The 576716-nt window shown below is 40.5% G+C and overlaps 3 protein-coding genes across 8 annotated transcripts; 1 reads left to right on the forward strand and 2 right to left on the reverse strand.

The window, feature by feature from the left end:
• The first annotated feature begins 199280 nt into the window (after window positions 1-199280).
• Window positions 199281-420530, forward strand: ATXN1 (ataxin 1). Of its 6 annotated transcripts, XM_032222726.1 has the most exons (9): window positions 201242-201447; window positions 202748-202795; window positions 208273-208401; window positions 231631-231708; window positions 274643-274767; window positions 324989-325066; window positions 344727-344823; window positions 405770-407804; window positions 417368-420530. In XM_032222726.1, the coding sequence occupies exons 8-9, from the start codon at window positions 405927-405929 to the stop codon at window positions 417896-417898; spliced, it is 2409 nt and encodes an 802-aa protein (XP_032078617.1). In that variant the 5' UTR covers window positions 201242-201447; window positions 202748-202795; window positions 208273-208401; window positions 231631-231708; window positions 274643-274767; window positions 324989-325066; window positions 344727-344823; window positions 405770-405926; the 3' UTR covers window positions 417899-420530. The 6 variants fall into 6 exon arrangements, with proteins under 6 accessions (XP_032078618.1, XP_032078617.1, XP_032078619.1 ...); XM_032222727.1 differs by lacking the exons at window positions 201242-201447; window positions 202748-202795 and adding an exon at window positions 199281-200105; XM_032222728.1 differs by lacking the exon at window positions 202748-202795 and having other exon boundaries at window positions 201242-201495.
• Window positions 420531-436553: 16023 nt separating this feature from the next.
• GMPR (guanosine monophosphate reductase) lies at window positions 436554-459815 on the reverse strand. Its single transcript, XM_032222386.1, has 9 exons — window positions 459382-459815; window positions 454992-455111; window positions 452344-452427; window positions 447974-448147; window positions 445481-445562; window positions 442959-443065; window positions 441542-441584; window positions 440262-440421; window positions 436554-436968 (listed from the first exon to the last, which is right to left on the reverse strand). Exons 1-9 carry the CDS (start codon window positions 459466-459468, stop codon window positions 436788-436790), a joined length of 1038 nt encoding a protein of 345 aa, XP_032078277.1. The 5' UTR covers window positions 459469-459815; the 3' UTR covers window positions 436554-436787.
• A 34548-nt stretch (window positions 459816-494363) lies between these two features.
• MYLIP (myosin regulatory light chain interacting protein) lies at window positions 494364-505348 on the reverse strand. The gene is made up of 7 exons (XM_032223255.1): window positions 505132-505348; window positions 503563-503753; window positions 499295-499480; window positions 498522-498719; window positions 497880-498044; window positions 497143-497566; window positions 494364-495585 (listed from the first exon to the last, which is right to left on the reverse strand). The coding sequence occupies exons 1-7, from the start codon at window positions 505216-505218 to the stop codon at window positions 495496-495498; spliced, it is 1341 nt and encodes a 446-aa protein (XP_032079146.1). The 5' UTR covers window positions 505219-505348; the 3' UTR covers window positions 494364-495495.
• Between the last annotated feature and the right edge of the window lie 71368 nt (window positions 505349-576716).

Consider the following 576716-nt stretch of genomic DNA (forward strand, 5'->3'; position numbering starts at 1 on the left):
GATGTACAGATGCAGAACTCCAAGCAATATTAACCAAATAATAAAACTTGAAAATTATTGACAATTCTCTTTCAGTTATGTTTATAACATTCGATAAAACAAGCGTCTTGTTTTATTTTTCTTGCCCACATTCGATGGAATTGGTTTTTTTTTTTTATAATTGTGATATTGTTTCTATTTTACAATACAGTATAAAATGATCCTTCGGGATTCATCAGTCTACCGAATCTTGCAGATTCATGTTCAAGTGTAATCTAGTTTCTGTTGGAATGTACAGGCAGTCCTTGACTTATAACCATTTGTTTAATAACTCTTCAAAGTTACGGCGGCACTGGAAAAAAAAAAAAGACACAACTGCTTTTCACAGTGATGATCTTTGCAGCATCCCCAGGGTCAGGTGATCAAAATGTTAATGCCTGGCAACAGGTTTAGGTTTGTGATGGTTGCAATGTGATCACCTTTGGTGACCTTCCGACATGCGAAGTCAATGGGAAAAGCCAAATTCACTTAACATCCATGTTACTAACTTAGCAATTGCACTGATTCACTTAACATCTCTGAGAAAAAAGTTCGTAAAAAGGAGCAAAATTCACTTAACAATCGTCTTGCTTAGCAACATAAATTTGGGCCTCAACTGCAGTTGTAAGTCATGAAGTACCTGCATTTAATTGTGTTCCGTTCCAGTGCTCAGAACAGGGACATTTCCTCTACCCTGCTTGCAACATCTTATTTCTAAACTTGGAGATATATCTTGCAAATATGTTACAAGATTTTTCTTTTTTCTTAGGACTTCTGTGTTTCTCGGAATGAGAAACCAAATGCCAGCTAAAGCCTTTCTTCTATACTGCATCTCTTTATGCTAAGGATAGCAGATATACCAAAATATTTCTTACGGGTCCCAAATAAGGATGCTATTATTTTGATTGTGAAAAGATTGTGAATGTTTAACTCGGGGATTCTCTGGAAGTGTCCAGACTATAAAAGGTAGCTTTGTTTACTTGTAGTGGAAAATGAAATTACATAGATTGGATAGGGCAGGGCAGGACAAAACAGAGCAGAACAACAGAACAGAACAGTTAACTACCAGTGTGCTCACCTGCATAATTCTTCTATGTTTACATCAGTGGTGGGATTCAAATAATTTACCAACCAGTTCTCTGCCCTAATGACCATCTGGGTAGGCGGGGCTCAGTAGTCATGTGATCATGTGGGCATGGCCAAGTCAATGTCACTCAGGTCGATGGGCACTTCGCCTTAGTTGTTACAATGGTAATAAGCAGGGCTGGGTTTCGACCGGTTCGCACCGGTCCCTGCGATCCGGTTGGTCGCCGAACCCGGAAGTAAGTAACTTCCGGGAACGGCGAAGCCCCCCCCCCCCCCGCGCCCGCGCGCGCCCGCACACCCACGCCCGCTCCTTACCCGGTTTTTTCGAATTTTGCGCTTTCCACGCATGCGCAGAACGCCTGCGCGATCCTCCAGGAGCAGCTGGAGCATCGCGCAGACGCTAGTACGCATGCATGCGCTGCGCATGTGCACGCGCGTGCCGCGTGCGTGCGCGAGGACGCCGCGTATGTGCGCGAGGACGCCGCGTGCGTGCGCGAGGACGCCGCCGGCCTCGTTCCAACCGATCCGGTTGGAACGGGGCGAGAAACCCACCCCTGGTAATAAGGGTTAATTGGTGAGGCAGTTTCTGTAAGCAGGGCAAAAAATATTAGGCTAGAAACAACACCAGAATGTTTCCTTCCTGCCTTCCTTACAGGATTAGCCCTGTAAAGTGGAGAAAAACAAAAGGAGATTTCTTCCAACAACTGGTTCTCCGAACTGCTTAGAAAGTTACCAACCAGTTCTCCCGAATAGGTGCGAACTGGCTGAATCCCACCACTGGTTTACATGATATATAATAATAATTTATTAAACTTGTATGCCACCTGACTGACTCTGTGAGTGACTCTGGGGGGATTTACAACAATCAAAGAAATTACAAAAAAAAACAATAAACGCCATAAAAAACAAAGATAAAAGATGGCACGTACACTAAAGATTTCACACACAAACACAACACAACACACACACACACACACCATTTACATATTTAAAATAAATATATAAGACAAATAGCTCTCTCTTTACTTTACTCTAGTAACCCAAATTGATTTAATATTAAAAATTAGAAGTTTCAATGTCAAAAAAGCTAGTTTTAATAAACATTAAATTTATAGTGCAGGAGTCCCAGTGCCCAGTCAGCAGACTGGTACTAATCCACAGCCTGTTGGGAACTGGTTTGCACAAGCAGTGGGTTAGCACATGAAACTCCATTTGCACAAGCGGCAGGCACACACACACAAAACCATATCTCCACCCCTCCCGCCACTGGTCCGTGGAGCCAGAAAGGTTAGTGATCGCTGCTATAGCATATGTGTTATTTATATGTTGCCAAATAATATTGCCAAGTTATATTATATATAGATATATTATAGATAATATATCTCGTGACCTGTCAAAACCGCGCTCGACTAAGCTGCGCCCGATTAAACCGCGTCGCTGACGTCATCAACAAGGCGACAACAGCCAGCGCGGAGAAAGAAGGGCGCTTTAAATAGCGCTTTGAAAGCAAGCCGATTCAATTTAAGATAAGGGTTAGGTTTAGGATTAGCTTTAGGGTTAGGTTTAGGGTTAGGTTAAGGGTTAGGGTTAGGTTTAGGGTTAGGTTAAGGGTTAGGGTTAGGTTTAGAGTTAGGGTTAGGTTTAGGGTTAGATTAAGGGTTAGGTTTAGGGTTAGGTTTAGGGTTAGGTTAAGGGTTAGGGTTAGGTTTAGGGTTAGGTTAAGGGTTAGGGTTAGGTTTAGAGTTAGGGTTAGGTTTAGGGTTAGATTAAGGGTTAGGTTTAGGGTTAGGTTTAGGGTTAGGTTAAGGGTTAGGTTTAGGGTTAGGTTTCGGATTAGGGTTAGGGGGGTTAGGTTTAGGTTTAGGGGTTAATTTTAGGTTTAGGGTTTACAGCGTGCTTCTATCTCTGCGCTGTTGTCGCCCTGTTGATGACGTCAGCTACGCGGTTTAGTCGGACGCGGTTTAGTCGAGCGCGGTTTTGTGGTGGAACCAATATATCTATGTATTTATTATACTGTTTAACCACTGCAATCTTACAACTGTGGGTGGTGTACAACAAAGAAACAAAAAATAAATCACTTATTAGAAATGTAACAGTATTATATATCTAGAGCAGAGGTGTCAAACACAAGGCCAGTGGGTTGGATCCGACCTGCGATATGGTTGGATCCAAGCCAAGGGGCCATCCTGGAAAATGTAAGGGGCGGGCTAACATTGCTTCGGCTTAATCTACCCAGTGTGGCTTCGGCCCGGTCTACCCAGTGCAAAGAGTAAACATCAGGCCAGCCTGGCTTCAGCCCGGTCTACTCAATGTAAGAAGGAAACAGTGGGCCAGAAGTTTGGGGAACGGCGTCAAGCTGGCCACTCCCACCTCCTTCCCCCCGAGGTTAACCACAACCCTGATGCAGCCCTCAATGAAATTGAGTTTGACACCCGTGATCTAGAGGAATGCACCAATCAGTTGAAACCCAAATATTGCTCAAAAAAAAAGAACCTTTCCACTCTCTTATTGAATACAGTAAGGGAGAGCGATTTCTGAACTTCCTAGTCAAGATAATACATTCCTTAATATGGGGGCCACCTCCCGGCTTCTCCATGTCTGATGAATCTTGTATGAAGAAAGGACTCTTAGGAGTCCTTCCTAAGAGTTTAAAGTTAACCAGATGGTTAAAAATTATATACGACAAGGCAAGCAACTTCTCTGGTGACCGAAAAAGTGCCCTTTTTTCACGGCAACTGTAAGTTGAAAGATATACAAAAGCTACTTCTATGCAAAGTGTCTGACTTGAATTCGTTTCACAAAAGCTGCTATCTATAGTGAAAATGAAATAGGTAAATTACTTTTATTATCGACATCTTTTCAGATAAGATCAGAGGCTCAATTGCGCATTTGTGGCCACTTTTTTTTTGGTTCCCTCTGCAAATGTCCCTATGAACAGGCACACATAAACCCATTTATCTGAATTATGTTTAAAATAATCCCATTCTAAATATATCTAGGTGATGGTATTTCTCATGTCTCTCATTAGAATGTTTCCATAGCAGAGTTTCCATAGGACTAATATGGTTTTTCTAGATTATGTTTCTATGTGATGTGTTGGCCAATCGTGGGACGACAAAACCGCGCTGGTCAAAATCGCGGCGATAAAATCGCGGCGCTAAAGCCGCGATGTCATCACCGCCGCGACAACAGTGCAGCAACAGAAGGGCGCTTTAAAACGACGCCACGGCAGAAAGCCGACTTCATTTAAGGTAAGCGTTAGGATTAGGTTTAGGGGTTTGTTTTAGGGTTAGGTTTAGGGTTAGGGTTAGGTTTAGGTTTAGGGTTAGGGTTATGGTTAGGGTTAGGTTTAGCGTTAGGTTTAGCGTTAGGGTTAGGGTTAGGTTTAGGGTTAGGTTTAGGGTTAGGTTTAGGGTACTAAGTGCTTGAGAATGCGCGATTTTGCCCTCCGCGATTATGTCATCGCGGTAGGGTCGCGTTTTTCCTTAGCGCTTAGAACGGCGCGAATTAGTCTTCGCGCTTATGTCTCCGCGCAGAAGTGCTTCGCGGATTTGTGGTGGAACCTTGGCCAATAGTCCAATAGAAAGAAGACAGAATGTCATATGTTTCAAAATGTCACATGTTTCAAAAGAAAGGTTTTAGAAATGGTACTATTTTTATATTTTGCAGAAACTTAAAAAAAAATATTTATTAATGCTCAGCCTCACAATTTTGAAACCATCACAAATATTGCTATAAGGCCAGGCCATATTTAAATTTTTTTATTAAGCAGAAATGTTTCTATCTGCAACTCTTTTTATTATTACACTATTACCATTTGCAAGATGACATACGTATAAAATGCCATACTTAGATATAATAAACTTTTATATCTCAAGAAATGAATTGGAAGGTGGAGACCCTTTGAGAGCTGTATGCAACAACATTTCATTTTAATGAATGGCGATTAGTGTATAGAATGAGAATGTATGTTTAAAAATACAGCATGAAGCAATGCCTATATTTGTTATCTGACAGATGTTGTGTAGATTTAGACAATTTAGATCTGAAACTGAGGACCTTTGGATGTAACTTCTCTCAGTTTTAGCCAGCATTACTACCTAAAGTCAAACACAACTGGAGGCAGATGGTGTGTGTGTGTGTGTAAATCTCAGGCTACATGGTTTTTGATCATGACCTCATCCTCTCCACCTTGCAGATGTTGGTCAATGGACATCCCTGACTGTGTAGGGTGCAGATTGAGTAAATATTTGGGGTTGGGTGGAGGGAAGGGGGTACATGCGTGTTCCTTTGAGTAAGTCTTGACTCTTGGTAACTACATAGACTAGCGCCTGTAGTTTTCTTAACAAGATTTTCAGAAATGGTTTCCCATTACCTTCCTCATAGAGATGAGAAAGCCAGATGGCTTTCTACCTAAGGCAGGACTAGGATTCATTGTCTCTTGGTTTCTATCCAGTGTCTTTAACCACCACACATCAATGGGTCACACGGGGAAGTTAGAATAGGCTTGTTAAAAAAGAAACATTAGTTACTCATAGTCAGAATTAAAATAAAAAAAATCAATTCTGCAGAGGGAAATGTTAACCCCAAAGTATGCTCTGTTGGAGTGCCATGCACATATAACACCGTAGATCACCTGAATAATTTAATCCATTGTCATTATGATATCAGCCTTTGCTCCAAATACTCACATGAATGGTTTATCTCATGCAGAATTAAACTATCTAATGTGTCTTTGGAGGATATGTTAAGATGGCCTTACCCAGAAGCTATCACTTACAATGAATGGTTTTAACTGATATACTTCTATATAACCTTCTATCAGAGCAGCTATGAACAGACAGTTTACAGGTTTACCAATTGCTTCTAATTCAAAGGTATTAACATTAAGTCTATTGTCAAGCTTTTTATTTATTTATACACACCAGATGCCTGTCATAGCAAAGAGAAAACAATGCTATGTAATCATTCAGGAGGCTGGTGAAGACGACAAAGAGCCTCTGATTATATTGCACTCTATTTATTCCTACCAATGGTCTGCTGTAGCATATAATAACACAAGACATTTGGAATAGGGCATTGTGACCTAATCATGAAATATAATACTGTACATATCTACTCAGAAATAAAACTCAACTGAGTTCCAGTGGGCTTTTATACATGTGTATAACATTGCAGCCTAAATTGAGGTTTCATGTGATATTTGAAACAGAAATCATACACCCTTTTAGATGTGGTTATAAAAAACAAATCCATTAAATAGGTTGTAGACACATTTGGTTTGTAGATACATTTTTAACTAATGAATATTAAATTTCATATAGTTCCACGAAGGCTTTGAACTTATAATTTAAAACAAACCTTCACCAATAAAACACATATATCTAAGTAAGTTCTCAGTAAATAGTTACATGCAAGGATAAACACTTGTGTCAAATTCTATGTCTCAATGAATTTCTATGTAAAAAAAAAGCTCACACAACCTCTACATGGTAAACTTACACACCACATCTTTCTGCAAATTTGATGCCAGTTTACGATTTGTGTGAAAGTGTTTATAGATTCAAAATAAGAAAACAATGCATATGGCAGGTACAGAAATTTGTATGGACAGCCTAGCAATAATTTTACAGTTAAGTACAAGCATGAAATATCCCCCTTACCTTTAAGCATTACATTTTAATCAGGCCCAAAGTGGGTTTTGACGATGTTTCTGTTTTGCTTATGGAAGCCTGATCAATACCACCCAAAAGTTGGATTATAACCAGAGGTGGGTTCCTACCAGTTCGCACCTATTCAGTAGAACCGGTTCGTCAAATCTACCGAACCAGTTAGAAGAGGTTCCACCAGTGGACCTGGAAAGCAGGCCAAACCTACAGAAGAGGTTCCAAAAATTTTTGAAACCCACCACTGGTGGGTGTGTAATGTCCCGCAGTTACCTATGCATTAATAATGATCTAGTAATATTTCCTTATACATTTTAGGGAGCTTTCCTTACATAATACTTTTGGATTTCTAATTTCTGTTTCTGCTAGTTGGCAATTGCTAAAACCAATCCCACGTGAAAAAGTATTCAAAGCCTTCTTGATTTTAATTGTCAATTTATTTATTCCTGCACATTGTAATATTTATTCATTTACATATCTCTGTTTTTCCACTGTTGTGCAAACACAATTCCAGCAGCTGCTAACATGTGTAAAATTAAATATATATTATACTCCCTTTCAAATAGCCAACAAAATATTTCTGGTTTTAATTCCATATTTTGCTTTATGATTGCTTCTAACCACTAACTTCTGAATAGCTACGTGGACCGACCTAAGTACTAATTCATAATTTCATATCCGGTCACATGGGCGACAAGCCACTCCCATCCAGTCACATGGGCAGCAAGCCACTCCCATCCAGTCACATGGGTGGCAAGCCATTCCCACAAAGGAGGCCACACCCACAGAGTAGGTTCCAACAATTTTGAAACCCACCACTGATTATAACCCAATCCCCTAAATTGCTGGCTCTCCTGGTGTGCATACCAACACAAACCTCTTCTCTCAGTCATAACGTGGTTGGTTTTTGTTTTTGTTTATTGTTAGACTCTACCCCCCCATGTCATATCAACAAACAAGAGATAAAAAGAAACAATATTTGGAGCAACCATATTTAATGAGACTTTTTCTTGAATGGAGGGACATGCAAAAAGATGTCACTTGATATCTTTAGCATACAGATAGAGAGGAAAAAATTGTCTTGAAATAATAGAAAATACTTGTAGTTCTGGTTTTAGATTTTGGCAGTGGTTTGCTCTCCAAGCTTGTTTTAATTTAGTTTCTGAACGTTTTGTTACCAGACTAGGTAACAAATCATCAGTTTAAAAAAATTGTCTGCCTATATTATTACATTTGCAGGAAATCTATAACAATGACCAATTTTAAGGTGATGTATTTGTGAAAAAGCTCTGTTTTTCTTGTGGATGATTGCCATTAACATTATACTTATTTGCCCCAAGGAAATGGCAGGATCAATAAATAAAATCAAAGAACAGCTTTTATTTATACTAAAAATAATTTATTTGGTGAGAAATAATTTAAATTGGGTTGTTTAATTTTTAAATTCATTACTTAGCCTTTTCTTTAAAATAAACTCTGATCAACTGACCAGAGTTTATTTTAAGAATAAAATAATACCAGAATATCATGTGCAGGTATTTAGTAAAAGCTATGATGATCCCCTTATATAGGATGCAAAATTGCATAATATTGTGGGCTATATTTTGAGTTATATACAATATAGATTTCCATTCATTTCACTGCTTTCTCCTTACATTTTACCACTTACTTCTCAGCTCTTCCATAAATTTCAATAATAAAATATTTCATTAGTGTGAATGCTGTTAATGCATATAAATAATCATAGGTTTTGCTGTTTGTAGAAAGTACTGCCTCTTAGAATTTGTTATCCCTGAGAAATCGGCAAGTCCTTGGGAGTTCTACTGGTTGTAATGAACCGTCTGCTCCATGTCACAACATTTTCAAGAAGCGGGTAACTGTAGTGGTTTAGACACACCCCTTATCACGTTGCTTATCATACTTTACTGATTGTGGAATGCGCTTGTCTCCCTTTTTTGGTGAGATTTCTTAGTCTTGGGTATGCTAGGAGTGAAGTGCTTCAGAAAATACACGGGGCGCTTTACAAGGAGACTCGAATATCACCCAAGACTCTGGTTTTATTCTAAGAAAGGTCCCGTTAGGCCTCAGGAAAACAGATCCTCTCTATCTGGCACAGCCACAATTGAGATAGTAAGCGTAACATGATAATGCACAAATGTTCTGCTTGGCATTTTACATGACAAAAATAAAGACAGTGCCCGGCTTGAAAGTCACCCCAGAAGATATGTTATCAAGGCAGCAAATGGAAGGGGTGTCGCTCACAGGCACCTGTTAATAAGCGAGCAGTTTTAAAATTGATGATCTATGTAAAGGCAAATTCTTTTGGGAGGTTATCTCAGACACATATATGGCATGTAACATTCCTCTCACTCGCTGTTCTCTTGTGGTATGGAGGAAGTTGACAATATCACACATGTGCTGCTTCCCTGAAATTTGTATTTGGATTTCGTCAAAATTTTATTGTTATTTTTCTATCAACAATCTTAGATAATGCAGTAGAGCATTATCACCCAGTTTTTCTATTAATCAACAAAAACTTCCAGGACAGCTGCAATGCCACCAGATTTTGCTACTTTGTTTCAATCTCTCATTGTTGTGACTTTTTAACTGGGTAACACAGTGCAACACGAGGCAACATTTTTTTGAACCAAGGGAGCTCAAATGGGCTAACTTAGTACATAATGTCTCCAAAATCTAGGACCAGGAAATAAATTTGGAGAAGATATGGCTGTTTCATTGTTGCTGCTGCCTGTTCTACTGATTTAGTCACATGATCCTCATTTGTCCCCATTTTGACAATTTCCCGGCCAATCTCACAATCACTCACTCACTCCCCACACAGCAGCAGCCACTTATCTTCCTGCGGGGAAGGGGAAGGAAGAAGGAAGGGAAGGAAGGAAGGAAAGACGGAGGGAGGGAGGGAAGGAAGGAAGGAAGGAAGGAAGGAAGATGTTCCTTGCCAGATTTCCACAAAGAAACTCAATGAGGAAGCCAGCAGGAAATGGAAAGTCATTTCTACTCCCACAGCTTTTCCCCCACCTTTGCTCATTCTGTTTTTCTATTTAGGTAAGGAAATATCTCTGAAACAATGACCCAATGGGGCACGGGTTGTCTAGTCCTTCTTAAAGTTCAAATTCCAACTATATAAACATTGGTAGGGGGGTTGTAAATGTTTTTTTGTTGGTTGAGACTGTAATAAAGTTTTTATTACTGGACTACTGCAACGTGCTCTACATGGGGCAGCCCTTGAAGAGTATTCGGCAACTTCAGCTTGTCCAGAATGCAGCTGCGCGAGCGATTGTGGGTGCACCTCGGTTCACCCACGTAACACCTATCCTCCGCGAGCTGCACTGGCTGCCTATTGGTCTCCAGATACGCTTCAAGGCGCTAGTCGTCACTTATAAAGCCCTTCATGGTATTGGACCTGGGTACTTGAGAGACCGCCTACTGCCAATTACCTCCACTAGACCAATTAGATCCCACAGACTAGGCCTCCTCTGAATTCCATCCGCCGGCCAATGCCGACTGACGACTACTCAGAGGAGAGCCTTCTCTGTGGCTGCTCTGACCCTCTGGAACGAACTCCCCGTGGAGATTCGTACCCTCACCACCCTCCAGGCCTTCCGCATAGCCCTTAAAACCTGGCTGTTCCGATAGGCCTGGGGCTAAAGATTCGCTGCCCCTATCTCGAATGGTATGATTGTTGTGCTTTTTAACTATGTATAGTTTTGTGTTCTTGTTAAACTGTTTGTATCCCCCCCTTCCCTTTTTGAGTTGTGAGCCGCCCTGAGTCCCCTTAGGGAAAAGGGCGGCATACAAATGAAATAAAACTCTAAACTCTAAACTCTCTTTATATAGCATCCCTAATGAGTAGCCTAGGTATGGATTTTCCCTGAATTTTGGTTTTCAGACACACAGCCCTATCTTATCTATGAAAGTTAATCAGAATTATTTCCAGATAAGAAAAGGATTGTTTGGCTACCATTCTGTGCACTTGTCTGGGAGTGCAAGACACACCTCTTGTCCTGTTGCCTTGCATTCTTTTATTCTACAGTTTCATTTGTGAAACCGAGTATTGAAATCAGATAACACCCCCTGAATAAATGAACAGGAATACGCTTAACAGGGGTAACTTTATACAAGATGGGTTTACTAATGGATGAGTTCTTTGTGAATGCAAAAATGGGAGGGAGGGGGAAGAACTGGATTCTCTTTGGCCCTCAAGTGTACAACTTGTATTTTCCTGATAATTGAAGTTATGATTTACTACTCTGCCTGCAGCAATTTCCAATCTATTGAAAGACAAATCTGAAATAAGAAAGCAATGGGGGAATTTAACTTTTTATATTAGGAAAAAATTAATCGGAATTCTAATTCAAATAGAATGCTAGAATGATGGGCAATGGGAATAACAGAACAGAATAAGAGATTTGGAAGGGACCTTGGAGGTCTTCTAGCCCAACCCCTTACTCGGGCAGGAAACCCTATACCAGTGGTTCTCAACCTTCCCAATGCCACGACCCTTTAATACAGTTCCTCATATTGTGGTGACCCCAACCATAATATTGGTGTCTCGGTTCCTAAGACCATGAAAAATACATGTTTTCCGATGGACTTAGGCGACCCCTGTGAAAGGGTCATTCGATCCCCAATGGGGTCCCGACCCACAGGTTGAGAACCACTGCCCTATACCATTTCAGACAAGTGGCTGTCCAATCTCTTCTTAAAAACTTCCAGTGATGGAGCACCAACAACCTTTAGAGGCAAGTCGTTCCACTGATTAATTGTTCTAGACTAGAGCACTATCGTAGAAGACAAGGGCAATGGCAGTGCTGCTGTTTTACACACCAGACTTCAAACCTCAGTGCCAGCTGTAAACTGAACAGAAGACTCATTAAATTAGTCAGAGATCCCACCAGCAGACTCAATAAGTAAGATCTGCATGGGGAGTGGGATGCAGTCTCCTTCCACCAGGATGTATATTCAGAATATTTTGTTACCAAGATTGTTGTTGAGTATGATAGGGCACGTAATGTACTCTGAGCACTCGAAAATATCATCAATGCCAAGTTAGTAGCAGGACTGAATCCAGAGATCTCATAAACAGCCTCTGCTCCTGAGACACTCTGCTTGGGGGTGGGGCTATGTTTGTATATGACCCTTGTGGTCTCATAACCTCTTTCCCGACAGTTGGAAAGTCTTCTAAAATAGCATATGAAGCAGTGGTGGAACTCTAATGACTTCATCATAAGTTCACCAGCCATTTTGTTAGTAGTACATATACTTTAGATCCATGCAATTATGACAGAAGCTAGACTAGATTTATGATATTAACATATTGGAGGCATTAAAATTTGAATGTTCTCAAATTCAAAGAGTTCTTAAGAGCAGCAATAGCAATAGCAGTTAGACGTATATACCGCTTCATAGGGCTTTCAGCCCTCTCTAAGCGGTTTACAGAGTCAGCATATCGCCCGCCAAAGTCTGGGTCCTCATTTCACCCACCTCGGAAGGATGGAAGGCTGAGTCAACCTTGAGCCGGTGAGATTTGAACCGCCGAACTGCAGATAGCAGTCAGCTTGAAGTGACCTGCAGTACTGCACTCTAACCACTGCGCCACCTCGGCTCAATTGAGAATCAATTGAAAATCATCTGAAGACGATAAAATCATATGCAGTACAATGAAAATAGCACAGGAGCTAAATACGTCACAATATTTTAAGAGGTTGGGTTAAAATAGAATTGTCTTTGCTTAATGAAAAACCTTCTATAGCAGGGTTGTCAAACTCCCAGCCCATGGGCCAGATGTGTCACACACTGGCCACCCCCACCCCCAGTTTAGAAAAGGAGAAACAAGTCCCGATAAGTCACGTGACGCTGGCTTGATGGCGTGAGTTTGACACCCCTGTTCTATACGAATAAGAATCCTCTGAGGAGCCATGTGAAAAAATTTCCCAAAAAAATTGCAAGTTATAATTAAATTATCTTTGGTTGCTGTGCAGCCTTTGCTCATGTCAGAATATGGAGGCATTACCAGACCAATTTCTGGGGGTGACCTCTTGGCTCCTGGCAGATTTATAGCTTTTCATATACAAGGGTCAAAAGTATTGTAAAAGTTAGTCTCAACTCTTTGGAAAATATTTAGAAATGAACTGAGAAACATTGTTGAAGAACATTGGCCAATCTCTAAGAATTTTTCAAAGGAAGTTAACATAGGGCAAACAAGGTTGCCAGTCAGAGATAATGATGTTTGTCCAGGGGAATTCACACAACAGACCTCTCTCTAGTTACCGAAGGGAACTTTGGCTATAGATACCACTTAGAACTCTGGTAACCAATTTGTATTTATCAACACTCCTGGACTGGAAACTTGATTCTTCTTGGAGGAATGGAATACTGCCAGGACATGTTGGGCAAAACTTCTCTGGATCAGAAAGGTGATTACATAAATTCAAACTGATGATATATATAAAAAAGAGGAAACATGATAATTTATGACAGTGGTGGGTTTCAAATTTTTTAAGAACCTCTTCTGTAGGTGTGGCCTGCTTTGTGAGAGTGGCTTGCTGGCCATGTGACCAGGTGGGAGTGGCTTGGCAGTCATGTGACTGGGTGGGCATGGCCAACTTGTAAAATGTGTTGAAACTCACTTAACAATGCTCTTGCTTAGCGACCAAAATGTTGGCTCAGAAACTCTGGCCGTTGAAGCATGCAAGTCTTAAAGCTGTCAAGTTACAAGACCCTTGCACCCCTAACCCTTTAGAAAAAAAAACCCAGGGGTGTTCAAACTTGACAGCTTTAAGACTTGTGTGCTTCAACAGCCAGAATTCCTCCTCCAGTCATGTTGGCTCAGGAACTCTGGCCGTTGAATCACACAAGTCTTAAAGCTGTCAAGTTACAAGACCCTTGCACCCCTAACCCATTAGAAAAAAAACCCCAGGGGTGTTCAAACTTGACAGCTTTAAGACTTGTGGACTTCAACTCCCAGAATTCCTCCTCCAGTCATGTTGGCTCAGGAACTCTGGCCGTTGAATCACACAAGTCTTAAAGCTGTCAAGTTACAAGACCCTTGCACCCCTAACCCATTAGGAAAAAAAAACCTAGGGGTGTTCAAACTTGACAGCTTTAAGACTTGTGGACTTCAACTCCCAGAATTCCTCCTCTCACTCTTCATCTTGATGATGTGAGGACAGGCAGGGGGAGGGAGCTGGAACCAGTTCTAAACGGCACTGTAGATTTGTGGAACCTCTTCTATAGGTTAGAACTGGCAGGAGCCCACCCCTGATTTATGATGCCATAATGCCAATCTGCTCTTTTGCCCAACTGTTTGATGCAAGTATGCAAACTTACATTGCAGCATTGTGACGCAGAGTCTCATTTGCTTTTTTTGGCCTATTGGAGCATTCGGCAAGCATAATATGGCAAGAAATGGACGATGCTATGCTTCTTCTAGCGAAGGAAAAGTCCATCTCTTGCCCCTTTTCCTATCAGAAGTATTGTACAATTCGGTTCCACCACAAATCCGTGAAGCCCTTATCCGCGGAGACATAAGCGCGAAGACTAATTCGCGCCGTTCAAAGCGCTAAGGAAAAACGCGACCCTACCGCGATGACATAATCGCGGAGGGCAAATCTGCGCATTCCCAAGCACTCAGTACCCTAACCCTAACCCTAACCCTAACCTAACCCTAACCCTAACCCTAAACCTAACCCTAAACCTAACCCTAAAACAAACCCCTAAACCTAATCCTAACCCTTACCTTAATTGAAATTGGCTTTCTGCCGTGGCGCCGTTTTAAAGCGCCCTTCTGTTGCCGCGCTGTTGTCGTGGCGGTGATGACGTCACGGCTTTAGCGACGCGATTTTATCACCGCTATTTTGACGAGCGCGGTTTTGTCGTGCCACGCTACAATTCTGCTGTGTTCTGGGGGAGGGTAGATTGTTATGGCAGATGGAAAATGCTGTAACAAGTTTCTCCTTTCCTTTTTTCAGGGTTAGATGCTGGTGTTCAAGGATATGTGTTTCAACCTACTTTGTACAACCTGATCCTCATTACAAGTAGTTTTAAAGTAACAACGTGGTTCGATACAATAAAGAGTCAAATTGCACTTTCTTCAACGACTTTCATAATTGCAAAACTTTCCCACTATGTCCTTTCTGAAGAAAAGAATTTCTAGCTAAGTACATAAGTGACTTTTTTTTGTCCCAGACGTTCTTTAGTAAATTGCATTTTTTCATTCCATGAGACTAAACAGCTCTTTTACAGGGGAAATTCAGAGAATGTTCTGAATTTTTAAAAAAACTTTAGTAGCAAGGTTTATATTCTACCCCTGATTAAACATTCTCTGGAAAATTGGAATAACCTTTAGGCTAGAGGTTTTAAACAATGCAGAACCATAATCTCCTTAAAATGATAAACAAATGTGCCTTACCATACAGAAAACTAATGCTTTCATTGAGAAAGCAAGAAAAAGGATATGTATATGTAATTATAGATATTGAATCAATACAAATATCATAATTGCCAATGGACTTGTAGAAGCAAAGCAGGGAACAAGGCCCAGAACAATTCTGTCAGTCTGTCTGTACAAGTTGGATCAATTAAAATAAATTTTATTTCTGATTATTTTATTCATGAATATAGCATAGGCGAAACTTTTGCTTATCACTGATTGGATGCAGATTGCGAGATGTAACAATATCTATTTCTCTTTCCTTAACTCAAACTGCCCAACTTAAAATTTTGCAAGTTACAGGATGTTGGAATATCCAGGCCAGCTGGAAATTTTAAAGACAGATCCTAATACATCTAGATGGAAAAGACTGGCAGCAAGATATGTCAATGTACTGTACTGTATTTTTCCCCCATCTGTTTAATCCTGTCTGATTATTGGAGACTGCCTGGACAATCCCTTGCAGTTTTATTGACAAGATTTTTCAGAAAAGCTTTCTTAGGGCTGAGACAAAGAGAATGGCCCAGAGTCACCCAGATGGCTTTGTAGTGAAGTCAAGAGTAGAACTTAAGATCTACAGCTTTCTACTTGATGCCTGAACTACTATATGAAACTGGGCCTTATGGAATGTAATACATTTTATTTATTATAACTATAATAAATCTATTATTAACTATAATAAATCTATTATTAAATATAATAAATCTATTATTAAATATAACAAATCTATTATTAAATATAATAAATCTATTATTAAATATAGTAAATGAAATTTTAATAAATATTATTTATTATATTTCATTCATTCATTCATTTATTAAATTTATAGGCCGCCCAATCCCGGAATCTCTAATTTCTCCCCCCCTCCCCATAATTCTGGAATTTGCAAAATACTTTAGATAAAATTCTCACCTAAAATAAAAATAATTGCTGGGATTTTTTGTTGTCCTTTAAGTAATTATGTGCCATATAATGCTTGAGGTTTACAGGTACCAGTTCAATAATATGCATGTAGTTCCATTGATAATGAATATCATACCAGTAAATATATAAAAAAAATATGTAGGGTGAAACTCTTTTTCAGAAAGTTGTGAATGCTCTCTAAATTGCTGACCAAATGGTAACCTGATGTGTTTCTTCTAGGCCAGTATTCTGGGCGAGCTTTAACACCCACAATGTTATTTATCACTTGTTGACAGATGCAAGCCATTTCAAGCATTCTTGTAAGGTCTATTTTAAGGCAAGCTAGGAGCTCACATTTTGGAATTAACACAGAATAGATATGTATGGATTGTGGGAGCTGTATCTTGTCTGCCAAATAAAACACTTCGCATGTAAGATATGCCTGCTTCTTTCAGGTACAAAACCGTAGTTGGTTAATGGTCTAAAAACACTGCCAAAAGCATTCAAGCAGGGCCCTGCTGTCATAATTACACCAGAGATGTGGTAATCGCTTGAAGCAAGGGAAAATTCACCTCTGGAAGCTATTTCCTAATGTAGTGCAATGATCAAACGTTTACTTCCATTAGTTCCAATGGTTTCTGTCCAGAAAGGTTATAATTTAGCTGTTCTGTGAAAAATGCCACATGAATCTAAAAAGGTTGCATTAGTGTAATGTAAGTGTATGCGCCACCCCCCCATCCCCCTTGAAAGATGTTGGAGGCTTCAACGACTGCAGAATTTTGGTTAGACTTGTTTTCTATGGAGCCATAACTCCAAAGGCTCAACTTACATTGAACTTGACTTTAAACTACATTAAACTCCCAAACCAATTTTAAGATCTGGAGAGTTCTCTTGAAATCTCTAAACCCAGACATACCATATATATCCCAGGACTAGAACGGTCCTAATTTTGCATTCTAGTCCTGGTGTCTTGGCCAATTCAGGAAAAAAAGTCCCAGAAAGTATGGCTCTTCAGACTACAAAGTGGGAGTAAAGATTTAGCTATGTGTTAAATTGTCTCTCTTGGCCTAGTCAAAAAAACTGGGGCAGGTAATAGAGGAGTGAGCTTCTAAAGTGGCTAAACCTATGCTCTCCCTTTGTCTAGAGGCACATGGGTTTAATCATCCGTCACCGCAAACCAGGGACGTGCAGTCACTAGAGGCAAGGGAGGCGGAGCCTCACCAGTCTCCTCAGGAAAAAGAAAGAAATTTAAATATATTTTTTTAAATAATTAAAGCCAAGATAGTTGCTACCAGATTCCAGCTCACAGTGGCTTGGTGTCTGTTTAGTGTTAACCAAAGCAGGAGGCGAGAGAACTCAGGGCTGGTGGGGTGGTGGCGGCGGCAGCAGCAGCGGCTACTTTAAGCGCTCCCTTGTCTCACAGCCGGGGCCGCTCCGGGCCACCGGCCGCTGACACGTGCTCCTGCAAGAGCCTCTGCGTAGTGCCGGGAGGCCGCGGAGAAGTTTCGTTCCGTTTCTCACTCAGCCTTCCCCCAGAGGCGATCCAGGACTTCCAGCGGCGGAGCTTGGAGAAGCAGCGGGTGCAGGCTGGGACAGCGGGGGGGACAGCGGGGCACTTTGCATCGCGGGAGCCACCAAGCGCCTTTGCTGCAGACCCGGGCGCTTGGTTGCTCCCGCGATGCAAAGCCCCCCCCCCGCCGAGGCCGACCGCTGCCCTGCTGAGCTGTTTCGCAAAAGGATGCCCAGCTGAGCCTCACCAGGTATAAACCTCACCGCACGTCACTGCCGCAAACACACATTTCATGTCCAAATTAGCGTCATCTTACACTACCATCCTACCTATGCATTCAGGAAGATCTTCTCCAGGATTCAACAGAAGTATGTTGTGTTTTTACAAAATACAGGGCCTCTTTTGTCGGTGGTCTCCCAGTTTGAGGGAGTGCTACAACTAAAGTATTTTGGATTTTTAATCTGCCTGGGTATTTTTAAAACCATTGTTTTTATTTGGTTTTCCTGGTTAGCACTTTTGGGTGCCTCTGAATTTAATATACAGTACTTAAATAAATGATTCATATTACTGAAATTTATTTTAAATCCATACATGCCATCCTGAGATACTTTTGCTTTTGTGGATAAAAATGCAATTTAAAATAATTATAGTGCATACATAACACCTGAATGCAGGGATGGCTGCTGGGGGTTCGCAGGGGTTCGGGAGAACCTTTAGCTAAGATTCCATTCAGTTTGGAGAACCTCCAAATCCCACTCCTGGCTGGCCCCACCCACCACACCCCTCCCCTCCCGGAAGTCCCCAAGTGGTCCGTTTTTGATGCAGGAAATAGCAATAGCAATAGCAGTTAGACTTATATACTGCTTCATAGGGCTTTCAGCCTTCTCTAAGCGGTTTACAGAGTCAGCATATTGCTCCCAACAACAATCTGGGTCCTCATTTTACCCACCTCGGAAGGATGGAAGGCTGAGTCAACCCTGAGCCGGTGAGATTCGAACAGCCAAACTGCAGAACTGCAGTCAGCTGAAGTAGCCTGCAGTGCTGCATTTAACCACTGCGCCACCTCGGCTCTTAGGAAAATGCAGGGTGCATGCGGAGGCTCAAGGAGGGCGAAAAAAGGATCCTATTGGAAGTTAGGGAAGGCCAGAAACGGGCCTGTTTTCAGCCTCCAGAGGGCCTCCCGAGCCTGGGGAGGGCAAAAACTCCCCCGGCCGTGGTGCAGAAGGCTGACTAGGCCACGCCCATCATGGCCACGCCCACCCAGCAACTGGGCAGAGAGCCCCTTGCTAAAAATTTTGAAGCCCACCCCTGCCTGGATGTATGCATATTGTTTTCTTTATAACAGTGTTTCCCAAACTTGGCCACTTGAAGATGTCCGGACTTCAACTCCCAGAATTCCCCAGCCAGCATTCGCTGGCTGGGGAATTCTGGGAGTTGAAGTCCGGACATCTTCAAGTGGCCAAGTTTGGGAAACACTGCTTTATAAGAATGAAGTTCCATCTAAAACCTTGTGAGGCTGTTTATTCTTTATACTTAGTGGTAAAGAACAGAAAACATACTGTAAATGATATAAAATGTTTTTTCTATTCCAGTTTAAAAAATTTTAAAAAATCACCACAACTTTTCACAGTAGGAAATATTGCTTTTCTAACAACCAGGATTAATCTTTGTGTCAGGAAAAATACCTCATGTGAAGATTCACTCTGCAGCCAATGCTTTCCTGGGAAATATTTAGGCAGCTAAAACGGGCAGCGCAACACTAAGCAGAAATGCTTCTGTTCCGCTTCCAACCATCAGGCTAAGGAAGACTTTTACGCTGCCTTCACTTATCAAGCTGTAAACTGTTTTACAGGGATGCTAGTTATCTTCCTTTGGTTTCCCTTGTCAGAAGCGCACTGGAGTTTGTATAGAGTTTTGTGATGCTCAGATGTTGAGCAGAAATGCACCGTTTGACCTCTTTGCCAGCCAGCCAATTCGCTCTCTACAGAGAGCTCCATAAAACAAAACATATGTCTCTTTTCCTGTTATTTTAGAGCCCATCCTCAAATCCACTCGGCATTGACTGTATCTGTCTCAGATTCAGTCCCTGATATAAAAATTGCAATTTTTACTGTTCTTCCCACAACGGGAACTATGTAACTTGCATCATCTTAACAGAGAGAGAGAGACAGAGACAGAGACAGACAGAGAGAGACAGACAGACACAGACAGACAGACAGAGAGACAGAGAGACAGAGACAGAGACAGAGAGAGAGAGAGAGAGAGAGACAGAGAGAGAGAGAGACAGAGACAGAGAGAGTGAGAGACAGAGAGAGACAGAGAGACAGACAGAGAGACAGAGAGAGACAGAGAGACAGACAGAGAGAGACAGACAGAGAGACAGACAGAGGGAGAGAGACAGGGAGAGGGAGAGAGACAGAGAGAGAGAGGGAGAGGGAGAGAGACAGAGGGAGAGAGACAGAGAGAGAGACAGAGAGAGAGACAGAGAGAGAGAGAGAGACAGAGAGACACAGAGAGAGACACACAGAGAGAGAGAGACAGAGAGAGAGACAGAGAGAGACAGAGACAGAGAGAGAGACAGAGACAGAGAGAGACAGAGAGAGACAAAGAGAGAGACACAGAGAGAGTGAGAGACAGAGAGAGAGACAGACAGAGAGAGACAGAGACAGAGACAGAGACAGAGAGAGAGAGAGAGAGAGAGAAAGAAAGAAAGACAGAGACACAGAGAGACAGAGAGAAAGATTTGATCAATTTTGCTTAATCCTGGAAGACCAGATTAAAAACATGGATTGAAAATAAATGAATTGCTAAGGAAACACACACAAAACCCACACTCACATACACAGAGCATATTGTGGGCTGCAAATGGTTTTGCAATAAGGTGATCTGGTATGGAAAGTCCCCGTTTAAAATGCCAGCCAGCCAGACATATTTCTTTGTAAGGTTCTGTTCGTTGGCTTATCCAGTTTTATCTTTCCCTCTCCAAGTTAGTCGCTTTCCCCTTAAATCTTCCCCACTTTTCAATACTACTTCTGCGTAGATGAAATCTTCCACTTAGGGTTGAAGTTCAACCAGTCCCAACGTTGGGTCAATTTGGGAAGAGAGTATAAATTGAGGCAAAAACATTTATCACTGTTGTACACAAGTAATTTTATTTTACAGATTTGTCATCTTAGGAAGGCAAAATTTGCTTTTGCGATTCCTCCCACCCCCCCCCTCCATAATTTTCACAAGAGTCGTAATGAGGCCTTCCTGCAGTTTCAACTTGATCCTACTTGACTTCAGTCTTCCCAGCATGCTGCCCTCTTGAAGTAGCTCTTAAAGGAAACAAATGGAATGGCCAACAGCGTTACAAGATGCTTAAAAGAAGTGATGGTGTTCTGACATTCAAAGAATAAATCAGACCTTCTTTTAGAGTACAAAATGGGGAGTGGGTGGACCTCAAACAAAACAACCCTCAGGCATTTTCCCATTTGTCATTTCAATGAAACTTTTAGAATTATATGGTTTCAAGAGACCTTGGAGCATTTGCAACAGCCACTGGGCTGTTTCATTTATGTTTCTATCCAAATACTTCATCATAGTTTCTCCCCCTTTATATTTCAATTACTGTATATAAGTGTATAATATGCTACTGTGGTTTTTTTTCCTGCGCTATATACTGCTCAAAGAGACGCTGAATGGATGAATATTGTTTCTTTATGCATGGACCTATTTCAATTCAAATATGTAACATCCCGTTCTCGAAATAAGTGTAGGGATATATGGATTGTATATGAATGATACTTTGGGAAGACCATAATTTAATTTGATTTTGCTCTTTGATTAATAATATTTATTTCTAAAATATTTACTCAACATTACGTTAATAGGATTAATAGAGTTCCAAACAGCTGAACTGATTTAGTACAGATGTTCTATGCCAACAGCTGCTAAATCGAAATTTTGGAATGTGTGACACCCCAAAATATAGGTGACTATTATTGTATCATAAACAGTGAGTTATTTATTGGTTACATTTGCATCCTGTAATAAGCAAGGCAACATTTATTTATTTATGTGTCTTACCCACATTTTGTCATTTTAATAAACTTTATTTTACCTTTGCCACAATCCAACAAGGTTATTAGGCTGACAGATAAATACTGTCTTGCAGCCAATTTCAGAGTGATGTGGGATTTGTTTTTCCCATTCTTAACTGAATATGCTAATCCTCACTTTTAGAAATGAACTTCATCATAATGTCATCCAACTCATTCTTTCTCTGAATTTTGCTTCACTTAATGCAGTTCTAGGAAGGAAAAAAAAAGCATATGCAAATCCTCCATCCAGCAATTTGTTCTGCCAGCACAATGAACTCAAGACTGTGAATGTGGCATTTTGTGCAGGATAATTTGGGCTGAGACAACCATGGTGCCTGAGGTGGTGTATAATACGGTTGCTATATTTGCACTGTCTAAAAAAGAGCATACCCCGTAGGGGTGACTGCTGCATGTCATGTGACAGGCATAATATAACTGCTTTATTTATTTATTTACTTAAATAAATAAATTTACCACGAGCTGCACTGGCTTCCCATTGGTCTCCGAGCACGATTCAAGGTGCTGGTTATCACCTTTAAAGCCCTTCATGGCCTAGGACCCGGATACCTACGAGACCGTCTCCTGCCGCATACCTCCCTAAGACCAATAAGATCGCACAGGATGGGCCTTCTCCGGGTGCCTTCGGATGGACAATGCCGGCTGGCGACGCCTCGGAGTAGGGCCTTCTCTGTTGCCGCTCCGGCCCTATGGAATGAGCTACCCCCAGAGATCCAGACCCTACCCACTCTCATGGCCTTCCGTAAAGCTATTAAAACCTGTCTTTTCCGGCAGGCTTAGGGCTGTTGACCTCTTGATTGAGGTCCAGCCCCCCTTTGATTGGGTGCATGTTGTGTTTTCTTCTTAATCTTGTTGTATCTTACTGTTTTAATCCTTTTTTAAAAAATATTTTTCATTTCTGTAAGCCGCCCGGAGTCCTCCGGGATTGGGCAGCCTATAAATTCAATAAATGAAATGAAATGAAATTACTTGCATTTATATCCTGCTTTTTCCTAAGACTTTAAAGTGACTTAGATTCTCCCTTTGTTTTATTCCCCGCAACCAACCTTATATGCTAGGTTGGAGTAGCTCAAAGTCATTTGGAGAGTTATATACAAGTAGTTGTTGTGGCCCAACAGCAGCTGGCTTAGCTGTTGGTGGAATCTGACAGCGATGAACACTGCTCCAGCCATTGCTGACACCGAAGAGACCCCGGGGGGCCATTTCTATGGACTTCCTGACGGACTTGCCTCCATCTTCTGGATTTACCATGGTGTTCGTAGTGGTAGACATGCTGACGAAGATGGTGCATTTTATCCCGTGTCGGGGATTACCGAGAGCTCGCGCCACCGCCCGCATGTTTATCCAACATGTTTTCAGGCTGTACAGCCTACCTGACAGGGTCGTGTCAGACAGGGGAACGCCATTTACAGCCCAGCTTTGGAAAGGGCTGATGAAGGCCTTGGATGTAAAAAATTGCTTGTCCTCGGTGCACCATCCAGAAACCGATGGAGGGATGGAGAAAGTGATCGGGATCTTGGAGCAGTGCCTGCACTGTTTTGTGAACCAGCAGCAAAATGATTGGGTGGACTACCTGGCAGTGGCGGAGTTTGCATCCAATAACTCACAGCACACATCCATGCAAACAATGCCCTTCTTGGCCAATGTAGGGTATCATCCTTGGTTCTTTCCGCTCACACCAATCAACTCACCGGTCCCCGCAGCTAAGGACTTTCTCATCAAGTGGATGCGACGATATCTGGGTAAAGCCAAGGAGGACTATAAGAGAGTCACGGACAGGTCTCGGCACGCGATGCTGGCGTTGACTGTGGGGGATCGAGTTTGGCTGTCCACTAGACACCTTCCGTCAGACTGGCTGGTCAAGAAGTTAGACCGCCATTACCTTGGCCCATTTCCTGTTGAAGCAGTCATCAATCCGGTCACCTATTGCCTGACATTGCCACGTTCGATATGAGTCCATCTGGTCTTTCATCGATCTCTCCTTGTTCCTGAATGGCCAGCTTGTCCTCTTTGCCAACCAGATCATCCCCAGCCAGAACCTCGTGACGATGAGGAACCGCCCGAGTACGAAGTTGACAGTATCAAGGATTCCCGATGGCTGAAAGGACGGTTCCAATAGCTGATTGAATGGAAGGGTTATAGGCCGGAGGATTTTACCTGGGAGGATGCGACCTCCATGCATGAACCTGCTTTGGTGCAGGCCTTCCATGATCAATTCCCATCTAGGCAACACCCTGGAGCATCAGACCCGGGGGAAGGACCCTGCGGTAAGGGATAGTGTTGTGGCCCAACAGCGGCCGGCTGAGCTGTTGGTGGAATCTGACAGCAATGAACACTATGGGACTGCCCTGGAGGCTGAAGAAGACTCTGGGGAGTGTTCAGAGTCAGAGCAGGGATTAGAGAGGCCTGTTGGCCACCAGATGGTGTCTGAGTCAGGGAGCAGTGAGGAAGAACAGAGGGAGGCTGTCCCTGACATATGTATGCATAGGGCTGCGAGGAGGAGGGAGCAGCTTTGGAAAAAGGGTCACAGAAAGAAATAGGAACAGGTGGCTACTGATTGGCCCCACCTGGAGAGCTTATAGGTGGGGCGACGGGAGGGGAATTTTGCAGGAAACAACAATTTACTGATCCAGCCGTAGAGAAAGATTGGGAGAATTTCGTGAGTTCAAGCCTTGTTTCATAGAGATAGCTTTCTGGGCTCCCAGCCAAGGGGTTGCTTATCTCCCTCCTTAGTTGTGGCAGACAGCCAAGTCTGCGTCCGTATATATTGTAGAGGCTTTGGACAGAACAGTAGTCCTCTACTTACAGCATTTTAGTGACTGTTTTAAGTTACAATGGAACTGAAAAAAGTAACTTATGATGTTTTTCACAGTTATGGCCTTTGCAGCATCCCCATGGTCACGTGATCAAAATTCAGACACTTGGCAACTGTTTCATACTTATGACGGTTGCAGTGCCCCAGGGTCATGGGATCAGCTCTTGTGACCTTCTGACGAGCAAAGTCAATGGGGAAGCCAGATTCCCTTTATAACCACGTTGACTAACTTAACAACTGCAGTGATTCACTTAACAATTGTGGGAAGAACGGTTGCAAAATGGGACAAAACACACTTAACAACTTTGCTTAGCAGTGGAAATTTTGGATTCAATTGTGGTCATAAATCAAGGACTACCGGTAGTTTGGCAGGAACTTTGACCTGGGTCAAAGTTCAAGGCTTTCATACTCCCCCATGCCTATACCAGAAATGCCCAAATGCCTTTTTACGTACATACATATTGATTCTTATGCTTTCAAACACAAATTCATCTAAACACTCATATTCTGGTAGTTAGAGACTTTACTCTTCCCGCCTATCTTAATTTACGTGACCTTTGTAATATGGGATTCCCTGAAGTCCTTTCTTTGGGGTGCCTAATTGGATGTCATTATTTTAACGCCCCAAACATCACTTTAAGGGAGCAAGCAACAACCTTGAAACGTAACCCAATGAGACTATTGGATACTTTGTTGGATCCATCAATCCATCTACTTTCTACATGACCCTGTAAAATTTCTGAATGTGGCTCAACTCACTTAAACAGTATTTGAATGAAACTTCTGGCTTGTCTCCTGGAGGCTAAGTGCAGCTCTTGAGAAGAGAACAGTTAAATTAATAGCTTTTGTCTCCATATTATTGAGGGGGAGGGGCAGATAGAACAATGTCAAATAAGAAAGAGCTTTAACTTTGCAACTTTGCAACTTTAATAAGATTTGTATGCCGCCCACTCCCTAGGGACTCTGGGCGGCTCACAACAAAAGTAAAAACATAAAATATTAAAAAACAATTATTTAAAATAAGATATCATCCATTCAATCAAGTGGGGCTGGATTTTAATCAACAGCCCCAGGCCTGCCGGAACAGCCAGGTCTTGGTTGCTTTACGGAAGGCCGGGAGAGTGGTGAGCGTCCGGATCTCAGCCGGTAGCTCGTTCCATAAGGCCGGTGCAGCAACAGAGAAGGCCCTCCCTTGAGGAGCCGCCAGCCGGCATTGTCCGGTCGCCGGCACCCGGAGGAGGCCCAACCTGTGTGATCTTATTGGTCGTTGGGAGGTGAATGGCAGGAGGCGGTCTCTCAGGTAGCCAGGTCCAATACCATGTAGGGCTTTAAAAGTAACGACTAGCACCTTGAAGCGGGTCCGGAGACCAATGGGGAGCCAGTGCAGCTCGCGGAGGATAGGTGTATCCTAGGATAAAGCTAAGATAGCTTTAAGTGAGCCTACTAATTCATAGAGTGACTGGATTTTAATTGGGTTTCCTGATCTGCAGCCCAAGACAGTAACAGATATGTTCTCTAACTTTTTGGTTCTTACAGCTTGAATAAATGCCTCTATTTGCCTCCCGCCACACTTTGCTTTCCCCCTGTTCTGATAACCAGAAAGAAGAAATAGAGTGCTAAGCAATCTGGATTTTAGTTTGCTGGGTGTACATAGAAACATGCATGTACCTACTGTACTTATTTGGGCAGGATCCAAGGGAAGTGTGCAAGGGGATAAAAGAAAAGTCGTGATGGCAGCCACGACTAACTGATCAAAAGGAGAACTATATCTCCTTTCTATATGTATTGATTATATGATTGTGACAATCATCTTGATTCTGTTGGCGTCCCTGGCAGAATCAACTAGCAATAGCAATAGCAGTTAGACTTATATACCGCTTCATAGGGCTTTTAGCCCTCTCTAAGCAGTTTACAGAGTCAGCATATCGCCCCCACAGTCTGGGTCCTCATTTCACCCACCTCGGAAGGATGGAAGGCTGAGTCAACCTTGAGCCGGTGAGATTTGAACCGCTGAACTGCAGATAGCAGTCAGCTGAAGTGGCCTGCAGTACTGCACCCTAACCACTGAGCCACCTCGGCTCATATAGGTACAGACAAGGCATTCGAGCAATTGTCAGCAACTGCTGGTCGCTATGATCAATTTTATTGTTATTCTTTTGGAAAGGAGCTGGTACCCAAGAATGTGGTTACAGGGATCAAGGACTCATAATTAAATATTGTTGGACACTATTTATTGTGCTTCAGTCTTGCAATCATCAAGTCTGGGCTGGTAAAAATGTTAGGCGGTGAAATATGAGAATGGGAATTGAACAGAGGAATCCTTACTTAGTGGAACCCGGCATGGATGAAACTCCAAAGAGAGCTACAATTTCTGCCTGTCATTGTCCCCGAGGGCAGGAATGGATGCCATTGTTTTCTTCTCACTCCCAGCCCATCGCAACTGCTCTGCATATCTGTGTTTCCCAGCTCCAGTTTAAAACTTCTATTTTCTGACTGGAGCCATCTTAAGCCCTTAAGAGTTCTTGACCACGATTTGTTCCAATTAGGCAGCGGGTCATTGCCCTTGGCAGCCATTTTGTCCTGGTCTATCGTATCTTCTACGTACTTCATAATCTTGCTTGCTTATAAAATGGCTGCCCAAGGAGCAGCCAAAATGAAAAATCCTCACCCCCAGAAACTCAAATTTTACACTTTTCACTTGTAATCTACCCCAGTTCCCCTTGCTTGCTTTTAAATTAGCGGATTAGTACTGCTAATCCTTCCTTCCCTTTTTAAAAAAACCGGTAGAAGGAAAGGACTGGTAATTTTGTATTCTCTGAAAGAAAACCACCAGTTCTTTTTTTCTTTATACATATTTTTCTTGGACCTTCAGAGGAAAGTAGGAATGAAAGAACAACCTGGTCCTCTGTTGCTCTGATTATTATACCATGATTCGAGCAACTATGCTACTATAAAATAGGAAAAAGATGAGGGAGAGATCTGCAATAGTTTCGAAGGAGATAGTATCAGAAAGGGGTGTGAAAGCTTCCATATTTGCAAGCAGCAAAGGAAAATCACAGGAACTGGTGAGGAAGGAAGAACTCCTAAAAGAAAAGGCACACATTGATGGCTTGGTCAACAGAGAACCCAGCCAGGGAGATTTACATTCCCTATCTGGAATGCAGGTTGTGTGGTGGACAACAGTGTCAACTGAATACCAGCCAGTCCCATTGATAGAAGATATTCACATGTTTGCTATTTGTATATATTTGTGATACTGGTTATATTAGAGGAATGCAAATATTAGCTTAGTCCAAAGATCACACATACACAGATGAAGCACAATATACATAATGTTAAAGCAATGAGCACTTATCATCATATAGCAAAGGTTTATATATAAATTTATCTGATTTTATTTTTCAGCTTTTCCAATTTAAACATCTCTGATAGCAGGACTAGGAAGAAAAAGATTTTCTTGTCCCCCTCAGATCGGCCATAAAGAAAGCAATCGTAAAATCTGGGGGAATGGCATCATTTCTTTTAATAAGATGTCACAAGAGCATTTATTTATTTATTTATTTATTTATTCATTCATTCATTCATTCATTCATTCATTCATTCATTCATTCATTCATTCATTCATGCTAAGCCAGAGTTCCATGAGCAAGGATGAATTTTCATGGCATTTTGGGGGCTTTCGGTTGAGATTTGAGAAAACCCTTAGGCTACATCAGAAAGCAGAAGAATCCACATATTTCAGAGTCCAGCATCCAGAGTCCATTCATTCATTCATTCATTCATTCATTCATTCATTCATTCATTCATTCATTCATTCATGCTAAGCCAGAGTTCCATGAGCAAGGATGAATTTTCATGGCATTTTGGGGGCTTTCGGTTGAGATTTGAGAAAACCCTTAGGCTACATCAGAAAGCAGAAGAATCCACATATTTCAGAGTCCAGCATCCAGAGTCCATTCATTCATTCATTCATTCATTCATTCATTCATTCATTCATTCATTCATGCTAAGCCAGATTTCCGTGGGCAAGGATGAATTTTCATGGCATTTTGGGGGCTTTCGGTTGAGATTTGAGAAAACCCTTAGGCTACATCAGAAAGCAGAAGAATCCACATATTTCAGAGTCCAGCAGCCTTTATTGGTAGCAGTACTATTAAATTAAATTTGTTAGAGATTAAAACGTTTGATACAAATGTTGGTGATTAGAATACTCCATCAATTGTATTGTAAGTTATGTCTGACTCCATGATTGTAAAATCCTCAAAACCATTGTTTATATTGTCAGCCAGTTCTTCCTTCTCTGACCAAGTTTCTGTCCCCACACTTAAAGGCGGCAATTGAAAACTATTGGGAGTTGTCGTAATTATAGAACTTCCTATCTGTACTCCCCTTTCAGGAGGAATTATTGGTGATGATCTATCAGTCAGCGATTCTTTTTTCAGTTGCTCTTCTCTTGTCTAAAAAGAGACAAGTCTTTAGACAGACTAGACATAACACTTTTTGAACGCTAAACACACACCTGTGCATATGCATACACACACACCCCAAAAAACTATTCCTAATTAAGAAATTACTAATATGGATGGAACCAACCTTTGAGAATACGTAGTGGAATTACATAGAAAGAGCCTAACCTGATCTCCATCTATCAATTTATTTTAATCTAATTAAATTATTTCTACATAGCTTTCTTTTCTGAAGATTTATAGCCAAATCAACAGTAAAATACACAACCAATAACATTTTAAAACAATACGAAGTAATCTTAGATTAAAAACTAAAGCATAATGAAAATGCAGAGAAAGTTTTCTTCCAAAATTGATACCAGGACAGCATGGCTGAATGTTTTAAATAGGAGCCTTAAAATTGTAATAGGAAACACCTCCGGAATTTCAGAGACAAGAGCATTCTGAATCATGAAGCATCTTCTAGGCGGCATTCAGGACTTCTGATCTTAGTGATTTGTCTGGGTATGCCAGTCCCAAGTTATTTAGGGTCTTGTATGTTAAAATCAAAACGTTGAGCTAGACTTGGTAAGCGACACTCTATGCAGTTGTTTGACTTGCAAAGAGCATCCTCAAGCCCCAGTTGGCAACCTGGCTGTCACATCCTGCACTGGCTATGGGTCAGAGGTGGCGAACCGGTAGTGGGAGTGGCAGGAGGAGCCACCCACCCAGGGGTGGGTTTCTCACCCCGTTCCAACCGGTTCGGTTGGAACGGGGCCGGCGGCGTCCTCGTGCACGCGCGCAGTGCACGCATGCATACTAGTGCCTGTGCAATGCTCCAGCTGCTCCTGGAGGATCGCGCAGGCGCTGTATGCGTTCTGCGCATGCGTGGAAGTGCAGAACTCGTCAAAACTGGGTAAGAAACGCGGGCGGGCGGGTGGATCCTTCGGCGTTCCCGGAAGTTACTTACTTCCGGGTTCGCTGACCAACCGGTTTGTGGGGACCGCCGCGAACCTCCTGAAACCCATCCCTGCACCCACCCACCCAGACATCATCATGGGCGCTCTGCACATTCCGAACCGGTAGTGAAGATAAGAGCATTTCATGCCTGCTATGGGTGCAGTCTCATCGGAGTAGAGGTGGGTTCCTACCAGTTCGCACCTATTCGGTAGAACCGGTTCGTCAATTCTACCGCACCGGTTAGAAGAGGTTCCACCAGTGGACCCGGAAAGCAGGCCACACCTACAGAAGAGGTTCCAAAAAATTTTGAACCCCCCCCCCACACAGAGAGAGACAGAGACAGAGACAGAGACAGAGAGACAGACTCACACAGAGAGAGAAAGAGAAAGAGAAAGAAAGGAAGAAAGGAAGAAAGGAAGAAAGGAAGAAAGAAAAAAAGAAAAAAGAAAAAAAGAAAAAAGAAAAAAGAAAGAAAAAGTGAGAGAGAGATGAAAGAAAAAAAAGGAAAAAGGTACAGAGAGACAAAAGGAAGGGAGAGAGAGAGAGAGAGAGAGAGAAAGAAAGAAAGAAAGAAAGAAAGAAAGAAAGAAAGAAAACACATGGCTGGCAAGCCACTCCCACCAGGTCACATGCTGGCAAGCCACTCCCACAAAGGAGGCCACACCCACAGAGTAGGTACGAAATTTTTTTGAAACCCACCACTGCACCGGAGCAAGTCAACTCCCCCTTCCTGAAACTGGGGCCTACCCAGTCCAAAAACATCTGACTTATTGAAAATTATTCCCAGTTTATTGCCCTCCTCTACTGATCACTGCACCCAGGCACTGGTTCAGAATATGCACATATTCTTCTGATTCGGATGTTATGCAGAAGTTGAGTTGAGTCACCTTTCTACTGGGAAAACTCAGTTCTACGATATTTGGTAAACAAAACTGGGGATGTATTTCACAGCATTCTATAATATACCGTATTTATCGGCGTATAACACGCACCGGCGTATAACACGCATCCCCCATTTTAACACAAAAATTTGAGTAAAAATTTTTTTCATTAAAAATAAATGACTTGGAAGCTCGGAACTTAATGTTGGATTAAAATTTATAACATTAGAACATGAATTATAACATTAACTCCTCAACATAAAGTGCCTTCCTTCCTTCCCTCCCTCGCATCCCTTTCTTTATGTTTTCTTCATGCTTTCTTTTCTTTTTCCTCTGCTCTTTTTAAATCCCCCCCCCCTTCTTCTCCTCCTCTACATTTAGGTTGGATTAGTTTGTACAACGGTCATCAAACTTCTGAAGTAAAAATAAATAAATAAATCATATTTAAGAAGAAGAAGAAAAAGGAAGACGTTTTTAGTTAAGTCAAACGTTTTAATAAAAGTTTCATCTTTTAAGATTTGTCCAACACATCCAATTGTAACCTTAACAGTAAAGAATATCACCCCAGCTGCTAAAGGTTCAACCAGTCTGAGAACCATTGAAAAGACAACAGTGCAAAATCCAAAAGACACAACTTCCTCACCGCCATTGCTTTGGTACCAAATCTTTGAGGAAGGGGCTCCAGAAAGAAGGAGGAGGAGGAGGAGGAGGAGGAGGGGGAGGAGGAGGGAACCAAAGAGAGGCTTTTACCGAGTCTGCGCCCCACAGCCAGGACCGTCCTTGCGCCTCAAGCCGCGTTTCTTCCCCGCAAAGCCCTTCGGGCAACCCGAGAGTTCCTTTTGGCGCCAGAAGGGCTTTGCAGGAAGAAACGCCGCGTTTCTTCCTGCAAAGCCCTTCTGGCGTCAAGCGGAACTCTCGGGTTGCCCGAAGGGCTTTGCAGGAAGAAACGCGGCTGGAGGCGCCAGGACGGTCCTGGCTGTGGGGCGCAGACTCGGTAAAAGCTCTCTTTGGTTCCCTCCTCCTCCCCCTCCTTCCACAGTCTGTGTGACGCTGCCGCCAGGCTGAGAGCTGCCGCTGAAACAAGTTTGGGGAGGTCCTTTGCAGGCAGCCAGTTCTAGCTGCCTGCAAAGGACTTCCCCACGTTTGCTTTGAAAGAAACCTCTGCGCGGGAGTTAGAAACCTCTGCGCGGGGGTTTCTTGCCATGTGCGCGGCCGCGCGGCCGCGCACCTTAGAGGGAACAGTGGACCCGGCGTATAACACGCAGTATCGGCGTATAACACGCAGGCAGGGTTTAAGCTTGCAATTTTAGTTTTAAAACTGCGTGTTATACGCCGATAAATACGGTATTTGCTGAGGTTTAGGACAGTCTAGGGCCTTCTCTATTTAATGCATCCTTGATTACCAGTTAGGCAAATGTGAATATAAAGTGGGGTAGGTTAACATGTGGGTTGTTTTTTTTTACCTTATTTTCAGAGTCTTCTGTTGATAAAGCATGCAATTTCCTCTGTTTAAATTCAAGCTTTTCCAATTTGGTGGGTGGTTTTTGTAGTGTCCCTTCTGCAGGTACCAGCTGTGGAAATACAAGATAATTTATGAAAGGGATGTTGTATTTTTGAAAGAAAACAAGAAGTTCTATCTATATATTTACATGAAAATACAAATTATGAAAATATAAATTTTAGACACTGGGAAATAAAACATAGGATATAGAAACTACTCAGTGATATTTATGAAGGTTGAATGAAAAGTAATACCATTATTTACACAACTTTAATTTAAATAGGGATATTTTTCAATACATGAACCAGGAAAATAATTCCTGAGATGACCTTGTTTGTTACCTCTATTTATTTCTCCACATAATCATCATTATTTGCTACTTTGTTCTTTAGCCAAGCTCTGAAAGTCCTTTCCACCTCTTCATGTTAATCAAATAGAGGCTTTACTTCAGTTTTGGGAAAAGGTGGAAGTTGCATGACATTAAACTGGATGGAGGATTAGGTAGTGTAAGAAAATAGGATTCAGCTTTGCAATGGCCTCTTGGGTAGCTCAAGAGGTGTGAGGTCTTTCACTATCCTTCAAAGCTCTGCTTAATCGTTTTAAAATAGCAACAGCAATAGCACTTAGACTTATATACCACTTCACAGTGCTTTACAGCCCTCTCTAAGCGGTTTACAGAGTCAGCATATTGCCCCCCACAATCTTGGGCCTCATTTTAGCCTCCTCAGAAGGATGGAAGGCTGAGTCAACTTTTGAGTCAACTCCCATCAGATTTTTGTGATGATGTTGCATAGGCTGATGCTTCATTTTGGGGATCATAATGATGATGTTTCATAGGCTGGCACAATGCTATGAAGAAATTCCTCACTTTCCTTCTGATAGCATGACAGTCGCTGGTGAATTCCAGTTCTTGAATGTTCCCTTTCAGCTGTCGGCATGCAAGAAACCTATTTAGCACAATCCTTTTCCATTCAATTCAATCTTTATTACCAACATTGTCCTTTGGATATTGAGGAACATCAGTCATGCAATCTGCACATTCCTGTAAAATGCCAAGCTTGACAGCAGTTAGCAATAGCAATAGCAATAGCAGTTAGACTTATATACCGCTTCATAGGGCTTTCAGCCCTCTCTAAGCGGTTTACAGAGTCAGCATATTGCCCCCCACAATCTTGGGCCTCATTTTAGCCTCCTCAGAAGGATGGAAGGCTGAGTCAACTTTTGAGTCAACTCCCATCAGATTTTTGTGATGATGTTGCATAGGCTGATGCTTCATTTTGGGGATCATAATGATGATGTTTCATAGGCTGGCACAATGCTATGAAGAAATTCCTCACTTTCCTTCTGATAGCATGACAGTCGCTGGTGAATTCCAGTTCTTGAATGTTCCCTTTCAGCTGTCGGCATGCAAGAAACCTATTTAGCACAATCCTTTTCCATTCAATTCAATCTTTATTACCAACATTGTCCTTTGGATATTGAGGAACATCAGTCATGCAATCTGCACATTCCTGTAAAATGCCAAGCTTGACAGCAGTTAGCAATAGCAATAGCAATAGCAGTTAGACTTATATACCGCTTCATAGGGCTTTCAGCCCTCTCTAAGCGGTTTACAGAGTCAGCATATTGCCCCCAACAACAATCCGGGTCCTCATTTTACCCACCTCGGAAGGATGGAAGGCTGAGTCAACCTTGAGCCGGTGAGATTTGAACAGCCGAACTGCAGAACTGCAGTCAGCTGAAGTAGCCTGCAGTGCTGCACTCTAACCACTGCGCCACCTCGGCTCTTTTTCCCTTTCCATAACCTGCCTATTGTCCTTAATTAGTTTATCAAACTTTTTTTAATGAATTCTGTTAAGTTGCAATCATATGTCATCCACTTATCCTTAATCATACAAATCAGCTCTTCTCTGTTCACTATCTCTATATTGGTTTTGGTTCAATGACACCAGGGTATTCACATCAACACAGTCATCCCTACAAACAATCTGCATTAATGGTGAATTTCAATTGGAGAGACTCTTCAGCAGTAAACATTGAATCATGGCATGTTGCTTAAAGCACAGTGACTAATATTCACTGCAGATTTCCATTTTGTGAGCAAAAGCATCATGACATTTTTCTCATAGCAACTTCCTGACAACTGAAATGAAAGAACAGATGCTGAACAACACCTCGGAGCACATCGTACTGCCATCTGTTGGTGACTTTACAACATTAGAGGCATTACTTTTCATTCACATCATAATTTGTAGTTTTACAACTCTGGGATTAAAATTGATTATACTCTAAAAAGTGATTATGGCTAACATTTGAGATTCTGATACAGCTCAACAGTGTCATTTTGAATGACTAGTGAATTAATGTCATGACAGAAAAAAATCTGTATTCTCACCTTTAATTTCCAGATACATATTCTAAACGAGCCCGTTTGTGCAATATTTTACATTTGGATTTAGACATTTTATATTTCAAGCATGGATCATTGAAAAGTTGAGGATAAAACTAAATAATTTTCTGATTTTCTGAACCAGCCCACAAAAGTCATGGTGAACATCAAGTTATTGGAAAAAACTACTGTATGCTTTTTTCTAAGTTGTTATTTTTATTGTTTAAGCATTTTGTTAACAAAATCTAATCAGAATATAAGATAGTTTGCAGAACAATAAACTACATCAAAGTCTAACTTCTTATAACAAGGTTCTAGCTAAGTCAGACTTGCATTATTACATAGGCATGTGAAAGCTTGTTTTTTCTTCCCATTTCATATTTGCATAAATAAACCTTTGTTTATACCTCAGTATTTGTATTTGTTTTAAGAAGTTTTTTTCCCCACTAACATCTTCCTCATAACTGCATACTTCTCTCAGGATTTTGCAAGGATTGTTTCTATTCTAGTTCAATCCTCTGCGTCATAATTTGGGGAGAGGAGTTAAGGATGTCTAAACAATAACATTTAGAGATAAAATGGAAAACATATACAGAATACTGCTTTAATAGAGACACAAACCTATTGGTCTTATTGACTCAATATGATGCTTGTTGATTGCACTGTGATAATTGATAGCTCTGTTTTCTTTCACAGCATTGTAAACCCTGATACAATCATGAGGAAATTTTATTTCATTTGTGGTATAGCAAAAGACTCAGGAATATTGTTATGGTATGGATGCTTGCGTTTGTTATATCAATTAAAATTCATTGCAAATTGGTTTACATATATGTTTATTGCAGCCCTAGTTCCATGTACCGAGCATCTAAAAGTTTTATATAGTAGCTGGTTAAATAATGATGGAGTGTGATGTTACTATTTTAGTTCTACCCTTTGATATTTATGTTGGGACATTGCCTTCAAGCATGAAATTATGTACCTCAAGAGGATTGCAACACACATTTGATCTTTTTGCAGCCTTTCACAAATACCTATGATTTGAAATGCAATTTTAGCAGTGGTGGGATTCAATTTTTTTACTACTGGTTCTGTGGGCATGGCTTGGTGGCTGTGGATTCGTAACTGGCTGACCAACTGCACTCAACGTGTAGTCCTCAATGGAACTGCATCTACATGGAGGGAAGTATGCAGTGGAGTACCTCAAGGCTGTTTTAGGCCCAGTATTCTTCAACATCTTCATCAATGATTTGGATGAGGGAATAAATGGAGAACTCATCAAATTTGCAGATACACCAAGCTGGCAGGAATAGCCAACACTCCAGAATATAGGCTTAAGATACAGAAGGATCTTGACAAACGAACATTGGGCACTATCTAATAGAATGAAATTCAATGGTGAAAAGAGTAAGGTTCTACAGTTAGACAAGAAAAACAAAATGCACAGGTACAGTATAGGTGGTACCTTCCTCAATAGTAGTGACTGTGAGAGGGATCTTGGAGTCCTAGTGGACAACCATTTAAATATGAGCCAGCAGTGTGCAGCAGCTGCCAAAAAAGCCAACACAGTTCTAGGCTACATAAACAGAGGGATAGAATCAAGATCACGTGAAGGGTTTATACCACTTTATAATGCCTTGGTAAGGCTACACTTGGAATACTGCATTCAGTTTTGGTCACCATGATGTAGAAAACATGTGGAGACTCTAGAAAGAGTGCAGAGAAGAGCAACAAAGAAGATTGGTGGACTGGAGACTAAAACATATGAAGAATGGTTGCAGGAACTGGGTATGTCTAGTTTAATGAAAAGAAGACTAGGAAAGACATGATAGCAGTGTTCCAATATCTAAGGGATTGCCACAAAGAAGAGGGAGTCAAACTATTCTCCAAGGCACCTGAGTGTAGAACAAGAAGCAATGGGTGGAAACTAATCAAGGAGAGAAGCAACTTAGAACTGAGGAGAAATTTCCTGACAGTTCAAACAGTTAATCAGTGGAACAGCTTGCCTCCAGAAGTTGTGAATGCCCCAACACAGGAAGTTTTTAAGAAGATGTTGGATAACCATTTGTCTGAAATGGTATAGGGTTTCCTGCCTAGGCAGTGGGTTGGACTAGAAGACCTCCAAGGTCCCTTCCAACTATGCTATTGTATTGCATTGCATGGCTTGATGGGCATGGCAGGTGAAGAATACCATAAAATCCCCATTTCCTCCCGATCAGCTGGGACTCAGGAGGCAGAGAATAGATGGGGGGTGGGGTCAGTCAAAGGTGGTATTTACTGGTTCTCCAAACTACTCAAAATGTCTGCTACTGGTTTTCCAGAACTGGTCAGAACCAGCTGAATACCACCTCTGAATTTTAGACTTTGCTCACAAGGTGTTTTTTAAAAAAATTTGTAATGAACCAAACCAGCATTTTTATCATGGCTTTGTATTTTTGTTGTTGTTGTTGTTGTTGTTGTCATTTGACCTTTTTGAAAGTTGAAGCATATTTTAAAAATAGATATATCAGAATTTGATTCAGAATAAACATCTGTAAGATCGGCCATTAGTATAGCAAGTTTGAGTACATTCGTGTAAGCAATTACCAGAAGCTAATCATGCTTTTTGTAAGTATCAATTTCATTAAAAAGCCACTGAACGAGATTTCCTCTGGTACCATGCTCTCTCTTCTTTTAATTCTTCAGCATGTTTGCAAGAAGAAGTTTACTTTCTATTTAGAATGTTTAGTTTTTATTTTTCTCTTTGTGTGCAGTTTAATTCCAGCACACACAGTCAATCTTGCCTATGTATGCTTATTTGAAATAAATCAACTTCAGACTAGGGTTTATGAAGTTAGTTTGTTTCAACAAATTGTAATTAAAATCAACGTGATTTTAGTGATTTGTGTTCAAGTAGTATACTATTTTACATATTAGTCAGCTAATCCCCGGTCTCAGGAAATGAATTTATAGGAGATTTATGGTTAGTACCAGCATGAAGTAGGCTGGAGTAACTTCGTAAAAATAAACATAAAGGTTTGTCCTGTCCAGTTGTGTCTGACTCTAGGGGTGGTGCTCGTCTCTGTTTCTTGGCCAAGGGAGCCAGTGTTGTCCAAAGATTCATGGTCATGTGGGCAGCATGTCTATACACTGTGCCACACAGAACAGTGTTTTGTTGCCATCAAAGTGGTACCTACTTATCTACTTGCATTTGCGTGCTTTTGAACTGCTAGGTGGGCAGGAGTTGGGGTAAGAATGGGCGCTCACCCCATCATACATACTTGGGTCTTGAACTGCCAACCTCCTGGTTGACAAGCCCAGCATCTTAACCACTACACCACCATGCCCCCAGCATGCTAGTAATTCAGGCCTACTTCTTCTGTTTGCTTATATGTACTTTTGCCTATTTTTGGCATGGAATTGAAAGTCTGTAAACTTCCAAGGAAGTGTATTTTTAAGAGGGGGAAAAACATTTGATCACAAAACTGTTTTGGGAAGAGTTTCAAATGAAAGGAGCAACTGGGAAGAAGTGAAACCTTCAAAAAACATAAATTCTCGCACCTAGAAGGAAGATTAATTTCTGAATTAATTCATAGGTTACATGCAAAACATCATCTCAAACCTAAAATATGCCAGTTTTGAAGAACCTACTTACCATGGTGTCATCTGTAGTTCTGTTTTTAGTGGTTGGACATGAAGTCTTGATTATTCCTTGCATCCGAAGTTCTTCCAAAATGTCTGATGATGTCTGTCTTTCTGTTTCTAGCTTGCTAAGTGATTTAATGGCACCTAAATATTTTGAATTATTTTTAAGTGGAGGGAGAGAATGATTAATCAGCTTGTTTTTTGTTTTTTGTTTGCATTTTCAATCACTCAAATTAATGAAAAGAATATTAATTAATTCATATTTTCACTTAGAGTGTTTGACTGCATGGGGGAATGAGTTAGAAAAAGAAAGAAAAAAGTATAAATTACAATACTCTTGGGAATAAACTATTTTTCTTCACTTCAATCTCAAAATAGCCTTAAAATATATTTTGAGTTCATTTTAAAAAAAATGTTTCATCATAACCTTTCCCCCCATTAATTCAGATAATTTGGATTTTTAATCGCTACAGTTTTATTGCCCTTTCATCCCACTCCCACTAAAGATATATGTAAATTAAGCATGGTGCTTAATTTTATTTATTCTTTCTATTACTAAAACTAACTAGCAAATGAAACTTCCAAGCCAACCCAAACACTCTTGTCTACATGTATGTAATTAAACAGTGTCATTCACATTGCCCAGTTGTAGTTTTTCCGCATTTGTTTTTGCTTAATCTTCTTATACATTCCTAATGCTCAGTGGTTAGAATGCAGTATTGCAGGCTAATTCTGCCAACTGCCAACAGTTCGATCCTCATCAGTTCAAGATTGACTCAGCCTTCCATCCTTCTGAGGTTGGTAAAATGAGAAGCCAGATTGTTGTGGTCCAATATACTGATTCTGTAAGCCACTTAGAGGGGGCTGTAAAGCATGGCGATGTGATATATATATCAGTTTAAGTTCTATTGCTATTCTATGTGTTCGCCATTTGTGCACCTATAGCTCACCAGCAATACTGATAGCTTGGTAATCTAACAATTTCAAATGGTCAGCTGGTATAACCTACCAGTCACTCTACCCAAGAGCAAACCTTTCCATGCCCTTCTCAAGAATTATGCTGGAATGCCTGCCAATGTGTATCTATGGAACAGATTTTAATATGCAAAGACATTGAAGGACAAAGATAGGACAGAAGCCCAGGTGTAGATCTATGACAGCTGGGCATGCATTTTACTTCCTACAGTATGTCACAAGGCCTCATCTATAAATTATGCAAATCATGCAAGAAACACTCAATACAGCTATACATCAGAATGATGGTTCTTGAATAAGTAATTCTTCTTCCTATGAAACACCCCTCTTTTATCATTTATAACACCCACCCATATGTTGACTTTCGCTTTGTTCTTTAATGGACTGGGATCCCTTCTCTCCATCTTCTGGCGAGCCTCTTCCACAGGAATCATCTGCAGCTGCTGACCCACCTTGGGAGATGAGGCTATCTGTGCCAAGAAATATTTTCTCTCTTCCAGCCTAAAAAAATAAATTACAGCATTCTTTATGCATATACAATACTTGATGTGTTTGTGTGTGCCTGCCTGCTTGCTTGTGGGAGTGTTGGCTAAGAGATTGGGCGAGATGATTGACTGCTGACTTCCCTAACTTGATTTTTTTCCATATCTGTTGGGACACAATTTGCTTCCGTGAACAGATGATGATGCCTGTCCTTTAAGCTCTGTGCTGGCTTCCAATCATCTGTTGCCCAGAAAGCCCCTAATGGTTTGGCTCCAAAGAATAGATAGCAACTCCCTCTTCCAGACAGAATTGGCTCAGGCAATTTGATTCTTCTGGATATGTTCAGAGATATATCTACTTTGGAAGTAGCCCATGTTGAAATTGATTGATTGATTGATTGATTGATTGATTGATTACATTTATATGCCGCCCTTTTCCCCGAAGGGGACTCAGGGCGGCTCACAATTCAATCAGGGAAGGGGGTACAGACAGGGGGATAAAAAAGACGAGACATAACAATACAAAATTTAAAAACACACAACAGTCATACCATTTGAGGAGGGGGGCAAAAACTCTTTAGCCCCAGGCCTGTCGGAACAGCCAGGTTTTAAGGGCTTTGCGGAAGGCCTGGAGGGTGGTGAGGGTTCGAATCTCCACAGGGAGCTCGTTCCAGAGGGTCGGAGCAGCCACAGAGAAGGCTCTCCTCCGGGTAGTCGCCAGTCGGCATTGGCCGGCGGATGGAATTCGGAGGAGGCCTAATCGGTGGGATCTAATCGGTCTAGTGGAGGTGATTGGCAGCAGGCGGTCTCTCAAGTACCCAGGTCCAATACCTGGGTAAATGTATATAGCACAGTCACACAAGAGAACAGGAAAAGTTTTATTACATTTTGTGTGATGTCATAAACTGTTTTATGATAACTTTTATGTCATAAAATGTTTTATAAAGTCTGCCAAATTTAATTCCTTGAGAGTCCTGTGTCCTAGACCTTGGACACTTTCTGGAAGTCAGTTCATATGAGGTACTTCGGTTCAAATATTGTTGCCCTATGATGAATTTTAATGATGCACTTTTTCTGCCAGTTTAAGGGTATGGGAAAGAGACTTTTAGTAGTCTATAGATTACCTTGCCCCATTCAGTGTTTTATGGTAGTAGAGGATTAAGTCAGATCCACTACAATTTTCATTTTTTTTCCCCATTCAAAAAAATCTATTAAGGAGAAAAAGGTGCAATATTGATATTTTGGGGATATCGGTAACAAGAGTTTTTTCAGAAGAAACAAGAAGACTGAATTCAGAATTAATTAGGCAAGACTGAACAAGAATTACTACTTTATTCCCGTGACCCGACAAAAGCGCGAACGTCATAAGCACGCCGACAAAACCACGGCGCTAAAACCGCGATGTCAAAAGCGCGCTGACAACAGCGCGCCGACAACAGCGCGCCAACAGAAGCACGATTTAAGTTAAGGTAAGGTTTAGGATTAGGTTTAGGGTTAGGGTTAGGGTTAGGTTTAGGTTTAGGGTTAGGGTTAGGGTTAGGGTTAGGGTTAGGGTTAGGGTTAGGGTTAGGGTTAGGTTTAGGGTTAGGTTACAGCGCGCTTCTGTCGGCGCGCTGTTGTCGGCGCGCTTCAGGGCTCATTCGTCGCTCATTCGTTGCACGGTTTTGTCGGCGCGGTTTTGTCACCGCAGTTTAGTCAGGCGCGCTTTTGTTGTTCGCGCATTTGTGGTGGAACCCTTTATTCCAGTGTTCATTTTCATAAACACAATTTTCATATGCCATTTCCTACAGTACTGTATAAGAATATAGTGTCTAGAATCTAGATTGTAGTGGTGCTTAATGGCCTAGAATATCCTTTAGTTATAGGAATAGGATAACCACTAGATAGAGAAAGGAGATAATAAAACAATTCCTAAGGAATAATAATATGGGTAGGACTCAATAGGTGAATAAAAGTGCCAACTCCATTCTAAATATGTGGCTGACTTTGCAATCAACAACAACAACAACAGTAGTAGTAGTAATAGTAGCAGTAGTAATAATAGAGTTTGAAGAAGCAGGATAGAAAGTGTATATTGGTGCTTTTGAAATTTGGTGTTGGAGAAAACTCCTGAGAATACCATGAATAGCCAAGAAAACAAACAAATGGGTCACCCCAGAATTCTCACTCAAGACACAAATTACCAGGACTCAAATGATCCTCTTTTAGACACATTATGCAAATACCTAGCTCTCTGGAGAAACCTCTGCTGGTAAAGATGGAAGGAAAGAGGAGAGGATTTCCAACAGCAAGGTGGATGGACTCAGTTACAGTGATGATGAGTGTGGAATACTGTAAAACCTTTTGATGGAATTCATTGGTTTGGAAGTTATCTGGGAGACTGATAGATAGATAGATAGATAGATAGATAGATAGATAGATAGATAGATAGATAGATAGATAGATAGATAGATAGATAGATAGATATAGAGTGATATCTATATCTATATAGATATATGCGCTCTACATGGGGCTGCCCCTGAAAAGCGTTCGGAGACTACAACTGGTCCAGAATGCAGCCGTGCGAGCGATATCGGGTGTACCGAGATACACCCATGTTACACCCATCCTCCGCGAGCTGCACTGGCTCCTGATCGGTCTCCGAACGCGCTTCAAGGTGCTGGTTATCCCCTTTAAAGCCCTACATGGCTTAGGACCTGGATATCTACGGGATCGTCTTCTGCAACATACCTCCCAGCGTCCGATAAGATCTCACAGGATGGGCCTTCTCCGGGTGCTCTAAACTAGACAATGTCGTTTGGCGGCTCCTCGGGAGAGGGCCTGCCCCGGCCCTATGGAACGATCTACCCCCAGAGATCCGGACCCTCCCCACTCTTGCAGCCTTCCGAAAGTCTATTAAGACCTGGCTTTTCCGGCAGGCCTGGGGCTGTTGACCTCTTGAATGAGGTCCAGCCCCACTAAGGTTGAGTGCATGTTGTGTCTTTTTAACTGCTTTGTCTCTTTATTTTTTAAATCTTTTAGTATTCTTTTAAATTGCTTTTTATGTAAGCTGCCCGGAGTCCTTCGGGATTGGGCGGCATATAAATTTATTAAACATTAACATTATCTATCTATCTATCTATCTATCTATCTATCTATCTATCTATCTATCTATCTATCTATCATCTATCTATCATCTATCTATCTATCTATCTATCTATCTATCTATCTATCTATCTATCTATCTATCTATCTATCATCTATCTATCTATCTATCTATCTATCTATCTATCTATCTATCTATCTATCTATCTATCTAATTTAGATACTGCCCATCTCACTCTCAGAGTAACTCTGGGCCCTTTAAAACTAAAAGCATTTAAAAAAAACATATAAAGATACAGCAAAAGGTAAATGTAAAGGAGACCTTACATATTTTACTTCACTGGTCGCTGCTGACTATACGGAGCAGTGCCCATCTCCATTTCAAGGTCATTGAGCCAGCACTGTCTGAAGACATTTCCGTGGTCATGGCACCAGCATGACATCACGGAGCATTGTTACCTTCCCGCTGACATGGTGCCCATTTATCTACTCACATTTGTATGCTTTCAAACTGCTAGGTTGGCTCCTAGGAGCTGGGGCAAGGATGGGAGCTCACCCCACAGTGTGCAGCTCGGGTCTTGAACCTGGACTGCCGGTTTTCCAGCCGACAAGCCCAGCCTCTTAACCTCTGAGCCACTGCCCTGTACACATACAGTACATCAGTAAAATGGGAGCCAACTAAAAGCAAAGATGGCATAAATTAAAAAGCTAAAAGGCAGTGGGAGTGCATTCAGAGGGCTAAACGTCTCCCAGGTTGCAGGCTACACTGTGAGCTCCACACAAATTGGCTTAGCCAGGGCTTCACACCCTTCTGAAAAATGAGGAGAGTGGGGCCTGACTTATTTCTGGAGAGAGAATATTCCAAAGAAGGCAATGACAGAGAAGGCTCTCTTACTGGACTCCACCAATCAATTTTTTAACCAATAGCATTTGTAACATACTTTTCCTGTCTGATGAGTGGGACAGGTGAAGGGGATACAATTGGTTGTCCTGATTAGAAATCAGGTGTAAGAAGGACGCAGTTTTGCAGCGTGCTATTTGTCTTCACTGCGCCCCGTAAGTATATAAACAAACAAAATGGACATTGCAATCTTGTCTCACATCCCCCAGTTATCTCCAATGTAAAGGAAAGTAAACATCAGCCTTAGAACAAATTCATGAATAGTGGAAGCAGAGAGAAGATTTCAGAGTGCATTACCTGGGTTGGCGTTTCTCTGCCCTGATGCTGATTTGGGGATTCTGGTTTCTTGATAATTGCTTGGCTGGAAGTGCAGCCCATGGCTAAAACAAGATTTAAAAGTAGACCAAGTAGTTCTGCCCTCTGGTTTTCAGGAAAATGGTGTTAGCACTTCAACATTGCTATGAACCCAAGCTGTTGCTATGGTCTGTTGCTACAATAAATCAGACTCAGAAAGTCTTTTGTCTATGGCCTAATCCTGCAAGTGCTCAGCATCTACCTACAATACATGACCTTGCTTAAACATGCAGAGTTTGGTCTTATGTGGCCAGTAGAATAAAGTTGTCAGATCTTGGTGGATTATGCAAGAGTGCTCCCAAACACCGTTAAGGAGTGAAAAACGCACGTGTATGTAGTCTTTTCTCTAGTATCAGTCAGAATCCAGATATTTCCCTTAAAAGATAAATAAATAAAAGATAAATAAATAAAAGAAAAGAAAAACAAAAACATAGGGAAAACACTCAAATTTATTGGGGGAAATGTTGCAGTCCAGTTCGGTTGCTCTTTCTTTTTTACATTTATACTACATTCAAAGTCAGACACACGGATTAATTAGTGTACTAGAGAATCTTATTGAATAAATTGTTACAAGTTTAAGATAACATATGTTTTGCCTGCTAATTGCTCTCCACAAAACAGGAAGCTTAAGCAGTGCTTGTAAGTGGTCATTTGAAACAAGTTAAGTATAGGAAATAAACTACACAATGGTCAGGGAAATTATTGTTCTTGAACTCAGTGCTTCGCTAAGGTTTATAGTTTACCCTTAATAATTATAACAACGCCTAACAAGTGAGTTGAAATATGATCCATTAGTTTCTTTTGAGGTATGGGCCATCCTCTTTCTGTTTTTTCAAAGCACCTAAAAGAATATTAGGCTTTTGCTGTACATTCAGTTGTACAAAATAACTGGGAGAAAAGTCTGGCCCAGTTTTCCCTATACAAAATATTCTATGTCAACCATCATTAACCAGGTATCCTCTAGATCAGGGGTGTCAAAGTTGCATTGTCACCTTGTCATCACGTAATGTATCGCAACTTTTTCCCCTCCGCTAAACTGGGGGTGGGCGTGACCAGTGTGTGATGTATCCGGCCCGCGGGCTGTGAGTTTGACACCCCTGCTCTAGATATGTTGGTGGGTTTTTAAAAAGTTTTTTAGTCTCAGTACATTTAGAAACCTTTGGGTTAAACATTATTACAATGTAATACATGAATTCCTCTGAAAGGAAAGTATGTCCAGTAGGCAAATAACAAATAGGTTTTTGTTGAAATATTTGCATTACCAGTATATTTGCATTGATTTTTAAAGAAAGGTTTGACTGCCAATTGTCTATTTTGTGTGTGTGTGTAGATGCTGGTGATTTATTGTTGTTAGCTGCTTAGAGTCATTTGAGATGATTGGGCATATAAAATAAATGAATAGATAGATAGAAGGATGGACGGATGGATGAATGGATGGAGAGAGACAGAGAATAAGAGATAGAGATAGAGATAGATAGATAGATAGATAGATAGATAGATAGATAGATAGATAGATAGATAGATAGATAGATACAGAGGTGGGTTCCTATCAGTTCGCACCTATTCGGTGGAACCGGTTCGTCAAATCTACCGAACCGGTTAGAAGAGGTTCCACCAGTGGACCCGGAAAGCAGGCCACACCTACAGAAGAGGTTCCAAAAATTTTTGAAACCCACCACTGGTCCTTGGATATGATTATTCTACACTATCATGCTCCTATTTATAAAACTCAGTGCCTCTGTGAAAGGTAAGGATGACTACTGCGTTTGTGGTGCAATCAGAACATTGCGTGTGTTGAAGTTGTTTTAACGCAAACCAAAGATGCCTTTTAAAAAACAAGTTTACATCATATTCTTATGCATGCCAGTGCTGTGTGTGAGGTAATTTAAGGTGGTTCTGACAAGTGTCGTCGGCATCTTCATATCCGGTCACATGGGCGGCAAGCCACTCCCATCCAGTCACATGGGTGGCAAGCCACTCCCACAAAGGAGGCCACACCCACAGAGTAGGTTCGAACAATTTTTGAAACCCACCACTGGATAGATAGATAGATAGATAGATAGATAGATAAGATAAGATAAGATAAGATAAGATAGATGGATGGATGGACAGATAGACAGATAGGTAGATAGGTGAGAGACAGACAGACAGACAGATGATAGATAGATAAATAGAAAAAGAAAAAAAAGAAAGCAAAGAAAAAAGAAAGAAAGAAAATAGTAAAATAACCCTTTTCTGACAATGGATAAATTATATTACCAACAATGTATCAAAAGCTCCCACTGACAGCCAACTCATAATCCCAATAAGAGAACCATTGAATATCTCTTCAGTGCACAAAATTCTTGCCATGACAATCACCATTCATACATATATATTTCTGGCAGTGTAAAATAGCAGCTAATAGATTTAGAGCTGAGGTTTCCCTGGGTCCTGCCTGCAAAAATGAAGTGGGCAGCCTTTCCCCAGCCAATGCAGGGCCATTGCCATTGGAGATAGCTACTCCAATACAAAGGCCAGCTATATACAGTATTGAAAGGACACAAGGGGCAATAGCAATAGCAAAAGCAGTTAGACTTATATACCGCTTCATAGGGCTTTCAGCCCTCTCTAAGCGGTTTACAGAGTCAGCATATTGCCCCCAACAACAATCCGGGTCCTCATTTTACCCACCTCAGAAGGATGGAAGGCTGAGTCAACCCTGAGCCGGTGAGATTTGAACAGCCGAACTGCAGAACTGCAGTCAGCTGAAGTAGCCTGCAGTGCTGCATTTAACCACTGCGCCACCTCGGCTTCTTAATCTTTGGGCGAACTGAACTTGCTCATAATTGGGCTGACCCACCCTATCAAGGACTGTACCCATTGCATACAGGATGAGGAAAAAGGATTGACATTGACGCCATAATTCTACATCCAGAAGAGATGGTTGTAACCCACAATGCTTAATAAATGACAAGTTGGTTGGCTTGTGAAAAGTTAGTTGTAGCACACACTTTCTGAGTTTCATAGACAATATCAGCAGGGAAATAGTTTCAACTAATGCAACGGCTCTAAGCTGCTTGTTCCCATGGTGGATAGCAACACCTGCTGGCCAAGCATGATCGGTGGCATTCATTCAGAAGAACCCTCACTGCTTGCCAGCTCCCAAATTCCATCATCGAGAGACATCAGCTGCCTCTTCGCTTTGAATGGAAGGTCATTTGGAGGCTCCTGGCAGATGGTGCCAAATGGTGCGAAATGTAATCGTGGCACTTTTTATCCAATCCTTTGACTTCCAAGGGCACTACTCTTCTCTTCTTTAGCTGCCTTCAGCCATTGTGGTTTGTTCTGCTGTGTGTAAATGAAGCTGTTTTTGCTGTTGCTGTTGCTGTTGCTGTTGTTGTTGTTGCTATTATTATTATTATACAATTGTATCACAGCGGCCAGTTGTTTCGCCGGATTTGGCATTGGTTGCTAGTCGGGCCCCACCCAGGGGCCTAGGACGTCGTAACGTATTTTCATAATATGCGTGCAGATCCAAGCAGTGCGGCTTTTTGCATTTGACTGATGGTGATTTTGTCAATTTTTAACTGTTTTAAATGTAATTCCAGTGCTTTTGGAATAGCACCCAGTGTGCCAATTACCACTGGAATTACCAGTAATAATTAATTATTATTATTATTATTATTATTATTATTATTATTATTATTATTTAATCTTTAGTGAGATTCATAGCCTTTGGGGCTGGTTAGTAGCTCAACAGCTTGAGTCCTAACCAAGGACCTAGGAACTGTTAAGGTGACGTCGGAGGATATAAGCTGTTCCAAGTAGGGAAGTTTTTTGTAGAATCAGAATGTTCAAGTCTGATATATTTAAAATTTCTAAATAGTGAGGTAGCCCTTTGGGTATTGCTCCAAGGGCTCCAATTACAATCGGGACAACAGACAATTTCTTTTTCCACAGTCGCTCAACTTCAATTTGCAAGTCCCGGTACTTTGTGATTTTTTTTCTTCCTGTTATTATTATTGTTATTATTATTATTGCGTGGTTAATCTTTGGTGAGATTCACAGGTTTTGGGGCTGGTTGGTAGCTCAACAGCTCGAGTCCTAACCAAGGACCTCGGAACTGTTAAGGTAACGTCGGAGGATATAAGCTGTTCCAAGTAGGGCGGTTTTTTGTAGAATCAGAATGTTCAAGTCTGATATATTTAAAATTTCCAAATAGTGAGGTAGCCCTTTAGGTATTGCCCCAAGGGCTCCAATTACAATCGGGACAACAACAACAATAGCTGATAATTCAATAATAAATATTTATAGCAGGAACAATATAATGTTCCAAGCACTACATATACATTTTAAATTCATTTTCGATATCATACACGTGTCTACAACTGTTATGATCTTGATTAACAACAAATAAATAACATATAGTATATGAATAAAACTTAAAAAGAAGGGAGAGGGTAGAGAAGGTTGGGAAATGTTTATCCCACAGAGAAATTCTTTAAGTACATTTGGGGTGATTGCTTGTCTTCCTTGTTCCTTTGTTGAAAACAACTGGAGATTTATGTGAATAATATGTTTCTATGTTTCTATGCTTTGCATTTATGCCTGGTTTTGCAAAGCATTTGTATTTCGTGGAATGATCTTTTAAATTGGTCAAAAATTATTTGGGTAATCGTTGCAATTAGCTAAAAAATTCTAATCCCCTCAGCTAGCCAGAGCAGTTAAAAAAAACCCCACCAATTTAAGAATGTATATATTCCTTATATTAATACAGTAAGGCCACCAACCTCTATAAGAGAAATAGAGTAGATAATTCAATATAGATAGGCTTTCAAGTTGTTGCATCAATCAATCAAGCTTCATTAGAATAATATGGCATTTACATATGCAATAAAAAGATAACAATATTTGGAATTGAATTGAGTTCATTTACAAGAATATTTACCTCACTACACTCTTGGCCACTTACCTCATATTTTGCAAAGGGCAAATGCGACTTGAGGCCTTTTCAGCCCCTTATAGGAACAAAATGCTGCAATTTATGTATGCAGTTATATGTATATGTATATACAACCAGATAGATGTTCACAGCATGAAGGGAGAGGTTCAAGCAATTTATTTTACTTCACTTTTTTCTACTGCATGGTTTTGGAGAGTTTTTTTTTTGTTTTGTTACTGCAGTGATTGTGAGAGCTTTGGAGCCTGTTTGTGATGTTTGAATCTGTTCTCAGAGATTTGACGTCATCAGGCTTGAAGATATTAATGAATTAACTTCAAATATTTTTTTGAGGGGAAATGAAAGCTGTGGTAGGGTGAAACTGTCCTTAGATAACTCCATTGAGCCCAATGTCTAAGTATTTTATGACGGGTGAAAACAAATCTTTCTGAAAGTCTCCTATGGTTGTGTTGTGGCCCAGCAGGTGCCGTTGGAGCTGCCACCAGACTCCGACAGCGAGGGGCCCTCTGAGTCGGCTCTGGAGGATGTGGAGGACCCTGGACAGGGTTCCGACTCCGAGCAGGGCGCAGAGAGACTGGTTGGCCACCAGGTGGTGCCTGAGCCTTGGACCAGTGGGGAGGAGACAAGGGAGAGTGATCCAGAAGCCAGCAGTGAGTTGTTCCTGGATGCATGCCATCGAAGAGCTACTAGGCATCAGGAACAATTACGCAATTACAGGAGGTGATTGTACTCAGCTGGTGGTCATTAGGCTCCTCTCCAGACTATAAAAGCTACTTGTGCACACGGCCCTCTTTGTAGAAGTCAATGCAGGATTGAATGTCGGAGGACAGTTCTGTGAGCTTGGCAGGCTGGATTGCTGCCAAGCCTTATCTGTGTTTATTTCTGCCTGAGTTTGTCTGAGTTGCTGCCAAGGTCCTTATCTGTTTGTTTGCTTGGCTTTCAGCCACCAAGGTTTTGGTGTTTTGCTAATTAAAGTACATTCCAGTTAAGCTTGTCTCGGCATTCGTTATTGGACGGAGGAGGGGGTCAGAACAGGTTGGGAGTAATAAAAATAAGTTATGGTCATTATAAAGACACTTTCAGGCTATCACATTAGCAAAGAAGATACAACTTAGAAGCACAAACTACAATCACTTGTTGTTTGTGGGTACAAAGCAATGAATCTTGGCAGACTCAGGTGCGGTCCCAGGCTAATCCTATGCCAAAAATCCTGGCCAGCCTTTTGTGCCCCATCCAGAGTATTTTAGCTGAGTGATGATGGACAAAAGGAAATCTGTAGATTGGTTGCTTTCTGTAGGAGTTTGGTCTCATCCAATATCTAAAAATTATCAGGGCTATATCTGGGTTTATGTACAGCTCTGTACATTCTGATGAAAGAAATGTCCTTCTGGGTTCAGCTCCAAGTGGGGAAAAAGACACTGGAGACATGGAGGCTGCTTGGAAAGATGGTTATTGTTGGACAGGGCCACATGGCTTGAGCCCTGAACAGAAAAGGTGATCACATGCTTCAATGTTGGTGGAGAAGAAGAGAAGGGCTGAGGGAGGGGCTTGCTAGGCTTTTTATAACCTGTTTAGTCCCACCTCTCTGTTTCCTGTTCCCATGTAAGAAATGTATTCTGATTGGTTGTCAGACTCCCATGGGGCCATGCAGGGGCAACTCTCTAGGCTGCGTTTTGAATCCAGATTTGGTTGAGTTCTCAGATGCCATGTGGTCAGTTGAGTAAAGGGCTAATATTATCATGCCTTTACTCCCATCCCCCCTGGGGCTGCAGTGGAGAAGTCTTTATTATGTAAAATGGATTAGCTTGGCCTTCTTAATGGCCCATTAACAGTGGGGATGGGTAGGAAGCTACAGGCAACTATTCTGTCTTTTAAAACATGTTTCTTTCTTTTCACAGCCAGAGAAATATTCTGCCTTTTCAATATTTCCTAGGATATTTCATTTTTCTGGGAGAAGGCTGGATGATAACTTCCCACAATTCCTTACAGAAAATAAAATACCAGCACTTGTCTTTGTAGCTCTTTCTCTTGTTTCACTATTCTGATCAACAAAAGTGAACATTATCTTAGTTGGATTCTTGATCCAATCTCTGAGAAGATAAGAGACAACTGAAGGCTAAATTCATAGCTGTGAAACATTAGCTGTATTATCATCACAAATACAATCATTTTTAGGCTGAAGCTGCACTGGGATTTACTGACAGATCCCTGAATGATTTGTAACAGAATAGCAAGCATTTTTAAATGCCCCATTAGAAGAAATGTGCTACATTCATGCAGCTGTATGTAATGCTTTTCTGCAACTCCTCTATTTTTACCAAAAACATCAATTAAGGAGAAAAAAAAGTAAAAGACCTGCACAATAAATTTTGATTGGCACTGCTTGAAACTACCTATGAAGAAATACCAGATGTTTATGCATCGTATAGTAGTTGGAATGTATTTACCATGTTTCCTCAAAAATACAGCATGTCCTCATAATAAGGCCATGCCACATTATTCTGGTAGGCAAAAATATAAGCCCTCCCCCTGGATAACTCCCCACCTCCAGCCAGGCAGAGTGCCACTCACCAACCTAGCGGTATCCCGAAGGTGCCAAGCTGTGGGAACCGGTGGGGGGGGGAGGTGGAGGCAAAGGTGATCACGTTGCTTGGTGCTTTCAGGATACCGCTAGGTTGGTGAGCAGCGCTGTGCCCAGCTGAAGAGGGCGGTTGCCGGGCGGCTGCTCACTTGCAAGCGGGCTCCCAAAGAGCCGGGCACACCCTCAGGGGTGAACAGTTGTGTTGCGCTGTTGCAGCAGCACAACACAACAGCCACAAAGTGACCACACTCACGAGCAGCCACCTGGCAAACCCCCTTTCTAGCCAGGCACAGCGCCATTCATTGACCTAGGGGTATCGCCAAGCTGCATGAATGCCTCTTCGCCGTCACCTAGCTCCCGCGGCTTGGGGCCTTCAAAATGCCAGTGAATGGCGCTCTGCATGGCTGGAGAGGGGGGTGCATGAGTGGATATTCCACTAAAGCACCTCCAAGCCTCACGATGGCCTGGCCCAGCTCTCCCTGCAAAGCCAGGGCACCTCCGCTGCCACCACTGCCACTACCGTCATCTCAAGATGGCTTTTTCGGCAGCTTCCAAACTGAGTCTTCCGGCGGCTAGCAGAGCGTACAACCATAGAGCGTATGCCCAGAGCGGCCACTGCTGGAAGGCTCGGTTTGGAAGCCTCTGAAAAAGCCATGCTGGGAAGCCAGTGGCGGCGGTGGCGGCAGCGGAGGTGCCCTGGCTCTGCAGGGAGGGCTGGGCTAGGGCATCGTGAGGCTGGGAGGCGTGAGATTGTACAGCCCCCCTCTCCAGCCATGCAGAGCGCCATTCACTGGCATTTTGAAGGCGCCAAGCTGCGAGAGCCGGGTGGCGGTTATTAGGCGCTCACGCGGCTTGGCGATACCTCTAGGTCAGTGAATGGCGTTGTGCCCAGCTGGAAAGGGGGTTTGCCGGGTGGCTGCTCGTGAGCGTGGTCGCTTCATGGCTGTTGTGTTGCGCTGCTGCAACAGCGCAACACAGCCATTCGCCCATGAGGCTGTGCCCGGCTCTTTGGGAGCCTGTTCGCAAGAGAACAGCCGCCTGGCAACCCCAAAACAATGAACCCTCCCCTCATAATAAGGTCCAAGCCATATTTAGTGAGTAAAAAGAAAATAAGACTCTGTCTTATTTTCGGGGAAACACGGTAGTAAAAATCAATCAATCTGCTTGATGGCTAATTAGTAGCTATGTTTCTTTTCCTATCTCTGCCATACTAAATCATAAACCAAGGTTTACAAACCACAATAGCTTTATGCAATGCAACAAAGTATTCTCAGCACCTAAATCACACAATGGCTTAATGTAACTGGACGACCCAGCCAAACCGTGAGCTCAAACAATGAGATCATACAAGCTCACTTAATTTTTATGTATATTTATGTAACTGAGTGCATACAAATGAATACTTCTCAAAACCAGCAGAGGGCAACAGAGCAACAAAAATTACATTAACATTATGCTAGCATTAAGTACAATTGTATTTATTGCATTGTTTACACATCATGTATTTTTAACCAGAATAGTAGCAGAAATATAATTTTAAAAAGAATGTCGCTGCTTTGGCCTCAACTACTATATTGGACTTTTGAATATTAATAATATATCCAGTTAAAGGCATTAAAAGTACATTTGACTACATTCCTATTGTGTATGGAATGCACATCTATCTTCTGAAATCTGAGGAGAGATATTTGCCAATATTTCAAGAGTAGATTCCTCGTTCCTAGTGCCCATTTCATTGCAATCAAATAAAGACAAGCGTTATGCTGACATGCTTCTAAATTAATTGATTTCTTTCAGTTTATAGTCTAATTCCTCAAAATTATAGCCCCAGCGTAGCTCTCTTATTTGAAGCTTTAGTCTTGGTAGGCTGCAAATGAAGATTTAGCACACACTGAAATTCAGAGATAGGATTCTAAATCAAAAGATCATTCTTTTCATCCGATCCTCATTTTATTGCATTTGGAACTTATCGTGCAACTTTAAAGCAATATTGACGTGGATGAGTTATCACTGACATATAATAAATATGCACTGTACATATTTAAAAGCTCAACAGATATAACTACAGTAATAACATTAAAAAAAAGATATTTCTCCTATTATCGTAGGATAAAGTATGTGATGTAAATTGTGTAATGTGGTACAATGGCAGTCATTCTAGGCCTGTCCAAAACTTGTCCTTGCCTGTATTTCATCACCCGCTGTGGGTTATACACAGTGGTGGGATTCAAATAATTTAACAACCGGTTCTCTGCCCTAATGACCATCTGGGTGGGTGGGGCTCGGTGGTCATGTGACTGGGTGGGCATGGCCAACTCAATGTCACTCAGGTCGATGGGCGCTTCGCCTTAGCTGTTACAATATAATAAGGGTTAACCGGAGAGGCAGTTTTTGTAAGCAGATCAATAAAGATGAGGGTAGAAACAACACCAGAATGTTTCCTTCCTGCCTTCCTTACAGGAGTAGCCCTGTAAAGTGGAAAAAAACAAAAGGAGATTTCTTCCAACAACCGGTTCTCTGAACTACTTAGAAAGTTACCAACCGGTTCTCCCGAATAGGCGCGAACTGGCTGAATCCCACCACTGGTTATACCGTATATATCATTGACCTTGGCTTTATCATATGTTAATTACCTGTACCTGTTATTGCTTAATTCTTTCCTTATAGCTCATCATTTTCCTTTACACCACCTAGAAAACTAGGAATTACAGATAGAGAATTTGAAAGAATCAGAGATGTATTCATTGTGCATATTAATTAAAAATATTCTTTTCATTCTACAAACTTTTAAAAATGTGAAGACCCTGAATTTTGCACCAGTATAAATATCAATTTAATGAGTATGAACGGTTTGAATATCTAAGGAGAATATCTCGTTCATCCAGGCCATGGGCGTCCCAAAGGTGCTTTTTCAAGAGGCAACTGGATTTTCTGGTTTTTCTCTGAAGACGTTTCGCTTTTCATCAGAGCTGAAGAAGCTTCTTGGATGAGAAGTGAAACACCTTCCAAGAAAAAACAGAAAGTCCAATTACCTTTTGCAAAAGCACCTTTGAGACAAAGTGTTTGAGTCAGTGGTGAAATTCAATTTTTTTTTACTAGCGGTTCTGTGGGTGTGATGGGCGTGGTGTGGCATGGTGGGCGTGGCTTGGTGGGCGTGGTAGGGGAAGGATACTGCAAAATCTCCATTCCCTCCCCACTCTGGGGCCAGCCAGAGGTGGCATTTCTGGTTCTCTGAACTACTCAAGAATTCTGCTACTGGTTCTCTGAAATACTCAAAAATTCTGCTACCGGTTCTCTGAACTACTCAAAAATTCTGCTACCGGTTCTCTGAACTACTCAAAATTTCCGTTACCAGTTCTCCAGAACCTGTCAGAACCTGCTGGATTTCACCCCTGATTTGAATGATTTATTTTTGCTGTTGAAGACTAATTGGCTCAATAAGGTGACATAAGGCAAATCAGACTCTACTTTCCCTCTCTGCCCCCCACAAGCCAAAACATCTCAAGCTGTTACCTGTTGAAGAGGTATAGTTATAGGGGCTACTGCAAGTCGTGGCACTGCCTGAAGTGAGTTGCAGAGAAGTGGACCTGCTTCAGTTTCCATTCCCAGTCCTATTTTCATTTGATTCACGCTGTTAATGATAAACCACATATTCCTGAGCTTTATGAGACATCTCGCCCTGAATGCCATGTTCTGAGGTATGTCAGCTCTCTCTTGAGCTACCTTGAGATTCCTATTTCTGGGGCAGACTCGAGGAGGTAGAGCAAAGTAAGAAGATCAGGAGAAGGAGGCATTGCCTTTCTCCAGAATAGAGTTGTTACCAACATGTCTGTCTGGAACTAGCTCCTCCTTCTTGATAAAGTTGACCAAAGCAAGAGTTTCTTCCTATAGAAAACTGTTGTGACCCGGCAGGTGCTGTTGGAGCTGTGGCCAGACTCTGACAGCGAGGGGTCTTATGAGTCGGCTCTGGAGGAGGTGGAGGACCCTGGACAGGGTGCCGACTCTGAGCAGGGCGAGAAGAGACTGGTTGCTACTAGGTGTCACTGGAGCCTTGGATCAGAGGGAATGATCAGGAAAACACTTGTGAGTTGTTTCGGGATGCACACCGTAGAAGGGCTACCCGGCGGCAAGAACAACTGCGTAATCATAGGAGATGATTACGCTCAGTTGATGCTTATTAAGATCCTCTCATGATTATAAAAGAGACTGCTTGTGCCACGCCCTTTTGCCGAAGTCAACGTTCACGTTAAGGACTAACCAGAAACAAACTTAGCAGGCTGGATTGCTGCCAGAGTTTGTGTGCATTGCTGCCAAGCTTTGTAGGACTTGCTGCCAGATGCTTATCTCTTTGTTTATGTGGCTTGCAGTCAACGAGAATCTTGACTGATTAAAGGAAACCTTTTTAGTTACGTGGGTTTTGGCTGTTGTTCCTGGACGGAGAAGGGGGGGTCAGAACAGAAAACCAACTTGGAAGAAGTGGCCATAGGAAAATCCCTTGAATCTTATTGCTTTGTCACTTCAGTAGTAAAATGCATCTAAAAATAATTTCCAAGTAGCTGTGTTTCAATTCAGTTGGAACTCTGAAATAACTTCAATGGAAAGATGTGAGATATCTTTAAATAGTGCTTGCCACAACAGCACTGTTCTTGCGAGACCAGCTTACTCACAACGGCCTTATTCTTAAATTACAAGGCAAAAAAAAAAAAACACACAAGTCCAAGCAATGAAGTAAGAAGTAAGTTTCATGGAGAATGACTCAGAGAAATACGGACGTGGATGCAGCAACAATGGATGGCCACAAAAGCCTGTGGCAATGTGGAAGATGGCATAAATTGTGCATAGATTCATCCAGTGGTCAGGTTGAGAAGTGCTGCAGGACAGTAAATTGAAATCACATGTTTGAAGTCAAGATGCCATATTCAGTAATCAGCAAAGGGAGGGGAGTTTCCCGCCAAGGCCAACTGTCCGGCATACCAACCTGATGATGATTTTTGAAGATGTCTCCCACCTGACAGCTGTGGAGATATATATTGGACTATGGACTGGGGTACCAAGGGGAGGGGAATGAATCATGTAGTGATATCTAGTGCTTTTGCGCGCTTTTGCTCAGATCCAGCTTTGCTTAGCTTCTATTTACTTATAAAATCAGTAAAAGTACTCTTAAATTCTGCAAAATGGAGTTGAGTGGTTTCTTTCTTGGTTATTAAGTGAAGCGCCTTGACAATCTTGGTGGTACAGCGAAAGAAAGAAGGAAGGAAGGAAGAAAGGAAGGAAAGAAGAGAGAAAGAGAGAGAGAGAGTTCTGATTCAAGAATCCTTGGATGCTTGGTACTCTACTACAGTCATACTGGAGTACCAAAGCGCTTTCACATTGAAAGAATTAGATAATGACATCACCATTCCATGAGGGATGCCCAGTTGTGGACTCCTTTCACATCCCTATTAAGGTACCCACTGAAGTGGCACCTATTTATAACTGCTTGGTTGGTAGAAGCTGGAGCATGTGATGGGTGCTCACCCCGCCCTGCAGCAGCAACTGGATCTCGAACACAAGCCTGCCAATTATCAGCTCAGTGTCCTAACCTCATGAGCCATGCGCTTCTCTGAATGCTTGGTTAGAGGAATAATAATGGCTATATTGCTTTAATTATGTCTCATTGAATCAAGCCCAGACTGAAATATTCTAGAGAAGTCACATTTAAACCTCGGTTTAAAATTTGATCTCTTCCAATGAAAATGAAGGTGCACAAAGAATGAGCAAACATTTCTCCTTGGTGTTCATTAAAACGGGGAGATGTTGGGAACTCGAGTTCCTCGGAGCAAAAATGTGCGGAATGTCAACAAATATTGCCTCTTACTATGAGCTGCAGAAAGGTCAGTCAGAAGAACGGTGGGAGGAAAAGTCACCACAATTAAACAGTTATTAGATGAGGCAACATTCTTAACTGTCACAGGCCATCACCTCTTTGGAAATCGCTTGAACGGGTGTTACCATAAAATTCATTTCTCGCTATGCTGCACCGATTTTCTGGGAAGCTAATTTGGGCTGCCAAAGAAAGCAAGATATGAACATCTTGTAGTAAAATGGCAGGTGAAAGAAGAGACTTGGCCACACAGCAAAGGATGCCCTTGTACAGCTTTGTTGTGATCCACCCACTTCTGCATTCTGTGATATTCACATGATTCACTGTGGCTGCTCCAGCCCTCTGAACGATCTCCCCGTTGAGATCCGGACCCTTACTACCCTTCCGGCCTTCCACAAAGCAACTAAGACCTGGCTGTTCCGGCAGGCCTGGGGCTGTTGAACTATCCAGCCCCATTCGAGGTTACGACTGTTGTTGAATTTTTAAATTGCTGTTTTTATTTTATTTTTTGTATCCCCCCCCTTTTATTGTGAACCGCCTTGAGTCTCTCGGAATAGGGTGGCATACAAACTAAATAAAATCTAATCTAAATTCACAAGGGATGAAATGCCTTTAAAAAACCAAGCCATTTGTCACACTTCCAAAATGCCCGAATGGCTTCTGCTTCCTTGTGGACTAATCCTTTCTTATGATGGAAATGTTGTTGGCATGGCTTAAACTGAGATCTGCCCTGAAACATCGCCTTGGCAGAAGGCTTTGAAAAATCCTTTGCTTAGTTGAAATCCCTGAAAAGTGTAATGAGGAAAATTAAAGGAATTATCACCTATGCTTTATGGCATTTAATTAAACAGACAGACAGGTCCTTAGCAGCAAACCGGCACAGACAAGCTGGGGCAGCAATAAACACAGATAAGGCTTGGCAGCAATCCAGCCTTCCAAGCTTCTAACAATGTTCTCCGACATTCGATCCTGTGTTGACTTCTGCAAAGAGGGGCGTGTGCACAAGTAGTCTTTTTATAGTCTGGAGAGGAGCCTAATGACCACCAGCTGAGTGCAATTACCTCCTGTAACTGCGCGACTGTTCCTGATGCCTATTAGCTCTATGGTGCCGTGCATCCATGAACAACTCACTGCTGGGGTCCGGCTCACTCTCCCTTGTCTCCTCTCCTCCCCAAGGCTCAGGTGCCTCCTTGTGGCCAACCAGCCTCTCTGAGCCCTGCTCAGAGTTGGAACCCTGTCCAGGGTCCTCCACATCCTCCAGAGCCGACTCATAGGGCCCCTCGCTGTCAGAGTCTGCTGGTAGCTCCAACAGCTCCTGCTGGGCCACAACACTGGGGATGGTGGTGGAGTCTGGGGGTGGAGTCAAGAGAGGAATCGTCCTGGAATCCTTATGTTGCCAGCCCTCTTGAATTCCATTAACTTTTATCTAGTGCCTATTTAGTGCTCTTAGTTGACTAGATTCTTATGTATCTTGTGTGTTCAATTGCTAATTGTATCTGACACTTTGCAACCCCATGAAATCACCTCTTTGAAGTCATACTTTCTCCTGGAGTTTGCCCAAATTTTTGTTCATTGTGTCAATGACACTATCTAGCCATCTCATCCTTGCTGTCCCTTTCTCCTTTTGACCAGTGGTATATTAACCATTAAGCAGACCAAGCATGTGCTTAGGGCACCAGGCCCAAAGGAGGAACCACAAAGTTGAAAAAGGACCCCCCCCCCCCAGATTTGTACAGTATGTACAAAGGAGGGAGGCACCAAGATTTGTCAGTGCTTAGGGCACCAGTGAGCCTTAATCCGCCACTGCTTTTGACTCTGGTGTATAGGCATGAGCAAGAAATCTTTTTATTTGGAACTTAACATGTGGTCCTGATTCTTCACATGAGAGAGAGGAGAGCGCGAGAGAGAGAGAAGTAGAGAGAGAGAGAGAGAGAGAGAGAGAGAGAGAGACAGAGACAGAGAGAGAGGGAGAGGAGAGAGAGAGAGACATAATGGAAACACCAAAAACAACAAGGAATGAAACCAGAAAAAAATATTGAAATGTGAGATTGCCCTTGTGCATAATAGGCATTTCAATCAGGATGAGTAAGCAGGTATGATTAGACCAGGCTGTTCTATACATAGTGGGAAGTGAGATCAGTAGCTTGTCCTCGGTTCAACATCCCTTTAGGAAGGTGGCAGCTAGTTTTAAATTCCTATCCCTTCCCCACAACATTTTCCAGCAACGACATCTGAAACACTTGTAGTTTTTAAATGACTGGTCAGAACAGTTAGAGATCAAAGGGAAAACTCTCACATGGGGTTTCTGAATCATCATGAAATACTAAATAGGTTTGCTGAGTAACGAATCAACAAAACCTGATGAAACACAACAGAAAGCACCACAAGGACATTCGTAACAGGGACTTCCAGAAGGCGACATCCAGAAGACCAAATGTGCAATTTGAACACTTGATTTTTAAAACTTTGCACGTATCATTTCAACCAACTGATTAGACCATGTCAGCAAGTAGTTAATATAGTGTTTTCACATGCAAATTAAGCACTACGGGCAGCCTAGGCAGGCTATGAATTCTGAAAATTGGTAGTCCAGTCAAGCTGGAGGAATTTAGTTTAGTTTAGTTTACTTTATTGTCATTGCACCTCATACAATGAAATTAAATGCCATCTTCAGTGTACTTATATTTAAAAAAATTTAAACAAAAACACACATCCTTCACATTCTAAACGAACTGAAAACCTGATATTGCATTAATATTGCATTATACAGTAGAATTCAGGTTACTGCCCTGGGGTAGAAGCTGTTTTTCAGCCTATTTGTCCTTTTTAAAAACATATCCTGTACTGTCTGTCAGATGGTAAAAATCCCCCCCCCAAAAAGGGTGCCTCAAAATGTCACTGGGGAACATTATAAAACTGTTGAAAGAAATGTCCTTCTGGGTTCAGCTCCAAGTGGGGAAGAAGATACTGGAGACATGGAGGCTGCTTGGAAAGATGGTTTATTGGTGGACAGGACCACAAGGGGGATCACATGCTTCAATGTGGTGGAGAAGAAGAGAAGGGCTGAGGGAGGGGCTTGCTAGGCTTGCTGTGCTGTAGGCGCCACCATCTTGTTTTTTTGCTTCTGCACATGCGCAGAGCAATTTTTATTGCTCTGTGCATGCGCGCACATGGTGCACCCATGAATTAACTAGCAGTAGTGACTGCCGGAATCGACCCCTGCACAAAATGTATCAGCAAAGTTTGCAACCATCTTTCTGTGTGCTAGGGTGTGCTAGGCCTGGGACAGACAGTGGGGGGACTAACCCAGCTTTTGGGGGGGAAAGATCATCTTCAGAGACGGAAAGCAGTTGGGCCTGCTGGTTACCGAACAGCCCCACTTCCTCTGCCTGCAGCTCCTCAGGCAAGGCTTCCTCTGGCAACTCTGGATCTGGCTGCTCATTGTCGATCTCCTGATCTGAATCTGAGCTCACTTTGGCATAGTGGTCCAAACGCTCCTCCTCTTCCTGTTGTCTGTGGGACAGGAACTTCAAGGACTCCTGCATTCCTCTTTCTCACCAGTGCTTGAAATACGTCAACAATATAAAGAATGATATGTGTACAACACGGCAAGGAAAAAGTTCTCAGTATTCCCAAATGTGAGTCCATTTATGCCTAAAGAAAGATTCTGTGTCTATCTGGCCACGCCCACACCTGTGCCCACACAAATGCATGCACACAATGTTAGGAAAGCCCTTCCTTCCTTCCTTTCCTTCCTTCCTTCCTTCCTTTCCTTCCTTTCTTCCATTACATGCATGAATACATGTTATGGAGAAAGAGGCAGGGAGGCAGCAGACTTGATGTGCTTGCTTTGATATTCTGTGCATTTTCTGTGTCCTGCAGATTGGTAACTGAGATTACATTATCGTTGCTTTACTGATTTTCTTAGTAAGCCAGCCCAGACCCCCATAAAGGTAAAAGTTCCCCTCGCACATATGTGCCAGTTATCCCAAGCTCTAGGGGGCGAGGCTCATCTCCGTTTCAAAGCTGAAGAGCCAGCACTGTCTGAAGACGTCTCCATGGTCATGGGGGTGGCATGACTAAACGCCAAAGGAGCATGGAACTCTGTTACCTTCCCACCAAAGGTGGTTCCTATTTTTCTACTTGCATTTTTACATGCTTTCAAACGGCTAGGTTGGCAGGAGTGGTACAAGTGACAGGAGCTTACTCTGTTATGCGGCACTAGGGATTCGAACTGCCAAACTACTGACCTTCTGATCGACAAGCTCAGCGGCTTAGCCGCTGAGCCACGGCATCCCTTCCCAGGCCCCCAAGTCAGGTAAATAGGAGTATGATGCTCAAGAATATCATGCCAGAGCCCATTGCTTGTTAATGTGTGGCAAGGTTGTTAAGGTCTTATATACTGCTTCCTCTTTACATATTAATAAGTAAGTCACCTAAATTACCCAAATCATTTGCGTGGAAAAGAAAAAAATGGTATGCATATGGTATGGGTTAAATTTATTCATCAGCTCATGCTATTATATCTAAAATTTGTCATAGGCAGAATATTCAGGTGCAAATTTAGAAAAGGCTTCTGACAGTGCTGCTTGAAGAGCAGAAAGTCAAACAGCTTCTTTGAAAGATGTGATTTCTAATAGTGGATCTGAATACAAGATATAATAGCACTCGAGTGAATTGCGGAATGTGTTTTACTTTGGGGGTGGGAGAGTCTCACACAAGTGAATAGGAAGAAAATGTGTGCGTACTGCATGGTATTAAACTGGATGCGGTTTATATTAGACATGTGCATAAATATTCATAACTGGCTCCTATAAATATGAATAACAAGCTTATGTGACACCAGGACAGTTTTTATGTGCAAGTCTGGTACATGTATTCCTGTGTCCCACTTGTTTGTCTTAGAAATTTTGTTTGTAACTTCAGAAATCAATATTACTCTCCTGAAGGCCTGTTTAGGTGCTGTTCTTTAGGGAAAAAAACAACAGTATAATGCTGTTATTTTGGAAAGATGGAATAAGCACCAAAATGCTTACAAATTCATACCTTAACTAAAAAGTACATAAATTGTACCCTGCAACTGCAACTGTAAATTAATTGTAATTCCCACGGCATGTAAGAAGCAGTAAATATATTAAACAGTCTTGGGTGTTTTCTGCCTACAACTTTTGTTACCTGCTAGATTTTGTCAGAAGGGACGTCAGTGGCTAAGACACTGAGCTTGTCGATCAGAAAGGTCGGCAGTTCAGTGGTTCAAATCCCTAGCGCCGCATAACGAAGTGAGCTCCCATTACAGCTTCTGCCAACCTAGCAGTGTGTAAGTACAGTTCGAAAGCATGTAGAAATAGGGACCACTTTGGTGGGAAGGTAACAGATTCTGTGCACTTTTGGCATTTAGTCATGCCAGCCACATGACCATGGAGACATCTTCGGACAGCGCTGGCTCTTCAGCTTTGAAATGGAGATGAGCACCGCCCCTAGAGTCGGGAGCGATTAGCACATATGTGCGAAGGGAACCTTTACCTTTATACTTTGTTTATTCAACCTCTTCTTTCAACCTCTTCCTCTAAGACAGGGGTGTCAAACTCACGTTGTCATGGCAGTGTCACATGACATATCACAACTTCCCCCCCTTTGCTAAACGGGCATGGGCGTGGCCAGAACATGATGTATCCGGGCTGCAGCCGTGAGTTTGACAGCTCTGCTCTAAGAGAATGTTTTTTTGATGTCAACAATTTTAAGGTACTTGGATTTCAACTCTCAGAATTCCTGTATAAGTAGTCCTCAACTTACAACAGTTTGCTTAGTGATGTTTCAAAGTTACAACGGCACGGAAAAAAGTGACTTATGACCATTTTTCACACTTGCGATCATTGCAGTATCCCCATGGTCATGTGATTTACATTCAGATGCTTTTACAACTGGTTCATATTTATGATGGTTGCAATGTCCTGGAGCCACGTGAATCACCTTTTGAGACCTTCTGACGAGCGAGGTCAATGGGGAAGCCAGATTCACTTAACAACCATGGATTTAACAACTGAACTGATTCCCTTAACAAATGTGGCATAAAAGGGGGCAAACTCACTTAACACGTTTCTCACTTAACAACATCAATTTTAGGCTCAATTGTGATCATAAGTTGAGGATTACCTGTACCTCTTAAAATTTGAGAATCAGTGCTCTAAGACAGAGACAGCAATGTTCCCTTCTTGTAGTGGCTGCCACGCATTGCGGATAAGTGGCCAGTGGCTGCCTAACATTGCTCAGCAGAGCTAAAGCCAAATGTGAGGGAAGGGCTGAATTGGATCTAGTTCAGAGGTGGGTTCCTACCAGTTCGTATCTGTTCGGTAGAACCGGTTTGTCAAATCTACCGAACCGGTTAGAAGAGGTTCCACCAGTGGACCCGGAAAGCAGGCACACCTACAGAAGAAGTTCCAAAAGTTTTTGAAACCCACCACTGGTCCTTGGATAGGAGTGGCACGACATAACCGTGGTAGACTAAAGCGCGCCGACAACACCGCGGCGCTAAAACCGCGATGTCAAAAGCGTGCCCACAACAGCGCGCCGACAACAGCATGCTGGCAGAAGCGCGATTTAACTTAAGGTAAGGTTTAGGGTTAGGTTTAGGGTTAGGTTTAGGGTAGGTTAGGGTAGGTTTAGGTTAGGTTTAGGTTAGGTTTAGGGTTATTTTTAGGGTTATGTTACAGCGCGCTTCTGTCAGCGCGCTGTTGTCGGCGTGCTGTTGTCGTGCGGTTTTGACGGTGCGGTTTTGTCACCGCGCTTTAGTCACACGCGCTTTAGTCTACCGCGGTTTTGTGGTGGAACCAGATAGGATTATTCTACACTATCATGCTCATATTTATAAAACTCAGTGCCTCTGTGAAAGGTAAGGTGACTACTGCGTTTGTGGTGCAATCAGAACATGGCGTGTGTTGAAGTTGTTTTGACGCAAATCAAAGGTGCCTTTTAAAAAACAAGTTTCCATCATATTCTTATGCATGCCAGTGCTGTGTGTGAGGTAATTTAAGGTGGTTCTGACAAGTGTCGTCAGCACCTTCATATCCGGTCACATGGGCGGCAAGCCACTCCCATCCGGTCACATGGGCGGCAAGCCACTCCCACAAAGGAGGCCACACCCACAGAGTAGGTTCGAACAATTTTTGAAACCCACCACTGATCTGGTTGCTGAAGTATTAGGGCTTTAATCTCATCTCTCCCCCATTAATCCTGACTGAATGTGGAGGGGAGCCCAAGTTCATCTTTATGAATAACCCCCTAAATATATTTATATGTATTTGTCCCTGACATTTCTGTTCTCATTCTACTCTGGTACTATGGTACTGTACTCACCACCAGCATCCACTCCCTTGTATGACTGCCAGTCTATCAAAATGGTCTATTCAGTCCCTTAGGTTCTCAGAATAGAGAAAGGTGGCTCGGAGGGCGTGAGGGAGGGGTGTAATAAAGATGACAAATAAAGATGGATTAATAGCTTTATTTATTCCAAAAAGCATGACACTGGTCACATATTGCCTCCTGGTGGCCAGTATAGCTGAAAATATTGCAAGATATATATATATTTTACTTACTCGACTTAACCATTCATTGGAGATTGTTCAAAGTTATTTACGATACTGAAAAAACTGACTTACAATGGATCCAAGATCATAAAGTTTATCTTGATTTCTTGTCGGTTAAGCAACAGAAAGGCTGGATTTTGTTTAGGACATTAGTTGGCGTTAATATCATCCTTATATGAACTCTAAAGAAAATATATGACTATGTATATCTGGTAACTCCTAACACTCAAGTAAACGACATATACTGTCTCCCAGCTGTCCATAAAACAAATGACCTGGCTACTGTATTGCCATATTATGTGATCAATTGAGGCCTGAAACACAGATTTGAAAATATTATATGGAATATATTTTATTAAGGATAGCCAATAACAATCCCAAAACCAACTAACCATATCACCACAACTGCAATCTGTATTACAAATGCAATTCTCCATAGTGAGAGACACAGACACAAACATATATTACCATGATTTCTAGAATATATTCTATTTTTAAGTAAGATTTACCTTGCTTAGTTTTTTTTCAAGATCAGCAATGGTCAATAGGTGTTATGACTTCTAAAATATAACTTTTTGTTAACGTGAAGTACAACATGAAATTAAAGTGACATTAATAGTGCTGATTTTCCAAATGGGAGAAAAACAAGATGATTTTTTTTAAAAAAAAGGATATTTGGAATAAAAGTAGATTTTTTAAAGTAATCATTTTTCTTCTGACTTGGTTTTAGCAACATGATATGCCACAAGTACGCTAACCTCATTTAGTTCAAATATTAATTTGGTTTAATTTGATACTGGACCTAATCTGGAGAATTCAAGCTACCTCACTTCAAAGTAGTGAGGGAATGAATGAATGAAGAATGAATGAATGAATTTAATGCAAATAGTGGCTAATAGCAAACATTAATATGTAGCTTCATTTTGAGAATCCCATTGGAAATAATTAAATGAATGTTACAGAAGTAGAATTGTAAGTCAATAAAGTTGTCTGCTAATGGATAACTGAAGAGCAAAAATGAAAAATACATTTTAAAAACATATCCTCTTCTCTCCCCTGAGCGAAAACCATCCAGAAAAATACATCCTCATTGTGCTTGATAGTAAGAAGAAAAAAATAGCAGTTGATTATTTCCAGGGTATATTCTGAAAAAGTTATTGATTGATTAAATTATAGGCAGATGTCATAACTTAATTAAATTAACTGGGATTGATTAATCACTTGTGTGATTAATAAGGGCCCAAGATATATGATTAAAAATACTAAAATATCTCATTCTTGACTCTTAGCCATTTTTTCTTCAACAAGGGACAATGTTTACTTAATATAAGAATGACTTCCATCATTCTGCATTCTATGCTAGACACATCCAGAGCATGGCTGATTCAGTGGTGGGTTTCAAAAGTTTTTAGAACCTCTTCTGTAGGTGTGGCCTGCTTGTGGGAGCGGCTTGCCAGCCATGTGACTGGAGTGGCCGTGGCTTGCCAGCCATGTGACTGAGTGGGAGTGGCTTGGCAGTCATGTGACTGGGTGGGAGTGGCCAACTTGTAAAATGTGATGAAACTCACTTAACAACCCTGTTGCTTAGCAACCAAAATGTTGGCTCAGAAACTCTGGCATTGAAGTGTGCAAGTCTTAAAGCTGTCAAGTTACAAGATCCTTGCACCCCTAAGCCTTTAGAAAAAACCCCCAGAGGTGTTCAAACTTGACAGCTTTAAGACTTGTGGACTTCAACTCCCAGAATTCTCCTCTCGCTTTTCATCTTGATGATATGCGGATGGGCGGGGGAGAGGGAGCTGGAACCGGTTCTAAACGGCACTGTAGATTTGTGGAACCTCTTCTATAGAAGAGGTTAGAACTGGCAGGAACCCACCCCTGGGCTGATTGATTTAGATGGTTGTATAAATACCATGTCCATGTTTTAGCCCTAGCTGCAAAAGCCTGATAAACAAGTTATAATGTAATTGATTGAACAATGTGGCTCAGCTTGTTTGGAGACCAGGATATCTTGTGAAAGGTAAAGAACGATCACCAGTGTGACTGTGTTACTTGAAGCTGCATGTGGACATAGGACAAAAGGGATGGAAAGTGGTTTACGCTTTGAGTCCATTATTGTGGAAGAAGGTTCAGGAGAAAGAAGGAGGCAAGAAAGACAACAAAGACTATGAGAACCATCTCCTAGATGGACCTTCCCTTTCTCTATACAAAAGCCTGGCCTAAGACATTCTGCCCCCTGAAGCTAAGAGAAAGATGGCACCTTCCGCCATCATATAGATCAACTGGAATAATAATTGAATTGTACTTCAATTTTATTTCAATTCTAATTCAAGGGTAAGCGTGTCCTCCACCAAACTAGAAGGTAACAGGCTTTCTTAGGGGTTACAAGGCAAGCCTCAGGGCCCATTAATTCTGCCTTCCAGTCTCTGGACATCTGTAGCTTCAAGCACCTCCATTGCTTGTCAGATGATAAACCTGTCCTATACTCCAAGACCTACTGTATATTTGTTCTGGGCTTCCCCAAAAAGCATGAGCCTGAATCCTAGTCCCAACAAAACCCCTTTTATTAAATGAATGTGAATTCCTCTCATTCACATTCAGCAAGGCCTGGCAAACAGTCTTTCAAAGGAATATTTATGACTACAGACCTTATCTATCTTGGAAAGCTGCCATGTAAATACTTTCCAATTGAGGTGCTGTGCAAGGAAAGACTGGGCACAGAGTCTCTGAGAGTCACGGACAGATCTTCACACTCCTGAAACGAATCTAATGACTGAACAAATAAATTGTTTCCTGCAAAAGCCCCCTCCCCTTTCGCTCCTCTTTTAATTTCCTATAGGAAAATGAATCACCCTCCACCTGGGACTTTACTCCCAAATCTATCCTGATTTCTGAGTTGCTCTTTTCTTCTGGCAGCTCTGCGCATGTGCACACAGGGAACAGGCTCTAGCCTCACTGCTGTTTAGCTCCATAGGCACCTGATCACTGCTGGATGGCCTCGGCCCCATCTCTGCCTCCAACGCAGCCTTCCACAGCCTCCAGGACTGGCCCATGCTCCTCTCCAACCTCCTCACTGTCCGACTCTGCTGCCAGCTCTGCTGGCTACTGTAGGCCACAACAATAGTAATACTACGCCACACAAGATTCTTTGTGTCTTTCTATTGGCTTTCTCCGTCAAATAATCTGATTTTTGTAAAGCTGTGATCTAGGCATCATTTACGATATGAGCAAGATCTGTTGGTGGTCTAGCAGTTCATACTGTTTCTTTCAGCAGCTGCCAGTACATGTGGTTTATGATATCTGTGTTAGCACTTTGGATTTCATGGGTTTCTGCCAATAATAATTTTAAAACATACTGTTTGGACACAGCTACGCCTGCTGGGATTTTATAAGCTGTTGTATGAGAAGTAAATATTCACTGGAGCAGATGTAGATATTTTTTTGTAAATGCCAAATAACACTTAGGGTTGTTGTTCTTTAAAAAAAAATATTCCAATGAATTGTTCAAAATGCTTTACTTAGAAGGTTCACCTATGCAGTCCTGTCTAGAAACATACCACCGCAGGGCAGGGGTGGGTTTCAACCAGTTCGCGGCGGTCCTGCGAACCGGTTGGTCGCCGAACCAGGAAGTAAGTAACTTCCGGGAACGGCGAAGGGCGCGCCGCCCGCCCGCGGTCCTTACCGGTTTTGACGAGTTCTGCGCTTCCACGCATGCGCAGGACGCATACAGCGCCTGCGCAATCGTCCAGGAGCAGCTGGAGCGTCGCACAGACGCTAGTACGCATGCGTGCACACGCGCGTGCACGAGGACGCCGCCGGCCCCGTTCCAACCGAACCGGTTGGAACGGGGCGAGAAACCCACCCCTGCCGCAGGGGTTTAATATGACAAAAATGAATTATACGTTATCTGTGTAGGTAAAAGAATGTGGCTGTTGTTGGAAGCTGATCAGGGTTGGTCTTGCTTAATTGTTGGATGGGAGATTATCGGAGTAAGCCAAGGTGATAGAATAAACTAAGGCAGCAGCAAACCATTTCTGTTGCCAAGAAAACAATGTGGATGTGTCCACACTGTCTCCAGGAGTCAAGCTAAATGTGAAGATTTTATTTTTTCCCCAGTTTGTTTGCATGCTTGTCCTTCTGACCTTCACACTGGGACTCAGAGGCACAATCAGACTAATGGCTTTAACCTGACGTGGAATTTTACCTCTCAAATGAAACTTGCCTGCTGTTCTGATGGCTGTCAAGTTTTCACTTTATTTCTCGCCAGATAACTTTGACACATTTAAGTCAAAGTTCAGAGCTAAGACAGAGTTCAATTCCTTGTCTCCTAAACTCAAATATGTAGAAGCAGGGCAGTAACCTCCACCATGCTTTAATTGCATTCAGTCTGAAGAGCGGTGACTGGTTCAATAGGTTAATGATTAAAAGCTTGGCATATTAGCTTTGAGCATGATCCCAAGTGTTACTGTACAGATGATTTGGTAGCCAATGCAATATATAAATAGAATAGCAAATGTCCAAAGTTTGCAAGTTGATAATTGTTGCAAATCTGGTGAAGGCTTTAGGCTTTGGGGCGGGGTAGCTCATAGTGCTGTAGGAGATTTTAGATCCTTCAGAAGACAAAGATTAATTGTAAGAGAGACAATGGAAGATGGGGCATTGTCTCACTCAGTTGAGATTTCTTATTTTTTTTAAAAAACACAAACATTCTAGCCCATTCTCCCCAGTCGACTGCTCTCTAAATGACTTATTCTGTAGCTCTCTAGGCAGCATATTATTTCATGTTCATTCTGGGTTTTGCTCCAACATATCTGGATTCCACCAGGCTGAAGAATATAAAGCACTATGTATCAGCAGCTCTCTGGCGCCTGACTGCTTTTGTGCAAAAATAAACTTGCTTAAGCCGTTCTGTGTATTTGGCGAAAATGAATGAACAGACAACAATCATATCTATATCTATCTATCTCTATCTATCTCTATCTCTATCTCTATCTCTATCTCATCTCTATCTCTATCTCTACTATCTCTATCTCTAGCTCTATCTATCTCTATCTCTTCTCTCTATCTCTATCTCTATCCCTCTCCCTCCCTCTCCCTCTCCCTCTCCCTCTCCCTCTACCTCTACCTCTACCTCTACCTCTACCTCTACCTCTACCATATCTATATCTACCTCTACCTCTACCTCTACCTCTACCTCTACCTCTACCTCTACCTCTACCTCTACCTCTACCTCTACCTCCATCTCCATCTACCTCTACCTCTACCTCTACCTCTACCATATCTCTATCTCTATCTCTATCTCTATCTCTATCTCTATCTCTATCTCTATCTCTATCTCTATCTCTATCTCTATCTATATCTATATCTATATCTATATCTATATCATCTATATCTATATCTATATCTATATCTACCTCTACCTCTAACTCTACCTCTACCTCTACCTCCATCTCCATCTCCATCTCCATCTCCCTCTACCTCTACCTCTACCATATCTATATCTATATCTATATCTACCTCTACCTCTACCTCCACCTCCCTCTACCTCTACCTCTACATCTACCTCTACCTCTACCTCCACTCCCTCACATCTACCTCTACCTCTACCTCTACCTCTACCTCTACCATATCTATATCTATATCTACCTCTACCTCTAACTCTACCTCTACCTCTACCTCTACCTCTACCTCCACCTCCACCTCCCTCTCCCTCTCCCTCTACCTCTACCTCTACCTCTACCTCTACCATATCTATATCTATCTCTATCTCTCTCTCTATCTCTATCTCTATCTCTATCTCTATCTCTATCTCTATCTCTATCTCTATCTCTATCTCTATCTCTATCTCTATCTCTATCTCTATCTCTATCTCTATCTCTATCTCTATCTCTATCTCTATCTCTATCTCTATCTATATCTATATCTATATCTCCCTCTCCCTCTCCCTCTCCCTCTACCTCTACCTCTACCTCTACCTCTACCTCTACCATATCTATATCTACCTCTACCTCTACCTCTACCTCTACCTCTACCTCTACCTCTACCTCTACCTCTATCTCCATCTCCCTCTACCTCTACCTCTACCTCTACCATATCTATATCTATATCTATGTCTATGTCTATGTCTATGTCTATGTCTATGTCTATATCTATATCTATATCTATATCTATATCTATATCTATATCTATATCTATATCTATATCTATATCTATCTATAGACTATATCTATAATCTATATCTATATCTATATCTATATCTATATCTATATCTATATCTATATCTATATCTATATCTATATATCTATATCTATATCTATCTATATCTATACATCTACATCTCTCTATCTCTATCTCTACCATCCATCCATCCATCCATCCATCCATCCATCCATCCATCCATCCATCCATCCATCCATCCATCCATCCATCTATCTATCTATCTATCTATCTATCTATCTATCTATCTATCTATCGTGATGGCTGTTCTGGAGAAAGAACGTCCTGATCGACTTTTAATGTAACTTATAGAGAGGAAGGGCAGGTCTTCCTCTGATGGAGAAAAGACCACTATGTGATGGGAAAAAAATTGAGAAATTCAGGAACTCATTGCTGTGACTACATGGCACATGTGCAGTATAACCTACTATTGTTATCCAACCATGTAGTGTTTTACAGTAGAGATTTTGTTTTTGAGGAGGGGCAAATGATGGTGTTAAGATAAGGTGGAAGCAGTTACAATAAGTAGAAACTGGAGGGTGTGGTAAATGGCACCTGTCATCCTGTCATCCATTCACCTACTTATGGGAAATTGGCTCCAAAACAAAGCACCAGGAGACTTGGTATGGATATATTTTTTTTTACAGGCAAGATCCATCAGGTTCAGTAGATCCAATGCTTTAATGGAGTCATTGCAGTTTAGTAATCAGATTGTCAACCTCTACAGATAATGATAGACCTTTTTATCTGAAATGAGATGTTAGGGCTAATCTGAAAGTTTCATGAACGCAAGGGGGGAAATTATGTAGGATTGGATGAAGATATTTTTTAGCTAGTACAATCTGTGGATGCCTGCTATGGTTGCGTGATCTTTGAGAATCCGATCATCTGGATCATGCAGCTGCTGGTTTCAAACATTTTTTGCAAGCATGCTGTATATTTCAAAACAGAAGGCAAAAACATGACCTCTCTGCCCTCTGCCAGCAGAGGGAAGTATTTTCTTTTACTACAATGACCCAAGTGGCGAAGAAAAGCTAAGATTTCAGCTATTTTGGAGGCTTAATTTTCCTAATCCAGTTTCTTTTATGGATTGGGTTCAGGGGTGGTTTCAGGCGGTTCGCGGCGGTCCCCGCGAACCGGTTGGTCAGCGAACCCGGAAGTAAGTAACTTCTGGGAATGCCGAAGGATCCACCCCGCCTCGCCCGCGTTTCTTACCCGGTTTGACGAGTTCTGCGCTTCCACACATGCGCAGAACACATATAGCGCCTGCGCGATCCTCCAGGAGCAGCTGGAGCATCGCACAAGTGCTAGTACGCATGCGTGCACAGCGCGCGTCCACGAGGATGCCGCTGGCCCTGTTCCAACCGAACCGGCGAGAAACCCACCCCTGGATTGGGTTATCATTTTTTTAAAAAAAATTCTATCAACAACTCTTTTTATTCCGGTATTTAACTAAGGCCATTGGAGACCTGAGAGAGCATTTGTGTTTGGGTGCTTCATGACCAGAAATAGAAGGTTGCACTAGAAGACCTTCCAAGTTCCATTCCAGCCCTATGATTCTTTGATTTTTGAGAAAAGGAGTGAGATGGAGAAAGTGGTCTCCACTTTAAGTTCTTTCCTAAATGCAAAGAATATTGACTTAAACAGACGACTGGTGCATACTATAAAGGCTGCTATGGGATTTTAAATATGCATAACATTCAGAAAGGCACCTAACTCTTATTAACCTTCTGGCTTATTAGAAATGAGTTAGAGAGCAACAATATGGCAATGGATTTTTTTTAAGAAAACAATTATATTAATAAAAACAGGAAAAGTATTTTCCAAAACCATTTTCTGTATGTGCTAGTGTCAGGCATGGGAAGATCTAATCCACACATGAAGATCAGTTTAACTGATTTATTGCTAAAAGCCTATGCACAAGAATCTTTTCAACTAAGGTCGGCACCTGTTTATAGTTAGATAAGGTAATAGCAGTTAAAGGGGGTTGTACTCTCTTTGTGACTACGTAACAATTCTAGGCTGACCCCTCTTTTACTTCTCCCCAGCTCTGCCAATCCTTCTTGCACATCTAATGAATAATATTTCTGGGCTCTGCCGCTTGGCATTTCCCTATGGACACTCGATTTACTCTCTGTAAATAGTAGTATATAGTAAACATAATGTAACCATTTTGTCCACGACACACTAATCTACAAAATCATATGCATCTACTTGTATATTTTCATTAATTTTTCGTGTGAACTAATTATTACCTAGAAATAAGCCCAAGTTAGCTCATCAGGAAAAACCACCAGTATTTTTTTCTCTTAGTGTTGTGGCCCAGCAGGAGCCATTGGAGCTGCCACCAGACTCCGACAGCGAGGGGCCCTATGAGTCGGCTCTGGAGTAGTGGAGGACCCTGGACAGGATTCCGACTCCGAGCAGGGCGCAGAGAGGCTGGTTGGCCACCAGGAGGCACCTGAGCCTTGGACCAGTGGGAAGGAAACAAGGGAGAGTGATCCAGACACCAGCAGTGAGTTGTTCCTGGATGCACGGCACCAAGAGCTAATAGGCATCAGGAACAGTTGCACAGTTACAGGAGGTAATTGCACTCAGCTGGTGGTCATTAAGCTCCTCTCCAGACTATAAAAATACTGCTTGTGCACACGGCCCTCTTGCAGAAGTCAATGCAGGAATTAATGTCAGAGAACATTATTGTGAGCTAGGTAGGCTGGATTGCTGCCAAGCCTTATATGTGCTGGATTGCTGCCCAAGCTTGTCTGTGCCGGTTTGCTGCTAAGGACCTGTCTGTCTGTTAATTAAATGCCGTAACTTATCTTTGGCTTAGATTGTGTGTTGGTGTGGGACGAGGGGCATCAGAACATTTAGTGTACTGTAGCTTGAGTGGGAAATTGTGAGTGCCTGGAATAGAACTTAAGCAGCTTTTCAAAGGCTCCACACCACTTCCTTGACACTCCAGCTATTTATGAGCAGCAGTCTAGAGATTTTCTGGAGAAGTGCCAACATAGGTTGGTGGCATGGTGGGGAAATATTAGGTGATCATGCTAAGCTTCACATCCATCTGTCAGTTGACTGTTTTTTGAATATGGGTTTAGCATTCTCCAAAGACCATGTTCTGTAGCAGCCCCCACGACCCAGCATGATATGTTAATTGTGAGGGTCATTTCTCTTTCTTCATATCATACCTTTTGATGCATATTTGACAGATGAGCCAGGCAAAATTCTAAAAATCAAAGGGCAGGAAGGGACTTTTATTTCAACCCTAAGCCCAAGGCAGGAGTCCTTATACCATCCTGGATAAAGGGTTGTCTAATCTTTTCTTGAAAAACTCCAGTGATAGAGGATGTAAAACTTTCCATTAATTACCATCATTCTCGCTGTCTGGAAATTCCTCCTTTATTTCCAAGTTGGTTCTCTTTCTCTGTTTCCACCTGTTCTGACCTAGGCTTCCCAAGAGTATGAAGCAAACTCCTGGTCTCAACAAAAAACCCTTTTATTAATTTACTGTGAATACTGGTCATAGTAGGAGAGCCTTTTCAGTAGTAGCTCCGACCCTTTGGAACGATCTCCCCGTGGAGATTCGTACCCTCACCACCGTCCAGACCTTCCGCACAGCCCTTAAGACCTGGCTAGCCCGTCAGGCCTGGGGATAAAGCTAATTTGTCCCCACCCGAATGATGAATGAATGTTGCTTACTATTTTACTTCTATGTATTGTTTGTGTCTATTGTCTGTACCCTCCCTTCCTTATTTTATGTAAGCCGCCCTGAGTCCCCTCAGGGAAAAGGGCGGCCAATAAATACTAATAAAACAAACAAACAAACAAACAAACAAACATCCACCAAAGTCTTTCACGGTAGGATTTACAGTCACAAACTTTATCTGGCTTGGAGAGCTGACAGGCCAATATCTGCAAAACTTGGCAAGAAGTCTTGGAGTCACAAACCAATTAAGCGAACTAATTGTCTCCTGCAAATTCCACTCCCCTTTTGCTCCTCTTTTTATTTCCTCTGGGAGGGGCCATTCATTGTCCTCCTGTGGCCTTACTCCCAATCAACCCCTATTCTTTAGCTGTTCCCTTCGTCTGGCAACTCTGCGCATGCGTACACTGGGAACAAGCTCCAGCTGTTCATCTGCCTCACTGATGTCTGACTCTGAAGGCAGCTGATAACTGGCATACAGCTCTGTCCCCCTCTCTGATGCTGACATTGAGCCCTCATTAGAGCTTTCCCCAGACTCCAGGACTGGCCCATGTTCCTCCCCAATCTCCTCACTGTCCGAACCTGTTGCCAGCTCTGCTGGCAGGCCACAACACCACCCATTGATTCTTGCCCTGCCCTCAGATACAATGGAGAATAAATCAACTCCCTATTCCCTCTGACAGCCCTGTATTGAAAGATAGCTATCGTGTCACCACTAAGTCCTCTCTTTATTAGGTTAAAAAAATGCTGCAATAATCATAAATGGGCCTGGTTGCCAAACACTCAAATTCTGATCACTACAGTGATGTTGTAAGTCCCTTTTTCAGTACTATTGTACCGATCATTCTATGAATGGGTGTAACTCAAGGACTATCTCTATATATACATTATATTAACATAATTATTTTTTTACCAGGGGCACTGAATAAGTCAATGAAGTTTTAAATGTTTTGTGGAAATGAATCATCATTTGCTGCCAAATTCAGACTGCAACTGTCTCCACACACTCATACGGAAGTAAATTACATTGAATATAATCCGAGTTCTTGTACTAGACACCAGGGTAGCTGACTTAATTTTAATTAGCATGTGATACAAATCCAAACACTATTTTTAAAAATACCACAGGTTCAGGGCAAGCACATTGTGTGAACCTAACCAATTGTAATGTAATTAATAAATTTCAGTGACTAAATAAGCCATTGGTTAACAGACTATCTGTGAAGTTCCCAAGAGATGACCTAGTTAATTTACGAGCCTCGAGACAGAGTTCAAACAAAACCCCTTCATTTATTAGGACCAACATCTTAGCATTACTTCTGTGGAGCCTAAACTGACTTTCGCTTAATTGGGTTTGAACTTTACGCTGCTAACTCCCCCCTTCTGTCCTGCGTCATAAATCATATTCTCCAACTAGATTGTAAAAATATGAGACTGAAGGTATGCATGGAATTCTCCTCCCTTCTAAAGTTGATAGTAGTCATGGAAACGCTTTAGACGTTGACACTATCTAAATGTATACATTTATCGTAAATTTCACAAATTCCTATATAAATATCAAATAAGTGTCGTGGATTAAAGTGTGTCATGAGAAACAGTGGAGGAAGGGTTCTGAACAGCAGTCAAGAATGAACAGACCAGGGCAAGGAATGTATTAAGCAATAAAATTTCAGTAGAACCTATTGACAATGTAATCACTGTTAACATTTTGCCTCAATCTATCTACAGTTAAATAAACTGTAACTAAAACAGCCATACATAGATGACAGTACTGTTATGTCCTCGACTTGCAATCGGTCCTAAGTCCTCAACTTATGACCAGCCACAAGTCCTCGACATACGAATGACAGCCGGCAACTGCTGAGGCGCTCCTATTGGCTAAGGCGCGTCTGGCTGAGCGTGGGAGGTTTCTGTTGTTCCTATTGGCTGCCCTGCTTGACAGCTCCGGTATAAATAGCTGTCAAGCAGGGCGAGGTGCTGAATCTGTATATAGTTGCCTTTTTACCTTGTTGCTGTCAGTAAATCGTTGTGCCTGTTACCTCAGCTGTCCGAGTCTCTTCCTGCCATCTCACATTTCAATAAGTACTTGGTTGACCTGGCTGGGTCAGACTTCAAAAATCTTGGATGCAACGCCACCAGTAAATCACAACATGGGCTAGATTGCAACACTGGGGTGGGGGTGGGGGGAAGCAAAATACATGTTGTTGCCAGGAAAACAGCTTGGTGCCAAGAAAACTACGTATCTGTCTAGTTGAGCTTGACTTATTTATTTTGTCTGTGTGTCATTTGATTACAAACACTTGTACATCTTGCGATTCCCCCAACTTGAGAAAGCCTTCACACAGTTTTCCTACATCCCCAATAGATAAAGTCTGCAGGAGAATGACAGCAAGTGACTGTACCCCACAGCACCCAGGAATAACACTGAGCATGGTGTCAGAGTAGGCAAAATGGCAGCCCCCTTTTAAAGAAATGGAAATAATAAAGTGTAAGGCTGTGTGAAATTCCTTGACAGAAAGAAGCAACAGAAAATCTGTAAAGTGCTCATTGGTGTCAAAACCAGCAACAAATTACAGGCAGAATCTAGCACTCTTTTTTTTTTAAGGGTCTAGCACTTTTTCAAAAGGTCACTAAATGTGTTTAAAAACAGGCTGTGTGCTCCTCTATACAAGTGCTACTCCTAAGTCTATAAAGATTCTCAACTATGGTAACCATGTTTTTGATTTTGAGTGGGCCACCAAGTGAGATTGTCTTTCCATCATTTTATTTTCTTTTCTTTCTATTTTATTTTCTTTATAGTGTATTTGTGGAAGGAAAGAAGGAAAGAAGGAAAGAAGGAAAGAAGGAAAGAAGGAAAGAAGGAAAGAAGGAAAGAAGGAAAGAAGGAAAGAAGAAAGGAACAACAAAAAGAAGGAAGGAAGGAAGGAAGGAAGGAAGGAAGGAAGGAAGGAAGGCAGGCAGGCAGGCTGTATTTTAAAATACCAGTAAGTATTTCTGGATAAGTGTACCTGAAGCAACTGTCTTCCAAGTCTGTGTTTAAGTTCCTCCTTTATTATAAATAATAATTATAAATAATAAATAAGTGACGTGGTGGCTCAGTGGCTAAGACGTTGAGCTTCTCGATCAGAAAGGTTGGCAGTTCGGTGGTTCGAATCCCTCACGCCATGTAACAGAGTGAGCTCCCATTACTTGTCCCAGCTTGTGCCAACCTAGCAGTTCGAAAGCACATAAAAATGTAAGTAGAAAAATAGAAACCATTTTTAGTGGGAAGGTAGCAGTGTTTTGTACGTCTTCGACGCTGAGTCATGCCAGCCACATGACCACGGAGACGTCTTCGGACAGCGCTGGCTCTTTGGCTTTGAAACGGAGATGAGCACTGCCCCCTAGAGTCGGGAATGACTAGCACATAAATGCGAGGGGAACCTTTATCTTTACCTTTACCTTATTATACATACTAACAGGGTCCCAAAAGGAAAAGCTCATTTTGAATCAATACTTATTTTATGTATTGTATTCCTTTTTATGAGGATATGAAGGAACAGTAGAAAATTGTGTAAAATTACAGGAGAAGAAGGACAGTATATGAGTCTATAAGAAACAATTTGGTGTTGCAGTGGCTACAGAAGTAAGCCATTTCTATAGTTTTTCAACCTGATGCATTTCCTTTCATGTTTGAGTGACCTTTTTTTTTGAGTTTTGCATCTGTTCCAGGAGCTCACTGACAAGCAGAAAACAAATCTGTTTATCAGTAGAATTCACAGCTGTTGGTGGTGAGATCTAGCCAGAAATGACTGTTTACTTGGTAAGCTCATCTCATTGAATGAAGAGGATTTCTTGAGAATTTGCTTCACCTGGAGCAGTATCAAAAATTCTACATCTTTTTCAAATTTCAGACATATGCTTGGTTTTCCAGAGCTTTAGCAAATTTTAGATGCCTCTCTGCGCCAGTAACATTTCAAGAATCTTTCTTTTGTTTCAGCAAACATCTGGTGGTTATGATGAAATTCGGGGGAAGGAATGATAGCATTCATACTTCCCAAACTTTCTTTTCATTCCTTTTTAACATCCAATTCTTCATGGAAAGCATTGTTTTACTTTGGGGACATTCTATCACTATTAAAATCACAGTTGTAGACTTGGTATTATATGTTCACTAATAGGGCTGACACAAATTCCACCCCCACCCCCCGAAAATTCTGTTTTTAAAAGAATCCAGAAATAGTAAATGCGCTACCCTTTTTTGGGAAAACATGTTGAAAAATATTTGACTTGCTTTTTAGAATGGTAAGCATTTTTTTGTAAGAAGGGAAGTATTTCATAACTTCTCTGATTGCTGTTGTCTTATTGAGCAATCAAAAGGTTTCACGCTAAAAATGGCACAATTGTATCTGCTAATGCCTAATATAATTAAGTCTCAGTGGTGGGTTCCGGATCCGTTGCAACCTGTATGCATGTAGCGCGCACATGCGTACTTATTGCCTGCGATGCTCCGTGATGCCTCCACAATGCTCCAGCTGCTTGGTGGAGTGTTGCGCGGGCGCTGTACGCTCCATGCATGTGTGCGGAAGCCCCCAAAACTTCAAATACCGGTAAGGAGCATGAGCGGGTGAGTGGGCCCTCTGGAGCACCATACCGGAATGGTACCTGGTGCTCCCAACAGACACCGGTATGCCCGTACTGGGGCGTACTGGTCATAACCTACCACTGTTAAGTCGTCAATGCATAGAGGTCACACCACAGTTTTATTGTAGAACACATAGCCTTCGTGTTGTGATCATGGATATTGTTATTTTCAAGATAAAAATGTTCAGTAAGAATTATTTCTACTTCATTGATCTCGTAAGAACCAGCATTGTTCTTCCCAACTCAAGAAGTCTTCCAGCCTCAAACTGAGCCTGAGTGTAGGCCTTGCATTTACCTTGATTGATGAATTTACCGCGTGGAGACTCCTGGGAGGGGAGGGGCAGGGTGGGAGGGGTGGAGCCAGCCAGGGGTGGCATTTGCGGGCTTGCCAAACCGGGCAGAATCTTAGCTAGAGGATTGCCCAAACCTGTGTGAACCCCCAGCAGCCCATTGAAAAGATCCATTGAAAAGCTTTTCCTTCGAGGTATCTGATACTGTACTCCTTTTTCCTTACCACGGTTCAAGTGCAGTGATGTGCGGTGAGCTTTATGGCTGGTGAGGCAGCTTTTTAGACTTGTGGACTTCAACTCCCAGAATTCCACAGCCAGGCTAGCTCAGTTCCGATTTAAAGCGACAGCATTTCCCCCCCTTGCAAAATAAGTTTTCCCATTCTTTTTCTTTTCCCTCCCCCTCCTTCCTCCCTCTCTCCCTCCCTCCCCCCTCTCTCAAACAGACACACGCACACAGAGAAGTTGGATCCCTCTCACTCACTCACTCTCAAACAAACAGAAACACAGAAGTTGGATTGGATATATTTTCCAAAGGCTTGAAAGCAGCTCCTCTGCCATACCCCTCCTTCCCCTACTGCCTTCCGATCGGAGCCTTTGATTGCAGGTGAATCACGTTGCCTTTTCAAACTTGTAATCAGTGAAGCTGGGCTTATATACTTTTATCCAGCTGTGTGTGTGTGTGTGTGTGTGTGTTTGAAAAGGCAACGTGGTTCTGCATGCAATCAAACTTTTTGAATTCCTCCCCCCTCCCCACACATGCACCTTTTCCAGCTGTTTCAGAGAGGATTTCAACTCTCCTTTTGCCTGCCCTCATGAAAGGCCAGAGCTCAGAGTCAGACTGAGTTAGTTGCTCCCAGCGAACTCTAAAAAGCCTCTAAAAATGCCCTCTACAGGAGGCGAGAGAACACGTGCCTCCTTTGCATACGAAATTTTTCGCTTTTTAACCCTTGCTTAACTCTTAAAAGGCGAAAAATTGCTTATGCACAGGAGGCCCCTAGTTCTCTCACCTCCTCCTGTAGTTAACACTAAGCACTGTTCCAAGTCACTGTGACTTGGAATCTGGCAGCAACTACCTTGGCTTTAATTATTTTTAAAAAATTCTTTAAAATTCTTTCCTTTTCCTCATGACTGGTGAGGCCACGCCTCCCCTGCCTCTAGTGACTGCACGTCCCTGTTCAAGTGTTAATCAGGTCTATAATTCCTATGAAAAACCAAGATCTGCTTCTTATTGGTGTTTGAAGAGATGACACACCACTTCTTCCTTTGTCTAAGATCCTTTTCCCCCACACACCCTTTATTTATTTTGAAAAGGGGAAATGACAGCATTTTTGTTGTCAAACTGACTACGAAGCCTTTTAAAATAACAAGGTCAGCAAGTATCAAATGTGTCACAGATATGAACAGTTTTCTTCACACAACTGCTAGTACAGGATCTGAGCATGAATTACAAGCACGATTTTTCAAAGGTCTTTAAAAAATAATAATAACCTCTGTTCAATTGATGAACATCAGAAATAAAAACCTTCAGTGTATCCAATTCCTTCAACTATTCCTTACTGGAATTTTCTGTACCATCACACAGCAAGCAAAGAGGTAAAGTAATAAATGCATTCATCAGAGCAATCATAGGTAGAGTCAAATTGCTATAAAAGAGGCAAAGAATCTATATTGCAAAGAGCAAAGCCTAAATCAATCAGATTGTAAGGGAAAAGGAGACACTAAGATAAGTTTTAAATTATTCCTTATCTTCTTGGGTAATGTGGTACCTAAACAGATGCTAACATTTTCTTGGCCACTGATATCAAAATAAAAGAGCTCTTGTTGTAAACAAAATGATAGTAGCTACAGATTAACTCATGTGAAGATAACTTCAGAGGAACCCGACATTTAAAATATCTGATTAGACAACTCCAAGTACTTTCGCAACCACCTACACAAAATTGCTAAGCTAGCTTCAAATAGTGTAGCAATTAGAAGAAGCTAGCATGGATTTCTCAAGAACAAATTCTGTCATGACGATTTTATCTACTTTTTTTTTTAAAAAAAGGGTTACTACTTAAATAAATTTGGGAAGCGTTGTGGATGCAATTTAGTTGGTATCAGCAAAGCAAATGAGAATGTACTATATATACTACTAAAACTCTCATCAGGACCTTTAACTAGATGACATAGTGGTGCATCATAGGGCAACAATTTTTGAAGCAAGCTATCTCAAATGAGGTAGCTTATATATGCCCAAAATCAGGGACCCCATGACTCCTGAGGGAATGACATGTGAGGAAGTTATGGCTGCTTTGTTGTTAATGGCCACTGCTGGGCTGCTGTACTCACATGAGTTTCATTTTCAATGTTCCATAGCAGTTTCCTAGCCTTCCATACAATACCCACCATTTCAATGGTGGGATTCACTTACCTTCCCTACCAGTTCGCAAATGTGAGCGCATGTGTCACATCTGTGCATGCACACCACCTTCTGCGCATGAAGGTTGCGCATTATGTTGGGGTGGGTGGGCAGAGCCTCCCACAGCTTCTGCTACTGGTTCGCCCAAACCAGAGAGAACCAACTGAATTCCACCTCTGCCTCACTTCTTCCCACCTCTAGCAACAACCTGCCTGCTGGGAAGGGAGCAGTGGTGGGTTTCAAAAATTGTTCGAACCTACTCTGTGGGTGTGGCCTCCTTTGTGGGAGTGGCTTGCCGCCCATGTGACTGGATGGGAGTGGCTTGCCACCCATGTGACTGGATATGAAGATGCCGACGACACTTGTCAGAACCACCTTAAATTACCTCACCCACAGCACTGCCATGCATAAGACTATGATGTAAACTTGTTTTTTAAAAGGCATCTTTGGTTTGCGTTAAAACAACTTCAACACACGCAATGTTCTGATTGCACCACAAACGCAGTAGTCATCCTTACCTTTCACAGAGGCACCGAGTTTTATAAATATGAGCATGATAGTGTAGAATAATCATATCCGAGGACCAGTGGTGGGTCTCAAAAATTTTTGGAACCTCTCCTGTAGGTGTGGCCTGCTTTCCGGGTCCACTGGTGGAACCTCTTCTAACCGGTTCGGTAGATTTGACAAACTGGTCAAACACTTAAGGCTATAGAAAAAGAAGTTCTATGTGGGAGAAAATTGAAGAAAAAATCAGTATCTTTAGTCAAGGGGAAAATACAGAAAACGTGATGAGTTACATTTTGGACAAAAAAATTAGCAGAAATTTCTTCATGGCAAGAAGAGCTTGATTGTGGAATCTTTTACAAGAAGATGAGTAGAAGAAGTTCCCTTTTTCTAGAATACTAGAAGATCTCAGAAGATTTCACAGGAATACAAGTTGGGAATTCACAGCTATGCAAGGCTGATATTTTGGCTTTAGATTAACCACATTGATTAGATGATTAGTTTGCATGGACTACAGGGACTTCCCAGGTCTATTGTTAATATCAAAGAATATAAGTTAGCATTCGACAATGCATAGGTTTAGAACAAGCATGTGTCTGTTAGAAAACATAAATGGCAAGGCCCTGTACACTAGCATTGTTCAAATGGCTAAAGATATTACACTAGCATGTTTTATTGCCTATGTTAGTAGAGCAGTATTCCAGTTCGATGTTTTGGTACTGATTAAAAACATTGCTGAAAATTTCATATTCATTCATGTTTGCAATGTCTGAGAACATATGGAGGCTTTCAACATATCTTCAGATAATTAACATAATTGTTAATGTCAATTGCTCAAGAACTCTTGTTCAATGAAAAACCATTTTGCTTTCATTCTATGATATGCAATTTCTCTGCCACAGTTTTAAAAAATGCAATGTAAGTTCTCTTCCCCCCCCCCCCCATGTGAAGACTGGTGTTTGCACACCGTTTTCAGCAACCCATTCTTTTTCTAAACCAACTAATTAATTAATGGTTTGGGAGGAAGGACACTATTTACTGGATAATAGCATTTTGCATGAAAGGTGGTGAGAATAAGAATCCCAAATCTGTTTCCAGGGCAGTTTTTGGTAGAAATTGTTTTACATCCCAACTGGCATACATCTGGTAGATTTAAGGGTAAAGGTTCTCCTCGCCAATGTTCCCTCTAAGTTGCGCGGCTGCGCGACCACATATGTGGCAAGAAAACACTGCGCAGCAGTTTCCAACTCAGATTTTCTGTCCTGGTTAGGGTTAGCATGGGCGCTGGGGCGGCGGCGGCAGGAGCTTACATGGCACGGTCGATATCCTAGGACCTCCTAGGCACCAGCTGCGCTGTTCAAACTACCGTCAGTCACCCTGTGTTCAGCAAAGCAAGTGCGGGGAAGTCCTTTGCAGGCCACCCGCAAAGGCCCTCTCTGGACTTGTTTTGATGAGCACGAGGCGACTGACAGTAGTTTGTGCCGGCCACTGTGGCTAAAGTGAAGCCCCAAAGCCTTCACCACCACCGGAATAACTGCTGCCACCTCCTCCTCCTCCAACAGCACTGCCGGTTTTGCTGTCCGGTGCTGCGGCTGAGGTGAAGCAGCCAAAGCTCCTGCCAGCACCCCTGCCTCCTTCTCTGCTCGGAGCACCTGAGCTGGGCCCCGCATTACCCCTGCCCCCTCCTCCTCTGCCGTGCTTTTGAGAATCCATGAGGCCTTTTTTTCCTGTGGGGCGGGAGCTGGACAGCAGGTGCGGACTGACTACGGGAGGGGAAAAGGGCACTGGAGCGCTGTCAAAGGTGAGGTGGCGAGGAGGAACCCAACGGCGGCGCCATTGTGGGAGCCAGTAGGAAGGCAGGGGAGGGGGTGGGAGCAGGAAAAAAGGCCTCATGGCTTCTCAAAAGCACGGTGGAGGAGGAGGGGGCAGGGGTAACGCGGTGCCCAGCTCAGGTGCTCTGAGCGGAGGGAGAGGCACCTCAGCCACAACACCGGTTGACAAATGTGGTGGTGCTGTTGGAGGAGGAGGAGGAGGCAGCAGCAGTTATTCTGATGGCGGTGCGGGCTTGTCAACATCTTCAGCGGTGGCCCTGCCCCCGGTGAAAAAAATCAAAGATGGAGTAGATTCAGGCTGATGATTTCGCCGCAGCTGCCTGGTCCAGATGGAGGTAGCCAGAGCGGCACCAAGGCAAAAAAGCAACATGACTGGAGGAGGAATTCTGGGAGTTGAAGTCCACAAGTCTTAAAGCTGTCAGGTTTGAACACCCCTGGGGTTTTTTTCTAAAGGGTTAGGGGTGCAAGGGTCTTGTAACTTGACAGCTTTAAGACTTACATGCTTCAAATGCCAGAGTTTCTGAGCCAACATTTTGGTTGCTAAGCAGGAGCGTTGTTAAGTGATACTGATATTATATAACACTTTTAATTAAGTGGGTACCTTGAATAAACATAACTTTGAGTTTCAAATAATACTGATTTCGTTGTTGTCTTAGGTGACATCTGAAAAAAATTCAGGTGCTCAGGCATATAAAATATGCCGCTCAAACATTATACTTTTCTGCTCACACTGAAAAATAATTAGAGGGTACATTGCTCCTCGCACATATGTTCTAGTCGTTCCCTACAGGGTGGTGCTCATCTCCATTTCAAAGCTGAAGAGCCAGTGCTGTCCGAAAATGTCTCTGGGGTCATGTGGGCAGCATGACTAAATGCCGAAGGTGCATGGAACGCTGTTACCTTCCCACCAAAGGTGGTTCCTATTTTTCTAATTGCATTTTTATGTGCTTTCGAACTGCTAGATTGTCAGAAATCTGGTAGCCTTAGAGGCTTGTAATTGTAGAGTCAGAGTTCCTGAAAATGAGGTTGTTAATTATTAGTTGAAGGATAACTATCAGAGTTTGGCTGCTGCTGGTTTGGACCAGTTCAGATGAAGCGGTAGTTCCCCCCGCTGTCTGGGCCCCGCCCACCTTCCCCGGCACTATCCCATCCTATATATCTCACTCTCTAGCTCACTTGCCCCACCCACACAGCCCAGCTGATTTCTGTGCCTTGCATGCTCTACTCACTGCAACTGCCCAAGACAGTGTGCTGGAAGCCACATGCGGGAAATTGCCATGTGTTTGAAGCCTGCACGATTGTTAAATTATGTGAAGCTCACCTCTGATAACGAGGGCTCAGTGATGTTAGGCTGGGGGTTGCATATTTACTCCTACATTGACCTTACTTGATACACATTCAACCAAATGAGCCGAGGTGGTGCAGTGGTTAGGGTGCAGTACTGCAGGCCACTTTAACTGACTGTGATCTGCAGTCCAGCAGTTCAAATCTCACCGGCTCAAGGTCGACTCAGCCTTCCTTCCTTCCGAGGTGGGTGAAATGAGGACCTGGACTGTGGGGGCAAGTTGCTGACTCAATTTGCTAAAAAAATTGTAAACCGCTTAGAGAGGGCAGAAAGCCCTATGAAGTGGTATATAAGTCTAATAAATAAATAAATAAATAAATAAATAAAGCATATATTTTGATTGACATTGAGATAGAATAGGAATGAAAGAAAAGTATGGCTTCCTAATTCTCTCTCATACAGAATACTCACTCCGAGGTTAATTGATTTTTGATTGACTCACATGGTTCTCAGAAGACCACGAGAAAACAGACAGTTCATGATCTGATTCAGAGTTGAGCAATGCTTCTTGGGATTTGTAGGAAGTGAGATTATTTGTTTATGAGATTGGAACTCAAATATCATACATAGAATATTAAAAGGTCAGCTGGAACAATTCAGTGACATGTGTATTGAGTTTCAAGGACAGAAAGACTTTTCTTAAAATGCAACAGTTCTCCAAATATTACATGTTGAAAAACATATACTGCAAATCATCAGATGTGAAGTGTTTATTCAAAAGGAATTAATTTATCTGAAAGCTTAAAGGCTTAAAAAGGCACACTGTGTATTGCAGAATGTTTCCAAATATTAAAATCGACATGTGAGTTTTGTGTACTTTAGATAGCCACTGATATTCTGCTTGACTAATATTAAATAATCGCAAGGATTAAAATATGGTTGTATTTCTTTGTTTGTTATCTTATGTGACAGCCACAGAGCCTAGTCAGTAGAGGAAAGTACTTTTTTCCTCCATAGTCATAAAGCTTTAGAACTATCAGTTAAAACAAATGCTATTAAAAGAGTACAAAAAGCTTGTATTTCGAATTATTCATGCAGATAACATTTGAAAGTTACATGCTGTCTTTTTGAAAACTGTCAAGTAGGCAGGCAATAAAAGACCCGCGGTGTTTTGGGTCTGTCAGCTTCATCTTCCAAAGATATATCGAATGTTAGAGCATTTACAAGTCTCCCGTGTACATAATGGGGAAAAAAGTGTAATGGAGAAAATACAAATCAAAGCACATACAAGGGTTATTATAATACTGGCTGGATTTTAATCCACACTTTGATTCATATCATAAATATAAAGGGAGGGAAGAGGTTTAATAACACCATCTTGTGGCTTTGGGGCTGTTGGCTTTTATAGCAAAATAAATAGTCCAGCTTCTTATTTTTTCATTAGAAGACAAGAATGTCCAGGGGTGTCAAGATGATGGTCACAGCAGTGGTGGGTTCCTACTGGTTTGGATCGGTTCAGCCGAACCCGTAGTGGTTTGGTGGCCTGGGTCACTGGAACCAGCAGAGACCCAAGCCCGCCACACCCCCAAACCTCAAGACTGGACTATTGCAATGCGCTCTACATGGGGCAGCCCTTGAAGAGTATTCGGAGACTTCAACTCGTCCAGAATGCAGCCGCGCGAGCGATTGTGGGTGCACCTCGGTACACCCACGTTAAAACCTTTCCTCCGCGAGCTGCACTGGTTACCGATCGGTCTCCGGATACGCTTCAAAGTGCTAGTCGTAACTTATAAAGCCCTTCATGATATTGGACCTGGGTACTTGAGAGACCGCCTGCTGCCAATTACCTCCCAAAGACCCGTTAGATCACACAGGGTCGGCCTCCTCCGGGTTCCATCCACCAGCCAATGCCATCTAGCTACCACCCGGGGGAGGGCCTTCTCTGTGGCAGCTCCGGCCCTTTGGAACGAACTCCCCACGGAGATTCGGACCCTCACCTCTCTCCAGGCCTTCCAGAAAGCCGTTAAAACCTGGCTGTGCCGGCAGGCCTGGGGTTGATGAGTTCCCCTCCCCTCTCGACCTGTGTGGCTGTGTGATTCTTGGTTATTTTAATTACTTGTATTGTGTTCTATGTTCCCTTTCCCCCTTTTGAGTTGTTCGCCGCCCTGAGTCCCTCCCGGAAAAGGGCGGCATACAAATAAAATAAATCTAAATCTAAATCTAAACCATTTCTCTGGGCTTTTTGCTTCTGCACATGCACGTAGCAATTTTTATTGCACTGTGCATGTGCGTGCAGCACATATCAAGCAAGTATGCACAGCCACGAGAGAACCAGAAGTACCAACTGCTGGAATCCACCCCTTGGACACAGCCATGTAACTGAAGCCCACTTTTTTTTAATGCACCATGGGAAGGGGCAGGATTTCAAATGCAGAGTTGCAGCTACCATCTTCAGTTAGGCTGTTAGAACATGATTCTTCCAAGTACCCGTATCAATTATGGGAAGAAACATTGTAATGAAGATTATATGAAGAGTAGGAAACAATGCTCTGTCAATCATTGGCAAATACCCCAAGAACAGGCATGTTTTGGGGTGCATGTTTTAACCCAATTTTAGCCTTATTTCTAGAACAATAATGATTTTGATTTCTAATACTTTTGGTTCCCTTGTCCAGTTGTGAACAAATGTTATTAAATCAACTAGTACATAAGTTCAGCCTGAAATCAGACAATTTCAGGATGCCAAGGAACCTTTTTGGATAGGGTCAGGTGTCTTCATGTTGGCATGTGTCCACTAATGATGACAAAGAGAGTGAGAGGATCCTCCAGTTGAGTAGCAGAGAATTAGTCACATCTTCCCAAATGCAATTCAGAAGTGAAAGAGAATGTTTGTAAAGTTACTAGGCAACTATTCATGTTGTTTCCTCTCCCTGAATAAGCTTCTTGTTGCATAAAGGGTATGATAATGTTATTGTACTGATAATGATAGCTTGTATGATTATCAGTAGACCACTTCCTTTGTGGTGGATGGAGTTGTGTGTTGCCTTAATAATTTGTTGTAAGAGACAAGATATGGCTTTGCAAACACACAAGGGGGCTCTACCAGTCAGCTTTTAATATTGGAACACCAGGGAAAAAAACATCTGTATGTACATAGCTTCAAATACATGTTTGGCACTCTTGTCATACCAAGATAAGAAGAAAAAACATATTTAAATAGTTATCAAACTTCAACTCATTGGCGAGATAGTTTGATACACCAAGGCTGACATCTACATATGGCAGTAGAACAGAGAAAGGGAATGCAGTGTTTATATTATACATGAATGACCATAATATCTGTAGATAATATCACAAGCTTTTTGCCCAGTTAAATGTATATCCAATACCAGACTTCAGGGGAAGAATAGTGGACTGAAGATGGATCTGTGAAAAGTGGAGCCAATGACCAAAGTGAAACGAACAGCTGACAAGTCAACTGGCTCTTTGATAACTCCTCTCTGGACAAGGGCAGAACTTGAGATTGCCAACAGATACTTCAGACAATTGTTCGTCATAAGGAGACCACACGATAGTGATCTCAGGTGGGTTTAGAGCTCTGGGAGACAAGAGAATAACCATCTTGTTCAACCCATCATTGGCACCTTTGAAGAGACACCAAATTCACAAACTTCATTTTCTAATCACTTTCAGAAATTGTTAACTGCTTTGCAACTAATAGGAACCTTTGGATCAACAAGTCTGAAAACACCTGGCGAATTTCCTTCAATCCTTAGTGAAATAACTTTTAAATACAAGTTTGGACTTTACTAAAAATATTTTTTGGAATGAACACAAAAGGGTAATTAGAATTTTGATTCTGAAAAATTACAAATGGACACCAAGAATCCAAATAATTTTGAAACAAGATTTTAGAATTAACTATACAGAAACCTGATAGGAAAGTGCTTTTGTTTTGAATTGTTTAAAAAATAATAATCTATGACTTTAAAAATGGGACAGTACCAGGAACTAGAAGGAACCCAAAACTACAATTAAAGAAAAAGACATTTTAAATTTGACTTACAGATACAGAATGAAGCAAATATTTTAACATATTTCAATATTAGACATGTTGAAGGATATTTTTGAACAATGGATCCAGAAGTTAATTCTAAGATGTCTGCCTCTATAAATATACAGTGTTTAAAAGATGTTATGGAACAAATTTTACTGGAAAACATTGAGACTCATCTGAAAATAGATTTAAAAATGACAGGGCACAAGAATGACAGGGAAAGAGATGTTACACTGGACATACAAAAGAACACAGGTGATATTTTAATAATTATAAGGGGTATACAAATAACAGCATAAGAAACTGACCTGTGTAATTTTCCTATAGTAGATTTACAAAGCAGTCTTGTCAATGTTTTGAAGAATTTTCTGAGAAGAGATTAATAAAAAATGAAAAGAAATCAAGTCTGAGGATATTATCTGAAGGCCCTACAGGTTAAGATCGCTAAAAGAAAAGAATATAAAGTTGGCTTATTTGATCAAAGTTTAAATAGATATGTTATTATTTCTGGCAACCCTTAATGGATGTCTGCTGATATCAGAACTAAAATGATGGGGTTTTAAATATTTGTTTATAGATAAGAGATGGGCTATGGGAGGAAGAGATCAATTGTTGTATTTTAAAAGAAGGTGATAAGTTACTAAAATTGTTCTTGTAATGAAGGGGAAATTGATTTATTTATATATGTCTTTTCCTTTACTATATTCTTGTTTTTTCAACTTTTTTTCTATTTCTATTTGTATTCTTGTATTAGTGTTTATTGACATAATTGTAATTTTTAATAAAATTACTACTAGAGAAGCATATATCCAATACCTATTCATTCTTCATCATTACATATGATGAATAGTCATTAAATGGATTTGATGGTTGTCACATCCAGAGTAAGAAATGACTGAATAACATATGAAAATAATGTAAGGCACAAAAGATTGTAGAATTGTAGATTGTAGAAGTTTATTTATATGCCGCCCTTTTCCCTTCTTTTCACAAAAGAAGCGACATATATTATAAATCTTTAAAAAACAGTCATCAAGAACTTAAAGATGAGCTTCCTTTTCTCTTTCCTTTCCTCTTCCTTTCAGAAGACTGAAACATGTTTTTTGAAGGGTCGCTTCAATTTCTAAAAGTGCTTAGTTTACAGCTTTAAAAGAGGTGACGAAACATATTAAAAATACTCATCTGAACATTTTCATAGCAACTTGGAAATGATTACAACCAGAGGTGGGTTCCTACCAGTTCGCACCTATTCGGTAGAACCGGTTCATCAAATCTACCGAACCGGTTAGAAGAGGTTCCACCAGTGGACCCGGAAAGCAGGCCACACCTACAGAAGAGGTTCCAAATTTTTTAAAAACCCACCACTGGTCCTTGGATATGATTATTCTACACTATCATGCTCATATTTATAGAACTCAGGGCCTCTGTGAAAGGTAAGGATGACTACTGCGTTTGTGGTGCAATCAGAACATTGCGTGTGTTGAAGTTGTTTTAACGCAAACCAAAGATGCCTTTTAAAAAACAAGTTTACATCATATTCTTATGCATGCCAGTGCTGTGTGTGAAGTAATTTAAGGTGGTTCTGACAAGTGTTGTCGGCATCTTCATATCTGGTCACATGGGCAGCAAGCCACTCCCATCTGGTCACATGGGTGGCAAGCCACTCCCACAAAGGAGGCCACACCCACAGAGTAGGTTCGAACAATTTTTGAAACCCACCACTGAGGGGCGGGAAACTATGGCCCCTTTACGACCTGTGGACTTCCACTCCCAGAATGTTATGCTGGCTCAGGGATTCTGGGAGTGGAAGTCCACAGGTCATAAAGGGGCCATAGTTGTCCATTCCTGCCCCAAATGGAAGGGAGAATCGTCCTTAATCCATCTTCCTTAATCCAACAGTAAAGGTGAGGTTGTGGTCAAGTAATAGCGTGATAAACCAAATCAGCTGTATCACTGATCGGGATCCGTTTGCCTGGTTTGAGCCTAGAGTTGCTGTCACGAGGTTTCTAGCTATATCAAATTATTTTGATTGCCATGTGTCATTTTTGCCAATGCCTAATCTTTTGTAAAACCCTCTAATCCGTACAAAATGCAGCTCTACCACACTGACCCAGTTTCCATCTGGCGCTAGAGTTGTAAAGGGTGAATGCAGTCACTGCCACCCCACACAGATGGCATTCTATTAATACGCCGAAAAAAAATATCCCCCAAAGACATCCTATTTTAAAACTAAAATGTTGCAACTTGCTACTAGATCAGAAGGTTATTGCCATCTGACCTTTAGGAGAATAGAAGCTGTTAATTAGGAGTTCCAGATGCCAGTTATATTTCAAGGCACATATTGGTCCATTCGTGGTTTCTAGATTCTTTTGGTTACATGTATTGGCCAGGGAAATTTAGAATAGTCTTAATATTAGAATTGAAGCTTTGCTTTTTGACGTATGTCTCAATTTAGCAAAGGACATAATAATAGTTTGGGTTTTGGCTGCGATTTGTTCTCTGGGTTGTGACATGCCTCAATGGGGGGAAGGAAATGTGTGACATGAAAGGCATGCCACATGTCTCAAAATACTGTAGCTTAATCTCACATTTTTATAAATGCCATTTCCATTCTGTTGTATGTGTGGTTCACACATTGTGTTCAGATTTAGTTAACAAGAAAGTATGTTCTATCTTCATCTTGCATGCCTCTCTTTGCTGATTTCCTCTGTCATTTCGCATGAAATTAATCTGTTGCAGATAGTAATTTTTGCGAATTCTGAAAATCAGTATGACATTTGGGCTTTCACTCATGGTCAAGTTACTGTGCTATTTACCAGTTCTTTAAATTGGCAGAAATCTATGCCACTACATCACTGGAAATTTAACAGCAAAACCACAATCAGCTTTAAGAGTCAAACTAGTGACTTAGACTATACTTATTGTTTTAATGTAGGTTCAAGAGACAACGGAATTTACTTTGTTTTTCTTGAAGATGTTTCTCTTGTCATCCAAGAAGCTTCAGAGGCCACTCTTTTGAAAACAGTGCTGGTTTGAAAGAGGTATCAAAGATACCATCTACATTTAAATTGAACAGCCTCTCTCTCAACAGAGGGGGAAGGATATGATACCATCTATCCAGTGGTCAGATCAGTGGTGGGTTTCAAAATTTTTTCAAACCTACTCTGTGGGTGTGGCCTCCTTTGTGGGAGTGGCTTGCCGACCATGTGATCTGGTGGGAGTGGCTTGCTGGCCATGTGTCCCCCCCCTCTCTCTTTCCTTCCTTTTGTCTCTCTGTCCCTTTTTCCTTTTTTTCTTTCATCTCTCTCTCACTTTTTATTTCTTTATTTCTTTTTTATTTCTTCCTTTCTCTTTCTTTATGAGTGAGTCTGTCTGTGTGTGTGTGGGTGTGTGTGTGTGTCAGTGGTGTGTTTCAAAAATTTTTGGAACCTCTTCTGTAGGTGTGGCCTGCTTTCCGGGTCCACTGGTGGAACCTCTTCTAACCAGTTCGGTAGATTTGATGAACCGGTTCTACTGAACTGGTGTGAACTGGTAGGAACCCACCTCTGGGTCGGATTCAATCACTGTAACAACCAGTTTGCTATGTAATCTGCACATCATAGTATTAGTGTTTCATACATGTGCATGCAACACAGTGTTCTCTGCCAAGTTATAATGAGCATAGAAAAGGAATAATAAACGATAAGCCAAAGAAAATGCTTGTTTCAACCATTTCGTTATTTCTTGTTTGTGATAAATGTCCCTCAGTTGTCCAACAGCGCATTAGAGATAATACTTTTTTGTGGCTTTGGTCTGACTGCATCTTCACTTCCAAATCTATTTATAAAAGTTCAATGTTCTTTCCCAGTAACGAGAAAAATATCTTCTCATCATTTAGCACCCAAATTTGTCTCTTTTCTTGCTAATAATACAAAAGAATGGCATGTGGTTTTTTTAAAAAAGCCCCTTTTCAATTTTATAGTTACTTCCTCTGGCGGGGTTGGCTTCCATCAATGTTTCTGGGCTTCACCTGGCCTCATTCTCTTTGTGGATACGTCTAGTTGCTTCACAAGTAGTCTTTGAGTTACAACCACAATTGAACCCAACATTTCTTTGCTAAGCATTTACTAAGTGAATTTTGCCCCATTTTTCAACCTTACTTGCCACAGTTGTTAAGTGAATCACTGCAGATGTTAAGTTGGTAACAAGGTTGTTAAGTGAAGCTGGCTTCCCCATTGACTTTGCTTGTCAGAAGGTTGCAAAATGGTTAGGAGAGAGAGCTGACGTCACGACGATACGATGTACGATCTTGGAGCTCCAAGATCACAGTCGATATTTCTGCCACTGGGCAGTCCTTTTGGACCTAAACCATCCTGAAGAGATGGTGATAGAGAAGAGTACGTCCTGCTGATCTCAGGGACACCGCAAAGTCTCTGATTAATCCAGGAGAGGCTCTTTTTCTTGATGACAAAAACCCAGCCCTGAAGCTGCTAAAGTTGGGACAGCTCCGGAACGGAAAGAAAATGGAAGAGAATAGTGTGTTGGATTGGTGAGGAAATGTTATTATTAGAAAAGAGATTACCCAAAGAAAATTAAAACTAAATTAAAATTGAAGACACACACACACAAAAAAACAAGCGGTGAAATTAAGCTACATTAAACTTAGTGTGATATCCTTTTTTTAAAAATGCCATTGTAACTACTTCTGTTATCTGTGTGTTTTTGTTCATAAGGGCTTCAGGTGTGGGTGTGTCAAGTGAGGGCTTTGCGATGGGTCAGCTGTGAGTCATCACTGAATCTTGAGCTGGATCTTGTGATAAGGAGATTACATCAGGTCAGGGTCATTGGGATGTGAACTGCTGGTGGTGAGGGGAATTGCATGGGTGGCTTGAGGGTCGGTGCTGTCTCTGATTGGCTGTGCATTTGATTTGGAGTCTGAAGGGTTCATAGGCAAGTTGTAGGTCAATGTGTCTGCTGATGGAATTGCTTGTGGAGTGCCAGACTTCAGTGAAATCACGAGCATGGCAGGTGGTAGCATGGCCAATGATTTTTGTCTTGGTCCAATCAAACTTGTGCTGTTTGGTGTCGGTGTGGGTAGAGATTAAGGATTTATGATCGTGGCTTTTGTACATTAACAGCTTTTATACATGATTATCTCTTCTGAAACATATTGTAGATAGCAGCCATAAATCAACTCATGACTAAATAAAACCTAGTAGTTTATTTGCTTTCATCCATCCATCCATCATTGGCAATGACTGTATTATTGGTGAAGTTTATGTGGTTGACAGAGTGTGAGATAGAAGGATTTTTCTCTACAGCTGCATCAAAGCTGTAGTGACATAATGCATAGCTATTCTTCAACTTGAATAGGAATAAATATTCATAGAGGCCATTAATTGTATTAATGAACAGCCAGTCATTTAAATTGGCATGAAGATTACCTACAATACATTCCATAAAATGTACAAATATACTTCTGGTAAAACAGCCTCTTCTAGCACAAGCTGCCCAAACATCTGCGGCATTATTAAAGAAAATATGGGAATAAAGGGTGGGGAAACCTGGAAATGAATATTTCAGCAAATTGTGGGAAGAAATGGGATGCAAATCACTCTCAGCCTTCTGTACTGTGTTTCATAAATTAACACAACATAAATCTCTATAAGCTTACATCAAGTAGCTTTAAATTAAATACATCTTCAAGACTCAGTCTTTTTGGAGTAAATGCAAACAAATGGAACTTATGTTTCCCATAATTTGAACTATTGGAAAACAAAAACATATTTTTGTGAGGTAATAAATGCATCCAGTAGCCTTTAAGAAATTAGATTATTGCGAGATAGAAAAGGATGTGCTGGGTCTTTAGAACAGAGTAGGCAACCTGTGGCCCCTGGGTCTCATTTGACCCCCAGACTCCTTCCTTATAGCCCCCAGTATCACTACAATTACCAGCATTAAAAATGACAGCTTGTTTTCTAAGTTGAGGTTAGAAACAAACACACATAATTGTATGTGGTAGACCTCTGCTTCTATAAATCTAATGCTGCTATGATCAGTACTCCTGTGTGCTTTGGATTTCCTCCAGGGCCGTGGCTTCAACACTCATCAGACCACCACCATCCTGTCTTCTTTCTGGCTGATGTACAGCTCTGGCTGGAGGTCTTGGGGTGGAAACTTAGGCATATGGTGAAGGGCTTCTGGGTATCCACATTGGCAGCTCTTTGTCCTCCTTTGGCCAGGGTATCCAATGGCTTGCAGGACATACGTGTTGATGGCATGTTCTTATCTCGTCCTCAGGACCTATCTTATCCTTTGAGGCTGTTCCCTTGTGTGTGTGGGGGGGGGGGGTCTTTCATGATCAATAGCAGTAATAGCAGTTAGACTTATATACCGCTTCATAGGGCTTTCAGCCCTCTCTAAGCGGTTTACAGAGTCAGCATATTGCCCCCAACAACAATCTGGGTCCTCATTTTACCCACCTCGGAAGGATGGAAGGCTGAGTCAACCTTGAGCCTGGTGAGATTTGAACCGCCGAACTGCAGATAACAGTCAGCTGAAGTAGCCTGCAGTACTGCACTCTACCCACTGCGCCACCTCGGAACATCAGCAATGTTCTTCCAAGCTAGTATGGGTGGGAGCCCGCTCCTAACAGCTGGTTCATTTGTGCTGCTAGGTATTCATGTATTTTGTTAGTTTCTTTAGCCAGAAATTGTGAGTCATGTCTGGGCCAGGTATTGTCTAGCTCTTCATGCGCTTGACACAATGTTGGATGTCTACAACTGTGACTGATTCCTGTTCTGAAAGATAGCTATGTTCTGCTCTCAAGACCTGCAGCCCTTTGTTTCCTATTTATTTCATTCATTTATTCATTCAATCAATCAATTAATCAATCTTTATTACGATCATAGACCAGCAAATATTTACTTACCCATTTATAAACGATGTAGTGATACTGCTTTCTCTTCTCATTTTTAAAGTATAAAAACTTTTCAAAATAGATAACAAGACTCGTATACTGAATCTATTTCTTACTATCTGGGGGATATTAAGAGTCAAAGCTCTCCACAAAACAACCAATTCCATATTTCAGGAATTTAATTTATTACTTCTTTATTTTCCCCCCAAATCATATTAATATCTGCTGCAATTTGAAACCAAGACAAAACTATGATTGGATAGGGCCTGTGCAAAAAAAGCTGATGTCCAATCTTTTTTAAACAGGAGCTCAACAGACACAACATAATATCTCTGATTAATTGACTTCAATCTTAAGCCATAAGACTTATGTTATACATTTCTTAACACCTGGGTCCAATGATTTGTTTTAAGTCTGAATAATCCAATTCTTTGTTCCATAGTTCAGGTATGCAAATGATGCCAGACTTCATTTGATATTTTAATTCCATACCAAATTGAATTGTTCATTGAATATAAAGTGCTGCATCTCTAAAAGATCTTAAGGTGCCATAGATCAATCAGTTGCTCAAATCTTTATTATAGTCAAAGCCCAGCATAACGAGGGAGGAATACAGTCAATTAAAGAGCTTAAAAATACATCAAAGTTTAAAAGTAATAAAAAGATAAAAGGTAAACAAAGGTATATATACAAAAGACATCTAAAAGTGATCTAAAAGGAGGGGTATGAGCATCAGATGGGTGAAGGAAAAAATGAAGGTTAATATAGTATGCAGACCAGGGGTGGGTTTCTCGCCCCGTTCCAACCAGTTCGGTTGGAACGGGGCCGGCGTCGTCCTCGTGCACGCGCGCGGTGTACGCATGCGTACTAGCGTCTGTGCGATGCTCCAGCTGCTCCTGGAGGATCGCGCAGACGCTGTATGCGTCCTGCGCATGCGTGGAAGCGCAGAACTCATCAAAACCGGGTAAGGACCGCGGGCGGGCGGGTGGGCCCTTTGCCGTTCCCGGAAGTTACTTACTTCCGGGTTCGCCGACCAACCGGTTCGCAGGGACCGCCGCGAACCGGTTGAAACCTACCCCTGCTGCAGACAAAATCTATCACAACACAACACAAAACAAGAGACTCTAAAATGACAAAGCTAGTTGCACATTAAGACGATAGTTTATGGCACAGGTTGTCACCTGATAAATTTTAAGACTTGCTGTGCAGATCCTGGCAACATTTTACATTGTAACAGGGTTAGTATTTGAGAGCACCTAGGAGGTATAAAATTGTCCCGTTCACTTTGGATATCTATGCAATAACTGTAAGATGAAGCTACCAGTAGTATGAATGTCTATATAATACAGGCATTGGAGAAGAAGTACATATTCTATTGTTTCTGTGTCTTCAGGTAAGGAATTTTTCTACATCGACCTTCAAGGACACCAAGTTACTACAGAGCCTGTTAAAGTATATGGGCATTACTGTTTTATTAGCACGTTTTAAATATATATTCTATCTTTTAGAAGCGTCAACCCTGCTTATTGGTTAGCCTAGTGTGGATCTTGGCCATGAGCTTGTTATTGGGCAAAGGCTAAAGTTGCCCCTTTGGGGTTTGTGACATTGCCTAATTGTGGCTTTGTGATGTCATTCAGTGGCAATGCTTTGTTTCCTGGGAGACTCAGTGCAACAGATGCACCTGCCCTGGGACAGATGGTGGTGTGGTGCATTGCTTTTCATGGGCTTTGTGGTTTGAGACGCTGCCCGGGACTCTGAAAAGACTCAGAAGACTGCTTGAAGGTTTTGATGGGCTGAATTGGGAGGGTCAATGATAGTTTAGGGCAGATTCCTTGGAGATGTCATGGTTCCTTTCCAAACACATTTTGTTTCTGGGTTCCAAGCTGGTGGGAGTGTCCCATTATTTGGAATCTGTTGCCCTCCCTTGGATGACAGCCAGGAAGGGGATTGGGGTTGAATAGAATAGGGAAACTCCTGGCCACCTTACAAAGAGTATTTGATGGAGGAGGCCATTGTAGGTAAGTCAAGTGAGGAGGAGGGTTGTTGAGTTTAGTTTAGTTTAGTTTATTTGTCTTGTATGCCGCCCACTCCCAAAGGACTCCGGGCGGCTCACAATAAACAAGGGAAGGGGGATAAATAGACAAAACAACACTTTAAAAATACGCAACATTCACAGTTTCCGTGGGGCTGGATATTTCAGAAGCCCCCCGGCCTGCTGGAGCAGCCAGGACTTGGTGGCTTTGCGGAAGGCCGGGAGGGTAGTGAGGGTCCGGATCTCCACGGGGAGGTTGTTCCAGAGGGCTGGAGCTGCAACAGAGAAGGCTCTCCCCCGGGGAGTCGCCAGCCGACATTGGCTGGCAGATGGAATCCGGAGGAGACCTAACCTGTGAGATCTAATCGGTCTATGGGAGGTAATCGCCAGGAGGCTGTCTCTCAGGTACTTGAGTTCCTGGTGGCATGGAGACGTTGAGCTAAAGTTCCTGGAGGGCTCAGCTTTTTCTTCTTTTAGGATGACTGAATAGAAAGGAGTGATACGGAATCATAATTATAATTGATTATAATTTTTCCACCTTGTTACAAATTTATACTTTAAAAAATATTTCTTCAAATTTTATTAATTACTTTAAGTGCTTCCATGTAGACAAAATACTTCTCAAAATAGTTTTAAAATGTTATAGCCATCTTGTACTCCAAGAAGCCAAATAAACAGCAAATACCTAGAGCAGGGGTGTCAAACTCAAGGCCCAGAGGCCAGATCTGCCCCACGAAGTACTTAGATCTAGCCCCCAAGGCCAGCCTAGAAACAGCAAAAGACTGACCCGCAGTGCCTCGGTCAGCAAAAACAGAACTTGGTAGTGCCGCGTGCGGCTTTCCCAAGCTCCATTTTCAGCTGTGATGGCCTCCTGCAACCTCTGCCAGTGAAAACGAAGCTTGGGGGCATCGGTTCACCGACAAATGTGCGCACGACAAAAGCGCGCCGACATAACCGCGACATCGAAATCACGCCCACAACAGTGCGCCGACAACAGTGCGCCAACAAAAGCGTGCCATCAACAAACAACGCAAAAACAAGGTAATAACCCTAACCCTAACCCTAACCCTAACCCTAACCCTAACCCTAACCCTAACCCTAACCCTAACCCTAACCCTAACCCTAACCCTAACCCTAACCCTAACCCTAACCCTAACCCTAACCCTAACCCTAACCCTTACCTTAACCCTAATCGCGCTTTTGTGGGCACGGTTTTGTCGGCGTGCTGTTGTGGGTGCAATTTTGACATTGCGGTTTTCTCGCCGCGGTTTTGTCAGCGCGGTTTTGTCGTGCGCGCATTTGTTGGGTCACGGGGGGCATCGAGGGTGGTCGGCAGCCAGTGCAGCTGAAAATAGATCTTTGCAGCCCGTTTTCACTGACAGAGCACTCAGGCCACCACAGATGTCCCCAACACAAGTGACGTCAAGCTGGCCACCCCCACCCTGGCCACCCGCACCCCACCCTTGAGGTCAAACACAATCCTGATGTGGCCCTCAGTGAAATCGAGTTTGACACCCCTGGCCTATTCATTTAAGTAATGAATATGAATCAAAGTAAACATAATGCAATAATGTGATAAAAAGGAAAATATTTCCTTTTATCATATTTCCTTAAGTTTAATTATTTTAAACTTCCGTTTTAACCTAGGTTACTGTCCTCCCATTGCTTCCCCTCCAGTCCTGGGAATAACTTCTAGAGGACGTAATGTAGTAGCAGCAACTGTTCAAGAAGGAAAGTGAAAAAGGAAGAAAGTATGTTACTCATTAGATTAGCAAAAAGCCTCTAAAAATTCCATGGCAGCAGATGGACTTGCAAATCTTTTGAACTCTTCTCCAAGGGAAAGACAGAACATTAGTGGATACAGAAAAGTATTTAACATTCTTGTTGCTTGCTGTTGTGCAGGCAAAATCCAAAGCCTTTTCTAAGATTTAAAAGCTGTGAAGAAAATTCTGGATTAATTTTACTTTCAAGTTTGTCTTAAAAGTTATGGAAATGTGCTAGACACCAGAAATGTGACAATTATAGGGCAGATTTTAGTGAAGGACTGTATCTTACTCTTAATTTATAAGCCACTTGTAATGAGATATTTTTAAAATACATCCTTCCATTTAATTAATAAATGTTTCTGCTACTCCACATCCAAAGGTTGAATCAACCTTATTTTTTAAGTTGCTTTTTGTGAACTGCTCTTGAACTTTTAGTACTTCAGGTTGCAGATTTATAATATGTTTGTCATGAGATTGTTCCTTTTCCTCAAAAGACTTCATTCTGATTTCGTGAGAAAGAATACTTCTCTTTAATGCTTCCAAATCTTCACCAAATTTAATAGCTGGGCCTTTCATAATTTAGGTTTTCCATGGTTCCTAGTTTCCTAACCTGTAAATCTGATTCCATTTATTTAGGGATTGCCTGACGTTTTACCATGAATTCAACCCTTGTAATTTTCTTCTTCTCGTTGAGATAACAAGACAATTGGGGTTAATTTTGCTCTATCTATGTCCGCAGAATCCTGGAGAGGCAGGGATTGTTCCTCTTTTTTGGGATATCAATTTTTTGGGGTATGTAAGCTTAACTAGTTTTTCTTCCTTTTCATTATTTGGAGTTCCTTACTAATGATAGCAATAGCACTTAGACTTATATACCGCTTTACAGCCCTCTCTAAGCAGTTTACAGAGCCAGCATATTGCCCTCAATAATTTGAGTCCTCATTTTACCCACCTTGGGAGGATTGAAGACTGAATCAACCATGAGCCTGATGAGATTTTGAACTGCAGCCAGCAGTCGGCAGAAGTAGCCTGCACAACTGCACTCTAACCACTGTGCCACGGTGGCTCATGATGACTGAAAGGGAGCTGCCTCCTTTTTCATTTTATGGGTCACTTCACTGAAATAATGTCACGTTTAAGTTGTTAAAGCAAACCAGGAGAGTTTGGGTATAAACCACTCACTTTAGACTATAGGCAATTTTATCCGTGGCACGACAAAACCGCACTCGACTAAGCCGCGCCCGATTAAATCGCATCGCTGACGTCATCAACAGGGCGACAACAGCGAGCGTGGAGAAAGCAAGGCGCTTTAAATAGCGCTTTGAAAGCAAGCCGATTCAACTTAAGGTAAGGGTTAGGTTTAGGGTTAGCTTTAGGGTTAGCTTTAGGGTTAGGTTAAGGGTTAGAGTTAGGTTTAGGGTTAGGTTAAGGGTTAGGGTTAGGTTTAGGGTTAGGTTAAGGGTTAGGATTAGGTTTAGGGTTAGGTTAAGGGTTAGGTTTAGGGTTAGGTTTAGGGTTAGGTTTAGGGTTAGGTTTAGGGTTAGGTTTAGGATTAGGTTTAGGATTAGGTTTAGGGGGGGTTAGGTTTAGGTTTAGGGGTTAATTTTAGGTTTAGCGTTTACAGCGTGCTTCTGTCTCCGTGCTGTTGTCGCACTGTTGATGACGTCAGCTACGCAGTTTCGTCAAGCGCGGTTTAGTCGAACGCGGTTTTGTGGTGGAACCAATTTTATCTACATGGTTGGAACAAGGTAAAGGAAGGGAACTGGAACTTGTGTGAACTTGTTATCTGAGAGATTGATTGCCTCTTTGCTTCCAGGTATCTCTATAACATCAGTCACTGACTTCAACATGACAGATATAACAGGATGATTGAAGCCCTGCTCATTTTAACATATATGAGATCTGAACAACGTATGTTAAAAAGCAACAAGGCTTCAGATCATGCCTCCAATTTTGAAGTCATCTTCTCCATTGTTGAATACAAGGAAACAATTTGTTTTTACTGCCCTTTAAGAGAAAACTCTATCAGATTCCTTCTCAGAGGTGGTATTCAGCTGATCGGGAGGGAATGGGGATTTTGCAGTATCCTTCCCCTGCCATACCCACAATGCCATGCCCACCAAGCCATGTCACACCCACCAAGCCACGCCCACAGAACCAGTAGTAAAAAATGTTGAATCCCACCCACTATTCCTTCTGTAACAGTATACTTCTATTTCATCAATGTTTTGTGTTTTTAAAAATACATTTAAAAATATGGACCACATATTCAGCTTTTTGTTTTGTTTTAAGGTTGTAAACCCCCCCCCACCCATTCATGACCGTGACCCGTCAAAACCGTGGTCCACTAAAGCGCGCCCGATCAAAGCGCGTACGTGACGTCATCAGCAGCGTGACAAATAAAATTAAAAATAAATTAAATTAAAATTAAAATTAAATTAAAGCAAGCCGATTCACATAAAGGTAAGGGTTAGGGTTAGGGTTAGGGTTAGGGTTAGGGTTAGGTTAAGGGTTAGGGTTAGGTTTAGGGTTACGTTAAACGTTAGGGTTAGGTTTAGGGTTAGGTTAAGGGTTAGCGTTAGGTTTAGCGTTAGGTTAAGGGTTAGGTTTAGGGTTGGTTTAGGGTTAGGTTAAGGGTTAGGCTTAGGGTTAGGTTTAGGGTTAGGTTTGGGGGGGTTAGGGTAAGGTTTTCGCGTTAATTTTAAATTTACCGCTCACAGCGTGCCGTTTTCATCGCGCTGTGATGACGTCACGTACGCGCTTTCGTCGAGTGCACTTTAGTCTACCGCGGATTTGTGGTGGAACCTTCATGACAGTCAAGATTTTTCATCATTAAAACTGAAAATAATTTATGTTCTCTTTTAAACAATAAGTAGCAACAATGTATTATCAACCTAGTACATATACCAATCTGAACTACATATGTTTCTTTAAAATCTGTCTCTCCAGTGGATGCCAATTTCCCATCCCCTGGGATTCTTGGAAGCTGTGTTTGTACATTTAAATTTTAGGCTTAAAAAGAAAACACCTTACATGACATAATTACAGTGATTGAGAACACTTTCTTTAAAAAGAGACATTATTTTTTTCCCCTGAGACTCTATTCTCAGTGGGTTTTGTTATATTTATGAAGCTTTAAAAAGAAACAGATTTTCCTGCTGATTCAGTCAAAAGCAAAAGTACAACTTTTGCACGTATTCCAAAACTGCTTTTTCTCCCCCATAAAAAATATTATAAATACGTTTAAAGAGGAAATGTAGACTTTGAGGAAAGAAGTTTGTTTAGAGTAAGAATGTTTTTAGGTTCTTTAGATCAGTGGTCCCCAACCTTTTTATCACCGCGGACCAGTCAGCCTTTGATAATTTTACCGTGGCCCGCTGAGCGCACGCAGGGGTGGGGGGCGAAAATGGGGGAATACAAACATACTTTTTAAATCCACCTTCCCAATTCAACACCTGAATCATATCCCACCTTCCATTTTGTATGTAGATTTTAAGGAATAAACAGCTGAATTAATCAAGGTCAAAGATAAAAAGAGCAAGGGCAAAATTAAATAAGCCAGAGGACAGCAATGTAAAAAGAATACAGTATTAAGCCCATTCACTCTATCTAAGCCCCCCCACCTCACAAGGTTGTCGTGGGGGAAATAGGGGGTGGGAGTATTAGGTATCTTCACTACCATATATAAAAGGAGATACTATCTTAAATAACAAAGTGGGCCCCCACCTCCAAAATATACTAAAAGAAAAAAGATTCCATGTGCTCAACTAATTTTTTTTAAAATCATCACTGTATTATGGACTACAGACATATATATATATATATATATATATATATATATATATATATATATATATATATATATATATATATATATATATATGCATGCATATATACATACCGTACGTATGTACGTATGTACGTATGTATATATATAATGTCCAAATAACAGGAAAAGCGCTTCAAGGACCTAAGTATATTCCTTTTTTGCAGCCTTAAGAGAACTCTCGTTTTTTGAGGCTCAGAACCAGGCATTCTCGTGGGCTGCAAAAAGGAAACGCGACCCGGGAGCGCAGCCTCCAAGAGTCCATATCGCCAATAACTACGTGTGGGGGGAAAGGAAATGTGTTTTGTGAGGAAGAGAAAGAGCGCGCTTCACCGATGCCCATTGGCGAAATTTTGGAAGAGAGGCAAGAGACTTCAGGCACCGAGCCCCCACCCCTGGCTGCGGCAACTGGAGCGGGCGGGAGGCAGGGAAGGGGTGGGCAAGACCGCCGCTTTTCCACCGTGCGCTGCAATAGCGGCAGCGGCGGCCTGAATCTGGCGCCAAAATTGCGCACCCCCCATCTCCCCTCAAAAGACACCCCCCCCCGCCCTCGGCTGCCCGACGTTCTCTCTCTCTCTCTCTCTCTACCTCTCCCGCCGTTCCTTCTCACAAGCCAAGGCCGGGTGGGAAAAAGAAAAGAGCGGCCTCCAAGGGCTCCGCTTCCAGCACATGGTCCGCCCCCTCCTCGCCTCGCTTCCAGGCGAGCCGACTGAGGCGAGAAAGGAGAAAGAGGCGGAGGCGTTCACTGAGGGGACGGCTGACTCGGGGAGGGGGCGGAGGTGGTGTAGTAGCGGGGGATTCTTCTTCCTCGCCTCACTTGCTCCTGTGCTTCCGTGCAGCTCCCCCCCTCCGGTGACGGCGCTGCATGAGTGAAGAGTCGGCCGTTGCATGGCCCCCGGCCGCTGCGCGGCCCGGTGCCAGGTACTCCACGGCCCGGCACCGGTCCGCGGACCGGGGGTTGGGGACCACTGCTTTAGATAACAAGGACATCATGGTTTAACAGCAATGGTACCTAAACTTATATAACTGCTTCACAGTGCTTTACAGCTCTCTCTAACCGGTTTTACAGAGTCAGCATATTGCCCCCCACAATCTGGATCCTCATTATTTACTGACCTCAGAAGGATGGAAGGCTGACACCATAGCTCTTTAAAGTACCTCCTCCTCCTCTTCCTCCTCCTCCTCCTCCTCCTCCTCCTCCTCCTTCTTCTTTAAAGTACTCTTTAAAGTACTTTCTTCTTCTTCTTCTTCTTCTTCTTCTTCTTATTATTCTTCTTCTTCTTCTTCTTCTTCTTCTTCTTCTTCTTCTTCTTCTTTTTCTCCTCCTCCTCCTCCTCCTCCTCCTCCTCCTCCTCCTCCTTCTCCTCCTCCTCCTAGCGTATGCTATGATGGGCTCTACAAATCAACCACAGAAGCAAAATAGCTATAAAGAACAAGGTTTGCCTTGGACACCGAGCAGAGTACAAACATGCCCCAAAGCATTGCCTTAAGTTGTTGTCTTGATGTGGTTCTCAGGTTTAGTAAGATAGTCTTAGGTCATCCTTTATTTGTTGCAATGATAATGTTGTGTTTTTACTCTTTGGTAACAGCCTTCTTGTCAACCACATGAGATACATTATGCTTCACCACTTATTATATTGAAAATGAAGTCAGGTCACCGGTAGTGAGTAGGATTGTAAATTCGATTTCTGCCTGTTTCAAGGCACCGCTGCATGCCCCCTTCCTGTCCCCATTCTGCTTCGCCTCCCAACATTACGATGTTATCTTCCTAAAGGGAGTTGGAACTGGAAGTGTGCAATGTCATCAAGCCCCCTACTTTCTGAATAAAGCTATTCTGGTGTTATTTCGCCTAGATGCACTTGATGAGACCAAAGGTCTATCTCATTTACTCGCATCCATTCTCAGCCTGCAATTCTTATCCACAGAACTGTCTCAAAGATGTATCTGATTCTCTTTAGTTGCCTCTCTTGCTGTCTGGTGGATGCATATATTGCTGGGTTAGCAATAGCAATAGCAATAGCAGTTAGACTTATATACCGCTTCATAGGGCTTTCAGCCCTCTCTAAGCGGTTTACAGAGTCAGCATATTGCCCCCAACAACAATCCGAGTCCTCATTTTACCCACCTCGGAAGGATGGAAGGCTGAGTCAATCCTGAGCCGGTGAGATTTGAACAGCCGAATTGCCGAACTGCAGTCAGCTGAAGTAGCCTGCAGTGCTGCATTTAACCACTGCGCCACCTCGGCTCTTTTTAAGAGTTCTTCTGACTGTAGAGAGGAAATGCTTGTATGTAGGACTACAGGCCCAATAAGTAGATTTACATCCAGGGGTAGGATCCTACCGGTTTAATAACTGGTTCTCTGAGCGCGTGGGCACAGTTTAAAGAAAATTTACCTTCCAGATTAATGGCTTGGGAAGGAAAACGGCTGAGGTACGGTAATCCACTCTGTTGCGCGACTCAGGTAAGGAGATAAAGGTCAGTAAAGCCCAGGAGTGGGTGGGCGGGCTCACTTGCTTGTGGGAGTGAAGCGGTGCTCTCCCAGCTAATCTTCGGAGCTACTGGTTCATCCAAACCAGTCTGAACCAGTAGAATCCCACCCATTTACATCTTTCAATTTCGCAAATTACTAGACTTAGTCTCAAAAAACTTTTGTTATGTCTTCCTAAAGACAAGAACTCTGATCAGTAGTTTGGTCTTCATCCTGCTCAGAAGGTGGGTTCCTACCAGTTCGCACCTATTCGGTAGAACCGGTTCGTCAAATCTACCGAACCGGTTAGAAGAGGTTCCACCAGTGGACCCGGAAAGCAGGCCACACCTACAGAAGAGGTTCCAATTTTTTTTGAAACCCACCACTGGTCCTTGGATATGATTATTCTACACTATCATGCTCCTATTTATAAAACTCAGTGCCTCTGTGGAAGGTAAGGATGACTACTGCGTTTGTAGTGCAATCAGAACATTGCGTGTGTTGAAGTTGTTTTAACGCAAACCAAAGATGCATTTTAAAAAACAAGTTTACATCATATTCTTATGCATACCAGTGCTGTGTGTGAGGGAATTGAAGGTGGTTCTGACAAGTGTCGTCGGCATCTTCATATCCGGTTACATGAATGGCAAGCCACTCCCATCCGGTCACATGGGCGGCAAGCCACTCCCACAAAGGAGGCCACACCCACAGAGTAGGTTCAAACAATTTTTGAAACCCACCACTGATCCTGCTCTTTTTTCTGCCCAATGATGTCAACAGAGATTGATGAAAAAGTCAAGATGACAGCCTTGATACATATCCTGCAAACACTTTTGGTTTCTGCCACTTAGCATTGCAGCTCATTCGTTCATATAATCTATCAGTCTAATGATGGTTGTTAGTATCCTTTTCTCTGTGTTACTTTGCATGGGAAACATGTTCTTCCATCAAACAAATGCAAACTACAGCTTGTGCTTTTGAATAAATGACACGGTATACAATAGTGGATAATAATATGCATGTAATGAGGAGTAGCGGCTTCCATCTGCTTTGCAAGAATCGCACATCTATTTTTTGCAGATCAGTGTCCTAAAACTGTGGTACAAATATGTGGGCGGCAGAAATATCTACACAAATAAAATGGAACAAGTTTGCCACATCCAGAGTACCCAGGCTTGTCTCTGTTTATAATACTTTGTTAATATTAATAACTGCTGGCCAATATAACTTTAATTTCTTTAAAAAGGCAATACTCTGAAATAATAAGTGTATTTACAAATGTATCCAGATGCTTAGAGGACATATGTATGCAGTTATGGATCTTTTTGTTTGTAAGTTTTAAAAACAAAAACCAGTCTTCCATCTCTGAGTGTTGCTTAGATATATATTTTTGATCTCAAAATATATCTGTTGCTCAGATATATTTTGAGACTGCACAGGGGACAAACATGTCAAGTTTTAACTCCTATGATTATATGTTTATTAGCTGTAACTATATATAATCCACTTTTCTACTTATGGGTTAGATCCAGTTCAGGCCCACTGAAGTCATTGAAAATAGTTAGTCATGATAACTTTAGTTCAACTGATAGTTTCTTTTAAACATGACTAACTCCGGATCCAACCAAGTCAGGTTTTAGCTAGAATAAAGCATGCTGCGCCAATCCTTCATCTACAAGTTTCTGGCTGGCGAGAACACAAATGAGCATTCCTGCAAGATGGAAGGAAGTGCTGATTGCCGAAGACCAGCTGGGTGGTGGGGAGGCGGGGCAATCCCACGGTTTCCCCAAAAGTAACACATCTCTGTTGGAAGAAATGTCCTTCTGGGTTCAGCTCCAAGTGGGGGAAAAGACACTGGAAACATGGAGGCTGCTTGGAAAGATGGTTTAATGGTGGAGAGGATCACATGGCTTGAGTTCCTGAACAGAAAAGTGGGAATCACATGGTTCCAGATGTTGGGTGAAGAAGAGAAGAGGGAGAAGGGGGGGCTTGCTGGGTTTTTTAATTCAGCCCCATGTCTCTGTTTCCTGTTCCTGTGTAAGAAATGTATTCTGATTGGTTGTCAGACTCCCATGGGGCCATGCAGGAGCAACTCTCTAGGCTGTGTTTTGAGTCTCAAGCTTGATTGAGTTTCCAGATGCCATGTGGTGAGTTTCTGTGGAAGGCTGATCCTACCTTTATTATAGGATGTCAACTTGTTTTTTAAAAGGCATCTTTGGTTTGCATTAAAACAACTTCAACACACGCAATGTTCTGATTGCACCACAAACGCAGTAGTCATCCTTAATAATATTCTAGCACCGGTGGTGGGTTTCAAAATTTTTTGGAACCTCTTCTGTAGGTGTGGCCTGCTTTCCAGGTCCACTGGTGGAAACTCTTCTAACCGGTTCGGTAGATTTGACGAACCGGTTCTACCGAATAGGTGCGAACTGGTAGGAACCCACCTCTGCTCCTGCAGCACTCTGCTGGCCATGTGGAGGCCCCAGGAGTCCCTGCACACTCCATTTTTGGTCTCTCTGGCCTTCAGAAACTCTGCCTTACCTTCCAGTTCCAACCCATGGGGCTCATAAGTCCAGAGCTCAGCTGAAGGGTGGGGACCGGCGGGGTGGTGGTGGTCCCACATGGGTTGGATTAACGGCTTCGGCGGGCCTTAGTTTGAAGAACCCTGCTTTATATGGAATTGGAGCTGTATTGGGAAACGTGGTCTCCTTCCATAGCTTCAGTGTGAGTATTTCTGAAAATATTATCCAAAACCCAATCTTTAAATCCTGACATGGTTTCATTATATTGTACACCGTAAAAATGGCTACGCTGGATGTAGCCATTTCTATGCTCCATACCTTTGTGCATAATGAGACCAAAGTAATGTATATCGTTGTCTGTTTCAGCTTCTTTTTACGATGAACAAAACGATGACTTAGATCTACAGGGAAAGTTTGTTTTAATTTAATTTGCAGTCAAATTCATGGCTTGCTGATCATAGGTTTCTAGTCCTACGTTAACAAAAAAGGATAAGGTGTTTAAATCTGTTGTTATTTGTCACAATTAACCACCTGGCCATTATATACTGTACGTATTCAATGCTAAAGCCCATTTTTATTCAGGTTTTTAATCTGCCAGATAAAAGGGAAATCAATCCTATTATTCCAGTTAATAAAACTGAAATGGTACAGGTTTTCTTAAATTGAACCACATCAATAAAGCTTGTGAATGGCAGGGCTATGTATTTTATTATATTTTAATACCACACACACATATACAGCAAAACAAGATTTCTACACTTAGATCTTTGGGGAAAACCTCAAGTAACTAAACTAATTAATGTATTTAATATATTTTTTTATTGTTTTGGCAACCATTTTATAATATTGGTTGGTTTATATTTTCAATTGTTTTACAGGCTCCATATGTTTAGTAACTTAAATCATATTAGATTCCAAATATATATCTAACTGGCTTTGTTCATTCATGATTTTTGAGGTTCAATATAATCATAATATCATTCATCAATTATTATCCATGATCTGACTGTGCAGAATGATATAATCCTATTTTTGGTCATTCTTGCCAAAATGACTAATTACATAATTTACCAAATTCACTTTCTTAATCATGTGCTTACTCATTCTCTGGAAGTATTTTACACATCCATTTGCTCTATGGAAGGTGAATAATTAACATTTCTGTAATACTAAATGTTCACATAATTCCTTATTCCCTTTTCCTTTTATTTGCTTTTACACTTGTTTTTCACTTATTTCTTGAAATAATTTCACGCTTAAGTAGCATAAAATTTTGAAAATGTTACTAAAGCAGAACAGACTTTCCTTGGTCCCTTGACTGGACCAAAATACTATTATAGTTCTCATATTTGCAGTTTGTTATTTCTTTGCTGGAATCTAGGTAGTCCTTACGACCATATAAATCAGGGGTATCAAACTCGATTTCATTGAGACCTGCATCAAGGTTGTGTTTGAGGGCATGGCCAAGTGGGCATGGCCAGTTCGACATCACTTCTGTCAAGGGCGTCTGGAGTGGCCAGAACACTCTGCCACAAAAACCAACTCCCAAGCTCCGTTTTCTGCGACGGCCTATTGCAACCCTCTGTCAGCAAAAACGGAGCTCAGGAGGGGCATCCTCTTGAGCTCCATTTTCTCTGGCAGAGGCACCACGGGCCAGTTCTTCGCTGTTTCCGGGGCCCAGTCTAAACACCCCATGGGCCAGATCCGGTCCCCGGGCCTTGAGTTTGACACCCCTGATATAAATTGAGTTTTTCTTCTTCTTTTGTGTGTAAATCAATCTTTAAACTGCCTGAATGAAGCCACTTTCTTGGCTTTGTTATTGGCCAAAAATAAGTCATTGTCGGTACAAGTTTCTGGGAGTAGCTGACTACCAGCAGATGAGCCAAGCTCTGTGTCTCTCCACATTCACACAATGTGTTGTTATCTACTAAAAGCCTCCACCTGAACACTTTGATTTTACACTTAGGCACACCAACCATCAATAGCAATAGCACTTACTTCAGAGGTGGGTTCCTTCCAGTTCGCACCTATTCGGTAGAACCGGTTCGTCAAATCTACCGGACCGGTTAGAAGAGTTTCCACCAGTGGACCCGGAAAGCAGGCCACACCTACAGAAGAGGTTCCAAAATTTTTTGAAACCCACCACTGGTCCTTGGATATGATTATTCTACACTATCATGCTCATATTTATAAAACTCAGTGCCTCTGTGAAAGGCAAGGATGACTACTGCGTTTGTGGTGCAATCAGAACATTGCGTGTGTTGAAGTTGTTTTAACGCAAACCAAAGATGCCTTTTAAAAAACAAGTTTACATCCTATTCTTATGCATGCCAGTGCTGTGTGTGAGGTAATTTAAGGTGGTTCTGACAAGTGTCGTCGGCATCTTCATATCCGGTCACATGGGCGGCAAGCCACTCCCATCCGGTCACATGGGTGACAAGCCACTCCCACAAAGGAAGCCACACCCACAGAGTAGGTTCGAACAATTTTTGAAACCCACCACTGTGCAGGAGGACTGGATTGGAGGAGGAAGGCTGCCCGCTTGGCCACCTGCCGGCCAGACTAGTCTTCAAGTTTCAAGCAAAAGAGATGTAGGAAGTTAAAAAAACCACTCCTCTGCTAGAAAACTGAAATACCCTGGGAAATATTAACAAAGCAGAATATTACATTTCCCTGGATGTGAAAAGGGAGAAACATGTTTTTAAAGACAGAGTAGTTCCCTGCAGCTTCCTGCCCCCCCCCTCCCCACTTTGTCAATGAACCATTAAAGCCTTAGCTAGTCTATACCATAAAGTTTGTGCCATAAAGCTTTTTCTAGATCCAGGTTGGCAGGTTTGTTAGGCCGAGGATGTGGAGGATCATTCTCTTCTTTTGTTCTCTCGGTGTCTGCTGCTATCCCTTTCCTGATCTTAGGTGGGGCAATGCCCAATATAAATTATATGATAATATATAATATATGAACAATAGGAAGCAGGAGGCCAGCTGCACATTCTCTGCTCTGGGTCACATGACAGGAAGAAGGACAGAAGGGGGCTTGGGATGGCACAGTTACCAACATTCCATGCAGCTCTCCAGCTGCCACTCTCATAGGGAAGCACGGGGAATTGGAAGGGGGGGAATTCCCCCTCTCCCCCAAGCCTAATCTAATCCAGCTATTTTTAAATTCAAACTTTGTTTGCCAAGCCGTCCACCCACATCAGTTCTATTTATGTACAAGATTTGTATAGCTGTCTTTCTTATGCAATATCATGTTGGTGGCTCAGAAATGACAAACTTGGGTCAAATTGTTTGATCAAATTCTGTTCGGTTTTTGGAGGGCAACCATCCTCATGGGCCTATGGATGGGCAGAACTTCAACTCCTTGGTATATGTTTAGGTTTAGGTTTATTAGATTTATATACCGCCCTTCTCCCAAGGACTCAGGGCGGCGTACAACATTAAAAGAAACACATAATACAAAAGTTTTTTAAAAAATTAAATAGAATATTCCAAACCCAATTAAAATTGACAATGACAATTTTTTAAAAAAAAATCGAATTAAAATTAACAATGATCAATAATTTATTTTGTTTTGTTCAGGCCAGGCCGGCTTGCTGGAAAAGCCAACTTTTTAGGGCGCGTCGGAAGGACCGGAGGTTGGGGATTATACGAAGCTCCGGGGGCGGCTCATTCCAGAGGGAAGGGGCTCCCACAGGGAAGGCTCTCCCCCTGGGGGTCGCTACCCGACACTGTCTGGCCGACGGCACCCTGAGGAGGCCAACTCTGTGGGATCGCACTGGACGGTGGGAGGCTACCGGTGGCAGTAGGTGGTCTTGCAGGTACCCTGGGCCTATATATATTCCCCCCCCTCCCCAACATTTGTTTGACTTCTGGAATTCTTGCCAAAATCATGTGAAGTATTAATACCACTTTATAAAGCCTTAGTAAGGCCACAGCTGGAATACCACATCCAGTTTTGGACACCACATTACAAAAATAAGATGTTGAGACTTTGGAAAAAGTGCAATGGAGAGCAACTAAGATGATTAAAGGCCTGGAGCCGAAAACATATGAAGAATGGTTGCAGGATTTGGAGAATCCAATCTAGAGAAAAGAAGGACTAGGGTGACATGGTAACAGTATTCCAGGTTGCCACAAAGAGGAGGGGATCAACTTATTTTCCAAAGCACCAGCAGGCAGGACATGGAACAATGGATGGAAACTAATCAAGGAGAGACGCAACCTGGAATTAAGGAAAAACTTCCTAACAGTGAGGACAATTAACCAGTGAAACAACTTGCCTTCAGAAGTTGCAGCTGCTTTATCACTGAAGATTTTTTTAAGAAGATAATGGACAGTCACTTGCTTGAAATGGTATAGGATCTCCTGCTTGATCAGGGTTGGACAAGACCTCCAAGGCTCCTTCCAGCTTTATTCTGATTTATGTTGCAAGTGTTTCTTTTATGGTGTGTGTGTGTAGTGGGAAACACTACTCAACCTGTGTATGCTCCACTCTGAGCTACACAACAAAAATGAAGGGAGGCTTTGAATGGAGGAATCAGCAACATTCTGAACCACTTACAAGTGGAGTCTCCCACACAGATCCACTGGCAGAATTTTTCAGGAGTCTTTCCCCCACCCCCTCCATAAGCCCCAGCAGGATCCGTCCTATTTTAAAACTTATTTTTGTGCCAGTTTTTCCTTACATACCTGTGGTGGCCCAGCAGGAGCCGTTGGAGCTGCCATGAGACTCCGACAGCGAGGGGCCCTATGAGTCGGCTTTGGAGGATGTGGAGGACCTTGGACAGGGTTCCGACTCCGAGCAGGGCGCAGAGAGGCTGGTTGGCCACCAGGAGGCACCTGAGCCTTGGACCAGTGGGGAGGAGACAAGGGAGTGTGATCCGGATGTCAGCAGTGGGGAGGAGCCAAGGGAGTTGGTCCTAGATGCCTGGCACCGGAGAGCTAATAGGCGTCAGGAACAATTATGCAATTACAGGAGGTAATTGCACTCAGCTGGTGGTCATTAGGCTCCTCTCCAGACTATAAAAGGACTGCTTGTGCACACGTCCCTTTTGCAGAAGTCAACGCAGGAACTAATGTTGGAGAACATTATTGTGAGCTTGGCAGGCTGGAATAATTAAAATAATTTCTTTCCTATAGTCTATTGAGTTGGAAAACATTCTGCTTCTACATTAGATTGTAGTAAAGATCTCATTTGCTTTAAAAGTTCCCTCTAGTCCAATATTAATTACTGTCACAAATTCCAGTCCATCAAGAGTAGAACCGTTCCTTCTACCATCTACTAAAATAAACTTGTCTCCTTATTGCGATTGGCAGAAATATTTGTCTGGCAGAGGAATACAATGTTTCAGGATCGTAAAGAGTTTTAAATGGGATTTTATTTTTTTAAATATTGCCTCAGCGTCTGTTTATATATTGAATGTTAACAGCCTGCATAATGTCCACGTATTGTCGAAGATTGAATGGACAATGTAGACTGTGGATTTATCCATGTGTCTTGTCACCAGCATAAGCAGGCAACCATTTTTGGAAAGCAGAAATGGGCAACATTGTTCCTTTATTAATCCCCGATTCACCATCAATAGGACATCAGGGCCCATATTTTTCTATGGCACGACAAAACCGCGCTCAACTAAACCGCGCCCGATTAAACCACGTCGCTGACGTCATCAACAGGGCAACAACAGCAAGCGCGGAGAAAGGGCGCTTTAAATATCGCTTTGAAAGCAAGCCGATTCAAGTTAAGGTAAGGGTTAGCTTTAGGGTTAGCTTTAGGGTTAGGGTTAGGGTTAGGGTTAGGTTTAGGGTTACGTTAAGGGTTAGGGTTAGGTTTAGGGTTAGGGTTAGGTTAAGGGTTAGGATTAGGTTTAGGGTTAGCTTAAGGGTTAGGTTTAGGGTTAGGTTAAGGGTTAGGGTTAGGGTTAGGTTTAGGATTAGGTTTAGGGGGGTTAGGTTTAGGTTTAGGGGTTAATTTTAGGTTTAGCGTTTACAGCGTGCTTCTGTCTCCGCGCTGTTGTCGCCCTGTGATGACGTCAGCTACGCGGTTTCGTCGAGCGCCCTTTAGTCGAACACGGTTTTGTGGTGGAACCATATTTTTCTTCTGGTTCTGAAATATCTGTTTGCTATGACATGTTGCCATAAGCACCCCGGTCCATTTTGGATTCCAATCTTTGGTTTGTAGCAGGCTAAACCTGGATGGCTACCTTACAAAGAGAAAATCTCCCCTTTAATATAGTCAATATAGCAATGAGTGCTATAATAGCACAGTGGTAATCATTTTTGCCTTGCAAACACAAAGCTGTAATTTAAACCCAGGAGGAACCTTATACGAAGAGGTGGGAGCTAGAATAAAACACTTCTAGCTCAGGTGACTGGGAAAACAATGAAACAATTAATGGAGGGCTTTTGGTTTTGTTTTAAAGTAGGGCGTAATTTTAAACATTCTATCAGGTTTCAAACCAGCAACTTTCTCTTTGCAGGGGCAAGAATTATAGCCATTGTGTTCCTGGAGCATTCCAAGAATAAAAAATATTAGACGAAAAACAGGCAGGAAGAAATTATTTATTGATCTATTTACCTAGTACTAGATTTGGCGGGTTGCCATTTTTATAGATAAAACTAGTCGGTTGGATACCTGTTCTTCGCTATGGAACTGGAACAACACTAGGGAGCATTCTTCGCCATCACACTCCATTATCCTGCAGCTGTAAAAGGCAGCAGCAGCAGACATGATCTTCTTGAGAGAAACCTTGGTGTTTGGGTCACACTATAATAGCCATCTTCTCTGTTAGGTAAGCTCCCCGTTGGGAAAGCGAGTACGTTCAGCGAAGCGTTGTGAGAGGTGTGTTGGAGAACACACAAACCAGCATACAGAGACACTGCAGTTTAAATAGGCTTTTACTTTCGTGGAAATAGAGGTATCAGAGTCCATCAAACAGTCCAAGTCATACACGGATAAGACAGTCAGTCATCAACGTCTTTCAGTTAAGGGTTAATCCAAATAACATAGTCCAGTATCATATAATCAGTCTGGTACTCAAAGTTTGCTAACAGTTGCAAAACTTACAATAGCTCACGGCACTTTCTAACAGCCAGCGTCGAAAACACTCAGATCAGATCAGCCCAGCATCTAACAAACAGAGAGATAACAGTCATTCTGGCTCCCTCTTATGGCCGATTGAGGAAAACAGCAACCAATCACATTTTACAGTATGATTTAAAGAAACCGGTATAGCATTGTTACATGATTTATATATTGCCAACTGAACCGCTACAATTATATTCCTAACATTCTCCACGGCAGAACATCAGAAGTTACTGGATAGCGTCCTAGGCACGGTGCGTCCATGGTGGTAGACCTGCCCCTGGACTTTGAATGTTGGCATAAAATTTCCCTTCTTCATCTCTCTGGCTCCAAAAGATGTCATTTGTAAGCATCCATTGTACTTCTTGGTGACTGAAGGTGGCTTACAGAATATAAAACCCCATGTAAAAATAATAAAACTAATAAAAGAAGTCATATAATAAATTAATATACTAATATTACCCTAACCCCTGCCACATATACATGTATGTGTGTGTGTGTGTGAATAAATATTACACCATAATATTAGAACTATGTGTTTATGTTTATGTTTATTCAATTTGTATGCCGCCTTATTCCCGAGAGACTCAGGGCGGCTAATAAGCAGAGGGGAAAGGGGGAATACAAACAAGAAAAGAAAAAACAAGCAAGTTAAAAATCCAGCAACAGTCGCAACAATTCAAATGGTCCTTAAGCAGTTTTCTGAATTGATTTTGTTTATCTACGTAAGATTATAAATCTCTTCATTCCCAGTTTATAAGGCCAGTATTTCAATATGGTATACATGGAAGTTATCCAGCCAAGAAAAATGAAGCGATTAAACATTGCGGCACAATAAGTAAAGTTAGCTGCCCAGCAGAGACTAATAATTAACATGAAGCAAGTGAAATCACATCTACTTAACCACACGACAGAGAAATCTATAATGCTGAACTTAGGATAACATAGCTGTACTAGGAAGGCTAGTAGGAAGGCTCAGAGCAACATATACATGTACATAAATATATACATATCTCACACATCCCTGCCAAAATTTATTTTTCAGTTGAGACTGTTGAAAGAAATGTCCTTCTGGGTTCGGCTCCAAGTGGGGAAAAAGACACTGGAGACATGGAGGCTGCTTGGAAAGATGGTTTATTGTTGGACAAAGCCACATGGCTTGAGCCCTGAACAGAAAAGGTGATCACATGCTTCAATGTTGGTGGAGAAGAAGAGAAGGGCTGAAGGAGGGGCTTGCTAGGCTTTTTATACCCTGTTTAGTCCCACCTCTCTGTTTCCTGTTCCTGTGTAAGAAATGCATTCTGATTGGTTGTCAGACTCCCATGGGGCCATGCAGGGGCTACTCTCTAGGCTGTGTTTTGAATCCAGGTTTTGTTGAGTTCTCAGATGCCATGTGCTCAGCTGAGTAAAGTTCCAACATTATCATGCCTTTATTCCCATCCCTCCTGGGGCTGCAGTGGAGAAGTCTTTATTATATAAAGTGGACTAGCCTGGCCTTCTCAATGGCCTATTGACAAAGTGGGGATGGGCAGGAAGCTACAGGCAACTATTCTGTCTTTTAAAACATGTTTCTTTCTCCTCACATCCAGAGAAATATTCTGCCTTTTCAATATTTCCTAGGATATTTCATTTTTCTGGGAGAGGGCTGGATGATAACTTCCCACAAGATGAAACCCTCCTCACAATATAGCACATTTGCAATTTTGAAAGAGTAACTCGGTGTTCTTTGTTTCAAGGCATAATATGTACAAACATTTTTAATGAAATGAGGAACCCTTGAGTGACTTCTGCAGTGAGGCAATGTGCTAGAGAGAGGCTCTAGTAAACTCTCCTTGTGGAAATCCTACACATCAGCATTAGCCGAGTCCGGTTACTCTGAGTAAAGGTTAGATTTCTCCTTATTCTGTATTTTTGTTAAGGTTAATATTTAAGCCCTTGCCGCTTGTGCCTTTCAAAGAACTGGTTGGCCCTTGGACAGCTGTTAAGTGGCAAAGATCAAAGCCAAGATTTGTTGGCGGATTTCTCTCAGCTGTTTGAACAAGGCACACACACACACACACACACCCGATGTGAATGGCCTTGAAGCGGCTGCAGTTGCACAGTTTTCGTGCTCCTCAGACCAACCTTGGCTGCGATTGGCTGGGCCTGCCGTCCTCCCTGTATCCTCCAGTGACTGCCGCTGACAGGGTATCTCTCTGCAGCTGAGATTACGGCATGTGACCTACTTTGAAAATGGTGTGAAACAAGGTTCACAAATTAGCTTGGAAGGGTGCCATGGAACGAGCATGCAAAGAAAAGTCATTTAGGAGGTGTCAGCCAGAATCAGATAAAAATGATGCAAATGCAGGGAGAGGGGGAGGGGGAGGGGGGGAAGGAGAGGGGAGAGGGAAAAGGAGGGAGGGGGAGAGAGGGAGGGAGGGAGAAGGTGTGTGGGATGGAGAGGGGGAGGGAGGAGGAGAGGGAGGGAGGGAGAGGGGAAGGGGAGGGAGGGAGAAGGAGGGAGGAGGAGAGGGAGGGAGGGAAGGAGAGGGGAGAGGGAAAAGGAGGGAGAGGGAGAGAGGGAGGAAGAAGGCGTGTGGGAGGGAGATGGGGAGGGAGGAGGAGAGGGAGAGAGGGAGAGGGGAAGGGGAGGGAGGGAGGAGGGGGAGGGAGGGAAGGAGAGGGGAGAGGGAAAAGGAGGGAGAGGGAGAGAGGGAGGGAGAAGGAGTGTGGGAGGGAGAGGGGGAGGGAGGAGGAGAGGGAGAGAGGGAGAGGGGAAGGGGAGGGAGGGAGGAGGGGGAGGGAGGGAAGGAGAGGGGAGAGGGAAAAGGAGGGAGAGGGAGGGAGGAGAGGGAAAAGGAGGGAGGGAGGGAGAGGAGGGGAGGGAGGGAAGGAGAGGGGAGAGGGAGAAGGAGGGAGGAGGAGGGGAGGGAGGGAGGAGAGGGAAAAGGAGGGAGGGAGGAGAGGGAAAAGGAGGGAGAGGGGAGAGGAGGGAGAGGGAGCGAGGCGTGTGGGAGGGAGAGCGGGAGGGAGGAGGAGAGGGAGAGGGGAAGGGGAGGGGGAGAAGGAGGGAGGAGGAGAGGGAGGGAGGGAGAAGGTGTGTGGGAGGGAGAGGGGGAGGGAGGAGGAGAGGGAGGGAGGGAGAAGGAGGGAGGAGGAGGGGAGGGAGGGAGGAGAGGGAAAAGGAGGGAGAGGGGGAGAGGGAGGGAGAAGGTGTGTGGGAGGGAGAGCGGGAGGGAGGAGGAGAGGGAGGGAGGGAGGAAGGGGGAGGGAGAAGGAGGGAGGAGGAGGGGAGGGAGGGAAGGAGAGGGGAGAGGGAAAAGGAGGGTGAGGGAGAGAAAGAGGGAGGGAGAAGGAGGGTGGGTGGGAGAGGGGGAGGGAGGGAGGTAGAGGGGAAGGGGGAGGAAGGGAGAAGGAGGGAGGAGGAGGGGGAGGGAGGGAAGGAGAGGGGAGAGGGAAAAGGAGGGAGAGAGGGAGGGAGAAGGAGTGTGGGAGGGAGAGGGAGGAGGAGAGGGAGGGAGAGAGTACCGGGGAGGGAGGGAGAAGGAGGGAGAGGGAGGGAAAGGGGAGAGGGAAAAGGAGAGAGACGGAGGGAGGGAGAAGGAGGGTGGGAGGGAGAGGGAGGGAGGAGGGGAGGGAGACAGAGATGCTTTATGTGGCCATCCAGATGCAATTGTGCATTCTTTCCATGAAGCTTTGCTCTGATGGTTTATGTTTCGATTCCTCATGACGATAGCATATGCATTGTGCAGGGTTGCAGGATTAGGGAGCCGGGAGCCAGTTAAAGGAAGCACAGCTTCTGCTTTTTGTCACCCTTCCAATAAAAGCAAACTTGAGGCGGGAGGTGATTGGGGGGGGGGGGGGGGGGAGACAAATATAGAATTCCAGGCTGAGTTACCTATCCATGGAAGGAGCTGTGCTTAATCAGGAATCCATTGTGCCTTCACTAAAACCGATATTGTTGCATTCACAGCTCAGCGGAGGGCTACATTGTGTGTCGCATTTTATATGGCTTAGGCTTCCCTCTCCTTATCAGAAGAAATCATTTCGGCTGTGAAACAAGCAATTTCCCCCAAATACTCCCAATTAAGATTGCGTGTTCTTCTTTTCTCCCGTGAATTTATGGCTTCGCTGTAGAAGGTTTGCCTTGAATGAAAAGCAAATGGAGTTTCCCAGGAGCTGTAAATCAGCTTGAAAAAAAGAGGGGGCTTCCCTCCCACTCCCTCCTCTTTTGAGACTAGCACATTTCTTAGGGAACTGAGCAACGTTTGTGTTTGCCATCTGATCAGATAATTAGCATCAGTTACAAGGTGATGCTGCATTTGTAAAGGGCAAATGGGCTTCTCCATCAGTAGAACGGAAAAAAAAACGTGTTTAGAAACTGCTTCTCGTGTTTTGCGGTCAAAAGGTCTGCAAGAAATTAGCAATGCAAATGTATTGGAGCTTGCACCCTTACAATAAGAATATAGTTCGTTTCATTTTGGCACATTTCTTTTTAGAAAAGGAAAAAAAATAAGAAATAAGGGCTGTGCATGTGGTATAACATCCATCCAGTATTACAGCACTTGTAACTTTATGTAACTTTTGAAGTGCTGAAAGCCCTTTGCGTGCATTATTTCAACAATCCTTGAATTAATCCTGTGTCTAGTTGAGGATTAAATTAACATCGAAGATGAAAGCGGTCGATACATTTCCTACACATATCGTTACGGTTATATTTCAAATATGGGCAGACTCCTGGTTAAGAATGTCTGGCTTAAGGACAACTCTTACTTGCAAACAGACTTCTATAAAACCTATTATATCAAAAAAAATGAGAGAAGTATAATGGTTCGTAATAACAAATGCACACACTACTTTGTAAGGTAGTGCAGATTCCAGTGTTTGTCACCTGGAGAAAGGAGAATGCTGTTTGCCATTTTAAGTAAGATCCTGTAGGAAGTTATCACCCAGCCCTCTCCCAGAAAAATGAAATATCCTAGGAAATATTGAAAAGGCAGAATATTTCTCTGGATGTGAAAAGAAAGAAACATGTTTTAAAAGACAGAATAGCTGCCTGTAGCTTCTTGCCCATCCCCACTTTGTCAATGGGCCATTAAGAAGGCCAAGCTAGTCCCTTTACATAATAAAGACTTCTCCACTTCAACTCCAGGGGGATGGGATTAAGGCACTTTACCCAACTCACCACGTGGCATCTGAGAACTCAACCAAACCTGGATTCAAAACGCAGCTTAGAGAGTTGTCCCTGCATGGCCCCATGGGATTCTGACAACCAATCAGAATACAAGCTCAAGATCAAAGGCCAGAGAGGGCATAAAACCAGGGACTCAGCATCTCAGTCCTCCCTTCTCTTCTTCTCCACCAACATTGAAGCATGTGATCCACCTTTTCTGTTCAGGGCTCAAGCCATGTGGTCCTGTCCAACAATAAACCATCTTTCCAAGCAGCCTCCATGTCTCCAGTGTCTTTTTCCGCACTTGGAGCCGAACCCAGAAGGACATTTCTTTCATCAATCCTGTGCTGTTGATGCTGTTGAGTGTGTAACTTTGTATTTGGCTTACATTTTTCTCTTATTTACCCTTGTAACCATGCCTCCAGAGAGTAAATGCAATGCAAAACCTAGTTATACACTTAAAAAAGGGGGTGAGGAATGATTATGATTGAAAATGAAGTAAAGTAGAATAAAGCAATAGCATCAATCATTGGAAAAATGTTAGGCTACAGTTGATCAATTTAAAGATAAAGTGAGAATAATGGAGCGTGAGTAAGGCCCTCCCAGAATGAAAGCTGCTATTTTTTTCTCTAAGCAACACAATGGTTTAATCATTGAAACGGAAGGGCTATTGATAATTTGGTTAGGCTGTCAAAATCAGTGTAATGTGCCTATCAGCCTTACTATATTGCACGAAACGGCTCGAAGCCTTTTCAATGATTTTAAAAGCTACACATGCAGCAAGCAGAGGTGATTATGATGAAGGAGTGGGTTTAATTGTGTCAAACCGAGGACAAATGTATATAATATTAGCATGCAAGGTAAAACAGCGAATGTCAATGTAAATGCTGTACATGATTTTCCTGAAATGTTGAAAATTGAGGGAGTTTATTAGCCGGATCAAATATTTAATGTATATGAGACTGGCTTCTTTTGGGAAAAAGAAAGTCTGAAAGGACCTATATTTTGAAAAAAAAAAGGAAAAAAATGCACAAGGACATGTGGGAAGTTATCATCCAGCCCTCTCCCAGAAAAATGAACTATCCTAGGAAATATTGAAAAGGCAGAATATTTCTCTGGATGTGAGGAGAAAGAAACATGTTTTAAAAGACAGAATAGTTGCCTGTAGCTTCCTGCCCATCCCCACTGTTAATGGGCCATTAAGAAGGCCAAGCTAGTCCCTTTTACATAATAAAGACTTCTCCACTGCAGCCCCAGGGGGGATGGGAGTAAAGGCATGATAATATTGGCCCTTTACTCAACTGACCACATGGCATCTGAGAACTCAACTAAACCTGGATTCAAAACAGTTGCCCCTGCATGGCCCCATGGGAGTCTGACAACTAATCAGAATACATTTCTTACACAGGAACAGGAAACAGGGGGGTGGGACTAAACATGTTATCAAAAGCCTAGCAAGCCCCTTCCTCAGCCCTTCTCTTTTTCTCCACCAACTTTGAAGAATGTGATCACCTTTTCTGTTCAGGACTCAAGCCATGTGGCCCTGTCCACCAATAAACCATCTTTCCAAGCAGCCTCCATGTGTCTTTTTCCCCACTTGGAGCTGAACCCAGAAGGACATTTCTTTCATCAGACATAAGGTATTAAAGACATGCTAATGTTATTAGTAGGAGGTAACCTACCTGGGAATTTCAACCTCAAGCCATTGCTTGTGTATCAATCTCTAAATCCAAGAACACTTTGTCCTATCATTATGGCATCTCTTCATGTTGTTTGGAAGGCAAATGCAAAAGTTTGGGTTATAACTGCTATCTTTAAAGATTGTTTCTTGAACCATTTTGTCCCTACTATTGAATGTTATTGCTTGGCCAACGTAATTCTGCAACCAGAGATCCAACCAATTTAGAGGACCTTCGTCCCAATGAAAAGGCCATATTTTTACCCCATAATACCACATCATTATTTCAACCGATGGAGCAGGAAGTCATAGCTTTCTTTTTTATATATAAAATTTTTATTTTTTGAATAAACACAAACAAACACCTTAAAATCATCTTCCATTACAAATTGTAGAAAGTATGTCAATTGGTTACAAAGAACTTTCATTCATCCCTTCCACAGTCATCACATATGATTCATATCAAGTTATATATTTTACATCACATATATTTATATATATTGCTATCATCATACCTCATCCTTCATATGACTATAGTTGTTTTAACGTCCCTTTATAACAAACATTCCAAAATTTAAAACAAAATCACATAGTGGCATTCCCTTATCTATATTTTCAATACCATCCAGCCACATTATACCTTTATAACACATTCAAAATAAAAATTAATTATGTTTAATAACAAAATTTTTCTCTCCCTCCCTCCCTCCTTCCGTCCCTCTCCCTCTCCCTCTTCTCGTGCAAACAGAATCTTCTTGGAGTTATTACGGCATCTGAATTCAAGAAATGAAAATGAAATACATGCTTACAAAGTGAAATTAAATTATTATGTATATATTTAAAGCATCAGAAACACACAAGAACAACATTTTTTAAAAAAAATTAAAACTATCCTTTTATTACTATACTTATTTTTAGGGATTTTTGACCCACCTTTATCCCGATCGTTAGAAGTACCATAGTCAGATAAATGCTGTCTCATAACCAGTGGTGGGTCGCAGGTGGTACGCCCCGGTACTGGTACCGTTCCAGTACGGTGCTCTGGATGGCCCACCCGCCTGCCCGTGCTCCATACCTGTCTTTAAACTCTTTGGTACTTCCGCGCATGTGTACGGCACGTACAGCGCCTGCGCGACGCTCCGCCGAGCAGCTGGAGCATCGCGGAGGCATCACTGGACAGTAAGACACATGCGCGTGCTGCATGCGTTCATGTGGAGGACGCCGGGCCCCATTGCAACAGTACCGGAACCCACCACTGCTCATAACCTAACGTTGCTGGTTCAAAACTCAGCAGGAACATTAAAAAATATGTTATTCTTTCCAAGCAGGAAATTTTGGCAATTTCCAAGGACATAAGATAGAAGAGCTTCACCCCTGCTTCAAACAGCCCATAGTTTACATCAAACATCTGTAGCCCATCTACTGAAACTCAACAACAATCCCTTGGTGAATATGAAGTTCATAGTGTTTCCAGTACATTTATAGTGGTTCTGCTTAAATCTGGCATTGATGAGAAGGAAGAACTCACTAGTTCAGCTAATGGAAGGATTATCTTCTACAGTCTATAGCAGTGATGGCTAATCTTTTTGGGGCCGAGTGCCCAAAGCATGTGAAACCCCAAAATGCAATGAGAGCATCCCTGCACATGGATGTGCGGGTCCCCCACAAGTGCCCCCACTCATGCACATGCGCAGCAGAGACTCAAAGACCAGCTTTCTGGCAGGAGGCACACGCGTATGTGCAGTGAGCTAGACTGGGGCAATGATTGGTGTGCCTGCAGAGAAGGCTGTGTGCCACCTGTGGCATGTGTGCCATAGATTTGCAATCACAGGTCCATAGTGAGGCTGCTGTCTGAGAGATAGGGCTAAATATGCTAGAAGACTCCTGAGTTCACGAAGAAGGAGCGGGGGGTATGGAACTGAACCCAGGCTTTTGAACTCCTCATTAAATGATGGGACCTGAATCAATACGACTTCTCTGTCACCAGCCTCCTACTCAAATGGCTAGATATATCCTCCTCAAAGTCTTCTAGTAGATCAGACATGATAATATAAATTGTTACTGTGGCAGCTGCTTGGCAGAGCCCTTCCAACATTTCAGATGGCAGCGTATATCTTAATGAAAACAGTTTTGTTTCTCATTTTAATTATCCAAAAGAGGCAGAGGCTAAAGGACGTGCTTTCTATTCCCCGTGTTCAGTGGTTGTAGAGAGAGGAAATCTGTGAAAATTCTGGATATCACTAGACTTTCCACTATGGCTCTGCGATGAAAAATCAGTTTTTGATACCAGTCAAAGTTTTAAAGTAACATCAGTGTAATCAAGGTACTATTGGCTTTGTTGTGAACAGAAATTGGACAGCAGCAGCTTTTAAAAGGAGATCTGAAGAAGGGAAGATACAAGTGGACCAGGGGTGGGTTCCTGCCAGTTCCAACTCTTCTATAGAAGAGGTTCCACAAATCTACTGGTTTAGAACCAGTTCCAGTTCCCTCCCCCGGCCCATCCGCACAAGATGAAGAGCGAGAGGAGGAATTCTGGGAGTTGAAGTCCACAAGTCTTAAAGCTGTCAAGTTTGAACACCCCTGGGTTTTTTTTCTGAAGAGTTAGGGGTGCAAGGGTCTTGTAACTTGACAGCTTTAAGACTTGCATACCTCAATGCCAGAGTTTCTGAGCCAACATGACTGGAGGAGGAATTCTGGGAGTTGAAATCCACAAGTCTTAAAGCTGTCATGTTTGAACACCCTGAGGTTCTTTTTTCTAAAGGGTTAGGGGTTGCAAGGGTCTTGTAACTTGACAGCTTTAAGACTTGCATGCTTCAAATGCCAGAGTTCCTGAGCCAACATGACTGGAGGAGGAATTCTGGGAGTTGAAGTCCACAAGTCTTAAAGCTGTCAAGCTTGAACATCCCTGGGGTTTTTTTTTCCTAAATGGTTAGGGATGCAAGGCTCTTATAACTTGACAGCTTTAAGACTTGCATGCTTCAAATGCCGGAGTTTCTGAACCAACATTTTGGTTGCTAAGCAAGAGCGTTGTTAAGTGAGTTTCACTACATTTTACAAGTTGGTCATGCCCACCCAATCACATGACTGCCAAGCCACTCCCACTCAGTCACTTGGCCAGCAAGCCACTCCCACAAAGCAGGCCACTCATACAGAAGAGGTTCTAAAAAATTTTGAAACCCACCACTGAAATGGACCATAGCTATGTCTATGCACCAGTTTAGATAGAAAGGAGATGCTCATAATTCAGCTCCTTTCTTCCCAAACAGACTCCATATTCCATATTTTCTTTTGTAAGCTTTAAAAAGGAAAGTACAGATCCCACATAATAAGAAGGATCAGCTTTCAAGTGAATGCTTCAGGTTACCCGCTTTGCTCACGATAGCTCCTTGTTCTTCCCTCTATGAAACCTTTGAATGAATTTAACTGAAATTTCTTTTCTATTAATCCATCCCATGTTGAGCTTTTTAATGCAGACGGAAGAGCTATGAAAGAGTTTTATAGAGTTGTTTGCTGACAAGGCCGACTATGAAAAATATAGATGATAGAGATGGAGGGATGGAGGGGGGGAGAGAGAGAGAGAGAAAGAGAGAGAGAGAGAGAGTCAGTCAGTCAGACAGTCAGACAGAGACAGGTGTATAGATGCACAAATGGACAGACTGACTGACTGGAAATACAGGGAGATGAAAGAAAAAGGGAGGATTCAGAGTATTATAACTCAGAGTTCCCCAACCTTTCCAGCTTTGTGGACCAGCGGGAATGCGCTTATGCGCACGCCTGCCATTTCCATGGCCCTATTCTGAACGACTCATGGCCACAGCTGAAGGGTTGGGGACCCCTACGATAGGTAATGACAACATTTATTTTTAAAAAAGGAAACTTGTGTTACTGGCAGATACATTTAAATTTACTGGCTGGCACCAGCATTCTGTTGGCTGTTCTTTTCACCTTTTTTCAAAGGTAAACCAATATAAAATGCATTGCAGTAACCCAGTTTGGCGATAATTGGGACCAATGACAGGTTAAGAGACTCTATTCCACTGTTAGAACACAATCTGTCATAAAATACTGAATTCATTGGATACAACCCCCACAATCTGTCTACTAGAAAGTGTACTTTCTAGGTAGCTAGCGGTAGATTTACCAAACCCCTTTCACCTAAACAATTCATTCCTTTCCTTGTCTGGAGCTAAGGATGCAGTAATATTCATTCATTTTAGATTTCTCCTTTCCACGTTTCTTCTCCGTTGTTTAGTCCTTCAACTTTCTTCTGGAAGACTTTAATTATGTGAATTTTTCTAGATAGAATCATTAATCCTTTCCCAATCAGACTACCGTGACAATCAGGACTTGGGAGAACATTCTGGTCGCTATAACTTTCCTGTTGTATCTAAAACAATATTTCTGCTGATCTGGACCAGCACTACGACTCAGACATTGTTGTGCCTTTGTTGGTATCTTCTCTGAATAGTTAATGAAGACTTCTCTGAATGGTTTATGAAGAAGAGAGACCCAAACAAGCAGGCTCGTGATTGGATAATAAGGTCTGGAGTGAAAAGTTCTAGATCCCCTTCACTGCTTGACCAAGAAATTTACTGGGTGGTTTCAGATCAGTGATGGGATTCAGCCAGTTCGCACCTATTCGGGAGAACCGGTTGGTAACTTTCTAAGCAGTTCGGAGAACCATTTTTTTGAAGAAATCTTTTGTTTTTTCCCACTTTACAGGGCTAATCCTGTAAGGAAGGCAGGAAGGAAACATTCTGGTGCTGTTTCTAGCCTAATCTTTATTGCCCTGCTTACAGAAACTGCCTCTCCGGTTAACCCTTATTACCATTGTAACAACTAAGGCGAAGTGCCCATCGACCTGAGTGACATTGACTTGGCCACGCCCTCATGATCACATGACCACTGAGCCCCGCCTACCCAGCTAGTCATTAGGGCAGAGAACTGGTTGGTAAATTATTTGAATCCCACCACTGTTTCAGATCATTGATTTTGTCTCACCAACTCTCTTCACATGGTTATTATGGTGATGATAAAATTGAACTCCTTGTGAAGTGGATTGAGCAGTCATGAAAAAGGAGGTCTACAAAATACATGCAGTGAATAAATAATCATAATTAAATAACAGTACAAGCTAGAGTCGGGTACTAGGGATATGAAATATCTAATGGAATGACTACATAGCAGTGGTGGGTTTCAAAAATTGTTGGAACCCTACTCTGTGGGTGTGTCCTTTGTGGGAGTGGCTTGCCACCCATGTGACTGGATGGGAGTGGCTTGCTGCCCATGTGACCAGATGGGAGTGGCTTGCCGCCCATGTGACCGGATATGAAATTTGGTCGGTCCAAGTAGCTATTCAGAAGTTAGTGGTTAGAAGCAATCGTTAAAGCAAGATATGGAATTAAAACCAGAAATATTTTGTTGGCTATTTGAAAGGGAGTATAATATATATTTAATTTTACACATGTTAGCAGCTGCTGGAATTGTGTTTGCACAACAGTGGAAAAGCAGAGATATGTAAATGAGTAAATATTACAATGTGCAGGAATAAATAAATTGACAATTAAAATCAAGAAGGCTTTGAATACTTTTTCACGTGGGATTGGTTTTAGCAATTGCCAATTAACGGAAACAGAAATTAGAAATCCAAAAGTATGAAAGAAATTATGTAAGGAAAGGTCCCTAAAATGTATAAGGAAATATTACTAGATCATTATTAATGCGTAGATAATTGCGGGACATTACACACCCACCAGTGGTGGCTTTCAAAAATTTTGGAAGGTCTTCTGTAGGTGTGGCCTGCTTTCCGGGTCCACTGGTGGAACCTCTTCTAACCGGTTCGGTAGATTTGACGAACCGGTTCTACCGAATAGGTGTGAACTGGTAGGAACCCACCTCTGCTACATAGGTGTTGTTTGTTTGTTTGTTTCTCTAAGTATTTCATTGCTGTCTTTTCTGTTTTTTTTATTTATTAAAGAACTGCAACTACATTACGTTGGCTTGGGTTTTGCCCCAGCAGTCAAACAGCACAGTGGAGATTCAGAATCTTTCCATATGACCTGCCACTGATCATCATAGATGCTAGAAATACATCTCCATTGATATCTCTAGATTTATATTGAGGATCTTAAGATTCTAACAAGAGTAGACAGCTAAACAGCTATTTTAGCCTATGGGCTGCCTATTACCCATCCTATCTTTTCCGGAAAACATGTGGCATATTTTGCTACAGCAGTAATGCCCTTCCCTGCTTCTAAGTGAAAAGCTGCCTTCAGAGTCAAAGGATTGGTTTCCGTTTAAGGCATAACTCTTGTTAGGAAACCAATTTTTTTGCCAACTGGTTGTATCTAGCTTTTGCTACACAGAAAGACCTGCTTTGGCATAATAATCCACAAATGTATTAAACTCAAGCTCGGTAGAAGCACTGATTTATTTCTAGGTTGTGGTATAACAGAGAGTCTTAAAAAGCCCAGCTTGTAAAGCTTGCATAGCGTTCCCCTATAAAGAGGTTGGATAACAATCTATTATTGTTATGACAGAAAGTCAGTTTTATAACCAAATAAAAAACTCTCGGAATTAAGTTGGGTGAACAAATTGATCGAGATTGACACCTCCTGTCAAAGCTTGGGTATCCCCAGTGACAGTCACTGGCTTCAAAAGACCAATAGATAGGATTGGGAAATTAAAGCCCCTCCCCTTTTACCTGCATGAAGGTTCGAGGTTCATTTTTATTTATATGCCGCCCTATTCCCAGCGGGACTCAGGTCAGTGCACAAACCCAAGGAAGGGAAGGGAAACACAAAAACTACAACAAAAAGTACAGGGCATTTAAAACAACCAACAGCCACACGATTCAAGAGGGGAAGGGAACTCATCGACCCCAGGCATGCCGACACAGCCAGGTTTTAACGGCTTTTCGGAAGGCCTGGAAAGAGGTGAGGGTCTGAATCTCTGCGGGGAGCTCGTTCCAAGGGCCGGAGCCGCCATAGAGAAGGCCCTCCCCCGGGTAGTGGCCAGATGACATGGCTAGTAGACGGAACCCGGAGGAGGCCTAATCTGTGTGATCTAATGGGTCTTTGGGAGGTAAAAGGGGTGGGGCTTTGATCACCTAATCACCAGCCATTTTGAACTCTATGGTCACTGAGGATCTCCCCGATTCAGGGCATCTGTGATGGTGGTGGGGTGAGGGGGGCACCCTGACTCTTTCTTATGTGTATTATGGTTGCCATACGATGCCTCTGCCTCCCCTCTCCTTTTTGGGGGGGTTTCACTAGTCCTATTAGTTTTGAAAGGAACTGGTTATTTATGCATCTGAACTGAATCTATAATCATAATAAAGATTTTATTTATTTAAGCCCAGGTTTTGATCACTTGGGTAAAGCAATTTGGCAAAGCAATTTTTTTTTTTATTCTGGATCAGCTTCAAGGGCATGGGTTCCTTTGACCAGATGATCTCAGTGGAGACTTTGGCACATGGGAATGTATACTATTGAAATGAAATGTTTAGATTACGTCTGTGGTATTGGAAAGCAAATAATTACATTGGCCAGGTCAGCATGGTTTATAGCGTCACCTTTGAGAATACCACCTGGAATCCCTGGGGAGGAATAATCGTTGCCTTGGGACTAGCAACTTCCAGACCAAAGTTGACAAAAGGCGGAGAAAATTAGACAAAAAATTGTTTGTTTTGAGAGTATATACTCCAGAAAAATACCACTAATTCATATTATGCTATACTATGCTTCCATGCCATGCTATTCCAATCATCCTAGCACAATGCCTGGAAAAAGGGTGAGGTCATGAGGGGCATTCCAGATCTCAGTTCCACCACCAAAACCGCGCTCGACTAAACCGCGTCCGACCTAAACCGCGTAGCTGATGTCATCAACAGGGCGACAACAGCGCGGAGACAGAAGCACGCTGTAAACCCTAAACCTAAAATTAACCCCTAAACCTAAACTAACCCCCCTAAACCTAATCTAAACCTAATCCTAAACCTAATCCTAAACCTAACCTTAACCTAACCCTAAACCTAACCCTAAACCTAACCCTTAACCTAACCCTAAACCTAACCCTAACCCTAACCCTTAACCTAACTCTAAACATAACCCTAACCCTTAACCTAACCCTAAACCTAACCCTAACCCTAACCCTAACCCTTACCTAACCCTAACCCTAACCCTAAAGCTAATCCTAACCCTAAACCTTACCTTAAGTTGAATCGGCTTGCTTTGAAAGCACTATTTAAAGCGCCCTTCTTTCTCCGCGCTGGCTGTTGTCGCCCTGTTGATGACGTCAGCGACGTGGTTTAATCGGGCCGCGGTTTAGTCGAGCGCGGTTTTGACGGGTCATGCTAGATCTCAAGGGGATCTCATCCACCAGGACTGGGGGGTGGGGGGGAACCTCACATCTGAAAATTGAAAGAACTTCAGAAAAATACCCAGTTGTATCTGTCCGCCCCGTGCCAACTCAATGAAGCGGCAGACGTGATGAACCGAGGCCTTGAGGCGTTATGGACTGGATGAGGGTTAACAAGCTTGTGCTCAACCAGAAAAGACCGAGTGGCTGTTGTGTTTTCCTCCCAAAGATTCGACCAATATTCCATCACTCAGGCTGGGGGGTCAAATTTTTACACCCCTCAGAGAGGGTTCGCAACTTGGGAGTCCTCCTGGATCCACAGCTATCGTTTGACCACCACCTGACGGCTGTGACCAGGGGGGCATTCGCCCAGGTTCGCCTGGTGCGCAGTTGCGACCCTACCTGAATCGGGAGGCACTCACCAACAGTCACTCGGGCCCTTGTGACCTCTAGGCTGGAATACTGCAATGTGCTCTACATGGGGCTGCCCTTGAGGAGCATCCGGCGACTTCAGCTAGTACAGAACGCGGCAGCCGCGCGAGTGATTGTGGGTGCACCTCGGTTCACCCACATAACACCTATCCTCCGCGAGCTGCGTTTGGCTACCTGTCGATCTCCGGATGCGCTTCAAGGTGCTATTAGTCACCCATAAAGCCCTGCATGGTAGTGGATCTGGATACTTGAGAGACCGCCTTCTGCCAATTACCTCCCTGCGACCAATTAGATCTCACAGGTTGGGCCTCCTCCGTATTCCATCGGCCAGCCAGTGTCGGCTGGCAACCACAAGGAGGAAGGCCTTCTCAGTAGTAGCCCTGACCCTTTGGAACGAACTCCCCGTGGAGATTCGTACCCTCGCCACCGTCCAGGCCTTCCGCACAGCCCTTAAGAACTGGCTAGCCCGTCAGGCCTGGGGACAAGGATAGCCGCCCCTCCCGAATGATGAATGTATGTTGCTTATTACTTTTATTATATGTGTCTTCGTCATTGTTTTGTATTCCCCCCTCCCTGATTTTATGTGAGCCGCCCTGAGTCCCCTCAGGGAAAAGGGCGGCCTACAATATTAATAAATAAATAAATAAATAAAATAAAAATAAAAAAAGATTGGAAAGAACTCCGTTTCACCACCAACGCATAAGGCATAGAATGGGGCAAAGCAGGCACAGAAGCAGCTGTAGCAGTTATGGAGAAAGGCTGGGTAGCACCCAAAGATTTCAGCCAGACAAAACAACTCCCTAATAAAATCCTGTTACTAATTAGACTGGCTGACTATATAGGTCAATACTATGCCCCAGTATCTAGCACTGGCAAAACGTTGTATAAACAAGACAGAGGGAGGGGAAAGCCTAATGGGAAGGGTGAAAAGGACAGTGTTTCTCAGGAGGGTTTACAGAAGGCCAAGTCTATCTCTGCAGTGGGGAAAATACAGTCTTTTTTTTAAATGCTATGTCAACCTTACAAGGTAGTCCAGACAAGAAGCACACCCGGAAGTACTAGCTCTCATCTCTTTGTAATGTTACAGTTGAACAAAATTTTGGAAATCTGAAAGTGCATCTCTCCACCTCACTATATTGTCCAAGAAAGTAGAGAAGGTCCCTTCTGAAGTGTTTGCAATACCCCCATAAAAGAGCCGAGGTGGTGCAGTGGTTAGGGTGCAGTACTTGCAGGCCACTTCAGCTGACTGCTATCTGCAGTTCAGCGGTTTCAAATCTCACCGGCCTCAAGGTTGACTCAGCCTTCCATCCTTCCGAGGTGGGTGAAATGAGGACCCCGACTGTGGGGCCGATATGCTGACTCTGTAAACCACTTAGAGAGGGCTGAAAGCCCTATGAAGCGGTGTATAAGTCTAACTGCTGCTGCTGCTGCTGCTACTACTACTACTACTACTAGTAGTAGTAGTAGTAAGTAGTACATTCCTTCTGTGGTCTCAGCTCAGAAGTGGGCTGCACTTATGTTCACAAGCGGTTCGCTGGTGCTGAGTGCGTGTGTATGCGCATGTATTAGCTTCACTCACACGGGCCCCTTTGGAAGTGAAACAGAGCTTCAAAGAAGCAGGAAATCAATTCAGGTAGCTCTGGTGACTAAAGCAGGGGCGGTGCGAAACTCAGCTGGCCAGCAAGGGCGGAGGGAATGAGCCAGAAAGTTAGTTATAAATGGATAGTGTAGCACAAGGGTGGGTGGGCCAGCAATCAAAGCTAAGGATTCGGCCGAACCCATGCGACCACACAGCAGCCCCACCACTGACTCAGCTGCCAAATGGATGACTATTGTCAAGTTTTCAGCTTTGCCTCTTGTCTCCCAAGGTCATTCTCACATACTTTTACAGCTCAGAACATTGTTGGTAACTGTAGTGGTCCAGAGCAGGGTGTCAAATTCGCGGTACTGGTCCCGCGCTGCCCAGTTTAGTAAAAGGGGGGAAACGTCCGATACATCATGTGACGATGCCGTGATGACATGCGTTTGACACCCTGGTCCAGAGTGAGAGGCTTTTAGACTAATCAAATAATTTGGAGACTGCGAATCTGTTTTAAAGCATTGTATCTAAGCCATTTTCCTAAAGGGCATTTGTCATGTAATACATGAAGATACTTTAGTTTGTGTCGAAGTCACAAGAATGACAGAAACTAGAGCTTAGCCTCAGAAAAATCAGCAAACAAATTAAATATTCTACGTAAAAGAAAGCAAAATAGCAGATGCAAACCGGGTAAATTACCATATTTTCCAGCATATAAAACAACTTTTTAACCCCCAAAATCGGGGGTCATCTTATACGCCGGGTATAAGGAAGGCCATACCAAAAAACCAAAAGAAAAGAAAAAGCAACGCCAGCAAGCAAAAAGCACGCTGCCACCAGTGCAGACGCCGGCCTTTCAATAGTTAACCTCGGCGCTCCTCGCTTGGGCACGCGGATGAATGAGTGCTGGGATGGCTTAGTAAGGTCTGGCTGGTGGTCTGGAAGAGGAAGGTGCTGAGCTCAACTACGAAAGCCCAGCAGCATGGAGGGCCTTCAGCCAACTCGCGGGCGCCTGAAATTAGGGGGGTGACTTATACACCCCGTCGCTTATACGTCAGAATATACGGCAGGTTAAAAAAATCTCAATATGCTAATTGTTTAAAAACTTGCCTAAAATGCATGATTCTGTTTGGTTCTAGAAGTTTCAAAGTCAAGAAGATCAGATTGACTGAAATAGATCCATAAGAGCCGACGGGTGGGCGCAGTGGTTAGAGTGCAGTATTGCAGGCCACTTCAGCTGACTGCTATCTGCAGTTAGGCGGTTCAAATCTCACCGGCTCAAGGTTGACTCAGCCTTCCATCCTTCCGAGGTGGGTGAAATGAGGACCCAGACTGTGGGGGCAATTATGCTGACTCTGTAAACCGCTTAGAGAGGGCTGAAAGCCCTATGAAGCGGTATATAAGTCTAACTGCTATTGCTAACTGCTATTGCTAATATATTTGGTGGGGATGGGGGGGACTATGGAAATTCATCCCACATAGCAATTTGTCCCTAAATTTAAAAAGCAAAGTCTCTTTTGGGTCCAGCTTCCCAGATGACTTTACAGGCATCTTTATGTAATATAGTCTTCTTTGCCATAATATGAAAGTGTTTATCTTTTATCTTTTTTTCAGGATTTTCTTTTACTTCTCAATGTAGTAACCTAAACCCTGGAATTTGTTACTTCCTCCTCTTCCAAGTACTTAACCAGGTTAGACTTCACTTGAGTTTTCAAGATCTTGAGTTTTCAAGTGCTGATTTTAGCTTAGTGGAAAGATGCATTATCCATTGTGCTAAGAGGGTCAGCCTTAAAGGGTGCCTAGAGAGTAATATTCTCTACTTACATTTCAAGCTAGAATTATAGAGGCAGTAAAACTAGTGACAATGTGGAGAAGACTTCCTCAGAGGCCCTGTCATGGAGAGTAGATTTTGAAAGGCGCAAAGAGGAGAGGTATGTCTTCATGAATGGGAAATGTGTGTATGTGATTGAGTGGAGAAGGATTGAAGATTTGATTTGTGTGGCTGCTCTCTGGACAGCAAACAACAAATTAAAATGATAGTAAAGACAAGAACAAAACCACCATGCCTTGAACGTAGTTACAGCTGTGAGAGAAAATAATGTCACTACGGGGGACATAGGTGTATCTTTATAGAAAAGAGGAATAAAGTGTGGATATAGATAGTCTTCAATTTACAACCATAATTGAGCCCAAATTTTTATTGCTAAGCGAGACACTTGTTAAGTGAGTTTTGCCCCACTTTACACAGCTGTTCAGCGAATCATGCTCTTGTTAAGTTTAGTAATACAGTTGTTAAGTGAATCTGGCTTCCTCGTTGACTTTGCTTGCCAGAAGGTTACAAAAGCTGATTTATTTAGATTTTAGATTTAGATTTGTTTTATTTATATGCCGCCCTTTTCCGGGAGGGACTCAGGGCGGTGAACAACTCAAAGGGGAAAAAAGGGAACATTGAACACAATACAAGTAGTTAAAATAGCCAAGAATCACACAACCACACAGGTCGAGAGGGGAGGGGAATCATCAACCCCAGGCCGGCCGGCAAAGCCAGGTCTTGACGGCTTTTCGGAAGGCCTGGAGAGAGGTGAGGGTCCAAATCTCTGCGGGGAGTTCGTCCAGAGGGCCGGAGCTGCCACAGAGAAGGCCCTCCCCTGGGTAGTAGCCAGGTGGCATTGGCTGGTAGATGGAACACGGAGGAGGCCTAATCTGTGTGATCTAATGGGTCTTTGGGAGGTAATTGGCAGCAGGCGGTCTCTCAAGTATCATAAGACCTTGCAATTGTCATTATATGAGTCAGTTACCAAGCATCTGAATTTTGATCACATGACCGTGGGAATGCTGCCAAGGTTGTAAGTCTGAAAAATAGTTATACGTCACTTGGTTTAGTGCCGTTGTAACTTTGAATCAGTGGTGGGATTCAGCCAGTTTGCACCTATTGGGAGAAGAAGCGGTTGGTAACTTTCTAAACCAGAGGTAGTCAACCTGGTCCCTACTGCCCACTAGTGGGTGTTCCAGCTTTCATGGTGGGTGGTAGGGGTTTGCTGTAACTCTGCTTTATAAATTTTATAAAGTAAAGTTACTTCTCTACTTTATAAATCACCATTACTGTGGAACCGGTGGGCGCTTAGAAAATTTTACTACTAACAGAGATACAAAAGCAGGTATAAAAAGGCTGACTACCCCTGTTCTAAACAGTTCAGAGAACCGGTTGATGAAAGAAATCTCATTTTGTGTTTTTCCCCACTTTACAGGGCTAATCCTGTAAGGAAGGCAGGAAGGAAACATTCTGGTGTTGTTTCTAGCCTAATCTTTATTGACCTGCTTACAGAAACTGCCTCTCCGGTTAACCCTTATTACATTGTAACAGCTAAGACGAAGTGCCCATCGACGTGAGTGATGTTGAGTTGGCCACGCCCACCCAGTCACATGACCACCGAGCCCCACCTACCCATCTGGTCATTAGGGCAGAGAACCAGTTGTTAAATTATTTGAATCCCACCACTGCTTTGAATGGTCGCTAAATGAACTGTGGTAAGTCAAGACTCCCTGTATAAAGGGAAAAAGTCTGGTCTTTCTCAAAAAAGGACAAAAATCATGCTCTTCAAATGCCACCCTGTGATTGTGTGCATTGCGATTGTGAGACCACTGATATACTTCTACTGTCTCGCTCTGTCCTATAATTCCATCAATCCAATTAGGGGGAAAGAATTTGCTGAAATCATAACTGTTCATGGGACTTATTAGAATGCTTCCTTAAGGAGTGGTGCGGTGGCCTAGAGGTGGAGCTCTCACCTCACACTCAGGAGGCTGTGAGTTCGATCCTAGATAGCGGCAGATATTCTCTCTCTGGGAACAATGAGAATATATCTGCTGAACAAAACTGCATTGGTGACAGGAAGGGCATCCGGCCATTCAACACTCTGCTAGCTCCCTTCAGTTGCCCAGACTCACCCTGGCAAGGGATATGGGTCTTTAAAAGACGATGAAGATGAATGGGGATTATGGGGTTGCTAAAAGTTGAATGGGATGCAGTGGCTCAGTGGCTAAGACACTGAGCGTGTCGATCAGAAAGGTTGACAGTTCGGCTTCGAATCCCTAGTGCAGCGTAAGAGAGTGAGCTCCCATTACTTGTCCGGCTTCTGCCAACCTAGCAGTTCGAAAGCACGTTAAAAATGCAAGTAAAAAATAGGAACCACCTTTGGTGGGAAGGTAACAGTGTTCCATGCGCCTTCGGTGTTTAGTCATGCCAGCCACATGATCACGGAGATATCTTTGGACAACGCTGGCTCTTCGGGTTTGAAATAGAAGGGCAAAGTCACAAGCTGGATCTAGTACCATAGTGTACAGAAAGGGTTTGAAGCTTCTTTGCTGATGGGTTAATCATTTGGAAAACAAGAGCCGAGGTGGCGCAATGGTTAGGGTGCAGTACTGCAGGCCACTTCAGCTGACTGTTATCTGCAGCTCAGCGGTTCTAATCTCACCGGCTCAAGGTTGACTCAGCCTTCCATCCTTCCGAGGTGGGTGAAATGAGGACCCAGACTGTGGGGCCGATATGCTGACTCTGTAAACAATTTAGAGAGGGCTGAAAGCCATATGAAGCGGTATATAAGTCTAACTGCTATTGCTATTGCTAAAACAGATCTTCCACTTCCACTCACGACACCCTGATTGAAAAACATTTTCCCGAACTACCAGATACATGCGTGCAAAGACATATGGAACATGTATGGGTTCGTTCTCTTCCTTGTTCAGTGACGTTGAAATTTATCTGTTTCTCTTTTCTGCAGGAATGATAATTCAAGGAGTATTGACGCTATGGAGGCAGTGCACCCAATCGCCAACAATTTGGATAAAATAGAAAAAGCATTCCAATGATTCGCTACTGCTGGCTTGGCTTTAACAGCGATTGGCTGAAAACACCTAGTGATTCCACACTAGTAATATACACACCTCACTAGATTAAGGGTTGGAGATCAGCAGGTCAATCTGGAGGAACCATGGGGTTGTTTCATGTGAGTTGTGAATAATTAGCACAGGGGGGAATTGACAATTACATCCTTGTAAAGGGAAAGGATCACAAAGAGTAAGCAAGGTGACCTTGAGGGGGTTATGCAGAAGTTGTTGCCTAGGCAAAAAGACCAGATCAGCTGTTGAAAGAAATGTCCTTCTGGGTTCAGCTCCCAAGTGGGGAAGAAGACACTGGAGACATGGAGGCTGCTTGGAAAGATGGTTTATTGGTGACAGGACCACATGGCTTGAACCCTGTACAGAAAAGGTGATCACATGCTTCAATGTTGGTGGAGAAGAAGAGGAAGGGTGAAGGAGGGGCTTGCTAGGCTTTTTATACCCTGTTTAGTCCACCTCTCTGTTTCCTGTTCCTGTGTAAGAAATGTATTCTGATTGGTTGTCAGACTCCCATGGTGCCATGCTACTCTCTAGGCTGTGATGAGTTCTCAGATGCCTTGTGGTCAGTTGAGTATATTATCATGCCTTTCTGTAGCTGCTGGTGAAGTCTTTATTATGTAAAGTGGGCTAGCCTGGCCAACTCAATGGCCCATTAACTGGAGATGGGCAGGAAGCTATAGGCAGCTATTCTGTCTTTTTAAAACATGTTCTTTCTTTTCACATCCAGAGAAATATTCTGCCTTTTCAATATTTCCTAGGATATTCATTTTTCTAGGAGAGGGCTGGATGATAACTTCCCACACAGCCAGATAACATCTGGAAGCAGCTCATGCAGACACCTCCCTAATTCTATAAGAGGAGGAGGCGGGTACTACACAATCAGTAATGCAGGATTAGTATAGTTAGTATAGTTAATCTCAATAAGAATAACTTTAGTCTTTTGGTGGAGTTGATTTCCTATTGTCAGCTGCTGATGGGGCTTAAAGGTACACTTAACCACACCACTTAACAATAGTTAACTTAGTAACAGTTTGAAGTTACAGTGGCACTGAAAAAAGTGATTTATGACCATTTTTCACACTTATGACCGTTGGTACTGATATGTAAGGAAGAAGATTGGTTAAGCATAGTATTTGGGGGGAACTGTAGATTAAATCAAATCAAATCCTAAAATCCAATTTTAACATCAGCAAGAGATTGTGCAACTAAAACATAATTATTGTTTGTAAGTATTGCAGTAAAATATACATACGCATACATTTCTGCTATTGGATCTGGCATGTTGATACGAATTGTTACAAGTTTAACTCGTGTAGTAAAAGGAAATGCAGCATAGACATAAGGAAGGATTAATGTTTTGAGTAAAGGAATAGAAAACTGTGTTGTAACAATTACAAATAGCATAATTATGCATTGTATACATCATAATGACAAGATGAAAGTTGTATATTTAAACGTTTTAAGCTATTATACACTCTCCATGGCCTGTGAAATTATAATTCAGGTTATTAAAGAGAAATTTACCTTGTTTGGTCTAATTGCCTACCATTGCTATTGTAGTAATATAAATATATACTTCCATACGTATACATGCTTATTTAAAACATTTATACCATACTCTTCAGTCATAAAGCATATAAAGTTCATATTTTATTTATGGTTTGAAGCAGAAAAACAATGATTAAGTGTCCCCAAGTCATACAAATTTCAAAATACCCTGAGTGTATATGCAAAAGCAACGATTCCTCATGTGTTTTAAAACAGCTGACTGGGAAAATGTTTTGAAATTATCCTATTATCTCCAGTTTTTTTTTCTTTTTAATAATGTAGAGCATGAATTACATTGTGCAAGAACAGGTTAATCTCCTATTACAGTATTAACAAACCACTTATCAGGGCTGTGTTGTTAGAGATGCAACCAGATAACTCAGCTGGTAATTGTGAACTATGATACTTCCTCATTTGCAATATATGTTAATGTTCGTACTTGCTGTACAGTAAGTGTTCTTATTTTTATTTTTATAGGGTTTGCCACCCAGACGGCTATAAAAATGAATTAAATAAATGAAGCATTAGAATTTATATTTGTAAGTGGCTTATAACTGTTCTGTAGGAAGTTAGCACCCACCCCTCTCCTAGGAAAATGAGATGTTTTAGGAAATATTAAAAGGGCAGAATATTTCCCCTAAATATTCAGAAACTCAGCCCCCCCCCCCACCTTTATCAATGATCCATTAATAGCAATAGCAGTTAGACATATACCACTTCATAGGGCTTTCAGCCCTCTCTAAGCGGTTTATAGAGTCAGCATATTACCTCCAATAGACCGATCAGATCCCACAGATTAGGCCTCCTCCGAATTCCATCCGCCGGCCAATGCCGACTGGCGACTACCCGGAGGAGAGCCTTCTCTGTGGCTGCTCCGACCCTCTGGAACGAGCTCCCCGTGGAGATTCGAACCCTCACCACCCTCCAGGCCTTCTGCAAAGCCCTTAAAACCTGGCTGTTCTGACAGGCCTGGGGCTAAAGCGTTTTTGCCCCCCTTCTCGAATGGTATGGTTGTTGTGTGTTTTTAAATTTTTGTATTGCTATGTCTCGTCTTTTTTTTTTATTCCCTTGTCTGTACCCCCTTCCCGGATTGAATTGTGAGCCGCCCTGAGTCCCGGCATACAAATGTAATAAATAAATCAATCAATCAACAACAATAATCCGGGTCCTCATTTTACCCACCTCGGAAGGATGGAAGGCTGAGTCAACCTTGAGTCGGTGAGATTTGAACCGCCGAACTGCAGATAGCAGTCAGCTGAAGTGGCCTGCAGTTACTGCACTCTAACCACTGCGCCACCTCAGGCTCTTAAGGCCTGGGCCAGTCTATTCTACATAAAAAAAGATCTACCTCCTTCAGACAAAGCCATAGTAGGAATTGCCCAAAGCCCCTTCTTTACATCATCACCCAGCAAGGCTCAACCAAGCTTGGATTTAAAATACAACCTACAAAGTTACCCTTCATGGCCCAATGGGAGTCTGACAACCAATGAGAACACAAACTCAAATTCAAAGCCCAACAGAGGGCATAAAACCCAGGCACCCTCAGCATCTCTTCCCTTTTTGGCCTTGACCTCAAACCATGTGATCCAGAGGTGGTATTCAGCAGGTTCTGACCAGTTCTGCAGAACCGGTAGCATAACTTTTGTGTAATTCAGAGAACTGGTAAATAACCACCTCTGACTGGCCCCACCCCCATTTATTCCCTGCCTCCCGAGTCCCAGCTGATCGGGTGGAATAGCAATAGCAATAGCAGTAGACTTATATACCGCTTCATAGGGCTTTCAGCCCTCTCTAAGCGGTTTACAGAGAGTCAGCATATTGCCCCCAACAATCTGGGTCCTCATTTTACCCACCTCGGAAGGATGGAAGGCTGAGTCAACCCTGAGCCGGTGAGATTTGAACCGCTGAACTGCTGATCTAGCAGTAGCCTCCAGTGCTGCATTTAACCACTGCGCCACCTTGGCTCTTAAATGGGGATTTTGCAGTAACCTTCCCTGGGAGTGGGGAGGGAATGGAGATTTTACAGGATCCTTCCCCTGCCACACCCATCAAGCCATTCCATGCTCACCAAGCCACGCCCACAGAACCGGTATTAAAAAACTTTGAATCCCACGACTGATGTGATCCTGTCCACCATTAAACCATCTTCCCAAGCAGTCTCCATATTTCCACTGTCTTTTTCCCCACTTGGAACTGAACACAAATCGACATTTCTTCTAACAATTCCATTTGGGAAGGAAGCTTTTACATGCACGCTCTTAACTTGGAGACAAGAAATGGAATGTTTGCATTTTCAATGATAGTCCTATATTGCTTGGCAGTTGACATCTGAACAAAGAAAGTAGATTCTTTGCGTCTTACTCAGTGGTGAGTTCCTACCGGTTTGGCCTGGTTCAGCCGAACCGGTAGAGGTTTGGCGGCCTGGGTCACTGGAACCGGCAGCAACCCAAGCCTGCCATGCCCCTGAACTGGTTCCCCAGGTGGCCCCAGTGGCCGCCATCTTGTTTTTAATTGCACTGCGCATGCACACATAGCGTGCATCAAGAGAAAAGCGCGCACATGAGCGAACCGGTAGTAGTGCCTTTGGAACCACTGGTGGGTTGTAGACGGTACGCCCCGATACAGGTGTATCGGTGCCTGTCCGGAGTACCGGGTACTGTTCCAGTACGGTGCTGCGGAGGGCCTGCCTGCCACCCGAGCTCCTTACCTGTATTTGAGCTCTTCGTCGCTTTCGCGCACACGCACGGAGCACACGGCACTTGTGCGACACTCCAACAAGCAGCTGGAGCGTCGCAGATGCTTGCGGAGGAATCGGAAGAGGTAAGGACGCATGCGCATGCTGCGTGTGTGTTCATGTGGTGGACGCCGGGCCCCATTGCAACCATACTGGTTGCAACGGGATCCGGAACCACCACTGGCCGGAATCTACCTCTGGTCTTACTTATAGTTAAAAGGTCTCATTTTTTAGCATTGGAAAGATAAACATATGGTCCCACTAGTACGTTCTTAAGGCTGCTGCTCCTTTCTGAAGCCGTAAAAAAAGAGAGGTGGAGTTCCTGTAATGAACAGCCTAGTGGTGGGTTCCGGATCCTGTTCCAACCGATAGGGTTGAAACGGGCGCGGCGTCACCCACATGTCTACAACACCTCCACAAGCCTCCATGATGTTCCAGCTGCTCGGCGGAGCGTCACCCAGTCACTGTACGCACCATGCGTGTGCGTGGAAGCGTCGAAGGCTTAAAGGATAGGTTAGGAGCTCAGGCGGACAGGCGGGCCCTCCGGAGCACCGTACTGGAACAGTACCTGACGCTCTTGGCAGGCTCCGGTACGACCATACTGGGGCGCACCGCCTGCAACCCACCACTGGAACAGCCCAACAAAATAGCTCTAGGTTTATGCAAACTCCAAAACATTTCTTCCAAAGTTTCATTTCATGTTTCAAACCCTACCCCCCTATGGTAGTTTATTGTTCTGATGTTTTACTCTCTGCTTTTAAAAGCTCCCCAGCTCCCTGTGAAAGCTTTTAGAAGATATTAATACATGAACTTACAGCAGCCTGTCTATTTACTGATGAACAAATAATAAAAGATTCCCCAAGAAGAGAAACTGCATTACTTATTTTGGTCCCTAGGTGGCAGCAAGCCAAGACAGTTCTATATTGCAGAGTTAAAACTTGTCTCAATCTTGCATCCACTTTAATTCTTGGCTTGATAAATAGGATGCCATTGTTGGAGTTTCTGATGATCGCTTGTTTATCTTGTCTTACGAGGCCTGTTGCAGTTTTCTAATAAGCGCTAGATTTATCTTGCCTGCAAACTGTTTTAGTGGATTCTAAAAAGGATTGATTGTATTATGGTAATGACTTCCTGTTGGAAATATATTTCTTTTCTAACATTGTCTGGATGATGGAGAATTTATAATATTAGATTTTATCTCTATTTGTTAATTTGAAACAAGTACAATTTGATAAATTATGTTACCATTTTTTTATTTCCATTTTTTTAATTGTGGGAAAAACATAGTATTATTTTGGAGTATATAGACATAATTTAGAAATGAGTCAAATTATCTACTAAAAATGGCAATATTAATGTCATCAGTTTTTATTGTTTCATGTTGAATAAAGCTCCTGCTGGGAAAAACATAGCAGCATAAATAAAGAAATAACAACAATAGTTTTTGTGATAAATAGATCTCAGTTAAATTTTGCATCATTTTGTATCACAGCAATTAGAAGTTTCAATAATCTGTATATTTTTCCTATTTTTCAACTTTTTTTTTCATCAAGATTGCAAGAAACTGTAGAACAGATTAAAGTTCTCCATAATAAAGAATATAAGGCTGAGATATATGATCTCAGATGGAAATTAACAGAAAAAGAGAGATGTCATAATACCGTGTCACATCTTTAGCTTCTGCCAAGGGATTGCATCTATAACACCTAAAATTTCAAACAAAAACAATTGGTTTGTTTCACAAATACAAAAAAAACAAGCATAATTTACATACCTTTAAAAATAAAGGAGGAAAGTCACAGTAAATATGCTTACTTGATTTTTAGCTAGTTAGCTGGAAGTATATTTCAGAAATAAAATAAAAAATACAGATGTTGTATTAAGTTTTCAGATGCAGGAAATTCGCATTTCCTAAATCCATCCAGGATTTTATTGAAAACCTTAAATTTTCTGAAATATAATCTTGACATTCTTCGAGGAACACCGCATATGCGCTTCATATTTTAAAATGAATAGAATAAAAGCATTAGCTTTCGTTTTTTAATCTACTTGTCGTTTGGGATATCATTTTATCTTATCTTGGAATTTAGCCCGCTGCCTAGAGGTACAACAACAGGTTTGTAGCCTATCTGGGTTCAAGTTTAGTTGTAATTATACTTTGGGTTTAGCCAATATTAACCAAGCAGATCATGCTTTTAATCCAGTGCCCTTTCATTATTACAAAAGCTCAAATCTGTAGCTAGGGCTGCTGCATATACTACACAGCTCTCGAATAAAATACAACTTGGATTATATTTGGAGCTTTGTATCCAAGCCCAGAGTGATAACTGCATTGTTTCCTTCTTTCCTTTCTGGTAATTATTAATACCACAAAAGTATAAAAGAGCATCCTGCTAGAGGCAATGGTTTGAAGTAGAACTGTTGAGGATTTCAATGGAAAGTTGATTTATTTCAAGGGATTATGAGAGCTGGCACCTCGCCACAGGCAGAGCCCTTGACCTAGAAGCAAGGAACAGTTACAAAGCTATTCGTGTACATAACTGAACAGAACAGTAATATTGTGCTGAGAGTAACCTGAATTCTTTCTCCAAGGGCCAATGAAAGGAACAAGCGTTGCTGCTTAGTAGGACACTAGCCACCGTATCCAAGGCTCTTTGCTTTCTTTACATCTTACCCAGCAGGGCTGCAAGAAGCAATTCTTTATGACAAAGGGCATTTTGTAATTATTTTCTAAAAAATGGTTGAAAATTCATTTCAAAGGCCACTTATATAATCGAACCTGGAGACACAATTCATGCAGTGTTCCAACGGGCTAAAGAAAAAAACTCGCCGGCCACAAAGGCCCACGGGGGGAATTCTGCATGAAGGCATGAAATCTAATTTTGCCTTCTCCTTTTTTCAGGCTTGAGTTGTAATTATAAAGACTTCACATCTCCCTGGTGACATCAGATCATTAACAAAAAGTGAATCAGGGAAGGAATGGGCTTGTAGCAAAGATTCCCTCCCCCTTTTTATTTTTTTTTCTATCAAAGAGAGTACAATCTACCCAGAGGTGGGTTCCTACCAGTTCGCACCTATTCGGTAGAACCGGTTCGTCAAATCTACCGAACTGGTTAGAAGAGGTTCCACCAGTGGACCCAGAAAGCAGGCCACACTTACAGAAGAGGTTCCAAAATTTTTTGAAACCCACCACTGGATAGAGGGAATGAGAGACAGACACAGAGACAGAGGGAGAGAGGAGAGAGATACACACACAGAGACAGACACAGAAAGAGAATCACATAGAGGGAAGGAGGGAGGGAGGGAGGGAGGGAGGGGAGGGAGGGAGGGAGGGAGGGAGAGAGAGGCAAGAGCCACACACATACACACACACAAACAGACTCCACAGAGAGAGAAAGAGAAGGAAGAAAGAAAGAAAGAAAGAAAGAAAGAAAGAAAAGAAAGAAAGAAAGAAAGAAAGAAGAAAAAAAAGAAGAAAGAAAAAAGAGAGAGATGAAAGAAAAAAGAAAAAAGGGACAGAGAGACAAAAGGAAGGAAGGAAAGAGAGAGAGAGAGAGAGAGAGAAACACATGGCCGGCAAGCCACTCCCACCAGGTCACATGGCCGGCAAGCCACTCCCACAAAGGAGGCCACACCCACAGAGTAGGTTCCAAAAATTCTTGAAACCCACCACTGAATCTACCACTCCAGCTTATTAATTTTCATGGCTATTTTGGTAAACATTGCCTCAGGATTCAAATAACCTGCAGTGCTGACAAAGAGCATACAGAAAAACACCAAAGGATGTTATCTCAGCAAAAACATATTGTTTAGTATATTTACTACAGGTTTGCACTGTTATCAAATATGCCGCAGTATTTCTATTTTCTTTCATAATAGTTTTTCAAACTTCTTTAAGATTGACAGGAGTCTCTTTTTTTTTCTTCCTCTGGGAAGACCCTTCACAAAGTTTAGATTTTATATTCATTGGCAAAATCGTGACAGCCGCTTTATCTCTTTAATTTCATCTTTTGAAAGGAAGCGTAGAGTTAGGGCACAGTGCTTTCTCTCACAACACCCAGGGTTTTAGTGTTACCCCATTTACTGCTACAAAAATGAGTATCCGCTCAGCCCCTTGGAGCAATGACGGAATTCAAAAATTCTTACTACTGGTTCTGTGGGCATGGCTTGGTGGGCGTGGCATGGCTTGGTGGGCGTGGCATGGCTTGGTGGGCGTGGCATGGCTTGGTGGGCGTGGCGTGGCTTGGTGGGCGTGGCATGACTTGGTGGGCATGGCTTGGTGGGCATGGCAGGGGAAGGACACTGTAAAATCTCCATTCCCTCCCTACTCCGGGGGAAGGTTATTGCAACATTCCCATTCCCTCCCGATCAGCTGGGACTCGGGAGGCAGAAAATAGATGAGGGCGGGGCCAGTCCGCTACAGGTTCTCCAGAACTGGTCAGAACCTGCTGAATACCACCTCTGCCTTGAAGGCTACCTGTCATGCTTCTTTGTTTCTAACCCTTATTCTCTTTCCTTTTTTTGGAGTGGTTGGGAGACGACTCCAAAGCTATAGATTTGTATCTATAAAAGCAACTGTGGGAAATCTTTCGTGCTGCTGTATGCCAGAGCCGAAACTATCTTCTCCTGCTCCATCATGAAAATAAAATATGTTGCCAGAAGGGACAAATCATCAATCACCTGGAAGAGCATTGCTTGGGTGAGCAAATCTCAAGAGATTTAGTAAAAATCAAGATAGAGCAAGCCTCCATAGCTTGTTTAGTCATCTCTTTCTGGCTGATTGGAGATTTGGGCTAATTGATTCCCAGCCCCACCAATATGTTGCTCAAAATAACCATGCAGATGTGAGTCACCAAGGAGTGTAAGATGAAGGTCCTGCTTGCTTCTCAAAGGGACAACCTTCATATGGCACAGAAGCTGGGAGTTCTTAGTCCTTCCTGCCTTTCTAGTACCTAGTGAAGGAATGGGAAGAAAAAAAGAATACATTGCTTCTGTAGAAAGTTAGCACCCAGCCCTCTCCTAGAAGAATGAAATATTTTGAGAAATATGAAAAATGCCGAATATTATAGTTCCCTGGATGAGAAATTGAGAAACATGTTTTTAGAGGGAGAAAGCAGCCCCCACCTTTCTTGAGAGCCCTCAGCAGATACCTACAAAACAAAAGAGATCCAGCTCCAGGGTGATGGATGGGATTAAGACATGACCCTTCAGGATATAATGGGATTAACCCACTACCATCTAGCAACAGAGCTCACCACATTGCACAATCTCCTAATGACATTGGCTCACCCTCCAAACTTCAACCAAACCTAGCTCAGACAACCTACAGAGCCAGCTATGACCCCTACAACAGCCAATAGAATACATGTTCTTGCACAGGAACAGGAAGTTCAAGTTCAAAGCCCAAGAGAAGGTATAAATACTCCCTCACTCTCAACCCCATGTGGTCAGCTTGCCAGAACCCATGTGGCTCTGCTTCATCCTTAAACCAACTTTCAAATCAGCCCCATGTTTCCAGTACTTTTCTCCCATCTTGGAACTGGACCTGAATATTTCTTCCAACCCTTCTTACTGTTTCTTCTTCGATCGCCTTTTGTTATTCCATGGCTTTTTCCTGAAAAGAAAATACGATTTTGCTAAATGCAGTTTTTCAATTGTCCATTAAAAAAAAAAATTCTTTAGTGTCATATGTGCTGAATCTGTGATCAGCATCTGCCAACAGCCCAGGGATATGGAACAGATAAGTGTGAGTTGAAGAGGCAGGCAGACAGACCTGCAGCTGGGAAAACACCATTTTTGAGGTCAGATAATTCATGAAATGGAGATAATAGCTTACTGAGAAATTCTTAAAGTGACAGGTTCAGTCCATCTTCACAACTATCTCCAGATGCTTGAACTATGACATCTTATTTTTTCTTTCTGATTCAGTGCAATAATTAAGAGACTGAGTTACAAAATAAGAATTCTGTGGATTAAATCTTAAGTGTTGCAAGGATCTCGCTCCTTGATCTGTTCTCTTTTTTTGCACATCTGTACCTACAGAGGGTTATATCAGCTTACTTTATGAGTTTTCTGTAAGCTTTACATAGTCTAGACTCCGGAGCAATAGACAAATGCTAAATATTATTATCACCATGAGACTCACTCAACAGATGCTTGTGATTTATGTTGGGCCTTTAGTTTTATGTATACAGACAGATGTACATGTGGATTCAATTACTTTCAAGCTAAGTTAAAATCTTTCCAAGTTAGCTAAGGCAGTGTGTGATTTTAAATACTGTGAGTATTAATGTTTAATCAGTGTAAACAACCATATAACTAACCATCACATAGATATGAAAAAAGGGAAAATATTGTGCTGATCAGAGCACATCAGCTGATAGTGGAAAAAGTAACAGATGTACATTCTGTCTGTATTTTGTGAATCATCCTTCTGTACTTCCTGACTTACTGACAATGTCTGAGCATTGTAACGTCACAAGTTCCAAAAACGTTGGTTTACGAGCATTGAAATCCAGAGATTTTTGGACATGCTTCTGTACAGACTTCCGTGAAACAGAAAATAACAAAAGATTTTCTGAGAGACAAGTAGAAAATATACCATTAAAAATCAGAAGAGGACTTGTACACTGAAATCACTCTAAAGGGAGATAATAGAGGAGCAATTTTTTAACATTCTAGTTTTGCAAACTGTGAAGTTGTCCTTTTTTGGCATACAAATTCTTAATTTTAAGACAGCTATACCAGGATATTGTTTGTTTTTGATATGCTGTATGTATGTATTTGAATACAGGTAGTCCTTGACTTACAACTGTTCATTTAATGCCAGTTCAAAGTTACAACGGGACTGAAAAAAATTATGACCATTTTTCACACTTATGACTGCGGCCGCATCCCCATGGCCACGTGATCAAAATCCAGATGCTTGGCAACTGGTTCATATTATATGATGGTTGCAACCTTCTGACCAACAAAGTCAATGGGGAAGCCAGACTCACTTAACAACCATGTTACTAATTTCACAACTGCAAGTGATTCACTTAGCAAATGTGGCACTGACAATGGTGGGAAATGTATTAGAAAATAATGCTGATCTTTGACCATAATAAAGGTTTGATTTGATGTATTATGAAGAAACACTATATCATCAGGCATCCTTCTTTTCCGCAAATAAAGACAATATTCAGGTGGTTGTGTTAGGATGAAGTGGGGCCAGTTTATTATAAATAAATGTAATGTGTTTCATCTATAAAGTAGAATAGAATAGACTAACAGAGTTGGAAGGGACCTTGGAGGACTTCTAGTCCAACCCCCTGCCTAGACAGGAAACCCTATACCATTTCAGACAAATGGATATCCAGTCTCTTCTTAAAAACCTCCAGTGTTGGAGCATTCACAACTTCTGGAGGCAACTTCTGTTCCACTGATTAATTGTTCTAACTGTCAGGAAATTTCTCCTCGGTTCTAAGTTGCTTCCCTCCTTGATTAGTTTCCACCCATTGCTTCTTGTCCTACCCTCAGGTACTTTGGAGAACAGCTTGACTCCCTCTTCTTTCGGGCAGCCCCTGAGATATTGGAACACTGCTATCATGTCTCCCCTAGTCCTCCTTTTCACTAAACTAGACATACCCAGTTCCTGAAACTGCAAGTAAAGGTAAAGGAGTCGTCGTAGGCTTTATTTTGCTAGTTGTAGAGAACTTTAGGGGGCGGTGCTTATCTCTGTTTTGTAAGCCATTGAGTCAGCACTTTCTGAAGACAATTCCATGGAAAACGTGGGCATCATGACATCATGCTGTAGAACAGAGCATACAGTGAAACACAGAATGCTGTTTGCTTCCCACCAAAGTGGTACCTATCTATACCTTCACCTTTTTTAAAAAAAAGGACCTATATATCCGCTGATAAGGATAAGAGCCTGTGGCCTAATGGCTAAGATGTTTGCCTAGTATGTAATATAGCCCAGGTTCAAATCCCAGTAAGGGTATGGCTAGCTGATGAGAGCTAAATAGCTTGAAATAGATCTATACTAGTCTCCCTTTATTTATTTATCAGCACAAATACAACATATATATATATATATATATATATATATATATATATATATATATATATATATGTGTGTGTGTGTGTGTGTGTGTGTGTGTGTGTGTGTGTGTATATGTATATATGTATATATGTATATATGTATATATGTATATATACATATACATATACATACACATACACATACACATACACAAACAATATATATATATATATATTGTTTGGGGTCAATAAGGGATGGAATTTCCAGCAATGGGAGCTGTGACCCATTTGTTGAGGAAGTGAACTAAGAGGGAGACCGAACTCCAAATCCGTATTTAGCCATGGAACTGCATAAGGTATCTGTGGGTCAGTCACTCTTAACCCAAATTATTTCACATGGTAGTTCTGGTGTGGTAACTTTGGAAGTGATATACTCTTAAGGGGGGGCAGAGAGAGAGAGGGATGGAGGGAGAGGGGGGAGAGATCACATACACCCACAGAGATTTCAGAGATCAGTTGGGGACGTTTTCTGCAAAGAAATGTAGGAAGTTAGCACCCACTCTCTCCTAGAAAATGAAATATTTTAGGAAATATTAAAGTCAATATTTGTCAATGAGCCATTAAGGCCTGGGTCAGTCTGTTCTACATAACAAAGATCTCTCCCCTTCAGCTCCAGGGTGATGAGATTAAGGCATGATAGTATTAGCCCTTTACCCATCTCACCACAGGGCACCTGAGAAGATTACATCATCACCGAGCAAGTCAAGTAAGCCTGGGAGACAGTCTACAGAGTTGCCCCTGCATGACTACATGGGAGTCTGACAACCAATCAGAATGCAAGCTCAAGTTCAAAGCCCAGAGGGGGCATAAAACCAGAGACTTTCAGCAACTCTGCCCTTTTCTTCTTCTTCAACATCTTTGAGGCATGTCATCCCTCTTTTCCCCAGGACCTCAAACCATGTGGTTCTCCTGTCCACCATTAAAACCATCTTTCCAAGCAGCCTCCATGTTTCCAGGGTCTTTTTCCCCACTTGGAGCTGAACCCAGAAGGACGTTTCTTCCAACAGAAAAGAGGTGTTGATGAAGAAGGAACAATAATGTCTATTCTTGGATAGCAGTAAAACTGAGAGTTTGGGACTATAGCAGAAGTATAAGGAATTAAATCAATGTTTCCCTTCCCCACATAAAATAAACTACTCATTCAATGAAGGAGCTAGCTAACAAATTCCATTCAGCATAAAAAATATAAGGGACAATAAAGTGTAGACAATAAGGATTCATCTCAACTTCCCTGATTTCACCCCTTCCAGAAAATATCGAGAGAGCCAACAAGCTACAAGTTAAGGCAGATTTATTTGCTTCTAAATCAATTCCTTCCCACTGTTTTATATAAGCAATGGATACCAACTCCCACCCACCTTCCTTCTTTATATTATAGCTTTTCATAGTACATTTAAGATCAAATAAATATTTTGGCACTGGAGATTCATGAAGAAATGAAGGTGGAGCAGATCCATCTCCTTTGTCCTGGGAAAATGAAAATCTGTTCCAATTTTTTTTTATTTCAAGATTCTAGCTTCAGTTGAAGCCAATGTACAGCAGGATATTGATGAAAGAAATTTCTTTCTGGGTTCAGCTCCAAGTGGGGAAAAAGACACTGGAGACATGGAGGCTGCTTGGAAAGATGGTTTATTGGTGGACAGGACCACATGGCTTGAGCCCTGAACAGAAAAGGGGATCACATGTTTCAATGTTGGTGGAGAAGAAGAGAAGGGCTGAGGGAGGGGCTTGCTAGGCTTTTTATAACCTGTTCAGTCCCACCTCTCTGTTTCCTGTTCCTGTGTAAGAAATGTATTCTGATTGGTTGTCAGACTCCCATAGGGCCATGCAGGGGCAACTCTCTAGGCTGCGTTTTGAATCCAGATTTGGTTGAGTTCTCAGATGCCATGTGGTCAGTTGAGTAAAGGGCCAATATTATCATGCTTTAATCCCATTTCCCTGGAGCTGAAAGGGAGAACTCTTTATTATGTAAAGGGACTAGCTTGGCCTTCTTAATGGCCCATTAACAAAGTGGGGATGGGCAGGAAGCTACAGGCAGCTATTCTGTCTTTTAAAACATGTTTCTTTCTTTTCACATCCAGAGAAATATTCTGCCTTTTCAATATTTCCTAGGATATTTCATTTTTCTGGGAGAGGGCTGGGTGATAACTTCCTACACTCCTTTGGGCACAACTCTGATGAAAGCTGTTATGGAAAGCAGTAAAAACACTAATTACCTTTTATAGTTCCAGTTGTTCTTTCATTTAGCTATTCACTCCTTTCCTCCCTGCCTTTTGAAGTCAGTGGGCCTGAGGTTATTGTGAGGTGCATAACTATCTTAATTTCCTCTTAGAGTTAATCCAGGGCTTCAGATAAATTTAGTTGGCAATGCCTCCTGGCTAGCAGAATGTTGAACTTTGATTCCCTTTCTTCCTTGAGAAATTTGTGCAGTGTAGACAGAATCCATGGATTGGTCCTGTTCTTTCTTTGTTGGTCCTTTTTCACTAAGGAACAATATTTAGCTGTCTTTGGTCAACATCATTATTGATTTCTGCTGCAAAGTGCCAACTTCTGATCTGATTTGCCAGACACCTTTGCTGCCTCTGTCACCAATCATATTTTCCTTCCTGTCAGTTCCTTAGCCCGCTTCAATTTTCCCTCATTCCCATGCATAAGAAACTGCATGCTTGAATACCTTATTTGTTCTCTTCTAGTTTTTTTTTTATCTCAGGCTACATGTACTTCCTCCAGGCATGTCTTGATATGTCTGGGAGATTATGTGAAAGGATGGCAGACAGTATTTGCCTGCTCCATTCTATCATGCTATATTTCAACAAATACAGAACTGTTTGGCTCATATTCAATATGCTGCAATAATCTAAAATAAGTATGACAAAGATTATTCCCTCCCTCCCTGCTCTTTCATTTCTTTTGAATGAAATACTAGCCCAAGTTCACAAATATACTCTCTCTCTTAAAAGTCATTATTGAAATTTTATTTCAGGGATGAGGAGAGTAAATATACACATTTGAATGCTTAAATATGAAGGCTATGCAAACTGTAGTTCTGTTTTTTATTTTTACATTTGCAAGCAGAAGTACTATTTGGGAACAGTGCTATTAATAATTGTTTAGACATTTCTCAGGGCAGGTCTAGTTAGTAGAAAATCTCCATTGCAAGTTTTGCTGCACACAGATCCTTCTCCCCCCCCCCCCCAAAAAAAAATTCTTCAATTTCCAATCAAATATTAGGTTATTTTTTTAAAAAAAATTGAATATATTTTATATAGTAAATAAATTACTATTTTAATGCTGAAATTGGCCCAGATAGCAACTACTTTTGTGAACTGAATAATTAATTAACAGTAAAAATATAAATTTCTATTTTATTCTCAGGTCTATCTTTCCAAGTAAAATGAGATTTGCCCCACAAATTGCCTCTGCAACATCCATATCAGAGGTGGGTTCCTACCAGTTCGCACCTATTCGGTAGAACCGGTTCGTCAAATCTACCGAACCGGTTAGAAGAGGTTCCACCAGTGGATCCAGAAAGCAGGCCACACCTACAGAAGAGGTTGCAAAAATTTTTGAAACCCACCACTGGCAAGGATCTTGTAACTTGACAGCTTTAAGACTTGCATGCTTCAATGCCAGAGTTTCTGAATAGCTACTTGGACCGACCTAAGTACGAATTCATAATTTCATATCCAGTCACATGGGCAGCAAGCCACTCCCATCTGGTCACATGGGTGGCAAGCCACTCCCACAAAGGAGGCCACACCCACAGAGTAAGTTCCAACAATTTTTGAAACCCACCACTCATCCATATGTTCATTCTCTTGTTATTTTAAAATAGTACTAACTTTGATGGTTTCCTTTGGCCTAAGTTCACATTGTGTAGCATTTTGCTTTCCCATTAGCTTGAATGCAGTTTGGTCTAATGCCTTTACAGTCCATGGTCCATGTCATTGCTATTTACCAGCTTAGTCCTTTTATTCTGAAAACTCTAAGCCCTTTTGTTTGTCCAACTTTTCTCATGAGTTCTGTTTCTGCAATCATTTGTTTCTCTCCATTTGGTTTACAAACACTCCTGGCTGATGTCCTCTTTCTGTATAATCACTTTCTACTTGAGGAAGGATTGTTTGTAATTTACAGTTAAGCTAGCATACTGCCATTTTACCCTGTCAAAAAGCATCTGTTACAATTGCTGTCTCTTTGCATGTACAAAATTAAAATAACCCACACCGACAACATTAGTGGCCAATGTTAACCAGCCTGCTCAAAAGCTAATTAGATTCTATGTACGTTTACAGAACTGTGCATATGGGTAAAGTTAATTTTTTTGTCTGGTTTTTAATATATAACTACTAATTCAGTACCTTTGGAATGCCCAAGCTGATTATAAAATAGGCTGACATGCTAAAATTGACACTGTTCAAAATGTTGTAGGGCCAGTCACAATTTAAAAATGCCTCCAGAATATGTACATAGAAGGAAGTATTCTCAAAAGCCTCCTATAGTAGGAAAATTGTTTATTAAAAATATTCATTTTTATTTTTTAGATTTTTTTTCAATTCCAACTTTATTACTTTATAAGTAACTCAAGGTGGTGAAGTGATAATACTTCTTCATCCTCCTATTTTTCCCCAAACACTATGAGGTAGGTTGGGCTAAGAGAGAATGACTGGCCCAAGATCCAGTGGTGGGATTCAGCCAGTTCGCACCTATTTGGAAGAACCGGTTGGTAACTTTCTAAGCAGTTCGGAGAACTGATTGTTGAAGAAATCTTTTGTTTTTTCCCCATTTTATAGGGCTAATCCTGAAAGGAAGGCAGGAAGGAAACATTCTGGTATAGTTTCTAGCCTACTCTTCATTGCCCTGCTTACAGAAACTGCCTCTCCGATTAACCCTTATTACATTGTAATAGTTAAGGCGAAGCGTCCATCGACCTGAGTGACGTTGAGTTGGCCACACCCACCCAGTCACAAGACCATCAAGCCACGCCTACCTAGCTGGTCATTAGGGCAGAAGACCGGTTGTTAAATTATTTGACTCCCACCACTGCCAAGATCCTACACTTGCAAAGCTCAGACACTTAAGAACATACACAAAGATATAGAATCATTGTTAGGGAAAATGGAAATGAATTAAATCATTATATAAGACAGAAGCCATTACACACATTAACAATTAATCTATATTAGTCTGTATGTTTCTTTTAAATGGAAAAGAAAAAGGGAAAAAATAATTCTTGTGGCACGTATTTCAAGCTTACCTCAAACTTGCATTAACTGAATCCACATTGCTTTTGACATATTACAAAAAAAGATAATTAATATTTTATTGAAATAAATTGTAATTTAGTTCTAGGTCCCAAGCAAGGAAGTACAGATTCCTTTATTTTTGCATTCCCGCCCCCCCCACTCGCTCATTTGGTCTTTCCAGATTTTTCCTAGTAGACGTTCAGGCATGTAGAATGTTTATTCTGGAAGGTGCTGCTTGGCAATGCCGTCGAAATCATTTTGCTGATTTTGTTTGTTTTTACATTTCTGTATGTTTAAATTGTATGTTAAACCATCACTTCTTAGAAGGTATATCGTTCAAAAATGCACCCTCCCCCCCCCATCTTTCTGTCTCATTTTAACATTCACAAATAGCAAGTTCCAGACTAAAAAGCATTTGTTTGAGCCCCCTGGGAATATATCCAAGTAGACACATATGGGTGCCTTTTTGGTTTCTGCAATTTTTATTTATGTCTATTTCTATTTTTAAATTGCTCATAAGAATCACACAGGCATCTGTTGTAAGTATACCTGCTTTTTATTATTTGTATAATATGTTAAATGTGAGAAGGGTTCTATTTTCATTGAGATTAACGTCACAGATACTTACAGTTTAATTTCAGGTTTTGCTGAGAAGCAAAACTCTAAGAAATTCAGTGGGACTTACACTCAGGTTAACAGATTAACAGAATTGGAAGGGACCTTGTAGATCATCTAGTTCAACCCCCCCTCCCTGCCCAAGCAGGAGACTCTACACCATTTCTGACAGATGGCAGTCCAGTCTCTTCTTGAAAGCTTCCAGTGATGAAGCTCCCACAACTTTTGAAGGCAACTTCTGTTCCATTGGCTGATTGTTCTCACTGTCAGAATATTACTCCTTATTTCTAGGTTAAATCTCTTCTTGATCAGTTTCCATCTGTTATTACTTGTCTGGCCTTCAAGTAGTTTTGAAAATAGCTTGACCCTCTCCTCTCTGTGGCAGACCCTCAAATATTAGAACACTGCTATCATGTCTCCCTTGGTCCTTCTCTTCACTAGACTAGCCACTTCCAATTCCTGTAACTGTTCTTCATATGATTTAGTCTCCAGTCCCCTCATCCTCTTGGTTGCTCTTCCCTGCACTCTTTCTAGGGTCTCAACATCTTTTTTATAGTGTGGTGATCAAAACTGGATGCAGTATTCAAGGTCTGGTCTTACTAAGCCTTTGTAGAGTGATATTAGTACGTCACTTGATCTTGATTGTAAAATTTACCTTGATAGGTAAAAGAACGTGGAACTGAAGCTTTAGACATTTTCATTGCACTGAATGCTGATCAGATCCAATGAATTGCTTGCAAGCATGAATTGCTGTAGATCTAATGCACTAAAGTAATGCGCAGTTTTGATACATGGCTTTAAGATGATCTATTACAGTGATGGCGAACCTATGGCACGCGTGTCACAGGTGGCATGCGGAGCCATTTGTCAGGGCATGCAAGGCGCTGCCCTGTCAGCTGGCCAGCGCGCATACATGTGCTGGCTAGCTGAGTTTACCCTTTGTAAAGCCATTTTTCGCCCTCCCCAGACTCCAGGGGCTTTATAGGAGCCTGGGGAGGGCGAAAAGAGCCCCCCTGTCCCTCCCGGAGGCCCTCCAGAGGCTTCATGAGCTTCCATGAAGCCTCTGGAGTGCAGAAAACCAGCCCTATGGGCAAACCGGAAGTTCAGGAACAGACTTCCGGTTTGCTTGAAGGGTTGTTTTTACTGCTCTGGAGGCTTCAGGGAAGCCTCCTGAAGGTCCCTGAACCCTCCGGAGTGCTCAAAATGATACTCCAAGCAAACCGGAAGTGACTTCCGGTTTGCTCAGAGAGTCGTTTTGACTGCTCCAGAGACTTCAGGGAAGCCTCCTGAAGGTCCCTGAAGCCTCCGGAAGGCTTCTGGGGGGGCAGGGGGCTGTTTTTTGCCCTCCCCAGTCTCCTATAAAGCCTCTGGAGCCTGGAGAGGGTGAAAAAAGCATGCAAAAAATGGGGGTGAGCACCTGTAGTGCGTGCATGCACACTGGGGGGATCATGCATTGCATTATGGGTGTGGCACGCCCACACACAACCCCCCCGTGCGCTCTCCCCACTTATGACACGCGAGTCAAAAAAGGTTCGCCATCGCTGATCTATTATCATAATACTGGGAAAGGGTTTTCTAGAAGGAATAGTTACAAAGAAAGCAAGTCAGTGTAAGTCAGGGGTCAGCAACCCGCGGCTCTGGAGCTGCATGTGGCTCTTTCATCCCTCTGCTGTGGCTCCCTGTCGCCGGTCAGTGCCACAATTTTGAGAGAAGCTTCTAATTGGGAGTGTGGGAAGCACAGCACGCCAGAAGGAAGACTCTATGGCAAGGGGCAGGTTTTCCGGTCAACTCCACAATTGATAGGGCTTTCGGTTAGGACGGGTAGAGGAAAAAGGATGCCGTGCTAGGAGGAGGCTCTATGTTGGGGGAACTGGACTTCTGGTTGGATCTAGAATTGAATGGGGGGGGGCGTCTGGTTAGGACCTTTGTGGCTCTTTGAGTGTTTAAGCTTGCCGACCCCTGGTGTAAGTGCTGCTGTGATCTGCTAGTACATACCATCACCTACAATATTCCTTTTAATCCTGCCTGGATAGCCTGTGGGGTTATTTTGCAGAGGATGATTTGAATCAGCTCTTCAAGATAAGGAAGGTCAAGAAACAGGAATTCCAGCAATGCTCTTGAACGTCATAGGTTAGAATAAAAGAATCTAGAAAGCTTGTCAAAGTTTCTCTCCACCCTAGCTTATATCCAGCTAAATCCAGGTAGAGTTACTATGAGTTTCTTTCTCCTGTTTCCCTCTTTCTCAGGACTGAATATAGGTAGCCCTCCATTTACAATCACAATTGAGCCCAAAATTTCTGTTGCTAAGCAAGACAGAGTTTCAACCTGTCTCGGTACACAGAATCACTGCAGTTGTTAAGTTAGTGACATGATCATTAACTGAATCTGATGACTTTGCTTCTCAGAAAGTCACAAAAGGTGATCACGTGAGCCTGGGACACTGCAACTGTCATAAATATGAACCAGTTTTCAAGCATCCAAATCTTGATCTCATCACCATGGGGATGCTGCAACATTCCTAAGTGTGAAAGCGATTGTGGGTGCACCTCGGTACACCCACGTTACACCTATCCTCCGCGAGCTGCACTGGTTACCGATCAGTCTCTGGATACTCTTCAAGGTGCTAGTCGTAATTTATAAAGCCCTTCATGGTATTGGATCTGGGTACTTGAGAGACCGTCTGCTGCCAATTACCTCCCACAGACCCATTAGATCTCACAGGGTTGGCCTCCTCCGGGTTCCATCTACCAGCCAATGCCACCTGGCTATTACCCGGGGGAGGGCCTTCTCTGTGGCAACTCCGGCCCTCTGGAATGAACTCCCCGCAGGGATTCGGACCCTCACCTCTCTCCAGGCCTTCCGAAAAGCCGTCAAAACCTGGCTTTGCCGGCAGGCCTGGGGGTGATGAGTTCCCTCCCCTCTCAACATGTATGGTTGTGCGACTGTTGTCTACTTTTATTATTTGTATTTTGTCTTTTATGTTCCCCCTTTTTTCCCCCTTGAATTGTTCGCCACCTTGAGTCCTCCCGGAGAAGGGCGGCATACAAATAATAAAATACGAATACGAATACGAATACGAAAACAGTCATAAATCATTTTTTCAGAGCCATTGTAAACTTTGAATGGTCACTCAGCGAATGGTTAAAAGTCAAGGACTTTCTGTATTCTTTTCTGAAAGTTCCCCTTTAGGAATTGCTCATTCCTTCTCATACTAGGAATTCTCATTTAACATTTTGAACTTTTTGGAATCTTATATTTTAAAATATTTATATAAACCTAGAAACTTGTACGTTCTTAAATGCAAGCATAGCCAAATATAATTTTGCATAGTTTTGGCTAGTGTACCAATTGTATCCATTCTAATATAAAATGGTCTTGGTTATTTTTCATTACTCTTATTTTATTACTCTTTTTAACTTCATACTCATATAAATGCTATCATTCATTGATTCCCTTCCTGTGGCCTTCCTGGACCACTGCTGGTCCATAATTATATTGCATACGGTCCATGTACACTAGTGGCCCAATATTTTTTTTTTAAAGCCAGATCTCAAGAGTTGTTATGGTCTCACAGAACTATGTTCTCTTCACATTAACTTTAATTAGTGCAATTCTTAAAGCATTAGTATATCTTCTTGTACTGGGTATTGGGTTGATTTAAGTAGTATTGGGTTAATTTAAGTAGTAAATAGTATTGTGTTGATTTAAGGATCACAGAAGGATATAGCATACCATTTAGCATTTTCAGGTTTATATACCACTCCAGAGTGCTTTACAGTCCTCTGTTGTAGCCCAGCAGGTGCCGTTAGAGCTGCCACCAGATTCCGACAGCGAGGGGCCCTCTGAGTCGGCTCTGGAGGATATGGAGGACCCTGGACAGGGTTCCAACTCCGAGCAGGGGGCAGAGAGGCTGGTTAGCCACCAGGAGGCACCTGAGACTTGGACCAGTGGGGAGGAGACAAGGGAGAGTGAGTTGTTCCTGGATGCGCGCCATCGAAGAGCTACTAGGCGTCAGGAACAATTATGCAATTACAGGAGGTAATTGCGCTCAGCTGGTGGTCATTAGGCTCCTCTCCAGACTATAAAAAGCTACTTGTGCACACGCCCCTCTTTGCCGAAGTCAACACAGAATCGAATTTCGAAGAACTTTGTATGAGCTTGGCAGGCTGGATTGCTGCCAAGCCTTATCTGTGTTTATTGCTGCCCAAGTTTGTCTGTGCTGGGCTGCTGCCAAGGACCTGCTTGTCTGTTAATTAAATGCTGTAATTTATCTCTGGCTCGGAGTGTGCTTTGGTGTGGAACGAGGGGGGTCAGAAAAGTCCTCTATAAGCAGTTTACAGAGTCAGCATAGTGCCCTCAACAATCTGGGTCCTCATGTTATCAACCTTGGAAGGATGGATGGCTGAGTCAACCATGAACCCCGTCAAGATCGAACTCCATGCTGTGGACAGAGTGTGCCTGCAATACTGTATTCTAACCACTGTGCCCCAAGGATATTGCTTTCATTGCTTACCCTTCTTAATCATTTTTAACACACAGTTACGGAGATAATGTTCATTCCTTAAGGCATCTGCTACATATAGGAGATTTGTGTCTTTATTGACTCACTTTGAATTATAAAGTGTATTGTTCTGCTTTTAGGTGAAGTCCCTTAAACACATAGTACCTTGGCTAGGTAAGGGAAGCTAAGGTTGGGTTTAATTTCTGCTTCAGCAGTAAATGGAGAATGTTGAATGCTCCTTAGCTAACAACTAATATAGTTCGGCAACGATGCCTTCATCCATATAGCAAACGTTTCCCTCTTTGTAATTCCAAAACATTTTCAAAATTATTTTGTGCATTTGGATTTTTCATAATGAGAAGCAGTGTATAAATACAACGAATAAATTGTTTTTTTTGTTCAGAAAGCAATTCATACTTGAGTTTATTAAGAATACTTAGATACCATCTGTTTCCAATAGTGATTCATTTGTTTCCAATCTGTGAATAAGGCCTCGAATGTAATCTCTTCTCCACACTATTTACCATACTTCAGTTCCTCAGATTTTCTTTCTAAAGATGCCAGTCCGTATTTTCCCTGTCTGCACCTTCCATAGTGAAAACAGGCACAAAGAATATATTCAGCCTCCCTGCAATCACCTTGTCTCTTTTAATACCCCTTTTTTATTCAATAATCTCAACGTCTCCTTAACCAATTTCTTGCTTCTGGTTTATTTTTAGGCTTTTAATTGTGGGTATTCATATGATTAACGATATGCATTAGGATTGTACTTCATCTTGGCACAAATTGTAACTCTGAGACAAAAATGCAGCTTTTGGGGATGGTTTACGGAAAATGCAGCTTTTGGGGGTGATTCTGAGTTGAGGCTGGAAAGGCATTTCTCATTTTTCTCTGCTTCAGATCCTCTCTGGAGTTCCACTCAATTATGTCCCCGAGGAGCTCAGAAAGGGATTTGTAGTTCTTTTTTTATTCTTCCTTATGTAATGCCTTGATTTGGGGGTGGGGGGTGGGGGAGGGAGGAACTGTATTGGATTCTGGGATTAACAGATCTGTCCTCAAACTTAATTGTCCTTGTAATGTGTCATTCAGACTCAGGCCGTTTAGCTACATTGTAAGGTTGTAATTGTGGGAACAGAGACTAATGAATATTCACTGTCACACTGTAGTCACACTATTTTGACATCAGGCATCTCTTGTGTGTACGTATGTGTAGTGGCACTCTGTAAGTGTCACCTAATAAGATCACACCAGAGGTGGGCTCCTACCAGTTTGCACCTATTCGGTAGAATTGGTTCGTCAAATCTACCGAACCGGTTAGAAGAGGTTCCACCAGTGGACCCGGAAAGCAGGCCACATCTACAGAAGAGATTCCAAAATTTTTTGAAACCCACCACTGGTCCTTGGATATGATTATTCTACACTATCATGCTCATATTTATAAAACTCAGTGCCTCTGTGAAAGGTAAGGATGACTTCTGCGTTTGTGGTGCAATCAGAACATTGCGTGTGTTGAAGTTGTTTTAACGCAAACCAAAGATGCCTTTTAAAAAACAAGTTTACATCATATTCTTATGAATGCCAGTGCTGTGTGTGAGGTAATTTAAGGTGGTTCTGACAAGTGTCGTCAGCATCTTCATATCCGGTCACATGGGCGGCAAGCCCCTCCCATCCGATCACGTGGGCGGCAAGCCATTCCCACAAAGGAGGCCACACCCACAGAGTAGGTTCGAACAATTTTTGAAACCCACCACTGGATCACACGTAGAGTACTGCATCCAGTTTTGGTCACCGCACTATAAAAAAGATGTTGAGACTCTGGAGAAAGTGCAGAGAAGAGCAACCAGGATGATCAGGGCACTGGAGACTAAAACATATGAAGAATGGTTACAGAAACTTTGCATGCCTAGGCTAGTGAAGGACCAGGGGAGACACGAGAGCAGTCTTCCAATATTTGAGGGGCTGCCACAAAGAGGAGTGGGTCAAGCTATTTTCCAAAGCACCTGAAGGCCAGACAAGGAATAATGCATGGAAACTGACCAAGGAGTGATTCAATTTCTTACCATCCATAAAGCCCTTCATGGTAGTGGATCTGAGTACTTGAGAGACCGCCTCCTGCCAATTACCTCCCTTCGACCTATTAGATCGCACAGATTGGGCCTCCTCCGAGTTCCATCCGCCAGTCAGTGCCGACTGGCGACTACGCGGAGGAGAGCCTTCTCAGTAGCAGCTCCGACCCTTTGGAACGATCTCCCTGTGGAGATTCGCACCCTCACCACCGTCCAGACCTTCCGCACAGCCCTTAAGACCTGGCTATCCCGTCAGGCCTGGGGATAAAGATTTTAATCCGCCCCACCCGAATGTTGAATGAATGTTGTGTTTTATTATTTTATTTCTATTTTTACTCACGTATTGTCTTATGTTTTGTCTTGCACTCTCCCTCCTATGAATTGTAAGCCGCCCTGAGTCCCCTTAGGGAAAAGGGCGGCCTATAAATAATAAATAAAATCTAAAAAAAATATATCTAAATTTAGAAATAAGGAGGAACTTTTTGACAGGGAGAACAATCAACCAATGGAACAGAAGTTGCCTTTGGAAGTTGTGGGGGCTTCATCACTTGAGACTTTCTAGAAGAGATTGGACTGCCATTTGTCAGAAGTGGTATAGGGTCTCCTGCTTAGAGTAGGACTAGATGACGTATAAAATCTATTCCAACTCTTAATCTGATAATTTAATCTGTTGCAAGCATTCAATTGATTCCTTTTCCTCATTTCCATTCCTGTTCTGACTCGACCCTTATCATCTCTCTCCCTCTCTCTCATTCATCTATCTGTCCGTCCGTCCGTCGATCCATCCATCCATCATCTCTATCTGTACAACTTTTCATTCCTCTCCTTTTCCTTCTCATGCCTTCCCAAGTTAAAAAAAATTCTCACCAAGTCACATTAGTTGCCAATATCCTTAATAAAGTGGGGGAGAGAAGAAAAGGAGGGGAGGTTAAGGAGTGCATATTAGGATACTCTGAAGACTGGCTAATTCATTTTCATTTTATAGATCAGTAATCTGGACTTAGTATGGGGGTCTGATTCAAAGGAGCTTTGAATGTATCACTTTTCAAACTGATTTCTAAAAATTATTCGATTATTCAGCCTCTGCTGTTTCCACTTATTATGCTTAATAATGAAGCACCTGTAGTTATTATGAAGATTCATCTTGAATATTGCTAATTGAATCCTACACTGATTTGAACAGAATGATGGCTAATTTGTCCATACCTAATAAGGGGGAATATGATACCCAAAACTTTAATGATATGGCTAGAGATAATTTTCCCTCTCTCTGACTTCAAGGTTCCTTTTTTAGGCTGGGATCATCCATTAAAATTAAATACATGGACATTCAAGGCAGATAAAAGATATACTGCACAGTTAAATTGGAATTTGGCGCCATTAGGTATAAGGAAGAACATCAGTTTAGTCAGTTTTAACAGGAGATATGGTAACTTCATGCAGGGCCAAGTTATCTATTGCTACCAATCTTGATAGCAATAGCAATAGCAGTTAGACTTATATACCGCTTCATAGGGCTTTCAGCCCTCTCTAAGCGGTCTGCAGAGTCAGCATATTGCCCCCACAGTCTGGGTCCTCATTTCACCCACCTCGGAAGGATGGAAGGCTGAGTCAACCTTGAGCCGGTGAGATTAGAACCGCTGAACTGCAGATAACAGTCAGCTGAAGTGGCCTGCAGTACTGCACCCTAACCACTGCGCCACCTCGGCTCTTATACTGATATTGATGGCTGATTGCTAGATAAATAACAGCAAGTAGGGACCAGTATTAGACAGGACCTACCATTAGTTCTCACTTAATGATGGTAACTGAGACTGGAATTTCTGTCACTAAAAGATGCAGTCTGAAAGTGCGCTATCATGTGACCATGCCACCTTAGTGACAGCTGTTCCAGGTTACTATTGTTAAGTGAGACTTTCACATTACATTAATGTGACTTCTGAATTCCCTCTGGCTTTCCCATTGACGTTGCTTATTGGAAGCCAGCACAGAAGGATGCAAATCATAATCACGTGACTGCAGGGCACTGTGATGGTTTGAACTTTGAAGACCAGTTATGAATACCATCTGTTCAGCGCTGTCACAAGATTGCTGAACAAGCAGTTATTAAACAAGGATCATCTGTGCAGGTAGAATTCAACTTACCATCACAATTGAGCCCAAAATTTCTGTTGCTAAGCAAGACAATTGTTAAGTGAGTTTTGCCCCCCATTTTATAACCATTCATGGCACAGTTGTTAAGTGAATCCCTGCAGTTGTTAAGTTAATAACTTAATCACTGCAGTTGTTAAGTGAAACTGCCTTTCCCATTGACTTTGCTAGTTAGAAGGTAGCAAAAGACGATCATATGACCGTCATAATATGAGTCAGACACTACAACCCATCATAATATGAGTCAGTTACAAAGCATCTGAATTTTGATCATGTGACCACAGGGATGCTGGAAAGGTCATAAGTATGAAAACTGTCATCAGCCACTTTTTTCAGAGCTGTTGTAACTTTAACCAGTCACTAAATGAACTGATGTAAGTTGAGGACTAGCTGTGTTATGTTCCTTTCCATATATTCCTGATCACGTCTGACTGGCCACTGTATAATACAAATTATGGATTAAGTGCCCCAATGGCCAGATCCAGAAGGGTTTTTCTTCTGGATGTTCCACATGTATTTATTTAGCAGATATATTATTGATCAAATCTGTAAGGCTTCCCCACGTCATAATGATTGTGGAAAGCCTAAAAAAGAAATACATATAAATGAAATGTATTAAAACTCTACCCTTTTCCAATGATTTCAGCAATGCTTATATATCTCATTAAATCAAGGGTTAATTTATTCCAGGTTGGTTTCTCTCTGGTTGATCCAATGATTAACTGTAAACATTCTGCATCCATTTATTACGGGGACTTGATCAAACAAAAAATACTCTAAAGCTTTTCTAAACATCTCTGGAATGTACTTGCTGCAGAGCCGAGGAGCTTAACAGATTTATTAGCTTTTAAAAGTGGCTCTTGACATATCTTTTTGAGCAGGCTTCTTTATCATTAATTCTACTTGCTTTACTTGCTTTTATTAGTTTGAATTCCTATCCCACCCCCCACTCCTAATATTTTAAGTTTGTTTTAGGGAAACTGCTGAAAAATTCCAGGAGCTGATAATATACCAAGTTAAATGCAACAAAACAAATAATCACAAGCAATCAAATTTTCAGCTCGTGTGATTAAATATTTACTAAAATTGATTTATTTCAAAGTGTTGATCGAGTATTGATCCTAGCCTGTTGTATTTGCTACTTTAAATTCCATCTTGTGCCTGTCTAGTGTTTAGACAGTTTGTAATCTGTTTCCCAAGTCCATTCTGTTAGGTAATAACACATGATGTGAAAAAGAAAACGTTCTTCTTATTACAGCACATCTGGGGGGAAAAAACCTGCCGGTGTTTTTATGTTGAATTCTCATTTTGAGGAACCTGCGTCGAAGCATTTGACATGTGAAAGTGAAAATCTTTATATCCCATAATAAGAGATTGGGCAAGCAACAAGGAAATATATATTAGAAATAGATGAAGGAAGGTAAACTAAAAAAAAAAAAAACCTCTGAAGAAGATTGGTATTCGTAAAGGTTTGGCTTTCAGTAATCCCGTGAGAAATATGAGTGAGGAAAGAAAGAAATATAAATCAGCGAAACATAGGAAAGCAGAATTTTAAAAAGCATTTGAGCATTATTGAGACTGGAGCAAGGACATAAGCTTTTTAAAAAAATGATTGATTATACTACAAAATTAGGATGCTTTATAGTTACTGGGCTTTTTCTGCACCCCATTTTACAATTTGTGGATTATTTTAAAATGAACAAATAATCCTGAACAAATAAATTATATACCCAATTTATAGGACTACAGGTACTGTAACTTATTAAGTTTACTGAAAAGACTAAAGGGCTTACCAAAGCAGAGTAAAGATGGATAATACAATGAGCTTTTTTTTAAAATCAGGAAGTAACGAACAAAATAGAGCAGATTAACAGGAACTGAATTGGAAGCCAGTTTGGTTTAACGGTTAAGGCACCGGACAACAAACTAGGAGAATGTGAATGATAGTCCCACATTAGGCAGCCAGCCAGCTGGATAACGTTGGGACAGTCACTTTATCTCAGCCCTAGTAAGGAAGCAATGGCAAAACATTGAAAAGAAAATTGCTGGGATTTGTCCAGATAGTTATCAGGAATTAACACTGACTTGAAGGCACAATATATATAAAAGAGAGATTAACAAAAGTAGAGTATGGTTAAGATTATCCACTACCTTTCCATTACATTATATTTCAAAAATAATATGGCCATCAATTTTTTTGGCTGATATTAACAACAAAGTGCAGCTTTGTTAATAAATTCAATATTTAATATCAATAAATTCAACATTTATTGAATATCTCATAGACATGAAACACCTAAAAATAAACAAGAAGACATTATAATGGACATTTTATGTTGATTGTTAATGTTAACATTGTTTCTTTGATATCTTCTTTTTTGTTTTTATTCTGTATTTTAACTTTGGGGAGAAAATTAAAAAAAAACATTTAAAAAAAGATATTCTAATGGTGGGTAAGGTGGATGGGGGAATTACATCAGAGTTTAGACCAGTAGTGGGTTTCAACATTTTTTAGAACCACTTCTGTAGGTGTGGTCTGCTTTGTGGGAGTGGCTTACTAGCCATGTGACCAGGTAGGAGTGGCGTGCCAGCCATATGAGTGAGTTGGAGTGGCTTGGCAGTCATGTGACTGGGTGGGCGGGGCTAACTTGTAAAATGTAGAGAAACTCACTTAACAATGCTCTTGCTTAGCAACCAAAATTTTGACTCAGAAACTCTGGCATTTGAAGCACGCAAGTCTTAAAGCTGTCAAGTTACAAGACCCTTGCACCCCTAACCCTTTAGAAAAAAAAACCCAGGGTGTTCAAACTTGACAGCTTTAAGACTTGTGGACTTCAACTCCCAGAATTCCTTCTCCAGTCATGTTGGCTCAGGAACTCTGGCATTGAAGTGTGCAAGTCTTAAAGCTGTCAAGTTACAAGACCCTTGCACCCCAACCCTTTAGAAAAAAACCAGGGATGTTCAAACTTGACAGCTTTAAGACTTTAAGGTTTAGATGGGACTCTTAGAGGTGGGTGGAGCGATTGGTGAGTCAGCCAATCAGTGAGTGACGGGCGGGGCAAGCGTGGTGTGGACGGGCGGGAGGGAGGGAGCTGGAACCGGTTCTAAACAGCACGGTAGATTTGTGGAACCTCTTCTATAGAAGAGGTTAGAACTGGCAGGAACCCAGCCCTGGTTTGGACCTTCCAAACATACATGCATAACTTTGGAGGTGAAGTTGATTTTCTGACCATATGACATTTATCACAAAAATAGTTTTATTTTGTTTTCCACAAATATTTGGTGAATCTGTTAGAAGGGTCAATTCAATATTTGCACCCTTGTTTTACTAGGGTACCATTAAAAATTGCAAAATGGACTGTGAGGCAATAATTGATAACAGTATCTATGCCAGCTTTGTTTTGATAGATAAAAACCTAGGTCAGTTACGATGAAGCAGGGAGAGTAGGAACATCAATGTGTATCAATGTTTTGTAATCAGTATGTTGTGGCTTGCCACTAATTGTCCTTTGGACTAGTCTCATCTTCAGTATTTCCATGTATGGAATGAACAGGTTTTTTGCTAGTTGCTATATAGCTTAATAATATGCTATATGATCCACTGTTCCTCCAATTTACAAGCCATGATAAAATAGCAAAATTCTTTATTGTCAAAGCTGAGCTTCAAAGTCTCCTAAAGTGAAGGGACAACATGCTGTTTCTGTTAAATAGAAACTGATTTGGATCAATCTTACACACTGAGAATGACACACATAAAAAGAAGCTATCACTGTGACCAGGAACTATGAGTTTTACAATGCAACATACATAAGTTGCAATTCAGTTCAATTCAACCTTTATTGTCAGTGCACAACATGTGTACAATGAGATTGGCTGAGCCTCCCTTAGTGCACCCCCCCCCCAACATAAATACATACCACAGTGAAAGAAAGACAATCCTTAATCCAATAAATCATACTAACAACACACAGTCCTCTATACATATGTGCGTAACATTACATTATAATATATTGCACCAATATGAACATGTTGCACCGTCCCTGCAAGTCTATCGTATAACATACTTATGATTTTACATTGCATTCAGTAGTCCGATAGCCAGGGCCGGATTTTCCTATAGGCTAACTAAGCTTCAGCCTAGGGCCTCAAGATCAAGAGGGGCCTACATTCAAATTGTTAGCAAAATTAAAATTACACTATTCTAAAAACAGTGAACACTAAAACACTGAACCGAAAATAAGGAGAAATTCTACACATATGACTAATAAACAAACATAAAATGTATTGGTTAAGATTGTTCCAGCGCCGCAACAGTTGGGGAGCCCGCCCACGTTCCCGGCACCGGTGGTCAGGTGAGAGGCGCGGCCGCTCCCAGTAGCCGCCCCGTCGATGCGGAGCCCACCAGCGGCCAGGCAGGTGAGGGCAAGGGGGCCGAGCCGGGCAGCTGAGCGCAGCAGGGGAGGCGGCTGGCCTCGCTGCCTTTGCGCAAGAGCAGAGTCGCCCTCCGTCGGGAGGCCAGCTATATATATTGATATATATTGATATATATCACAGTAATGATGTATTTTATTGTCTCTCATGTAATTTACAAACTTAAAAATGGGAGGTGAAAGGGCCTCATAAGTGGAATAGCCTAGGGCCTCTTTTCATCTAACTCCGGCCCTGCCGATAGCCCATGGATAAAAGCTGTTCTTCAGCCTTTCGTACGGCTGCCTATGCTTCCATATCTCCTATCTGATGGCGGGAGAATAAAGAAGTGCTGATTAGGGTGTGAGTCGTCCCTGAGGATTTTCCTCACTTTTCTGAGGCAGCAAGTCCTAGCAATTTCGTCTAGTGATATCAGGGGACAGCCCATGATGTTTTGTGCCATGCTCATCACTGTCTTTGTCTGGCCAGCCTCCCTCAGCAACCAAGAAAGAAACCACTTAACTCTATTTTGCAGAAGAGCAACACGCTCTACATGGGGCTACCCTTGAAAAGCGTCCGGAGACTATAGCTGGCCCAGAATGCAGCCGCACGAGCGATATTGGGTGTACCGAGATACACCCATATTACACCTGTCCTCCGCGAGCTGCACTGGCTGCCAATTGGTCTCCGGACGCAATTCAAGGTGTTGGTTATTACCTTTAAAGCCCTATATGGCTTAGGACCAGCCTATCTGCGAGACTGCCTACTGCTATACACCTCCCAACGGCCGATAAGATCCCAGAGGGTGGGCCTCCTTCAGATACTGTCAGCCGAACAGTGTCGGCTGACGGGCCCCCGGAGGAGAGCCTTCTCTGTGGCTGCTCCGACCCTGTGGAATCAGCTACCTCCAGAGATCCAGACCTTGCCCACTCTCATGGCCTTCAGGAAAGCCGTTAAAACCTGGCTGTTCCGGCAGGCCTGGGGCTGTTGACCTTAGTGTTAAGGTCCAGCCCCGATTAGAACGTATGTGTGTTGTGAATTTTAAACTATTTTTTTTAACTTATTTTGCTTTTCTTTTTTTCTTCTTTTGTTGTAAGCCGCCCGGAGTACTCCGGGATTGGGCGGCCTATAAATTTAATAAATGAAATGAGTACCTTTACTGGTTATGAGAAGATAGCAGCTAAGCAAAGCAAGATCTGAGGCAAAAGCGCGCATAATCATAGATATCAATATGTGACCCAACCCCCTCCCCCTGGAAACCCCATCCCATAGTCCAATCCGCAAAACCCTCAGGTGTCATGTGAGTTCAAGAGCCGAGGTGGCGCAGTGGTTAGAGTGCAGTACTGCAGCCACTTCAGCTGACTGTTATCTGCAGTTCAGCGGTTCAAATCTCACCGGCTCAGGGTTGACTCAGCCTTCCATCCTTCCGAGGTGGGTAAAATGAGGACCCAGACTGTGGGGGCGATATGCTGACTCTGTAAACCGCTTAGAGAGGGCTGAAAGCCCTATGAAGCGGTATATAAGTCTAACTGCTATTGCTATTCCATCTTCAAAAAGCATCATCAGGTTGGTACGCACGACAGTTGGCCTTGGCGGGCCCATCCACTATCTCCAGCATACGCAGTAGATGGTGAGAACAAAACTCCCTTTTACAATCTCTCCTGTACTTAAAACTTCCCTACCCAAATACCATGCCTCCCTCTCCCCGTTTCAATGACAGCCGAAAGCAAGTGGCGAAGCAGAGGCTGACAGTCTTTCTATCTGCGGTTGTCAAGCCTGCATACTATATCATAATGCAATAAGTGAGAATGCTTTCTATTGTGGACCAGTAAAAGGAGCTGATCAGTTGTTGTTCCACCTTGTTCTTCTGCAAGACTCTAAGGAAATGGAGTCTCTGTTGGGTCTTCCAGGCCACCTGGGTCATGTTGTTTCTCCAGGTGAGATCTTCGCTAAGATGGACTCCCTTGCAACAGTCCTTTGCAGTGGTTTAACTGGAAAAATAAATTTCTGAAGAAATGTAACGCAGTACCAAAGAATATAAATAGTCATGAATTAAAATAATTCATTTTTCATTCGAACATATTGTATCTGGAGATATATTTGTATTTCTCAATGTACTAGGCATATTCTATAAACTCAAAAACATTCTGCACTTATTACAGTGGGAAGAGGTGTAACATCTATTGGTATGGTTACATTTTGGAGTTTGGGGGAAGAGTGACTTTACCTTTTAAAATATATTAAGTCTAGCTTACTGTAGACTTTGAATCTTTCCTGCTTTGAAAGAGTAGAAATGGCACCATGGATTAGTCTGAGGCAGTGGTGGGTTTCAAATTTTTTTAGAACCTATTCTGTGGGTGTGGCCTATCTTGTGGGCATGGCTTGACAGTCATGTGACCGGGTAGGTATGGCCAACTTGACATCACTCATGCACACTCAGTCACATGACCACCACCACCCCCAAGCCATGTGGCAAAACTTTTTGGGACGTCTATGAAGTGGGGGGGGGGAGAGAGTGGAAAACCTCCCAAAAATAGACAACTGGAGGATTAAGGGCCAAAATTAGGGAGATCGGAGAAGGCAAGACAGAGGGGAATCCTGTAGAAAGCTATCACATGCTGGGGAAAGAACTTTGGGAGATCGGAGGAGGCAAGACAGAGGGGAATCCAGGACAAAGCTACCACACTCTGGGGAAAGAACAGAGGGGAATCCAGTAGAAAGCTATCACACGTTGGGGGAAAAACTTTGGGAGATCGGAGGAGGCATGACAGAAAGGAATCCAGGAGAAAACTCCTGAGCTTGCCGCTGCTGTCTGGTGGATTGTGCCGCTGGACCTCTCCATGCTTCTCCGTTCACCACCTCCACTCCCAGGTATGGGACTTGACACCGAATTTGGCTAGCATAGCGCGGACGGGTGGGGGGAGTGAGCAATGGAGCGGCTTCCAGACAGGCAGGGGTGAGCGAGGAGCGACAGGGCTGGGGCATACGTTCCGGAAGTTACTTCCGGGTCCACCGGTCGAACCTCCTCTCACCGGATCGGTAAATTTCACCATCCGGTTCTCCCGATCCGGTGCGAACCGGCAGAAACCCACCCAACAGGAGGCTGTTAGGGACTTCATCAATAGCAATAGCACTTAGATTTATATACTACTACATAGTGCTTTACAGCACTCTCTAAGAAGTTTACAAATGTCAGGACATTGCCCGCAGCAATCTATGCCCTCATTTTATTGGCCTTGGAAGGATGAATGGCTGAATCAATCTTGTGCCGGTCAGGATCAAGCTCCAGGCTTTGGGCAGAGTTTGCCTGCAATACTGCATTCTAACCACTGCGCCACCATGACTCCTGGTTTTTCACACCACTTTAAAAAGGATTATAAATATTTTGATAGCTACACATTTTTAAGTTGTTCCTATCCTATGGAAATGCCAACCTGATTCTTAGCTACTTTTAAAAAGTTCTTCTCCAGGTCAAGATACTTTTGCGTTAACTTGGAAGATATTCTCTCCAGACTTCAGATCCCCGTCTCCTGCCGTTGCATCAGTGGTGGGTTTCAAAACCCACCTGGAACCTACTCTGTGGGTGTGGCCTCCTTTGTGGGAGTGGCTTGCCAGCCATGTGACCTGGTGGGAGTGGCTTGCCGGCTATGTGTTCTCTGTCTCTCTCTCTCTCTGTCTCTCTCTCTCTCTGTCTCTGTCTCTGTCTCTCTCTCCTTCCTTTTGTCTCTCTGTCCCTTTTCTCTTTTATTCTTTCATCTCTCTCTTTTTCTTTCTTTTTTCTTTCTTTCTTTCTTTCTTTCTTTCTTCCTTTCTTTCTCTTTCTCTCTCTCTCTGGGTCAGTCTGTCTGTCTGTCTGTCTGTCTGTGTGTTTGTGTGGCAGTGGTGGGTTTCAAAAAATTTTGGAACCTCTTCTATAGGTGTGGCCTGCTTTCCGGGTCCACTGGTGGAACCTCTTCTAACCGGTTTGGTAGATTTGATGAACTGGTTCTACCGAATAGGTGCGAACTGGTAGGAACCCACCTCTGCATTGCATGATTCCCTCCTGCTGTCTATGACTTCTCATTTTTTTCTCCTCTAAGAAAGTGGCAGTACCACCTCCCAACATATATGTCTATCGTCACATAAACACAAACCAAAGTTAAATTTATATATACAAGGTAAAACCATCAAAATGCAGATAGAAGTACCAGAGACAATAAGCAATTTATAAAAAACCAATTCCTTCTTGTTAGCATGAACATTTCTATTCCTCTTTTTTTGTTAGCACTGCTGAAAATAGCACAGTCAGTAAGATATTCATTTAGTCTAGAGAAGATTACCACCTCAAAATTGGGCAGAAATAACAATAAGACTAATAATAATAATAACAGCAACAATAACAATAACTTAATCTTTACATTCCCTACTGTTCTCAAAGAATTTTTTTTAAAAGTCCATAATAGTTTGCTAGTCACCTGAAGTAGAATGGTTTCATTTCAGCTCTAAAGTAGCCCAAATAATCTGTGGGTTATCTTGGCAATGGAGGGGAAACTCTTCTGCCTTAGGTGACTGGGAGAAAAAGATAAAATGGTATCCTTATTTTTTTTAAAAAAACCTAGAAGGAAAGATACCTATTGAAGATAAGAACAAATGTAATTTATACATATGAGAGCTGGTTTTTAATCAGCCACCTTCTCTATCTTAAGTATAAGTTCTTAACCACTATTTATTTTAGTGGTTAGTATTTTATGGGGCAGCCCTTGAAGAGCATTTGGAGACTTCAACTGGTCCAGAACGCGGCCGCGCGAGCGATTGTGGGTGTACCTCGAAACACCCACGTTACACCTATCCTCCGCGAGCTGCACTGGCTTCCAATTGGTCTCCAGATATGCTTCAAGGTGCTAGTTATTACTTATAAAGCCCTTCATGGTATCGGACCTGGGTACTTGAGAGACCGCCTGCTGCCAATTACCTCCCAAAGACCCATTAGATCGCACAGGGCCGGCCTCCTCCGGGTTCCATCTACTGGCCAATGTCATCTGGCTACTACCCGGGGGACGGCCTTCTCTGTTGCAGCTCCGGCCCTTTGGAACGAACTCCCCGCGGAGATTCGGACCCTCACCTCTCTCCCTGCTTTCCAAAAAGCCGTTAAAACCTGGCTGTGTCGGCAGGCCTGGGGTTGATGAGCTCCCCTCCCCTCTCGACAGGTGTGGTTGTTGGTAATTTTAATATGTTTATTTTGTACTTGTATGTTTCCCCTTCCCGTTTAAGTTGTTCGCCGCCCTGAGTCCCTTTTAGGGAATAGGGCAGCATATAAATAAAATAAAACTTCAACTTCAACTCCAACTTATTTTATCGGTGCTTATAAAGAGGCGTAGGAACAATTAGAGTGCATGATAAGGGCAGCCTTTCCTCTGCAATGAAATACTGAGATCAACCTGCAACAAAGTGAAGTAAAACAAAAAGAAGTACAAAAGTTCCCATGTAGGTAGTCTTCAACTTATGACCACAACTGAGCCCAAAATTTCTGTTGCTAAGCAAGACAGTCATTAAATGGGTTGCATCCTATTTATGACCTTTTTTGGCACAGTCATTAAGCAAACCTGGCTTCTCCATTCACCTTTGCTTGTCAGAAGCTGGCTGGGAAAGTTACAAACGGTAATCCCATGACTCTGGGACGGTGCAACTGTTATAAATTCATGCCAGTTGCCAAGCATCCAAATTTTGATCATATTGTGGGAAGTTATCATCCAGCCCTCTCCCAGAAAAATGAAATATCCTAGGAAATATTGAAAAGGCAGAATATTTCTCTGGATGTGAAAAGAAAGAAACATGTTTTAAAAGACAGAATAGCTGCCTGTAGCTTCCTGCCCATCCCCACTGTTAATGGGCCATTAAGAAGGCCAAGCTAGTCCCTTTTACATAATAAAGACTTCTCCACTGAAGCCCCAGGGGGGATGGGAGTAAAGGCATGATAATATTGGCTCTTTACTCAACTGACCACATGGCATCTGAGAACTCATCCATACCTGGATTCAAAAGACAGCCTAGAGAGTAGCCCCTGCATAGCCCCATGGGAGTCTGACAACCAATCAGAATACATTTCTTACACAGGAACAGGAAACAGAGAGGTGGGACTGAACAGGTTATAAAAAGCCTAGCAAGCTCCTCCCTCAGCCCTTCTCTTCTTCTCCACCAGCATTGAAGCATGTGATCCCCTTTTCTGTTCAGGGATCAAGCCATGTGGCCCTGTCCAACAATAAACCATCTTTCCAAGCAGCCTCCATGTCTCCAGTGTCTTTTTCCCCACTTGGAGCTGAACCCAGAAGGACATTTCTTTCATCAATATAACTGTGGGAACACTGCAACAGTCATAAGTGTGACAATCGAACGTACGTCACTTTTTTCAGTGTTGTTATGACTTTAACAGCCACTAAACGAATGATTGTAAGTCTAGGACTATCTGTAATGTCAGGTGCATAAGACCAGGTCCACAGGGGAAGGTTCAATCAACCTGATTTATTGCTAATAGCCTATACACAGAAAACCTCTGAACTAATGGTCAGCACCTGGTTAGTGTTAGATAAGAGTCCATGCACTGGTGGGTTTCAAAAATTGTTGGAACCTACTCTGTGGGTCTGGCCTCCTTTGTGGGAGTGGCTTGCTACCCATGTGACCGGATGGGAGTGGCTTGCTACTCATGTGACCGGATGGGAGTGGCTTGCTGCCCATGTGACCGGATATGAAGATGCTGACGACACTTGTCAGAACCACCTTAAATTACCTCACACACAGCACTGGCATGCATAAGAATATGATGTAAACTTGTTTTTTAAAAGGCATCTTTGGTTTGCGTTAAAACAACTTCAACACACGCAATGTTCTGATTGCACCACAAACGCAGTAGTCATCCTTACCATTCACAGAGGCACTGAGTTTTATAAATAGGAGCATGATAGTGTAGAATAATCATATCCAAGGACCAGTGGTGGGTTTCAAAAAAATTTGGAACCTCTTCTTTAAGTGTGCCCTGCTTTCCGGGTCCGCTGGTGGAACCTCTTCTAACCGGTTCGGTAGATATGACGAACCGGTTCTACCGAATAGGTGCGAACTGGTAGGAACCCACCTCTGAGTCCATGGCACTCAACAGGGATTAGTTTGCTTGTGGCCGCGTAGGGATTCCACTTTTCACTCTGCCCTAGGCTCTGTCACTCTTCCTCCTGTACATAACAGTGTTCTATAAGTGTATTTCAGAAGAAGAACATGCCTGAAGCTGCTTTGAAGGTGAGCAGAGAATTAAAAAAAAGAGCAGTCTCCATTTTGCCTCCCAGAAACTGATTGCCTCCCATTTCATGCTGATTCTGGTTATTGTTTTACTGTGCACACTTCTTAAGTAATCCACCCCCTCTCTACATTCAAACATATGGTTCTCTTGATGTGCCCAATTGTCACTTAAGCATAACAAAGTGATAGAAGCACATTTTTAACTCACGGCAATTTGTTAAACATTCCATGAATTCCCATGCATGCTTTAGCTCATCTTATAATACATTTATTGCATTCAGTTACCAATTGTTGGGCAAAATATTTAAAAATTCAAGCCTATTCACATTACCATACACTTTCTCTAAATCAACAAATGTGCAATAACCTTTCTTTCTCCATTCATACATGTCCCAACACCTGCTGAAGAACAAAAATCTGCTCTGGAAAATAATTACATATTGTACTGCCAAAATACTGCTCATTGTTACCTCTCATATCCTTTCAATCAGGAATTTGCCAAATACCATTCCAGGCACTCTTAATAATCTAATTCCCCTGCAGTTCTTAATTCATTCTTGCTATCTTTCCTTTGTTCTAGGAAACAATAATGGCATTTTTCCAATGATGGGGAATGAACTCTCTCTCCCTTTCTCTCTCTCCTTTAGAAGTCTATACTGCATAACTTTCATCATTTTTTTTTCAGCAGTCATTCTCTTATATGTATTTTGCCTAAAAACAGCCTGTTTCTTTTTTAAATTTTACTAACACACATACAGTACTTACTATTATTATCACTCCACATGGTTCTTCAGTTTTTTTCTGTAACACAATTCTTTTTGTTCAAAGCAAAACAAATTCTCTTTCAGGAGATTCACTTTCCATTCATCCTGTTGAGAGATTAACTTGTCTTCCAGTTTGTTTTCATAAACAGTTTTTCCCAGCACTCACTCCATTTTCAGTTACTTTTTAAAAATCCATTTTCCCCAAATCCACTCTTGATATTTATCATGGTCTGTCCTACATTCGGAACATTTCATCACCCTTGAATCCTTTGCTGAATCCCTCGATCTTTCAAGGTAAACAATCAAATTAAACATGCTTTTCAGTTTGTCCCTTTTCATGTATGTTTCATGAACCAACATGCTTAAACTATGCTTTTGAAAGAAACAGACTTTTTTTTCAAGCAGATACTATCCTCCCAAAATATCAATATCAATAGCACTTATATACCACTTCACAGTACTTCACAGCCCTCTCTAAGTGGTTTACAGAGTCAGCCTATTGTCCCCAACAATCTGGGTCCTCATTTTATCAACTTCTCCGGATCTCCGGGTGCAATTCAAGGTTTTACTTACCACCCATAAAGCGCTCCATGGTAGTGGATCTGACTATTTGAGAGACCGCCTTCTGCCAATAACCTCCCTGCGTCCCATCAGATCGCATAGAGCGGGCCTCCTCCGTATTCCATCCGCCAGTCAGTGCCGACTGGCGACTACCCGGAGGAGAGCCTTCTCAGTTGCTGCTCCGACGCTATGGAACAATCTCCCCGTGGAGATTCGTACCCTGACCACAGTCCAGGCCTTCCGTACAGCCCTCAAGATCTGGCTAGCCCGTCAGGCCTGGGGATAACCTCTTCCGCCCCTCCCGAATGCTGAGAGAATGTTGTGTTTTTAGTATTTTTCAGTTATTGCACATTTCTTTTTATGTTTTGTCTTCACTCCCCTTCCTTGTTATTGTAAGCCGCCCTGAGTCCCCTCAGGGAAAAGGGCGGCCTATAAATGCTATTAAAATCTACAAAATCTACAAAACTTCAGAATGATGGAAGACCGAGTCAACCTTGAGCCTGGTGTGATTCGAACTGCCAAATTGCAGGCAGCCGGCAGTCAGCAGAAGTAGCCTGCAGTACTGCGTTCTAACCACTGTGCCACCGCAAGATCATTTATTCTTGGATCTCAACCAATTTTTCTGATTTTATTTTCTTATTTCCACCCATTCATTTAAATAATAGAATAATTTTCAGTGGAATTGTTTAATGTTTAAATTACTACCATGCAATTAAAGGACTTTGGACTGAGAAAAAAGTTCACGATGTATCCTGATAAATTCCATGCACATTGATATACAAGCAGAGTTACGTATTTGGGGCATTAGACCTGGAGAACATGGAACTGATGTATGCAACGTATGTTTGGCCAGGGCTCACCTGAGAAAGAGGCAGAATATACTGTAGTATATCAAGCCACAAATTAATAATTGTTTCTCCTATGAGAAAAATTATTTAGCATTTCTTTGAACTCTTGTTAGAGTCTTCAAACAACAGAGAAGTACTTTAATAGTTCCTAGTATGCTGCTACTTGCCAGGATAGGATCTTTCCAACTAAATCAAGGAGTCTCTCATTCAGAATCTCAACTTCAGCCAGGGTGGATCTCAGCATATATTTCCCTGTGATGCCAGGTGGTGTTTCAATACCCCTGTATTATTCTTAGATGAAAATATTTTCAATGTTGCCCTGGAATATTTGATAGGGTTAGGCTGAAGGTCAAATAGAAATAAATAATGAAATCACTTAAAATTAGTTCATCGTTAGTGACATGTAATGAAAACAGACCTTAGTTCTTATATGGGAAATGTTTACAGTAAGGGCATCTTTTACTTTGACAAAAATCCCTGTGAATTCTCCTAGTGGTTTAAAAACTCCAGGGGTAAATATTATGGGATATATATATACACATACATACATACATACATACATACAATTTTATATTATTTTATATATTTTATATTTTTTTTACCCCCGAAATAAGAGCTTGGGCTTATTTTCGGGGAGGTCTTATTATTTTTGAGGTGCAGGCAGTGGTGGGTTTCAAAAATTGTTCGAACCTACTCTGTGGGTGTGGCCTCCTTTGCGGGAGTGGCTTGCCACCCATGTGACTGGATGGGAGGGGCTTGCCGCCCATGTGACCGGATATGAAGATGCCGACGACACTTGTCAGAACCACCTTAAATTACCTCACACACAGCACTGGCATGCATAAGAATATGATGTAAACTTGTTTTTTAAAAGGCATCTTTGGTTTGCGTTAAAACAACTTCAACACACGCAATGTTCTGATTGCACCACAAACGCAGTAGTCATCCTTACCTTTCACAGAGGCACTGAGTTTTATAAATATGAGCATGATAGTGTAGAATAATCATATCCAAGGGCCAGTGGTGGGTTTCAAAATTTTTTGGAAGCTCTTCTGTAGGTGTGGCCTGCTTTCCGGGTCCACTGGTGGAACCTCTTCTAACCGGTTGGGTAGATTTGACGAACCGGTTCTACTGAATAGGTGCGAACTGGTAGGAACTCACCTCTGGGTGCAGGAGGCAGTGAGCGTGGTCACCTCATGGCTGCTGCTATGTTGCAATATTTTTGGGGAGGGCTTATTTTCAGGGGAGGGCTTATTTTCAGGGGAGGGCTTATTTTAGTGCATGCGCTCAAAAGCCCGGTTGGGCTTATTATCCAGGGAGGGCTTATTTTCAGGGAAACAGGGTATATGTGTATGTGTGTGTGCATATGTATATACACGCACACATGCGCGCGCGCACACACACACACACACACACAGACAGACATAAAATAAACCTATATTATTATAGGTTTTCTAGCCATCAACTTTTCTGCTGGACAAACCTACAGTTTGTTTTCTTTTCATCTACTGGATTCACCAACGTTTTCAATTGTTTTCTTCTTCTCCAGGATTTTCCCCTTTCTTTTTTCATTTTGAACAGCTCTGCAGCAGTGGTGGGATTCAAATAATTTAACAACCGGTCCTCTGCCCTAATGACCAACTGGGTAGGCGTGGCTTGGTGGTCTTGTGACTGGGTGGGCGTGGCCAACTCAATGTCACTCAGGTCAATAGGCGCTTCGCCTTAGCTGTTACAATATAATAAGGGTTAACCGGAGAGGCAGTTTCTGTAAGCAGGTCAATAAAGATTAGGCTAGAAACAACACCGGAATGTTTCCTTCCTGCCTTCCTTACAGGATTAGCTTACTGTAAAATGGGAAAAAAACAAAATAAGATTTCTTCCAACAACCGGTTCCCCCGAACTGTTTAGAAAATTACGAACCGGTTCTCCCGAATAGGTGCGAACTTGCTGAATCCCACCACTGCTCTGCAGTCAGGGAAGAGATTACACTGTTTTCCAAGATTAATTTAGAAAGCCACTTCATATGTGCATAGTATTAGGTCATTGAAGCCCTTCATAAACAATTTGAAAAAAAGGAACTTGGGGTATATGAGAAAGCACATCTAAGGCCTATCTGCAGCTCCTTCAGAAAGTCATATTCCCCCACTCCCACCCTGCAATCCCACAAGGGTAGCCCCACCATGATCCTGGGAAAACAAACGCCTGGATTAAAGAACTGTAGACAGGTGCAACATTCACAGCTTACGCACTTCCAAGTACAGTATCTTTTTAGATCTGAATGTGAAACGGTGTGTGTAACTAACAAAGTGTGATATAAATTATCTTGCATTTCAAATACTTCTACAAGTAGTTCAATGTTATTATTTCCATATTACAGATGAAAGATTGAGAAAGGGGACAAAATTAACTTACCTAGTTTAACTTACCAAATTTAATAGCAAGACAAAAAAAACCCAGCACACCGCATTTGGTTTAAAATTTGGATTATTACCTTACACCAAAACTTGAAATAATAATTTAAATAGTACCCACATAATTCTCTAATAGTAATGTGATTTAAACGTTACGATTGATTGATTTGATTTGATTTGATAGCACTTATATGCCGCCCTATTCCCGGAGGGACTCAGGGCGGCTAACAAATCAAAGGGAGGGGAATACAGACAAGAGGGAGAACCAACAAACAAGCAGCTACAAAAAGAGTTTAAAAACAATCAACAGCCACACAGTTTGAGCGGGGACGGGAACTCGTCAGCCCCAGGCCTGCCAGAACAGCCAGGTTTTAAGGGCTTTGCGGAAGGCCTGAAGGGTGGTGAGGGTCCGAATCTCCACGGGGAGCTCGTTCCAGAGGGAATTATCTGAATAATGTGAGATTGCTCTATTTAAGCATATGGGGAGTTATTCTGGCATGTTTTAAGGCATCCAAACAGTTCCAGTCAGACTGCAGAAGCTTTTCTGACTAACAGCCCATTTAGTGACATAAACTCTAAATGTTAATTGTAGTCCCATCTCCGGTCACATATAACTACAACCCAAGAGAAGATTGTTTGAAGGAATGCATTTTATCATCAGAAGCATGTGGGACAGAGGCTCTTGTCAGCAAATATTCCAGGCTCTGAAACTTTCTGTTAGAGGTATCAGGCTAATAATTCTTTCTATAAAAACATTTTGTTATCTGTTGGTTAGCATCATTAAATTAAAAATGGGTTGAACCTTGCCCCTGGACTCTACAGGATTCTTATCCACTTAACAAGGGCCATTTAATTTCTACTTTATTCTTTTTGCAGAGAAAAAATAATGTCTGGGAAAGTTCAGTAGGAGTGAGACACAAAGTCTTATCTTGTAGATTATCTTTCTTTGGGGCCCTTTAATTCTCTCCAATTTCTCATCTGAGACAAAGAAGGCCAAATAGTTTGGGATAGCATTATTTAAAACTGTGGTTCTTACTTACGGTAGCTGTTTTATGTTTTACATTTATTTGTTTTATATGGTATTTCAAGTATATAGGAAATTAATTAAGCAAATAAGTACGTCTGTACCCCTATAAATGACAAGGAAGCTGTTTATTGTCACGGGACAATCGTTTTTGTAAATAAATTGTTCGTTATTGCTATCCTATAGAATCCCTGCTATAAACGAAAATGTTTCATCCGTTAACTCTACCAATTATTGTGTTAAAACACTGTGTAAGAGGAATAATAGCCGATTCCAATATTGTGGGATGGTTATTTCATTGCTTCGACGGGAGGTTTAGAAGGCGATTTTGAATTTCTCTGAAGATATGATATAAAAAAGGTTAAACCTGATTTGGACCCTGTGACAGTCCCGTTCACACTGCCGTTCAAATTAATCTTTTTTAAAATGAGTGAATGGGGTTTCATCAAGGGTATTGGCCCTGAAATTCAAGAGGAAGACTCCCCGTTGTTGAGCTAGGTTACCATGGCAACTGTCATTTGTCCTTTCGTGACATCCACCCTAGTTAGTTCAGCTGTCAAATGATTAGGCAGGTGATTGGTACTTTTCACTGTCATTTAATTCGCATTTGCCAACAGCTGTACTTTGAAAGCAAACACACACACACAAAAAAGACTGCTAAGGAAGAAAAGAGGGGAAAAAGAAATAATATATTGTGAGATCGAAGTAATTTTTGTATAGCTTCTGCATACTAGTTCTATTGTTATGTGTGATGGTTCAAGTCAATTCTAGAGAATTCCCATAAGCCATTATTTTCTGTTCTCAGTAATATTTTGAGTAATCCTAAGGAGTTTCCTAGTGTAGGGTTATGTCAGGGCTTAATCTGAGTCTAGGAAAATCATTTATGAATAATATTTTTTCTTTTTGTGGGCATCTTGAAACATTTTGTTAGTGGTACATGAACATATTTGAAAATGCTGTTTCTTCAGCATTCTATTTCCATACAGCCACATTTTCTGAAGATTGTCTTTCTGCACACAATGCAAATCTTTAAAGGGGATTTTTAAAAAAAAAATAATCAGGATGTGCAACCATTTCAATGACCCATAAATTGTTTGTGTTGCAGTAATCAAATGTATAAATTCGATTAAATTAATCAATCTATCTGACAAAACTCTGAGCAGCAGATATACAATTCAACGAAATGACAGCAACAAAACCTAAGTCAAAGCCCTTACATTAAAAACACACAACAGCTACAATATATATTCATGCCAGAACTTCCAAACCAGTGATGGGTTTCAGGCGGTACGCCCCAGTACCGGTGCCTGCCCAGAATACTGGGTACCGTTCCGTTATGGTGCACTGGAGGGCCCACCAGCCCGCCCGAGCTCCTTACCTGTATTTGAGCTCTTCGGTGCTTCCATTCCTGCGCATGGAGCGCACAGCACCTGCGCGACGCTCCACTGAGCAGCTGGAGCGTTGCGGACACTCACAGAGGCGTTGTAAGAGGTAGGTACGCATGCACGCACTGCACACATTCATGTGGTGCATGCGGGGCCCGTTGCAAATGTACCGGTTGCAATGGGATCTGGAATCCACCACTGTCCCAAACTAACAGCCCAACAACTAACAATTAACCCCCTGAATTCAACCTAAAAGTCTCCCGGAAGCTAGTAAATATAGCATAAGTGTTAGGTAGACATATTACTACCCAATATTGCCCTTGCCCCTGCTCTGCCCCCTGCCCTTGAGTTCTGGATCAGCTGAATCTCTTGCATGCTTCTCAAAGACTGTCTCATGTAGAAAATTGTAGTAGTCTATTTTGTGAGGTGACTAAGGCAAGATTAGCCATGAGCAGTGTCTCCCAGCCAGGATTGGGCACAACTGATGTACCAGGTGCATTTGTGCAAATGCCCTCCTGGTCATAGCTACCACCTGCTCTCCAACAGAGTGCATGAAGACCCATCACATTCCACACCAATTTTACCTGGGGGAGGATAATGCCACTCAGAGTTCATGGTGGAAAATGATCAGATATTGCTACGCCTAACATCCATAACCTCTCAACTTGTCAAGATTCAAGTAAAGCCTGTTCCTCCTCATCCAATTGTGATCAGTGTCTAAGCATTGGGAGAGCACTACAATAGCATCACGGCTTCAAATGAGGGCAGCCCCTGTTGACATACCAGCTGCCTAAGCTTAAGGTCTGTCACTTGTCTACCTTTTAGTTCACCACAGCCCCCTGAATGCTTTGGCATGGTGTCCCAAAGTGTCCAGCCATGCGAGAGTCATGAGCACATTGAAGAACCATGCCCCTAATGGTCGTGGGAACGTATAACCTAGCACCAATCCAAGCAAGTCCATCTTTCATGGCGCATTCATTCCTATGTTGGCGGAACCCATCATCATTTGCAAGACCTCCTTTGAGCGTTGTGACGAGGTCTTGTGTGACTTCTGGTGACAACAGGAACGGCCAGACTTCTCGTAGGTATGACAGGCTGGACAACACTCAGTTTCCAACTGTTATACTGTGGAAGTCTGCACAAAGCATCTGCCATAAAATTCTTTCCTCCCGGGATATATTTCAAAGTGAAATTGAATCAATTGAAATGCTGTGCCCATCGCATTTGCTTGGGAGACAGTTTCCTGGGGGTTCTTAACGCCTCCAGGTTTTTGTGGTCAGTCCATACTTCAAAAGGGTGTTTTGCGCCCTCTAGAAAGTGATGCCAGGTCATCAAAGCCCATCGATATAATGGTGGCTATAGAATGACAGTCATTAAGGACAAGATATTGCATAATGAGAGCATCTGCAACCATGTTTCTATAGTAACTTTACCTTTTTTTTTGAAAAGAAAGAGAGAGATCTTCAGAGTGTCCTGCCTGTCAAGATAAAGCATTGCAAAGTGCTTCAGGCAGGGTCATCCATACAACCTTCCTGGATGCCAAAGTTGTCAGATCTGCTCCGACAATCAGAGGTGCGGCAATAGAGCAATTTTATGAAAGTGGTTGAAATATTAAAAGATGGCCCATGTTGTTAGAAAGCAAAACCCAGTGAAATCTTCCAAATCTTGGTGGGATTTGGAGGACTGGTAGGGCAGCTCATACATTCTGCAGATCTTGCTGGAATCTTATGAAATGTTTGACAATTTTCAGAGGGAGCAAAACATGTTATTATCTTAAGAATAGGTTCCCACCAGATTATTCTTCCCTGCCTTCAGGTACCACTGCTTGCAATATTTATAACTGCATCCATTTCATAGCTTTGATCTCTTATTACTCAATTCTCTGTTTTTCCACAATATGATCTCTTCATGTATTCATTATGTGATTGATTAGTGGCTATGTTTCTATTTGGTAGATCTTTCTAGAGCAGTGTTTCTCAACCTTGGGGACTTTAAGTCCTATGGACTTCAACTCCCAGAATTCCCCATGGCCATGTGATCAAAATTCATATGCTGGCTACTGGTTCATACTTATGACAGTTGCAGTGTTCCAGGGGCATATGATCACCTTTTGCAACTTTATGACAAGTAAAGCCAAGGGGGAAACCAGATTCATTTAATAACCATGTAACTAACTTAACAACTGCAGTGATTCACTTAACAACCATTGTAGGAAAGGTCATAAAATGGGACAAAACTCAGTTAACAACTGTCTCACTTAACAACAAGAATTGTGGACTCAATTGTGGTCGTAAGTCGAAGACCACCTGTATAGATCTTGCTCAAAGTCTGTTCCTCTCAAACATGTTAAAATAAAATCATGTACTTTTGACTTTTTTTTTCATGTTATATGAATATTTCCTACCAGTACAGAAAAGCAGTTTATCTTTTTCTTGTAAGCAACTATCTATCCCATGCAGAATCTACAAATAGAAATACATCGTTCTTTCTCCACTTTTCAAGTTCTATGGCATTTTATTTCTAAGACCATTTGTTTCTTATTTTTGCATTTTCCATAGGTTTGATTACTTCCTTTTAATAAAACTATTAATATTAATCTGTTCAGAAGTATGCTTATTCTTAATTAAGAAAAAAAATGAAGTCTTCTGCCACTGTACCTGATTAGTAAAATTAGGCAATTATGTTTATGTTTTGTCATTTATTCTGCAGTTCTTTTATATTAAGAATAATCTTCCCATCAACTAAAACTACCCCTAGTTAACATGAAATGAATCTTAAACTGATGCTCTATATTTTTCCCTAGGAGATAATTGTGAATGTTCTTTTTCTATTGTTAGAAATCCTGTGCAACTTACTATATCACACCCACACTGGAAACATGTCCAAATACTGACCCCCCCCTCCAGGTTCACCTCTTTATTTATTCTTCCATAGAGGCTTTTTTCTCTTAAGTCTTTTATTTCTCTCATAAAAATCCTTTAGCTGGCCATCAGTTCTCTTATTCCAGGCCTCAGCATTAAGGTTACAACAGAAATACCAAAAGGTACAGACTAATATTGCAAAATAATAATAATAATAATAATAATAATAATTGACATTCCCGAGGCACTTTGAAATCTTCACCATATCATAACAGAGACATTTGCCTTCCATTGTAATGCTCTTGCTCTCCTAAAAAAAATCACATTATTGCACATAATTTCCTGCTATGCATCATTATATTTGATAGATTATGTGTCAGCAAGTCTTTTTCGATTCCTGATGACTATATAGATAGATTTTCTCCAAGACTATTATTCCTAACTTATTCTTTCAAGTCTCCCAACAGTGCACTCAATAGCAATGGCACTTAGACTTATATACCGCTTCACAGTGCTTTACAGCCCTCTCTAAATGGTTTACAGACTCCCAACCATCTAGTTCCTCAATACAATTGAGTCCACTCACCTTACTACTTGTCATCCTCTTCTCTTCTTTCCATCCACCTTTCCCAGCATGAGAATCTTTTCAAGAGAGCTTGGTCTTCACATAATGTGTCCAAAGTAAGATAATTTGAGCCAGGGTTTGTGGCTCAAGCAAGAACTCTGAATTGATTTGTTCAGTGATTCATTTGATTGTTTTTTAGGCTGTCACATCTCTCACATCAAAGTTCAAAAGTGTCTTTCCTATTTCTTCAAAGTCCAACTCTGTAGATCTACCTATCTTGAAAGAAGCAGGCAGATGTGCCCTAGTCATATAGATCTTAAGATGCCTGGAAAACAACTGGCAACTAGTGCAGGTCTTTTAGCATAGATATCATAGAGACCAGATGTTGTTCCCCAGTTAACAACTTAGTTCTGCAGTATAACTCCATGTAGGATATAGTAATTGTGATGGTGAGAAATGATGTTAAATCCAAATGGTTCAGAAGTATTCACATCCATGCAGCACAAACAAATTTCCATAAATGATCCTTGCCCCAGTGACTACTTGGTTTAAAGATGGTAGTCAACCAAAGAGAACTTTGATGCAATGATCTTGCTTATTTATGGGAAGTACAGTCTATGACTCAACTCTAACAACTTTCTCAAATTGTTTTTCTACCGATCAATAGCGCCTCTGTCTTATATAGAGTAATACCAGTTTATTCAAATTCATTTAGTCATTACTAAATGTAGGCAATGATTAAGGAAATAGCAAGAAGTAAGATCTGGCCATCATCATTGTGCTAGTGACATCTCATTCCAAACTCCAGACATTCTCCCAATGATTGAATATAATCTTTAATTGCCAAAGTTAATAGATGGAACATGTAAGGCCTACATAACAATAGCTGAGATGCTGAATAATAGTTGAAGTTGCCCAGTGTAATTTTCAAATATGCAAGTTAGCAGAAAGCACTTTTCAGTCTTTATACTTTCTATTCTAAAACTTTCCTACTTTATCCTCCTAGCGAATCCAAGCCAACATTTTATCTAGAGTTTTTAAAAATGTGGTAAGATGGAAATGTTGCTGTCTGACGGTGTAGATTTATCAAGTTTGTGCAATGCCAAAATCTTCGCCTCAATAAACTTCTGACACTATATATTTGTGATAAACAAGTGTGCACACATTTTCCTTTCTTGTATTTGGGTTCAGAGATCCCCTTCCACTAAAAAGTGTTACTTGGACAAGTTGAGCAACACGTAACATAGACGTGTGTGTAAAATCTAGCTGTCATTCACCGGCCTATTATTTTCTTTCAAACTACATAAAGTAAAAATAGCTTAGGTTTACATTGCAGAAATTTTAGAGAAGTGCCATTTCTACATTGCAATGAAAGGACATCTTGGAAGTAAAAGTTCAAGAGGAAATGACGAGAATGTTATGTCTCATTAAAACCAAGAACGTTAATATGGAACCTAGCAAGATATTTGCAACATGATCACATTTGATGAACGTATTGGTGCTCATAATGCTAAACCAATGAAAAGTGCTATAATTTGGGTTTACAAAGGTTAGCAATGTTCCAGAATCAGGGGTCAGGCAGGAATACAGTTTCAAAATATTTCTACAGCAATCGGGTTTTGTTTAGATGTCTTTAACCTCCATAAAAGAAAGGACGCAATAGAAGTCTTTACAATAAAGAACATAAAAACATTTCTCAGTATAGACATTCCCTTTTAATGTGAAATAATTTGCTTAAAAGACACTAAGATTTTGTACACCTTCTTCTTGTTTAGCAACTGCGTTCTGTCCTGTATACAGTATCCTGTGCCTGAACCATTTCCCTCTTTTTTGGCTGCCTTATGGGGTAGATACAGAGGTGGGTTGCCACTGGGTTGCACTGGTTCGAGTGAACCGTTAGTGGCATTTGGGCTTGGGCCGCCTGAACCGGCAAGTGATCCAGGCTGGCCTCGTCCCCAAATCAGTTTCCTGGTCTCTGCTGCCATTGCCGGCAAGGTTTTTATTAGTTTTTAATGCAGTGATGGGTTTCAAAAATTGTTCGAACCTACTCTGTGGGTGTGGCCTCCTTTGTGGGAGTGGCTTGCTGCCCATGTGACCGGATGGGAGTGGCTTGCTGCCCATGTGACCGGATGGGAGTGGCTTGCCGTCCATGTGACCAGATATGAAGATGCCGACGACACTTGTCAGAACCACCTTAAATTACCTCTCACACAGCACTGGCATGCATAAGAATAGGATGTAAACTTGTTTTTTAAAGGGCATCTTTGGTTTGCGTTAAAACAACTTCAACACACGCAATGCTCTGATTGCACCACAAACGCAGTAGTCATCCTTACCTTTCACAGAGGCACTGAGTTTTATAAATACGAGCATGATAATGTAGAATAATCATATCCAAGGACCAGTGGTGGGTTTCAAAAAATTTTGGAACCTCTTCTGTAGGTGTGGCCTGCTTTCTGGGTCCACTGGTGGAACCTCTTCTAACCGGTTTGGTAGATTTGAAGAACCGGTTCTATCGAATAGGTGTGAACTGGTAGGAACCCACCTCTGTTTTAATGGTCCTTGCGCATGCGCAGAACAATTTACATTGAACTGCGTATGTGCAAGCAACGTGCATGCACAGCGAACCAGCAGCAATCCACCCCTGGGTAGATAGATGGTTTAAACAAGCTCCTGAGTTGTTATCTGCAGTGTAGTCTTCCCTAAAATATGCTAACTGAAATTTATCAAGTCAGTTTGTTCTAGTGATTAAGTTTCGGGCTAGAAAGCAAGAGACCATGCGTTCAAGTCCTGCCTTAGCTATAAAAGGTAGCTGGGTGACCTTGGGCCTGTCGTTCTCCCTCAGCCTCATTTGTTGTTGTGAGGAGAATAGGAGGAGAAAGGTGTGTTGGATATCTTTGCTGCCATGAATTATTTGTAAAAATAATAAAGGCAGGTTGCAAATAAACAAATAAATAAAAAAACAAGGTCAGCTGTCTGATCTTACTAAGTTGATTAGAATCCTGTTCCTGCCTGAAACTGACTAGATTTTAATCAGACCGAAGACTTTTTTTTTGTACGGTGCATAAGATTTCATTACAAATGCACACATTGGTCATACATTTTTTATGACAGTTTATTAATGTCATACTTGCAAATAGACAGCTAACCAAAGTAATTGCTAACCGAGGAATGGCTGTTCAAATAAACTAGACTACTGGTCTTTCAGATGAAGGTGCTTATATTAGTGATTGTCACTAATATAATTGTCACTATAGCAATTGGTTCTGGAATTCTGAATGCTTCTAGAATGTTCATTAGAAACCAAATATACATGCTAAATATTCTGTATTAGAATCCCATTTAGCATACAAAATATGGGTTACATTAATTACTGCAGCAAACAATAAACAGGTTGTAGATTCAATTGGACATAACAGTTTTCTTCCTTAAGGGCCTACACAAGATTATCATCATAATTGTTTATATTTCCACCATAGCATTGAGTACTAAGATTACGCTTGGGGGGGGGGATACAAACTGTATCCCAAACTGTAATCTTTACTAGAAAGTAGAGATTGAATCTTAGCTCACCTTCAAGTTTGCTTTTACTTTTAAATATTTTTCAACTTTTGTTTCACATTTTTCCCACCAACCTAAATATAAGATGTTTGGAGGTGAAAGGTGTTGTTTGACCGATGCTGTTCCATGTGCTTTCCTGAGTAATTCTGAACATTGTGTGATAACATAAATCTAATTTCTACACTGTGTAGAATTATAAAGTTGCAAAGTTGGGATTGACTTTGTGGTACATTATTCCCAAATTATTTTTAATAATTATTTTTATTATTTAAATAATGTTCATTTAATTGTACATTTTATAAGATTTAGAAACAAGTTTCTAAACAGGTTTCTACATATTTGAATATATATTTACAGTATCTAAAAATAATGATCGGTGTCAGTCAGTGATGATGTCAATCAGGATCTCAGGATTTTAATAATTTTAATACTTGGCCTGGGTTGAATAAGGCTTCTTAAATGTGATTTGGATAGTTTAATTTGAAAAAGTTTATAGCATTGCAATTATGCAAAAATGCTTTATATTCTCAACTTTACTAAAGTATACTCAACTAAAAGTATCTGCTAGATAAGAATCTTTTACCAGAAGAGGTAAAATAATTTTTACCAGAATGGAAAGAATATTGATGATGGAAATGCCCAATATAACTTATAATTTAAACTTCAGTCTGGATTGTTACCCATTTGCCCTGGAATAAACCCCATTGGACTTACCTCTGAATAGGCATGCATAGGATTGCATTGTTAATGTACCCCTTAGCATAATAGAGGTCAAAGACTTTCACCTGATAAGTGTGGCTTAAAGTCCATCAACATGCTTGCATAATGTAGCGTTGCTTTTTGGAAAGATACACTGGTAATTTTAAGAGAGGAGGCCACGGAAATATTATCTATAATGTCAAAAGATTCCAGGAACAAAATTAGCAGTAAAATCTGCTATTGAAAATATAGTGAATCACTAAATCATAATAGGAATTGTGCACAAATTCTTTTTTTTTAATAATACAAATTCAAGTAATACAGGTAGTCCTCAACTTATGACCACAATTGAGCCCAACATCTAAATTGCTAACCAGGGTGACCTCGATGTCCCGCCTCCTGTCCTGCAAAACCTTCCCACCAATCCACCTCAGAACACTCTACTGGATGGTCTCTCGTTCACGTCCTGTTGCTGGCTGCAGCCATGTCCTAGCAGGTGCTGCGCCCCCAGAGCGGTCATTTGGCAGTGGCTCGTGGGCTGCTGACCCTCCAGGGCTAGCGGGTGGGGGAGCAAGTGGAGAGGGGGGCAGACCAGGGGAGGGAGCGTTCCGGTATGCGGGCTCCGGAAGATCAGGTACAGGGAGGCACGCTAAATTTCACCAACTGGTATGCCTGTATCAGTGAGTACTGGCTGAAACCCACCCCTGGACTTGTTGCTTACATCCCTGCAACTTATTGTTACAACATGTATCTTATTATTAACCAACAGATAACAGCAACTGTAAATAAGGTACAAGGGCCTCAAATAATTACAAATAAATCCTATTAACGTTAGGAATAATAATTCTAATTCAAAGACATCCTATGTACATGATTCTCGGGCATGTTTTTCAAGTGGAATGGTGACAGTATAAGCAAGGTCTTTGGCAATTATGTTTGACATTTTCAGCAGCATGAATAATTATGTATATTTATGTATATTTAAGGAAGAGGTCTCAGGCTCAGACACATTTGAGCCATATTTAATTTTTGTACAATAAATATAAGGAAAAGTCATCTAAAAGTCATAATAGATATATTTTATGTTTCAGGCTAGATTATATCTATATATTTATACCAGTGGTGGGCTCCGGATTCCGTTCCAACTGGTACAGTTGGAACGACCCCAGAGTCATCCACATGCACGGGCGCAGTACGTGCGCATGCGTTGTAGAATCAAATGATGCTGCTGCAAGCCTCTGCAACACTCCAGCTGCTCGGCGGAGTATCGCACAAGCGCCGTACTCGTAATGCTCATGCGTGGAAGCGCCAAAAGCTTAAAGTACAGGTAAGGAGGGTGGGCCCTCTGGAGCACCGTACTGAACGGTACCCAGTGCTCCAGGCAGGATCTGGTATGCCATACCGGGACGTACCTCCTGCAACCCACCACTGGTTTTGTCAGATAGATTAATTTAATCGGATTAATTACATTTGATTAATGCAACACAAACAATTTATGGGTCATTAAAATGGTTGCACATCCTGATTATTATTTTTTAAAAACAATCCCCTTTAAAGATTTGCATTGTGTGCAGAAAGACAATCTTCAGAGAATGTGGTTGTATGGAAATAGAATGCTGAAGAAACAGCATTTTCAAATATGTTCATGTATCACTAACAAAATGTTTAAAGATGCCCACAAAAGAAAAAATATTATTCATAAAGGATTTTCCTAGACTCAGATTAAGCCCTGACATAACCCTACACTAGGAAATTCCTTAGAATTACTCAAAATATTACTGAGAACAGAAAATAATGGCTTATGGGAATTCTCTAGAATTGACTTGAACCATCACACATAACAATAGAACTAGTATGCAGAAGCTATACAAAAATTACTTCGATCTCACAATATATTATTTCTTTTTCCCTCTTTTCTTCCTTAGCAGTCTTTTTTGTGTGTGTGTGTGTGTGTTTGCTTTCAAAGTACAGTTGTTGGCAAACCCGAACTAAATGACAGTGAAAAGTACCAATCACCTGCCTAATCATTTGACAGCTGAACTAGCTACAAACAAATTTTTCAGGTTTTCATTTGAGTTTTGAAAGCACTTGATTTAAATTAAAAATCTTTGGGATCCTTCACTTGAATGAACAATAAAGAAATGGATAAATCCAAAATTATTAAATGACATTTCTTCCTAAGGACAGACTAAAATTAGACAGGAAAATCTGAAACATGTTTATTAAGATTAATTATGTAACCATAACCTCCTAAGCAGGGTGGGGGGGGGGAGTGAGGAGTGACTGCCAAACCAATCTTCAAAAGAATTAGTAGTTTGAGAAGCCTGAGTTGCTTGAAAAAAAAGGAAATTATGGAAGGAAGGATGGGTGAATGGATGCTGGCAGTCTTGGCCTACCTACCAAAGCTGAGGAATAGGTTGGCCCGAAATACTGTTTAACTGTTTATTAAATTTATAGGCCGCCCAATCCCGGAGGACTCCGGGCGGCTTACAGAAACAGAGATTAAAAGAAATTAAAAACAGATAAAACACGACCAATTTAAAAAGACACAACATGCACGGGGCTGGACCTCAATCCAGAGGTCAACAGCCCCAGGCCTGCCGGAATAGCCAGGTCTTAATAGCTTTTCGGAAGGCCATGAGAGTGGGTAGGGTCCGGATCTCTGGGGGTAGCTCATTCCATAGGGCCAGAGTGACAACAGAGAAGGCCCTACTCCGAGGCGTCGCCAGCCGGCATTGTCCAGCTGATGGCACCTGGAGAAGGCCCAGATTGTGCGAACTTATCGGTCTTAGGGAGGTGTGCGGCAGAAGACGGTCTCGAAGATATCCGGGTCCTAAGCCATGTAGGGCTTTAAAGGTGATAACCAGCACCTTGAATCGTGCTCGGAGACCAATGGGAAGCCAGTGCAGCTCGCGGAGGATAGGTGTAGTGTGGGTGTACTTAGGTACACCCAATATCGCTCGCGCGGTTGCATTCTGGACTAATTGTAGTCTCCGAACACTTTTCAGGGGCAGCCCCATAAAGTTGTGACACTGTGAATTGTCCCAATCAAAGTACTTGCCTGTATCCAAAAGGGTTTTCTTCGAGCTTGTATGATTGCTTTTGAGAAATGATTTATTCTTACTCACTCGCTGTACTGAGACCAATTAAGTTATTTTTATGGCAATTATTTTGGAATATAATACTCGAAGGCTGTGAGAAATTTTTGCAATACTCAGTGATGATGTTAAGGCAGCATATCTGAATGCAAAGCGCTGTTATGTCTTTCCACTGTCACAAATGTAGCTGCACTACCTGCAGCATATACAGTGTATACATTATCTCATATGTCATTGTAGAATATTTTCTGAGCAGTGTATGTGAAGTTGGAATGCCAAGCTGAATATTGTCTTATAGGTTTGTGTGCAAAACAATAATATATATTACATTACCAACAATTGAACTGGATGAATCTTCAAGTAACAACTTATCTCCTGGCACATTAACTATGCACTATTGTAAAAGAGCCTCAGAACTCAGGGTTATTTTTTTTTTATTAAAGAGCAAAGGCATTAGATGAATTTTGGGTTCCACCACAAAACTGTGGTAGACTAAAGCGCGTGTGGCTAAAGCGCGGTGACAAAACCACACAGTCAAAACCGCGCGACAACAGTGCGCCGACAACAGCGCGCCGACAGAAGCGCACTGTAACATAAGCCTAAAAATAACCCTAAACCTAACCCTAAACCTAACGCTAAACCTACCCTAAACCTAACCCTAACCCTAACCCTTACCTTAAGTTAAATCGCGCTTCTGTCGGCGCGCTGTTGTCGGTGCGCTGTTGTGGGCGTGCTTTTGACATCGCAGTTTTAGCGCCGCAGTGTTGTCGGCGCGCTTTTGACGTTTGCGGTTATGTCGTGCCACGGAATTTTGTTATATAAGTACTCCTATACTACACCCATATTATGGCTGTGAATCTTTGAAAACAATTCAGAAGATGTGCTCCAGAATTCAGGTGAGCATAGCGCTTCTCAGGTCTTTTATTTAAAAAGCGCCACAATTTTACAGAAATGATGCGAAATGGTGTGGCTGATTTAAGAATTACATTAACTTTAATGAACTGACAGCTTAAAGCACCAGCACTTTTTTTGTTTCAGGCTTGCAAAGAAGATAGAACAGAAGATAAACAGTTATAATGAATATATCATGACAAAATTCAAGAAGCACTTCTTTTGAACAATTTTTGAAGCAGGCACATGTGGTGTATGGGCTAAAGGTAACAGAACTGGGTTGCAAAAATATGGATGACCACAAGATGGCAGCACAAATCGTTTCCTGTACCTCTATTGCCATACATCAGTGGTCTGGGTTTGCAGCTTATACTCTGGATATCATGCTGATGTACTGAGATGATGCAATATAATTGTTGAGAGAACCTCGGATTCTATAGGGCTCCTAGCATCGATAATGATGGGCTCCAGTTCTATTTTTATGGAAGTCACTAAAAGGCAAAGAATATAAAACCTGTCTTTGTTGTGGCAAGTCACAAGAGCTGATAGCATTATTAAATAAAATAAAAGTTGGAGATCCTGACTTAGAAAGGAGAAAAATTGATGTCCTGTTCTCTTGGGTGTGTTTTAAATTGTAATAACTTGGACTTTTTCATCAATAATACATTCCTCAGTGTATTTAGGCATTAAGCTGAAAAAATCAGATTGATTTCTTGTAGCTTTTGCCATTTCTTGCAGCCAGAACATAATTCAATTCTGATTAAGTAATTATTTTAGCTGCATATAGCAATTACTCCACACAAAGCAGTATGTTTGTTAAATTACTGCACTTTATATAGAACTCCAAGTGAAAACTTATTTATCAAACTTTATCAGGTTGTCTAGAGTTCAAATTGCCAGTTCTGATAAACCAGCCTTATTGATTCAAAACTGGCTTTAGTTTTTTATTCTAATGAAATAGCTGGATACTATTTTAAGCTTTTACTTTTTAGCTGCTATGAAAGTCCTTGAAAAGGTTAGCTAGTGTCAATATAGTATTTCAGGGTGCATTGAAATTCTTCAGCAGTTTTTCTAACATAACCTGATATCTGACTAACTTGGGAACTGGAACATTCTTTCTAAAGAACATTGTTTTATATACACAATTCCACAGAAGCACCCCCACTCTCAAACTTGGTCTGTGTTTACAAAACACAATGAACAACAATCCGTCCAATCTCATTTTAGGGAACCATGTTGTGCAAACCTAACACACGTGCTTAACTTTATGGTTCAGCACATTACACCAACTCAGAAAATTTCACAATGATTAAGTTAATGATAGCTAATTGTATCATGTTAAAACAGATTTTATGGACATGCATAAAATACCTCAGATTTATAATGATTGACTCTGTTTGGGGAAAGCAAAAGACTAATCAATCCTACGTCCAATTAATCACAGTGAATCAGGTTCCCTTCCATTTTGGCTACTGCTTCATTTCATCTGCTACAATAAATAACTCAACTTGCTCTCTTCGTGTAAGTTTTTTCCATAAACTAAAATAGGAGAAGGGAAGCACGTCCATTATCCCTTAAAGCAGGGTGTCAAACTCGTGGCCTGCAGCCTGGATACATCATACACTGGCCATACCCGTTTGGTTTTAGCGAAGGGGAAAAAAGTCACGACGTCATGTGACAACACGTGTTTGACACCCCTGCCTTGAAGGGTAACATGGTGCAGTAGCTAGTCTTTTTATTATTAAGGCCTTTCCCATGCATACTTTTTTAATTAAATGAAGGAATATTTCTTATTCTATATTTGAGATCTCATATTTCTGCAAAGAAGTATTTCTATTATGGGATTAAATAGGAATTTTCTCCATGGTCAAAAACAATGAGATCATATACTTATGTACTGTGTTTCCCCAAAAATAAGAAAGGGTCTTATTTTCTTTTGACCTCCGAAATAAGCACTTGGCCTTATTTTTGGGGTAGTCTTATTATTTTTGAGGTGCAGGAGGCTGCAAGCATGGACAACTCATAACTGCTGCTATGTTGCAATATTTTTTGGGGGGAGGGCTTATTTTGGGGGGAGGACTTATTTTAGCGCATGCACTCAAAAGCCCAATTTGGCTTATTATCCGGGGAGGTCTTATTTTTGGGGAAACAGGGTATCTATTTATTTATTTAAATATGGCTACCTACCTATCACAAGGCACTCTAGGTGGCTAACAATATAATTATAACATAAACACATGAACAACAACAAAAGTTGAAGTCCCAATAAAACTTGCATCTGCCAATCAAGCACAACCATAATCATTAGTTCCATCAACATCCTTGTTCCTGTACACCAAGGCTGCCAAACTCCCGGCCAATGGGCCGGATGTGTCATGCACTGGCCACGCCCATGCCCGGTTTAGCCAAGGGGGGGGAGTCCCAATACGTCACGTGATGCCACCGTAATGTGACTTTGACACCCCTGCTGTACGCCAACAAGGTTGAGTTCTTCGGTATATCTGGAGGGAGGGGAGGCTATTGCATGAAAGGGAAGGACACTTCCAGGGCCACACAAGGTGATGCTGTTTCATCAAGGGAACCTAGGGGAAAGGCAGAAACCATGAAGGAAGAGGTAATCTGGTCCCGTGGTACAAAGGTGAGAACCAACACCTTGATTGTATCTGGAAGTCTGGTGCAGCTCACTTTTTTTCTGTTCAAAAGTTTTATTTCTTTTCAAACAAACATTTCATCATTCCTCAATCAGTAAGACATCGGAGTACAATTTTTTGTGTGTCAAAATAGTTCTAGTTTACCACCAAATTCTTGTCTAGCCTAATGTATGCCCCTCCCTCCCTCCACCCTCCTCCCCAACCCCCCTCCTCCTCCCCCCCCCGACTTCCCAGAACCCGTACGCGGTATGGATTTTTAACAAACACAGTCTAAAATCTATTGAGAAAAAAGAAATAAAGAAATTAATGACATCTCTATATTGATCTTAGCTTCTTCTTGCTGAGCTAACTTTAAACAATTTAAATCATTTCTGATCTTAAGCATAGGCTAACTGGAATTTCTTGGTCCCATATTTATTTTGTATATAGTCAATCCATTTTTTCCAGTCTCGTTTATATCTCTCATTTGAGTGATCTTTAAGATACGCTGATATTTTAGCCATCTCGGCTAAGTTTGTAACTTTCAATGTCCATTCTTGAGTTGTAGGCAGGTCTTCCTTCTTCCAGTATTGCGTCACTAACAGTCTTGCTGCCGTTATTAGGTGCAGAATCAAGTTGGTCTCTACCACTGTAAAGTCAGTGGTGCAGCTCACTTAATAGCAATGTTATCTCGGTATATCACCAATTCTCCCACTATCATCCACGTTAACTGCATTCTGACGTAGCTGAGCTTCTGAAACAAAGGGAACATGCACTATTTTTCTAGGGAGCATGCCAGCAATCAAGTGCAGAACAGCAATGCATTTCTATAGTTACCTGGTGCAAGCATCTCGACTCTTTGCATGCTACTGTGACATAGGACAAAATTCCTCCTCACGCCTCTGATCACTACCACAGTAACACCTCAGTATAAACTAAGTCAACATACTCTATGAGGAGCAAACTCTATGAAAGTTAATGTCCACTCTGACTATAGATGCATACCAGAAGGTTTTAAGTATCCCCCCCCAATGGTATCACTTGCAAAAGTCTCTTTAAAAAAGGCAATAGTTGCCTCGTATCCCTTGTAAGGTTTGGGGACCTCAGTGAAGGAAGATGACAGACTCTTAGACGGGCACATGTGCTTCATTTGAGATGAAGGACCATGAAGGAAGAGCACAGAGAAATGCAAACGCTAACAAAACCTCACGTTCTTTGCTAGAAGCAATGAAGACACTCGGAAAGGGTTAAGGCTGGCTTGGCCGGGGCTGTGTTCTGCGTATGCAATAATCTGTGTGGCTCTCTTGGCCGTCTGACAAAAGAGTTGCCTCCTTCTCCTCCACCCCTTTGCATGAAGTAGGATCCTTGAGGCTGCCAACTGCTCCATATTTGCCTTCTATTACACATTTACATACTGGAGAAGAGAGCGGAGCCAGCTTCTATCCTGCAGACCATCATCGTTTCTGTTACAGTTGGTAAGGGAAGCAACTGTTATCACACCGAAGGGGAAATAAATTATTATTATTTTTCTTATTTTAAAAAAAAGGCAACCCCCCCCACCCCCCCACCCCAAAGCCCTTGAGATCAACTGGCAAGTATTTTTCCCACCACCACCACCACCACCCTCCGGTCTGTCTTCCCCACTACAACCCCAGTCTCCACTGACACTTTTATACAGTAAGTGGCTTTTCTTTTTTTTTTTTATTAAAAAAAAAAAATTCCTCTGCTTTCGCTTCTTTCGCTCCCCTCCCCTCAACTCCCAAGCAAAAGCCTCCAGATATTTCCAGCTGGAAAAACACATACAAGGTTACTAGGGGGGGGGGGGGGAGTGGTAGGGAAGGGCGACGTAGCTCTTGTGTTATGCCACGGCTTGGAAGGAAAAGTCGCCCCGGTTAAGAATTCTGCAAAATGCATCTTCTTCATCCTCCTCCTCCTCTCGGTTTCCCCCCACTCTCTTCTTTCTCACTCTACCCCCCCCCTCCCTTCCTCCCCCGGGCTTTATGTGTCGAGGCCGGAGCGAGGAGGAAGGAAGGAGAAACCAGGCCAGGATGGTGTTATTTTTACGTGCAGTGGGTGGTGCTGCCTGAAATTCTTTGCATTCTGGGCATACGAGAAATGCAACCCCCCCCCCCCACCCACCCCATGCATTTGAGAGTAAAGGAAGGACAGGAAATCGTATGACCCCCCCACCCTCCGTTTTCACCGCTCTGGTGACCCCCACCCCCCAAAAACACCCCCCCCACCCCATGCATTTGGCTTGTGTGCTGCCTGGCTTTCCTCCCGGCGTTGAACTGGGGAGAGAGAGGGGGAGCCTCCCCGCCGCCTGGCTCCTTAAGTGCGTGACTGGCACCCGGGGAGCCATTGGCGCGGGGAGCGCGGGGCTTATAAGCGCAGGCCGCGGAGTCTTTTTTGTTTTTTCCCCCCCCGAAGCAACGCCCTCCGCCGGCTGCCTCGCTGGCCGCCGCCGTCTGGCTAAGAGTCGCGTCCCTCCTTTGCCGCTGCTGAAGGCCGGCTGGGCTGCCGAGGGCGAGCGGAAGAGCGCCCGCCTTTCTCTCTCTCCCCCTGCTCACTCCTCCCCCGGCTTGATAGTAAGGGAGGGCCAGCCGCCGCTGCACTGTGTAGTACGGGGCTGGGTGGCTGCCGGAGGGGTGAATGAAGCGAAGAGGCGGCGCAGGAGGAGGAGGAGGAGGTGCTGGGACTGGGATGTGCCCAGCAGCGGTAGCAGTTCCAGCTCCTCCACTATGCTCCTACATTCAGGCCCCAAATCGGCTGGAGGCTCCTCCGGGCACTACTACTACTACAGCAAGGAGTCAGTGAGTGAGTAAAGGCCACCGCTGGGCACGGGAGGAGGAGGAGGAGGAGGAGGTAGGGCTCCGTTACAGGTGGGGAGGGAGAGACACACTATGTTCCCCTTCACCTTGACCCATCCTCCCCCGGCAGCTTCTGCTTTTCACCTTCCGCTAGGCTTTTCCCTGGGAAGGGAAGATTCGCCACCCTGCAGGATCGTCCAAGATTTTGCCAGGGAGGATCGGCTTTTTTTCCCCTTCCTTTTTTGCTTTTTAATAGATCCGACAGAGTTGCTTCCCCCCCTTTAAAGAAAAAGGAAGGGGGGAAGGGAGGGGAAAAAAAAGAGGCAATTCCGCCTTTTGAAATCCTGTTTCGTGTCTCTTGGTGCTGTCCTGCTTCGCGTCGCTCACTCTCCCAATTATTTTTCAAAAGTTACCTTCTACGAGTTTGCCAAAGCCTCCTTCGGATTCTCCAAGCCTCGAAACAATTGTGTAACCCCCCCCCCCAATAATGTTACAGAGAAAGTATTTTTTTCCCCCTGCATATGTTGATCTGTAGTGTACATGCTAATGGCAACAGCAAAATAACATTTTGAAAGGGGAGAGAGAGATACAACAAAATAACATTTTGAAAGAGATACCCGAGGTGTTTTGGGATTTTGTAAAAAAAGAGCAGCCAAGAAAAAGACCAGAATCCAGTGATCGGAAAAAGAGAGCAAATTGAAAGCTTGTTATATAATGCCACACTATGTGGCTAACAAGAACAAGCTATTTTTATTTTGTTTACCGTAAGGTATGCAATAGGGACTCCTCCAGAATCATATTTTTCCCTAGTGATCATAAACCCAGGTAGAATCGGAGGAGAAAGGGAATCCCACACACTTTATAATTTCATAATGGGCATAATAATTAGTTTTACAATTATGTCTTTGGGTAACCACAATTATGTAAGTTACATGTCTTTAGTTTGTGGAGTCTTTTTTTTTTTACCCATATATTTGAATATGAAATATTTCATGATGGAGGTGATTACATCTTTAGCAAATCCACATTTAGTGTTTTTTTTTGACAGGTTTAGTAAATTACCTATGATTCAGTGTAACCAGTTACTTTGCTGAGATTCTGGGGCAGTTTATTTCAGTTTACAATGAAACCTTAAAACAGCACATTCAGATTTCATCAGTGAATGTGGATTTGTTTGTCTGGGTGGTGAGGACAGCCTAGTGTTATTGCGCTGAGAATAAGGGTTATGAATGAGGAAGAGATAACTGATGAGATACTGGATTACTTAGAGTTATACGCTTATTCATCTCCTGTTAACTGTTTTACAGGTCATTCTGTGTCGAATAAAACTATCCTTATTCTCATCCACTGCAAATGTAAGCCAAAAGCTGATAGGTTTTCCACATTTTTCTCTGTGCGTGTGTATGTGTGTGCGTGTGCTGTCATGTAGAGACATGTCACTGGTGTAGGTTTCAATGCACTCTCTCATGCCCTGATCAGTCATGTAATTAGATTGAGGTGCCATGGTAACAGACAGTATTCACCATCCATTCAGGTGCATTTTTCTTGTGACGGGGGTACCTCGGATGGGCTTGTGTTGCAGGCATGAACAACTTTGTAGTCACTTGTATACTATTTATTGTGTGTTGCCTGTTTGCATGTGATGCACATAATTTGTATAAACATTGAAATGGAAAAAAAATCAGAAGCTGCATGTAATATTGGAGCAATTTCAACTTTGAATTTAGGAGTTGCAAGACTTTCTGTACAGCATTAGTATTTTTATTTTTATTTTTCTTGTATATAGATCTTTAGCAGTAAAGTGATTGTTCACATTAGAAATTAGGTTAAGCTGGTTGCTGAATATTTTCTTTTTTTAGTCGTCTTCAGAGGCTTGTAAAATTATAAACTCTGGTAATGGTTCATCCCTCTCCTCTGCATGAATTTCTGAGTGCAATTGAAAATATTTAACCTAAAGGTATTATTATTATTATTATTTGAGCTACCAGAAGGCATTTGTGATTGCTTTTAAACTTGGAGCAGCTTCTTTTTAAGTTTAAACTTCCTTTGAGTTTTAGTTGGTTTATGGTTGGTATTTTACTTTGAGGAAATCCTTTATCCTTTAGGGCAGCTTTGTAGGATAGGCAACTTTGGCTGTTTTCCTGTTTGTTTCAGTTGGACTATCTATACATATGTTGAATGACAGCAGCTTTTTACTAGCATAACATTTTATTAATTGGATTGCTTAAAATAAGGATTAATTGGATATGTATTTAATTTGGTATTGAGAACTGAGATTTCAGATTTTTCTTTTTTAATTCTTTTCTATCTGCAATGAAACAAGCTTTGTAGTATTTTTAATCAGTCCCTTTATATTTTCACAAGAATGGCCTGTATAACTTTTTTTTTAATGTGTGTTTGTATCATCTTTATTGTCCAAATGTGCTTTGTATGTTCAGAACATCAAACCACTGCAGGAATTTAAAGACTCCAACCCTTAAAAAATATTGCAGGCATAATAGCTTGCAGCTTCCTGGAATGCATTTCTAGCTGTGCTGTTGATTGATGAACGACTTTTACATCCCAGATTCTAAAATTTACGCAATGTTTGTCAGGAGCATATAGGTTTATAACTAATTCACGATAAGGTTCTCATCTTGGATTCTAAACAGATTTTCCGATAAAGACATTTTGTGTAAATAGAAAGTTGTGAGCTATGCAAATGCCATGAACATGTATTGTTAGTAGATTAACAGTTGTCTGTAGTATTTTAAAACTTCAGAGTTTATACTAAAAAACAACAACAACCCTTTCAGTAAAATAATTGAGTTGGTTGCTTAACCATTCGGAGACAGGAATCATACATGATAATGTACTTTCAATGGCATGCAAAAGTTAAACATCCTGATGTCTTAGTTTATGAATTTGTAGAAATTATTTTTGATCTAAACTACAGCAACTAATGCAGGTAACACTGAAATAATTTCAGACTAAAATGCATTATAATATAAATAGATTTTATTTGTTTTAGCAATTAACAGGTAAGGGAAGGTTTTTGAGAAAATAAAACAAGTTGGAATTTAATCGTAACAATCTATTTGTTTGAAGGTCATAGTGAGCATAATGTAAATATTTTAACAGTTTATTTAATGATTTACATAATTCTCCAATAGTTTTGTTTATTTATTTTTTGTATCACTGTTTTAAGCACAATATTAAATTTAGAGAAGAGCAAAGCTTTTTATTATTGTTGATATATTTTTAATGCAAAGTAAAACACATTAACAATGCCAAAGTTACATATTTGTATGCTTCTATGTCACATGTTGATTTTAAAAAAAGGTTATATTTTGCTATGCTCCAAGTTATTAAATTATTGGTATTTGGAACCTTCATCCCCATTAACCATTTCGAAACTGGAAATCTTTGTTTATTTATTCTCAGTATTGTTGATTGCAGGCATGTCTTTCATCTGTATATCTAATTGGCATACTTCTCTCTGTCTGCCGAGTGTCAGCTTCACTTCTGATGATGATCTTTTAGAGCAGTTTCTCACACAAGCAGTCCTATTAAGGGAGGCTGTTATTAGTTTACAGATTCCATCACATTCTGTTCAGATTTCGGTTTTGGGCCAGTGTGTGCCATCCAGCAGTCTGAGAAAAAGAAAGAAAGAAACGAATGTGACAGGGAATAGCAAGGGGAACATAGGATTAATTTTATAGAATGTCTCTTTCTCACGGTCCTGCTACTATGATATGATTGACTTGTTTATGAAGCTTTATGAATGTGTAGGAATGCTTTAGACTGAGATATCTGAAGAATGATGTGCTTTCACTTTGCACTTCAAAAGTTAGTAGCAGGGCTTTTATTTCTAGTTACATTTTATAAGCAACCTTTTCTGATTATATTTTTTTAAGCGTCAGATGATCTTTATGATAGTATTTACTACAGAATCGCCTATTGTGTAATAAAACATATCTAGTTCTTTGCTCTGACAGCTGGAGGGCAGTGCTTTACATATATTGATGTCTATGAGAACAAAAGTAGGCCTCACTCCCCCCCTTCACTACCACAGTAGTGAATGTTGACTGAAATGTTTATTAAGTTCAGGCATAATTTGTTAAGAAGCAGTTTCTTTGTTGAGAGAATCTTTGAGTGCTTTGCTGGCCCATTGATCTGGTGAATAATTAACTGTTTAGGTGGAATTCATGTACTTAGTACAAATAATAGATCTGGAGAGCAATTCTCTATCTGGCTATCTGAGAATAAATTCAGTGAATTGAACAAAATTTTTCATTACTCATGTAGGTTATCCTACAATATGATTAATGTAATAAATGAATTTTAAAAACTCTGCAAGTTAAACTACAGAGTTCTGGTGTGTGTGTGTGTGTGTAGAATTGTATATTGGAATTGAAACAAAGGTGATGTGAACAGCTGGATAACATTTTAATATGTGAATTATTTCCACAATTTTTAGGAGATTGTGATTTAATAAATCGATGGAATTTTTTTGGTGAACTTTTACAAAGAGACATCAATAATTATGGATATACTAAGGAAGTTCTATTGTACAAGCCTGATTTAAATGGGATATGTGGAGAAAATAGAATATATAAAGAGAATCTTCTTAATAGACTGTGCTCGATTTGATTAAATCTTCAGCTTAATTTGAAGTAAAATAAAAAAGGAGTATAAAGTTCCAGCAGGTGGCGATACATGGTCTATCTTTTCTGTCTCAGAAACTAAGCAGAGTTAGACTTGATTGGTATTTGGATGGGAGACCACCAGGATATAATGATTACTAGATCAGGAAATTGGAAAAACATCCTGGAAGAAAGAATTGTTCCATATTGTTGCAAGAAAATGATACAAACTTCACTAGGAATTTAGCTTGAGTTTAAAGTAGACTTCATAGTTGGAATTAAAAAGTACAGAGGAGTACACATATATGTGCAAACATATAATTTCAAGGAGGAATGTATTGCTTTTCAGCATATGATTTCAAGAAACCTGAAACTATATGTTATAAAATAAGCTGATCCAAAGAAAGGAAATGTAATGTACTTATTTATATTTGTAAGCGCTTGTACCTTAAACATTGCACCGTGTCAGGGATAACATAGCAACCATAAAAATGAGGAAAGAGATGATAAAGTACTTCAACTGACCCCGAAACTTTTTTTAAAATTAAATCACTTTCCCTTTTATATTGTCCTTTAAGCTATAAAGTTTCCACTGAAGTTCTGGGAATGGTGCATTCTGATAGAGAAATAAACACATTTAACTTTCTCACAATTTTATGTTATTTATGCTATTAGATATTCTAATATGGGTGGGTTATTTTTTTAAAGAAATATGCTATAATAGCTTCAGATTCTTGTTATTTTCTGATACTTCATTTTAATGGGAAAGCTTCTCTTGCAGACCCTTCTTTTGCAAAAGAAGACATTTGATTTGTATAGTTAGATACAGGTATATCTATCTATATCCCTGTGTCCTTGTAATATCACCACAGGCTGGTTTCCACAATTTTGTGCAAGTTCTAAGAAGAATCCACTGTAGCTAACACTGTGATGCCAACATTATTTGAAGAGCAGATTTAGGCGATTTTTTTCCCCTGTTGTTACACAGGCTTGTAATAGCATTCTTATGTGTCATCTGGCAATATTGACCACTGTATCACACTAAAGCAATTCATTTACATTGGCCTGATTCATTTTTTTTGCGGGGGGGGGAATTAATGAAATGTATGATCTATTTCAGGAAAGAAACGATGTTTTACAGGCTACAATGAATGCAATTTCATATGACATTAAGTCAGAACAACATTATAGCTTAACACAAGGTTGGCTATTTGGTGCATTCCAGATGTTTTAAAGTCCTGCATTGCCTAGTCTTTGGCTGTGCTCACTGGAGATTGTAGGAATCGAAACTGAAGATATCTGGAGGGCAATTGGTGGCTTTACGTTATGGTTTATATCTGGTGGTATTCCCCGGTTAAGCTGTTGCTTTGTAGCATGTGTTTCAAATAGCTACGGTTATATGTACGGTTTAATCGATCTTGACTAAATCCTAAAAATTATGAATGCTATCTTCTGTTTCCCCCCTTTTTTTTCCAATACTCGCCAAGAAATATAGCTGATTTGTCTGTTTCACCACAGGGAGATTCGACTCTGCTATTGTTATCTTCTGACAAGAGGAGGTTCTTTGAATTTTGCTCCACCATTTTTTGCCTTTAGAGAGGGAAGAGAGAAGGAGAAAATATACCATATCTTAATTTTGTTAAAATTAAGCTTATGTACCAGAAAGCACCCGCCATGTCTGTCAGGGTTGATATAAAGATAAAGACAAGAAGAATAGAGTTATGTTTAAAGGTCACAGATTTTGAATGATTTTCTGGAACCATAACAAATCCTTTTGATATTTGCTATATTGTACCAATGCATTGCAATAAATCCCCATTTGTTTGAGAGGCGCAGCCAATCTTCTTAAAACCTTCTTAGGATTCCTTTCTGAAATTGAATTCTGACCAATAGTATCCAATAAGTTGATATCAGATATTATAGAAGTTTTTGGTAATTTTAGCAATGCATTCTATTGGATCATTTTAACAATATAGTTTGTTGAGTCGGTTTAGCAATGCAATCTAGCATATTCCAAAGTAATCCTCATTGAGCTCAATAAGACTTATTTTCCGATAATGTGCATTGAATAAATCATAAACCCATGAGAGATATAGCCCATTTCATCATCCATTATTCTGCTTTATTCAAAACACATTTCATATATTTGCTACTTTGTAAGTGGATGGTAAATTATCTTTTTTTGTATATTTTTTGCTTCTCTTCAGATTTTCAATCACAGACACATCAAATTAAAGAGACAATCTAAGCCCTGAGCTTCTTTCTTCACCTATTCAAGGCAACTGCAGCAACAAGTTTTACCTTTCCTTAAAAGGTGCTCCTTTCCCCTAAACAAGGTGAGAACTTTCTTTTTAATAATGTATTTTGCAAAAGAGTTTAATTTGATCTGATGTTTCACACAAATGTTTATAGCATCATTTCTGCTTCGAGGTTTTTTTTCTTCTTTCAAGCCTAGTTCACCACCTAAGAATTGATTGTCTCTATTGATATATTCCATGAATGTTTTGTTGGTTATGTTCTGAGTATAAAGTAAGATGTCTTCCCAATTGCATAAGTATATTAGATTTGCATTCTGGTTGTTATTCGCTTGATTCTAGAGCAGCTGAGGGCAATGTGGTGCCCTCAGCTGCTTGCCCTATTTGGGTAAGGTATTGCCCCATCTGGGTAAGGTATATTGGGAGTGGACAGAGGAAAGGTTTTTTTTAATGAGCTATCCCACCATTTTATTTTCTTTTTACCTACAAAACAAGGGTACCCAATCAAAGTTTCAAAGTGGACACTCACCGCCACTATTGATCAACATAGTAAATTACTAAGCATGTACGATACTTCAAAAGTAAACAACATTTCTCAGTCCCACTGTTGAAAGAAATGTCCTTCTGGGTTCAGCTCCAAGTGGGGAAGAAGACACTGGAGATATGGAGGCTGCTTGGAAAGATGGTTTATTGTTGGACAGGGCCACATGGGTTGAGCCCTGAACAGAAAAGGTGATCACATGCTTCAATGTAGGTGGAGAAGAAGAGAAGGGCCGAGGGAGGGGCTTGCTAGGCTTTTTATACCCTGTTTAGTCCCACCTCTCTGTTTCCTGTTCCTGTGTAAGAAATGTATTCTGATTGGTTGTCAGACTCCCATGGGGCCATGCAGGGGGCTACTCTCTAGGCTGTGATGAGTTCTCAGATGCCTTGTGGTCAGTTGAGTATATTATCATGCCTTTCTGTAGCTGCTGGTGAAGTCTTTATTATGTAAAGTGGGCTAGCCTGGCTAGTCTTAATGGGTCTATTGACAAAGTGGGGATGGGCAAGAAGCTACAGGCAACTATTCTGTCTTTTAAAACATGCTTCTTTTCACATCCAGAGAAATATTCTGCCTTTTCAATATTTCCTAGGATATTTCATTTTTCTGGGAGAGGGCTGGATGATAACTTCCCACACCACGAACATACACATTTATATAGAAGTTATAGATATTATGGTAACTTCTATTGCACCTATTCCTGTTCTTCTTTTTCTTTTGTGCTTTATCACTTTCCTCAGTCTACAGATCATCATGTTCTCTTGTGCTGTTTTCCTGGATTACCGTAATCCCTAAGGAACATTGGATTCCTGTTACCCCAAGAACCCTTTGGGAGTCCTCAGAGTCCTCTCCACTACAGGTGAAACTCGAAAATTTAGAATATCGTGCAAAAGTTCATTTATTTCAGTAAAGCAACTTAAAAGGTGAAAGCAATATATGAGATAGACTCATTACATGCAAAGCAAGATAGTTCAAGCCACATTATCATCACATCATAATTGTGATGATTATGGCTTACAGCTCATGAAAGCTCCAAATCCACAAAATCTCAGAAAATTAGAATATTGTGAAAAGGTGCAATATTCTAGGCTCAAAGTGCCCCACTCTAATCAGCTAATTAAGCCATAACACCTGCAAAGGGATCCTGAGCCTTTAAATGGTCTCTCAGTCTGGTTCAGTAGGAATCACAATCATGGGAAAGACTGCTGACCTGACAGTTGTGCAGAAAACCCTCATTGGCACCCTCCATAAGGAGGGACAGCCTCTAAAGGCAATTGCAAAATAAGTTGGATGTTCCCAAAGTGCTGTATCAAAGCACATTAATAGAAAGTTATGTGGAAGGGAAAAGTGGGGAAGAAAAAGGTGCACAAGCAGCAGGGATGACCGCAGCCTGAAGAGGATTGTCAGGAAAAGGCCATTCAAAAGACTCCTTTCACAAGGAGCGGACTGAGGCTGGAGTCAGTGCATCAAGAGCCACCACACACAGATGGATCCTGGACATGGGCTTCAAATGTCGTATTCCTCTTGTCAAGCCACTCCTGAACAACAAACAACATCAGAAGTGCCTTACCTGGGCTAAAGAAAAACAGACCTGGTCTGTTGCTCAGTGGTCCAAAGTTCTCTTTTCTGATGAGAGCAACTTTTGCATCTCATTTGGAAACCAAGGACCCAGAGTATGGAGGAAGAATGGAGAGGCACACATTGCAAGGTGCTTGAAGTCCAGTGTGAAGTTTCCACAGTCTGTGTTGATTTGGGGAGCCATGTCATCTGCTGGTGTTGGTCAACTGTGCTTCATTAAGTCCAGGGTCAACGCAGCTATCTACCAGGAGATTTTGGAGCACTTGATGCTTCCTTCCGCAGACGAGCTTTATGGGGATGCTGACTTCATTTTCCAGCAGGACTTGGCACCTGCCCACACTGCCAAAAGCACCAAAACTTGGTTCAATGACCGTGGGATTACTGTGCTTGATTGGTCAGCAAACTCACCTGACCTGAAGTCCATAGAGAATCTATGGGGCATTGCCAAGAGAAAGATGAGAGACATAGGACCGAACAATGCAGAAGAGCTGAAGGCCGCTATTGAAGCATCCTAGTCTTCCATAACACCTCAGCAATACCACAGGCTGATAGCTTCCATGCCCCGCCGCATTGAGGCAGTAATTGCTGCAAAAGGGGCCCAAACCAAGTACTGAGTACATATGCATGCGTATACTTTTCAGAGGCCTGATATTGTTCTATGTACAATCCTTGTTTAATTGATTGCATATAATAATATTCTAACTTTCTGAGATTGTGGATTTGGGGTTTTCATGAGCTGTAAGCCATAATCATCACAATTATGATGTGATGATAATGTGGCTTGAACTATCTTGCTTTGCATGTAATGAGTCTATCTCATATATTAGTTTCACCTTTTAAGTTGCATTACTGAAATAAATGAACTTTTGCACAATATTCTAATTTTTCGAGTTTCACCTATATGTTGACAAAGTAATTTCCTTCCATTTTCTGTTTACATCTAGGAAAAAAGTAATTTAGCGCCACACTTATCAATATGTCTTTAAATTACATGGTGCCTACATTATATTTTATTGTGGGTGGGAGGTGCAACATTGTATTTTTAAAAAGAATGATTGCAAGAACTGGTTGTAAAGATGTTCAATTTACACTTAGTGCTTAACTAAAATGGAAAGAGCTTGGTTAAATTATGACATTGAATGATGCATGCTAGATAAAAGAGTTTCATACTTGTACCATTATATGCTTTGTCACTGGAGAGAAAATTATAGACTAACTGATAGAACAGATTGGTAAATTATATTATAATAGCACTAATATTTATTTGGTGCCAGCAACAGTATTTCATTGTGTGTATTTCAGATACTAGCCACCATTACAATGTGAATGATGAATAGAGAGCGCTTAATTTCTATGGTGCAGCCACTCTGTTTAATCATTTGGAATCATTTATTCCAACTCATATGGTTTTTTGTGCTCTACTTGGGGCTGCCCCTGAAAAGTGTTCGGAGACTGCAACTAGTCCAGAATGCAGCCGCGCGAGTGATACTGGGTGTGCCAAGGTACACCCACGTCACACCTATCCTCCGCGAGCTGCACTGGCTGCCCATTGGTCTCCGAACACGATTCAAGGTGCTGGTTATTACCTTTAAAGCCCTACATGGCCTAGGACCTGGGTACCTACGAGACCGTCTCCTGCCATATACCTCCCTTAGACCAATAAGATCACACAGGATGGACCTTCTCCGGGTGCCTTCAGCAGGACAATGCCGGCTGGCGGTGCCTAGGAGTAGGGCCTTCTCTGTTGCCGCTCCAGCCATATGGAATGAGCTGCCCCCAGAGATCCGGGCCATCCCCACTCTCATGGCCTTTCGCAAAGGCATTAAAACCTGGCTTTTCCGGCAGGCCTTCTGATTGGTGTTTGTTGCGTTCTTTTTTTAACTTTGTGTGTCCTATTGTTTTTAAGTTCTTTTAATTTCTTTTTTTATTCTGTAAGCCGCCCGGAGTCCTTTGGGATTGGGCGGCATAGAAACCTATTCAATTCAATTCAATTTTAGGCTCCATCTACAGATTTGTTGACATGTTCTTATGCCCCTCTTCAGGGCCAGCATTCACCATTTCATCATTAGGTAGAATGATGATATTTGGTACAGAACTTGTTTATAGAATTATCAGGGTGACGTTTAGTGGGAAATTCTTAAAGTGGTGATATTTAATTGATGAAATTGTTAATAATCAGTGCTGAATGATTTGTGCAAGCCAGCACAGCATCATTAGAAATGTGCTACAGGTTTTTTTTTTCATTTATTATTATTATTTCTTGCATCTTAAATCTTTATTTCAAATATTGTCTTCAAAGACATGTTGGACCTGGTTCAGAAACCGGTTGGACCAGTTCCTGGTAGTCACAGAGATCAGTATCTGTTAGTGCCACTGTGGTTGGCCACTGTGGGAACAAACTGCTAGACTAGATTGTGTGTGTGTGTGTGTGTGTGTCTGTGTCTGTGTGTGTGTGTGTCTCCATCCGTCCGTCCCCAAACAGGACACCGCTTATGCTTTTATGTCCTGATTATGGAAATGTGTGGTTGATAGAGATGCTTTTATAATATAATTCAAACCCATCAATGACCAAAGCAAATTTCAAAAGTGGCTGGGATAATTAGAACTGCGTCTTAGGTAAACTATTATATATATTTCTATTTAGTTTAAATGCCCCCGATGGTAAGAGTACAGTACAGACTTCTTCGGTTCTAGATAGTGTACAGTTCTTACCTTGATGGCAGTTGTCATCCTTGTTTAATAAGATGAAAATGTGATTTATCAGTTTAACAAACAACCACCTTAATAAGCTCCTGTAGTAAGGGCTGCATGTAAGTGATCCTTGCTGGGGTGGGACTGGTTGTCACTGGTTCCACTAGGGTGGAACGACTGACATATTTACACCTTTGAGCCGAGGTGGCGCAGTGGTTAAATGCAGCACTGCAGGCTACTTCAGCTGACTGCAGTTCTGCAGTTCGGCTGTTCAAATCTCACCGGCTCAGGGTTGACTCAGCCATCCATCCTTCCAAGGTGGGTAAAATGAGGACCGGGATTGTTGTTGGGGACAATATGCTGACTCTGTAAACTGCTTAGAGAGGGCTGAAAGCCCTATGAAGCGGTATATAAGTCTAACTGCTATTGCTATAGAATAACTATAATCAGTACCAACAGCATTTGGAGTACTGCTATGTGGATACTCACAGAGCTTTGCTATTTGCCATGTTTCCTTTGGGTTGTGGCTTATATGAATTTCCTAGTGTTTTTTCATTCTTATTTCTTTAAAAATATTTGAAATGAATATTCATGTTTGTGATTTTTTTCAAAAGAAAAAAATACTGTGGGGAAGGTATTAGTGCCCCCTGCTGTTTGAGTGAGAAAACCTTTACTTAACAGGAACAGAAAAAAATAATTTTATTTCCACTATATTCAATTGTATTTGAAAGGAAATTAATTCTTTTTAAAATACTGTCTATTTAGTGTTGATGAATTGTTAATATTGGCTGATGATTGTAGACTTGTAAAACTGACTTAATGGTAATTCTTTACCAGTTTTGTCCTGTATTCAACATTTTAAAAATATATTTCATGCTTATATTCTGCTTTCTCACTAATACTGGATAGTAAAGTATACAAACGTAAAATATATTGAGAGTTTGAAAGCCTTTTCATATTGTAGATGTTTAAGAAAGACAACATACATCTTCAGTTCTTAGTTCAAATATTATTGGTGGTCTCTTGTAAACATAATACTGTATTCATGAAAAATAGGACTAAGATTGATTGCCTTCATCGGGAAAATGCTTTAATGTTGTGAAAAGATATGCTTCTCATGCCCTCTCAAAGAGCCAAGGTGGCGCAGTGGTTAAATGCAGCACTGCAGGCTACTGCTAGATCAGCAGTTCAGCGGTTCAAATCTCACCGGCTCAGGGTTGACTCAGCCTTCCATCCTTCCGAGGTGGGTAAAATGAGGACCCAGATTGTTGGGGGCAATATGCTGACTCTCTGTAAACCGCTTAGAGAGGCCTGAAAGGCCTATGAAGCGGTATATAAGTCTACTGCTATTGCTATTGCTATTTGTGAACTAAATAAATTAAAAAATAGTGGACAATGGTTGCTTTTCCTGTACAGATAGTCCTCATTTAATGACCATAATTGGGATTGGCAATTCTGTTGCTAAATGACACCATCATTAAACATCACCATTCTGGATTTATGATGGAGGTAATTTTGCCGCAATCCCTAAGCAAATAACCCGCAGTCATTGAGTGAAATATGACTGCAATTTGCAATTTTATTGCTGGCTTCTCCATTGACTTTGCTTATTGGAAGCTGATTGTGAAGCTTGCAATGTGATCACATGATTGTGAGACACTGTGACGGACAGTAAATGCATCCGGTTGCATTTATTGAATCTGAATATAGAAACCTTTGCATATGAATGTAGATATAGAAACCCGTTCTGTCCCCCCTTCCTCGCTCGTTAACATACAAAAGTGGGTGGTAGGTATAAAAAGGTTGACTACCCCTGAACTAGGGTATCACAGGGCAACAATTTCTGAATCAACCTACCTCAAATGGGCTAATTTAAAAAGTGTGTCTAAAATCTAGGACCCATTATTTATGTGGGAGTGAAACTTCGGCAAAATTGGGCTGCTTAAATGCTTCACCACCACTATGCTGCTGTGGTCGGTTGCGGTCATGTGATCATCATTTTCAGTACTCCCTGACAGCTTCCTCCCCAGGATATTCAATGGGGAAGCTGGCAGGAAGTTGCTTCTTCCCTCACTGCTTTTTTGCCCTTGGTCATTCTCCATCTCTGTTTCAATATTAGCAATAGCAGTAGCAGTTAGACTTATATACCGCTTCATAGGGCTTTCAGCCCTCTCTAAGCAGTTTACAGAGTCAGCATATTGCCCCCAACAACAATCCGGGTTCTCATTTCACCCACCTCGGAAGGATGGAAGGCTGAGTCAACCTTGAGCCGGTAAGATTTGAACCGCCGAACTGCAGATAACAGTCAGCTGAAGTGGCCTGCAGTACTGCACCCTAACCACTGCGCCACCTCGGCTTTTCTTATTGAATACAGGTTGGCTGGTTAGAACATACATTCCTCTCCCAATAGAATTAATGGGACTATAAAAGAGGAAAATATGTGAGTTATGAAAGAGTGTGTGAATTTTTTTATTTTATTACAGAGTGCAACTGAAGGGTGTGAATTTTATTGAAGTAACAGAAAATAGAATGAAGACATTTTAAGATGTGTAACAGTGGTGGGATTCAAATAATTTAACAACTGGTTCTCTGCCCTAATGACCAGCTGGGTAGGCGGGGCTTGGTGGTCATGTGACTGGGTGGGCGTGGCCAACTCAACATCATTCACGTCGATGGGCGCTTCGTCTTAGCTGTTAGAATATAATAAAGGTTAACCGGAGAGGCAGTTTCTGTAAGCAAGGCAATAAAAATTAGTCTAGAAACAACACCAGAATGTTTCCTTCCTGCCTTCCTTACAGGATTAGCCTTGTAAAGTGGGGAAAAAAAAAACAAAATTTCTTCCAACAACCGGTTCTCCGAACTGCTTAGAAAGTTAACAACCGGTTCTCCCGGATAGGTGCGAACCGGCTGAATCCCACCACTGATGTGTAGATACGGGTATGTAACATGAAAATTGTGAGGGGTGAATTTTTGTTAAAAGAAGCAAGCATAGCTATGCGGTAGAAAGTGCTTATGTAGAAATGGAAATTGAAAATGTCAGGGGAAACCTAAAAAAAAAAATTGAATGCATTGGAAATGGGTAAGTGTGTAAATAAAATAGGAAACAAACAATCAAGGATAAATGGAGAATGAATGTGGATGCAATATGAAAATAAGTGATCAGTGTCAAAGAGGTATGTCAAGGAAGAAATAATGAATGATGGTTGAATTGCAAACAAATATGTGAAGGAAAAGTTAATGGGTCAAAAGGAATAGAACTTCAAGAAAATTATGGTTAGTTGTATTCAGATTCTAAAAAAAAGAGATGAGTAGTTTATAGAACAAAAGATAATGTATGAATTGTCATAGAGATGAATGTGAGAAAAGCAAGAATGTCCAGAAAAAACAAACAAACAGGTAGTTCTCCATTTATGACCACAATTGACCCTAACATTTCTATTGCTTAAGTGAGATATTTGTTAAGTGAGTTTTGCCACATTTTATGATCTTTCATGCTGAGTTGTTAACGGAATCACTGCAGTTGTTAAGTTAGTAACACGGTTATTAAATGAATTGGGCTTCCCATTGATTTTACACAGAAGGTTGCAAAAAGTGATTACATGTCCCCGAGATACTGTAGCCACCATAAATACATGCCAGTTGCCAAGTGTCCAAATTTTGACCATGGGGATGCTACAACAGTCCTAAGCGTGGAGAAACAGTTATAAGCCATTTTTTCAGTGCCGTTGTATCGTCAAACAGTAACTAAGAAAACTCTTTCAAGTCAAGGACTACCGGTACTATGACAAGGTATAACAGGTGATGGTGGTGTTAGATTTCCTTTCTTCTTATTTCCCATATTTATTTTCTTTTACTTACTCTTTCTTCTCTTCTGCCTTTGCATAATGTTGCCTATCCTGAAAGGAAAGATTGTGGCATGATGTATTTGTATGTAAAGGAAATGGGAAACCCAAAAGATGCAGTAATTGCAGGCAATTACTCTTTTTGGAATGCATTTCTTCTCCCGTTTTATAATGGAAGTGGGGTATTCTGATCTAGCAGGAGAGATTCTCAGCAGACCCTAGAGGTTTTCAGAGAGATGAATCAAAATTGGGAGTAGTTTCCACGTAGTGAGGAATATATTTGGGACCAAGCTTTTGCTCATTGTATTATTTTGCTCCCAAGGACAACTTAATTTTTTGCTCTGAATTCAAAGTATTTAGTCTGATAACAGAGGCTTCTGGATCTCAGGGGCTACTTTTGAGGGGTGATGGTGGTGGCCTAGGACACACTTAAGGAATACAGTTTACAAATAGATGTCAGAATGGGGGAAATGGCTTTTGGGTAGGGGAGGAAAGTCAGCTAGGAAAGGATGCAAGTGAAATTCAATATGCTATGTCCTATGCTATTAGATGACATAAAACAAGTTTTGGCCTTCTTTCATGTTCTAATATTTCTTCAGGCATTTGAAGAATGCTCTCATGTTGCCCTCAGCCATGCCTTCTTCAACAGTTCTAGGTACCTAGTATCTCTCATAGTTGACATTGGTTTCCAGTCCCTTGACATTTTTTTAATCCTCTTCTGAACCTATTCCAGATGGTCTGAGTGCTTTCTATTGTGTGACATCCAGAATTGGACACAGTCCTTGAGGTAGAAACTATTATGTATTGCTGACATCTGAACCGTTTAAAACTCGAGAAATACTTGAATGGGCAAATTCACATAATAGGGCCTTGCAATATTATGTCATCTGTAATTTTAAGGATTATGCATTTTATTTATATGTTTTTATAAGTTAATATATTTATTGTACATTTAGCAATCTACAGCAAAAAAAAAAAAATCAAAATGTTAAAAACAAGGGAAACCAACAATTAAAATTAGGAGTTAATAGCTTCTACAAAAATATATTCTAAGCACTTTTTAAAAAGCTATAAAGATGTTAGACCAGTGGTTCCCAACCTTCTTTTGGCCATGCCTCACCTAAGCATCTTTAAAATCCTGATTCCCCCCCCCCCCTTCCTGGTGACATATAATTCTTACTTTGCTCAAAAAGTGAACTCTACTCACATGGAGGAAGCCTAAAAGGCCATCAACTTGGTTTAAACAGGTTCAAATTGCCCCATTAAAAATCAGATTGCCCCCCTATGGGGCATGGGCCCCTCGTTGGGACTCTTCAACTATGCAGATAATGTATTTCTAAGTTAGGGTGACAAAAGCTTTGACCTCAGATTGTCATCAGATGAGCTTATGGTACCTGAAGGCAACTTATACGACCTCAGTAAGCAAAGGGTTAACCTTTAAGATATTGTGGAATGTGCAAAGATCCGACCTGGAGGACAACGCCCCCAGTTTGGAGATGTGACAGGCCGAGGTGACCTCCACGAGGAATACTACCTTCAGGGTCATGAACTTCAGGTCAGCCGTCAGTGGTTCGAATGGTGCCCCTGTCATGGCTTGGAGAACTGTAGTGAGGTTCCAAGTTGAAAATCTGTGGACTACCGGGGGGTGGGGGTGGAGATTGTCCGCGCCCCTCAGTAACCTCTTAACTAAGAGAAGTTGGGAAAGTGGAAGGAACCCTTCTCCCTGAATGATCATGGATAGGGCTGCTACCTGCCTCTTAAGGGTGCCATGTGAGAGCCCTTTATCCAATCCCTCTTAGAGAAACTCCAATACATGCGGTACTGAAGCCCCGCGGGGATCCGCTTCCAGGCCCGGCACCACTCTGCAAAGACCCGCCAGGTGGAATCATAGATCTTGGTGGTGGAACCCCTGAGTGAGGCCTCAGTGGTGGAGATTACTCTCTGGGAAAGCTGGGCGTCCCTTAGGCGTTCCCGCTCAATCTCCATATGGCTAGTTGCAGCCACTGTGGCTCGGGATGCACCAGGTTCCCCTGCCTGAGGTCTACATCGCTCCCCGGGATTCTCCATGGATGTGACACTGACAGTCACATGAGGTCCACAAACCATGCCTGGCGCGGCCAGTAAGGCGCCACTAAGATGAGTGCCGCCCTCTCTGAGATCACCTTCCGAACTACCCCATGGAGAAGGGGAAGAGGAGGGAAAGCGTAGAGCAGGCCCTCTGGCTAACCCGTCCGGCGTTGACCTCTTCCGTCCCCCGAGTCAGGAAGAGAAGAAACATTCCACCCGAGTGTTCTGTGGTGTGGCAAACAGGTCCACCTCTGGACGGCCGAAGCGGGAGAAGATGGTCTGGAACAGCTCCGGAAGAAGACTCCACTCTCCGTGGTCGACTGTGGACCGACTGAGCCAGTCGGCTTGATGATTGTTCACTCCAGTGATGTGCTCTGCCCTGAGTGATCGAAGATGCCTCTCTGCCCAGGCGCCGAGTGCCATTGCCTCAGTACAAAAAGCCCTAGAGTGTGTGCCATCTTGCCGGTTGACATGGCCCTTCGCCGCCACGTTGGTTAGCACCAAGATGTCCCGGTCTCGAACACGGTCCTTGAAGTGCCACAGTTTCGCTCCGATTCTACGATAGGTAAAGGAGCAAAACCCCTTTAATTTTCAACTGCATTTATTTATCTGCATAATTTCAGTGGAAGAAAGTACAGTACGTCAATGGAGTACAGTACTGAAGCTACTGTAATTCCATATATATATTATTTCTAGTAATGTAACTGTAGTCTTTGTAATACTCTTTTTTTCAGAAGGAAGATGAGACATGTAGCTTGGGGTTTTACTTCTTTTCTGTGTATATATGTGGAGTCCTTGGGGCTCTTTGAGGTTAGTTATTTGCTGGCAGATGTTTCACTACCTAACGGTATAACATCATCGTTGCAATATAAGCTTCTCCAAGTATAAATAGTAAATTTGATTTACTCTTCAATCTATGTGTATATATGCTGCTCAATATATAATTAATACACTAATAGTGGTAGGACTTGTCAGATGATAATGAAGCTTAGACTGATATGATTGTGAAAAACCTTAGCTATAAATAATTTTAAAAACATAAAGGTTGTTAACACCTTGGTTCTTCGATCTTCATAAAAATCAGGCTATAGCATTAGAAGGAATAAGCATCTGTAATCGTTTACCCCACTATAGTTGCATATTGTCTTTGAGTTCTAAAATGGGACTAAACCATGCTGGAACATACCATGCTGGACGATACTAATGCCAAATTGCTTCTAAATTGTCGCCAAGAAGACAACGTGGATATGTCTCAGTAGTCACCAGGAGTTAGACTTGATAAGGAGTATTATTGATTCTGACTGTATTTCTTGTAGCGTATTATTATCTATTCGAAATTGTGTTGTAGATGCAGTCAAAAGTATACTTGAAAATACCCATAGAAAAAGTCATGCAAACATTATCGTTGTCTTCAGAAGTTCAACTTTGTGGAATGTTATTTCAAGGAAAGAGATGGGACAAATGAAAACATAGCAATATTTCAATTTTTGTAGTGAGGTACATCCCTTTTTCTTGAGTTTTTAATCAGCTGAAGGATCTTAAAACTGTCAGCATTTCTCCAAATATTGCGTCTTTTTAAAAAAATTGGTTACATAAATGAATTCAAAATCTCTACAATTCATTAGCGTTTGTCTGATTTCATTCCAGAAATCCTCCCCCCTTTTTTTTCATGAGAAAAGTATATAGTTAACGATCTGAAATACAGATTTTTTTTTTAAAAAAAATATTGCTTCTAACTGACAACACCCCTTCCTCTTCTGTTTCAGTTTCAGTCCTTTTCCACATCTGCTTGTTTTTAACTTGAAAGTGTGTGAAATTCAACTGCTTTTTTTTATTATAGCTTTTCTGCCTTTTTCTCTTTTATGAACAGCATTTGAAGAAATTAAGGTAGGGTGCAGTATTGGCATGCTTGACTGTAACAATAATAATCGTGAAAAAATTAGTGTGACAATTACTTGGAAGAAATTGAAGATTGAAGAATTGTGAGAAATGGCCAACACATCTGAAGGTCATCAGGTTAAGTGAGGTTATTGAAAATTGTAAAACACCACATTTAATTCAATGAAATTTTGTGAGGAATAGAAATCTACTGGTGGTGGTTTATTTTTTAGGATGATTCTTATGCCTGTTATATGTTAACAATAATAGGTTTACTTGTGATATTAGTATTTTTATTTGCTGATGGGGATTCTATGTTATATGCAAACCACTGCATTTGAGGTGACAACTTTAGTTACGTAATTGACTGAGGAATGAGAGTGTCTCTTCTGGGTCATGTAAATCCCATACTTAGGGATTTTTGTAAGCTGTGTCTTGTTTAATTGGAAATGCAGGAAATATGGATTGCTTGTGGTCTATTTGCCTCCTTTTTGGCTTTTTACCATTTGTTTTAAACAGATTTGAGAGCTAGATTATTTGTTTTCTGTAAATGTTCATTTGTAAAGACTGCTTTCTTAGGGAGTAGTGTTTTTATGCCATATTGCTCAACCTCAAGCCCACAATAAAATATTCTTTTATGAGGGCACTCCTTCAAATTGCTTTAAAAGGAAAACGGAGCATTTTGTAAACTTTAACTTTAACTTTAATAGGATTTGTATGCTGCCCACTCCCTAGGGACTCTGGGCAGCTCACAACAAAGTAAAAGCATTTAAAATATTTAAAAATACAATATTAAAATCAATACAACATCCATTCCATCAAGTGGGGCTGGAAATTAATCAACAGCCCCAGGCCTGCCGGAACAGCCAGGTCTTGGTCGCTTTACGGAAGGCCGGGAGAGTGGTGAGGGTCCGGATCTCTGCAGGTAGCTCGTTTCACAAGGCCGGTGCAGCTACAGAGAAGGCCCTCCCTCGGGGAGCCGCCAGTCGACATTGTCCGGTCGACGGCACCCGGAGGAGGCCCAATCTGTGTGATCTTATTGGTCGTTGGGAGGTGAATGGCAGGAGGCGGTCTCTCAGGTAGCCAGGTCCAATACCATGTAGGGCTTTAAAAGTAACGACTAGCACCTTGAAGCGAGTCCGGAGACCAATGGGAAGCCAGTGCAGCTCACGGAGGATAGGTGTAACATGGGTGTATCTAGGTACACCCATTATCGCTCGCGCGGTTGCATTCTGGAGCAGCTGTAGTCTTCGGACACTCTTCAGGGGCAGCCCCATGTAAAATTGAATATGTGGAGTAATCTCTGTGAAAGATGCTTTAGTTTTCAGTTTAATCAAAATCTGAAATCTGGTAGAAGTGTACATAACTTGTCAAACCAAGTCTACAATGTTTTGTTTACCTCTGGACCAACCATTAAGCTACCACTTCAGGAGTTTCAACAAGCACAACCTCTGCACTGTGGTTTAATCAAGTAACTTGTTATGTTTATAATGACAATAAAGAGTTATTTTGAATTTAAACTTTCAGGCAGTGTGATTCAGGAAAAAGAGTTTTGAGCTTTAACTTAAGTAGGTTGTTCCAAGCAAGGCTGAAAACTGTTGTGTTTGTCCTTCAGATGAATAGAAAATAATCATTATGGTAAGGATAGACATATAAGAGCTATGTAAATACAAAGTGTATGTGTTTTCTAAAAAAAATATTCTAATGGTAGTTTACAAAAATAAATATACACAATTAAAACATGGATGTGAATTAATGGAAAAAGAATCTTTACAATTCAATTGCATTCTTCATTTGATAATAGTTGGTCAATATAAACTTATTTCATTTATTTCTGTAGTATCAATTACTTCCGAGAAGATGCAAGGAAAATCATTCACTCTATTTAATGACCTGTCCTTAGCAATAATACCTGGGGGTGGGGGGAAATACTGGTTATGTGAGGCAATCACGTGAGTGCGTCACTTAATGACTGTAAAAACGTATGACTGTAATGGGCAAGCTCCATTACATTTATAACTCGAGGAATACCTGTATATATTTTGAAAAGGAAGGTAATTTCAAATAAATGTTGCTTGTCACACATTTTCTTTTTGTGCTACATCTAACCAAATTGGTTACTCTTAACGTTCAGTCCTACTTACGATATAATTTTTGCAACTGGTGAAAAACCCAAGAAAATGTGATGGAAATATACTATAAAATAGCCTTCTACATAAAGTTAATTTTATAAATTTTAAGCAAACTAGTTTGGAACTACAAGTACTTATAGTCAAGCAGTAAAGTATGCCATTTAATCAGTTCAGAATGTCACTTTGCTCTCGAGAATTGATAAATGTGCCATAGGCTACATTATATGAAAAAAATGCAGCTGTATTTTGTTTTCGGCTCTTAACACGGAATAGATCATGTTTCTGTAAAATTCATTTTTAATTCTGCATTAGGCATGAAGCCAGTGGGGCGGGCCTTGGGCCAGTCACTTTTTCTCAGTCCTAGAAAGTAGGCAATGGTAAACCACTACAGGAAAAAAAAAAAACTTGCCAAGAAAATTGACAGAATTAATCAGGCAGTTGCCAGAAGTCAAGACTGATTTGAAGGCATATGCACACACAGTGACTGGTTACTTAGTGACTGGTTGAAGTTACATTGAACCTACATGGGGCAGCCCTTGAAGAGCATTCGGAGACTTCAGCTTGTCCAGAATGCAGCCGCGCGAGCAATCGTGGGTGCACCTCGGTTCACCCACGTAACACCTATCCTCCGCGGGCTGCACTGGCTGCCTATTGGTCTTCAGATACGCTTCAAGGTGCTAGTCATCACTTATAAATCCCTTCATGGTATTGGACCTGGGTACTTGAGAGACCGCCTGCTGCCAATTACCTCCAATAGACCGATTAGATCCCACAGATTAGGCCTCCTCCGAATTCCATCCACCAGCCAATGGCGGCTGGCGACTACCCGGAGGAGAGCCTTCTCTGTGGCTGCTCCGACCCTCTGGAACGAACTCCCCGTGAAGATTCGAACCCTCACCACCCTCCAGGCCTTCCGCAAAGCCCTTAAAACCTGGCTGTTCCGACAGGCCTGGGGCTAAAGACCTTTTGCCCCCCTCCTCGAATGGTATGGTTGTTGTGTGCTTTTAAATTGTGTATTGTTTTGTTCGTCTTTTTATCCCTTATCTGTATCCCCTTCCCTGACTTGGATTGTGAGCCGCCCTGAGTCCCCTTCGGGGAAAAAGGCGGCATATAAGTGCAATAAATTCAATTCAATTCAATTCAACCTCTTGAGGGGAGGGATTTGAAGTTTTGACAGCCCCCCTGGGGGGGGTCACATGATTGCATTTTGGGTGCTTGGCACCTGACCCGCATTTGCAACCAAAATTTATGAAAAAAAAGTTGGCCAGAAAGTGATGTTTATGTCTGGCAAAAAAAAAAAAAAAAGTCCACTATAGACAATGGATTTGCTTAATGACTTAACTGCTACAAAAAAAAGGTTGTAAAATTGGTCCGTGGTCATATTACCTGCTTAACAACAAGCACACATTAACAACTATAACGCCGAGCTCAATTATGGTCATAAGATGAAGACTACCTTTACTGACAAATACTTTTTATTATGAAGCATAAACATAATATTTAAAAAATATATCTGTTCAGTGAATCACAAAGTTCCCTTCTGTCAATCAATAGGAATCCAGGAAAGGAGACTACAGGTCTAATCTGTTATATGACATAAGTTCCTGTGTGGCAGGAAAACAGTTTCAAAGTTGGAGCAAACTTTATAATCATCAGAAAACATTTCCATTATTGTGCAGGATTTTTATAACCCTAGTATAAAGTATATTTCAAAGAATAGCTGAGAATTAAGGATCTAAATAGAGAAAGGACAGGTATAAATTGTTTTGTTAGGTTAAATATACTTAACCCATATCATTTTATTCATTTGTTCAGAGTTTTTTTTATTTCTAATATAATGTTGGAGAAACAACTTTTCATTAATTGAAAGGATACCTATGATAAAAGGAAGAAATAACGAAGGTAAATGGTAGAACTCTTAATATTTGTATTTGTTAAATTAAACTTGCTGAATGGATTTCAGTAGTCCACATTGGAGACCCGAAATAAAATGAGTGGACTATGAAGATGGATTGAGGTTGAACTAATATATCCTAGTAAATGGAATGTACTTTTTCATCAGACACATTTTCAGATAAAAGAGAAGAAGATAGACTTGGCCTACAACAGTATATCTTTCACTTTTGAGCCTTTGCTGTTTTTTTTCCAGATAGCATAATCTGATATACTGATATTCCTAAAGGAAGACTATCACTATTTATAACGATACAATTTTCTTCATGTAAGAACTGCTTATTATGCAATTTATCTTAGACATATTTTTTAAAAAAATCCTGTATATAATTTTGTGGTATATTTATTTTGGATTAGGTAAATACGGTCCATGAAAGCTTATATGATAGTAAAATTGGTAAAGGTTCACACATTTCTTTGCTGCAACACCCCAAGATGATTACTTCAGTAAACAATTTCGATACTTTTATTATGGAGTGGTCTTGAAGACCATAAATATTCAGTAACATTAACTTCAAACTTAATTCGTTGTCCAGAATCATAATTTTTTCCTTTTAAGAGAGATGTTATAGCAGTTTGTTGGAGGTGATCTGCTACTGCATTATGGCCTATGTTAGGAGTAAAAATGGGCTTGTTTCACATTTTTGTGCCTGTCTTGCATGATGGGAGGGGTGTGTGTGGTAGCCTGGTGGTTAAAACATCGGGCTTCTTGACTGGAAGGTTGACAGTTCGAGACCCAAGCAATGTGTGATGGGATGAGCTCCCATTCTTGTTCCAGCTCTTGTCTACTTAGCAGTTCAAAAGCATGCAAATGTGAGTAGATAAATAGGTACCTCTTCAGTAGTAAGTAACAGTGTTCTGTGTACCTTGGCATATAGTCATGCCAGCCACATGAGACTGGAAGCAACTTCGGACACCCCCTAGAGTTGAACACGACTGGACAGGGGAAACCATAACCTTTACCATGATGGGAAAGGAGGACAAAAACCTTCCAAGTAGGTGTAGCAGGCAGTGGCAGCTTTTCATAAGCATCATTTACTGGAGTGATTGGCAGAAGGTATAGCCAGTGAGGTTTCAAGTTACGCCTCTGTTGGCTTGTAACCTTATCTTTGGAAAAACCTTCGATGGTTTGCCTTTCATCTATGGTGTAATTAACTTTGGTTCCAGAAGAATCATCTCAGATAATGTGTTTGGTTCCTGTGGATTTTGAAAGTCATACGTTGTATATAATTGGGAAAAATTACATTCATTTGGCGTCCGATTTAATTGAATATCAAAATGGATTTATTTAATTAGCCTAATTACAAAATTTGTACTGTATTCTAGAAACTGAGAGTTTGGGAGTGGGTGGGAAGATGCCTTTTTCTAACATGGTTATGGGACACTGACTGCCAGGCCAAAAAAATCTTTCCATAATGGTTCAAAAAGTTGTCATTGCAAAACACAGAATGGGACAAGTTGATGTGACCAATTTGCTGTGGCCAACTTGCTGCAGACAACGTACTATGGCTAACTTGCAGCGGGACATTTTTCCGTGGCCAACTCGCTGTGGGACAATTCAACAACAGAACTTAAGTATTTAAAGTAATTAAAAAAATATTTTAATTTTTTTTTCCACATTTTATTTTGTCCCTCCTTTGGCATCCTTTCTTCAATGATTCTATTCCATTGTTTGTTTGATAGTAGTGTAACTCTTGTCCTGCAGCAAGTTGTCCCACAGTGAATTGACCATGGCAAATGGGGCCATGGCAATGGTGGGTTTCATAAATTGTTTGAACCTACTCTGTGGGCGTGGCCTCCTTTGTGGGAGTGGCTTGCCACCCATGTGACCGGATGGGACTGGCTTGCCGCCCATGTGACCAGATATGAAGATGCCGACGACACTTGTCAGAACCACCTTAAATTACCTCACACACAGCACTGGCATGCATAAGAATATGATGTAAACTAGTTTTTTAAAAGGCATCTTTGGTTTGCGTTAAAACAACTTCAACACACACAATGTTCTGATTGCACCACAAACGCAGTAGTCATCCTTCCCTTTCACAGAGGCACTGAGTTTTATAAATATGAGCATGATAGTGTAGAATAATCATATCCAAGGACCAGTGGTGGGTTTCAAAAAATTTTGGAACCTCTTCTGTAGGTGTGTCCTGCTTTCCGGGTCCACTGGTGGGACCTCTTCTAACCGGTTCGGTAGATTTGATGAACCGGTTCTACCGAATAGGTGCGAACTGGTAGGAACCCACCTCTGGGCCATGGCAACTTAGCCACGCTGAGTTGGCCTTGCTGAATTGTTCTTGACCCTTCAAAACATGTCATGTGTTCTAAGATGACAACAAATACTCTGATGCTATAGTCATTTCGCCTTTTTAGAGAACACAAATAGAAAAAAAAAATTATCCTTGAATAGATCTAGGCATTCAGTTTTAAGATAAATAATGAAACAGATCATATTTGGAAACTGATAAAAGTTACGAAACCTGTAGTATGAGTTTCCAAGTGTATGCTACTTCCCTCAAAATATAGGTGGTCCTCAATTTATGACTATAACTGAACCCAAATTTTCTGTTGCTGAAACAGTTATTAAGTGGTAAAGTGGGGATTTTGCCCCACTTTACCACCTTCTTTGCCACAGTTGTTAAATGAAACACTGCAGTTTTTATGTCAGTAACTGTTGTTAAGTGAATCTGGCTTCCCTATTGGCTTGTCAAAAGGTCACCAAAGGTGATCACATGAACCTGGACAGTGCAACTCTCCTAAATATGAGTCAGTTGCCAAGTGTTTGAATTTTGATCATGTGATCATGCTGATGCTACAACGGTAGTAAGTATAAACTTTCTTAAGTCACCTTTTTCAGTGCCATTGTGACTTAGAATGGTCACTAACAGTTGTAAATCGAGGACTACCTGTAGGCAACATTTCTGTTTCTTAGAACTTGTTTGTTTTACTGGTAGTGTATTCTACTGTAACAAAGAATCCTTTAAATTTGTAATTCCTAAATTATCTCTCTACGATGGTGGATTTTTTAAGCCATTGCATTCACAAAAGAGAAAAAACAGTGATGTGCAAAATGTTCAGATTAAGAAAGAAACTGAATGGGCCTAGTGACAGATGTTAGCTTTTACATATAAAATTTGGCTCTAGAAAAAGTTTTCTGTCTTTGATTCTGAATAAGCAAACTTATGCCCTCCAGATGTTTTTAATTTCAGTTTTCCTAAATCCTATGCAATGTTGCCAGTGGCAAGGATTATGGGAGTTCTGAGCAAAACATCCCGAGGGCAAAAATTTATCTACCACAGAGTTAGTTTGAAATAACTGATAGAGATTATTATCCTGGCGCTGAAACATGCAATAAGCAAAATATTTAGTTTTTGGATTATAACTTCAGCTGGAATTTAATTTGGCAGTGGAATGTATACATTTATATCATTCACAAACTTTAGCATTAATGCTAACCTGTGGTATTTTAAAGTTAATCAATTTGCTGTAGAACTTACCCATGTTTTTGCATGTGTGACCATATGCACAATTTCCCCATTCAGTCCCTAGCAAATCTAGTAGTACAGGAGGATTTGCTTGTTTTTAAAACTTTAATTTAAGGTTGTAATATAGAAGGATTTCATCTTTCCATATTTTCATTTCCCCCCCTAAACCAAATACCGTATTTTTTGAACTATAAGACGCACCAAGATTTCGAAGCGGTAAGTAAGAAAAAAAACAGTTTTTGTCCTCCCTGGCACCTAGGAGCACTCTGCAGGCTTCAGCAGGGCTGGGGGAAGGCAAACACACCTCCATTTATGGAAAAACGCCCTGTTTTTGCCTGTTTTTTTTACAAAAACGGGGGCATTTTTGCCTTCGCAGCCCCGTGGAAGCCTGCGGATTTCTTCTGGTGGCTGGCGGAAGGCCAAAATGAAAATCTTTTCAATAATTGGTTCTGATTTTGTCCATGGAAAAAGAATTTTAATATCATCCTGAAATTTTTCAGACAAATTATTGTGTAACCCTTAGGGTGGATATATCTTAGGCTAAATAGAACTTACAGCTTAGTGGTTTTCTATTTGACAATAGGGTTATTTTATAAATATAACGTGTTGTATTCTCATTCATTGCAAAACAGTATCATTTTTCTGAGCAAACAACGTCTATTGAGGTCAAATGAATGCAAAGCCAAGAGTGGTCAGATATTAGCTGAGTTGTGTATGAATCTTAACGGAACTGAAGTAATACTGAAACTACTGTGGGAGTACAGTGGTGGGGGGGTGAGATAGCTTGAGTGCAGAAAACATTTTCTGGGGCTATGAAACATTGTGCTTTTTCCTCTGTGAATAATAACATTAAATTTGAAAGCATGAAATAAAAATAAATTGTAGCATGTGCTTGAATTCTGTTCTTCTCTTTCAATATGTATTCTTAGTAAAATGACAGAGAAGTGTCTTAGAAATTTCTGCACAGAAATTGGTGTTCCTGCTATTATAGCCTAGCTGATTATTTTGAAAACAAGACATTGAATTTATAGTGTGTGGTAAGATATTTTGCAACTGAAGCATAGTGGTATTGGTGCTAATTATTGTTACCATCTAAAATGATACAAGTCTTGAAAATACATACTTAAGAATGTGCAAGAGTGCTCTCTTTCGCTCTCTTTTTGGAGAAACCATTAGAGCAGGCATATATTTTTTTTTACAGACTTTCATAGCTGCTTCAGAAGCTGCGCCTAGCATTTGAGTCATGCATACACCCAAATTGCAGAGACTCCTGGCAACAGCTTTTGGATCAGCGTTGTGAGGCTGAGGTGGCTGTTTTAAAAAGAGGTATTCGTGCACTACCATATATTACAAAGCACCATTTTTGAACAAACTGCACAGCTTTAATACCTTCAACTACTTAAAACCAGTCTTTCAATTTTCAGTGCACGTACATTTCTGTTCAGATTACATAAAAACTTGTATTTATTTTTTTTAAATAAGAAAGGAAATAAAAGGACAGTTTGAAAATATTGAGGTGGAACAAAGTGCTAACAGTTAAATGATTTTAAGGAAGTTCGTATCAGAATTGAATCTTTGCATGCTTTATAGGAAGTTGACTATGATTGTTCCAAGATAGGATCAGATCACGGTTTGCTGTGTTATGACTTCTGTGGTTGTAGGAGTCCTCCTTAATCCATAGCCTATTTTTAAAAAAGACAACTTTGCTTTATGGCTGGATGCCAACATCATTTTGAAACATGAAACCCAATTATATTATGGATTCCGGATTCATTTTATATAAAGGTAGCACTTACAAGACAGTTTTCAAATTAGGTAGACAAGATTTTGCTTTCTAAAATAAAATACTGACATCCTCTCTGTTTGTTTTTAATGCATTGGTCAAATTTTTCAGTCTATGATCTACAAATTGCTAAAAACTTAAATTATTACATTCTGTAAGATTTAATTCTCATTCCTACCTGTTGTTTGTAAGTTTTAAAAAATAAAATGCTGCTTTCAGTTGCAGGGAATTTCCTCCCCTTAAACTATCATTTATAATGTTGCATTTTTGTTTTCAAGTAAAATGAATATGTAGCAGGTTGATTATTTTCAAGACAATAATACACAGCCTTATTGTCAGATAGTGCATGAAAACAGTTATAAAGCAGTTCTTTTGTAATACATTACAAGATATTTAGAAGTTCTTAAAATATGTGCTGATCATATTAATTTAAGTTATTTGGACCAGAATACATTATATAGAGTTTAAAAACCTTCTGTATAAAACTATACGGCCATAAAGTTATTTTCATACTTACTAGGGAATTTTGCTGCATCTAATGTATTATCAATGAGATTATATATAGAATGAGATTATAGTCTGGACGAGGGAACAGTTAAAAAAGGAAATATGAAAGATCCTTGTAATGACATTACTGCTCCTGGAAATTACAGCCTGCTTTTCATTTCTGGCTGCCAACAGGTTTGAGTATATATATCTTTATTCATACTAGTAGTCCTTTACTTATGACCCCAATTGAGTCCAAAATTTCTGTTGTGAATTGAAACATTTGTTAAAGGAGGTTTGCACCATTTTACGACTTTTCTTGCCACAGTCGTTAAGTGAATCACTGCAGTTGATAAATTAGGAACATGGTTGTTAAGTGAATCTGGCTTCCCCATTGACTTTGCTTGTCAAAGGGTTGCAAAAGGTGATCACCTGACCTTGGGACACAGCAACAGTCATGAATGTGAATCAGTTGCCAAGCCTCTGAATTTTGATCACATCATCATGGGGATGCGGCAAAGGTTGTAACTTTGAAAAACGGTCATAAGTCACATTTTTCAGTGCCTTTGCAACTTTAAACAGTCACTTCATGAACTGTTGTATGTCAAAGACTACCTGTAATAAGAATTGAATTAATAGTATGTATGTAACTTCTCAACAAAAAATATCAGTCAAAATCGCAAATTAGTTAAAAATTTTTAAGACAGTTCCAAATCAAATACTGTAAATGATTGACCACTTCCTGATTATTTTTGAAACTGAATAGTTCAACTGTGTGTGTGTATATGCACTCTTTCTCTCTCTTACGTATGCCTTTTATAATTATATATTCTTGAATTTCATGAAGATGATAAATGTCTTTTTTTGTTGACAGAAAACTGTAGCACAAAAGTGGATATTTGAGGCCTGAGAAGACTTTATATTAAAGGAGAATAGGACATCCTTATATTCAGTAAGTAAAATGTTCTGCTTAAATGTTTAATTAATAGATTTACTAATATTAGTTATAATAAATATGTCAAGAAAAAGAAACTGGTTTAAAATCCTGCATTGTAACTCTGAAATGAGTTACAATATACTCTGAAAGGAGAAAAACTGCACCTCCTAAAGATAATATGAATACTTCTCCGTGGTTCATCTTTGTAAGTAAGTAGAGTGCTATCCGGAAACAGGCAGGTTTTATTTTCTCATGAGGGTTTATAGCAATAGCACTAGCACTTAGACATATATACCGCTTCACAGTGCTTTCCAGCCCCCTCTAAGCGGTTTACAGAGTCAGCATATTTCCCCCAACAATCTGGGTCCTCATTTTACCCACCTTGGAAGGATGGAAGACTGAGCCAACTTTAAGCCTGGTGAGATTTGATCTGCCAAACTGCTGGCAGCCGGTGATCAGCAGAAGTAGCCTGCAGTACTGCACCCTAACCACTGCGCCACTGCAGCTATTTATGAGAGGTAAGGTAAGGCATATTGCTGAGAGCTCAAAAATCATAAATACGTTATTCACCACACTGCAATCTCAGTATGTCATGGACCAAACTACACCCCATATTTAACATTTTCTAGGAGAGTTCTGAAAGTGTTAAAAAAAATAAGGACATTGTGGGTTTTTTGCAAGTAGAACTCAAAATGACTTATTGTGAGGTCAATCCACTTCCCTACTGCATTCAGAATGGCCCATTCCAAGGTTACGAAGGGTTCTTAAAAGTGTAAAATTGTATTTGCACCCCTGTCATTTGCTGATATTTAGAGATAAGAAATCAGTAAAAATAATGAGGTTGTGGTAGCTGGCCTGCTAGTGCCCATTTATTCTGCTGTTGTGGAGGAAACTCTGGTGATTGATGTGGTCACTTCTGACTGCTCTCATTCTCTTGATAAGGATTGTTTGGCTGCTTTGTTTATCAGAAACCTAGTCGCACTGAAGCAGATAGGTGATAACTCTTGAGTGCTAGTATAAACATGTGAATTCAGCAAACAAGTTAGATCCTGTTCTGTGGCAATGGTGGTTCAAAGAATGGCATTTGTTTTCTACACTTGCATATTTGCAATGCTGTTACTTCGAGGAATTTGGATCCTTCTTCTCTAGGACATTAAAAGAATGGTTCAGAGCCCTCGATGGCCTGCTCTAATTCATTGTGCTCAGCATTTCAAAGAGAAAATCTTCACAACAATTGAAAGCTGCATGCCATTTTCTACAGTTGGTATTTGAGAAGTTTGAGTTGTTGAGCAATCAGATTTCTTGGTAAGAAATGGCAAACTAAGGACTATGGTGGAATGAAAAACTGGCTTAACAAGGATAGTGCGTAGGATTGCCCTCCTGTGCTCCATATAGTAGGTCCCCAAAAAGGGAATATAAGACAGCGGTTCACCGACAAATGTGCGCTAGTCAAATGCGCGCTGACAAAACCGCGGCGACAAAACCACAACGTCAAAATCATCCGCCATCAACAAACAACATACTGGGACGGGAAAAGAACCTTATAACTCATCCACCCTAACCCTAACCCTAACCCTAATCGCACTTTTGACATCGCGGTTTTGTGGGCGCGCATTTGACTAGCGCGCATTTGTCGGGTCACGTAAGACAGCAGCTTCCAGTAGGTTTAGAGCTCTGGGAGAACAAGGGAATAACCATCTTTTGCTCCAATCATGGTGAACACCTTCAAGAGGACCCTGGGTTTGCATAATTCCTTTTCTAACATTTTCGAAAATTGCTTCTTAACTGATTTTTCAGTTTCTATGAACCTTTGGATTGACAAGCTTTATAGCACTGTGGGTGAGTTTCTTTCAATCCTTAGCAAAAGAAGCTTTAAATACAAGTTTAAGGACTTGATTCTTTTTTTCCTTTTGGAATAAGCAGCAAAAGGGTGGTTAGAACTTTTGGAAAGTTACAAATGGACTGAGGGATAGCTGTGGATATGACCTTGCAGGGGATTGCAAACAACTCAGAGGTGGGTCAGAAAATGTTTAAAGAATTTGCTTCAGGCATGATTGTCGACCTTAGACCTTTTGAACATTACCGAACGTACAAGTCAAGTTCAACCTGCTTCTTTTTTTTTTACTAGCAGAGTCACAAGTCTTCTATAAACCACCAATGATTTTGCATTTTTAAATTAAATATTATAGAATATTATGTTGAAAACGAACTTTTAAAAATACTTTTATGTCTGTTTGACAAAACGTTTAAACTAATCCTATCTATTGTTACATAAAATGTTGATAAAAGTTTATAATTTGCTTTGATTCAAGTAAAATGCATGTCATTCATTGGGCTTTTAGAAACGAATGGGGAAAAAATGGAAGAAACTATAATTTCTGAATAATATAACAAATGGCAGCTATTGATCATATGGCAAACTGTTATGAGACATTGGCAATACATTAGTATCACAGACTAACAATTTGGTTTTCCTTGGAAATGCTGTCTTTCCTGGCATATCTGGTGGCATGTTATGTAGTAGTGTTGAAAGAAATGCCCTTCTGGGTTCGGCTCCAAGTGGGGAAAAAGACACTGGAGACATGGAGGCTGCTTGGAAAGATGGTTTATTGTTGGACAGGACCACATGGCTTGAGCCCTGAACAGAAAAGGTGATCACATGCTTCAATGTTGGTGGAGAAGAAGAGAAGGACTGAAGGAGGGGCTTGCTAGGCTTTTTATAACCTGTTCAGTCCCACCTCTCTGTTTCCTGTTCCTGTGTAAGAAATGTATTCTGATTGGTTGTCACACTCCCATGGGGCCATGCAAGGGCTACTCTCTAGGCTGTGTTTTGAATCCAGGTATGGATGAGTTCTCAGATGCCATGTGGCCAGTTGAGTAAAGGGCCAATATTATCATGTTTTCCTGTAGCTGCTGGTGAAGTCTTTATTATGTAAAGGGACTAGCTTGGCCTTCTTTATGGGCCATTGACAATGTGGGGATGGGCAGGAAGCTACAGCTAACTATTCTGTCTTTTAAAACATGTTTCTTTCTTTTCACATCCAGAGAAGTATTCTGCCTTTTCAATATTTCCTAGGATATTTCATTTTTCTAGGAGAAGGCTGGATGATAACTTCCCACAGTAGTTTAATCATAATCTTTTGAATTTCTATGGGAGAGAACCTATTAGTAAACTTAATGAACCTAAGCTGATAATACAGTTTATTTTCTTTCCATGTATGCTTACAAATCAAGCCCTCTTGGCTTCTGTCAAGTGTTCATGAATAGAATAGAAAGCTGAGTAATTTTTGTAGATGATGCACCATGTAATTCAATGTAGAACAATATCACACTTTCCTTTACATCAAACACTTCGAAGTAGTAGCAGATAGAATCAGTTTTGTAATCTGCTGTCTGCTATTTTTTAACATTTGAGCCATTAAAAAAAAAATCATAGCATGTGGTTTATATTCGTTCAAAAAATTATATTTAAAGATACGGTTTGATGCTGGTTTATTGCTTTAAAGGTGGTTTCTCATGTCTGACTTTTGAATCCCTGCATGTTATTGGTTTGGTATTATGTCCCAACTTGCCCGTGCAGGAGGAGACTGGAGCAGAAGCTTTAAAAGAAAACAGTGCTCAAGGTAAACTATGTTTGCCAGCTTTTTTCTGTTTGCTTGCCATCTCTTCATGCCAGCAGTCTTCTTTCCGTAGCCAGTTTCTTCCTGATTGCAAGACTGAGTACTGTAGTCTGAATTCCTGTGCCATGCCAGATATTTACATTTACTTAATAGTGTTGAAAGAAATGTCCTTCTGGGTTCGGCTCCAAGTGGGGAAAAAGACACTGGAGACATGGAGGCTGCTTGGAAAGATGGTTTATTGGTGGACAGGGCCACATGGCTTGAGCCCTGAACAGAAAAGGTGATCACATGCTTCAATGTTGGTGGAGAAGAAGAGAAGGGCTGAGGGAGGGGCTTGCTAGGCTTTTTATAACCTGTTCAGTCCCACCTCTCTGTTTCCTGTTCCTGTGTAAGAAATGTATTCTGATTGGTTGTCAGACTCCCATGAGGCCATGCAGGGGCTACTCTCTAGACTGTCTTTTCAATCCAGGTATGGATGAGTTCTCAGATGCCATGTGGCCAGTTGAGTAAAGGGCCAATATTATCATGCTTTCCTGTAGCTGCTGGTGAAGTCTTTATTATGTAAAGGGACTAGCTTGGCCTTCTTAATGGCCCATTAACAGTGGGGATGTGTAGGAAGCTACAGGCAACTATTCTGTCTTTTCAATCCAGGTTTAGTTGAGTTCTCAGATGCCATGTGGTCAGTTGAGTAAAGGGCCAATATTATCATGCCTTTACTCCCATCCCCCCTGGGGCTGCAGAGGAGAAGTCTTTTTTTGAATTCAAAGGTTTTATTTCTTTTAAAACACAAATATTTCATCATTCGTCAATCATTAAAACATCGAAGTACATTTTTTTTTGTGTGTGTGTGCCCCTCCCTCCCTCCACCCCCCTACCCCCCCTCCTTCCTCCCCCCAACTTCCCAGAACCCATACACGGTATGGATTTTTAACAAACACAGTCTAAAATCTATTGGGAAAAAAAATAAAGAAATTAATGACATTCTGCATTGAGCTTAGCTTCTTCTTGCTGAACTAACTTTAAACAATTTAAATAATTTCTGATCTTAAGCATAGGCTAACTGGAATTTCTTGGTCCCGAGAAGTCTTTATTATGTAATAGGGACTACCTTGGCCTTCTTAATGGCCCATTAATAGTGGGGATGGGCAGGAAGCTACAGGCAACTATTCTGTCTTTTAAAACATGTTTCTTTCTTTTCACATCCAGAGAAATATTCTGCCTTTTCAATATTTCCTAGGATATTTCATTTTTCTGGGAGAGGGTTGGACGATAACTTCCCACAATAGGAAAAATGCCAATGTCAATGAAGCACAATTTCCCAGAATATTATGGAATGTGCTACCAAAGGATGTAGCATTAATTTTCACTTTGAATAGCATAAAATGTAGATTACACAATTCAATGCCGATAAGAGTACTTACAGTACAGTGATCAGTAATGATATTGGCTATGTATTTCTATTTCTAAGGCAACTATATTTCTGAAACTAGTTTCTGGGAAGCATGAGCAGGAAAGGGTGTTATGTTCTTGTGCTCTATGTGGCTTTCAGTAACCACTTGGTTGGCAATGTGGCAACAGAATGCTGAACTAGAAGATTTTTGATGTGAAACACTGATGTTTATGGGAAAAACTAGAAATGTTAAAAAGAGCATACTGACAAAACAAACCATCCAAAAAAGGAAGTCAATCAAATAACAATCTCCTCATAAAAAGAAATAAAAGCAGGAGTCCCCAGTCAACCATCCTTCATGCACAAAATATTGTAAAAAATTCACAACTATAAAGTGCATCTCACAATAAATAGAAAGCAGACCCACAGATTCATAAATAAGTTCTTCACAGTTACAAGACGTTCAGTAATTCACTGCAATAAGAATATAATTTCTTTGTTCTTCTCCAAGATAGACTCTGTTTTGTTCAAGACACTATGAACTAAAAATAGTTTAGTATTATATATGAATTTAGACATTAGCATATTCTTTTATTCTTCTTTTGCGTATTGGATTAATTGAGTAGAATAATGCTGGTTGGCAATTTCTCACTCAGTCATATGACAGTTTCGGAAATAAAGTGCTAGACAGAATGAAACTATGCTAAAGTTGTATTTTGATGTCTGAGTATCTGATGACTGGAAAATAAAATCTGCCCGGGCAAATTAAAGAGTATTTTGTAGGTTAGAGAATTGAAATGGAAGGAAAAAAATGCTGTTTCCACAATCCCTGAATTAATCTTCCTTTGTTCTATACTTGGATACTCTACTCCAATGTTTCTCAACCTTGGCAACTTGAAGATGTCCGGACTTCAACTCCCAGAATTCCCCAGCCAGCGAATGCTGGCTGGGGAATTCTGGAAGTTGAAGTCCAGACATCTTCAAGTTGCCAAGGTTGAGAAACACTGCTCTACTATGAAGTTGCCATCTTCTTCTACCGTGTTTTCCCGAAAATAAGACATGCCCTGCTAATAAGCCCAACCTGGCTTTTCAGGGCATGCGCCATAATAAGCCTTCCCCCGAAAATAAGCCCGCCTCAACTATTTAAGCGCATGCGCAACTGGTCCCCGCCAGTACCACTGTACCACCTACCGGTACAGCTTGTGGGGCAAAAAGAGGGCTTGCCTTAAAAACAGCGGCAGGCAAAGCAAAGTGCTTCCACCTCCCGCCCTTTCCTCCCATGCAAAAGGAGTCCACTGCAAAAACAGCAGCAGGCGAAGCAAAGTGCTTCCACCCCCCCTTCCCTCCCGCGCAAAAAGAACCCGCCGCCAAAACTGCAGCAGGCCAACAATGCAATCACCCCCTCCCGCCTGTTCCTCCTTGCGCAAAAAACCACAGCCCACCTCAATGGTAAAGGCAGCCTGCCTGGTTCCCTTCCCCGCCATCCCTTTAGCGAGGGGTGGCAGGTGGGGGGGGGGAGAAGTGAGGTGCAACTCTTACCTTTTCAGGTCCATTGCGTTCTTCGCCCTTTCAACCATTGAATCCCCTTGTTAAAAAAAAAACCTCATGAGTTCAATTCGCAAGGTTTTTCTTACAAGCGGATTCAATGGGCGAAAGGGAGAGGAATGCAATGGACCTAGAAAGGTAAGAGGTGTGCCTCACTGCCCAATACCGCCCACTTCATCCCAATGGTAAAGGCAGACTGCCTGGTTCCCTTCCCCGCCATCCTTTTAGCGAGGGGTGGCAGGTGGGGGTGGGAGAAGCGAGACGTGCATTCTAGCGCTACCAGAGACTGACAGCTCCGCTGCATTCCTCGCCCTTTTGTCCATTGAAGCCCCTTGTAAAAAATCCTCGCGAGTTGAACTCATGAGGTTTTTTTTACAAAGGGATTCAGTGGGCGAAAAGGTGAGGAACGCAACGGACCTGTAAAGGTAAGAGGCGCGCCTCGATTCCCCCCTCACCTGCCACCCCTCGCTAAAGGACGGCGCGGAAGAGAACCAGGCAAGCTGCCTTTACCATTGGGGTGAGGTGGGCGGTGTTGGGCTGCGAGGCGCGCCTCTTATCTTTCCAGCTCTGTCGCGTTCCTCGCCCCTGGTTAACCCCCCCCCCCTTCTCGCAACTTCAAGGTTTGATTGAACTTGCAAGAAGGTTTTTTTTTTACCAGCGGCTTCCCTGAACACAATGGGGAGGAACGCGATGGAGCTGGAAAGATAAAAGACACACCTCGCTTCTCACCTGCACCAGAAAATAACAAGCCCTCTCCTATAATAAGACCAAGGCCATATTTCGTGGGGGCAAAAGAAAATAAGACCCTGTCTTATTTTCGGGGAAACACGGTAGTACTACAGGGTTTTGTAAGTAGGGATAATCTTCTAAAGGATCTTGGATTTGACGTCTCTGCTGTATGACATTTCAGTATACATTATTTCCTCCATCTTTGTTTGATCCCTTTTGAATCGATTACCATTTGTTCATTAGTGTCTTAGTAAACCAGTTTGAGATTGGGATCAAAGATCTTTTAAAAGACCGCTTATTTTTCTATGCCAGTTTCCATCTTGTTATAATGCTGCTTCTCGTCTCTTCCAAGGGCTCTATGAAACTTTTTGTTAAGATCGTTTTTGAGATTTTTATTTTTCTTGAATCTTGGGCTTCTCTTCTTGACAGTTTCCATGCTTTGTTTTGACATCTCGTTTGGTTCAATTTCTTCAATGTGGGGCGTCTTTTTTTTCACATTCATCTTTAATGACTTCTTTACATCAATTCCATCATTCAGTGGTTCTGTTGTCAGTTCTTGAAACTGGTGGACATTTGTTCAAAATGATACCATGTTCAAGATTGACTGCTTTCTTCTTCAGCTTACTTGGTACTTGCACATGAGCAGTTTATCATCTGTTTCACAGTCAGCACTTGGCCTTGTCTTTGATGCTATAATTGAGCTCCTCTATCTCCTTTCACCAATAGTTAATTTGATAGTTAATTTAAGAGCCGAGGTGGCGCAGTGGTTAGGGTGCAGTACTGCAGGCCACTTCAGTTGACTGTTATCTGCAGTTCAGCGGTTCTAATCTCACCGGCTCAAGGTTGACTCAGCCTTCCATCCTTCCGAGGTGGGTGAAATGAGGACCCGGATTGTTGGGGGTGATATGCTGACTCTGTAAACCGCTTAGAGAGGGCTGAAAGCCCTATGAAGCGGTATATAAGTCTAACTGCTATTGCTATTGATTCTATATACTCTATCCAATGATATCCAAGTATAGAAACATTGTTTTGTTTATTTGAAGACGGATGAAAAAAACATTGGAATGTTAGGAATTGTAAATAGTCTCCTGCTTCATTTTGACCTCTAAGCCATATAATCCAACGACATTTACCTCTTTCATGTTTCCATTTTTACCATTTTAGTCTCCAATCATAAGCGGTACATCTTGCTTCGGTGTTTTGTTATTTTCAGCTTAAACTTGATCATAAAACTCATCAACCTCATTGGTGGTTGGAGCCTAAACATGAATGATTGTCATATGAAAGGAATATCCATGAAGTCTAAGTGATATTACTAATCATTGATTGCATCATAGCCACATATGGTCCTTGCTATATATCTTTCATAACTGTAAAAGCAAGACAGTTTCTTCTTTTTCATGAAGTGACTAAGAAACAGTGTGATCTTCTGATTGAAAATGTCCAATCTCAGTCCATCTCAAGTCACCAATGCTTAAGATGTCTGTCTGTGGTCATTTCATCTTTCACTGTGTTAAGTTTTCCTGTTTTAATACTTTGTATGTTTCATGTTCCGCTGTAATTCTGTCTTTACAGTTTCAAATATTATTTTCCTGCATGTCAACATTAGTAATTGGGCATCCAAAAGATCTTAACCTTGTAACATCATAATCACTATTAGAACTCTGAAAATCTGCCTCCAGCAACTTTCTATATCAGTTCTATATCCCAATATTCCTGTATCTCAATATTCCTATTGAGGACTTATATACCTCTTTACAGTACCTTACAGCCCTCTCTAAGCAGTTTACAGAGTCAGCATATTGCCCCCAATAATCTGGGTCCTCATTTTACTTGGAAGAATGGGAACCTGAGTCAATCTTGAGCTGGTGAGAAGTGAACTGCTGAATTGCTGATAGTTGGCAGTCAGCAGAATTAGCCTGCAGTACTACATTCGAACAACTGAATAGAATAGAAATAGAAATAGAAAAATGCATCTTTTATTTTATGTATACTGAGAGGTTATGCACCAAAGACAAATTCGTGTGTCCAATCATACTCGGCCAATAAAGAATTCTATTCTATTCTATTCTATTCTATTCTATTCTATTCAAACAACTGTGCCATCACTGTACCATAGCTCAAATATGCCTATCTACTTTAACTGTGCTTCTAGGATGTCTTTCGCAGCTTGAGTGTCCTGCTCGGAACTTATGCATTCATGACCTCCTTTCTGGACTGTTACAATGTGTTCTACATTTTACTCCCCTTAAGAGCACTTAAAAGGTTCAATGGTGCAGAATATAGCAGCATGGGTACTAAAAGATGCCAGTTACTTGGCATATGTAATACTACTGCTTGAGTTACATTGGTTGCCAGTGTGCTTCTGGGTGCAATTCAAGCTTCTTGTTGTCACCTTTAAAGCTCTCCTTGGCTCAGGACTGGGTTACTTGAGGGCCTATTTCTCCCCAGTTGTTTCAACCCATCTAACATGTTCTGGGCATTCTCTGGTGCTGGTGCTCAAGGCATACTAATTGGTGGAGCACAGAAGATGTGCCTTTTCTGCTGTAGTGACCGTTCTACGGAACAATGAATGACCACTCTACATAACCTGACTGACCTTTTGTTAGGCCTTAAGGACTTGGCTCTGTGCCCATGTCTGTGGTCCCGAGAGTGTGAAGGGACCTATTGCCCAGCTGTGTTAGCAGTTGTTGATCCTTGGCTGTTGTGTATTTTTAATTTTTGTATTTGTTGTTGTAATTGTTTATATTTTGCTATTGTTCCCCTCCTAGAATCACTTGTTCAAATAGGCATGGTCATTTATTCAAATTGGATAGATAGATAGATAGATAGATAGATAGATAGATAGATAGATAGATAGATAGATAGATAGATAGATAAGGAAAGAAAAAGGAAGGAAGGAAGGAAGAAGGAAGGAAGGAAGGAAGAAAGAAAGAAGAAAGAAAGAAAGAAGAAAGAAAGGGGGAGAGAGAGAGAGAGAGGGAGAGAGAGAGAGAGATAGAGAGAGAGATGGATGTAGCCTAGTCCCAGTTCCAGGGCCAATCTAGGAAATGCCAAGATTTATATGATTTTATTTGTTATGACATGCCACCATTGTTTTGTCATCACCTGGGATTTTGAATTGCCTGTCCTCTTGAAGTCAGCTAGTACCCTAAGAGTCATAATCATGTGCAGTGCTATTTGTTGGATGAATGGACATTGATAATATCTATCAGTGCCCCTTTTAGATGCCTTAATGCTATCCGGGGAATACATAAATACACAAGTCCAAGGATACTGAAAATTTGTGGAGTACTATGCCAAACAGTACTCTTTGTAGAACGTTAACTGGCTTCTATTTTACAATATCCATGCAAACCATTTATATAAATATCAGTTATGATATGTAATTTAGGGTACATGAAAGTATCTTTCAGTAAAGACTTCGCTTGTTGGAAGCTTGCTGGGAAGCACAAGTGATGATCACCTGACCCTGGGATGCTACCACCTTTGTAAATATGTGCTATTTGCCAAACACCTGAATTCTGACCATGTGACTGTGCTGATGCTGCAGTGTTGTTGGTTGTAAGTAACTTTTTTCAGTTCCATTATAATTTTGAATGGTCATTAAATGAATGGTTGAAAGTCAAAGGCTACTCATAGAGCTTTATAAATCAAAGCCAAGGCTTTGAGTCGTATAGGCTTATATTTGCATCTAGTAGAATACCTATAGTATATGTACAGCACCGCTGAAATAATTTCACCCACCAGTTTGGATTTCCAGTTAGAGTCTGTTGCCATAATTCAACCTTGAGGCAACTAGTATGCTGGTTGAAATTGGGTAAGAGTCCTCTGACCATAGTCTCCATCAAGATGGAAGCGTGACCCGACAAATGCGCGCACGACAAAAGTGCGCCGACAAAACCGCGGTGTGAAAACCGTGACATCATCAACGCACCGACAACAGCGCGCCGACAACAGCGCGCCGACAGAAGCACGATTTAAGTTAAGATAAGGGTTAGGGTCAGGTTTAGGGTTAGGGTTAGGTTTAGAGCGCCCTTCTGTCGGCGCGCTGTTTTCGGCGCGTTTCAGCGCTCATTCGTTGGTGCGGTTTAGAACTCGCGGTTTTGTCATCGCGGTTTCATCGGGCGCCCTTTTGTCGGGCGCCCTTTTGTCGGTGAACCAGATGGAAGAGAATCTACACATCTTCGGTCTGCTTCTTCACGGGGAATGTCACTTGCCCGGAACCTGAATAAGGGCCATTGTCAATTGTAACAAGTTTTTGCAACTCTTGTCCTGCTAAGATTCAATTTCAGTGTGCAAGTGAACTTAGAGACACAAAGAAATGCAAAGCGTATGTCTGAGAACTGTGAGTAGGCTGAGCAGACACTTGGTAGGCAGTGAGAATAATGTTGTTACACTGTCCAAAAGATCCCCAGAGTTACAATGCTAGTTTTCAGTTTCTAGAACCAAAACTCTATTTTGAAAACAATTTCTGTGGATGACCTCTGATGATTCTCGATGTACATGATACTAAGGTGTTCATCACATTCAGATTATAACTTTTGGGATGTTTATTTTTTTTAATATATCTAGGTCACTGAGTGTCCTGATCTAATACTAAAAAGTTGAAGAATATGAAAGTCTAAAATATCTGTCTGTCATAAATACTTTTCAGGTCATTCTTTCAGGGAGTTTGTCCCCGTCCCCCCTGTAAACTGATAACATGTAATGCAACAATATATATTAGCTATAATAAAAGATGTGGTAATTAGGTGTTCAGGTTTTTCTTAAGGTTAAAATAACCTTAAGCTTTAGAGAGACTTTGGAAATATAGTAGCTTTGGAACTGCAGTACAAATACAGGGCGGGGCATAACCTTTTCCTAGGGGGTCACAGCAACACTTGTAATAACAACACAAATAATTCATACACCATTCGAAAGCCCATCAAAAACTGAGTTTATTGACACGATTTAATAGTCAGTATGACCACCATTAGCCCTTCGAGCAGCATTCAAACGAGGTGGATAAGAACACAACAAATCTTCAAACAGTTCCGTTCGATTTTCCAGATTTTTCAACACAGTTTCCAAATTCATTCTCAAAGTTTCAACCGAATATCGATTTTGACCTTGCTCCTGAATCATCAGAGCTTCCACTTCATCCTTAATTATGGCCCCAATGTTCTCTGCCGGATTGAGATCTGGCGAATTTCCCGGCCAGACGTCATTGCCCCAAAATTCGACATTGTTGTCCTTTAACAATTGCTGAGTCGCATTTGCACGCATGCAAGGAGCTTTGTCATGAAGAAAGACAGCCTCACCAACCACCAAGACATTGTCTGGATCACTGAGAAATGGAATGACATTCTCCAATAAAATTTTCTCACGGAAATAACTGCCATCCCAGGATTCCCCTTTATCCTTCAAAACCCAATGCAGTTTCTTGGCTGTGAAAATGACGAAAATCCCGATGCAAGTCGGATTGCGAACGATTTGTCGATATCGTTCATGTTTGGCGATGTCGTCGACGTCTTTAGCCCAAATTCGATCGTTCTGGAAATTTGGTTTTCGAATGGCATAAACGAAGAATTCGTCAGATGGCGCCAAATGAAGAAAATCTTCCTCGGTCCATTCAGACAACCAATCGCACAACCAAAGCCGATCTTGAATGTGTGTTTGAGTTTTCAATGGTTTGCAAATGACGTGGAATGGCTTCAAACCTTCTCGTTCTCGATATCGGCCGATTGTCCTTTGATCAACTCGTTTTCCACGAATTTGAAGGATTTCTTGGGCCACTTTTCGGTTTCCTTTTCGTTGTTTGCGACTGCCAGTTGCAATGATGGCTTTGCTTTCTTGGGACAGTTGCAGAGGACGCCCTTCTCCAAATTTTGTGAAACATTCTTGGGCTGTTTTGTTCCAATTATCAGTAACCCAATCCGGATGACGTTTCAATTTGTTTGCAATCCATTTTCGATTGATAAACGTCGTTCCAGCATCGCAAGCCTCTCGAAAGGCAATGCATTTTATTCTGTCAATGATCCTTTGTTCTTCCGAATCGAATTTTCCAGCCATTCTTAAAGCAAATTTAACATTTAATAGCTCATTCAATTCAGTTTTTTATGGGCTTTAAAATGAGGTGTCGCGGAAGTTGTAAACTGCTGTCGATCTTGCTGTGACCCCCTAGGAAAAGGTTATGCCCCGCCCTGTAGTGTAATGTAGTCAAATGATTATATTCTATACCACTTGAAATTTTTGAAGTATCTTTAAAAGCTACTCTAAGTAGAATATATTGTTGGAGTTCAACATGGATGTCATTGTTGATGAAAAATGCTGGCAATGGTAGAATCTACCTAAGGCAACAGTCATATTGTACAATTGCTTTTTGAGTAAAATATACATTTCTTAATACTAAGAAAAAGTGAAGTACACTTCTAATCATAACTAAAGGGAAAGGAAGTGGCTATGAGAAATATCTACTTGTTAAATAAATGTTAGTGTCTTCCTATTTTAATGTTCTTGAAAAGGCACTTCTTTCTTAAGAGATAATGTTTAGATAATTACTGTTTAGTTAATTTCAATTCATAGACATATCCCTTTGTTTTTCGTGGCTGTGAAGTTTAGCTTTTTATGCATGCCCTTGTCATACCTTTTAACAAACAAAAACATATGTAAGGAAGCATATTTTCTCAGCGTTATTGCCAGTTGTCTGATAGAACAAATGTATTGCTTTTTTGCTTATATTAAGCTCCGAGTTTCTTTCCTGAGCATACCTGCCAATCTAATCTATAAACAAGGACAAAGAAAAATAAGACACACCTTAAAACTCCCATTAAAGTTTTCTGAAAGGGAAGTTTATTTGGGCAATGTTGATGAAAAAACATGGAAAAAAGGCAATGCCATACAGTTAAAGAATAGAAGTTGTCTGGATTAGTTGCTACAAAAGACCATTATAAAAGAATGTGACTTCAGAACATTCCCACTATCAGCCACTTTAGAGACTGATAGTACACCTGCATTAAACAAATCATTTGTGTACGCCAAATTGTGCTAACTTAAATCTTAGATGTTATATTTTAATAGTTTATAGCTTCAAAGTATTTATTGGCATATACAAGTGTCTGTGTGCATGCATGTTCATCTCTTGTTTTCAAGAAGACTCAGGGTAAAAAAAAACCCTGCAGAAAATGAAATTTTGACTATGTATATGGAAATTGGGGAAATGAGTTTTGGGGTCTTTGGTAATCTTCTAATGAACATTTCCTCCACTCTCCTTACATAGCAGTGGACGAGCAGTGTACCTGTTTTTGCTCCTTCCCTTCGTTTCGCTCTGTTTGGTAAATAGAGATGATCAAAAATAGCCCGAAAGCTGGTAGAAGGCTGTTGTAGAAAGACAAACAGCGACAAGTAGAAACATGAGGTTTGTTGTGACCTATTGGAGTCTTTCTCTTCAAGTGACAAAAATCGGAGCAAAGTTGGCTGAATGGGGAAGCATAATTGGAAGTAATGAATGTACAGTATCAGTCAATGAGAAATATAGACATATATTACAATAATTAGCAACTTCAAGCTTTGTGGAGATAAAAAATATATAGTTCAAAAGAGAATGCAATTCTCTGAATTGTTTTAGTTATGTAAATCCTTTAGGGAAAAATGCTGACTGTTGCCTGTCAATATAGTTTATATGGTTGGAAGGTATTTTTGTCATGAAAGTCATTGTGAGGGCGTTAAATGCTACAGGTTATGTTAGACAATTCTGAGTTCTCCTGTGGCAAGGTGACCAGACATCCCGCTTTTGGCGGGACAGTCCCGATTTTTAACAATTTGTCCCATGTCCCGCAGCGTTTTAAAAAAGTCCCGATTTTTGGAAAGAATGCACGACAAGCTAGGGAACGGCGGGAGAATGGGAAGGGAATATACGGTTATGCGCTGTCTTTACCAGGAACTAATGCTGCGACTGAACGTGTTTTTTCTACGGTAAATCAAGTGTGGACATCAGAAAAATCACAATTAAGTGTTGAGACTTTGAAAGCCATTTTATGTGTGAAATATAATTTAACAAATTCTTGTGAAAAATTTCATGACAACGACAGCAATCTACTAAAAAAAATTCACTCAAATGAGAAATATACCAAAGAATAAAATAATACTATACATAATTTTTAAAATGTATTATATTTGTAAATTGTACTTATGTTGAAATTAAAAAAAATATTACAATACTATTTTTGCGTTCTATGAAAATTTTTGTTGCTCCATATAGACCAAATTTTTAATCAAGAAACCCCCCCCCCCCGGTCAATGGTGTCCCGCTTTACCAATGTTAAAATCTGGTCACCTTATCCTATGCACACATACAGACACGTGGGCAAATAAACATACACATAGAATTTGTTTGCTTGAAGTTCTTTTGAAGTTCAAAAAAATGACATTTAAATTATTTTTTGCTTTCCTTCCACCATTGGAACTAGGTAAACTAATTATAGTCTGCCATTTAATTTAGAAGTTTGGCTGGTTTCCTGGTATAGTGGTGATAATGGGTGATGGAGAATAGCAACTAGGAGTGATAAAGAGCATCCTAACGGCCTACTGGGGTAGGTAGGAAGTGAGCAGAGTGTTTTGTCCCTCTCTGGTTTTGTGTGTCTTTAATGATACCGCATCGTCAATTTTTTGTATGTATATATGGTTTGTACATATTCTTCAGGTTTACTTGCTTTAAGGGTATAAAGAAATTATTTAGGGTTGTTGCTGGTTTTTTGTTTGTTTGTAGGTGCTTTGGTTGGTTATATTTTGTTTTGGAGGGCATCTTTTATAGTAATTAAAATTGAAAGATTCACAAAAATTATAGTGTTACAGCAGATTTGGCATTAATACAAATCTTGTACCTGAGAGACCGCCTCCTGCCGATTACCTCCCTCAGACCAATTAGATCTCACAGGTTAGGTCTCCTCCGGATTCCATCTGCCAGCCAATGTCGGCTGGCGACCCCCCGGGGGAGAGCCTTCTCTGTTGCAGCTCCGGCCCTCTGGAATGATCTCCCTGTTGAGATCCGGACCCTTACTACCCTCCCGGCCTTCCGCAAAGCCACCAAGTCCTGGCTGCTCCAGCAGGCCGGGGGGCCTATGAAACATCCAGCTCCACGGAAATTGTGAATGTTGGCTTTTGTTTTTAAATATGTTGTCTTTGTCTAGTTTTCCCCTCTCCCTTGTCTATTGTGAGCCGCCCGGAGTCCTCCGTGAGTGGGCGGCATACAAGACAAATAAATAATAATAATAAATAATAATAATTAGAAAATTTGTTCCAATTTATGCAAAATGTCAGTTCATGTACCACTTTGCAGCTCACTGAATTCAAAAGCAAGAAGGTGCTTTAGAGACACTCTTGGAATACCTGTGGTTGCTCTCTGCAACAGCCCATGCGTGTCAATATTAAATACCAAAGATTAGGAGATATATAGAATAAAATAAGAATATTTTTGGGATGACAGCTGGTCTTCTCTCTGATCATTTTCCAGACCACACACATTTCAAAGTTCAGTGTACATGTGTACCAAAGCATATTTTCCCTGTGGAATTCAAAGCATTGTCCAATCTTAATATAATAATATATAACAACACAATCTTCTTCTTCCTAGTGTTATTCCTGCACTATGGAAGGGTTTGCTTAATATGTAATAATACAATACAGTCCTAATTATAAGTTGCCCAAAGACAATTGTAGTGGTATATAAATCATTTTAATAAATACAGAAATGACAACGTTTATTTCTCACCCTTTTAATGTGAAAACATTGTAAATGAACAGTCCCGAAATCTGTTGTTATTATCCCTACTTGTATGGCTGGCAAGCATGGGAGGAGGGAACTTTGAAATGCGGGTGGTCTGGAAAATGATCAGAGAGAACCTGCTGCCAGGCCAAACGTATTCTTATTTTATTCTATATATCTCCTAATCTTTGGTGCTTAATGTTGATATATCCGTATGTACAGGTAGTCCTCGGCTTAGAACTATTTGTTTAATGACCCTTTGAAGTTACAATGGCTGAAGAAGAAGCTAAGATCAATGTAGAGATGTTATTAATTTCTTTTATTTCTTTTTTTTCTCAATAGATTTTAGACTGTGTTTGTTAAAGATCTATACCGTGTACAGGTTCTGGGAAGTCGGGGGGGGGAGAAGGGGGGTCGGGGGGGTCGGGTGGAGGGAGGGAGGGATATATATTAGGCTAGACACGATGTGTTTAGATCTCAATGCAATGTGACTTCACATGTTACTGTTTTTCTCTAATTTTTCTTTAAAAATAGGATAAGCCAAATACATTAACAAGAAGTTACAATGGCACTGAAAAAGGGATTTATGACCGTCTTTCACATTTATCACCATTGCAGTATTCCCATGGTCATGTGATCAGAATTTTGACACTTGGCAACTGGCCTATATTTATGATGGTTTCCATGTCCTGGGGTCATGTGATCACTTTTTGCGGCCTTCTGACAAGCAAAGTCAATGGGGAAGCCAGATTCACTTAACTACCATGTTACTAACTTGACAACTTCACTTAGCGAAGGTAGGGAAAAAAGGTCGTAAAATAGGTCAAAACTCACTGTCTTGCTTAATGGAAATTTTGAGCTCAATTGTGGTCATAAGTTGAGGGCTATCTGTAGCACTACAAATTTATTTTCCTTCTGGAATATCAGGCCATCAGAGGAGTTATCTTTAAAAAAAAACACCTCTACTTCAATGGTTCTGGTTTAGCAATTTATTTTAAAAAGCATGATTGCTTTTCATTATCACAATTGTACTAAGAAGATACTAAGATTATCACAATCTATACTAAGAAGCACTGGTACAAAAAATAGTAAATTAACCGATTTGTCTCTCAAAATTCAGTTTAGTAGTTTAGTTGGAATTGTACCTATTATAAGTTGTGTAAAAATAGTGATATATTATAGGCTTCATGCATTATATTAATTATATGTTAATTATTAATATGTGTTTTGCTTTTGCTGCTAAGCATTTTATGCATATGTAGTTGGATGCTATTAGACTGCCAGAATCAAATGAACCTTTGGCATGAATGACCGCAGGCAGTATCTATGGTCCTTTGCTCTTAGAAAGATAGCAGTTGCGTTGCATGTTCCTTGAACATTTCATTTTCTATAACTTAATTACGGCACACCCTCGAAAGTATTACTGAGAATGGAGGATGATGCAATCATGCCTCAAATTATATCTGCTTGTACTATTGATACTAGTAAGTAAAACAGATTGACAAAACAAATAATACAATCAAAACCTGGGTCTTTGCAGGATATTTTTCACAAAGCAATGCCATTTCCTTTATAAAATGGCAACTGTTATCTAAGCAGTATTCAAGAAACAGTATTAACACGAGGAACACATAAAAACTATTTATTGTGAGAGAAATATCTGAACTCAAGCTATATTAGAAGGGAGCAACATCCATCTCATTTTTCTGAGTTTAGTTCTTCTACCATCTCTAAGGCAGTATTTTTATTCAAAAATGGGAAAGTGAGGCATAGCTTTGGTTCCTAGAAGTCGCTGGCAAAAGGATTGGAAGGAAGGGCCGCTGTGTAAGGAGAACATGTCCAATAATGTTTATTATGCTTATGTGATTAATGGAAGAGAATGACTGTGAGCAGTGATTGTTTTTGGTATGATGAAATTCCAAATGAATGCAATTTAAAAGTAAACCATCATCCTCTCTGTGTGCAAACTGAAGCAGTTGTAACTTGATCTCATCTGTGAAAATGAACTCTTTTATGTTCTTTTAAGATCAAGTCAGTGCTTGATGGAATGCAGATTAACACCGAGGCCTGCTGAGGTGTCCTGTCTATGGATAAAGCAAATGGTTAGATAAAACAAATTATTTGCCCCAAACAAGTTGGTTCTTATACAAAGAATGCAAATCTAGATGTATTTGCTTTGGTATAAATCTTTTTTTTTTTTAAACTTTCATTATCTCAAGATAGCAATGAATTTTTGTTTAAATTTTTACTTTTCACCTTCTGAAAAATCTATGTAGAGATCAGTGGTAGGTTCCTATTGGTTCGGACCTTTTTAGCCAAACCGGTTAAAGTGGTTTGGCGGCCTGGGTCGCTGGAACCAGCAGCGACCCAGGCCTGCCATGCCTCCGAACCAGTTTTCCAGGCGGCGCCATAGGCGCCACCATTTCGTTTTTTGCTTCTGCACATGCACAGAACAATTTTTATTGCACTGTGAATGCACACACAGCACGCATTAAGTGCATGAGTGGACGCACACATCTAGGAGCGAACCAGCAGTAGTGCCTGCTGGAACCCACCCCTGGTAGAGTTGTACTTTTAGTAGATGTTTTAATACATGGTTTAGGACCTGGCTACCTGAGAGACCGCCTCCTGCCATTTACCTCCCAGAGACCTATAAGATCACACAGACTAGGCCTCCTCCGGATTCCATCTGCCGGTCAATGTCGGCTGGCGACTCCCTGGGGGAGGGCCTTCTCTGTAGCTGCTACGGCCCTATGGAACGATCTCCCTGTGGAGATCCGGACCTTTACTACTCTTCCGGCCTTCCGCAAAGTGATTAAGACCTGGCTGTTCCGGCAGGCCTGGGGCTGTTTGATTTATCCAGCCCCATCCTAAGCTATATGAATGCTGTGCAATTTTAATGTTTGTTCTTTTTAATTTTTATATGTTCCCCCTCCCTATTTTTATCTGTAAGCCGCCCTGAGTCTCTCGAGAGTGGGCGGCATACAAATCCTAATAAACCGTAAACCGTAATAGTAATTTGAAGTCTATTTAGAAATATTTCGGGGCATTTAGAAATTTTGGCTGGAATGTTGGCTGACAGGCACTAGATGTGCTGTCTCTGTTGTAGTGCTGGCCCTGTGGAATACCCTCCCCTCCTGAGATTAGGATGGCCCCAACTCTGCTGACCTTTTGGAAAGCCTTGAAACCTGGCTATATGCTTGCACCTGGGTTCCTGAGTATATGAGGGATCCCATTTCTTGGCTGGTTGGTTGGTTCTATGTTGGCACTGACAGGTTATAATATATCTTGGCTGGTATTTGTATTTAATTTCTTTTTTAGCAGTAGCACACAGACCTGTGTACCGCTTCACAGTGCTTTACAGTCCTCTCTAAGGGTTTACAGAGTCAGCATAATATTGCCCCCGACTGTCTGAGTCCTCATTTTATCGACCTCAGAAAGATGGAAGGTGGGGTCAACCTTAAGTCGGTGAGGATCGAACAGCCGAACTGCTGGCAGTCGGCAGTCAGCAGAATTAGCCTGCACTACTGCATTCTAACCACTGCGCCACCACAGCTCATTTTACATTGTGTTTTAATTCTTTTTATGATTGTTCACTGTCCAGAGTCACTGGTTGAGATGGGTAGCTGTGCAAGTTGAATGAATAAAATTAAATACCGTATTTTTCAGAGTATTAAGACAGACCTTTTTTTCCTAAAAAAAAAAGAGGCTGAAAATCTGGGAGCGTCTTATACATCGAATACAACATTTTTTGCCTCCTGAAGCCCTGCCCCCTTCACCAAAATGGCCGTGCATACCCTTATGAAGGCTTTCAGAGAGCTGCTGGGGGCTGGGGAGGACAGAAATGAGTCAAAAGTGGGCCATTTTTGCCCCCCCCAGCCCCCAGCAGCATTCTATAAGCCTCCATAAGGCTATGCATGCAATTTTTTTGACAAAAAACAGGCCCGTTTTCGTGAAAAATGGGCCGGGTTTTGCTCATTTTTGGCCCCCCACTCCGCAAGAGCACTCTGCAAGCCCCCCCAGTCTATTCATGGCTTTTGTTAAAAAAAAAAAAAGGGGGCCATTTTCTCAAAAAACGGGCAGTTTTTCGGAGGTTTGCAGAGTGCAAAAACTTTTTTTTTCTTTTTGGAAAGCTCTTTAACTGATGAAAATTACATTGATCAAGTGCTGTGCCAGCAGAAACAAAGTCTTAAGGTTTGTCAGCAATTTCCTTCTCTACTGTATTTTTCTCTCTCTCTCTCTCTCTCTCTCTCTCTCTCTCTCTCTCTCTCTCTCTCTCTCTCCCTCCCTCCCTCCCTCCCTCCCTCCCTCCCTCCCTCCCTCTCTCTATCCCTCTACCTACCTACCTACCTACTTACTCTCTCTCCCTACCTATCTACTGTATTTCTCTCTCTCTCTTTCTATTTCTCCCTCTATCCCTCTACCTACCTACCTACTTACCCACCTACCTTCCTACACACACTCTCTCTCCCTACCTACCTACTGTATCTCTCTCTCTCTCTCTATATATATATATATATATATATCCCTCTACCTACCTACCTACCTACCTACCTACCTACCTACCTACCTACCTACTCTCTCTCCCTACCTATCTATTGTATTCCTCTCTCTTTCTATTTCTCTCTATCTTCTACCTACCTACCTACACACACTCTCTCCCTACCTACCTACTATATTTCTCTCTCTCTCTCTCTCTCTATCCCTTTATCTACCTACCTACCTACCTACCTAACTACTCTTTCTACCTACCTACCTATTGTATTTCTCTTTCTTTCTCTCCCTCTCTATCTCTCTATCTACCTACCTACTTTTTTTAAAAAAATTGCCTCTTCAAAACCTTGGTCCGTCTTATACTCCGGTGCGTCTTATTCTCTGAAAAATATGTTATACAAACCCTAAACTATATTTGTTTTGGGGCTTCTGTATTTCGATAACTTAGAGGCCCACACATGCATTGATTTATTAGTACTGGGATTTTTCTACACATTCTTTTATGTGCCAAGAGTGCACAAAGAAAATAGAAATGTTTGTATGTCATTAGAAATTGAATTCCACTCCCAATGCATAGAAAGTAATGTCATCATTGTTTGCTTTACATTTTATTTATTTACTCTTTAGTAACGTGCTCTGCATTGACTTCTGAAACAAATAAAATAATTGTACATTTTCTGAGATTAATTGAATGTGAAGTAGCCCTTATGGATAGGTGCATTTCAAACTCACACTCATATTTATTATCTAAATTGGCATTAATGGAGGAAGAAATGGTAAACTAGTAGTATGTGTTTTGTTTTCATGTCCATATGAAAACAAATATGCTTTCTGTTTGTTTTTAATATCACCACACTTTTAAATAAATTTGTGTAGGAGTTTTGTAATTCATCCAAAAATAGGAGCACAGAGATAGTCACAGCTGCCCTACTGAGAGTAAATTATTGATTTTTCTTAAGTTCAGTACCATGCATTCTAATTATTAGTGGCTTTACAAGATTTTAATAAAACTTTTAGGTGACTGCTACTCAATAGACCTTTAGCTGGAGACATGATATAAGCTTGAAGTTTTCAACCCCTTTTTCAGAGCTACAATTTATCCATTAATAAACAAGCCCATACTGTTCTCAGCATGGCAAAAAGTAATACATTGATGTAATTAAATTATAGACATTATGAAACACTGGTCCCAGCTTTCAACCTATTTTCCCAAATTGGGGGAGAGGAACACAGCTATGCTTCTCCTGGTGGTTACTATGGAAATATATTTGCTTTTCCCAGAAATTTCTGTTTCATTACGTAGCATTGGCCAAAGGATTTCTGAGTTAAAAACAGACATCATTTGGAAGCAATAGTGATATTAAAAACAAGCAGAGATTGTTGGGGAATCTTTTAGTTTCCTTAGGTATTCATTTCCTCATGCTCCCAATTTTGTGCAAGTATTCTCATAAATGGTTTTTGACTTTGAACTAGCTTAAAGGTGCAAGTAACAAAATCTAGCTAACTTTGGTTGCTGTCAGAAAAGCTAAGCAGGTTCAGAACTGGTTAATACTTACAAATCATCAAGAAACACCAAAACTATAGGCTAGATTGGAAGGTTTTAAAAAAATCCTAGAAAAGTGAAACTGAAGGCATATTTTTATCTAGACCAGGGAGGTCAAACTTGCGGCCTGTGGGCCGGGTGCATCATGTTCTGGCCCCGCCCCTGCCTGGTTTAGCGAAGGGGGGGAAGTCCCAATATGTCAAGTGACGACGCCGTGATGACGCGAGTTTGAGATCCCTGATCTACACTGTTTTCTGGGGTGATTCCTAATGCCTTGTTCAACATGAAATGTTTTTAAGAGGTCTCTTGTTGGAGAAAAAGGGAGACACTGATGCCAGGAAATGACTTGTTTCTTTGTTCTGTGAGCTGTCATCCATGTGTTTTATGATGTCATAACAGCTGAAGAGCTACCTGTCCTGGCCAGTGTTCCTTGGCAGCAGAAGAGCATGGGAAGGTAAAGAGGCTGGCATCTGTCTTTCAGTCTAGCAGAATCATGTCCAACTTTCAACACAAAGAGGTCCCAGCGACCATGATGATGATGGACATTGACTGACTACACTGCTGAACCAGCCTCTCTGAAAAATCAGCCTGTTCATTAACAAAGTCCAGACTGACATGCAGTGGAAGCTGGTCTGCTTTGGCAATGTGTCCAGCCTGAACACAAGGAATCAGGAACCAGGATTCTCTGTCCATTTCCAGTGTGCTCAATGGCATCAAGCCCCCGGGCAGATTTGATCTGGGGAAGAGGGAAATTGTGGTCATCAAAGATGAGAAGAAGAAGAAGAAGAATCAGTCCAACACTGAAGGCACCGTGTGTTTTTTCAAGCAAAGTTCCTGAGAAAAAGGGAATGTGAGCAGAAGAATCAAGAATTGGCTCAACAATGACCTTCAGATGTCTGCCATTGAATTCCAGCATGCTCCAAGCCCTTTGAACAGACCCTTTCAAGGTGGCAACAGAGAGATCGGGTTCAAGTGGACTGGTTCCTTTTAACTGGTCTGGTGCTTGAAAGGAAGACTGAGGAGTCATTCCGTCCACGATGAGCAGCATCTTTGGGTCTTCAAAAGACATGCAAAGAGATCAAAGAAGATCATTATTTTTAAAAATTATTTATTATTATAGTCTGCATTCAGGTTGCAAACAGTTAGGAACCAGCCTACATGATGGTCAACCTCAATTTTTTAGATTGTGACTTACTAGTTCCACAATCATACTGTATTGCTGAAGACAAGTGTTCAAGCCAGAGAAAATCAGTCATTGCTGTCAAAATTAAATGATAGGAGAGATTTCCTGATAGGGAGAAAAATTAGTGGAACAGATTGTTTCCAAAAATTATGGGCACTCCATTGCTTGAGATTTTCAAGAAGATACTGGACGGACATTTGTTCGGAGTGGCATAGAATCTCCTATCATGGGCAGAAAGTTGGACTAGAAGACCTCCAAGGTTCCTTTCAACATATTATTCTGTGTTCTATGTTCCACATTTCCACCAAGACTAAAGTTCAACTTCAAGAAGTTTCTTGGTTTTATCTGGATCAAACCCATTATGTGTTTTAATGGGTTGTTCTTCTCTCTTCTCTCATGAGTGCATAAGTGACTGACATCATAGCTACAGAAGCATCCTGAAGGGTATGAAGCTGTTTGTTCCGTAAAGGAAGCTAAGTAGTTTTAGACTAAATAATTTAAGAATATAGGAAAATTGTACTTGATTGATCAATTGAACCGTTTAGCTCAATATTAATTATACAGGGAAGAGTGTTCTCTTTGGGACTCAGGTAGGAGTCTTTACTAACCCCATCAGAAGTCTTAGAAAATGACACATTCTGCATTCAAAGTGTTGGGCTCAAACATTTGAATTAAAGATGTTGGTCTATAACATTGACATTATCTGGGTTTATGGATGCTAAAGTGGTTTGCTTGTTTGCCTCCTCCTGGACGTTTCTTGCTCTTTTCTCTTTTGCATTGTTCCAGCTGTTCCATTATTTTTAATAGTGAATGCCACCCAGAATCATTATGGAATCTGGTAACGCAACAACTTCACAGTTTTGTTTTATTTATTATTTATTATTTATTAATTAGACTTATATACCGCTTCATAGGGCTTTCAGCCCTCTCTAAGCGGTTTACAATATATTTTTTTTAGCAAATTGAGTCAGCAACTTGCCCCCACAGTCCGGGTCCTCATTTCACCCACCTCGGAAGGATGGAAGGCTGAGTCGACCTTGAGCCGGTGAGATTTGAACCCCTGAACTGCAGATCACAGTCAGCTGAAGTGGCCTGCAGTACTGCACCCTAACCACTGCGCCACCTCGGCTCTTATGTTTTGTTATTTATTGAAGTCAGATAGCTCAGGTAGCCATCCTGTTGGCCAGAAGGAAAGATTGAATATCAGTGTCACCCTAACTTATCTCTTATCTCAACTTTGAATAGAAAGGGTCACATCTGAGGTGCCCATGCAGCAGTATGCTGGTCACTACTAGATTTTCCCATTGCATAATTTCCACATATCCTGTTTCTGGAATCTAGGTTGGTATAATACCGGAAACATGATTGGTCAAATCTGAAGGAGGAATGCCTCTCCATCTTCACCAAGCTCAATTATATATGCTGAGTTCTCTCCTTCATGGTTACATCCCTAAACTGAGCCCCTAAATGCATCACTTACAGGGGTTCCTATCCTTCCTCCAGGTGACCCTATCATCTAGTCCACGAGTCTCCATGCTGGCTGAGGAATTATGGGAGTTGAAGTCCCTAAGTCCTAAAGTTGCCAAGTTTGGAGATTCCTGATCTACTCCTTGGCTGTTCCCACAAAGTGAACCATGAATCCACTATGGCAACCTCCCTGTGACATGCTCACATTTTTAATAGCTAATTTGAGTAAAATTTGATTAAGTACATGATGCATGCTAACATTGAAAAATTGACAAGGTCTTTTAAAATGTCTAAACAATAGCATCTTAAAGAGTCAAAGACAATATTTCGTTCCTTAGATTCAGATAAGATACCAGATTCTACATCTTGATTACGTTTAGGATTTTAAGGATTCCTAAGAGCCGCAAAACTGCGTCACCAGAGACTTGAAAGTTACACTTGAAGCTATTCTTATTGTCTGGGAGAGGATCTCATTGATTTATTTTGTTTTTGAAATCCCTTGATTTTGAGCTTGAACCATTGGATTTGAAGTAATTTGTTTTGCTCATTTTGGACATGCCTTAAGCACAAAGTGACATTATTTCACATTCTAAAGTTTGAAAGGGTGAAACCTTTCAGGATGGCTAGTTTTTAATATGAAACTTGACACTTTGAATTTGAGGCTAATCAAATTTTAAATGTTTTCGCACACCCACCCTCATCCTTAAAAAAAAACAACTTTCCAGTCTCTCCAAATGACCCTGGAATTCCTAGGGGTTTCTCCATTCTGGTATTAATCAATAGCAATAGTAGTTAGACATATATACCGCTCATAGGCCTTTCAGCCCTCTCTAAGCGGTTTACAGAGTCAGCGTATTGCCCCCAACAATCCGGGTCCTCATTTTACCCACCTTGGAAGGATGGAAGGCTGAGTCAACCCTGAGCCGGGGAGATTTGAACAGCAGAACTGCAGAACTGCAGTCAGCTGAAGTAGCCTGCAGTGCTGCATTTAACCACTGCGCCACCTTGATCACATGGCCATGGGGTGCTATCATTTTTTCTGTGCTGTTGTGACTTTGAACAATCATTAAATGAACTGTTGTAAGTTGAGGACTACCTGTATTTCCTTCTGGAGATGGGAGGATGCATAAAGTCCATGTCGTATATTTTAGTATTATGCCATTATTTAATTTTATCAGTGAACCTTGGGGACTATGTTTACTCCACAAAAATGATGCAAGGTTGAAATGTTATTCTGTAATTCCAGGTTGTGTTTCTTAAGAACTGTCTGCATTACATATCATACTGTCAGTTATCTGAAATCTGTCAGAAGCCATACCACCCGTATGGATTAGGTAAACACATGAGGCATGCCCTATCCTATTTTTTTTCTTTTCTGTATATTTTATTCAGTGGTGGGTTTCAAAAATTGTTCGAACCTACTCTGTGGGTGTGGCCTCCTTTGTGGGAGTGGCTTGCCACCAATGTGACCAGGTGGGAGTGGCTTGCCGCCCATGTGACCGGATATGAAGATGCCGACGACACTTGTCAGAACCACCTTAAATTACCTCACACACAGCACTGGCATGCGTAAGAATATGATGAAAACTTGTTTTTTAAAAGGCATCTTTGGTTTGCGTTAAAACAACTTCAACACACGCAATGTTCTGATTGCACCACAAACGCAGTAGTCATCCTTACCTTTCACAGAGGCACTGAGTTTTATAAATAGGAGCATGATAGTGTAGAATAATCATATCCAAGGACCAGTGATGGGTTTCAAAAAAATTTGGAACCTCTTCTGTAGGTGTTGCCTGCTTTCCGGGTCCACTGGTGGAACCTCTTCTAACTGGTTTGGTAGATTTGACGAACCGGTTCTACCGAATAGGTGCGAACTGGTAGGAACCCACCTCTGATTTTATTTCTTTAGATTAGTTGATGTATATAATCTGCTATCTACTGGGATTTTAAATGTGTCCCCAGTATAATTCCCCAGATTTTGCTATCAAATTTAGGGTCACTGACTCACTATACTACCATCTTATCTCCCTTCCTTGTTTACTGCCTCATTCCATTGGCAATCTTTCACTGTGCTGTCATCACCAGTACATCTAGTACCTCATTTTTTTTCCTTCTCCCAAGCAATAAACCTCAGAGTCACAGTCACTTTTCTTTCCCTTTTTATTCCAGTGATCCTTCCAATTTCTTCCTCTTGCCTTTTTTTCCTAAGGCTTCCTTCCCCTGCATTAAAAAGCCTTGCTTCTCTTTTATAATACTCTGATACTACCTTACCACTGTGTTGTGAGGCCTTATCCATTGGATCACCGTATTGAAAGCTTGTTGAAGGCTTCAGGCCAGTGAAAATTAAAAATTCTACCTTAATCAATTGCATAATCTACAGTAGGGATAAGTAGATTTGATCATTGTGGGTTCATTTTTTAGTTTTATAATAATCTGGAGGCCTAATAATTGTTCAAAAGAATAAAGGAAGTATATTCTTAATATTAAACTGAAGAATATCTCTAAATGTACACGCGGTCTAGGAATTTGTACCACTGGTGTATCATTAATTCTATAAAAGTTAAAACTGCTAACATTGCCTACGGATTTCAACTCCGCTTATTCTAAAGTAAATCCTACAGATCATCACATCCTTGTATCCTGGTTACTATATTAAGACTGTGAAAATTGATTTTAGAAAAGTAATATTAATCTATACTTATCAACAAAATATTTCAGGACCCTTATATCAGTTTTGATATAGTGCTCTGTTTCCACTAGTAATTCATGTAGTAAACAGATAAATGAGAAGGTTGGGTCATTTGAGAGCTGTGGTTATTTTATTCTTTTTTTGTTTTGCTATGAAGCATTCTATCAGGTTCTTCTGTATTTTGAATTTTATGATGGCTGAAGCAGCATCATATGTAGAGTGTGGGAAATGCACTACTAGTATGTCTAAATGTCACAGTGGTTTTCTGCTAGATTATTATAATTGTATTTTAAAAATGAGAATTTCAGACGTTATCTTGATTTTATGCAATAATTCAGCTTTGAACTTTACAGTTCATTACTATTCTCTGTAGTGTATAATGCTGTATAATAAGCCTGAAATTTTAACCATGGTGTCATCAAATAGTGAAGATGGTACAAGTTTAATTTAGATAATTTAATTCAAGTGCTTTTCTTGTTGTTAGAATTCCTGAAAGTGATAATGACAATTGAAAATCTGTTGCAGTGTGTTTACTTTAGAAATCATCATGCTCCCTTTTTTAGAAGCTAATGTTGTTCAGGTAAATGTCTTACATAGAATGAACATCTGCTTAAATCAATGAGATTTAAGAACATATTTTAGAGTTACTGTATTATTATTTTGCAGAATTAGAAGCAGTAATTTCTAAAACTTTCCTGTATTTGAATTTAACATTGTATTTAACAGTGAGGACAATTAACAAGTGTTTGAGTTTGAGTTTCATTTTATTTATATGCCGCCCTATTCCCGGCGAGACTCAGGGCGGCGCACAAACCCAAGGAGGGGAAGGGAAAAACACAAAAACTACAAAAGTACAGGGTATTTAAAAACAACCAACAGCCACACAAGTCGAGAGGGGAAGGGGACTCATCGACCCCAGGCCTGCCGACACAGCCAGGTTTTAATGGCTTTTCGGAAGGCTTGGTAGAAAGGTGAGGGTCCGAATCTCTGCGGGGAATTCGTTCCAAAGGGCCGGAGCCGCCACAGAGAAGGCCCTCCCCCAGGTAGTAGCCAGATGACATTGGCTGGTAGACAGAACCCAGAGGAGGCCTGCTCTGTGTGATCTAATGGGTCTTTGGGAGGTAATTGGCAGCAGGCGGTCTCTGAAGTACCCAGGTCCAATACCATGAAGGGCTTTATAAGTGACGACTAGCACCTTGAAGCGTATCCGGAGACTAATCGGTAACCAGTGCCGCTCGCGGAGGATAGGTGTAACGTGGGTGTACCGAGGTGCACCCACAATCGCTCGCGCGGCTGCATTCTGGATGAGCTCAAGTCTCCGAATGCTCTTCAAGGGCTGCCCCATGTAGAGCGCATTGCAGTAGTGGACTAGCTTGCCTTCAGAAATCGTGGGAGCTCCAGCACTGGAAGTTTTTAAGAAGAGACTAGATAGCCACTTATGTGAAATAGTATAACGAAGGTCCATTTCTCTTCTCTTCTCTTCCATCCCATCATACACTAGTTTTTTGTCTGTGTGTGGGGAATATAAATACTTTTTTTCTTTTGCTTGTTAAGAGGTGTTTTTAAATCAATCTAATAACATTTATGAAAATTTTGAATATTAAGAGATTTGACATTATGTTCTGAATTTAAGGAAGTTAATAATATTGTTATTTATTGTTCTGAACAGTATTTCAAATAAATCTGTTACAGGCATAACACTAAAGAGTTCTTATTTCATAATATTGTAATAGGATTATGTCAAGTGCTAAATGCACAGAAGTATCCTTTGAAATAGGGACACGGTGGCTCAATAGCTAAGACGCTGAGCTTGTTGATCAGAAAGGTTGGCGATTCGAATCCCAAGCGCCGCATAATGGAGAGAGCTCCTGTTGCTTGTCCCAGCTTCTGCCAACCTAGTAGTTTGAAAACATGTAAAAATGCAAATAGAAAAATAGGAACCACCTTTGGTGGGAAGGTAACAGCGTTCCGTGCACCTTCAGCATTTAGCCATGCCAGCCACATGACCAAGGAGACGTCTTCGAACAGCACTGGCTCTTCAGCTTTGAAATGAAGATGAGCACTGCCCCCTAGTGTCGGGAACAACTAGCACATATGTGCGAGGAGAACCTTTACCTTTATCTTTTGAAATACTGAAGTAAGTAATACCTAAAAGGAATAATTGAAGTGAGAATACGGATCCTGTTAGTATGATGTTTAATTTTAAAAGTATTTCAATTGCTATGAGACATTTAGGAGAATTTATTGATATTCTCATATGGATTTTTAAAGTATTTTATTTTTATGTACTTACTGATTTATTGTTTTACCAGTAGAATGCAGTATGGCTTATATTTATTTTAAAAGTCACTGCGTAATTATTCTCATATAATGGATTCATTTCCATTCAAATAGGGCAACCTTTTTAAAGTGCTTTTGCATAGTAGTTGAGATTCCCAGAATTGATTACATGTCAAGGTTTTATAAGTCAACTTCAGTAATTACATACTATATGTAAATCTGTTTTATTTTTTCTCTGTCCTCTGATTTGATCACCCTATTTGGATCATCTCAAATTAGTGAGATAATAAAGAGCGTACAGACCCATGATCTCTTTGATCATAGGTAGTAGGATTTTAAACTATATATATTTTCATTTTATCTGACTTTTCAGTTTTAAAAAGAGTCATTTTCCAACAGAATACATTTGTCATAGCTTCCAACTTTAAAAAAGGAGTTATTTAAATTGGGACTCTTAAATTACTATCTGTAATTTAAAAAGAAAAAAAAAACCCTTTAGAGTAACTTTCATTTGAATGCAGTATCTTTTTTTTAAATAACTGTGCCTATGATCCCTCTGTTAATTCAGCACATTTTGAAAAACAATAGAAATGGTTTCTTGTGCAAGAATGTTTGGAGAAGATTGATTCTCCTCCTTTGGTTTATATTCACTAGAGATAGCTTTCATATATGTCTTAAATGTGGTGGTAAGGTGCACTTATTGATAGATTTACTCTTTTGTGCCATGTAGCATAATGCTTTGTGCATTGCTGCTTACATCATCAAAAGTTTATGAAACAGACACTAATAGGCCCTTCTGTGTCTAAGCAGTCTTGTGGGAAAGAAAAGATCCAGGAACCTACATTGTATTTGGAATCACATTGTATTCTTGGTGCCATTTCTATTTGCTCTAAGTTTTTTCCCTTCCGTGTTGGTTACGACTCCTAAGAATACCATGGATAGCTAATGAAACAAAAGAAATGGAATCAATAAACAAATCAATCAATCCAGAGTTCTCTCTCCAGGCTCAAATTATCCTACTTTGCACATTATTTGGGGGCATGGCAGGCCTGGGTCGCTGCCGGTTTTGCAAAGCAGTCCTGAATTCCACTACCGGTTTGGCCGAACTGGGCCAAACCGTTAGCAACCCACCTCTGGACCCAATGCTGGGAAAGGCAAAAAGAAAAATAAGATAGATAACCAACAGCAAAGTGGATGGACTCAGTTACGATAGTGGTGAATGCACCAATAGAAGACCTGAAAGATTAGGTGAGGGAGAGATTGTCATGGAGAAAATCTATGTGGTTGGTAACAGTAGACACTGGCTTGATGGCACACAATCATTTTTCTGTAGCGCACTTCTATTTAATTGGGGATACTTAGAATTATTACTAGTTCTATCCATGACATTATTCTAGAGAATTCAAGTTGTCATCTAAATGCTTCTCTCTGGATATCTAATTGCAATGCCAGCTAACTTGAAACGGCTGGAAAACATTTTTTTTTCGTAGTTAACCTCTGTTTCTAGTTTTGAAGATCAAGCAGATAAAAGTTCAGAGGGTTCATCTGTAATAACAAATATGAAGTTCCTATATTGATCTGAGAATTTTTCTTAAGTTTCAGTTTATTATTCTTGTTATTCTATGGTATCATATCAAAACCACAGAATCTGTAGCAGTTGTATTATTATTAACAAGTTATATTTTGATGCTACCTTTTTTTGGGGGGGGGTGTTATACTAAGGTTGTCTGGATTTTATTTTTAAGCATGCATTTCACAAAGTTGTGTCAAAATATTTTTCTTTGAAACACTGAAATAGCTATGTCTTCTTATTTGCAACTGCTTTGGAAAATGTTCCTGGTTGAGTTCACATAGGTATGCATGGATAGCCATTTTGCTCTGTGTTTTTCCTAGGGAAATAACTTGTCTCTGCATGCACACAAAGCTTATGGACCACTTATGAGCAGCCTTGAAAATGATGTGACTGCTTTGTTAAGGGAAAAAGTAAAGTGTACTTGGCCATTGTGAAACACTTTTTTTAAAGGATTTGTGCAGCCACGTGATTGACATAATTAAATTTATACCAAACTAACCTTTTACAGCTGGTTTTAATTTAATACTTGCAACCTTTAATAACTCAGAAGACCACAGGGATAGAATTGATCACTTAAGATATGCTTTTGAAAACTATTGAGATATATCCTATGGAAATTAACATTTATTTATGATTAGTGAAGAATTTTGTTATGGATTTATACAGTTTAAAAGTGGTGCTGAATAAATGTGGGTTCCTGCCTTTAGAAGAATAAAAATATAATTAAGCTCATAGCTATATTGTTTTATATATCCTGCTGAGACCGAAATCTGCAATAGTTCATTTAATTGCTATTTTATCTCTAATACTGTATGTAGGATGGCCAACCCTTATTTTGTGTCTATTTTTTGATTAATTCTTCACATACTTTGCAAGTGTTAACTTAAGATGAGGTATAGTGGTACTGTTTTTAAAATTGTGACACTTGAAAGGTTGTCATGAGATTAATCGGGTCTTCATCTTTAACGAACTTTTTAAAATCACATGAATGGTGCTTTTATTTCTAATAATTGAATTTGAAGGGGGAAGTACGATGGAACAATAAATATTTTGAAGAAGTGTCAACGTTATGCAAGCTAATAATACTTTATGCTTATTATTTTGACTCCAGAAATGTCTTCTCAGCAAAAGTTTTGAGAAGATTATAGGAGTTTCCCCACCTCCACAGGTTTCTGTTTAGGCGTAAGTGGTTTTGTGCTTATTGGAGAACCCTGGCCACATTAAATATGGTTTCTTTGAAGGTGGGGAAAGTCCCTGCTGTTTCAATTTCAGTCCTCGTGGCCACCTACAGAAAGGACCTTGTTGCTGTGGTGATAAATGATATTGAAGTAGCTTACAAGAGTTCTGCTTATTTGAGATGAAAGAGACCATATAGCATTATACCATTTGGTTAAAATACTATTTGGATGACAGTAATATGCATAGAATTTTGCCTTCCCCCCCCCCCACCTGGAGACCAAATTTAAGAGTTGAACTTGTTTCTTTTTCTTTTAGAAGAGATGGTTTAATCACAATAATAGGAAAGAGCGTATCACCTTTAGAATATCATTTTACAAGCTGTACTGTTAACATTTAAATGGAAACCCACAAAATTATCCAGAAATAGCAAGGTAGAGGAGAGAGCTTACTCTTCTTTTCCATTTCATTAGTAACATTTGTTAACCCACCATCAAATATTTACACTTACACACACACACACTCTTACTTAATCTCAGCAAGTGCTGTTCCACCAATATAGATTTCTGCAAGTAGCCAATGCATTCCTGAGTCTGATACTTCCAGAACTACCTTTGCAATGCACACTTTATCTTAATAATTTCAGGTAGTTGCTTATTATAAAAAGAAGCTTGTCTGTCTTTTTATGTTACTACTATTACTCAATGCCAGTAAGGCCACTTTAGGAATCATATTATTTAACTTTCTTCCAATACGAAAATTGTCCAATTTGTTTCAATCCCATATACCTCTTTTGGACCAGTTTTTAATCCATAAATGAATATGCTGCATCCCTTTATTCCTGCTGTTTTTGGAGATTTTGCTATGAGACTCGCATTACCTTTACTTTTTGAACAAAATAAACCCATCTTGTTATGTAAAAAGAAAAAGAAAAGACATAAACGAAAATACTGTTATTAGAACCAACAAAATTGCATAAACCCAAAACAAATTGAGCAATCATTTCTGATGTAAATCTGACTAAAAGCTGTGAAAAGCATGGGGTAGAGAGAAAGAGAAGGGAATTGAGTCTCATGATTCCTGGTCAGTCTTTTGAAATTTATTGTGGGAGAAGATAACATTTTACAAACATTTTATTTATATTATGCATAATTTTGCTGAGGAACCTAATCCCCTCCCTTCCATGCACACGAAATAATTGCCTTATGGGACTGAGAGATAATGGACCTATTGAGAGTCCACTGATCCCTAACTGAAGGCCAGACAGATAAGGCAACTGAACAATTGCTGAGGTTTCTAGCACCTTAACGATAAATAGGTTTCTTATTGCAAATTTCATGTATCACAGTTCAGTTAATCTGATGGAGTATAATCCTGCAAAACAGTATTTACATACAGGGTGGGGGGGGGGGCACACAGACAGAATTTTTTTTGTTAGAGTAGAGATTAGAAAAGACACCACAAGGAAAGAAGTGAAAGATAAAACAAACTCTGGTGATTAAAAAAAGAAAAGAGAGAGAGATTGGTCCTGTTTAGGAACGGATACTCTTAAACATGTGACAAGAAAAGATAAATACTTACCTCCTCCAGAGTTGCAAAGAGGAGCAGATGCCTTCACTGATTTATAGTTGTGCATTTTTTTTATATTCAAAAGTTTTATTTCTTTTAAAACAAACATTTCATCATTCCTCAATCAGTAAGACATCAAAGTACAATTTTTTGTATGTCAAAATAATTCTAGTTTACCACCAAATTCTTGTCTAGCCTAATGCATACCCCTCCCTCCCTCCACCCTCCCCCAAACCCTCCTCCTCCTTCCCACCCCGACTTCCCAGAACCTGTACGCGGTATGGATTTTTAACAAACACAGTCTAAAATCTGTTGAAATAAAGAAATTAATGACATTCTACATTGACCTTAGCTTCTTCTTGCTGACCTAACTTTAAACAATTTAAATCATTTCTGATCTTAAGCATAGGCTAACTGGAATTTCTTGGTCCCGTATTTATTTTGTATATAGTCAATCCATTTTTTCCAGTGTCGTTTATATCTCTCACTTGAGTGATCTTTAAGATAGGCCAATATTTTAGCCATCTCGGCTAAATTTGTAACTTTCAATGTCCATTCTTGAGTTGTAGGCAAGTCTTCCTTCTTCCAGTATTGCGCCACCAACATTGATTTAGATGTCACTTGTTCAACTTCAGTATCCCAGGTGCTCATGTGGCTACTTTTTAAAATAGTTTGAATAATGCTATTTTGCATTAATGAGGTATTTCATTGAGTCAAGCAATATAAAATAATAATAATACATGCAAGCATATCTTGCGTGGTATGTTGGTGTCTAATCCTTCCTTCCAAAGCCCATTTCTACTTAATTGGGAATACTTAGAACTATTACTAGTTTCAAGTTTCTATTCATGACATTCTTCTAGAGAATTCAAGTTGTCATGTAAATGCTTCTCTTTGGATATTTAGTTGCAGTGCCAGCTAACTTGAAATGGCTGGAAAACTTTCATAAAGAAAATGTGCCTTGTGGTCAGTTTCAGCACCGCAAAACATGAGATTCACACTCGTTACCTTTATTTTTGTATTTCATACCTTTCAGCATCAATATTCTTAGAATTGCTTATCTTACATAAGAAAGGAATAATGAAATTAAAAAGTAACAAACAGAACCTAGAAGCAGTCAATTTATCATAACTTAATATTGCAACTGCCAGAGAGTTTCTCTCTGAAAAAAAATAAAGCAGCACAGCAGATAGTAAAGATTTGCCATCTCATTGTACTGATCTTCTGGCAGCTGGACTGGCATGTCTTGTTAGGGAAAACGGCAGGACCATCTGTTTGGAGACAATGGCTTTATCTGCTTATTTAGTAACCCATATCAGTTATAGCAGCTTTTAAAGGAACAATGAAACATTAAGAGTGCTTCCGTACCATGCTAACTCGCTCTGGTTGATTAAATAGAAAAAGCACTTTGCTATCTTTTTCCTAATTAACCCTGCTTTCAAAATACAGTTCATACTAACTGAAAACGGCACCCAAACTGAGTTTAGATGACATGTATATCTTTTAAAAAGCCTCAGATCATGATGGAAAAGTTATAATGGGATGGGGGGGGGGGGGAAATGGTGGTGCATGGACAGGATTAGCTACTCACCTAGAATGCCTTAGCATCTAATTTGAAGTGAATTAAGCCCATTTTCCTTTTTTTTAAACAACCTCATTGTTTTTGTTTTGTATGATACCGTATTAGACTGTACATTTAAAAATAGCTTCCTTCTGGATATTGTTAGTTTGAAAGGTGATTTGGGAAGATTTGAAAGTAAAGGGTGCGGATCATAATGAGAAGAGCCTTCAGGATGCAAAAGTCTTGTAGAAGAAATGCTTTGAAATCTCTATTAGTATTGAAAACCACAGCACCGTTGATGAGCCTGTTTTAAATTTTTATTTTGTACAGTTGCATGTTTCTAATAATGTGGATGTTTGGGAAAATTTGTATACCACTTTGAATTATCGATTAGGATGTTCTTCAGGTTACAGTAATCTGATTTGGTATGATGAATATAGCTTTCTATTGAAAATATGGTCTTTTCAATTCTCCTTTCCACCCATCAAAGCTGGTAATCTGAATTTAAATAACCTTCCTTGTGGTTGTAATAAAATTCATGCAAAGATACCCAGTGCTGAGTTCTCCTTTTCTAGCTTGGCTTTGGATTCTGCAGTAGCTGGATTTACCAAATTACTGCTGTAGAATATGAATGTACTTAATTCTAGCAAAAGAAAAAGGTTTATATTTTCATATTTTTACTTAACACTAAAGTAAGATAAACTGTGAAGAAAAGAAAATAATCGAGAAGATGTATTTGCACTTCACTTTTATTTCATTAGAATACCATAGCTAGTTTGAAAATAGCTAATGTCACAAAAAAAATTCCTGTGATATTGTGTAAGTATAATTTATTATGAATTGAGCCACAATTCTACTATTAATAGTATTAATACCGTGTTACTAACATTTGAATGTGTGTACATGTGTAATTAAATAGTAATTATTATAAATTGAAAGATGATGACATCAACTGGCTATGGAGTCCCAGTGGTTGTCAGCACACTTGGGTGTCATACCAAAAAAATCTTGGATGGCACTTGCAAAATCTGTGCATTGACAAAATTTCCATCTGTCAATTACAAAAGGCCGCACTGCTTGGATCTGGACATATACTATGCCAATACATTACGCCATCCCAAGTTCTTGGGAAGAACTTGATGTGAATGAAGGCCAACACCAGCTAAAGAACTGGCAGCTGTGCTTTCATGTTGTTGCATATGTAATAACAATAAAAGAAAATGCTAAAATATAAACACAAGCAGCTGTTGTTATAAATAATTATTATTTAGAAACTATTGGTATGGTTATTGACTCTTGGTTTGTTCTCCTGATGTATTGGAAAACACTGTTTTTATTTTAACTGAGCAAGCCTTGAGCCTTTCCTCAGTTGTAAGGAATAGATGTTTTAATGTTCAGTAGTTAAAACAATAAACCAAGTTCATAATAAGAGAATCCTGGGAACTGTTTTCTTGTAGATTTCATAAGTTGTTTAGATTAAACCGATAGTTTTAAATCGTGGTTTTCTCTACGGTTTCCTCACTTTGGACATAGTGGGGAATGATGTTTTATTTAAATTGGGAGCAAAGGAGTTTTGTTTACACCACAAAACTAAGAGAAGGACAAAAAATGATAGCATGTAAACGATCCTGTGAGTTCATTCATGTGATGAGAACTCATGGCCTCTTGTTAAATCTGATCTGGATCTTTGTTTTTGAAAATGCAAGATCAACCCTCATAAACAAGTAGCATTTTCTTCTTAAATGGATTTGAAAATCCGAGAAAACATGACATCTACATGGATTTTAAAAAAGGGAAGGTTGAGTAGCTCTTCTTTTAGGGAACTATTTCTAAGTATTTCCTCTCCTCCTCCTTTTCTTTTCTTTTTTTCCTTGCTAACTTTGCCTCCAAAGAGGCTAAGGACAAAGATACGTTTTGCTGACCCAACTATAGCTGAACAAATTTGTATAGGAGAAGGCAATTCTGCAAATGAATTGTGTCTCCAAAGCAAAATTGCAGTGATTGATATAAACAGTAATTAAAGGAAAGAAGAAACTGAACATTTAAAGGCCTTCCTAAAAGAAAATCAGCTTGTATTCTCCTTTGATTATCTATTGACCCACATTTCAGAGAGGCTTCTTCTTATGGAGGTAGGGAAGAAAGTCAATGGGGCCTGTGGATGCAGCTGACCCTGCTGGCATTGGATAGCTGGAGATTTAAAAAATTGGCAAAGTTCTTCATTAGAAGCTTTTGAGTCAAGGGATAATGCATTTATAGATTGCAAACTGGTGAAATAAAAAAAAAAAACAAGGTATGAATAGGAAAATTTCTCAATGGAGGGAAGTAAGACCCTAAAAAATCTGTGTTAGGGTTGTTCTTTTTAATTTGTTCATATGTATTCTTGACCTCAGGGGAAATGTCATTTTTTTAATCCTGGGTGACTAGTCAACCAAATGTGAGGCTGTTTAAATTGAGGCAGAAAAATACTGAATTTTAAACAGATATACTACATATATAAAAACAATGGAATTATCTGAGCTGTCGGTAATGGTGGAAAATATTATTTTTGTGGGGCTATGGCGGATAATTTAGTAAAGATGAAGAGCCGAGGTGGCGCAGTGGTTAGAGTGCAGTACTGCAGGCTACTTCACCTGACTCTAGCTGCAGTTCGGCAGTTCAAAACTCACTGGGTCAAGGTTGACTCAGCCTTCCATCCTTCCGAGGTGGGTAAAATGAGGACCCAGATTGTTGGGGTCGATATGCTGACTCTGTAAACGGCTTAGAGAGGGCTGTAAAAGCGCTATGAAGTGATATATAAGTCTAAGTGCTATTGCTACTTTGAATGCCAGGGCTCATTTGGAGAGAAATTGGCTGCTAATGCAAACTCTATTGTAAGTTCATATTTGGAATTCTGTAAATCAGCCACTCACCATTTTTGAGAAACATTATAAGACCAGAAAATGGAAAAAAAGGAAAAACAAGAATGATCAGAGTAAGTTTTACTTAACAACTTTTTGTTCAATAAACATTTGAAGTTACTGAACACTGAACAAATAGTGCTTATCAGTTTCTAAAGTTATGGCCACAACATCACCCATGCAGTCACATAATCAAAATTCAGGCATTTGGCAGCCTGTCTGAACTTAAGAGGCATTTCAACTCATCCCTGCCTATCTCCTCCCCATCTTTGCCTTGTTGACCATCCTGCAGAGTGGCAATTCTCAGTGATGGGACTGAGTAGTGGAGGCTGAAGTAGAAGCCTGAGGGATTTCAGTATCAGGCAGCTGCCACCATCCCTAGGCCTCTATTCTAGCCCTGGTGCCACAGCTGAGGAGTGCTGCCTTAAGTCCCATGCTGGGGTCAACCATCCCAGCACCACAGTGCAAAACCCCAGCAACCCCTCCACCAACTTGCACTTGAAGACCTTGCTATGCCCAGCTGACCTTCCCCTGTCTTCGTCTGCTGCTGAGGCATGCTCTCCCTAGTCCAGAAGTAGCTGCTGGCTGGACGAGGCGTTCTTCCAGATGCCGCTTGAAGCCCTCTCCAAATGTTGCAGTGTTGCAATCCTCAAAAAGCATTATGGTAAGGTGTTCTGACCCCCCTCCTCCATCCAGTAACGAAAGCCGAGACAAGCTTAACTAGAATGTACTTTAATAGCAAAAAACCAAAACCTCAGTGGCTGAAAGCCAAGCATAACAAACAGATAAGGACCTTGGCAGCAACCCAGACAAACCTTGGCAGCAATCCAGCCTGCCAAGCTAGTTACAAAAGTTATCTTTAGTCAATGCGTTGACTTCTGCAAGACGGGCGTATGCAAAAGCAGGCGTTCTCCTGCCACCCGCTGTAGAGGGCACTTTTTAGAGGCTTTTTTACACAGTTAAGCACTAAGCAGAGTCATCCACTGTGACTCTGGCAGCAACTAGCTCAGCCTTTTTCCTTTTAATTTTTTTTTCTTTTCATGATGACAGTGGTGAGGCTCTGCCTCCCCTGCCTGCACGTCCCCGTCAAAATGCAGGATTCAGATTAGACTTGGCCTGATCGAGAATACTGTTCTTATATTCTTATGTTGCCATACTATAGTATTGTTAACTGAGACTCACTACAGTGAGTCCTCGACTTATGACTGTTTAATGACGCGTTAAGGTTACAGTGGCCTCAGAACAAGTGACTCACTCTATGCTCAAAATTACAACCGTTTTGGTACTCCATTGATTGCAGTTCAGGGAACTTGGCAATTGATTGGCATTTAGGATGGCTGCAGCCCCTTGCAGTCATGTGATTGCGATTTGTGACCTTCCCAGCTGGCTTCCAGCAAGCAAAGACAATTAAGGAAGCCGGGTTCACTTAATGACCACCTGATTCATTTAATGACTTTGGTAAAAATGGTCATAAAATCAGGGTGAAGTTGAAAGATGATTCACTTAGTGATCAAAATTCTAGTCCCAATTGTGGTTGTAAGTTGAGGACTACTTGTATCCAAATCCAATTTTGCTGGGTCATTTGCAAACTGGAGCAATTAAAAATAACACATGGATTTTTTTTAAAAAAAATGGTATAATTCAACAATATTTCTGTTCCATCCAGCATAATAAATTCCAAAAAAGAGCGTAACAGCATTTGAATTCTCCAGAACTTTCTTCATAGGACGGGATATAAAAAGCAGAGGATCCAATATAACAAAAATTTTTAAAGCTGGATACTTCCTAATCTGTTTTCTTTATCATTGTAACTGCTTTGTTTTCTTTCCCTTCATTTTTTTTTCTATCAAGAGAAACCAACTAATCTGGAGCCAGATAGTAAAAGTGATAAGTTTTACTGTGATAAGTCACAGTTTTAGTAGCTAGGTTTGGCTATATAATTATAGTGTTCAAGGCAATTTTTACTGCACTATATTGCCCTTAATTTGAATAGATGAAGGCTTTCTCTTTCCTTACAAAATTACTACAATAGCTCACCTTTTACAGCTACCTCGAAAAATCCAGTATCAATCATTAATAAATTAGGTGTTTTGAAACTGATTAACAATCTGCAGTATGAAATACTCAATAGGGAAATTATGCAACTTTGCGTATGTAATATTTTCTGAATAAAATCTTAAAACTCATAAAAGTGATATTTCCTTTGATTGATAATTATGTGAAAATTATGTCCGTGCAGGGAAAAAAAAAACAGATTGACTAGATGAGTCAAATTATAGTTGCAGATTGAGGAAAATGAATTCATGCCATAACATAACAAGGTAGTGAAAAGGTTAAAAAAGGTGTGATTTTACAGTGTTTGCTTATTATTTTTGGCATGCTAAAGAAAGTGGCAGTACAACAACATTACCAGATTACTATCTGGAGATTGAAACCTAGATTCATATTAAGGTGGAATTATTCATATGGCTTTCCAGAAGGTATTTAATGTAACAAAAAGATGACAATAACCTTTATATCTTTAGATTTGGCTATGGAGATATTGTAACAAATTTGATTTACCTAGCTGTCAAGTCATCCTTTTTATTAATTGTCAATCACAACAATTGTTTGTCCTGATTTCTCTTTGTTTATCTCTGCGTTAATACTCTATTTGATCAGTAGCAGAGCCTAAATTGATAATCAAGTAAGGATAACAGGCAAACTGTAACTATTACTGTAACACGCTCTACATGGGGCTGCCCTTGAAGAGTGTTCGAAGACTTCAGCTAGTCTAGAACGCAGCCGCGCGAGCGATCGTGGGTGCACCCAGGTACACCCACGTTACACCTATCCTCCACGAGCTGCACTGGCTACCCATTAGTCTCCGGACTCGCTTCAAGGTGCTAGTCGTTACTTATAAAGCCCTACATGGCATCGGACCTGGGTACCTGAGAGACCGCCTCCTGCCAATTACCTCCCATAGACCGATCAGATCGCACAGACTAGGCCTCCTCCGGATCCCATCTGCCAGCCAATGTCGGCTGGCGACTCCCCAGGGGAGAGCCTTCTCTGTTGCAGCTCCAGCCCTCTGGAACAAGCTCCCCGTGGAGATCCGGACCCTTACTACTCTCCCGGCCTTCCGCAAAGCCACGAAGATCTGACTGTTCATGCAGGCTGGGGGGCTGTTGAAATAGCCAGCCCCTCGGGAACTATGAATGTTGTGTATTTTAAATTGTTGTTTGTCTATTTGTTTATTTACCCCCTTCCTTTGTTATTGTTATTAAGACCAATAAAACTAAACTAAACTAAACAAACAGTATTAATTCCACAATATTTTGTTTCTTACAGAGGTAATAAAAACCTCAAAAATATCCACTTACTGATGATTTTGGTTCCCAAACCAGCTTGCTAAAGCAATCTAAAACAGACGGGTCAGGGATTTCCCCACTAATCACTTGAAGTTGATATTTCCCCTCTAAATATTTCCTGTTTATTTTTAATTGTAGCATCCTGGAGCACAATGAAAGAGTTTTAATGCACAGACTTCAGAAAAAATTGCTGCAGCAAGTAGTACAGGGGACACAAAAGGAAGATATTACTGGGGCACTTAGGAACACTCCTGGCATTTGAAGTAAGTAACGGGAATGTATTTTTATGTAAGGAAAATAATTGTATATAATTTGTATTGGGCGACCAGACTTGCATTGCTATTTCTGTGCAGTGCACAGAGAGAGAGAGAGAGATTGCTAAAGGGTGAAAGCAGACACAACGATATATCCATGTATGCTTAACAACATCGCTGAAAGAGGGACATGTATCAGAAGATTTGTTTGTAACATCAAAAGTGATGCATAAGCCTTGAGGCTATCTGCTTCTTTGCTCATAGCTTATTCCTACTCCTGATAGTTTTCTTTCCCTGGCATGTTTGTTTCTTTTGGCATGGGAGATCAAGATTTACCAGAAGACCACTCCCTAGAGATTGGGTTGATAGATGTTGGGAGAAGGACCTGTTATTTTTTGCTGCAAAAACCAAGTCGTATTCTTGATCTGTGAAATTGGATTTAATTTAAAGTCCTGAAATAGGCTGCCATTGGAACTTCATGTATTCCCACACAGATTGTATCAGAAAAGAACAATAAATTTTTGTATAATTACTTAAGAGATTGAGACTTTTCAAATACGGTGGAACTACAACTCCTCAGCATCCTTTACCAATGAATATTCTGGCTAAGACTGCTGAAGACGCAAGTTGAACCACATCTAGAGACTAACTGGTTTTCAATCGTGACAGTAATTTACAATAATTATATAAAAGATCTTACTGCAGATTGGGTTGGAACTGAGTCATAGTAGAGAAGCAGAGTTGTAATAGTAAATAATTGTGCACAAGACTTAATTAGATCCCTAGCACTGTATTATCCCCTCCTCTGCATTTCCCTAAAAAAACCCTTGGTGACTCCATACCTTTTGAAAAAGCACAGACTTTACACTTTCATCAGATTTCCTCAAAGAAATTAAGCAGTGGATTTAGATGTTAAGACTTCTGTCAAATAGTTAAGGTATAGTGCAATTATGATTGTGTATCAACTTAGCTCTAAACGGCTGATGATTTTATTATATGGAGGTTTCCTCTCCTTTTGCACACATGTTTCAACATTAAAGATTTGCAGGACATGCCACTCTGAAGATCCTCTGATATGTGGACCAGTTTCTCCTACTTTCATCCAGGTTTCACACCAGACAATATACTTCCACAACTGCATTTGGCCTCTGTTCTCTGAGCATTTAGGAAAATTGAGAAAGCTTTAGATCTTGTTAGCCACCATTTCAGTAGAAAGATAAATTATAAATTTAAAAAATAATTTCCCCCTTTACCCTTGAGTTTAATGGGAATGGATTGGGGTCATCAGGACTGATTAAGTGTATTTCTTCAGTTGGAGGTTTACTTAAGTCTGCTTTTGCATATACTCCTAATTTTAGTGCTGATAAAGTTTCGATATATCAGGACAGGACTATGTGATCCGGTGCTTGAAGAATTTTGCGTTACAGTTCCTAGTATTCTGAATTAGTGGTCAGGAGTTTGGGTAGGTGGGGTGTTTAGTGATTGAAAGCAAATCTCAAATATGTAATTATGTTCAAATTTTCAGTGTTCTAGTAGAATAGAATCTCCCTCCCCAATTAAAAACTGTAACAAAACATGAACCAACTGTTTATAAGATACACAAAGTCAATATGAATAGCAATGCATATATCAGGAAAAGGTCAGGGATTTCAAGGGAAGACAATGGATTTAAATTATATATTCTGCTGCATTTATCACAATGTTAATTTTTTAAATTCAGGGTTCACATTCATAGTTTGGGTAATATTCATATTAGATATTTTAAATGACACTTCAGAAAGCAAAAATAAATTCCCTTCCTGCACTATGGCTCTGAATGATCGAATAGCATGTTTAGCAGTTTATGACTCAGATTACATTGTGCTATTTTTGTGTGTTTAAAAAAAAACATCAATGTACTATGAATTGTAGTGAAGAGTTTCACCTTTTTCATTCCATTCATTCTCCAACCTTTTTAATGATCTCTGAAACTCTCACTTAGCAATGCTCTAGGAGGAAATGACTGTAACACAATTTAATCTCAATAAGACGACAGTAAATTGAAAAAGAGAAAAACAGGCATTCCTTATTGGAAACTTGTTACTTTGTAAATGGATAGAAAAATACCACTGCAAATAATTTCATCCTAATTAGCATTTTTTAAAACATTTTTTTCATTTAGAAAAGCAAGTAGTCATAGAAAACAGTAGGTTTTTAAATTTTAACTCAACATAGAATTTACTCCCCCCCCCCCCAATTCTTAGCAAAATCTTTTCTATTGTAGCATTTTTCTTCTAAAGAAAATTATATACCTTGCCATAGATGCATAATGGCCGTTTTATGTCATTGACTAAAATCCCTGTGCATGGAGATATGGGTGTCTACGAAAGAACAGTCTGTGACAGTTGCTTTTCTCATTCATGTATGAACTAAAATTTCCAAACTCTTCAACTAATGATTTTCAGATGTGCTACAACTTTATCTCCAGCTTCTGATCATAGAATGATTGTCTGAATGGAATTGAATTCATTAAAGCAGTTCTTACTCTTGGACAATCCAAACCACAAAATAAAATGTGGGGTATTGTTATTCCCGCTTGTGAGAAATAAAACTATTCCCACTCTTCAGTTTTTTAAGCAGAGCATGAAGCCATAGATAATGTGCAATATGTACTTCTAAGAAGTAACTTGTTTTTTTTTAAGCCATTTATTTTCACTTGGCAATAATGATTTGTCTTCAGAAATCTAAGTTTTTTAATAAGGTAGGACCAAGATGAGAAATTACTATTTTGGGTCTTATTTAAAAAAATAGTTTTAGACCATTAAACATTGATTTTAAAAAGTATAAATCCACAAGAGTTGAAGCTACCTAAGAGAATGCATTCTATCTGCAAAACAGGCATTTTATTATATTTTATGCATTATTATTCTGTTTGCTGGTGAGTGGAAAGCTAAAAGCATATGGCAATCTCCCATAGAGGTATCCTGTTATAGTGATGATAGTTAAGGGGAATGGAGAAGGTATATGATAGCTACTAGTTTGGGTTTGTTGAAGAGCCGAGGTGGCGCAGTGGTTAAATGCAGCACTGCAGGCTACTTCAGCTGACTGCAGTTCTGCAGTTCGGCTGTTCAAATCTCACCGGCTCAGGGTTGACTCAGCCTTCCATCCTTCCGAGGTGGGTAAAATGAGGACCCGGATTGTTGTTGGCGGCAATATGCTGACTCTGTAAACCGCTCAGAGAGGGCTGAAAGCCCTATGAAGCGGTATGTAAGTCTAACTGCTATTGCTATTGCTAACAATATAACCTGCTACACACCAATGCTTGGTCAGAATGTTCCCTTTTATACCCCTTTTGCAGTATGTTCCTGTTCTGAAATGTTCCCTTTCCAGCTAGCAGAATTCAGACATCTCCCATATACAACTTCTTAGGCCAGGGATGGCAAACCATGGTCCTTTTACGATCTGTGAGCTTCAATTCCCAGAATTCCTGAGACAGCCATGCTGGCTCAGGAATTCTGGGAGGTGAAGTTCACAGATTGTAAAAGGACCATGGTTCCCTACTCTGTGTTAGGCAAATAGCACATTTCATATTCTTCCTGTGAAAGAGATGCTGCCTGCCATGTAGAGGAAATGATTCACCTCATATTTGTTCTCTTCAGGACCTAAATTGCTTAAGGCAAGGCAGAAGTTGCCAGGTTGGAAAAATAGTCCTCCCAAACAGTCTTCCACACAATTCCAGAAGTATGTGGGCAAGTACAGAGAAATTAAAAAGCAAAAAGCATTGTCTGTTAAAAAATACTTTCTGTAGAAAAAGGTAACAAGTTCAATGGACAACTTCCGTTAAGATTTTTATTTCTCCGCATTGTGTTTGCGCTACGTTTATTTATTGTTAATCTTTGTATAAATTAGGAGAGGGCTGAAAGCCCTATGAAGCGGTATATAAGTCTAACTGCTATTGCTATTGCTATATGCCAATAGAAAAACCCTGTGTGGTTGGGAACATATTTGATACTGGTCTACCAGTTGATGACATCAGTATTGCCCATTGAGAAATAACAGGAGTGTACTTCTGGTATACATATTTCTTAGAAGCCAGAACTACCCAGCTGAATAAATTTAGTACTCAGATTTACCAGATGTAAATTCTTTCCTATGGTGGGAGTAAGGAACCCTATTAAACTTATGGAGGGAAAAAAAAAACACCACTCAATTTGCTTTTCTTCTATGCAATGATTACTTTAGACGTTTCCTGTGAAGGAGCTGACAGTGCAGGCATGATCTTTGCAATTAATGAGTTATAGCTGTTTGTACACCAATAATCTTGAACTTTTCATTTAGGATCAAGCCCACTAGCCTTTTTTTAATTTATTTTTTTTATAAATTTTTATTTTAAACACATAAACACATCAACAAAAACAAATACATGACTTAAAACAACATAGGAACAAGTAGTTCCATCGTATATCATACAGCAGTTCCGTATCGGTTTCTTTGCAGTGTTTTCCCTTCTATACATTTCCATCTTGCATTCATGGTCCCCTTAATCGTTATCCATTTTTATGTACAAATCTATATTTATTTATACTTAGCTATTTATAACCAAATATTGTTTACCTATATTGTGCTTTATATTCTTACTGTCATTTATTCTCTTACATACAATTATAGGTATACATTCACATAGTTATTCTTTTTCTTTGCCATTCTTATACTATTGTTATTCCATTTAAAAGGTTATAAGGTACAGTTTGGAGCCATATTTTTGATACTATATTGTATTTTATAATTGTAAACTTGGTATCTAAAGGGAAAACCAAAATGAGTTCATTTCTACAATTTGAACCGATAGATTTGCAAATCAGTATTAGATATGGTTGACGGCTTCCCTTTTTCATTCTCATACATGGGTTTCTTCTAACTTTTTTCTTCTTTTGTGATTCCTTCCACAACTTTGTCTATATTCAGAGGCTATGTTTGTGCATAACTATGTTCAGATTGGATTCTGTTGGTTTCTGTGTGCTATATTTGGTTTAATTTAATGATTGAGTTAATGATACTTGGCATAATTAAATATGTAAGTACTTGAGTGTCATACTGATCAACTGTCAAAAGATCATTCCGTGAGCTAAAATTACTCAGGACTATTTTATTCTAATTCAATTTTATCCACTAAAATGACTACAAGAACTATTTACCATATTTTTTAATATGATATTTTTAATACCATATATTTTGTGCTTTCATTGTTTTTCATAACAAACAACAACTAACACATTAGCCATCATGTACAAGAATGACTTTCTGTAGCATATAAATATACAAGAGAAAATATGTATTTCAGTTTCAGTAAAGAAATCGTTATCTTGACAAACATTGAGTCTCTTTTTTTTGGTACTGGAATATGTTGGAAATATTTCAGATAATGTTATGAACTCTATTCTACTTGAATCAGAGGTCTCTGCAATTTCTAACATATAAAAGTCACGGTGGATGGGAAGGGGGGCACTAATATCTGGCAAATTGATTTAAGTTTCTTCTGTATTGTGTTTTTGGGCAGAGGGGAAGGCCTAACAGTTTAACATAGTTTTGTGTCTCAATTTCATGTTTTGTAAGGGCTGATGCAAGACTGCAGTGTATCTGCAGAGACACAGAAAGCTGGCTAAGGATGCAGGCAAGCAAAAGAAATTCTTAGAAATCCGATGCACTTTTATTTGCTGTATAAACAGACGGGTTTCAGAGCCCTGTCTTTCATATTGGAAAGACTCTTTTCTGACCCATGAAGATAATTGAATGTTAGTTGATCACTACCTGGATTTTTTTTTTATTTGAAAGCACATTTTTGTCCATAAAATGCTTTCTAGTTTTAAGTTTGTTTCCCTTACTTTTGTCTGTCTGTCTGTACCTAAATATCAATAAAATCTCATTTCCATTGAGGCCTCCCTCCCTCCCTCCCTCCCTCCCTCTCTCTCTCTCTCTCTCTCTCTCTAAATAAGGTAGTCTTCAAATGAAATCTATATATTGTGTCTGCTTTGTTGTATTGTATAGGACTATTTTTTTTAAGTAACGTTTTTTGTTTTGGCGACAGAAAATTCATTTTTTCTAACCTTTCTAAAATGCAAAAACACCAGAATGCTTTTGGGCTGGTGTACAGTAAAGGGAAAATCTGTGCTGACAAGAAATAACATAGAGAACAGCAAGAACTATTTTTAGACTGTCAATATACAGTATGTGTTTTTTAATGTCTTGCTTATGTGTGTGCATATGTGCTCTTGACAAAGAGATTCTTAGAGAATGTGTTGATTGCAATATTTCGGTATAATTCCCTAAAGTGGAATGTGAAAAAAATTATAACCTTTTAAAAATTAATAAGTGTATGAAGATTGATTTTAATTTTGTAAATAGTCACAGTGCCTATATCTATGATTCCCATATCATGTAATTTTTCTAAAACATTCAGTTTTGTTTTAAGAGAACATTGAATTTCTTTTCATTTAATATCAAGAGTTTGCATCTTGCTTCACAGTAAGCAGTTTGGTTCTCGAAGGATTTTATGAGGGAAATACAAATTAAGTATTATTTGCATTTACACAGGTCTATCTATATCTGTGCATACATAATTTTTTTGCAAGCTGTTTTCTTGTATGTGCATCTTCTATCTATATACTGATTTTCTGGGGTGAAAATGTGGAGATTTCCAAGCACATAGCATAGGGGTTTTCTTTACACTTGTTTGTGTGATCTTCAAAAGGGAGTTGTAGAAAAAATAGGATTGGGTTGTGTTATGTGGTTGGAATAATATGAATATAGCATTGTGGTAAATTGCTCTAGTGACATAATCTTCACATTCACAGCCATTTGGAAGCTTTTAAAATTCTGAGTGTAAAAATTAACTCCTAAATAGAGGAAATAGGGAGTCCTTAGGCATTTCTTTAGTGGGGCATGGCACACCTTGTTTATCCTTAGTAGTATGCTGAGAATCTAGAAATGAGATTGCATTTAATATAAATGAGCTGTAGAAACCTGTTAATGGGAGACCAAGGTTAGTGTAGTGGTTAAAGTAAAAACCAGGAGACTGTGAATTCTAGTCCTACAAGATGAACTCTCAAATCACTAATAATATGTAAGAGTGCTTTATTTCCAAGGATGCAAGTGAAGTATATTATGGTGGTATTTAGCTTCTGCATTGCAAAATAGGTCATAGTAATTGCTGGTAGTGAGAAATAACCAGGGCTGGGTTTCAACCGGATCGCACCGGTCCCTGCGATCCGGTTGGTCGCCGAACCCGGAAGTAAGTAACTTCCGGGAACGGCGAAGCCCCCCCCCCCGCGCCCGCACGCGCCCGCACACCCGCGCCCGCTCCTTACCCGTTTTTTTCGAATTTCGCGCTTTCCACGCATGCGCAGAACGCCTGCGCGATCCTCCAGGAGCAGCTGGAGCATCGCGCAGATGCTAGTACGCATGCGTGCGTGCATGCGTGCACGCGCATGCTGCGTGCATGCGTGAGGACGCCGCCGGCCTCGTTCCAACCGATCCGGTTGGAACGGGGCGAGAAACCCACCCCTGGAAATAACTATCCAGTAAGACTTTTGTGATCTGTTTACATGACAATAAAGGAATTAGCATAGAAGTATTTATTTTACTGTTGATAATACTTTATTATATTTCCTTGGCCACAGAAATTTTATGCATTTATGCAGATATGTAAATATTATTGGAACATGTCATCTAGATGAGCTGCAATTTTACTTAATATTCAGCCTACATGGAAATGTAACTTGAATTAAAATTTATCTATTTGCTTATTTAGAGAAGCTGTAGTGGTTGATGCAAATGTCCAAATATCAAGTATTTATCAAGAATTTCTTCAAACTGTAGACATTGTTGGTTGTTTTTTAAAAAGTGTAATAATAGGAGAAGACACTGTATTTCTTACATTATAATATTATAGAATTAATTATCAGTTATTTTTTTAACAAATAAATTACTAATAGATGGATATTGTCTCTTAATAAAGTTCTGAATCATTTTTTCTGTCTGACAGGTACAAGGCCAAGGTCTTGAAAAAGAAGGTACTAATTACATTGGAGTTTTGTATTCTATAATGATTATGATGGCTATTATTTCAGATAGCTGGCTGATATCTAAGCTAGATAGGCAAGCACAAATGAATTCTAGAGCAATAAACTAGGGAATTAAAAAAAATTATGGGAAATACTTTTCTGCTAGCCCTGAGAACTAACCTAGAATAAGGGTAGACATACCCAGTTGTACTGACCCCCGTCGTTCCACACCAACACACACTCCGAGCCAAAGATAAGTTACGGCATTTAATTAACAGACAGACAGGTCCTTGGCAGCAAACCGGCACAGACAAGCTTGGGCAGCAATAAACACAGATAAGGCTTGGCAGCAATCCAGCCTGCCAAGCTCATAACAAAGTTCTCTGACATTAATGCCTGCGTTGACTTCGGCAAGAAGGGCATGTGCACAAGTAGTCTTTTTATAGTCTGGAGAGGAGCCTAATGACCACCAGCTGAGTGCAATTACCTCCTGTAACTGCACACCTGTTCCTGACGCCTATTAGCTCTTCAGTGCCGTGCATCCAGGAACAACTCACTACTGGCGTCTGGCTCACTCTCCCTTGTCTCCTCCCCACTGGTCCAAGGCTCAGGTGCCTCCTCTCTGCACCCTGCTCGGAATCGGAACCCTGTCCTCCACATCCTCCAGAGCCGACTCATTGGGCCCCTCGCTGTCGGAGTCTGGTGGCAGCTCCAACGGCTCCTGCTGGGCCACAACACCCAGTGTATTATATAAACTTGCAAATGTAATGTAGACAAGCCCATCATATAGAAATTATGAATAATGTTCACATATTTTACAGCATTGCCAAAGTAAATCAATCTTCACAATGTTGTCTCAAGATCTTCTGTAACTGACAGTATGCACCTTTAAAAAAAGCCCTGCAGACAGGTATGTTTGGAAACAAAATATTGCTAAACCTTTTCCATAGTTGTTTGTCAAGCTCTGTTTCCTTTTCTTACATTTATAATACAATAAATACCTAAAGGGTTACATAAGACTTTTGATTTATTTACTATTTCGGATGAGTCATGATAAGCATTTGCAGTATAAAAATAAAAACATGAATGCAGGTCTAGGAAAGATAAGAATGCATTTTTAATTAACTTCATTTAAAATGGGTTGAATGAGCTGAACCCCAGAGGCAGGAAAATATTAGAAAAAGAGGGCTCATGTCTCCAAAAGGAAACTATTTCCTACCCCGCTACTAGAAATAAAGATGTAAAGAACAGAACAAGTTTCCATTTTAAAGAAATAAATAGGCATGTGTTGTGGCCTGGCAGGAGCCGTTGGAGCTGCCACCAGACTCCGACAGCAAGGGGCCTATGAGTCGGCTTTGGAGGATGTGGAGAACCCTGGACAGGGTTCCGACTCTGAGCAGGGCGCAGAGAGACTGGTTGGCCACCAGGTGGCGCCTGAGCCTTGGATCAGTGGGGAGGAGACAAGAGAGAGTGATCCAGAAACCACTTGTGAGTTGTTCCGGGATGCACGCTGTCGAAGGGCTACTCGTGTCAAGAACAACTATGTAATTACAGGAGGTAATTACGCTCAGCTGAAGGTCATTAAGCTCCTCTCCCAGACTATAAAAGAGACTGCTTCTTGCAGAAGTCAACGTTTGACTAAAGAGAAACAAACTTGGCAGGCTGGATTGCTGCCAGTTTGTTTGCATTGCTGCCAAGGTTTGTCGGACTTCCTGCCAAAGTCCTTATCTGTTTGTTTATTTGGCTTTCAGCCACCGAGAGTCTGGTCTTGTTATTAAAAGACATTCCATTTTACGCTTGCCTCGGCTTTCGTTACTGAACGGAGGAGGGGGTCAGAACAGGCATGTAGGACAGACAATCTAAAAAGTGGGGCCAAGAGTCAAACAGGTACCAAGGTAGGCATTTTTAAATATAGTAAGCCCCCAGAAACAATAGGGGGGATCCCTTTTTTGGGTGGTGATGTAGGAATGGCTCGATTATATTTTAAGATTATCCTTGTGTGCAAGGGTGTCCAAACATGGCACTTTAAGACTTCAACTCCCAGAGGACTTGTGGATTTCAACTCCTCATGGCTGGCTGATGAATTCCGGGAGTTGAAGTCCACAAATCTTAAAGTTGCCAAGTTTGGAGATTCCTGCTTTTGTGTCTAAACAGTCTTTGGAAAAGCCTACATGTTTCTGTAGAGTCCTTTGACTTTGTAATCCCAATTGTGAGGTAAAAGTTAAGTTTATTAGGTTTAGGTTAGGTTTATTAGATTTATATGCCGCTCTTCTCCCAAGGACTCAGGGCGGCGTACAACATTAAAAGAAACACATAATACAAAAGTTTTAAAAAATGAAATAAAATATCCCAAACCCAATTAAAATTGACAACGACATTTTTTTTTAAAAAAAAAATTCGAATTAAAATTAACAGTGATCAATCATTTATTTTGTTTTGTTCAGGCCAGGCTGGCTTGCTGGAAAAGCCAACTTTTTAGGGCGCATTGGAAGGACCGGAGATCGGGGATTATTGTTCATGTTTGCTTTTTTGAAGTACAGAATAGGACCTAGACATAAAAACAAACCATTATTTAGTGAGATAAGAATGAACATTTTTGAAAATGGGTCTTGTACTTGTGCAATTTAAAAAAGGGTTTTCAATATCTCAGTTTCTTAAGGAGATATATAGTGAATAAGGACCTCCCACAGTGTCAGGATCGAACATTATTTATCCCTTGTTTGTTCAAGATTTTTTTAAAATGATAAAAATCGATACAATTTATTAAAATCAATACAGTTTATTAAAGAATATGGCAAGGGTTATGGCCTACAGAGCAATTCAATGGTATTTCCGTAGTTTATAATTAATAGTTACATGTTTACTCAAAGATCTTAAGCAGATAGCATTCTGTTAGGAATTTAATACAACCGTTTCAAAGAGAGAATGACAAATTTAAGGTGGGGAGCCTGGAGGCATTTTGAAGAATGCTTCACTTAAAAGAGCATACATAGTGTAAACTGTACTGGTAAAAAGAAGAAAAAGAAAAATAACTACTAAATGCAGTGGAAGGCTTGTGACCAAGCTAATAGTTTATACTTATAGGAGAGAGAAAAAGAAATATGCTAAAGTCAATATTTTGCACAAGCATTGTTTAGATAGGAACAAGAATAAAAATAGGAAATGCTATGCTCTTAAAGGAAAATAATGTCTGGATTATGGAAGGAGGGAAGAAAGAGAGAGAATTACCTTTCCAGGCAATATTGAACTGGGTGTGATAGAAACTGGCTTACTTTCTGTTGGATAATTGGGGAAAGAGGAGAGTTGCTCACTCAAGGAGAAGTTTCTTGTTCTCCGCCTGACTGAACCAGTTGTGGCCATTTTATCTTTTGCTAGGGGATTTGACAAATTAAGGGGGCAAAATAAAGCTCTCACTTCAGAATTTAGGAAATTATCAGCAACATGTCAGAAGAAAAGTAAAACAATATTTTATTCAGGAAAGGAGGGAGAATAAAGGGGATTCTTTAGCATGTTGCTCAGTAATGAGATCTTTCAATTACTGTCTTATCCAAAGGATTTTCTTGGACAGTTGCAATTGCCAATATTTGTTAAAGATATTATAGAATAGAATAGAATAGAATAGAATAGAATAGAATTCTTTATTGGCCAAGTGTTATTGGACACACAAGGAATTTGTCTTTGGTGCAGATGCTCTCAGTAAACATAAAAAAAAATAGAATACATTCATCACATTAGATTATTCCACTCTCAAGCTTAGTCTATTTCTTTCACATTCATCATCAAAAAATAAAATAAAGGAGTTGTACAATTGAAATATGTATGTGTACATTTAAGTAATATATAGCCTATCCTTTCCTATTCTTAAATAGGGAGTTTCAAATCAACATTTTATTTGTTGACTATTTCTATATATCTTTTCAAGGATTGCTATTTTATAGGTGTTGACGGTAGAGGAAACACATTGAGCAAGCTTAGATGTACCAACAGAAGCTTATATACATGCAGGAGTTTCAATCATGGCTTTTCCTATGCCTTTGCCAGATTAGAATATCACACAATAGTATCTGTAGTGTGGTTGTTGGCCCACCTCCTCATAAATTACTTTCATGATCAGTGGAGTCACAATAGTAATACAGATAGTAAATCTGGCATTAAAAAGAAAGAATGCAGAGTCATAGGCCTACTCGCAAAACATGATTGATTATTAGGCCCATCTATAGCTTTTAAGCCAGCCATGGTTAGAAAACCGATTTCAATTTATGTTCAGAGGCAATTTTGGGTTAGCGTTAAATTTATTTGGCAGACTCCATAATTAGTAATCAGGCGAGAGTAGAGGGTGGGTTTGAGTTTTTATGGAATTCAGCTGAGCCAGGGATTAAAGAATGGTGGGAAAATATTCTTTTGAATTCTGTATTAGAGTTTGCAGATTTCAAAGTTATGTGCTTTGTGTAATTACCCTGATGTAATTATAGTTAATTCTGTGAGAATGGAAAGCATGAGATTGAAGTAGTGAGAAGAGCCTAATGCTGGGAAAGATTGAGGGCAAAAGAAGAAGGGGACGACAGAGAATGAGATGGCTGGACCGAAGCAGTAGGCATGAGCTTAAATAGACTCCAGAGGATGGTAGAGCACAGGAAGGCCTGGAGGAACATTGTCCATGGGGTTGCAATGGGTCAGAAACGACTTTGCAACTAACAACAACTAAGCTGAAGGATAGATACAAACATTTTTGCATAGAGTGTAATGAGTTGAAATGTAGCCTTAAATGACATATATATTAAATGGGCTTCAGGAAAGCAAATTTTCTATTTTTTTATGTTACAATAATTGTAATAATTCTGAATTAACTCTTAAAACTATGTTTTCAGGATCTGGACATCTTCCTCCCACCTCCATTCTGTAGCAGAGTGAAGCACTTTACTTTATTTTTAAAGATTTTAAAAAATAAGTTGAAACTAGCCTGCTTGGAAGCAAAACAATAGCATCCCCCCTTTTTTTGCTTTTTATAGCCAGATGATTCATTGAAGAACTCATAGTGGCCCCCATAATCTCCTTGCTCTAATTTTTCTTCATAACAATTTCGTGAGGTAGGTTGGACTGAGAACGGCTGACCCAAATTTCTGTGGCAGACCAGAATGCAATGCAAGAGTTTTTACTATTACCTATGATCTCTTGAGTTGTATTGTACTTTATGCCTCCCCCCCCCCCTTTTAAAAGTAAATCCTGTAAAGTGCAACAATTGATCATGAATTGATAAAAGTCTTTGGCTCTGCTTTGTAGTTTTTCCAGAGATCCGCAGAGGTCTGTTAAAAGTGTGATTTACTTTTACAAACATGGATTGTAAGGAACAGATTTTAATGGTGGCAACTTACTTGTGTTTTTCTGGGAAGAGCTTCTCAAAACTCACATTGTTTATCATTTTATTGATTGGAATATCTGACTCAATTTATCCTCTCCAGAAACCTGATTAGCCTAAGGTTTTACATTCTTTTCCAGTGAATGCTGGCTCTGTATGTTTAGTAAAGACATGCCCCAATACAGTGTTTTATTTGTAGTTATTTAAAACAAATTCTTTATTAATTGGATTTAATGAAACACTGATCACATTGCAAGTCACAGTATTGTAAGTTTATGGAGATTGCTAAAGAGTTCACAAATGTTCTAACAATAGCAATAGCAGTTAGACTTATATACCGCTTCATAGGGCTTTCAGCCATCTCTAAGTGGTTTACAGAGTCAGCATATCGCCCCCACAGTCTGGGTCCTCATTTCACCCACCTCGGAAGGATGGAAGGCTGAGTCAACCTTGAGCCGGTGAGATTTGAACCGCTGAACTGCAGATAGCAGTCAGCTGAAGTGGCCTGCAGTACTGCACCCTAACCACTGCGCCACCTCTGCTACCATTGTATAATAAAACAGATGCTGATAATCTTGGCAATCTATCTGACTGTTTTTTCCATGGCTATTTATGTCAAAGATATTTTTTCCAGTATTTTTATTAACCTGGATTTTTTGTCAGGATTCCATCTATATACAAATAATCCTCAACTTATGACCACTATTGGACCAGGAATTCTGATGCTAAACAATGCAGCTGTTAAGTGATTTGCAAATGTTTTATGACTGTTTTGTCATGGTCATTAATCTTTCTCCATGGACTTTGCTTTTCAGAAGCCAATTTAATCATATGTGAGAATGGCCTTGAGGGATAAAGGGAAGAGTAGACAAGAGAAGCGGGAGCCCCCAGAGGCTTAATGGTCAGAGAAACAAACTTAAGAAGAACCCATCCTAATTGATCAGACTGTTAAAAGTGACAGTGGGAGATTGTACCCTTAGACTTGCAAGAAAATATGGCCTTAAAGTAGAATTAGTTTATATGGTCATGTTTCCTGTCTGATTTATCTGAGAGGACTGTCAGCTGACTGAGAAGGTCGAAAATGGAAATCACATGTCCCTATCATACTGCAACCGTTGTACATACATGTTGGTTGCCAAGTGCCCAAATTGCAATCATGTGACCAAGGCCACTTTGATGGTCTTAAGTGTGAGAATCGGTTGTAAATCACTTTTTTTTCAGCAAAGTTACAATAATGCTGGAAAAAAGTGATTTTAAACAAATGGTAAGATGAAGGCTACCTGTAGTCCTCAGCTCATGGCCATAATTGAGCCCAACATTTCTATTGTTAAATGAAACATTTGTAAAGTGAGTTTTGCCCCATTTTACGACTTTTCTTGCCACCGTTGTTAAGTGAATCATTGAAGTTGATAAGTTAGTCACACGGTTGTTAAATGAATCTGGCTTCCCCATCGAATTTGTTTGTCAGAAGTCACAGATGATGATCATGTGACCCCAGGACACCATCATAAATATGAGTCAGTTCCAACCATATGAATTTTGATCACATGGCTGTGGGATGCTGTAACTGTCATAAGTGTGAAAAATGGTCATAAGTCACTTTTTTCAATCCTGTTGTAGCTTTGAATGGTCACTAAATTAACTCTTGTAAATCAATGACTACCTGTGCTATAAAACTCTGCTAACTGTTTGTACTTTTTAATTAGCCTAAATGGTACATTATACCAGAAAAAAATATTGAATTATGGTAACTCAAGTCCGTTAACTTCTGGAACCATTTTGAATTTTCCATAATGTTCACTCTAATTTTGTTCACAAACTTCAGGTCATTGCTCTGCTGTCATATAGGTAAATCTTTTGAGGTGATGATGACACCATCCAATATTGGGTAAAAAAATACCTGTCAGCCTAATTGTGTGAAGAAAGAGGGGATGTCATAATCAACAGATTATGTCAAATATTGGAAAAAAGTCACCTCAGACTGCACTACTTTTATCTCAAAGGATAACCCAACAGGGCAGAGATTTTCTACTTTTTTTTCTAAATACTCCAGAATCTGTCAAAGGCCTAATATTTTGCTTCATTGCAGGATTTGTGGAAAGTGTTGCTCAGATATTTTAGGTTGTTTAATTTGATTTTTTTTTTCTGTAGCAGGTAATTGAACAAGAATAATTTACTGAAGTTTTGTTCTATCAAGAAAGTACAATTCTAATTCAGGATATGTTTTGTTAATATACATGTGTCTTCCAAAGTTGATCACAATCAGCCAGTGATCTTTTATGGTTTTCTTTGGTTGAATGAATAGGAAAAACATAATTAAAATTTAAGGGCTACAATTACGCATCATTTATTTAATTAGAAAATGCAAGTACGCATTTCCATTTTAAAAATATTATTATTCATGGCATCTTATAATTCTAACTTTCAAACTTGCTCAAGGCAAGATATTCAGCACTTAATAACTGCAGAATGGTAAATCAAAAGTTTTTAAAGATATTTGAGTTTCATGTCTTGTATTCCTCTAATCTTATTTGATTGTTACAAGCATAGAATTATAATTAGAATAAAAGAGGAATACAGCCTTTCATTTCTGCATTATCCCAAATGAGTAGGAAACTGTAATTTAATACAGTAATTGAATGGGCAAATAATGCAAATAATCATACTGTCATTTATTATGTGGAAAGTATTCCTCTATGCTAGGGGTGTCAAACTCGATTTCACTGAGGGCTGCATTGGGGTTGTGTTTGACCTTGGATGGGTGTGGCCAGGGTAGGTGTGGCCAGGGCGGGTGTGACATCGGACTAGGATGGCCAAGTGTTAAGGCAGGACTTCCCTGAGGCCCTCCCTCACTCTCATTATAAACTTCCTTCCTTCCTTCCTTCCTTCCTTCCTTCCTTCCTTCCTTCCTTCCTTCCATCCTTCCATCCATCCATCCATCCATCCATTCTCTCTTCCCTTTTCCCCTTTCTCCTCCCTCCCTTTCCAGGCCAGCCCCGTGGACCAGATTTAAGGACTCTGCAGGCTTAGTTTGGGGCTTGAGTTCGACATCCCTGGTCTATACCATCCCAAGGAAGCAATGAGACTTAATAAAACTATTAGAGCTGAGGTGGCGCAGTGGTTAGGGTGCAGTACTGCAGGCCACTTCAGCTGACTGCTATCTGCAGTTCGGCGGTTCAAATCTCACCGGCTCAAGGTTGACTCAGCCTTCCATCCTTCCGAGGTGGGTGAAATGAGGACCCAGACTGTGGGGGCAATATGCTGACTCTGTAAACCGCTTAGAGAGGGCTGAAAGCCCTATGAAGCGGTATATAAGTCTAACTGCTATTGCTATTGCTAAAACTAGACAGACAAGACATGAGGAGGATAATAATAATATAATTAACGTGTAACAAATGCGAATTTTTATTGAATGTTTTAGTACAGCAATAATAACCAACATGATTTGAACAATGGCATGCTAATTAGGCATTCTACCATGAGCTGATATGAATCTATACATATTAAAACATATGTTTACCTTGTCACGATCATATAATATTCTTGCGCAGGTATAATTGTGTCATATTTTTCTTCCTTATTTCTTTTGCAAAGGTAATAAATGAATTTGTCTGTAGCATTTTGATTTTAACATAGTATATCCCTGCCTTTGGACTATACTCTTACTATTTTTCCACTCACTGCTATATGGGAAGAACTTGTCACTTTTCCTTTTTCGTTCCTCCACAAAATCATTACTACCATGTGTTTAGCAGGAAGATTTGTGGCACAGTCAAAAGCCATTCTAGAGCTTCTATTAGCCTGAGTGGCTGTTCCTCTTTGCATGGGACTAGCAATAGCAATAGCAATAGCAGTTAGACTTATATACCGCTTCATAGGGCTTTCAGCCCTCTCTAAGCGGTTTACAGAGTCAGCATATCGCCCCCACAGTCTGGGTCCTCATTTCACCCACCTCGGAAGGATGGGAGGCTGAGTCAACCTTGAGCCGGTGAGATTAGAACCGTTGAACTGCAAATAACAGTCAGCTGAAATTCCCTGCAGTACTGCACCCTAACCACTGCGCCCCCTCGGCTCTTCTAATGCTAATTGTCTATTGGGTTTTGTATGTGTTCTGACCTAGGCTTCCTCAGCAGCAAGAAGCCGGGTCCTTGTCCCGATAAACCCCTTTTGTTTAATTTACAGTGAATTTCTCTCCATCAAAGTCCCGGCCCACAGTCTTTCAAGATAGTTCACAATTACCGACCTTCATCAGGCTTGGAAAGTGGCCAGACCGATATCTTTCAGACACCGCAATACTTGCAAGAATGCAGGAATGAACTAATTGCCTCCTGCAAACACGCCTCCCCTTTTGCTCCTCTTTTATTCCCTATGGGAGGGGCCATTCACCGTCCAAATGTGGCTTTACTCCCAAGTCGACTCTTGTTCCTTAGCTATTCCCTTCGTCTGGCAACTCTGTGTATGCGCACACTGGGAACAGAGTCCAGCTGTTTGTCTGCCTCGCTGATGTCTGACTCCGAAGGCAGCTGATAACTGTCAGATGGCCCCGTCCCCATCTCTGCCTCCAACGCAGAGCCCTCGTCAGAGCCTTCCCCAGACTCCAGGACTGGCCCATGTTCCTCCTCACTGTTCTGCTGCCAGCTCTGCTGGCCGTTGGCAGGCAATAATCGGCGGCAGTAAAGACGAAGAGGCGTCTGAGGTAACCTTCAAGAACCGTTTATTACGGGCAAGAACAGAAACTGTAAGTAGACCGGCACCTCTCCTCCGTCTGACAGCCTTTTATATGGAGCTGTCAGACGGACGAGCCAATAGCCTTTCGTATGACAGCCCGGCAACCCGCAGGCGCGTCTGATTAGCTAAGACGCGCCTGGCTGCTGCCGAGCTGTCATTCATAAGTCCGAGGACTTACGAGGCTATTACAATAACAGTATGCATAGTTATACTTTAATACTACTTGTTATGGTTTTATTGCTGTATCTTCATTCATTCTAAGTGACTGTGAGACAAAACTCTTAAGCTTTTCAAATTTGTTTGAAAAATTTCAAATTATATTTATACGAGGATGGAGGCTTTCTATGGGATTCTTACTGCATATCTGAATTATGCTGCTTCTCAAACTGTAATAGAGGCATCCAGGCTATGGCATAATTGCTGTTGAATTCCATGTCATGCATGCAGAATATTTAGTGATTTCATAATAACAGTATTCACCTCTTTGAAATGCTAATTTGTTTCTCCTCTCTCCACCTATCGTATCTGGCTTTCAATATTCAAAGTAAAAGTCTTCTATCTTTCTACGAGGAAGTTATAATGTCATATTGGGTCTTAATAAAAATCACAAGTATTTATGTTTGAAAGATATAACCTCCTGCGTGTCAGGTATAGCAATAAAAATATCATGTATAGGTGAATATAATACAGATTTATTTAAACATCTAGGAGCACACAGTTTTCCAGGCAGTTGGATAAGCAAAATTGCTAATGTGCAGAGTTATGCAGCTAATTGTATGCTTTAAAAAAATGATTTCATAAGATGACTCTTAGTGATATCAGTAGATTTCACTACAAGTCAACCACTGCAGATATAATTCAGTTTTATATCTATCAGAAAAAGAGTTTGGGGCGCTTTTTTAGGCCCTTCTTGAAAGTAATTTGCTATTCACTATAGCTTTGTTGGCGCGTGGGAGTGCGCGTGCACACATGCCAGAAACTGGAAGAGCAGCGGCCCGATGTGCAAGGATGTACCGGGAAGATGATCATCTGGTTTCCGGCATGTGCATGCACACTGGCCAGCTGACTTTGCGTGCGGAAGCACTGGAAGCCGGAAAACCAGATGGGTGGTGTACATGTGTGCGCCGGAAACCGGAACAGTCGCACCGGGCGGCTGCTCTTCTGGTTTCCAGTGCTCCCGTGCTTGAAGACCAGCTGGCCAGCGCACCGGAACCCTCAAGAGCAAAGGGCGATGGCTTGCATTCCCAGAGAAATTGCTCTCCATGCCACTTCTTGCACACATGTCATAGGTTCGCCATCGCGGCACTGTAGTTTATAAGGTGGATTTCTTTAAAAGAAAATATTTAAGTACATATTATCTGTCACTCTTTCTTATTAACAGCTTTACAAACACTCACTTATGAATACAGAGCAATGAATCATCAAGAGTATTGGAAAAACTTATGAATAGCTTACAAAGTGTAATTAAGAGCAGCCATGGGCAGATTTATTGTTTCTTCCCCCATCACTAGCCAGGTTTTTGGTTAATCACATTAGAACAAAAATAATATTTTACAATAGGAGCAAGATTGAGTGTGGTAGCAAGACATATTAGTTATGATTTGCAACATGTAGCTGTTCACTGAAAAACTAAAGAAAGAATTAACTGCATTCATATGTAGTTCTATGTATGTATGTATGTATGTATGTATGTTTACACACACACATAACTACAGTGCTTAGTCTTAAAACATATTTGATTGAATTGGTATACTATTTTTAAAATTCTGATGGTTGAAGATAATTATACCTACAAAGATGTAGAGACACACTTGTGTGCATAAGGGAACAGACACCTATATATATTACTTCAGATCCACTATTGTATATCAGGAGCTGAAGTGATTCAGTGAGAGCAAGTCCTAATTGGACATTACATGTGGAGGATAAGGTTCCCATAACTAATTCTACAAGATACAGAAAGTTTAAAGCACACCTTTGTGCACATATGTTATCCATGCATGTCAATTCAATTGAGCATTGAAAGAATTGTATTTACAAATAAATAACTACAAGCAGCCCTTGACTTACAACCATTTGTGTAGTGACTGTGCAAAGTTGCAATAGCACTGAACAATGTGACATATGATCATTTTTCACCACTTACGACTCATGGTTGTATGATCAGAATTTGGACGTTTGACAACTGGTTCATATTTATGACGGTTGCAGTGCTGGGGTTACGTGCTCGCCTTTTGTGACCTTCTGACAAGCAAAGTCAATGGGGAAGCCAGATTCACTTAACAACCATGTTAACTAACTTAAGAACTGCAGTGATTCACTTAACAACTGTGGCAAGAAAGTTTGTAAAATGGGGCAAAACTCGGAAAATTTGGGCTCAGGTGTGGCCCTAAGTCAAAAACTACCTGTCGTTCATATTTGATTTGTTTGAGTACCCATTACAACAGTTCTCTCTGAATATAACATGAGCATATGTCATGTTAAAAGTAGACAATAATACATATATAAATGTCAAACTATGGTCTATTGATGTGATTCATATGTCTTCCTACTCCAGCACTGCCTCAAGGCAGACAATATTTTAAAAACAAAAACAGAAATAAAAACATTAAAAACACCAATTAAAACTAACGTTAGCACTGACACTAAAACCATTTAATAAATTTAAAGGCTAGTAAAATCATGAGGTAGTGCATGTCATATCCTGGGGAAATGCAGGAGATAACCCATTCTGTATGCCAGAAAGATAGGCCTCTGACAACTAAACATTCTCAAGAGGAACTACAGCTTTACAGCTAGGTCTGTAATAGAAAATGTGACCATTTATATTGTAAAACCTTATACTGCTTAAGGCTTAAAGATTCAGTCCCAGCACGATAAATTGTGCTCACTTTGCAACCAGTGCAGATTGTTTAATACAATATAAAATCCCTCCCTGTACTATTGCTGCATTTTATACTGGTTACAACTTCCTTTCATTATCTGGTGATTGCTATAATATCAGCAAGATTATACTTTTTGTATCTCTATGGCCTAGGAGTAGAACCAGAACTAGGGTGCTAAGCAAAGTGGCTGCTCAATAAAATCACAATATTGTCATATCTGCAAACAATTACTAATCAAGGACTATTTGCATTGTATTGTGAGCCATCTTGGGAGTGGTATGGAGGCTGTTACGTACGTTGGCAGTGCTTTGTACTAATAATACCTTTTTCAGCTCATGCAGTTCATGCAGTTTAAAGGAGTTGTAGCTGTAAGCATTGTTACCTTGTTTATAAGGGATAATTGTGTTTGCCTTTGTGTGTTAGTTTTTCCTACTACAGTACAGATGTCAGCTTCTGCTTTGCTATCGCTTCAGCTGCCATGAAACGGGGAGGGAGGGCATGGTATTTGGGAGGGGTTACTCATTGTGCTGGTGGAAGGTTCTGGAGTTCACCGATTGATCGGACTGCGCATGCGTGGGTGTTTCCCGCCAGGTCTAACGGCACTGACATTCCATCTTCATGATGCCTTTTGAAGTTATCTTGCACCTGACATTTGGAAGACTTATGATTGGGCTGGGACTGTGATGCCAAGGGGTGGGGAATGGGCTATTCTATATATCAACTGCTTTCGCGCCTAATTAATCAGACTTCGCTATGCATTGCCTTTAACCATTATTAATTAGTAAAAGTACATTTGATTTCTACGCATGGAGTCTCATGGTCTTTCTTTCCTAATTAACTAATGGAGAGGAGCTGACAACAACGGAGCAGGATCAGTATGTAGTACAAATGCTGGAAGATAAATAGCTTTCAGTATTCCCATTCATTGCTTATATTTATGTGTAAAAGATAGTTACCTTAGACTTACGTGCCAAAAGTGAGGGTCAGAAAATTGATTGATAGCTTTGGCAGAAATTTTGAGGGATAATTGCCCGCTGCAGTAAATGCCATGATGCTCTTCAATCTTTTGTTTCTTAATTTTAGTCTTGAAAGTAGATGTTTTCTTGAGTGCAATTTCTTAGTGAAGTATTTAAACAAGCTTTTGGTTTATATCATTTCAGGGCACAAGCAAGGCTAATTCGGTTGAGCCTGTTTCACATGTAAAATATCTTCAACATAAAATTGCATTTCCCATTTGATCTTTGATGCCTACAATCCAGATACAGATTCAGTACATTTGTGAGAGTTGCCTTGTAATGTGTCTCCTATGAAATAAAGAAACCACTACATGCAACTTTAAATAACGCTTAGTAGTTTCCCTAACAACAAAACACACAGGGGACTTTACTGAAATGTGAATCATTTGAGTTATTAGGAGTATGCAAAGTTATGTATTTCTTTTTTTTTTTTTTGCGTTTTTCTTTTTGCATGGCAGAATTATTCAGTGAACTAGTTGTAAAGGAATTTTTTTCCTCCTGTCAGAGGTGTTCATAACCTCTCATTTGCTTGCCACGCCTTTTGCAAAGAACAGCAAGTGCTCAAGCAAGATGGCAAAAAGCCACAGAACTGTCAGGCATTTTTACTGCAGAGGAATGTTGACTGTTGCCTCCCATTTTGCATTGCATTTGATGGAAATAAGGTCAAGTAAACTGTTTTTTGCAAATAGCGTATGCTGTACTCTCTCTAGCCATCAACTCAAGAAGTACTCTTAAAAAAACAGACTGATTTATCAGCAGGCTGCAAAATCAAAATGGGAAACGTAATCTTTACATGAACAAGTAATAGCAATAGCAATAGCAGTAGACTTATATACCGCTTCATAGGCCTTTCAGGCCTCTCTAAGCGGTTTACAGAGAGTCAGCATATTGCCCCCAACAATCTGGGTCCTCATTTTACCCACCTCGGAAGGATGGAAGGCTGAGTCAACCCTGAGCCGGTGAGATTTGAACCGCTGACCTGCTGATCTAGCAGTAGCCTGCAGTGCTGCATTTAACCACTGCGCCACCTTGGCTCCTGGAAGGGAAGTGGAAGGGAAAGATGAGACTAAAGCTGTCAGTCATTAACTTTTCAATTTATTAATTACAGGATTCAGTTTACTTCCTTTTTGTTGGGGGTGGTGGTGTTGGACTAGAACAGTGGTCTCCAACCTTGGCAACTTTAAGACCTGTGGACTTCAACTCCCAGAGTTCCTCAGCTGGCTGAGGAACTCTGGGAGTTGAAGTCCACAGGTCTTAAAGTGGCCAAGTTTGGAGACCACTGGACTAGAAGACTTCCAAAGTCCTTTCCAGGTCTGTTCTGATTGATTGTCGGCAATAAGGAATAACACTTTTATTGCTTTATTTTTTGCCTGACCCTGCATTACTTTTGAAGAACTGATCTCTTTTTTCAGCAGTAGTGATGAGTACATGCAAGTATTGTTACTGTTCACCTTAAAAAGGTGTATCACATGTTTCTAACCTTATTTCTCAAAGAAATGTTAAAACGGGGGGGGGGAGGGGAAATAAAGTACTAATAAAAATGAGAGTACTAATTAGTGCCCATTCAAATACTTCTAGTCTAGTGTGCTAATTGTATTGCAAGAATAATGTAATCAGTAAATAAAAATTAAATAGTGAATGCAGTGGAACAGTAGAAAAAGGAAACAGATTTCTGTACATCTTCAATGACACGGATACCCAGGCAGTTTTATTGAGAAGTCTGCTGTAGTCAACTACTACAGCACAACCAACACAAGCTGTGAAACGGGTAACATTAGTGTTGTGGCCCAGCAGGAGCTGTTGGAACTGCCACCAGACTCCGACAGCAAGGGGCCCTATGAGTCGGCTCTGGAGGATGTGGAGGACCCTGGACAGGGTTCCAACTCCGAGCAGGCCGCAGAGAGTCTGGTTGGCCACCAGGAGGCGCCTGAGCCTTGGACCAATGGGGAGGAGACAAGGGAGAGTGATCCGGATGCCAGAAGTGAGTTGTTCCTGGATGCCCGGCACCGAAGAGCTAATAGGCATCAGGAACAGTTGCGCAAGTACAGGAGGTAATTGCACTCAGCTGTTGGTCATTAGGCTCCTCTCCAGACTATAATAAGGACTGCTTGTGCACATGCCCCTCTTGCAGAAGTCAGCACATTGACTAAAAGTTGGAGAATTTTTGTAACTAGCTTGGCAGGCTGGATTACTACCAAGATTTGTTTGGGTTGCTGCCAAGGTCCTTATCTGTTTGTTATGCTTAGCTTTCAGCCACCAAGGTTTTGGTTTCTTGCTAATAAAGTACATTCCAGTTAAGCTTGTCTCGGCATTCGTTACTGGACGGAAGAGGGGGTCAGAACACATTACCATACATCAAAAACACCTCAGAAACAACCAACAGTCACAATTGTACACAAACCAACTAGAAATACACATACACACAGACACACACACACACACAAAATCAGGACTCATCTACAATATAGAGTGTAAGGACTGTAACAGTTACTCTGTAATATAGGACAGCTTGGCATTGAGACAAATCAGCTATCAATAGGCACACAGAAACAAACCATGTTTATACACCCTTCAAAAAAAATACAACAAAAAGCTAAGAAAAAAAGGACAGAAAAGCCAGTTAAACAAAGATTTATGCCAGATGTATAAGAAGCAGAAAATAATACCCTAATCAAGAAATTACCAAGGCGATCGTGGCCCCACCAAAACTGGCAGGGCAAGCTATTGTATATAAACCGGGAGGAAACCCCTCACTCACTTGCACTGATTATGCTACCTAATTGGGTAATGAAACATCTGTAGACAAACAGCAATGCTCAGAAAGCACCGAGGACTCAATAGTGAATGCAGACTCTAACTGTACAGCTTTATTGTAGTTCAAAAAATTAATGGGATTAAAGTAGAGTTATGTACTGGCATACCAAATTCAGCTTCAGTTCCAGACCACTGCAATAAAGTGCATATTCAATTAAGCAAACTGTACAAACTTTTTGGTTTTCCAACATGTACGAAAGTTATATTTACACTATATCTTTTAAGTATGCAGTAGCATTATGTCCGAAGTGTACATACTTTCATTAAGAATACTTTTATTTCTAAAAACATGCTGATCGTCAGCTGAGCCTTCAGTGAGTCAAAATCCTTTTACTGGTAGAGGGTCTTGTAAAAAATGCAATACCTGTGAAGTGCAATAAAGTGAAGGACAATAAAATGAGATGAGGAATGCCTGTAATTTAAATTTATACTCTCTAAGTGTTTGCTCCTTAGCTTATTCGACAAGTAGCAAACTTGTCCACTTGATTGATTGCTAGTATATAATGCTAATTAATACTAATTTTCTGCATTTAAGATTTATTTCCTAAATACATGGGTTGCTTACATTCTGTAAAGCAAGAATAGAAGCCTGTGATCTTTTAGAATTAGTGTTCTTTCAGATTTTGCTGATGTATAAACTCATTGTTTCAATGTGTTGATTGAGATCCTTGGAATTACCATGCAGAACAGCAGGAGGCCACAGATTCTGTGTTTCAAAGATGAACATGGATTTTGATAAATATCTTGAAAATTGTGCCCATCTTTAGGATAGCAAGGTTGAAGAATGTTATGGGGAATATAACCTGGGAAACAGGAAGAAGCATATCCAATTCGTATGACTACTATATAACACAGGTTTTGAGCATCCAAGTAAACTACAGTTGTGTGAAAAAGTCCTGCACGCTTTGCGGTTTACAATTTATGACATTTTTTGGGGGGGGGATAAGCCATTGATTTTATGATATTTTATGCTAACTGCTATGCAAATATTGTTATGTTTAAATAAATACTGGTAGTTTTAAAGTGAAAAACATAAACTTTTTTGCAATTTGGTGCTGTTTGGATGGGGATTGTGAATTTTCTTACATGCTTACAATGACTAGGAAAACAGATTAACTGATGCATACTCAGTGGCATACTTGTTGCAATTATTAAGGTCAATGCTAGTGTTTTGTTAATATTTTTATTGTTTGTGGCCCTGAAAAAGACCATTTAGGTAACCAAACATGGTTATTAATATGAAATTGGCCAGCCCTTATTGCTTATCACCAGGCGGCACCACTTCGGCATAGACAGTATAAGCTTTTGCACATGATCTTTGGTGACAATGTGGTGCCAGGCTGCAATAATGGATTCAATCAGCTCCTGCTTGGTCTTCAGATTCTTCTTGCTTATTTTGTAGCCAATCTTGGCTCATGAGTTCTTAATTGGGTTCAAATCCGGGCTCTGAGCTAGCCAATCCGGGAGTTGAACATCATGCTTCTTCATCCACTGCTGGACGGACTTGGCTCGATGACAAGGAGCATTGTCATCCTGGTAGTAAAAGTCCTTCCCTACAAGTTGCTGAGCTGAAGGATGCATGGTCTTTTCCAGGAGTTCAACATACTGCTTGGAATTCATGATTCCCTGTACAATTTGTATCCGACCAATACCAGAAGCAGCGATACAGCCCCAGATCATCACGTGCAATGGATGTTTCACAGATAGATTCAGGCAGTATGGCCTAAATTCTTCAGCTGGAAATCTTCTAACATACTTATTGCACTGATTCCAAGTCAAGTAGAAATTGCTCTCATCACTGAAGAGGATCTTGGCCCACTGCTTGTTGGTGTACTTGGTATACTTCTTGGCCCACGCACGTCGATGAGAGCGGTGAGCATCCGTCAGCAAAGGTTTACTTCAAGCCCTGCAGCCTTTGAGCCCTCTGGCAAGCAGTGTGCTTGTGCACACTTTTACATCACATGTTTCACCCCAAATTCTTGTAATCTGAGGTGAAGTGAGCTTCCTGTCAGCCATCGAAATGTGTTGCAGAGTCCGATCTTGCCGTTTTGTCGACTTACTTGATCTTCCAGAGTGGAACCTGTTGTCAACTGAATCCTAGTTTGTGTATTTTATTATTACCATTGTTCCGCCTCCAGGCGCTTCAACACAAAGAAAGGGATAAATTATGAAATAAATACTGCATGCACGTAGTTTATACTCCAGCTATATTATGGCTTCCCAGCTCCACTAAGCTATTCACTTAAAATGCTGTTTTTTATATAAAGTTTCTTTTGAAAATAGTGTTTTAAAAAAGCATTATCTCCACTCCCGTGGATTTGTATTGTTTGATTGCCCAGAATTCAAATTTATAGAAGCTGGAAAACCTACTTATATACATGTAGACAGACAGAAAACATATCATTTATTCTTAAAAGAATGGTATTCATGAAACAAATTTATTCGTGAATGATTTGGTTTGTATATCATGGATAATGCTGTTATATAAATCATAAGTTCTTTGCATTGATGAATATTAAGACTTATTATATTTTGAGGACTGGACTGACAAAAGTATAAATTACCTTTTCTTTTAAATGAATTATGATTCTTCCTGAGAAACACTATTTGTAAAAATGTATATTAAACTGCAGTTGGATATTCTTAACTGAAATGTAATAGTTATCATAATGAATATATTTATAAATTATCTTAATGGACTATTTCTGTACAGTATCTCTGCAGAAATTGTTCTCACTTTATCTGCCAAATTCCAAGAATATTCTCTTTAGTGACTCTGGAGATGATTCCTGGATGTTAAAAACTCCCTGGGAGGTAACCTGTGCGTAGGTCCAGTTTCCTTGAGTAAGAAATTACCATTGGACCCCACGTTTTTGGATAATTAACATCTAGTCTCCAACCTTCCCTTGTTAGGCAGGGAGTTGGAGAAGATCATTGGGTTTCAACTCCAAAGGAACATGGAGTAAGAAGATTATCTGGATCTGTTTCAGCAGAATTCAGGGATTTAGTATGAAGGCAGCATTGATCATACATTTTAATGACCTATGGCAGAGCCAAGATGGTGGTGGTGCATTTGTTTCAGTACCATTGACATCAGTATCATTTTGGACCAGTTTTGGGAGTTGGGATGGAAAGCATCATCTTGCAGCAGTGGTGGTTCTTTCACTGTGACTGGTTTCAATCAATGTTGATTGGTGGTGAGAGATCTACCACCATGGTTCTTTATATGTGGGTTTCTGCAGAATTCAACACTTTTGCCCTTTCTGTTAACATCTGTGTGAAACTGATCTGTGAGATCATCTGTTGGTTGGGAGTCAGGCATCATTAGTATGTCCTAGTTTAGTTCCCCAGGGCTACTTAGGTCTGGATGGAGAAGAACATGCCGAAGCCCAATCCTGACAAGGCCCAGTGCCTTTGTTTATTTGATCACACTGATTCCCAGAATATTCCATCATTAACCCTCAGAAGAGTTGCACTTCCCCATTCAAGATTGGCATACAGTCTGAGATTCTGTCACCCACCCCCACCAGATAGATTAGACTCTATAGGAAATAATAATAGAATCTTGCAAGTCTGCTTCTCCTTTTATACTCCAGGAAATCAAGGAAGCATCTGCCTGATCTTCTTCCAAATATTATCTTGTTGCTCTGGATTTTAAAAATAATCCAACTGCTTTTTTCCTTACAAACAGTTCTTGTACATTTCTATAAAGGTCATCTCTCTTAAATCTCTAGGAGGTCCTCTTGACCTCTTGCCACCTGCTTGAGGAGCAGGTGGCAGATGTATTAAAGAGGGCCTTTGCACAGGTACATCTAGTATATACCTTCAGGTAATCACTTATGTCATGGTCACTCCAAAATTAGATTACAGTTACATACTTTATGTGGAGGTGTCTTTGAAAACCCAGATTGGTCCACAATACAATGACATAACTCATTGTTATGCTCATATGACTCTACTACTTTGAAAGGTACACTGGTTGTGAAGTACTTGTATTTTTCGGACTATAAGACACACTCCCCCCCCCCCAAAAAAATGTGGGTGGAAATGTCTGTGCGTCTTATAGAGCTAATGTTGCTGAAGCCCCACCCCTGGTCAGCTTCAGTGCAACCTGATTTAGCACGAGCAGCTGATTGGCAGTTGATGCTGCCTTCCAGAAAGCATCCATCAACTGTCCAGGCTGCAGGGATCGCCACCGTCCATTGGCGCCTTTGCCACCCATCGCCACTGCCATTTATTACCGCCTCCAAGTGCCCCATTTCCGGCCTCCGCACATCCCATTTTCGGCCCATTCCATGTGGCAGGGAAATGAGCCAAAAATGGGGTGTGCGGAGCCCAAAAAATGGGACGTGCGGAGGCAATGATAGGTGGCAGCGTCGACAGTGGCGATGCGCAGCAGCAATCCCTGCAGCTTGGAACAGCTGATTGGTGGTGCAGAGCCAACCGCCAATCCAACTGTTTGTGCTAAATCAGGTTGTGCTGAAGCTGACTAGGCTGTATGCTGTTTGCTGCAATGAGGTAAATTGCTGGGAGGTAGATTTCCCCCCCCCCCTTGTTTTCTCCCCAAAAACGAGGTGCCTCTTCATAGTCTGGAGCATATGTTGTTTTTCTGTTTTATGTGTAAACTGCTGAATTGTCTGGGTGGCCTCTAAATCTGGAAATTAAATTAAACTAAACATGATTTTAGTTCAAAATCAGTCCAGTTGCAAAGGAAGATTTCTTGCTTTTTTAATTAGCATTGTATAATTCAGTGAATTATGTAACATTTGAGAGCTGAAACACATTGTTCCAATGTTCTTACACCTCTTCATTGGGTTAAAATACTGTCCACAGAGCACTAGCGTAGGAAAAAACTACTCAATTAACCTTTATATTATTATATAACTCAAGGATTCAGTGTTAAATATGCTTATCTGTAAATCCTACTAAAATCAAGACAGGATAATCAAGTTCATTTTACCTTACGTATGAATTAAAGACTCAAATCAGATACAGGTGGTCCTTGTTTACTGACATATAACATTCATTTAAAGTTTGGGGGTATAAAATAATTAGCTTTGTGAACAATCCTCATATTTATAACCATTGTAGTATTCTGCAATTGGTAATCATCATTTGTTTGCTTCAGAACTGACTTGCAACAAGCAGACTTTATAGAAATGGATATAAAAGTCGTGATCATGTGATATTTCACAATTGCAATAATTTGCTTAACAACCAAAGGAAAATTGAAGTTATAAGCCCATTGCAGCCACTTAATATTTTATTTAACAACCACCGTGCTTAGGGACAGAGTAGTTAGTTCCAATCGTGGTTGCTGAATGAGAAGTACCTACATACACTTTATAGCATAATGTGTACTATTTAAAAAAAGTAGAATTAATTATTAGACCACAAATAATGTTGTATAAATGTGTACGGATGTTTAATACATGCTATTTATGCAACTATAGATTGTCAATTTCAATCTAAGAAATAATGTAATAAGTAGCAGCTGAAACAGTATAAAGCTTTAATTGATAACATCTGATGGATATAGCATGGTTTTCTGGTATCTAATATACGTATTAGCAACTCATAAAAATAGAAATATCTTGAAACAGCACATAGACCTGCCCTCTTTTTTTCTTCCTTGGTCTGTCCTTCTAACTGATGTGTAGAGAGAGCTAAAATGTGCAGCTACCTGTTCCCTCACACTGTTCTTTGTTCATGTTTTGACATGTTTTATTATTATTGCAAGGGGAAAAAAATTATACAGAGTGTCATTTAGTTGGACACTAAGCTGTTTACTAATTATACTAAACTTCTATAATTAGAATTCTTACGTTGGGAAAATATCTGAGGAGAAGCTAGTGCAAATGGGTCTCTGTTTTGTTCTGCTTTTCCCCCCCAGTATCTGAACTGTATATGTACTCCAGATCTTCTCATTTACTTATCTAGCACTCTGATATGATTAATACCAGAATAACAGTATCTTCCTTTCTTGTTTGATTGATATTGTGCCATCAAGTTGGGGTTCAACTCCAAACGACAATGCAGATAGAGCATCTCCGGAATAATCTGTCCCCTGTCAGACCTGCAATTATATTCCTTTTAGAATTTTGGCCTGCCACACTTTCTCTTATTTCATTATGCTGCTTCTTTAGTATAGTTGATGGGAGGGGGGAATAGAAAGGAGTAGGATTGTGGAATGTATTGTTGTCATTCTTTTCTAGAAGCCCTTCTGGTCTTCTACTGGGGTACCCATCACCTCTGTAATCAAGTCCATCTATTGTCAATCACCATCTATTCTTTTTCCTTTCAACCTTTTCCAGCAATATAATTCTTATCAGGAGAGTCCAGTTTCCAAATGTGTTCAATATATACCATGTGCCTGATGGTTAATACTTCAAGTGGGAAGTCTGGATTGAATCATTCTCATTCATGATCCATGGTATCCTCTTGAGTCTTCTCCAACACCAGCATTCAAAAGTATCAATACTTTTTTAATCCTAATTTTTTTGAAATTCTATCTTTCACTTCCATAAACTACCACAGGGAAATCTATTCCCTACACATTCTGAGCATTCCGATTCAAAGACATGTCATCAGAATACCTTTTTCATTTCTATCAGTGGTGGGATTCAGCCAGTTCGCACCTATTTTGGAGAGCTGGTTGGTAACTTTCTAAGCAGTTCAGAGAACCGATTGTTGGAAGAAATCTCATTTTCTGCTTTTCCCCACTTTACAGGGCTAATCCTGTAAGGAAGGCAGGAAGGAAACGTTCTAGTGTTGTTTCTAGCCTGGTCTTTATTGCCCTGCTTACAGAAACTGCCTCTCCGGTTAACCCTTATTACCATTGTAACAGCTAAGGCAAAGCGCCCATCGACCTAAGTAATGTTGCGTTGGCCACGCCCACCCAGTCACATGATCACTGAGCCCTGCCTACCCAGCTGGTGATTAGGGCAGTAAACTGGTTGTTAAATTATTTGAATCCCACCACTGATTTCTTTCCTATGAAATGCTAGTCTGCTGCTATTTATTGACTGCTGGTTCCTTTAGTGTTGACAGCCAATCCAAAAGGCAGAGACTATCCACCACTTTAATATTTTCATATTGTCAGTTCTAAGGCTGGTTGCTATGCCTTTTGCTACTAACATGTTCTTTATGTTTTGCTCTCTTTGACTTTCATTACTAGAATGTACTGCTCCTTTCAACTATTGGAATACTGTTATTAGCACAGTGAAGGTTTCTTACTCCAATTTTCAAACCATATTCATCTTCTTCTAATCCAACACCTCTCAATATGTATTCAACATAAAAATTGAATAATCAAGATGACAGTGTACAGCCATGTCTCGGTCCTTTGCCAACCTGAAGCAAATCTATTTCATCATCTTCTGTCTCAATTGTGTGCTCCTGTCGTGTGTGTGGGGTTCACATGAGGACAGTAAGATGTTCTAGGGTTTGCTAAGGATATTTCACAGCTTGATATGGTTTACATAATTGTTTGAAGCCCTTTCTATAGTCAATAAAGCCCAAACTGAATTTTGTTCAGTATTTGTCCATTCTTGGCTTTATCAATTATCCAGTCTACATCAGCAAAAATAGCACTTGTTCCTTGGTCCTTTCAAGAAGTAAAGGGCATCTTTACTTAAAGGGTATGCCTCAGGTGGGAAGCTTGGAAGAATGACAACAAGGTTTGTTGCAGCTCCGAGTGTAGCAACCTCAGACAGCTGCCCCACCAACCTCCACAAGCAGAGGGTCCACCCCCCCAGGCTGGGCCACAGGCAGGGGTGGGTTGCTAATCCCGTTCCAACCGGTTCGGTTGGAACGGGGCCGGTGGCGTCCTCGTGCAAGCGCGCAGTTCACGCATGCGTCTTAGCGCTTACGCGATGCTCCAGCTGCTTGCGGAGACTCGCGCAGGCGCTGTATGTGCCATCCAGCTGCTCACGGAGAATTGCGCAGGGGCTGTATGTGCCATGCGACTGTGTGGAAGCGCAGAAGCCTTCAAAGACCGGTAAGAAGCGCGGGCGGGTGGGTGGGTGGGCCCTCCCCCGTTCCTGGAAGTTACTTACTTCCGGGTTTGCCGACCAACCGGTTCGCGGGGACCGCCGCGAACCGGTTGAAACCCACCCCTGGCCACAGGTCACCCAAGGAGGGGCCATGCTTAGGCCCCAAAACCCAGGAACCAACCTTCAGCTCCAAGGTCTTCTTCTGATCCAACAACCACCCATGCTGGGTCTCTCAATCCCAGCAGCCCCTTCACCACCTACAGCAAGGGTTCTGGAATGCTACCACATCTCCCCATGAGACAGACTCTTGGGCATCAGCCTCCTGGGCAGCAACAGCTCCAGCTTCCTGGACAGCTTCTCATGCACCAAGCTCTTGGGCAGCAGTGGCCAGCCCAGATGGCACCACAGCCACAATTGCAAGGTCAAATGCTAATGAATGCTGGTCCCTGGGGGTCTGTTTCTCAACCGGTCCTTCAGCAGGCTCCTGCCCCCCCGGCATCATAGAGGATGACCTCATCTGAGGACGCAGGAGGATACTCCTCCAATGTCACCCAGTGCTGAAACCATCTGTGTAAACTGGGAAGATGCTTCCTTTCCAGAGAATATTCTTTTTTTCTCATTTGTAATATTTTTGTTCCTCTCTGTTAAGAAATATTACACACTTTCATTGAAAAAATGAAGTAGTAGCAAAGGGCATCTCCTTTTCCATGTAAGATCATCTGTTGGATGATCTTAAGCATTATATTGCTGGCATGTGAAATTAAGGCTATTGTATGATAACTTGTATGTTCTATTTTATCGCCTTTATTTATTATTGCCAAGTTGACTGCCTTCTTCCAATCTGTTGGCCACTGAATCGTTTTCCAAATTTACTGGCATAGTTTGATTAATCTATACCACGTCTTCTCTTCCTTTCACTTCTTGTAGCTTTCCAGCTTGGTAATGACCAGAGTGCTGATTTTACATAATCTTCTAGTATTAGAACTTATTGTAAATGGAAAATATCTTCTAATGTATCTTTGATATTGACATCTCTGCTGTAGAGAATTTCAGATTTTCCTATCTTGGTTTGCAATGAATGATTTCTTGAATGATGAAATGGTCGTAAGTATGTAAAATGGTCATAAGTCACTTTTTTTAGTGTCATTGTAGACACTAAAGCCGAGGTGGCGCAGTGGTTAGGGTGCAGCACTGCAGGCCACTTCAGCTGACTGTTATCTGCAGTTCAGCGGTTCTAATCTCACCGGCTCTAGGTTGACTCAGCCTTCCATCTTTCCGAGGTGGGTGAAATGAGGACCCAGACTGTGGGGGCGATATGCTGACTCTGTAAACCGCTTAGAGAGGGCTGAAAGCCCTATGAAGCGGTATATAAGTCTAACTGCTATTGCTATTGCTATTGTAACTTCGGTCACTAAATGGTCATAAGTCACTTTTTTTAGTGCCATTGTAACTTCGGTCATTAAATGAACTGTTGTAAGCCGAAGACAGGTACTCCAGATTACTAAGTAATGTGATCATCATTGGTCATTGATCATTTTTTAACTTTTCTCTTTGAAAGGCCAAAAATGGTTCAGTTATTACAGCATTTCAGCATGTGTGTTTGTTTTGTTCCATTCTTGCTTCTAAGGAGCTTTTGTGTAAAAACTCCTGCATTTTGTGTTTTAGTTAACATTTGGCACAGAACAGAGAAATACTTTGCTAGAGAAATCTTTTCATGGATTTTTTTAATAGTACGCGGATCTGGTTGATGGTATCTTGAGGTTCTTTCTGACTCATTTTTTCTGTCTCGGAAAGGAAGCTTGAGAGTTGGCTTTTTCATCATCTGACTAAATATGAAACAGTAATTCTCTCCCCCATCTTCCCCTGCCCACATTGCAATATATTTCGGCTGTTGGGGACCAGTGTAACTACTGTATATTAATTCAAGAGAATCCATAATATTATCAAGCAGCTTTTTGACTTATGTATTCTGCGAGGATCCATGATATTCAGAGATGTACATTCAGTAGTAGCAGATAGCCTGAAACAAAATAATTCTTACATAAAATTTATTTTATAGACAATTTTACAGTCTTTTTTTGGCTCGGATCTGTGTGATGTATGCACCTTTAGAAAACCTTGTTCTAAGAGCTCTCTTTTTAGTACAGGGATAGAAAACTAATTTGACACTACCTTACTCACGAAAAGCATATCACAAGCAAAAACGATCCTGATATATGTTTTGCTGCTATTTTTATGTATATGTTAGATTCCTATATTGCTTTTATTCAGAAAATCATTGAAATGTACTTACTACATCCCCTTACCATTTTTCAGCACAGAAACCTGGGATTTAGGTGAGCGAGAATAATTGGTTCATAGTCACCCAGTCTGCTCCCTTGGCTGAAAGTTTACTCGAACAAATTCCCCCACCTGTCTAACACATTAATTACAGCACTACAGGTAATCCTCAAGTCACAACAATGATTGGGACAAGAATTTCTGTTCTGATGTCATTTAGCAAAATGTTGCATGTCAACATCACTTAGTTATGTCAATCCTGGCAGACCCCCATTGCCATCATTAACTGAATCCCACTGGTCATTGGATAAGGACCCTCCAGCCCCAAATCTCAATAAGTCAGGGATTGCCTCCTCTGCCTTATCTTCAACTCCATCATCTATCCCCCCCGCATCCTTTCCCTTTTAGACTCTCTGCATTCCACCACCTCTGGCACCCCTGGGTTCTGCTGACCCTGTTGGTCCTGCTTTCCCCAGTTAACCTGCACTGTCTTCTTCTTCCCACTGTTGACAAGGTTCCACCACAAAACCGTGGATGACAAAATCGCGCTCGATGAAAGCGCGTACGTGACGTCATCACAGCGCGACGAAAACATCGCACTGTGATCGATAAGTGTAAAAATAAAGCGAAAACCTTACCCTAACCCCCCCAAACCTAACCCTAAACCTAACCCTTAACCTAACCCTAAATCTAACCCTAAACCTAACCCTTAACCTAACGCTAAACCTAACGCTAACCCTTAACCTAACGCTAAACGTAACCCTAACGCTCTAAACCTAACCCTAACCCTTAACCTAACCCTAACCCTAAACCTAACCCTTACCTTTATGTGAATCGGCTTGCTTTAATTTTATTTTTATTTCAATTTTTAATTTTTTTCGTCGCGCTGTGATGATGTCAAATGCGCACTTTCGTCGAGCGTGCTTTTGTGGACCGCGGTTTTGACGGGTCACGGTTGACAAAGCATACCTGTCCAGGCCATTTATGTGGCAGCTGCTGTCCTCACCACGCCTTCTTCCTGTGGCCACATATAGCCCTTACGTAGAAAATTGTCTATGGTTTTCTCAATAGGCATTGGAAGGCTTCAAAACCTCACGAGAAGCCTCATGGAAAGACTGCACATGATCGTGCCTCGTCCAAATTGCCTCTGGATTTCTCGTGAGCTTTTGATGCCTTCCAAAGCCTTGCGAGACATTTGCATGCAACTTGGACAAGACTGCACACAAACCTTGGGAAGAAGGTGGCTAGCAGCTACCTCACAAAGGGCCAGGCTAGAGGTGCCACATAAGCAATGGAAAGGAAGAAGATGGAAAAGCAGAGGTGATAGAGCGCAGGGCAGCCAAAAGGGCAGAGATGAGGGAGATATAGGCATGTGGGAGGACTTGAACTGTCATTTTTTTTTGTCCCTGCAGTTGTATGGGCAAGCTGCCAAGTGCCCAAATTTTGGTTATATCACTCTGGGTGCTGCAATGGCTTTAACTTCAGAGACTGGATGCAACTACCATTTTCCAGTGCTGCCATGATTTTGAACAGTCATTAAATTGTCTAAACACTACATATAGGGTAGTCCTCAATTTACAACCCCATTCAAAGTCATGAAGGACTTCCCCAGAACTACTTACCACCCAGATTCGAAGTTCAAATGGCTACTCCCATCCTCTTGGTCACTTGATCACATTTCAGGCCTGATTTATAACTTTTTTGTTTGACCAAAGACTGGCATTTGCTTCCTGCTTGATGACTGGTATAATTTATCACCATAATTTCAGGCTCAATTATAATCATGTTGAGGACTATCTGTACCCTTAAACTTGGTTCACACCTAGGGCAGCTGCTTCGTGATTGTGCAAATCTCTCATGTTATAAAGCTAAAAGGGATGCGCCTGCTACATTAATATACCTTCAAAGGCCCCAATATTGCACTAAATATTCTTGAATTTCTGTATTAAAAACATGCATTTTATTAAAGTGCAGTGTATTAAATGACATAATGTTTCTTTATTTCTATTTAGTTTTTTAATTGCTTGATTTGAAACCAGATGGCAGACATGAAGAACCACATTAAGAGATTATTCTCTAGGTATCTCTGAAATTAAGCAGTCTTGACTAATAGTGAAAAGAGAGAAATCCCTAAACATGACAAATATATATATAATTGGAGTAATGGACTATTTTAGACTTCCATTGCAACCAAAGTTAGCAGTAGTCACAACATCTTGGTGAATAATTATTGTACAGTGAATAAATCATATTCTTCTGAAATCCTATAGAAACTAGCTCATAACTTTGTAAAAACCTTGTCATATTTTAAAGAGTTCTTCTCATGAAGAACTTCTCAAATAGATGAGAACTATTTTGTTGCTAGTTTGCTACTTTTATGTAAGTATGAATTCCTAATGCAATGGTTCCCAAACTTGGCAACTTTAAGACTTGTGGACTTCAACTCCCAGAATTCTCCAGCCAGCAGTCTTAAAGTTGCCAAGTTTGGGAACCACTGTCCTAAGGGATTGTCCTGCTTTAGCATAATATTTTGAAGAGCCTACTGAAATCTATACTTAGGATGAATAGTGAAAAACATTTTAAAGGGGCATGTCATAAAATGTGTTAGCGTGTGTTAAAACTGCTTCAAAGACTGTTTCTGCATTTCTGCCTTTTAGTGTGGGTAGACTTGTTTCAGTGGCTTTTCTATGCTACAGACACCTGAGCAGTCTTCAGAGTAACTATATGAGCTTTAAAATCGCTTTAATACTTTGAAGAGAGATGTGTTACTTGTTTTAATAGGCTTTGCTAAATGTTCCTTTTGCATGCTTTGCATAGCCCTAGTTGCTATTTGGTTTCATTCTATGTAAATATGGCAGAATAAAATGATAACACCAGAGCGTAATGCCATAAACAGGAATTGATAAGCAACATTGAATAAAAATGAGATGTATTGTGTATTTCCAGGGATAGGGTAGTGCTTTATGCAAGGCCACTAGTGAATTCATGTAAGGCTGAGGACATGAATCCATACCATGCCAAGAACTTCCACACTAAGTAAATCTGCTGCTGTGAAATCCAGTTAATTAACTGCTTCTGTAGTGGAAAGAGGGCAGTTTTCCATTCCTCTGCAGCCCCTTCTTCGGGACTGTCACGTCAACTCGGACTTCCCCTTAGTGCATCATCATACCTTCAACCTTCACTAGTTCCAGAACTGGTCAAAAATCTGGTGTTAAGGAGCACACCAGGAGGCATGGCCAAAGATTCCTCAGTCCTAGGACAACCGGACTAATTTAACCTACGCTTGGACTCTCCTGCAATGCACAGAAAAGGACACTTCAGTTAAACCAATGGTCATTCTCAGACACGGCCATCTTTCTTTTTTTGAGAAGGATTTATTTCTGTATAAATGAACGGATTCTGTAATACCCACCACTTTCTGCCAGTTTTTGCACAGCTTAAAATTGCTCCATTTCCCCATTTTAGCAAATCTTGCTACTTGCTTTAATTTATTTTTTTATGTATAACTTGTAATAATTCACCCCACTTTATCTTTGAAATGCAACCATCGTGCCAAGCTTCTTAACCAACAGCATTGCACTGTGCTGCTTATTAAGACGCATATACATTCACATCAATAATCAATACACGTTTAATATCATAGCATTTATTCCTTATACATTTACCCTTAAATACATTAAATCACTAAGAAAACATGACACGTCCTTGTCTTCAGTCTGTATTCAGTGTTGCAACCATTCTCTTAAATCATTTTTTTTTATCCTCATGCATGTTTTACTGTGATATTGATAGAGAATATTTCGTCCGAAATATAAGACTCACCTAGCTTTTTAGAGAGGAAAACAAGGGGAAAATATGCCTCTGCCTCCCAGCAATTTGCCTCCTTGCAGCAAACAGCAAACAGTACAGATGAGGTACACTGTTTGTGGTGTTACATTTCAGACTATACTTGTACAGATGCTGTTAAAATTGATGTGGCTTTCTGGCAGTATATCTTATTCTCTGCTATTTAAAAGAAGATACAAAAGCACTGGGCCTCTTCAGATCAAGCATTTGTTTTAAAAAGCTTCTTCATTTTGTTAAGCTGTCTAGAACAATAATAAAGCAGTCTTTAAAAAATAAATCTAATAATTTGAACATTCTATAGGTGTTTATAGATTTACCTCCTTACAGCAAACAGCCTGTGTCAGTTTAGCCTGATTACCACAAGAAAAAAAAACCCTGCTTCTGCCTCCCAGCAATTTGCCTCCTTGCAGCAAACAGCCCATTTCACTTTCAATTTCAGTTTCAGCAGGGGCTTCTGATGATCAGCTGTTTCAGGCTGCAGGGATTGCCACAGCTTATTGCCACCTCTGCAAGCTCCATTTTCTCTGTTTGCTGCAAGGAGGTAAATTTCTGGGAGGCAGAGGCCAAACAGTGGGGATGGGTGGGCTACATTTGGTGTATAAGACACACTGGCTGCCTATTGGTCTTCAGATACGCTTCAAGGCGCTAGTCGTCACTTATAAAGCCCTTCATGGTATTGGACCTGGGTACTTGAGAGACCGCCTGCTGCCAATTACCTCCACTAGACCGATTAGATCCCACAGATTAGGCCTCCTCCGAATTCCATCCACTGGCCAATGCCGATTGGCGACCACCCGGAGGAGGGCCTTCTCTGTGGCTGCTCCAGCCCTCTGGAATGAGCTCCCCATGGAAATTCGGACCCTCACCACCCTCTAGGCTTTCCACAAAGCCCTCAAGACCTGGCTCTTCCGACAGGCCTGGGGCTGATGAGTTCCTGTCCCCACTCGAATGGTGTGTCTGTTGAGTTGCTTTTAAATTGTGGTATTGTCTGTCCATGTCTTTTTTGCCCTATTTGTATCCCCTACCCCCCCCCCCGACTTGAGTTGTGAGCTGCCCTGAGTCCCCTCGGGGAAAAGGGCGGCATAGAAATATAATAAATTCAATAAATTCAATTCAATTGTGGGGGGGCACTAAGTGCTGCTTATACTCCAAAAATACAGTATCTAGTTCATGGATATGAGTTATGAACTATGTTCATGTATTTTCAAGGTTTCCTTAGCCTACTACTTCCCTTGGAACTAACTGGGATGTCACTTCCTAGATGCATTGTTGGCAAGAGTAACAATAGCAACATGTCTATAGAGAATGCCAGGCAGAGAGAAGGCATTTTCAGCTTTGCAGTGGATGAGGCTAATAGGCTGAGATAGTTAACTGGCCGACCTTCACCCGTGGTCTTTTGGCTGAGTGGGGATTGCCCTCTGGAGTGGAATATACTTTTCATCATTTTATCACCGTGGTATAAGGAATCTCTGGTTGTCATTCTTTGTTATAAAAAGGATGTGACGATGAAGTTCTTTGGGGCTCTGACGTTTTATGACACCAATCTCAAAATATAAAATTACTGTTTTACGTTTCCACTGTTCATGCACATCTCAGAAAACATTGCTTTTGATGTGGAGCCAAAAAAAAATGAGCAGAAGTTGCTTTATCATGAGCTGGAGGTGGATTAAAGACGACAACATGTGTTCCCTTCCTTAAGAAACCATTAGTACAGGACATGTGGATGAATTCTTAGTAGCTTTCAGTTCTAAGTTCCTTCCTGTCGTGCCTGTTCATTAGATGAAGGATATTTATGCTGTCTTCTCTATCTGCACCACATTGATTTGCTGTTTTTTTAAAGCTAACCAGCTAAGAAACAGCTGTAACAGGGATGGAGGAATTGGGAGGAGCTGAGTCAATAGGGTTATGTTAGCGAATATTTTAAAAATTCACAGAAAGGTAAAAAAAAAACTATTTTTATTCTTCTGAAAAGTCACAAGAGAATAAAGATTCAGGCATTTCCTACAGAAGTGGGTAAAACAATTTCAGGTTTTAGCAACACGTAGGACATCTTGCAAAATACCCTTATGTACTCAAGGGCACACATTTTTGCAACATATACTGTTCACAGAAGACAGATTGATGTTAATTAGGAGTGGGTGGCATGCTAGTATAAAAATAAATTTCTTTTCTACAATGTTTTACTGATAAAAATAGAATTGTAATATGGTGAACAGTGTATATGTGTGAACAAGTGGTGTACTTTTTCTATTTTATAATAGTATTAGGAATTTGCATAATTTATTTAGCAATATAGGCATCAAATTCTGAGCTCTCTTGTGAACATCTTACTATAATTATGTCAAATTTGATTCTGTTTTCCTGGAGTACATATATATTTTGTTAAAAAGATATTCTTTTTAACACCAATAGGTGTCAAGAAAACTATTCTGGCTATAATCCTAAATGTTCGTATTTTGGAGGAAGCCTAATTGAATATAATTGGATTTCTGAGTAGAAGATGGATAGGATTGTGCTGTCACATATGCTTTCCCAAGTTTTTTTTTTCAATTTACTATTATAAAAAATTTAGAGTTCAATATATTCAACAGCTAAAAAGAGATTTCTTAAAGCTGAAATTCTTCTTTATTATCCTTGAAAAATAAAAGGTGATGAATTACTTAATCTGCAAAATAAAGGGATAAACTGATATTTTAACAATGGAAAAGAATTATAGTGTCAGTGAAAGTAAGTGAGATGTGATTGCTCAGCTGTTCTGCCCTTTGTCTGTCCTTCTCCATACTTTCCCAAAGTCTTCATGCTGCCACTTCCCATCTTTCCAATATATCCTCATGGAACTTGGGTAAGAAATTTCAAAAGGCTCATGGACCATATTAATCTCCCTTATATTACCATCATTTCTTCGTTGTTGGCAATACAGAAGTATTTGTGTGTCACATTCTCAGCTTAAGACTAACCTCCCAACTCATGATAGTGTGTGTGTATGGATGTGTGTGTATGTAAGTCTATATATATATATATGTGTTTTCGTAGATTTTCACGGGTGTAGGTATGCTGGTCTTGTTGTATTCAGGTCTTTTCCCATGTAAGATTGAGATTGTCTTGGCAACATTTCAGCGAGGTCTCACTTGCCATCTTCAGGCTGGGTTGAAGCTGGTGAGTGAGACCTCGCTGAAACGTTGCCAAGACAATCTCAATCTTAAACGTTGCCAAGACAATCTCAATCTTACATGGGAAAAGACCCGAATACAACAAGACCAGCATATATATATCACGGGTGTAGGTCTCACTCGCCATCTTCAGGCTGGGTTTTGGGCTTAAAGCGTGGTCGGAGCTGCTGTCTTTCTATAAATCTTGGTGTGGGTGTGTGGAGTGGCAGCTTTGTTTCAGTAAGTGGAATGATTGGTTCTGTGGTTGTATCATGATTGGTAGATTGGTGCTGATTGGTGCTGGCTGTGTGTCCGTTGCAGTAAGAAAAAAAAGAAAAAAACTCCTCCCTTTTCCAGCACCTTAAAGCTATAGGACATGAAATTAATTTTTAAGGAACCAGGTTAATCTCCAAAACTGAACACTTCAGCAACAGAATAATTATGGAGGCTATCGAAATAGAGAAACACCCCCACAACATGAAGAAACGTGATGATACCTCCCGCCTACCAGACATTTGGAAACCAGCCCTAGTCAACAAACGAGCCCCACCCACCACCCAGGCCGTTACAACACGAAACAACAACGGACACACAGCCAGCACCAATCAGCACCAATCTACCAATCATGATACAACCACACCACCAATCATTCCACTTACTGAAACAAAGCCGGCACTCCACAAACCCCCACCAAGATTTATAGAAAGACGGTAGCTCCGACCACGCTTTAAGCCCAAAACCCAGCCTGAAGATGGCGAGTGAGACATCGCCGAAACATTGCCAAGGCAATCTCAATCTTACATGGGAAAAGACCCGAATACACCAGGACCAGCATACACACACACACCTGCATATATACACATACACACACACACACACACACATACACAAACACAGTAGCTTTTTGTCGTCTGCAACAAGGTGCCTGCAAATTTTCTTTGTCAGCAGCATCTGTCTTAAATAACTTCTCGGCCGCCATATCCTTCCAAATATTAAGGTATACTAATTGAAGGACCTTGCCTTCTTTTTGAATAAATATTCTAAATACAGTTTCTGTGAAACTTATAGAACCCAGTTGGATTTGAGAATTTAATGTAACAATTTAGTTTAAATTGCAAACATTGAACAACAGCCTGTAATGGAGAAATCAAAACTCTTAAAACTGCTTCCCTTTATTGGCCAAATGAAATAGAAAACAACAAGTATAGTAGACTGTTTATAGGTTTCACCTGATTAGTTTCAGCAGGTTCACTACGAAACACTTTTTAAAAATATTGCCTTTATCATCAAAGACACAGATGGTTGAGGTTTTTTTTTTTTTTAAAGCACAGCAACCTGTGCAGGGAGCTGATAGAGAAATCATTCCAAATCAGTGCAAAAACAAATAATAATTTTAATTTATTTTAAAAATAAAAATTATTTTTAAAAAGTTAAGCTTTCCCACCAAATTAAACATTTTACCATCTCTTGACAATCTGTTTTTTCTGAGCTAGCACACACTTTGACAAGGGTTATTCTTATTCTAGCTTATTCTAGAATGATCTAATATGAGTAGCTTATGTAGCAGTTAAAAGCTTGGTGTTTATTATCACTGTTTTATATATAATACACTATTATGTAAAGCAAGGAGGACACCCGTAGGCATTCCAAAACCCTAAGATGTTACTATTGAAACTCAATAGAGAAAGTCTTTATTTCTCCAAAATAAAGGAAGAAATAAGAGCAGAAAAATCCTGGCAATCCACTAGAGTTTCTACCCTTAAACCTTCCAAACAAGGCCAAAATTGTATCATCAATGTCTGGATTGTCTTTCTCATCCATAAAAATGCAGAAAAACACTAACTCTTTTGTCTGACATCAACAAACTTCCTGTAATGGCATGTCTGATGTTGCAGATCATTGGAAGAATGAGTTTCAGCTGTTGTCCCTCAGAAATTTGCTAACTCTTGAAATGAAGAAGTAATTAATATAATATATAAAACAATCTGAACTGAACGTACTATGTCAGACCCTCACACAATATAGGAAACTGAATCCCCCCCCCAGGTTCCCCAACCCAAGTGCAGTGCCCTAATTTGATGAGCCGAGGTGGCGCAGTGGTTAGAGTGCAGCACTGCAGGCTACTTCAGCTGACTGCAGTTCAGCAGTTCGGCTGTTCAAATCTCACCGGCTCAAGGTTGACTCAGCCTTCCATCCTTCCGAGGTGGGTAAAATGAGGGCCCGGATTGTTGGGGGCAATACTCTGACTCTGTAAACCGCTTAGAGAGGGCTGAAAGCCCAATGAAGCGGTATATAAGTCTAACTGCTATTGCTATTGCTATTTTCACAAGAGACAAGAATAGGACTTCCCCAAATCGGGAAGCATTTGAACAGATGATTAAACACTCTGGCAAAACCATCACATGACACAATCACTCATACACACACCCTTTCATAAGTTGAGTTGATCATTTTATAATGCTATAATTAGGAGCAAATTTCTCATTAGTCTTGTTGTAATGGTCGGAATGCAATACTTCTTACAAATGTTTTCAAAAGCCAGCAGCTTTCAACACAGTACATAAAAAGCATCATCAGTGGGATAGTGATATAGGCACGGAAGTGTGGAAGTTGGCTAAATTAGTCTATAGCACATTTACTAAAAATCTGATTACATAGCTAATAGCTTTGGGAGCTGTGCAAGTGGGATTTATTTTCAGACTAAAATGTGGATATCATTTAGTTAACATATGTTGGTTTAATTAATGAATGTAAAAAACTTGGAATGAATGTGCGGATGAGTAAGTGAAGTTAAAAAACAATGAGATGTTAACTTTTGCACTTTTATGGACAGAAGAACATTGTGGATTGATTCTCAGTTTGAGAAATGAATAATATAAGCTGCGGTAAAAGCATTATTTGACTCCCTTGCTATTTGGTCTCAGGACTGAAACGGATATGATAGCAACCACAGATAAACTGCTTGCCTGTGTAAGTACTCTACATATGTTCAATTACTCTAAATGCATTTATCATGTGAGTTAGTTCATCTTCTTATGGGCAGTGATCTAATCTTAAGTACTGTGCAACTCAACACCCAAATGGTTGGGCTGAGTCATATGGAAAATGCCTCTATTAGCCATCATACAGTAAATGCATTTCTGTACAAATCAGATTCATGGACACTTGAACTGATAATTGAAAGTATTTTAGGAGTTGATGGACCTTAGTCAAAAATTGAAAGAGGCATTGTAAGGAGGAATTGTAAGTTTTCAGTTGTATCAGCTGCCCTTATCTTATGATCAGCTGTGAAAATCTAGGGACCACCATTGAGAATAGTTAGATTGTTAAGTATGAAATAGAGTAATTTTCTTGATAATATCACCACATTTGTCAGACAGATTGCCATCTTGGAGGTAGTTAGATTCTATTAGAAAAACCATTAGAAAGAGCTTTTTTTTAAAAAAAAAAAAAATCTGTTCTGTAAGTTTTAAAAATAGTACTAGAAATTCCATGACCTGTTGGGTAATCCTCCTTTCCACATATAATATAGACTGGCACATTTTTCCTTCTCATGATTTTCAGCAGAGTCCTTTGAAGGACACCCCCCCCCCCATCAAGATCTGCTTGCAAATTTCCTGGGAGGAAGGGAACAAAGGGAGCTATGGGCCACAAGGAAAACTCACATTCTGTATCCCAAGCTTTTTTTCCTTACAAATTTCACTAAGGCCGGTGACTGGACAGATCAAATAACAACTCTGGGCTCATCTCGAAGTAATAGGCATTTCAGACTTAACCAGAACAAGTAGTAACCTATTTGGTTGCATGGACGTATTATATTTATTATATATGCATTCATTTATAAAGATTTTTTTTTCTTAACAAAACAGTTACTGGGGATCAGCTTCTTAATTTTAGTCACTTGTTTCTGAAATGCTTGACATCCTCAAAATGTAAAAGCTAATTCTTGGCCTGAATACTTCATTAGCAATAAAATCTTATTTTTGTTCAAAGCCTGAAATGCTTTCTGAATGAATTTTGCTTCTCAATAATTTGAGCTTTAAGAAGGAGAATAAGAGAGTACAAATAGGAGTGTTTCAAGTAACTCATAATTACATGTTAAAAATGTGTTATAGCTCATATAGGGTGCTCCTTATTCAAGTCTGAAACTAAAGATAAATTCACCTTTATTAGCTATTGAAATAAGCTGGGTGTGATTGTGCAAATCAGCAAAAAAAAATGGTAATAGCTTGAAGAAAAGAATTTGTAGGAATGTACTAAGGGAATGATTTCACCTTATTCTAGCCTGGGAATCACATGATGAATATGGGATGGAACTTCAGTTTTATGTAATCATTGCTTCTTGTATACCATTCTTATGAATATTCTGAATATTTTGTATTAACTATATAATATTTTAAAACATGATTACACAGTGAACAGTTCAATGAATTCTTATGATATGGGAAAATGTTTTGTTTATGGAAATCTAACAAAAAGTATACTCTACAGCTACTCCTCACTTGTTAACTGTCATTCTTGTTCAGTGATTATTCAAAGTTATGCCCTTTGCAGTGTTCTTCAGTCAGATGCTAATTATTGTATGCCTTGTCCTATTCCTTACCTGATGTTTTTCTTTCTTTTTTCTCCTTTGCAGAATAGAGAAATTGGAGAGGAAGAGATTACAAGAGAATAAGCAGGCACACAGTGAAGAATACAGATCTAAAGTATTACAGTGGCCCTGGCAGTGCTGAACACACTATACAAACATCCCAGTATATTAAATGCCTCTTGTAATCCCTTCCTCTCCAGTGAATGTAAATATAGAAATTAATTCTTTCTTGCTAATTATGCAGGTTGAGCATTCCAAAGAGCGATCTTGCTAATTTTGGTTACTTGTTGGGCCAGAGAAGTTTGCATGTGTATCAACTTAATATCTTGACCCTTTAGTATGACATGTATAACAGGGCAAAGGAAATGGAATTAGATGATGGTTTACAATATTCAATAAACTCTTTAACTGAAGTTCTTTTGGGAAAGTTTCTAGTTATAAGACTGGGCTTATTTTAATTTAATTTTTAAAAAATCTGTGTCATGGTATTGTATCTAAATCAGTCTGACAAAGATTATTTGCTTTGAGGAAACTGTACAAATGTGCTTTTTTTTCCTTTTACTATATTTTATTTTCATTTTCATTTTCATACACTCACATGTATACCCCATACAGTATTAAACAGTAATTGCATCAATTCCTCTTGTCGACAATGCCCCAGAAAATAAAAGCCCAATATACCTCTTCAATTCTCCATACACCTCTTTCTTCCACCACCCTCCAACTTTCTATCTTCCCTCCATCATCCCCCTCTACCCTACTTCCCCTTGCCCTCTACCACTCCTCTCTCCAAATCCGCTCCCCCCCTTCCCTTTCACCTCTCCCCCACCCTCTCTCCCATCCCTCTCTACCCATCTTTCTTCTTTCCTACTCCTCCTCCCCTCGGTGTATTTCCACTATATGTTAATGTATTTGGCTTATCCTATTTTTAAAGAAAAATTAAAGAAAAACAGTATACATGTGAAGTCACATTGCATTGAGATCTAACACATCATGTCTAGCCTAATGTATATCCCTCCCTCCCTCCCCCCTCCCCCCGACCCCCCTTCTCCTTCCCCCCCCCGACTTCCAGAACCCGTACACGGTATAGATTTTTAACAAACACAGTCTAAAATCTATTGAGAAAAAAGAAATAAAGAAATTAATAACATCTCTACATTGATCTTAGCTTCTTCTTGCTAAGCTAACTTTAAACAATTTAAATCATTCCTGATCTTAAGCATAGGGTAACTGGAATTTCTTGGTCCCGTATTTATTTTGTATATAGTCAATCCATTTTTTCCAGTCTCGTTTATATCTCTCATTTGAGTGATCTTTAAGATATGCCGATATTTTAGCCATCTCGGCTAAATTTGTAACTTTCAATGTCCATTCTTGAGTTGTAGGCAAGTCTTCCTTCTTCCAGTATTGCGCCACCAACAGTCTTGCTGCCGTTATTAGGTGCAGAATCAAGTTAGTCTGTACCGCTGTAAAGTCAGTACTTATACCTAGTAAAAATAACTGAGGAGTAACTTTATCCTTCTTTTAAAGATATTTTGCATAATCCACCATGTTTTTATCCGAAATGCCTTAAACCTTTTGGCAGGTCCACCATATATGAAAATATGTAGCATCGAGAGAACCACATCTCCAACATTTAGGCTGTAAATTCGGATACATAGAAGCCAGCTTTTAGGATCTAAATGCCATCTAAAAATGTGCTTTTTCCAGAAGCAACTGGACTTTCTGGTTTTTCTTTGAAGATGTTTCATTTCCTACTTTGCTTCTCATCCAAGAAACTTCTTGGGTGAGAAGCAAAACGCCTTCAAAGAAAAAAACGAAAAGTCCAGTTGTCTCTTGAAAAAGCATCTTTGGGACAACCATAATCTGGATGACTGAGAATCTCCATAGACATGAACTGTAGTCTTCTCTTCACTTACCTATTTACTTACAGAGTGTAAAATAAATTTTGCCTCATTGAAAAATAAATAATTTAAAAAGATTGATTTATTTGTGAACCACGTATTTTATTTTTAATAGTGGAATAGTTTTTATCATGAATAACATGGTAATTGCAAGCATGAACCATTATTATTGATCAATGAGGTAATTCTACAGATGGATAGAGAAGAATGATGTCATTTTTATTAAGTTACCAAAGACAATGACCTTGAGAGATATCAGATAATAGGAGTAAGAACATGGTTCTTAAAATGTTCCTTTAATAATAATATTTAATTTAGTGGCAAACTGAAGGCAGTTTAATTATCATTCAACAGGTACAGCATTTTCTTATGAGTAAGACAGTGCTTTTAAGTGATCTGATAGTTCATCATTTTTTTGTGTTTTTACTGTCTCAGTCATAATTCCTGCATAAAGATTGTTTCCGTTTACTTGAAACAAAATTGTAACATTCATAAGCATTATATAGAAATTTTTGTTGCATTGAATGAACATGGAGAGAAATGTGAAGTGTTGAATCAGTTTGTGTGGCAATTAAGCATGCCTACATGGAACTAAGTACTATGAAAATTGCTCATAATTCTATTCAAGTAAGGGTGTACATGGCGGAAAATTGCATTGCATATTTCCATGGACAGAAAATGATCCTTACATGCTTTTTGAAACTATATTAAGAGCACAGCAGGATAATTGAACTATGTTAAACTAGAACTAATTGCATGTATTACATGTATTGGCAGAAAATGGGTGAATTTTCAGTAATTAAGCACACTGATGATGTAAAAAGATCCCTTATTAATAAATGAACTTAGTAACAGTTCTATCTAAATGTACTGCTATAAGAGTATCAAAAGTATTGAGGTACAGTTAGGTACTAATAATGCTGGCTGAGAATTTTTTTCCGAATATACAAACAAAGAGGATTGAGGTTCATATTTATTTTTATTGATTTATTTATCCAATTTTTATGCTGCTCATCTCACCACGCATGGTGACACAGAGTACATCACTCCAAAGCATCAGTATTTAAACTCAGAGACCATAACTACTAATAATGCAGTGAGGAATTAGCAATACGGGCTAACATTACTGGTTTGTGTTCTATCTGGGTTTTAAAAGATCAAGCATTCAAGAAAGTACCTAATTGCATTTGATCTGTGTCTTTGATTTGATTTGATTTGTACTGTGAATATCCAATACATCTCAGGATACTATTGCAGAGAACAAGCAAAAATATTTCTTTCGTTCTAACAGTTGCAAAACTTAATTGTACATGTATTTTCAGTGCTTTTCATGATTCATATTCAAGTCTTCAGCGGATTTTTATGTTATTTTTATCTACTCTTTTATTCTTGTTCAGATTTTTTTAATCATTTATGTCAATAATTAAATTGTTATGGTATAATTGTATCATAAGAAATTATGACCCACTTAAAAATCCTTTATTTTTAATAAAGAATAATTTAGTTCAAATGCAATAGCCATTACTACATGAAGAAAAATAATTCGATACTCATTGATATGCTTTGTTCCTTTACAAGGTAGTAAAAATAAGAAAATAAGGTAATATTACATTATCTTCTTCCTGCAGGTGAGAAGAGCTGATGGTGTGCAGATATATTTGAAAACCAAGCAGAAAATTCTGAAGAAGATTGCTCAGTGTGATATGGTAAGCATGCACACATTTCCCTTCTTTAATAACAATTGTATCTACCAAGAAAATATCATTATCTAACCCTAATAATGATGAGCAAATTAGAAGTGAAAAAAACTCTTTATAAGAATTTTACTCTAATTCAACATACATAATCTGTGACACTGCTGTCATTCTGTACCTACACAAAGAGGAGTGAGAGTCATGGGGGTGGATATGTATTTTTCTCTTGAGAAGGCAGGGCACACACTTTGTATGGCTCCAGTTATATTTTTACAGCCCCTGAAGCCTCATAAGATCTCATCACTGAGATATAGAAGCAAAACAACTCTTTGCAGTGACATTTTTTTCTCGTTCATAGCATGGAACACTAATCTCTGCATCTCTGCTAGGCTATTGCCTTGATTCCCCTTTTCTAAAGAACCTCAGCAATGTCTAAAATCAACTGAAAAATTCAACCCAATAACCTATGACCTTTGCAAGCCATCTTATTTTTTTTAAGTACAAGAAATGGAAGAATGAGTGTGATATATGAATATCCACATGCTCTTGTTGCATTCTTACATAAATGGTGCTGTTAACACTGACCTACTGATCTCTCTGAAAGAGAGTTCAGGTAGTAGATTATTATTTGAACAGCAGCAGCTGGTAACACAGAGTTGAAAGGATTGATGGTTTGCAAGACCCGTTTATACTTAATTGAAGGTTCAAATTCTTGCACTTCTTTCAGTTCCCATGCACTGTAATGGTTGGGAATTAATACTCTTTGGGAAGGACAGACTGCTTGTCTATTGCTTTGTTAATGATTTAATCTGGTATTGGTCTTTTTTCTTGTGAACATGAAAAATTGGCTCCTCTGCATACCATAATCAATGATACTGAACACCACCAAGAGGTCTAAAAGAACTAGGAAGGGTACCTCTAGTATCTTTATATGTATCTTAATTTTTTTAAAAAAAAATCCCTTTGAACTAATTATTTTGAATTCCCCAAGAAGATTTGCAGGACTGAAGTTTGTTCTTATTCTTCAAATTTAAGCCTGTGATTCTGGTACACATTCTATATTTTCTTTAGTCTGGAGGTATTTGGATTTATAAATTAGTGGCTGAAACACCAGGACTTTTTGGTGCTCTAACTTTTTTATAAACTATTCTTTTTTTCCCTTCACTTCCAATATAAACTTAAAAATAGCTGCACTGTCAATTAGCAATGGAACTTGTATATCATGTTGTAATATGAAAGACCCTCTTCTTCAAAAGTTTGTGTTTAATTCTACATTCTGACCAGGAAGTAGATGAAGATATCATGTGACTGGGTATCAGCATTAAAAACAGTTTTGTAACTGACTCAAAATTATTTATTGAACACTAAATCTAGTAATTTAGCACTGTTATAAATGTGGTTGAAATCAGTGGTGGGATTCAGCCAGTCGCATCTATTCAGAAGAACCGGTTGTTAACTTTCTAAGCAGTTCGGAGAACTGGTTGTTGGAAGAAATCTTATTTTGGTTTTTTCCCACTTTACAAGGCTAATCCTATAAGGAAGGCAGGAAGGAAATATTCTGGTGGTGTTTCTAGCCTAATCTTTAATGTCCTGCTTACAGAAAACCGCCTCTCTGGTTAATCCTTATTACATTGTAACAGCTAAGGCTAAGCGCCCACCGATGTGAGTGACGTTGAGTTGGCATGTCCACCCAGTTACATGACCACCGAGCCACACCTACCCAGATGGTCATTAGGGCGGAGAACCAGTTGTTAAATTATTTGAATCCCACCACTGGTTGAAATAAATTTTGTAGTTAAACAACTGTGCAAGTGGTAATGGGCTGAATATTCATTTTTCTAACATTAACTTTTAAATTTCAGTTTATAAATATATATTGTCAGAAAAAGTATTCCCAAATTTTTAAGTGCTCAAACTTTTAAGTTTGAGGCTGAGAGATAACATTGTGTTTAATGCTACAGATAAATTCATAAGTTAAGACAACAGGTTTTTAATTGCTCACCTTGTACACTACTATTCTATTACATCATTTGGTTAAAACTTATAATACTATTTTAAATGAATGTACAATGTAGAATTATGGAAATAATTCTGGAGCTATTTGGAATTATAAATTAGCATACCTTTTACTTGACAAGGAGTTGAAAAAGTAATATACAAATTTGTCTTTATGCAGCCTGAATCTTATACAAATTTGAAGGCTGTTTATCCAATGGAAGGGTTTACTAAGCGTAGCTATTTTTCAATTTTCTCATATGTAGAATTGAGTAATAGAACTTTATTCTGTATCTTAAAATTTGTTGTAACATTTAGCTGTGTGTGCAGCTAGCTTGGGTCCCTCAGGCACATTATTAGGTCAGCATTTTCAAAGCCTGAATGTAGTAAATTAGGAATCATATTTTATGTACAAGTAAATTCCAATTTCAAAATTATGAGTTTGCTATATCAACAAATATTTCATTTATTGCAGCAAAGGGAAAATAGATTGCCCAGTGCAATATTTATTTTGACACATGGCCAACTGATGTTACTCTTGCATAAATGGGTTTCTTTCCTGTTAACTCTTCAATGCTTTTCAGTTAAAAAAAAATCATGTCTAGGAAATAGCTCAAAGACAAGCAAAATTTCATATTTTATTTTGTCTTCCATTATGAGGAATTACCTCAGATATTGTTAGACAAAGTTTGAATACTTTCTTCCTTGCGTTTTGAAGATATACTACTGCACAGCACTAAACTAAATATTAGATAGAAGTCTTCCAAAGTTTGCCTATCTTTGATATAAACATTATTCAAGTCTATGTACCACATTCCACTTTATGCTATTTTCTAGATGCATCTATTAATTGTGCTACATTGAATCACAAGTTGTGAGATGATAATCAGTGTATTTTATAGATCCAGAGTTTAATGACCTTGCTACTTTGCTGTGGTAAACAATGAACTGATATGTGATAAACGAGATTAAAATATAGAATCACATAGTTCTGCTTCAATCCTAATTAGAAATAAAATGCTGAAATCCATATTTTTTCTCCTTGTGTGATATTTTAAATTGTGGGAACAAAAAATAATGCTTTGCCTGTTTCCCAGGAATGAGTTTAGAACTGGAAGGAAGAAAATATTTTCTTTGGCTTATGCTGCATATTATATGTATAATAAAATCAGGGGGGGGGGGGCGGAAAACATTTCCCCTTCAATGAGAAAGACTAGGCAGAAGGTTTAAGACAGAGGTGGGTTCCTACCAGTTCGCACCTATTCGGTAGAACCGGTTCGTCAATCTACCGGACCGGTTAGAAGAGGTTCCACCAGTGGACCCGGAAAGCAGGCCACACCTACAGAAGAGGTTCCAAAATTTTTTGAAACTCACCACTGGTTTAAGATCAATATTTCTTGAGTCAAGCTTAATGACATCTTAGTTTGCAATGCCACTCCTATTTCAGGAGCATTCTTCACTGTCTCCAACTTCAATTTGTAAGGGAATTAAATCTCCCACTGTTTATGTTGCCTTTCTGGTAATTAAAAGGCAAAAATGAGGGGGAGGAATAAATATTTATTTTATTTGCTGGCTGCAGAACTTAGTGGTTAGGCAATTTGACCTTTCTTTGATAGACCAATTTAGATAACCAGATTCACACTTTACTACAAAATCATAAAATACAAAATACAGAAATCCCTGTTAACATTAAATGTTCAGTTGTGGACATTTATGTTAAACATAATGTAATCTGATAAAAGGCAGATATGTAAGGAAGACAGTATAATACTTCAGATAAAGTACTGTACAAAATAGTCATTGATTAATATAAATTTTATATCCCTAACATCCCAATAGAGACAGTAAATCTTACAAATATTTATGGTTGAATGTTTAATGTTCAAGCTGAACATTAAAAATCCAGCTCCTAATTTATACAAAGATTAACAATAAATAAACGTAGCGCAAACACAATGCGGAGAAATAAAAATCTTAACGGAAGTTGTCCATTGAACTTGTTACCTTTTTCTACGGAAAGTATTTTTTAACAGACAATGCTTTTTGCTTTTTAATTTCTCTGTACTTGCCCACATACTTCTGGAATTGTGTGGAAGACTGTTTGGGAGGACTATTTTTCCAACCTGGCAACTTCTGCCTTGCCTTAAGCAATTTTGGTCCTAAAGAGAACAAATATGAGGTGAATCATTTCCTCTACATGGCAGGCAGCATCTCTTTCACAGGAAGAATATGAAATATGCTATTTGCCTAACACAGAGTAGGGAACTATGGTCCTTTTACGATCTGTGAACTTCATCTCCCAGACTTCCTGAGCCAGCATGGCTGTCTCAGGAATTCTGGGAATTGAAGCTCACAGATCGTAAAAGGACCATGGTTTGCCATCCCTGGCCTAAGAGGTTGTATATGGGAGATGTCTGAATTCTGCTAGCTGGAAAGGGAACATTTCAGAACAGGAACATACTGCAAAAGGGGTATAAAAGGGAATATTCTGACCAAGCATTGGTGTGTAGCAGGTTATATTGTTAGCAATAGCAATAGCAGTTAGACTTATATACCGCTTCATAGGGCTTTCAGCCTCTCTAAGCGGTTTACAGAGTCAGCATATTACCCCCAACAACAATCCGGGTCCTTCATTTCACCCACCTCAGAAGGATGGAAGGCTGAGTCAACCCTGAGCCGGTGAGATTTGAACAGCCGTAACTGCTGAAGTAGCCTGCAGGCTGGCATTTAACCACTGCGCCACCTCGGCTCTTGTTGTCTCATAGCCATGTTAAGAATGTACCAACATTCCTCCTCAATAGCTACTTTAGGCGAAAGTGAAAAAGATATATCCTGACCATTGCAGATAGGTCCTTCAACCTCAAAGTTGGATTAATTGATAGCCACTTAAACATATAAACACCACTGAAAAATTTCCCATGAACTCTGAATGATTCCCATTGTAAACTGTTGGTTTGGTAAACTTCGAGATATTATAATCTGTATGCCAAACATTACTGTGATTCATTATGAGCAGTAAAACAATTAAAAGTTCTGACAAGTTAATTTTGCCATGATAACGCACACTAGAATGCTTCTGAACCATAATAATAATGACATTGTGTAAACAAAACAGTTGGATGGTAAAAGTTATGCACTTCCAGTATGCAGAAATAAAATCCTTCCTTAGCCAATCCTAATGCAGAGATAAAAAGCAGGTGACACAGAGGCTTAGTAACATCTTAAAACTTAAACAGTTTGGGCTGTTTTAATTTTCTTCTTTTGTGTTTTGTTTCCAGTTTAAGTGTCAAATATTACTGTAATGGTTTGTGTAGTCATTGGCACATTGTTGTGTTTGCGTAGCTGTTCTAGGTTGGAAGCAGCAAAAGAATAAATGCTGGAGAAAGATAAATTGTCTCTTGATCATAAGTGAGATTAAAGAGCTTTCTTTTTTCTCTCTCTCTTACCTATTCACTGTTGCGCTATAAAATAAGCCACTTAAATAATACAACAGCACAAAACCAAAATGAACCAGGGAATGTAAAATTGGTTCTCTCTGCTTAGTAGTCTTCATGGCTAATAATAACACTAATGAATCGCAGCAGTGTAAGGAAATATGTTGTGGTATTCGAAATTATAGCAAGGTTTACAATGAAATATAGTACTGTCCAAATGAAGATTCTAAATATTTAATGAATTGTGGGTAAGGTTCAATGTACATAGTCTCACTATCAGTGATTCTGATTTGTAAACCTTTTCTTGTATATTAAAAGTTAAAAATATGGCTTTGTTTTTAAGAGAAAAAAAATGCATTTTCTTGTTATATCTAGTTACAATTTGAGCTAAATCTCTGTGAATATAGATAACTGTCAGGTGTAATAAAAGAGAGACGCAATGCTTTTGTAAAATTGATGAGATTGCAGAGTAAGAAGGATTTTCTTCTAAATTTGAAGTGGGTTGCATATGTCATTTTTTTAAACAAGAATTTGAGAAGTCTTCAGGTTTCAGAGTGCACTAATCACAGCACATAGGGAATGATTTCAAAGTATAAAGCTTTCGTGAAAAGAAATTGACAGCTTCCGTATAATTGAGTGAGGTGCAAAATTCAACTCTGACACTTTCTTATCAACAAGTGCCACATGGTTGAGGTAAGAGTGGTATATAGAATATAATGAATTGAATGTTGATTAAGTGAGTTATAATTTTACTGTCCTTTATGAAGAGCTGTTGTTAAGACTCCGAAAAGAACCTGAGCTATTCAAGGTATTTCATTTTTTACAACACAAGGAAATTCTGCATTTTTATAAGGGAAAATATCTTCATTAGCTCCATACACAAAAGCCCAGTTTTGTTAATTTCTTCAGCTTCCTGCCTGCTAATTGACTCCTAGATGATGACATTTTCTCTACATTGCTCCATTGTTCCCAGATTACCAAATTTAATGCCAGTTACTTGTTTAAGGAGTCTGAGTTTGCAATTCATGACAACAATGACATGAGTGGTAACTGAAGAGCTTTCTGTTTTTTAAAGCCTTCGTTGCTTTCAAATTAAATATGTCTGAAATCTGTGCACGTATTTTAAACTGTTGCCTTTTTTAGAATAAGTAGCAACATTATTTTACCTCATTTTATCTGGAGGAAGTAGTCTCCCTCTGCTCTCATTGTGTTAACATGGTAAAACATTATAAACATTATAGTCCATTATTTAAAAATCAACTACTCTAAATTCTAATCAGGCAGCCTGAATGCAATTTGTGTTTTGGAGATAGCCTGGTTTCTAACAGTGACGTGCGGCAGTTTAGGCTGGTGAGGCACTGACACAGGGGTTTCAAATTTTTTTAGACTTGTGCTTCAACTCCCAGAATTCAAAGCCAGGCATGCTCAGTTCTGATTTAAAGCGATAGCATTTGTTTTTCTCCTTTGCAAAATAAGTTTTCCTTCTTCTTTTTCTTCTCCCTCCCCCTCCTTCCTCCCTCCCTCCCCCTCTCTCAAACAGACACACGCACACAGAGAGTTGGATCCCTTTCTCATTCATTCACTCTCAAACAAACACAACACAGAAGTTGGATTGGATATACCCCCCCCCCCAATTCCCCTGCTGCCTTCCGATCCGAGCCGTTGATTGCAGGTGGAGCCACATTGCCTTTTCAAACTTGTAATCAAGTTTGTGAATTTATCTGAATCGGATAAATAGAAAATTTACAGCCTTTTTCAATTGGGTTATATGGTTGGAAAAGAAACCCTATTGATCTTGTATTTTTTTCCACTATGTATAATGCTAGTACTCAACATGCTAGGAATGTTTACGCTTTGTAAATTTTAATATTTTTCTGTTGTAACGTTGTAAAATAAGAATTGTGTAGTTTACAAATGAATTGTGCTGTGAAGCTTTTACATATTTTGCAATTTTCTCTGAGACCTTGAAAATTATTTCAAAGGTTGTGAATGTTTATGTTAGATTAATAGACATAGAGGGGAAAAAGAACATTTCACCAGTTCTAAATAGCTTCAGCAGCTGCCGACTACTTTTAGGCCCTACCCACCACTTTTATTTCAATGCTTTTAAGACTTGCAATTTGTTCTAATAACCTTCTCTCAAACAAGCTTGCCCATAGGATAACAATCCAATTACAAACTCTTTTCTGGTGCTTTCAGAGGTCAGGGAGGTGATTGGGCCATGAAGGCACCTTTTCTGTTTATGATGCTGGTCTTTGCAGTCCTTTTTCTGGCATTCACAGATGCCATTTTACTGCCAAACTTCTGAGTTTCCAGGGCCTTCGAAAATTTTGCTGTTTTGTTGCTCTGCTATTTTTATTGTTTTAATTGTATAGTTTTTAAATGGCTTGAGGATTTCACTTTAAAAATCTGTGTTATAATATTAATTAGAAGAACCATTCCTTGCCTTTCAACTACATCCAAGGGAAAAAATTATACTCCTTTTGGACATAATGTGAACAGCAATGCTTAACATTTCAAACCCATTGTCACTCGGGGATCCTAGTAATATGCTATGCTGTATGTTAGTTAAGAACTCTTTTTCAGTTTGCTTGGTTTACTATTTACTATTTTAAATAGTTCTTGGTGGGATTTTCAATCTGTTGTACATGGACATGGTTTTTTTAAACACAGGCGTTGCAGGATTTTTGAACATGTATTCTCTCATGAAGGCATGGTTCTAACTCTAAAATTTGGCAGTGAGGAGGAATTAAAAGGTGAAAGTGCTGTGTTTTGTAGTTATTTAGAATTCAAGGTGATTGTATTGCCTTCATTGAATTGCAGAAAATTTAAATAGTAATCTCAAACATTTATTTAAAATATAATAATTTGATTTTTTTTCTTGATACGTCACTTGCTTGCTTATTATCTGTTCCTATTTTAGTCCAGATATGGTGTCTAAAGTAGGCACATAACATAAATCAGAAATTGGCTGTGGGCTCTATAGGTAGTCCTCAATTTATAACAGTTCATTTAGTGACTGTTCAAATTACAATGGCACCAAAAGTGACATGACAATTTTCACACTTATGACCATCACAGCATTTCCATGGTCATGTGGTCAAGATCCAGATGCTTAACAACTGACTCAGACTTACAATGGTTCCTATGTCCCAAGGTCATGTGATTTCCTTTTGAGACCTCCTGACAAGCAAATTCAATGTGGAAGCCAGATTCATTTAACAACTGTGTTACTAACTTAACAACTGCAATGATTCACTTAATAACTGTAGCACAAAAGATAGTAAAATGGGGCAAAATTAACTTAACAACTGTCCACTTAACTGAAATTTTTTGGGCTCCATTGTAGTCATAGGTCGAGGACTACCCATACTGTTCTTACCCCCCTTGTCCCACACCAACACACTCCGAGCCAAAGATAAGTTACGGCATTTAATTAACAGACAGACAGGTCCTTGGCAGCAAACCGGCACAGACAAGCTTGGGCAGCAATCCAGCACAGATAAGACATGGCAGCAATCCAGCCTGCCAAGCTCACAATAATGTTCTCTGACATTAGTTCCTGCATTGACTTCTGCAAAAGGGGTGTGTGCACAAGCAGTCCTTTTATAGTCGGGAGAGCAGCCTAATGACCACCAGCTGAGTGCAATTATCTCCTGTAATTGCATAACTGTTCCTTACGCCTATTAGCTCTCTGGTGCCGGGCATCTAGAACAACTCCCCACTGTTGACGTCTGGACCACACTCCCTTGTCTCCTCCCCACTGGTCCAAGGCTCAGGCGCCTCCTGGTGGCCAACCAGCCTCTCTGCGCCCTGCTCGGAGTCGGAACCCTGTCCACATCCTCCAAGCTGACTCATAGGACCCCTCGCTGTCAGAGTCTGGTGGCAGCTCCAACAGCTCCTGCTGGGCCACAACACCGCACTATGTGATTTAGTATAAGATCATATTTGAGTTTTACTGAAATAAATCTTTGCAGGTTGCTGTTCATGTACTGCTGGGGATAAGCAGGCTAGCTGTGTATCAAAAAAATAAATAAGAATCTTGCAGTAGTATCTCCCCCCCCCTTTTTTTTTTTCTCTTATTCTTCTTTGTATAAAATTCTATTTGTTCATTTGGGTATGAAATATATTAGACTCTTATAGGAAATTTCTCATTGCTTTCCTTTCTGGCTGCAGCCATCTGAGTCCTCAAAATCTTTGTTGGAATTTTAATGTGGGATGTGGCACAGAGGCTGTTATGGAAAGAAAGGGACCAGAAATGTTCTCACTATTGAATTCCTCACCTTAATGTTCCCTGGGAATTCAAACCAAGTTCAGCTTCCATGTTGCGTTCCACTCTTACCACATTGTACTCCCACTGAGGCAGGGAGCTTTTTATTGTGTCTTTTGTTCCTTTTTCTTCTTAAATTATATCTTTTGCCAGCATATATTGGGGGGGGGGGGGACGGACGGACGGGGACGGGAATGGAACAATAAGAGAAAATGAATTTTTAACAGAATTGGGACCCCCAGAAGTTCTTTCTTGTTTTTCAAGCTCTAGTCTCTATCTTTCTTCACCTACAGATATTCATGTGTGTTACAGATAGATGTAATTAATGGATACTCTTTTAAAATATATATTTAAAAGAAAATGGGGCTATATAATACAGGAGATGTTGTTTCTTATATGTTGTCTAGGTCAGAGGTGGGTTCCTACCAGTTCGCACCTATTCGGTAGAACCGGTTCGTCAAATATACCGAACCGGTTAGAAGAGGTTCCACCAGTGGACCCGGAAAGCAGGCCACACCTACAGAAGAGGTTCCACCACTGCCACACACAGAGAGACAGAGGACAGAGACAGAGAAAGACAGAGACAGAGACAGACAGACTGACACAGGAGAGAGAGAAGAGAAAGAAAGGAAGGAAGAAAGAAAGAAAGAAAGAAAGAAGAAAAGAAAGAAAAAGAAAAAAGAAAGAAAAGAAAGAAAGAAAAAAAAAAAAGAAAGAAAGAGTGAGAGATGAAAGAAAAAAAGAAAAAAGGGACAGAGAGACAAAAAGGAGAGAGAGAGAGAGAGAGAGAGAGAGAGAGAGAGAGAGAGAGAACGAACACATGGCCGGCAAGCCACTCCCACCAGGTCACATGGCTGGCAAGCCACTCCCACAAAGGAGGCCACACCCACAGAGTTGGTTCCAAAAATTTTTGAAACCCACCACTGGTCAAGGTGTAGGAAAAATATTTGATTCTAAGCAAGCTACACATGTGAAGGAGAAGGACAGACACCTCAATTTACTTTTTTTCATCAACATTTTTTGCCTTTCATGAAGTGGGGGGGTCATTTTTGAAACTAGGAGACTTTTCCATCAATGTAGACTAGCCCAATGATTTTGAGTCTTCATTTTTCTTGAGCAGTAAATCATGTAGAAATCCTACAAGACCAATGAAAAAAAATTTTTTAAGCTTTTCCTTCAACTCATGATGACGAGAAGACTTAAGAGACCGGAGCTGACATCCACTTTTTATCGCCACATTATTTTCCTGCATTCTGTTTCTCCCCAGATTGTTGCAACAAGTGAACGTCCTGTTCAGTGGATTCATATTCCAGTCCTGTGAATTTCAGTAAAACTGTATCACTATTGTGAATGGCTTCTTTGGTTTTTGGGGCATACTAAATACATTTCAAAAATTTACCAAGTTTTAATATGCACATTTAGTAGTTTCGAAATTCCTTTATATACATGATATAATAAACCTACCTAGAATATGATATACTGTGTATACTCACAGTTGACTAAATGACTAAATGAGTGTTTTTAATGGTTCTGCTTCAGCTTGGAGGGAAGTATTAAATGGAGAACTGTTTGTGGTGTTGCAGTGGTTAGAATGCAGGTTCTACCCATCAGAGCGGGGAGACGGGGAATGTTGCGGGTCCCATCCCTGAGAGAGATACACCTGTGGGACCCAGAAGAAGGGCCTCCCTGGTAGCTCCCTTTCTCTGGAACATCATTCCCCAAGAGATTAGAATGGCCCTCCACTCTAAAATTCTTCCAGAAGGCGCTGAAGATCTGGTTCGGCTAGCGGGCCTGGGGAACCCAGAGCATGATGGAGCCCATTAAATGGCTCGTGTGATCTCCTGTCACTGGGGTGGGGGGAGCTACTAATTGTTTTTATCTATCACTGGGGTGGGGGTGATATTGTACTATATTATTTTATTTGATTCTTTTTGTTAGTTTTTATTGTTTTAAATGTTTTATATTCTGAAAGCCGCCTTGAGTCGCCATGGGTGAATAGGCAGCAATATAAATTCAATAAATAAAATAAATAAATAACACTGCCCACTGTCAGGAGTTTGATCATCACCGGCTCAAGGTTGACTCATCCTTCTGAGTTCGGTAAAATAAAGACCCAGATTATTGGGGGCAATATGCTGATTCTTTAAACCGCTTAGGAGGGCTATAAAATACTCTGAAGTGGTATATAAGCTTTTACTATTGTTCCTGAGCCTGGGATGCAGTGGCTTAGCAGTTAAGATGTTGGGCTTGTCTACCAAACAGTTGGCAATTTGAGACCCAAATACTGCATGATGGGGGGAGGTCCTATTTTTGTCCCAGGTCCCACCAACCTACAGTTTGAAAGTATGCAAATGTGAGTAGAAAAATAGGTACCACTTTGGGGGAAGGTAACAGCGTTCCATGCACCTCAGTGTGTAGTCATGTTCGCCACATGACCATGGAAGCATCTTTGGACAATGTTGGCTCCCTTGGTTGTCAATCGGAGATGAGCACCATGCCATAGAGTTGGACATGACTGGACAGGGGAAACCTTTATCTGCACCTTTTACTTTGTGCTGTTAAACATTGTTATCAGTGACTTGGATGAGGGAGTTCATGGGGCTTACTAAGTTCGCAGGTAGAAGGAGGTGAGATTCAAAGTGGAAATATAAGATTCAGAAAGTTCTGGAGTGGCTTAAATAGTGGACTTAAATGAATATGGAGAACCCAATCATTCTGCGCCTGGATCCAAAAAGATACAGCATGACTGCTGGGTGGATGAGGCTTGATATGGCAGTAATACATTTGAAAGGATCTGGGATCTGGGTTTACTCTTCAGTCACAACTTAAACATAAGCTAACAATGCGATGAACCTCAAGATGGGTGGCAAATAAACTTAATAAATAAATAATGAAGATAATAAAAAAGGTGAATACTATCTTGAGGTGCTTGAACAGGAGCATGGAGAATATATCACAGCTACTAATTGTTCTATTCTCCTATGCTGTGTTCAGGCCCCATTTGTAATAGTATATTCTCTGTTGTTCAGAACCAAATTCAGTGGGTTGAGTTTTCAAAGAAGGAGGTTCAGGCTAAACTTCAGGAGGAACCTCCTGACTACACAAATTGTCACTCCTTGTAACGTGCTGCTACATGATATGTGAGTTCTCCTTCATTAGAAGTCTTCAAACAGAAGTTGCATAGCCGTGTGTCAGAGATGCTTCTATGGAACTAGTTAATATTAAGAGTCTTTTCCCAAAAGTGATTTTTCAAGAGGCAACTGGACTTTCTGGTTTTTCTTTGAAGACAGAGTTGAAGAAGCTTCTTGGATGAGAAGTGAAACGTCGTCAAAGAAAAAAACCAGAAAGTCCAGTTGCCTCTTGAAAAAAAAGCACCTTTGGGACAACCATGACCTGGATGACTGAGAATCTCCATATAAATTATATTCTTTTCCAACTTTATTCTATGCGACTATTTTAAGCATTATTAGGCTGGATGTTGCAGATTGAGTTAATGATCAGGCTAGAGAGAGGCTGATTAACTTTCTCCCATTATCTTGTATAATTATTGTCGTTTAATTTCTTCTGCATGAGATATATGGGCCTAAGTTACTTCTCCTTCAGAAGTTCAAGAAAGTGAGTACTGTATTTTTGGAGTATAAGACGCACCTTTTTCCCTCAAAAAGAGCTGAAAATCTGGGTGCATCTTATACACTGAATACAGCATTTTTTGCCTCCTGAAACTCCGCCCCCTTCACCAAAATGGCCATGTATAGCCTTTAGGAGGCTTATAGAGGCTATTTTTTGCTTGTTTCCCCCCCCACCCCCCCAGGAGCACTCTACAAGCCCCCTAACAGATATCCATGCCCTTTTTTTTGAAGAAAAAAAAAAGGCCCGTTTTTGTGAAAAACAGGCCGTTTTTGGGAGGTCTGGAGAGTGCAAAAACGTTTTTTTTAAATTTGCCTTTTCAAAATCTTGGTGCATCTTATACTCTGGTGTGTCTTATACTCTGAAAAATATGGTAATACTTACATCTATAACAGAAGTAGTTTATTAATATGATGATTTAAATATTATTCCCCATGATTCTGAAAGTTATGCTTGCCTTCTACAGAAGTATGGATTACTATGTATCACATAACAAAAACATGGCAATAAATCCAAAAGTTACCTGCTAAAGAGCTGGAAGGAAAAAACTTTTGATGTGGCTTAACTACAGAAGCCAGCCGCATATTTTATTACATTTTTTTCGTATAAGTTGAAGACATTGTGAGTTGGGTGGAACATTCAGATTTAGCAGGAAATATTCAACACAGAATAATCATTGGTTCTCCTCATGTTCTTGCATGTAGCAATCAGTTACTGGGTCTTTTAACTTTATAGCTGGTATTTTGCTTTGAAGTTGAGCTAAACCACACTTTGTTTTATTTTATTTATGGATAATTTCAGCTATGATTCAAACAATCGCTCTTTATGACATCACATTTTAGATAATTATATATTCTGTTAAATTTTTTTTATGTATTTTTTATGTATTTTATTAGGATTTATAGGCTGCCCTTTTCCCTGAGGGGACTCAGGGCGGCTTACAATCATTAGGGAGGGGGTGCAATTCAAAATAAACAATATGTGAGCAAAATAAAATAATAAAAACACAACTTGCATTCAACATTCAACACTCGAGTGGGGCAAATTAGAGGCTTATCCCCAGGCCTGTTGGGATAGCCAGGTCTTGAGGGCTGCGCGGAAGGCCTGGACGGTGGTGAGGGTGCGTATCTCGACGGGGAGATCGTTCCACAGGGTCGGAGCTGCAACAGAAAAGGCTCTCCTCCGTGTAGTTGCCAGTTGACATTGACTGGCGGATGGGATTCGGAGGAGGCCCAGTCTGTGCAATCTTATCCGTCGGAGGGAGGTAATCGGCAGAAGGCGGTCTCTCAAGTACTCAGATCCACTACCATGAAGGGCTTTAAAGATGGTCAACAGCACCCTGAAGTGCACCCGGAGATCAACAGGTAGCCAGTGCAGCTCGCGGAGGATGGGTGTTATGTGGGCGAACCGAGGTGTGCCCACTATCACTCGCGCGGCCGCATTCTGAACTAACTGCAGTCGCCGGATGCACTTCAGGGGCAGCCCCATGTAGAGCACATTGCAGTATTCCAGCCTAGAGATAAAATGTATATTTTATGTTCAGATAGTTCCTGTATCTGAAGCAGGGATATATAAATGTGTTCAATTGTTGACAAAAAAAATGTTTAAATGCTATGGAAATCAATGCTTTTAAAATTCTAATAAATGAAATTTGCATCCATGTAAATTTGTTTAAATTCTAAAACAAGGGAAGAAGACAGAAGCAAGGCATCAGCAGTTGCTGTTGTCTATCCTTGAAGTTACCCAGATACAGGGAGTGCTCGCTTGCAAGGGGAGTGGTGGGAACTCAGCAGTGAAACAGGAGTTGAACCCAGTAGATTTATGTTAGGCACAAATATAAAAAGGTTTATAGAGCAGAACAGATGATAATGCAAGCAAGGGAGGGGAGGTAGAGTAGCATCTTAGCTGGCCTTTACTTACTGACTGTTGTCCTTGCATCATTCTGATTTTGCCCTGGTTCTAATGTTTTTTATATGTACCATATTTTTCAGAGTATAAGACGCACCAAGGTTTTGAAGAGGCAATTTTTTTAAAAAAGTAGTAGTAGGTAGATAGAGGGACAGAGAGGGAGAGAAAGAAAGAGAAATACAGTAGGTAGTTAGGTAGAGAGGGTAGGTAGGTAGGTAGATAAAGGGATAGAGAGAGAGAGAAAAATAGAAATAGATACATAGAGAAATACTACTAAAAGTAGGTAGGTAGATAGAGAGGGAGAGAAAGAAAGAAATGCAGTAGGGAGAGAGTGTGTGTAGGTAGGTAGAGGGATAGAGAGAGAGAGAAATAGAAAGAGTGAGAGAGAGAAATACAGTAGATAGGTAGGGAGAGAGAGAGTAGGTAGGTAGAGGGATAGAGAGAGAGAAATACAGTAGATTGGTAGGGAGAGAGAGTGTGTATGTAGGTAAGTAGAGGGATAGAGAGAGAAATAGAAAGAGAGAGAGATACAGTAGATAGGTAGGGAGAGAGAGAGAATAGGTAGGTAGGTAGGTAGATAGAGGGATATATATAGAGAAATACAGTGGGTAGGTAGATAGGGGAGAGAGAGAGAGAAATACAGTAGGTAGGTAAGTAAGTAGGTAGATAGATAAAGGGATAGAGAGAGAGAGAAATAGAAATAGATAGAAATACAGTAGGTTGGTAGGGAGAGTGTGTAGGTAGGTAGGTAGAGGGAGATATTAGAGTTACAACCCCTGGTATGCCCAAATATGGGAGGAAGTCCACTGCTTCCATTCTCTGTCCATCGGCTCATCACAAGAGACCATCCAGACAGAAACCCAATATTTTTACTGTTGCCTTTTGTTACAGTTGTGTTGTACCTCTCTAATACTAGAAACAAAGGAGGAAATGTTGCATCACACTGAAGCTGGTGAAAGATCCTTAGCCTAAGACATTCTTTTCACCTGGACAAATCTACTGGGCCCGATATAATAAAGAATTCTAATAAAATTCATAGTGTTGTGATGCATTCTGCCTCTTTCTGCTATGAATACCAGGCACATTAGAAATCCAGCTGTAGGAAAAGTGCTTTTGCTATACAGAAAGAATGGGAACAAAACATAGTTGATTAATGTGATGCTTGAGAATAGTGCTCTAAAAATGTATGATATCATTTATGGGCTACAGTGGGCTACATAATTTGATATCATGACCCAAAACTCCATTTTTTTATCCTCGTTCAGTGTCTTGCTTTATGTGAATTGCTTAATGTGAGATTTTTCAGGAACGTGACACTATATGAAATTAAATAAATGCATTTGATATCCTTTTAAATGCAGTATGACTGCATAAAATCCAAAGCCTAAGGCAAAGCAGAATTAATTATGATATGTTTGGAGACTTGTAGTGCCAGGGGGATGTAAAATTCATAGAGAGAGTAACTGTAGGATTAGGGCAATGGTGGGATTCAAATAATTTAACAACCGGTTCTCTGCTGTAATGACTATCTGGGTAGGTGGGGCTCGGTGGTCATGTGACTGGGTGGGCTTGGCCAACTCAAGGTCACTCAGGTCGATGGGCACTTCGCTTTAGTTGTTACAATGTAATAAGGGTTAACCGGAGACGCAGTTTCTGTAAGCAGATCAATAAAGATTAGGCTAGAAACAACACTAGAATGTTTCCTTCTCGCCTTCCTTACAGGATTAGCCCTGTAAAGTGGAAAAAAACAAAAGGAGATTTCTTCCAACAATCGATTCTCTGAACTACTTAGAAAGTTACCAACCGATTTTCCCGAATAGGTGCGAACTGGCTGAATCCCACCACTGGATTAGGGTGATACTTGAGTGGTACTGAAAATAATTTCATAGGCCTTATATGATCTAGGAGGATGGACAGCAGGGGTGGGTTTCAGGCGGTTCGCGGCGGTCCCTGTGAACCGGTTGGTCGGCGAACCCGGAAGTAACTTACTTCCGGGAACGCCGAAGGATCCACCCGCCCGCCCGCATTTCTTACTCGGTTTTGACGAGTTCTGCGCTTCCACGCATGCGCAGAATGCATACAGCGCCTGCACGATCCTCCAGGAGCAGCTGGAGCATCGCACAGGCGCTAGTACACATGCATGCACTGCACGCATGCATGGGACGCCGCCGGCCCCGTTCCAACCGAACCGGTTGGAACGGGGCGAGAAACCCACCCCTGATGGACAGACTTCCTAACTACTGCTTCCTAACTTCCTAACTATTAAAAACTACCAGAATTGATTTGGAGATAAGCACTTTGGAAGAATAAATGGCTCTTGAAAGGATACAAAAAGTAGTGATGAAGCCTTTGTTAAAGAAATCAAATTTAGATTGAGATAATTATTTTCAGAAACATCAGATTTAGCAATTGAAGATGGAGTAGATATACCATTTCCCATTTTGCTTGCTTGCTTACTTCTGATTCAAAAGAAGAGGTTATCTAGCAGAGGCAGCTACAATCAATTGAATCCGATGATTTATTTAGATAGCAGACAGATGATCTTTGATGGTATCCTTTGGGACAAGGAGAGAGAAGGAGTCCTTGATCAAAGGAAAGGGTCCTTTTTTTCTCTTACTTCTTACAAAATACTTTTTCAAGTCAAGCCAACTAGAAATATAATTAGATAGTTGTACCATGCCATGCCAAATATAATCCTAGTTGTACAGCATTTTCCTTGGGGCTCTTATCTGGGCCTAATTTTCCTCTTTCAGATCAATAGATATCTTAACAACTCATGCTTTAAGTGTTCCCATTCTGTTTTCTAAATCTGTTCCAAAGAGATGTACTAAGCTAATTTAACTAGTGGTGAAAGGATGTAATATGGGCTTTTAGGTTCATAAATTTTGACTACCTAGAAAGTAATAGACCTACTATTCAGTTTAACTGCAGATTGCCTCTACAGTACGTTTAGCTATGATCTCACAGGCCCTGTTCCAAAAAAACCCCTGTAAATGTGGAACTTTTTTCTTTAGCCTTCCAGTGTGCTTATATCTCTGTATGTAAGATATTTCAGGGGAAAATAATTTGACATGATCTGAGGGTTAATTTCTACTTTAACTTTTGGAAGGTTTTGATATATTCACGGACAAAAATTATTGAGCCTTTAATTGTATTTCTTATGAGAAAGCAAAACATTGGTCTATTAAAATTAGTTCAGATCATGTGAAAAATGCCATACAGAATGTTCCTTATTAGAGATTCAAGGTAGGAATTGGTGAGCATACTGTAGTGAATGCTTCTTAAATAATGTTGCATATTATAGTTGTATTTGTGTGTTTAAATGGCAAGTATGAATTATATACAAATATAAATGTTCACAACATAGTAAAATTGTACTGTGTATTGATGAAATATGGGTGAAAATTGTAGAATGTTATCTGGCCTCCAAACAATTCTGACTGTGCATAGTTTTGTGTTTTGACCTCCCTCGTCCCACACCAACACACACTCCGAGCCAAAGATAAGTTACGGCATTTAATTAACAGATAGACAGGTCTTTGGCAGCAAACCGGCACAGACAAGCTTGGGCAGCAATCCAGCACAGATAAGCCGTTGCAGCAATCCAGCCTGCCAAGCTCACAATAATGTTCTCCGACATTAGTTCCTGCGTTGACTTCTGCAAGAGGGGCGTGTGCACAAGCAGTCCTTTTATAGTCTGGAGAGGAGCCTAATTGAATTGAATTGAATTGAATTTATTGCATTTATATGCTAATGACCACCAGCTGAGTGCAATTACCTCCTGTAGCTGCGCAACTGTTCCTGACGCCTATTAGCTCTTCGGTGCCGGGCATCCAGGAACAACTCACTGCTGACCTCAGGCTCACACGCCCTTGTCTCCTCCCCACTGGTCCAAGGCTCAGGCGCCTCCTGGTGGCCAACCAGCCTCTCTGCGCCCTGCTCGGAGTTGGAGCTCTGTCCAGGGTCCTCCAAAGCCGACTCATAGGGCCCCTCGCTGTCGCAGTCTGGTGGCAGCTCCAACAGCTCCTGCTGGGCCACAACAGTTTTGTATGTGGGCAGACTTCTTAATCAATATATATTAAACAAAGGCATACATACAGAATGTCAGGCTCCAAGTAATGCACCCATAACAAATTATAAAACTATCCTTGTAGATTTCTTTACTGAATCATTGCTCTACACACAAATTGATATACACATAAATGTGTTTTTATGACATGTTTGAAAGTAGAAAACAAAAAAGGAGGATTAGAAATTGTAAATTAATACAGTATACTTTGTGCTTTTTAAAACAAGGATTCTAAAAACGCTTTGAATTGAGTCTTCAGTTCCAGCTATTCAAAATCCATTAATTTTTTTTATTGAAACTTTGCTATTATATAATATGATACTTTTCCTTGCCTTATTTCTCATTACTTTTTAATTTTTTATTTGAAAGAAGCACTATTGATGGACCTGTCAGCTATCCTGTAACATCTGCAAATTCTGGAAGGGAAAGCATAACCTGGGATATCCAGAAGACAGCAGTGAATGGTGTGAGTAAACTATACAATAATGGGTTTTGAATACCGCCTTTGTAACTATATTTGGCGCTAAGTCATCTGAATCAGAAGAAGGGCAGACGCTACATTTCACTTATTTACCCGTGATAATGAACGTCAATGATTTGGCAACATGCAGAGAACATGACTTAGATATCTAATATATCAGTTTGCTTCTAATGTCAAGATGGGGCCTTATGAAAAGGTTATTTTTCCTTGTAAATGAGGGAGCAAGAGAATTGTTAAAGATATGTTTTAAATATTCACAGATCTATCTTTTGGACAGTTCTGTTGAAGAGAAGACAAATAGTACTTGAAATCTCATCCAAACATACATTATGTTAGTTGAAAAATATTACCAGTATATTTCAACAATAAAACCTTCAAAGGAAGGTGTGGCAAAGTATGTATTATAAATGTTTGTGCTTGTCTTAGCTGTCAGAATGAACATTTATTTCCTGAATATGATTTAATTCTCCATTTTTTCAGAATGGGACATTCATAGCAGTAAATCTAGACTCACATATTTATTTTGGGCCTAAATTGAATGCAACTTGCAAGTAACTTCAATTTAGAATTATGATAGGTGAACATTCTCAAAAAACAAACTTGACACTCCATTTCTTTGTAAAATTGTACAGGATCAGACTTGTTTGGCTATCGTTTATGTGACCTTCCTTTTTGATAGGAAGCACTTAAATAAATATTTTTAGGATTGAACTGCCACAGATCATTTTTAGTTTTCCCATAATATTTAAATGGCAAAGAGTGATGATGGGCTTTGGTTAGGGTAGTATTTTGCTAACAGTCATCAGTATACGTGGCTTTATCATTTATAAAACTCTAGCCCAGTGTTTCTCAACCTTGGCGACTTTAAGTCCACAGGACTTAAAGTCACCAGGTTAAGAAACACTGCTCTAGCCTATTAATCTGTTAGAGCTGGAAGATTTTGAAAGACAAAGAAAGATCATTTAGCAATTACCTGATGGTAATTAGGAATATAGTTCACTTTAGAAAAATATATGCAACTCTTATCTTCCTATATAAGAGTGATATATGCAAGTGTTAGCCCTAAGAAGGAAAGATATGTATGCACTCATTGTATAAGAGATTACAATTTTATTTCACCTTGGTAACAACTAGGCAATATAGATTAGATTATCTATACTTAGATAATTACTTAGTGACATTCCTGGCTGTTTCCATATCTAAACCTCCATATTGAAGAGATTGCATTCAGTTCCTTGGTATATAGTTAAATCTTCTCTAATATGCATAAAGATGACCTTGTTATCCACAGTGCCATCCCATATGGTTTACATACCACGTTTTTTTAAAGGATACCTGATGGAAAGTTTTTTTTTTTTAAATTTGTCGTTATTGTTATGTTCTGCCTGTATGTCATGGCAGATGAACATTTCCGGATGTGTACTGCTCTTCTTTTCAAGCTATAATTATCTAGGTCTTTTTATGTGCAGTTGGCAGGCTGGAACAGCAAATAATGAAGACCACTTGTAACCAGCATTAGATTTTAGAGTAGTATATCGTCAAATCTAATTCAAAGAGAATTGAGAAAAAAAGATTGTTTCAATTACATTTCCAACAGAAAATGAAGGGTTTTTCTCAGGAGCTGTTCACAAAAAGGATATAAGTATCCCCATTTGATAAGCAGCTTTATTGCTGTGATTTTTTTTAAAAAAATGCTGCAAGTTAACTTCAAAATAGTTTGGACGCACGTGAAATTGTATCCATAGCTAACGCAATTTATTAGTCCTAGAATTAATAATTCTTTGGGAACGTCTGGCATTCTCTTGAGTACTTCCTTTCTGGCCCCCTTGGTTCTTGTTGGATTGTTTACATTATGGAATTAAAATGGATTAACAATAAATGGTTGTTTAAATGGTTTAACTCCTATTGACAGGTGTAGTGGGCACCTGCTGGCTGTTTCTATAATCAACCAATCATGCGCTCGGAGGGTGTCTCCTGATCCCCAAGAGCCAATAAAGGAAAATAAGTGGTTTATGTCAGGTTTTGAGGTAGGAATCATTTTTGGGTTTTGAAGAGAGTTGTTAAAGTCCTGGATTGGGGGGGGGGGGGGTTACCTTGGCCAAAGTTGGAAATTGAGTTTTTTTCAGTGTAGCAGGAATTGCATTAGGGTTTGGGTGGATTGCTTTATATCTCCTTTAAATGTGTGTTTTTTTGTGCGTGTTTTTAACCTAAAGGTGGCTCAGTGGCTAGATGCTGAGCTTGTTGATCAGAAAGGTCGGCAGTTTGGCGGTTCGAATCCCTAAGTGCCGCATAACGGAGTGAGCTCCCGTTACTTGTCCCAGCTTCTGCCAACCTAGCAGTTCGGAAGCATGTAAAAATGCAAGTAGAAAAATAGGGACTACCTTTGGTGAGAAGGTAACAGCGTTCTGTGCGCTGTCGGTGTTTAGTTATGCCGGCCACATGACCACCGAGATAACAGCGCTGGCCCTTGGGCTTTGAAACGGAGATGAGCCCCGCCCCCTAGAGTCGGGGACAACTAGCATATATGTGCGAGGGGAACCTTACTTTGTTTGGGCTCCTTTAATAAAGTTAATTTTTGTTTAAATCTTAGGATTTTCTATCATCTGCTTCAACTTGGCTGAGCTATTGGTTCCCCCAAATTTGTTTGGTTTCCCATTCGGTAGTCTTAACTAGAGGTGGGATGGGGTAAAGATTTCCCTTTTAATCCTCTCCTGGTTCATCAAAGGGCTTGTGTGGAAGGGAGAAACTACGGGTAGTTTGAAACAGAGGAGTTTCTATGACAGCAAAGGTACCTACATTTCCAGTCATTGTTGAGCTGTAGGTGTGACTTATCCCCAGAGCAAAGCACCTCAGAAGAAAAGCTTTATTGTTACAATAGGGAACTCTGGGAATTGTAGTTTAAAACTGGTCAATAAAACCCCATACCTTGCAATGTAGAATACCCAGAATTATTAGGAAACACTGATCCATAATGATTGGCAGGTCCAATCATTGACTAACCCATGAAGCCTGTGTCATGCTGCTTCTTGCACTAGCTGGCAGACTTCACAACACTCCCTTTCCCTAGGCTCAGAGTGTTCCTGTTAATTATTTCATCAGAACTGCATGTCAACAATTGGATCCTGAGAATATGGCAAAAATCTTTATGCAAGAATGCTAAGCAATGTATTAGTTTACATTTTGCAGGCCATTTGAGATGTGGGGAGCAGTTCTGACTTAGGGTTGTATAGTTGTTTGAGAATTATCAGCTCTTTTTCTTGACAGAAGCAATGAAAATTTTTCTCACAATTTAAAAGTCCAAAATAGTTTGCTTCTAAACTTGTTTGCATCTTTTTTATTCCCCAGAATTCCAGGCTTTGAAAGATTCTTTTATCTCTCTTTTATAAGCAACAAATCTCTGTGTACCAGCTCGCATATTTAGAGATGGGATCAACATGTGTTTAGAAAAGGCAATGACTTATTCTTGACTAAGAACCAAAGAAGACAGCTGTTGCTTTACTTTAAATGGGCATAATGGGGAAGGCAACCTGTACAGTAGGGTTAAAGGACTATAAGATCTTTGCCAAAGTAATAATTATTTAGCATCAATGAATTATTATTAGCATGTTTTATTAACTGATTTCTATTTTGTGCTTCTGTTGCAGAACCACCATATTCTGATATTTTCATAACAGCCACTTTAAGGCAGCTATTTTGAGGTCCTTTGGTAACCTAACACAGCAAGGATTACTACAGTTGTTGAGTTTCATTCTTTTGAAATAGATATGATAGGCAAAGTAATCAGTGGTGGAGGAGGGGAATTCAAGATTGCAACCTGCTGTTTTTGTTCTTTATTCCCAAACCATCTAAGAACAAAAGGATTGATATTCATATATTAATATAGATTTGGAATGTGAGCATAAGAACATGTTTTACCCCTGAAGTAGATGCAGTTGATACTAGCAGGAAGGAATATGTGGTTCATCTAATAATTGTTCACTGCATCGAAAGTGTAGCCCTCCTTTTAAAAATTGTATGTTGAGTTTCTCGTTGCCTCAAAAAAATAATACCATACATTATGTTTCTAGGAAATTGTGTTTGGTCATAAGCTTTATAGAAGTCAGTCAGTCTTATTCCTAAATAGATATAATTATAATCAAGGGATAAATCTTAGTTTTGAAACTGGATAATTGTGGAGTTCCTCATTTTGCTTTCTTTTTTCTTTTGATCAGCAGAAATTCCGTTTTTTAAAAAAAATGGGGGAGGAACAAATCACCCAAGGCTGTCATGTATTCAACCTTTTTGTGTGTGAAGACTTTGCATTGAAATCCAAATAAAGAATTATGATTATAGATTAGCTTTCCAATATGATAAATCTTTAACTGCATTTCCCTTTCATTCCAGCCTGAGGGAATATTATAGTCGTCCAATTTATTATAGAAAACGGAGAGTTTGATTTGGTCTTCTATTATGGTTTCACAATTGATTTAAATAGTGGAAGTTAACCTGCATTCAGAAACGATTCTTTCATTGTAGTTTGTGCTGAGTACTACAATTGTCCATCCACAAAAATTGTAGACTTTAATCTGCAAGACATTCGGTTGGAGAGAAAAATGGATGATAATGGATTTTACATTTTTGTGAAACTTAACAATAAATGAAGTCAGAATAACTATGATAAGACAAACGTGAACTAAGTAGCATGTAATGCCAACCAAGCAGTCCCATTTTTCAATGTGCTATGATTGGCATCTGTCAAAAACAGGTTACTATTACTGATGCATGAGAGGGAAGCAGTCATATTCCATCCAATCCTTATTGGAGAAAAACTATTATGTTGAGAATAGTATGTTTCCTTATGATTACGCCAGATGTGCTTCTGATACTAAAATACCTGCTGTACCCCTAAGTCTTGAGTAGGAAGTCGAGGGTATCCTATGAGCACTTCATGCTATTAGAGGTGTCTGTCACTGTTCTGGCATTAATGAATGACATGACAAGAGAAGCAGTTTGGAAGTTTAAATGCTTTTATCTCCGTCTTTGTGAAACTTATGATAACTGGCAACAAATGACTGATACTAGTAAATATTACACACAAAGTCAGATCTAAACAGGTAATCCCTACACCCACTTATATATACATAGCTCCTCCCATCCCACCCATACCTCACAAGGCCCCTCCCATAACCACCCTTACCTCATAACCCCGCCCACCCTTACTCCAGGATATGCCAACATCTACCCATAAGCCCAACCCCCCCTCGCAAAGCACAGAATCATTGGAAAAGGAAAGTCCACTCCAGTCCAAGCCAGTCCAGGTAGGGAGGGACTGTGGGACAAATCAGTCCAGCCCAGTCAGGGAGAAGCCAGGACCATACTTGCAGCAAACAGTATGGAAAAGTCCCCTCTCGCCACCGCCACTTGTCCTGCTGCATTGCGCGGCTGCTGATGTCACCGCCAAACGTGCTGTGCTGATCGGGAGGGAGGAGGATGCAGCCAGGAAGGAAGAGAGCCACTCAACCACACTGCGCCGATCGGGAGGGAGGAGGGGAGCAGCCATAAAAGAGGAGAGCCAGGCCACATCGCTGCGCCGATTGGGCGAAAGAAGGAGACGCCAGGATGGAGGAACGCAAGAGACTAACAACTGGTAACCCCTCGGTCAGCTGGGCATGCGATATCGCAAACACCGTGAATGGCAGCCCGAGGGCTGACATGCCGCCCCCCTACCATTGGGGTGGAATCTAGAAGATAAGTAACACTATTAGCAGAATCCATTCCTGGTTTCCCCAGGTGTCGGCGATAGAACTGGGCAACTAGGCAACACTTTTGCCAACCCAGCGTTGGAATTCAGCAGCTAAGAGAAGGATGGCCAATGGGTAGCAGAAATGATGGTTCACCAGCAGCACTTCCTCCTCTATTTCAAGTAAATCTCTATTTTCAATGAGGCTCAGTCTAATCAGCTATCGTCTACTCACAAAATCCCCTGGCTCAAAATTGTTTTCTGTAAAGAAATGCAACCTTATTTTATAGGTAATAAATTCTAATTCAGCACTTCAAATTTTGCAATAGAAAAGTATATGCTCCTGACTATTTTATAACAGTTCGTTTTATTTTGTGAACATTGGCATATACAGTTACCAGGAATCTAATACAGGTAGTCCTAAAGTTGTACCACAATTGAGCCCAAAATGTGTAGTGCCAAGTGAAACATTTGTTAAGTGAGTTTCACCCCATTTTACAACTTTTCTTTGACATAATTTTTAAGTGAATCATTGCATTTCTTAACATAGTAACATGATTGTTAAGTGAATCTGGATTTCCCCATTGACTTTGCTTGTCAGAAGTTTGCAAAAGCTGATCAAATGACCGTGGGACCCTGCAGCCTTCATAAATATGAACCAGTTGGCAAGCATCTGAACTTTATCATGTGACCATGAGGACGCAACCGTAGACTTTCTATAGCAAATGCCCACCTCTGAGTTAAGTGGTAAGAGAAAATCTCAGAAAGCTTTGGTCACCCAAAGTTGGTAATCTTATTGGTTTTCATCAAATCTTAGTCTTCTTTCCATTCATAATATTTCTATTCAACTGGTGGTATTTTCACTTTATCTAAGATGAAGTTTTGCTTGACGTATTAATAAAGAGATATCCTTCCTTCCTTCCTTCCTTTCTTTCTTTCTTTCTTTCTTTCTTTCTTTCTTTCTTTCTTTCTTTCTCTCTCTCTCTCTCTCTTTACTTACTTACTTACTTACTTACTTACTTACTTATTTACTTTACTATCTACTGTGCTCTACTCAATTCTTTACTCACAGAAGTTACCTCCCTTCTTACTCTTCTAGCCTAGAAGAATTATACTTTCAATGGATATACCAAAGCTCCTTGATTCTCTTCCTGACTTCCGGAAATTATGAAGATGTTATTATAACAACCACAAAGAAATCTATTTTTAGATTGCATTCCATTGTCTCATTAGCCCCTTTGATTCAATATTAATTGTCTTAGCATAATTTTCTTGTTTTTAGGGTTATAACATGGGGTTGATAACAGAACAATAACAATGTTGTTTATGATAATACTGCTGGTTGAAAGATTGCAATGTATTTTAAGCAGGCTCTTTGTCTTGAAAATTGTAGCTTATACTGAAAGCAAAAGTTAAATTTGATAACCCAGAATGAGGGCAATGAATATTCAGAGGGATTTGTTCAGGATGGAGTAATACTGAAAATGGTTTTAATTTTAATCTCATGTTTTTCTTGTTAATATATTTAAAGCCTTAAATAAATGCTGATGTCCATTCCTCTTGTAAAGTCTTTCATTTCCCAGAGTTTCCAACTAGGCTAATAACCAAATATCTGAATAGCACTTTTGAAATTATATATGCAATCACTTTGTGGCAAAGAAAATGAATTTCACCACCTATTCCTATTAACCTTACTATGTCCTTGTTATTTTGAATTCCCAGATGCCTGTGTTTTAATTTTCACATTTTTTTCTATTGTGTACATCTATTGATAACATATGTTAAGATGTTATGCTTCTAAATCCTTTTCCAAAATGTACCTAATGTGTGAACAGTACTTCAAAAAGAAAATAATAGTGAAAAGTATGTTTTACTAGTTTGAATGTTTTATTTGCTTTATTTTAATTATTAAATATTAACAATTTACACTTTTTTCTAGTTGGGCTTTGTAAATACCAAAATGGCCTGCACAGTTTAGCATTCTTAATTTTAAAACTGCTACATGCAGTATGGATATCCATTAGAATTTATCTTCGATTATTTTTTCATTAGTTTTTGCTTCTTTTGCTGACCTTTTACCAATAGAGAGGAAATATAATTTAGCTGGCAGAGCCTTTTTTCTAGGGTTACCTCAATTAAAAAAAAATAATTTACAAATTATAGTGGATTGTCATTGACAACTTCTATCTTACTGGATATTCTTATCCCTTCCTCCAAGGCTTCACCAGCCCAGATCTAGGGAACGAAGGAAAGGAACCTTAAATTTTCCCCCCCAAAGCCAAATACATAGAATATAAAAGCTCCTTTGCTGCTCCTGAACCAGAGAGGTAGCTTTATAACATTGCAGTCTTGAACACAAGACTAATGAGAAATAAATAAGACACTAATAAACCTAGCACTCAAATATAAAAATGAGTTGATTTTTAAAATGTGAAATAAAAAACAAAGGAATAACTAGGTACACAGAATTCCAAATAAATGGCTAGTAAAATAGTTATCTCTTGAAAATACTTTAATTGCTTTATCCAGGTGACAACCTGTGACACCCTGGGTATTAATAGTTAATCAAAAAATTTCTAGGGAATCCACATTCTTGGTGACTTTTGTGTAAATGAATTTATGTAGGAGAAACTTTTTAGTGAAAAATAACAGCTGAATGTTTACTATTCATAACTCTCAGCAAGAAGTCAGTTTCTCAGTGTTTTTAGGGTCACTACCGACAATATCAAAACTAAGGAAGATTTATAGAATTGATGGGAATATTGTGACAATCTATTTTTCTCTCAGTGTAGAATGACTGATTGAAGAGTTGCTGATAGATATCTGTGTTTCCCCGAAAATAAGACCTGGTCTTATTTTCTTTTGGACCCCAAAATAAGTACTAGGACTTATTTTCAGAGGGTGTCTTATTTTTTCTCTCCATGTACAGGAGGCCCACTTCTGCTTGCTCGCACTGGGGCAGGAGGCTGTGCAGTGTTGCCAGTGCTGCCGCTACACGGCAGAAGAGAAGCTACCCCATCCTCCCCTGCAGTGGTTTACCTCAAGGCCCTCGCATCCAGGCAATGCATGATGTGACCCTTACTTCACCTCGCGGCAGTGGTGGCTCCTGCAACCCTGTCCAGCAGGACCCTGCATGGTCGCCAGCCTACTTCTGCTTGCTCGCAGCCACAACAGAATTGGAGGCCGAGTGACGCGCCGATGCCATGGCCATGAGGCGAGATAGGAGGTGGGGGTGGAGCTGCCCCATGCACCCTGGATCGGCTTACCTCAGAGCCTCCCATAGCCAAGCCATGCACACCCTGAAACATGCCTTGTGGCCACAACACACCACTTAACCTCCTGCTCCGTTTGGGCGGCAAGCAAGCAGAAGTGGGCCGGCAGCCAAGTGGGCTCCTGCTGTACATGGCTGCAAGTGCTGCCGCCGCAAGGCAGCTGTTAGGGCATGGCTAGTCCGCACGGGGGCCCTGAGGTAAGCTGGTGCAGGAAACGTGGGGCAGCTCCACTGCTACCCTGCCTCGCCTCATGGCCACAGCACTGCAAGCAAGAGATGGAATGGGCAGCTGGCCAGCTGCACAGGCTCTTAAGTAGGGTTTATTTTGGGGGTGGGGCTTATATTAGGCGCACATGTAAAAACATGCTAGAGCTTATTTTTTGGATAGGGCTTATTTTTGGGGAAATTGTATCAAAAAAGGACACGGATAAATAGTTTTGCCATATTCTATATTCTTTTATCATGAGTTTTTTATTGTTGTTTTTTTTATCACTGATTTTGATACCAACTAAAAGCAGCAGCATGTAAATGACTGCTATTATTAGCAGACCTCTTTTGACTGTTGTAACTGCTGTGGTATAGTTCATTGTCTTTGTTGGAAGCTATTCAGAAGTGTTTTTTATTCTTATTGCAATATTGACTTCACTGATGTTGAGAGGGGTTATTCCTTGAGCATGGGGGAAGGGGTGTCATGTGAGGTAGGTTTGTGTCAGGGGTAGGTTTCTCGCCCCATTCCAACCGGTTCAGTTGGAACGGGGCCGGCGATGTCCTCGTGCACGCGCGCAGCGCATGCATGCATATTAGCATCTGTGCGATGTTCCAACTGCTCCTGGAGGATCGTGCAGGCGCTGTATGCATCCTGCGCATGCGTGGAAGTGCAGAACTCATCAAAACCAGGTAAGGAACGCGGGTGGGCGGGTGCGCCCTTCGCCGTTCCCGGAAGTTACTTACTTCCGGGTTCGCCGACCAACCAGTTCGCGGGGATCGCCGTGAACCGGTTGAAACCCACCCCTGGTTTGTGTATTTTAATCCTATAAGCCATCCGATGTGAGAAGCTATATAAATCAAAACAATCAAATAGCCATTGTGTTCTCAGTTTTCATTGTTCAGTTCTCTTCTAAAATTTAGCCTTTATTGTATTTTTGCACTGCACGTCAGCCTTAGAAATATTGGAGGTCTGGTCTGCCTTTCTACGTGATGGTTGTAAAAATATGTAAATTTTTCCCTTGATTGAAGGGTGCTTGCATTGTGTTGCAATAATAATTGCTTTTAAACTCTTACTTTGAGGAGATGTCAAAAGAAAATGCATCTTGACAGTACCCTTAAGGCCTGTCCTGTTAAAGTTCAACACCGTTTGAGTTCCTTGAATTGTTTATATTCTGTGGGTTGGGGACACTGTATAGCTATTTGAATAAGTTTTACTCTTACATAATTAACGTATTTGTAAGTGCCGGATGAACATTTGTATTCAAGTTAAATTTGGGCAGAAATACCAAACTTAGTCACTGAAAATACAAGTTACTATGTCTTTCCCTTTTTTGTAGGCCAAGTGAAATCTTCACTAAAACTACAGAAAATCTGTATCTGCTCTATAGCTAGGAATTCTGGATAGCAACATTAGAATGATTTAAAAATCTAGAATGGCAACTGATTGGCAATACTGCAAAGTATAGTTAACAAGAGAATTTTTGAAAAAATATTGTAGATAGCAAAGCCAGTTGAATTATTTTTTCTATTTTCATTTATAAACATTGCATTGTTAAATAGCAGTCCCATTCATTTTAAACAAAAGATAATATTAGAGGAGGTGGATGACATGCTTATTAGTTAAGAAAGAGAATTTAAATTATGCTGAAGTTCATTTTATATTTAGTGACGGGAGGACAAACAAATTCAAATATATTGACTTTAACTTCCTTGGAAGGGTTTTTCCCGTTCTGTCCCCATTCAAGACAGAAAACAGTGTACCATTGTGGTAAGCAGTCTTTTTAAGCTAATAGGTACATTGTAATTTTGAAAACATATTGGGATATTTTCTTAAAATGGTTGCCATAAAGTCCTTGCACATGCTCTAAAATGGTTCCTCTGTTACAGATCTTCATTTTACATGAAGGTTGTTCCCTTAGATGCTTTTTGCCACGCTAATTTTTTCCCTTCCATGGAAAAAATTATGGTAATACATATTCTTCCAAACAGCTAACCTCCTTTTATTTTGTACTAATGCCTGTGGGAATTTTGGGTGGCCAGAAATGTGGCACGATAAAAGTTGGGACAAAGAAACTGAAGATTCTGAGGAACCATTCTCTAGATATTTTTAACTGATTATTTACACCAGGGAACGGTGTAAAGATAATAAGATAATAAGCATTAAGATAGACATTAAAAATAATAAATAAATATAGATCTTAACCAATTGACCAAGATGGGAAGGAAGAGAGCAAAGTTTGCATGGGGAAGAGGTGGGGTTTTATCCATTAGCCACCAACAAAATGCTATGACTATGCATGAAAACAATGCACAGCCATGTTTTCAAGCCCTTTCGGAAGGCCAAAAGTGTGGGTGCGGATCTCACCTCTCGAGGCACAATGTTCCAGAGGGCAGGAACTATGGCAATAAAGGCTCTTCTTCTGGACCCTGCCAGCTGAAATTCCTTGACTGACAGTGTCCATGGCATGCCCCTTCCACCAGCGTGCGTGGGGCAGGCTAGTTCCATCGGGGTGAGCCAGTTTTATCAGATGGCCTGGGCCTATGCCATGAAGGGCTATATAATATCTAATGGCAGCTTGCGCTAAATCTGGGCCTGCACACAAATATGTCTTTGAGAGTGAATTTGCACTTATTGTAAGTTCAGCCCTCCAAATTCATAAATATATTTTACTTTTAAATGTTGAAATATCCTGGCTATTGTAGTCTTAAGAGACTAGATTAGGGGTGTCAAACTTGCATCGTCACGGCGTCGTCACATGTCATATCAGGACTTCCCCCCCTTCGCTAAACGACGCGGCGTGGCCACCATGTGACGTCTCTGGCCCAATATACTGGTAGGACATTATCAGGGGTGGGTTTCAACCGGTTCGCGGTGGTCCCCGCGAACCGGTTGGTCGACGAACCCGGAAGTAAGTAACTTCGGGAACGGCGAAGGGCCCACCCGCCCGCCCGCGCTCCTTACCCGGTTTTGACGAGTTCTGCGCTTCCACGCGTGCGCAGGACACATACAGCGCCTGCGCGATCCTCCAGGAGCAGCTGGAGCATCGCACAGATGCTAGTACGCATGCGTGCACTGCGCACGTGCATGAGGACGCCGCCGGCCCCGTTCCAACCGAACCGGTTGGAACGGGGCGAGAAACCCACCCCTGGGTGGGTGGCTCCTCCTGCCACTCCCACTACCGGTTCGCCACCTCTGACCCATAGCCAGTGCAGGATGTGACAGCCAGGTTGCCAACTGGGGCTTGAGGATGCTCTTTGCAAGTCAAACAACTGCATAGAGTGTCGCTTACCAAGTCAAGCTCACCCCTGGACATTATGATCAGCACTAGGGAGTGGGTTTAGCTGAACATGTTTTATAAGAGTGTTCAGAATTTGATCTATTAAATCTAGATCAATGACACTACAAATCTGTAAGCTAGCTGACATGCTGCAAAAATGTCTTCAATGTTTTATAAATATATTTTATATATGTCTCTATATTTATAATATATAGGAAGATTATAAAATACTGCCCTTGAAGAGCATCCGGAGACTTCAGCTAGTCCAGAATGCGGCCGCGCGAGTGATCGTGGGCGCACCACGGTTCGCCCACATAACACCGATCCTCCGTGAGCTGCACTGGCTACCTGTCGATCTCCGGGTGCACTTCAAGGTCCTACTCACCACCTATAAAGCGCTCCATGGTAGTGGATCTGGCTATTTGAGAGACCGCCTTCTGCCAATTACCTCCCTGCGTCCCATCAGATCGCATAGAGTTGGCCTCCTCCGTATTCCATCTGCCAGTCAGTGCCGACTGGCGACTACTCGGAGGAGAGCCTTCTCTGTTGCGGCTCCGACACTATGGAACAATCTCCCCGTGGAGATTCGTACCCTCACCACCGTCCAGGCCTTCCGCACAGCCCTCAAGAACTGGCTAGCCCGTCAGGTCTGGGGCTAAGCCTATTTTCGCCCCTCCCGAATGTTGAGTGAATGTTGAGTTTTATTGTTTAATTTATTTTTTGTTCACATTTCTTTTTGCACTGTCCTACACTCCCTTTCCTTTGTGATTGTAAGCCGCCCTGAGTCCCCTCAGGGAAAAGGGCGGCCTATAAATGTTCAAATAAAATAAAAATAAAAATAAAAAAATACTGCTTACAGCACTTTTTTGCCATCAATATGGTCTAATGATTCCAAATAATTAATGTCAGGGTGTTTCAATAACAGTTTGGGGAAAGAATACACCTAAAATACCATAGAATAAATTCTTTGTCCTTGTTGGTTAAGGAGTCTCTGTGCCTTGGATGAAGTCCTAGTTATTTTGCAGAGACATCTTGTGGTTGTTTTGCATAACTGCAGCTATATGTCAAATTTTACTGTAAGTTTGTAATACTACAAATTACTTCAATGAACAGAGGAAGGAGAAATACAATGTGCCAGCTGGCTTTATATATACGTTCTGAATATATGGATCAGACTATAAAGCACTGCAGTTCCCTTGGTGTTTGGCTTATGATGGCAATAGCTTTCTTATTTCTTCGTTTGCATCTATTTTCAAACATTGTTTCATGAATTAAAGTTACCCCTCCAAGGTTTTTTTCCCCTATTCTTCAACTTGATTTCTCAGAAAGGTGATGGTATATAAAATGCAATAATATCATATTTTCAGCAGCTACATTCAGGAGTATCAGCTAAGACTTTTTGATGCAGTAAGTTTAAATTGAAGCAAGTGTTTATCAGAGGGATTAACGGGATAGGTTTTTGTGCACATTGCTCCGTACTGTTGTGGATTTCTATCTACCATGTTACTCAAGATTGCCTACTTCCTCAAGTAATGTGCATGTTTTTACTTGTTATTTTTAGCCAATCTGGAACTGGTTTTCCTCTCTTTGAAAGAAAAATGCATTTTGTTTAAAGAAGTGATTATGTCCACAACAGTGGTGGGTTTCAAAAATTGTTCGAACCTACTCTGTGGGTGTGGCCTCCTTTGTGGGAGTGGCTTGCCACTCATGTGACCGGATGGGAGTGGCTTGCCGCCCATGTGACCGGATATGAAGATGCCGACGACACTTGTCAGAACCACCTTAAATTACCTCACACACAGCACTGGCATGCATAAGAATATGATGTAAACTTGTTTTTTAAAAGGCATCTTTGGTTTGTGTTAAAACAACTTCAACACACACAATGTTCTGATTGCACCACAAACACAGTAGTCATCCTTGCCTTTCACAGAGGCACTGAGTTTTATAAATATGAGTATGATAGTGTAGAATAATCATATCCAAGGACCAGTGGTGGGTTTCAAAAAAGTTTGGAACTTCTTCTGTAGGTGTGGCCTGCTTTCCGGGTTCACTGGTGGAACCTCTTCTAACCGGTTCGGTAGATTTGACGAACTGGTTCTACCGAATAGGTGCGAACTGGTAGGAACCCACCTCTCAGCAAGTGATTGTGGACTCAGGCTTCTTGGAGAATCTTTGTAGCACCTTTTCCAACTAACAAATGCAGCCATTATAAACTAACATGTCTCTTCCTCCTGTAGTATACATAAAGCATGTCTCAGAGTTATGAGATACTGTACAACATTCTCCAAATGTCTAGTGTAGAGTTAATTTCATTTGTACTTGCTAAGATGCTAGTAACTTTTCAGTGATTTCTCAGAATTTGAATTATGAAATGATAGCTGTGTAGTTGTGACTAGCACTTGTTAGAACAGTGAAGGTGTAGACGTTTATGCAGGAAACTGTCAGAGTCTATGCTTTCATTTAAGTATTATTGACACATGTTACGATGTATTAGAGAAATAATGTTTTTGTTCTTTCATTTTTAAAACTTGATTAAGCTGCTCTTATTAACACAGAGGATTTTAAATAAGATCAAAGTATTTTAGATTAGAGTGCTCCCGCCACACTCATATACACGTACCTTTATCAAGGTATTTTATTTTATTTACTTTTAGTAGTCCAATTTGATACAGGAATGTGTGGGGTCCATGTGTGTATACATACATACATACCAGTTTTTCTGCTTGCATTTTTACATGCTTTCGAACTGCTAGTTGGCAGAAGCTGGGACAAGTAACGGGAGCTCACTCAGTTATGTGGTGCTAGGGATTCAAACCACTGAACTCCCAACCTTTCTGATTGACATGCTCAGCATCTTAGCCACTGAACCACTACATCCCTTTTTAAAATTCATCTAGCACAGTGATGGCTAAGCTTTTTGCCATGGCATGCCAAAAGCAGGGGGAGCACAGGGGGAGGGCAAGCACACATGACCCCCCATGCATGCACACGTTTCCCCTCCCCCCGTGCATTTGCATGCAACCCTCAGCCCTCCCCCCTCCGCTTTTGGCACTCAATGGCACAGTGGACCTGTTTTTCGCTCTCCCTAGGCTCCAGAGGCTTTCTAGGAAGGCGAAAACGGCCTCCCCCATCGCCATGTAGGCCCTCCAGAGGCTGGAAATGTCCCATTTTCTGACTTCTGGGTTGCCTGTAGGGTTTTTCCTCTCTCTGGAGGCCCTAAGGGCAACTGGACATTCAGGAACTGACTTCCGGTTTGCTCGTTTGGTTGTTTTTCGCCCTCCAGAGGCTTCAGGGAAGCTCCGGAGAGCAAAAAACGGCCGAAAATGAAGGCCAAAAATCAGCTGGTGCGCTGGAGGTGGCAAGGCAACACCTCGCGTGCCCTAAGAAATGGCTCTGCGTGCCTGCCATCACGGATCTAGCATAATACAAAACGCACATCTTACTAGCTATTTAGGTTGAGTAGTAACAGTGGCAAAAGGGTTTAATACTGTGCTATATATCAATTCCAGTTAGACCATGCATTAACTTTTTAGATTACTAAATAGGTATTTCTTTCCACAAAAAATTATGTGTTGTTGGTAGCAGAATGGGTAGGGACTGAAGGGCTTGAAGTATTTTGATAGGGGCTTGATTTTGATATAGTTTAACAGTAGTAGTCTATTTTACAAAACAATTGAAATAAATTCAATAATGCACATTTTGAATGTGAATTTCTGAAAGATAGCAATTTCTAGATACGTGTATGCATGTATGTACAGTATATATCAATATGTTTTCTAGAAAAAATATATAATGTTGACCGTATTTTACTTGCACCTGAAACCAAGTGCTTAAACCTTTTTTGAAACACCTGGTTTACCTTTTTATAGATGAATACTATTTGCATATTCCACTCTTTGAATCTGAAATTAAACAGCTCTTCCTCAGAAGTTATTTTGAGAGGGGTATTTGGTTGCTTGTGTTTTTTTTAAAAAAATATATGAAATTAAAATGCTCAATAGTCAGCATGTTTTAATGTCAGCCAAGATATTAAGCCAGCAGCTTCAACTTAGTTATTGATGTGAGTAAAAATGCATATTCACTCTCTCACTTGATTCAAAATGTACTTCCTTTAGTGCCTACTTTTAACAGGGATGTGGCAATTAGAAAGCCACAAGGAAGGGTTACTCAAATTCAGCATAGAATGAGGTATTTTGCATTGCCAGCCTGTTGAGTGAGCCATTCTAAAGAACAGGCAAAGAGTTTAACAAAAGATTAGTTTTGTTTTGGAATTTGTGTAACTACTTAAGTTTTACAGTTTCTGCATTTATTTCTATACTTTCTGATCCTTGAATAAAGTTAATCATTTTTAATTAAACATTTGAAACAATAGTAATTACATTTTTAAGTATACATGAAATATTTTATTATTGTTACTATTTGAAAGATAGATATGTCATTGTCACCAAAATAAGGGGAAAAAACCTGTCATTTCCTCTTGAGGAAAAGCTATGTGCTTAATTAAATTGGATCTCTAGGTGAATTATTAAGCATGCTGCACTATATTTACTAGGCAAGTCTATTTGATAGTAATTTATAATTAGACAACCTATTGGCATGAGGCAATGCCCTTATTTTAGAAGTTTATTTAGAAAAGACATATTTTGTACTTAGAAATTTTTGTTGTTTCAGTTGAAGCTAGGCAATAACTTTCTTGTTCAACAAGAATGGTAAAATAGTCAGCTAGTATTTACCATTAGATCAGATTATACAAAACCTTTTTTTAGCAATTAAATACAAGTTTGCAGATTGCTTCAGGTTGAAGGAGGAGATGAGTGGGTTTGCTGTTAATAATTAGTCAGCTCTTCTTTAAAAAAATATTTTGTGAAGTGATGCTATTCTAAATACGTTTTTAGAATTGTGTAGGGGGTTATGAGTCATTACTAGAAATAACACATAGGTGAAATTGTAGTATCTGTGTAGTATATAGAAATGGAAGAATTGCTTCTGCTTAAAGATAACATCTGCTGGCTTCATGAGACGTCAAAAATGCTGAAAATAATTCTAAGTTAATTTTAAATATAATTCACTTTAATTTTATACTCCTTTCAAGTGTCCCATATTATGTATGTTCACTATATATGTTCACTATATGTGAACACTTTGGTGGTCTACAGATTTGTTTCTCCCTGTTCCCTTTCCCAAATATTACATTGAGGCTGGAACTGCTATCTTGACGTGAAGATATATTGCATCATCCATTGCCACTGTAAAGTATTGAAATCTCTTTGTCTTGCCTGGTGCAAGTGCAGATTCCTGTATAAATTTGAGGCCTTTAATTTGAGACCCAGAAGTTCCTTCTGCTTTGTTCTGTCTGTAGTAAAGGAATAAAAACACAAAGAAATAAGCTCATTTTGATCAAGAGTTTTAGGTAGATTATAAACTTAGAAGGGGCAGTTTCATAACCCCCTCCTCAGTGCAGAAATCCTAATTAAAATGATCCTTATAGATGGCAACGCTGCCTTTGTTTTAACTCATCAGTGAAGGGTCATCCACTGTCTCTAGGCAATTGGTTTCACTGCTAAATAACTAAGTTAGGGAACCTATTTCCTCTTAACATTTAGATAGAATCTGCCTTCTATTGGAAGAAACTGGTTCAAATGAAAAAAAAATGCAGTTCAGCTTAATATAGACCCAGCTTAATAGCTGGGTCTATATATCAGGCAAAGCCATTAAAATGTATAAATAGTATTTTATGGTTTAGCAAACTCAGAAAATTGTAAAACGAACAAAGTTAGACAAACCAGGGCCAGCCCTATCTTCAAATTAGACCAAATTGGTGTTAATGAGAATTTGCATACTTAGGGTCTTCCTTCAAAATTGAAAAATGGCTATTGTCAAATAAAAGTATTGTTTATTAAAAAGCCATTGCCTTAAGCTATTTATTTATTTAGTGTATGGCATATCATACATGGACTAGTAGTATATATTAACATTGCAACTAGTTTAGTAGAACCCAATCAAATATAAATATTAATAAGATCTATGTTACTTCATTTTTGTTGCCAAGTATTTTGAAAGCCAGCAAAATCTACAGAATAGTCTGCCTGCCAGCAGTTCCTAGTTCGTTTAGTTCAAGCTGTCATGCTATCCAGGGTGCACCACTTAATCATCCTTAATCTGTATCAATCCTATCCCATTGTCTTTCCATTTTTTGTGATATGTAACTTTGAAGTTGCAGTCCTGTTCGTATGTGAATAAGATAACTATGTTTACAATTTAAATATTTTCAGTAATTTCTAGTCTTATAAAACCGACTGTTTAGAACATAATTCAAACATTTAGGTTTACACATATGCAACGGCATTTTTCTTCATAATCATATTTATCTCGAAAAACTTCTACTCTTCTTAAAATTTTACAAGCTAAATGAGCAGACTCTTTCCTTCACTAACAAAAGAATGGTTGGTTAAAAATGTTTGTTTATAAATTTTCTTGGCACTTCCTCCTTATACACATACACAGACATGCAGATTGTCACTGTAGTTAGCAATCTGTAACTGGCAACCAAATTGTTTTGTGTAGATATTTGTCTGTTTGGTTTTTTTAACTAAAGCAGCAAGTTATCAAAATAAAATAACATATATTCACATATGTATCATATAATAAGAGCCAACATAGTGGCTAAACTTGTACACTGAAAACTAAGATTCAAAACTGGTCAATGGTATCATTCATTGGATGACCCACTGAATTTGTTCAGACATAATGTAATAAATACTATTACAAGTTTGCAAAATCAAAATGTGTCATGCCCAGAATTATTGTTTTGAGTTCAGAAAGGGGTTTCTGGTTGAATCATTCTGGAACTGTTCTGAATATGAAATATTTGGAAATATTGCAAACTTGAAGAGTTTTGCATAGTTCTAGAATTTGTGTAGGTGAATTCATTGGATTCATAGACTTTCTGCTTTCACTGTAATTACAAGGATATTAGAAGGATCTGTTTTTACTGTCAATTGGTTATTGTGGTTAATTTTATTTATGGGTTTCTGAAACAAGTCTGAATAATTAAATATGGTTTAAAGATACTTATTTTATATTTCTGTGCATTGACTGGCTGTCCAATTCCAATGGACTCTAGAAACTTGTTTCAATAAATCTAGTGTGTTCTGAAAATAACACTAAATGGTACCGTTTTATCCCTGAAAAGCTATACTGTAGAGCGAAAAGGAATGCACTTTATACTAAATTATGTTTGGTTAAACATTTGCTTGGTTAGAAGCCATGAAAGTGTTGCCTGTTGAATAAAATTACAATGGTATCATTTGGGCTTTAGGTAATGCTGTCAGTCCAATCTAAATAGTGATTAAACTAGCAGCCTGGATCTTTATTTGCCTTGGCAGTGCCCCCAGAACAGGCTGTCATGCTAGCCCCAAGGAGAATTCCACTTCAGACCCAGGGCTCTGGCTATTACTCTTCTTCAAAGTGCAACATCTACTGGGCATCTCAACTCCACCTCTGAAATGCGACCCATCTCCTTTCTTTGAGTTAATGCCTTGCCGTATCACACAAAGCTAATGCTTTCCAAAGGATCATTTGAACAACAGATAGGTTCATTTCTGTCTTAGAGGACATTCTGAAAATATAAAGTGTTTGTGTAAGTTGAGTGTGGCTTGATGCTGATGTAGCATCTTTCTCTCTTTTCACTCCCTTTCTGCAATGAAAATAACCAGTGATGGTACAATAATTTCCATATGAACACTGATCATTCAACACCATCACCTGTCTTTGAACAGCTGCTTAAATCACTATTGGCATCTTGCTCCGCTTAAAAGCTGGTTCCTAGCTACCAGTCCATTGGCTTACAACTGCCAGAAGTGGGAAGGATACTTGGGGGATATCAAAGAAAGTGCTTAAGCTCTTCCCCAAGATCAAAAGATGCGTATTGTCCTTCTCTCTGTTGTCTCAGCGTTTCAGGCAGCAAAAAGACCTGAAGTACTTTGATACTTGGCTGCACTTTAAGGTACTCTGCTGTCTGTAAGATTACCTAGCATCAGTGACGTGCGGTGAGGTTTATGGCTGGTGAGGCAAGCGGGCAAAAGCTACCCTATGTTTGCCAGCGGCGGGGCTTCGGGGGGGTTGTAGCCAGGCTGGCGTAGCTGCTTCCAGAGTCCCCAATGGATGACTCTGCTTAACTGTTTAAAAAAAGCCTCTAAAAACAGTGCCCTCTACAGGAGAAAGTGAGAGAACCATGTGCCTCCACTACATAAGGAATTTTTCGGCTTTTAACCCTTGCTTAACTCTGCTCAAGTGATCATAAAGATAGACTAAATGAGGCACATGGTTCTCTCGCCTCCTCCTGTAGAGGGCACTTTTTAGAGGCTTCTTTAAACAGTTAAGCACTAAGCAGAGTCATCCACTGTGACTCTGGCAGCAACTAGCTCAGCCTTTTTCCTTTTAATTTTTTTTCTTTTCATGATGACAGTGGTGAGGCCCTGCCTCCCCTGACTGCACGTCCCTGCCTAGCATTCAGTTAAAATCCAGCTCCTCCCCCAGTTATTGTCCTCTTTCTGTTGTAGTAGAAATAAACCTCACTGACCCATTTGCTTTTTAAATACATATTACAGGCAGTCTCGATTTAACAACAGTTTGTTTAGTGACAGTTCAAAGTTACAGTGGGATTGAAAAAAGTGATTTGTGATCAGTTTTCACGCTTATGACCATTGCAGCCTCCCTGTGGTCACGTGATCAAAATGCAGACGCTTGGCAACTGACTCATATTTATGACGGTTGCAGTGTCTGACAAGCAAGGTCAAAGGGGAAGCCAGATTCATTAACAACCATGTTACTAATTTAACAAGTTCAGTGATTCACTTAACAACTGTGGCAAAAAAGGGTGTAAAATGGGGCAAAATTCACAACAAATGTCTCACTTAACAATGTAAATTTTGGGCTCAATTGTGGTTGTAAGTCGAGGACTATTTACAGTATACTTTATTCCAGCCTTCCACTTCTCTCTATCATGCCATCTACCCTAAGCCGAAAGCAACAAGTAGGAGGCCATCACAGTTCCACCAATTGGAAAAGTGTAGAACACAAATTGCATTGTCGTCCATGCTTGAAGCAAACTTTTTGACAAGCTTTGTTTTAAACTGTTCCACATGTCCTTACCTACAGTTCTTGGATCTTTTTCCTCAGATCTTAAAGTTGGAAACAAAGATCCATTAGCCCAGTATCTATGGCCAAACAATGAATTCCTATGTAACTTAGTTTCTTGGCTGGAATAATTGAATGCATTTAATTATAGCAAATGAAGAACCAGAGAACAGCCTTCAGAGAATTATAAGGAGAACATCCCACATAGAATAGTATATCTGCAGCTTTCAATTGTCTGTGCAGGAGGAATGCCAATTTGTCTTATTTGTATTATAATTTTGGAGAAAACAAGAATTGAACTAAGGGATAGATTTATGATTACTTACCTGGGAATAAAGAGCACATTTTGAAATCTTGGGGATGAAAATTTGGGAGCTTGTTAGAAAAAACTGTTAGGGTACTGTTTTGTTAGATTTTGAGACAACGAATACCTGGGATATTGTCAGAGTTTATAGCAATAGCAGTTAGACTTATATACCGCTTCATAGGGCTTTCAACCCTCTCTAAGTGGTTTACAGAGTCAGCATATTGCACTCACAGTCTGGGTCCTCATTTTACCCACCTCGGAAGGATGGAAGGCTGAGTCAACCCTGAGCCGGTGAGATTTGAACTGCCGAACTGTAGCTAGCAGTCAGCTGAAGTGGCCTGCAGTACTGCACTCTACCCACTGCGCCACCTCGGCTTTGAGTTTCTCAAAGGAAAATAAAAAGACAAAACATAAGCTTCTCTGAAGAGGTTTCAGTTAATTAACATTGTGGAAACAAATGAATCGTAGACAAATAAAAAATGGTAGCATTAAGTATAGGATAAAATCTTGCCAGGCCTCACTCCTTGTTTTCATGGGTGTTCTTTCTTCGTTTCTTCCTGCTATTGTCTTTGCTTTTTAGGAATGTCAAAGGAAAACAAAGTGCTCAATCACGGCTGGACCGACTGTTAAAAAAAAAAAAAAAGAATATGAAAACCAAATTGACACGCTGCTGAAGTTGTAGGAAAAGAATGGGCTATTGTTCTGTTGTTATAGCTCTTTCTAAAACAGACAAAAGTTAAAAGAATGAAAGAAATACACCGAAGGGAGGAGTAGAGGGATAGAAGAAAGAGAGGTAGAGAGGGTGGGAGAGAGGACTGGAGGGAGGGGGAGAAGGAAGGGAGGGAGTGTATCGGGAGAGAGGAGTGGTAGAGGGGGATGGGAAGTAGGGTAAAGGGGAATGATGGAAGGAAGATGGAAAGTTGGAGGGGGGCGAAAGAAAGGGTGTATGGAGGGTCGAAGAGGTACATTGGGTTTTTATTTTGGGGGGTACTGCTGATAAGAGGAATGGCTGTGTTTATTGTTTAATGTTATATGGCCCCGGTTATGCACAGTATATATGTGACTGTACGAAAATGAAAATGGAAAATAAAAACACATTTACACAAGAATGAAAAAGGAAATGTTAATAAATTGGATCCTATTCTGTATTCTTTGTGCATTCAGTAGCTTCTTGGACTTCTGTTATAGAAATGTAGGCATTGCATCAAGTTTTTTTCTTAATCTATTAAATTAGAAATGCAAATGAACGTGATGTTATTCATTTCTAATTCATGTACTAAAAGGAAATAATGAGTAATTTATGACTGATTTATTGAATGCATCATGTCATAAGCTGGTTCTCTTTTTACATGCATTGTGACAGGTACCTATACAAATAGGGACACTTCCATAATTTTGTCAGGTTAAGTAAATCTTCGTATTTGTGGATCACCTGTACACAGTTTGGTGAAGCAGCTTCTTTTAGCTTATTGGCACCATTAGAACCAGTGTATCTTCCACAAGTAGGAACTGCAGCAACATTTGCTTGGCACATTATTATTGAAGCACTCAACTGTGAGATTGCAGTTCCCTCCCACTTGTCTGGGAGCTGTATGAAATCTGTTTTAGTCTTGTTGAACAAAAATAGCTGGCAAGGAAGTATAAGCAGTTCTGCATTCCCTTTATATGAAACAAATTGTTGTTAACTTCATGCTAAGATGCTGTGGGAGTTTTAGAGGCAACATTTCCCCTCCTTTTTTTTTTATAATACTACAAAAGAACTGGTGAAAATGGTTTGGGCGGATGCTATTTACTTAATTTTTAAACTTTACTGTGTTTTAAGTGTTAGTGGCAGAATGTAATGCCAATTATGGATTGTACTCAAGTGAACAAACTCAGAAGTTCTCTCCATTGGGAGGAAATCACTCCAATCTCTCAAGTGAGAAAAGCTCCAGGCGCTACAATTTGTTCCCCCAGTGAGTGCCAGACTTATGATGTTCTTGCTCTTCCCATATAGGCTTCGTCTCCAAATTATGTCTGCTTTCCCCAAAATACATACCCCTGAGTAACGTTTCCCTTTGGAGTTGCTTCTGTGACATTTTAAAGGTTTCAGAATTTAGAACAGTTTAAAGAAGGAAAGACGTTTCAAATGCCAGATTACTGGTTAAGGCAGCAGGCTAGATTGTGAGTTCTAGTCCCACCTTAGGCACGATGCCAACTGGGTGATTTTGGGCCAGTCAACTTACCCTTAGCCCTGGGAAGGAGGCAATGGCTAACCGCTTCTGAAAAACATTGCCAAGAAAACTGCAGGGACTTGCCCAGGCAGTCTCCAAGAATCAGAGTGGAAGAAAAAAAAAATCAGCACCCAACTGGCTGGTAAGAAGACAGAAACTTAATTGAGATTTTTTGTTGTATTTGAGAGAGGGTTCTAAAGCGGGGTTTCCCAACCCTGAACCATGCCCGATGCCAGGCTGTAGCCTGTTGGGAACCAGGCAATGCAAGTGGTAGACAAGTGCCCATATGCACAGCTGCATTTGTGCAAGCGGCATGTGCGTGAAACCATCTCCTCTTCCCCCCCACTGCCACCAATCCGTGACCCGTCAAATGCGTGCCCGTCAAAACCGCAGCAAGAAAACAGCGAGGTCGAAATCGTGCACACACAAGCGCGCTGATAAATGTGCGCCGGCGAAAGCGCAATTAGGGTTAAGGTAAGGGTTAGGGTTATTATGTTGTTTTTGTGTTGTTTGTTGATGGCACGCTTTTGTCGGCGCGCTTCTGTGTGCGCGATTTCGACCTTGCTGTTTTCTCGCCGCGGTTTTGTCGGCACGCTTTTGTCGGGCGCGCATTTGTCGGTGAACCCCACCAATCCACAAAGATTGGAAAGATTGGGGACTGCTGTTCTAAAGAAGAAAGGGGAATCTTGCTATTGAGATTCTGTCAACACACCACCATGAAATTGAACAATGAATGTTGAATGTTGATTTTATTTATATGCCGCCCTTTTCCTCCGAAGGGGACTCAGGGCGGCTCACAACTCAATCAGGGAAGGGGGATACAAACAGAAAATTAAAACGACACAAAAAAAAACAATCCAAAGAGTAGACGAGACCATGATAATAACAGAGTTGAATCTCTTTGCTTTTTTGTAATTAGCAAAAAAAAGTATCTGAAAGGAGAGAAATTTGAACATAGGTTTTTAAAACTTCTGTTTTAATGACTTTTTCCCCAGATCGTATAGTATACATTTAGCACTCTGTAGAAATTGAAAAGTCCAAATGGCGTTGATATTTGATAAAACAGCTTTCAGAAGTGAAAAGCATGAAACTAAATAAAATATGTCTTTGCAGTGCACTCATTATTAAAATGCAAAACTAAGCTGTAACTATTTTATTTATTTTATATGAATTGTACTATATGTACTCACAGTGCTCCTTTTTTATTGTTTACTGCTGCTATTGTGGTATGTGGTAACAAGTACAAATCCATCTTGCAGCTCATGACATCTGCTTTCATACATCCTGATAATTACTCCAGAAATATCTTGACAGCCAGAGCATGACACAATGCGTATGATCTCTGACTTGCTTCAGGTTAATAAATAATAAACAGCTTTACCGTAACGCTTTGGGTCTGTACTATAGTAAAGTCATGGAATAATGTTTTAGGAAGTAGTGTTCAATAAAGTGCCACACATTGAAATCCAGTATGGGCACTAATTTGCTAAGAAAATATTTTATATTCTTCTCCTATCTTCTCAGTGAAATTTTCAAATGTTTTACAACATTTAAAATGAACTATTGATTTTAAAAGGTTTATTATAGGAGAGAAACTCAATGTCTGGTCTGCGATCCCATGAACAAATGGGAACTGGGCTGTGCAAGCAGTGTTTGAGCATGTACGCAAAATCGTGCTCACACGCATACCCCACCCATCTGCCAATAGTCCGCAAAACCAGAAAGGTTGGTGACTGCTGCATTATAGGACAAAGTATCTCCAAAACCCTTCCTTCCCAATTAGGATAATTAAGCTGCCTTGTCCATCACAAAGATTCCAGTATTTGTATTGAATGATCTATGGCAGCTGTGAAGAAGGACATATTTGTTTATATTGATTTCAGTTAGTTTTTAGATTTGCAGTTTCAAAAATTAAATTGCATGTGTGTTCACTATACAATTTGACATACATTTCTCCAATAATCATCCCACTGAGGCACTACCTTGAACTAGTTGTGAGCTTTGCCTGAGGAATATGCATCTTCAAAGCACTTCAAAATATTATAAGGTAGGGGCTGTTCTGTTTTGTAAAATGAAAAACAAAGTTGCATTAATTTATTTCATTGGAGAGCAGTGGTGGGTTATGACCGCTATGCCCCGGTACAGGCATACTGGTGCCTGCTGGGAACACCAGTATGGTGCTCCGGAGGGCACGCCCACCCTCCTTACTGGTATTTGAGCTGTTCGGGGCTTCCGTGCATGGAGTGTATGGTGCCTACAGGATGTGCCGCCAAGCAGTTATAGCGTCGGAGAGGCATCATGGAGCGTCGTGGGCTGTAAGTACACATGCGCATGCTACGCATGTGTGCGCATGTGCTGCACGCATTCATATGGTGGACGCCCGGCCCCGTTGCACAGTAACGCTCACAATGGGATCCGGAACCCACCACTGTTGTAGAGATGACAAAATTAACTATTTTGATTAAAGACAATGGACTGGACAGCTTTATTAGAGACTGGAAGCCATTTGTGGATTTTCTCTGTCTTAGATACAGTTACATGGTTAACAGACGGATTTTATAGATTTTTATAGATTTATAGATTTTAATAGCATTTATAGGCCGCCCTTTTCCCTGAGGGGACTCAGGGCGGCTTACAATAACAAGGAAGGGGAGTGAAGACAAAACATAAAAAGAAATGTGCAATAACTGAAAAATACTAAAAACACAACATTCTCTCAGCATTCGGGAGGGGCGGAAGAGTTTATCCCCAGGCCTGACGGGCTAGCCAGATCTTGAGGGCTGTACGGAAGGCCTGGACTGTGGTCAGGGTACGAATCTCCACGGGGAGATTGTTCCATAGCGTCGGAGCAGCAACTGAGAAGGCTCTCCTCCGGGTAGTCGCCAGTCGGCACTGACTGGCGGATGGAATACGGAGGAGGCCCGCTCTATGCGATCTGATGGGACGCAGGGAGGTTATTGGCAGAAGGCGGTCTCTCAAATAGTCAGATCCACTACCATGGAGGGCTTTATGGGTGGTAAGTAAAACCTTGAATTGCACCCGGAGATCCACAGGCAGCCAGCGCAGCTCGCGGAGGATAGGTGTTATGTGGGCGAACCGAGGTGCGCCCACAATCACTCGCGCGGCCGCGTTCTGTACTAGCTGAAGTCTCCGGGTGCTCTTCAAGGGATTTGAAATATAGTGTAACATTTGGGCTAACCTGTTGACTGCTTTTTCCTTTTTTACATATACTATATATTATGTATTTTCTGATTAGATGTTGGGTTGATTTAATTATTATATACATACACTGAATTTTCATCTGAAATATTTGATTATTTAATATAGTATTTTTTGTTATATAAGGATGGGAAAGTTTATAACTATTTGTAGACCTGCTATGTAAGGGGAGAAAACCAGTTTTTTTATTTATTTATTTTATTTTTATTTTATTTATTTTTCAGCATCCAGCCAGGGTGATTTCTTTATGTTCAATGTTAGATATATTTGACATTCAGGTTTTTTTCTTTTCCCTTTTTTTTTTTTTTTTTTTTGTTCAGAAGAATGTTTTTCTTTTTTTCATTGTTAGTATTGGGTGTTCATTTTTCTGTGTTCCTGTTTTGTATTTTATTCTTGTTGATAAACATTTTTTTAAAAAAAAACAGTTGTATTAAACAGATAAGAAAACAAGGCTACTATACTTCCTGAATTGGTTGTATATCTCTCTCAGGTACCTCTTGGCTATTTAGTGTTAAATTTACTGGAGTTACAGACAAGACTTCATTGTAATGAGCCAACTGAAAGGCTTTAATAATAACCACATTGTGATGATGTTTTGTAGTAATTGCTTTGGCAATACTTTTAGCCTAATGTTTGAAAAATACTCCAGTGTTCAGAGCTTGCCTTTTCTGTCCGTGATTGCATAATTTGTATATAAAGAGAAAGCAATGGACCCATTTCTGTCTGAGAAGGAGAGAAAAGCTTGCTGAAAATTTACTCAGATATAAAGGTGTCATGCCATTTTTCCTGATCATATAATACTATTTGGGGAATTTTCACCATCCCAACGCTAGCTTCTTTACCATTGGCAAAAATAACCAGAGCCATTAAATATACTTCTCTTTATGGATCAGCTAAACAGTTTTAATAAACATTTGAAGCCGAGAGCCGAGGTGGTGCAGTGGTTAGAGTGCAGTACTGCAGGCCACTTCAGCTGACTGTTATCTGCAGTTCAGCGGTTCTAATCTCACCGGCTCAAGGTTGACTCAGCCTTCCATCCTTCCAAGGTGGGTAAAATGAGGACCCGGATTGTTGTTGGGGGCAATATGCTAACTCTGTAAACCGCTTTGAGAGGGCTGAAAGCCCTATGAAGCGGTATATAAGTCTAACTGCTATTGCTATTGCTATTTGAAACATGTTTTACTGATTTAAAATAAAGCAATATTATGTTTCTAATTTTCAGTGATGTTCACAGTGTCAGCTAATAGCATAGTTTAGTCTAAAACTAGTTAAAATATCAAATTTTCAATCTGTCTTGTGAAATAATGACAAGTAATGACATGTTTATGTGCAACTCTAATTAGAATTGAGCTATGTGCTAAAAGTGAGGGTATTTCACATCTAATATTAATAGTTCTTAGCTAGGATAATAGTTTGCTTTTCAAACTCAGTTATCTAAAATGTAACGGCAGTATGATTGCTCTGGCAGATTTTTTTCCCTAATTCCATGCCCCTTTGCACATTATTTATTTAAAATTGTCTGTTTTAATATTTGAATTCCAATATTGAGAATATTAATCCTTCAGCTTCTGAGGGATAAAGCTCCTTTTTTTGTTTTCAGTCATGGATTCAATTTTTCATGTTTGAGATTGTGCACACATTTACATATTAAAAAGCTTTAGTTTTCTCTTGAGAAACTTCCTCTGCTTAGCTAATGTGCATTACTACCATTTTTAGAGTTCTTTCTCCAGTTCTGAATATTATCATATCCTCTGTTAGAGAACAAGACCATGCCACTCACTTAACACAGATGCTGGTCCATGATGACCCATAGCTAGATTGAGTTTAGTCTCATCATATCATGTAAGCTCCCACTTTCTATATGGTCTCTATGCCATCTTTTGACAGACTATAATTGTATTCTAGATACAGTCTTTAAGAGTTTTAGTTTTGAATGCCTACTTTAAAAAAAAAAAACATGTTCACCAGCAACTTGAATGAGTGAAGCAGTGAGGGGCGGTGGGGAGAGATCTTTTCAGATCCTTGGATAAAAAGAATTCACATTTTGATGACATTTTGAAATCAGATCTTAAATTTGATTTTCAAAATATAAATTATTTGTCCATGTTATTGTCCCTCAGGTGCATTGAGTGTAACTGTATACGTAGTCCCTGACTTATGATAGGTGGTTTAACAACTACTTGAAGAGAAGGGAGGGAGGGAGAAAAGAAAGGGAAAATAAGGTGGTGTTACAACAGGAGGAAGGGATGGTAAACAAAGCAACCCAAACTGTATATTATAACCTATTCAATGAAATAATAAATGTATAAGAATGATAAATGTTAAAACACCTGTAACCAAACGACATGCTGTATGTGATGATGGATTTTTGTGTGTGTGTGTGTGTGTTTTGTTTTTTGTTTTTATTGTTGCGTGTATGTGTTGTCTATGTAATAAAAATAAAAAAAAATTATATATATGAAAAAACAACTACTTGGAAGTTATGACAGACTTACCCAGAACTACTTGCAATCCATTTTCAGAGTTATGATGGCTGCCCATACTACACACACACACACACACACACACACACACCACATTTTTAGTCACATGATTGTAAGAGCCAAGGTGGCGCAGTGGTTAAATGCAGCACTGCAGGCTACTTCAGCTGACTGCAGTTCTGCAGTTTGGCTGTTCAAATCTCACAGGCTCAGGGTTGACTCAGCCTTCCATCCTTCCGAGGTGGGTAAAATGAGGACCCGGATTGTTGTTGGGGGCAATATGCTAACTCTGTAAACCGCTTAGAGAGGGCTGAAATCCCTATGAAGCGGTATATAAGTCTAACTGCTATTGCTATTGCTATTGCTATTTTAGGCATGTGGTAACTAGCTCATTTTATTGTCATTTGTAGCATGTGACTAGATGTGCAATGCCTTTTTGCTGTTTTCTAGTGTTTATCTCTGGTTTTTGTCAAAACCCTTTTTGGGAAAATGGATTCACTTGCTGACCATGGCATTCTCACTTAATGACTATCATTAAAAAAAGAGTTCTAGCTTTTAATCTGGTCACATGATGCCTCAATTTACAACTGCAATGACTTATAGTCATAATTCTGGACTCAGTTGTGGATATAATTGTGGAGCTACCTTGTAACCTGTTCTTCTTCCTCTTTCATCTCTCCACACCATCCCCAGAATTTCTTGCTTTCTTCTAAGGGGAAAAAAAGTTTTGTTCATAATCATAATCAGATATTAAATCCTGTTCTTATCTTTTTCCCTCAGGAAAACTACAAATCTAAATAAAATCCTGAATATGCATACTAGTTTTGTATTATAGTGTAAAGATATATATGATACTCCAGATATATAACATAAGAAACTTATGGAATTAGATCCAAATTCTCCCTTGTTTGGCAGCCTGTTCATATAATTACTATTTGGGTGCCTATGGAAAATAAAAGTGAGTGTAACAAAATTGATCTGGTTTGATCTTACTCCAGGTAGAAATCCTTCCTGCCTTAATGGCAGAGCTATAATTTGTCCCTCTTTGACTCATCCTTGTATAGTGGTTGTTCCTGAAGTAAGCAACAAACAGCAATCTTTGGTCTCTCTTATTCTTTTTTAAGCTAAATTTCCCCAAACATTATAACCATAGTTTACTTTATGAACGTTCACTAATTCTACAGTACCTTTTCAAAGTATAGTAACCAGAATTATAGAGAATATTCAAAATACAGTTGTAATACATATTGTGTGGAATATGTATTACGTGGTGCAAACATGCACGACAGAGATAAAACATCTGATAATAATTAGAAATATATTCGGTTACTTTCTTTGGATAAATAAAAGCTTTGTATGTTATGAGCTTGTGTCATCTGTGACAATTCTCCCTGCTGGCTACGTATTATAAGTCTGAAATATTCATTAGTACTCCTTGATGAATTTCTTATTGTCATTGTGGCTGGGTGTAGTGAAGTGTCAATATTCACATGTAGAGGCAAATAGGAGTAATTTGTGAAGCATTAAGCAAGACTTGTAAATGGTACCGTTGCTTTAACAATTGAAAAAGGAGTGACTTGAATATGCTCTTCTGTGCTGCAAAGCATATATTTCCAAGGCTTTGCATAACCCTGATACAAAACACTTAAAAAAGAGAGCCAACCTTCTCCTTCCTGCATGTTCATGCACAGGTGCATGTGCACGTGTGCACACACAGAACAGCTTTTCAGAGAGCTGTCAGATTCCATTACTTTATGTTTTTTTATACCCCTTCCAATTTGTTCCTCAGCCTGGAAAGGTTGGGGAACTCTGGTCTAACTAGTGATGGGTTGCAGGCAGTATGCCCCGGTACGGGCATACCGGAGCCAGCCCGGAGCACCGGATACTGTTCTGGTACGGTGCTCCGGAGGGCCCGCCTGCCTGCCCGAGCTCCTTACCTGTGTTTTAAAGCTGTTGCGCTGCGCGGAACAGCTGGAGCATCGTGGAGGTGCTAAGACACGTGCACGCATGCTGCGCGCATCAATAAGGATGCCGCCGGCCCCGTTCCAGCCCTACCGGTTGGAACGGGATTTGAAACCCACCACTGGGTCTAACCCACAAAAAGCACATCTAACTTTACAAAATATATACTTGTTTTATCAGTTGGAAACTGATACTGTTTTAGGTATTGACAGAGGTTTTGTCAGAAAGTTTTACCCAAGACTTGGAAATATATTTTTCCCTAGGAACTCAAGCCCACACAGGAGCTTGCAAGAGTCCAGGACAAGGCTGAGGTGGATGTTGTTACAGATACAGAATCCTTAATACTAAAGATCAACTGATGCAGGATCTTAATAATAAAGATCAGCTAATGCAGAAGCGATGCAGTGGCTCAGTGGCTAAGATGCTGAGCTTGTCGATCAGAAAGGTCAGCAGTTTGGCATTTCGAATCCCTAGTGCCGCGTAACGGAGCTCCCGTTACTTGTCCCAGCTTCTGCCAACCTAGCAGTTTGAAAGCATGTAAAAAAATGCAAGTAGAAAAAATAGGAAACACTTTTGGTGGGAAGGTAACAGCGTTCCGTGCACCTTCAGTGTTTAGTCATGCCGGCCACATGATCACGGAGACGTCTTTGGACAGCGCTAGCTCTTCGGCTTTGAAACGGAGATGAGCACCGCCCCCCTAGACTCGGGAACGGCTAGCACATATGTGCGAGGGAACCTTTACCTTAACGCAGAATCAAGTTGTCAAAAGTCTTTTTTTGCTTTTTACACAGTATTCAGTTTATTGTTAATTTTTTAGTTTTGGATGTGAAGGGCGCGTGGACCATAGTTTGATAAAAGCCTTTTCTCCTCTCAGGTTCTTAGTTTCCCTTTCCAGTTTCAGTCTTCAACATTTCAGTTTCAGTTGCTGTTCATGCATGTTCCACAGAGTGGCAAATTATACATTTGTCGTAGAAACAATATCTGAAGTGGTGGTAGTGGTGGAAATATATTTTTTTCCTATACAGAGTGGGCCTTTCTGCACATTAAGACTTATTCAAGCCATTGTTGCAGGGCTTAATAATGGCATCTGAAACAGAAACGCCTGGAGAAAGAAAATGTGGGTAAAATAGGGGCAAAGAAAAAGCAATTGCTTTAAATACTTGTGAGGTTTTGCTTTCCTTTATTGTCATCTAGGCATTCATTAAAGCAGTGTAAGAGTTCACAATACCTCATTTACAAGCCAAGCTGTGAAAAAGAAAAAACTCCACACAGCAAACTCAGTTTACTGTGAGAGAAAAGTATGACTTGCTCTTGGTCAGTCGAGAATTTATTTGTAGTCTTCAGAACAGTATTGGAGAGCAACAAGGGTTTTTGTGGTATATTATGCATCAGGGCACGAGAGTTAAAATTGTACTCCTGCCTTGCTTTGTCCAGATTCGTACCCCTGACCTTTGAGGCATGGACTGAAACAGAAAGCCTTGGGGCAGGTAAAACAGACCTGATAAGCCAAGGAGATGCATGTCTTTCTGCGAAACAAGTAGATGATTCAGTGCACTTTTCCTCATCATCATACTGGCAAGGCTACACAAAAACACCCATAAATTAAATTTCAGTCTATTCCAACAAGCACACCTCAAGACGAGACAGAAACCAATACATTACATTCAAATTCAGTAGTGAGGGGAAATCAAACTCGGAATAAAGGGATGTTGGATAGTCTGTGACATGCAGGCTAACAGTGTGAAGAAAGTGAAAAATCCTTTTTGACAAGTTTCAAATTATTGAATATGAACTGTTTCTTGGGATGCTAAGCCTTCAAGTAGATGTAATGGTTATTCTATTTAATCCATGCAGCAAATCGATTAAGTGTTGTTGTTTTTTATATCTACAGCATAAAACAGCGTACCTTTCTAGTAAATATATATTGATGCCAGGGGTGGGTTTCTCGCCCCGTTCCAACCGGTTCGGTTGGAACGGGGCCGGCGGCGTCCTCGTGCACACGCGCAGTGCACGCATGCGTACTAGCTTCTGTGCGATGCTCCAGCTGCTCCTGGAGGATTGCGCAGGCGCTGTATGCGTCCTGCGCATGCGTGGAAGTGCAGAACTCGTCAAAACCGGGTAAGGAGCGTGGGTGGGCGGGTCGGCCCTTCGCCGTTCCCGAAAGTTACTTACTTCCGGCTTCACCAACCAACCGGTTCGCGGGGACCGCCGCGAACCGGTTGAAACCCACCCCTGATTGATGCATACTCAAAACAATTTCAAAGTAGAAAAAAAATGTTAAAACTTTTTCAGAAAGCTACAGTTGTAGCTGTGGTGCATCTACAAGATCATTCATAGCTCTGATATTTCTCCTCAAAGAATGATGACATACAACAGACTCCCAGTGTATTTGTGGTGTCATTCCAGCCCACATATCCTGTGCTAAAATAGTTTTGCTCTTTTGTCCCTAAATATGTTTTGTAGAAAATATAAATATAAAAATATAAATATGTTTTGTAGAAAATATGTTTTGTAGAAGCACACTAGCATGCCTACCCTCCCTGTCCTAATATTCCCTTGTATTCATATTCATTTCATGTGTTCATAATCATGTCTATGCTTATATCTGTTATCCAACTCATACTTGACAAAATAAATAAATAAAATAAACTTTCATCCAGAACCAGCTTTGTTAAATACTGAAGACAAATGAGAGGTATTTAAGTTATTTCAGAAATGCTAAGTTCTAATATTCAGGAGATGAATAACATTGTAATAAGCATTAATTCTAGAATATATGTACATTTGTAATACATACAGGTAGTCCTCATATTACAACCACAATTGGGACCAGAAGTTCTGTCTCTAATTGATGTGGTCAACATCGTATGATCAAAACTTTTAGTGATAGCAATCCTAGCACCTTCTTGTCATTAAGCTAATTCCACCAAATGTTAGCCAATGGCCCATCCTAATCTAAGCCTTCCAGGCTTGGTCCCTCCCAGTCCTGAGCCTCCAATTCCTCCTACCCATCTCCCCCCTTTTGGCTGGGCATGTGTGATCAACAACGGGAGCAAAGCAAGAAAACAATGAAGGTCAATTTTCAGGCGATGAGTCGTGGAATGCAGGGCCCCAACAGGGCATAGATGCGGGAGAAATAGATGGATGGAGCTATTGAAGTGCCCTTGTGGTCATAAGCGCGAGCAGGACGCCCCGTATCTGAATATTGATTGTGTGACACAGGACCAATGCAAGGGCTATAACTTCAGGGATCAGGTATAAAATCTGGTATAAGTCCCTTGGTTCAGTGCTGCTGTAACTTTGCACGATTGCTGAATGAATGGTCGTAAGTCGAGGGCTATTGTACTATTCCTCTCTTGGAAAGAAACATGTAAGAAAAGAAATCGCTTCAGACATCACATGAAAGTGAATAACATTATATTCATTTCAACACTGTTTATTGTACTTATTGATAGCCTTGTTGTAATTTCCAGACATTGCCATATTACCTCCTGATACAATAATTGAAAGGTGTAATGTTTTGATATTACAGGCTAAGCTCAAGGAGACTGAGAGCTTATATTTTAATTAATTTGTTAATCAAAAGATCTTAATATGAATATCAAATGCAATTTGAAAAAATGCAGTTTCATAGACTAGACCTAAAACATAAAAGCCTGAAACTATTCTACCTGTGCTGTCTACCAACTAGAGGTTTCCGGGCAGAGAAAATCTATATCGAGACATACATTGTTGAGTAGAAATGAATACTGAGTTCTGTATTGTGTTTTCATTGGGAAAGAATATTTCAAATCCACAATTCTTCATATTTTTCTCAGGATTTAGTTATAAAAAAACTGGTTGGCCATATTGCAAATATGAAATGTGTGCTTATCTGAGAAAAGCAGTAATTCTGTTTTCCTGCAGAGCTCTCTGTGAAAACATTATTTGCTATACAGTAATTCAGTAAGCCAGCTTCTTTATCTACCATTTCAGTTTCAAAAGGTAAAAAAAAGGTTCACCGACAAATGCTCGCTCGACAAAAGCATGCCGATGAAACCGCGGCGAGAAAACCGCGAGCTCAAAATCACGCCAACGAATGAGCGAAGAAGCGCGCCGACAACAGCGTGCCGACAAAAGCGCGCCTTCAACGAACAACTAATAACAACCTAATAACCCTAAACCTAACCCTGAACCTAAACCTTACCTTAACTGAAATCGCGCTTTTGTGGGCGCGGTTTTGTCGGCATGTTGTGGGCGCGTGTATGACATCGTGGTTTTCTCGCCACGGTTTCGTCGGTGCGCTTTTGTCATGCGCGCATTTGTTGGGTCACGAAAAAAAAAACTAAACAAAACTTAGCGGTAAATGAATTTTCAAATTGTTCTTAATGGATCCTGTTTGCTTTTATACGACGTCCCCCATGCATATGGGAAGAATAGATGTGTCTGTTGTTTACACTGCCATATATACTCATGCATACAGTTTCCCTCCCAGAAATTCTAGATGTGCAAGCTATAAACATTGTGATAAAATTGTCAGTGGAGAATCATCTGCTTTTGTAGTACTCATGGATGAACCATGAGAAATAACAATTGCCTAGCATTGTGTCGTAAAAGTCTGCAATAACAAAAGAAGTGAAAGTTGGCTTTGTGGGGATTTGCGAGAGAAAATGAATTAGGTGTACAAGATTGTCATCTTGGTCTACTTTTACATTGGGTATGACCTTTCATTCAGGATGAAATGAGGTGGTTTCTGCTAGAGAATGAATTTAAGAATAGCAATAGCAATAGCAGTAGACTTATATACCACTTCATAGGGCTTTCAGCCCTCTCTAAGCGGTTTACAGAGAGTCAGCATATTGCCCCCAACAATCTGGGTCCTCATTTTACCCACCTCGGAAGGATGGAAGGCTGAGTCAACCCTGAGCCCGTGAGATTTGAACCGCTGAACTGCTGATCTAGCAGTAGCCTGCAGTGCTGCATTTAACCACTGCGCCACCTCGGCTCGAGAATCTCAAGTTTACTATCTTAAAATATTCAACTTTTTTCTTTTCCTTTGGCAAAGTGTCTTTCTTTGTGTGTTGGAATACACTTTAGCAGCTATTGTAAGAACATTTTCTCTTTCATTAGATTTTGAAAGGATTCTTAACCTTAAAAAAAGGAGCCCTGCTGTTTTGGACCAAAGGATGATCTAAACTGGTATTTGATGGGGACAATATTATGAGAGTCAGGAACATGGATTATTTTCCTCCTTTAGCCATATTTCAAGGGTCATATACTGCAAGCCATCATTAATAGCCTTTAGTCTTAATGTTGGTGAATTGTATTTTAACTTTTGAAAAATCTGTTAATGAATATCACATTTTTTTTGCAACAGGTTTCATTGTTTAGCAGTTCTGTGTGAAGTCCTTTTCTTCCAAATCTACTTTCCAAGCATGGAATTTATTGACTGATCTTGTAGCATTACAAGAGGGGAAAAAAATTCTTCCTAGCATTTTCTCCATACTATGCAAGATCTGTAAATAGGAACACAAACACAATGAATTACTCATAAAAGAGGTACTTTTTATAGAATATTTATTAAAAGAATACTTATTTATTTGGGTTTCCTCTTTTCTCCTGCCAAATCACTGCAGACTGGGAAGGCTATTATGCATTATATTTAGTGTGCACAAAAAAGTAATGTAAGAGGAAAACACAACAATATACCTTTCCAAAAAATATAATGAGTAAACCTCATTATGTGGACTGTTGGAAAAGGCAATGTGAGGCATGATTTTATGGATAAATGTACTTACATATTTTAAAACAGGAGTATGTAATAGTTTTCAAACCGGTGACCATATTTAGATTGCACAGTAGGTAGGAACAGGACAAAGTAAGTGGAACCAAGGAAAACCTAATTTTATTTAGTTTACATTTGATTATGATTAATATCATTAACTTCGTTGTTTGCAGTAGGTTTAGAGCCGAGGTGGCGCAGTGGTTAGGGTGCAGTACTGCAGGCCACTTCAGCTGACTGTTATCTGCAGTTCAGCGGTTCTAATCTCACCGGCTCAAGGTTGACTCAGCCTTCCATCCTTCCAAGGTGGGTGAAATGAGGACCCAGACTGTGGGGGCGATATGCTGACTCTGTAAACCGCTTAGAGAGGGCTGAAAGCCCTATGAAGCGGTATATAAGTCTAACTGCTATTGCTATTGCTATTGCTATTTACTTTTTTTACATAATATTAAAAGTTATTAAAGTGTTTTTAGAGGGGAGTGAGGAGAGTGAGTACAAGTCATGCATTTGTGATTTAAATTTAAATTAATAGTGAGCATCAGCTGATATTCCCCATTTCTCGCAGCAAAAACATGAATTTTCAAGGCTCTCATTTGACCTTACAAGACTTATCATTGTTCCTTGAAAAAAGACATTATTTTGCAATGCGCTGGAAAAATTGATACGTTTTGTTTTCATGAAGCATTATCTTCCCTTCCTAATCATTTTTTTTAACATGTGCATATAACTTCATATCAAAGGAGATAAAGTAGAAATATTGGTCTGGAAAATTACATAAACCATTTCCAGAATATTAGCATAAAAGATACAATTGAAATTAGCACAAAATCTTTATTTCTTTTTTAAAAAATCTGTGCCTATCAACTTTTCCCTGTAAAATGCTCAAAAGAGCTATTTTAATGAAGCATTAAAAACGAAGCTGTCTTGCCAGCAGGAATCTTGCTAGGATCTCAGATTATAAGAGACTTCATGAAAACTGCCAGGGTATCTTCTTGAGTCATTTACATTTTTATTTTTTATGGGCTTATGTAACCATGCAGAAAATCTAGTAAGAGTTCTATTAGTATACACTGCAGTGCCTTTATGCAAGCTGAGAAATGGTATTATTAGAAATTATATTGAAGAAATTCATAGAAATTCAGAATATTACTTATTTGACTTATACTTTTACCTACGTTTTTCCTATTTTGCTTAATTCTCCTTGTTGATTTCTTCTGGACCTTAGCTTCCGAAGGGAACATTACTAAAGATCTCTGGTGGCTATAAATGGCCTTAATGTACAAAAGTCAAATTTCATTGGTTAATATGAATGTAAAGCCCTATATAGCATGTTGCAATGCATACATCTAATTCTCTGAATTTGATAGCAATTGGCACAGGAGTTGCCATCACTAAGCAGTGCAGTTGGAAAGTCTGATATCATCTGACCACATCTCTTAGCAACGACTCCACTCTTGCAGATCCAGCCGAGACACAAGGGAATGATCTGGCAGACCATCTCTGGGTTGAGTTTCAGGATGTTGCCTCCGGGGATGTGGACAAGGCTATGCGAGCTGTGAGCGCCTCCACCTGTATACTGGACCCGTGTCCCTCCTGGCTGGTTGCCAACAGCAGTGAGGTGACACGAGGCTGGATCCAGGCGGTTGTTACCACCTCTCTTCGGGAGGGACACCTCCCCACCGCGCTGAAGGCGGCGGTGGTGAGACCCCTCCTGAAGAAACCGTCCTTGGATCCAGCAATTCTTAACAACTACCGTCCAGTCTCCAACCTCCCCTTTGTGGGGAAGGTTGTTGAGAAGGTGGTGGCCTTCCAGCTTCAGCGTACCTTGGAGGAAGCTAACTATCTTGACCCCTTCCAGTCTGGCTTCAGGCCCGGTTACAGCACAGAAACCGCTTTGGTCGCATTGACCGATGATCTCTGGAGAGCCAGAGATGGAGGCCATGCATCCATCCTGGTTCTCCTTGACCTCTCAGCGGCTTTCGATACCATCGACCATGGTATCCTTCTGCGACGACTGCGGGAGGTGGGAGTGGGAGGCACTGTTCTGCAGTGGTTCTCCTCCTACCTCTCGGACAGGTCGCAGTCGGTGTTGGTGGGGGGGCAGAGATCGTCCCCGAGGCCCCTTACTTGTGGGGTGCCGCAGGGTTCGGTCTTATCCCCCCTACTATTTAACATATACATGAAACCGCTGGGCGAGATCATTCGGAGGCACGGGATAAAATACCACCAATATGCGGACGATACACAGTTGTATCTGTCCGCCCCGTGCCAACTCAATGAAGCGGTGGAAGTGATGAACCGGGGCCTTGAGGCTGTTAAAGACTGGATGAGAGCTAACAAACTGGTGCTCAACCCGGAAAAGACCGAGTGGCTGTTGTGTTTTCCTCCCAAAAATTTGGTTAATGTTCCATCAATCAGGCTGGGGGGACAAAATTTATACCCCTCAGACAGGGTCCGCAACTTGGGAGTCCTCCTGGACCCACAGCTGAGTTTCGACCATCATTTGTCAGCTGTGACCAGGGGGGCATTTGCTCAGGTTCGCCTGATGCGCCAGTTGCGGCCCTACCTGAATCGGGAGGCCCTCACAACAGTCACTCGAGCCCTTGTGATCTCTAGGCTGGAATACTGCAACGTGCTCTACATGGGGCTGCCCTTGAAGAGCATCCGTCGACTTCAGCTAGTCCAGAATGCGGCCGCGCGAGTGATCGTGGGCGCACCACGGTTCGCCCACATAACACCGATCCTCCGTGAGCTGCGCTGGCTACCTGTTGATCTCCGGGTGCACTTCAAGGTCCTACTTACCACTCACAAAGCGCTCCATGGTAGTGGATCTGGCTATTTGAGAGACCGCCTTCTGCCAATTACCTCCCTGCGTCCCATCAGATCGCACAGGGTAGGCCTCCTCCGAATTCCATCCGCCAGTCAGTGCCGACTGGCGACTACGCGGAGGAGAGCCTTCTCAGTTGCAGCTCCGACGCTATGGAACAATCTCCCCGTGGAGATCCGCACCCTCACCACCGCCCAGGCCTTCCGCACGGCCCTTAAGATCTGGCTATCCCGTCAGGCCTGGGGATAAAAAATCTTAGTTTGTCCCCTCCCGAATGATGAATGAATGTTGTGCTCTATTTTTAATATTATGTATTGTCTTATGTCTTTTGTCTTTGTACCCCCCTTTCCCGTGTTTTGTAAGCCGCCCTGAGTCCCCTCAGGGAAAAGGGCGGCCTATAAATTATAATAAACATTACAAACATTACAAACGACAATCTTAGCAGTCCCAGTTGCCATCATAATCCTGAGATGTGCAGGTCATTAAGCAGGAAGTTGCATGAGTCCCTAATGAGGGCGGGGAGCACAGTAGGGCCAACACAAGTCACAGATGAGTTGGGGGAGGATGGGGATTGGGAGACCTGTTGCGAGTTGCTTACAGGTGCAGCAAAGCCAGAGAATGGATGTCATGGTAAGAGCCGAGGTGGCGCAGTGGTTAGGGTGCAGTACTGCAGGCCACTTCAGCTGACTGTTATCTGCAGTTCAGCGGTTCTAATCTCACCGGCTCAAGGTTGACTCAGCCTTCCATCCTTCCGAGGTGGGTGAAATGAGGACCCAGACTGTGGGGGCGATATGCTGACTCTGTAAACCGCTTAGAGAGGGCTGAAAGCGGTATATAAGTCTAACTGCTATGGTAGGGTGTGAACGCAGGAAGGGCAGAGATTGGACGGTGGGGTGCAATTATAGGAAGGCCAAGGGAACTTATGAGAGTGACTTGCAACTTTCCCATTGGCTTTGTGGGGTGCCAGCAGGAAAGGTTGCAAACGGTGATCATGTGACCGTGGGATACTGTAGCTCTCATAAGTATGAGCTGGTTATCAAGTGCCCGACTCACAATCTCATGATCACAAGGGCTGTGCAATGGCAGGAACTTCAAGTGACACTTCTAAGCAGCACTTGTTCAGCACTGTCACAACTTTGAAAAGTCAATGAACAAGTGGTTGATAAGCAAGGACTACCTGTGTACATATATGTCCCTATGCTTTAATTAAAGCAGAGTGGATACAATAACAATCTTTTTATTTGTAATAGCAGTTGAATTTTCACAAGATCCCCAAATGATCAGAATAAACTCCATATCAGGCAAACACAATCCATTGCACAATTTGTTTTCTAATTAATGGGATTTTCTTTGCCCCAGCTCTTGGTATATATTTGAGAGCGCTAGGAAAAAGACAAGGCAAATAATTTGTCTAAGGATGGACTTAATCATGGCAGCATTATTTTAGTTCTCCAAGTAGGGCTTCTTCAAGTCAATTCAAAGCTGCACATTCATGTTCTTAGGAATGAATGGGTACACCTTCGTCTCACCTAACCCATCAAGAAAGAAAGAGAGATTTAAAACATGTCCCTAGGTCAAAAAAGATATATATGCTTGAAAGCTGATACCTTGAAGAGATACTGCCCCTTTATCTGTTTAAGGTCCTATGATTCTGCCAAGCAATTATGGCCTTCCTCACCTCTCAATTTTTCTGTTCATTCAGAAAGGGGTGGGGGAGAAAACAAACAAAAAACAATATGTACAAACTGCTATTTCACCTCACTTAATTGTTAGGTGTGTTGTGGTCAGGAAATTATGATCTTCATCAGTTTGCCAGATTTTATTATTAGTTATTAGAACTAATAACTAATAGCAAGGTAGATACATTTTTGTAAGGAATATTCCTTGGTATAGAAGAGGCATACCTGTTGTGGTCCAGCAGGAGCCGTCGGAGCTGCCACCAGACTCCAACAGCGTGGGGCCCTGTGAGTCGGCTTTGGAGGATGTGGAGGACCCTGGACAGGGTTCCAACTCCGAGTAGGGCGTAGAGAGGCTGGTTGGCCAACAGGAGGTGCGTGAGCCTTGGACCAGTGGGGAGGAGACAAGGGAGTTGTTCCTAGATGCCCGGCACCAGAGAACTAATAGGCGTAAGGAACAATTACGCAATTACAGGAGGTAATTGCACTCAGCTGGTGTTCATTATGCTCCTCTCCAGACTATAAAAGGACTGCTTGTGCACACGCCCCTTTTGCAGAAGTAAACGCAGGAACTAATGTCAGAGAACATTATTGTGAGCTTGATAGGCTGGATTGCTGCCACGTCTTATCTGTGCTGGGTTGCTGCCCAAGCTTGTCTGTGCCGGTTTGCTGCCAAGGACCTGTCTGTCTGTTAATTAAATGCTGTAACTTATCTTTGGCTCGGAGTGTGTGTTGGTGTGGGACGAGATGGGGTCAGAACACATACCTATGTAGCACAAAACAATATGTATAGATTTTTATTGGGTGGGTTCCGACAGGCACTATTGCCTGTTTGCTTGTGTACGCGCATGCACAATGCAATTAAAATTGTTCTGCGCATGTGCAAAAACAAGACAGCGCCGCCGCCACCTGAGGAACCAGTTGTGGCCGGTTCAGCCAAACCGGTAGTGGCTTGGCAGCCTTACAAACTGGTAAGAGTAACTAGGACCACTCAATTCTCTGGCCTTCCCAGTCCAACGAAGGTCATAATATCTTCTGCAACTTTCTTGCATACCCTCAAATACTCTAAATTGTTATGGGGTAGGCTTTGCAACCCAGGTTGGAGAAGCAAAGAGGAAGATATACATGCTGCTTTCCAAGATTTTAACCAAATGTTCTGGAACCATTTGGGAATAGAAATTCTCATTAAAAAACTTTGTTTTACATCTGATCGCTACAAGATAGGTTAAATGCCTGTGGAAATTCTCTATCACCCAGGTCATAGTTGTCTCAAAGGTAATTTTTCAAAAGGCAATTGGTCTATTTTTTCTTTGAGGAAGAAGAACAAAACGTTTTGTTTCTCATCCAAGAAATTAACCCCCACCACCAACATATGATGAAGTTTCTTGGATGAGAAACGAAACATTTTGTTCTCAAAGAAACAGCAGTCTAGTTGTCTTTTTGAAAAAGCACCTTTGATCTAAGCTAGGCTACTTTCTTGGGAAGGAAGAGCGATCAGTAGCTCTTTCAGCAATTGTGAACTAAATGAGTTCCATCTTTCTAGAGAGCCGCGTTCATTTGTCTGTTATTCTACTGATTATTCAAACTTTTTTTTTTCATATTTCACATATATTTCTCTTTCCTGGCCTGTTAGTTGTGTTTCGTATTTTATAATTATGTGCTGCAGATGCACTTAACATCTTTGCAACATCACAGTTCTTATGCAACTGAACATTATAAAGCTGTGAATAAGATTGTGAAGTGTATTATCGGGGATTTACAGAGAATTGTAAATTGACACAGATTGGTTTTCTTAATCAAGCAAAACAAGAGAAGATGGGAGTGATTTTGGAGAGATTTGATATTTGGTAACACTTGAAATTGTGATAAGGTGCTATCCGTATTAGTGTAATGCAATCACAAGTTGTTGGTACTCTTTGTCTTCTGGTTTCTTAAAAGTTCATCAGAGTGCAATTGAATGTGATATAGGAGATAAGAATAGACCATATTTTTAATGAAATAACTCTCACATGTTATGTGTCCATTTTGCCACATGTTTGCCAAAACTCATAAATAATATGAAAACCTGGGACATATGACTAAGAATGTTTGGCAGGCAGATCTCAGTGAAACTAAAGATTTTTTTCGTGACCTGACAAATGCGTGCAAGACAAAAGCGCGCTGACAAAACCACAGCGCTAAAACCGTGACATCATCAACGCGACATCATCAATGTGGCGATAACAGCGCGGCGACAGAAGCACGATTTAAGTTAAGGTTTAGGGTTAGGTTTAGTTTTACAGCGCGCTTCTGTCGCCGTTCTGTTGTCGCCGCGCTTCAGCGCTCATTCGTCGGCGCGGTTTAGAACTCGCGGTTTTGTCACCGCGGTTTAGTCGGCCGCGCTTTTGTCGTTCGGCCTTTTGTCGGCGAACCGATTTTTTTTAATGTTTTGTCACATTGCTTACTTTTTAAATATGTCTCTTTCCTGATATAGATTGCATGAAGCATGTATGTGGCCATAAATCAATTCTTTAAAACCGTACTCACAAACCTTTGGACATCAGGGACAGTTCGATGGAGAAAGGTTTTTCCGCGGACCAGAGGCGGCATGATTTTGCATGCCTCCTGCATCCCGCGGATGGGGCTTCGCTTCTTTATGTGGCCCAGTTTCTGGTATGCTGCAGCCCGGTCCGGACTCCTGCTTTAAAACACTTCATATGGTTCCCCATTGCTGAGAAGTATTTTAAATATTCACGATCCCTTGTGGCAAGTTGGATAAACTCTTTCAATTTGCATTTCTTATTTATACGTTCCCTCCCTTGCCATCCATTAATATATTTCACAAACACTTGATTTCTGGCTAACTATTTAGCTCTCCTCGTCTTCATTTAAAAAGTTTTGGATGAAAAATAATTTAAAAATAACTATGGGGAGTTCAAAATAAATCCTAATGGGTAATGATGATAGTGACACCCCCCCCCCTTCCCTGCGTACTGATTAAAATAACAACAAGAGGGATGGGGAACCCTTTAGGTACGAGCTCCTGAATCACGGTATGAAAACATATGAATGAAGAAGGGGTAGAGTCTTTTTTAGATCATAGGAAGAAAATAAAGTGCACTTCTCTGAATTGCCAAGGTTTCCAAAGAAGGTATTCCAGGAAAAGAAATACCGCATGTAGTTGGAGCTACTATAATCCTGTGAAACGGATGATGTTACATGACTTACCCAAATTAGCTTTTCCAAGCAAATTTGATACTGCAGCACACAATTCCATGCTCTGCGGTTTGCTGATTCCAATTAATCACCCAAGAGCTTTTTATTAGAATTTCTTTTTACTTGTCATTGTCTCTTTGTTCCAGAGTTTTTGTCAGCCTTTGAATATAAGATTTTTATTCTTTGATAAGCATCCTTGCCTTTGCTAACGATTTTATCATAGCTTCAAGGAATGACTGCTAGAACCTTAGTAACTGTATAAATTATGCTTCTTGAAAACAAATGCTCTATCACACATGCACACACATGCTGTTCACACTTACACTTTATTAATAGAGAAGAAGTGTGTGTTCTCCTCAAGAGTATCCACCTGTCAAGGCCATTTAAGGTTACCAGAACTGCTAATTGATTCTATAGCCTTTGTTTCCAAGATCAAGCAAGTTTAAACTTTGAACAAAGTTAATTGTAAAGTCATGTATCCTATCAGTTTGTATATGTGTAATAGTTTATTTTCAAAAAGAGTAGCCTGCAGGGGTTTTTTTTTTAAACTTTTTGAGATCAGAGGATGTATAACTCACTTGTTCTCAACTGAATCCCACGGGCATGTCATGGAAATATCCAAACTGATTTAAATCTCTGAAAGGCTGAGTTAGTATGAATGTTTATATCAGAAACAAAATGTTATTTATTGCTCTGTTCCCAATACAATGTTTGCAAATTGCATGCTAATGGTGAAAACCATTTGTGACTTCTGCTGTGCCCCCTTCCCAATCCACCACAATATTTTTTTGAACCAATAATATTCATTCCTTTTTTTCCCCCTAATAAGCAAACACAAAGATTGTAAGAATGAAAATAGAACAATATTCATACTGGGAGTGGAGACCACTACGATCAGAGAGGTTATGATAGGGTTATGGTAGGGAAGAAAATATTATATTTTAGGAATCGGAAGAGATATGCAAGTGCAGGCAAAGGAGATATATATGTGTATAGGAATATAGAAACAGTGTGTATCAGATAGGAAAGCCTCTGAACAAGAGACAGACAGACAGACAGACAGAAACTTCAAATCCAGTAGAGTGGATGCCATCTCTCCCTCTGTTTCCCTCACATACGTTTCACCAAAGCCATCATCAGATCAAACATATTGTTTGTTTCCATGGACTGAATCATATCTAATCATGTATTCATTGCTCTTAAGACAGAAACATGAATCTGCTAAAGCACATTTATATGCCTTTTCCTGGCATCATCCTAAAACAATATTTCGCATCTTGCAAGGGCCTTTGTGATTATTCCTAAGCTAAGTATTGGATCTGGGTACTTGAGAGACCGCCTGCTGCCAATTACCTCCCACAGACCCATTAGATCACACAGGGTTGGCCGCCTCCGGGTTCCATCTACTAGCCAATGCCATCTGGCTACTACCCGGGGGAGGGCCTTCTCTGTGGCAGCTCCGGCCCTCTGGAACGAACTCCCCGCAGGGATTTGGACCCTCACCTCTCTCCAGGCCTTCCGAAAAGCAGTCAAAACCTGGCTTTGCCGGCAGGCCTGGGGTTGATGAGTTCCCTCCCCTCTCGACTTGTATGGTTGTGTGACTCTTGCTTATTTTAATTATTTGTATTTCGTTCTATGTTCCCCTTTTTCCCCTTTTGAATTGTTTGCCGCCCTGAGTCCTCCCGGAGAAGGGTGGCATACAAATAATAAAATTCAATTCAATTCCAGGTAAAAAAACCCAACAAATTTCAAAGTATGTATTTTGAATCCATGATTTTGTTTTTATTGTACTGCCAATAAATAACAATACAAACTTTAATTTGGAGGACTTGACTTCACAAAATGCAATTGAAGTTGTACCAGTTTGCAAGAAGAAAGAGTGCAGAAGATGACTCTTTCCTTAAAGAAGTCACTATAGGCAGAATTGAATGGAGAATTTGCTTAGTGCTTTATGAAATCAAGAGACTGTGCTGTTAAGATTACATAGGGATTGAACAGGATATATTTATACAAGCATACACATAGACACACAGACATACAGTAGATATGTGTATATACACTTAATATTTAGGGAGTATATTCAGAATGCAGAGCTAAAATGATGATTATGTTGAACATGGTGATATATGTGTAGAGCAGGGGTGGGTTTCTCGCCCCGTTCCAACCGGTTCGGTTGGAACGGGGCTGGCGGCGTCTTCGTGCACGCGTGCAGTGTGCGCATGCGTACTAGCGCCTGTGTGATGCTCCAGCTGCTCCTGGAGGATCACGCAGGCGCTGTATGCGTTCTGCGCATGCGTGGAAGCGCAGAACTCATCAAAACTGGGTAAGAAACGCGGGCGGGCAGGTGGATCCTTCGGCGTTCCCGGAAGTAAGTTACTTCCGGGTTCGCCGACCAACCGGTTCGCGGGAACCGCCGCGAACCGCCTGAAACCCACCCCTGGTGTAGAGATATGTAGAGCTTTACTTCTCTATTTTGTAAACTAGTAGATTAATTGAATGTTCCAGTTGCCAAAATCCATTCACCATTCCTCCTAGATTTGTAAAGAATTTAGAAAACCTATTATAGCCAAAGAATTTTCAAAATTCTTTTTGTTGTTGTTCAGACAGACATCTTTATTCAACAGTGAAGTCAACTGCTGTTAATATCTGTACCTTTGATAGGAGTCAAGAAGTCATAATTACATGTAATCATCTTTGTCCATTACCTACATTTGCAGCTACAATAGTAGTATTGCATGAGAATACTTAATAGTTAATAGAGAACAACTTAAAAGTTGTTTGGTAGGAGAAACCTTCGGTTCTATTCTCAGAAGGTTTGCCAGTATATATTGAAAAGGCTGTTTCCCAGGAAACAGATCGTCTTGCTGTTATTCTAATGTAAAGCATTCATTTTAGCTTAGGACCAGTTCTTTTCTTTCTTTCTTTTTAAATAAATTTTTTATTTTCAAACAAAAATATAAACACACAAAACATATAACATAAAAACCTCTTCAACTACATACAGTGTGTCGATTGGTTATAAGATCTTTCTGCGTCCTTTCCATAGTCATCACTTGAGCTTTATCAAAAATCACATATTGTCAATCAAATATATCCAATAATAATAAAAAATTGTATCCTATTCTAAATCATTCTATTATATTAGCATTAATAACATTCTCTAATAATTTTCGATTCCATTTTTTTCATTATTAGTATCATCAATCTAAGATACATTTATGCAAATTATTATAATTATTAAACATCCATTAAGCATAGCTATTATTATATCCTTTTTATATGAAGCATATTAAATTTGAAGTAAATTAATATGGCATTTCATTACATCATCCTGAAATCATCCAATGATATTATATCTTTATATTCTATTCTATATAGAATTATTTGTCTTTTATAAAAAGGTTTTTCAACATCATCTCCATCATCCTCACTTACAGTTGTATAAGAATTCGAAACCCTCCATCTGATCCTTTCATCTGCTTGACTTTTGTTATCACTGGTGCTTCTGCTGAAATTACTCTCATTATTTCTGCCAAATTTTCTTCCCTTTCTTCATCTATGTTTTGACATCTGAGATACAGTTCCAGTTCATTGATCTCTCCTTTCTGTATTTCACACTTATCATTTCCCTCCGCACTCGATTTGCTGTCAATGTCAACAATTTTCTTATCACTTTCATATGTCTCTGTAATTTTTTGAACTCTGTCCTCAAATTTCATCGTTGTTTTATAAGTATTCTCAACTCTTCCCTCTGTACTTTTGTATTTTGATATTTTGTGTTTTGATCTATAAATTCAAGTCTCTTTTCAATTCTCTCTGTAGTTATTAAGAGTTTTTGAATTTCTAATATAATTTTTTGCAATGTTAGTTCCTTTTCTTCTTCATATTGTGCCATTTTTCCAAGTTATAAACACTGCCGCTAAAAACATCCAAGGCTTTTGTTAGGTTCAAACAAATTCAGTGAAGTTTTTTCCACTGACCCTTTCAGTAGACAAAGCTGATAGCTTTCTAATATCAGATGTTGCCAAGCCTCTAGCCACTAGATGGCAGTGTTACATCTTTTCCTGCTGTTTTTGTCTCTCTTTTCTAAGCTCCACACTCTGGAAAGAGTTTTTTTCCGGAAAGAGAAAAAAAAATGTTTAAAGATTACAATCTGGCTGAGCCTTATGAGGTAAGATGCTTTTAATCCACAACTACAAAAAATGGGGAAAGTATAGAAGAAGAAGGGGGGGAAAAGACCAGTCCATTTTAAAAGTAAGAGGCATTTGTAAAAAGTCCGTCCATAAAAAAACAAACAAATTTGTTTTAAACCAAGGTAAATTTGCCGCTTATTTCTTTCTGTCTTCAATTTTATTTTAACTCTGAGTCTTTTGGGTTTTCTCCTCTCTAATAATAAATATTTTTCTCACAATTTCGACACACTGTCTTTCCTTACTGCTTCCGTTTCAGGAGCTTGTCCCAACCTTCTGCAGCCATGTTGGCTGCTTCTCTTGTAGCTGGAAAAAAGAGCTTTTTCCTGGATCAATCAGGAGCTTTGCGATGCCCCTGAGATCAGCAGGACATGCCCTTCACTATCACCGTTCCTTCAGAACAGTTTAGATCCAAAAAAGATCGTCCAGCAACAGAGATATCGACAGCAATCCTGGAGCCCCAATTTTGTATGTCGTGTCGTTGCGATGTCAAACTGGTCCAGGACCAATTCTTTTCTAATGCATCAGTATCTTTCATAGCATGTTGAAAGAGTTCAGTCTTTTATCAAATTAATGCTGCCAGAAGATCTCCTAAAAATATACACAATCCATCTCAAAGGTTACAGTCTTATTCTGATCAGTATGCTTAGACGCTGAGGTTGCCAGACATTCTGGGTAGCAGGAGTGGAAAGGCAGGGGGAACAGATGGGCCACTGAATCAATTTTTGCAAATACATCCAAATGTTATATTATTAGGAATATACAAATCAGCCAAGATCCAATTTGAATTGGAGATTCTGAGGTGGTAATTTCCAATTAGAGGTTAGAAGGCAACAAAACAGAGTTCAAACCAATTCAGGATTTGCAATTCAATGTGATAAAAGATTAAACTATAGGATAAATGTGTATGTATTAAAAAAAACCTACAACTGCTTCTTCTTTTTAGCAACATAGGATGGAAATAGGATGGTAAATACCTTAATCCTGCTAAGTTTAGTTGGGTGACTTTCAAGGGTTTTTGAAATTATCCCCTTACCCAAATAACAGAAATGAAGAAAAAGACATGATAACTAGCTGCCAAACTGCCCATCAAAAAGTCTAAAGACAAGTTGTACTGAACCATACAGAAAATTTCCTTTTCCAACTTTAAAAACTTTCAAAAACTATTTTAAAAGTTGCACAGATTTAAGAAAACCAGCACCACATTTTGATTATTTCCTTTTTAGGGCTGGCAAGCTTGTTGGCATAGTTCTTTGGCAGAGTTAGCCTCCTCTTCTGCATGACGGGGTGTATGTGATGCTTGCTCAATAAAAAAACTAAAAATGTGTGAGAATACGTTGCCACTACTGTTTATTAAACCCTGTGGTACAAATAGTCTGTAGCACACCCAGAAGTTGAGAAAGCACATTTCCTCATACTTGGTGCAGTGAGAACTCACTTAGTCCAAGATAAAACATAGAAAAATTTGTTGGCTTAAAAAAAAATCAAGGGAGAGGGGGAATGAAAATATTAACTGAAAAGGCTTAATAATTGCAAACAAATCAAGACACAGAGAATAGCAGAACTGTACAGCTCAGACAATTTATGAAGGATAAGGATGAAGGGCTATGGATTTGGGCAGAAAGATTAAAAAAAATCAAGGGAGAAAGACCAATAGATTAAATCAATCAATTTTTCTTTCAGCTACCCTAGAAGAATGGAATATAAACACAGCACCACTCTACTAAATATTCTGATATAGAGGGCTTGTGGAGGTGATAAAACTTACATATCAACTACTCATTACTTGACTACCAGGAGGCTATTGGGTTTTATCCTTATTGGGATGTTTCCTCCCTAGTGGTCAAGAAGTGCGTAAATACGCTAAAATAGTGCGGTGACATCATGGAATCCCTAGCATGAGAGCATGATGTACAATGACAGTTCTATCACTCTAGTTTGAGAGCTTCAATAAAGAAATTATATGCACTCATAGATTGCATCATGTCAGTAACAGCCCATAACACCATATACAGGTAGTAAGGGAAGAGCCGAGGTGGCGCAGTGGTTAGGGTGCAGGCCACTTCAGCTGACTGTTATCTGCAGTTCAGCGGTTCTAATCTCACCGGCTCAAGGTTGACTCAGCTTCCATCCTTCCGAGGTGGGTGAAATGAGGACCCAGACTGTGGGGGCGATATGCTGACTCTGTAAACCGCTTAGAGAAGGCTGAAAGCCCTATGAAGCGGTATATAAGTCTAACTGCTATTGCTAACTGCTATTGCTAGTCCTTGTTTATCAAGCACATCTGAGACCAGCTACCCGATTATTAAAGAAGTGATCATTAAGTGACACTACAACTGTGCTTATGATCTTACTTTAGTTTTGCTTTGCTCTGTGGACCTGTGAAAGTTGTAAATGGAAGAAATGATCACCAAGTAATGGAAGTGCTGAAGTACTTTGAATCTCTCCCAACATGATTCAACGGCACATGAGCTGATGATTGAGTTCACGTCAAAAGCCTAATTCAATTTAATCTTTTTCAGATTGTTTTTAAATCATAAGCCATTTGAAATTTTGCGTAGCCGTAACAGCCTTTGTGAACAATGAAAATGGAGAGTTTAGAAATCGCTGAGCTAGACCATTTTAATGGTATAATTTTAATAAAACAATGAATAGATTTGAATTTTTAATAAGTGGAAAGAAAACAATTGATGCATTTGCAGGCATTTATTTTGGCTAGATTTACTCTCATATTTTACTGCCGAACAACTGTATTGTCTTGACTGATACAAAAAGATGAAGTGAAAAAATGTAAGGACACTCACTTGATATTTAATAGTGCTTCCCTTTTTCTTCACCTTTGCACACTGAGTATATCTGCATTTGTCAGTTCAGGGTGCATCACAATTTGCATTAGATGTAACCTTCAGCCCTGACCCGACAAAAGGGCGAACGACAAAACCGCGCCCGACTAAAGCACGTCGCTGACGTCATCAACACGGTGACAACAGCCAGCGTGGAGAAAGAAGGGCGCTTTAAATAGTGCGTAGAAAGAAAGCCGATTTAACTTAAGGTTAGGGTTAGGTTAAGGGTTAGGGTTAGGGTTAGGGGTTAAGTTTAGGTTTAGGGTTTACAGCGTGCTTCTGTCTCCGTGCTGTTGTTGCCCTGTTGATGACGTCAGCGACGCGGTTTAGTCGGCGCGGTTTTGTCGTTCGCCCTTTTGTCGATGAACCACCTTCAGCAACTTATCCTCTTGTTTTTTTAGTCTTTCTACAATTCAAAAACTACCCGATTCCATTCATATATTTGGCAAGAGCTGCGAAGATTTCTTAAAGGAAACTTTTTATTGAAATTGAACAATCGACAAATCCAGGGAAGAAGTCAAGAGTTGGTGCTTGCCTAGATAGTCTGTCTCCAACCTTGACCATGACATCTAAATAGAATATAATTAGCGATAGAAAAAGAGAATGCATTGAAATGTAATATTGTGAGAGTATGTCCAGATTCAATTTCTGCATATATATATATATTTCTTTAATGTACATGCATTTTTTTGAAGATGTGCAGGAATATGCTCAATCTTATTTGAATGAGTTCCATATTCATAATGTGGAAACATGGGAGTTCCACTGGAGCACTGAGAATTAGATACATTTGTATTATTAGGCTGCAAGAATGCATCTCCAAAATTTAAAATCCAATAAAGGGTATTATATCTGTGAAGTAAGAATAATATCAGTACTTGCATTAGTGAGGAGGTTTTACAGGTAAAAGTTTGTTGTAATATTTTTCTGAGTTTGGCAGAGGGACAAGAAAATTTTATTCCACCTCTCTCCCCAAAGTACTTAACTGTATTACTATATCAAAGAACAGTAATTCCGTGAACCATGAAAAAGCATGCGGCAACTCCAGCAGCCACACACCAAAATGAGAGATGGAGATGCCACAAGAGTTTTTAAAGATGTTTCTGCACTCAATTACATGTCTCTCCTTGGCAAGCTTGAGCAGTCTTCCACATTTCCTAAAGGAAAGGAAGTGGCATTTATTATAATCTCACAAGCCTCATGCAACCTCCCGACATGATGAAACTTTTTCCAAAAGGCAATTTGGGTCACTGTTCTTTTTTCTTCTTCCTGCAGACGTGAATGGAAATGGGAAATATTTGGGAGGCAAAACCCCTTCCATTTACTCTCTTCTGTTTGTAGAGAAACAAGTTAAGTGTCCCATATGTTAGTTATATCAAACACATTATATATTATCTATTCCAGATTTGTTGTGAAAGCACTGGATACACAAAAATTAGTTTATAGTTTAGTTTAGTTTATAGTTTTATTGATTTGTATGCCGCCCACTCCCGAAGGACTCCGGGCAGCTTACAATAAAACAAGGGAGGGGAATAATACACAAACAACATTAAAATATACAACAGTCACAATCTCCGGGGGGCTGAATATTACGAGAACCCCCCGGCCTGCTGGAGCAGCCAGGACTTAACAGCTCTGCGGAAGGCCGGGAGGGTAGTAAGGGTCTGGATCTCCACGGGGAGATCATTCCAGAGGGCTGGGGCTGCAACAGAGAAGGCTCTCCCCCGGGGAGTCGCCAGCCAACATTGGCTGGCAGATGGAATCCGGAGGAGACCTAACCTGTGTGATCGAATCGGTCTATGGGAGGTGATCGGCAGGAGGCGTTAAAGCTTGTGTGGTATGTGTGTTTTGAGGCAGGAGGAAAAAAACCTACAGCAGAGAAAGGGAGGCAAGAGGCAACACCCATTTCATTTTATTTCTAGACATGGTAGCCATTCTTTTTTGAGCTGACGGGGCTTGTGCTAAAATAGTTGCAACCAAGTTTTCCGAAATACCATCGGAAAGGTTTGTCAAAGAAATAAATAATGATTTATTCACACAGCTTTTTTAATATTAAAAATGTGACAGTTTTAACAAAGAAAATTGCCACTTATTGTTAGAAGAAACAGCCATCTGTCTTTCTTCCAGAAAACAGTTGCATCCAACAAAGTTGCACTTGATGAGTCTTCTGTATAAACTTATTAAAGTTAGCAGCTTCCTTTCAATATCTTTGTATATACAGTATATGGCTGCTTCCCAAAACTGGTCATAATATGGTACAGAATCAGTACACCCCAGTCATATTTGCTTGTCCAAGTGCTGTTTCTGTTTTCCTACAACAGAAGTTGCAACTCCTACAGATTTCTTTAAAAGATATCAAAACTTCATCAAAGTTTGCAGCAGTCTTTATAAAAGTAAGGTAAAATACCAAGAGGGTATCTCAATACCCTCATATGTTAAAATACATTTTAAAGACAAAAAAAAATGCAAATAAATAATGTAGAAAACATCTTTACCTGAAATTTAGGCTAACAGTCGTGATTGATTGATTGATTGATTGATTGATTGATTATGTGCCATCAAGTTGATATTGATCCCTTAGTTATCATGTAGATTTTTTTTACCCATGACAATTGTACCTATTTCAAATCTTCCAAAAGTACTATTTCCACTGTAACTGATTGTAACTGAATCCATTCATCTTGCTGCTGACCATCCTCTTTATCTTCCTAACATTAGAGCCTTTTCCAGACAGCTGTGTCTTCACACAATTTAGAAATTGCAGAACGGCAATTATTTTTTTATTTATATCATGTTACTTATACAATCAAATATATGGTATTTCACTTGTTTCAAAGGTCTTAGGATGTTTTAAAATATCAGTGAAGGTGAAAATAGAGGTAGTAAACAAAAAAATAGACCCGTGATCCACAAAAATGATCAGATTACAAAAGCAGTCTAGATCCACCATCCATTCCAAAACAAATACGTTTTTGCAATTTTATGGGGCCATTACCAAGAAGGCATATCACTGGGCCCTGCTCCTTGCATCTTATGTGGGATGGGTACCAAAGCTCCTCTTAGGATGGCTATATAAGACAGCCAGCTCTACGGAGATAGGCTTTAGCAGTGGTGGATTCTGGCAGCCACTACTGCCAGTTCGCTCAGGGATGCACCCCGTGCGCATGCATGTGCAGTACAACAAAAAATGCTCTGCGCATGTGCAGAAGCCAAAAACAATATGGCGGTACCTATGGCGCCACTGGGAAAAACTGTTCGGGGGTGTGACAGGCCTAGGTCACTGCCAGTTCCAGCGATCCAGGCTGCCAAACTACTATCAGTTTCGCTGAACCGGTACAAACCAGAAGGAATCCACTACTGGGCTATATAGACTAAATCAGCATCTTTTCTACTTTTTGTATATCAGTTTGAAAAATTCTGTATATGCATTTGTCCTTGACCAGTAGTTTCTCAGAGTGATAAGCACTTTATGTAAGGAGATTGGAACTGAATAAGCCGCAAAAGAATTTCTTTATTTTGTTTCCTGAAAAGGAGATCTTACGTTGGTTTGTAAATGTTCAGTAAAGCTGAAAAACAACACAAAACATTTCTAGTAATTTAAATTTATGTTCCTAGTATTAGGATCAGATTTGTTTGTATCCTTGACAAATCCAATGGATTTTAGTGGATTTACTCAATAAATTGTTAGGACTGGATTATGGGATTATTATTTTTTCCGCCAGGGTACTAAATATTCTTTTCTTGGCTACTTCCCATTTTACTATTGTGTTGTCATATTATAGCAAACTGGCACCAGTCTGTTAAATTGTTTGCTTCCTGGTTATATGCTATCCTACCTACCATTACTACCCAAGATTATTAATTTTTGGTCAACCTGTAATTTGTGCTGCCCTTTGCTTACTCTAAAAAGAAACATGTGCCATTAAATCCCTTATTAAATCTGAATTTAATTTATATTAAGAGACGTGGTAGCTCAGTGGCTAAGATGCTGAGCTTGTCGATTAGAAAGGTCAACATTTCGGCGGTTCGAATCCCTAGTGCTGCGTAATGGAGTGAGCTCCCATTACTTGTCTCAGCTTCTGCTAACCTAACAGCTCGAAAGATGTAAAAATGCAAGTAGAAAAATAGGGACCACCTTTGGTGAGAAGGTAACAGCGTTCTGTGAGCCTTTGGCATTTAGTCATGCCGGCCACATGACCACAGAGACCTCTTCGGACAGCGTTGGCTCTTTGGCTTTGAAACGGGGATGAGCACCGCGCCCTAGAGTCAGGAACGACTAGGACATATGTGCAAGGGGAACCTTTACCTAATTTATATTAAACAGTTTGAGAAATTGTGCTCTGAAGCTCCATCCTTTGGCATTATGTGGATAGCCATAAGATAAGTACTGATAGTCCTCAATTTATAACAGTTCACTTTGTGAACTTTCTTTTTTTTATTCAAATTTTTTGAAAAAAGGGCTTTTACAAATATTTACCTCCCCTCCCCACCCGAACCCAACCCCCACAACCTTCCCCCCCCCCCGACTTCCCAGAACAAATACAGGGTATAAATCTTTAACAAAGATGTTCTAAAATAAACTTTAAAAAAGTTAGAATCCTCTTTCATTTGAGCTTTAACTCCTCTTTTGTTAGGCTAACTCTAAACAGATTACGTCATTCCTTGCTTCTTACTTTGTGAGCTTTCAAAGTTACAGCGGCACTGAAAAAAGTGACTTATGACCATTTTTCACACACGTGGCCATTGCAGCATCCCCACGGTCAACAATTCAGACGCTTGACAACTGACTCATATTTATAACGGTTGCAGCATCCCGGGTGTCATATGATCCCTTTTTGCGACCTTCTGACAAGAAAAGTTAATGGGGAAGCTAGATCCACTTAACAGCCGTGTGACTAATTTAACAATTGCAGTGATTCACTTAACAATTGCGGCAAGAAAAGTCATAAAATGGGTCAAAAATCACTTAATTGTCTCACTTATCATAAATTCTGGGCTCATTTGTGGTCGTACGTTGAGGACTACCTGGATTGTATACACTTTGTGCATGTTTCTAACCAATAGGCCAGTGTTTCTCAACCTTGGCCAACTTGAAGATATCTGGACTTCAACTCCCAGAATTCCCCAGCCAGCATTCGCTGGCTGGGGAATTCTGGGAGTTGAAGTCCAGTCATCTTCAAGTTGCCAAGGTTGAGAAACACTGCAATAGGCAGTGTATTAAAGAGAATTGTGCGTCTTTTCTGCCTGGTTGAAATGATCAAGTTGATGGAGTTAGCCAATGATAGAAGGGACGACCGCTCTGCTCTGTATTCTAATTTTGTTGTGGAAGTTTGACACAGAATGCATGTGCCTTTATATTCTACAGAATAATAGTACAGTGTAAGAACCAAAATATTATAGCTTGTGATATTGTAACAGCTCAGCTTATTCTAATAGCGATATTGTGTTACTGTGAATCTAATTGTAATATTATCGAAATATTAAGCCGCTGTTTAAGTCTCTTCTCATCCTATTTTATATATGAGTTCACCCCCTCCCCTAAATTGTACTGAACTGAGCTCCTTATGCACAATAGTTCCCAGTCATTTGTTAATGCTTTCCCTCCTACACAGAGTTCAATCATGCAGCTCACAATTCATTGGTTACTAAGGAACAAGGGAACCTGATATGATCAGAGCTGCATATGGGGTTATTGTAGTGTGTAATTTTAACCATGCAGGTAGAGTTTAAACTTGTGTGTGCAGATAGAGTTTGAAAGGATCCGAAAGTGAAATCCTACATGTGTGCTTCTCCCATAAATAGCCTTTAGAAATGGAGGAAAAGAGTTGGATGGAGACACCTCAGTAGTTATAGCATAACATTTCGGTACTTGAGAGGCATATTTGATTGTGCTTCTGACCTAGATAAAATGTGTGTGCAGGAAATAAAAGGTAAGTCTCCTGCTTTGTTATTGTCTCATTGCAGTGGTGGGTTTCAAAAATTGTTCGAGCCTACTCTATGGGTGTGGCCTCCTTTGTGGGAGTGGCTTGCCACCCATGTGACCGGATGGGAGTGGCTTGCCGCCCATGTGACCGGATATGAAGATGCTGACGACACTTGTCAGAACCACCTTAAATTACCTCACACACAGCACTGGCATCCATAAGAATATGATGTCAACTTGTTTTTTAAAAGGCATCTTTGGTTTGCGTTAAAACAACTTCAACACACGCAATGTTCTGATTGCACCATAAACGCAGTAGTCATCCTTACCTTTCACAGAGGCAATGAGTTTTATAAATATGAACATGATAGTGTAGAATAATCATATCCAAGGACCAGTGGTGGGTTTCAAAAAAATTTGGAACCTCTTCTGTAGGTGTGGCCTGCTTTCTGGGTCCACTGGTGGAACCTCTTCTAACCGGTTCGGTAGATTTGACGAACCGGTTCTACCGAATAGGTGCGAACTGGTAGGGACCCACCTCTGTCTCATTGGTTGCCCCTTAATTCCTTGAGGCAATTCTGATTTCCACAGTGGACAAAAGGGAGAGAAAAATAAATAACTTATGCTTATTCTTTCGGTTTTATGGTGATTTCATGGATGGTTTACTACAGTGCAGTGTTTTAATCAATAGTGTCGCCACACATAAACTGAAAACTACATCAAAATACACATGGACAAAAGTCAAAACAAAGTCCAGAAATAAACAGAATAATGAGATCATTGGCACTTCGGGGCTGCTCCAATCTGCTCGGTAATTCAGAATCCCTATAGAAAGCAGAAGTTCGTAAAGAAAAAGAAATTGCAATATTCAGTTGAGGAAAACGATACAATAATTACATTGACCCTGATTAAACTTTAAAATATATGCCTTATTTTTGGTGATGATAGCAACTGTGAACTCTCTTTATTACTGTTTACATCCAATGGGTATGTCAGAAAAAAAAGTATGCAGACAGGCTTGGAACTCTATATATTATCAAGATAATTCTTCCAAAAACTGAACAGATTGGGATCTGTTACGGCGGGAAAGCTGGCAAAAGAAAGATTGGATTTCTGAGCCAGATTGATTTGAGGGCTACAGAGAAACACATTGCAGGGAAAAAATATCCCAAATCCTTTCTATGGGCAGCATTCAGAATGGGGATTACTCTTCCATTTGAAACCTCTCCCCTTTCTTGCTCACATGGTTCAGAATGAAGCTCTTAATAAGACTTCAAAAGAATTTCTCCAAGAATTGTTTGACAATGTCTATATTGATTTAGCTTACTTGTATGAGTCATCTACTGCAGTGTTCCCCAACCTTTCCAGCTTTATGCATTGGCGGGGGGGGGGGAGAAGAGGGAATGGTTATGCATGAGTGGTGCGCAACTCCACTTGCGTGAGCTGTGGGCACATGCACCTGCCCCTCACCCAAATGGAGCCATGTGCGCTTGCCCGCTGCTCAAGCAAATGGAGCTGCACACATGGACGCATTCTCCCACCACTTCCACGGCCCAATTGTGGGGTTGGGGGTGCCTAACCTACTATACATATATACATATATACATATATACATATATACATATATACATATATACATATATACATATATACATATATACATATATACATATATATACTACTAAAACTTTTATTATGACCTTTAATTGGGTGAAATGGTACATCATAGCAGTGGTGAAATTCATTTTTTTTTACTACTGGTTCTGTGAGCATGGCATGGTAGGAATGGCAGGGGAAGGATACTGCAAGATCTCTATTCCCACCCCACTCTGGGGCCAGCCAGAGGTGGTATTTGCCGGTTCTCCAAACTACTCAAAATTTCCACTACTGGTTCTCCAGAACCTGCTGAATTTCACCCCCGATCATAGGGCAACAAACTTTGAACCAAGGTATCTCAATTGGACTAACTTACAGAATGTATTCAAAATATGGGACTCATGATTCCCAAATGTATGAAATTTGAGGAAGTTATGGCTGTTTTAGGCTACTGCTGTAGCAAAGTGATTTTCATTTATAACATTCCATGACAATTTCCTGCCCAGCCATGCAAACCCTTGCTCCCTCCTTCACTGAGCTGCTGGGAAGGGAAGGGAGATTTCCAGTCTTCCCTACCAGATTGCCATAAGGAAACTCAGTGGAGAAGCCGGCAGGAAGTCAGAACTCACTTCTGCTTTCACCGCTTTTTTGCCTACTGTGTGGCCATTCTGTACATCTATTTAGATAAAGAAATATCTCTAAAACGATGAGCCAACAGCATGGGTTGCCTAGTCCTTACTATTATTCAATTTTGTTTCTTTCCCTTTTGCCTTTGAGTCAGTCTTGACTCCTGGTGTCTTCCTGGATAAGTCCCTGGAGTTTTCTTGACAAGGTTTTTCAGAAATGGTTTTCCATAGCCTGGTTCCTAGGGCTGAAAGAGAGTTATTGGACCAAGGTCTCCCAGCTGGATTTGTGCCTCAGGCAAGACAAGAACTCACAGTCTCCTGGTTTTTAGCTTGATGCCTCAACCACTCCATTTAACTGGGTTTCTATTCAGATACAGCTATAAAACTGCTGTTTAGAGTTTAACTGATTGGATGTTCTGAGTTGCCTAGTTTTCTTTTCCTCCGTGTTAAAATTTTGATTTCCTCTTTTCTTCCCCTCCTTTTCTTGCTCATTTCAGAGATGCTTGTAGAAGATTGTGGTCACAAGGAGATGATTCCTCATGAAGTCTCTGGATCCACACAAGAAATCAAATGTGATTTTCCACTTGGCAGACTGAAATCGGAGCCAGCCAGGCAGTGAAGCCACAGAAGATAAGGGCAGGGGGCCGGTGAAAAATGAAATCCAACCAGGAGAGAAGCAATGAATGCCTGCCCCCCAAGAAGCGGGAAATCCCTGCCACCAGCCTGCCTTCTGAGGTGAAGCCGTTATTTCTGGCCAGTGAAAATCACCGCGCAGATAATATAACATGGCTCTCGAGTACAACCAGCAGCCACAGCAGTGGGCGGAATCGGTCTGGAGGTACTTCAGTGGAGGCTGGTTCACAACAAGGAGTAGGTTTACACAAGTCACTTTCTACAGGAATGGATTATTCCCCACCTAGCGCTCCTAGGTCTGTTCCAGCCTCCGCCACACTTTCCACAGTGTACCCCTCTGCACTTTCACAGGCAGGAACACCTGTTTCGCCGGTGCAGTACACTCACTTGCAGCATGCTTTCCAGTTTGTTGGGCCTCAGTATAGTGGACCATATGCCGGATTCATCCCTTCCCCACTAATTTCCCCAACCGCTAATTCTGCAACCACCACAGCAGCCTCTGCCACTGCTGTTGCAACCACTCCATCCCAGCGGTCCCAGCTGGAGGCATATACTTCTTTGCTGGCCACCATGAGCAATCTTAGCCAACAAAGCCAGAAAGTTGAGCCGCATTTAGTCAGGACACCTGGGTTGATCACGGCAGGATCTCCCCCACCTATTCAGCAAAACCAGTATGTCCATATTTCCAGCTCCCAGAGTGCTGTTAGAAACGTCTCTCCTCCAGCCATCCCAGTCCATTTGCATCCTCACCAGACAGTGATCCCTCATGCCTTTGCCCTCGGCCCTTCCTCCCAGGTGGTAGTGCAATATGCAGATTCTGGCGGCCATTTTGTGACTCGGGAGCCCACTAAGAAATCTGAGAGCAGCCGGTTGCAGGCTATGCAAGCAAAGGAAATACTGAACGGGGAAGTAGACAAGAACAGGCGATACGGCATCTCGCCCTCTTCTGAAGTCAATCTTCTCAAATCAGGCAATAAACCACCTCCTCATCATTATGAGGCCAGACATGTGGTAGTCCACTCTGGTCCTACTGATTATATTGCACGTGATTCCTCGGCTGTCCGGCCCTCTGTTATGGTTGTCCCCAACAGCAGTACGCCTACTGCAGACATGGAGGTTCAGCAGTCCGCCAACAGAGAAACACCTCCTTCAGCCATCAACGAAAAGGGTAGTTTGCATTTAGGAAAGACAGGCCACCGATCCTATGCTTTATCTCCACAGCAGACTATTGGTCATGAAGGGGTGAAGGCAGTTGCCACTTTATCCCCTCACACTGTCATTCAGACCACGCATAGTGCTTCAGAGCAGCTGCCCGTTGGGTTGCCAGCTACAGCCTTTTACACTGGGACTCAACCACCAGTGATTAGCTATCTGAGCAGTCAACAGCAAGCCTTTGGCTATCCTGGAAGTCTACCACAACATCTGGTGATCCCTGGTACCCAACCTCTCTTAATACCGGTAGGGAGTGCAGATATCGACTCCTCGGGGATGCCACCTGCTATAGCCACTTCGTCTCCCCAGCTAGCAGCCGTGCCTCATACGTTTGTCACAACCGCCATTCCAAAAAGTGAGAATTTCAATGCTGAGTCCCTAGTAAACCAGACGGCTTACCAGGCAGCTGTGGTCCAGGCCCAGATCCATCTCCCCCTGGTCCAGCCAGTCCCACCTTCCGCAACAGCTCCTGCTATATTGCCTCCTTATTTTATGAAAGGCTCTATAATTCAGTTGGCAAATGGAGAGCTGAAGAAAGTGGAAGACTTAAAAACAGAAGACTTTATACAGAGTGCAGAAATTAGCAGTGACCTGAAAATAGACTCCAGCACCGTGGAAAGAATTGACGACAGCCATAATCCAGGCATTGCTATGATACAGTTTGCAGTTGGAGAGCACCGAGCACAGGTAATCAGCACAAGAACTTGTTGGGGGAGAGAAGAAATCATTAGGAAAGTAGATATCATATCATTATTCCTACTCTTGATTCTTAGTCTCTTAGCCTCAGACTAATAGATTAGTGATTGGGTGCATGAATGGGCTTACACAAATTATACTAGTGACAAAGGAATCAGTTGGATGAAATTATTGTTATGTAGCCAAAGATTACTGCAGTTTGGAATCTTATACAAATGTAAATATTATGTGACTTACCATGCTTAATAGATATTCTGCTTTTAGTATTAAATCCAAAAAGGATGAACATTTTTGGATTAATATGTAGAGTTTAAACACATAGGGTTTTTCTTAGGTAGGCATTAAACCAGTGTTTCTCAACCTTGGCAACTTGAAGATGTCTGGACCTCAACTCCCAGAATTCCCCAGCCAGCATTCATTGGCTGGGGAATTCTGGGAGTTGAAGTCCAGACATCTTCAAGTTGCCAAGGTTGAGAAACACTGCATTAAACAGAAACAAGAAAGAAAATCTCTCCCAAGGAATGGTGGTCTATTGTTTTATGACCTTATACTTTGGTCAAATCAAAGCAGACTCTTATTGTTACTTCTTTGCTCTTCAGTTAATTGAGCAATAGAAAACCAACACAGGGACCTGCCTTTCTCATTAGGATTTATTAGTTTAACTTTAGTAGTTAACTTTAATTATTAACTCTAATAAATGAAGAAAAATTAATCAACTATAATTTTGTCTTAAATAATAATGAAAGTAAGCCAGAACAGAGTAGTGAAAAGTTAAAAAAAATATGTATGGAAATTTTTGGCTTGCAGTCCAGAATATTTTAATATTTTACCTGTAAGCAGTGTGTTTGCTAATAGTTTTTCATGTTGGCATGTTAAATATGGGCTTTGGTAAACACTTTCTGGTATCTATTCACAAATTCTTGTCCTCATTAATGAAATGTCAGCAGATGTTGTTTTCAAAATATTTTTGGTTGTGCTTTATAGTTAGCAAGTATAGTTGAAAAATACTGTTGATTTCTCCAGTCTCTTTCCTTGTAAACTTTCCATTATGTCAATAACATTTTAGAATGCAGTGGGTGGTTTGAACTTGAAAAATTTAGAAAACTTTGAAGCTACATTCCATTATTTAGAAAGATCTACACATCAATTAGCTTAGGTTAGGTGTCATAGAAGCAGTTCAGTTCTTTGCTTAACTTCCCAGCATGTAATTAGTATTGCTTTAATCCATCATTCACTTGATAACATGTACATTTCTGCTTGGTAGACATCACTTCAAAACACCAGTCAGCTTTTATTTGGTACTGGGATAATGGATCTGTTCTTTCTGCAGTCCATGATACTCACAGTAATAATTTGTAATTCTATAGTTCAAAGTATCTAACTTCAGTATCCTAACACAGCCGCCATATCCAGCTTCAACAGTAATATGTTACCATTGGAAAGGCAATTGTTTTAACTGTTATAATCTTCACTTTTATTGAACCAGCTTTAACCTCCATAATCTTGTCAGAGTTTATCATTGTCTTTCTCTTTCTAGTACATTATTATAGCACACTATCCATTTTTATCTATTGTTGCACTAGATAAATCATAGTATCTACTACCACTTCTTCACCATCAGTTGTAAGTTCATTAAACATGCAGGTTGGATTTCCACCTTCACATTATTTAATATAAACACAGATTTTTCCATTTCCCCCTTTTCTTTCATAATGACCTGTTGTAAAGCTCTTTTCTTTTCTAACAAAATGGTGTCATCTCAAAAGATTGATGTTTTAACTTCCAACTTTGATCCCAGCTATCATCTCTTCCAAGCCTGCTCTTCCTATAATGGATTTGCTGCATACGTTAAAGAGAAGTTGGGACAATTTGTTTCTTTGTCCCTATTTTGACTCACTTTGGTTCTTAAATTCCAGTTCTTAATAGTTATTTTTTTGTTCATAGTAAAGATCCCTCAGAAGAATAATCTGGATGTTCTGATACATCCTTTAGCCTTTAGGTTCCATATTCAAGTATCATCCCTACGGTCAAGGGCATTGTCAGTCAGTGAAGCAAGGTAAATCTTCTTGGATTCTCTTGTTCTTATTTGTGTAATGATAACTAACTTAAAAAACGTCAATCTGTTTTTTTCTGAAACCTTGCTTTTAGTTTGAGAGTTTTCTTTCCTTATTTTTCTAAACAAAGTATGACAAAACCTTACATGTGTGAGGTATTTGTTCATGTTCTTGTATAGGAATATGCACTGATTTTTTTTCCCCAGTTTTAGGGCCCAAGACCTTGTTTTATATTTTATGGCATAGAGTCATTTACACTATAATTGTTTTTTCTCCTGCAGTTTTAAACAGTGCAGTGGGGTTTACATCTGCACATAATGGTTTCATACTTAAAACTGATGCATCGTCTCACATTCCTCACTTTTTATAAGTGATTCCCAAATATATTTTCTCTCCACAAACGTTTCTGTAATTCTGTAATCACAATTGTAAAGAGATATTCTTCAGCATAGTTTTTACGCTAGCCCTAACACTTTCATCTCATTTGCATTTATTACTCTCTTCTATTATTATTATTCTTGATTATTACTGTTTCAGATGTATACTTTAAATATGTTTTTTAAAGATCTACAATTTTTCCTTTTCCTGTTGATGTTCTCGATTGAGATATCTTCCTTTGGCATGTCTTCCTGGCATTGGAAGTCATGGGTTCAGATGTCCTTCTTGTTTCCTAAAGCTTTCATCTGCCTCCCCCAATTTCTCATGATAAGATGCCTGAAAGATATTCTTGATTTTTTTCCCCATTTTGGTTCCTACAATATCTCTTTCCATAGCTCCTTCATGTCTATTTCATAAATAAATAAAGCGTATCCCAATATGTTCCATAAGTTATGACTGTCTGGCACAACTATTCTCTTTTATTTTCTAAATTTTAACTATATATTTGTCACTAATCATTTGTGGTCTGCACTGCAAGAGTTCTAGCTGACTGGATTGAATTTCTCTGTATCTTGTTTCTTATTGTGGAACTGATTTGATTCAGTGATGGGTATCTAGTGTGTCCATGTTTGAAATAGATGTGCTCAATAAACAATCTTCCAGTTCTGTTAAATCCGTACGTTTGCCTTTAAGGCAATTTTACAAGAATTGGCTATCTGGAGTTTTGTTGTTCCAGTGGACACCTGATATTGAAGGAATGCTCAAGGTTATCTGTTTCAGGCCACTAATACAGAAATAACGGTTGCGTATGAAAAGGTTTGCTATAAGAAATGAACCTTTTGAAAAATCGTTTTGCAAATGAAAATTACGGAACAAAAGCCTGGAATAAGGTTTTATTTTTTTCATTTGTTTAATCTATGTATCTGAAGGACACATAGGGAAGGATGCTTCTGACTAAATATTTGTCTCAAAAAAATTAGAGAAAATATGCCTGGAATATAATGACATACACGATGAAAGCAGATATAGTATATATCAGTGGTGGGTTTCAAAAATTGTTCGAACCTACTCTGTGGGTGTGGCCTCCTTTGTGGGAGTGGCTTGCCACCCATGTGACCGGATGGGAGTGGCTTGCTGCCCATGTGACCGGATATGAAGATGCCGACGACACTTGTCAGAACCACCTTAAATTACCTCACACACAGCACTGGCTTGCATAAGAATATGATGTAAACTTGTTTTTTAAAAGGCATCTTTGGTTTGCGTTAAAACAACTTTGACACACGCAATGTTCTGATTGCACCACAAACGCAGTAGTCATCCTTACCTTTCACAGAGGCACTGAGTTTTATAAATATGAGCATGATAGTGTAGAATAATCATATCCAAGGACCAGTGGTGGGTTTCAAAAAAGTTTGGAACCTCTTCTGTAGGTGTGGCCTGCTTTCTGGGTCCACTGGTGGAACCTCTTCTAACCGGTTCGGTAGATTTGACCAACCGGTTCTACCGAATAGGTGCGAACTGGTAGGAATCCACCTCTGGTATATATGTACAGGCAGTAGCTCACATAAGCAACATCACAGAATAATAATATTTTTCTGGCCTGATTCCGTGATAGGAAATCTTAATCTGATTATATGCAGTACCATGTTGTTGTTGTTGTTACTAAAGACGGAGTAGTGCTATAAGATCAACTACCATTAGAGGCAAGTCAAAATCATAAGTCAGGTAAAAAGATCAGATGTTTTGATAGATAAGATGGACAATAGTGTATTTAGCCTGTAAAAGCATACACATACTCTAGTCTGAGGTTCTGAAATAGAGGATATACAGTAGTTTGAGTACAGGTAGAAACTGGCAACCAGAAATTAAAATGAAACAGCGTGGAAAACAGACTATGAGTGGGGGTTTTTTTTTCAAAAGGTTGTCTGTTTCAAAAGTATGTGGTATGTGTGTGTGATTGCTGAATAACTCACAGGTTTATATGGTTGCCTTCTAATTCTGATTTTCCTGGCTGAAATTTTCCGTCAGTCTTTTTTTTTCCTCCTCACCCCAAATAGGATCTTGTATCATTAGTAGAGGGAAAACTGTCCCTGAATATGAAGAGGCAGTGATACAAAAATTATGCTCCTACCTTTCGTATTATTATTGAAAGTTACGGGGATTTTCCTAGAAAATAGAGGAAGACTTTTCAACTTGGAATATGTGTGGGATCTTCTGCTGTTTCATATAAGAAATGGGAAAAAATAGGAAAATTATCTGCAGGGTGTGTGTATGTGTGTGTGTGTGTTGTCCTGAATTATCATAGCAAAAGTAAGGAAGCAATGTTTTTGTATGGTATTCTCTTGTTCACTGACAGTCTCCCTACAGCTTCCCTTTCAGAGAGTGCCATCATCTGGTAGAAGAAAATGATGATGACCTCTCCTATTAAAGTGTCACTTTATGCAGAAGTCTAACAAAAGGTAGCTGATATCATCACCTTAAAATACTTCACCAGCTGTGTTTCTCACAAGAGATGCTTCCAGAATTCAGAGACAGTCACGTAGAGATGTGAGTTTGATTTAGGTTTTCTGTAGACTCCAGGAGTTGGATGGTTTCCCAGATGAATCATGTTTTTTTTTCCTCTCGTAGCAGCTACCCTTCCACTGAGGTTGTTTTTGTTTTTGAAATAAGTAAATAAAACTGCCTCTCTAAAAAGGCTTTAGCGTCTCTTACCTTGGGTGTATCTTCAACCTGTTACCAAAACTTTGTTGAAATATGCAGTATTTGTGAATATAAGTGACTTGAGTTTAGAAGTATATCATAGATAGTCCTATGGCAAGAACTCCTTAGAGAGCATATTCTTTTTCCTCTGATCTGGAGTTGTGAGTTGTTAAGGTAGTGGTAGACTTCATAAGGATTGCAGAAATGGCACATCTGTGGTATTGCATTAGAACTTTAAAGACAGGTTTGAGAGGACAGAACTGGTGTGGTTTTTCTTAGTTTTCCTCTCGGCATGCCATTGCTATTATTTTTTTTCAGAAATGTTTTTATTTTTTATTCTCTTACATACCATTTTAAGTATACGTTCACATAATCGTTATTCTTCTTTACATTTATCATTCTTATACATTTATTATTTCATTTAATAGGTTATAATATACAGTTTGGGTTGCTTTGTTTCCCATCCCTTTCTCCTGTTGTAACACCACCTTATTTGCTCTTCCTTTGCTCCCTCCCTCCCTTCTCTACTTTCTTCCTTCCTCCCCTCCTTTCCCTTCCTTCTTCTCTGATCTTTCTCCTACTCCTACTCCTACTCCTCCCATCCTCTCTCCTTCTCTTCCTCTCCCTTCCATCCTCCTCTCCTTACCTCTTTCTTCTTTCTCCCGTCTTCCTTTCATTCTCTCCTCCTCTCTCTCTTTCTTTTCTATTATTGTAGGTATCTCTTTCAGGTCTCAGTGTATGTTTCCTTGGGATGGTATTTCCGCAAACCCAAATATAATTTGATCACATTTCTTATTCCCTTACCCTCGCTAATCTATCCTAACTATATTCCCCCCTTTATGTCTCGCTCTTGGATATATACTTATATGTTTAATATTTTCTTTTTCTCTTCTTCCCCCCCCCTTTTCCATTTAACAGTGCATCATCTGGGTTCTATATCTTCTCCCTACTTTCTTTTCTAGTTTCCTTTCTCTAGCCAATCTTAGAACCTTCCCCATGTCTTGAAGTACTCTGATTCCTCTTTATCCTTTATTTTCATTGTCAACCTATTCATCTCTGCACAATCTAATGTCTTTTTTATTATCTCTTCATCTGTTGGTAGCTTATTTAATTTCCAATTTTGGGCAAATACAATTCTCCCTGCTGTAGTTACATGTATAATCAAATACGTATCCTCTTTCTTAAATTTCTCTGGGATAATACCTAGTAAAAATATCTCTGGTCTAAATTCTGTTTCTTGTTGTAACATTTTCTTTAACCATACTCTTATCTTCGTCTAATATTTCCTTGCTTCTCCACATGTCCAACACATATGATAATAGGAACCTATTGCTTGTTGACATTTCCAATATTTCACTGATTTGTCTTTAAACATCTTTGCTAATTTTTCCAGTGATATGTGCCATCTATAAAACATTCTGTATAAGTTTTCTTTGTAAGCTATTGACATGTTTAATTTATAGTTCCTTTCCCATAGTTGTTGTCACTTTTCTAACTCAATCGTGTGACCAAAATTCTTTGCCCAAATTACCATTGTATCTTTAACTACTTCTTCTTCTAATCTAATTCTTAATAGGTAGCTATATAGTTTCTCAATTATTCTTTCTTCTGTTCCCATATGTATCGTATCCCACTCCAAACTTCCTAAGTTAAAACCATATTCCCTTTTATCTTTTTCATATCTTGATTGTATTTGCAATTGTGAAAACCATCCTATATCAATCCCTTGTTTTTCTAATTTTTGTTTTAGTTCCCACCTTTCTATTAAGATATGTTTGTATGTAACGATACATTTCATACTACTAATATTTGGATGTGTCAATGCTTCCATTGTTGAAAGCCACATTGGTATTTCTAAATAGTGTTTCCCTTTCACTCTTTCCCATATTGTTAACAATCCATTCCTTACATAATGTCTTTGAAAGTATCCATGTGCCTTACTTTTACCTTACTACAAAAAAGCATGCCAACCTAGTTGCAAATCGTGACCTTCCATTGTCAATGATCTTGTATTACTCAGTAAGATCCATTCTTTCATCCAAGCTAATCCTGCTGCTTGATAATACAATTCCCAGTTTGGTAATCCAAATCCACTTCGAACTCTTCCATCTTGCAACATTTTTATATTAATTCTTGCTTTTTCCTCCTGCCATATATATTTCCCCACTATTTTATTCATACTTGCAAAGTATGTCGTTCCTATTCTTGACAATCTATAGCAGAGGAATGTTTCAGTGAAGGGAAAGAAAACTGGAGTAGCCGGAAAGGAAAGAATAGCTTGAATTCTAACCACTATTTATTGGCTGAAATTAAGAGACATCACACATCTGCTCCAGTGGTGGGTTCCAGCTGCCGTTGCAACCGGTATGCTGCAACGGAGGCGGGCATCCACAACATGCACCCGCACAGTGCTTGCGTGGGTACCCACTGCCTGCAATGCTCCAGCTGCTTAGTGGAGCATTGCACATGTGCCGTACGCCCCATGCACTTGCACAAATGCCCCAGTTGGCTCAAATAGAGGTAAGGAGAACGGGTGGGCGGGTGGGTCATCTGGAGCACCGGAATGGTCCCAGCAGGTACTGGTACGCCCGTACCGGGGGGTACCGGTCATATCCCATCACTGATCTGCTCATGCCTTCTCCTTGAATTTTAACATGGGGCGGCGGGGAGAAGTGAATAATAAGGAACCATTGTTGACTCAACATTCAGTTCATGGGTTAGTACTCTATTAAGTAGGGTATGAATAAAACAGATTTAAAATGGAAGAAAAAATACTGCATTCTATATCTGAATGCATCCTAGAAATATGGTGATTTAGCCATGCGGTTGATAAACACTGGAAAATCACTTCCTGTGTGAGTAAAATTCTACACTGATTACATTTGACATTATAAATGATAAAAGCACTGCATAATCAAGAGATCAGACAACAAAATCAATACAGCATCAAAGACAGCAAATGTAATACAGTGTTTTATGGTTAATTAAAGACTAATAAACTTACTATGATTTAAACTTTGACTGACCAGCATCCACTTTCAGATGCAGGAATTGTGCTATTATTAGTAAATAGAACTGCAAATATGTAGTTCTAATATATCAATTGTGAAAAGTCGTACATTTATGATAGGTGCATTTTGTATTCAAAAGGATTTATCTTGCAGCATCTGTGAGGGTCTCTTGAAAAGACTCTGATAATCCAGCAATCCAGATTTATTCGAATAACTGTTCATAAATTCCCAGTTTGGAGATCTTGCCTGGAAACTCAAGCTCAGATTTTAAAAGGTTAATGAACTAGTTGGATCAATTGGCCCCATTCTAATATAGCTGTCCTAGGTTCCATAACAATTTGACAATAAAGGGACAGAACAGCTAGAAGCAGACATTGTTTTATTTCATGGTCCTATAATAATTTCTGGTAAAAAGTTTTAACCTTGTTAAATTATTTTCCGCAAAAAGAAATGATAAAACAATTTGTGATTCAAATTGGAAGCAGATTGTAACTTTGCTAAGTAGATTAACAATTTTTATTTTTCAGTTTCTTATTCATGATTCAGCTTGCACCCTATCAGAATATGATTGTACACAACCTCTGTTAAGATTAATTAAATTTTTGAGGCTCTCTATTGAAATCAAAGTTGACTTCTCAGCAGCAATATTTTGTTCATTGCTAACCCAACCCAAAATTTCTTCTGAACGCAGGATCCAGCCTCTAATCTTTTAGATAATTAAACCAGTATTTCTAAAAGCAAGAAATATGATTTGATTCCCCTAAGAGCTAAAGAACATGATTGGATAACTCATTCATGGAAAAATAGGTTGTGCAATATACATAATTAATATTCTCACTTCCAGACACAACCTGTACTTATTCTGCCTTAGAACATTTTGATCTTGTGGTTTTAAAGGTAATTTGTACTGTTTCCCCAAAAATAAGACTTCCCTGGATAATAAACCCAATCGGGCTTTTGAGCGCATTAGCTAAAATAAGCCCTCCCCAGAAAATTAGCCCCCCTCCGAAAATATTGCAACACAGACAGCAGCAGCCATGAGGTGACCACGCTTGCCGCCTCCTGCAACTCAAAAATAATAAGACCTCCCCGAAAATAAGGCCAAGCACTTATTTCAGGGGTGAAAAATTGAAAAATCAAAGTTTCATGTGGTACCACCAAGACCTTTGAAGGATCTTTCCAGAAGTACATAAGGAGAATTTACCGTTTTAAATTCTCCTGCCAAGGCTGTGAAAAATCTTGGAGTGTTAACATTTTCTTAATCTGAATGTTATACATTTGTTTTCTCTGAATGAGATCACATTCTTTTGGAAATACATTCCTCCATCTTTGAAAATATACATCTAAAGAACAAGCAAATGAATATATATTAAAATTCATATCTGTGTTTTCTATTTTCCATTTACAGGTCAGTGTTGAAGTTTTGGTAGAATATCCCTTTTTTGTATTTGGACAAGGCTGGTCATCCTGCTGCCCTGAGAGAACAAGCCAGCTCTTTGATTTGCCGTGTTCCAAACTCTCTGTTGGTGATGTCTGCATATCACTTACACTCAAGAATCTGAAGAACGGCTCCGTTAAAAAGGGCCAGTCCATGGACTCAGCTAGCATCTTGTTGAAGCACTCTAAAAATGACAGTCTAGTTGGCAGTAGACATAGGTATGTGGAGCAGGAAAATGGGATTGATCAAGGAGGGGTCAAGATGACGTCTGAAAATGGTGAACTGAAGTTTCCAAACAAAATAGGATTACCTGCAGCATCTCTACTCACCAAATCAGAATCCAGCAAGCCCACAGCAACTCGGAAGAGGAGGTGGTCAGCCCCTGAAACACGGAAACTGGAGAAGTCTGAAGAGGAGCCACCGTTGACTCTTCCCAAGCCTTCTTTTATTCCTCAGGAGGTTAAGATTTGCATTGAAGGGCGATCCAATGTAGGCAAGTGAAGTCTATTAGGGAAAGGAAATTAGAATATCCCTTGTCATTTTTATCCAGATTACTGTACTGTAGGCTAAATAACCGAGTATTTACATGTTATCATCTTATTTTAGGTTATGTTTATAACGTTATAGTTGCAGTTGGTATTATGCAGAAGACAGGTGCATACTTCCCCCACCTAGGTGTTCATTGGTGATTATTATTTTTTCTCAAGAGCTACAAAAAAAAGGGCAGTATCTGCTTGACACATGAACACACACCCTTTGTGGAAGCAAATGTTGACATGGCACCTGTTTTCCAACACTTCAAACAGAATATTAGCCTGGCAAGAGAACTCTAGGAAAGACAAACACTATTGCCTGATTCAAGAGTAGAATTGAGAGTTCCACAACAATGTGATTCGGTGGTTCTCTCAAGAAATTTCTGATGAAGTGTAGACCAGGGGCAATAATGGAGAACCGAGCACTCTTTGAGACTTTGCACAATAAAGTGATTTTTTCCTTTTAATTTTCTGATTTTTTTTTGTCTTGTATTTTCCATTCCCACGATCCAAACCCATACTGTGTCCCAGAATGGGTGGGGTGGGGGGGGGTCTAACTGCACTATTTTTATTAATATTATTATTGTTGTTGTTATTATTGTTCTTCTCAGAGACTGCCACATAGAGATTTCATCTCCACTTGCTAGCACAATGGCATAGCAAGAGCGTAGCAGCTGATTCTTGCTTTGCTAAAAATGGTAATTTGCTTAAAGTGTGACATTGTTGGTGTCAATATAGCACGTTACAAATTGTGGATATCGTAACTTGTATACAGCATGTTGCCGCTAACATTTGCTTCCACAAAGTAACTATATACTTTCCTTTGGGAAAGTAAACATAAAATTGTTTGCAGTTACGTTGCATTTTTTTAAAAACTCTAGTACTATTTTGTACTAGGACTAGTGCCACTGTTTTTCAAATTTCAGTGTGATACGAGGAATGGGTGAACGTAGAATGTCTTTGAGCACTTAAAATGTTAATCAGAGTTTCCACGCTGAGAATCCCGGCTTAATACTCAGCAAATCCTGCATTTTGCTTTATTTTCTTTTGGGTTGGGGGAAGAAAGGGAATATTGACATTTTCAACACTGTTAACTACGTAGGTTTTTTTTCCACAAGCAAGATGCTGAAAGTTTCATGTGGTATCAAAGGGATGAATGTGAACTATAAACTCGTATGCGACAGTCGTTGTCCACAAGGACTACTTAACAGGAGGCACTTTTAAAACTTTTATGCTTGTGAAAAAGTTAAAGGTATATGCAAGCTGACAATAATAAAAGAAAAAGAAAGAGTATAAGGGAATAAGAAGAAGAAAAAAAACATTGTCCAGTGTTTTTGAAAAAGATGGACTTTAAAGAATCTTGCAATTTGCACATCTTGAGTTTATCATTTGTATGGTATTCCTGCAATTTTTAATTTTTTAGGAAGGGAGAGGGGCTGAAAAAGCTTAAACAAATGTAGCAGTTATTTACTAACCTGCCTAATTTCTAGATCATTTTAATAGGATTAGATTTTCTTTCAATTTCTTTTACTTCCTTTGTATCATATCTGTCACCCTGAACCAGAAAAGCTGAGAATTTCTCTTCAGATTTTCTGAGTTTTCCATGAGTCATTTTGACACAGATGCAACTTTTGTGTTTTTTTTTTTTAATTCTGTGTTTTATTGTAAAATCATTATTTCTTAACTTTCAGTTACTTTTCTTCTGATTAGTAGTATAATGTTAATGTCAAAATTTGGTACAACAGGATGATGGGTAAAAGTTTGTCCAATTAAACTCTTTCAGTAGTTACATGACTAATCACAGAAATCTGAAATAAATTCAAGGGTAGATCCGAAGGATCTAAACTCCCGCTGATTTAGTGGCTTCCATCTTAAAACCAGATTCAGATTAATAGTCACATTAAAACCTATTTAATTATTCACAGATAAATAATTGTCTGTATACCAACCTGTGAAAAGAATCACTTAAACTAATATCCTATTTTAAAGCTTAGATAATAAATACTGCATTAATTTCTGAAGTTGTAAAATCAGGATTTCCTGAAAGATGCTGTGGGCATTTTCACACATGAGACTAAATCTTAAGTATCCATTGAATTTGTAATGTAACTATATGGACATGTTCTATCGGTGTTATTTAAATATGTTTACATGTGATACAAATATGTGAGAACCTCAAAGAAGTCTAGTGTCTTGTGTGAAAATGGTACAAGAATTTATTTTGGCATCAGTGCTGTATTCCAGCTTACCAAGGTTAGGTGGGTGATCAATTATCTTCTTTCCCTACTTGTAATTTGACTTGGATGAAATTCAAAGAAAGAACAAGGTAGAAGGCCTGTATAAACAGGCAGCTTACCCTGATCTCTTTTCTGTGATGATTTCATTTGCCCTAAGCTGGTCATTGTCTGCAAAATGAAATAGATTAAGCCAAAATAGACAACTGGCGACTCCTGCTACAGAAGAAGAAATTGGGACCTTAGCTGAATTTTAACAAATTTGTAGTTCAATTTAGTTGCCCTACAGGAGATTGTTTTTCTTTATCTTTGACCCTGATGTCCTGCTGGTTGACATAACTCCATTGATATCAGGTTCTTATTTAGCAAGAAACTAAATTTTAGAAATCAACACAGAACTTTAAATGAACAGTTTCTCCAAATGTTCATTTCCCTGCCCACTCGCCTAAATTACCTTTTAAAATTCCAATATAACCCTCTCTCTAATTGTGTTTCTTTGTTACTTGAACCTTAACTCTCACCAGAACGAATCATTTTTGTACCAGTTTTGGGGATGCACCAAAAATGTGCTTAAATTTTAAAGTAGCTTGAAAATCTACCTTGAATTGTTATTATGACCTCCCAGTAATTCATTAGATCACTGGGTGGGTTCCTTCTCACAATCATGTTGCTTTTTTTTGTGCTGTAATTTTCTTTTTCAGCATTTCTGCTCAGAGAATTTGCTTAATCTTCCATAAACTCTGCTCAGGGCACTTTCAATTTATTGTTTATTGAAGTTTTATTTTGGCTTGTTTTTTGTTTTGTTTTTGTTCTCACTTCAACCTCTGATAGCAAGAAGAACAGTAAGATACGAGGCAAAATTTCTATTTCATTCCTATCAGTACCACTATTTTCACGTGTGCTCAGAACATTGCCTATATAACAAAAGCAGGGATTACAAAACTGACCACATCTATAAAAACTAACACTAACAAGTAAAAGAAATAAACCAATACTAATACGTGATTCAAGCAATAGGAATGTATTTGTTCTCTACTTGCATTAGAGACTTAGAACTTGCAATTATTACTTCCGTCCAAACACGGCTGTGTTTGCTGTGCTTTTGCTTCTTCTTAGTACGTGCAATATTTTATGTGCCAATTTAGATTCACCAACGGTGACAACAGACTCTTCTCATGCCATCTTTTTTTGGAGTGTTAAATGTGGGCTCTTATATGCCTTCTTTCGAAAATAGTAGGGATAAAATTTGTCTGGATGTCAACAAGTTGCACAGCCTGGACCAGGGGCTTCTCACAGCTCTTTACTATTCAGTGCCCTGCTGGACTTCACATTTAAAGGGGTGGGGGGGAACGGTTCCACCACAAAACCGCGGTAGACTAAAGCGTGTGTGACTAAAGCGCAGTGACAAAACTGCACTGTCAAAACCGCGCAACAACAGCGCGCCGACAACAGCGCGCCGACAGAAGCGTGCTGTAACATAACCCTAAAAATAATCCTAAACCTAACCCTAAACCTAACCCTAAACCTTACCTTAAGTTAAATCGCGCTTCTGTCGGTGTGCTGTTGTCGGTGCGCTTTTGACATCGCGGTTTTAGCGCCGTGGTGTTGTCGGCACGCTTTTGACGTTCGCAGTTATGTCGTGCCATGGGGGGGAACAAGCAGAGGGGAAAAAATGTCAGATATCTGTCTCCTTTAAAGGTTGTTAATGGTGGGAAAAAAGATAATATGAGCTGAGTCTCATTCTGTGAAGATGAATACCTAGTAATGAATTACTGGGCATGCCTTGATGGGCACAGTCTTCGAGAGAGCATCATATTCTCTTTTATGTTTATCATGACTAATCTTTATTTAGATTGGAAGTGTGGATAAATTCAATCTTGTGTGGGAAGAATGACATTCCTTTGTCTTTCTGTGACCGATGAAAGCTTGTTTTTGGATTGTAGTTCTCTTTTGTTGAGTTCATATAATTTTGCCCTTAGACTCTATCCTATCTGGCTTTCTTGGCTACGGAAACGAAGTTATAAATTGGAGCTAGTTCTATGACTCCACCCCCCCACCCACCCCAAACATTTCCCAAATTCCAAAATTACTCAAGGCCAGCTCTAGTCCTATTGATGTTTGCAATGTAATTTGTGTTGGGTTGATTTGTCCTCTTCATCAATGGGATTAAGATTTCAGCCTTGTGCTCCCAAGTGCCTTAATTTCTGTTTTTAAAAGGCACCTAATTTCACATGCAAGATTTTAACGCCATGCTTGTTCCTGCAACTCGTCCTGTAAAACTCTGGTTCACAGTGTCACTCCCTTTTCAATTTCTTCTAATTACTGAAATAGTGACAGTTGTAGAGGACATTTTAAGATTAATTTCATTGTAAAAGTCTGTACAGTATCCACATGGCAATATTAACTGACACCAGTTTTTTTTTTCCAACCCTTGTTTTATTTTTGTATTAGACCTTCTTTAGTTTACAACGAAACTATACAATCACCAATAAAATTAGTCAGGGCAAAAGGAAAAAAAAATACCAGAACCTCTTTATAGGAATTTCTAAATAAATATATCTATATCTATATATCTATATCTATATATCTATATATAAAATGACTGTTCCTTATAGTGTTTAACTTAGGCATCATTTCAGTTTGTCTGGGCCACATGGTGGGGTTTCAGAATGTGATGTCACTTACCTCATATTCTGCATATAAATTGTTAAAAAAAAATCTCGGTCTTCTTTCTCCCCTACCCCCTTTCCTTTCCTGGGGGAGGGGGGGAATGCATGCCTAATCCCTGTCACCCCACACCCTCCATCTGATATTTTTCTATCATTGTTTGGGAGCTAGGAAGTGACATCACAGCTTGATTTCCCGCAGTCAAGGAACATTTAGAAACCTTTCAAACCTCTTACTCAGGGATGGGGATGGTGTATGGTGTGGTACACTGATGTGACCAGAAGGAGCACTTTTTACTGCTCTGGAGTAGGAATGTTCAATTCCAAGGAATTGTTTGGATTTCCTGCATGGTTATGAACTAAATGTAAGATTAATTTGTCATGTGCGGTATAAGCAACAGACCCAGTCGGAGGTGTAGCATTGGGTGATAGAGAAGACATCCTATACCAGTGTTTCTCAACCTTGGCCAACTTGAAGTCCGGTGGACTTCAACTCCCAGAAACCCCCAGCCAGCTGTGCTGGCTGGGGGATTCTGGGAGTTGAAGTCCACAGGACTTCAAGTTGGCCAAGGTTGAGAAATACTGTCCTATACACAGTTGAGAAATACTGTCCTATACACAGTGGCTTGCAGTGCGCTGTAGAGGGCTACATTGCCAAGCCAGGGAGGGAGAGGAGGCCCACAACGGTGATAATTTTTAATTAAGAAATAAGATTGCTGTTTTAAAGATGCTTCGCGGTGCTTCGAATTATTGAGATGGGCTCCTAAATATTGTTTTAAATAAATGCCATAGCTATCCAGGCCACAGTGTTGTCGATCCTTGCTTTCTTCAGGATCGAGACCTACAAGAAAATATACACGTGATCCAAATCTTTAAAGTGAAATGTATGCTTACCCCTTTGAAATCACAGATCTAACTATACTTAAAAGTACTAGTTTCAGCAGAACTATGCATTGACCAGTCCTTTCAATAAATGCCCGGTTCATTGAAGGCCCACATGTGTGTCAAAGTTCACTTGTTTTTAATATGCCCGCTATTATATATTATGGATATATGGCACAGATTCACATTGGATATTAGATCACTATGGGTAGACTTCCTGCTCGTTTGGTCTTAGATCATACAGTAGAAGTCCCTATACATGAGATTAGTGATGGACTTAGCCACACCTATTCCACTAGCAATTGAGAAGGGGAAGAGAGCAGCTGACATGTGGCCCAACAGCAGTGTTAACCAATGGTAAAGCAAGATCTAAAAGCAAGTTCCATAGTGCCATCTGTTCGTACTAACAGTGTGGCTTTATGGTATCGATGCTTAGAACTTCTTCAGAAGTAGCATTCCACGTATGGAAAGGACCTTCTGTGCTCGGAGAGCATTGTATAGCTGTTATAGAAGCAGACGCATACAGATGACAATAGGCCCTACTTTATTATAGCCCCCACATGAACACTTCTATTAATGATTACAGAAGTGAACTTTAACCCAATACCTTATATTTGATCAATTGCAAGGAAGCATTTGTGCCCTTTCGTCTCATCTCCTATGAAATGAACACTGTTAATAGCAATATGTGATTCCCTCCACCCCACCACAGATTATTATGTATAGGTTTTGTCCAACCAAGGGATAGACGCAGTAATAGCATAAAAACAAAGGAACATCATTTCCTATCTGTTTTTAAGTAGAATGTGGTTAATATTTTACTTTTTTAAAAAATGTTTATTACTCTGAAGATTCCTGAAAAAGAATAGTCCTCCAAATTGAAAGGGTTGCTTTTGAGAGCACAGCAATATTTTGATGATTTCCTTTGTAGATTCCGAGAGCAGTATTGCGTTTTTTCTGTTGATGGGGAAATTCCAAACAAGTTGCACACTTCTACTCCAGAGTCCACTTTCTTTTACATAGATGACCTCGCTTCTGATGTGTTACCTTACTGATAGGATCTTTACTTGTAGCACTATAACTGGTGGGAATATTTTTTTATGTGAACCTAATTTGATGAGAAGGTTAAACAAAACTTTTTTGAAGCACTCACATTGAGAGGAGTACAGGTAAATGTTTTTTTTAAAAAAAATTGCACAAAAGAAACGAATGTTTGGAATGATTCAGTATTTGAAAAGCGATGGAAATGTTGAAAATCGTGTGTTGTTTGTAAAAATTAAATAAACCTACAAAAGTCGAGAAAGGGTGAAAGTTACTTTGTTTTTGTATATAGAAGACTCTCATGGATTGGTTCTGGCAGGAAAGAATGCCTAATACATAGGTTTTTCAAAGACAGTATACTTAGGTTTTCATTATGAGTCGCGTTATTGGGGCAGGGGAGAATGGTCACCTTTAACAGCATTTGAAGGCTGTTTGTCCCTCTTTAATTTAGTTAAAGTTGATTGGGATGTCATGATATCGTCAAAGGATGATTTTGGTTTTGCACTTCCTGTACTTAAAAAAAAGGAAAAAAAAAACCCAAAGAATTTCAGAGTGGACAAGAAGTGTTTGTTACAAGGGATTCTCAAAGTGAATAAAGAAGTGAGGGAGATCATATTGTCTCCTGCAATTCCCCTCTTCCCCAAACCCATATATACACACGTACACCTCTCTTTTTATGCCTGGAACTGTTAAAAGACAATGTTAGTTATTCTAGCAGTTGTACAGAGAGTTTTGTTATTATTTTTCATTTGGTTCTGGAAATGTTTTATTACTGGCACACCAAAAAAATGAAGGGAATCTAGGAAAACTAGTACTTCTGAGGAGGAAGAGGTCCAAAATGTATTTTACAAAAGGAAACCTTTAAAATGAAGGGGATGGGGGATGGCTGATTTTTTTTTCTGAATCCTTCTCTCCTTCTGCCGTGCAATCTCTAGAAATAATTTGAGTCTAATTTGAGTTTAATATAGAAGGGATATAACGTCTGTATTAATACGAACTCTTCAGTTGCAGTGGGATGGCCTCTCATACAATCAAATGAACGACTAGTGTTTCTATAATAGGGATTGCAAAAATTAAGTTTATTCTCGCCGTTATTGAAAAGGACTTGAGTCTTCCATGAAAATTGATCCGAGGCTTCGTTAAGGTTGCTTTCGTTTGTTCATTTACTTTCACTTGATCAAAGCTTTGGTTCCCTTTTCTTCAGCCAACCAATAGGCAGCGCTGGATGTATCTTCTGCAATAGATTTAACTTGCTGGTGCTGGAATTGCTTATAATACGTCTACCTGGAAGTCAGTTTCATTGAGGCCAGGGATGTGACATTATAAAGGTCCAGATTACAGGGACTTGCAATTTACAAAGATCCTGCCTTGACAACAATTTTGTGTGCAACAGCAGCTTATGAATTCTTGACAACACTAAACACCAGATTACACAGAATTACTCTTTAAAGGCATTCTTATTTAATTTTAAATCTGTATTCAAAACTAGCAGTGGTAGACACAGATATACCAGGCAAAAAAGGGGGGGGGCACTGAGAGTTCTCTGAAAACTATCTACATGTATGCTTTTCCATGTATACTTTTCCTCTTGCAATTAATCTCTTTGTAACTGAAGTTACAGTTTAATTTTAACGTTTAAAGACTATAAACCTTTTCCACCTAAGAGAGAAAGAATGAATGCGGTAAATGCCATTTACTGCCCGAAGAAATGCAAAATGTAACGTACATTGAGGCTCTGTGATTGGTGGTAGAAGTTAAAATTTTGAAATTTTTACATATATTTTTTAAAAAAAAACAATAATTGTTTGATTAAATTCAAATTGCAAATTGTTCTGCATCTGTTTAACCCCAGGGAATAGGCCTCAAGTACTTGAAATGCCTCAAAGTGTTGGGTTTTGAAAATATGCTTTCTTTAGCTGATTTATCATTTCCCCCATATTTTTATTGTGTATCAGGATTTTTGCCTCATGATTCTGTGAAGATGTACAGCTTTATTTTGACTGGTCTTTTTGTCAGGACAAAAAAATATCTGTTTTTAAGATAGGACATGATATCAAAAAGGGTTCCACCACAAAACCGCGCTCGACTAAACTGCGCCCGACTAAACCGCGTCGCTGACATCAACAGGGCAACAACAGCGCGGAGACAGAAGCATGCTGTAAACCCTAAACCTAAAATTAACCCCTAAACCTAAACCTAACCCCCGTAAACCTAATCCTAAACCTAACCCTTAACCTAACCCTTAACCTAACCCTAATCCTAACCCTTAACCTAACCCTAAACCTAATCCTAACCCTTAACCTAACCCTTAATCTAACCCTAAACTTAACCCTAACCCTTAACCTAACCCTAAAGCTAACCCTTACCTTAAGTTGAATCGGCTTGCTTTCAAAGCGCTATTTAAAGCGCCCTTCTTTCTCCGCGCTGGCTGTTGTCGCCCTGTTGATGACGTCAGCGACGCGGTTTAATCGGGCGCGGCTTAGTCGAGCGCGGTTTTGACGGGTCACGATCAAAAAGCACCTTCCTTTCTCTTGCATTTAAATAATTAAGTTAAATAAACAAATTTCAGGTGCCTACTTGCAGTTTTGGTAGAGTTTTATCAGTGGTTTGAGCATCCAGCAAATTCTTAATGAATGTTTCCCAAATCAATACATAGTTCATGCTGTGCATATTTCTTTTAGTCAAACGACTACAAAATACACTTTCAATGTCCTGCCAGATGTTGGCCTGGAGAAAGGGGTACCATAGCTTTATGCTGAGGTCGTATTGGGCTGACGTGGCCAGTACCAAGAAGAAATAGGGAGGGAACGTTTTGCACCTTAAAAGAATGAGAAGAGAAATTGCATACCGACATAGGTAAGAGCTTTTATTGTGACAAGAACTTTTTCCATATGCGTGCATACTCTCTGTAATTCCAGTGTAAAATATTGTACTTGCACTAGCTTTTTTTAAAACAAATATTAAAAAAATGGAAGAATTCATATTCTATTTTCTAATCGTGGTGTGTCTATTTGTAGGATACACTCGCGTCTGTTTATTGAATTTTATGGTCCCTTTCTTTGATGGTGCTTGCAGGTTTTCTAGGTAGAAATTATTTCATTATGATAATAAAACAATGTTTGATTCAAAATTTGAACAAAATTGTTTTAAAGAAATTGTCTGTATACCAGTACAAGTTTATTGTTTCAGTATACTCGTACTAATAAAATAACAGTGCCAATTGCAAATTAGTGTTCTTTGTAGTGTTTAAGTAAGAGGTTGGTAATAGATCCTCTTTGAAAGAGCAATTTTTTCCACATGTACGTTTTCTTGAGGATTTACTTTATAACAATTTTTGTTCACAGGCTGGAGAAATCCATAATACATGCGTATTTTATGAACTTTCTGAAATAATATAAAAGCGCTCATTAGCACTGTCAAGTTTGCGTCCTGCTACCAGCTGATCCAAGTAACTCAACCGTGCGACTTGTTACGCTCTGAATATACCTAGCGGAGGTTCATAGTTTTACCTTTGTATTTATCCCTCTTTGCAAGCCACATTAAATAGTTGACATAGAAGAATTTTATTCATTTGCTTGACTCTAGCATTTTAAAACTATATAGTGAAGATCTGTTATCTGCTTAACATGGAGAAATGAGAAAAAAAATTGTTTTTACAGCATTTATCACAAATAAATTCCAAAACTCAGAATTTCAAGGCCTGATTTAAAGTGGTTGCAGTTATCTCCTTGCGCTTAGTGCACTATAGGTACTTGGTACAGGTACCTAATTGGGATGAGCAACTCTATCGCGGTTGTTAAGTAAAACATGAACGTGCCAATTGACCACAGCAATTCTAGCCATCTCCGTTGCAGTCGTGAAGCAAAGCATTCATTACCGCTTTAAGCAAGACATTACATGACCTTGACTTCCTGCTGGCTTCCCCATTGATTTTTGCTTGTCAGAAACTGACTGGGAAGGTTTCAGATTGCAATCACGTGACTGTGGGAATGTTGGAATGGTCATTAAGTGCGAGGACTAGTTGTAAAGTCACCTTTTTCAGCACTGTGATGACTCCAAAAAGTTGCTAAACTGCTAAACGTTCTGTACTCAGAAAATGGGTTCCACCACAAAACCACGGTCGACTAAAGCGCGCTCGACGAAACCGCGTACCTGACATCATCACAGCGTGACGAAAAAAGCACGCTGTGAGCACTAAAGCTAAAATTAACCCCGAAACCTAACCCCCCGAAACCTAACCCTAAACCTAACCCTAACCCTAACCCTTAACCTAACGCTAAACCTAACGCTAACCCTTAACCTAACCCTAACCCTAACCCTTACCTTAACGTGAATCGGCTTGCTTTCAAAGCGCTTTTTAAAGCGCCCTTTTTTCTCCGCGGTCGCTGTTGTTGCGCTGATGATGATGTCAGCGACGCGCTTTAATCGGGCGCGCTTTAGTGAACCGCGGTTTTGTCGTGCCACGAGAAAATGAAGCCAGATGGTTCAAGGGGGGAAAACGTCCCACTTACACTACCAACATAGCCCTCTTATCTGGTGTGAAAGCTGGCTGGTGCTAAGAACTGGCCTATGACAAATATTGTTCAATGCAGTGAACCCCCTCCTATCAATTACTGCACATTTAAGAGCCACAATTATGAAAGATCTCAAATTTATAACATGTAACAATTGCAATCAACCCCATTAAACAGCCTGACTAAAAAGTTCTGTTTCCAAAGCCTTGTTCAAGGTCAACAATGTCATTAATGAAGATTATAAAGCAGGGTTTCTCAACCTTGGCGACTTTAAGCCCTGTGGACTTCAACTCCCAGAATCCCCCAGCCAGCAAAGCTGGCTGGGGAATTCTGGGAGTTGAAGTCCATAGGACTTAAAGTTGCTAAGGTCAAGAAACACTGTTATAAAGTGACAGATGCCTGCTTAAATAACCTAGACTTGTCACTTAGTAAATTCATAGGTAGTTCACCCCCATTTTTATTTTTCCTGCAAATAAATAAGTAGCCAATGTAATTAATTTTAATTTTAGGATAATATGGTTTTCCAAGCCTTGTTCTGTATCATGGAACTACCTTGAATCCAATTCAAGCTTCTCGTTCTTGTATGCCAGTGAGAATGATGGTTTCTGTCACTACAGTTCCATGTTGCATTTTTAAAAATGTATCTGGACATTTCAGATGCAGCTGCACCTCTGTTATTTTTGGACATGTGAAACATATTCTCTACTTGCATGGTTATTCCTGAGTTTTCTTTTGATTTTGCTAGGGGTAAGGCCTACCTGCCCCATAATGGAGCAAGTAGGCACATTCAATGGGAAAACTGATGTTAAAATGCCATTCAGTATCCCTGAAAGATGGTTAGCTGCTCGGGAGGTAAATGTGCTTTTCACTTCTCTTGTATGGTGCTTCTGTACCTAAAAATACACCGTAGATAAATGATGGAACCAACCAACATACCAGTAGATGTCACAATTCTTCTGTAGAACAAAAGGCTTTTAAAAATGTTTCTATATGCTATATAAATCAGCCGAAAAGAAGAGTTATTTATAGTACGGCTTTATGTATCATTCGTGTAAAAACAGTCAGTGGCTGGTTTCGTTGTTTGTTTCACTGCAAACTTGTTGGCTACCTGTTGGAGCTGCAATAATTGAGACAACCACTGGGTGGCAGAAAAGAGGTTTCAAAACTTCCAAATCTAGTATCACAAACTTATACTGTATTTCCCCGAAAATACGACAGGTCCTGATAATAAGGCCATGCCACGTTTTTCTGGTGGGCAAAAATATAAGCTCTCCCCTGCAAATAAGCCCCCTGGACAACCCCTCCACCTCTGACCAGGCAGAGCGCCACTCAACAACCTAGAGGTATCCCAAAGGTGCCAAGCCGCGGGAACCTGGGGGGAGCAAAGGTGATCGCGTTGCTTGGTGCCTTCGGGATACGGCTAGGTTGGTGAGCAGCGCTGTGCCCAGCTGAAGAGGGGGGTTGCTGAGTGGCTGCTGTCTTGTGAGCGGGCTCCCAAAGAGCCGGGCACAGCAGCCATCCGGCAAACCCCCTTTCCGGCCGGGCACAGCACCATTCACTGACCTAGGGGTATCGCCAAGCCGCGTGAGCACCTATTTGCCCGGCTCCCGCAGCTTGGCGCCTTCAAAATGCCAGTGAATGGCGCTCTGCACGACTGGAGAAGGGGATTGCACGAGTGGCTATTCCGCTCCCGCGCCTCCCAACCTCACAATGCCCTGGCCCAGCTCTCCCTGCAGAGCCAGGGCACCTCCGCTGCCGCCATCCCAGTATGGCTTTTTCGGCAGCTTCCAAACTGAGTCTTCCAGCAGTGGCTGCTCTATGGTTGTGGGCTGGCTGTCGGCAAGAGCGTACACCCAGAGCGGCCATTGCCAGAAGATTTGGTTTGGAAGCTGCCGAAAAAGCCATGCTGGGATGGCGGTGGAAGCAGAGGTGCCTGGCTCTGCAGGGAGAGCTGTGCCAGGGCATTATGAAGCTGGGAGGTGCGAAAGCGGAACAGCCACTCGTGCAACCCCCCTCTCCAGCCATGCAGAGCGCCATTCACTGGCATTTCGAAGGTAGCAAGCTGCGGGAGCCAAGCAACAGCGAACAGGCACTCACGCGGCTTGGCGATACCCCTAGGTCAGTGAATGGTGCTGTGTCCAGCTGGAAAGGGGGTTTGCCGGGTGGCTGCTCGTGAGCGTGGTCGCTTCATGGCTGTTGTGTTGCACTGCTGCAACAGCGCAACACAGCCATTCACCCATGACGCTGCGCCCGGCTCTTTGGGAGCCCACTCGCAAGAGAGCAGCAACCCCAAAACAATAAACCCTCCCCTCATAATAAGGCCCAAGCCATATTTTGTGTGTAAAAAGAAAATAAGACCCTGTCTTATTTTCGGGGAAACACAGTATGTTACACTTTAATTACCAATTACTCAAATATTACCTGGACTTTAAAAATAAAACAATGATATAGTATAGCAGGGTTCTCAAACTGGCAACTTTCAGGCTGGATGTGTGTCATGCAGGCCCCGCCCACCCCAGCACCACAAATGGGGAAAATGTCATGAAATGTCACATGACAGCAACATGACGCAGCAACTTTGACACCCATGAAATATAGGGCAATTTTTAAAAATGAGGAACTTTACTTGCAGTAAAACTACTTTGCAGGTATTCAACTTCAGGAGTGTTATAGTGAATCTCTTCTGCATATCATCCATCAAGTTCCTCCCTCATAAAAACTGCCTCATAAATTTTTTTTAAAAAATGGTCATATAATGGGTTGGTTGCACATATTACAATAGTGATATGGAAAATCTAGATCTTGCACAACCAGAACATGTCTCTGCTATTTATTAAGTTAGGCTGTCTTTTTTCAGGCTTCCAGGTGACACCATATAAGATGATTTTTAAAAAATCATTGACTTAAGATGATTCTCCAAGCAGCCACCTCTTTTTAAAAACTCATACCAGTTCACCAAGTTTGAAACATTTCTTCTGAATCACTTTCAAAGCAGTCCTAATTGCACTATGTGTAATCCACGTGTGCAAGGGGATTATTGACATTTATTGACATTTATTGACATTTGTATGCCGCCCACTCCCTAGAGACTCTGGGCGGCTTACAGAGAAGACAAGGGGGCATATAAAATTAAAAATAAACATACAATTGTTAAAAATTACACATCATGCAAACTGCTTAGAGTGGGGCTGGATAATAATCAACAGCCCCAGGCCTGCCGGAACAGCCAGGTCTTCCGGATCTCTATGGGGAGATCATTCTATAGGGCCGGGGCAGCAACAGAGAAGGCCCTCCCCCGGGGAGCCGCCAACCGACATTGACCGGCCGATGGCACCCGGAGGAAGCCCAATCTGTGCGATCTTATCGGTCTGTGGGAGGTAAATGGCAGGAGGCGGTCTCTCAGGTAGCTGGGATGACTGCAAACCAATCCAAGTTTCATCCAAACAAAATATTTGATTACCTAAAGGTCACAAAAAGTAAATCGCAGCTCTGCTGCCTCGGGTAAAGTTCTCCTCTGAAGACGTCTATCTTAATATCAATAATATCATTTCATGAGTGGAACAGATTCAGACCAGTGGTGGGTTTCTACCGGTACGCCCGGACCGGTAGCAGAAATTGGGCATATGTTTGCGAACCGTTAGAGCTGGAGGCCCCGTACCGGTACAGTCTGCCCCCCCACTCGCTCCCCACTCACTCTCTCTCGCCCTGCCTGTCCCCAACCACTTCCTTTGATGGAGCGAGGACTTGGTGGTTGGAAGAAGCCCACGCTTCCTTTTCTTTGACAGCTGCCTCGTTTGCAATAGGGTGGGGGGAGAAATCCATGCATTAGAGGGAGGAAAGGCTGTCCCTAGCAGCTCAGCCTTCTTCCCCCTCTAACCCATGGATTTCTCCCCACCCCATTGCAAACAATATGGCTGTTAAAGAGAAGGAAGCACAGGCTTCTTCCAATAGCCAAGGAAGGAACAGGAGCGGAGGACTCAGCGGTTGGAAAAAGCCCGTGCTTCCTTCTCTTTGACAAGCAGCTTGCGAAATGGGGGGCTTCTCAAAGAGGAGGAGTTACTTCTTCAGATGAGCCCATGCTGGATCGGGCTTCAATGCTGTTCTCACCTGGGGTCGTCTTCCCCCCCACCTCTTCCTTCTCTTTGACAAGCAGCCTGCAAAATGGGGCACTTCTCAAAGGAAGCGGGGGGTTACTTCTTCAGATGAGCCCATGCTGGATTGGGCTTCAACACCGCTCTGGCCTGGGCTCCTCTTAAAAAGCCTTCCCCCGCCACTTCCTTCACTTTGACAAGCAGTTTGCAAAACAGGGGGAGGGTTACTTCTTCGGACGAGCCCAAGCTGGATTGGGCTTCAACACTGCTCTGGCCTGGCCTCCTCTGAAAAAGCTTTCCCCCACCGCTTCCTTCTCTCCCCCCGATTTCTCCAAGCAAAGTGGTTGTCAAAGAGAAGGAAGTGCGGGGGCTTCTTCGAACAGCCGAAGCCTCTGTCTGCTCCTCTTCCTTCCTTGGCTGTTGGAAGAAGCCCACACGCTTCCTTCTCTTTGACTGGTCAGTGGCAGACATGAGGGAAATGGCATGTGGGTGTGTTTGTAATGACACACCTACAGTACTTGCACGAGGCAGTCAAGACACAGTAAACCCCACTGGCAAGCAGGAGTCCCCTGTCTCCCCACCCCCTTTCTGGCAGAGCTGCAGTGTTGAAGCTCGGAGGGGAGGTGGGTTTTTTCCCCCCTGCCATTCTGGAAGAAAAGAAATCTAATGCAGGAGGAGAAGGGCGTAAAGAAGCACCACCTTAAACCAAAACCTCTGTGCTTTTCAAGCAGCAGTTTTCAGCAGGTTCCAAGCGCGGCTTACTTTCCGGTTACTCAGAGGCTTAGGTTTAAGGTGGTGCTGCTTTACGCTGCCCCTCCTCCTCCTCCTGCAAGCGACAGGTGTCTCAGAGACTCGGCGGGCAGCTCGGGGGAGACAATGCCCATGATGACTTCACTCCCGCTGCCACTGTTGCCACCGCCTAAGCCCTCTGCGGAGCTGAGCGGAACAGGAGCCCTGAAAGCAAAATGTATCTCCTTTCCCGTCATCGCTGCCCATTGGCCCAATTCCCCAATGCAATTTGTGAAGCTGCTTGCCCTTATGAAAATGTGGGGATGGCATTTTCAAGCTTTCAATACCTATGCGGCTATAGGTAGGAAGACGGGGGCATTTCGGGAGTGAAGCCTTCAATGCCAAGTCCTCCTTCTGCCGCCATGAAAATCACCTCCAACCCACTCACTCCAGTTAAACATAAAATTTTTGCCAACTGGAAGGGATGTGTGAGAGGGGGGGGGGAGAGTGAGAAAGAGAGACAAAGATAGAAAGAGAGAGAAGGAAAGAGAAAGGAAGAAAGTTGGAGAGAGAGGCACAAGAAAGAAGGAAAGAAAAAAGAGAGAGAGACGAAGGAAGGAAGGAAAGAAAGAAAGAAAAGAAAGAAAGAAAGAAAGAAAGAAAGAAAGAAAGAAAGAAAGAAAGAAAGAAAGAAAGAAAGAAACTTATGATCACAATTGAGCCCAAAATTTTGGTTTCTAAACAAGAGCGTTGTTAAGTGAGTTTCACCACATTTTACAAGTTGGCCACTCCCACCTGGTCACATGATCGACAAGCCATGCCTACAAAATAGGCCACGCCCACAGAATAGGTAGTAAAAAGTTTAGTGATCATCACTGATTCAGACCAAAGGCTCCAGTCCGGAGCAGATCTAGAACATTCATGATGAGGAAAGGACTGTAATAGGTAGTCCTGGTTATGAGAAATTAGCCCAATGGATTAAAATAGTATAATCCCACCAAAAGGCTCTCAGAACCAATAATGACAATTATTATTGGTAGGGAAACCCTTATAATTCTGATTTGATTACAAAAGTATCAGTGATAATTCCAAATCACTCTTCTGTGATAATATGCCTACTTCTTAGCTAGATAATTGTCTACATTAAAAAAATCTATCAATGAAAGGGGGATAATTCCTTACTCTATTCAATTGTTCCCTTTGCCTTCCTGCTATGCCCATATATGATTAAAATTGATTAAGGAAAGCTGGCAGTGACTACAGACATTAAACCCCAGCCCTCCACGCTATTAATGGACAATAAAGGAGACCAGTCTTGAACCTACTTCAACAATTTCGTAACAGAAGGTAGAATCTTCTTTAATAGAAATGAATGCAGTGCTACATACCATTTACACAAGAATGTAAGAGCTGCACATGAGGGCCTGATTAGAGAAAAACCTGATTTTCCTGCCCAATGCTTTCAAACTGAGTTTGACTGGAGCTAGTCAATTCGTATTTCAGATTGTTCAATTTACAGAGAAATCTTTCTACGTCTCTTTGGTAGTTTTTGAAAACAGGTGATCTTTTTTTTTTAATGAATTGTTTTTTTAAAAAAAAAATTGGCTCTGCTCATAGGCTCAGATGCGCAACGGCCTTCTCTTGTCTTTGCCCAAAGGCATCGGAGAAAAATAGTTAACCATCCTTCGGGCTTACCTCTTTCATCTTTAAAATGAGTTGCATGAACAAAGAGCATCTCCATCTGCAATGTTGAAATGTATCCCCCCCAACAAAGCATTACAACAAAGGGAGTGTAACTATTTAATCAACCATTTTAAGAACTTTTATAATAATCAGCGCACGTTAAAAATTGAGCACTTGATGCCTCTGTGAAAATCAAACAGATTTTTTTTTTAATTAAGTGCTATTCCAAGGTGACATACTGGAGCAGAATCAATGCACTGAAGGTTTCCTGTTCTTCTGATTTTCAACACACACACACATTACAAGAGCAGTTGAAAACTTGAAATATAAAATCCTGTGAATGGCTTTGCTTTTTCTGGTAATGGCAGATCCAACATACAAATGCTTTTATGAATGGACATCAAAGTCCCTCTGATCGGTTGTTCCAAAAGATCACTCTAGTTTTCTTAACTTAAATAGACAAGGATATAAAAAGAATACCACCCAACAAACTCTGGATCCAGAAACAGTTCATGGCTTGTTCTCATTAGGCCCGGCTTCAACCATTACAAACCGTGACCCGACAAAAGCGCGCTGACAAAACCGCAGCGAGAAAAACGCAACGTCGAAATCGCGCCCACAACAGCACGCCGACAAAACCGTGCCCACAAAAGCACGATTAGGGTTAAGGTAAGGGTCAGGGTTAGGTTCAGGGCTAGGGTTATTACGTTGTTTTCACGTTGTTTGTTCATGGCGCGCTTTTGTCGGCGCGCTGTTGTCGGCGTGATTTCAACGTCACGGTTTTCTCGCCGCTGTTTTGTCGGTGCGCATTTGTCGTGCGCGCATTTGTCAGTGAACCTTACAAACAATCAATGGTATTAAGCAACCTGCTTCTTTCCTAAATCTGAAATATAATCACCTCCCTGTTCTGCAAATAATAATAATAATAATTAATAATAATAATAATGAAATGAAGTGGAGGAGAAACAGAACGTAGCAAATTTCACATCTCCAAAGGCCCGGGGTTTTCTTCTTTGGTTAAGAAAAGGTTGCGTTGTGCTGCTGAGTTACCCGAATAAAGGTTGTCCTTCGACTAAGCTCTTTGAGTTTGGCGGCTCCCACATACGTGCAAGCAGAACGGAGACCACCCAGGATGTCGCGGATGGTATTTTCTACATCTCCTTTGTAGGGGACTTCCACTGTTTTGCCCTCTGAAGCTCTGAAAAGGAAAGTAATGTCACTTGCGTTGCTGGGGCTGCCTTCTCGGGAATTAAAAACTATTGAAAACATATTATGAAAATACAGAGCCCTGGTGGCACAGCGGTTAAAGTGCAGCGTTGCAGGCAAACTCCGCCCACAGTCTGGAGTTCGATCTTGACGGAGCTCAAGGTTGACTTAGCCTTCCATCCTTTCAAGGCCGATAAAATGAGGACTTAGGTTGTTGGGAGCAATATGCTGGCATTGTAAATTGCCCAGAGTGTTGTAAAGCAGTGGTCTCCAACCTTGGCAACTTTAAGACTTGTGGACTTCAACTCCCAGAGTTCCTCAGCCAGCAAGTCTTAAAAGTTGCCAAGGTTGGAGACCACTGAACTACATGATCAAAGCCTGGTCCCATAATATTGATGCACGGACAAAAGGCAGGGTCGCTTCCAATGACGGTTCAAGGTGACATTTTCACTTTTTTGATCTTTACCCTTGGAAAGATGTCGATTGTGTCAATAGGGATTCTTCAACTTTTGAAGACTAAACGTTGGGTGGAACTAAATAAATGATCAATGTTGCAAGGCTAAAAGCCAATGCATGACTTGCAAAGCTGGCTGAGGAACTCTGGGAGTTGAAGTCCACAGGTCTTAAAGTTGCCAAGGTTGGAGACCACTGCTGTAAAGGACTGTGGAGTGATGTATAATCCCTAAATGCTGTTGCTATTTCCAAATAGTGACTATTTTATCCAAAGACAGATATATTTGCTTGAAATAAAACCATCTGGAAGGTAACCGTAGACATTCTTCACTGTACTTACTATTAATCTAGATAGCATATGCACGTGTGTTTGTATAAGGGTATTTTTAAAGAGAATTAACACCCATTTGCTTCTTATGAAAATTCTCACAATATAGTTGTAAGTGTATTTTTAACCCTTCAAAGATGTTGTTTCATTGTTCAACTATAAGAATTATTCACATTTAATTTGTTAGAGATGTGTATATCCCCCAAATGTTAATGTTAATTTGCTCCAAATCAACAGATGCCTCCCAATGGTTTCATATATATCTTAAATATTTGGGGTTGAGAGGGGCAGGGGAGGGGGGAAAGTCCCACAATTATCCTAATCTTCAGTAGTCCTGACCTTAAGTGCTCCTGCCCCACTATTATCTATGGAGTGGCGCACTCTAGAACCACTAAGCCCAATGAATTCACCCCAACTTTGTTCTGGACTGCGACTATCATGCATATTCCATGTTGTCAGAATCTAATTTTCAAATGCCAGGAGGTGTGATGACATTCTCAAGTAAACTTCCAACTGATTATTAGCGTGACTGCACTTCCGCAACTAGCCAAGTATGTGGCATCTGGGAATGTCTGGGTGCGTGGCACGACAAAACCGCGCTCGACTAAAGCGCACCTGATTAAAGCGCGTCGCTGACATCATCAACAGGGCGACAACAGCGAGCGCGGAGAAAGGGCGCTTTAAATAGCGCTTTGAAAGCAAGCCATTTCAACTTAAGGTAATGGTTAGGTTTAGGGTTAGGTTAAGGGTTAGGGTTAGGTTTAGGGCTAGGTTTAGGGTTAGGTTAAGGGTTAGGGTTAGGGTTAGGTTAAGGGTTAGGTTTAGGTTTAGGGTTAGGTTAAGGGTTAGGTTTAGGGTTAGGTTTAGGATTAGGTTTAGGGGGGTTAGGTTTAGGGGTTAATTTTAGGTTTAGCTTTTACAGCGTGCTTCTGTCTCCACGCTGTTGTCGCCCTGTAATGACGTCAGCTATGCGGTTTCGTCAAGCGCGCTTTAGTCGAACACGGTTTTGTGGTGGAACCGTCTGGGTGATGGCGGGAGTAGTAGCAATAAATCAAGTCAACCAATGTGGTAGAAGTGCCACTCCTTTTTTTTTAACCTACGTTATGCCAGGCATTTAAAAGGGGTGGGGCTTCTGTCATATTTTGGCCGTCATCTTAACTTCCTCCAACAATAAAATCTTGTCTTGTTTTATTATTTGATTGGTAAAGCTGTTCCTTTCAGAATCAAAGAAGAAAATAAACACTATGCAAAAACATAGTTAAACAACAAAAGTCAACTCTAATCAACGTACAGGCCTGGAAACAATAGCACATCCTGGCCCGGCGCATGGGAGAAAAGTTAGGTCTTCAGAGCTGTGTGAACAACCAGTGGAGTCGGGGCCACTCAAATTTCAGGGGAAGCTTATTTTGAAAGGCAGGATCAAGCCAGAGAAAAGGCCTATTTCCTGAAGTCATCTTGCTTCAAAGAAGGGACTTGGACCAGAGGTGGTACTCAGCAGATTCTGACCAGTTCTGCAGAAGCGGTAGTGGAAATTTTGAGTCGTTCAGAGACCCGGTAAATACCACCTCTGACTGGCCCCGCCCCCATCTATTCTCTGCCTCTCGAGTCACAGCTGATCGGGAGGGAATGGGGATTTTGCAGTAACCTTCCCCTGCCACGCCCACCAAGCCGCACCCACAGAACTGGTAGTAAAAAAATTTGAATCCCACCACTGACTTGGACCATGCCCACTCTGAGTGACCTCAGGGACAGGAGAAGACAACAGGAGAACGGTGGTCGTGCAAGTAACCTGGTCTTGTGCCATGCAGGACCCGATAGATGATAACCAGCATCTTGAACTTGGGCATCAGTGGTGGGTTTCAAAAATTTTTGGAACCTATTCTGTGGGTGTGGCCTCCTTTGTGGGAGTGGCTTGCCGGCCATGTGACCTGGTGGGAGTGGCTTGCTGGCCATGTGTTTTCTTTCTCTCTCTCTCTTTCTCTCTCTTTCTCTCTCTCTTTCCTTCCTTTTGTCTCTCTGTCCCTTTTTCCTTTTTTTCTTTCATCTCTCTCTCACTTTTTCCTTCTTTTTTCTTTCATTTATTTCTTCCTTTCTTTCTCTCTCTCTCTCTCTGTCAGTCTGTGTGTGTGTGGCAGTGGTGGGTTTCAAAAATTTTTGGAACCTCTTCTGTAGGTGTGGCCTGCTTTCCGGGTCCACTGGTGGAACCTCTTCTAACTGGTTCGGTAGATTTGACGAACCGGTTCTACCGAATCGGTGCGAACTGGTAGGAACCCACCTCTGTTGGGCATCTACTAAATTCAAGTTCTCCATTCAGCAACATGCATTACTACCCACGCTGCTGCATTCTGGACCAGCTACAGCTTCCCAATGGCTTTGAAAGGCAGCCCCACGTGAAGCATCACAGTGCAGAGGGCTGCATTTCTGTTTGCTGGGAAAACCATATGGAGAAAACCAGAGTTTCAAGAAGTGACGATGCGTATAATGCTGGAAAGGGAGCGGTATACCTGTAATCTGCAACGCCACCTGCGTGCTTCTTCATAGCGGTGTCAGAGCTCATCCCATAGAAAAGCTTCACTTTTTTGCCATTTTTTTCTATAATCTCTCCAGCACATTGATCGTGTCCTGCAAACATGCCCCCCAGCATCACAAAATCAGCACCAGCTCCTGTTTGAGGGGCATGAAGGAAAAATAGGATTGGTTAAGCCAACACAAAATAGCGTTTGAGTTTGAGTTTCATTTTATTTATGTGCCGCCCTATTCCCTGCGGGACTCAGGGCGGCGCACAAACCCAAGGAGGGGAAGGGAAAAACACAAAAACTACAAAAATACAGGGCATTTAAAAACAACCAACAGCCACACGATTCGAGAGGGGAAGGGAACTCATCGACCCCAGGCCTGCCGACACAGCCAGGTTTTAACGGCTTTTCGGAAGGCCTGGACAGAGATGAGGGTCCGAATCTCTGTGGGGAGCTCGTTCCAAAGGGCTGGAGCCGCCACAGAGAAGGCCCTCCCCCAGGTAGTAGCCAGATGGCATTGGCTGGTAGACGGAACCCGGAGGAGGCCTGCTCTGTGTGATCTAACGGGTCTTTGGGAGGTAATTGGCAGCAGGCGGTCTCTCAAGTACCCAGGTCCAATACCATGAAGGGCTTTATAAGTGATAACTAGCACCTTGAAGCGTATCGGAGACCAATCGGTAACCAGTGCAGCTCACGGAGGATAGGTGTAACGTGGGTGTACCGAGGTGCACCCACAATCGCTCACGCGGCTGCATTCTGGATGAGCTGAAGTCTACGAATGCTCTTCAAGGGCTGCCTCATGTAGAGCGTATTACAGTGTTTAAATACAGGGCTGCATTAATAATTTCAATCTCCATATCAATTCAAACATTATATATACAGGGTCTCCTCGACGTGCGACCACAGTTCAACCCAAAATTTCTGTTGCTAAGCAAGACAGTTGTTAGGTGAGTTCTTACGGCTTTTCTTGCCATAATTCTTAAGTGAATCATTGCAGTTGCAAAGTTAGTGACCTGCTTTTTACGTGAATCTGACTTCCCCATTGTCTTTGCTTGCCGGAAGGTCACAAAAGGTGATCTGGGACACTGCAACCGTCATAAATATGAACCAGCTGCCAAGCATCTGAATTTTGATCCCATGGTCATGGGGATGTTGCAACAGTTGTGTGAAAAACAATCCTAAGTTACTTTTTTCAGTCCAATCAAACTGTCGCTAAACAAATGATTTTTAGTTGCATTTCCTATATTTCAGCAACAGTCAGTCCTCACCAAAAGCTTTGGCCACGTCTCCTGGACAGCTGCATCCTCCATCCTGAATAAAGGATGGAGAAAAGAGAAGAAGTCAGTACACCGAACTCCATTTGTTCCTGTTACACCCTGACAATTTTAGCTGGTGTTGGAAGAAAGATTCAGCCTAAGCATTTGTAGAAACGAGAACAAGAAAGTGACAGCATCCACCCTTTCTCATAAAAGGTTTAATTTCAATACACTAAGCGCATTATGACAGCGTAGTGGTTAAAGCCTCAGACTAGGAAGCTGACTTTGGGCCAGTCATGTGCTCTCAGCCCTAGGAAGGAGTCCATGGCAAGCTACTTCCGAAAAAAATCCTTGCCAAGAACATTTCCAAGGACTTGTCCAGGCAGTCACCAGGAATCAGCACTCACTCGAAAGCAACATGCAGATTAAAATTCCATTTGCTATTTGGCCTCTCTTCAAAGGATTTGGCAGAGTAGAATGCAGATTTCTTAAAGAGTACTGGAAACAGGATTTAGAGCATAATTTTATTCTAATCATTAAATATATATTTGCCCACACAAGCAGTCATCGGCATTACTATTGTGGATGTGGAGAATTTCCCCCACCCACCCCCAGAATTCACCCATTTAATCTCACTAAAACAAAGGAGGATGGCAAGCACTGATGGAGAGTTTTATATGTTATAGTATTTTGGAAAATGTACTCGCTTTTCAAGGCCACTTCCAGAATATTTCTGGACTGATTGATGAGCTGTTTTTTTTTAATTATTATTTTGCTGTATTCTATAAGCCTGATGTTCTCATTTCTCTGTACAAATTAGAAAATGAAGGATGTACTTAAGCATGACGTTCCATCCTTCAGAATGGATAGAAAGCTGTTAAATACGTAGCTTTTTAAAAATTAACTTTGATAAGATGACAAAACCAATATAAAACATTGCAAAGTACACTGAACACATTCACAGAAAGGTGAGATGGGAGCGCCTATCTATCCTTTCCTTCAACACGCTTCGCACCAAGTGTGAATATTTTGTTACTAAACATACGCACTGGAGTGAACAACGATAATGTAGTCTTGAATTATATACACAGTCTATGATACAACACGTTGGTTTACAGATGCTCAACTCACGATTCACCATGTAGACAGGCAACTAACATACAGAGTAGCCACCATTCAATATACAGTATTCTGTAGTTTTTCTAAACACAATACAAGAGGGAACAAATATTTGAAAACTTCCATAATCTTTAGGAGCAGAATCATGTCTTTGACCCGGGATGTGAACTGTTAACTTATTAAATAAAATAACAAATAGAAAATTTCTTTTTAAAAAGCCAAGAAAAATCTCCCTCAATTACTAGTTACTGGGACTTTGCTTCAGGATTCATTGTTTTCACTGGTGGAATTTAACACAGATCCTGCTTACGGAAATGATATGTCCCTGCAGTCCATGCGCGGAATCTGCACATTCAATTACTGCGCTGAGCTGAGGATAGCCAACCCCAGTTTTTATCCGAGTAGTGCACACGGAACCTAGGCATGAAGAACAAACAAAATATGACATCACAGCATCTTGTGATTTGGAGGAAAAGCAGATAGAGCAGGGGTATCAAACTTCAAGGCCCACGATGGGGTTATCTGGCCCGCGGGGCCATCCTAATCTACCCAATGCGAAGAGGAAACATGCTAGCAGTTTGGGGCATGGCGTCAAGCTGGCCACGCCCACCCAGTTGCCCACACCCACCCAGTCGCTTCCCCCTCCCCTCCATAGCCCTGATGCGGCCCTCAATGAAATTGAGTTTATAGATGAACCCCCTCCGGAAGCCTTTTCACATATACAGACACATGATGATGATGATGATGATGATGATGATGATGATGATAATAATAATAATAATAATGAGTCACTAATCCTGGCTGCGCAAGAACAAGCTATCCGCACAAATGCCATTAAGGCCAAAATCGAAAAATCCTCTGATGATGCCAAATGCAAAGAAGCTGATGAAACTGTTGATCACATACTCAGCTGCTGTAAAAAAAATCGCACAGACTGATTATAAATTGCGGCACAATTCAGTAGCACAAATGATCCATTGGAATTTGTGCAAAAATTTTAATATTAAAACAGCAACAAACTGGTGGGAACATCAGCCTGAAAAAGTCACCGAAAATCAGATGGTCAAGATCTTGTGGGATTTCCGTATACAAACCGACAAAATACTGGCGCATAATACACCAGACATCACACTGGTTGAGAAAAACAAGGTTACAATCATAGATATTGCAATACCAGGTGATAGCAGGGTCGCCGAGAAGGAACATGAAAAAATCGCAAGATACCAGGACTTAAAAATCGAAATTCAACGACTATGGCACAAACCAGCAGTGGTAATTCCAGTGGTAATTGGCACACTGGGTGCTATTCCAAAAGCACTGGAATTACATTTAAAACAGTTAAAAATTGACAAAATCACCATCAGTCAAATGCAAAAAGCCGCACTGCTTGGATCTGCACGCATATTAAGAAAATACGTTACGACGTCCTAGGCCCCTGGGTGGGGCCCGACTAGTAACCAATGCCAAATTTGGCGAAACAACTGGCCGCTGTGATACAATTGAACAATAATAATAATAATAATATCATAGGGATGGGGGAGAATGAGAGAGCTGTTTACTAGCAGACAGGATACGACATTCACAAAAGCCAAAATAACATTTGATAGGATTCTTAAAGACTGAAAGATAAGAGCAACAGAACCAGTAAACACCCCTTATCTCCTCTTGACTTCTTTCTTGACATGAAACAGGACCGGAAAGCCTTGGAGGCACCAGATCCAACTCTCCCTTCAGCTAGAAATCCGTATCAACGCTGACATCGATTATTGGTTCACTTCTCCACATAAGTCGAAAGTTCATTCTCTCAGACTGTGTTTCCCGCACCCCCCCATAAACCCAAATTCCACAGCACTGAATTTTGATGGCAAAACAGCCAAGTGTTCAGCGGCATGTTTTGATTGCTTTGCATTCAATGTGGTGGCGCAGTGGTTAGAATGCAGTGCTGCAGGCTACATCTGCTGACTGCCGTCTGCCAGCAGTTCGATCCTGGCTGGCTCAAGGTTGACTCAGCCATCCATCCTTCCAAGGTCAGTAAAATGAGGACCCAGATTGTTGGGGGCCAATATGCTGACTCTAAAACCACTTATGGGAGGGCTGTAAAGCACTGTGAAGCGGTATACAAGTCTAAGCGCTATGACTCCCTGAGCTTTTAGTATTGTGGTTTTGAATGCATCGTTGCATGTCTCTGGAGAGGTTTGAGTCGGTCTTTCAGCTGCTTTTTTAGCAATCCCCTAATTTTGGAAGTTTTCTCTTTTCAAATCCAATTTGTTGTTTGGCAATGTTCTCCACATACTTCTGTGTTAAGGGCTTTGTAATCACTTCCAATAATGCATCTTCAATGAAACCCTGGATATCACTTCCTTTTGAGTCAGTTCCATGCCTATCTATTCTAGGACACGGATACTTATGGTATTTAGGGTTTTTTTTCTCCTCCACATCATTATCAGGATGTATATTTTCCCAGACTATGTGACGGCAGTTGAAGTGGCTTATTTTTTCCCCCCAGATGTTGCAAAATATGTACATACTCATCATTTCCCTTGGGGGGAAAATACTGTTGCACAGAGCACAAAAATGGAAATTGTAAGCCAAAGAAATTAAAGGCATAAGAAAAAGAAATATAATTAAACTGAAGTGTTTACAGGAAAGCTTTTCACTCTGCCTCTTTTTATACTTGCAAGCCAGTCTTCCAACTTGTCCATTCGTACACCAAATCAGGCACTGCTTTTTTGTTCTCTTGTTATCTATTTGTTAAGATATGTATGCAGTAAGGATGCAAAGAAAATACTCCGGACCAGGAGATTCACGAATATACCCTTCTACCCAGCTTACCTGGTCCAATTCCTACTTTAATAATGTCTGCGCCAGACAGAAGAAGTTCTTCCACCATCTCTCCTGTTACTACGTTGCCTGCCTGAAATAAAAGCCAAAATCATTGCAAATAATGAATAAATCCAGAATGACTGCAGTAGTAAGCAAATATATTACCTCTCCTCCTTCCTTTTCTCTCCTTCCACTTTTAACCTGCCTTCCACTCTGGGCAGATTACATATAAAGTGTGCATTCTCACTGCATTATGTATGCAGAAAATTGCCTTATTTTCCAAACCACAATTTCTTTTAAAATGGGAGTGTGATTATCCAATGCCCTGTTCAGCAATCAGTAGAATACTGGCCGATTTACACCCTAAATTTTCATGTGATCAGCAAGTGCAAGACACATCTACTTTCTATCCCGTAAAAACAAATATTTCCATTAAAATAGATGGCTTCCTTGCCCTGGCATTAACTGGACCTTGTAATTCCTATGCCAGATAATTCTGGTAACCTAAGTATTCCCCCCCCCCTCCGCCATCCCTATTCTAGTATCTCTTATCTGCATTTTTTTCAAATGTTGAAAGTGAAGGGAACATCATCAAAGTCATAACTCTGTACGAAGCAAATACAAACATTTCTTATAATCCATTTTGTACAATGAACACTTTTATTTAATGGAATGGAAAGCTTGATTAATACGGTAGGCCAGAAAGATTAATAATCCAAACAGAAACATTAAGACAAAATCTTGGCATTTCTGACTGAATTATTCAATGTCATGAAACTCCCATTGAACTCCTCCTTCCGAAAAGGGTCTCAATTACAAAACAGGTAATATTGCATTCTATTAGCATTTAAAATGCATAAGGGACGCAGTGGCTCAAGGGATGCGGTGGCTCAGTGGCTAAGACGCTGAGCTTGTCGATCAGAAAGCTTGGCAGTTCGGCGGTTCAAATCCCTAGTGCAGCGTAACAGAGTGAGCTCCCGTTATTTGTCCCAGCTTCTGCCAACCTAGCAGTTCGAAAGCATGTAAAAATAAAAGTAGAAAAATAGGAACCACCTTTGGTGGGAAGGTAACAGTGTTCTAGCGCTTTCGGCATTTAGTCATGCCGGCCACATGACCACAGAGACGTCTTCGGACAGTGCTGGCTGTTCGGCTTTGAAACGGAGATGAGCACTGCCCCCTAGAGTCCCCTGGAATGACTAGCACATATGTGCAAGGGGAAACCTTTATCTATCTACCACTTTACATAATTTTGACTCTATTTATGCACATTTTTTTGTTATTTTTTTAACTCATCCTTCCTCCCAGAAGCTTAGGGTGCGATGTACCTAATAATAATGTTGTTACTGACTGGGAAAGCACCAACCATGCACCTCTGTGCTCTTACTACTTCTGAATATTTTTAATAAGTTTACAATGCTTGAAACAAAATTATTTGTTTTGAAATTATATTGTAAATATTTATAAAAAATTAAATCTTGTATGACACAGAGTCAAGTTGAAGATCCCAGGTTCAAATCCCTAGTTCGTTCTAAAACTTACTGATGACATAATTGCCATTACAATTTAACACATGATCCTGTTAAAAAACATGCCAATCTTTGTGTTGTGCTCAGATCTCTATCCAAACCTATCCCATAAGGCCTAAATGTTTTTCTATCCTTCTAAATAAAAAGAGACATGACGACAAATATAATACTGTATATTATTAGTTATTCTTTTCCTGTAACCCACTTAAGGTTGTTTTAGATTGGACAGCCTGCTGCATTTTAAATAAATATACAAAATTATATAAAAAGTCACAACCCCTGGTATGCCCCAATTATGGGAGGAAGCTAACTGCTTCCATTCTCTGTCAATCGGCTCGTCACAAGAGTCAATCATGACAGAAACCCAATATTTTTACTGTTGCCTTTGTTATATTTGTGTTTTTATTTGTGCTGATAAATAAATAAAGGGAGACTAGTATAGATCTATTTCAAGCTATTTAGCTCTCATCAGCTAGCCATACCCTTACTGGGATTTGAACCTGAGCTATATTACATATTAGGCAGACGTCTTAGCCATTAGGCCACAGGCTCTGATCCGTTATCAGCTGAGCCAGGGAGAAAGTACCTTTATAAAATAAAAATGTTGGCTTCTTGAAATCCTACAAATCTTGCAGAATTTTATCAACATCTTCTCAAAGTGTTGGGAGACTCTCTCGTATAACATTTCCTAAAGTATACTTGAATGGAATGGAGCAGTTTGAATCATCTCAACAATAATATGCAAAATCAAACCCTTCATCAATTCTGTTCAATGCTGCCTCTACTGACTGGCTGCACGTTTTCATACAGGAATATCTAGCATTTAATCCTGGATTTTTTCACATACTAAATTCATGTTTTATTATTTAGGGTCCCTTCTTGCTAAGACACAGGACATGGGTCACATTTGCCAGAATCAAGAAACTCTTTTGCAAAATCACAAGCCTATCCATCTCCCAACTTCTCCAACTCCTACCATGAGGGTGTGATGTGGGAACCGGACATGAACCGCTTTCACAAATTCCACAAAGTGTTCGGAGTAACCATTCGCCACATCCAGGCAGATGTACTTGATCAGAGGGATGGCATCGATGATACTTATCAGCTTCTCGAAATCAGTCAGCCCACTGCCTGAGCTCACCGCTACATGCTGCAAAAAGATGAGCACAATTACACGTTTTTATAGAAACAAGGTCAAAAGCATTCATATGGCTTTGCAGAAGAAGCCAAATGGGGAAAATGCCTAAGACCATTAAATATGTGGATTTTCAAGGTGTTTGTTTGTTTGTCTAGGAACACAGCAAAGCTACAATGTAGGATGAGCCAAGGTGGCGCAGTGGTTAAATGCAGCACTGCAGGCTACTTCAGCTGACTGCAGTTCTGCAGTTCGGCTGTTCAAATCTCACCGGCTCAACGTTGACTCAGCCTTCCATCCTTCCGAGGTGGGTAAAATGAGGACCCGGATTGTTGTTGGGGGCGATATGCTGACTCCGTAAACCGCTTAGAGAGGGCTGAAAGCCCTATGAAGCGGTATATAAGTCTAACCGCTATTGCTAATGCATGTGAGCCATGCTCTCCGCTACAACTGTTCCCTTTTATTTATTGCCATGTATGCTGCGTCTCTTTTGTGATAAAAATGTAATGCAACGTTCAAGAACCTCCTTGGTATTTTTAGTACCCTACATTTTTCCTACGTTTGGTGAGTCCGTACAATTTGTTAAGGAGAAATTTCCAAGTTTTAAATAGGAATATAAGAAAAGGTCTTGTCCCAAGAGCCCTCCGCATGGACTAGTGGAAACTCTGCAGAACTTGAAACTGGCGTTTTCTCAACTCTATCTGGAAGAGACAAAGATTAAGCCTGGGACCTCCTACATATAAAACAGAGCCTATCCCTTCATCTTGGAGAGATTGGTGAACACGCTATGAAGAGCAGTTATCGCATTTGGAAAGATAACATTTTGCAATAAGGGAGAAATTGATGTCCTTAGCTAGGATCTGGCCATTTTTTTCTTAAATTGAGGTGCCCCTAGTTAGCCAAAACCCAACCATGGAACAGGAACTTAAGACTGTCCAAGGTACCTTTATATTCTCTTGAGTTAGGTTTAACCTTCAGGAATATATCTGGTTTTATCTGTTCTCTGGTTACATCCATTTTCTGAGCCAAATTTGCTCCATGGTGACCTATCTCTGAGTTACTACATTTATCTAAGTGTTATAATGAGACTAGTGCAGCAAATATGTAGAAAGGTCAACTGATCTAAAAAGATTTGTTCATATAATCAGGGGTGGGCTGCTACGAGTTCGCCCGGGTTCGGGAGAATCCGTAGCTAAAGTTATAGCCGGTTTGGAAAACCTCCAAATCTCACCTCTGGCTGGCCCTGCCCACCCCTCCCAGGAATCTCCACATGGCCCATTTTGGATACGAGGTAAGTGTAGGGCCCCTGCACAGAGGCTCGGGGAGAGGGAAAAACGGGCTTCCCGGAAGTTCCGGAAGACCGGAAACGGGCCCATTTCCAACCTCTGGAGAGTTTCCAGAGCCTGAGGGAAGCAGTTTTTGCCCTCCCAGAGGCTCGAGGAAAGCCTCTGGAGCCTGAGCAAAGCAAAAACGGGGGCCCCACCGTGGTGCAGGAGGCCACTCCCACCATGGCCAGGCCCACACAGTAACCAGGCAGAGAACCCATTGCTGAAATTTTTGAAGCCCACCCCTGCATAAAATCAACAGGCTGAATATATACAGCAGGTGACTCCTATAGCAACTCCTAGGCTGTTTTAGGCAAAAGTCAAAGGGCTACCAATGTATAAAGCCCTTATATAACTTTTAAAGCCGACATTATCCCAAATAAGTTCTTGATCCTTCCCCTATCAACCCCTTGAAGACATTCACACTACCCCCGTGATGGTGAACCTATGGCACACGAGCCATCACCCCAGTTCAACTCTGCCGTGCATGCACACACCTCCTGCCAGCCAGCTGGTCTTCGGGTCCCAGTCACGCATGCACAGGGTGCATGCATGCGGGGGGGGGGCATTGCATTTTGGGGGTTCGGGGGCATGCGTGCATTCGCGCTCAAACACACGCGCTTTGGCCACTCAGTCTGGAAAAGGTTAGCTATCACTGTACTACCCTATCTCAAACTTTATGATTTCACACGTGCATATGCACACTCCATTCCCAAAAATAAAATAAGTATTGAAACAAGAAGTTTTCAGATTGAATACAGTGGGACAAAAGAGAGGGATTGGAGTTTTGGCCTGGAAATCTCCAAAATTAATGAAAGTCTTTTGCTAATTTATCAGTAGTTTATCTCTAGGAACACTAGTTAGCAAGTTCTACCAGTGCAATCTTCTATTATTCTTCTGAAGTATTTGCTTCCTTGCCACTTAGAATAAATTGTCATTATTATAGAAATTCTCATTTCTTTATTTACAAAACTAAAAAGTTTGTTTGGGCTTTCTTTTCCAACACTGTTTTATACACTGCACAATGATTTACTTTCTACTTGATCTCAATGTTTTTGCCTGAATAAAATATTGTGTTTGCAGCTGTTTTCACAGACTACCACTGATCGATACACCATTTTCTTATACATTTTGTGTACACTTGTTATCTAACTTTGCGAATAAATCATCTATTGATCTCTTTAATAATTTAAACTCAGTTTTTACATTCCATTAATGTTTTGCTGTTCCACACTGTTCGGGCTAAGATAAGACCCGAAATAGTCTTTTTCAGAGGGAATTTACTTCTAAAGACACATGAAAAGAATTGTACAACAGAATCATACATCTATAAATGTTCACTTAGATATGCACACATCTTTCCAGTGTTCTAAAATATTAATTTTAATTATATTATACATCATACCCTTGATCTTCCGGAATGCATTAGCTAGAATGATGTGGAAATAAAAATATAATAAAACCAAAACGATGCCTTAGTACCAAAGTACCTATAAACACAACCTCTTCTGCCCTTCAAGCTCTTTGTTAGTCCCATTTAATTTATCTTTACATATTATTTTAATTAAAAGTAATTACCAGCAAGAAGTTGGCATCCTATTAAACGTCTATCCTTTCACTTTTTAAGAATGCCTCAAGGCTTCATTTCAATTCTAAATGTTATTTGTAGAAAATAAATATGGCCAATATAATTCTAGTTCACCACTTTGTTTGGAAGCACGAGCTGTTGTGTATCCAGAGTATCCAGCTGTGCTAGATATGATGGTGGGGATAGGCTCATCTGTTTGTGTTCTAGTGCAGGGGGTCTCCAACCTTGGCAACTTTAAGTCTGGAGGACAACTCCCAGAATTCCTCAGCCAGTTATTTTGTTATTGGGCAGCCTACATCCACATGTGCACTCCAATTTCTGCAAGCATCACTATACCCATAACACTGGGTGCTTCTAATAAAATACCATCAGTGGTGGTATTCAGCTGCAGGGCTGAATTTAGATGAAAAGAGGCCCTAGGCTATTCCACTTATGAGGCCCTTTCACCTCCCATTTTTAAGTTTGTAAATTACATGAGAGACAATAAAATACATCATTACTGTGATATATATCAATATATATCAATATATATAGCTGGCCTCCCGACGGAGGGCGGCTCTGCTCTGCGGCAAAGGCAGCGAGGCCAGCCGCCTCCCCTGCTGCGCTCAGCTGCCCGGCTCAGCCCCCTCACCCTCACCTGCCTGGCCGCTGGTGGGCTCCGCGTCGACAGGGCGGCTACTGGGAGCGGCCGCGCCTCTCGCCCGACCGCCAGTGCCGGGAACGTGGGTGGGCTCCCCAACTGCTGTGGCCCTGGAACAATCTTAACCAATGCATTTTTATGTTTGCTTATTAGTCATATGCGTAGAATTTCTCCTTATTTTCGGTTCAGTGTTTCAGTGTTCACTGTTTTTAGAATAGTGTAATTTTAATTTTGCTAACAATTTGAATGTAGGCCCCTCTTGATCTTGAGGCCCTAGGCTGAAGCCTAGTTAGCCTATAGGAAAATCCGGCCCTATTCAGCTGGTTCGGACTGGTTCAGGCGAATTGATAATGGCGACCTGGCTCTATGCTGTCCTATTTAGCCACTTTTTCTAAGCCGTGTGCATGCATGCAAGCCCTGTGCATGAGCAAAGCACATGCACGGAAGGTCCGCGCACACGCACAGTTTCAGTGTGCAGCGAACCGGTAGTAAAACTATGTGAAACCCACCTCTGAATACCATGCATCCTATTGGTTTAGTATGTTTTGGAAGCATATGCTTTTATAAACCATTCTCTAGCAAACAGTACATGGCATATCGGTTTTTCTAATGTTTCAGAAAATGCAGTCTAATATATAACTTTGTGAAAAAAATGTACCTCTATGCATTCTGGGTGATCACTTGCAAACAGCTTCCACTGTTCTAGAGAGTAATGCTTGTGTATTGCAGTAAACATGGTGTACTAGAAAGGCAAACAAATATGCTATAATTACATTGTTTGATGTAGACACATGCACACATACAAAACAAAGATCAATGACGTCATTGCAAATACATGAAGGGTTCTTGTTTAAACGATAGGAAGGTGTGAACTCAAAACTGAAATAGAAAACTATGCAGAGATCCTAGATTACACGTGAAAGTGACAACGAGGAACTAAACCCTTCGCCTGAATGCTCCTTTCAAGGTCACTAGTCCTCCGGATTCAAGAAACTGAAATGTGAATTCTGTTCATCAGTAATTGCAATAAATTTCCACCACAGTAGAATCTTAGCATTATTTGCAAACTTTACTTGAATTCAAACGTTATAGGACTGGATGCTAAGCCTGCAACACTTCATAACAATTTAGTACTTATAGTAAGACACCAATAGAGAAGAACATGACTCTGAGAAAAATGCTTTTCTTATCTAAGAACTGGTACAAGCTACGACACAAGCATGAGGTAAATAGGACGTATGAAAGAAAAGTTGTTGGGTGAAATGATAAAGCAGAAGCGTGACCCGACAAATGCGCGCATGACAAAAGCGCGCCGACAAAACGGCGGCGCTAAAACCGCGATGTCATCAACGCGCCGACAACAGCGCGACGACAACAGCGCGACGACAACAGCGCGCCGACAACAGTGCGCCGACAGAAGCGCGATTTAAGTTAAGGTAAGGGTTAGGTTTAGGTTTAGGTTTAGGGTTAGGTTTAGGGTTAGGGTTACAGTGCGCTTCTGTCGGCGCGCTGTTGTCAGCGTGCTTCAGCGCTCATTCGTCAGCGCGCTTTAGAACTCGCGGTTTTGTCACCGCGGTTTTGTCAGGCGCGCTTTTGTCGTTCGCCCTTTTGTCGGTGAACCAAGCAGAAGAAGTTGTGTGTGAGGAAAAAGGCATGAGAGAATTATTATTACAAAATATGAAAAGAAAATACTGTTTAAAGAGCATACATTAAGGGAGTGCAGCTTATTGTTTTTTTTAAATTGGTTTTATATTGGTTTTTATCCTTGTTACCCCCTTCCCCCGAGTCACTGAGGGAGAGTTGGGCAGTCATAAATTTTTTCATAAATAAATACATGAAGTTTCAAGGATTGCAGCCTAGAGAGAGTGAGCATTGGAACTCTTTAAGAGAAACATATTAAAAACTTGATTGCAACAGGAACAGTTTAAGAAGTAGATATGGTCAAACAAATATAAAAGTCAAAAATTAATTGGACTCAATATAAAAGTGAGTAACCAATAGACAAGAAGTACACCAGGGGTGGGTTTCAGGCGGTTCGCGGCGGTCCCCGCAAACCGGTTGGTCGGCGAACCCGGAAGTAAGTAACTTCCGGGAACGCTGAAGGATCCACCCACCCGCCCTTCTTATCCGGTTTTGATGAGTTCTGCACTTCCACGCATGCGCAGAACGCATACAGCGCCTGCGCGATCCTCCAGAAGCAGCTGGAGCATCGGACAGGCGCTAATACGCATGCGTGCACTGCGCCTGTGCACGAGGACGCTGCCGGCCCCGTTCCAACCGAACCGGTTGGAACGGGGCAAGAAACCCACCCCTGAAGTACACTAAGGTGATTTCAACATATAGAGAGAAATAATGAAGATCAAATCACAATTAAAATGAATGAATAAAAAGAAAAGGAATATTGAGAAAATTATGGTTGGACAAAGTTGATGATATCCTCAACCATAGAGATAAAAATCAAAAGACAGTGGATTAAGTAATGGATGAATGTAATGAAAGCAAATATCATTTAAAGAAAGATAAAGAGAGGTTATAGTGAATGATTTTTTTTTGAAATTATTTTAGGCCTTCAATTTCTTTTGCTAATTTTTTCTCCTTTTCTACACTCCACATAATTGTATCTTGAAAGAGTATAATACGATATGTATGCCTGCAAGTAATTTTCTGTATGTATGATGCACTTATTTTAATTTTATTTTGAGTGGCATCATATTTTTAGTGCTAATTATTTGGAGATCAATAAATCAAAGAACAGGATATAAATTGAAGGATGGGAAGGAGCAGATAACTGTGGCTTACATAGAAGAATATGGACTATATGCATTATGCAAACTAGAAATGTACATTATAATTCAGTTTCCACGTACACCTGAAATACTATCTATACTATTATATTGTATTGTATATAATAGTAAAACTATAAATATAGTTTTGATGTTCAATGCAATCATTCAATAGAGAAGAACAATGTTTTGATCTTGGAGACTGTATCAATACAATTATGTAAATTAAATTTTATATTAAGATTAGCAAAATTTCTACACATAATGTATATGCCATCAAATTCTAATGAAATTCATTGCAAGCGTTAAAAGTTCACTCGGGAAATCTTGGGGATTCTTATCAAAACAATATGTATTTGTTCCTAGGATTCTTTGAGGGAGAAAAATGGGCTGTTTGATAATAAAATAAATTCAGAAAAATTATTTCATCATTACAATGACTTGAAATTAATACTAATGTTATTTTCATTTCTTTTTTTTAATAGACGATAATTAAGAATTAAGAGAATTAAGAAACACTTACCTTAGCCATAACTTGTGCCATTTCAAAAGTACCAACAGTGTCCATATTTGCTACAATAATGGGGATGCCTGTATAGGTTTGTTTGGAGTTACGGAAGAAGAAAGTACGTGTAAGATCTACCTGTAAAAACAACACCTTTTTTACTTTGGGTCTGAAAGCAGAATTAAGTCATAAAGTTAAGAAAATGCAAGTGCACGAAGGTAACAGATGTTAAATAATTATTTCTCTACATAAATATAGTACCTACAATCTCATAAATGCTTCAGCGTCCTAAAATGACAAGGAAGGAGATAGCCAGCCAATTTGTTTCTAACGTTGTTAAAGGATCCCATGCAGGGGTGGGTTCCTGCCAGTTCTAACCTCTTCTATAGAAGAGGTTCCACAAATCTACAGTTCTGTTTAGAACTGGTTCCAGCTCCCTCCCCCCGCCTGTCTGCACATCATCAAGATGAAGAGCGAGAGGAGGAATTCTGGGAGTTGAAGTCCACAAGTCTTAAAGCTGTCAACTTTGAACACCCCTGGTTTTTTTTTTCTAAAGGGTTAGGGGTGCAAGGGTCTTGTAACTTGACAGCTTTAAGACTTGCACACTTCGATGGCAGAGTTGCTGAGCCAACATGACTGGAGGAGGAATTCTGGGAGTTGAAATCCACAAGTTTTAAAGCTGTCAAGTTTGAATACCCCTGGGTTTTTTTTTTCTAAAGGGTTAGGGGTGCAAGGGTCTTGTAACTTGACAGCTTTAAGACTTGCGTGCTTCAAATGCCAGAGTTTCTGAGCCAACATTTTGTTGCTAAGCAAGAGTGTTGTTAAGTGAGTTTCACCCTATTTACAAGTTGGCCACGCCCACCCTGTCACATGGCTGGCAAGCCACTCCCACCCGGTCACATGGCTGGCAAGCCACTCCCACAAAGCAGGCCACATCTACAGAAGAGGTTCTAAAAAATTTTGAAACCCACCACTGATCCCATGTAAGCAATAAACTGACCTAGACCACAAGAAAAGCCTGAAGTTTAAATCAGATAATTAAACTTGTCAGCAAATGTGAGCCGTAGAATCACATGCTCACAAAAAAAAGGTAGATTTGTAATTCAGACATACTTTCCAATCCCTGGCTAACAAAAGTGAACTGGTTAAAAATATTTTTACCGGGCTGTATTGACTTTTCCATCAGCTACTCAATTCTTGAAAGAACAAAAAAAACCAGTTTCTGATTTGGTGTACAAATGCACAACTTGAAAGACTGGTTTGCAAGTATAAAAAAGAGGTAGAGTGAAAATTGTTGCTCTAAAGGACTACCTGGAAATATTCAAATGGGAAGGAGGTCACCTTTGCAAGTTCAGAATCCAATATACATCCTAAGAGCAAGACTGAATCTTGTATGTCGTAATACAGAAAGAATCAAAAGTCAATACAGAAAGAATCAAGAGCCAAGAGAAAAGCAGCGCAGGGTCCAGGCTGATGGTTATTCTATTCCAACGTTTAAGTGAATCACATAGAATCCAACAGGGCCTACTTTCAAATTCAAAGGCTCAGATGGACTCCATAGGTAAATACTACATTGGTCATACTATACCAAAATATTTAATATTATTTCACTGGAAGCCACTGTTCATTTGCAACCTGCACTTGTGAATGATGCTCAAGATTATGTGGTGATTAGACTTAAAATGAACACAAATTTATCAAATATGGCCTGGTGGATTGTAATTATTTTTAGCTCCAATCTCCTTCAATTAAAAAGGCTCCAATTCTAGAAGATCTTTCAAAGTCTTTTCCAGATGAGAAAAAACTATAGTATAGGTCCGTGATGGCGAACCTATGGCACGCGTGCCACAGGTGGCACACAGAACCCAGCTCAGTTCCATTGCGTATGCGCGCGCACCTCCCACCAACTGATTTTCAGGTCTTTGTTGTGCATGTGGAAGATGTGTGTGCATGCACAGGGGCAGAGGTTGTGCACGCAAGCATGGCAGGTGGGGGGGTAGCATGTGTGTGTGTGTGTGTGTGTGTGCAGTGCTCTCCCCGCAGTCCGTTTTTGGTCCCAGGAGGCTTCAGGGAGGCCTGCTAGGACCAAAACAGGTTGCGCGCGTGTGTGTGTGTGTCATGATCATGTCTGGGGCGGGGGAAAGTGCAGGTATCCTGCGTGCATGCGCAGGGGGGGAGGACGCATTGCATTATGGGTGTGGGCACAATTTCGCCACGTGAGGACAAGAAGGTTAGCCACTACTGGTATAGGTCATTTTGGATCAATATGGAAACCATATTCCAGAAATAATTTCCCCTTGTGGTAATTCGTTTCAAAATTATAATGTATATTAAAAAATGCTACGTAGCAATAATTGTTAATTATACAAATCATTTGATTTCAAAGATATTGCAATAATCTGCATAATAAGAGGCAGAGAAGCCAATCCTTTTCCATTTTCACCCGCAGTTGCCCAAAACAGAGATGGTGCCAGGAAATCCAGACTTCCAGTGGGATTCTGAGCATGAATCATCTACAGCAGGGGGGTCCCCAAATTTGTCAACTTTAAGACTTGTTGACTTCAACTCCCAGAATTCCCCAGCCAGTTGAGGAATTCTGGAAGGTGAAGTCTACAAGTCTTAAAATTTGGAGGCACCTGATCTAAACCAGCAATATCCATCCATCCATGGCCTATGGGCTGCATTCAACCCTGGACAGCTAGTAATGCCCCACAAGATGGTAAACTTTTAACATTATTACATTAACTCTATATTTTATATGTGGGCCCCAAGATAAACCCTCTTCACTCAGTGAGGCCCAAACAAGCCCAAAAGTTGGACAATCATGATCTATATACCCTTGTCCCACAATCCCAGAGAGTTTTTTTTAAAAAAACCCTGCTTTGCAAGCCTTCATCTGGGAATGGCCAGTTCCAACTACATCAATGGTCTCCAACGTTGGCAACTTTAAGACCTGTGGACTTCAACTCCCAGAGTTCCTCAGCCAGCTTTGCTGGCTGAGGAACTTTGGGAGTTGAAGTCCACAGGTCTTAAAGTTGCCAACGTTGGAGACCCACTGAACGACATGATCAAAGCCTGGTCCCACAATATTGATGCACGGAACAAAAGGCAGGGTCGCTTCCAATGACGGTCCAAGGTGACATTTTCACTTTTTTTTTAATCTTTGCGCTTGGAAAGATGTCGATGGTGTCAATAGGGATTCTTCAGCGTTCTTTTGAAGACTAAACGTTGGGTGGAACTAAATAAACGATCCATGTTGCAAGGCTAAAAGCCAATGCATGACTTGCTTTTTCTGCTAAGCACAAAACAGATGCAGTTTTTAAATTGCATTGCCCAGCTCCTCTGCCCCGGCGCTTTGACGCGTGTCTTGGTGCGCCCTTCGCTGTTCAAGACACCTGACCTGCCGGCCCCAGGAAATCGCCTCTCCCGCCCCGCTTCCTCGCAAGGAAAAGCCAGGCCTCTCTCATGGAGGGTTTGTAACTTGAATCAGCCTCCCCTCCTCTGGCCCGCAAAACGATCTGCCATGTCACTTGTTTCCTCCACAAACAGTTCCCAGCACAATGCAATCCGACTCTGGATCTCCTTCTGCCGGTTCCTATCCCACCCACCCACCCCCACCATCTCTGCTGGCTTCTTGCAAATTTGGAAGCAACGCGCCGGCGAGGAAAAGCGAAGAAACGGTTTTTGGATACTTTGCTAAGGATTCTCCTTTGGCTCGCAATCTGCAAAAGGTGGGAACACACACAGACACGCGCAAACACACACAAAAGCCAAGCCAAAGCAGAAGCTGCTACACAGGGCCCGACATCGCCGGCCGGGATACGCATGGAAAGTTGTGAAAGCCTTTTGACTTCGTATCAAGGGAACCCCCCCCCCCCAAAAAAAAAGAGCCATTAGCCTGAAATGCAAACAGGAAGAGAAGAAGGGGGGGGGGGTTGCATCTCACGAAGTCGGACGCCGCATTTTAAAGGGGTGGGTAGAAAGAGAGGGAGGGAGGGAGGGAGGGAGGGAAAGAAAGGAAAGAAAGAAAGAAAGAAAGAAAGAAAGAAAGAAAGAAAGAGCCGCATTTTAAAGGGGTGGGTAGAAAGAGAGGGAGGGAGGGAGGGAAGAAAGGAAGGAAGGAAGAAAGAAAGGAGGAAAGAAAGAAAGAAAGAAAGAGCCGCATTTTAAAGGGGTGGGTAGAAAGAGAGGGAGCGAGGCAACAAAGGAAGGAAGAAAGAAAGGAGGAAAGAAAGAAAGAAAGAAAGAGCCGCATTTTAAAGGGGTGGGTAGAAAGAGAGGGAGGGAGGGAGGGAAGAAAGGAAGGAAGGAAGAAAGAAAGAAAGGAGGAAAGAAAGGAGGAAAGGAGGAAAGAAAGGAGGAAAAAAAGAAGGAAAAGAAAGCATTCTCCTTTGGAAATTTCCCCCACCTCTGCTCTGCTCCGGAGGCTGCTCCGTTTAGGTCTGAGCAAGACATCTTTAAAGTCCAGTTTGAGATCCGCATCTACTCGGGGCATCTTGGCCGGGCGGAGGGGCGCTCGGACTGCGCTGCCTTAGGCTTTTTCCCGCGGTGGTGTTGGCGGAGGAAGAGGAGGAGGAGGCGGCGGCGGCTGTTCTTCCGAGCCGGGGTCAGGCAGCCCACAAGCCACCCGAGCTGATCTCCGGGGCCGGCTGAATATTTATAGGGCGCGCACAAGCGGGCGGCCGCTTCCCGGCCCCATCGCTTTATTAGGAGCGGGCATGCACGGCATGCACATGGCCTCGAAGGCGGGTCAGAGGGGCCTCGCTGCCCGCCGGCGGCTCCTCGCCCGACCTCGCTTTCCCTCTGGCGGGTCGGCACTGCAGCTCTGGCTGGCGCCTGAGCGTTGCGCGCTCCCTTACAGCAATGCAGCTCAGCGGCGGCCAGCCGGAGACGTCGCTACACCGAGGAGGAGGCGGAGGAAGCTCTTGTAATGCTGGCACCGGGGAGAGGCTCGGCGCTGGTTTTCCCGGGAAGGAGCAAGCATGCATGCGGGGCTGCAGACGGGAAGCCGGCGAGAGAATGAAGGGCTGAAGAGACGGCGGCTCCCCCTCAGGCCTCCCTTATTTGTGGCGAAATAACAGGAGCTGCGTCCCCTGTTCGCGCGTTCCTTTTTCTTTCGCCTTCTTCCCACCTTCTTCTGGGTTGTGGGTGTGAGTTCTCCTCTTGCATTGTATTTCTATTAATTGGTTGTATTTATTTTGTCTTTCTGATCACTCCTGCGCGCTGGCTGTGGTGGTTTAAAAGCCAATGCACCCGAGCGTTGCAAATGGGTTTGAGGTGAAGAAAATTTTCCCTTCTACACAAATTTGCCTCTCAGCTGCTAGCTTAGCACAGTGATCTCCAATCTTGGCAACTTTAAGACCTGTGGACTTCAACTCCCAGAGTTCCTCAGCCAGCTTTGCTGGCTGAGGAACTCTGGGAGTTGAAGTCCACAGGTCTTAAAGCTGCCAAGGTTGGGGACCACTGGCTTAGCACAACGGGGCGCTTCTTGAAGACATAGGCTTCCTTTCCTTGGGCTGCGCTGTGACTACAACTCCCAGAGTCTCCAATGGGACAGTGTGTCATCTGAGGATTCTGGGAGTTGTAGTGCCCCCCCACAGATCTGGCTGTGAAGCTTGCCTTCAAAAGCTATTACGAATATGGTTGTAATAACGTATGTGTATCTTCTGTTGTGGGAAGTTATCATCCAGCCCTTTCCCAGAAAAATGAAATATCCTAGGAAATATTGAAAAGGCAGAATATTTCTCTGGATGTGAAAAGAAACATGTTTTAAAAGACAGAATAGTTGCCTATAGCTTTCTGCCCATCCCCAGCTAATGGGCCATTAAGATGGCCCGGCTAGCCCACTTTACATAATAAAGACTTCTCTGCTGCAGCTGTAGGGAGAAGGGATATTACGCAACTCTCCACATGGCATCTGAGAACTCATCACAGCCTAGAGAGTAGCCCCCTGCATGGCACCATGGGAGTCTGACAACCAGTCAGAATACATTTCTTACACAGGAACAGGAAACAGAGAGGTGGGACTGAACAGGTTATAAAAAGCCTAGCAAGCCCCTCCCTCAGCCCTTCTCTTCTTCTCCACCAACATTGAAGCATGTGATCACCTTTTCTGTTCAAGGCTCAAGCCATGTGGCCCTGTCCAACAATAAACCATCTTTCCAAGCAGCCTCCATGTCTCCAGTGTCCTTTTCCCCACTTGGAGCCGAACCCAGAAGGACATTTCTTTCAACACTGTGATTCCCTGAGACAGATTCTGGTAATAGTTCAAGTGTTCTTGATTTTCTTTTTTAAAGTAATTGGTGTGTATTCCATCCTTTTCCTTTACACAAGCAGTGTGCATGGTTGTCCATACTTGTCCTTACAACGATTGCTAGTATACCTCCATGCAACTTGTGCCTCACTTTTCCTAATTCAGATTTTCCCAAAATAGCACTTCCAATACTTTGTGACCCTGCCCCCCTGTGCAATTGGTTTCCTAGATTTATCTATCAGCAACTTATTATTTGAGTTTTTGTAAACTCAACTCTTGCTTATGATGTCTGTTAGGTAAGCTCCCCGTTGGGAGAGCGAGTACGTTCAGCGAAAGGTTGTGAGAGTTGTGTTGGAGAACACACAAACCAGCATACAGAGACACTGCAATTTAAATAGGCTTTTTTTTCGTGGAAATAGAGGTATCAGAGTCCATCAAACAGTCCAAGTCATACACGGATAATTCAGGCAGTTATCAATGACTTTCAGTTAAGGGATAATCCAAATAACATAGTCCAGTATCATATAATCAGTTAGGTACACAAAGTTTGCTAAAAGTTGCAAAACTTACAGTAGCTCCCAGCACTCAGATCAGATCAGCCCAGCATCTAACAAACAGAGAGAGAGCTAACAGTCGTTCTGGCTCCCTCTTATGGCCGATTGAGGAAACAGCAACCAATCACATTTTACAGTATGATTTAAACAAGCAGGTACAGCATTGTGACATGATTTATATATTGCCAACCCAACCGTTAGAATTATATTCCTAACATTGTCACTGATAGTATAGGTAGTCTTCGACTTATGGCCACAACTGACCCAAACTTTCTATTACTAAGTGAGACAGTTGTTAAGTGAATTTTGCCCCATTTTAAGACCTCCCTTGCCACAGCTGTTAAGTGAATCACAGCAGTTGTGAAGTTAGCAACAAGGTGAATCTGGCTTCCCCATGGACTTTGCTTGTCAGAAGGTCACAAAAGGTGGTCACGTGATCACAGCACATTGCAACCGTCATAAATCTGAGTCACTTGCCAAGTGTCTGAATTTTATTCATGGGATCATGGGAATGCTGCAACAGTCATACACGTGAAAATTGGTTGTAAGTCATTTTTTCCGGTGTCGTCGTAATTTTGAACGGTTACTAAACGAACTATTGCAAATCAAGGACAACCTGTATTGTATCTAATCATTGTGTCAAATTGGCTTTTCATCATTAGTACTGGATTGTTTAAATTATTACCGTATTTGCCAGCCTATAAGACGCACCAAGATTTTGAACAGGTAAGTAAGAAAAAAACGTTTTTATCCTCCCTGGCCCCCAGGAGCATTCTACATGCTTCAGCAGGGCTGGGGAAGGGAAAAATGCCTCCAGTTTTGCAAAAAAACCGGCCCATTTTTGGCATTTTTCTCTTGCCCCACCCTGCTAAAGCCTGCAGAGTGCTCCTGGGGGCTGAAGGAAGGGAAAAACACCTCCATTTTTGCAAAAAAAAAGACCCATTTTTCACCTGTTTTTTGCAAAAATTGAATGCGGGGGTGGGGCTTCAGGAGGCAAAAAATTGCTGTATTCAGTGTATAAGAGACCAATATTTCCACGCTCTTTTAAGGGAGGGGAAGGTGTGTCTTATACTCCAAAAAATACAGTATTTGGTTTATTTGTATGTGTGTTGAATGTATTCTTTTGTTCAGGAGCCTTTTAATTCCCAAATGTAAATGCCCTCCAGAAGCTAATATCTATGAACGATTTCCAAGAAAAAGGAGGTGAAAAGTCACGGTGATCCTCACAAGCTTTATTAAAGATAAATACTTAGAGGAGTAAATATGCAGTGTTCTTTGTGACAGACAACAGGTATGTGTGTTGTATTCTGCCATGACCTGTCTGTCCAAAGGAGCTGTTTGTAAAGCTTTTCTAACAATAGGCAAAACAAGATATGTGAGAAACTAGCTTAATGAAATGCCCTTCCTGTGAATTCTTCTTTATCTCTGCACCTGGCATTCCTGTGCATTGACAGATACCATCTATACCGTGTTGTATATCTTGAGTTTTTATAACAAGAGGTCATGCAGTGGTTAAACATGCTGTTAGCTTAGTTCGGAGTATACAGGAACTGGAGTTTCCATCTCCCTATTTTATCTTACAATCGCATAGGTCAGGCCTGTCAGACTGACAGCCCGCGGGCCAGGTGCGTCATGTGTAGACCACGCCCAACAGCTCTGCAAAGGGAAAAAAAGTCATGATACATAATGTGACACAATCAAGTTTGACACCCGTGGTATAGGTGGAGCTGAGGGAAAGTAACTGTCGTAAAGTCAACCATTGGGCTTCTGTGGCTGTGAGTAGTATCCGTCCAGCACCTTAAGTACTACACTGGATCTCCTCTGGTGGTATCTGATTCTCATCTAGTATCGAACCATTATTAATCCCAACCTTTAACTATATACACTTTTGTTGGCAGTATAATCTGACACTGCTTTAACATTCTATTATCTATTAAAATCTTTCTCCAAAGACCCAGTTATCTCTGTGGGACTTTGAGCTGAGGAAGATGAAGTCAGTTCTTGCGCTAATTTACAACTATGTGCATAGGGTTGATATGAGCAATCGGCATTTTTTAAAATACTGAGTATCAAAATCACATTTTTACTTTTAGCTTTAACCCTCAGCAGGAGATTTCTTAAATCTTCCTCGCTTCCCACTACCAAAGTGATGTCTACAGTATATCTGTGGTGGTTAATATTTCTCTCAGCAATTTAAATTTAAATTATGGTTTATTTTAGTCTGGCATTTCTCAGAATGTGTTCTGATATAGATATAACTATAGTATAGAATCTTGGCACAGGGCTTTTCCAAGTTTCAACTGCATAATTGTTCTATATTCTGTTAAGTAAGCTCCCCATGAGGCTCCCCAGTAGCTCACGGCACTTAAGTAAGGCCCCAGTAGCTCACGGCACTCAGATCAGATCAGCCCAGCATCTAACAGAGAGAGAGAGCTAACAGTCGTTCTGGCTCCCTCTTATGGCCGATTGAGGAAACAGCAACCAATCACATTTTACAGTATGATTTAAACAAGCAGGTATAGCATTGTGACATGATTTATATATTGCCAACCCAACCATTAGAATTATATTCCTAACATTGTTACTGATAGTATAGGTAGTCTTCGACTTATGGCCACAACTGAACCCAAACTTTCTATTGCTAAGTGGCAATAGCAATATAGCAATAGCAGTAGACTTATATACCGCTTCATAGGCCTTTCAGGCCTCTCTAAGCGGTTTACAGAGAGTCAGCATATTGCCCCCAACAATCTGGGTCCTCATTTTACCCACCTCGGAAGGATGGAAGGCTGAGTCAACCCTGAGCCGGTGAGATTTGAACCGCTGACCTGCTGATCTAGCAGTAGCCTGCAGTGCTGCATTTAACCACTGCGCCACCTTGGCTCTTTTAAGAGAGCCAAGGTGGCGCAGTGACCACGCCCACCAGCTGAGACCACGCCCACCAGCTCTGCAAAGGGAAAAAAAAGTCATGATACATAATGTGACACAATCAAGTTTGACACCTGTGGTATAGGTGGAGTTGAGGGAAAGTAACTGTTGTAAAGTCAACCATTGGGCTTCTGTGGCTGTGAGTAGACTAGAACTGGTCTCTTCAGTATTAATCCAGCACCTTAAGCACTATACTGGATCTCCTCTGGTAGTATCTGATTCTCATCTAGTATCGAACCGTTATTAATCCCAACCTTTAACTATATACACTTTTGTTGGCAGTATGATCTGACACTGCTTTAACATTCTATTATCTATTAAAATCTTTCTCCAAAGACCCAGTTATCTCTGTGGGACTTTGAGCTGAGGAAGATGAAGTCAGTTCTTGCGCTAATTTACAACTATGTGCATAGGGTTGATATGAGCAATCGGCATTTTTTTTAATACTGAGTATCAAAATCGCATTTTTACTTTTAGCTTTAACCCTCAGCAGGAGATTTCTTAAATCTTCCTCGCTTCCCACTACCAAAGTGATGTCTACAGTATATCTGTGGTGGTTAATATTTCTCTCAGCAATTTAAGTTTAAATTATGGTTTATTTTAGTCTGGCATTTCTCAGAATATGTTCTGATATAGATATAACTATAGTATAGAATCTTGGCACAGGGCTTTTCCAAGTTTCAACTGCATAATTGTTCTATATTCTGTTAAGTAAGCTCCCCATTGGGAGAGCGAGTATGTTCAGAGAAGCGTTGTGAGAGTTGTGTTGGAGAACACACAAACCAGCATACAGAAACACTGCAGTTTAAATAGGCTTTTACTTTCGTGGAAATAGAGGTATCAGACTCCATCAAACAGTCCAAGTCATACACGGATAAGACAGTCATCAACATCTTTCAGTTAAGAGATAATCCAAATAACATAGTCCAGCATCATATAATCAGTTAGGTACACAAAGTTTGCTAAAAGTTGCAAAACTTACAGTAGCTCACGGCACTCAGATCAGATCAGCCCAGCATCTAACAGAGAGAGAGAGCTAACAGTCGTTCTGGCTCCCTCTTATGGCCGATTGAGGAAACAGCAACCAATCACATTTTACAGTATGATTTAAACAAGCAGGTATAGCATTGTGACATGATTTATATATTGCCAACCCAACCATTAGAATTATATTCCTAACATTGTTACTGATAGTATAGGTAGTCTTCGACTTATGGCCACAACTGACCCAAACTTTCTATTACTAAGTGAGACAGTTGTTAAGTGAATTTTGCCCCATTTTAAGACCTCCCTTGCCACAGCTGTTAAGTGAATCACAGCAGTTGTGAAGTTAGCAACAAGGTGAATCTGGCTTCCCCATGGACTTTGCTTGTCAGAAGGTCACAAAAGGTGGTCACGTGATCACAGCACATTGCAACCGTCATAAATCTGAGTCACTTGCCAAGTGTCTGAATTTTATTCATGGGATCATGGGAATGCTGCAACAGTCATACACGTGAAAATTGGTTGTAAGTCATTTTTTCCGGTGTCGTCGTAATTTTGAACGGTTACTAAACGAACTATTGCAAATCAAGGACAACCTGTATTGTATCTAATCATTGTGTCAAATTGGCTTTTCATCATTAGTACTGGATTGTTTAAATTATTACCGTATTTGCCAGCCTATAAGACGCACCAAGATTTTGAACAGGTAAGTAAGAAAAAAACGTTTTTATCCTCCCTGGCCCCCAGGAGCATTCTACATGCTTCAGCAGGGCTGGGGAAGGGAAAAACGCCTCCAGGTTTGCAAAAAAACCGGCCCATTTTTGGCATTTTTCTCTTGCCCCACCCTGCTAAAGCCTGCAGAGTGCTCCTGGGGGCTGAAGGAAGGGAAAAACACCTCCATTTTTGCAAAAAAAAGACCCATTTTTCACCTGTTTTTTGCAAAAATTGAATGCGAGGGTGGGGCTTCAGGAGGCAAAAAATTGCTGTATTCAGTGTATAAGAGACCAATATTTCCACGCTCTTTTAAGGGAGGGGAAGGTGTGTCTTATACTCCAAAAAATACAGTATTTGATTTATTTGTATGTGTGTTGAATGTATTCTTCTTTTGTTCAGGAGCCTTTTAATTCCCAAATGTAAATGCCCTCCAGAAGCTAATATCTATGAACGATTTCCAAGAAAAAGGAGGTGAAAAGTCACGGTGATCCTCACAAGCTTTATTAAAGATAAATACTCAGAGGAGTAAATACACAGTAGTGTTCTTTGTGACAGACAACAGGTATGTGTGTTGTATTCTGCCATGACATGTCTGCCCAAAGGAGCTGTTTGTAAAGCTTTTCTAACAATAGGCAAAACAAGATATGTGAGAAACTAGCTTAATGAAATGCCCTTCCTGTGAATTCTTCTTTATCTCTGCACCTGGCATTACCTCCCTGTGCATTGACAGATACCATCTATACCGTGTTGTATATCTTGAGTTTTTATAACAAGAGGTCATGCAGTGGTTAAACATGCTGTTAGCTTAGTTCGGAGTATACAGGAACTGGAGTTTCCATCTCCCTATTTTATCTTACAATCGCATAGGTCAGGCCTGTCAGACTGACAGCCCGCGGGCCAGGTGCGTCATGTGTAGACCACGCCCAACAGCTCTGCAAAGGGAAAAAAAGTCATGATACATAATGTGACACAATCAAGTTTGACACCCGTGGTATAGGTGGAGCTGAGGGAAAGTAACTGTCGTAAAGTCAACCATTGGGCTTCTGTGGCTGTGAGTAGTATCCGTCCAGCACCTTAAGTACTACACTGGATCTCCTCTGGTGGTATCTGATTCTCATCTAGTATCGAACCATTATTAATCCCAACCTTTAACTATATACACTTTTGTTGGCAGTATAATCTGACACTGCTTTAACATTCTATTATCTATTAAAATCTTTCTCCAAAGACCCAGTTATCTCTGTGGGACTTTGAGCTGAGGAAGATGAAGTCAGTTCTTGCGCTAATTTACAACTATGTGCATAGGGTTGATATGAGCAATCGGCATTTTTTTAAATACTGAGTATCAAAATCACATTTTTACTTTTAGCTTTAACCCTCAGCAGGAGATTTCTTAAATCTTCCTCGCTTCCCACTACCAAAGTGATGTCTACAGTATATCTGTGGTGGTTAATATTTCTCTCAGCAATTTAAATTTAAATTATGGTTTATTTTAGTCTGGCATTTCTCAGAATATGTTCTGATATAGATATAACTATAGTATAGAATCTTGGCACAGGGCTTTTCCAAGTTTCAACTGCATAATTGTTCTATATTCTGTTAAGTAAGCTCCCCATTGGGAGAGCGAGTATGTTCAGAGAAGCGTTGTGAGAGTTGTGTTGGAGAACACACAAACCAGCATACAGAAACACTGCAGTTTAAATAGGCTTTTACTTTCGTGGAAATAGAGGTATCAGAGTCCATCAAACAGTCCAAGTCATACACGGATAAGACAGTCATCAACATCTTTCAGTTAAGAGATAATCCAAATAACATAGTCCAGCATCATATAATCAGTTAGGTACACAAAGTTTGCTAAAAGTTGCAAAACTTACAGTAGCTCCCGGCACTCAGATCAGATCAGCCCAGCATCTAACAGAGAGAGAGAGAGCTAACAGTCGTTCTGGCTCCCTCTTATGGCCGATTGAGGAAACAGCAACCAATCACATTTTACAGTATGATTTAAACAAGCAGGTATAGCATTGTGACATGATTTATATATTGCCAACCCAACCATTAGAATTATATTCCTAACATTGTTACTGATAGTATAGGTAGTCTTCGACTTATGGCCACAACTGAACCCAAACTTTCTATTGCTAAGTGAATTGTTAAGTGAATTGTTAAGTGAATTTTGCCCCATTTTAAGACCTCCCTTGCCACAGCTGTTAAGTGAATCACAGCAGTTGTGAAGTTAGCAACAAAGTGAATCTGGCTTCCCCATTGAGTCTGCTTGTCAGAAGGTCACAAAAGGTGGTCACGTGATCACAGCCCACTGCAACCGTCATAAATCTGAGTCAGTTGCCAAGTGTCTGAATTTTATTCATGGGATCATGGGAATGCTGCAACAGTCATACACATGAAAATTGGTTGTAAGTCATTTTTTCTGGTGTCATAATTTTGAACGGTTACTAAACGAACTATTGCAAATCAAGGACAACCTGTATTGTATCCAATCATTGTGTCAAATTGGCTTTTCATCATTAGTACTGGATTGTTTAAATTATTACCGTATTTGCCAGACTATAAGACGCACCAAGATTTTGAAGAGGTAAGTAAGAAAAAAAACGTTTTTATCCTCCCTGGCCCCCAGGAGCATTCTACATGCTTCAGCAGGGCGGGGGAAGGGAAAAACGCCTCCAGTTTTGCAAAAAAACCGGCCCATTTTTGGCATTTTTCTCGTGCCCCAGTCCTGCTAAAGCCTGCAGAGTGCTCCTGGGGGCTGAAGGAAGGGAAAAACACCTCCATTTTTGCAAAAAAACCAGCCCATTTTTCACCTGTTTTTTGCAAAAATTGAATGCGGGGGTGGGGCTTCAGGAGGCAAAAAATTGCTGTATTCAGTGTATAAGAGACACCAATATTTCCACGCTCTTTTAAGGGGGGAAGGTGTGTCTTATACTCCAAAAAATACAGTATTTGATTTATTTGTATGTGTGTTGAATGTATTCTTCTTTTGTTCAGGAGCCTTTTAATTCCCAAATGTAAATGCCCTCCAGAAGCTAATATCTATGAACGATTTCCAAGAAAAAGGAGGTGAAAAGTCACTGTGATCCTCACAAGCTTTATTAAAGATAAATACTCAGAGGAGTAAATACACAGTAGTGTTCTTTGTGACAGACAACAGGTATGTGTGTTGTATTCTGCCATGACCTGTCTGCCCAAAGGGGCTGTTTGTAAAGCTTTTCTAACAATAGGCAAAACAAGATATGTGAGAAACTAGCTTAATGAAATGCCCTTCCTGTGAATTCTTCTTTATCTCTGCACCTGGCATTCCTGTGCATTGACAGATACCATCTATACCGTGTTGTATATCTTGAGTTTTTATAACAAGAGGTCATGCAGTGGTTAAACATGCTGTTAGCTTAGTTCGGAGTATACAGGAACTGGAGTTTCCATCTCCCTATTTTATCTTACAATCGCATAGGTCAGGCCTGTCAGACTGACAGCCCGCGGGCCAGGTGCATCATGTGTAGACCACGCCCACCAGCTCTGCAAAGGGAAAAAAAGTCATGATACATAATGTGACACAATCAAGTTTGACACCTGTGGTATAGGTGGAGTTGAGGGAAAGTAACTGTCGTAAAGTCAACCATTGGGCTTCTGTGGCTGTGAGTAGACTAGAACTGGTCTCTTCAGTATCAGTCCAGCACCTTAAGCACTATACTGGATCTCCTCTGGTGGTATCTGATTCTCATCTAGTATCGAACCATTATTAATCCCAACCTTTAACTATATACACTTTTGTTGGCAATATGATCTGACACTGCTTTAACATTCTATTACCTATTAAAATCTTTCTCCAAAGACCCAGTTATCTCTGTGGGACTTTGAGCTGAGGAAGATGAAGTCAGTTCTTGCGCTAATTTACAACTATGTGCATAGCGTTGATATGAGCAATCGGCATTTTTTTTAAATACTGAGTATCAAGTCACATTTTTTACTTTTAGCTTTAACCTTCAGAAGGAGATTTCTTAAATCTTCCTCGCTTCCCACTACCAAAGTGATGTCTACAGTATATCTGTGGTGGTTAATATTTCTCTCAGCAATTTAAATTTAAATTATGGTTTATTTTAGTCTGGCATTTCTCAGAATATGTTCTGATATAGATATAACTATAGTATAGAATCTTGGCACAGGGCTTTTCCAATTTTCAACTGCATAATTGTTCTATATTCTGTTAAGTAAGCTCCCCGTTGGGAGAGCGAGTATGTTCAGAGAAGCGTTGTGAGAGTTGTGTTGGAGAACACACAAACCAGCATACAGAAACACTGCAGTTTAAATAGGCTTTTACTTTCGTGGAAATAGAGGTATCAGAGTCCATCAAACAGTCCAAGTCATACACGGATAAGACAGTCATCAACATCTTTCAGTTAAGAGATAATCCAAATAACATAGTCCAGCATCATATAATCAGTTAGGTACACAAAGTTTGCTAAAAGTTGCAAAACTTACAGTAGCTCACGGCACTCAGATCAGATCAGCCCAGCATCTAACAGAGAGAGAGAGAGCTAACAGTCGTTCTGGCTCCCTCTTATGGCCGATTGAGGAAACAGCAACCAATCACATTTTACAGTATGATTTAAACAAGCAGGTATAGCATTGTGACATGATTTATATATTGCCAACCCAACCATTAGAATTATATTCCTAACATTGTTACTGATAGTATAGGTAGTCTTCGACTTATGGCCACAACTGAACCCAAACTTTCTATTGCTAAGTGAATTGTTAAGTGAATTGTTAAGTGAATTTTGCCCCATTTTAAGACCTCCCTTGCCACAGCTGTTAAGTGAATCACAGCAGTTGTGAAGTTAGCAACAAAGTGAATCTGGCTTCCCCATTGAGTCTGCTTGTCAGAAGGTCACAAAAGGTGGTCACGTGATCACAGCACACTGCAACCGTCATAAATCTGAGTCAGTTGCCAAGTGTCTGAATTTTATTCATGGGATCATGGGAATGCTGCAACAGTCATACACATGAAAATTGGTTGTAAGTCATTTTTTCTGGTGTCATAATTTTGAACGGTTACTAAACGAACTATTGCAAATCAAGGACAACCTGTATTGTATCCAATCATTGTGTCAAATTGGCTTTTCATCATTAGTACTGGATTGTTTAAATTATTACCGTATTTGCCAGACTATAAGACGCACCAAGATTTTGAAGAGGTAAGTAAGAAAAAAAAACGTTTTTATCCTCCCTGGCCCCCAGGAGCATTCTACATGCTTCAGCAGGGCGGGGGAAGGGAAAAACGCCTCCAGTTTTGCAAAAAAACCGGCCCATTTTTGGCATTTTTCTCGTGCCCCAGTCCTGCTAAAGCCTGCAGAGTGCTCCTGGGGGCTGAAGGAAGGGAAAAACACCTCCATTTTTGCAAAAAAACCAGCCCATTTTTCACCTGTTTTTTGCAAAAATTGAATGCGGGGGTGGGGCTTCAGGAGGCAAAAAATTGCTGTATTCAGTGTATAAGAGACACCAATATTTCCACGCTCTTTTAAGGGGGGAAGGTGTGTCTTATACTCCAAAAAATACAGTATTTGATTTATTTGTATGTGTGTTGAATGTATTCTTCTTTTGTTCAGGAGCCTTTTAATTCCCAAATGTAAATGCCCTCCAGAAGCTAATATCTATGAACGATTTCCAAGAAAAAGGAGGTGAAAAGTCACTGTGATCCTCACAAGCTTTATTAAAGATAAATACTCAGAGGAGTAAATACACAGTAGTGTTCTTTGTGACAGACAACAGGTATGTGTGTTGTATTCTGCCATGACATGTCTGCCCAAAGGAGCTGTTTGTAAAGCTTTTCTAACAATAGGCAAAACAAGATATGTGAGAAACTAGCTTAATGAAATGCCCTTCCTGTGAATTCTTCTTTATCTCTGCACCTGGCATTCCTGTGCATTGACAGATACCATCTATACCGTGTTGTATATCTTGAGTTTTTATAACAAGAGGTCATGCAGTGGTTAAACATGCTGTTAGCTTAGTTCGGAGTATACAGGAACTGGAGTTTCCATCTCCCTATTTTATCTTACAATCGCATAGGTCAGGCCTGTCAGACTGACAGCCCGCGGGCCAGGTGCATCATGTGTAGACCACGCCCACCAGCTCTGCAAAGGGAAAAAAAGTCATGATACATAATGTGACACAATCAAGTTTGACACCTGTGGTATAGGTGGAGTTGAGGGAAAGTAACTGTCGTAAAGTCAACCATTGGGCTTCTGTGGCTGTGAGTAGACTAGAACTGGTCTCTTCAGTATCAGTCCAGCACCTTAAGCACTATACTGGATCTCCTCTGGTGGTATCTGATTCTCATCTAGTATCGAACCATTATTAATCCCAACCTTTAACTATATACACTTTTGTTGGCAATATGATCTGACACTGCTTTAACATTCTATTACCTATTAAAATCTTTCTCCAAAGACCCAGTTATCTCTGTGGGACTTTGAGCTGAGGAAGATGAAGTCAGTTCTTGCGCTAATTTACAACTATGTGCATAGCGTTGATATGAGCAATCGGCATTTTTTTTAAATACTGAGTATCAAGTCACATTTTTTACTTTTAGCTTTAACCTTCAGAAGGAGATTTCTTAAATCTTCCTCGCTTCCCACTACCAAAGTGATGTCTACAGTATATCTGTGGTGGTTAATATTTCTCTCAGCAATTTAAATTTAAATTATGGTTTATTTTAGTCTGGCATTTCTCAGAATATGTTCTGATATAGATATAACTATAGTATAGAATCTTGGCACAGGGCTTTTCCAATTTTCAACTGCATAATTGTTCTATATTCTGTTAGGTAAGCTCCCCGTTGGGAGAGCGAGTATGTTCAGAGAAGCGTTGTGAGAGTGTTGTTGGAGAACACACAAACCAGCATACAGAGACACTGCAGTTTAAGTAGGCTTTTACTTTCGTGGAAATAGAGGTATCAGAGTCCATCAAACAGTCCAAGTCATACACGGATAAGACAGTCAGCCATCAACGTCTTTCAGTTAAGGGATAATCCAAATAACATAGTCCAGTATCATATAATCAGTTCAGTACTCAAAGTTTGCTAGCAGTTGCAAAACTTACAATAGCTCACAGCACTTTCTAACAGCCAGTTTCCAAAACACTCAGATCAGATCAGCCCAGCATCTAACAAAACAGAGAGCTAACAATCATTCTGGCTCCCTCTTATGGCCGATTGAGGGAAACAGCAACCAATCACATTTTACAGTATGATTTAAAGAAACGGGTACAGCATTGCTATATGATTTATATATTGCCAACCCCAACTGTTAGAATTATATTCCCAACATTTATATTCCATTCTAAATTATGCTTCCTGGTCAGCATTTCTTCCAAAGGGGGTCTAGGTAACCTTTTCTTGAAACAGATTAGGTAGAAGAGAGATCAATCTATAGTTATCACTAAGAGGTTCAGGATAGGCCTCTTCAAAAGAGATCTAACAATTGCCTTCTTTAATATGAAGGCATTGAGCCATGGTGACGCAGTGGTTAGAATGCAGTACTGCAGGCTACTTCTGCTAACTGCCGGCTGCCTGCAATTTAGCAGTTCAAATCTCACCAGGCTCAAGGTTGGCTCAGCCTTCCATTCTTCTGAGGTGGATAAAATGAGGACCCAGATTGTTGGGGGCTGTAAACCGCTTAGAGAGGGCTGTAAAGCACTGTAAAGTGGTATATAAATCTAAGTGTTATTGCTATCCTGCCTTCCCTTATTGATATCAAACAATACTTGAGAGACCGCCTACTGCCAATTACCTCCACTAGACCGATAAGATCACATAGATTAGGCCTCCTCTGAATTCCATCAGCCAGCCAGTGTAGACTGGCAACTACCCGGAGGAGAGCCTTCTCGGTGGCTGCTCCGACCCTCTGGAACGAACTCCCCGTGGAGATCCGGACCCTCACCACCCTCCAGACCTTCCGTGCCGCGCTTAAAATCTGGCTATCCCGGCTGGCCTGGGGTTAAAGACTCTAACCCCTACTCGAATTGTATGACTGTTGAGTTCTTAAATGATGTAGTGCTTTTATGTTGTAAATTGTTTGTCCTTCCCCCCCCCCCCTTTGAACTGTGAGCCGCCCTGAGTCCCCCCAGGGAAAAGGGCGGCATACAAATAAAGTGAAACTAACTAAACTAAACTAAACTAAACTAAACACAGCTCTAATAATAAAACTATGTTTTATTATATAATATAATAAAACTCAACTATGTTGAGCCAAGTCCTGAAGAATAGATTCATTTCTGCCATCTTAGGAAATCACCAACTGAAACTGATGTAGTGCAATCATATAAGAAGAGCTGCTGGATACTTTTTTTCCTTAGTCAGTACAAAATATTTTTTTATTTCTCATTATAATAGCCATTTACATGAACTTTTCTCCTGGACTTGTGTCTCTAGCCATTCAGAAGAAAGTAGGTATATAAGATAAGTGAAGGAAACATATCTGTTTCCTCAGCCAGTTTGCATAATTAGGTGGGCAAGTGAGTTGGAATTACAGCAAGGAGGAAGAGGAGGGGAAGGTAAGAAGATTGCCGTGATTTAAAGTTGTCCTCCTACAAATATATGAGTCTCAAAGGCCTTACTTTTGAGCCGAGGTGGCGCAGTGGTTAGGGTGCAGTACTGCAGGCCACTTCAGCTGACTGCTATCTGCAGTTCAGCGGTTCAAATCTCACCGGCTCAAGGTTGACTCAGCCTTCCATCCTTCCGAGGTGGGTAAAATGAGGACCCAGATTGTAGGGGGAGATATGCTGACTCTGTAAACCGCTTAGAGAGGGCTGAAAGCCCTATGAAGCGGTATATAAGTCTAACTGACTTTAGAACACCATTTGTCGGCTGTGACCAGGGGGGCATTTGCCCAGGTTCGCCTGGTGCACCAGTTGCGTCCCTACCTGGACCGGGAGGTGCTCGCAATAGTCACTCACGCCCTCGTGACCTCAAGACTGGACTACTGCAATGCGCTCTACATGGGGCAGCCCTTGAAGAGTATTCAGAGACTTCAACTTGTCCAGAATGCAGCCGCACGAACGATTGTGGGTGCACCTCGGTACACCCACGTTACACCTATCCTCCGCAAGCTGCACTGGCTACCTATCAGTCTCCGGATACGCTTCAAAGTGCTAGTCGTAACTTATAAAGCCCTTCATGGTATTGGACCTGGGTACTTGAGAAACCGCCTGCTGCCAATTACCTCCCAAAGACCCATTAGATCACACAGGGTTGGCCTCCTCCGGGTTCCGTCTACCAGCCAATGCCACCTGGCTACTACCCGAGGGAGGGCCTTCTCTGTGGCAGCTCCGGCCCTCTGGAACGAACTCCCCGCAGGGATTCGGACCCTCACCTCTCTCCAGGCCTTCCGAAAAGCCGTCAAAACCTGGCTTTGCCGGCAGGCCTGGGGTTGATGAGTTCCCCTCCCCTCTCGACTTGTGTGGTTGTGTGATTCTTGCTGATTTTAATTATTTGTATTCTGTTCTATGTTCCCCTTTTCCCCTTTTGAGTTGTTCGCCGCCCTGAGTCCCTCCCAGAGAAGGGCGGCATACAAATAATAAAATTCAATTCAATTCAATAACTGCTATTGCTATTGCTACTTTTGACTCCAGGCATATTTGTATTTTTTTAAAAAATAAAAAATAAAGCACTTACTTGGTAGCTCAAAATGTAGCACAGTTAATGTAAGCTGTGATGCTTGATATTTGTGTAATAGAATTCTCTACCATGCCTTAGATGCTACCGTAGAAAACACAATTTGCTTTCTAATGTTTCTCATTTTCCAAGCAGAGTGGTTATTTTAATAATGGACTGCGCTTTTGAGTTCCTCTTGTAGCTCCAGCTCTAAATAATGCTATTTTAATTTTAAATCATTTCCATATCTCTCTCCACAGATGGTTACATTTAGATGAAGTCAGAGGTGACGTTTGCAAATCAGAGTAATTGCTTCTAGACTAGCCCAAACTACTATTCATTTGATTTTCTCAGAAAACACAGTGTTAATAGGCTGTGCTTTCATCTTCAGTTCCCCGGATTAAATGGTCAAAAATTTCCATAATAAAGTAGACCTCTGCTCCAGGCTGCATTTTAATCATTGCTACATTCATTCAGCTTTATAAATAGAAATAATATTCAATGCAACTAGTCCTTTATATAAATATCTTCTACAGCGGGAGAGAAGAGCTTAACGGGGTCTCAAATCTCCAATCTTGAAGCCCTTTGAGTGATCTTTCTTGGGCCTTGTTGAATCTTGTTATTTGTTGCTGCCATCAATTTATCTTCCAGTCATCCTCCCCCCAATCTCAATATGTAAGAGAAATATCTCTCTGCTGATTAAAAAGCTCAAAAGTGGGAAATAATGTCAGTAAAGCTATCTCTGGGTCAGATAGCTGTGAGTTATGTGTCTAGTCTCCTTGAATCCTTGGGAGATAGACCAAATTTACTAAACATAAGCAGAATCAAACTTTTGTCTCTTTTCTTACTTAGTTTGTATTTTTAGTTTGTTGGGGCTTGTTAGAGAAATGAATTATGCAGTTGCTTTAATCAGGTCAGCAATTACAGTAAATAAAATTCCACAAGAAAATATGAAACAACTACCCCACATAGACCAGAAGATGTCACTGGTCTGCAGCAAATAAAGTTACCTGTCAAGAGATTCATATTATATAGACCAGTGGTCTCCAACCTTGGCAACTTTAAGACCTGTGGATTTCAACTCCCAGAGTTCCTCAGCCAGCTTTGCTGGCTGAGGAACTCTGGGAGTTAAAGTCCACAGGTCTTAAAGTTGCCAAGGTTGGAGACCACTGATATAGACCCCAAGAAAATTATAAATAAAAAGATAATTCACAATCTGAGCCTTTGATGCCAGATTGACGTCAAATCCTGTTTCTAAATTTGTACAGCAAAATAAGAGCATTATTCTTAAAATAATTACACGTAGGGGGAAAAAATCCTGTTTGCTTTTTTGCCTATTTGTTCAGAAATAACTTTTAATGGAGGATCTTTTCTTCTCCTCGCTTTTCTGAGGTTCTTGGGTATTCTGGTAAAACGGTAAACCCCACCCTGATCCTGAATTCAGCCAGCTCTTCTTCCATTTCCCTTTCCAGTTGTAGCTCTGTCTTTTTAAAGGGCTCAAATATACCCCAAATATAGGGAAAGGCTGTGACACCCGTCTTTACTTAATGACAGAGGACATCTCTCCCTTGTGAATGTAGATTGTAGGTCTGAGCCTGTGAGAATATGTCCTGTGTTCTGAACTGACAGCTTTCGTAGCTACACTTCCATTCAGGTCGTCCTTGATTTATGACCACAATTGAGCCCAACATTTCTGTTGTTAAGTGAGACGTTTGTTAATTGAGTTTTGCCCCAATTTGTAAACTTACTTGCCACATTGGTTAAGTGAATCGCTGCACTTGTTAAATTGGTAACACAGTTCTTAATTGAATCTAGCTTCCCCGTTGACTTTGCTTATCAGAAGGTCGCAAAAGGTGAACACATGACCTTGGGACACAGCAACGGTCATAAATATGAACCAATTGCCAAGCATCTGAATTTTGACCCCATGATAAAGGCGGTAACTGTGAAAAAGGGTCACATTTTTTCAGTACTGTTGATGCAGGAGGGGGTGCACAGGTAAACCCACCAGTGGCTGGCCAGGTTAGGTGGTCTTAATAGAATGGACCTTATAAATTCATATTAGCTTGGCTTTTCATTCTAGTGCCCTGGAGTTCCAAAGTTGACTTTTAGCTGGAGTGAACTTTCTCTCCAACTTCCTCGTAAGTATTAAAAATAGGGCTGAACAGTGTGGCAAGACCCTGTAAAGGGGGGGCACAGGAAGCCATGCGTGGGTGAGAGATAGAACAGAGGTAAAAACTGCTGACAGCTTAAGACATTATAGGAACTTCTCTTTTTTGTATTTTTCCTATGTACTTCTCTGTAACATTCCAAATGAACTTCTGCTTTTCGAAATGTCATGCTTGTCTCGTGTATGGAAACGCCTTGAGAATGCACCGTGTGGAACACGGCATAAAAGTAGCATCCTGGGCAGAGCCCAGGCAGTTCAGATTTTGGTGTGTGAGCACGCTGAACTCGATGCATCAAATAAACCTGTTTCTCTCACCTTCGTGGTATCGAGTCCTGGTCTTTCGTAAGTAGATTACAAACCTCAATCTGCTGCAACATTGTCACTTTGAACAGTCACTAAATAAACTTTCTTGCTGGTATCTTTGCAATTCCAAATAATTTTTATATACTCAAGCTTGATTATCTGCCCCTGTTTCTGCTTTTTTGGTATGGAGCCTACACTTCTTGTGTGAGCACACTGAATTCTTCTAATGTCCTCTTCCTTTTTCTCTATGGTTGTCTGATAATGGAAAAAGTTAAAAACTTCTATGGGCTGACACAATTTAAGACTTGAAGATATCTGAGAGCCAAGCTTCAAGGCTCTACGAATAAAACTCAAAATTTTGAATGGTACTTAGAAAACTATTGACAGCCAATGCAGCACCCGTGGCATCAACGTCACATGGCGTAATGAAGTAATAATACTTTGTATTAATTAGAGCCTGGTAATCTTCAAAAGTATCTTGATATACAATGCATTGTAGTAGCTCAGGTTCAAGGTGATGAGGGTAGGGAATTGTCAAAGCTGATCCAGGTAAGACTAAAACCAGTACATCAACCAAAATTATCAACTTTGGGATTTGTGGATTAGATCTGATGTGACCAGAGAATTGTGGTTTTTTTTTTAATGTGGTTATTCATATTTAATAATTTCTTACATATCAGATTAAAATTAAGAAAAGAATACAATATGGAGATTGTGCGTGTGTGTGTGTATGTATGTATGTATGTGTGTGTGTATATATAGCAGTAAGCTTCCTCCCATATTTGGGCATACCAGGGGTTGTGACACTAAATACATGTATGTATGTATGTATGTATGTATGTATGTATGTATGTATGTATGTATTTAGTGTCACAACCCCTGGTATGCCCAAATATGTAAGGAAGCTTACTGCTTCCTAAATACATACCTATTTCCCTGGCTCAGCTGATAAAGGAGGAGAACCTTGTGGCTTAGTGGTTAACACATCTGCCTAATATGTAATACAGTCCAGGTTCGAATCCCAGTAAGGGTATGGCTAGCTGATGAGAGCTAAATAGCTTGAAATAGATCTATACTAGTCTCCCTTTATTTATTTATCAGTATATGTATGTATGTATGTATGTATGTATGTATACACACACACACACACATACACACACATATATATATAGTACTTTAGTACTAGTAGTTTAAATATTAATTACATTTTTAAAAAAGTGTTCTCTCTGCACTGAAATACATTAAATACATTAAAAGTCACTTTTGTTATATATTTGTTTGATATTTTGGGAGGGTCACTTTTATACTTTTCCTGTTATTCCCTCCTCCCCCCTTTATGTTAGCTTGTATTTTAGTGTTTGTTTTTAAATTTTAATAAAGATATTTATAAAAAAAGAAGAAGGAAATCTTCCCAGGATGACTTTGTACATCAGTGTCATTGCAATTCTTTCTCTGTCTGAGCTGTTTGTCCTTATCAGCTAAAATGTGGCCTCTCATTGCTCCAATTCTCCAGTTTTTTTCCTATACATTTTAGTGAAGAAATGGTCTTTACATAACGGTTTGCCCTTCAGACAGGAGGTGCAATAACAGACTTTTGCCCATCCTACAAATGCCTCTCTTGGATGCCTTCTAAATTATGCAACGCATATGTGACAGACCTAAACAACTAAAGCAAATGTAATAAATTAACATACATTGTTAGTGGTGGCTGCAGTGTTTTTATCTTCCTTCTCCTGAAATTTAGCAGAAAGCAAATCTGCATTTTCTAAAGAAATTATATTAATTTTTCTTTTTTTCCTCCAGACAGGCAGGGATTGAGAGCCTAGGATTAGGTTGCCCCAGAGTTTGGATTATTTTAAAAAGACTATTTCCTATGTAATTTATATTGATAAATTTGATGTGTCTAGCACCCTTAAAATTATTTTGCTTTGCTTTGTTTTATTATTGATATGTCCATTCATAAAAATAATCATCATATTTCTATTTTTCTACATCATGGGAATTTTCATAGGAAACAGAGATACTTTAATAGATGAACCAGCAGAGGGCAGCTTTACCTTTTACTGAAACAGGTTTCTTGAGATTTGGGTGTTTAAGAAACATTCCAGTTCCATCCCTACTTAAATACACCCTTGTGTATATGGATCTTTAAATCATCAAAAAGAATCTATCCTGATCAAAAGATTTCTTTATAACTTTGAAATGAAAACAGCACAACTGTTTCACAATAACCTTCACAATAATTTCTCATTATTATTAACACACAGGGACACCGCTTTCATAGAATAAATCATTAAAATTACCTTCTTTTAAAAATCCTGTGAATTGTCCTGTAACAAATATGCACTAATAGAATGGTGCTTATATTTTCAATAATTACTGAGTCACTGAAGGAAAGATTCTTTTACCATGTTCAGTAGTCCAATCTGTCTTCTCTCATTAATTTGCATAAAATCCAAATTAATGCAGTACTTCTGGGAAACCTGTTCCAAGAGATCCTTCTTCCCATTCATTTTCCATTTAAATGTTGAGGTCAACAGAAGGTTAAAGTAAGAAGGTGTGGGAAAGACTTGATTATTATTTTAGAATAGAATCAAGATCACGTGAAGTGTTAATACCACTTTCTAATGACTTGGTAAGGCCACGCTTGGAATACTGCATTCAGTTTTGGTTGCCATGATGTAGAAAAGATGTGGATTCTAGAAAGAGTGCAGAGAAGAGCAACAAAGATGATTAGGGGACTGGAGACTAAAACATATGAAGAACTGTTGCAGGAACTGGGTATGTCTAAGAGAAAGAAGGACTAGGGGAGACATGATAGCAGTGTCCCAATATCTCAGGGGTTGCCACAAAGAAGACGTAGTCAAACTATTCTCCAAGGCACCTGAGGGTAGAACAAGAAGCAATGGGTGTAAACTAATCAAGGAGAGAAGCAACTTAGAACTGAGGAGAAATTTCCTGACAGTTAGAACAATTAATCAGTGGAACAGAAGTTGCCTCCAGAAGTTGTGAATGCCCCAACACTGGAAGTCTTTAAGAAGATGTGGGATAGCCATTTGTCTGAAACTGTATAGGGTTTCCTGCTTAGGCAGGGAGTTGGACTAGAAGACCTCCAAGGTCCCTTCCAACTCTGCTATTGTATTGTATTTGAGCTGTTTTGCTAGCTTTAGGTACCTGGTGTGCTGTTGCTATTGCTGATTTTGCTTTTGTATTCTTTGGACATTTCAACATTGCAAAGGACTTCTCTCCTTAATCCCTCAAAACCTGTTTTAAGGTGTCTGCAGCCATCACTTCTGCTGACTGAGAAATCCTGAAAACAGGGCAAATCACTACCTTTCCTCTAATAACATCAACCTCCACACCCTGCTACAGTAAAGTGATGTAGGGTTTCCTGCCTTATTCTATTCTAAAGAGAATTTAAAGAAATAGTAAGGGCCCCTTCCATCTGCCACATCCTCCTTTCACACTGTGTTCATTTTTCTGCTTATTTGCAAAAAAAATAAATCCCACTAGTTCTTTTCAGAGTAGCTTATAAACCATTAATGATTTCTGGCCTTGTATAACTGCTGTCCAGGATCTAGAAGTCAAGGTGAGGCCATTTCCCCCCCCCCCCATAAATAGGGAAACAAGCTTCAAATACCTATAATGCAGACTTCCCTGAACTACACCAGAGTTAAGAAATACATTCAGATGGCAAACGGTATGACTTCATTGCATTGCAAGACAGATGCATTCCTGGAATGGTGCAAATCCCACACCTGAAGGTGCCCTTAGAATTAAAAGTGTGAATTGCCAAAAGGAAATGGGTTCCACATAGATTTATTGACTCCTAAGGACAATTTTCAAATACCTGCTCACAGAGCTTGGTGGCAAGACTATTGTCAAAAAGTTTACAATTCAGGAGGAATAATGTTTAGGAGAAACGATTAACCAGATTAGTAGTAACCCCCCCCCCCCCTGCTTGTATGATGAGTTAAATGGGGTTTGAAACACTTCCTCTTCAGAGAAAGCCATTTCGAGAGAGTGCCGTAGCGATTGGCGTATTGCGAAATTTCCTGGGATATGTTTGGACACGCTCAATTCATGAAGAGCAAGGACCAAATCTGTTGGATCCCTTCATTACGATGAAATGACTCATTTTTTCAAACTTGTTCAAACTCCTACATTGTTCAAAGCAGAATAAAATAAGTCTTGATTTACATACTGCTCTCGGGTGGTGGAGAAAGGTACACGATTCACCTCGTTGGGTTGGGGAAGTGTGACCAGACATGTCTACAGCTGTTTTAACAGTTGAATCCTGGCCTTTCGCCTTATGCCTTTAGAGGCAGAGCTGAAAACTGGGAAAGCTACTTCTTGATAGAGCCGGTAGAAAAAGGAAGGGCGAAAATAGCAATAGCAATAGCGGTTAGACATATACCGCTTCATAGGGCTTTCAGCCCTCTCTAAGCGGTTTACAGAGTCAGCATATCGCCCCCAACAATCCAGGTCTTCATTTCACCCATCTCGGAAGGATGGAAGGCTGAGTCAACCTTGAGCCGGGGAGATTAGAACCGCTGAACTGCAGATAACAGTCAGCTGAAGTGGCCTTCAGTACTGCACCCTAACCACTGCGCCACAAATTGGAAAAAAAACCAAAATCAAAATACAGGTGGTCCTTGACCTATGACCACAATTGAACCCCAAAATTATGTTGCTAAATGAGACAGGTGTTAAGTGAGTTTTGCTCCATTTTACAACCTTTCTTGCCACAGGTACTGAGTGAATCATTACAGTTGTTGAATTACTGATGATTGTTAAGTGAATCTGGCCACCCACTGACTTTGCTTGTCAGAAGGTCACAAACGGTATTTACGGGGACACGGCAACCATCATACATATGAACCAGTTGCCTAGCATCTGAATTTTGATCACATTGATGCTGGGGAAGCTGCAACGATCATCAGTGTGAAAAACAGTCAAGTCACTTTTTTTCAGTGCTGTTGCAACTGAATAGTCACTAAACGGATGGTTGTAAGTCAAGGACCTCCTGTAGTTTTCTTTAACCTGCCTGTACAAAGAAGATTCTATCTATATATCCATTTTGCAGTTTCCCTTTATTTCAGTCCCAGTATCTGAAAATCAGTGGTGGGATTCAAATAATTTAACAACCGGTTCTCTGCTCTAATGACCAGCTGGGTAGGCGGGGCTTGGTAGTCATGTGACTCAGTGGGTGTGGCCAGCTCAATGTCACTCATATCGATGGACGCTTTGCCTTATCTGTGACAATGTAATCAGGGTTAACCGGAGAGGCAGTTTCTATAAGCAGGGCAATAAAGATTAGGCTAAAAACAACACCAGAATGTTTCCTTCCTGTAAAGTGGAAAAAACAAAATAAGATTTCTTCCAACAACCGGTTTTCTGAACTGCTTAGAAAGTTAACAACCGATTCTCCCGAATAGGTGCGAACTGGCTGAATCCCACCACTGCTGAAAATATAATATGTGAATTTATTTTGGGGGGCACTGCTGAATGGATCAATCTGCTGACCCTTTTGCTTATTGTTTTTTACTTGTTATAGCTTCTTCCTAATGTCTTAGAGCTGGGGCATTTTCTCAGTGCTAGGTTTTTTTTTTTTAATGGGATTCAAGGCTGACTCCCAAAGGTCACAGCAAACAGCAGTGTTTAAACTGGGCAACAGAAAACACTTCAGGTTTTACTTAGTGGCAACAAGCAGCAAGCTTTTAAGAGTGAAGAAACAAGGAAGTATTTTTTTCTTGGCACAGAAAGTTGTGTTTTTTTTTTAATTCCAAGAACATAAACCTTTCTTGTTAGTGGCATTTCCAAAGATAATCGTTAAGAAAAAGTGTACTCCTTGTAACTTGCATGCATCAAACGTGGGCCTTGCTTTGATAAACTGAAGACCAGGAAGAATTTAAGTGCCAACGGTTTGAGAAAATACGTGGTAGCTTCTCACCAAACGTTGATTAAATTCAGACAAGTAAATGGTGGCTTGGAAAATTCTATAAATTACAGTTGATGCCTTTGGCCGAGCTAAATCACTTAAAATGATTACACCAATGGTACTGTTCCACAAAAACTATAAAAATCAAAGAAACGGTGACAGCTACCAGTTGGTTCTCTTTTCAACATTCTGATTTATCACTTTCTTCTAAATGACCAGCACAGGGTTGCATTTTGAGACCAAGACTGATCTCATAACCGGCATGAAAAATGTCAGCGCCCGCTACCAACAAACTGCTTTTATATATTATCATAGTGGGCAAACATACTGTAGTTATTTTCACAACATTTGTTTAGTGATAAAATGATAGCTCAGCAATATTTTTGAACAGCATGAATACAACATCTGTAACCTTCTGATATAATAATAGAAGGAGACGAGGTGGCCATGTCATATATTTGGTTAAAAGTTTGTTTTACTATTACTGCAGACTGAAAACAGCAGTAATTTTCCTTGCATGCTAGCTTTTTTCCTGGCACTGCAAAATACATTAGGATCCCTGCGAACTGCGGACAACCTCATGAAATATTGACTGCTCCTCTCCCTCCAAAATCAGTAATAGGGAATGCAAAATAGGGAATGTCTGTTTAATCTTTGAGGAAGTTGTGTGTCTCAACGATTGTATTTCATATGCAGAGAGTTGCAGGTTTCATCTTGAGCATTCTGCTTGTCTCCTCCAATAAGTGATTTTTTTTAAAGTTAAATTTCATGCTATTATTTTTCAAACTATCTTCCTTAACATAATTGCTTTGCATTCCTATCCCTTGAATTGCTATTCTATTCAGCCCACATTTAACTAGCTTACCAATCAGAAACTTATGAAGTACTTTGGCAAATGTTTTGCTGAAATTTAATAAAGAAATGACCAAATCAAAAATGAGGTATGGCTAGTCTAGCAAGAACTTGTTTCTGCTAACCATTGAACTGTTTTCCGTGTGCTTACAGGTTGATCTCTTTATTAAATACTTTAGAAAGCTTCCAAGCATTGATATTAAACTGGTTTGTTTGTAGTTCTCCCTATTTTACACTTAAAAAAATAAGTTTATAAATAAAAATATTAAGCACTCATGCAAACTAAGAGAAATATAAAAAAATAAAAAAATAAATGGAAAGAAATAGAAAAAAACCAAAAATATGACTCCTCCCTCCAGACAAGTATGAACTATTTGGCTAATTCAATACCTTCTCTAATTTAATACCATCTCTTTAATGCCTTTTTATTACTTAAAAAAAAAAAACCTAGTGTTTTCATATCTCATCCCTTATCAAGATTCAAATTACAAAAAATACTATTCCATCCTAATTAGCAAAAGTATATTGATGAGCTATCAGAAATATTAATAAGTATTTATTAATCTTAATCAAAACAAAGTTTTCAAACATTAATATACAATCTTGGGCATACAGAATCTCATTAACAGCTAATAGAAATCACTGCAACACAAACATACACCAGATTCACTTAATATTTTTTCCCCTTGTTTTCCTTTTAAAAAGATTTATCCCACCAAGTAGTATCAGTCCGCCATATTGCCCTGGAAGCCAACACTTTCCCTCTGTTTTTGAAAATAAAGGCAACATATGCCATCCTAGGCCATTCTCTAATCATCTGTTGTCCTAGATTCTTCAAAGGTAATAAGAGTTTGGCTAAGCCATTAGGTGGTTCTCACATAGCCCTCAAATACAATTCATCAACTTCTTCCAAATAAACAGACACTCCCTGACTGTGATTCATCTCACTCTTCAAAATTCCTATTGACACACCTACTGCCCATGGGAGAGCCAAAATAGGGACCGGGTAGCTCTCCCTGTTCTTTGATGTCTACTCTGAGTAGCTGGCAAACCACTTTTATATTTTTATTTATGTAGTATTATTTTTCTTGAGCAAACTTTGATGACATCCTTGGCGAAGCATCCTGCACCAATCTCAGATAACTGTGCTTCAGCATTTCTGACACTATTTCTACATTTTCCTATTTGTCTTTAAATATTCCGTTGGACTCCCTCTTCGTTTCCTGTGTGTGTTGGAGTTGTGCAAAACTTAAGAATCAAAAAAGAAAACATGCTTTGGAACATGGACAGATGTGTATTAACACTTGCTAGCAACTCTCTTCAGTTTCCTTGCTGGCTTATGCTGCAGTGTGGAAGGCAGCTGTGCCATCTCAGAGCACTTTTGTCTCTTCAAATCCAAGCCCTGCACCAGCCTAATACTGTTTTAAAAATATTGAAAGTATTTTGTTTTTTTTTTAAAGGAGGAGGAGGAGGAGGAGGAGGAGGAGGAGGAGGAGGAGGAGGAGGAGGAGGAGGAGGAAAAGGATAGTAATAGATGCCTTGAGACCAGTCCTAATATATCTGGAACAACACTTCAACACCATCAACTTTGACAAAATTGCATTAGTCAGTTGCAAAAGGCAGCTTTACTTGGAACAAATCACATCATGTGACAATACATTTAACATCACCAAACAACAACATCTACTTATCCCAGGTTCTGTGGAAAGACTTGATAGGTAGACAAAAATGCCAAATCCAATCTGAATGTGCAAGCATTAACAATAGCAATAATGATAACAATAATCCATTGATATTGCAATACCAGGTGACGCATGAATTGAAGAGAAACCACTCTAAAAAAATAACAAAACATCATGATTTGCAAATTGAAGTTGAGCAACTATGGAGGAAGAAACCGATGGCTGTACCAATAGGAACCTTTGGATCCATACCCAAAGGGCTGCTGGCATCTCATATATACATAACGATAGAATTAGAGCTTCACTTCAGGAAGATTGTAGCACATGACTTTACCTGAGTGGGTACTTTTATTCTAAGGATTTCCTGTTTTGCAATAATCACCTTCTTTACAATGTAACTATTGACTTTTATTATACACTTGAAAAAGCAAGGGTGAGTGAGGAACAGAGAATGTTTGTTTTTTTCCAGTAAAGAGAAATGGTTCGTCAAGAGTGGGTCTATTTCACCCTTGGGACTATGAGTAAGTTAGAAATTCATATCTGAATATGATAATTCACATCATATCTTTGGAGCATCTGGTTTGTCTAAATTGGATCAGGAATTTGTAATTAAACAGATCATAGGTCACAGCAAGAGTACCATAGACTTATTCCAATTGGTCGAAGAGGCAACACATCACGAAGCTCCCATGGGTGATGATGCCATGAATTTTCTTAAGCCTAGGAAAATATTGTTAATGCCTTGTTTATTATTTATTTATCAAACAAATGTGTATGCCAACTTACTCCCAGGGACTCTGGGTAGGTCACAGCAACTAAAACAAGACAAATACAATAATAACCAGCACAAACTGTTGTGGCCCAGCAGGAGCCGTTGGAGCTGCCACCAGACTCCGACAGTGAGGGGCCCTATGAGTCGGTCCTGGAGGATGTGGAGGACCCTGGACAGGGTTCCGACTCCAAGCAGGGCACAGAGAGACTGGTTGGCCACCAAGTGGTGCCTGAGCCTTGGATCAGTGGGGAGGAGACAAGGGAGAATGATCCAGAAACCAACAGTGAATTGTTCCGGGATGCACGCCATCGAAGAGCTAGGCGTCAAGAACAATTACGTAATTACAGGAGGTAATTACGCTCAGCTGATGGTCATTAGGCTCCAGACTATAAAAAAGACTCCTTGTGCCACGCCTTTCTTGCAGAGGTCAACGCTTGGACTAAAGAGAAACTAACTTGGCAGGCTGGATTGCTGCCAGAGTTAGTCTGAATTGCTGCCAAGGTCCTTATCTGTTTGTTTACTTGGCTTTCAACCACCGAGATTCTGGTCTTGTTATTAAAGGATATTCCATTTAAGCTTGTCTCGGCTTTCATTACTGGATGGAGGAGGGGGTCAGAACACAAACCAATAAAAAAAATGGCAATGATGGATCAGGCAAAGGGTTTTCACTCTCCTTGAGTGCTGAACTCCTGGGTAAGAGCCAAGTCTTCAAGACCCTTCTAAGGGATTTGTAATAGTTTGGTTGGTTTATATTTTTATATCATTTTGATGCTGTTGACACATAGCAGCTTGCAAACTGCTGGATCTTAGAAACAACTGTACTGGAAAGTATATACCGCTAAATCTATTATTTTTTAGATTATCATTCATGGATTGTTAAGATTATATTAGTAGCACATCTCATCTCTTTAGAAGCAGTAGATCTGTTAAGATGGCCTGGTTGCAAAGACTATTGGATCCAGTTAGTTTGCAAGAGATCTGGAACAGAAAATTTGTTAAGCGTCACTGACACAATTTAAATTCATGCCCCATTGCAATCTGACTTTAGAGAAAGTTATACATTTCAGACTTAATTGGCCTGATGGAGATTGACCGAAGCTTTATCTCTGTTAATTCTTATACTCAATGACTTTTGATACCAGGAAATATTTCTGCAGATTTGGGAATTGCACCCGGTCTGCAAATAAATTCCAGACTCTGTTGCTTGGAATGAGTTGCTGTTTGAAACAGGAGCTTCAGTGTAGTATCCCTCACAGTTCTATTCCATCTCTGGTGTGTTCAGAATCTACATTAAACTGGCAAGGTAAATCATCCTAATATTCAAAAACTGGGCATCTTTGCATGCTGTTGCTGAAATCTCAGTACCATTTTCAGATAATGTGTGACTCCCATATTTGCTTGGACGCATGGAAACCTGGATAAGAGACTGGAAATCAGATATAGACAAAGTGAAATTGCTCATTGTAAGAGATCAGAATTCAAGGAAGAGGCTGATCTTGTTATAGTGACCTAGAAGAAACAGTTATGCAGATATTTCTCACACTGGGAGAATCAGCCCACACTGGTAAGACTGTCTTTTATCAGCTTTAGCCAGAGGTGGTATTCAGCAGGTTCTGACCAGTTCTGGAGAACAAGTAGTGGAAATTTTGAGGAGTTCGGAGAACTGGTAAATACTACCTGTGACTTGCCCCACCCACATCTATTCTCTGCCTCCTGAGTCCCAGCTGATCGGGATGAAATGGGGATTTTGCAGTATCCTTCCCCTGCCATGGTCACCAAGCCACGCCCACAGAACTGGTAGTAAAAAAAATTGAATCCCACCACTGGCTTTAGCTATTATGTCTGGAAGAAAATAACCCTGAGTACTGTCCTATAATTAGGTTAAATCTATCATGTGTCTAGTCTATAAACTTGTATTAGAATAAGAACTCTGCAGTCAAATTGAACTCCCTGGAAATTTAAAGCAATCATATCACACCTGTATTGAGGGCATAATATTAGTTGCCAATTAATTTCTGATTAATTTATGAAATACATTTCATAAATATTTTGGTCATTTCATTCAAAGTCCTTTATAATTTGATCCCACGCTAGTTCAGATAGTTTCTTCTGCATGAAGCTCCTGCCTTTCATAGAGATTAACCAAAGTAATTTGTCTAGCCTTAGGCATTAAGCTATCAGTATTCTGTGATATAATCTCATACTTGGGAAGAAGTTTTATTTTTCTACTTGTTTGTCCAAAGTCTAACGTCTCCTGACCCCCCAACAATCCTAGGTGGTGTGCAATATTAAAAGCAATAAAAATCACAATAACCGAGCAAAAAAGACATTTCAAAACAATAAAAACATAACTCTTAATTTGCCATGTTTCCAAAAGGGATCTATCTGCCTGGGAGAAGATCAGTCTTCAAGGTTTGTGTGATGAGGTCAGAGTAGGGTTCATTGATCATGCTGCTCTAGATGGCCAGTGCTGTGAGTGAGAAAGCCCACCATCTCCTAAATCCCATCATTTGACACCCTTTAATTGATAAGCATGTCATCTCTTGTAATCAAGAGAAAGGGAATGGCTGAGTGCTATTTTTTTTTAAGTAAACAAGCATAAGCCTGAACTGTACAAGATTATTTTTTAAAAATATTTACGACCAGCATGGAACATATCTGATATCCGCCAGTGTTTGAATTGCTGTTTGGGCTTTTATTTAAACACATTGCTTTTTCATTTAGCCTTACCCATCCTGCCATTCTCCAGCTGTATAGGGCCAGCAAATTCTAACATGGCCAACGCCATCTTTAATCTATCAACAACTGGAAGACAGACAGCGTTCAACTTTGTTGTTTTGAGTAGCAAACAATTCAGAAACAGGGCTAACAACTCTAACTCTACAAATGTGGTACCACACTAGCTCAATGGCTTCTTGGAAAATTTGACGCCTCATCTGAGCTCCTGCACAACTAGTTTAGAATTGGTCACTTATAAATAGAATTTTCTCGCTCTCAAATAAAATTGCTGGTATACAGCTTGCCTTGGGACTTTTAATCTTTTATCTCTTAGGAAGGCATGCACACAGAAATTTGAACTTTATCATCTGCAAGGATTAATCAGCAGGTGTTTATCATTCACATGCTCCTGAATAAAGGTTGTTTATCTTAACACTTAATCTTTCATATAGTTGTGTTTCTTCTGTTAGGCTGGCACAGGCATTCTTGTAGGAAGAATGGAAGGCAAAAATACGACCTGTTTAATTGGATTATGATTTGCCCTTTTGGACTAAGGCTTCCCTTCGCAACATTGCAGTACTTTTTAATATACTTTTGAATAGATCATTGCTTTCCCAAGGTAAGTATCAAAGTATTTTTAAGGGAAACAATTATTTAGAAAGTTCACGTATCACTGAACCTTTTGTGCCTGGTCGCATATGATATATGTACAGCTAACTTTTAGAGATGTTAGATTAATACAAATATATAAAGGTATATTTATGAAGATTTCTAAACGTATTATTTGCCCCAAAGAAATGTAAGATTTAAATTGATTCACCACCAAAAGGAGAGTTGATTTAAACCATGATAATAAATACATTTTTCTTTCATGCCTTTTCAAAACAAATGAAGTAAATCCTAGAATTTCTTCCTTCCCCAAAAATAGATATATGTGACACATTTGTTCTTGTGAGCACATATGTATGTATGCATATACCTCTTAGAAGCTACTGTCCTAAGAGAATGAGGCTAAAGAAAATATTAAATAACTGTTTAATAAGGTTCTTCCATTATAAACTTTTGAGATAAGGTACCTCCATTATAAACTTAATCTTACCAGCAGGTACCAAACTTTCTACCACAGACCGCAGGGCAATGATCTGCCCCATTTTCAAATAAAACAGACAACTAAATCCCAGATGGGGATGATTGAAGGAAATGGGGAGATGCACTTAGAAAGAAAAGAAAGAGAAGAATAAAACTGGATGTGAATCAGATTGTTAACTGGCTATGAAACGGGGGGGGGGGGGGAGAGGAGGAATGGTTATAAGCAGTATAAATCTTATAAATCTTCAAATATATCCAACGTGTAATGCACAATCCCAGAGGGACAGAAAAATAAACATACAAATAAAAGCAACTTTTTAACTAAGTAAGGCAGCCTGTTAAAAACTTCAATGGCTGCTGAGGTGAACAAATGCCTGAAGATGGGGGACTAAAATATCATTTCTATTGTGGACTTAATCTCAGATTATATTATGAGATTGTATTAGATCCATGAAGGGACATGACACACACTTGCACTAATATGGTAACATCTGCTCCTTTGAGGCAGGGGCACCCCTTTGAGGTGGAAGTGATAAGCATCCTCTTCAAAAAAAAAAGCCATTGCCAGATCCAGCTTTCTGGAAATTTCATTCAATCTTCCCTCAGAAGAGAAATTTGCTGCGTAAGTGATCAGCACAACAGCTAATGGGTTGGACAGTACTTGGCTGTACTAGATTATCTCTTACAACTTTCCCTTGACCATGGTGTCCTTCTGGACTGCTTCCTGGGATAAGAAGTATTCAAGTGATTCCTCTCCTTTGTATCAGTTCCAGTCAGTATAAGGGGGGAAGTAGAAATTGAGGTAGAGATGGGGTACCTCAAAGCTTGATGCTTTCACATTTGAGTGAAAGAATGAAGTTACCTATTGGTTAGTGGCTCAGTATTATTAGCTATTGACCTTATCCAGCTATACTTGAGAGACCACCTACTGCCAATTACCTCCACTAGGCCAATAAGATCCCATAGATTAGGCCTCCTCCGAATTCCATCAGCCGGCCAATGTCGACTGGCAACTACCCGGAGGAGAGCCTTCTCGGTGGCTGCTCCGACCCTCTGGAACGAACTCCCCGTGGAGATTCGTACCCTCACCACCCTCCAGACCTTCCGCGTAGCCTTTAAATCCTGGCTGTCCCGACAGGCCTGGGGCTAAAGACTCCAACCCCACTCGAATAGTATGACTGTTGTGCTTTTTTAATGATGTATTGTCTTCATGTTTGTAACTTGTTTGTCTTGCCCTCCCCCTGAATTGTGAGCCGCCCTGAGTCCCCTCAGGGAAAAGGGCGGCATACAAATAAAGTAAATGAAATGAAATGAAATATACATGTATTAAATTTTGGTATATTTTATGTTGGACGCTTAAATAATTATAGTCAAATGAAAATGGAGATATAATGGTGACATGTATAAATATTTGAGTTAAAATACTTAAGTTAATATGAATTACGTTTGTTGACTGTGGAAGAGATGCACAAAAGTCTTTTTGTAACCAACTGATACACTTTCTATAGCATGCAAAGAAGGATGCTGTATTTGTTTTAAATTAAAAATTAAAAAAATATTTTTTAAAAAAGAATGTGTCCAATATCCAGGACCCATAATTCCCAGAATTGAAATTTGGCAAAGTTGTGGCCATTTTAGTACCGCTGCGCCATCATGAGGTTATTGTCATTTCCAACGCTCCCTGCCAGCTTCCACAAGAAAAGTCACTATGGAAGCTGGCAAGAAGTCTGCCATCACTCCTACTCCTGTTGCTTTTTTAATTGGCCTTTAGTCATTCTATTTCTATTTAGGTAAATAAAGATTCTGAAATGACCCAATGGGCCATGGGTTTACACATCTGTAAACTCCTTCGTGACACAACACCTAGTTATTTGAGGGATTATTTATCTCTAGTCGTTTCTCCCAGACCCTTGCATTCTAAGTTGGCATGATCAGGTGCTCATCCATTTAAGTGTCATGTGATGGAACTCAAGAAATGGACCTCCTGTCATGCTATGCCTCTGGAACAACATTCTCCTTAAGATCCATACTGCTTGACTGTTCCCCTAGGTTTTGAGTCAGAGTAGGTTCCACACCTTTGTGGTATTTTAGTTTATGCTGTTTCTCTATACTTTCTAAATGTTTATCTTTGTATTTTCTATTGTTCTTTTGGCAAGCTGCCTGATCACCATAGATTAGACCAGCCTAGAAATCTTACATACCAATGTATACATGGTCTTTTACACAATAAAACTGCTTAACCACTAAAAAAAACCCTAAACTTCTGTCCTAATATTTTCCATTTGCAAGTGCTATACATCCTAGTTAATAATAACTAGCTTGTAATAGAGGCAGACTTCCGATTTTTTTAATTTCATGTTAGCTTCTATTCCATCTTTTCCACTCAAAAAGATGGTTTTTGGCAATTCACATTTACAGTAGACTGAAATTCCCTCATTTATAGCTTTAGGAGGGTGCTATGCTGATATAACTGTGCCTCCTTTCCCAATGAAGCCATTACATTTCTATTCCGTCTCTGCGTTCAATAACTGATCAGCTACCTGGGTACTAAGGTGTGAGAATTATCCCTTGGAATTTATGTGAAGGACCTGAACATTATGTAACCAAAAAAGCTTCTTTATAACAGCCTTACAGGTGAAGTCCACCATACTGCAGCCAAAACAATTATAGGCAAGAGAACATTATGTCTATGGTCACAAATGTTTTGTGATGAATTGAATAGTTAAGATTAACACACAAGTGAGATGTAGAGAAGATTGCCAAAGCTATTTTAAAAGTCCTTTATTAACTGAATATATAAAAAAGAGAAGTTTTCTATCATAGAAGAGCTCTGACTTCATGTGGAAACAAAACATTTTTACAAAGTGAAAAAATAAATATCTTTTTGGGAACAAGATTTATATGCTAATGTGCTATAAAAAAGTAGAGTTTTGATATTTGACAAAATGTCTGTGCAAAGAAACAAATGCATACACATATTACTGCTACATTAAGGCAATATGAAAAGTATATTTAGAAAGCCGCAGTAAAGTGACTTTTCTAGCTTTTATTTCAGCTAGTATTGCACATGATCATCTAGCTTTTAGTATTCTGTGGCATTCACTAGTTGACCAAAATCCAAAATGCTTAGGGAAAATAGGGATTGTAGCAGATGGTTTTAAGAAATTTAACACAACTGCATTTTAAGGAAACACTAAGATTATAGAATTCGAGGAACACTTCTTCAAACATAAGGCATATGAACAGAAACAGCTGAATTTTCTAAGGACAACAAATCTTTAGAAAATCAAAGTTACATTTTAAGTGTTTTATCCACATTTTCTTAGGTATCCAACAGGCTGCTGATTGACTCAAAAATTGATAATAAATTTTGCAAGTAATCTGATTGCAAGATCTGCTGAATAAACCCAGCTATTTGCTTAAAGCTTTGCAATCTTAATTTCTTAAGTGCACAGATTTAAAAATAGGTTTCTTACTTCAGTAAAAAAGCAGAAACAAAATTATACTACAATAGATGTACACATTAAAAACTAGTCTTTCTAAAAGATAAACGGGAATGGTCATGCTAACGTAATTTTTAAAACAATTTTAATAAAATGCATAAAACTGTTACTGCTGGATACTGCAGACAAAATTTTCATCATTTCTCTGAGAATATTGTTAATTTATTAATAATATTGTTTCAAATAACACAGGTTTGTCTACAAGTCAGTCACAGTATGTCCTCTAAAATTTATTCTAATAAGAGCTTGTTCATATTCTGCCTTTCCCAGTTTTGTCATGGTCCTTCCAGTAATTGCTGGCAGATGCAGAAGTGATAGTTCTTTTTTATCGGTAGAGTTGGAACTTTAGTGCAGTACTTTGGAAGTATGGGTTAGTTAAGAAACTAACACAGAGGTCATATTAGAGTCAAGTTAAGTAAGCTGGTGTGGGTAGGCAAATATACATGCTGCACGTGTTCTATTTCAGATCTGCAGACTGGACACATCTAGAAGGAAAACACAAGAGTAATGTTACCAACTGACTGTCCAGAGTAAGTTTAATTAGTCCTAATAAACAGAAAATGCTAATACACTATTGAAGTTTTTTTCATTAATGGATTTTATTTGCACACACACACCACACCCTATTACACAGCAAATGCTTTCTTCCAATGACTCCTTTCCAAAATCTACAAACAGGAATACAGAAATAATTAAAACTGTGTGGGGAACACAACATCTAAATGGCAACATAAAGTTAATAATTGTTTGTATACCTTCTGTCATCTAGTGACAGCCTGGATTTTTGTAGTAAAGAAATGGTACCAGAATGCCACTATCTTCTGCTACTTTTTCTAGCTTCCTATTCCTTCTCTCCCCAAGTGAGAGAGGAATTCTTCATAGTGCAGTGGTCCCCAACCTTACTAGCTTGGCAGCCCAACCCGGCACTGTGTGTGTGTATGAGAGAGAGAGAAAGAGAGTGGGGGAGCATGCACTTGAGTACACAGCTCTCTTTGTGTGAGCAGCATGCACGTGTCCTCCACTCACACAAATAGAGCTTCACGTGTGAGCAGAGGACACCTGTGCTTGAGCACAAAGCTCCACTCGCATGAGTAGAGGGAGCTCACCTGTGAAGCTCCATTCACATGAATGGAGCTTTGCGCCTGAGCACCCTGCTCGTGAGTGAGGTTTTGCACATGCACACTTGTCCATCACTCACGTAGCCCAATTTTGAACAGGACTTGGCCCAGCAATGGGCCATAGCACGAGGGTTGGGGACCCGTCATAATGATTGACCATATAAAGCCATTAGGTCAACTGCTGCAATAGTTGAGAAGCAGCGGATATCCCTCTTTCTCTTGCCCACCTGAAGTTGCTACAGCCTTGCAGATAACCTTTCACTACTTGGCACCTCTGCCTGAACCATTTATTTAAGTTACTGATTAAACACCTCTATGTTTCTATTTTAAGGAATTATTTTAGAGGACATAAAAATCTAATTATGGACTGATGCAGCTCCAAAATGTTGACGTATCTGGAAAAAATATTCTGGGTGTTCACTTAATGATTCATATATTTCTGGAGCTCAATTAAACATTTCTGATTCCAGTGAATTGACTTCCTGAAATATATGGACACATGGAACATCTGTACTGACCTGTTCTGGTAAAATATGAGGACAGAGATTCTAGAACTGGAACATATATCAACTTAGAACATTTTACATATTTACCCATATTTGGGTGCAGCTGTCTAGGAAACAATAAAATCCTAAGAAAATATTTCACTTGAATGCAACATTTACAAATTTCAATTAAAAGCTCCACTTTTTATATCTGTATGTTGTACATTAATCAACAGGGCCAGTAGTGCATTGGTAAATAAGGCTTATCCCTCTCTGTCTTCCATAGTGTCTTGTTTACATGGCTATACTTAGCCATTGAACTGATGTTTAAATCCTGCATTCAAAGTTATTGTATGCTTGTAAATTAAAGAATTTCCAGTATTTTTTGAACTTAAATCAAAACGTAATACTTTACTGTGGCAACTAATTTTATACCTACTTGTAGCTGTATGGCGCATGTCTCACAGCACACAGTGTGGCCACATGGACAAAATGTTGAATTTATTTCTTCTTCACAGCATGCCATGCATAGCAGAGACTCCTTAAACTTCCGTAGTTTTTCCTGAAGAGCTTTCATTTGCTGACAGTTGAGAGCCTCACAATTGTTGTTACAGTTCATACTGTTTTCTGACGATTTAAGAGGAGAACTGGGGGGGCTTTGGTCATTACTTGAAACTAGATCCACAATGCCAGCATTGTAAAGAGCTCGTCTTGCATGATCATAAGCTTCCTTAGATGTCCGCTTAATGTCAAATACATACTTTTTCCCAAGATTAATATTTTCTGTCAGGAACAAGGAAGCCAAGTGGCCCTTTAGGTCTCGGCTATATTGCATCATGACAGCGCTAGTAACAGTATCACACCTAGCAGGAAAAGAAGATATAAAAGAAACATGAATCAAACAACCTTTTCCCCCTTTATATCCCAAAACTAGTGAAATAAGAATGTGGTGGGGGGAGGGGGAGGGGAGAGCCATATGTGATATAAACAGATTTCAATGTTAGTGATTTAAAATGAATTTATTATCTGTTTGTTTGCAACATACTGAAACAGTTGTATGACAAACCATTTATATAATAGTATCAAGAACCTTGTAGTTGAACGTAACCTACAACTCTGTGTATGTGTGCATTTATATGTGTATAAATACATATATTTCTTCTCAGAAATACAAACCTGTAAAATGCATGTGTTTCTGTTATTGCTCTGTATAGTCCACTAGCTGCTCTGGTGCTGATCATCTTGAAAAGATGAACGATGCTGTTTCCTGATTCTTTAGTGACAGTTAAGTATACATTCTTCCCAGACTGTGTAGCCATCTGAACACCTGAATATGCAATCCTAAAGCAATGGGGAAAAAATGCAAAGAATGACACCATAATATTAAGCCCTAAAATACTGTTATCAAAACAAAAATAGACCAAGTAGACTGACAATGTAAAATTAACAACAAAATGTATATCTCCATGACTACTATCATTGACAGTAAAGATGAATTGACCATTTTTTGAAAGAAATGAAACTAGCTTTAATAGCTATGAAAATCTTTCTCAAAATGTCTACTTCTATAATACTTTGGTAGCAGATCTGAGATATAAAAAGAATCCCTGAATTTTCTGCAGTAAGGAATATCTTTAGTTATTTGCAGTTAGAATCTTTCCCATCCCCAAAAGTATATCTGAATGAAACAATACACAGTAAGAAATGTTCAATACCGTTAGGCTAGAGACTCAGTTAAACAGCTGCATACTTCAGAATCCTTTGGCTATTTACAAGCTTTTGATAAACGTTTTTCAGGCAGGACTTTCTGGTAATCACCTGTTGATGGGACTGAAGTCATCTGTACATCTGGAAATGCCTTCAGGGCCAATTCCAATAAAAAGTTTTTGCCCTTCGCTGTCTCTAACCGAATGCCATTCTACTCCATAGTTCTCTAGTGTTGACACAATCTGTAAAACTTGATATTCAGCTGAAACTTGGCTGAGACCTTCAAGATCCTTATGTTTTGCAATAATGCTGTGGATAAAAATATGAAATAGGTTAATCATAATCTTGTTTTATTTTATAATTTAAATATATTGATTTGCCACTATAAAATCCTAGATTTTATTCATAAAATCCTAAATTTTATTCATAAAATCCTAAATTTTATTTTATAACATTCATAAAATCCTAAATTTTATTTTATAACATTCATAAAATCCTAAATTTTATTGTGGGAACTCTTAAAACAGATTTTATACAATCCATAACTCTTTTAATTTAAATGTATAAAGAACATTGAGGATGTTATAATTTTACTGAATATATTATCAGTTATTTTGAAAAAATTAAATTTACTAAATCAACAGCATAACTTTTTATTTAAACCCTTATTAGGTTCAAGACAAAAGTTAATCACTTTGACTATTCTAATCAGCTCAAGGGTCAGAGGAAAGAAAGGGTATTTTCTCACAGAAAGCAACTTTCACAAATTAAAACCCTTGCATCTAATGAGCTCAGATGCACATTAAAGCAAAAAAAGAAGTGAAACTTACAGTAATTATTCTCATATACTCGTGTTGTATTAGAAGTTTAACAACAAAAGTTACCTGTCCAAAGTAGAAGAGGTAAGTTCTTTCATACAGAACTCTTCATAGTGGTATTTGGCAGTATTCTGATTATAATCACCAAACTTCAACTGGGCAAGCAAAGCACTTAATTCAACAGCACGTTCAGAAGAACACTGTAGATTACCAGACAGAAGGTCCTCCTCTATGTGCAGGAAAAACATATGCCTAAAACAAGAAATTCATTTTTGTAATGCAGAAATGAAACTTATCAACATTTAAGACTTGCTCAAATACTAGAAGAAATATTTACGCAAATAACTGAAAAGATACATTGTGAATAAAAATGGAACTACAAGATACCCCAGAGTAAATTGATCAGAATTTTTTTTAAAAAAGGTGTGAGTAAAATAACTGCATTTAGAATAAAATTGGAAGACAAAAAACCAGTAATATATTCAAATTTAGTTCCAGCCAAATAGTTCCATCATTACACACAAGAGCAGCTAATATTCAAGATTAATATTACTGTGTTTTTCCAAAAATAAGGCATGGTCTTATTTTCTTTTGAGACCCCCCCCCCCAAAAAAAGCACTTGGCCTCTCCAAAAATGAGGTATTATTATTTTTGAGGTGCTGGAGGCGGCGAGCGTGCTCACCTCATCGCTGCTGCTATGTTGCAATATTTTTTTGGGGGGGGGGCTTATTTTAGCAGATGTGCTCAAAAGCCCGATTGGGCTTATTGCCTCGGGAGGTCTTATTTTCGGGGAAACAGTAGAAAGCTGAGATTTTAATCCCTTAAAATATTTTTGGTAAAACACCAAACATACCTCCCTAAAACTATTAGCCAGGAAACTGCTATATGGTATATGCCATATTCTATACAAAAACTCAGAGAGTATCTTAGAAAAGAATGTGACATGATACAAACATTCAACTATACATAGAAAAATTCCAATATCCCATAATGTGAACATCTTAGGCTGAGAATATCATATTTTAGGAATATAACTCCAAATATACACTGAGCAATATCTCAGAACAATTTATTTGCGCCTATTAAAATTGAGGATTTTTGAGACCCGAATCTGGACTCATCACTTTTACCTTTTTGAATATGCCCAGTATTTAATATGAAACTCCTGCTGAGTGCCACCTGCTGACTGCCAATCTAATGCAATCTATAGCAACATCTTTTTAGAATAAACATTTAATTTTCTTCCACTCTTAATATTTGGGAGTAGCTGCATTTTATCTCAGTCCAAAGAAAGAATTGAACCAGATATGAAAACAGATATGGCTGGTTTATAGTACAGTGCCAACAAGCATACCAGAGCAAAGGCAAAGGTTTTACAAGCTCCAATTTTCACTGCTGATTAATCAGGGGAAAGGTTAACTTCGGATGTTCAACTCTGCTGCGTGCAGTTAACAATATTCAGCACTTATCTCAGAAAAAAAGCAATAGATTCTACAGCACTTAGATAAACAAACACTATCTAGTGCAGTAGTTTGATGTTTGGACTACAAATTACATATATTTCATTAGTTCAAATGTCTGATGAAACTATGATTTTAACTGCAGACATCCATTTGAACAAAGTAGCACATCTAATATAGCTCATTTCAAGTCCGATAAATTAAGCTAGGGGAGACATGATAGCAGTGTTCCAATATCTCAGGGGTTGCCACAAAGAAGAGGGAGTCAAACTATTCTCCAAGGCACCTGAGGGTAGAAGAAGCAATGGGTGGAAACTAATCAAGGAGAGAAGCAACTTAGAACTGAGGAGAAATTTCCTGACAGTTAGAACAATTAATCAGTGGAACAGCTTGCCTCCAGAAGTTGTGAATGCCCCAACACTGGAAGTCTTTAAGGAGATGTTGGATAGCCATTTGTCTGAAACGGTATAGGGTTTCCTGCCTAGGCCGGGGGTTGGACTAGAAGACCTCCAAGGTCCCTTCCAACTCTGCTATTGTATTGTATTATAGCAGGTCAAACTAAAGCTCTTCACTAAATAAGAAATCAGTTTGAGGTATCTTTTTTCAAAACCTTTATCCGTTTTTTTAATTTTTAGAAATTAAATCACCCCCCAAAAAAGTTACAGCAAACTGTATAAGTTCTTCAAGACAGTTTAACTACAAAAGCAGAACTTCTGTCGAGGCAACTGCGGCCGACCAATCAGGGACTGAATTTCTTAAGCATCTCCTCATTCTTCCAGGGAAGCAGCCGCTGATTTGATGGAACAGCCTAGCAGCTATTAACAAGGGTTACTTTCAGTCAATGACCTATAGTTACCTTGTTGTCGCTTTTCTGAGCACCAGACTTTCTTCCTTCAAGCCAGAGACTTTTACAGTTGCAAAATGAGTCACGCCCAGTAATGTTTGGGAGTCAGCTTTCAGACTATAATTCCTTTTGGAACCTAACTTGTTTTGGTTTTCTTACCAAACACGGATACCCACATTAGAGCAGTGAAAGAAATAGCCTATTTATATTTAGCATATTTTCTGTGTCAATAGTTTATTCAATTTCGTGCTGCCTCAAATCTATTTTCTTCAATCATTAGATAGGCGAAGCAAAAATGCTAACAATTGGGGGAAAATATACAAACTTGGAATCTCATTCTTTAGAAATACTCTAGCATTCATAACCTGTTGACGTGGGCAAAAAAAAAAACGCAGCTGATTTATTGACATGAGGGAATCTCAGGTTGGTATAAATCATGCTTTGCAGCTACTCCACAAAAATGTATAATACTGTGGAAGTCTTAGGCCACCATTAGATTTGTTGCTGTAGCAATGATTTAATGACACGTATATAATTATGTCTCAGTCTCCTTATCAGAACACAGCCAGAAAATACAGGAAATTTGTATGCAGTATCCAAAAAACAGGAAAAGGCAGAAAAAACAGCTTTCATAGGCTAAAGTAGCAATTATATAGTGACCTCTCCTTACACTTGAGCAACAGCACACACATGGCTACTGAAAACCTAAATGGAATGGAACACAAAGTACTGTCATTGCTACCACCTGTATGTGTTCCTCAATTCCATGCCAAAATGGCTGCTGTGCAAAAATCTCTATTATATATACCCAATTTGTGCAAGACATGCTTCGACATTAAACACACTACAGACATATGGTGTATGAGTGTATTTCATTGGAAGCTTGTTAATAAGACCAACTTTCAATCACATCATTCCAGCCAAAATGCCAAAGATCACAGAATTTGACAGGCGTAAAATCATACTTTTGCAATAGGAAAGCCACTCTCAAAGGAAATCAACAAATAAACCAGAAATTCAAGATGTGGTATTCAAGACCAAAAAAGAATTATAGATGGTCATTAAACCATCTTTGTTTGCTAAAACAAAGTTTTAGCACAATACTGTAATTATATTTTAAACAATAATTTGGGTTGCACTACACAGTGATGCACTATTACAAGGTCATAAGCAAACGATTCGGCAAGTATTCTACCATATAAAGGTAGAACAACAGAAGGTCTGGGCTCTTCAGGGATGTGGTAATTATAGCCAATCTGTCAGCTATAATTTTGATTCTGCACAGAGAAGGTGATTGATAGCCTCAATGAACCCTCAAACTATAAGTAAAGGATTTATGTAAAGAATAGTCTTCCATCATACATGCAGAAAACTTTCCAAAATTTTTGTAAAATGTTTACAAAAACTACTGGATAAATAAAGAACGTACACATTTAAGTTCAGACATGTTATAGTTCACAAACCACAAATAAAATAATAGTCTTCCAAATAATTGTTAAAAGTCAATGACAATTTTTGTGAGTACTTGTAAATCCAGTTTATAGTTATATATTTTAAAGAAAAAAACATCTGTTTTCTCTTTATAGCTTGAAACAGTCATTTGAGTATTACTGTAATATGACACAGACTAAGGGAGGAGTTCTGTAAACTGGAACACGGGGGAAGTTTCCTGTCTTGAACATTTTAAAATGACCTACAATAATACTGCGAAGAGGTTACTATCGGGCACTGGAGCCAATACTTTAAATTCCTTTTACTTCTAGAATGCCATAACTAAATGAACCATTGCCAAATCCATATAGGAACACTAACACCAATATTTTCAATAAGTAGACTAGAGCATTGCCTTGAATGTGTACTTTTTCCCAGTACAGTGTGCGCAATAAAAAGCATACCATAAAGCTAAGATCCACTGAGAAACTAAGACACCTTAAGTATTGCTGAAAGTTCAAATCAGTTACTCTATGGAGCCACAGACTGCAAAATAAATAACAGAAACCATTTTCAGTGAAGGTTTATTTCTTTTTTACCTTGTCTGCTCCTGCAAGATCAGATGTGGCTCCACAAAGAACTTGACCCGTAGTTTCAATCTGTGAGGAGGCAAGCCATCCATCTGTTGGAATATTCTATTTCTCAAATTCAGCCACAAGTTCTCTCCCTTGCTTCCTGTAAACTGGAGTCCGAAGTAATCAACTTCTATAATCCCCAGTCGCCTGCAAACCTATGATTACAAGTTAAACATCATCATAAACACTACTGTAATGAGCACTAGCGAAAGATGCTATAAGGTACCCATTTACTTAACAAGGTTACCTAAACACTTTCCCAATTATTACCAGCCGAGAGAGAGAATATTTTCGGAAGAACTAGTCAGCTCGGAGTTCTCTTATGGAAGCTAGTGACCTTCCTATCTAAAGCTTTCAAGGGGGTCCACAAAATTGCCGCCATAAAAATCCCAAAATATAATACTCTCCCTAGAGAATAACTTAAAATATGAACTTTTAACCTCGTGGATAGCAAAAGCACCAATTGCAGCAGCTGGAGCATCAAACCAGGAGTTTCAACTATACATGGAAACCAATGGCTCAAAATTAGGAGCAATAGCAATAATAGCAATAGCAGTAGACTTATATACCGCTTCATAGGGCTTTCAGCCCTCTCTAAGCGGTTTACAGAATCAGCATATTGCCCCCAACAACAATCCGGGTCCTCATTTTACCCACCTCGGAAGGATGGAAGGCTGAGTCAACCCTGAGCCGTGAGATTTGAACCGCTGAACTGCTGATCTATACATGGAACTATACATGGAAACCAATGGCTCAAAATTAGGAGCCTTCCAAAAAGGTGCTTCCCCCCCCCCCAAAAAAAAAAAGGCAATTGGGGCTTTACTTTTGAAAACGTTTCACTTCTCCCCCAAGAAGCTTCTTCGGTTCTACCTTTCCTTTCCCAGACAAAATAACCGAGAAAGTCTTTTTGGAAAAGGCACCTCTGGGACAGGATGATTGAGAACAGACATATCTCATGTTGGCTTAACAGACGCTCCCGCTTCCTTTCCGTGCCTCCCCTCCGCGCATCCCCCCCACAACAGGTCCACGAAGCCCGGCGGGATGTTCTCGAGCAGCCCCCAATTCAGGGGGGCGCCATCGTCTCCGCAAACGCCACGTGGCCAGTGCGGTTAAAACGGGGCTTAAGAGGGGATTTTTCCCGGTGTGTGAGTGCAGGGAGGGGGGGGGGATAACGAGCAAGCCAGCCAGCCGGCATCTCAGCGGAGCGGCTCCCAAGCAACGCGTGGGGAGGTGAAGAGCCTCAGCCCGGTGTCAACGCCGGGGAGGCGGATGGGGGGGAAAAGACAGGCACGTCCCCTTCCTTCTGGCTTCACCCGCAGCCACTGCATCGAGGCGTCGGTTGAGGGTCCCCGCCTCGCGCCAGCGCGAGCCACAGAGCGCGCGGGAGTGGGAGCGCGTGGCATCGGGAAGGAGCGTGGGAGGGAGGGAGGAGGGGGGGGGGAGGCCACGCGCCGGAGGAGCCCCTCCGCGAGCCCCCAACGTCCTCTCAGGTGCAAAGGGGAGGGGGTGGTGAAGGAAAGCGCGGCTTTTCACCTGGTTCAGGCAGTCTTCGCCATTGGCTTTGGCCTCCACCTCTACTTCCATCACCACCGCATCCGGCCTGGTCACATAGCACAGCATGGCCGCCTCTCGTCGCCAAGACGCGCCCCCCCTAAAGAGTCCCTGTTTGCCGTGTCGGTAACCCGCTAACGTTCTTTCCCCGCAACCCTTAAAAAAAAGTCCTTTCGGGGCTCTGAGGCTCGCCGGCGAAAGCGCTCCTTTATCGTCTCGGTCTCCCCTCCCTCCCACCCCCTCAGTCTCCGCCCCCAAGCGAAGCCCAGCCAATGAACACGCTGAAAAGCGGCGCTTGCCGCGAGAGAGCCTGGACCTGGAAGGCGGTTTGTTTTCACTCAAGAGATAGTGTCTCGGCTGTTGCGACAGAGACGTCTGGTTCCAAATGGTGCTGGTATGTGCGGGGCCAGAATAGGTGGCGGGAGGGGGAATAGGAACAAATGTCAAATGGAAATATCTAAAGTAGGGAAAATTAAAAGTGACGTGGAAGAGTTCCTGGGCGATCATATGCAGTGCACTTTCCCCCCCAAAGCAATGAGGGGAAATTTCACAGAAGACGAAAGCTCAAATACATATTCACCAGAAAATAAAGAGGAAACAGGCTGGCATACAGTTTGACAAAAAGCAGAAAGCATATGTTGAAATTGCCCATCTGCAAAACTAAGACATTTACTCTGACCAAAAGCTCTACTGCAATGTTTCTGTATGCTGAAAGCTTTAGAAGCTTTTCCACCTTAAAATCTTTTAAAAATATTTTTAATCCATAAATTCTGATCAAGATTACTAAGAAACAATCATTTTCATGGTGGTTTTTGGTCAGACTGAACTAATTTTCCATTTGCAAGGTTTTCTTGCTTGTTAATATTGCTTTGCAGAGCATCTTGATGGGCCAGTATTTCCACAAGGTTCAGAAACCAGCCAGAGACACTTCAGTGTGGTAACTCAGAGTAACTTGCATGCTTCAGCAGGAAGAATCTAAAAAGGAAGACTGCAGCATTAATAGCACTTATATACCACACTGATTTACAGCCCTCTCAAAATGATTTACAGAGCCAGCCTCTTGACCCCAACAATTTGGGTCCTCATTTTACCCACCTCAGAAGGATGGAAGGCTGAGTCAACCTGATCAATCACTGATTTAGTTTTAAGGGACTTTTCCCACTACTGTATTGAGGTACTGTCCATGTAATCTTAAATTAGCAAACAACAACAACAAACAAACAAACAAAAAAACCATCCAGCATGAAACTTTCCAATTTTTATCCTGCCTCTATTGCCTCTGTTCCCAGATGGTGCCAATCTTAATGTAATGGCTTGCAATAGGCTGCTTCTTCTGATGTGTTTGACTCCCCCAATTTAGCTAACTGCACAGGAATTCCCAGCAGCTTCCCCATACAAGTACTGGCAAGACCCAACACAACTAGCTTTTAAGATCAGCCAAGGTCAGTTAAATGCTGCCAACCTCTAAGGCTATTGTTACTCAAGAATTGGAATTCCATTGGCAAAAAAATAAATAAAAATGCAAAGCAATCTCATTTTCTCCATCCAAGAGCCACTTGTTTTTTGTTTGTGTTTCTGTGTGTGCCTGGGAATCATGTTAATTCCTAGCAATTGCTTGGACTAGTCCCTGCAGTTTTCCTGGCAAGATTTCAGAAGTGATTTGCCATTGTTTGCTTCCTAGCACAGAGAGAGAGAGAGAGAGAGACTGGGCCACAGTCACAGTCTCCTGATTTCTAGTGCCTTAACCATTACACCAAATTGACTCTCCACTGGTTCTTTACAAACTTAAGTAAACACTACAGGAAGTATCTCTTAGTTTCAACAGGTAATAGTTCTCATATATACTTAAATATTTCTAATGTTGATACAATCTTTTAAAAGGTAGAGCTTCTACACTGAATAAGTGTGCAGAAATCTCACTTTATAAACAGGAAAGTAGTTTTTTTTATAATATATACTTTTGGAAGGTAAATGGGCTTGTTTTGAAGACACAGTCCTTTATTTAAGTATTGACATGTATGTACATGTTAATTAATTGCTAATATTTAGGTTTATTGCTATCTTTTAATTACACTTTATTTTGAACAAGACTTTAGATTTTAATAGATGTGGTTTTAATAGATTTTATTCTAGAAATGTTCTAATAAAGTCAAATAATTTTACAGATGTTAAATTTGTTGTTAATTACCATACTTGACTATAATAAATATTACATTTCTTTTTTTCCCCTGATTTTTCCCCCAACTAGTATGCAAATGAAAAGAAGGTTGTTTCTATCTTTATTCAATAATATGTAGTTTTAAATTCTATTCATATTACTTGAAAATGAATCAGGGGATTTATTTCAGGGAAGACTATATAGGACAGTAAATAACAGATGACTCTGCATTTAATTTCATCTGCTATATAAAAAAGCTAACAATCACAGGGCTAGGAAACATATAACAAATCTAACTCAATATATAATCCACGCACATATTTATGATATTATTCTACAAATAAACCTGCACAATGTTTCATTCTGTTTATCTATATAAATCAACTCTATTTGTGAATTCCCAATGTGTCTTACAAGGCACCAAAGCTGTTGTGAAATAAATTATATGCCTAGTTATTATACCCTCAGCAAAATCAAATGTACAAATGATATTCATCACTTGCTATGCCAATGCAATGTGACTGAGGACATATTAGGCAAATACTCAAAATGATTTGGACAACTGTTCCTGTATAACATTGATAGAAACTAGCTACAGCTAAATGAAAGCTGAAACTAAAACTATAGCAATTTATACAATGCAATGAACAGAAAACAAAAAAAGTGAGATGTTATCATTAGAAAAGAATTCCATCCCAAATCTCTCACTCCCTCTGATCTTAACATACTCTTAAGAATCTCACACAGCATTGCAAAATTGAACCATAGAACCATAGGGCTTGGAGCTATTAGATTCCCAACTTACAAATAAAATACAAAGTTAAGGATTTGGTGTATGACTGAAATTTTCAAGTATCTTTACAGGGAGCAAAAAATATAACAACTGTTAAGGGCAAACTCATGTTAAATTAATAAAGTTTCTTCAAATCAACCTTAAGTAGGATATTTCCAGTAGTAGATATAGAAGTGGTTTGCCCTTTTCTTCTTTTGGGATTTTTAAAAATATCCTAAGTCCACAGCATGTTAAGTAATAAATAAAGCATGTTAAATAAAAGGAGGTGGAATCGGAGAGGGAAAACTGATCTGAAATTGAAGTCTTAAAAGCCTTACATCACTAAATCCAAGATGCATACTGGAGAAGACACAGAATTAAATGGATTGCAATTTCCACTACATATTTTGTAAGTTTCCATATTAATTTACACATTACATTTAAGATTGCTGAAACAGGAAAAAAAAACCCACACACAAAATTGCTGATTGACCTATTTTTAAAATGTAAATTCAGGTGTTATTCAGATTAACAAAGCCAGAAAACTCCTGCAAATGATTACCAAGTTTATGAAGCTTATGAAGTAATGTGAATAATATGGCTAAATGTTGCAAGGTATATACTTTTTCATTTCCAACCTCTGCCTCTAAAATATTCATTGGTTAAGCATCTCCTACTGTACTTATGGTATTGAAATAAAAGGAAAAGTATTTCAAGTTAATGTTACATGTGATTTTATTTTATTTTCCTCAAGAGAATAAGAGGCAATAAGTTTCAAGTTTATGTTTTTATATGCGGATTTGCTGATAATAGATTTACACAATTATAAAAGTACGCAAGAGAAACATTTCCATTTTGAATGGAATCCATTTGCCTAATTGTTGAGAAAAAGTTATAAAAACAGATTACACATCATTATTCAGTAACAGACTCTGTTCTATTACTCTTGTTTTACCATTAGCAAAAAATGATCAATCAAATCATTACCTTTAATGTAATTTGAAAAATATTTTTAAATTTCATGCTGCTGACACTAAGGGCCTAAATGCCACAACTTTCTCACATGTGGTTTCACTAATATCTCCAAAAGAAAGGCAAGGAAACACCAGTGATAAAATGTGTGCGCAATGATCCTGTGGTGTAAACTATTCCTCTCTTCTGTGTGATATCAAAATACACAGAATGCATTTATTTAATATGCATTGCATTCTAGGTCATCATTAAGAGCAAACTGCAACATTGTTTTTGTTCATTTATTTACCAAATTTCTACAGTCTCATTTAACCATCTCATCTAAGTGACTCTTTATCAACAACATAGTGAAAGAATATTAAACATGGACTAAAAGCAGAGTTAAAATAAAATAAAAATAAGGTTGAAATTTACAAGTTAAAAGTGACAAAGTAGAAAAAATCGTGGCACGACAAAACCGCGGTCCACTAAAGCGTGCCCGATTAAAGCGTGTTGCTGACGTCATCAGCAGCACGACAACAACGACCGCAGAGAAAAAAGGGCGCTTTAAAAAGCGCTTTTAAAGCAAGCCGATTCACGTAAAGGTAAGGGTTAGGGTTAGGGTTAGGTTAAGGGTTGGGTTAGGTTTAGGGTTACGTTAAGCGTTAGGGTTAGGGTTAGGGTTAAGGGTTAGCGTTAGGTTAAGGGTTAGGTTTAGGGTTAAGTTTGGGGGGGTTAGGTTTAGGTTTACGTGTTAATTTTAGCTTTACCGCTCACAGCGTGCTGTTTTCGTCACGCTGTGATGACCGAGGGCACACCACCGATTATGTAAGAAGGTTTACATATCAGGCATTAACCCTAGCTTCATTTAACACAGTATTCCAAAAGAAACGACAGTTGCTATCAGCAGTTTATTTCCTAATGAAAGGAAAACTTCCACTGTTTGGGTTCAAAAGCTCTTAGTACTAAGATTTTGAAAAATTAAGTTTGGAAAAAGCATTTTATATTGTAGCCCATTCTTTCTTTGCAGTGAAAGATGGGTTGGCCTTTTCCTTTCCAAGCTAACATAAATCCGAGAATGAATTGCCTTTCAAAACTTTCTGAATTCTAGCTTGGATCAAGAAACGAATCTACCACAAGCATTACATAGGTTGCTGCAAAGTTAATTTCTTTTTCATTATGGAATAACAACTAATATTGGGTTGATGAAAGAAATATGGGTTCACACTTCTGGGTTCAGCTCCAAGTGGGGAAAAAGACACTGGAGACATGGAGGCTGCTTGGAAAGATGGTTTATTGTTGGACAGGGCCACATGGCTTGAGCCCTGTACAGAAAAGGTGATCACATGCTTCAATGTTGATGGAGAAGAAGAGAAGGGCTGAGGGAGGGGCTTGCTAGGCTTTTTATAACCTGTTCAGTCCCACCTCTCTGTTTCCTGTTCCTGTGTAAGAAATGTATTCTGATTGGTTGTTAGGCTCCCATAGGGCCATGCAGGGGCAACTCTCTGAGCTGTGTTTTGAATCCAGGTTTAGTTGAGTTCTCAGATGCCATGTGGTCAGTTGAGTAAAGGGCCAATATTATCATGCCTTTACTCCCATCCCCCCTGGGGCTGCAGTGGAGAAGTCTTTATTATGTAAAAGGGACTAGCTTGGCCTTCTTAATGGCCCATTAACAGTGGGGATGGGCAGGAAGCTACAGGCAACTATTCTGTCTTTTAAAGCATGTTTCCTTCTTTTCATATCCAGAGAAATATTCTGCCTTTTCAATATTTCCTAGGATATTTCATTTTTCTGGGAGAGGGCTGGGTAATAACTTCCCACAGAGTCAGGTAAAGTACCTCCAATCTTTTGAGGTCAGAGTGACAGTAATAAAAAGGCTGCCATAAGACTGCTATCCCATTCACAAAACATTTCCTGGGTGGTTATGATCAGTCATAAAGCACCAATTTACCAGAAGACAAACCGCTGAAAGCATAACGCCAGTTACTTGCTTTGGTATCTGGTTTGTCATTTAAAAAAAACACCAATTACCCTTAAATATTAAGGTCAGGTAGAACCCTGGCAGGCACCTATGGGAGTGAATGGGTAGTGAGGAGGCACATGGTTAGGATCAGCTGCAACAACCCTAATAGAAACAGAAACACCTGGTAGGATTATCCTTGCTGGTAAAGTCAAAGAGAGTAGGGGGAAGCGAAGAGTAATGTGACAGGTGGTGCAGGCAATTAATATAGAGCAGGTGTAGCTCAGCAAGTAGAATGGAAACAATCCACCTGGGAAAAGAAAAGTCTTCATCAGGGAAAAGATATTGAAAAAGCACTTCTGTACTGTTGTCACAAATTATACAGCCAAACAGATATTGAGACAAGTTCAAAGGTCCTCCTCTAGATACTAGAGAAGAATACTGACTCGATGAATAGATCTGAGATGATATCCCTAATCTCTAGCCATGCTGATACCGAACAGCACCAATTTAGTAGGAACAATACAAGAGTCATCAGTCACCTGCCACGCTCACAGGTTTATTGAAGCCTGGCACTCCACAAGTAATTCCATCAATAGATATATTGACCAACAACCATCTTAGGAACCCAAGGATTCAAGTTAATTGCACAACCAAGTCGTGACCCGACAAATGCGCACCCGACAACAGTGCGCCGACAAAACCGCAGCGATAAAACCGTGACATTGACAGTGCGCCCACAAAGGCACGCCAACAAAAGAGTGCCAACAGAAGCACAATTAGGGTTAAGGTAAGGGTTAGGGTAAGGGTTAGGGTAAGGGTTAGGGTTAGGTTCAGGGTTAGGTTCAGGGTTAGGTTCAGGGTTAGGTTTAGGGTTAGGTTTAGGGTTAGGGTTAGAGCGCGCTTCTGTCAGCGCGCTGTTGTCGGTGTCCTGCGCTCATTCATCGGTGCGATTTCGAACTTGCGGTTTTCTTGCCGCGGTTTCGTCGGCGCGCTTTTGTTGAGCGCGCATTTGTCGGTGAACCCAACGAAGCAGCAACAGCACTGACCTTCAATTGACCCTCTTAAACCCCTAAACCAGCACTTCCCAATGACCCTCACCTGACATGACCCACACATGACCTCTCACAAGACCCATCACAAGACCCTCACTTGTGACCCATCACAAGACCCTCACTTGTGACCCATCACAAGACCCATGACCTAATGTGACCATCACCTGATGTGACCTCACAATCATAAGACCTACTAGCCACATGTAGCCCTTATAAGCAGAACACCAACACTGGCATCCCTTAAATTATACTGAAGATATTACCTAGGTTGGTAATGAAATGTTTGGAAACCAACCTACAAGGTTGGAGAATGAACCTCCACCCTCAATGTACATCTCTTGTCAGACAATAGGCAAGATGTATAGAAATATCTGGGAAGTCTAGCAGTGGTAGACTATTGTACTTCATGTAAGCAAGTAGCACCTTCTCTGTTGTTCCTACAGTACCTCTTCATCATTCTAGACATCATTATTCTCAATAGGGGATTTTTAGCATCACATAAAACAGGCAGCTCACCCTGCCCTTCCATGGTTGAGTAAACCAATTTGATGAGGTCTAAACGCAAGTTTTAGACAATATCTAGTCATCTGATAATTTAGAATGTTTTGATCAGTTTGATGTTCCACATACTAAGCATTCTTATGAAAAGGCACCTCTAGCAAAACACAGTTGTCCTTTAAACCTAGTGTAGTTTGAATGTTAAATCTACAGTGTGGTGCCTATGTTTAAGATAGCATTAAATAAGATTAGATTGAAATCCCCATTGGGTTGTTTTTTTTTCTTTCTTTCAAACCAACCTATTTAAAAGACTGAATTATCTTTGTAAGATAACAAATCCCCAAGAGGATGGGAAATATCCAAATTCTATTAATGCTTATTCTAATTCTATTTTTTTTAAAAGGCAACACAATGTCTGTTTGTCAATTATGCTTTAATGTTTCCATCCCTCCAGCCAAACGCAAAGTAATTTAAAATCTGAAAATACACCCTCTTTGCTTATTGAGTTTTACCATGTGAGTCTGTGGTAATTAATAGGCTGCTGCTTTTAGGTCTAATAGCTGTGCCTTTGACAGCTGCATGACAAGTAAAATTTCAGGAATTGTTTTGACAATATCTATTTGAATATTCACCTGTTAAAAGGCAGACTCTTCCAAAAGAAAATGAGAACACTGCAGTCCTGTTTGCAAATTGGTACATTGACATGCAGTACTGTATTATGCAATATGCAGAATGCTACACCATGAGAATTTGAAATGAAACAGGAATTGTGTTAATGAGTGCCAGGTGAATTCTAGAATTTTAACTTGCTAGCAATCTACGGTACATTTTGGAAATCCTTCTGTATGAGATTAACCACCACAAAATCTGAATATGGTGTGTTACTATATTATATAATAGCTTTTGTGTTCTATCACTAAACTTTTACACTGCTATTTCAAAAGACAGATGGATGAATTAACACTAGTGAGTCTCATGTTCTTTCCAACTTGCTGGAATTCTGTACTACAGAATTCAATATTTGTACCGAAGAAAATATGGCAAACAGTTGCATTTATTGACCTGAAGAGGTACGGTATTATCATTGCTAAAGTTCCTTGAGACTATAGGTTACTGACTGAAGACATGTGCTTTTCATTAGCACAGAGCAGACACAAATCAAAGCTTGGAAAATGGCATATTGCCATACCATCACTCATCATTGTTTAAACAGTGAATTTGTTATGAGGGAACAATAGCCCTCTCATAAACCTCAATAATTTCCATCTGTGCTGGTATTTTTCTTTGCCACATGTGTTAGTTTCCACATCAGTGCAAGACTACAAAAGCACAGGATAAAAGTTCATTCTTCTGACAGATTTTTTTTTTAAAAAAAATACTTGCTTTATTAAGGTAGGAGTGAAAAAACTGCAACCTCCTGATTCCACTCTGTCTGCAGCAGTGGTGGGTTTCAAAATTTTTTAGAACTTCTTCTGTAGGTGTGGCCTGCTTTGTGGGAGCGGCTTGCCGGCCATGTGACTGAGTGGGAGTGGCTTGGCAGTCATGTGACTGGGTGGGCGTGACCAACTTGTAAAATGTGGTGAAACTCACTTAATAGCGCTCTTGCTTAGCAACCAAAATGTTGGCTCAGAAACTCATTTGAAGCACGCAAGTCTTAAACCTGTCAAGTTACAAGACCCTTGCACCCCTAACCCTTTAGAAAAAATACCCCAGGGTGTTCAAACGTGATAGCTTTAAGATTTGTGGATTTCAACTCCCAGAATTCCTCATCTCACTCTTCATCTTGATGGGGGCAGGGGGAGGGAGCTGGAACCGGTTCTAAATGGCACTGTAGATTTGTGGAACCTCTTCTATAGAAGAGGTTAGAACTGGCAGGAACCCACCCCTGGTCTGCAGACTCTATAGGTGTGGCATGGCCACCATAGAGCCTCTTACCATTTTTTAATGGGAAACATATAAGAATTATGTAGGGTTATCTGGAATGAATCTGGGCCTAATAAAGGAAGAGAGCCCTTCGGACTATGAGTTTAGCCATCTGCTTACTAGTAGAAGCCCCTTCTAGATTGTTAAGGTTGCTTAGGAAAGATTAGTGGTTGCGTCCATGTGGGAGGTGTCATCATCTAACTCCTTTGACCTATAAAGAGGCAGTGTGGCCATTGCTGGACCTATTAATTCTGGACAACTTTCCCTTGCTGAGAAGGTTGTCAGACAACAGATCTAGAGAAACAGATTAACCGGATTAATTTTAATCAGCTTGCAGAGATGCCTCTCTTCTTGAACTGGAAGACCTTTCAGATAGTCATTCATACCCCAATCATCTCATGAACCATTGCAATACAGTCTATATCAGGCTGCCCCTGAAGATCATTTGGAAGCTGGTTCAGAATGTGGTAGTGGTGGCTCATATGGCATGACTATTTTTCAAGCTGCACTGGTGGACAGTTGGCTCTCAAGTGCAATGCAGTATCCTGGATTAGCACTGACAAAGCCTTGTGGGCATAAGTTCTGGTTATCTGAAGAACTGCCTATTCAGAATGCCAACTGTCTCTACCTACCCACTGAGATTGATCAGAGAGGATGCACTTGGTTCCACCACAAATGCGCGTATGAGAAAAGCGCGTGTGACTAAAGCGCGGTGACAAAACCGCACCGTCAAAACTGCGGAGACGAATGAGCGCTGAAGCGTGCCGACAACAGCGCACCGACAGAAGCGCGCTGTAACATAATCCTAAAAATAACCCTAAACCTAACCCTAACCCTAAACCTAACCCTAAACCTAACCCTAAACCTTACCTTAACTTAAATCGCGCTTCTGTCGGCGCGCTGTTGTCGGCGCGCTGTTGTCGGCTCGCTTCTGACATCGCGGTTTTAGCGCCGCGGTTTTGTCGGCGCGCTTTTGACGTTCGCGGTTATGTCGTGCCACGGATGCACTTTAGGTCCCTTCCATTAAAAAGTTTCATATTGGGCTCTAGGAATCACGCTTATCATAGAACACCCCTGTTCTATGGTCCTGCCCACTCCGAGAAAAATATGAACACCAAAAGATTTCCACCTGTATATTAGCATATTTAAGGATAAGCAACATATTTGTTATTATTCCTATTTATTAAATACTTATTATCATCATTTTCCCTAACGGTATGCCAGAGAAGGAAGATATGTTATAGCAATAGCTTTCATACTTGTTTCCTTCTAGTTAAATAACAGGATTAATTTTCTACAACCACGTTATTGGAAAGGTTGCTTTTAGTCAGTTACAAAGTACACTTACCATTATTCCTTTTGAGGAAATCTTTGTACTATATCATTTCTGGTCATATTATGCAAGTCTGGTGCAAAATTGCAGCTATCGGAATATATTATTTAATCAAAACATGTCTCAAAGCTCTGGGAAATTATAAGATAATTTAGTTAGAACAACAACAAAAAAAACCCCTAGTAGCTGTAGCTGTCCATATAAATGTACTATTCTTTAACTCAATCCTCACTTTAATGACTCACACTTGTACAGGTACTAATTTTTATCTGTAATGATTGCTACTTGCTTACAAATAACCTGTTGGAGACCAAAGGCACAGATGATATTGTGAGCACAAAACTGGACTTTCTTCATGTAACCTGTTATTAGTGAGACTAGAATGAGTTACTCCTTCCACTTTTATTTAATAGAGTTTTGCTGGCCTACCATAGCTATTGGCTGCAGGAGGAGAAGAGAGGATTGGATTTTATTTGACAAATAAATAGCCATTATATACCTGTACATTTCAAATGTACCATGTCACTCATTTACAGGTGTCATCTAAATTTGAAACAACACGATTTTCCTGTTAACTTTTAGCTGAGCTTCTATGACTGACAGAAAATGAAATGCCTTCCTTGTAACAGATGTCATCTATGCAGACTTCAGATGCTATTGAGAAAAGACAGGACATGTTCTATCTTACGGTACATGTAATAAAACATCGCTCTACATCTCTGAGTGGATGATGCCACATTAGAAATGATTGTACAAGAATTTTTCAGGATCGAGACTCCAAAGATCCTGCATATCTTTTGCGTAGGAACCTTAAATACTGATGAGAAATTAATGCATTTGCCTTCAAAATGTGTTGGCAAAAGAAATTATTGCATTTATCCAAGCTCTACTAAAACAATGTATAAACAGTTTATTTTAATAATTTCCAGTAAGACAGCTGTGCTTCTTAAATTGTTGACATTTGTCAACAAATGTAAAATGATTAAATTTGATCTAGATTTTTATGACACTTGGAATATTGCATTTAGTTTCAGTCACCGTGATATAAAAAAGATGTTGAGACCAGTGGTGGGATTAAATTTTTTACTACTGGTTCTGTGGGCGTGGCTTGCCTTGGTGGGCGTGGCTTGGTGGGCATGGCAGGGGAAGGATACTGTAAAATCTCCATTCCCTCCTCACTCCAGGGGAAGGTTACTGCAAAATCCCCATTTCCTCCCGATCAGCTGGGACTCAGGAGGCGGAGAATAGATGGGGGCGGGGCCAGTCACAGGTGGTATTTACCGGTTCTCTGAACTACTCAAAATTTCCACTACTGGTTCTACAGAACTGGTCAGAACCTGCTGAATACCAACTCTGGTTTGGTGGTAATGGCAAATGAGATGCTGATTTTCTAGCAGAATAGTTCTAATATACAACAAATGGAGGGATTCAATTTAAGATCTTTTCCACAAGCATGTTGGTTTAAACTTTAATAGGATTTGTATGCCGCCCACTCCCGAAATTAGTGTTGCCCTTACTGGGCAGAGAAGACAAAGTAAGTATGAGAGGGAAATTTAAAAAAAATGGTTTATAAAGGCAACTGATATGTTTTATTAGCAAGCAACTAAAATAAATACTTCTCAGAATTTAACTGACTTCTAAGTCCCAGCAAACAAGAAAAACCTAAACCACCAGGGAACCTATTAAGCAGTTTTCAATATGCACAGTTCACAGCATAGCAGATATAGTACATGTTAAAGGGGACTACCTTTGTTAGGTGCAGTCTCAAAACACCCAATGGACAAGGTGAGACTGCACTTACCTATGCTTCTAAGGGAGCTTTTATAACAATGCAATCAGTATGGCCATTAAAATTGCCTCTTGCATTCTTGGTGTGGCATTCATTATTCAGGCTGTTCTTTCCACAGTATTGCCCCAATTGTTTTCCGTGTCCTTCCCTACAATAATTAACCATTCCCCACTCCTCTAGGGAGAGGGAGGCTGAATTTCTTTCTGTACAACAACCAAGTCCAGATGGTTTCACATATCACACTAAGGCTGAGGTTCCCAAATGTTTTCGGTTCAGAATGCCATCTCAGTAAATTTTCCATGGCACCCGTAGGCCACAACTGAATTTACCTGGCACTAGTTCATCATGCGATATTTGACAAATGTCAAATATCACTGTCTTTTCCTCAAATGTTTTAAATAGCTTGCAATGCCTCTGTGAGTTTGCCGTGACATTAAGTCATGGAATTAAGGTGATTTGTTGACTAAGCCCATTATAGTTGAATTCACACACAAAAAGTACTACATCATACATCAGGATTGGTAAATTATGCTTTACATAATTCTTATGCGGTTCTTGCAAGTTTTTGCAAGAAGTTTTTATTAATATGCACCCAGCTGGTTTAAAATAAATAAGGAGTGAGTATAGAATCTAAACATTGAAGAGAATGAATGAATGAATGAATGAATGAAGGAAGGAAGGAAGGAAGGAAGGAAGGAAGGAAGGAAGTTCCAGCACTTTGCCAACCTTACAGGTATTGAAATCAATTCCTTATTGGTTAAACTGGTGTTCTAACCTATTTCCAGCATTTTAGTTCCACCCCAACCTGCAGGATCCTGGATAAAAGACCTCAAATCAGTTCCTAAAAGTATCTCTGGACTCTGTAACCCTCTTAATAAAGACAGGGGTAGAACATCAAAAAAGGTTCATAGAATCAGAATAATAGAATTGGGTTGGGATGGAGTTTGATCATCTGTCCAGCCCACCTGCAGACATAATCTTAGACAAATGTCCATCCAATCAAGTAATACTTACCATGGTAAGATTTAGGTCTAAGACATATGCTTTAAGATTAAACTAACGTCACAAATTCTGGCATCTTGTGAAAATGAAAACAACTAATCAATAGCAAATCTTCAGAGTACACAACTCAGCCAAGGCCTGGCAATATTTTCCAAAAGAGATTATCTGCAGCAGTCAAACCAGTCCTGCTGCTCTTTGCGTGGCTAAAACAGAAAAGACAATTGGACTTCTGGTTGACGTCATGGTGAGAAGAGCTGGAAAATAGTGGGCTTCCGCTTGCGATATTCAGCCTGTAACCACTGTCGGGAGATATTCAGGAAATAGATGAGAAATTAAAAGCAGTGGAAGGGAAAAATCAAAATGAGATGCATGAAACTAAAAATAAAGAAGAGGAAAGGATTAGTAACTAGGAATCAATTAGAATGCTCCTTAAAAGTTTATAATAGAACAGAGAGAAAAAAGAAAAATCTCTTCAAAAAAAGAGAAAGTCTTGTTGTTGGATGTTCAAATAATACAGCAGAAAGAGACAAAGGGCACCTTTGGGAAGAAGGGAATGTTCAGTAGGCACAAATATATCAAAAAGAGTTACTAGATAGATAGATAGATAGATAGATAGATAGATAGATAGATAGATAGATAGATAGATAGATAGAGAAGAAGAAGAAGAAGAAGAAGAAGAAGAAGAAGAAGAAGAAGAAGGGGGGAGGGAGGGAGGGAGATAGAGAGAGAGAGAGAGAGAGAGAGAGAGAGAGAGAAGGCTGACTACAAAGTTAATAAATGATGGAATTTTTAAAAGGTTAAGAGATGATGGATAATCAGAAAATATATTAATAAAATGGAAAAATACAAATAAGGAAAATAGTAGTATATATACCGGTATTAACAGATAATACAACTTCTTATAACTAAAAATAAGTTAAGTGTCGTAGATAAAAATGTAGGATTAGGTAATCTAATTGTATTATCAATATTAATAGTGTGTTAAAATATATTGTGAATTTAAAATATTAAGGATTACAAATTGTGGGGATTTTGAAATACACTCCCAGGATTGATTAAATATTGTTAATATTTGGCTTTATTAGTAACCCTGCACATTTGGAATATTGAAGTTATGGTGGAATAATTAGTAATTCTTAAAATATTAAATATTAGTAATTTAGTAGGGGATAACAAATATATGACACAAAGAAATGTTATCTATGTTTAAATGAATTAATGGGAAAATGGTAAAGAATAATAAAGAGAGAATAGCATTGTCAAAGTTGGAAAATTAGGATTACACATTCTTGTTTGTATTATTGTTAGTGTTGTTTAAAAAAGATTTGACCCAGTCAATACACACTCCATAAAATAGGAATGGTGTGAAAAGATAACTGCAAATAAAACATGTTTAAAAGAAAAGAAAAGAGAATTTATGACATGAAACTTTGGGTAAAAGTTCAGCAAATACTGAATACTTCACTATTAGTTTCCTGGAGTCTTTGGGAATAGATGCTATACAGATATATCCAATACACAGTACACAGTACATACATATAAATACATTCTGGATAAACTGAATAAGAGTTTAGCAGACCCAAAATGGACAACTTTTGACTCAGCATGACTCTGGACTGTCATAAATTCAGAATTATTGGTAAGGAGGTTTGCCTTGTTAATGCCTGACTTGGTAAAGCATGTTATGAGAATAAGGCCAAAATGATACACTTCCTCGGATCTACTAACCAAGCAGCAGACAGAATAAGTACAAACAACAATCATACCAGTGATTGGATTCAATTGTTTTTACTACCGGTTCTGTGGGCATGGCTTGGTGGGCACAGCATGGTTTGGTGGGCATGGCTTGGTGGGTGTGGCAGGGGAAGGATACTGTAAAATCTCCATTTCCCACCCCACTCCAGGGGAAGGATACTATAAAATCTCCATTTCCTCCCCACTCCAAGGGAAGGTTCCTGCAAAATTCCCATTTTCTCCCTATCAGCTGGGACTCAGGAGGCAGAGAATAGATGGGGGCGGGGCCAGTCACAGGTGGTATTTATTGGTTCTCTGAACTACTCAAAATTTCCGCTACCAATTCTCCAGAACTGGTCAGAACCTGCTGAATACCACCTCTGAATCATACACTTAGTATCCTCCTGTTTAGTTAATTAGATGCTAAGAACAAAACCATTATATTTTGGTGTTGGAAAAAATATCAAAATCCTTAAGGAATTCACGAGAACTCAAATTTAACAAATTAAGGAAAACAAACTCCTCCCTTGAGAAATTGATGTTGATGACACAAGGTTGTTATCATGTTCCTGCAAGATTGGAAACATGTATGATTATAATGTTGCTTCAAGTAAATAAAGTGATCAATCTTTTGAAAGTTGTTGCAAACAATCTCATGTAAAAATTATTTAGGTAATTGCCAAAGTACTGCATTTAGACAGGGTTAGATCTGGATTTTCAAAAGGAAACCCCTTCAAGCTTTGAATGAAAGTCTCACATGATAATGAGAATGCAAGATTAATGTGAAAAGTTTGGGAAATGTCTATTGTCAAAGAATCTCATAGTCAAAGTGATTGTCAAAGGTATTACAAAGAAAGTAGAATTTACAACAGGGGAATGATCTGCCTTTCATGCTATGTACTGAAGTGTACCAGCATCCTAATAATTTCTGTCACTTCCATCCTTCATAAATGGTATCAGAGACAATCTTTTCAATTGATGGACACATGGAAGAAAGTGAGAAACTTTTTCAGAATGAAATGCAGTTTTTTATATTCATTTCATGCCCTCATTTGATTGCTCTTCCTCAGATAATATGAATTCTTTGATTCTGTGTGCTCTCTCTGGGTGTATATGTGTGCGCACAAATGTGCTTGTGTGCTTTTCAGTTGAAAGAGAACAAAATAAAGTCCCTTAATTGGAAGACACTATTATACATGGAATAATTAAATGTATCAAGTCCAAGGCAAACTTTTAGGCTTTTATTTCAAGCTCCCTTAGCATAAAAGGTGAAGCAGATATATAGAGACTTAGTAATACTTTTAAAGCAAGGTTTGCAGTAACAAGCATTGTCATCGAAACGGTATTGTTTTTAACTCCTTAGCTGAGATAATTTTATTTCACAGACATAGTTAGTCTTTGGAACTCAGCTTCTGACATTCCCCAATACTTTCCTAATTGTTCATATTCCAGAAGACAAGCTAGAATGGCAACACTTACACTGATAACCCATAACAATATTGATTTGGCAATAGTAGTTATAGGATATATCGTTAATCCCTCTTTCAGTGGCCTCTGGTGCAGTCTAAACAAGGGATTGCTACAGAGCTGTTTGATAAATATCAGATGCTACTACGGAAGAGATTATAGTATTTCTGGCACTTTTGATTTGTCAGTGACAGTTATTAGCAGCTGTCTCTAACTTGTTGCCCTTCAAATGGGTGAGACCTCAGCTCCCATATAACCAACCTTTATTTTTGTTGCCACTTAGTGTTTGTCCAGAGTTTTATAGCCTTGATCTTTTGGGATTCTGAAGAGGCGTTCAGACAGAGCGTGACCTGACAAATGCGCGCATGACAAAAGCGCGCTGACAAAAGCGCGGTGCTAAAACCACAACGTCATCAACGCGCCAACAACAGCGCGCCAACAACAGTGTACCAACCGAAATGCGATTTAAGTTAAGGTAAGGGTTAGGGTTAGGATTAGGGTTAGGTTTAAGGTTAGGATTAGGGTTAGGGTTAGGGTTAGGGTTAGGGTTAGGGTTAGGTTTAGGGTTAGGTTTAGGGTTAGGTTTAGGGTTAGGTTTAGGGTTAGGGTTAGGGTTAGGGTTAGGGTTAGGGTTAGGTTTAGAGTGTGCTTCTGTCAGCGTGCTGTTGTCGGCGTGCTTCAGCGCTCATTCGTCGCCGTGGTTTAGAACTCACGGTTTTGTCACCGCGGTTAAGTCGGGCGCGCTTTTGTCAGTCGCCCTTTTGTCGGTGAACCCAAACAGGGAGGCTGAAGTCCAGAAAAAGCTTTTCCAGTCAATAAAATGCCCCTCACTCTCCTTGCGGTAAATTGGCATTTGAATATAACCTAGAATCACAAAAGATAGATGGGTTAGGCGCTGCTGGGAGTGACAGAAAGAAAATACTTTGTTCTGCAACATTTCATATTCATAGATCATTACTTGAGAAAGAGTCTGCGAATGTTCCCGAAAGCATCATGTAAAAGGAGAAGAAATGCCACGTTTTGTCAGAAGGTTTGACAAGCTGCAACAACATGGTAAAATTATAGAAGTTATTCATTTGCACATTTTTTTTTCTTTTAGGTAAAAATAGAAATTATCCATCAACAAAGGTGGGCCAAGAAGAAAAGTGTGCCTAGATAGCATCAACATTTCAAGCATTCTCAGAGGTGATATCTCGTTATATTGTTACTTAGAGTTTTCCCACTCCTTCGCCTGGGGACATTTAAATCCACCCACATTAATCAAGCATTGCATTTTTCACAGCATAAAGATGATTCAGCCGTATCAAATGCAATTTGCATATCAAACGAGGAAGAAAAGAATGACAGTCTAAGCTCCCAACATAATTGTTCTCCATTACAGTCATGTTGCTTCATTTACTTCATGTTTAAAAGTGGCTCATATATACTCATTATAGCTCAGCATTGAGAAATGTAAAGACTGAGCTGGGACATTTCAGGAACTTGCTTATGCTGAGATCCAGAAAAATGTATCTATTTTGCATGAATTGTGCTGAACTATTAAATATCTTTTTCATTGAATTTAATTCCTGGGATTCTACAGACACATTTGTCTATTTTACCCAGGGGTGGGTTTCTCGCCCCGTTCCAACCGGTTCGGTTGGAACGGGGCCGGTGGCGTCCTCGTGCACGCGCGCAGTGCACGCATGCGTACTAGTGCCTGTGCGATGCTCCAGCTGCTCCTAGAGGATCGCGCAGGCGCTGTATGTGTTCTGCGCATGCATGGAAGCGCAGAACTTGTCAAAACCGGGTAAGAAACACGGGCGGGCGGGTGGATCCTTCGGCGTTCCCGGAAGTTACTTACTTCCGGGTTCGCCGACCAACCGGTTCGCGGGGACTGCCACGAATCGCCTGAAACCCACCCCTGATTTTACCATTAACTTACTGACTTCTTCAGGATATTTATTTATACTTCCCAACCAGAGGTGGGTTCCTACAAGTTCTCACCAATTCGGTAGAACTGGTTCGTCAAATCTACCGAACCAGTTAGAAGAGGTTCCACCAGTGGACCCGGAAAGCAGGCCACACCTACAGAAGAGGTTCCAAATTTTTTTGAAACCCACCACTGTTCCCAACCTACTATAATTCTTGAAGTTTCTTATTAGTCTCCCATCCAAGTGTTGACCAGATCTGACCCTGCTTATATGACAAAACCAGAAGGACTGGCTAAGTGATGCTATTATACTAAATAACGATGTAATAATTTGAGCACTGATAAACTTCAGACTCAAATGTTTCTCTGCCTGTCCCAGTTCTGACCCACAAATCATCAGACGCAACTGTTTATTTAAAGGTAAGTAAGGATTCCCCTTATATAACAATAACCTTTAGACTTATATACCACTTCATAGTGCTTCACAGCCCTCTCTAAGCAGTTTACAGAGTCAGCATGTTGCCCACAACAATCTGGGTCCTCGTTTTACCGATTACGGAAGGTTGGAAAGCTGAGTCAACCTTGAGTCGGTCAGGATCGAACTCCTGGCAGTGGGCAGAGTTAGCCTGCAATACGGCATTCTAACCACTGCGCCACCACGACCCCTATATCTTCTTTCGTTTTGCTGGAATGACTAAGAGGTAGAACTGCCATGTTATCAACTTTATGTGAATAAAGTCCACAAACATGAATGTGTGATGCGTTGAGCAGTATTGCTACATAAAAATGATAAACCATTAACGTTGCTCACTAGAATGAGATGTAGAAGCACTATTAAAATTAATCTAAAATTAATAGCAATAGCAATAGCAATAGCAGTTAAGACTTATACACTGCTTCATAGGGCTTTCAGCCCTCTCTAAGCGGTTTACAGAGTCAGCATATCGCCCCCACAGTCTGGGTCCTCATTTCACCCACCTCGGAAGGATGGAAGGCTGAGTCAACCTTGAGCCGGTGAGATTTGAACCGCCGAACTGCAGATAGCAGTCAGCTGAAGTGGCCTGCAGTACTGCACTCTAACCACTGCGCCACCTTGGCTCTTAGTATTAATGCTACTAAATGATCAAAATTACACAGTTCCAACCATATATTATATTTATTAATTAATTTAAAGGATTTTCCGCTTCAAATATTTATTATATCTGGCTCCTGTCAATACACATGTTGTTAGTCTATAAGTAATACAAATTTTCTATAGATTATTATTTGAAACATAAGGGCCACCTAATTCTTGTTATCTGCTTTTTCTGAGCACTGAACAGCAACACCTGTTTCTTTATACAGCACTACCTATTCTCTCTTGGACACCACTTGGACTAAAAGTTCCTAAATGAGATATTCTATAATTTCACATCAGTACCCTTTTTATATCCCTCCTTTTCTGGGTGCCTTTTGGCCAAGTCTCCTACCAATTGCTTTTTGCTGTGTGTGTGTGTGTTGTAAAATATTGCTTTAGTGCAGCAGCAGGGAACATGTAAGCCTCCAGATGTTGCAAGAATCTAAATCGCAGCCAGCATAGCAATGAAGCTAAAGGCTAGAAGTTGTAATTCAACAATACCTGAAGGACCACAGCTTTCTTACTTGGCTTTATCGAATAAACATCCATGATGTTTACTTGCATCTCATCCTAAAATTCAGTTGGAGATTTTAGCTTTCCTTATTTCCTAAAATTTTAAGAAGAAACCTGAAGGTAATGTCCAGGTTTTTTAAAAAAAAAAAAATTAATAGCTTTTTTATTCTCTCCAAAGCAACAAACCAGAGGTGGGTTCCTACCAGTTCACACCTATTCGGTAGAACCGGTTCATCCAATCTACCGGACCGGTTAGAAGAGGTTCCACCAGTGGACCCAGAAAGCAGGCCACACCTACAGAAGAGGTTCCAAAAATTTTTGAAACCCACCACTGCTAAAGGGTTAGGGGTGCAAGGATGTTGTAACTTGACAGCTTTAAGACTTGCAGGCTTCAATGCCAGAGTTCCTGAGCCAACGTGACTGGAGGAGGAATTCTGGGAGTTGAAGTCCATAAGTCTTAAAGCTGTCAGGTTTGAAGACCCCTAGTTTTTTTTTTAAAGGGTTAGGGGTGCAAGGCTCTTGTAACTTGACAGCTTTAAGACTTGCATGCTTCAATGCCAGAGTTTCTGAATAGCTACTTGGACCGACCTAAGTACTAATTCATAATTTCATATCCGGTCACATGTGTGGCAAGCCACTCCCATCCGGTCACATGTGTGGCAAGCCACTCCCACAAAGGAGGCCACACCCACAGAGTAGGTTCGAACAATTTTTGAAACCCATCACTGCAACAAACTGGAAAAAAAATCCCAAGTGGGCTCATTCTGCTGACTATTTGAAGCTCTCTGTAAATTGGAGTTTTAACCTGGTGACACTTCAGAAGTTGCTCTTACCTGTCATTATCTAAACCTTTGGTGAGCACCTAGACCAGGGGTGTCAAACTGGCGGTCCCGTGGGCTGGAAGCGTCACACGCAGGCTATGCCCACCCCAGCTCTATGAGGGGGAGAAAGTCACAATATGTCATGTGACGGCAATGTGATGCTGTGACTTTGACACCTATGACCTAGACCGAGGTATGTCCACTTGATCTCTTGGAATTATTTTGTACAACTCCCTTAAACCCAGCAATTTTTTTAAATAAGGAAAGTATAAATTCCAAATATCTGGATGGGAAAAGGATTGCTGAGCTTGATGTGTAGAACAGTGTTTCTTTTTCTCTTACCCACTTTTAAAAATTATGGAGAACCCTAAAACAGCTTTTCTTGGTATGGGTTAGGTTTATCCATATTTAGCTGATGAAAGAAATGTCCTTCTGGGTTCAGCTCCAAGTGGGGAAAAGACACTGGAGACATGGAGGCTGCTTGGAAAGATGGTTTATTGGTGGACAGGGCCACATGGCTTGAGCCCTGAACAGAAAAGGTGATCACACGCTTCAATGTTGGTGGAGAAGAAGAGACGGGCTGAGGGAGGGGCTTGCTAGGCTTTTTATAACCCGTTCAGTCCCACCTCTCTGTTTCCTGTTCCTGTGTAAGACATGTATTCTGATTGGTTGTCAGACTCCCATGGGGCCATGCAGGGGCTCCTCTCTAGGCTGTGTTTTGAAACCAGGTATGGATGAGTTCTCAGATGCCATGTGGTCAGTTGAGTAAAGGGCCAATATTATCATGCTTTCCTGTAGCTGCTGGTGAAGTCTTTATTATGTAAAGTGGACTAGCTTGGCCGTCTTAATGGCCCATTAACAGTGGGGATTGGCAGGAAGCTGCAGGCAACTATTCTGTCTTTTAAAACATGTTTCTTTCTTTTCACATCCAGAGAAATATTCTGCCTTTTCAATATTTCCTAGGATATTTCATTTTTCTGGGAGAGGGCTGGATGATAACTTCCCACATAGCATATTAAAAAAAATACAACGGATGCACTTACGGTTGATACTCCTTCTTATAACTGTTTGATGAGATTTTATTACTGCATTACTTTTAAACAGTAAATAATTTTGGTGCACCCCTTAAGGTCTTGAGGGAACCCCAGGACTCCTAGAACCACTTTTTAGGAAACACCGGTAACGATGAAGAAGGGCTAGTTAAATCAAGGACCTAACTGGGAATAAAATAGCATCTATATATTTCTTCTAAGTGTGTGTCTGTGTGTGGGAGGGGAATGAGGGCAATCTGCATAATGTATTCATTTTATGTGTGAAGTCTACTCAAGTACATTGCAAACATACATACATAAACGTTCATACATACGTTAAATGGTTTCATTTTTAGCTTGGCTAAGCTATTCAAAACACAGCCACTTTCTCTCACAAATGTTCGTTTACTTCTCCTTCTAAATGGCTTCATCAGAAAATACAGGTTTTCCTTGATGTATGGCCACAATGAAGCCCAAGGTTTTTGTGGCTGTGAGACAATTGTTAAGTGGAGTTTTGTCCCATGTTATGGCCTTTCTTCCCACAGTTGTTAAGCGAATCACTGCAGGTGTTAAGATAGTTATACGATTATTAAGCGAATCTGGTTTGCCCATTGACTTTGCTTGTCAAGTCAGAAAAGGGGATCATGTGACCCTGGGACCAAGGGTGAAATTCAGCAGGTTCTGACAGGTTCTGGAGAACCGGTAGCGGACATTTTGAGTAGTTCGGAGAACTGGCAAACACCACCTCTGGCTGGCCACAAGTCTAAAAAGATTTGAAACCCCTGTGTCAGTGCCTCACCAGCCATAAACCTCACCGCTCGTCACTGCTTCTCCCAGGAGTGGGGAGGGAATGGCGATTTTGCAGTATCCTTTCCCTGCCGCCATTCCTTTCCCTGGAATGGCGATTTTGCAGTATCCACCAAGCCACACCCACAGAACCAGTAGTTAAAAAAAATTGAATTTCACCACTGCCCGGGACACTGCAAGTGTCATAAACAGGAGTCAGTTGCCAAGTGTTTGAATTCAGTTCACATGGCCCTGAGAGTGCTGTAACAGTCATAAGTGTGAAAAATGGTCATAAGTCACTTTTTTCAGTGATGTTGCAATTTCGAATCAGTGGTGGGATTCAGCCAGTTCACACCTATTCGGGAGAACCGGTTCTTAACTTTGCAAGAGGTTCAGAGAACCGGTTGTTGGAAGAAATCTTGTTTTTTTCCTACTTTACAGGGCTAATCCTGTAAGGAAGGCAGGAAGGAAACATTCTAGTGTTGTTTCTAGCCTAATCTTTATTCCCCTGCTTGCAGAAACTGCCTCTCCGGTTAACCGTTATTACATTGTAACAGCTAAGGCGAAGCGCCCATCGACCTGAGTAATGTTGAGTTGGCCATGCCCACACGGTCACATGACTACTAAGCCCCGCCTACCCATCCGGTCATTAGGGCAGAGAACCAGTTGTTAAATTATTTGAATCCCACCACTGTTTCGAATGGTCACTAAATGAACTGTTGTAAGTCCAGGACTACCTGTAACACCTTCCTGGCAGCTTCCCTCTTCTATTTAGCTAGGCCCAAGAAGGCAAATCTGGCCTTTTCTGCATCATATCTGGTAAAAATCTCTGTTCAAATCTCACCGGCTCAGGGTTGACTCAGCCTTCCATCCTTCCGAGGTGGGTAAAATGAGGACCCAGACTGTGGGGGTGATATGCTGACTCTGTAAACCGCTTAGAGAGGGCTGAAAGCCCTATGAAGCGGTATATAAGTCTAACTGCTATTGCTATTGCTATTGCTAAAATGTTGCTGACGTGTGAGGAGAAACACCTTTTCCTGCATTCCCAGAGAGTTCTCAAGGCAGAGAAGAGATTTCTGTTGATCTTTGATTGATGCCTTGGAACAGAAGGTGGCCCCTGGGTTGTTTTGACAGGCTAGGACTGGAAAGAGTCTCGGGTTCTTCCAAAAAGGGGAAAGCCTCAGTGTAAACTGACAGAATGTTTTGGCAGGACTGGAAGCAGCAGCCACATTTGATCTGATACCAGTTAATCTCTCCTGCCCTTTGAATATTTGTTTTACACTTTACACTAACAGATCTGAACCTCAAGTTCCTGCCAAGCCAATCAAAGAGACAGACTGTGCGAGTTCTCAAAGTTTCTTTACGTTCACAGGATCCTGAAAGGCTCTGCCATTATTTGGTCTACTTAATGTTTGTTTGGGTTTGTTTTTTTTCTTTAATCGTTAGAGAGCCTCTCTTTGCAAAAGACTCCTTCAAACCTGGCAAAGATAACTTTTTAAGCAAGAACAAGATTTCTTTGTCCTCCCTCCAAATGGAACAAAGATACAGGCTATGTCCTTTCAAGTACATTGGAGAGTCTGCTTTTGGACAGACTGGTTTCGCAAACATTTAAAAAGCTTGTTGGCACCATTGGGTGGCTAAAAATGGGCAGATCGGCCTTCTGAAATACGTTACTTCTGAACAATCCTCGGAATAGTAAGGATAGATTCTACACTTGCAATTTCTCACGCAAAATCTGCCCCCTCGTCCCCCCCTAATAAACCCATTTTAACAACAGCCAAGTTCATTGCATTCGTGTGCAACCCATTTAAAATAAGGTCAGTATTTGGAATGATGAGTCGGACCAAGATTTTCAATTTGGGACAATGATATTAATCTTTTAAAAAGTTATGTAAGTTATTTCTGTATTTGGGGTTTTGCATATATTCCTGTTTTACTGGGACATGGTCTTTGATAGCCAAAAGCAATATGGAAAAACAAATTTCCTTGACCCAAGATGTAGCAATAGTAATAGCACTTGGACTTATATACCGCTTCACAGTGCTTCACAGCCCTCTCTAAGTGGTTTACAAAATCATTATATTGCCCCCAACAATCTGGGTCCTCATTTTACCATCCTTGGAAGGATGGAAAGTTGAGTCAATCTTGAGCCAGTCAGGATCAAACTCCTGGCAGTTGACAGAATTAGTTTGCAATACTGCATTCTAACCACTGCGCCACCACAGATCTAGAGGGAAAGGGTAGTGGTGAAAGCAGTTTACCACCGTTTATCTGGTTAAGTGCAGTATTTGTTAGTTGGAGAAAATCTTCTTTTCCTCCTGCATAAGCTCTCAAATGTCAGCTAGTCATTTGTGATCCAGTGTCTGATGAGGAACGCCATAGTCACATTCAGGAGAAGAGACTCTGCCCCATTTCAACAAAGTCTTGGCAGATACCACTCAAGATGTGGATCCTAGTTGAAGTTTTCCAGCACTGGCAGGTGGCATAAAAACCTATTAATTTTTGTGTTGGATCATATCTATCTATCTATCTATCTATCTATCTATCTATCTATCTTTCTATCTATCTATATCTCTATCTCAGTGGTGGGTTTCAAAAATTTTTGGAACTTCTTCTGTAGGTGTGGCCTGCTTTCCGGGTCCACTGGTGGAACCTCTTCTAACCAGTTTGGTAGATTTGACGAACCGGTTCTACCGAATAGGTGTGAACTTGTAGGAACCCACCTCTGCTCTCTCTCTCCCTCTCCATCCATCCATCCATCCATCCATCCATCCATCCATCCATCCATCCATCCATCCATCCATCCATCCATCTATCTATCTATCTATCTATCTATATCTCTATCTCAGTGGTGGGTTTCAAAAAATTTTGGAACCTCTTCTGTAGGTGTGGCCTGCTTTCCGGGTCCACTGGTGGAACCTCTTCTAACCAGTTTGGTAGATTTGACGAACCAGTTCTACCGAATAGGTGTGAACTGGTAGGAACCCACCTCTGCGCTCTCTCTCTCTCTCTCTCTCTCTCTCTCCCCCTCTCCCTCTCTCTCTCTCTCTACCTCTCTCTCTACCTCTCTACCTCTCTACCTCTCTATTCCAGAATCTGGATATATTCCAGAATCTGGGTGTTTGATAGTCCAGTTTACTTTCTACTGGGATTTAAGTTAGTGTTATGCAATTGCCATCCCATTATCAAAATGTGTGGGTTTTCCACCCAGCCCTGAATTTAAGCCTTCTAATGATTAAATATGGCATATCAGAGTGCACCAGCAGTTGTGGGTTACTGACATTTTTTGGAGTACACTCTGAGAAGCGCATCTTGTCATCGTACGTCTGGTGGGGTATTATGGCTCATTATAGGAAGCCAGCAGCTTGATTTAGTCTGGATGCACCCACTTGTTATCCACATTATATCATAGAGCCGAGGTGGCGCAGTGGTTAAATGCAGCACTGCAGGCTACTTCAGCTGACTGCAGTTCTGCAGTACGGCTGTTCAAATCTCACCGGCTCAGGGTTGACTCAGCCTTCCATCCTTCCGAGGTGGGTGAAATGAGGACCCGGATTGTTGTTGGGGGCGATATGCTGATTCTGTAAACCGCTTAGAGAGGGCTGAAAGCCCTATGAAGCGGTATATGTCTAACTGCTATTGCCATTGCTATCCAGATTATTTGTGTGGCAGCCGTTCATCCAGATAGGGCCACAACATTCCAGTGTAGAAGTACATCAATCTCAATGCTGAAGTTCTGAGCATAGAGGCTGAGACCTCCCCCACATTTAGTTCCACATGATTATGGAGTACTGTTGTTTCTGGTATTAATATTTGCTGCAGTGTTCTCTATGTGTTTCTTGCAAGGGAGAAGTTCATTCCAGTATTTAAGCCAAGGTATTTTGGAAAGGGGTTATAAGGCAGCAAGCTGTTATCGAAGGATACCTTTGGAAAAAAAACTTTTTTTGGCTTGTTTGCTATTGAGCTAGAAACACATTGTTCTGTTTTGTTCGTGTTTGGCATGAGCCCGCAGTTGGCAAAGAACTTCCCCAGAGCTTTTAGGTTTTCTGTGATTTAATAGAGACCCCCCCGCTTTCTTTTTTTGCTCGTGGATATGGATTAGCATCATCATTTTAATGTTTGGGTTACAAAAGAAAAACCCCCACTGTCTTTCAAGATGTGATGTGGTGCAAACTTAATTAAAACAACTATGCCTTGCTATCCACTAGGAGACTATTTAAAGCAATAGTCTTTGCTTCCAACATAATGGCTTGAGGGCAATACTTAGACGTTTTTAAGTAAATTACTTTACGACACCGTTATATCAAAGTTGGTTATTTTGCTTCATTTTGTTGTTTTTCTTTTTATTATGTTGTCAGTGAACTATATCCTGCTTTCTTGAGTGGCCTGGTGTACCTTTTCAAGATCTGTTGGCTATCCTGGTTACAAACCAAACCAAATTTGGAAAGATGCTGAGGATTTGTTAACTATTTGTTCTGAACTGTGGGAAGTTATCATCCAGGCCTCTCCCAGAAAAAATGAAATATCCTAGGAAATATTGAAAAGGCAGAATGTTTCTCTGGATGTGAAAAGAAGCATGTTTTAAAAGACAGCATAGTTGCCTGTAGCTTCCTGCCTACCCCCACTTTGTCAATAGGCCCATTAAGACTAGCCAGGCTAGCCCACTTTACATAATAAAGACTTCACCAGCAGCTACAGAAAGGCATGATGATAATATACTCAACTGACCACAAGGCATCTGAGAACTCATCACAGCCTAGAGAGTAGCCCCCTGCATGGCACCATGGGAGTCTGACAACCAATCAGAATACATTTCTTACACAGGAACAGGAAACAGAGAGGTGGGACTAAACAGGGTATAAAAAGCCTAGCAAGCCCCTCCCTCAGCCCTTCTCTTCTTCTCCACCAACATTGAAGCATGTGATCACCTTTTCTGTTCAGGGCTCAAGCCATGTGGCCCTGTCCAACAATAAACCATCTTTCCAAGCAGCCTCCATGTCTCCAGTGTCTTCTTCCCCACTTGGAGCTGAACCCAGAAGGACATTTCTTTCAACAGAACTAAGCAGGGATGGGCTGCTGGGGGTTCGCAGGGGTTCGGGAGAATCTCTAGCTAAGATTCTGTGTAATTCAGAGAACCCCCAAATCCCACTCCTAGCTGGCCCCACCCACCCCACTCCACCCCTCCCAGGAGTCCCCACGCGGCCCGTTTTGGATGCAGGTAAGTGCAGGGTGCATGCGGAAGCTCGGGGAGGGCGAAAAACAGGCCTACCGGAAGCTTGGGCCCATTTCCAGCCTCCAGAGGACCACCAGAGCCTGGGGAAGCCGTTTTCGCCCTCCCGGAGGCTCAAACAAAGTCTCAGGAACCCAGAGAGGGCAAAAATGACCCCCCCACCGCCATGGTGCAGGAGGCCAACTAGGCCACACCCACCCAGCAACCAGGCAGAGAACCCCTTGCTAAAAATTTTGAAGCCCACCCCTGGAAATAAGCTATCAGTGTGGTAATACTGAATCAAAATCTTGCACTTGACAGTCATGTTCATAGCCCCTAACAACATTCCAGCAACATGTTACCATAGGAACAAAATATTAGTTGTATTTGGATACAGGAAGAAATAAGGGAGACTAAAAAGCAATCTCTCCCCCTCCATTAATTAAAGAACCTAACTACAGCAAACCAACAGCCTCTTTATTCTGCCATGTTCTCATGTCATGGCCGTCGTCTCTCCCCAAACCACACAGGTAGTCCTTATTTAGTGACCACAACTGGGACTGGTAACTCGGTCATTAAGCAAAGCAGTTGCTAAGTAAACTGTGACTATGCCTTGTGATCTTACTTTGGCTTTCCTTTGTTTTACGGGCTTGTAAAGGTCATAAATGCAAACATTGATAGCAAAGTTATTTTTACATCGCCATCATACATGTGGTCACAAAATGAGACAATTGCTTAATTAATAAGTTGTTTTCAGTATTGAACTGGTGTGTGGTCAACAAACTGTTAAAGGGTTATGAATTGAATTCTAATGTGCTTCACTGACCATTCAGTCAATGTCATCATCACATGATCCCTATGGCATGAGGTCAGCCTAGTGCTGATTGGCCACTTTAGGCAAGTGCAGGTATATCCCTCCCTTCCTGTCCCTAAGTATTATCTTTGAAAGCCATTCTGTTTGGGGAAATGAAAGATCCCTTCAGATCAGAACTAACCTCTCTACTTGCCATATCCCTGAGTAGATGTTCAGAGGAGGCCTTTGCCAATTTAATTTGGGCTTTCTTGTTCAAAGTTTTGGAAGATATGAACTTTGGAGAGAAGCTTATAAAATGAGACAGTTCTTTTTTTATTTCTGTAACCTGTCTTAATTATTTTTCAATAGATAGCTCAAGATGGTAAACATACCAGTTCGGACAGGTTCAGCCGAATAGGTAGCAACTTGGTGGCCTGGGTTGTTGGAACTGGCAGCGACCCAGGCCTGCCACGCCCCTGAAGCAGTTATCTCGGTGGCGCCATCGGCCCCGCCATCTTGTTTTTGGCTTCTGCGCATGTGCAGAAGCATTTTTTTAGTACTGCACATGCGTGTGTAGCAGTGGTGGGTTTCAAAAATTGTTCGAACCTACTCTGTGGGTGTGGCCTCCTTTGTGGGAGTGGCTTGCTGCCCATGTGACCGGATGGGAGTGGCTTGCCGCCCATGTGACCGGATATGAAGATGCCGATGACACTTGTCAGAACCACCTTAAATTACCTCACCCACAGCACTGGCATGCATACGAATATGACGTAAACTTCTTTTTTAAAAGGCATCTTTGGTTTGCGTTCAAACAACTTCAACACACTCAATGTTCTGATTGCCCCACAAATGCAGTAGTCATCCTTACCTTTCACAGAGGCACTGAGTTTTATAAATATGAGCATGATAGTGTAGAATAATCATATCCAAGGACCAGTGGTGGGTTTCAAAAATTTTTGGAAGCTCTTCTGTAGGTGTGGCCTGCTTTCTGGGTCCACTGGTGGAACCTCTTCTAACCGGTTCGGTAGATTTGATGAACCGGTTCTACCGAATAGGTGCGAACTGGTAGGAACCCACCTCTGGTGTGTAGCGTGCATCAAGTGAGTGTGTGCGCCGCCTCCCTGAGCAAACCAGCAGTAGCAGCAGCCGGAACCCACGCCTGAAACATAGCTAATATTCCTTCATCCTTCTATTTTTCCCACACCAATAAACCTGTGAAGTAAATTGAGCTGAGAGAGGGGGGGGGGGTTAAAAGAGTGTGTGTGTGTCTTGTGCAAAGTCACTCAGCTGGCTACTTCACATCATGGCTTATGATTTAGACACATTGACATAAAGTAAGCTAATAAGCTAAGGAGGAAACAAAAAGACCAAACAATATCCTTCCCCAAACACCCAGATAAGTAGGGTTTATACCAGACAAACAATCAAGCAGAAAACAATACCTAATTAAGGACCTTATCAAGGGCAAAAACCACATTCCCACCACCACTGGCAAGGCACGTTACTGTATATAAACAAGGTGCAAGTTGCAGGTGAACCTATGGCATGCCTGCCAGAGGTGGCACACAGCACCCTCTCTGTGGGCATGTGAACTGTCACCCAAGTTCAGCTCCACCATGCCTGTGCACGTGCCTCCTGCTGGCCAGCTGGTCTTCAGTTCTGTGACATGCATATGTGGGGGGATGCGAGGGGCCGCCTGCGCATGTATTGGGGGGCATGCGCACATGCTCAGGGAGTCAGGGTGGATGCGCAGGGCTGCACGAACATTGCATTTTGGGGGTTCGGGAGCATGTGTGTGCATTTGTACGTGCATGTGTGTGCTTTAGGCACTCGGTCCGGAAAAGGTTAGCCATCCCTTGGATAGGCACTTGGAACTTTTAAATAAGTAAACCATCGGCTCAGGATGATAGATCAGAGATCACTCGTTTTCTGTTACATGAAATACAAGAACAGCAACATCCCACACTACGACACGCCCTTTCATAAAAAAAAAAGTAAATCTTTCCTCTGCTGGTAATTGTAATAAAAAACCAAAGGTTTCAAAGAGATCCCTGCCACGGGGCAGGTGATGTAAGGCAGTAATGGTGTCTCATTTGCTTTATTCTTTTCCCTACGGATCCGGATAAGGACAGAACAAATAAAGGAAAGGAAAGATGATTGTGTGGCGTCATTCTGTGTTGTCAGGCAAGCAGCCTAGGTGGCCTGGGATTTCACAATGGTCTATTGTCATAACTCTCAGTGGAAATTAATTCATGCTTTGGAGGTTGGGAGGATTTTATTAAGGTAACAGATGTGTTTCATGAAAAAAAGAACCAGAGCACAGTCCTGCTGGGAACGGGGCAAACCTAGAAGATTTGTTTGTTTATCTCCAAACTTTGTATGGCCTTTTCTTTTTATTACTAAGTAATAGTATTACTAAGTGGCTTTTTATTACTCTGTTTTGCATTTGACCTGTTGAAGTTAACTCTGCCTTGTTTATTTTCTCCAAGCATGGGTATATGTCAGTGGTGAGTTGCCAGTTTTTTTACTACTGGTTCGGGGGGGATGTCCTTGCCCGTGTGCAGCACGTCTGCCTGCCTACACGGAGCCTTCCACCGTCGCTACTACCAGTTTGCCCAATCTGGGCCAAACCAGGAGCAACCCACCTCTGGTATATGTTCAAAATACTGATTCTGTGCTCCTGCATGAATCTCTTCCTTCTTTCAAGCTTCTGTTGGTCTTTAGATTTATTTGCCTGAGTTTGCTCTTTCTGAGAAATGGGATCTTGCCCTGTTGCTATGCGGTGCTCTTTTTCCTTGGCCGTCACAAATTTATGGTGGTGGTGGTGGGGAACCTTCATTGTTTGCTATTGCACAAAAATGTGAGTTGTTAGGATGATGGGCTTGATTCAGAGGTAGGTTCCTACCAGTTCGCACCTATTCGGTAGAACCGGTTCGTCAAATCTACCAAACCGATTAGAAGAGGTTCCACCAGTGAACCCGGAAAGCAGGCCACACCTACAGAAGAGGTTCCAAAAAAATTTGAAACCCACCACTGGTCCTTGGATATGATTATTCTACACTATCATGCTGATATTTATAAAACTCAGTGCCTCTGTAAAAGGTAAGGATGACTACTGCGTTTGTGGTGCAATCAGAACATTGCGTGTGTTGAAGTTGTTTTAACGCAAACCAAAGGTGCCTTTTAAAAAACAAGTTTGCATCATATTCTTATGCATGCCAGTGCTGTGTGTGGGGTAATTTAAGGTGGTTCTGACAAGTGTCGTCGGCATCTTCATATCCGGTCACATGGGCAGCAAGCCACTCCCATCCGGTCACATGGGCAGCAAGCCACTCCCACAAAGGAGGCCACATCCGCAGAGTAGGTTCGAACAATTTTTGAAACCCACCACTGCCACACACACAGAGACTGACACAGAGAGAGAGAGAGAAAGAGAAAGAGAAAGGAATAAATAAATAATAATAAAAAAAAGAAACAAAAAGTGAGAGAGAGATGAAAGAAAAAAAGAAAAAAGGGGCAGAGAGACAAATGGAAGGAAAGAGAGAGAGAGAGAGAGAGAGAGAGAGAGAGAGAGAGAGAGAGAGAGAGAGAGAGAGAAAACACATGGCTGGCAAGCCACTCCCACAAAAGAGGCCATACCCACAGAGTAGGTTCCAAAATTTTTTGAAACCCACCACTGACTTGGTTGCATATTAGTTTTTGGAATTCCCTGGTTAGATCCATGGTTTCAAAGATGAAGCATTTGGCTTGATCAGACAAAGCATCAGCCTCTCCAAGAAATTGGCTTTCATTTATTTTCCACGTTTTGTAAAACCAAACAATGCTTGTAAGAGGGGAGAAAAGGAGGGCAAAATGAAAACTACAGCAAAACAAAGAGGCAGATTTTTTCTTTCTCTCCCTCTGACAAAGAATGACTAAGTACACAGCCAGTATCTTATTATTGAATAAGCTAATAAGTAACTCGGTTGGGCTGTTTAGATTTTACTTAGAATTTTTCATGAGATCATATCTTTCTTTCCCTATTTCAGTTAACTGTTTATATCTTGTAGGAAGTTAGCATCCACCCCCGCTCCAAGAAAAATGAAATATTTTAGGAAATATTAAAAGGACAGAATATTCTCCCTAAAAGGGAGGCAGAAACTCATCCTGCACCTTTGTCAATGGGCCATTAAGGCCTGAGCCAGTCTACTCTACATAACAAAGATCTACCTCCTTCAGGCAGAGCCATAATAGGAATCCCAAAGCCCTTTCATTACATCATCACCCAGCAACAGCTCAACCAAGCCTGGGAGACAGACAGACGACAGTTAGCTACTCCCTGTCCCCCTGGGACAGTATTCTGACCACCAATCAGAATACATTTCTTACACAGGAACAGGAAGCTCCAAAGTGGGGCCCAAGACAGGGCATAAAACCCAGGGACTCTCAGCATATCTGCCCTTTTATTTCAAGATCTTCAAGGCATGTGATTCCCACTTTTCCCCCAGGATCTCAAATGATGTGGTCCTGTCCACCATTAAAACCATCTTCCCAAACAGCCTCCATGTTTCCAGTGTCTTTCTCCACACTTGGAACTGAACCCAGATGGACATTTTCTTCCAACAATCTGTTAGCCCTTTTATGGTTTAAAAGGTTTTCACAAGCATCAAAGCTGACTGTAGGATTGTACAGCTTGCCTTTTTTAAGTTCAGGAATTGCTTAAGAAGTGATCAGTTCTAAATTTTTGAGCTCTGAGCAGGAAGATGCAAAAACACTACCCTTTCCTCGTTTTCCTACCGCTGAGCTGAAGGAAGAAATCCTTGGCAGAAGAAGTAAGAACTTCCTATCCAGACAAACTAGTCCATGTCAGGAAGTTAGTAATAGCAGTTAGACTTATATACTGCTTCATAGGGCTTTCAGCTCTCTCTAAGCGGTTTACAGAGTCAGCATATCGCCCCCACAGTCTGGGTCCTCATTTCACCCACCTTGGAAGGATGGAAGGCTGAGTCAACCTTGAACCGCTGAACTGCAGATAACAGTCAGCTGAAGTGGCCTGCAGTACTGCACCCTAACCACTGCGCCACCTCGGCTCTCGACAGTTCAGCCTGTCGTTTCTGTTTTTTTAATAAGAGACACTTCAAAGAAGTTACCTTCCTAGAAAGTTTGAAATACTGCATCCCTTTTTGCAATTTGCAATTCAAAGCTCTACAATAATGGCAGGTTTCATTCCAAACCCTTTCTCAATATTTTTTCAAGCGTCTTTACATCTGTCACAAGTACTCTTCCCCCATTTAGTTTTCCTCTGTCTATTATGCTTCCGGATCACGTTCCTTGTTAGCATTTATTTATTTATCAAATTTCTTTGCACCCCCTCTTGTCTTCTCTTTTTAACTTTAGTTTATTTTCTATGTATTTTGTCACGGTTTCAGACTGCCAAGTCTATTACATAGTATAAGAAATAAGAGTAGAAACCAGACGACAGAGATGCATGTATGGGAAATCTACCAAGATGACGCATATTTTTCAAATAAACAAATACACAGTAATGTTAACACCCTGGGAATTACGTCTAAAAGAAGTAAGCAGCGCCATGAAGATAAAGCACAATAAAATAATTTATGTGATTGTAGATTTAAATGAGTTTTCAGTTTCAATATCCATATCATTACTCGTGACTTGACTTGGAAAACAAGTCAGTCTCTCCATAAAAAAAGAATCAGCTCAATCTGATACCAAAACTGGCAATATTCATGCATCAATATAGGGATATTTAAGTCTCACATAAATTATTTCACTAATGGTAATTCGGGAGCAAAGAAGTTTAAAAAATAGAACATAATCCAAACGGTTAACCTACTTTTCATCAAAAAAAGATTTATTTCTATATCTGTGGATCAAACAGGAATTAATTTTGTAAAATGCACCTGCTAATATAATTGCAATAATATGTTTATCCCTATTCAGCTGGTATTCATCATAATATATGTATCTGATGAAATAGACTTTATCAGAGATTATGCCAAAACAACTGTTAAATTTTATTTCAAAATTTAAATTACTTAGGAAACAGGTATCATATATTTTTTAGTGATGAAAAATATGCTTCTTGTACTTATATGTTTCCGGAATATATTGGAATTCCCTTTGTATTCCTTTATCTTCCACTGAATCAATGACCAATAAATTGAAATCTTCAGGAAAACTCACGCTTTTCTTCCTTTGAAATAACTTTTGAGATTATATTTTTCCCTATTAGTTATTTTGAACGGGGCTCCCTCCTTGACTGGGATCCAGGGCAATTTACTGTACTTCTCTTCATTTAAAACAGAGTCTCCAAACTTGGCAACTTTAAGACTTGTGGACTTCAATTCCCAGGATTCCTCAGTTGTCTGAGGAATTCTGGGAATTGAAGCCCACAAGTTCCCAAGTCTTAAAGTTGCCAAGTTTGGAGACCCCTAATTTCTTTTTAAAAAAGGATTTAATTTAGTGGCCTGCAGTGAGTAGGAGGGAAAAAGTAACAGTTCTAGAGTTAATTTTCTAATTATCTGTCTTTTTCAGGGTTAGGCTTAGGGATAGCAATTCTAGTCCCGATTTGGATCATAAACCAAGAACTGCTTATATGTCCACAGCAAACACTAACCCTCCAACTATTTTAAACTTTTAAACTCTTGGGCTTTGCCCTTTTTGCTGGACTCCACAGAGGAGAAGTTCAAAAACATTAAGTTTCTCCTCTCTTGCACAGTACGCAAAAAAAAAAAAAAAAAAAAAAAAAAAAAAAAACTTTTAGGAATGTAGTGTGACTGGTATGTCTGATTGATGATTGTACCCACTTTTTAAATTTCATTACTGTTGTATTTTCTGTGTTTTTAACTGATTTATGTGGGGAATGCATGGACAAGTGATTGTGTTTATGTGAGAGGATGACTGATTCGAAGGGCTTGTCGGGGAACGCGGGGGCTATAGGGGTGGCTGGTGGGACTACGGACACGGGAGTGGGACGGAGCATTACGGTCTTAACAGGGAGGGGCAGATATGGCGGGGACTTTAGGGCAGGCCATTACCGGGGAAGGAGGGTTCGCTACGTCACAGAGATCCCTCCTTCCGGCCCTATGAGTCCCACTCCAAGGCCAGGTGGTGTGAGCAATCAGGACCCTGGCCTCAGGCTGCTGGCGCTAAATGCCAGGTCTGTAGTTCATAAAGCTCCTCTCGTTTGGGACTTGATTTTAGACGAGAGGGCAGACCTGGCATGTATTACTGAGACCTGGCTGGGCCCGGAGGGAGGAGTCCCCCTCGTAGAGATGTGCCCAGAGGGTTTTCAGGTGCACCATCAGCCGAGAGCTCAGGCAAGGGGTGGGGGTGTGGCTATTGTTATCCGAGAGTCTCTAGCACCTCGTAGGATCCCTGCTCCGGAGCTTGTCGGGTGTGAGTCCCTGCTGGTGAGGTTGGACCTCAAGGGTCAAGTGGGTCTGCTGCTAATGTACCTGCCTCCTAACTGCGTTGCAGCAGCCCTCCCCTCGCTCCTCGAGTTGATAGCCGAGCTGGCAGTTGAGTTCCCCAGACTTATGGTTCTGGGGGATTTCAATCTGCCTTCGCTCGGTGAACACTCCGATGGAGCGCAGGAGTTCATGGCTTCCATGACAACCATGGGCTTGACCCAAGTAATCCGAGGACAAACCCACTCAGCGGGTCACACGCTTGACCTCGTATTCCTCTCGGAGCAGTGGAATTGTGATCTTGGTCTGAGGGGTAGCGAGATCTTGCCCCTGTCATGGTCAGACCACTACCTATTGAGGCTTGACTTTCGGAGACCAAACCCCCACTGTAGGGGGGAGGAACCGACCAGGTGGTTCCGCCCCAGGCGACTTATGCACCCTTCGGGGTTCCAGACGGAGCTTGGGGTTATTCCTGATACTCTCGCCCGCAGTTCGGCGGAGACTCTGGTTGCTGCCTGGGATCTGGCAGCGGCGGAGTCTCTTAACCGGATTGCGCCTCTATGGCCGCTCCGAGGCAGTGGATCCCGGAAGGCTCCTTGGTTCACTGAGGAACTCCGGGAGATGAAGCGCCGAAGGAGACGCCTAGAGCACCTATGGAGGTCCAGTAAGTCCGAATCGAGCCGAGCATTTTTGACAACCTGCACCAGAGATTACGTTCGGGCAATCAGGACGGCTAAGAAAACACACATTGCCTCTCTGGTTCCGTCTGCTGAGTCGCGCCCAGCCGCCCTGTTTAGGATAACCCGTTCCCTCCTAAATAGGAGGGATACGGGTGATCCGCTGCAGGGCAGGGCTGAGGACTACGTCCAATTTCTCGCAGACAAGGTTGCTCGGCTCCGGGCGGACCTGGACTCCAATCCCGCAGTACCAGCCGAGGCACTAAGGGATGATCTGGTAAGTCATTGCTGGACTGAGTTTCAGGCTGTTGCCCCTGAGGATGTGGACAAGGCCATGAGAGCTGTAGGTGCCTCCACATGTGTACTGGACCCGTGCCCTTCCTGGCTGGTTGTAAACAGCAGGGAGGTGACACGAGGCTGGATCCAGGCGGTTGTTACCGCCTCACTTCGGGAGGGGATCTTTCCTCCCGCTTTAAAGATGGCGGTGGTGAGACCCCTCCTGAAGAAACCATCCTTGGATCCAGCTGTTTTAAATAACTATCGTCCAGTCTCCAACCTCCCCTTTGTGGGGAAGGTTGCTGAGAAGGTGGTGGCCTTTCAGCTCCAGCGGTCCTTGGAGGAAGCCAACTATCTCGATCCGTTCCAGTCTGGCTTCAGACCTGGCTGCAGCACAGAAACCGCTTTGGTCGCGTTGACCGATGATCTCTGGAGAGCCAGGGATGGAGGCCACGCCTCCATCCTAGTGCTCCTTGACCTCTCGGCGGCTTTCGATACCATCGACCATGGTATCCTTCTGCGACGACTGCGGGAGGTGGGGGTGGGAGGCGCTGTTTTACAGTGGTTCTCCTCTTACCTCTCGGACAGGTCGCAGACAGTGTTAGTTGGGGAGCAGAGATCGACCCCTAGGCCCCTAACGTGTGGGGTGCCTCAGGGTTCGGTCCTGTCCCCCCTTCTTTTCAACATCTACATGAAACCGCTGGGTGAGATCATTCGACGGCACGGGATAAAGTACCATCAATATGCGGACGATACTCAATTGTATCTGTCCGCCCCGTGCCAACTCAACGAAGCGATGGATGTGATGAGCCAGGGGCTGGATGCTGTTAAAGACTGGATGGGGGTCAACAAGCTTGTGCTCAATCCAGAAAAGACCGAGTGGCTGTTGTGTTTCCCTCCCAAGAATTGGCCAAGTACTCCATCTCTCAGGCTGGGGGGTCAAACTATACGCCCCTCAGACAGGGTTCGCAACTTGGGAGTCCTCCTGGACCCACAGCTGACTTTCGAACATCATTTGTCAGCTGTGACCAGGGGGGCATTTGCCCAGGTTCGCCTGGTATACCAGTTGCGTCCCTACCTGAACCGGGAGGCCCTCACAACAGTCACTCGTGCCCTTGTGACCTCTAGGCTGGAATATTGCAATGTGCTCTACATGGGGCTGCCCTTGAAGAGCATTCGGCGACTCCATCTAGTTCAGAACGCGGCCGCGCGAGCGATAGTGGGTGCACCTCGGTTCACCCACGTAACACCTATCCTCCGCGAGCTGCGCTGGCTACCTGTTGATCTCCAGGTGCGCTTCAAGGTGCTACTTATCACCTATAAAGCCCTTCATGGTAGTGGGCCTGGGTACTTGAGAGACCGCCTACTGCCAATCACCTCCACCAGACCGATTCGATCGCATCGATTAGGCCTCCTCCGAATTCCATCTTCTAGCCAGTGCAAACTGGCAACTACCCGGAGGAGGGCCTTCTCGGTGGCTGCTCCGTCCCTTTGGAACGAACTCCCCGTGGAGATTCGGACCCTCACCACCCTCCAATCCTTCCGCGCTGCTGTAAAGATCTGGCTGTCCCGGCTGGCCTGGGGCTAAGATTATAGCCCCACTCGAATGGTATGATTGTTGCATTTTTTCTCTTTTAATATGTTGTATTGTTTATTGTTTGTTGTTTCCCCCTCCCTTTTGAATTGTGAGCCGCCCTGAGTCCCCTTAGGGAAAAGGGCGGCATACAAATAAAGGCAAACTAAACTAAACTAACTAAACTAAACAGTTTTGGCTTTGTAGGAAAAACAGAGATGATTGGGGAATTGGTACAGCCTAGCACATTACACAGTAAGAGATAAGAAATTGCTTAGTGCATATTTTTCTAACAAGCATGCTTATCTTACCATGACTTCATCTGTATCGGAGTACAAAGTTGCTTGGCACCTAAATTGTAACCATAATCTACCTGTAATTCAGTCTCTTTGTTCCTGTAAAATAGATTTAGTCTGCATTTGGTGGTGAGAGGGGGGGGTGTCATTCACCTTGAAAGCACTGTTGACATGTCTTTTTCACGATTAATCAGGCTTGGCTAACCCTTGAAAATAAACGATTTGGGGAGTGAGTATTGGGTTTGTGGCCTAGACTGGATTGAGTGGATGAACCTTCTGGTAAAAACAGCTGAGAAGGGAGAGGCAGCTGTGTTGCAGCAGATTGTGGTTTGTAATCTACTTACGAAAGAGCAGGACTTGAGACCATGAAGGTGAGAGAAACAGGTTTATTGGATGCATCGAGTTCAGCGTGTTCACACACCAAAATCTGAACTGCCTGAGCTCTGCCCAGGATGCTACTTTTATGCCGTGTTCCACACGGTGCATTCTCAAGGCGTTTCCATACACGAGACAAGCATGACATTTCGAAAAGCAGAAGTTCATTTGGAATGTTACAGCAAAGTACATAGGAGAAATATAAAAAAGAGCAGTTCCTATAATGTCTTAAGCTGTCAGCAGTTTTTACCTCTGTTCTATCTCTCACCCACGTCTGGCTTCCTGTGCCCCTCCTTTACAGGATCTTGCCACACTGTTCAGCCCTATTTTTAATACTTATGAGGAAGTTGGAGAGAAAAGTTCACTCCAGCTAAAAGTCAACTTTGGGACTCCAGGGCACTAGAATGAAAAGCCAAACTAATATGAATTTATAAGGTCCATTCTATTAAGACCACCTAATCTGGCCAGCCACTGGTGGGTTTACCTGTGCAACCCCTCCTGCATCAGCTGTGGTTCTTACGAGTTTTCTCACAAACAGCGTTATGTATGACAGAATAATGGGTCTGTGTGCTGCGTTTCATAGAATACATTAAAAGCCACAAAAATTTAAACTAGTAGCTCCTAATCCCAATTTAAAATAAATAAATTCCGGGGACCTAATACAGGCAGTTCTCGGTTTACAACATTTCAATTTAAGGACCGTTTGAAGTTACGACGACACTGAAAAAAAGTGACTTACGCGCATTTTTCACGCTTACGAATGTTGCAGCATTCCCATGGTTATGTGATCAACATTCAGATCCTTGGCACCTGACTCAATTTCAATTTAATAAAATTTGTATGCCGCCCACTCCCTTGGGACTCTGGGCGGCTTACAGGCAAGATAAAAACATTTAAAAATTAAAATAAAAGATACAATTATAAAAATTACGCACCTTCCATTCTGTCTAAGTGGGGCTGGATATTGATCAACAGCCCCAGGCCTGCCGGAACAGCCAGGTCTTGGTGGCTTTACGGAAGGCCGGGACAGTGGTAAGGGTCCGGATCTCTATGGGTAGATCGTTCCATAGGGCCGGCACAGCTACAGAGAAGGCCCTCCCCCGGGGACCCGCCAGCCGGCATTGTCCGGTCGACGGAACCCGGAGGAGGCCCAACCTGTGCGATCTTGTTGGTCGTTGGGAGGTAAGTGGCAGGAGGCAGTCTCTCAGGTAGCCAGGTCCTAAACCATGTAGGGCTTTAAAAGTAACGACTAGTACCTTGAAGTGCGTCCGGAGACTCGTATTTAAGACGGTTGCAGTGTCCCGGGGTCATGTGATCGACTTTTGTGACCTTCTGACATGCAAAGTCAATGGGAAGCCAGCCTCACTTAAAAACTGTGTTATTAACTTAACGACTGCAGTGATTCACTTAACAACTGTGGCAAGAAAGATCGTAAAATGGAGCAAAATTCACTAATATGCTGACTCTGTAAACCGCTTTCAGCCCTCTCTAAGCAGTTTACAGAGTCAGCATATCGCCCCCAACAACAATCCGGGTCCTCATTTCACCCACCTCGGAAGGATGGAAGGCTGAGTCAACCTTGAGCTGGTGAGATTTGAACCGCTGAACTGCAGATAGCAGTCAGCTGAAGTGGCCTGCAGTACTGCACCCTAACCACTGCACCACCTTGGCTAATAGAGCCAGCTATGACCCCTATATAACTATAATGACTGTAGGGTGTTGTAGAAGGGAAAAAATAATTAAAAAAATAATGAAAGGAAGACAGAATATTTTGAAATTCCCTGCAACAAAGGCAGAGTGATAGGATTAGCCATCACTCAAGATCCAACACAAAGCAAAGCCGCAATAGGGAGTGCCCAACATCCTTTTAGAGCAGTCCAAACTTAGCACAGACCAAACACCTAGGATTTGTACTTAGCAATAGCAATAGCAGTTAGACTTATATACCGCTTCATAGGGCTTTCAGCCGTCTCTAAGCGGTTTACAGAGTCGGCATATCGCCCCCACAATCTGGGTCCTCATTTTACCCACCTCGGAAGGATGGAAGGCTGAGTCAACCCTGAGCCATCGAGATCTGAACCGCCGAGCTGCAGAACTAGCAGTCAGCTGAAGTGGCCTGCAGTACTGCACCCTAACCACTGCGCCACCTCGGCTCATAGAGCCAGCTATGACCCCTATATAATCATTACATGGCCCCATGGGAGTCTGGCAACAACCAATAGAATACATGTTCTTGCACAGGAACAGGAAGCTCAAGTCCAAAGCCCAAGAGAAGGTATAAAAACCCTCAGTCTCAACTCCATGTGGTCAGTTGCACCAGAACTTGTGTGGTTCTGCTTCATCATTAAACCACCTTTCCAATCGGCCTCCATGTTTCCAGTGTCTTTCTCCCAGCTTGGAACTGAACCAGATGGATGTTTCTTCCCACAATACAACGTCATGGGATTTACTTAGTTATGACCATATCAGTTGACAAAGGTTGCAATACAAAGTGAAAATCAGCATGGAAAAAGTGGCAGGTCTTCTTTTCTTTTTTTTAGTCTTAAAAAAAAAAGAAAAACCTCTCACCATCAGGTTAACTTTGGCCCTGCTATCTTTTTATCAGTTAATTGCTTTGGCCTTTTTTACTTACTTGAAGCTAAAAGCTCTGGATTGTCTTTCCTAAAGACATCATAATATCTGCTGCAATGAACAAACATTGACTTAACCTTCTCCTTTAACAACTGCCAATATCTCCAGTTTGAGTCTCTGAATCCCTGACCTCATTTCCTGGCTGATTTTTAATAGTTTGTTTAACGTTAACAGCCTTCATTTTGTTTGCTAACATATTGCAGTACATCAAATTTGTTGTTCATAGACCTGATTATCTTATTTTGACCCCAACAGTGCTTTATCTGAAAAACCAGGTCCAAAACTCCATTGTCATTCCTATATCCACTCTTAATACCAGGCAATACCTGCAGTGCCGTTAATAGCATTTATGGCCTAATTTACATTGTTGCTGTAATGTCTAACTTAACTTCTGCTATGACTGCTGTTCTGAACAAATGCTTGGAATACAGAAATAGTAGCTTTTATTCATTAGGTATTAAGGAAGAGCCATCTTCATTTCAGTATTTGTTTTTATGAAAAAAAAATATTGGGGGGAGATTTGTTTATGTGCGTCCCTATACATAGCTTCAAGTAGTAAAGTCAATCACAGTAATGTGGGAAGAAATCAGGGGTGGGTTTCAACCGGTTCACGGCGGTCCCTGCGAACCGGTTGGTCGCCGAACCCGGAAGTAAGTAACTTCCGGGAACGGCGAAGGGCGCGCCTGCCCGCCCGTGGTTCTTACCCGGTTTTGACGAGTTCTGCGCTTCCACGCATGCACAGGACGCATACAGCGCCTGCGCAATCGTCCAGGAGCAGCTAGAGCGTCGTGCAGATGCTAGTACGCATGCGTGCACCGCGCGCGTGCACGAGGATGCCGCCGGCTCCGTTCCAACTGAACCGGTTGGAACGGGGCGAGAAACCCACCCCTGGAAGAAATATCCATCTATTTCAGTTCCAAGCTGGGAGAAAGACACTGGAAACCTGGAGGCTGATTGGAAAGAAGGTTTATTGATAAACGGAATCACCAAGCACATGGTTCTGGTGCAGCTGGCAAAAATGAAGTTGAGAGTGAGGGTTTTTTAATACCTTCTTTAAGTTTTGCACTTGAACTTCCTGTTCCTGTGCAAGAACATGTATTCTATTGGTTGTTGTCAGACTCCCATGGGGCCATGTAATAGTTATGTAGGGGTCATAGCTGGCTCTATAGGCAAAGTACACGTTTTAGGTGTTTGTCTGAACTAAGTTTGGTTGAACCTTGGGCTGCTCTGAAAGTGATGCAATAATTCCTATTATGGCATAATGACTTTGATCTGTGTTGCATCTTGAGTGATGGCTAACCCTACCATTCTGCCTTTCTTTCAAAATATCCTGTCTTGAGTGGATTTCCAAATCTGCATTTCTAAAAGGTGGCCTCCTCAGTTTGGTTTCTGAATAGGCTGGCCCAACCTTTCTTAATGGGCACAAAATATCTGCTGGAGCTATTAAGAAAGTGGGGGTTGCTTTCTGCCTCTAAAAACATGTTTCTCCATTTCTTCCTTTGGGAAATATAATATTCTGCCTTTTTTAAAATATTCCTCAAAATATTTCATTCTTCTAGGAAGGGCTTCTCACAGTAATATATTTCTAAGAGTATAAAATCAGTGTTATAGGTATCTCTTTCGTTTGGTTTGGTTTCTTAGAGGTGCAACAGCATTGCCTCCTGAAGAAAAAAAATATGGCAATGAATTTTTTATGTTAATTAGATATGAGTGAATTCCAAGATTATCTTGGGAAAAAAATAAGCATTTTTTAAAAATAACATTACATCAAAGTGAACTAATTATTCTGCTCCTCGGTGGCTTTCTTGGTGTCCTTCAAGTGTTTTCCCCCCTTCTCTTTGTGGATAAAAAAAATTCAGCCCTTATTACTTTCTGGACCATTAATGTAATCCAGTTGTTAAGCTGATTTTTAAAATCCACTCACAGGCTGAGAAATATGAAAACCATAAGCGGTGGCAATTATTCAATAGAAGAGATGTGAAGAAGTAAGCTCTAAGAGAAAACACAATGTTATTTTTGGAAATGGTAATGAATACATTTCCAGGGCCTCATACTTGGAACATGGTACGTTTTTGTCAGTCATTCACTCATTCTAAAACCCCTGGTCTTCTTTCTCATATTTCTTCCTGAAGTGTTTTACTCATCTGGAAAGCTATGCAAAATCTGATCATACCACTAGTTCAGTTAAAACATTATTTCATTGGGACCCTGTAAAGGTAAAGAGATTTAAATAATCCCCATTATTTGTCTTGGATCCTGGTGATTCACTTCTATTCTTGCAATTTATCTTGGTGACACTTTATTTTAAAGCAGAAATTTGTACTACCTGCATCACTGCTTGCCACCATCTTTCTCCCACTGAAATTTCTGACTTTCTATCATTGCTTATACTCCATCAATTATACCTTGACTTCTGTGAAAAAAAATCACTTAGGGATCCTTGGTGCTCACTGAGCTTGCTTGTTGTCTTACAGATGTTTCATTACCAACATTAGGGAACAGCATCAGCACTGATGATATCACCTAGGTAATGAAATGTCTGCAAGAAAACAGCCAAGCTCAGAGAACACCAACAAACTCTCACTTCAACCCTGAACAACAAATATTCTCCTTTATTGGAAAAACTCCACTGTTTCCATAAGAACTAGAAATGTGTTACTCCCTAAAACACATACATTACTAACAAAATGGGACTAAATGTATCTTCTATGTATCTGATTGCATCTGAGGTTTGAGGCCAGTTGTCGAACATATGATTGTTTTAGAGTTATTTACACATGAGAAGTCCTGATAGAGAAAGGGAACAGGTGACTTTCCCTGCTTGCTATTTCTCTGCTCCAAAGGCCTACTTCCTTCTTTTGCTGCCTAAAACATCTCAACTTCATACTTAAACAAGATGGTGCTGCAAATATCCCAAAGTCAAATTTACGAAACCATACAGATGGTTATGAAAAGTAATGAAAACACAATTCTTTTGCTGTTGGGTAACACAGCAACATTTGTGAGATTTTACATCGATGTTCAAGTTTTGAAGCACCAACTGGAGGTTAAATGAAATAGGGTACAAATTCTGCTTAAGTGTTTAATACTTGTCTTTTTGTTGTTGTTTTGGATTGGAACACATGTTCCAAGTCCAATCTATTGTCCTGAAGCTATTGTCCTTCAAAATAAATTCAGTTAGTCAAATTATTCTTTTGTGTAGATACAGCTTTTGTGCACTAGGTGCATATAACAAAAGTGCACTACAATCCCCTTTAGCCTAAGTTACATCGCTCAGAAAAGGTGGATAGTGTATTTATGAGATGAGAAATGAAGCTGAGTTTTATACAGGCATGTGAAGAACAAGCTCCAGGGCTGGGCTTTAAAATTTTTAGCAAGGATTTCTCTGCCTGGTTGCTGGGTGGGTGTTTAAGAGGATCGGCGGAAGGACGAGGCAGGAGTCAGGACTGGAGAACGCAGAAGAGTTTATTAACAGGTCAGAAGTATTTACAGGCGATTCAGCACCTTCCCTGCTTGACAGCTATTTATATGGAGCTGTCAAGCAGGGAAAGCCAATAAGTGCGCCCCTAGCGGCCCACGCTTAGCCAAGCCGCGCCTTAGCCAATCAGGGCGCGGCTTGGCTAGTTGCTAGCCGCTAGGTCGTAAGTCGAGGACTTTCTGAGTCCTCAACAGGTGTGACCATGGTGGACGTGGCCTAGTCAGCCTCCTGCACCACGGTGTGTGTGGGCGTGTTTTTGCCCTCGCAGGGTTCTAGAAACTTTCTTTAAACCCCCGGGAGGGTGAAAACAGCCTCCCCAGGCTCTAGAGGCCCTCTGGAGGTTGGAAATGGGCCCGTTTCCGGCCTTCCCGAACTTCCAGTAGGCCTTTTTTTTTGCCCTCCCTGAGCCTCCACGCGTGGCCTGGACTTACCTGCATTCGAAACGGGCCCCCGTGAGGACTCCTGGGAGGGGTGGGGTGGGTGTGGCCAGCCAGGAGTGAGATTTGGGGGTTCTCCGAACTGCACAGAATCTCAGCTGTTCTCCCGAACCCCCAGCAGCCCACCCCGACAAGCTCCCATATCAATTACAGCATACCTATTACCTGCAAATGATTTTTTTTGCAAACTAGCAATTCAGAAACAGAAGAGAGTTCTGGTGTAGATCGTGTCCAAATTGGCTTTGAATAGTTGCATTACAAAACCATTGAGATCTACTAATATGTTTGGGCTTTATTCCAACAGCAGGCTTTCAGCAGTTAAATAGAAAAGTGGTGAGGAATCTAATAAAAGTCCCTCGGGCACTGCTTTGTCATGTTGACAATCTATTAAAGCTTCCATTCTTAAGAATGACTTCTTGGAAATTGTGATGAAGTGTCTGAGCTGGAATGTCTTGACTGAACCGTTTTGTTTTGTTTTCAATTTCCTGTAAATTTGCTGATGCCACCAGAGACTTTTTGAGAGCAGCCACTGGAATGTGTTGAGCTTATTAAATGGTTTCATTTAGACTGACAAAAACAATCAGGGATCAGTGTGTATCTGGCATCCTTACACTGAGCTGGTTTATGTTGGATATGAGAGTAATACCCAGTCGTGCTTAAAATAGAGGAAGCGATGTCTCATCCACAGAAGAGCTAAAAACAGCATGCTGGGGAGTGTTTCATACTGGAAGCACTTCATTTTTAATAAAAAGCATGCAACAAATCTCTTGCAACTCTAGTACCAGTGGTAAAAAGTTATCAAGAAGACAAAGATCAGAAAGATAAAAGGTGAAGATGGGGTAGGAGCTTATGCAAACTTAAACGGATAAAATACTTTAGCTGCAACTAAATGTTGTAGGGTGAGTTTTGCTCATTATTCTCCTAAGTTCCTGGGTCAGCTTCCAAATGTATAAAAATCACAACCAATGTGTTCTAGAGTTGGTAGACAGTCAAATCTCTTACTTTTATTATGAGGGAGAAGAAACTTGAAAATGCAGACATGAATCTTCATATTCTGAAACCGGGTCTCACAAAAGATAATTCCATTTTTTTATCCATTCCAAAAGGAAGGAGGGATGGAGGGAGGGAGGGGGAGAAGGAAGGAAGGAAGGAAAGAAGGAAAGAAGGAAGGAAATAATAAATTGTCTGGGAATTATGGAAGTTGGAAGACAGGAAACTAATCACACACCCGTGTGTGTGTGTGTGTGTGTGTGTGTGTGTGTGTGTGTTTCCACTGATGTATATGATGGTGGTTGGTGAAGGTATATCATAACTTTATTTTTTCAGTGCCATTGTAACTTTCAGTGGTCACTAAATGAACGTTGTAAGTTGAGAACTACCTGTAATTCCTTAGTCTGTAGTATCACTGACATAATGGTTCAAGAATGCTGAAAGTACCTTCATTCTTCTTTTCATGGAAATTGTGAAATCCAGGAAATACTCATGCATCTGAGAGCAAACTCAATAAACAAGTCCTTGTTTACAAAGGGCTTGATTTAAAGCAAAATATGTGTATCTTATGTGTCTTTAAGGCTTACTACCAAGGGCTACTTCTGACCTTGTCCTATGTCTCTTGCCATTCCAAAATTTATGTAATCCTTGGAGAAGAAATGTATGAGTTTAATTTAACTCAGTGTTTCCTGTCAGACTCTAGATAGTATAGAGAAGAGCAACAAAATGATTAGGGGAGTGGAGGCTAAAACATACAAAGAACAGTTGCAGGAATTGAATATGTCTAATTTGGTTCCACCACAAAACCGCGCTCGACTAAACCGCGCCCAACTAAACTGCATCGCTGACGTCATCAACAGGGCGACAACAGCGCGGAGACAGAAGCACGCTGTAAACCCTAACCTAAAATTAACACCTAAACCTAAACCTAGCCCCCCTAAACCTAATCCTAATCCTAAACCTAAACCTAACCCTAAACCTAACCCTTAACCTAACCCTAAACCTAACCCTTAACCTAACCCTAACCCTAACCCTAACCCTTAACCTAACCCTAACCCTAACCCTTAACCTAACCCTAAACCTAACCCTAAAGCTAACCCTAAACCTAACCCTTACCTTAAGTTGAATCGGCTTGCTTTCAAAGCACTATTTAAAGCGCCCTTCTTTCTCCGCGCTGGCTGTTGTCGCCCTGTTGTTGACGTCAGTGACGCGGTTTAATCGGGCGCGGCTTAGTCGAGCGTGGTTTTGACGGGTCACGGTCTAATTTAATAAAAAGAAGGACCTGGTATGGCATGATAGCAATATCTAAGGGACTGCCACAAAGAAGAGGGGGTCAAGCTATTCTCCAAAGCACCTGGAGGTAGGACAAGAAGCAATGGATGGAAACTAATCAAGGAGAGAAGCAACCTAGAACTAAGGAGAGATTTCCTAACAATGAGAACAATTAACCAGTGGAACAACTTGCCTCCAGAAGTTGCTCTAACATTGGAAGTTTTTAAGAAGAGATTGGACAACCATTTGTCTGAAATCGTATAGCGTTTCCTGCCTGAGCAGGGGGTTGGACTAGAAGACCTCTAAGGTCCCATCCAACTCTGTTGTTAACTGGAAGGGACCAATAGTTTCTATTATTATTATTAGAAGTAGTACATACATGCTTCCTTTGATTACATAAAATTGAAATCATAAAGGGAAAATATAATAAATAAAGAAACTGGAGAGGAACATTTATAATATCAGCGGGGAAGAAGAAGAGTCCAAGAAAAGAGATGTCGAGGTATGTTTGAAGAATTTTCAACTTGGCTGTAGCATGCAGATAAAAGAAATTGTGAATATTCAGAATGGATTTTGAAACATTCGGAGTTTTGCTGGCACTGGTTAATTAAAATGCAGTAGTTATTACACTTATATCCTGTAATCCCAGCAAAATTACAATTAAATCAGATAGGCAAATGGAAATAAAAGAATGAAGGTAGATAAAACTTTAATACTCAACAATTTAAAGCACATCAATAAAAACCCAAGCCTAAAAATTTGCTTCAATAAAAAATAAGTCTACTGACAAAGTAGTGTGCACAAAGAAAATAGCCTATCTCCAGCAAAGAATTATACCAGTTACAAATAAGAACCTCTTTCAATAACCTCATTCTAAATCACAGAAGGTTTTGTAAATCAGAGACAATATTTTCAATAACTGAATGGGTCAATGTAACAGTAGATCTTTTACATAAAAAAGGAGGTTAAAATCTTTACTGAATCCAGGAACCCTGCATATCATGCTAAGCACAGAGGAGAAACTGAGCAGAATTTTAACTCTTCCTGGCATCTCTGGATTTTCATACCAAGTCTTCTGCAGAGCTCCATCTGTTACATGCGCGTCAAGAATTTAATAGGCTAAGTGCAAGGACAATGCTAGGTACAATTGGAATAATCAAATACTATTTTTTGGTGCTTGAAATGAAGAAAGGAGAAAAGTTTATAAGTTTATAAATTTAATAGCATTTATATGCCGCCCGATCCTGTAGGACTCCGGGCGGCTTACAATGCAACAATAATAATTAAAAAAAGAAAATAAAATAAGATACAGGGAAGAAAAATAGATATAAAATGTAACACATCATGCACTCTGTTTTGAATGGGGCTGGACCGTATTTTGGGGTCAACAGCCCCAGGCCTGCCGGAACAACCAGGTTTTAATGGCTTTCCGGAAGGCCGAGAGAGTGGGAAGGGTCCGGATCTCCGCGGGTAGATCATTCCACACGGCCGGGGCAGCTACAGAGAAAGACCTCCCCCGAGTAGTCGCCAACCGGCATTGCCCGGTCGACGGTACCCGGAGGAGGCCCAGAAGAAGAAGAGTGGGAATTTAGGTTTCAGAGAACAATAGGACCACTTATGAATCAGAATGCATGGACAACTATTGGTAGAATAGCGGGGGCAAGTGATGTGTACCACATCATTACACAGCATGATGTATCTGGTGATGTTGTGTGATCAACATCTCTTGTGACAGGTTCCAGATTTTCATAGTCTAATGGCTTGAAAAAGATACCGCTGAAGCCTCGGGATTGTTTATCCCAATATATCTTTGGCTCTCTTGTTTAAAACAGAGGAGGGCTGTTCGTGCTTTTCAAAACCAAGTGATTAGTTTTGATTCTCCTACAGTTTATTTGTTTATCTCCTTTCCTTTCACAATATATATTACACCCCCTCTGCTTTTTTAAAGACAATCTTCTAACTGTACTCATGTTTACTTAGTATTCCTGCCTTTAATTCACTTCTTTTTTTATAGTATACAATCGTAAATTGTTTCTAAATTGTTTCTATCTATAAAACCGTAGGTGTGTCTATTGTTTTTAATGTAATTTTTTAAAGAGTTATCTTTTGTGTTACATTTTCATTCGTATATTTTCTTCTTCTTTTGAAAGCTATTTTCAGTCATCACTATTGCTGCAATTATATGCTTTCATAATATCCAAGAAGGCAGGGGTGGGTTCTGGCCGGCGTTACTGCCGGTTCTCTCATGCACGCACTTCGCTCATACGCATGCTTCGCTCATGCTCACAAGCACTGAATGCACATTTAGTGCGCATGCGCAGTTCAATAGAAATTGTTCTGCACTGAACTAAAAATAAAGGTGGTGGCGGCAGTGACGACTAGGGAACCGGTTTGGAGGTGTGTCCAGCCTGGATCGCTGCCGTTTCTGCGACCTAGGCTGGCACGCCACCACTGGTTCAGGCTGAACCGGTAGCAACCCACCTCTGCATGGAGGTCCATAAAGCCCAAAGCTATCTGTTGAGGCCTGGCAGGAGCCGTTGGAACTGCTGCCAGACTCCGACAGCGAGGGGTCTTATGAGTCAGCCCTGGAGGACCCTGGACAGGGTGCCGACTCCCAGCAGGGTGAGGAGAAACTGGTTGGCCACCAGGTGGCGCCGGAGCCTTGGATCAGAGATAGTGATCCGGAAAACATTTGTGAGTTGTTTTGGGATGCATGCCGTCGAAGGGCTACTCGGTGGCAAGAACAACTGCATAATTATAGGAGATGATTACGCTCAGCTGATGCTTATTAAGATCCTCTCCTGATTATAAAAGAGACTGCTTGTGCCACACCCTTTTGCAGAAGTCAACGTTCAAGTTAAGGACTAACAAGAAACAAACTTGGCAGGCTGGATTGCTGCCAGAGTTTGTTTGCATTGCTGCCAAGTTTTGTAGGACTTGCTGCCAGAGTGCTTATCTCTTTGTTTATGTGGCTTGCAGCCAACGAGAATCTTGACTGATTAAAAGAAACATTCTTAGTTACGTTGGTTTCGGCTTTCGTTCCTGGACGGAGAAAGGGGGGGGGGGTCAGAACACTATAATTCTACAGTGACCAGAACCAACTTTCCATAGTTTCAGAGTTAAACTATCCAGTTGTATCTGGAGATATTCCAGATAAAACCGTATTATCCATTTATTTAATATATTGGTACACCACTTTTCATTCTTAGAAATTTTAAAATGAGAGATCTACAGGAGTTCAGCAAACACACACCTATTGCCATTTCTGGAACACTATATATAATTCACACGTTTTATTGACTGTAGCTTGCATAGTTTGTTAACCAAACCACAGTTAGTTGGTTTTACACAATGCACTAGTCCATACGTTACAATCACTGGGTTAAATAAAGGCACCTCAAAAGGCACCATAATATTAAACTGAATTGATCACTTTATGGTAGAGGTCTTCAAACTTGGCAACTTTAAGACTTGTGGACTTCAACTCATAGCTGGCTGGAGAATTCTGGGAGTTGAAGTCCGCAAGTCTTAAAGTTGCCACATTTGGGAACCTGTGCTTTATGACTTAGTGCAATGCACTAATCAGAACATTCTGTTCAAACTTAACTCTGGTTAAATGTCACATCAGCAGTAATTTCTGCAATTACAGCAGGGATGTGCATTAAGGGAAGCAGGGGAGGCAGGGCCTCACCACTGTTATCATGAAAAGAAAAAAAATTAAAAGGAAAAAGGCTGAGCTAGTTGCTGCCAGAGTCACAGTGGATGACTCTGCTTAGTGCTTAACTGTTTAAAAAAGCCTCTTAAAAAAGTGCCCTCTGCAGGAGGAGGTGAGAGAACCACGTGCCTCATTTAGTCTGACTTTATGATCACTTGAGCAGAGTTAAGCAAGGGTTAAAAGCCGAAAAATTCCTTATGTAGATGAGGCACGTGGTTCGCTCGCCTCCTCCTGTAGAGGGCACTTTTTTTAAGAGGCTTTTTTTAAACAGTTAAGCAGAGTCATCCATTGGAGGCTCAGGCATTCTCTCTTCTGCCCTGGCATCCCACTGACTAAAGCGCTTCCTTTCGCCCACCTGAGCTCTGCTCAGGCGGGCGAAAGAAAGCGCTTTAATCAGTGGGGTGCCGGGGGAGAGAACTGCCTCACCAGCCATAAACCTCACCGCATGTCACTGAATTACAGCTAGACAAAAATGTGCTTATTCCAAAATCTGACATTAGTTTCAGCTAATTTTTATATATTTCTGAAAATATATTTAGATATTTTATATATAACTGAAAAAGGAGATTCAATTTAGATGTAATTTTTGTTAAACTTGATCGACAGCAAAATGATTAGCTGCAGCTATTTCTTCAATGGAAGAAATATGTGTTCAAAAAACTGGAAGGAATAGTGGTCAATTAAATTTTGCTTCCACAACAATTTTGGCATGAGACTGAGTGATTGTCTGAAATGCAATCTTCTGCTTGATCAGGGGGGTGGACTAGAAAACCTCCAAGGTTCCTTCCCACTGTTATTCTGTTGTTGTTCGGGATATATAATGTTGCCATGTACTGTAAATCAGGGGTCTAAAGTTCCAGGATGTGGGTCTATAAACTTTAATAGGCTACCAGATATAGGCTGCAAAACTCCACATGGCCACCAGATGGCAGGAAAGAGGTTTTTTCTTCTCTCCCTCTGCTGCCATCTCCTGCTTCTTTGGATTCTTGTAATCCTAATTTGGTAACTCTACTTTAAATTTGAAGTTGAAAAGTTTTTTTACTGCAATATGAAAAATTAAGGAAAAAGTGCAATTTTCTTTTAAAACCTTAATCACATAAACTACTCTCTGAAGCAAAGCAAAGAGTCTGATACGCCCTTCTTCAAAGCCCCTGAATATCAGGACGCATTTGTCTTTAGTAATGCTATTACTAAAATACAGGGCTGCATATAGCTAAAAAGGTCTCTTGTGGTTCCTTTGCAAAAAAACAGCCTTCCTTTAAAAAAAAACATATTTTATTCAATTACTTCAAAACTTCAGGGGAATCATTAAGATACAGATAATGTTATAGGAATATTCTGGGATAAGGAAAGAACATTTGTCATTTGAAACTTTTTTTTTTTTTTAAAAAAGATTATTTTTCAAGGAGCAGGAGTTCAAAATAATGGGTGTGCTTTGTTTATCTTGGCAGGCTATATCAATATTTTTAAATGAATGGAGCAATTTCCTTAATGTAATGCCCTCCAGATGTATCAGATTACAGTTTGATAATTCCCTGTTTTTAATTAAACTGGTTGGAAATTGTGGAAAGCATAATCTAATACTCTGGCTCTTTCATGTTGATCCTAGATTTTCATCAGAGGTGGGTTCCTACCAGTTCGCATCTATTCGGTAGAACCGGTTCGTCAAATCTGCCGAACCGGTTAGAAGAGGTTCCACCAGTGGACCCGGAAAGCAGGCCACACCTACAGAAGAGGTTCCAAATTTTTTTGAAACCCACCACTGCTCCTTGGATATGATTATTCTACACTATCATGCTCATATTTATAAAACTCAGTGCCTCTGTGAAAGGTAAGGATGACTACTGCGTTTGTGGTGCAATCAGAACATTGCGTGTGTTGAAGTTGTTTTAACGCAAACCAAAGATGCCTTCTAAAAAACAAGTTTACATCATATTCTTATTCATGCCAGTGCTGTGTGTGAGGTAATTTAAGGTGGTTCTGACAAGTGTCATCGGTATCTTCATATCTGGTCACATGGGTGACAAGCCACTCCCATCTGGTCACATGGGTGGCAAGCCACTCCCACAAAGGAGGCCACACCCACAGAGTAGGTTCGAACAATTTTTGAAACCCACCACTGATTTTCATAAAGGAACATAGGAATGGTGTAGTTTATTGGAGTGCATATTTATTTACTTATTTATTTAATCATGATTTACATGCCTACCTCAGTAAACCCAAAATAGTTTTCAAGCAAAAACAAGCAAAGTGAAACAGTAAGACACGATGGTGTATCTCACTGTTATTAAATAATCCTTGCACCATCATCAGTGCCCCAAAACTCTGGACAAAAACCAGGATTCAGTCCATTTTTAAGCCTAAGAAGTTAGGGGCAGTCCATATCTTCGAAGGTAGGCTATTTCAGAAAATGGCAGCAGTCAATGAGAAAACAAAGTTAATATCAGGGGTGAAATGCTACCAGTTCGAGCCTGTTCGCCCGAACCGGTAGTTAAAAAATGCTAAAAAAAAGTTTTTAAAAAAGTTCCGAAGATCAGCTGTGGGACAATCAGCTGTGCCACACGATTTATATTCACTAGAAAGCAGGAAATCCTGCCCCTCACTGTTCTGCTTACCTTTGCAGACTCAGAAAAGACTTCTTAGCACCTGCGGTGCACATGCGTATAACGTGTGTGTTTGGCCCGCCCGCCCGTGCATTTGGCATGCATGCGCACACGTTTGACATGCATGCACATGCGTTTGGCACGCATGCGTGTGAAGCAAACCGGTAGCAGACTTCAGAGCATTTCACCCCTAGTTTACGTAAAGTTGATATTAATGACTCTACTTCTGAATTAACAGCAATAATTTCTGCTTTGCCAAGTAGTTTGGTACCTTCAGACACATCACACACTCAAAGGCCCCCTCCTAGCGCTGAAATGCATTTCATCTGTCAGTTGTCAGCTTTGGAAATGATGGGGGAAGGTCCATCTCTTGTCAAGCCTCAAATGTCTTTGATGAGCCCTGGATACAAATTGACAGGGCGTAAAGAAAGACAGAGGCACAAGAAGACAAATTCAATGCTTCTCATTTGGACACTTTCACTGGAGAGGGAAGGCAGAGTGATTAAATCAGTATTTTCAATTCTGCCTCTTGTCATAAGAGTTAGCATTTGTTCTGAATGATTAAACACAGGCATTACATTCAATGGGTTCGTGCATATGCTTGACTGTCATTCATTTGCTTGAAAGGAAAATTACTTCCCGAAGTGCAACATGGTATATTCGGGCCAAGCTGATGTCAACTAATTAAAAGCTGAGGGGGGGGGAAGCACTTTAAAACTCTATGGTGCGTGTCTTTCGAAAACATCAACTGTACAATCACAGTTTATGAATACCAACATTGGCACTGGCCTGTGTAATCTCAGTTTTGCATCGCTTACCTGAAAAGCGATTGAGAAAGAAGTGAAAGGCAATATAAATATGTATAAGCCACGGACAAGGAGAATGACTGTCATTTGAGAGAGAGAGAGAGAGAGAGAGAGGGAGGGAGGGAGGGAGGGAGGGAGAGAGAGAGAGGGAGAAGCATATTTTATGTTGTTTATAATGGTCTCTATAAATGGGCCATTAAAATTTGTATAAGTTCAAGTTCTGAGATCTTGATATAAACAGCAAAAGGTAATTATATATTAAAGTTCCAATAAAATAATTAATATTCCTGTTTAATACACATTGATTTGGCACAATCTCAGCAAAATTTGGCGGGTCTTGTTTCTGCATGTTATTTATGAGGCTGTAGTGTATGTTTTATACATGACTCCTGACAGCTTACTGATTTGGAGAAACTGAAACAATTCCATTGTACTTTAAATGAATCCTGGATCCTGTTCAAACAAAGTGGAAATGTTGCATTATTATTATTATTTTTCATTTCCAGCTGATGGAGGAGCATCTCTCATGAAATAATATTCTACCTCTAGAAATAAATCATAAAGTTGTAAAGTGTAAATTATTTTTTTTCCTGATTTCTGCATGTTCAATAACACCTTCCAAGTATTAAAAAAAAATATTTCACAAAATTGCTGAGGGACTGTAGTAAATGAAGGTTGGATTTTTCAATTTGTTTCCTCAGATATTATGAGGTCTTGAAAGGTTCAGTCACTGATTATAATCACAAGAAAGTCTGTATTATTGAAAAGTGTCTAAATAAGTTGGCTGATCTTACCCAAGCAACTTCTTTATGGATGCTTATGTATTTCAGTGTATAGGCTTCAATCTACTTGTATTTTGCATTGCAAAATCATCTCCATGGACACAAATGCTATGCAGCATTAAAACAAAAATTACATGCTAAGAAGATGATCTGAATACACCCCAGGATCTTGACATTTTCTGGTAATATCTGTGGTTCGCTGCTCTCCTGCATTGAGAGATAACGTAATGTGCTGCCAAAAACATGTCAGTTTAAAAAAATCTTTTTATATACAGTATATTTATATTCTTTACATATATACATGAACAAATGGGAGAATATTCCATATGAATGTGTGTTGTGGCCCAGCAGGAGCCGTTGGAGCTGCCACCAGACTCCGGCAGCGAGGGGCCCTATGAGTGCGCTCTGGAGGATGTGGAGGACCCTGGACAGGGTTCCAACTCCGAGCAGGGCGCAGAGAGACTGGTTGGCCACCATGTGGCGCCTAAGCCTTGGACCAGTGGGGAGGAGACAAGGGAGAGTGATCCAGATGCCAGCAGTGAATTGTTCCTGGATGCATGCCATCAAAGAGCTACTCGGCATCAGGAACATTATGCAATTACAGGAAGTAATTGTGCTCAGCTGATGGTCATTAGGCTCCTCTCCAGACTATAAAAAAGACTGCTTGTGACACGCCCCTCTTGCAGAAGTCAATGCAGGATTGAATGTCGGAGGACAGTACTGGGAGCTTGGTAGGCTGGATTGCTGCCAAGCCTCATCTGTGTTTATTGCTGCCTGAGTTTGTCTGAGTTGCTGCCAAGGTCCTTATCTGTTTGTTTAGCTTGGCTTTCAGCCACTGAGATTTTGGTGTCTTGTTATTAAAGGACATTCCATTTAAGCTTGTCTCGGCATTCATTACTGGACGGAGGAGGGGGTCAGAACAGATGTGTATGTGATAGAACTGGTCTATGTGCTCACAAGTGGCAAAAGGTATCCTAGGTTTATTTTAGGGTACAAAATCTTGCTCCAGATTTTAAATGATCATTTTAATATAAACTTGCTTAAATCTATCTTCTCTTATTGACATTTCCCCCTGAAATGTAGCATTTCGCGTATGAGGACATTACATTCTGTCTCTCATTTACTTAAGGGGCCAGCTGATTATAAACAGTGACAAATGTATTTGACAGCAACATTACACTGTATAAACTTATATATGCCATATTGTTTATGGCAATTCAGCTGCTTCTCTTAAAAGGCTCAATGGCAAAGGTTCTCTATAACAGTTCTCCTGTGAACAGTCTGTTTACCAAGATGAGGATGACCCTCCACTTCATGACTGATAAGAACTTGGATCTGCCAAACAATCTTCTAGAACAGGACTCTCCGAACTTGGCAACTTTAAGACTTGTGGACTTCAACACCCAAAATTCCTCAGCCAGACTGCTCCCTAGAAGACTGATTCTGGTGCCACAGGTGCTTACATTTGGTGTACTACCAGTAGTTATGATGTAATTAGATTATTTTTGCTATTATTATTCCTTAGGATTGAATGGTGGATAAGTCACATAAATTAATGAGAACTATAAATTTTTTTAAAAAAACATGCTTACTGATAGAATATTTTATTTGCTGCAAAGGGCAAATAAACAATAAACAAGTATCTATCTTGTTTAAAATATAGTAGTCCATCCTGGATAGAAGGGATTGAACTGCCAATAATCTTTTCTGCCATCCTCACCACTCTCTGCAGTGATGCTTCCCAACCAGACTATAATGCAATATGACAGGATGCTCTTGATTGTCCCTCTATAGAAAGTAGTAAGGACAGTGGGAGGAAGATGTACTTTTCTCATGCGACGCAGAAAATCATGACAAGTTATTTGTTATTGTTCGGCAATCAGTGCAAGAAACGTTTGACCTATCACAGATAGTCTAAAAAACCCATGATTCAAATTTTATTATATCAATATAGATTCCACATTTTAGCTTAAGGAAGGGTGTGTTAAGTTAGAATTTGCTATAGCCATAACTTACTAAATAAGCTCAAGTGATCTTATGAAAAGGAAGCTAATTATACTTAGTCAATCAATTTTGGTTTGTTTTTATTTATTAATATCAAAAAGAAACATTTTTATGTTTCCATCAATCTTATGCATATTCATATTCCCATTTATTCAATCAATCTGGAGGAACATACCTTGGACTTCAGTCTATTGGTGATATCTGAGAACTTCTTGATGTAGGGATCCCAGAAACCGCCAACATACAGTACATCAAGAATATCTCCGAAACCTTGATGTCTGTTAGTGGAGAACATCAAGAGCATCTCAGAAAGGACCAACATGCATCAAGAGCATCTCAGAAATCACACATAGACTATCTGTCAGTATCTGCCCATCTACCCATGGTCAACCAGTTCAAACTCTTCACAAATAACTGAGTTCAGATGAGCCTTAGCCACCTCCATCGGATCTGCCAGGTCAGAACCAACTCTGAGTTGAAGCTGAGCAAATCAGTGCAATAGTTGTTAGGAATATTCCTTACAACATTCCTCTTAGAAGCCCGCCAGTCCCTGCTTATCTAAAAAGGACCTGGTCACAGGGATACCAGCTGGCTGGTTGCAGATTCAATAACTGCAAAGAGAGTTCTCTTCACTACTCTTTTTTTTTTTTTGCAATCTATTTTTTCATTTTTAAACATTATATATATATATATATATATATATATATATATATATATATATATATATATATATATATATATATATATATATATATATATATATATATATGATTTCATCCATTACATACAGCATGTTGTTTGGTTACAAGTGTTTTTGCATCCATATTCTCAATTACATTTATAATCACAGATTTTCCATCTAATATAACTAAAAACCTCACTTTCATTGTACAATGTATATTCAATTACAATTAATATTTTTTCCCAATAAACCTAATTCCCTTACATTCTTGATTGCCTGTTTAATAACAATATACCTTTATATAATCACATATCCCGATATGAAAGAGCTTTACCAACCATTTATATTTGTATATCACTGTTTTCAATTATGTATAATCCCACCAATCAACTATCGAGTATGCTTATATTCATTATTGTCCTTGTACATCATACATTCAAACAAAGATGTTATTCCTTCATTTTTCAACAAGGTATTCTAAATAGTCACTTCATATATATACCAATTTTTAATTACTTCCTTATTAAAATTATTTATCAACAACAAGGTATCTTTACAATATATACTTAGGGTTATACATTATATCACCAATCCTCTATCAAGTATACATAAATTCATTGTTATCCTTATCGATTTTAAAACAAAAAGTTCTAAAGTATTCAATTCATATATGTATCAGTCTTTCATTGTATCATTGTTAATCTATTTCACAGCATAATTGTATTATCACTTAACTCCTTCAGTTAAAACATAAGTAAAATATTTTTCATTTCCAGGTTTTTTTCCCCCAGCCACTGATAATATAAGTCCCATATCTTATAAAATTGCTCATCTTCTTGTTCTCTAATTTCAAATGTCAATTTATTCATTTCAGCACACTCCATTATTTTTCGAATAACTTCTTCCTATTTTGGTATTGTTTCATTTTTCCAGTTTTTTGCGAATACGATTCTGGCTGCTGTTAAAACGTTTACAATCAAATATTTTAAGTCTTTGTTATATATTTCTGGTATAATTCCCAATAAAAAGATCTCTGGTTTAAGATCTATGTGTATCATTTTCTCCAACCACATGTGGATTTTAGTCCAGTATCTTTTAGCTTCAATGCAAGTCCACCATATATGGTAATATGAGCCCGGTATCTGATGACATTTCCAATACTTTTCTGATTTATTCTTGGACATTCTTGCAATTCTCGTTGGGGGGGTCTTCACTGCTCTTATACCAACAAAGTAAGACCTAGTGAGGATTCTTAACCATGCTTGGTTGGCTTCAATCTTTCTTTCTCTTTTTCTTTCTCTTATTATTATTATGTAATGGATACTAGATTACAAACGGCTGTTTTACAGTTTTTACTCTGCATTTGCACTGATTGCTTGAAGACAAGAATTAAAAAAATTGACAACAAATTATTTCTTATTTTGATTAAAGATGTCCCATTATCACTTGCACTTGTTTCCTAGGAAACCAGTTTGCAAATATATAGTTTGGCTAATATCAGGAGGTGTTTGGTCTATTATATGTATGACATCCTATGAAAATCAAAGCATACAATTTAACTTGTAAAAAAGGGAAATGACAGTGATCAAAGTTATCTGTGTTGAAAATATGTTTTCTTGGAATAGCACTTGAAAGTGGATGATCTCAATTCATAACAAAGCATGACGATATGTCCCCTCCAAAAAAAAATGTATACTAATTGCCATAAAAACGATTTTTAGTTAAACGTTGAAATATATTTTCCCTAAAGCAATTATGATTCCATTCACTGGATGAAAGTTAGCATAATTAAAATTATAGTTTATTTGTCTCTAGAATACTTTTATGCTGCAATGATATTTTAATGTTGCTAGGAAGCAACAGAAAAATCTTTCTTTTGCAATGTCTATATTATGCTATCATTGTTCTTCTCATACTAGCAAGTATAATTTTTCCCCCTGGTAATCACAGTTCTGGATTATTATTATTATGCTAACCTAAATCAGTGTTTGGAACTAATATGTGCTCACTACTCCTAAATATAATGACATGCCTTCATAAGAATTATTCAAATATCAATTCTTAAAGATTTGTGGCATTTATTTATTTTTATTTTCATGGGTAATATGTTTTTAGAATATAGAGTACATTTAAATTAAAACTAATACAAAGGATATTGAAAGACTGATGTTCTTGTTTTCAGAAGGGAAAAAATAAAAAGCTTAACTGGTATGCATTTCATTGAATTTAAATGGTTCAATTGAAAGTTGGTATTTATGGGTAAATGACCAAAATGAAATCTGTATACACAGACATCACCATATAGAATATACAGAAATCAAATTGACCATAATATTCCTAAAAGGAGGTGGAGAAGCTCAGTTATAGCTTTAAAAAAATCTGGCCATAGTGACTCTAGAACAGGGGTGTCAAACTCAATGCCGTTGAGTGGGGTGGTATGGGGTGGGTGGAGTGCTGCAGAATTTTAACAACCGGTTTGTTTGAACTGGCCCGAACCAGCTGAATCCTACTACTGCATATAAGTATTAATCACTGTCCATCTTGAGTACACAGCAGAAAGCTTGAAAGTTCACAAGGTTGGTACAGTATAGAACAAAACTGTCGCTGAATCTGGATGTCCTGCTTTGGATACCACGAAGACTCTTCATGGAAGGTAACAAGGAAAACAGGCCGTGAAGAGGATGTGTTGCATCCCACAAAAACTTGAGCGGTCCCTGCTTAAGCAATGTTTATATGCCACGTCCTGGATAGAAGGGATTGAACTGCCAATAATCTTTTCTGCCATCCTCACCACTCTCTGCAGTGATGCTTCCCAACCAGACTATAATGCAATATGACAGGATGCTCTTGATTGTCCCTCTATAGAAAGTAGTAAGGACAGTGGGAGGAAGATGTACTTTTCTCATGCGACGCAGAAAATCATGACAAGTTATTTGTTACTGTTCGGCAATCAGTGCAAGAAACGTTTGACCTATCACAGATAGTCTAAAAAACCCATGATTCAAATTTTATGGTAGCAATATAGATTCCACATTTTAGCTTAGGGAAGGGTGTGTTAAGTTAGAATTTGCTATAGCCATGACTTACTAAATAAGTTCAAGTGATCTTATGAAAAGGAAGCTAATTATACTTAGTCAATCAATTTTAGTTTGTTTTTATTTATTAATATCAAAAAGAAATTAATGTAACATAGAAATAGAAAAGAGAAAAGAGCCGAGGTGGCGCAGTGGTTAGGGTGCAGTACTGCAGCCACTTCAGCTGACTGCTAGTTCTGCAGTTCGGCGGTTCAAATCTCACCGGCTCAGGGTTGACTCAGCCTTCCATCCTTCCGAGGTGGGTAAAATGAGGACCCAGATTGTGGGGGGCAATACGCTGACTCTGTAAACCGCTTAGAGAGGGCTGAAAGCCCTATGAAGTGGTATATAAGTCTAACTGCTATTGCTATTGCTATAGAAATAAACCAGGAGTAAGTCAGATGCAAATCAGGATTATAATTATAAACAGCTATGTTTTCCAATGAGGTTTATTGCCAGAATAAGTCTTGGTTGTTGTTGTTTTCCCCCTTGGGATGTGTTTGGCTTAATCTCTCTTTCATTATGAACAAAATATTAACATTATATTGACTAATAATAAGCAGAAATGTTAAGTCCTTGGCAACGTCTTTCATATGTCAAATACATATGCTTCCTGTGTATAAATGCACAGATGAGATAAATAAGCTGTTGGAGATGAAATGTGAATATACGCAGAATCAATCTGTCAGCTAAGAAGAATCTGTCCTTGCTGACCTCAAGTATGTCATACATTATGTTTCATAATAACCAGTTAAAATGTAAATTGAAAACTGACTGAAGATTCTTGTGAATTATTATTAAAACAGCATGACTCTGAATGTATATCTTAAAAGAAGAAATAAGATAATTCAGTGTAGGGTATATGTGTACAGATTCTCTTATCAAGGAACGAAGAGCTTACTTAAAGTTGCCTATGTGGAGGTATCCAATAGATGTAGTAGGAATGATCTCCGTTGATTCTCAAACAGCCCTGGGAGAACCTGGATGACTCAGAGTAGCAGAGAGAAGAGGGAAGAGTGGGGCTATGGAAGTGGCATTGAGCAAAATATTCAGAGGACATTACAAAAACAAAAATGGCAGATCATTCCTTAAATTTGGGAAAGGAAACAGTATTAGGAAGCAAACTTCCCGGATTCTGTTAATATATCTTAATTCTAGTCTTCTAGCAGAATCCGTTCCCTGGACTGGACAATCTCAAAGCACTGAAAGGCACAAGCCTTCAGGACATCTGGATCCTGAGGGACCAGTGGTGGGTTTATACTGGTTCGGATGAACCAGTAGTAGCTTGGCAGCGACCCAGGCTTGCCATGCCCCCGAACTGGTTCTCCCGGCACTGCCATAGGCGCCACTATCTTGTTTTTGGCTTCTCTGCATGTACAGAAGCATTTTTATAGTACTGTGCATGCATGCAAAGCACACACACACACGAAGCACTCCTGATCGAACTGGCAGTAGTCTCTGCTGGAACCCACCACTGTGATGGACCAGTGGTAGAGTCATTGCAGAAGCTGGCAGTGAGCTGAGAATGGTACAGGGCTGGTTTGTCATGGGGAGGGTTTTCCCACCAGCTGGGCCTGATGGGACAGGCAGCTGGCAAGGAGTGGCTAATGGCTGGAAAGATGGTGTTGCAAATGGCAGACCCGTTGGCATGGCAAGACATAGCCTTGATAGAGATTCTGCTGTGGGCTTTTTGGATCCACTGCTGCCCCTGGAGCCAATGTTGAGGTTTTTTTTGTGGCTTGGCTGTATGCGGATAGTAGGCCAGACTTTTGCCAGCATTTGCAAGGTAATTCTGATATTTGTCTTTGGGAGTAGCAATGTGATCTAACTTGGACTGGAAATTGGAAGCATTTATAGCCCATTGTGGTAGAAGGATCATTCTCTGCTTTTCGTCTTGCTGGTATCACCCATCCACATGGGGAGATCGGTTTATTTTCTTTCTTTATTTATTAATTAGACTTATATACCGCTTCATAGGGCTTTCAGCCCTCTCTAAGCGGTTTACAAATTTTTTTAGCAAATTGAGTCAGCAACTTGCCCCCACAGTCCGGGTCCTCATTTCAACCACCTCGGACGGATGGAAGGCTGAGTCGACCTTGAGCCGGTGAGATTTGAACCGCTGAACTGCAGATCACAGTCAGCTAAAGTGGCCTGCAGTACTGCACCCTAACCACTGCGCAACCTCAGCTCCTCGGTTGTATTAGAGCAGTCTGTCCAGGGCAACTAATGGACCCCATGAGGTCCAAAGCAAGTATGGGATTTCCCCTGAAATCTGACCTTGGACTGCATTGCTCCTACTGGATGTGCCGTCTCCCTGTGTGCTGATCCCAGGACACAACTTTGTTCTCTGACTTGCTCAGGAGATGAAATATCAGAAGAGACAGTTAGAGGACTGTTGGAGGAAAATGAAGAGGAATCTGATTGTACACGAGTCAGAAGAGCCCATATTTGGGATTACTTCATGACACACCTTTATTCTCTGACCTTATTCTGTCTGTTGACAGAATAAGTTAGCCCTGCTTAGAATGACCTATTACCTGCTTGGAAGGAGGACAATCTCCAGGGCTTCTCTGAGGAGTGTTCTGCTATTTGGCAGATAAAATTGCTCAGAGGTGTGAACGTGAGACAGTGGTGGGATTCAAATAATTTAACAACCGGTTATCTGCCCTAATGACCATCTGTGTAGGTGAGGCTCGGTGGTCATGTCACTGGATGGGCGTGGCCAACTCAACGTCACTCAGGTCGATGGGCACTTCGCCTTAGCTGTTACAATATAATAAGGGTTAACCGGAGAGGCAGTTTCTGTAAGCAGGTCAATAAAGATTAGGCTAGAAACAACACCAGAATGTTTCCTTCCTGCCTTCCTTACAGGATTAGCCCTGTAAAGTGGGAAAAAACAAAAGGAGATTTCTTCCAACAATCGGTTCTCTGAACTACTTAGAAAGTTACCAACCGGTTCTCCCGAATAGGTGCAAACTGGCTGAATCCCACCACTGCTAAGGAGGGTGAAAAATCAGTGCGCCGGAGCTGATGGCTGGCGTGCCACTAAATATGGCTTCCATGGCTCCATACAATAGTGTTGGCCTCTGAAGGAAGGAGTCAGGCTCTCTGGCCACAGAGAATAGAATGAGAAAACAAAGGAAGATTGGGAGATCCAAAAGAAGAACAGGAAGCAGCAAGAGATTCCTAAACTTAGCTAAATAGTTCAGGTCCAGGATGAATTGTAAAACCAGCGTGCTTATGGAGAAGTCACAGCCTTGAAGAATGCAACACACACCTGCCTTCTTGAAGATTTTGACACCCCTTCCTCCCTTAGATGCCCCTAGACAAAGAGTTCTCTCCATCTTCATATCGCAGACCAATCTACTGTATATTGGAACATTTCTTGTTTTGTAAATCATCATACTAATTCTTTTTTTTTTTAAAGAATTTCAATTATTATGTGTAAAATGAACCAATTCTTTGCAGCTTATGTGGTTCAGATTATAAAATGCTAATTTTTTTATTCCAATTTCCTGAATTTTTGAAGCACGAGTGGAAATGGGGGAAAAAAAAATCTCATAAGATCTCCTTAAACCAACATTATTTCAGTGATTGAATAATTAATATGACAGTTCCTTCTTTAAGCTGTTTCTGCAGATTAATAGAAGAGATTATTCTTCTCGTTCCTCACTACCAATATGATAATGTTACTGATCTCAACTAAGAGTATGCCACTCAGCGCAAATGCATATTCATTGGCTGACAATCAGGTATTTAAAAAACCCCTCTATATATCTGTGGATTCCGAAGGCTGAATTTTTAGATAAACTCTTTAGGTTTTAAAAAGAAAATAAAGAATGTTCCAGTAATTACATTAGGTCATTTATGGTAACCATACCAAAAGTAACACCTGGGAGTTCCTACTGCTAATTAAAATAACAAAAGAGATAGTGTCCTACATAAAATGCCCCATATCTCTGGATGAAAGCATATTTAATCTCTACTTCGGTTCAAAAGAGAATTGCCAAATATAGCTCTGCAGAAGAATTATAACCCTAGTCTTATGTTCAGATGAATTATTCCATGTACCTTTGCCGTGAAGGTGTTAATGAGATGAGAATGATCCTATGTCTACCACCCCATCAATTACTGTAGGGTTCCGTAGGCTACGAGATGCCTTTACATTCTTAGCAGCATGATTAGGGGATAAAGTCTGTTTGAAGAATGATAGTAGGGGAAAAAATGAGCTATATTAATAAGTGTTTGAAACATGTTAATGCCATTTAAATATCTACTTCACAATTTTTACACAGGAATAATTAATGGAGACACCAACATGCCACATAGCCTGACTATCCAACATCGTTTGTCTGCTGTCTGTCTGTCTATCTTTCCCTCTATCTAACCATCCATTTATTATTCTATCATGGAAATATTAATTTGCCTGATGCATTTTTGCTTGTAATGCTGTATGTTTTATAATCACCAAAACCTCTTCAATTTGTCTCCCTCCTGTTGAGACTACAACTTTAGTAAGATGATGTCCCGTTGAGACTGTAGCAGCAAGAATGTACTGTATTTTCAGCGCTCACAATTAAGTAATACCTCTATTCTCAAGCATCCACAGACTCTAAAAGAGGAATTGGGTATTTGTAGGTATAGCTAGTTCTATATTAATTCTATATGTACTGCTTCCTCTTTTTTCTTTAGTTTTAGTTCACTATTTAACTGTGACGTGCGGTCAGCTTTAGGCCTGGTGAGGCACTTTTTAGACTTGTGGACTTCAACTCCCAGAATTCCACAGCCAGGCTTAAAGCGACAGCATTTTTCCCCCTTGCAAAATAAGTTTTCCCATTCTTTTTTTTCTCCCTCCCCCTCCTTCCTCCCTCTCTCCCTCCCTCCCCCCTCTCTCAAACAGACACACGCACACAGAGAACTTCGATCCCTCTCTCATTCACTCACTCTCAAACACAAACACAGAAGTTGGATTGGATATATTTTCCAAAGGCTTGAAAGCAGCTCCTCTGCCATACCCACCCCTTCCCATGATGCCTTCCGATCAAATTTTTTGAATTCCTCCCCCCTCCCCACACACGAACCTTTTCCAGCTGTTTCAGAGACGATTTCAACTCTGCTTCTCCCTGCCCTGCCCTGCCCTCAGGAAAGGCCAGAGCTCTGTCAGACTGAGCTAGTTGCTCCCAGAGAACTCTAAAAAGCCTCTAAAAATGCCCCCTACAGGAGGCGAGAGAATACGTGCCTCATTTGCATAAGGAATTTTTTGCTTGTTAACCCTTGCTTAACTCTTAAAAGGCAAAAAATTGCTTATGCAAAAGAGGCCCCTAGTTCTCTGGCCTCCTCCTATGGTTAACACAAAGCACTGTTCCAAGTCACTGTGAATCTGGCAGCAACTACCTTGGCTTTAATTATTTAAAAAAAATTCTTTAAAATTCTTTCCTTTTCCTCATGACTGGTGAGGCCACGCCTCCCTTTCCTCTAGTGACTGCACGTCCCTGCTATTTAATCACTATCCATTTCTCTAATAATTTTTGTACTGTATTGTATTATCACTGTTGCGTTATTTTCTTCTGTTTAGCATATGTTGGTTGTGGCATTTCACCCCAAAATAACCCATGTTTACACATTTCAAAATACTGCAGAAAAAAAAGAACAGTTTTCTGTTTTGGCCTGCATATTTGATTTATTTCATCCAAGACGGGCTGCTACTACAGCACTGAAAAATCTTATTTGCACTCTTGGCAAACTATCTTTGTATTTGTTCAAGGAAATGAAGAGTAGATTAAATATCAAGGGGAATAAATATTGAACCACCTAAAAGACTGGATGGCACAGCATTTGGAGAAGGGCAGAAGGAACACAGCTGGTTATCCATTGAAGTCAGGAATCACTTCCAAAGAGTGTTTTGTTTTTTTAAATCTCCAGAATCTTTAATTTACATTTTAAGCTCAAATGTTTCTAGGTGGAAATTGGGATGGTATGAGGAAGGTTTCTGAAAGGAGAGCTTAGGCAGATGTCTCAACAGAAGATGAGAATTTTCTTATCTTCGGTAACCAGAGGATATTAAAAAGATCATCACTATTACATGCCCTTCTTGTGATTCTGCGTTTGTTTATTTTTGGAATGTGGATGCTCAGTTCTCTACTTCTAGAGAAAATGAAAGGGGAATTCTTTAAATAAGTTAAAATGGAAAACCCGGAGTGACATTTATTACAGGAAGTAAAACCATTATCCATGCAACCAGGGATGGGCTCCTAAGGTTTGCCCGGGCTTGGGAGAATCACTAACTAATGTTATGGCTAGTTGAGAGAACCTCCAAATCCCACCTCTGGCTGGCCACTCCCCTCCCACCATGCCCTTCCCCTCCAAGGAATCTCCATGTGGCCTGTTTTGGATGTGAGGTAAGTGGAGGGGGGGAGAATGGGCCTCCTGGAAGTTCTGGAAGGCTGGATATGGGCCCATTTCTAGCCTCTGGAGGGCCTCTAGAGCCCAGGGGAGGCAGTTTTCACCCTCCCAGAGGCTCAAGGAAAGTCTCCAGAGCCTGGGGAAGGTGAAAACGCCCCCCCTCCCGCATGGTGCAGGAGGTCGACTAGGCCATGTCCATCCTGGCCACGCCCACCCAGCAACTGGGCAGAGAACCCATTGCTGAAATTTTTGAAGCCCACCCCTGCATACAACCTTCTCTCTGGAATGAGCTGCCCCCAGAGCTTCGTATAATCCCCGACCTCTGGTCCTTCCGATGCGCCCTAAAAAGTTGGCTTTTCCAGCAAGCCAGCCTGGTCTGAACAAAACAAAATAAATTATTGATTATTGTTAATTTTAATTGATTTTTTTAAAAAATGTTATTGTTAATTTTAATTGGGTTTGTTTTTTGGATATTCTATCTAATATTTTTTTAACTTTTGTAATATTTTTTTTAATGTTGTACCCCGCCCTGAGTCCTTGGGAGAAGGGCGGCATATAAATCCAATAAACCAAACCAAACCCAATCCTTTCTATGCTCATTTGCAGTGATAATAAAAAGATAATTGCTTTAATCATAATCTATGGGCTTTGTTAAGGTACCCATGTACCAAAGGTAGTAAGTCTTTCTGCTTCAGCTTTGGAAAGTGGAAGACAACAGAATGTTGGGTTGATATTGCTCCTCACAACTTCACTTCAAACCCAAAGTCCAATGGGCCGAGCAACTTGTTAAAATCCTACACTGGACCCTGATAATGCAATGTTTGGGAGGGTCAAGGCTGGATCTGTCCTGGACCTCTTGACCTTCAGAAGAGCAGCAGCAGATCATCTGTGTATCATTGGAAGAGGCATGAGGAACAATTTTATCCTTTTTTTGGGGGGGAGGTGTTTTTAACAGGATTTAAAAATTGAAACGAGAGTGAAAGGTCTCGAAAGCAATCCAAAATCCGTCAAAGTGGGCCAAAGTTAGGCTGCAGAAATGTGATAATTTTATGTCATATTTTAAAAGTATGGCATTGGGAAGTTGCAAAAGGAACGCTTGGGTATCTATCCCTGCCATAAAATAAATACATTTTCCTTATCTGAATGTTTCTAATAGGAAAGAGATGATTTATATCAGTTAATCCCATTTATATTTCTAAAATACAAAGTAATAATAAGAATTATATTACCGTAGTCTCTAAAGATTTTCCAGCTTTATTAGCATCTGGAATTTAATTTGATTATAGTTTTTGCTTGTCTGTACTCAGCCTAACAACATAAAAATTAAACCAACGACAGAGAGATGGCAGTAGGCAACGATGGATTAACAAAAGAAGAAAACTATATATACTTTCTTTCTTCCCGTTGAGTCTCAAGTCACAAATTGCACTTCTGTCTTTTCAGAAGCAGATTGTACCTATTTTTGCTTCCAGGGAATTTCTCATATTCTTAGTATTTATAAGAAGAAATTCCATTAACATCTTGTAATATGGGTATTCAACAGTCACAAGATCTAGTTAGAATTAAGCTCTTTGAAAATCAAGGGACTTGTTTTTTTTTAAATGAAGAAACATTTAATCTGAAAAGATTAGCAACTCTCAGGCAGTACTTAATACTTCCACTGTGAAACAAAGGAAGTCATAATTACAGTGATTAGTTATATTATTATAAAATAGATCAGATTGTGCAGGGAGATAAATAGATATTACCGATAATTGGCCTGCAATCGGCCTAATACATAAATATGACTTGACAATATAATTGCTTTTATCTATTGGTGCCTTCAGATTTGATTCCTAGTTGACTGCCTGGACAAGTTCTTGCACTTTTCTTGGCAAGATTTTCGGAAGTGGTTTGCCATTGCCTGCTTCCTAGGACTAAGAGAGAGTGACTGGCCCAAGGGCAGCCATCTAACTTTGTGCTGAAGGCAGGACTAGAATTCAGTCTCTTGGTTTTTAGCCAGGTGCCTTCATCAACACACAGGGGTGAAATCTACTAACCTTAGCCACCGGTTCACAAATATGAGTGCATGTGCCACCTCTGTGCATGCACAGGACCTTCTGCACATGCACAGAGCATCAAAAACGGACGTGATGACATCTGGATGGGTGGGCGGAGTCTACTACCTGCTTGCAAAGGTAAGTAGAACAGTGAGGGGAGGGAATCCGATTTATAATATAATGTAATATAAATTGTGTGTCACAGGTGATCATCGGAAATACCAGTTTGCCTGAACCAGTAGTATTTTTTTTTACTACCGGTTGGGGCACCAGTAGCTTTTTTTTACTACTGGTTCAGGCAAACTGGTCCAAACTGGTGGCATTTCCTCCCTGCCACCACACCAAATTGGCTTTTCAATTTTTTCTATTGCATTCCTCAGATTCATCTCTACCTATCATGATTTTTACAGGAGTGGACAGTGCCTTCTATTTAAAATTCTTCTTTGGTCCTCCATTTTGCATATAGGAACAAATCAGTTGAGAAAAGATGGAATAAATGTAAATATGGGTTTTTTACAGTTTTCTTCCAGAAAGCTTCGACAATTATTATTCATCAGTTACGTTATTTGTATACCACATGAAAAAAAAATGTGCAAAACATTTGACATATATCGCCCAAGTTTATTTTAAATATTGTATAAATAGAAAATTATGCAATTTCAGTATGGTTAATAAAGTTTTAGCAAGTGATCTATATGCCTGCTTAGTACAGAAAAACATCTTATAGTCAAAAAACAAAGCAAACCTTTTAAAATATACTTTTTATACAAAGTACATGATTTATTATTTAAAAATAACACCTGTTGGAGATGTATTCTAAGTGCAAAGCAGTGATCTAGAGAAAACCGAGAATGTTGAGAGAAAGATTTAGAAGCAAATTGCAAATGCATAGTTGGAAATATGTGGTGCATAGTTGGAAATATGTGGTATGGGAAGAGAAAAATAAAAAAAAGCTTTGTTATCTCACAGATGTCTTTCATTTGCCTGAAGTAATTTTCTAGAATAAGTGTCTGAAAAGAAAAAGAAAATCGCAAAAAAGTCTATCCAACCATTATCCCATTGGTTGACGAGTTTCCTATCTCATTCGCCAGTCCTTACCCTACAGCTGTTGCCTTGGAGATGACCAGGGCATTTCAAGAAAAGCAATAGATTTTTAAAAAACTGTTTTACCCTCCCATATTATGGAAACAATCTTCAAATCAGGAACATATGGATGCAG

This window comes from Thamnophis elegans, chromosome 8 (assembly GCF_009769535.1).
Source record: "Thamnophis elegans isolate rThaEle1 chromosome 8, rThaEle1.pri, whole genome shotgun sequence".
NCBI classification, from domain to species: domain Eukaryota; kingdom Metazoa; phylum Chordata; class Lepidosauria; order Squamata; family Colubridae; genus Thamnophis; species Thamnophis elegans.

Bases quoted from the DNA above. Each gene is read 5' to 3' on its own strand.
- ATXN1 (XM_032222727.1), top strand. From the start codon at position 405,927: ATGAAATCCAACCAGGAGAGAAGCAATGAATGCCTGCCCCCCAAGAAG. The intron at 407,805-417,367 runs GTAATCAGCACA...TTCCATTTACAG, and splicing joins TTGGAGAGCACCGAGCACAG to GTCAGTGTTGAAGTTTTGGT.
- GMPR (XM_032222386.1), bottom strand. From the start codon at position 459,468: ATGCCCCGAGTAGATGCGGATCTCAAACTGGACTTTAAAGATGTCTTG. The intron at 455,112-459,381 runs GTGGGGGAAATT...TTGTTTTTACAG, and splicing joins GCCTCCGGAGCAGAGCAGAG to GTAGATCTTACACGTACTTT. The intron at 452,428-454,991 runs GTAAGTGTTTCT...TTGCCTTTCTAG, and splicing joins TGGCACAAGTTATGGCTAAG to TACACCATGTTTACTGCAAT.
- MYLIP (XM_032223255.1), bottom strand. From the start codon at position 505,218: ATGCTGTGCTATGTGACCAGGCCGGATGCGGTGGTGATGGAAGTAGAG. The intron at 503,754-505,131 runs GTGAAAAGCCGC...TTGTAATCATAG, and splicing joins GCGAAGACTGCCTGAACCAG to GTTTGCAGGCGACTGGGGAT. The intron at 498,045-498,521 runs GTGATTACCAGA...CCATTGCTTTAG, and splicing joins GACTTCAGTCCCATCAACAG to GATTGCATATTCAGGTGTTC.